Source organism: Mustelus asterias, chromosome 18 (assembly GCF_964213995.1).
Source record: "Mustelus asterias chromosome 18, sMusAst1.hap1.1, whole genome shotgun sequence".
In the NCBI taxonomy this organism is placed as follows: Eukaryota; Metazoa; Chordata; class Chondrichthyes; order Carcharhiniformes; family Triakidae; genus Mustelus; species Mustelus asterias.
This window is the reverse complement of record NC_135818.1, coordinates 76275714-76844487: the sequence shown is the minus strand read 5'-3', so window position 1 is coordinate 76844487 and position 568774 is coordinate 76275714. Positions and strand designations below refer to the sequence as shown.

At 45.0% G+C, this 568774-nt stretch overlaps 5 protein-coding genes across 11 annotated transcripts in view; 2 read left to right on the top strand and 3 right to left on the bottom strand.

The window, feature by feature from the left end:
* Nucleotides 1–31617: 31617 nt before the first annotated feature.
* fbln5 (fibulin 5) lies at nt 31618–97276 on the bottom strand. Of its 2 annotated transcripts, none has more exons than XM_078234311.1 (11): nt 97114–97276; nt 83489–83570; nt 81111–81159; nt 78260–78526; nt 60183–60305; nt 59053–59169; nt 55221–55340; nt 44553–44675; nt 40359–40485; nt 40012–40207; nt 31618–38931 (listed from the first exon to the last, which is right to left on the bottom strand). In XM_078234311.1, the coding sequence occupies exons 1-11, from the start codon at nt 97125–97127 to the stop codon at nt 38770–38772; spliced, it is 1380 nt and encodes a 459-aa protein (XP_078090437.1). In that variant the 5' UTR covers nt 97128–97276; the 3' UTR covers nt 31618–38769. The 2 variants fall into 2 exon arrangements, with proteins under 2 accessions (XP_078090437.1, XP_078090438.1); XM_078234312.1 differs by having other exon boundaries at nt 81111–81156.
* Nucleotides 97277–120577: 23301 nt separating this feature from the next.
* trip11 (thyroid hormone receptor interactor 11) lies at nt 120578–203441 on the bottom strand. 3 transcript variants are annotated; one of them, XM_078234313.1, is made up of 21 exons: nt 203028–203441; nt 183865–183941; nt 182171–182281; nt 176675–176944; nt 174954–175022; nt 174165–174327; nt 170366–170683; nt 167207–167247; nt 166034–166123; nt 163218–163427; nt 158758–161811; nt 155862–156002; nt 152683–152876; nt 148910–149073; nt 144713–144816; nt 142139–142238; nt 134451–134532; nt 131790–131904; nt 129130–129258; nt 124100–124247; nt 120578–122419 (listed from the first exon to the last, which is right to left on the bottom strand). In XM_078234313.1, exons 1-21 carry the CDS (start codon nt 203152–203154, stop codon nt 122199–122201), a joined length of 5928 nt encoding a protein of 1975 aa, XP_078090439.1. In that variant the 5' UTR covers nt 203155–203441; the 3' UTR covers nt 120578–122198. The 3 variants fall into 3 exon arrangements, with proteins under 3 accessions (XP_078090439.1, XP_078090441.1, XP_078090442.1); XM_078234315.1 differs by lacking the exon at nt 155862–156002; XM_078234316.1 differs by lacking the exon at nt 163218–163427.
* Nucleotides 203442–238252: 34811 nt separating this feature from the next.
* LOC144507281 (coiled-coil domain-containing protein 85C-like) lies at nt 238253–501478 on the top strand. Of its 3 annotated transcripts, none has more exons than XM_078234324.1 (6): nt 238891–239693; nt 401504–401580; nt 458428–458538; nt 495193–495294; nt 499092–499193; nt 501281–501478. In XM_078234324.1, the coding sequence occupies exons 1-6, from the start codon at nt 239000–239002 to the stop codon at nt 501368–501370; spliced, it is 1176 nt and encodes a 391-aa protein (XP_078090450.1). In that variant the 5' UTR covers nt 238891–238999; the 3' UTR covers nt 501371–501478. The 3 variants fall into 3 exon arrangements, with proteins under 3 accessions (XP_078090451.1, XP_078090450.1, XP_078090449.1); XM_078234323.1 differs by having other exon boundaries at nt 458425–458538; XM_078234325.1 differs by lacking the exons at nt 401504–401580; nt 458428–458538; nt 495193–495294; nt 499092–499193; nt 501281–501478 and adding an exon at nt 332122–332897 and having other exon boundaries at nt 238253–239693.
* Nucleotides 501479–522420: 20942 nt separating this feature from the next.
* On the bottom strand, nt 522421–550442 carry ccnk (cyclin K). 2 transcript variants are annotated; one of them, XM_078234309.1, is made up of 11 exons: nt 550165–550442; nt 544296–544496; nt 541581–541662; nt 538793–538924; nt 536909–537014; nt 534222–534300; nt 533890–534059; nt 532993–533171; nt 532765–532798; nt 531110–531184; nt 522421–525008 (listed from the first exon to the last, which is right to left on the bottom strand). In XM_078234309.1, exons 2-11 carry the CDS (start codon nt 544490–544492, stop codon nt 524422–524424), a joined length of 1641 nt encoding a protein of 546 aa, XP_078090435.1. In that variant the 5' UTR covers nt 544493–544496; nt 550165–550442; the 3' UTR covers nt 522421–524421. The 2 variants fall into 2 exon arrangements, with proteins under 2 accessions (XP_078090435.1, XP_078090436.1); XM_078234310.1 differs by having other exon boundaries at nt 534222–534279; nt 550165–550299.
* Nucleotides 550443–550861: 419 nt separating this feature from the next.
* Nucleotides 550862–568774, top strand: part of LOC144506773 (actin-histidine N-methyltransferase-like) — a 140035-nt gene continuing 122122 nt past the window's right edge. The window contains exons 1-2 of the mRNA XM_078233132.1: nt 550862–550942; nt 557966–558035. Coding sequence (XP_078089258.1) covers nt 557983–558035 — 53 coding nt within the window. The 5' untranslated portion in view covers nt 550862–550942; nt 557966–557982. The remainder of the gene's footprint in view (nt 550943–557965; nt 558036–568774) is intronic.

The following is a 568774-nucleotide window of genomic DNA, read 5'->3' as shown; positions in this document are numbered from 1 at the left end:
CTCTACTCCCTAGCTATGACTGTAACACTACATTCTGCACTCTCTCCTTTCCTTCTCTATGAACGGTATGCTTTATCTGTACAGCATGCAAGAAACAATACTTTTCACTGTACGTTAATGCATGTGACAATGATAAATCAAATCAAATTCAGACAATTTACATTGTCAAGTAATATTAAGACACCGGTCCCTTTAGTTCTCCACTGAATAACTCCTCTAGCCTAACACTCTAACCTTGCAAGTACTTTCCATGAATTACAGTTTGTACAACATTCATGTTTTACCCTGTACTTGTATGTTTTTTTTATCTTCATCAGCCTTTATCAAAAGCTTTCCGAAAGTGAATTCTATCATACCGTGTCCCATTATCTATTTTATTTACAGCGCCTACAAACCAGTGTAAAGAAATTTAACAAGTGGGGTTGTCCATTTCTGAATTCCTGCATGCTGCCTCTTGTTGCTGTAGACACACTCCGGTCACTTTATCCTAGATTCCAATATTCTAACCAATATGTAAGCTTTTTAAAAAATTCATTCATGGGACTTGCTGGCTGACCAGCATTCATTTCCCATCCCAAGTTACTCTTGTTTAGAGAGTCAACCACATTGCTGTGGCTTTAGAGTCACATGTAGGCCAGACCAGGTAAGAACGGCAGATTTTCTTCCTTAAAGGACATTAGCGAACCAGATGGGTTTTTCCTGGCAATCAACAATGGTCTCATGGTCATCAGAAGGTTCTTAATTTCAGATACTTCTTTTTATTGAATTCAATTTCCACCACCTACCATGGCGGGATTTGACCCGGGTCCCCCAGAACATTAGCTGAGTTTCTGAATTAATCGTCTAGCGATAATACCACTAGGCCATCGCCTCCCCCTTGGGCCAATGGATCTGTATTTGGCTGGGTCAGATTGTTTCTCTTCTTTAATCTAAATTCTATATCTTGCTCGGTTCCAAATATGCGGAACCTCAGCAACTCTTAAAGGTATTTTCCTGACTATTGCCATCAGCTTACAACTTTTTTTCCCCTTATTTTCTTTCTGCAGCCTGGTACATGTATAATCTACTCTGGGGATTGTTGGCATTCATTCTTTTTAGCTTATTAAATGCACCAACTCCCAGGTTCAAAATCCTCTGTGTTAATCATTGTATTGCACAAATCGAAACTGAATTTATAACTAGTACTTTTTCCTCCTCGGTGAAAATTGTTTGAAGGTAATGATTAAGGAATGAGGCAACTTCTCCTTTATCTTCAGTTTACACCATTACTTTTTTTTATTCATTTGTGGGACATGGGCATCGCTGGATGGCCAGCATTTATTGCCCATCCCTAGTTGCCCACGGAGGGCAGTTGAGAGTCAACCACATTGCTGTGGCTCTGGAGTCACATGTAGACCAGACCAGGTAAGGACGGCAGATTTCCTTCCCTAAAGGACATTAGTGAACCAGATGGGTTTTTCCCAACAATCAACAATGGTTTCATGGTCACTAGTAGCCTCTTAATTCCAGATATTGTTTATTGAATTCAAATTCCACCATCTGCCTTGGTGGGATTCGAATCCAGGTCCCCCAAAAGATTAGCTGAGTTTCTGGATTAACAGTTCAGTGACAATACCACTAGGCCATCACCTCTCCCATTACATATTGAACACCACTTGCTGTTTAATAGTCCAATAGTCCACCATGGGCGGCACAGTGGCACAGTGGTTAGCTCTGCTGCCTCACATTGCCAGGGACCTGGGTTCAATTCAAGCCTTGGGTCACTGTCTGTGTCTGGGTGGGTTTCCTCCGGGTGCTCCGGTTTCCTTCCACAGTCCAAAGATGTGCGGGTTAGGTTGATTAGCCATGCTAAATTACCCCTTAGTCCAGGGGGAATAGCAGGGTAAATATGAGTGGCTACGGGGATAGGGTGTGAAATTGTTGTTGTACAGGCTCGATGGACGGAATGGCCTCCTTCTGCACTGTAGGAATTCTATGATTTAATCTGGTTGCATCTTTTGCATAGTTTGCCCTGATTATTATTTCAGTCTCTGTCCTACCTATGCAGAAGATATCCACTCGGAATCAAAGTTCTGCCCAAGCCAGAATTGAATTAATTATGGAAGATTTTACACTCCATTTATGTTAATTCATTTCTGTTGATCTGGAAGAGTTTGATATTCATTCATGCTGGTTGCCAAATTTGGAAACCATGTCCAGTTTTTTCTCTGTTTACCTCCGTAAGGTTCACTCCATTCTCCATCTGCCAAAAATGTGATTGCTTATCTGATGACAGTCCAAAGTGTCTCATTAGTGACAGACAGCATGGTTTTGTAAGAGGGAGGTCGTGCCTTACAAATTTGGTGGAGTTTTTTGAGGAAGTGACAAAAACGGTTGACGAAGGAAGGGCCGTGGATGTCGTCTATATGGATTTCAGTAAAGCATTTGACAAAGTCCCTCATGGCAGGTTGGTTAAGAAGGTTAAGGCTCATGGGATACAAGGAGAGGTGGCTAGATGGGTAGAAAACTGGCTTGGCCACAGGAGACCGAGGGTAGCAGTCGAAGGGTCTTTTTCCAGCTGGAGGTCTGTGACCAGTGGTGTTCCGCAGGGCTCTGTACTGGGACCTCTGCTATTTGTGATATATATAAATTATTTGGAAGAAGGTGTAACTGGTGTTATCAGCAAGTTTGCGGATGACACGAAGATGGCTGGACTTGCGGATAGCGATGAACATTGTCGGACAATACAGCTGGATATAGATAGGCTGGAAAATTGGGCGGAGCAATGGCAGATGGAATTTAATCCGGATAAATGCGAAGTGATGCATTTTGGAAGAACTAATGTAGAGGGGAGTTATACAATAAATAGCAGAGCCATCAAGAGTATAGAAACACAGAGGGACCTAGGTGTGCAAGTCCACAAATCCTTGAAGGTGGCAGCATAGGTGGAGAAGGTGGTGAAGAAGGCATATGGTATGCTTGCCTTTATAGGACGGGGTACAGAGTATAAAAGCTGGAGTCTGATGTTGCAGCTGTATAGAACGCTGGTTAGGCCACATTTGGAGTACTGCATCCAGTTCTGGTCGCCGCACTACCAGAAGGACGTGGAGGCTTTAGAGAGAGTGCAGAGAAGGTTTACCAGGATGTTGCCTGGTATGAAGGGTCTTAGCTATTAGGAAAGATTGGGTAAACTGGGCTTGTTCTCCCTGGAAAGACGGAGAATGAGGGGAGACCTAATAGAGGTGTACAAAATTATGAAGGGTATAGATAGGGTGAACGGTGGGAAGCTTTTTCCCAGGTCGGAGGTGACGATCACGAGGGGTCACAGGCTCAAGGTGAGAGGGGCGAGGTATAACTCAGATATCAGAGGGACGTTTTTTACACAGAGAGTGGTGGGGGCCTGGAATGCGCTGCCAAGTAGGGTGGTGGAGGCAGGCACGCTGGCATCGTTTAAGACTTACCTGGATAGTCACATGAGCAGTCTGGGAATGGAGGGATACAAACGAATGGTCTAGTTGGACCAAGGAGCAGCACAGGCTTGGAGGGCGGAAGGGCCTGTTTCCTGTGCTGTACTGTTCTTTGTTCTTTGTATGTATAACCAGTCAATGCATTGGCCAGTTGAGACTCTGCACTGCATATGAACAGTTGTAGTCATGTTGATAAAGACTGGAGAACCGAGCTTATTGGCAAACACAACGTATTTAATCAGAAGTTGAACCGAGCTGAAAATTTACTACAAATGTCGCTTAGCAGAAGAATGGTTGCAAGCGGATGTCATACTGCGGGAATCTGGCCAGTGTGCATTCCACTGAAGATGAATGCACTCATGCATTGCGAAAGGCAGTCAAAGTCCACAATATTGTGTTATAGCATTTTCAGAGAGGGACATTTCCTTTGTGGTAACACAATGAGAAAGTCCTAGTCTCATTAAGGAAAGCGTGGCTTACCACTGATGAGTGCGGTGATTTGAGAAATAAGAGGACAGGATATGACAAATAAAACTGTTGCAGAAATGCGTTAACTCTTTTTGTAACAGCCCTATCATCAAACAGCACAAAGGAAAACATTTGTTTTCCATTTGAAAGGAAAGAACATGTATCCAATCTGGTGACACACAAGTGTTGGATTTAGCAATTCTCAAATTCTCTTCCTTTCAGCCTACTTTACAATGCTCTACATGTTGCTTCTCCAGTAACACATGCAGGCAAAAGTGTCACAGTTTAAATACCTTGACATTTAATTTTCTCTGGTAGCAGATATTAATGTGTGTGTGTGTGTGTGTGCTACTTTCAAACATTTGTTAGTTACTTTAAATGGGTTTTGTGACATCAGTGGAGATTCAAAATGTTCCCGGAATGCCAACATTTCTCCAGTAAGAAGTTTAACAACACCAGGTTAAAGTCCAACAGGTTTATTTGGTAGCAAAAGCCACACAAGCTTTCAGAGCTGCAAGCCCTTTCTTCAGGTGAGTGGGAATTCTGTTCACAAACAGCGCATATAAAGACACAAACTCAATTTACATGAATAATGGTTGGAATGCGAATACTTACAACTAATCAAGTCTTTAAGAAACAAAACAACGTGAGTGGAGAGAGCATCAAGACAGGCTAAAAAGATGTGTATTGTCTCCAGACAAGACAGCCAGTGAAACTCTGTGGGGGTTACAAATAGTGTGACATGAACCCAATATCCCGGTTGAGGCCGTCCTCGTGTGTGCGGAACTTGGCTATCAGTTTCTGCTCAGCGACTCTGCGCCGTCGTGTGTCGCGAAGGCCGCCTTGGAGAACGCTTACCCAAATATCAGAGGCCGAATGCCCGTGACCGCTGAAGTGCTCCCCAACAGTAAGAGAACAGTCTTGCCTGGTGATTGTCGAGCGGTGTTCATTCATCCGTTGTCGCAGCGTCTGCATAGTTTCCCCAATGTGCCATGCCTCGGGACATCCTTTCTTGCAGCGTATCAGGTAGACAACGTTGGCCGAGTTGCAAGAGTATGTACCGTGTACCTGGTGGATGGTGTTCTCACGTGAGATGATGGCATCTGTGTCGATGATTCGGCACGTCTTGCAGAGGTTGCTGTGGCAGGGTTGTGTGGTGTCATGGTCACTGTTCTCCTGAAGGCTGGGTAGTTTGCTGCGGACAATGGTCTGTTTGAGGTTGTGCGGTTGTTTGAAGGCAAGAAGTGGGGGTGTGGGGATGGCCTTGGCGAGATGTTCGTCTTCATCAATGACATGTTGAAGGCTCCGGAGGAGATGCCGTAGCTTCTCCGCTCAGGGGAAGTACTGGACAACGAAGGGTACTCTGTCCATTGTGTCCCGTGTTTGTCTTCTGAGGAGGTCGGTGCGGTTTTTCGCTGTGGCGCGTTGGAACTGTTGATCAATGAGTCGAGCGCCATATCCTGTTCTTATGAGGGCATCTTTCAGCGTCTGGAGGTGTCTGTTGCGCTTTTGTCTTCATGTGTTACTGGAGTAGCAACATGTAGAGCATTGTAAAGTAGGCTGAAAGGAAGAGAATTTGAGAATTGCTAAATCCAACACTTGTGTGTCACCAGATTGGATACATGTTCTTTCCTTTCAAATGGAAAACAAATGTTTTCCTTTGTGCTGTTTGATGATAGGGCTGTTACAAAAAGAGTTAACGCATTTCTGCAACAGTTTTATTTGTCATATCCTGTCCTCTTATTTCTCAAATCACCGCACTCATCAGTGGTAAGCCACGCTTTCCTTAATGAGACTAGGACTTTCTCATTGTGTTACCACAAAGGAAATGTCCCTCTCTGAAAATGCTATAACACAATATTGTGGACTTTGACTGCCTTTCGCAATGCATGAGTGCATTCACCTTCAGTGGAATGCACACTGGCCAGATTCCCGCAGTATGACATCCGCTTGTAAGCTTCTTGTAAGCGTTCTCCAAGGCGGCCTTCGCGACACACGACGGCGCAGAGTCGCTGAGCAGAAACTGATAGCCAAGTTCCGCACACACGAGGACGGCCTCAACCGGGATATTGGGTTCATGTCACACTATTTGTAACCCCCACAGAGTTTCACTGGCTGTCTTGTCTGGAGACAATACACATCTTTTTAACCTGTCTTGATGCTCTCTCCACTCACGTTGTTTTGTTTCTTAAAGACTTGATTAGTTGTAAGTATTCGCATTCCAACCATTATTCATGTAAATTGAGTTTGTGTCTTTATATGCGCTGTTTGTGAACAGAATTCCCACTCACCTGAAGAAAGGGCTTGCAGCTCTGAAAGCTTGTGTGGCTTTTGCTACCAAATAAACCTGTTGGACTTTAACCTGGTGTTGTTAAACCTCTTACTGTGTTTACCCCAGTCCAACGCCGGCATCTCCACATCATAACATTTCTCCAGTCAGTGATATCAGATGGTGATCCATGGCTTACATTCGCTATTTTAACCTTGAAGAAGATGTGCTCCTTCTTATATTATCACTTTTCCACAGGACAAGATTGTTTCATTGATTTCCCCAGATGATATTTGCAGGTTTGCTGCTCACACACAACCAGTAATGAATATCCCGGTAGAAGTATCCTGTTAAGAGAGCAGCTTTCTCAACGCTTGCAACACCAAGCGATTCTTTTGATTGCTTATGAATAGTTTGCTTATTTGAACTATATGTTCCAGTTACCATGAAACTCTGTACCTTAACAACCATCTTTATGTCCATCTAACCTCGGCTAAAGAACTCTGAAATATCATAACAGGTGGAAGGCCATTCCGCCCATCCAAAAGAAACATGCTGCAATTATTTTTTGAAAATATTTTTATTTCAGTTTTTTCCAATTTTTATAAACACACCCTTAAAACTGCTACAGTACAGTGCCATCACTTCACCATAAATACGGTGACACAGTGGCTAGCACTGCTGCCTCACAGCACTAAGGAGCCGGGTTCGATACCCGGCTTGGGTCACTGTCTGTGCAGAGTCTGCACGTTCTCCCCGTGCCTGCGTGGGTTTCCTCCGGGTGCTCCGGTTTCCTCCCACAGTGGGTGGGATGCTCTTTCGGAGAGTCCGTGCAAACTGGATGGGCCAAATGGCTTCTTTCTGCACTGTGGGGATTCTATAGTTCTATATATAGAAATAAAAGGAAACGAACTCCATGGGGTAACTCCAACCTTCATTGTGTGGGCTCTATCGGGAGGGGGCGGGGGGAGGGGGGGGCACAGAGCGATGGCAACAAATGCTGGTCTTGCCAGAGATGTCCACATCCCATGAATGAATAGAAAAAGGACATCATAAGGAAAATCTTTTTTTCCACAGTGATGGCTCGGGTTTAGCATGCACTGCCTGATAGGGAGATGGAATCAGATTCAATTGTTACCTTCAAAAGGGAATTAGATAAATACTTGAAGGAAAAAAACATGCAGTGATAATGGGGAAAGAGTTGTAAAATGAGACTAATTGGATTGATTTTTGTAAGAAGTGTCACAACACCAGGTTAAAGTCCAACAGGTTTATTTGGAATTGCAAGCTTTTGGAGCACTGCTCCTTCATCAAGTGAGTGGGGAACTCACCCGAGGAAGGAGCCAGCGCTCCGAAAGCTCATGATTCCAAATAAATCTGTTGAACTTTAACCTGGTGTTGTGAAACTTCTTACTGTGTCCACCCCTGTCCAATGCCAGCATCTCCAAATCATGGATTGATTTCTGAAAGAGCTGACATATTTTGGCTAAGGTCAAGCATCAGATTAAGCCCAAGATGGGGTGCAGTGCCTCATATTGTCAGCTTGGATCTTGTTTGTCTCTCACGAGTGGACCTTGAATTGGGATTCAATTGGATTTTGAATTTGGCTTTTAGAGACAGCAAGGATTTGGGTTTACCCAGTCCATTCTGAGCATTGGCTTTGTAACTTTAAGGATGGAGTAAAAAAAATTGAAAAGGCCACATTTTATGCTGTACTGTTCTATTTTTCTATAATTCTATGAAGTAATTGGTTGCAGTAAGTTGGTTAAAGGAATAGCCCATTAGTACCTGATGTAGACTTTTAAATACTCTCTTCAAAGGTAATATGGCTTTGTGTTTTGGAGATGATGTGAGCTTTATACATCAAATACAAAAATATCTTGTGGAAGAAAACAGTCAAACATTGAAGTACAGAGAAGATCTACAAGGCTGAAGCTGAAGTTTGAGTCACAGAAAGATTGGGACGCACTTTCACTGAAAGGAAATGATAGAGAAATATAAATGGCAAAAATAACATAAAGCTGTCAAGCAAAATATCAGAACAAAGGCCATTGGCGAAGACCAACCCAAGGGCAATCTACAGCAAAGAACAATGTTCAATACTTGCAATGTGACCTTTTGTTGAAAGTTAAAGTTATTTATTAGTCACAAGTAGGTTTACATTAACACTGCAATGAAAATCTCCTAGTCGCCACACTCCGGCACCTGTTCGCGTACACTGAGGGAGGATTTAGCACGGCTAATGCACCCTAACCAGCACATCTTTCAGACTGTGGGAGGAAACCGGAGCACCCGGAGGAAACCCACGCAGACATGAGGAGAACATGCAAACTCCACACAGACAGTGACCCAAGTCAGGAATCGAACCTGGGACCCTGCCATGGTAAGGCAGCAGTGCTAACCACTGTGCCACCGTGCATTTTGGGTTGATTAATGGAGGCAAAAACCTTAGACACAGTTAGATTGCATGATGGCAGGACTGTTACGTTTTTTGTTCTGGTCGGTGAGTTGAGATGAGTCCGATTGACCTATCTGTTTGTAACGATCCTGTGATTTTGAGCAGTTTAATGTAAGTTACCAGAACTGCATCAAATTTCAACATCCTCAAGTGGGCAATGTTAGCAGGGTCATGTTTATTGTCTTTCCCGATGTGTCCTGAGAGGGTTAATAGGCACTGCTTCAGAGTTAAGCAGGTACTACAGGCCAGGGGTCACATGTATTGGTACTTGGTAGGTGTTACCATTTTCTGATGTGAGCACCATAGATTACCCGTCTTATTGGGGATCACCTTCACAGCTTTGGCCAGCGATGTGTTGTGGCTCAACAATGGATGAGTGACCCACCCTGCCTCTTTCCTCCCTCCTCTCCTACACAGCCCACACCATGAAGGCTGGAGCTACTCCGATGGAGTTCCATTTCGCAACTGGTCATGGATTTGGCTGTTTAATTACAGCCTCAGACTCAAATCAATTCAAAAAGCTGTCATGCACCTTCCTTTGTTTAAAAGATGAAGACATATTTTCTTTATCTGACCCTGTGAGCCAGCCAACAGTGCAGAACCAGTTTAAACAATAGGCTTTATCAAAAAAGTATTGTGAAATAGCAATTTGCAATACAAGTGTCGATGTGGTACAGATTTAATGTGTTGTTCGTGCAAAGAAACATTTATTTTTAGGTGAGCGTCCCTTCCTAGTGCCCAACCTGTCGGTGTCCAAGCTGTCTCTGCCTATTAGTCACAATGTCAATTACATTTCCACTTCCACAGGCTAGCAGCATTTTTATTGTATCACGTCACCACATGCTTCAAGTCTGCTACCTGATAGATTGACAAGTTAATTTGTGACTGTGTGTAATTTATGATGAGGTTTTTCATTCTTTCAAGGTCAGAATCTGCTGCTCATTTCTGGGCTGGCTGTTGGCCACTAATATCACAATTCTGTTCTTTGACACTTTAAGGGGCTGGTTCCACAGAGCCTCTGCGCTCAGGAGCGCGACGTCCCATATCTGAATGTCAGAATTCCACAATGTGGAGATGCCGGCGTTGGACTTGGGTGGGCACAGTAAGAAGTCTCACAACACCGGTTAACATCCAACAGGTTTATTTGCAATCACGAACTTTCGGAGCGCTGCTCCTCCATCAGGTGGGTGATGGAGGAGCCATGTTCCTATGAGGCTATGATTCTGCTGCAAGGTAGGTGGGCAGTTTATAGTGGTAATTAGTGACACATAGATACTGTGAGTCAGAAAGCCGTGGCTTCACACCCACTACAGGAATTAAGAATATAATCCAGGTTGACATTTAAACTGAGGAAGTGCTTTATTATTCCCAGTGATCTTTCAGAGTGAATGTTCATCCTAAAATAAAATAAAAATACTCAGGGAATTTCACAGTAACTTCATTGCAATGTTAACGCAAGCCTTAATTGTGACTAATAAATAAATAAAATAAAAGTGTTGGAAAATCTGTGGAAAGAAAAACGGAGTTAAGATTTCAGACAAGAGTCACACTGGACTCGGAATGTTAACTCTCTTTCTCTCCACAGACCTGCTGAGATTTTCCAGTGATTCTGTTCTTACTCTAAATGTTAAACTCGGGAGGATTAGAGGTAAATCCAGGGCATTGCTGAAGGACAGCCATGAATCCAGGGCATTGCTGAAAGTGGATGCTGGAATCTGAAACCTTTTCCAGTGTCAAGGCCAACATTCACCTCTGTGGCTTCACCTCATAAGAAGGTTAGCTGATTATCTATTGCATTCCTGTTTGTGTTGCGTTTCCCTTGTAACCATAGCGACTGTACTGTGCAAACAATTCATTCATTGTGAAATGTTTTGCGACGTCCTAAGACAGTGAAAAGTGCCATCCAGGTGCCAGCTCCTTCTTTAGTCAGTTAGGCACAGGGAACAAGTCCCATTGAATGCATTGTTAGTGAAAGCTGCATTTAATAAAACCCAGCAGGGGATTGAAGAGTAGCTTTCTGATGGCCAAGGTAAAAGGAAAGGAATGTCCCGAGGTGTGGTACATCGGCGAGAATGTGCAGACGCTACGACAACAGATGAACGGACACCGCGTGACAATGATCAGGCACAGTGTTCCCTTCCTGTTGGGGAACACGTCAGCAGTCAAGGGCATTCAGCCTCCGATCTTCGGGTAAGCGTTCTCCAAGGCAGCCTTCAAGACACACGACAACATAGAATCGCTGAGCAGAAACTGATAGCCAAGTCCGGCATGCATGAGGACGGCCTCAACTGGGATCTTGGGTTCATGTCACATTACATGTAACCCCCACCATTTGGCCTGGGCTTGCAAAATCCTACTAACTAGAACATAGAACATAGAAAAGTTACAGCACAAACAGGTCCTTCAGCCCACAAGTTGCACCGAACAATTTCCTTACCTTCTAGGCTCATCTATAACCCTCTATCTTACTAACCTCCATGAACCTATCCAAAAGTCTCTTAAAAGACTCAATCGAATCCGCTTCCACCACCACTACCGGCAGCCGATTCCACGCACCCACCACCCTCTGAGTGAAAAACTTACCCCTAACATCTCCTCTATACCTACTCCCCAGCACCCTAAACCTGTGGCCTCTCGTGACAACCATTTCAGCCCTGGGTAAAAGCCTCTGAGAATCCACTCTATCAATACCTCTCAACATCTTATACACCTCTATCAGGTCACCTCTCATCCTTCGCCTCTCCAAGGAGAATAGACCTAGCTCTCTCAACCTATCCTCATAAGGCATACCACTTAATCCCGGCAACATCCTCATAAATCTCCTCTGCACCCGTTCTATGGCTTCCACATCCTTTCTGTAATGAGGCGACCAGAACTGGGCACAGTACTCCAGGTGGGGTCTGACCAGGGTCCTATACAGCTGCAGCATTATCTCCCGATTTCTAAACTCAATTCCTCTATTGATGAAGGCCAGTATTCCATACGCCTTCTTAACCACAGCCTTTACCTGTGATGCCGCTTTGAGCGTCCTATGAACCCGGACCCCGAGATCTCTCTGTTCTTCCACACTGCCAAGCATCTTACCCTTAATATTATATTCTTCCATCCTATTCGACCTGCCAAAATGAACCACCACACACTTATCTGGGTTGAAGTCCATCTGCCACTTCTCCGCCCAGTCTTGCATCTTATCTATGTCTCGTTGCAGCTGCTGACATCCCTCTACACTATCCACAACACCTCCAACCTTTGTGTCATCAGCAAACTTGCCAACCCATCCTTCCACTTCCTCATCCAGATCATTTATAAAAATTACAGAGAACAAGGGTCCCAGAACAGATCCTTGGGGCACCCCACTGGTGACTGATCTCCACTCTGAAAAAGACCCATCTACAACCACTCTTTGCCTTCTGTGGGCAAGCCAGTTCTGAATCCACAAAGCAACGTCCCCTTGTATCCCATGCCCCTTCACTTTCTCCATAAGCCTTGCATGGGGCACCTTATCAAACGCCTTACTGAAATCCATATAAACCACATCTACCGCTCTTCCCCCGTCTAAGTGTCTTGTCACATCTTCAAAAAACTCAATCAGACTCATAAGGCATGGTCTGCCTCGGACAAAGCTGTGCTGGCTACTTCTGATCATACTATTCCTTTCCAAATGTTCATAAATCCTGCCTCTCAGGATCTTCTCCATCAACTTACCTACCACTGAGGTTAGACTCACCGGTCTATAATTTCCTGGGCTATCTCTTCTCCCTTTCTTGAATAACAGAACCACATCCGCCATCCTCCGATCCTCCGGAACCTCTCCCGTCTCCATTGGCGACGCAAAGATCATCGCCAGAGGATCAGCAATCTCTTCCCTCGCCTCCCACAGTAACCTGGGGTACATCCCATCCGGTCCCGGCGATTTATCTAACTTGATGCTTTTCAACAGTTCCAACACATCCTCTTTCCTAATGCCCACATGCTCAATCTTCTCAGTCCACTGCAAGTCTGCACTGCAACTACCAAGATCCTTTTCCACTGTGAATACTGAAGCAAAGTATTCATTGAGTACCTCTGCTATTTCAACCGGTTCAATACAGACTTTCCCACCGTCACATTTGATAGGTCCTACTCCTTCACATCTTATCCTCTTGCTCTTCACATACTTGTAGAATGCCTTGGGGTTTTCCTTTATCCTGTCTGCCAAGGCCTTCTCATGTCCCCTCCTGGCTCTTCTAATTTCCCTCTTTAGTTCCTTCCTACGAGTCATATACTCTTCTAGATTTCTAACATTACCTAGCTCCCTGAACCTTTTGTAGGCTTTTCTTTTCTTCCTGACTAAATCCGTCACAGCTTTTGTGCACCACGGTTCCTGTAACCTACCATAACTCCCCTGTCGCACCGGAACACTGCCATGCAGAGCTCCAGACAAATGTTCCTTGAAAATTTGCCATATTTCTTCCGTACATTTCCCTAAGAAAACCCCCTTCCAATTTATGCCTCTAATTTCCTGCCCAATAGCATCATAGTTGCCCTTACTCCAGATAAACACTTTCCTAGCTTGACTGATCCTATCTCTCTCCAATGCTAGTGTAAAGGAGATAGAGTTATGATCACTATCCCCAAAATGCTCTCCCACTGATAGATCTGACACCTGCCCAGGTTCATTCCCTCATATCAAATCAAGCACAGCCTCGCCTCTTGTAGGCTTATCCACATACTGTGTCAGGAAGCTCTCCTGGACACACCTAACAAACTCCTCTCCATCTAAACCCCTTTGGGAAATTTGGGAAATTAAAATCTCCCATCACGACCACTCTGTTGTTATCACATCTCTCCAGAATCTGCTTCCCAATCTGCTCCTCCACATCTCTGCTACTATGGGACGGCCTATAGAAAACACCCAGTAAAGTTACCGACCCCTTCCTGTTCCTAACCTCCACCCACAGGGATTCCGTAGACAATCCTTCCGTGGCATCCATCTTTTCTACAGCTGTGACACTATCCCTGATCAACAGTGCCACTCCCCCACCCCTTTTGCCTCCTTCCCTGTCCCTCCTGAAACATCTGAAACCTGGCACTTGAAGTACCCAGTCCTGACCCTGAGATAACCAAGTCTCTGTAATGGCCACCACATCACACTTCCAAGCAGCGATCCACGCTCTAAGCTCATCCATTTTGTTCACTACACTCCTTGCGTTAAAATAAACACACCTCAACCCTTCGGTCTGAGAGCTCCCCTTCCCCTTCACCTGCCTCTCCTCCCTCTCACACTGCCGACCAGCCCCTCTTATTTTTACTCTAACCTCCTCTCTCCCAGTCACCACATTTTGATTCCCAAAACTGTCCTGGCTTGAGACAATTCACACCTCTTTAACCTGTGATTATCCCTTTCTCCACTCGTATTGTCTGTACCTGTAAAGACTTGATTACCTGTTAAGACTCGTATTCCAACCATTATCTTGTAATAAGTCTTTGTCTATATATGCTCTGTTTGTGAACCCAACTCTTCACTCACCTGATGAAGGAGCAGCGCTCTGAAAGCTCGTGATACCAAATCTGTTGGACTTTAACCTGATGTTGTGAGACTTCTTACAAGGTAAAAGGAAAGAAAAATCTACATTTATATAACACTTTTCATGACCAGTGACCAACCCAAACTGCTTTACAACCACTGTAGGACTTTTTGAAGTGTCAACACTTACAATGCAGGGAACACAGCGGCTAATTTGTGCACTGCAAGATCCCACAAACAGCGCTATCTCAATGATCAGCTTAATCTGTTTCGTGTAATGTTGTTTGAGGGATGAATATTAGTTGGGACACAAGGGATAGCTTCATTGTTCTTCTTTGAAATACTTTCACGGGGGGATAGATGGTTCACATCTCATCCAAAAGGTGGCACCCCTGACAGTGCAGCATTCCCTCACTAGAGTGTCAACCTAGATTACTGCACTCAACAAGTCCTGGAGCAGGACTCGAACCCACAACAAAGTGAGCCACACTTAACGTACTCAAGGTGGGAGATGGTCTCCTGAAACTGGTGAAGTGTTGCCCAAGTAAAAACGTCCCCAGTAAATAATAACACTCCACAAGTCATGTCACCTGTTTTATTTACCAACGCTGAGGGGGACACACTATGTTGTCATAGAAACTAGGAGCACAGGCAAGCCATTCGGCCCTTCCAGCCTGCCCTGCCTTTCAATATGATCATGGTTGATCCTCTGTCTCAATGCCATGTTCCTGCTTTCTCTCTATACCCCTTGATGTAATTAAAATCTAAAAAAATTATCTACCTCTTTCTTGAATACATTCAGTGACTTGGCCTCCACAGCCTTCTGTGGTAGAGAATTCCATGGCGTCACTCCCCTTTGAGTGAAGACACTTTTCCTCATCTCAGTCCTCCCTGGTCTAACCCACATCCCGAGACTGTGTCCCCTAGTTCTAGATTCCCAAGCAGGGAAAACATCTTCCCTGCATTTAGTCTGTGCAGCTCTGTTAGAATTTTATACGTTTCAATCACAGCTCTTCTCTTCTTCTAAACTCCAGTGAATACAAGCCCAGTTAAAGAAATCTCTCCTCATAGGACAGTCCCGCCAACCCCAGTATCAGCCTAGTCAACCTCAGCTGCTCTCCCTTTCTTAGGTAGGGAGACCAAAACTGCACACATACTCCATGTGTGGTCTCACTAAGGCCCTGTATCACTGCAGTAAGACATCCCTACTACTGAACTCAAATCCTTTTTGCAGTGAAGGCCAACATACCATTTGCCTTCCTAATTGTTTGCTGCATTTGGCTCTTCACTTTCATTGACTGGTGCACAAGGATACCTAGACCCCTTTGTGCATCCACACTTCCCAATAAATCACCATTTAAATAACACTCCTTCTTCCTGTTTTTCACACACAAGTGTTAAACTTCATCTGTGCTCCTGTAACGCTGTCATTACAGGAGCACACATTTGAAGGATGTCCAAATGAGAATAAATAACATGCATTAGGGCAAAGAGGCAAGTAGATTAAACACAGGCAAAGAAAGCAGGATTTCCAATTGCATACGTGCATGGAAGCTCCAGTCTCATTTATGAGTTAGGGGAGGCAACGGCCTAGTGGTATTATCACTAGGCTATTAATCCAGAAACTCAGCCAATATTCTGGGGCCCCGGGTTCAAATCCCATCACGGCAGATGGTGGAATTTGAGTTCAATAAAAAAAAATCTGGAATTAAGAATCTACTGATGACCACGAAACCATTGTCGATTGTCAGAAAAACCCATCTTGTTCATTAATGTCCTTTAGGGAAGGACATCTGCTGTCCTTACCTGGTCTGGCCTACATGTGACTTCAGAGCCATAGCAATGTGGTTGACTCTCAACTGCCTTCTGAACAAGGGCAACTAGGGATGGGCAATAAATGCTGGCCAGCCAGCGACATCCATATCCTTCAAATGAATTTTAAAAAGTCAAACTTCAGCTGGACGGTTCTTTGGCAAATAATGTGAAGACTGTGTTGCCAATAAAAGCAACATTGAGGCTGATTAGGGCAGAGGCTGAACAAAGAAAAGTACAGCTCAGGAACAGTCTCTTTGGCCCTCCTAGCCTGTGCCAATCATGATGCCCTCACTAAACTAAACAAAAACCTTCTGCCCTTACTCAGTCTGGATCCCTCTATTCCCTCACTATTCATGTACCCATCCAGATGCCTCTTGAATGTTGCTAATGTGTCTGCTTCCACCACCTCTTCTGGCAGCGCGTTCCAGGCACCCACCACTCTGTGTGCAAAACATCTCCCGCGCATCTCCCTTAAACATTCTGCCTCTCACCTTGAACCTGTGTCCCCTTCTAATTGACACTTCCACCCTTGGAAAAAGCCTCTATCTACCGTGTCTATGCCTCTCATAATTTTGTAGACCTCTATCAGATCTCCCCTCAGCCTCTGTCTTTCCAGTGAAGCTTATTTAACCTCACCTCATAGCCAACACCCTCGAGACCAGGCAACATCCTTCTCTGCACTCTCTCCAAAGCTTCCACGTCCTTCTGGTAGTGTGGTGACCAGAACTGCATGCAATAATCCAAATGCGGTCTAACCAAAGTTTTATTTAGCTGCAACATGATTTCCCAACTCTTGTACTCAATGCCCCAGTTGATGAAGGCAAGCATGCCATATGCCTTCTTAACCACGTGTGTTGCCACGTTTAGGGAACTGTGGACCTGCACGCCCAGATCCCTCTGTATGTTAATGTTCCTAAGGGTTCTGCCATTTACAGGATAATTCACACCTAAATTTGATCCTTCAAAATGCATCACTTCACATTTGTCCGGATTAAACTCCAAATGCCATTTCTGTGCCCAAGTTTCCAATCTATCTATATCCTGTTGTACCCTCTGGCAATCCCCGACACTATTAGTAACTTCACCAATCTTCGTGTCATCCGCAAACTTACCAATCAGACCACCCACATTTTCCTCCAGATCATTTATATATACCACAAACAACAAAGCTCCCAGCACTGATCCCTGCAGAACACAACCAGCTACAGATCATCATTCTGAAAAGCACGCTTCCACCGCTACCCTCTGTCTTCTATAACCAAGATGTGGAGATGCCGGCGTTGGACTGGGGTAAACACAGTAAGAAGTCTCACAACACCAGGCTAAAGTCCAACAGGTTTATTTGGTAGCAAAAGCCACTAGCTTTCGGAACAGGCTGTCCCTTCGTCAGGAGTTCTGATCACAAACAGGGCACAAAGACACAAACTCAATTTACATGAATAATGATTGGAATGTGAGTCTTTACAGCTAATCAAGTCTTAAAGATACAGGCAATGTGAGTGGAGGGAGCATTAAGCACAGGTTAAAGAGATGTGTATTGTCTCCAGACAGGACAGCCAGTGAGATTTTGCACAACCAGGCAGGTTGTGGGGGCTACAGATGGTGTGACATGAACCCAATATCCCGGTTGAGGCCGTCCTCATGTTTGCGGAACCTGGCTATCAGTCTCTGCTCAGCGACTCTGCGTTGTCGTGTGTCGTGAAGGCCGCCTTGGAGAACACTTACCCAGAGATCAGAGGCTGAATGCCCGTGACTGCTGAAGTGCTCCCCAACAGAAAGAGAACAGTCTTGCCTGGTGATTAAGCCAAGTCAGTTCTGTATTCATCTAGCCAGTCTACCCCAAATCCCATGTGATTTCAGTTTTTGTATCAGTCTGCCATGTGGGACCTTATCAAACGCCTCACTAAACTGCATCCACAACCCTTCCCTCATCAATTATCTTTGTCACCTCTTCAAAAAATTCAATCAAGTTGGTGAGACATGGCCTTCCCCAAACAAAATTATGCTGCCTGTCACTAATTAGTCATTTTCTTCCAAATGTGCATACATCCTGCGCAAAGAACAAAGAGAACAAAGAAAATTATAGCACAGGAACAGGCCCTTTAGCCCTCCAAGCCTGCACTGACCATGCTGCCCGACTTAACTAAAACCCCTTAGCCTTCCAGGGACCATATCCCTCTATTCCCATCCTATTCATGTATTTGTCAAGACGCCCCTTAAAAATCACTACCATATCCGCTTCCACTACCTCTCCCCGGCAACGAGTTCCAGGCACCCACCACCCTCTGCGTAAAAAACCTGCCTCGTACATCTCCTTGAAACCTTGCCCCTCGCACCTTAAACCTATGCCCTCTAGTAATTGACTCTTCCACCCTGGGAAAAAGCTTCTGACTATCCACTCTGTCCATGCCTCTCATAATCTTGTAGACTTCTATCAGGTAGCCCCTCAACCTCCGTCGTTCCAGTGAGAACAAACCAAGTTTCTCCAACCTCTCCTCATAGCTAATGCCCTCCATACCAGGTAACATCCTGATAAATCTTTTCTGTACCTTCTCCAAAGCCTCCACATTCTTCTGGTAGTGTGGCGACCACAATTGAACACTATATTCCAAGTGCGGCCTAACTAATGTTCTATAAAGCTGCAACATGACTTGCCAATTTTTAAACTCAATGCCCCGGCTGATGAAGGCAGGCATGCCGTATGCCTTCTTGACTACCTTCTCTACCTGCATTGCCACTTTCAGTGACCTGTGTACCTGTACACCCAGATCCCTTTGCCTATCAATACTCTTAAGGATTCTGCCATTTACTGTATATTTCCTATCTATATTAGACCTTCCAAAATGCATTACCTCACATTTCTCCGGATTCAACTCCATCTGCCACCTCTCCGCCCAAGTCTCCAACCGATCCATATCCTGCTGTATCCTTTGATGTTCCTCATCGTTATCCGCAAATCCACCAACCTTTGTGTCGTCTGCAAACTTACTAATCAAACCAGTTACATTTTCCTCCAAATCATTTATAGATATTATAAACAGCAAAGGTCCCAGCACTGATCCCTGAGGAACGCCACTTGACACAGCCCTCCATTCAGAAATGCACCTTTCCAATGCTATCCTCTGTCTTCTTTGACCGAGCCAGTTCTGTGTCCACCTTGCCAGCTCACCTCTGATCCCATGCAACTTCACCTTCTGCACCAGTCTGCCATGAGGGACCTTGTCAAAGGCCTTACTGAAGTCCATGTAGACAACATCCACTGCCCTACCCTCATCAATCATCTTTGTCGCTTCCTCGAAAAACTTGATCAAGTTAGTGAGACACGACCTCCCTTTCGCAAAATCATGTTGCCGCTCACTAATATGTCCACTTATTTCCAAGTGGGAATAAATCCTATCTCAAAGAATTCTCTCCAATAATTTTCCTACCATTGATGTAAGGCTCACCGGCCTGTAATTACCTGGATTATTCTTGCTACCCTTCTTAAACAAAGGAACAACATTGGCTATTCTCCAATCCTCTGGGACCTCCCCTGTAGCCAGTGAGGATACAAAGATTTCTCTCAAGGCCCCAGCAATTTCCTCCCTTGCCTCTCTCAGTATTCTGGGGTATATCCCATCAGGCCCTGGGGACTTATCTACCTTAATGTTTCTCAAGAACTCCAATACTTCCTCCTTTTTGATCTCAACATGGCTCAAACTATCTACACACCCTTTCCCAGACTCATCATCCACCAAGTCCTTCTCTTTGGTGAATACTGATGCTAAGTACTCCTTTAATACCTCACCCATTTCTTCTGGCTCCATGCATAGATTCCCTCCCTTGTCCTTGAGTGGGCCAACCCTCTCCCTGGCTACCCGCTTGCTCTTTATATATGTATAAAAAGCCTTGGGATTTTCCTTAATCCTGTTGGCCAATGCTTTTTCGTGACCCCTTTTAGCCCTCCTTACTCCTTGCTTAAGTTTCTTTCTACTTTCCTTGTATTCCACACTTGCTTCGTGTGTTCCCAGCCTCCTAGCTTTGACAAATGCTTCCTTTTTCTCTTTGACTAGGCTCACAATATCTTTCCCAAAACTTGCCATACTTATCCTTCATCCTTACAGGAATGTGCCGGTTCTGAATCCCTATTAACTTACACTTGAAAGCCTCCCACATGCCAGATGTTGATTTGCCCTCAAACATCTGCCCCCAATCTATGTTCTTAAGTTCCTGCCTAATATTGTTGTAATTAGCCTTCCCCCAATTTAGCACCTTAACTTGAGGTGTTCCTCAGTGTCTTCTCTAAAAGCTACCCCAGCACAGACGTCAGACGCACTGGCCTATAATATCCTGGATTATCCCTGCTTCCTTTCTTAAACCAGGGAACAACATTGGCTATTCTCCAGTCCCCTGGAACCTTGCCTGCGGTCAAAGAGGATGTGAGGGCAGCACAGTGGCACAGTGGTTAGCACTGCTGCCTCACAGTGCCAGGGACCCGGCTTCGATTCCCGGCTTGGGGTACTGTCTGCGCAGAGTCTGCATGTTCTCCCCGGTTTCCTCCCACAGTCTGAAAAATGTGCTGGTTAGGTCCATTGGCCATGCTAAATTCTCCCTCAGTGTACCCGAACAGGCGCTAGAGTGTGGTGACCGGGGGATTTTCACCGTAACTTCATTGCAGTGTTAATGTAAAGCTACTTGTGACTAATAAATAAACGTAAAACTTAAAAATATCTGTTAAAGCCCCAACTATTTCTCCCCTTGCCTCCTGCAGTAACCTGGGATAGATCCCATCCGGCCCGGGGACTTGTCTACCTTCCTCCTTCGATATATTGACATTCTCTACAGTGTTCACACACCTATCCCTGACCTCAACATCTGTCATGCCCTTCCCTTTGTATGAATACCAATACAAAGTACTCATTAAGGATCTCACCCACTTCCTGTGTCTCCACGCATAACTTCCCTCCATTGTCCTTGAGTGGGTCTACTCTTTCTCTTGCTACCCTCTTGCTCCTAACACATGCTGTATTGAGTGTATTGAGTGTGCTGAGGCAGTCAATATTCTTTTGAAGTTTATTCACGGTTTAAATGCACAAAATATGTGCACAGCAAGAGCCCACAAGAAGCAATGAACAAGTAATCTTATTGATATTTACGGAGGGATAATTATCCAATAGGATGTCTTTGAATGTCATGCGACTGAATTTACATTACTTTCTGATTGATGGTGAAACTCTCAACAACAGGCATAAAACCAATGCTGTAATCCTCCAGTCTTGTTCACCCTGCTGCCACTGCCGGTAAGAATGGAGAATTTGGCACTCAGCCAGATTTCCATTCTCTGCAGCGGTACTGCACAATCCCAGCCGTGGGTGAGTTCGGAGAATCCCAACTCATATCTGGAGGGCTGCTTTTACGGAATCTGGATACACTCCTGTTGACGTGTTCATCAGCATATTATGTTGAAATCCAGAAACGCTGTTGTAACAAAATTTTAATTGTGTGCTATTGGCAGCTGCTATCATATTGTGCTGATAGTGGTATGTGGTTCTACAGGGTTCTCTCACTCCCTCTTTTAAAGCATTTCTCCATACCTTACTGCACTTTATAGAAGTGTACATTCATATACCTATTTCACAAATGTGTACTTTCCGCTATGCATTTTTTAAGCCATTGAAATGTTCCCTCAGTGTTTGAAGGAGGACTGTTTGATACATCAAGAATGACCATTCTTGTCCTGTCTCTCGCTCTCTTTCCAGAGCTGTGTATCAGGTGATGTACATCATCAGGAAATAAAATCCCTGTGACACGGTGGCAATGAGACCAAAATGTTTAAGCCCTAAGTTGGAAACCTAAGTGGGAGATCTCTAATTGGTCCTGTTCTGGCTGGGCCAGCATTTATTGCCCATCCCTAATTGCTTTTCAACTGAGTGGCTTGTTAGGCCATATAAGAGTCAACCACATTGCTGTGTGGCCCTGGAGTCAGTAGGCCAGACTGGGTAAGGATGGCAAATTTCCTGGCCCAAAGGGCATTCGTGAATCAGATGGGTTTTTAGACAATCAACAGTGGTTACATGGTCATCATTAGACTTCCAATTCCAGATTTTATTGAACTCAAATTTCACCAACTGCTGTGGTGAGATTCCAACTCAGATCCCCAGAGTCTCTGGATTACTGGTCCCAGTGAAAATACCACTGAACCACCATAACTTGTTAGTTTTAAATGAAGTGTAAGCTTGCTGAGGTAATTCTTCTTAGGCTTTGGAGATTTGGGACTGTCACAAATGCTGACCTCTTCACTCACTCAGTGTTTCTGTTGGGGTGGACTCCATGTCAGGACTAGTGTCCAGGGAAATTGATCCCATTATTCACAACAGACAACAATCGAGTATTTTACAATAACTTTGAAATTATTTAAAAGACTTTTGGATCGTGTAACTGAGCATAGATATACTGGCGCTTGAGGCTAGAACAATTACAATGAGCAAAATCACTTTCCTGCAGTAAATGTACCTGGAAATATTGGCTTCAGAATCACTTGGGTTATAATGCTGGCAGTCAGAATCACATAGAGACCCTTCTGGAGTTTGATCAGTGGAAGGGCTCATTATGCCTACGATAGGGATGCAGAAATGCTACTTTAGGCCAATCTCCATTGCTGCTCTGCCCATGTTAGTAAAAAAAATTGGCACCACATTTAAGAACACAGGAAGAAGAGTAGGCTATTCAGCCCATCGAGCCTAGTCTGTCCTTAATTGAGAACTTAATTCCATTCACTTGTCTTGGATCTGATTCCTTATATATCCTTATACCAAAAATCTATCAAACTCACCTTTAAAATTATTAATTGAGCTAACTTCTACTAACTTCTTAACTTCTAACTTCTTAATCTTTTAATGTCTCACTGTAATGTTGTGCTCCTATATTCTCTAATATCAATGTTTGTGTAATTGGCACGTGGAGATGTGCCTGTCTATTGTTTTATCTAAATCAATATCATGAAGAGTAGAGGCTCCTGTACAGATTCTTGTGGCGCACCAGTCGTCACTTCATTTCCATTCAGTACACATCCATTATCCTAGTCTCTGTCCTCCACCACCCAATCAATCTCTCAACCAGGTAGCTAATTTGCCTTCAAGTCTATCAGATTTATCTTTAGCCATGTGGAACCTTATTGAATGCCTTCTGGAAGGCCAAATAAACAATACCTATAGGTATTCCTCTGTCTACTACCTTAGTTACTTCTTCAAAATGTTGAATTGTTTTCTTAGACATGGCCTACCCTTTACAGATTGACACCTACCCTCAGAACAGAGTGTAGGGGGCCACAAGGGCAGGTGAGTGCCAAGATAGGCTGGTTCGAAGGTCCATCTCAGTTGTTTGAGACTTTATCCCCAGTTTTTTTCAGAAGCTGTTAGGCCCCCTCACCCTCAAGCCCTCACCAGCAAGACAACAAGAGAGGGGAAGGGGCCAACAGAAGTGATGGTCAGATAGAGTTGGGTGTGGCCCATGTGTACATGCAACTTGATATATTTTTGAATGATGCTGCCGAGGGACAGTCTACACCATCACTCTGCCCTTCCTAATCTAAATGAAAATTGAAGTCTCCTATTAAAATTACCTTACTTTTTCTGCAAGCTTATCTAATTCTGAATTCTTACATTCTGTCACCTCATTACTGTGAGCAATGGGCGTGTTTTTACGGCCTCGCTCGTCCCGAAACCGTAAAATTCCGTCCAAGGTCAACGGTCACTTCCATGGTCCACCCCCATCCTCTGCTCTGATTCCCATGGCGGGCGGGATGGTAAACTTCCAGCCAATAAGTCTGTAGTCAACTCTTATTACAGTTTTAAGTTCTCTTATTCCTCAATTGTAGCTATAGAGTGTCCACTGATTGTTTTCATTCTTACCTCTTATCCTTTATTATTAATGTTGTAATTGTAACTTCAGACAATAAGGCTACCTTGTCTCCTCTTGCAGTTTTTTTACCCTTTCTAAGGACCTTGCACTGGATTTTATGGCCCACTGCTGGGCTTTTTTCAGTGGGACGGGAAATGTAAAATACAATGGGTGACAAACCCACCACCTCCCTGCCCACCCCCCAAGTTGTCCCCCATATAACGAACGACAGGTGGGTAGGCACCAAAACTGGCAGTCCACCCCCCATTTTTACATAAATAATTAAGGTCAGTTGAGCTTCTTACAAAGATAGTTGACCCGGATAGTACGCTGCCCATGCCATAAAACAGGTGGCATGGGCAAATGGGTGGGAATGGGCTTTTTTAAAGAATATTTTTGTAAAGGTGAGAAGGAAGGAGGGAACAGCATTCTGAGTGTGTCCTTTGCACATTGGGGCACCCCCCCCCCCCTCCCCACCCACCCTAAGATGGTATTTCCCATTTTGCTCTTCTCTGCCTAACCTCCAAAGTGCACCCTCCCACACCCTCATGCCCCCCTACCTAGGCTACCCAATTCCTCCCCATCCATGGTCTCTGACTTACCTGGGTGCAGGCCCCAGGCCTACCTTTCATGTGGGTCTGCTTGCACTCCCAGCAGCACCCACTACTCAGTTGTGCCACTGCTGGAACTGCTGGAGTCTGTTCGGGTGGCTGGTAGCTCTTCAGGGTAGGTCTTACCCCCACTGAGTGGCACATGTCGCACTCTCAGCCTGTTTAGCCCACCAGCAGCAAGTTATGGCTTCTTTTAGGTGCGTTGGCTGCTGGCCCACCCTTGCAATGGGAGTGGCAAGCAATACATCCCACATCCTCTCCCCTCCTGCCCCTTATAACTAAGAATATTTTACACCAAATCCCAACTATAGTTTTCAGGCATATCTATATTGACTGCCATGTCATATTCGAAATTGTATTTGAGTTTCTAATTCACTTAATTTATGTCTTGTACACTATAAATTAACATAGAAAGAAAGCCCTTATCTGAGCAACCTTCCCTAATGCTTCTGCCTTCCTCACATTGTTTAACTTAACCTATTTCTTATTTGTCTTGTCATGATGATGGGAAATAGCGACTTAGTGAGATCTACTTATAACTCCACCCATTAACCAAAACCACACTGAACTGTGTAAAGGGGACCTTTCTTCATAAAGACAAGGGCCAGAATTTTCCAGCCATTCATGCCCTGCTGCCACTGCAGGCGAGGACAGAGAATTTGGCACTCAACCGAATCGCTGTTCACTGCAACAGGACCAGAGAATCCTGCCAGTGTGAACGATCAGAAAATTCCAGCCAAGAAGAAAGAACTGGCCAAAGATGGCTGCCACAAGTCACCCGATGTCTGCAATTGTGAGTTGACCTTTTCTGGAAAGTAACTTTGTGGATTGAACTACCGGCATGTCTTGACATGATTGCTCCTGGAATGTCACACCTGGGAGTGATAAGATCCACTTCAAAAAGTAACAATGAAGATAATGAGGAACTACTAGCCAGCCAGGAGGTACTCAAATCCCCCTGTGGAGGAAGAAAGAATCCCATCTCCTATAGTTGTTCTAAAACAATGACTACAGCACCCAACGTGGCAATTAAATTCCTTTGGAATATAAAGTGAGCAGAACTTTAAGAACTGGGCTTTTGCCAAGTTTAGGTGGAGGAATCTGGAGAAACTGCAAATGGAGCTGGCAGTTTGCGGTGCAAACTGCCAGTTGGTGCAAGCTGCCACTTGGAGCCGGCAGTTTGCAGTGTCGATGGTTTGTCTGTTTGCACTGTTTGAGAGCACATTTCCACTCCATCTGACGAAGGAGCAGTGCTCCGAAAGCTTATGGTATTTGCTACCAAATAAACCTGTTGGACTTTAACCTGGTGTTGTGAGACTTCTTACTGTGTTTACCCCAGTCCAACGCCGGCATCTCCACATCATGACTACCATCGACACCGCAAACTGCCGGCTCCAAGTGGAGAGGATCTCCAAGAAGATCGCGCATATCGACACAGACATCAAGTTTCTACAAACATGCAAGAAAGCAGACAAGATACCGAAAGGTCTACGGATCACGAACCCACTCAGGTCAACCTATAACACAGACTATGCTGAGAGACTTTGCCGTCGCACCTCTCTCCCTCCACCCACATTGTCTGTAACTTTAAGACCTGGCTGGCTGTAGGATTCGCATTCTAATCAGTATTCTGCAACTTGATTTTGTCTGTTTGCACTGTTTGAGAGCACATTTCCACTCCATCTGACAAAGGAGCTGTGCTCCGAAAGCTTATGGTATTTGCTACCAAATAAACCTGTTGGACTTTAACCTGGTGTTGTGAGACTTCTTACCGTGTTCACCCCAGTCCAACGCCGGCATCTCCACATCATTCATTCCGGACAGGAATATTCCACTCACTAAAATCTGGACATTCTGGAGGGGTGAGATGCATGAAAAAAATCATGTGAGAACAAACTTATCTGGCTGCTGAATAATAAAATTGGATTGGATTGCTGCCAATTGCTGCTCGGAAATAAACTTCCTTCACAATGTTTATTGCACCATTTACAGTCAGGAAGTCACTCAAGAAATAAAAAGGCAAATTCCAATCCTTAAAGGAATGCATATTTGCAATGTGATTACCCCGTGAATGCCAAAATACCCCTAAGTTAGTCACCAGCATAGAACTAAACGTGGCAATCTGAACACTAAAGTAGGCCTGTGTATCTAGCAATGTTGCGGCAGTGTAAATCAACTGAACAAATGATTTTAATACAAATGGGGATGGCAAAAGACCTCGAGGTCACCTGAAGGAACATTTTTTTTTACACAGCCGCTTTGTGATCTGCAATGTGCAGATTGAGCTGTAAAATTCAAATGGGAATTGGATCGGAAATTACTAGAAAGGAGAGAATTTATGGGGATATGCAGAAGGAGTGAGTAAAAGGGGTTAATTTTATACCTCTACTAAAGAGCTGGCACAACCATCGACTGGCTGAATTACCTCATCTCTGCTGTTAAAAAAGGATGGCAAGGCGACTTCTTGCGAGCTGTCCCCCTCTACTCCCCCTCTACTCCCCCTCTACTCCCATCCTATGCTCTTAAAGCTGAACTCTAACTCTTTTAAACTTTCTAATAATGCTCTTTATAAATCTCTTCTGATCTTTCTCTTCACCCTATCTGTAACTGCAACACTATATTCTGCATCTTCTCGTTTCCTTCTCCTCTATGTACTCTATGAACTGTATGTTTTGCCTGTATAGCGTGCAAGAAACAATACTTTTCACTGTATCCCAATCCATATGACAATAATAAATCAAATCAAATTAAATCAAAATTCTTTAAATCCATGGAGGTCCCAGATACACAGATCCAATAAGAAGGGAGAAATAAGGCAGAAATATCATAGAATCTACAGTGCAGAAGGAGGCCATTCAGCCCATCGAGTCTGCATCGACCAGGCCCTATTCCCATAACCCCTCATATTTGCATTGCTAATCTCCTTGACACTAAGGGGCAATTTATCAAGGCTAATCAACCTAACCTGCACATCTTTGGACTGTGGGAGGAAACCGGAGCACTCGGAGGAAACCCACGCAGACACGGGGAGAATGTGCAAATTCCACACGGACAGTCACCCAAGGCTGGAATTGAACCTGGGTCCCTGGCGTTGTGAGGCAGCAGTGCTAACCACTGTGCCACCATGCCGCCCCCATCTTCACTGGATGGTTCTCCCATGTGGTTTCCAGAGCTTTGAGTGGGAAGCAGATTTACAGGTGGCTGTAGGGGTTCCACTGAGTTGCTGCTGAGGTCATTCTGGTGGGTCAGGAGAATGCCGGCTGAAATCCCAGCCAATGACAGCTGAGAGAGGTCAGGGGGAAGGATTTGAGAGGAACTGGCCATCGTTGGTGAGGGAGTGATGGAGGAGATGCCAGCTGATTGGAAACAAGCAACCCTCGTGGCCATATCTAACAAAGGGCAACAAATCTGCCACAGGCCTACTGGTGTAAATTTAAAAGTTGTTCCTCACGGACAGAGGTAAAGATCCAGTGTAAATCAAAGAGAAAAGCAGCAGAGGGATAGAAGGTAAATGGTAGCCCACACATTCCAGATCTCCAGCCAAAATTATTGAATGATGAAACCAAAACAATACAAGCTGGAGAAAGTCTTCACTAAACTGTACAGTGTGCTAGTCAGAGCACATCTTAGGAAACATTCAAACATTTGAGCACTGAAAAAGCAAATAGCTGATCCCTGGTGTCAAAAGCCTGAGTTATGAGGAAAAACGAAAGAAACCTGATCTTTTCGACTTCGGAAGGATGTCCTTTGTGGGTTGGCACGTTGGCACAGTGGTTAGCACTGCTGCCTCACAATGCCAAGGACCCCGGGTTCAATTCCAGCCTCGGGTCACTGTCAGTGTGGAGTTTGCACGTTCTCCCCGTGTCTGCGTGGGTTTCCTCCAGGTGCTCTGGTTTCCTCCCACACTCCAAAGATGTGTGGGTTAGGTTGATTGGCCGTGCTAAATTGACCCTAGTGTCAGAGGTCTGGACGAGAGCATGAAGTGACACCAAATATGTGGATAAATATGTGGGGTTACGGGGATAGGGCCTGGGTGGGATTGTGGTTGGTGCAGACTCAATGGGCCGAATGGCCTCCTTCTGCACTGTAGGATTCTATGATTCTATGAAACATTCAAACGCTTGAGCACTGAAAAAGCAAATAGCTGGTCCCTGGTGTCAAAAGCCCGAGTTATGAAGAAAGACTAAAGAAACTTGATCTTCGCGCCTTTGGAAGGATGTCTGAGAGAGATGATCTTACAGAGGCAGAAAAGATAGCAGGAAAAAATATTTTAAGTTAATTTGCCAGAATGGAGCAAGGGCACACCAGGTAGAAAGGGGTAAATGTGGGATTGATAGCAAGCAGATTTTCTTTGCGCGCTCAGTTATCGACACACAGGATGGACCTGGATGTAAAATTCCTGCAGCGATATATGAACCAACTGGGCGCTGCAATGGGTTAGCTTAGCCTCATTTGAAATTAAGAGACCAAGATGAGCCAAATTGCCACCCTCTGCTCCACATTTTAAATTAAGCAAATCATCAGAAGTACAGCCCTTGCTAGAGTCTTCAGCCTCTGTCCCATTGACATAACAGGGGGAAACAATAAGATTGTGTCTTTTGTTATCAACACACAATGACATTCTTAGGCAGACTTTCACTTGGCAGTGGTTGTGTTTTTGTTACAATTCAGCAACCTCGATATTCTTGCCCAAATTTGTCTGGACTTTGGACAGGAATACACCTGAAATGCTCACACTTACTGCCACACATATTAGGTGGGTCTTAGTTACTTTGCTTTGTGTGGGTAAGGTGGAGGGGAACCTACAGTAAATCATTTCCAAATATATCACTTGATCTACATGTTTTAGGCTGATTCCGGAGTTGAGAGGGTTGGCTTATGAGGAGAGGCTGAGTAGACTGGGACTATACTCATTGGAATTCAGAAGAATGAGGGGAGATCTTGTAGAAACATATAAGATTATGAAGGGAATAGATAAGATAGAAGCAGGGAGGTTATTTCCACCGGCGGGTGAACCTAGAATTAGGGGGTATAGCCTCAAAATAAGGGGGAGCAGATTTAGGACTGAGTTGAGGAGGAATCTCTTCACCCAAAGGGTTGTGAATCTGGAAGTCCCTGCCCAGTGAGACAGTTGAGGCTACCTCATTGAATGTTTTTAAGGCAAAGATAGATAGATTTTTGAACAGTGAAGGAATTAAGGGTGATGGTGAGCGGGTGGGTAATTGGAGCTGAGTCCACGAAAAGATCAGTCATGATCTTATTGAATGGTGGAGCAGGCTCGAGGGGCCAGATGGCCTACTCCTGCTCCTAGTTCTTATGTTCTTCGAATTTGCTCCAAGGATCCATTTTATGGTTTGGTGCTCAGTTCTTTGCAAAATAGCAAGGCAGGTTTACTCGGCTGGAACGTATTGAAGAGAATGGCTTGATCATTTCTTGCCTTCATTATGATTATAGTCTCAAGCAATAGTGATTATTCTTCACAAGTGAAGCCCTGTCAATGGCTCATTGCTTTGGGACTAATAGGACTGAGGAAATTAAGGTAATTAATATCAGCAGAGAAAATATACTGGACTAATTAAAGGGACTGAAATCTGACGAATCCCCCAAACCTGATGGCCTACATCTTGGGGTTCTAAAAGAGATAGAAGCAGAGATAACGGTCACAGGGGTAAGATTTGCCAAAATTCCCCAGATTCTGGAGCTGTCCTGGTAGATTTGAAGTTATTTTTCGTTCCCTCCTTTCTGAGAGGAAACAGAAACTTCAGGCCAGTTAGCCTGACATCAGTAATCAGGAAAGTGCTGGATTCTATTGTTAAGGAAGTCTGAAGAATGCACTTAGGAAACCATAGATCAGACAGAGTCAGCATGGTTTTACAAAGGGGAAACTGGATTTGACAATTCTTTGAGGAAATAACTCCACACATCTTACATTCCCACTTATTGAAATTGCTAATAATAGAATCCAGCAAATCCACTCGGACAGCTCCAGAATCTAGGGAATTTTGGCAAATCATACCTCTGTGACCCGTTATCTCTGCACCTACCTCTTTTAGAACCCCAAGGTTCACTGGATTGGCCTTGAGATGAGAGGGTTGTATTTGATGAGAGGCTGAGTAAATTGTGCCTATATTCTCTGGAGTTTAAACAAATGAGAGGTGATCTCATAGGCCCAAATATTTGCCATGATGGAAAGACTCGCTGTTGTGGTGAAAATGGCAGAAGTGGCCAAACATCTGAAGTCCAGCCCTTCAATGCAGTAATCCCTATTTTCCCAGAACTGGGAATGGGGGCAGGGAACATTTCATACATACACAATTTACACATGGCTATTTAAATCATTGGCTGACTCCACTCGAGTAGAGTTTGGTAGTCTTGGATTGTGAACCCTGATTTGCAGATTAGACTCGGAAAGAACAGGACTGAATTTTGTGAAATCATTTGGATAGCCAGGTTATTCCTCTGGAAAAGCAAAGTATCATTATAAATCTGGTCTCGGGTCACTTGTGGGGCAGATAAAGTGTCCTTTGGTGGAGGCCAGGTGCCCTTTCAAATTGCTAAATGTAGCCATAAATATGCATATAAAATGCATAAACTCATTACTGTCAAGTTCATAGGACCTATCAGCAGCCCTGTTTAAAAAAAATCACAATTGTCAGAAAGACCTGTCAAAAATGTCAAAATGACTGGCAAAAGGGATTGCTGTCAAGTCATTTTAATGGACAAGGTGGTGGAGGCAGAGTTTTGAATATTTTTAAGGCAGAGGTGGATAGATTCTCAGTGAGCAAGGAGGTGACAGGTTATCGGGGGCGGAGTGGGGGTGGGGGGGTAGGCAGGACGCAGATTATAGGTTACTATCAGGTCAGCCATGATCTTACTAAATGCAGGCTCGAAGGACCAAATGGCCTACTGCTGCTACTTGCTCATACGTTTGTACATCAGCTCCATAATCAGAGAAATGCCTATAACAGCACTGACCAAGTCTTATTAATCAATTGCTTTTGTTAAGAATGCACCAAAAATCAGTATGGATGGACTGCAACGGTTCAAAGTAGACAGCTCACCACCACCTCCTCAAGGGCAATTAGAGGTGGACAATAAATGCTGCCCTAGCCAGTGATTCCCGCATCCCATGAATGTATAAAAAAGTTTAACACACACATGGATTTAACAGTGTTTATTTGCAATTGAATCGACCGACATATAAATCTGTTCCTCCAGTACATTAGGATTCAGGTTTTAAAGAGACAGGATCCCTTGTTCTTTATTGGATTACATCACGTACAACTGACAGGTAGTGGGACTTTCAACAGTTATAATAATCTTTAGGATTTTTTTCTAGAATTAGTTTTTGTGTGGGTAAGTGGCGAACCTACTGCTTGCGGTTCTCAGGTCTAAGTGGATGTTCCTCTTCAGTGGACAGGGGTGGCTGGGTGGAATACAACTATTCCGTATCATTCTTCTATGCTGCTGTTGATGCTCGGCAACCTGCCAATGTTGTAACTGGCATTTCAGCCAGAGGCACGGCACAGCAGGACTGTGAGGAGCGACAAGTTTGTCCCAGCAGTAGGGCAATGTCCATTTTGTCGTGTTCTGCCAAGGCAGAGACATTGACATTCCGTCAGCCCTCTGCCAGCAGCCAGACTGAGAGCTGAGCAAGAAACCAGGGTGTGATGAGTTGCTTCTGTAATTCCCAAGTCATGCCAAGCAATGGTTTCTAATTCACTTCTTACAATTCTGCTATAGAACAGAATGATACAGATCAGAGACAGTTAAACCTCACCATCCCATTCCTTGACTGGAAAGTACTTCATTACACCAAGCCAGAACTCTTATGATTTTGTGTGAATATCTTGGGCCCTTTAAAATCTCTGCTTGGCATTACCTAATTACAACTTCTTGATTCATTTTGCCTTCACTCCTACCTCTGCTCTAAGGACTTGAACCAAACCCATTATCCCAAAGCTAACCATCAGCACTTGATTTCCTCCCAATGTCTAAAATTCCTCATTTTCAAATCTGTTGCGCAATGGAAAAGGGATTAAGTAGCACGTACTTGTATGAAAGTTCTACAACGGTCCATCCCATTTCAAACTCAATCACCCAAAATAAAAGTTGGCCAAAGTCCAATCTTGCCAGAAAAAGAAGAGAACATATTTGTCTCTGCTGAGCTGGAGAAGCCAAGCAGCTGTCAACCTACAGAAATGCCCAGCAACAATGAGCAACTTTGAAACTGATTCGGTCACTTCCTCACAGGAAATATGTGGGCAGGGTACTAAAGAAACAGTGGGGACAGGATATCAGCTGAACATTACAACTGTGTGCTAACCCCAAACTACCCACTACCACGACCATCTTCAGGGATTAAATGGTGACATAACAAAAATCTAGATACCTCAATCCAAAATATCAATCCTGTCTCTTTAAGATTATAGAACGTAGTTTTTCAGAGTTTAGGAGAACAAAATGTTACTTATTTTGTTAACATATAAAATACAGTACTTAACGTGTAAAATATACATATTTAGAATAAAAAAGAACAGATTTGGATTTTGACAATATCACCCATAAACTGTTAAATATCCAAAAGTAGGCAGAACGTTTGCATTCGCTGCATTTCTCACACTGAATTTACCTTCTATCATTTATCCCTCAATACCTTTCTCACCTGCATTGACCATAACATTTTCCTTTCTTCTGCTCAGTTATTAAAATGTGATTTATGCTAAAAGTACCATGCCCACATAGACCCAATAATATCAACTGCTGCAAGTGAGAGGCCAGGAACTCGACACTAACCTAAAAAATCAAATTGAAAGGTATCTCCAACCGATTTTGAATTCTATGAATATGTAGTGTATTGAAACTTGCATTGCGTATTTTCTGTCCACTTGAGGCCGCCATCCACACATGTACCAGCAGAGGGAGTCTGCTCAGAATAAATAATAAAGGCTCATGCGATTCTAATACTACATGTCTTTAGCTGATTACATAACTGTTTCTGTCCCAAGAAATTCACAACATATGGACGATTGCCCCCTAGCAGACATATTAATTAAGGAATCCATGAGTGATCTTCAACAATCCAAGAACATTCAAGAAAGCAAGAGTTGTGCAAAGGCCACTCAAATTAGGTTTAAGTGTAGAGTAGAAAGGAAGCTTTTTAGGATGGAAGAGTTTTCCTTCCTACCATCCAAAGAATGGATGGCAATTGCATCCCTGTCAACACTGACTGCCCCATATCCATTTAGCTCTCCAACAAATGTTAATTGACTGGAGCTGGGACTTCGCCCTTTACATGGGAGGAAGTGCCACCTCAGAGAGATGTTGGCCAATCTGATTGGCCAGTAGCTTTCTTGTCCCATCAGCGCCAGAGGCTGCAGTGGACAGGACTGGGACTGCAAGCGGTCTCCGGAGTCTGAGGCCCACAGTCCAACCAGATAAGTGTGGATGTTGCAGGGTTGGGGGGAGGGGTGGCGGTGGGGGCAGGTGAGTCCCAGGAGGATGAATAGAGTGGGACCTGGGGGTGTTGATAGAGGAGCTTGAAGTGGGAAGGGGAGCATTCAAAAGGGCAAGACATTGTGGAGGGAGAGGGGGGATTTGCGTGATATTGAAAGGAGGCTGTTGATTGAGGTGCCCTGATGCCTGAACAGGATCACTTTCTGGGCTTCCCTTCATGCCCCTGAACTCCTCCCACCAACTTGAATATTGAGGCTGGAGGGGAAACGACCCTTAAGTGATCATTAAATTACGGCCTCAGCTGGGGCAAGGGGAGGCGGGCTTGCCTAGGCCTTGTCTGTCCCACCGTAAAGTTGCAGAGAGGTTGGGATCCCAGTAGAAAGACCAGCTTTGGAGCTTTATGGGCACTGCCCCCTCTCCCTCTGCAAAACATTACCAGCGGAGCAATGTAAAATTCTGCTCCTGGTGTTAAAGTTACCAAAGGTGAGGCTGAAAGAGACCAAGGGGTCTTAGGAACCTCAATGCTAACCAAGTGTTGTATTACTTAAGCCCAAATAGTGGAACATGGCTAAGGAGGTAATGATCACAGTTTATAGTTCTCCAGCCAGACCATCCAGTTCCGGTTGCTAAGTGTTGGAGACAGTCTGAGGACATGTACCAACCGACTCAAGAACAGCTTCTTCCCTGCTGCCATCAGACCTTTGAATGGACCTACCTCGCATTAAGTTGATCTTTCTCCACACCCTAGCTATGACTGTAACACTACATTCTGCACCCTCTCCTTTCCTTCTCTATGTACGGAATGCTTTGTCTGTATAGCGCGCAAGAAACAATACTTTTCACTGTGTACTGATACATGTGACAATAATAAATCAAATCAAATCAATCCGGAGAATGGCTGACTCTCAGCTGGAATTTTCTAACCCCTCCCCTAACCAGCGGGATTTTCCAGTCCTGCCAAAGTGAATGGACATTTGAATGGTTCGCTGCATTTTCCAGCCCCTTCCCACCAAAAGCCCGGTGTCAGTGTCAGAGTGCCTGAGCCATGGGTAAGTAATGGATTGACTCAGATTTTACCCATAGAAAGGAAGCATCTCAGAGGTGATCTCTTAGGGATGTAAAAAATATTTCAGCTACACGAAACATGAACCTGAAATACTGTTTTACATTAAACTGTGCGAGTGATACCAGGAGTCACAGGTAAAATAATTAGTATCAGGAAAGGCTTCTTCATTCTTCTTTACTCAGAGTACGATCATTGTGTGGAACAGGCTCAGATAGTGTAGTGCAGAAACAAACTCCAGAAATTAATTCCTAAACAAAGAGGGATGTGAGAATCTCTATGGCCAGACACATTAAGATAGACCAAATATCTTCCCTCATCTTTTCAGCTTATGAATGGAGAAATTCAGACGTACTGAGAAATTCATCACAATAGTTTTACAGTGCCATGCTTGCCCAGGTCCTGGATGATGGTGAGTCTTCTAACCTACTTCCAGGAGCTGCTTGCTAGTGCCAACCCTCTTTGACAACTTTTCCTCTGCCATGCTCTTCGATACACCTTCCATGACGGTGATCCTGGCATTGAAATCAAATATCACTAGCTTCTCAATCTGAGATGACTCCCGGCAACGATCAAGGTCTCCATGGACAAACTTTGCCATTTCCTGTCTGCCGGTTCAGAGCAGCACATGCAACATAGCGTGGACTTGTTCTCCAAATCATTGCAACAACTTTGTCCTTATGGTCAGCACAAAGAACGCTGGAGTAATATACAACCTGCTCCAGGAAAGCTCCATCTCAAGCCCAGGTTTTCAGTCCATGACCAGAACCAGCCAGCAGTGGGTAAGCACATTCTCTCAACTGTCTGTGTCAACAGAGAGATAAATGTAAAGATTTCCAAAGCAAGCGCAGCCTTTGACAGACTTCAGACATCAGTCTGGGAAAGGAGATGAGTAAGCCTGCCTGAACTGAAAGTCTATAGAGCAAGTCTGCTCTACCAAAACCAGACTTGGACTGTGTACCAGTGTCAGGCCAACAAGCTCAACCACTTTCACATGATCTGCCTTCAGAAGCTTCTGAAGATTAGGTGGCAGGATAAGAAACCAGACACCGAGGTGCTTGCCTGAGCAGGCATGCTAAGCAACCACACCACAATGAGACAGTTGGACTGTCCACGTAGCCAGAATGCCTGACACTCACTTACCAAAGCGAATCTTCAATGGTGAGTTTGAGAGTGGGCTGTGCTCTCATGGTGGTCAAAGGAAGCACTTCAACAACCTTCTGAAAGCTTTGCTTAGGGATTTCGATACCAAACTCCTGTGAGCAGTTCAGCCATGATTGTTGCCCCTGCCAATTAGAAAGAAAAAGGGTGCGACCTCATTTGCAAGTGAGCGCTTGTCAGGGGCAGAGAGAGAAAAACCATGAAGGGAGGAAACCCAAGTCCGAAACTCAATCATCTGCGGAATCCCATCCTGCTTTCAGCTGAACCTTCTGGAAGCAGAGTGGCATCAGCTGTCCCCCGAGTACCCACTGGAACCCTTCTAAACACCCCAGGTGCAGAGAACGGTGACATTCGCCCTAAAGGACGAACGAGAAAGATGAAGCTTGTGAATTAGGGCGGCTTTATATTGTGCTGCGAACTCACCAGCCCAGATTCAATTCACAAAGGACCCTTACAACTAGCAGTGAGAGAAGACTTTTCATCTCACTGGGCAGAACTGGGTTTGTATTCAGGTTTCAGGCAATGTGTTAATGCTCCACATACACCACTAGAACCCCTTTCACCTCAATGTCCAGCTGGGAAGATTCAGCGACTGAAATCATTCAAAATGATATTACCTCTACAGCCGTGATGGGTTCAGTTTTCCTGGTGCTGCCACTGAAACAAACACGTCAATATCAATAAGAAAGGCCTCAGTTACCGCAGTGTTTGACAACAGAAATTCTCTGCTTCCACAGAGGAGTCTGGGTGACTCAGGGGATTGGGGCAATTCTCTTTGCTTTCTGAGCAAGAGATATAACAGTGACAGGTGACTGGGACAGTGCAGCAAGTGTATAATCATGGCCGGTGAATCTTGAGCATCTTAGACCTTCATCTGAGAAGGTTCAATCACATTCCAAACCGTCTTTTCACTGACAGTATATATACTGTTTCATGAGTTTAGTTGAGCTAAACAGACATCTCTGGGGAGGGATCGATTTAGTTAAATTAACACCTACATAGTCAAATCTTTCTTTAATTACTTTAGAATTTAGGTCAGTTCTCAATGTCCCTAGAACAACATACAATAAAGGTAGCTATTTGCCTGTAAGCCGTCCTCTTGTGAGTCAACACGCAGGTGACCATGGAGTCAGTTTCCTCAGGGATAAATTCAACTCTTGTTAAAGGGTGGTTCTTAATTAAGGGATTAAAATAGACACTGTTATTTTATTTCAAAGAAAACTAGTTCCTTGAAAACAATGTTGATGTGGAGTTTTAAAGTGAACACACTGTAATTGTATAACATTGGTTCCCTGGTGTGGCATTATATTTGATACATTTACATTGTAGACACTTGTTAAATAGAACTATCATATTCCAATGAAATTGCCTGCAGAACAATCACTTGGATCTTATTGTTCAATAATTGCATCAGTGGACGCTGATTTTCAGTATTTCTCTTCCCATGTTTCATGTACAAGGCATAAGAAAGACATTTGGTCTATGCTGCCCAGTTATCCCACGGATCCCCTGCCCTTACCCCATAATGTTTATCCAATCCCTTTGATATTCACCATTCAATCTTGTTTCCACCACGCTTTCAGTTTGTGTATTCCAGATCTAAGCAACTTGCTGAGTAAAAAGAAAAGCTCCTCATCCCCCATGGGCTTTTGTTTTGTGTAGTTTTACAATCCATTTGAGCATTCAAAATAATGGATAAAACATTTCTTGTTAAGAAGAAATTGGCATTAATGCGCGGCGATAGTGTAATAAAACATTTTACTGTGCAGTTTGGGGATCTACAATTGCCGTCATGTATAATGCAGGCCATGGCTTGCCAATGCTGCCTTCAACTGTAACTGTGTGTGTGTGTGTGTGTGTGTCAGGGGGTTGGGGGAGGCAGGGGATAGTGTTGGGGGTGGGGTGGGGGAGGGAAATGGTGTGGGGGGTGGGGGTTGTTGGGTTGGGTGGAGATTGAGGGAATGTGCCCTCGCAAACTATGGGCAATGTTCTTCTGTTCCTCTAACTCCAAAGACCTGAATTAACACCTATGAGCACATCCTGGCCTTGTGGCATCTACTACCAAGGGGAAAAAAAGGCACCAATGTCAGGGGAATATCTTCACCTTTAAGTTCCCTTCCAAGTCACACAGCTCTGGGACATATAACACCAGGATCTCATTATTGCTGGGCCAAAAGCCTGATAACATTAGGATTGCACCCTTACCAAACTGTAACGGCTTAACAAGAAGGTTCATGTCCACCTTCTCTGGGCACCAAATAGATGCGGCCTTTTCAGCATTGCACAAATCGCAAGAAGTGAATATATATTTAAAGAAATTGCCCCTGGTGTTCCTCTAATCCTTCATACATGGTCCCTCTTCCTGAATAGACAGTTCCAAACAAGGACTAAGAACATCACAATGCCTTACTGAATATACTGCAGTTTCAAGGCTTAACATTTCTATTTATGGGCTGTTATACAAAGTCTCTGACCTAGGCAGACAAGAAAAAGCAGACAGAATTAAGAATCTAAACAGTTGCAATGCGTTACCAAAAGCATCTTTCCGCCTTAATGACATCAGTGAAACATTCACTCATTAAAATAGCTGAATAACCTATCAAATGTTGAACCCCAGCACCCCCGGAAAATCAGAGGTTTAAAATTTGTACTCGGATACAAAGATAGTCAGTCTGATCACGGAACTCCCTCGGAAGTTGATGACGGTGTTCACCGTGACCATTTCAAGGTCCAGTATGATGTCCCGCGGTCCGCTGATTGGACGGGTCATCACCACCGTGGCACTCACTGGCCCCGTTTGCTATGGGTTTGTGAGGAAGGCAAAAAACAAGGACAGCTTAATATTTAATGGGTGACAATAAACATTGTTGATTTTAATTGAGTGCCGCGCCCTTGACAATTCCTTCCTTGATCTATAGTTCAATATTTTACAATTTTACTCAATGTGCAGAATGAAATATGATGTAACATCTGCCTCTGGGAGTATTTGTCCTTACTATCACTTGTTGTGTTTCGGGTGGTAGGGGAATGAGGAGATGGGTGTTTTGCAAGGAAGATTCTATGAAATGTATCTCTGCAGACAATCTGGTTGTGTTTGAAGTGACTATTTCAGAGAGTGTCTCTCCTTGGCTCTGTCTGGAGGCCAATACACCCTAAATCTCCCAGGAGCTGATCTTTGCCAACTGGCAATTTCTGGTGCAAGATTTGTCAAAACAATGATATACTGGCAGCACACTAAATACTGTCATTGTTCGCAGCACTGGGTTTGGATATAGGAGGTTTGTCTGGACCCATGGTGATGGGGAATGTGACAAGCCAGCCAAAGGTCCATTGGCTTTCAGCGGGACTGGAAGATTCCGGAGGCAGGCGGGCCTGGAAAATCCCAGCCTTGTTCAACGGATTCCTCATTCCTGTTCCATCGAATGAGCGCCTGCCTTCAACAGTAACCAAAACCCAGCACCACCCCAAGCCATCCTCCACCACCATTCCACTGTCAAATGAAAGAGAGAAGATATGCATTGGAGCAACTTCCTCATCCTGCCCACTATGGGAATCTTCGCAGGTGGGGTGGACAATTTGCTGGAGCGTTTAAAGGCCCGTTGACCTCGTGAAGGAATTTCCAGTCTTGGGTGGGTGGGAGTCAGGGAGAGGGGGTGGGGGGGGGGGGGGTGCGTGAGGGTGGGAGGGGGTTGCATGGCTGGAAAATCCCACTCAATAAAGCCAACACAAGATGTTTTTATACTTAAACTGAGCTTACATTGAGCGTATCATGTCTATTTTAGAAATACTTGACGAGGCCAACACTGCCAAGACACATTTTTGCTATTTTCCTGATGCTGTTCTGCATTCTCAAGCACAGCTACAGAAGCTGAGGTCTTACCCTCATGTAGAACTCTCTGCCTTCATTCCCAGATTTGATCTGGAAGATGTAGTAGGCGCCTGGGTAGCGCGACGTGGCCTGCATTTGGAAGATGTCTGAGGGAACGCTCCTTCCTGACACTATGTCCATGTATTTGTACAAGATGGTGAACGGTTGTTCTGCGCAGCCTGGATTTTCTCCATGACACATACAGCGACTGTGACACAAGCAGAGAGGTAACATGTCAGTGGAAGGTTTTCACAATGAGATGCTCCACGACCTATAAATCCATTAAGCCAACTATTTTCCCACTGGTTAGTGCTGCTAAAATGCCACTTTACAGTGCTGGTGTCTGCTGGAGTACTTACTTTTCATTCAACTGTATGTAAGGATCTTGACAATTCACTTGCTCCAGACATTTGTATCCTCCTGGAATGTTGTAGCAGTCCTGTTGTTCTGTACATGTGTGATTAGCGGCTTCACACTCATTAATATCTAACAAACAGAGAAACACTTAGACATATGGGGCAGAATCTTCTCAAAAATATTCTAAGTGTTGAATGCGCAAGAAAACATGACGTTTTCTCGCCCGTTTTTCCAGCGAGGTAAGTGGTGGTAATTTACAGCACTCTGTGCAAAACAGAGGCCTCAATGTGATCCCCGCCACAGGGGGAAGTGGTGGAGCATATTCACACCAAGAAGCTGGTTGCAGACTGCACGGGGCACCGTTGTGCAGGCGCCCCAATTTCCCAGTGTACTGCGTACACAGTGCACACAGTATACTGGGAGATCTGTCAACTCCCATCCCCCATGGACATCGCCCCTCCACCATCCCCACGGACCCCCACCAATTGCCGTCCGCCCCTGATCGCCACCTGAGCCCGATTTTTCGAACCCAATTTTTTGCCTTTTCACTCACATTTCCCACCCTGCTACTCAAACAGCGCAGCGGGGCAGAAAAGTCCTCCCGAGTGTCTGTGCTCGGTCTCGACAGCAGCTCAAGCTACGAGATTCTCTCCCTGGTAAATGTTCATTGGCAGTAGTGTTGCCAACTCTGATTCGACGTATGCCTGTACATTTCATCACATGACCTGTCTGGCCAACTGCCACAGCCCTACATTCTCACCATTCTTGGCCTGACACGCCCATCTTCCAACACCCCGCCTCCTCACTGAAAGTAGACACTCCTGATTGGCTGATTTGGGCTTCAGTCATGCAACATTTCTTTGCCCAACCCCCATCTCTGATATCTTTAGAAAATGATTTTGGAGAAGGATGACCAAAAAGAATTGCCCCCCCCCCCCCCCCCCCACACCATGGTTGCTCATGGCAACCTAGGGATTAACTGTTGATTCTGAAGAGGCTCCAGGGTAATCCTAGGCAGGTTGGCGACCTGAGTTGCTAGGAGCTTTCAAACCTCAACACGGTCGATACTAGACAGTGTGAGGTGGACACAGTAGATTGGATCCATGTGTTATGATCAACTAGTCCTGGCTGACGCTAGGAACAATAGGAAGTTTAACAACACCAAGTTAAAGTCCAACAGGTTTATTTGGTAGCAAAAGCCACACAAGCTTTCGGAGCTCCAAGCCCCTTCTTCAGGTGAAGAAGGGGCTTGGAGCTCCGAAAGCTTGTGTGGCTTTTCCTACCAAATAAACCTGTTGGACTTTAACCTGGTGTTGTTAAACTTCTTACTGTGTTTACCCCAGTCCAACGCCGGCATCTCCACATCATGACGCTAGGAACAGAGGGAGGAATTGTATTCTACAGTCAGGTTGGCATTAGTAACACCAGAATCAAAGGAGGGAATTTTCCCGTCCCGTCCACCACGGGCATCATAGCGTGCGGGGAGGGGCGGACCACGCAGTGGTCCATTGACCTCAAGTGGGAGTTTCCAATTTTGGAGCCGGAAAATTCCTGCCCGAGAAGTCTCAATGTGTGGATCCTGAGACACTGTAGGTGATGCTGCAGGAACCTTGTTGCAGGCTATACACTTCCAAGGGTCATAAGATCTGCTGGATGTGAGGTTGAAAAGAATGGACAGAAAATAAACACAAGTGCCATATCCACCGTTTGACAGGATACAATAGCAGAGTGGTATCATCACTGAACGGGTAATTCAGAAGCCCAGGCTAACGCTCTGGCGGATGCACGTTCAAATCCCACTGCGGGAGCTGGTGGAATTTCAATTTGGTTAACAAAATCTGGGCTATAATGCTAGTCTCTGTAATGGTAATCATGGAACTATCATAAATATCATGAAAACACAATTAGTTCACTCATGTCCAATGTGGAAGGAAATCTGCCATCCTTACCAGGTCTGGGCAACATGTGATGCAAGACTCACAGCAATGTGGGTTGACTCTTAACTGCCCTCTTTTTTATTCATTCAGGGGATGTGAGAATTTATTGCCCTTGAGCTATGGTTTGCTAGGCCATTTCAAAGGAAGTTTAAGAGTCAATCTCATTTCTGTGGGCCTACAGTCGCATGTGGCAGATTTCCTTCCCTAAAGGACACTCATGAACCAGATGGGTTTTACAACAATCGATTCATGGTCATCATTAGACTTTTACTGAATTCAAATTTCATCATCTGCCATGGTGGGATTTGAACCCGGGTCCCCAGAGAATTACTCTGGGTTTCTGGATTACTAGCCCAGCGACAATACCACTGCACCACTGCCTCACCTTGGGCCTGAAGTGGCCTAGCAAGCCCTTTAAGGGCAATTAGGGATGGGTAACAAATGCTGGCCTCGTCAGCGACACCCACATCCTGTCAAAGAATTAAAAGTATTTCCCAAATTACTGCATGTAGAGTGAGACACAGTACCACACCAAGGAATTTCCCTCCTCATAGTTTGAAAGCAAAAGTGACCAACGTTAAGTGCGTATGTGAGTGAACATCTTTGTGTGTAGAGTTCATCCTATCGGGAAAGACTCAGGCCAGGATTTTCTCAGGAATTTGGAGACAGGCTGGACATGGGAGGAATGATAAAATTGCCAGAAAAGGTGTTGGGAGTTAAGCCTAACGCTTCCCGGACACCAGGGGATATTCCCAGAGGTAGGAATGGTCGCGACTCACATGCACACTGAATTAACTGGGTAATTTACAGGTATCTTACCAAGCTGGCAGCATTGTGCCAGTGTCGGACTGGGCCCCTGCCACAAGAGGAGTCTGCCAGCTGTACTATCCCAGCAGTTCCTAGGTAGTGAAACTTTGGTTCCAGAGGCGTCATGCCCACAGAGGCTGCCCCCAGTGGCAATGCAACTACTGGAGTGGTTATCCCTCCAATGGGCAGAGCCTGCCAGGCCACAGCACAGAAATAAAATGGTGAACTTGCCTGTGAGGGCACCTCAGTATGGAGTAACCTCTTGTAACCTCTCAGACACCACTACTGAGGTCACTGAACTCCTAGCCGTCTGACCGGGCTGGTAGCTCGGAAAGGCAGCCCACTGTCCTGAATTAGTGGAATGGCCGCCGTGATCCCACTGCCCTCCGATGCAGTCTCAGGCCTTGCCTCGGCTCCCCACATCGCAGCTTCTATCCTGGTGGCAAACTCCAGGCCTCATTTTTCCCTTCTGCTGAATTCCGGCGAGATCAGATGCCAGGGCGGCACAGTGGCACAGGGCAGCACGGTGGCACGGTGGCAAGCACTGCCGCCTCATAGCGCCAGGGACCCGGGTTCAATTCCCGGCTCGGGTCACTGTCTGTGTGGAATTTGCACATTCTCCTCGTGTCTGCATGGGTTTCCTCCGGGCGTTCCGGTTTCCTCCCACAGTCCAAAGATGTGCGGGTTAGGTGCATTGGCCATGCTAAATTGACCCTAGTGTCAGGGGGATTAGCAGAGTAAATGTGTGGGGTTGTGGGAATAGGGCTTGGGTAGGATTGTGGTCGGTACAGACTCGATGGGCCGAATGGTCTCCTTCTGTACAATAGGATTCTATGAATCTAAATAACACAAGTTGAGGCAAGGCCGCAGATCAGATTGAATACAATCGAAGAATATATCATTCAAATTCGTCACATTGTCCAAGCGAGCTGGGCACCTTTTGGACGTGTGCTGAGAAGCGACGTCAGAAGGAGACCATTCACAACTCATCAACTTCAATTAAAACTCCAAAATCAACCTATCAGGTATCAAACCTCAAGGCATTTGGTTTGATGGGAAAGGTAAGTAAAGGGTGTGGTGTTTAATTCACAGCAGGAAATGTGAAGCATGGCCCTAATAAACAGCCTGGGGATCTTTACGATCTTCCAGCAAACTGTAGACCTCTGCAGTTTGCTTACGTGGCGACAGGGCGATGAATAAGCTGAACAACAGAAGGTAAGAATTGGATGCAGAGGTTGTCTGACAGGTCCCTCTTGAAATAGTTCTGATTCTGTAATTAGGTGACTATGATTGATGTCCTTTTATCCCTGAGGTGAAATGCCTACAGTTGAACGAAAGGAGCCGGTCGCCAGGATGCATTGTTCCCCCCACAAGAGTGACCTTCAGATAAAATACAAACGCAGGTTACGGCTCTTGATAAAGAGTTAGTGAATAATGCCAGCCTCTCTTTACCTTGGCAGCTTCTGTTGTCATTGAACATGGTGTAACCCTCAGGGCAGATGCAGAAATAATCGCCTGGCTCATTCACACACCGATGCTGGCAAAGGAAATCTGAGAAACTGCACTCATTGATATCTAGAAATGAGAACAGATATCTGGGTTAGAAATAGAGCAGCGTCGGGTCCTGTCATGCTTTCGAGACTTATTAACAACTGGTTGCTTTTCTATCACAGTCTTACATTTGTGACGTATTTATGACATATTTACCCCATTCAAAAACGTAACAATATGTTTTTTTATGGGCGCTGAGTTAAAAAGTCTTTCATTAAAACTTCATTATAAACAGTTGAATAACAAAAAACATTATTTAATGTTTTTGGGGTGGCACGGTGGCACAGTGGTTAGCATTGCTGCCTCACAGCACCAGGGACCTGGGTTCGATTCCTGGCTTGGGTCACTGTCTGCGTGGAGTATGTATATTCTCCTCGTGTCTGCGTGAGTTTCTTCTGGGTGCTCCGGTTTCCTCCCACACTCCAAAGATGTACAGGTTAGGTGGATTTGCCATGCTAAGTTGCCCCTTAGTGTCAGGAGAACTGGCTAGGGTAAATGCATGGGTTAACAGGGATAGGGCCTGGGTGGGTGCAGACTCTATGGGCCGAATGGCCTCCTGCACTGCAGGATTCTATGTTTCTATGTTAATGTATTGGGACCACAATGCTCCTGTGGCTGTGTAGCCATCAGACTTTTAAATGGACCTACTTTATATGAAGTCGATCTTTCTCTACACCCGAGCTATGACTGTAACACTACATTCTGCACCCTCTCCTTTCCTGCTGCCCTATGTACTGTATGAATGGTATGTTTTGTCTGTTTAGCGTGCAAGAAAGAATACTTTTCACTGTATCCCAATACGTGTGACAATATTTAATTCAAATTATACACTGCCCAAACTGAAAACAGATTGGAGTTTTACAATCGTAGCAAAAGCAACCATTCATCCCAGTATTCTGGTTCAAACACAAGTCCGAGAGGTGGAAGGCCAACTTGTTCAGTCTAGGTCTCATTTTTTTAATTGAATATGTTTATTTGCCAGATAATTTGATTTGATTTGATTTATTATTGCCACATGCGATACAGTGAAAATTATTGTTTCTTGCGCTATACAGACAAAACATACCATTCATAGAGTACATAGGGGAGAAGGAAAGGAGAGTGCAGAATGTTGCAGTTACAGATAGGGTGAAGAGAAAGATCTGCTTAATATATGATCATTATAATTACACACCGTGAACTACGTTGGATGCAAGTTTATAAATCAACATAGGCAGAGTAACACTTGTGTGGAAACATTTACAAACATAAACAAATCTAATAATAGGGGACTTTCATAGTAACTTCATTGCAGTGTTAATGTAAGCCTACTTGTGACACTAATAAATAAAAAAAAGTAAAACTAATAGGGCAGGACTTCCTCTCTGGATGGTAATCCAGAGTTTAGGACAATTTCACGGTGTCGAGAGCACCCTGAGGTAATGGTGGGCGCGGGGAGCCGAGGAGAGAGGGAGGGAAACGGTAACTCATCGTGATTTTTATTGGGGTGGCCAATTAGTGTCCAGAGGCCATTAATTTAAAGATGGCGGGCAGGATCTCAAAGATGGAGGGCTCATCAGGGGCCTTCTACCTTGAGAGGATCCACATGCTGCAATAGAATGTATGTAAAGGAGAGGACACTGCAAAATGTCGGTGCCCTCTCTCCAAATATTCTAAACGTAAATAGCGTCTTGGAGGCAGAGCACCACATTGCCACCTTCAATCGTGTGAAAAGTAAGCAGGAAATGTTCCTGACAATTCAATATTTATTCTAGAATATATTTGAAACATGTAATGATCTGAATTGTGAGAACTTAGACTGATTCATTAGATAATTTAAATGAAGTGACTTTGAGGGAATATAACCAGAATCATATTCCAAGCGAGATGCGTCAAAGTTATAGTTTAACTCCTGTTAGTATGCAAGCATACTCCTATTAGATAATACATTTAGGAAAAAAACTTTAATATGGACTGGATTTTTAAACACAATTTATGCAATAAAGTCCTGGGCAGTGCCTGAATAAAGGAAATTGAAGTTTCCTGCAATGGATGGGCACTGTTACAGAGTGGCCACAAGGTGGCGGGATTTAACATTACAACCTCAGAGTTGATGCAGGCTGGAATGGTTGTACTAAATGTTGTCCTTTCCGGTTCTCTGTCGCACTGATTGCTTTTATATTGTTTTAAAAGGACAAATCTGAGGAAAAATTTCAACTTTCCTGTTTCTTCCTTGCACTCTCAAGGTATTGCCCTTGATTTAAGCTTCCATTTGATCTGCTTTCGCAATACAAGGGGAAGACACTCTGCTTTCATGTAACATGGTGGGCTGGTGGTGGGGAGGGAGGGGCAGAATTACGGTGCAGGGCCTGGGGAGGTCGGGGAGGGAGAAATTTCCACATACCCATGGCGCAGTGGGCACCATTTGGGTTTTGAAATGTAAACGGTCTGATGAAGACCTCAGGCTTTCCGTAGTGATGTGTCCATGCCATGAGGCTGCCTCTGGAGGCAAGCATCTTAAGACCACTTCAATAAAATCTCTCACAGAAATAGACACTAGAGAAGATGGCTGTCTTAAACATGAAACGGGGATAGTCCAACAGCATAAGTGACAAAATGGAAAGTCTCTTCTTAACACTTTTCCCTGAAGCCTACGTATTTACAGATTGACTGTAGGTTCCTTATTTGTTTAGAAAAATGTCCTGATTCCTCCTGAGTCTTTATCCCAAACTCTCAGGGGCCTAGGAGTCCTGTGATTTGACCCTTGGTCTGTGTGGAGTTAGTTGATTTTAGACTGGATAGCGGTAAATATGCCAAGATGAAGAATTTTGCTCCTAAACACAAGAGTTTTGCTGAAAGAGTGGCTGTATGTGTATATTGGTGGACATCAGGTCAGGGTAGGATCACGTTCGGCTGTGATGCCCTCCACAGTCTGATAGCCGGCAGTCAGTGACTGTAAAGCCTCACGCCTGAAAAAAATATTCACTTGGGAAATTACCCAAGGGTGACTGGCACGGAGCACTTCAGGTGAATATTGTTAGCCATGGCTCAACTCTTGCCTCTGGATTAGAAGATTGTGGGTTCACATTCCTCTCCAGTAATTTTAGCACAAATATCCAGTGCATTGTTTAGACAAGACACGAAACCATCCGCCTATGATCCCGAAAACACAATTTCAAACAAGAGCAGGGTTCGATCTGATGTCCTGATCAATATTTATCCCTCAATAAAGATCACCAAAAAAAACAATTTCACAGAAAACTTTGGACAATCCCGATTCAAAATGTTGGCCCTATTCTCTCTCCACAGATGTTGACAGACCTACTGAGATTTTCCAGCATTTTTTGTTTTTGTTTCAGATTCCAGCATCTGCAGTATTTTGCTTTTAACAAAAAAACATTTATTTGTTTATAATTGAACTGTTGTTTGCGGGAACTTGCTGTGTAGAAAATGGCTGCTGCATTTCCTACATTACAACAGCAAACAAGTTTTAAAAAGTCACTTCATTGGTTGTAAGGTGCTTTGTGACATCCTGAGATCATGCGGTGTTCTGTATTAAGGTGAGTCGCCATTCAATAGCATTAGTGTATTTCGAGGGAAAACGGGATGGTTACATGAGGGAGAATGGAATAGAGGGTTTTATTGATGGGGTTAAGTGAAGTGAGGTGTGAGGAGGCTTATATAAAGCATAGACAACCAATTTGGGCAGGTTGTCTTGTTTCAGTGCTGGGAAGTCTATGTGTATGAGGAGGTGGTGGCATAATGGTATTATCGCTAGTAATCCAGAGACCCAGGGTAATGTTCTGAGGACCAGGGTTCAAACCCCACCACGGCAGATGGTGAAAATTGAATTCAATTTTTTTTTTTAACTAATAATGACCAAGAAACATTGTCGTAAAAACCCATCTGGTTCACTAATGTCCTTTAGGGAAGGAAACCTGCCATCGTTACCTGGTCTGGCCTCCAGACCCCACAGCAAAATAGTTTACTCTTAATACCCTCAGGGATGGGCAATAAATGCTGGCCCAGCCAGCGACGCCCACATCCCATGAATGAATCTTAAAAATTGCCATTCCATGTAGCTGCGAAACTAAGGGAATATCTTCGAGGAAGGGGGCAGAAATTGAAGAACAAAACATGCCCAGCATCGAAGGGTTACATTAAATACAAGCTTACTACATATTGATACGTTTCTTCTTGGACTGCAGTTTAATGGTGGATTATGCAGAGGCAATTCAACAAGGGCGTGTATTGTAACACGCATTAAAAAATGTAACAAAATGCACCGATGGGGTCTGTTAGCAACTGTTCTACAAGCTCTCTGAGACATGGCATCACTCTTTCTGTGTGTATTCTTTTATTTGATTTCTGCCCATGAGTAACAGTTTCCTATTGTGAAACAAAGTCCACTGCACAGTTTCACAGTTGGGTGGTTCCCAAAACTACCTTAAAATCCACAGTAGCAGAGCACTGAAAACGCTACTTCTAGTCAATGCTGCTGATTTTTGTAGAGCACTGTTGCACAGCCAGTTAAAGCTTTGTATTTTTTAAGGTGTTCAACTCATTCTAATAGGAAGCTAAACTGGACATTATTCCTGTGCTGTCAAACGTCAGTGATCGCGTTCTCATCTTTGGGTCGTGGGCTTCAGTCTCATTCCAGCGACTTAAACACATCATTTCGGCTGACACTTGACAGTGCAGAACAGAGGGAATGCTGCACTGTCATCGAATCAGAGAACCATAGAATCCCTACAGTGCAGAAGTGGCCATTCAGCCCATTGACTCTGCCCAGGTCCTCTCCCCCCAACTCCTTTCCCCATAATCCCATGACTGATCCATCTAACCTACATCTTGGGACACTAAGGGACAATTTAGCACGGCCAATCCACCTATCCGGCACATCTGTGGGAGGAAACCGGAGCACCCGGAGGAAATCCACGCCGACACGGGGAGAATGTGCAAACTCTGTACAGATAGTTACCCCAAGGCCGGAATTGAACCCAGGTCTGTGAAGCTGTGAGGTGGTGGTGCTAACTGCTGTGCCACCGTGTCAGATATGATGTCTTTAAATTGAGACATTAAATCGAGGCCCTGTTTGGCCTATTCAGGATGCAAAAGATCCCATGGCTTGATTTGAAACAAAGCCAAGGAGAATTTCCGCAGTATCCTTCAATTAACATCAGGGAAAAACTCAGCTTCTCTGTTTATTGCTGATGTGGGATCTTCCTGAGCATTAATTGGCTGCCGCACTTCTAACATTAAAACAGTGAATTGAAAACTATTGGCTGCAAAGTGCCTGGAGACATCCTAATGTCATGAAAGGTGTTGTACAAATGCAAGTCCTTCTTACTTTAAGATTGCAGGCTAGCTGTAACATCTCCTGTTTGGACCACATTCTTTCACCTGTTATAATATGTTGTGCGACTACCAAGATCCAGGAATGGAGCAAGAAGGAGTCATAGAGACCCTACAGTGCAGAAGAGGCCATTCGGCCCATCGAGACTGCACCAATTCTCTGACAGAGTGTCTTACCCAGGCCCTCTCCCCCACCCTTTCCCTGTAACCATTTACCATGGCTAATCCATCTAACCTACAATTCTTGGGACAAAATCTGTAGATGTTGTAGGAACCAAAAGGTTTCCATCTTCACGAAAACTCAGGAGCCTGTTTCTGACTGCCCAATCTAGGGAAACTCCTGCCAATCCCGCTGTCACTAAGGGGCAATTTAGCATGGCCAATCCACCAAACCCGCACGTCTTTGGAGTGTGGGCGGAAACCGGAGCACCTAGAGGAAACCCACGCAGAAATGGAAAGAACATGCAAACTCCACACTGTCACCCAAGGCCAGAATTGAACCCGGGTCCCTGAGCTGTGAGGCAGCAGTGCTAACCACATTGGGCGGGATTTTCTGGCCGCGTTCGCCCAAGTCTGGAAAAACCCGCCCAAGGTCAATGATCTTTGCGTGGTCCTGTCCTGTCCGCTAGATTCCCATGACAGGCAGGACGGGAAAATTCTGGGGCGGCCCGGTGGCGCAGTGGTTAACACTGCTGCCTCACAGCACATGGGACCCAGGTTCAATTCCAGCCTTGGGTCACTGTCTGCGTGGAGTCTGCACGTTCTCCCCATTTCTGTGTGGGTTTCCTCCGGGTGCTCCGGTTTCCTCCCACACTCCAAAGCTGTGTGGGTTAGGTGGATTGGTCATGTTAAATTGACCCTAATGTCAGGGGGATTAGCAGGGTAAATGGGGGTTACGGGAATAGGGCCTGGGTGGGATTGTGGGCAGTACAGACTCGATAGGCCGAATGGCCTCCTTCTGTACTGTGAAGATTCTATGATTCATAATTGACCTCAGTGCAGTTCTTTGCTTTTTGGACATCAGTCAATATATTCCTGTCCTTAAGGCTTTAACTGTGGGCTGTAACATTTACTGGGAAAATCCTTTCGGAAGATCAATCCATGGGAAAGATTCATCACTGATGTTAACCTCTTTCCCGTTTTGCTAGATTTATTTGTGGGCTTTCCACGGTTTGTTTTGTTGAAACAGTGAGTGCTGATGGCCCCATTCAGGGCAACTCTGTTGGAAAGAATTATCACACCTTACAGCGATGGAAGCAGATTGACTATCGATATGCACTGACTAACCCCGTGTCTGTGTGGGTTTCCTCCGGGTGCTCTGGTTTCCTCCCACAGTCCAAAGATGTGAGGGTAAGGCGTATTGGACAAGCTAAATTGCCCTGGGATGCATAGGTTCGAGGGATTAGCGGGGTAAACATGTGGGATTACGGGGATAGGGCCTAGGTGGGATTGTGGTCGGTGCAGCCTTGATGGGCTGAATGGCCTCCTTCTGCATTGTAGGGTGTCTATGGTTTCCATGGTTACTATGAACAAGTGATTCGCACTGCTGCATGCAGTAACTCCTCCACATCAGCTCCGGTAATAATACATCACTTGTCCTTTTCCAAACAAAGGAACATTTCCTTGTAAGAAAAACGTTCCTGAAAGGATTAGCAGATTGTCAGAGGAACACGCTGTCCTCACTCCTCTCCTTTTGTCTTGTGAGTCTCGAATGCAATCCAGTCGAGACACACAAGACAAACCCCTCCACAGTTACAAGAGTTCCAACCCGGGGCTGTGGGAAATGAAAAAAAACTCCTTCCTGTTTCAAGAGGGGTCAACAGCTTTAGGGTTGGAAATGAGGTGTGTACAGGGCAGAGGGAGTTTTATTCTGGATCTGGCCAGTCACGGCCTGAGCTGGGCATTGCGCAATCACTGACACTGAGTGTTACACGTTGGAAAATGTTCCATTCCCCAGCAATGACATCCCGGAAGTGAACTAATACACCGGGAAAAACAACACCCTCTACATCGGGGAGGCTAAATGCAGACTGGGTGATCGCTTTACGGAACACCTTCCCTCCGTCTACGAGCACCAAGATTCCAACCTTCCAGTTGCTTGCCATTTCAACTCAGCATTTTGCTCTCATGCTCACATGTCCTTCCTAGGCCTGCTGCAATGTTCCAGTGATGCCCAGCGCAAACTGGAAGAATTTCTGATTAGGCATGCTACAGACTTTTGGACTGCCTCCAATGCCAGTATATCTTTCCTTAGATAAGAGGACCAAAACTGTTCACACTATTCTAATTGTGGTCTGATTGATGCCCCAGAACTGGACACAATATTCCAGTGGAGGCTACACCAGTGTTTTAAACAGGTTCATCATAACCTGAGAGATATAGGACAGATGTTAGAGGTAGGTTCTTTACTCAGAGAGTAGTAAGGGCGTGGAATGCCCTGCCTGCAGCAGTAGTGGACTCGTCAACATTAAGAGCATTCAAATGGTTATTGGATAAACATATGGATGACATTGGAATAGTGTAGATTAGAGGGGCTTTAGATTGGTACCACTGATCGGCGCAACATCGAGGGCCGAAGGGCCTGTACTGCGCTGTAATGTTCTATGTTCTATGTTCTTGCTTTGATACCCAGCCCAATATCCTGTGTACCATTTTAACCACTTTCTCAATGTGCCCATCCACCCTCAACAATTTACACATATTGACATCTGGTAAATGAATAGAATTTTAAAATCTAAATTTATTTTATGGTTTACACTCATCCTGATCACTCATTATGAATATTAACAGCAAACGGAGTTGTGTTTTTTTTTATAAAACAAGTCTGCGACTTCAGTCATAACATTCTGTGTGTAATCTGTTATTTCAAGCAAATTACAGCCTAACTACGGGATACGATTCAAAAATTTCTCATTTGTGACAGGAAATGACTTAATACAATATTTTATTTGGAATTCAAGCTGGATTAAAACACAGTGAAGAATTTAGCAATTACAGCGCTGTTACCCTTTCCGGCAGTTGACAGATTTATCATTTGTTTTATATTAACTGCCGTTGATGTTAAATTCTTCTAGACAATGCCACTTGTGGTTTCTGACGATACGTACTCAAGTTGATGGCAGCTGAAGGTTGCCTTGGACTTGATTAGGCCCCATCCCAAGTGACCCAAGCGGGGATCGAACCCGGGTCCCTGGCATTATGAGGCAGCAGTGCTAGGCGCTGTGCCAAGCAGGTGATGGGAACCCCATTTACCCCTTTCCCCATTTTTATTTCCAATGTCTTTTCTGTCACAAAGCCAAAATCTCCCCTGACCCTAACCCTAACCCTAACACTAACCCTAACTGACCCATCAGGGCATGCGCCTTGCAAAAACCCACACTGGGCTATTTCTCTATTATCCACCCTGATCCCATATCCTGTTTGTTTACCACACACTTTCCAATTCTAACCCTTGGCTCAGCTCAAGAAGCCACTTGCAGCATACAGCTATCCAAGTGGCCCTAATCAATTTGAATTTATGCAGGCTTGTTAGGCTAGATGAGAAAGTGAGTGGATATCAAAGCATTGATGGCATCACATATCAAAACTATCGTTGAGTTGATTATCTATACACCCTTCATTCATCCATCCTAAAGTACGCCTCACCACAGCTTTAGCTGCAAGAAGGGTAGCACGATGGCAAAGTCGTTACCACTGCTGCCTCACAGCACCTGCGACCTGGGTTCAATTCCAGCCTTGGGTGACTGTGTGGAATTTGCACATTCTGTGTGGGTTTCCTCTGGGTGCTCTGGTTTCTTCCCAAACTCCAAAGGTGTGCAGGTTAGGTGGATTGGCCATGCTAAATTGCCCCTTGGTGCGCCAGGGTGTGTAGGTTAGATGGATTAGCCATGGCAAATGTGTGGGGCTACAGGGATAGGGTGGGGGAAAAGGGTCTAGGTAAGGAAACTATAAGAGAGAGTTGGTGCAGGCTTGATGGGCCAAACAGCCTCCTTCTGCACTGTAGGGATTCTATAATTCCAGGGTGAGCAGTGCTGACCAAGATCTGGATTCTTTTTGCTTGAATGTCGAGTACCTGACCATACGGCACACTTCTTAACAAACAACGTGCATTCACATAGCATTATATAACAATCAAAAACATCCCATGTTGCCGAAGAGAGCCATGTTTTCAACGTTGAACATAAAGGAAACAATTCTCAAACTCAGAGGCTACGGCAAAGCTGAGACAAGAATCAAGATCATTTCTAAACACTGCACAGTCAACAGATTTTAGTGGGCGTGTTAAAAGACAGTTTGCAAATGGCAATTTAGCAGAATAATCTAATGCCGTCATATTCGCTTTGTCTGAATATAACATGTTTATTTTTCTACAGATTACTTGTAAAACCATTAATATTAGCCTAAGGCTTTGCTTGTTTATTTTTCTGTATCTAACATTGAAAACATGGTCCTCTGAATAAATATTATAGTTTGAGCTTCCAGTTTAGTTGAAAACCAAATGGACATTGCATGCAGCGATTTCCCTTTTTTTAGCACTTGGCCTCATCTTGTCATTGACTCCATTAATTTAGTCGGCACAGATATAAACTTGTTCACATTCACTGGTCGTAGATCTTTTGAGTCTTGCTAGTTTCCAGCAAGTAGTTGTATACTGGTCATAGCATATCAAGGGTATGGAAAACGAAAGGTCTTGGGAGTGTTTCCAACAATAACCAGATAGTCGACCAAGTATGAAGTAATCATGTTAGAGAAATCATGGAGTACTTCACACACTGTTCAATGAATCATAGAATCCCTACAGTGCAGAAGGAGGCCATTTGGCCAATCGTGTCCGCACCAATTCCAGCAGAGCATCCCATCCAGGCCCTATCCCGTAACTCCACGTATTTACCCTGCTAATCCCCCTAACCTACACATCTTATGACTCTAAGGGACAATTTAGCATGGCCAATGCATCTAACCTGCACATCTTTAGACTGTGGGAGGAAACCGGAGCACCCGGAGGAAACTCACGCAGACACGGGGAGAACGTACAAATTCCACACAGTCACCCAAGGCCGGAATTGAACTCGAGTCCTTGGCGATGTGAGGCAGCAGTCCTAACCACTGTGCCTCCGTGCCATCAGACATGGAGTGTACATTTGGGTTAGGGCCTTGCTGGTGGTGGAAGGCGGAATCGGAGGCAAGAAATTAAAGACAGGCTTTTAAAAAAGAAAATTCTGTTCCATTTCTTACCCTCACAGCCTGTTCCCTCTGAGCTTAATTCATATCCAGTATCACAGCGACAAAGGAAGGAACCATATGTGTTGATGCAATGTTGGCTGCAAGGATTCTCTCCAGCACATTCGTCGACATCTAGATTATGGAGATATAGAACGAGTGTCAGCACAGTGAGTCACATGTGGGGATAAAGTAAATCAGATGTCCTTTATCCTCTTATGAAAATCATGCCCTAGTGAACTCCAGGCGACGACTGTCAAAGACAAATGCACCAACATTCAAGGCCACATGGAGGCTACAGGAAGCAACTCACAAAGTAAACGCTGTCAAAGACAAGCACATGGCTAAATTTGTGTACATGAGATGAGAAGATGCCACAGTCTTGATTCTTAGGCAAGGAAAATATTTGTAAAATTAGAAGGGGTTACATGAAAAAATAGATGTGAAAAAAATGCACATGGGCAAATATACATTAAAAAGTACATAAAAAATGGACATGAAAAAATGCACACACTCAAGGTGTATATGAAAAAATGTACATGGAAAAATATACATGAAAATGTACATGACAAATTGCACAGGGGAAAATATACGTTAAAAAATACACATAAAAATGCACATGGGAAAATATACATTAAAAATGTGCATGACAAATTGCACCGGAGAAAATATATATTAAAAATATACATGAAAAAAATGTACATGAAGAAATGCACATGAGAAAAGTGTACATGAAAAAATGGTGTTCTGTCCAAAGCAACAAGGGAGTTTGATGACCACAACTGGATGTGACCCATCACACCAGAGGATAAAGTTTCAAACAGTTTACATCATTTACTCCACGTTGTTGTTTGTGAGATTTTGTTGTTTGTGAATTAGCTGCCGCGATTCCCACAACAATTATTATTTTATTGGCTGCTGTGTTTTAGGATGTTTTAGGACATTCTCAGATTGTAACAGGCACTATATTAATGCAAGCTCTATCTTGTTCTTTCTCAACAGGTACTCATTGCAGTTGAAGAGTTGCCCAGTTGAGACCATTCTGACCTGTCAGGTCGCCCAAAAGAAGAACTGGCAAAAAAACATATCGCTTAATTATTCAAAAAAACCTGAGATAAATATTGCTCCGGCTGTGAGTGATCTCCAGGAAGAGTTACTGACAGCATCTATTTTGCTGAGGCAACATTGGTGCCAGCTTCTCCCAGTCTTGGGGTTAATCCTACACTCTCCCGCTAGGGTCAGCCTGCCATAGGGTGAAGGACCAAAACAGGAATAGAAATGAGACCCTGGGCTGGATTTAATGAGACTATGAAATAGGACCATGGGCATGTTTTTAGGATTGGGGCAGGGGGCATGCAAAATAGGGGGGGTGTCAACGTCACTGCCTTTCCACACACCCCCATAACATGGAAATTGGCAGCCCACCCAACATATTTAAATAAATATTCAAGGGTATATTGAACTTGTTAACAAGCCAATTGACCCTGACAGTAGGCTGCCCATGACAGACTACATGGACAGTCAGATGGGAGTGGGTAGGCCATTTTTTTAATGTAAGTTTTTTAATGGGTGGAAAGGAAGAGTGGGGGGGTACCACTTTTTGGGTGGTGTCCTTTGCACCTTAGGAGCAGCCCCCACCTTTTGTCCTACCCACCTGCTCTCTAAAACCACCCACCCGCCACCTCTCAACCCCCTTCCCCAAGATGCCCAAACCCACCCCATCCAATACCCCAAACGTATCTTACTCTGGGGGCCATTGGGCCTCCTTAATGGAGCTGCTTGCAGCCTGTAGCACCCACAGATGCACCCTGGGAGCCGCAGGGACTGCTGGAGCTGTCGGCCAATTGACTGGCCAGGGCTGTGGGGCAGGCTGTCATGGAGCAAGTCAACTCCACATTTAATTTTCTTCCATTAAATGAAGGCCCATGTTGTGTCAGCAGTTGGGCAGTTACCCCTGAAATACCAGCTGGCGGTACCTGGCATGAAGTGGTGTTTAGCACTGCCCACCTGGACAATAATGTTTCTTGAAATGGCAAGTGGCGGTGCACAGGAAGAGCTAACCCATTAGATCTATGCTCAGCTGAGTCGGAGAGTTACTGTAGTTGGGTGCCCACGAGTTTCCTTCATGTTCGTAAGGCATGAGGACTACCAGTGGCAAACTGACTATTTCTCACATACATAAAGTGAAATATTTAGACTACAGCATCAAATCCCCATTGTACATGTCCAGAGAAGGGTAATGACTGTTTACATGTGTGTATGTTTGCATGTATGTATGTGTGTATGTTTGCATGTGTGTGTATGTTTGCATGTGTGTGTATGTTTGCATGTGTGTATGTGTGTATGTTTGCATATGTACATGTTTGCATATGTACATGTTTGCATGTGTGTACAGTTGCATATGTGCATGTATGTAAGCTTAGAGCTGAGCTATGGCTGAAGCACTGATTCTGTTTTGAACATACAGCTTACGAAATGAATGCTGGTTTTTGAAGGGGTTAAAAGAAGGACATGGGTGAATGAGCCTCTGAATACATGAAGCATGCATCGAGAGTAGCGCAGATTGCCAAGTCTGTTCTCATTGAAAACGTGGACCAAGTAGCCACACAATCAAATGTTGAAGAGTAATTAGCAAGTGAATATGGGAAAGTTCTTTGTGCCAAATCAGGTGAGGAGGACAAAGGGATTTTGTTATGAGCTAAGGAGATAAATTCAAGTGTAATTTGGCAGCAACTAATTCTTATCTGAAGCTGTTAACTTATTGCTAAGGCCACTATTCACTGTTACAAATAATACCTCCGTTCAAACAGGCAAAGGCAGATAGGAAGGAAAGATTTGCATTTATATAGTTCATTTCATCCCAAAGCGCTTCACCGTAATGAAGTACCTTTGAAATGTAGTCACTGTTGTAGGAAACATGGCAGCCAATTTGTACAGGGCAACCCAGGAACAGAAAATGCTGGAAAACCTCAGCAGGTCTGATAGTATCGGTGGAGAGAGAGTAGAGCTAATGTTTCGAGTCTGGATGACCCTTTGTCAGAGCGTACATGGTGCATAGTGAATCCACGCAAACAGCAATGTAATAAAATGATGAAAGAATCTGTTTTGGTGATGTTGATTGAGGGATAAACATTGGGCAGGACACCGAGGTTAACTTCCCTGTTCTTCTTTGAAATTATGCCACGGGATTGTTTCCATCCACGTGAGAGGGCAGAGGGGGCTTCAGTTTAACACTGCATCCACAAGATAGCAAATCTCACTCTCAGGAATGCATTGCAATGTCAACCTTGATTTCTGTGCCCGGGTCCTGGAGTTGGACTTGAACCCACAACCTTTTGGCACGGAGGCAAACGTGCTACCAACTGAGCCATGACTGAGACAAGTTGGGGCATTCCATTTCCATGAGGGAGTAGAGAAAGATAGGCTTAGTTCCAATTCCGCAGGGAACTGGAAGTAGTCTACACATGGCTTTAATGATCAGGTGAACATCTCTTCCTAACTTCTCATGAACTTACGTTGTGAGATGGAGATGCCGGCATTGGACTGGGATGGGCACAGTAGGAAGTCTCACAACATGAAGGATGAAGGAGCAGCGCTCCGAAAGCTCGTGATTCCAAATGAACCTGTTGGACTTTAACCTGGTGTTGTGAGACTTCTTACTGGACTTACGTTGGACATTGTTCGCAGAGTAGGAAAATGCCAATGAGCAGCAAGGAGGAACATTTTGCATTGGCTCAGATATTTGCTGCACATTTGATTTATTAGACTGGAAGGTCCAATAATTTCAAAAGTCAGTTCTGGGATTACTCCCACTTTGAATTTTACAACTTAGATCGAATGATGCTACCTTGACATGACCTTCCGTCAGGGTTCAGCAGAAATCCAGAATTACACTGGCAGGAGTAGGAGCCAGCGATGTTGGCGCACAGTTGCTGACAGTATCCATGTCGACATTCATCAATGTCTAATGAGGAAACAGAGTGGAGTTTAATCTTAATTTATGTAGTGACACATTCACGCTCGGAACAAGAGCTAATCACATAACGTTTCACCATCGTACTTATTCAATATCTTCAAGGATGAACATGAGTTAAAAGCACTTATTTGTGTTATAGCACAGAAAATTAATTTTATTCATGTGGGCATCGCTGGCTGAACCAGCATTTATTGCCCATCCTTAACTGCCCTCCATATCAGAGCACAATTGAGTCAACGATTGTTATAGATCTGGAGTCACATGTAGACCAGACCAGGTAAGGATAATAGATTTCCTTCCCTAAAGGACATTAGTGAACCAGATGTATTTTTGTACAACAATCGACAATGGTTTCATGGTCATCATCAGACTTTTAATTCCAGATTTTTATTGAATTCAAATTTCACTATCTGCCATGGTGGGATTTGAACCCATGTCCCCAGAGCATTACTCTGGGTCTCTGGATTACTAGTCCAGTGACGATACCAATCAGGCAGGTTCCGACTCTTGCTATTTGTCACCTCACTCACCCAATGACTCTTCACACATGAGTTCAAACAACAGGAGACTTGAGTGAAGAAGCTGCAACAAATTGAGCCTAGGTGGCGCGGCAGCACAGCGGTTAGCACTGTTGCCTCACAGCGCCAGGGACCCAGAGTCGATTCCCGGCTTGGGTCACTGACTGTGTGAAGTTTGCATGTTCTCCCTGTGCCTGCGTGGGTTTCCTCCAGGGGCCAAAGATGCATGGGTTAGGTTGATTGGCCATGCTCAATTGCCCCTGAGTGTCAGGAGGACTAGCTTGGATAAATGCATGGGTTATGGGCTAGGTGGGATTGTGGTCAGTGCAGACCTGATGGGTCGAATGATCTCCTTCTACACTGTAGGGATTCTATGATTTATTTTCTAATCATTTGTTTCCTACAGGGGTGACATCTCTGAGTAGAAATCCTGGGGGATTTATTTTACTTCCTTCATGCATGTCAGAGTAAATTGACACTTACCCATACACTGTCCTTCTGCTAACCAGTAGCCCTCAGTGCAGGAGCAGCTGTAGCCTCCTTCGGTGTTTATACAGATCTGCGAAGGGTTACACTGGTGGGTCCCTGATGTACATTCATCGATATCTGTACAGGGGAAGGAAGACAAACATGTTTGCGATGCTGCAAGATTACTTCCAGGTCTTTCTTTAAAGGTGGAAGTCAAAGAGAGATGACTTGCTCAGCCGTAGCAGCTGGATACAGTCACAATATTACATCGGAGAAATGGTACTTAAATACTATCATCTCATACCGGACAGTTTCTCTTGTTACTGTCACTTTATACTGGCCACAGATCTCTAAATGAAAAGCTTGAATGTTTCCCCTGTTCATCTCACAATCCATAGACAAAAGAAAGACTTGCATTCATATAGCACCTTCCACAGCCTTGGAACATTCCAAAGCACTCAACTAAGCTTATTTATTAGTCACTAATAGGCTTACATTAACACTGCAATGGAGTCACTGTGTAAAATCCCCTAGTCGTCACATTCCGGCGCCTGTTCAGATACACAGAGGGAGAATTTAGCATGGCCAATGCACCTAACCAGCATATCTTTCGGACTGTGAGAGGAAACCGGAGAAACCCGAAGGAAACCCATGCAGACACAGGGAGAACGTGGAGACTCTGCACAGACAGTGACCCAAGCTGGGCATCGAACCCGGGTCAATGGCACTGAGACAGCAGTGCTAACCACCATGTGATCTTGCCGTCCCTACTGTCACTGATGTCTCTTTTGCTGTAGGAAACCAGCGGCCAATTTGTACACAGCAAGCTCCCACAAATAGCAATGCGATAACGACCAAGATAATCGGATTCAGTGATATTGGTTGAGGGATGAATGTTGGCCGTGACAACTTCTTCGTACTTCTAAGTAATAGAGCCATGGGATCTTTCATGTCCACCTCAGAGGGAAGGCAGGACCTCGGATTAACATCTCAGCTGAAAGATGGCACCTCCTCATGGCTGAACTGGAGTGTGTCGGCCGGACTTTTGTATTCAATTCTCTGGAGTGGGACTGCCAGTGTTGTTTTTCAGTGGGCACGGGAAGTTTAGGCCAGTCATACAGTGATCAAATGTGGTCCCATTGGTGCATTCATTGAAGGAAGTTTAGGTATGGCTGTTCGAATTCCAATGACTGAAGACAATGCATTGGATTCTTTGGGATGGCCACCTCTGGCACACTAATCGGCAGCATAAGCTTCGACGGAGGAGGTCCCGGAATTCAGATGAGTGGGATCAGGCTTGCTACGGTTGCTCAGGCAGGTCTTGGGAGGGGGTTTAGTAGGGAGGGGGCAAGGAGTTGAAGAGGAGGTGTTTCCTAGGGGACACATGTTCTTCAATTGGCCTCAGGACAGGAGGGCCATCCGCCACCTTCACCGCCACGCCCTCCCATCGCCTCCCCCATCCTCCCACCCAATCTTTCACCTCCACTTCTCTGCAAACTCCCTGAGGCCCAGTAAAAACGCAGCCACAGGCAGGAACAAGAGTCTGGGTGTTCTGAGGTCATTGCACCCAAGGCCAGACCATGATGAGGTGGGGCTCCCATGACTGCAGCTACAGATACAAACCATTCCGTAATGGGTTCAATTGCATGCTCCAGGCCACTGCACAGTAAGGAGTCCACTGCGATGGGCAGCAGGATCACCTATAGGACACTATACTGTTCTGACCACAGAGAGAACACCCCATGCAGTGTCCAGTGTAACGTGGACAAATCTCTCCCTGGATCAATGGCCTTTAACAAACTTGGGTTCTCCTGAGCCCTCACTAACTTTGGCATGTCAAGTAAAACTTTAAGTTTATTTATTAGGCTTACACTAGCACTGCGATGAAGTTACTGTGAAAATCCTCTAGTCACCACATCCCGATGTCTGTTTGGATACACTGAGGGAGAATTTTAGCATGGCCAGTTCACCTAACCTGCACATCTTTTGGACTGTGGGAGGAAACTGGAGCACCCGGAGGAAACCCACGCAGACACATGGAAAACGTGCAAACTCCACACAGACAGTGACCCAAGCTGGGAATCGAACCCAGGTCCCTGGTGCTGTGAGGCAGCAGTGCTAACCACTGTGCCACCGTGCCGCCTTTTAATTCTTTGATAGCTCTTAATGATGCCACAAAGGCAATCGAGGGTGAGTATCTGTTTTGAATTCTCAGGGGGCAGAGCATGGGATGATGGCAACGCCTATAACAATAAGAATTTATATGTTGCCTTTGACATCCAAAGGAGCTTCATAGAGGTGATTATCAAACTGCCCGATATGTTAGAGGCACAAAATTATCCCTGAGTTTTTTCCAGCTCTGTATTTGTCCCTTAAATAACTTGCTAATCTCTGATTTAACAAAACAAAAATCATTATTTAGACACATCTCATTATTGTCCCTTTTTCAGTACATTTACATCCCATTGTTAGGGAGGCCCGAGGGAAAGAGAGACTGGGAGCTGTGAGCCCCTGGGGAAAGGAAGAGTTAACCACTAATTAAGCAGGAGAACTGAGTCGGTAATAGCTGATGAAAATAATTATCGAGGCAGCATTCTCCAGTACAAATATTATCAAACGCATCTCTCTGGGGAGAAACTTGTCCAACGAGTTCCTTGCCACAGTATGCAGAGCCCCAAATATCTCTGCAAAAATATTATACAGGCCAGTGGAAAGATTCCATTTTAGTGATTATATCATTATGTTGTATTATTGTATTCCTGCAGCTCTGGTCATTTCTGGCTTAGTTGTTAAATAACCAGTTCTAATAATATGTTCTATAATCTCACATCACAATTCCCAGGTGGTTATTAATCTGATATCACAGTTAAGTGTAGAATTTATTATAACAATCCTCAGGGAAAGTTTTGCCATCAGTACATTAATTCAAATCAAACCACGCTCACTAACTGTGGCAGTTTTCACACCGTTCTCAGCTCACTGGAGGCCATTCACCCATTTAAGCCTCTTCAAGATATTAACATTTCATTCCTTTGTGCTGTTCATTTCTGCACATTTTTAATTCCTGCTCCTTTGAACAAATCTCATTGTGGAAATTCTCTTGATAAAGGTAGTGCAGTGGATAGTCCCTTTAAGTCTGAACGCCAAATTCACACGCTGGCAGTAGCGGCAGGCCGTGTGATATTGGAGAATTCCGGCCTGTATGTTTTAAAGAAAGAGTTAGATATAGCACTTGGGGCTAAAGGGATCAAAGGATATGGGGGGCAGTGGGAACAGGTTACTGTGTTGGATGATCAGCCATGATCAGAATGAACGGCTGAGAAGGCACTAAAGGCTGAATGACCTGCTCCTAGAACCATAGAACCATAGAAAATTACAGCTCAGAAACAGGCCTTTTGGCCCTTCTTGTCTGTGCCGAACCATTTTATGCCTAGTCCCACTGACCTGCACTTGGACCATATCCCTCCACACCCCTCTCATCCATGAACCCGTCCAAGTTTTTCTTAAATGTTAAAAGTAACCCCGCATTTACCACTTTATCCGGCAGCTCATTCCACACTCCCACCACTCTCTGCGTGAAGAAGCCCCCCCTAATATTCCCTTTAAACTTTTCTCCTTTCATCCTTAACCCATGCCCTCTGGGTTTTTTCTCCCCTAGCCTCAGCGGAAAAAGCCTGCTTGCATTCACTCTATCTATACCCATCAAAATCTTATACACCTCTATCAAATCTCCCCTCAATCTTCTACGCTCCAGGGAATAAAGTCCCAACCTATTCAATCTCTCTCTGTAACTCAGCTTCTCAAGTCCTGGCAACATCCTTGTGAACCTTCTCTGCACTCTTTCAATCTTATTTACATCCTTCCTGTAACTAGGTGACCAAAACTGTACACAATACTCCAAATTCGGCCTCACCAATGCCTTATATAACCTTACCATAACACTCCAGCTTTTATACTCGATACTCCGATTTATAAAGGCCAATGTACCAAAGGCACTCTTTACGACCCTATCCACCTGTGACGTCACTTTTAGGGAACTCTGTACCTGTATTCCCAGATCCCTCTGTTCAACTGCACTCTTCAGAGTCCTACCATTTACCCTGTACGTTCTTCTTTGGTTTGTCCTTCCAAAGTGCAATATCTCACACTTGTCTGCGTTAAATTCCATTTGCCATTTTTCAGCCCATTTTTCTAGTTGGTCCAAATCCCTCTGCAAGCTTTGAAAACCTTCCTCACTGTCCACTACACCTCCAATCTTTGTATCATCAGCAAACTTGCTGATCCAATTAACCACATTATCATCCAGATCATTGATATAGATGACAAACAACAATGGACCCAACACCGATCCCTGCGGCACACCACTAGTCACAGGCCTCCACTCAGAGAAGCAATCCTCCACAACCACTCTCTGGCTTCTTCCATTGAGCCAGTGTCTTATCCAATTTACTACCTCCCCATGTATACCCAGTGACTGAACCTTCCTAACTAACCTCCCATGAGGGACCTTGTCACGAGCTTTCGGAGCGCTGCCCCTTCATCAGGTGAGTGGCTGATGAAGGAGCAATGCCTGAGCATCCACTCACCTGATGAAGGAGCAGTGCTCCAAAAGTTTGTGATTCCAAATAAACCTGTTGGACTTTAACCTGGCGTCGTGAGACTTCTTACTGTACTCTATGAACGGTATATGTTGCCTGTATAGCATGCAAGAAGCAATACTTTTCACTGTGACAATAATAAATCAAATCAAATCTGTTTCAGAATCCTCTCTGTACCTCTGAATATATTGCTAGTGCAAGATTGAATCCTTGGGGAAAATTGAAAGCACCTTGATGATTCCAGTAAGCAACAAATTCTAATTCTATTCATTACAAAACAATCTGTTCCCTTCCCCCACCATCATACTAAACTCTGTGAAAGGTACACTTTCTTTACAGTGATTAACCTCACTCCTTGTTGAGAAACATGACACGTGGCAATGACCAGACAAAGCAGCTTTTGAAAAAATTAACCTCGCTGCCATTTCCACAACCTCGTTGAGTTGCTGGAAGTTGTGGGCCGGTTCCGTGCGGGATACCTGATCACCTGATCAACTGATATGGGCGACATGGCGGCACTGCAGCCTCACAGCTCCAGGGACCTGGGTTCGATTCCCAGCTTGGATCACTGCCCGAGTGGAATTTGCACATTCTCCCCGTGTCTGCGTGGGTTTCCTCCGGATGCTCCGGTTTCCTCCCACACTCCAAAAATGTGCGGGTTAGGTGGATTGGCCATGCTAAATTGCCCCTTAGTGTCCCGGGATGCGTAGGTTAGAGGGGTTAGTGGGGTAAATGTGTGAGGCTGTGGGGAGAGGGCCTGGAGTGGGATTGTGGTCGGTGCAGACCCGATGGGCCGAATGGCCTCCCTTGGCACTGTATGGTTTCTAACTTATAAAGCAGAGATTTACTGGGAATATAATTTATTGGCCAATAGTGAGACGTTCTTCTTCCTCCCCCACCTTTGCAATCACCAGACTTGAAGCCATTGTCATCACTGGCTGAATGTCTTGGGATAGCATCAAATATCCACAGGATTGAGTAAAATTTTTAAAAAGTAAAGTAGAAAAAAGATTGTGCAACTGGAAATCTGAGGTGCAAGCCAGCCGAGAGCTAGCGTGTTTAAATGAAACCCTATATTCCTGCCAGAGAGAAGATTTAGAACAACAGATTCATGTGGTCTCTGAGTGCAAAAGATATTCCTTTTTTGGACTTGTTCAGAAAATAATTTGCATTGTTTCTGGAAGACATAAATAAAAAGGCATTGTTACAGAATGAAATCATTAGTACGGTCAATGGAATTCATCAAGATAAAGATTAAAATAATAGATGGCTCCAAGTGCCTATGTAGATCAATCCCAAGGCAGAGTGTAGATTGTTGCATTTGCACGTAAAAGCCTATTTTACAATCACTCTGGCCCAGTGATGGCCGATGGCCAGTGCTAACAGAGGCCACCTGTTTCCAGTTAAAGTCTCACACTTCAGAGAATTTGGCTCCAACAACCTCGACATCTGCTCCAAATGTGAACTCTTCCTCTGGGGCCCACAAAAATAATTCAACACTTAACTTTATTGGGCCTCTTCAGTTCCATCGCCCGCAGGAAGGCAGTCACAGAACGCCAGCTTTCTTATTCTGGCGCCTAAAACAGGCAGGCCATTGGACATCTCAAAATGTTGGATGTTCAGAGGTGTGGCCCCCTGTCTTGGACCCTCAGCGTGGGATTTGGTTCTTGGGCAGACTGGAGACATGATTTGATGCCTGTTTAACACTTGCTCATTCGTACCACATCTAAACAGGTGACAGAGTAGGTGCTAAAATAAAAGCAAAATGCTGCAGTTGCTGGAGGCCAGAAATAAAATCAGAAATCATAGAATCCCTACGGTGCAGAAGGAGGCCATTTGGCCCATTGGGTCTGCATCAACACTCCAACAGAGCATCTTACCCAGGTCCTATCCCCATAACCCCATGTATTTATCCCGCTAATCCTCCTAGCCTACACATCTTTGGACACTAAGGGACAATTTAACATGGTCAATCCACCTAATCTTTGGACTGTTGTGAGGGAACCAGAGCACCTGGAGACATGGGGAGAACATGCAAACTCCGCACACACAGTGATCCAAGCCAGGAATCGAAGCTGGGTCCCTGCTGCTGTGAGGCAGCAGTGCTAACCACTGTGCCATCATGTATGGGGAAAATGGTGCAAAAACTCAATGGGTCTGGCAGCATTTGTGGAGAGAGGAACTGAGTTAATGTGACTCTTCTTTGGAACTAGAGAAAGGTAGAAATGTGATGGGTTTTATGCTGTTGCAAAAATAGGAAGGGGGGAGGGCCGGTCGGGCAGAATAGAAGATCGGGGGTAGATTGGAGGGCAGAAGAGATCAAATGACAAAGATGTCATGGATCCCAACACAAAGAGAGTGGCAATGATGGCATCAAAGATAATGGGTGGGATTTTCCAGTCCCACCCACCCCAAGACTGGAAATCCCTGCCCCATTTGGCAGTGTGATCCTCTATGGACTCAAACATGGAATCAGGCAAATCACTCTCCCTGGAAAACTCTTCAAGGATAATGAGAGATAAAGTAGGCAATATATCAATAAGCTCAGTGGAACTAAGATCTGAATGCTGCTCAGCCACTAAAAACACAGCTGATTCTTCAAAAAAGACAAGAACCTTCACAAGTGTATCCATCAAGAGGGAAGATGAGTCATTCTCTAGAACCTCAACATCTGAGAGATCACTCAGTATTGCAAAGAATTTCTCCTCATCCCTCTGTAGGAAGAGCCAATTCAGATCCAGCAGGTCTTCATGGGGATGCATCTGCTGCAGTGCCTTCTGTACCCTCCACCTCAGGTCTAACTTCATGATTAACTGAGAGATTCACCACTTCCTGGTCTACCCTGCCTCAGTAGGCGGTGTCTCTATGAAAGAAAGGAACTTACCGCTGATTGTATAAACATCGTCAACCTCTAACGGTTAATTTCCACTGCTTCTAAATAAAAAAATGAAGGTTGTTGCATGAGTCATTCAAATGATGAGCTTTACCTTGTGTTTCTAGGATTCATAGAATCCCTACAGTGCAGAAGGAGGCCATTCAGCCCATCGAGCCTGCACCGACCACAATCCCACCCAGGCCCTATTCCCGTAACCCCTCATATTTACCCTGCTAATCCCCCTTACACTAGGGTGAATTTAGCATGGCTAATCAACCTAACCCGCACATCTTTGGACTGTGGGAGGAAACCGCAGCACCCGGAGGAAACCCACGCAGACATGGGGAGAATGTGTTACCTCCACACAGACAGTGACCCGAGGCCAGAATTGAACCCGGGTCCCTTGCGCTAAATGGCAGCAGTGCTAACCACTGTGCCACCGAGCGCACCACCAACCCCCACCCCCCCACCCCCCGAAGAATGTGAACATTGTCACTCAACAAGGATGCGTGTTGCTTCTGAAGAACATAGAGAGACTCAAAGATCTGCCAGCCATTGTAGCTGATAGCAGAAATAATCCTGCCTTTGATTGGCAGGTGTATGCCATCTGGACCTTGTATCACGATGTCTGATGACTAAAGGGTCATTGGCTGAAGCCAGCTGTAACTCTCCCCAACGCCCTACCATTGTTAACACAGCAACTTCATTTTCAATCTTGAACTTGGACTGTATGTGACCAGTAGTCTTATTTACTTATCTGAGGAAGGATGTCCTTGCTATAGATGGAGTACAGCAAAGGTTTACCAGACTGATTCCTGGAATGGCAGGTCTGTCATATGAGGAGGGACAAAGCTGGTTAGGATTGCATTCACTGGAGTTTAGAAGACTGAGAGGGGATCTCATAAAAACTTGTAAAATTCTAACAGGATTCGACAGGATAGATTCAGAAAGAATGTTCCCAATGGTGGGGGAGTTCAGAACTAGAATCATAGAGTCATCGAGGTTTACAGCTTGGAAACAGGCCCTTCGGCCCAACCTGCGCATGCCACCTAGTTTTTACCAGGCTATTCCTAATTGCCCATATTCCTCCATACCCATCTTACCCATGTAACTATCGAAATGCTTTTTAAAAGACAAAATTGTACCCACCTCTACTACTACCTCTGGCAGCTCGTTTCAAGCACTCACCACCCTCTGTGTGAAAAAATTGCCCCCCTGGACTCTTTTGTATCTCTCCCCTCTCATCTTAAACCGATGCCCTCTCGTTTTAGACTCCCCTACCTTTGGGAAAAGATGTTGACTATCTAGCTGATCTGTGCCCCTCATTATTTTATAGACCTCTATAAGTTTACCCCTAAGTTTCCTACACTCCAGGGAAAAAAGTTCCAGTCTATCCAGCCTCTCCTTATAACTCAAACCATCAAGTCCCAGTCGCATCCTAGTAAATCTTTTCTGCACTCTTTCTAGTTTAATGATACCCTTTCTATAATATTGTGACCAGAACAGTACACAGTCTTCCAAGTGTGGCCTTACCAATGTCTTGTGCAACTTCAACAAGACGCCCCAGCTCGATGTTCTGACCAATGAAACCAGGCATGCCAAATGCCTTCTTCACCACCCTGTCCACCTGTGACTCCACTTTCAAGGCGCTATGAACCTGTACCCCTAGATCTCTTTGTTCTGTAACTCTCCCCAACGCCCTACCATTAACTGAGTAACTCCTGCCCTGGATCAAGCCACCAAAATGCATCACTGCACATTTATCTAAATTAAACTCCATCTGCCATTCGTCAGCCCACTGGCCCAATTGATCAAGATCCCATTGCAATCCTCGATAACCCTCTTCACTGTCCACTATGCCACCAGTCTTGGTGTCATCTGCAAACTTACTTACCATGCCTCCTAAATTCTCATCCAAATTATTAATATAAATAACAAATAACAGTGAACCCAGCACTGATCCCTGAGGCACACCGCTGGCCACAGGTCTCCAGTTTGAAAAATAACCCTCTACAACCACCCTCTGTCTTCTGTTGTCAAGCCAATTTTGCATCCAATTGGCTACCTCACCCTGGAGCCCGTGAGATTTAAACTTATGCAACAACCTACCATGCGATACCTTATCAAAGGCCTTGCTAAAGTCCATGTAGATAATGTCGACTGCACTGCTCTCATCTATCTTCTTGGTTACCCCTTCAAAAAACTCAATCAAATTCATAAGACATGATTTTCCACTCACAAAGCCATGCTGACTGTCCCTAATCAGTCCTTGCCTCTCTGAATGCCTGCAGATTCTGTCACTCAGAATTAGAACTAGGGGTCATAGTTTGAGGATAAGGGGTAAACCTTTTAGAACTGAGGTGAGGAGAAATTTCTTCACCCAGAGAGTGGTGCATTTGTGAAATTTACTACCACAGAATGTAGGTGAGGTCAAAATGTTTTGTGATTTCAAGAAGAAATTAGATATAGCTCTTGGGGCTAAAGGGATCAAGGGATATGGAGGAAAGGGGGTGTCGGAAATGTTACCATGTCAACAGGGTATTTATGACAATCAACAGTTTGTGTTCACCATTCTCTATTTCCATTCTCTTTTAAACTGAAGTCAAATTCCCAATTAGTCAAGGTGGAATTTGAACTGGGATTCCCTGGATTTTGAATCCAGGCCTCTACTCTTCAATGTCTCGAAAGCACCTTGTAGATATTTCACTCTCTGAAAGCTGAGAATAAGTTCAAGCTGGTTGTTGTGCGTTTTAGGTTTGTAATGTTTTGGTTTCCTGGTCTTTTCTTTGTTCTCTTGGGGAGGTCTAAATAGATAAAATTCAGGCCTGTCCAGCTTTTTCTGTAAGCCAAACCAAAAATTGATACCATCAAACAAACGCCAAGAAAGTCCTCCAGGCAGGAATGGAAAAAAAACGATCTAAGTAGGAAAACCACTGCACTGACCTCCACAACATTGCTAAGTGATGCATGAAAACTTCCTTCAAATCTCAATTAAATAGAAATAACAACTCTGAGAGCAGGAATAATTCCAAGGACTCGTGCTCAACCCAAGGACACTGATGCCAAGGTGAGAGTCCAGTACACAAATCTTTCGGCATGACACCATCAGGACAAACTCTGGAACATCCATCATTTTTCCAAGGATACACCAGCCAAGAATTTCTGACATTCCCAGATCATCACGGATCACTCCATCAAGCAAACCAGCCTCCCATCCATTGACTCTGTCTACACTTCCAGCTGCCTCGGAAAAGCAGCCAGCATAATGCAGGACCCCACGCACCCCGGACATTCTCTCTTCCACCTTCTTCCGTTGGGAAAAAGATACAAAAGTCTGAGGTCACGTACCAACCGACTCAAGAACAGCTTCTTCCCTGCTGCTGTCAGAATTTTGAATGGACTTACTTGCATTAAGTTGATCTTTCTCTACACCCTAGCTATGACTGTAACACTACATTCTGCACTTTCTCATTTCCTTCTCTATAAACGGTATGCTTTGTCTGTATAGCGCGCAAGAAATAATGCTTTTCACTGTATGTTAATACATGTGACAATAATAAATCAAATCAAATCATCTCCGACAACATTCTATGATGGACTGGAGAAAGAATTTGCCTCTGTTTTCCCTGACATCTAGCAATGTAGGGTTACCATCTCTGGTTGGACAGGTTCCTGACAATGTGATTATGGATGGGATTTCTGGCTGTGCGCAGTCCCTAGACTGGAAATTCCTGCCCAAGCTCAGCGGACCTGTAAATGGTCCACCAAATTTTCTCGCCCATTATGATTCTCGTGGGAAGCTTCAGCCTACATAACAAAAACTTCCAACACACAGCCCCTACAATCCTACTTTTGGTCAGTTAAACAGTCCAAATTCCCCAAAACTGATATCTTTATAAAGTTTAAAGTTCATTTATTAGTCACAGGTAGGTTTACATTAACACTGCAATGAAGTTACTGTGAAAATCCCCTAGTCACTGCACATTAGAATTCCATTCCAAATCTCTTCCCGCGTCTAGTGGTGCACAAAAGCAGACTTTCATCTGTTTCCATAGCTAGTTATTCATGCAACAAGCCACTAGTCTGTTGCCTGGGGCTTATAGCTTGAGGGGTGCCACTGCACATCAAGCGTAACTCACCAGGAGTCTCTCCCGCTCTTACCACTCACCATTGGCCTGTTTTGAAAGGATTTGCAGGTTGACACTCAACCTGTTTGATCGCATTATGAACACACCTTCATTGGTCATCTAATCCTGGGATGGGACTCGAACCCGGATCTTCTGGTTCAGGGATGTTACCCACTGCGCCACATGACTTCCACCTTTGTAATTACAATTGTCCAAAAGAACTTTAAAAAACACTTTCTTTTTTAAATTGCCGCTATGATGTTTCTTCCGGATAGCTCACTGCCAGGGTCTTTCATTCCTGGAGATAGCAGGGTGTCCTGGAGGCTGGCGACCTGATAGAATGGCAGCAGCCTAAGAATGTAGGGGCAGCACAGTGGCACACTGGTTAGCACTGCTGCCTCACAGTGCCAGTTACCCCGGTTTGATTCCCAGCTTGGGTCATTGTGCAAAGTTCACTCAGACATTCTCCCCGTGTCTGTATGGGTTTCCTCCGGGTGCTCCGGTTTCCTCCCACAGTCCAAAGATGTGTGGGTTAGTTGGATTGGCCAAGCTAAATTGCCTCTTAGTGCCAGGGGGACTAGATAGGGTAAATGTTTGGGGTTATGGGAGCCTGGGTGGGATTGCGGTCGGTGCAGACTTGATGGGCCGAATGGCCTCCTTCTGCACAGTAGGGATTCTATGAACGTATAGAACACATAGAGAAGGACGGATATTCCTACCCTCATCAACTCCCCATTCTCTTTGAGATGGAAGTAATACATTAGAGGGCAGAATAGTCAGGGATTTCCTTTCAGGCCTGTTACTGCATCTCCGGCCTCATCGATCAGAACACTTTGATTGACAAGAGAGATTTTAGCTCAGTTGCTTACTTTGCAACAGCATTTTGATTAGAAGCTCTCAATTTGATTGGAACAGAGTCTCTTGCCTGTGTTTTGTTGTGCCATTAATTTATCAGTCGTGCAAAAAGTGATTTTTGATTATTATACTGCCCTAGATGCAGATTTTTTATGGCCTGTTAGGCTCCTGATGTTAATCAGTGGAAGCACAGGAGTGGGGGGGTCAGGAAGTATTGAACACTTAGCCAAACTGCTTCCCAGACACTCCTGAATGCAGCTAATTTCAGTGATTGCCAACTATTTTCAACCAGTAAGCACCCTGATTCAAAGTTGCCGTGGCTGACTTCAGTGAAATGTGGCCATTAATTTAACTTTGCCGACTGCAGCATGCTTACAGAACCCAAAGGAGTTCTGAAGTCATTAACCTTCAGCCATTTCAATGGTCTTGTGATAAATCCAGTGTTCAGTGGGGTCAACCCTGACTTCGTTATACATAAACGTACCAATCGCATGACAAAGACTGGTAAACAATAATGTAGGTTCTTTATTTGAGGTTAAGACTATGTACAATAGAATTAACAAGGAGGCTAAGCACTAAGCGTAGCACACCTGACATCTGCTCCTGCTGCTCGTGGACTTTCTCAGAAGACTAAGGAAATTTGGCATGTCAGCTACGACTCTCACCAATTTTTACAGATGCACCATAGAAAGCATTCTTTCTGGTTGTATCACAGCTTGGTATGGCTCCTGCTCTGCCCAAGACCGCAAGGAACTACAAAAGGTCGTGAATGTAGCCCAATCCATCACGCAAACCAGCCTCCCAGCCATTGACTCTGTCTACACTTCTCGCTGCCTCGGAAAAGCAGCCAGCATAATTAAGGACCCCACGCACCCCGGACATTCTCTCTTCCACCTTCTTCTGTCGGGAAAAAGATACAAAAGTCTGAGGTCACGTACCAACCGACTCAAGAACAGCTTCTTCCCTGCTGCTGTCAGACTTTTGAATGGACTTACCTTGCATTAAATTGATCTTTCTCTACACCCTGGCTATGACTGTAACACTACATTCTGCACTCTCTCCTTTCCTTCTCTATGAATGGTATGCTTTGTCTATATAGCGCGCAAGAAACAATACTTTTCACTGTATGTCAATACATGTGACAATAATAAATCAAATCAAAAAAGTCATGGGACTAACGCATCACATCCTGTCAGGTAGGCAGTGATTGACTGCTCTTTGAGGTGTGCATCCATAAGGGTAAATGTACTTCATATTAAATCAGGCTTTTGGCCGGCTGACAGGCAGTTCACTGCTCTTCCATGCCTGCGGTTAAGATTTTGAGACCCTGGCCTCATTTTGAGTGGGATCAGTGAATGACTGAGGCCCATTGAGCACGCCAAGGTAGCTGACCAGCTTTGGCCCTGATGAAGATGGAGCGGTGGGGACACCGGAGATAGCACCTGGTGGGGAAGTCAAGGCTAAGTTTAGCTGCATCTTGCAGCTTCTTCCTCACTCCTACCCAGAGGAGTAGCTATTCTCCTCTGGGTCTAACAAAAATAATATCAAACTTATCTTTTCGGAGCCTGTTCAGCTCTGTTGCCTTAACGCTGAAGTGAGATCCTATGTATGTCATTGGATGGCAAATTGCAGTGGCGCAGTGATATTGTCACTGGATCGGTAATCCAGAGACCCAAGGCAATGCTCTGGGAACTTGGATTCGAATCCCACCATGGCAGATGGCGAAATTTGAACTCAATAAAAATATGGAATTAAAAATCCAATGGTGACCATGAAACCATTGTCGATTATCGTAAAAACCCATCTGATTCACTAATGTCCTTTAGGAAAGGAAATCTGCCATCCTTACCTGGTCTGGCCTACATGTGACTCCAGTGCCACAGCAATGTGGTTGACTCTTAACTGCCCTCAGGAATGGGGAATAAATGCTGGCCCAACCAGTGACGCCCACATCCCATGAACGATTAAAAAGAAAAGGGGCTTACTCTCAGGAACATGCACTTTATGCACACCCAGCAGTACGCCCCTTTCAAAATGGCACCGGCCACATTGTCAGGGATAATAACGTAAGAAACAGGAGCTGCATTTGGCCCTTTGTGTTCTGCCATTCAACAAGATCAAAGCTAACTCTCTACCTCAACTCTACTGACCCCATTCAGAGGAGGTCAAAAAGACCTCTGTCTCTTCTTTCAATTAGTCTTCCTATGTTGCACTGTTAAGACATTATTCATTCGCCCTTTCAGTGTGTGGGGTGACAATTATTTATTCTGTCACAGCATACATTAATCTTATTCTCAAAGGTCTTTTTTTTAATTTAAGCAATTAATTGTGAGCAACAGTGTGCAACAATCCAAAACTCATTTATTTTCAGCAAACATTCTGCCTGGAGTCTCAACAAAAGACCTCATCCATAACAACAGAATCCTTCTCCCATGCCAAAGATCAGTGAGGTAGGCTCGTGCCAGCAGCCGTCATGAATTATGTGCACTTTCATATTTGTGTTAATCTTATCGTAGCTGGTGGAATTCTTTATATGTGTGGTAAGAATGTAAGGATTACGGGGCAGGTTATCCAGTTCCCATCCCCGTAAAGTCCTCCAGCTCTACGACCCTTCAGGATCTCTGTGTTCCTCTATTCCTGGCCTTCTGCACATCCCTGGTTTTCACTGTTCTTCCACTGGTGACCTAGTCATTCGCCCCAAGGTGGTAGGACCTTGTGAGTGAGTGAGTTGTGAGTTATTGTCGGTGGCTTTGATTCCTATATGTTTAGCCAGGAATGGCACAGTGGTTAGCACTGCTGCCTCACAGCACCAGGGACCCAGGTTTGATTCCCGGCTTAGGCCACTGCCTGTGTGGGGTTTACCCAGTAAGAGTTTTAACAACACCAGGTTAAAGTCCAACAGGTTTATTTGGTAGCAAATACCATGCTCGGGGGTCGCGTAGCTATTTTGTGGGGCTTACACAGTCTCCCCGTGTCTGTGTGGGTTTCTTCCGGGTGCCCCGGTTTCTTCCCACAGTCCGAAAAATGTGCTGGTTAGGTGCATTGGCCATGCTAAATTCTCCCTCAGTGTACCCGAACAGGTGCCGGAGTGTGGCGACTAGGGGATTTTCACAGTGACTTCATTGCAGTGTTAATGTAAGCCTACTTGTGACACTAATAAATAAACATTAATGGGGCGACATATACTGTTTCTGCAATGATGTTAGCCCTGGAGGTTGGCTCTATGCACAAGTTCTGGCACCTTTACAACAAGTTCAAATGCATCCAAACCAGCACCCATGTGTGCCAATTTGAGGCTGCCCACAATTCTGCTGTAAACAAGAGAGATTTATGACTGAAATGGAACATGGTGCGCACGTTTTCTTTGTGCAACAAAATGGGTGATTGCGAGTCAGCTGCCTCTTTATCATCTCTCCCGATATTTCATTTCTAATGAAATCAAAGAAACGGGAGGGATTGAAAAGGGGCCGGAAACTCGCAATCACCTGTTTCACACTGTCGCATAAAGTCTGTCCACCACCCCCCCTCTACACAGTGTGTTTTGCAGTGGCAAAGGTGGCTCACTATTGGCTGCTGGCAGGATTTTCCAGTCCTGCCGCTGTCACTGGCTTTTCCTGTTGCTTATACCCTCCGCCGCTGGGAAACCCATAGTGGGGAAATCGTCATCAGCGGAACTGGAAGATCCCATCAGCGAGAACAGCTGGAAAATGTTGGCCGGTATCCACCTGTATCATTCTCCACTCCTTCCCTTGCAGGCACAATGCAGAGTTGTAAAACTACCTCTATGTTGTTCAGATGTGGACACACCATGGTGGAGAAATTAATTTGCATCGCCCACATCGTAGTCTTATTTTGATTCACCGTGGGCACACACAGCTGTGTGCGTTGCCCATGCCGCATTCTCCAATCCTATTAATAGTCCCTCAGTTTGAAACCATGAAATGAGTTGAATTTTGAAAAGTATCAATGAGTTTTTTTGAATGAGCACTTATACTTTGTATACTTGCGCTCCCTGAACCAGGGAACCACACCTCAGGACAGAGAAATATAACTCCATAAACTGTGCCGATCTAAAGAGCAGAAAGAAATTATCCCAAGCTGGCACTGAGAGAACTTTCTGCTCCCAAATGCCAGAGTCCAAACAAATTGAGAATTCAGATGCCATCTGAAATGTAGCATGAATTCATTATCTAAAAGAGTGAGCATTTTCAGACTAATTTGTCACTATGCAACAGTTGGCCAACATAATTGGTCTAATCTCACCTTGATGCCAATCCGTACCTGCCCATTCTTGTTAGTTTCATTGTAAGATCCCAATAACAACTTTTAAATCTCTGATCTGTCATGCCTTTTGAAACTGTTATCCACAAATGGCCTCACATTACTTCAACACACTTGTTCAGTATCTAACTCAGTCTTAAAAATACTCAGTGACCCTTCCTCCACTGCTCTCTGAGGAAGAGAATTCTACAGACCAATGAATCTCAGAGAGAAAAAAGAAACCCTTGTATCTGTATTAAATGGGATACCCCTTATTTTTAAGTAAATTCTTTCATTCTAATCTCTCGTATAAGGGGAAACATCCTCTCAGTTTCCACTCTGTCAAGTCCCCTTAAGATCTTAAAACTTTCAATAAGATCATCTCTCATTCTTCTAAACTCCAGTAGATACAGGCCCAGCCTGTCCAACCATCCCATTCCTCATAGGACAACACACCCCCATGCCCCCAGCCCTGTGGCTATACTAATAATCTAACATATTAGAGCCTGCTGGCTGTTGAGAAGTGCAATAAGCATCGTATCGGATCAGCACTGATTAGAAAATATGTCTCCATAGATGTTAGGAACAGAAAACAACAATTGCCAAACAGGCTTATTCAATTCAATTTAACTCCATCTAATCTTCAGCATCTCAATGATTCCAATATCCAAAGAGCATCTCGATGCCTGTTGGCTTGTTAATGAACTTTCCTGGTCACTTCACCACATGTACCCTAAAGGCAAAAACTTCGACCTCATTCCCGCTCTTACTACCTGCCATTAGCATGTGTTGGAAGGGTTATAGGTGGCACAATGGCACAGTGGTTAGCATTGCTGCCTCACAGCTCCAGGGACCCGAGTTCAATTCCCGGCTTGGGTCACTATCTGTGTGGAGCTTGTACATCCTCCCTGTGTCTGCATGGGTTTCCTCCGAGTGCTCCAGTTTTCTCCCACAGTCCAAAAATGTGCGGGTTAGGTGCATTGGCCATGGTAAATTGCCCCTTAGTGTCCCGGGATGTGTAGGTTAGAGGGATTAGCGGGTAAATATGTGGGGTTGCGGGGATGGGGCCTAGGTGGGATTGGTGTCGGTGCAGACTCGGTGGGCCGAATGGCCTCCTTCTGCACTGTAGGGATTCTATGATTTTGCAGGTTGATGCGCAACCTGTTTGGCCACGTTATGAAGGCACTTTCCCTGGCCATCAAATCCTGAGATGGGACGCTACCCACTGCGCCACAAGGCCTCCTACCTGTCTGGTAGAAGGTGCTAAAAAAAAATTTTAAAACTACATTTTCCGGTTTAGAAATCAGCATTGTTTAAGGTGGGAGCAAGTGAGCTAGTTTATTTTTGCAGTCCTTGATCAATAAAGCAGCGACATACCCACACAATTGTTATTGCCATCTAGAGTGTAGCCAAAACGACAGACCAGAGATCTCGATGGAACAGGATATCTGGGTATTGAGGCTTGTTGGTAGACTGAAGTTTCGGAACGTCCTGTTGGTGAGGATGCAGGGTATGTTGGATTCGATGGTCCATTAGCCAGGACGAGTGCAGCAGTCCTTGGCAAGCACAAATATCCACCATTGTGATTGATGCATCTCATGTCTCCTTTACAGGCATCTGGGATGGTTTGGCATTCATTAATATCTGTGGAAATTAAAACAAAAAGTAGAACAATTGAGAGGTCACGTTGACTTTTACTCCTCATCCTTGTTGGCCAGTTGCCTACAGGTGATTTTGCTTCATTGAGTCACTGAGTGTTGGCATAATGGGATCTGGCTATCCCTCTCCCCCTACTAATAAAACGTACAGCAATCATTTCACCACCAGAGTGCGGTCTGGAATCATGTTTCTTGTAAAGGGACTGTTTGATAATTCAGCTCTGATTACGGTGCCAACTGTCTGCAACTGGAAGCCCACATGCTGATAATGCAGAACAAAGAAAATGCTCCTAATTATTGGAGTGTTTGTTTAAATCTGAGTGAATGCAGTTTTGTTTTTTTTCGTGTTGTCCCCTGGGGTTTCAGAGTAGGGTTCAATTAGGCTGCTTGACTAAGAAGGGAGAGTCATGTGAATGGGCGGGGCTAGGCTTACAGAAAGACAAGCAGGCAGTTTCTGTTTGAATGTGAAAAGAACAGCAGCTCTTTCTGTCTCCCTCTCTCCCTCTGGAAATTGAATTCTGGGAGAAAATAGGTACATCTTTCCAGAAGTCTGCAAAAAGACAAGAGGTGTTTTCTCCTCTCTATCTCTGGAGTTCTACTATTTGAAGACAGATCTTTCACTGGAGGCAGGTGTCCGAGAGTTCGAAGATAGATATCTCTCTGCAGCTCTGCCCAGAGGGGTTCTGAAGGCTTGAGGACCAGTAACCCACGTAATCCTGTGTGTTTTTGCTAACCGATTCTGTTTACAACTATGGGGAGTTTTGCTTAAATTGGAACTAATAGAGATGGGCTCGCAGTTAAGAATTATACCTTGTCATGTTTAAGTATTTCAACTGGTAAAAGTTACGCTAATTCTTTTTGTTACAGTTAAACTGCATGGTTAAATAAAGTTTGCTTTAATAAAAATTTCCCAGTGAATCAATAAAATCATACCTGGAGTGGAATACCTTTTACTCACACTAATCAAAGAGTCATAGAATCATACAGCACAGAAAAGGCCCTTCAGCCCATCGAGCCTACACTGACAGTAACCACAACTAAAGGTGCGCTAATCCCATTTTCCTGCACTTGTCCCATATCCTTGAATGTTTCAATCGCTCATCCAAATACATTTTAAAGGTTGTAAGGTTTCCGGCCTCCATTACCTTCCCAGGCAGTGCATTCCACACTCCCACCATCCTGTGAGTGAAAAACTGTTTACACAAATCCCCCCTGAAACTCCTGCCCCTTACCCTAAAACTATGACCCCCTCGTGATTGACCCCTCAACCCAGGGGAACATGTTAAAATCAGAAATAGTTGGGGTCTAGGCTAACTTCACATTATAGCTTGGAGTTTCTCATCTGGTCCCTAACGGTATATGATCCAGACTGACCCTTGTAGTGCAGTGCCGAGGGTGATTTTGTTTCAGATGAAGCATTAATCTAAGACCCCTTGTGCCCTCTTGGGCAGATCCCATGGCACTATTTCCATGGCACTATTCAACAATTTGAAAAAGGGTAATGGAGTTGTCCTTGTGTCTATCAAATAACACTGTCAAAACCAAATATCTACTTGTGAATCTCACTGTACCTATGGTACATTACTCTGTGTCCCTACTTTATAACAATGACTTCAAAAGCACTTCATTTGCTGCAGAGCACCTTAGCATTTCTTGAGATCATGAAATGACTTTATCCGTTAAACATCATAGAATCATAGAATTCCTACAGTGCAGAGGAGGCCATTTGGCTCATCAGGTCTGCACCGACTCACTGACAGAGTATCTTACCCAGGCCCTCCCACCCTATCCTGTAACCCCGCACATTATTGGGCGGCACGGTAGCACAGTGGTTAGCACTGCTGCTTCACAGCTCCAGGGTCCCGGGTTCGATTCCCGGCTCGGTCACTGTCTGTGTGGAGTTTGCACATTCTCCTCGTGTCTGCGTGGGTTTCCTCCGGGTGCTCCGGTTTCCTCCCACAGTCCAAAGATGTGCGGGTTAGGTTGATTGGCCAGGTTAAAAATTGCCCCTTAGAGTCCTGGGATGCGTACGTTAGAGGGATTAGCGGGTAAATATGTGGGGGTAGGGCCTGGGTGGGATTGTGGTCGGTGCAGACTCGATGGGCCGAATGGCCTCCTTCTGCACTGTAGGGTTTCTATGAATTTCTATTCTATGAATTATCCATGGCTAATCTGTCTAACGTATGCATCTTGGGAAACCAAGGGGCAATTTAGCACGGCCAATCTACCTAACCCGCACGTCTTTGGAGTATGGGAGGAAACTGGAGCAGCCAGAGGAAACCCACGCAGACACAGGGAGAACGTACAAACTCCACACAGACAGTAACCCAAGGCCAGAATTGAACCCGGGTCCCTGGAGCTCTGAGGCAGCAGTGCTAACCACTGTGCCACTGAGCTGAGGACAATTGAATATCTCATGCTGTTTCTTGTCGCTTGCCATGTTTAAAAAGGTAGCCCTATTTGCATTTAAAAAATCAGTAACAATTATTCCACTTTGATATATAACTTATCATTGCATTTGGGATTTTAGGGGGGGTGTGATAAAATGTTGCTTAACCCAGAAGCCTCACCTCTGCATTGTCCTGTCGAACGGTCCAGTCGATATCCATCAGAGCACTGCTGGAAATAAACACCACAAAACAATCCCTTTATTGAAACAAACATCAAAATAAGCAATGCATCTTCATTTGCTGATTTGTTGGTATTCTTCAGCCCAGGTGCCGGTAAATTTTACTATTTTTCCGGTGCAGGTCAGCTTTTTGCATCTTAATTTGGCTTGTGGTGGTTTTCCCCATTTTTATTTCAATTGTGCAATAATAATTGTTTTGCAGTTCACGGCCTCATTCAGTCAGTGAGGGAGGCCAGCTTGGGCCTCAATGTTTCCATAGCAACTGTCAACATCTTAAAATTACAGAATAGAATCCCTACAGTACAGGAGGAGGCAATTTGGCCCATCGGTTCTGCACTGACTCTCTGATAGAGCATCTTACCCTATCCCCGTAATTCCATGTATTTACCCCACTAATCTCCCCTAACCTACACATCATGGGACACTAAGGGGCAATTTAGCATGGCCAATCCACCTAACCTGTACATCTTTGGACTGTGGGAGGAAACCGGAGCACCCGGAGGAAACCCACGCAGACACGGGGAGAACATACAAACTCCATACAGTCACCCAAGTCCGGAATTGAACCCGATTCCCTGATGCTGTGAGGCAGGAGTGCAAACCATTGTGTCACCGTGCCACAAAAGGACACCCATCACGGACAGTTAATAAAGAGGGAGTAACAACAGGAGGGCAAAGAGAGCACAATAGCGACAACATCCAAGGGCTTTCCCCAGAGGTAAGGTACATGCTCTCCTCCAATTAAAAAACTACTGATGCATCTTATTTATCAAGCTTCTTCCTTCGCAATTTTGACAGACGCCAATTAGTCCTGACTGTAGGCAGAGATCGCAAAGAAACAATTAACACTTGACATGAACTTACACATTCAGAGTGGGAGTAGGTCACTCAGCCCCATGAGGCTGCTCCACCATTCAATAAGATCATGGCTGTTCTGATTGTAACTGAATTTTCACCTTCTTTCTTATACCCTTTGACTCCCTTTCAACCAAGGATCTATCCCATCCCGCCCGCCACCGGAATCGTAGCCGGCGGGACGCAGCCCATGCAAAGGTCCTTTGACCTTGGGCGGGATTTTCTGGTCTTGGGGCGAGTGCAGTCAGAAAATCCCACCCCTTATTTTTAACAGTGTCCCCTCATTCTAGTGTCTCTCACTCAAAATACATTATTGTGCGTATTATTTTCTATGTCGCCATTAACCCATTTCTTGGTAAATGGCTTAGGACAATTTGAACCCATTTGAACATTGAAATGGAATGTGAGTGCGTAAGGTGAACTTAAACAATTGGAAGTTCCACACCTTAGTATTGTTTCTTCGTTCCAATTGACTAACTGCCTATTTAGTGTGTACCATGTTCTCATTGCCCAACTCCAATCATAAATCACTATTTACCCTGTAATCCGTACAAAGTTTTACATATTTCTACATAAACGTCAACAATTTGTCTTTTGAAAGACAGCAAGCGTATTGTAGTTATGATCCATTTGATTCAATTTGCAGACTAAAGTAAAAGCTCCTCTTGCCTCTGACTCGGCCTCCAGCAATATCCCACCTCTGATCAGCATTGCTCTCACCTCTGACCTCCAGCAATATCCCACCTCTGGCCCCCAGCATTGCCCTCACTTCTGACCCCCAGCATTGCTCTCACCTCTGATCAGCATTGCTCTTACCTCTGACCCCCAGCAATATCCCACCTCTGATCCCCAGCATTACTCCCACCTCTGACCCCCAGCATTACTCCCACCTCTGACCCCCAGCATTGCTCCCACCTCTCACCCCAGTTATGCCAAAATACCCAGTCCTTTAAGTGACCATGCACTCTTGTGTTGGTTCCCAATGCTGTATTCTTCCAAAACTTGGTACCTTTTATTTCTGATATGAAAGTTCAAAGTTTATTTATTAATCACAAGTAAGGCTTACAACATTTCAATGAAGTTACTGTGAAATTCCCTTAGTTGCCACACTCCGGCGCCTGTTTGAGTCAAAGCACCTAACCAGCATGTCTTTCAGACTGTGGGAGGAAACCGGAGCACCCGGAGGAAACACACACTGACACGGGGAGAATGTGCAAACACCACACAGACAGTGACCCAAGCCGGGAATTGAACCCGGGTCCCTGGTGCTGTGAGGCAGCAGTGCTAACCACTGTGCCGTCCCTGCATCACCTATTCACACACGAGCACTTTTGCCCTCATGCCAACAGGATTAGACCAGCTCTTCATTCCTTCCCTTGGTGAAGAATGTCTTTTTCCTAAACGACATACACTTCACTCGCTCTATTGTGAAAAATCCTTCTAAAGTTTCCCAGTGGTAATTACCGTAAATGATACAGCTGAATCAGCCTCCTGAGCTTGCCCATTTTGGATCAGCAGCACTGTCAGTAGCAACACGGTCAACATCCTGCAAGTAGAATCAATAAGGAGAAAACAGATGATGCACTTCAATGGTCATTCATTCATTCCTACCACGTACGTACTTCCACGCACAACCCTGTAAAATAAAAGATTTGTTCCAATACTCTCCCATGGCCGTTATAGTTTTTCACAGAAACCCCACAGTGTAGAAGGGTGCCATTTGGCCCATTGATACTGCACTGACAACAATCCCATCCCAATTTGCTGTAATTGGAGTGAAAATATTGAATATCACAAGACCGCTAAAGTTTTACAAGATTTATACAATAAATGCAGATACGCAACTGTTTATCGCACAAACTCTGTAGGCCAGTATCCTTTTCCTGTTAGACTGCGTGGTTTTCTAGTTCACAAGCTCAGAGCAACAACAACTCTCATTTGTATCGCACTTTTAACTTAAACGTCTCAAAGTTCTTAATAAACATTATCATGAACCAAGCAACAACCACGTCATACTTGTGTCAGGCAATGACTATCTCCAACAAGGGAGATTCTAACCATCTCCCCTTAATGTTCAAAGCATTACCATCACCTAATCCCCACCATCAACAGCCTGGGCACTGAATTGGCCAGCCGCTGAATTGAACCAGTCACATAAATACTTTGGTTACAAGAGCAAGTCACAGAGTTGGAATTATGTTGCAAGTAACTCATCTCCTGACTCCCCAAAGCATATCCAGCTTCCACAAGGCACAAGTTATGGAATACTCTCCATTTGTCTGGATGAGTACAGCTTCAACACACTCAAGAAGAAGTCTTGCAACAGCAGGTTAAAGTCCAACAGGTTTATTTGAAACCACAAGCTTTTGGAGCGCGGCTCCTTTATCAGGTGTCTCATCTGATGAAGGAGCAGCGTTCCAAAAGCTCGTGATTCCAAATAAACCTGTTGGACTTTAACCTGGTGTTGTGAGACTTCTTACTGTGCCCGCCCCAGTCCAACGCCGGCATCTCCACATCAGCACTCAAGAAGCTCAACGCCATTCCAGATCCTATTCACTACCTTAAGCACTCAATCCCTTCAGCACCAATGCACAGTAGCAACAATATTTACCATCTACTAGATGCACTGTAGCAACTTACCTCCTTTTAGCACCTTCCAAACCTACAACCCCAACCACCATCCCTAGAAGGACGAGGACGGCAGCTGCATCAGCACCGTGGGTGTACCTACACCATATTGCAGCAGTCCAGGAAGGCAGCTCACACCATCTTCTCAAGGGCAATTAGAGATGGACAATAAATGCTGGGCTTTTCAATGATGCTCACAAGAATAATAAAAAAAGAGATATTGGGAGATTAAACAAAAGTTCAGTCGAAGGTAGGTTTTAAGATGCATCTTAAAGAGAGGGAGGGAGGGAGGTAAAAAGACTTGAGGAGGGAATTCCAGGTGGCCATTCAGCCCATTTTCATTCTTGCCCCAGAATGATTCTAAATGTCACTCCCTACCCAACTGCTTCAGGGATTATTCAGCAGATGTTGAATAAGCCAGGCTATATTTGTGCAGTGTATTCAAATGATAGGGTAACCAGCAAATATCGTAAACATTTTTCATATTAATACGGAAAAATGCTGGATAAACTCAATGGGTCTGGCAGCATCCGTGGTGAGAGAAACAGAGTAAAACATTTCGAGTCCATATATACCTTCTACAGAATCAAATGGTTCACTAATGTCCTTCAAGGAAGGAAATCTGCCATTCTTACCTGGTCTGGCCTAAATGTGACTCCAGAGCCACAGCAATGTGGTTGACTCTCAACTGCCCTCAAGGGCAACTAGGGATGGGCAATAAATGTTGGCCAACCATTGAGGCCCATGTCCCACGAGTGAATAAAAGAAAAATCTTGAAACATTAAATGTGTTTCTCTCTCCATGAATGCCGCCAGACCAGCTGAATTTATCCAGCTTTTTTCTGTACTGATTTCAGTTTTCCAGCATCTGCAGTATTTTGCTTTTATTTGAGTTTATATTTCCTATCTTGGGGCCTCCAAAGCGCTGGGCATCTGGAATGCTGCTGAATTTCTGACGTCCACCAGTGCAAGTGTGTCATAAAGAGATCTGGAACTACATTGCACCTCAGGTGTGCAGCACTTGTTGGGTGCTCCTCAGGTCCCCGTCTCCTGACAGGAGAATCATCCCGCATAACTCTTGCAATGCACAATATTCTACCTGCAAACCCATCAGCATTCGGATTGTAAAAATAACTCAAAAAGCTTAAATTGTGACACCTCTCACCAAGAGTTCATGAGGCATCGCATTGTGGCAATAGAATTGTTTGGTGCTCAGCAAGATCACACAAACAGCCATGAGGTGAATGACCTTGAAGCTTCTTATTGGAAATGCAGCTCCCTCCTCGCGAAATAGGGCCATTGGATCTTGAAAACCCACTTGAGCAACTCAGTAGGAGGATGGGAGCTTAATTCAACACCTCATTGAGAATGACAGTGCAGCGTTCCTGTGGTGATTGTCCCTTTAAGGGTCAATCCACAGAGGCAGTGGCCTAGTGGTTTTGTCATTGGACTAGTAATCCAGAGATCAGGGTAATGCTCTGGGGACCCGGGTTCAAATCCCACCACTGCAGATGGTGAAATTTGAATTCAATAAACATCTGGAATCAAAAATCTAACGATGACCCTGAAACCATTGTCGATTGTCGTAAAAAAACCATCTGGTTCACTAATGTCCTTACCTGGTCTGGCCTACATGCGACTCCAGAGCCACAGCAATGTGGTTGACTCTTAAATGCCCTTAAGGAAGGGCAATAAATGCTGGTCCAGCCAGCGACACCCACATCCCATGAATTAATAAAAAAGGAAGCGTCACATGATCCAGGGAACCGATCAGGGAGCAGGGTGGGTGATCACCCTTGTTGAGCTGGGGTTTCCGTTCTAGAATCTTCTTGTGAGTTGACTGGTAGCCATGGGGCTACAAGCCTCTGTGTTATAGTTACGTGTAAATAAACACTATAGTTGTTATTTTAGGTGAACCAGAATTATTACAGTTCCTCATCACTGCAGCTAAGTGTCTAGGGTAGGACTTGACCACTGAACTTACTGGGTCAGACACAGGAGCGCTATTAACGGTACTAAGATTACCCCAACCCATACTGCCTCACTTGGACAGATGTTGAACAACTAGAGTCCTTTTTTAAACGATTTTCACAGTTGTCCTAGCTCAAGGGGTGGCACGGTGGCACAGTGGTTAGCACTGCTGCCTCACAGTTCCAGGGACCTGCGTTCAATTCCGGCCTCGGTTGACTGTGTGGAGTGTGCACATTCTTCCTATATTTGTGTGGGTTTCCTCTGGGTGCTTCAGTTTCCTCCCACACTTGAAAAATGTGCAGGTTAGGTTGATTGGCCATGTTAAATTACCCCTTAGTATCAAGGGGGTTATCAGGGTAAATATGTGGGGTTACAGGGATAGGTCTTGGGTGGGATTATTGTTGGTACAGACTCGATGGGCCAAATGACCTCCTCCTGCACTGTAGGGATTCTACGATTCTAACTAATTTTTAACTGTGAGACATGATAAAATTCCAAAAACTCTTACCCAGAATGTGACAAATGTGTTGGGTTTCTATGATTCTACCTATGATTCTATGAGAGGGTGCAATTCACTGCTATAAGGGATGTCACCTATTTGTAGCGAGCAAGCTTATTTAATAACATGTCACTTAGATCATTTAGAAGTGCCTAATAAATGGAAGATAATTGTACAAATGGATTTGAGTGTTCAGGTATTTATCAGCATGAGGCAGGATTATGGCATGAGGCAGCTGCAATTGTTTAGTTACAGTAATTTACTCTAAATGTTTCCTGCGGTAATTTAATAAAAATTCCTCACTGTTTTCTTTCCCACAGAAACTGATACTGAGCTAAGTAAACACGCGAGCAACCGCGATTGGCCACCACAAACACAAATTGGGGATCTAAGCGGTTTTATGGAATCAATGATACCTGAACAACTCGCAATCAGCTCAGTTGATTTCATTCCTGACATTGTAATCGTATCAAAATAGCACATGGGTGTTGAGAGCCAAGTCCTTGCAGTCTATCCTCACACTGTAACCCTCTCAACCCCATTATCATTCTGGTAAATCAGTGCTGCACTCCCAGAAAGGTCAAGATAGAATCATAGAATCCTACAGTGAAGAAGGAGGCCATTCGGCCCATCGAGCCTGCATTGACAACAATCCCACCCAGGCCCGACCCGCATAATCCCACATATTTACCCTGCTATTTGGCCCATCGAGCCTGCATTGACAACAATCCCACCCAAGCCCTACCCACATAACCCCACATATTTACCTGCTAATCCCCTCGGCACTCAGAAGCAATTCAGCATGGCCAATCAACCTAACCCGCACATTTCTGGACTGTGGGAGGAAACCCACGCAGACATGGGGAGAACGTGCAGACTCCGCACAGTCACCCAAGCCGGGAATCGAACCCAGGTCCTTGACGCTGTGAGGCAGCAGTGCTAACCACCGTGTCACTGTGCTGCCCCAAAGAATTTACCAAGAGCAGGGAAAGCAAAGTAAAAAACAACTTTAAATAACACCTATATCCTCCCTGTGGTTTGTGTCCACAGCTGAATGCTGTGCTCTCGATGGGACCCGGCCAAGACTCGACACATCTAAAGAATAACTTCCTCCTTTTGGTACTCCACCATCATCCCCACTCTGCAACTTAGTTAAAGATCAATATTTTAACTTATTTTTGTACCTGTATTAGTTTTTAATTATTTAGGAAGGCACGATGGCACAGTGGTTAGCACTGCTGCCTCTCAGCGCCAGGGACCCGGGTTTGATTCCCGGCTTGGGTCACTGTCTGTGCGGAGTTTGCACGTTCTCCCCGTGTCTGCGTGGGTTTCCTCGGGGTGCTCCGGTTTCCTCCCACAGCCTGAAAGACATGCTGATTAGGTGCATTTATTCTACCTCAGTGTACCCAAACAGGCGCCGGAGTGTAGCGACTAGGGGATTTTCACGGTCACTTCATTGCTGTGTTAATGTAAACCTACTTGTGACACTAATAAACAAACTAATTGACCACTACGTGTTCATTTAAAAATGGTGAGTGGGCTGGCAATTTCAATGCCTGCACACCCCCTGTATTATGAGGGTAGTGGGTGCCCACACCACTTTACCTGCCCCTTCCTATTTAACATGCCTCCCCTACCCTTGCGGGACACATGCCAACTGTGTATTAGGCAATGTCAGAGAAGATTAACTATTAATACTCTCCAAGCTCCTATCCTGCTTATTGTATTTCAGGTATCACATCCTTTCACCCTACATGATACATGCACATGATTGGCTCATAAAACAGCAACAAATCACCTGAGAGGGGTCCAAATTTCATTGTTCTATTACCCTGATTTTCTTTATAAAAGTGTAATGGTGGAGATACGACAATTATTTTTTAAAAATCAAACTTCCTGCCCCCATGGTTTTTGAGCGGGAGAGCTTTAACTTGGTGCAAGACCTACCAGAAATAGGCAAGAGTTTTATTAACACATTTACAGAGCTAGCGGAGCACTTGGAGTTTTTAATGACAATCTGATGTACAAGAATTATTCCGGGGATGAGGAAATGTCGCCATAAGGCTGGAGAAACTGAGCTTATTCTCCTTGGGGTAACGGAGATTGAGGGGAGATTTGATAGAGTGTACAAGATCATGACAGGTTTAGATAAGGTAGACAAAGAAAAGTTGTTTCCATATGGTGACGGTACAATGGCTAAAGAGCGCAGGTTTAAGGTTTTGGGCCAGGGGAACATGAAGAACTTTTTTTTACACAGTGCGTGACCTGGAACTCAGTACATAGAATCGTAGAATCTTACAGTGCAGAAGGAGGCCATTCAGCCCATCGAGTCTGCATTGACCATAACCCACCCGGGCCCTATCCCCATAGCCACATGCATTTACCCTAGCCAGTCCTCATGACACTAGGGGGCAATTTAGCATGGCCAATCCACCTAACCCACACATCTTTCAGATGTGGGAGGAAACTGGAGCACCCGAGGAAACCCACACAGATACAGGGAGAATGTGCAAACTCCACACAGACAGTGATCGAAGCCGGGAATTGAACCCGGGTCCCCGGGGCTGAGAGACAGTAGTGCTTACCACTGTGCAACCCCAAAACCCAACAAGGGTGATGGAAGTGGAGACAAGCAATGATTTCAAATTGGATGGGCATGAAAGATGAATAAACTTTCAGGATCACAAGGACAGATTGGGTCAATGGTATTAGCCAGATTGCTCTACAGCGAGCCTGTTAAGGATTTAACCCAATTCATAAAGAATTTGCCGGGGAAAACAAAGTAGAAAACAACTTTAAATAAAACCCAGAAAGAAGTTGCTAGCTTTGAGATTGCTTGGTGCAAGCCAAGACCTTGGGACTGCCCATTACAAGCCTACACCCACATACCTGCACGCATACACATTGATTAACTCTCAAGAATTGTCAGAAGACAATAAGGAAAGCTGAAAACTGGCTAACAAATATGAATGATTATTTTATTCTTAAAGCAAAAGACTTCCTTTAAATTTTACCTGTAGGCAAACATTAATGTCAGATCTTACGATCCCTGACCAAGCAGAGAGTAGAGGTCTCAGATAAGACCTCCTTGTAGCAGAGACAAGACATGTTTTATACTTTGATTGTTAGCATAAATTTTATAAGTTATTTGTTTGAATATCCTGTACTGATGTTTGGGTGGATTTGTATCTCCTGCATTTCTTTTTCATGTGGATTTCACATCCTGCATTTATACTTTGGGTAGATTTGATTATTTTAATTATTTTAGACTTTGCGATATTTTGCAACCATTGCTATATTGTAATGTAGGAGTGAAAACGTGGATGGGGTGTGAGGAATAAACCACTGTTCAGTGCCAAAAGAATACCGGAACGACGTGGGAAAGGAGGCTGGAGGAGTTCACCGAGGTCAGGTCATAGGGTGGGTCGAAAGGGAAAGTGAGAATCCATTTCTTGCAGTTGGAAGAATCAATTGAGTTTCACAGTGGTGACTGGCAGGATTGTGGAAGATTAAATGAGTTGCAATTTATAGATGATTGAGCATGTGCAGGAGAACGTTCCAGAATCGGAGTCCAAGTGTGTGAATTACATAGCAGTAGAGATGATAGGAGTGAGGGAAATAATCCAGAAGTGGAAGAAAGTTGGAGAGGGTATCAGCTCATGGTGGATCTCCTGACATCCAATCTTGGATGAACCGAAACCTCTTCTAATAAAATAACAGGATCCTCCTCACAAACTCCATTCCTTTACCAACCAATTCTATCTCTCTCCATGGCAATTACCTGAGGCTGGACCAAAAGCTTCCTCAACCTAAATATTATATTTGATCCTGAGAAGCCACACCATGACCAAGATGGTCTCTTTTCACCTCTATAATATCACCAGATACAACCTTGCATCAACTGATCTACTCCTGAGTCCTTATCGAAGCTTTTGTTACCTCTCTATTTAAACTTTATTTATTAGTGTCACAAGTAGGTTTACATTAACACTGCAATGAAGTTACTGTGAAAATCCCCGAGTCACACACTCCAGCACCTGTTCGGGTACACTGAGGGAGAATTTATCATGGCTAATGTACCTAACCAACACGTCTTTCAGACTGTGGGAGGAAACCAGAGCGCCCGGAGGAAACCCACGCAGACACGAGGAGAGCGTGCAGACTCCACACAGGCAGTGACCCAAGCTGGGAATCGAACCCAGGTCCCTGGCACTGTGAGGCAGTAGTGCTAACCACTGTGCTACCATGTCACTTATACGTGATTGTTCTAACAAACTCCAGAAACTAGGTGGCCAGAATTTTACCTGCCTGTGCATAATTAATGAGGCTCCGAGCACAGAATCTGACGCTGGATCCCACCATTCTGGTCAGTGGGATGAGGACCATCGGAGCCACCCTCCATCACAAATGGGAGAATCCTGCCCCAGGTTACTGCATAGTTTTGTGGAGAATATGAAAATGGAAGTACACATTTAACATTAAAGGTTGGACTTTCCAATCCAGCAGGAATCCTGGATCAGAATGATTTTTACCTATTAGTGACAGTCTCCCAGCGATATCTGGACAGCCAGGTAGTTCATTTCAGGCTCAGGGGAGGAGGAAAGGGAGGTAACATCAACAACAAAACATTTTATGTTCCACCTTGTTACAATCCATTGTTCTGTGATAGACATTATCAGGCTACACAGCCATTTAAAATCAAAACCCTACAGCCTCCTCTTTCCTCAAACTCCTGTCCCTTCGCTGTCATAGCAACATTGGACACCTTCCCGGTGCCCACTATTGCTGCGGCTTCTGCAAAAAGAGGTAATCTGTTAAATTTTATTTTCACATCGGGAAGTTGTCAGCTGTCGCTTAGTTGGTATTTCTCTCGCCTTCCATGGCCCCACTCCCTCCTGCTCTTCCACCGCTCATCCACCCCCCACCCCGCCCCCCTCCTCCCCCCCACCCCACCCCACCCTGCCCCCCCTCCTCCCCTCCACCCCCCCCTCCCCTCCACCCCTCCTCCCCCCTCCCCTCCACCCCTCCTCCCCCCCTCCCCCCCTCCCCTCCACCCCTCCACCCCTCCACCCCACCTCCCCCCTTCCTCCCCTCCACCCCTCCTCCCCCCACCTCCCCTCCACCCCCCTCCCCTCCACCCCCCCTCCCCTCCACCCCTCCTCCCCCCACCTCCCCTCCACCCCTCCTCCCCCCCTCCCCTCCACCCCCCCCTCCCCTCCACCCCTCCACCCCCCCTCCCCTCCACCCCCCCCTCCCCTCCACCCCTCCTCCCCCCCCTCCCCTCCACCCCTCCTCCCCCCTATTAGAAGAATACGAGGTGATCTTATTGAGACATCCTGAGGGGACTTGACAGGGTAGGTGCTGATGGATGTTTCCCCTTGTGGGAGAGACTAGAACCTGAGGACTTAGTTTTAAATATGTGGTCTCCTATTTAAGACGTAAATGAGGGGAATTTTCTGGTCTATAAGGGAGTCGTTGGTTTGTGGAATTCTCTTCTGCAGAAGTGGACATCATTATGAAGTGCTTCGAAAGGTTAGTCATGGCGCGAAACAATTCCAGCCTCCCGGACTAACTGGATCCACTACAGCTTGCCTACCACCGCAACAGGTCCACAGCAAATGCGTGGGTTTCCTCCTGGCCCTGCACTCAACCCTGAAACACCTATATAACAAGGACACCTATGTCAGACTCCTATTTATTGACTACAGCTCAGCCTTCAACACTATTATTCCCACGAAACTCATCTCCAAACTCTGTGGCCTGGGCCTCGGCACCTCCCTCTGCAACTGGATCCTGAACTTCCTAACTCACAGACCATAATCAGTGAGGATAGGCAACAACACCTCCTCCACAATCATCCTCAACATCAGTGCCCCACGGGGCTGTGTTCTCAGCCCCCTACTATACTCCTTACACACCTATGACTGTGCGGCCAAATTCCCCTCCAATTCGATTTTCAAGTTTGCTGACGACACCATCATAGTGGGTCGGATCTCAAACAATGATGAGACAGAGTACAGGAATAAGATAGAGAATCTGGTGAACTGGTGTGGCAACAATAATCTCTCCCTCAATGTCAACAAAATGAAGGAGATTGTCATCGACTTCAGGAAGCGTAAAGGAGAACATACACCTGTCTACATCAACAGGGACGAAGTAGAAAGGGTCGAGAGCTTCAAGGTTTTAGGTGTCCAGATCACCAACAACCTGTCCTGGTCTTCCCATGCCGACACTATAGTTAAGAAAGCCCACCAACGCCTCTACTTTCTCAGAAGACTAAGGAAATTTGGCATGTCAGCTACAACTCTCACCAACTTTTACAGATGCACCATAGAAAGCATTCTTTCTGGTTGTATCACAGCTTGCTATGGTTCCTGCTCTGCCCAAGACCACAAGGAACTACAAAAGGTAGTGAATATAGCCCAATCCATCACGCAAACCAGCCTCCCATCCATTGACTCTGTCCATTGACTTCCCGCTGCCTCGGCAAAGCAGCCAGCATAATTAAGGACCCCACGCACCCCAGACATTTTCTCTTCCACCTTCTTCCTTTGGGAAAAAGATACAAAAGTCTGAGGTCACGTACCAACCGACTCAAGAACAGCTTCTTCCCTGCTGCTGTCAGACTTTTGAATGGACTTACCTTGCATTAAGTTGATCTTTTTCTACACCCTAGCTATGACTGTAACACTACATTCTGCACTCTCTCGTTTCCTTCTCTATGAACGGTATGTTTTGCCTGTATAGCGTGCAAGAAACAATACTTTTCACTGTATGTTAATATATGTGACAATAATAAATCAAATCAAAAGCAGTGGAGGCAGGGTCATTGAATATTTCTAAGGCTGAGTTAGATAGACTCTTGATTGACAAAGAAGTCAAAGGTAGATGGGGGGGGGAGGAGGTAGATAGGAAAGTAGAGGCCACAATCAGTTCAGCCATGAGTTTAAAGTTTATTAGTGTCACAAGTCGGCTTATATTACAATGAAATGAAGTTACTGTGAAAATCCCCGAGTCGCCACACTCTGCCGCCTGTGCAGGTACACCGAGAGAGAATTTAGCATGGCCGATGCACCTAACCAGCACGTCTTTCAGAGTATGAGAGGAAACCGGAGCACCTGGAGGAAACCCACGCAGACACGGGGAGAACGTGCAGACTCCGCACAAATAGTGACCCAAGGCTGGAACTGACCCGGAGTCCCTGGTGCTGTGAGGCAGCAGCGCTAACCACTGTGCCATCGTGCGAGCAAGCTTGAGGGGCTGAATGGCCTACTCCGGCTCCTAATTCATCTGTTCATGATGAACTTTGTTGCATTTCTCAAGAAATTGATAAACCATAAGCCATGCCTGCGATGTCACTGCCAATTCTGAAGGTAGAGTCTGACCTCCAATCCCTGCTGTTACATAGCATCACTGACGACTCTCTTTTCTGTAATCTGAGACATATGTGTAGGCGAGCGGGAAGGGGATTTGTTTGGTTCCACATGACTGCCACTTTGCCAGCTTGCAAAATCCTGGAGATCACAGAGATTAGTTACAAAATGGTCATTAAAAAAATCTGGAGTGGTTGAATATTCAGATAACTGGACCTGCAGTGGGATATTTTCAAGCCTCATTAAATCCAGCGATAGCGCCAGAAATCTGAGAATGAATAGCGTTCCAATTTTTACAAGCAGCCAGAAGTGTGGTCCTGGGAATTATAAACAGGCTTACGCAATGAGGAAAGACAGAACAAATGATAACAATTTAAAATGAATAAGGGCAGCAATTCCAAGCTAACGCCAGGCAGGTCAAACCACACAAACTCTTTGGAATGATTGAACTATATCATAGAGCATTGCGGATTCCAAGGGCAACTCTCTCCTGACTGTCAACCACTGCACCGCCACCTCTGCTGGGCCTCTCCTGCCAGTGGGACAGGTCATATCCAGGGTTGACAATGGAGTGTTATCTGTAAGGTATGATTCCATGAAAATGACTGTCAGGCTGTTGCTGGACTAGTCTGTGAGATAGCTCTCCCAATTTTGGCACTAGCCCCCAGATGTTAGTAAGGAGGACTTTGCCGGGTTGACGGGGCTGTTTGTTTTGCCGCTGTCTTTTCCGGTACCTAGGTCGATGCAAGGTGGTCTGTGCGGTTTCATTCCTTTTTATTGACATCGTAGTGATTGATACAACTGAGTGGCTTGCTAGGCCATTTCAAGGGCAGTTGAGAGTCAACCACATTGCTGTGGCTCTGGTGTCACATGTCGGCCAGACCAGGTAAGAATGGCAGATTTCCTTCGATAAAAGACATTAGTGAACCAGATGGGTTTTTCCGACAATCAACAATGGTCCCATGCTCATCACAGACTTTTAATCCCAGATTATTTTTTATTGAATTCAAATTCCACCATCTGCCGTGGTGGGATTCGAACCCAGGTCCCCAGAATATTAGCTGAGTTTCTGGATTAATAGTCTAGCGATAATACCACTAGGCCATCACCTCCCCCCATCTCAGCTTTCTGGCTGACTAAGGAAGCACTGAGATAGGTTTAAACTATGGGTCACTGAATGCTGCTTTTTCATTAATAATGTGCAACCAAACACCCTTCTTTAGAACAGATCCTGATACCGTGTTCCGAAAAAGTCATATTCGACTCAAAACGTTAACTCTGTTTCTCTCTCCACAGATGCTGCCTGACCCGTTGAGTACTTCGAGCGTTTTCTGTTCTGAATAGATGTTATACTTGGATGCACATTATTTTCCACATTTTCTGCAATACTTTGACTCCAATCTTACCACCGCTCACGGCGGCGGGATTTTCCCATCTCACTGTAGTGAATGGAGAATAGGCTGGCCGCCAAACTCCCCAACCTCGCTGTAGTGGGAGCGTGGCGTGAACGGCAGGTAAGATCGCACCCGACATTTTTATTACAATATTTGATTTTTTTCTTGCAAATTAAAAGCCAATCTACGGAAATAATTTTATTATTCGAAAAATGTCAAGCCCAATGCCCAAAATATATCAAACCGATTAAAAATTTTAAATAACAATTTCAAAAATTTAAGGTCTTCTGCTGAAGTATACAAGAAATGAGAGTTATAGCCTGATTTTGTGTCAGGAGTAATTTATATGGAAATAATTTTTTGATTCACTAATTGTGAATCTAGCTCCTCAAGGGCAATTAGAGATGGGCAATAAATACTGGCCTAGCCAGCAAAGCCTATATTTCTTGAATGAATAAAATAAATTGTGTCCAAAGATGTGCAGGTTAGGTGGATTGGCCTTGCTAAACTGCCCCTTAATGTCCCAAGCTGTGTAGGCAAGGTAGATTAGGGGTTACGGGGATTGGGCAGGCAGGTAGTGAATGGAGAATAGGCTGGCTGACAAACTCTCCAACCTCGCTGTAGTGGATGGTGTGGACCTGGTTAAGATGCTGAGTTGGTGCAGGTTCGATGGGTCGAATGGCCTCCTTCTGCATTGTAGGGATTCCATCATTCAGTCTGATCAGAATCTGATAATATTCTGATCATCAGGATTGTAGTAGCATGGCCTTTGAAGGGGGAGGGGTGGGCATGTTCCGAGGACCACATGACCAGCGAGGATCCTATGGATTGCTCCGGCGGGAAGCCGAGGCAATCCGCAGGAGGGCGCAGAGCGCAGGTCAAGGAGTGGCTGTCCGGGAATACACAGGAGCAGTCGCACTTTTAGTCTAGTCTTACTTTGATGATCTTATATATATAAACATTCTATTGGCAATAAAGCCTTTATGGTTGAAACTTCATCAAGTTGCCCTCGCTCTATTATAGAGATTAAAACAATACGTGGTACGATAATTGTGGGTTTGACACAGATCATTTACCATGTCACCACACCCCTATTTTACATGTATTCTCCAGCAATGTTAATACAATAGGCTAGCTTATAGAGAAAATCACACTTCCTAAGGTGAGTACCCTGTTAACCTGGAGAATGAGCTGTTCTCAGTCGTTTATTGCAGAACTCACCTACCTGATTTTTTTCATTCAAGTGTTGTGTTTCCCTGAAAAGTAGAATTAAAACTCCAGGGCACAGATGTTCGGCAGAACTGCTTGTATTTCCCCTTTTCTCTCTAATAGGCTCCTTTGAGATTTGTGTAGCTGCCGGATTTCAATTTGTAAAAAGCTGACGGTCCTTCCTCCACGCAAGTTTTTTTTCTCCCCCCCGCCCCCCCACCTTATCTCGGAGATACTGGTCTCGGAGTGAGCAGCACCTGGTTCTCGTTCAAGCCCCCCTTTCAATGCAGCGTTAAACCAATTGGACAAAGAATGCTAAAAATGAACACTTCACCCTGGAAGTACGCTTAAAAACGCAAATGGGAGTCTGTGTGTGTTGCTGACAGCTGGTTCAAATTACCAAGCACCAACTGGCGTGAGTTCCCACAACCAGCTTGTGGATCTTGGCAGTTTCAGGCTCAATGCTCCGTCCTCTTGGAAAGTTAGAAACCTTCGGCGTGTTGAAACTGCAAAATCTGATGGGTCATTGCTTTTCTACGTTAGCTCATGGGATCTGAATTTGTATTAGTTTAAAATTATTCTGGAAAAGCGCCAACACACTGATGTTTGCTATAAAGTCAGTACCAATTTAAACGGGATATACGGAACACTTGTGCCAATTTTTTCCTTCGAATGGATGGGAGTCTGGGGGAATGTTACTGCACCTTTTACAGGCGGTGGGTGCAGAGGCGGTGAAGCATGTTCGCAGCTACACATTGCGTTGCAGAGAGAGGTCCAGCTCTCACCACGGGTGCCTTGGAACGAAGGCAGCCCATTGTCATTTGTCACCTTCACCATGGAGTCGAGCTGAAACAGTCTCCACTTTGGGCCTCATGATCCTGAGGTGTCTTAATTAGTATCTGCACAGATCTCACTGAGACAGTGTATATAAGGAGTATTCGGAGGTGTCATTCTCCTTTGCAATGTGCAGCGGGACCTGGGTGTCCTTGTGCACCAGTCGCTGAAGGTAAGCATGCAGGTGTAGCAGGCGGTAAAGAAGGCAAATGGTATGTTGGCCTTCATCGCGAGAGGTTTTGAGTACATTGTTGCAATTATACAGGGCCTTGGTGAGGCCACACCTAGAGTATTGTGTGCAGTTTTGGTCTCCTTTTCTGAGGATGTTCTTGCTCTTGAGGTAGTGCAGCGAAGGTTTACCAGGCTGATTCCGAGGATGGCGGGACTGGTGTGTGAGGAGAGCGCGACTAGGTTAGGATTGCTTTCGTTGGAGTTCAGATGAATGTGGGGGGATCTCATAGAGACTTTTAAAATTCTAACAGGTCTAGACAGGGTAGATGCAGGGAGGATGTTCCCGATAGTGGGGGAGTCCAGAACCAGGAGTAACAGTCTGAGGATTCAGGGTAGACCATTTAGGACGGAGGTGAGGAGACATTTCTTCACCCAAAGAGTGGTGAGCCTGTGAAATTCATTACCACAGGAAGTAGTTGATGCCAAAACATTGAAAGAATTCAAGAGAAGACTGGATATAGCACTTGGGGTGAATGGGATCAAAGGTTATGGGGAAAAAGCAGGATTAGGCTATTGAGTTGGATGATCAGATATGATCTTAATGAATGGCGGAGCAGGCTCGAAGGACCAAATGGCCTCTTCCTGATCCTATCTTCTATATTTCAGTGAAATGCTAGGTAAACGTGGTGATTGATCACCCAGGACAATGTTGGGTGTGCAAGTTTACATTTGCAGTTTAAGTCAAATTCCCTGACTCAAAGGTGGAGTGGTGACCAGCCGAGAGCAGGGAAGTATCGGAGGGACAAAATGGCAATTAAATGGAGACCTGAGATCCAGCTCTTAATTTTGGTTTGATATCCAGTGGAATGCTGACATCCAGGAAGCACCATTGATGCCTGGACCAGCCTCCATGGGTTTCATGGGTTGCGGAATTCATAAATCCTTCCACCATTTGGATTTGTCAGTGCCAGTCCTGACCCGGTTGGCAGCACCTTTGCCTCTGACTCACGAGGTGTTCTGAATTCGAGAGGCACTCCGAGGCTCAAGGCCAACACTTCAGTGCAGTTCTGAGGGAGTGCTGCATTGTCAGAGGGTGCTGTTTTTCAGATAAAATGTTAAATGGAGGCTCCATCTGCTTGCTGCGGAGGACATAAAAGATCCCACATACTGTCACAAAGAAGAGCAGCAGAATTGCCCCTGGAAAATGGTTATACCTCAATCAACATCACCAAATCAGATGATCTGGTTAATTCCACAGTGCCGCTCGGAGGTGTTTGCTATGTGCAACTTGACAGTTTCCTACACTCCAACAGTGGCTATGTTTCAAAAGTATGTCATTGGCAACAAAGGACTTTGAGACATTCGCAGGTTGTGAAAAACATTATAGAAATCCAAGTCTTTATTTTATTGAATCAACTATTCTAATCTACACATCTAGTTTATATTTCCTGGTTCAGACTCTGAGGGCAGGAATTAACAGCCTCGCTTGTCCCGAAACCATATAAACCCGAGGTCAACGAACCTTTCCATGGTCCGCCTCTCGCAGGCTCTGAGGGTGGAATTTTCCCATCTGGCCCGCCACGGGAATTGTAGTGGGTGGAGGGGGGGGGGAGAATCATGCAAAGATCCGTTGATCTTAGGTGGGCTTTTCCTGTTTTGGGGAAAGCGCGACTGGAAAATCCCACTCTGAGTGCCTCAAAAGGATTCTGAATTCTGATCAGTCAAGGAGCTGCATTTATGTGGCCAGTTCAAACATGTCCCACATCACCTGTCACAGGGAAACGCACTGGTTTTAAGTTTTAATTGAAGTTCCAGTGCTAAGGTTCACAGAGATGTGTGTGGCTAATGAAAGTGCAATGAAGGGCTAGCACTATTTGCTTGATATTGACCAGAAAAGTTTGTTCCATTATCGCAAAACAACTTCGAGACTTGAAGTATTTTATACTTAAATATTTTCATGCCATCACAATGATGGGTTGGGTGTTTCTGCATCATGTGAGCTGAGCTGCTCCAGTATAGCACATTTTCCTTTGGTGATTTACAGAGGACCTTCAGGAAAGTTTCTCTTTAGTCCTCGTTTGGACATCAAAGATGTGTGTTGGAGCCAACATTCCTGTGGTTCGGATTCTGCTGGGAGAATGGAGCCGGTATCAGTGCAATATAACCAGTAAGTATTGAGTAATAGAGACCAGGATGACAAAATCAAGACTTAAGGGAGGTGGTGGCGTAGTGGTATTGTCACTGGACTAATAACCTAGAGACCCAGGATAATGTTCCAGGGACCCGAGTTCAAATCCCTCCAAGGCAGCTGGTGAAATTTGAACTCAATACAAATATCTGGAATTAAAAATCTAGCCATGATTGTCATAAAATCTCAGCTGATTCAAGAAGAAAGGAAATCTGACATGGTCTGGCCTCCAGATCCACAGACTCTTAAATAGTCTAGCAAGCCATTGAATTCAATGGCAATTCATGATGGGTAATAAACACTGGCCCAGCCAGTAATCCTCAAATCCCATGAATAAAGTTTTTAAAACTAAGGTCATGTTTTACCAGGCAACAGTGATCCCCACACTCCTACATACTTTGGACAACCTACAGCAGGCACTGGAGAAGTATTGCAAGTCTTGCACCTTCACAAGATCCTCCAAATCTAATGACGAGAAAGGTAGCATTCTCGCCCAAGCCCAATATACCTAACGTTGAGACAGTGATTCTGAAACCCAGCCCCGCTGGGTGGGACATGACACCAGACTGCTGAAACAACTGCTCTACTCAGTCACAGTGGGAGACTCCCAGGAGGAGAGCGGGGATGGTCTCGGGATGTCCTCAATCTCTGAAGAGGACATGGACTCATGGCTCATGGCTCGACCAAAATGGAGAAGGTTCAGCCATTAAGGCACCAAATACACCAGGAGATGTTGTTGTAAACATGCAGAGGCAAAGCGAAGGCATCGGAGGGCGTGCACAAACCTCCAAACACCTCATCTACTCAAGCCTTCAAGCACAATCTGCCCCACAGCTGGCAGAGTCTGCAGATCATGTATTGGACTTTGCGGCCATCCCAGAACCCATGGAACCGGAGGGCAAGCAGGTCATCCTTGTTCCTGAGGGACTGACTACAAAAGAAAAAGATGTTAATGCCAGATTCAGATAATGGAGTTTCTTGGACAATTTGAAGAAGAGGTATATTTCAGGGTTTCATCACTGGTACTTTTATAGAATCATCAAATCTCTACAGCGCAAAAGGAGGCCATTCAGCCCATTGAGTTTGCACCAACTCTCCGATAGAGCATCCAACCCTTTCCTGTAATCGCACTTATTTATCCTTTAATCCCCCTAACCTACACATCATTGGATACTAAGGGGCAATTTAGCACGGCCAATCCACCTAACCTGCACATCTTTGGAGTGTGGGAGGAAACCGGAGCATCCGGAGGAAACACACGGAGACATGGGGAGAACATGCAAACTCCACACAGACAGTGACCCAAGCCGGGAAACAAACCTGGGTCCCTGGTACTGTGAGGCAGCAGTGCGAACCACTGTGCCATTTCATCAGTGCCTATTCTTTAAATACATTGCAGAGCATCCTTCATCCTGGACAATCGATTAGATGGACTGAGTCAGCTCCGAGGGTGAAAAGTAAAAATACATAGACATCATGCTGGAAGTGTATTTGTGTATGTCATTTAAGGGAATTGGTTCAAACCATTCAACCCATGTGACACCTGGCCTGGAAATGACCATGTTCTGAAAAAGTGAAGCATTATTTGATCTCTCAACCATCCTCAGCTTTGATAGAAAGACGTCAGTTAACGACAGGCGGAATGCTCCAGTTAACGATAGGGAGAAAGCTCAAATAACAACAAGCGGACTGTTCCACTTAACAACAGGCAGAGAGCTGTTGTTAACTGGAGCAGTCCGCCTGTTGTTATTTGAGCTTTCTCCCCATTATTAACTGGAGCTGTCCATCTTGTAAACTGAAGCTTTCGCCCTATTGTTAACAGTTTGGTCATATGTGAATGCAATAACAGTATTAAAATGAATGAGACATGATTTAAAGTATATATTGGAATATTAAGTGATTCTGCCTTTTAATATATTAAAAGTATTTTTAAATATATAAATATATTTGTTCGCCTCAGTCAAAAACGCGAATGCGGCAGAAATAATGATGGAGTTCAGGTGTTCAGCAGTTAGAATCCATTAGTTAACAGGGGAGAATTCCAGTTTACAAAGGGGGACAGCTCTAGTTACCAACAAGGGGAAACCTCCAGTTAACAACAGGGGAACTGATCCAGTTACCAACAGGGGGAAACCTCCAGTTAACAACAGGGCAACTGATCCAGTTAAAAAAGGGGGATAGCTCCAGTTAAAGCTAAAGGCCCCGGTTAAGAAAAGATATGGTAACAGTTAACAAAGAGCAGCTGTAAAATAATTCCGAAATCACACCGCCTCACAAAAATAACAATGATAAGCCTATTTCATTAAAGTAACAACATTTCAGATTTGCAATGCCTCTACAGCTGGTTGTGCAGCTGTTCACTGTTCCAAATGATCTGAGCGATAGAGAAATAAAGCAGACTCTAATGACAACCAGAAATTGCTAATTACACAACTAGTTCAGTGAATGACAGCCTTTCTATATTTCTTCACCATTCATCAGGATTTCACAGTAAAACCCACTGAAGACTTTTCTGCTACATGCTTCTTCCATCTGCTACAAGCATTATAGATTATTCTAAAATATACTATAACCACTAATACTAACTTAGTGAACTCTGATAAAGTGTTGAATAATAGGAACTATGCAAAAATATCTGAAATAAATGAAATCATTTCTCAAATTGGCATGGTGGCACAGTGGTTGGCACTGCTGCCTCACAGCACCATTGACCTGGGTTCGATTCTCGGCTTGGGTCACTGTCTGTGTGGAGTCCGCATGTTCTCTCCATGTCTGCGTGGGTTTCTTCCGGGTGCTCCGGTTTCCTCCCACATGCCAAAGGTGTGCGGGTTAGGTTGATTGGCTATGCTAAATTGCCCCTTAGTGTCCCGAGATGTGTCGGCTCGAGGGATTAGCGGGGTAAATATGTGGGGTGACGGGGTCAGGGCCTGGGTGGGATTGTTGTCAGTGCAGACTCGGTGGGCCGAATGGCCTCCTTCTGCACTGTGGGGTTTCTATGTTTCTATGATCAATTGCAATTTGTGGTGGAAAATTACCAATGTCTACTGCTCATCATGTGTGGAACCCTTTTCTAATTTGACTTCTAACTCTAATTTAAAGATTACTTCCTCTAGATCTAGATCCTCCATCCAGCCAAAATAATTTCCTTCAGTTTATTCTGCCTGCTCCCTTCCTATCTTAAAAATTTCAGTCAGATTGACCTTTAACCTACTAAAGTCCAGGAAATCCAAGCCCAGTTTCTGTAACTTCTCCTGGTAATTCACCCCTTGGATCCCAGATCTCATTCTGGCAAATCTGAACTGCACTCCCTGAGATTCCTCTCCTTTATAAAGCTCACATTATCCAGGTGTGGTCTACCTGGTGCTTTGTATAGTTGAAACATAACTTGCACTCCCTTGTATTCAAATCCTCTCACTATAAAGGTCAACATTATGCTAGTTTTTATTTTAAATAATTTTCTGTACCTGTTCTTGACATCTTAATGATTCACGTACATGGACTCCCAAATTTTCTTTGGGCTTCCATTGTTTCAACTCTTCACCGTTTAGTGAGTACCGGGTTCTGTTGCTTTTAAGTCCAAAGTGGATGACCTCACATTTATCTACAGTGAAGACCACAAATTTGTACAAACACTTACTATAGCTTTGCCCTTTCAGATAATCTCATAATCATTGTAATTTTATACTTCCATCTACACTGCTTACGATGACATCTTTATTTGTGCCCCTGTAAACTCGGATAGGTGTCAATCTATCCCATCATCTGAATTGTTAATGACACAAACAGTTGAGTCTCCTTCACAGATCCTTAAGGGACACCATCAGTTACAATTAGAGAGCCTGTCCATCATTTCTTCTCTGTTTCCTGATGCTCAGCCAGTCTCCTAACAGTCCAATCATTTGTCTTCAATTCCACACACTTCAACTTCAGCTAACAGTCTGGAAGTCCGTGTAGACACTATCCATTGACATTCTCCATTTTTTACTACATTAGTCACCTCTTCAAGCATGTCGGTCAGGTTTGTCCATCCTGACCAATCCCGATGAGCTGAAATTTTCAGGGTGCTCAGTTCCCGGGGCGACACGGTGGCTAGGTGGTTAGCACTGCTGCCTCACAGCGCCAAGGACCTGGGTTTGATTCCCGGCTTGGGCCACTGTCTGTGTGGAGTTTGCACGTTTTCCCTGTGTCTGCTCCAGGTGATCCGGTTTAATGATTAAATGATTAGGGTTAAATGATTCCACCCAACAAGATAGTGTTAACAGTTTGCTCATATGTGAATGCAATAACAGTATTAACAAGACTGAGACATGATTTAAAGTATATATTGGAATATTAAGTGATTCTGCATTTTAATATATTAAATGTATTTTTAATATATAAACGTATTTGTTCACCTCAGTCAAAAATGCGAATGCGGCAGAAATAATGATGGAATTCGGCAGTTAGAATCCATTCATCAGCAGAGTAAACATTAGACGTTTCAAAATCCCAGGACAGTTATTTAAACATAATGTATTGAATCGAGGCATCTATTGTCCAGACATGAAGAAAGGTCTTTCTTATGGGGAAGGCGCTTATCTGATTGTCTCAGCAATAAGTCTATGGGAAAGGAATAGCAGTGGAAGCGTCCTTAACAACATAGCAAACAGGAAGTGGGTTTTGCCAAAGGGAAGATGTCCGGTATTAAACGGACAAATAGAATATCATTATGTCAAGTAGCCTCTTGCAATTGGCTGAGGTAATCTGTCTTGTACTGGACTGACAGGTCAACATGGAATGAAATTGAATCTAAGCTAGTTAGGTGTGACTTGGATAACAGAATTGTTCTGTATTTTGGCTCAGCGCCTCAGATCTTTGGAGGGGTCTTGTAGCACTGAACCAGAGCTATTTGATCATCCGAAGGCCTCCCACGGCCGTAGGTTAATGTTTGTTTGTCTTGTATGATTTTTGTGTTTTAAATAGATTTTGGGTCTTTTGAGCCTTGCCTTTGAGAGTTTTTAAAGCAATTTTAAGTTTTGCAAGAAGTTTGGCCACCATCATAAAGAATCCTCCACTTCACACGTGCTCCAAAATCTTGGAATGGAAACCATCTGGTCCTGGCTACTTGTCACTTTTTAAACTTGTCATTATTTTATTCATTCCTGTTATTTTGCTTTCCCTGGATTCAGTATTAGCTTCCTTGGGAAGTGCAGCATGCTGTTCTCTTCTTCTAATCTAATCTAAATAATGGCACAAAGTAATTATTGAACACGCCTGCATTTTACTAATTTTCAATTACACCACCATCGTCAGCTGTTTCCCTGCCTATTCTTTTTTTTCTAAGTTTGGTACGATCGTTTGAATATCTCTGAGAGTTTCTTCTTGTATTCCTTCCTTCTAGCTCTTTGACACAATTTAGTTGTCCCTTTTCATAGAAGCGCAGAAGGAGGCCATTCGGTCCATCGACTCTGCACTGACCACAATCCCACCCAGTCCCTATCCCTGTAGCCCCATGCATTTACCCTAGCTAGTCCCCTTGACACTAACGGGCAATTTAGCATGGCCAATCAACCTAACCTGCACATCTTTGGACTGTGGGTGGAAACCGGAGCACCCGGAGGAAACCCATGCAGACACGAGGAGAATGGACAAACTCCACACGGACAATGACCCAAACCGGGAATCGAATGCGGGTCCCTAGCGCTGTGAGGCAGCAGTGCTAACTACTGTGCCACCCATCTTTCTGCAATCTCTCCCCCGACTAAAATCCAGGCTTTTTTACATTTTGTATGTTTTTTTTCTTTTCGTTTTTTTATATTTCCATTATTTCTCACACCATCCATTGCTTTTTTTTTGGCAAGTGAATCTCTTGCCCCTTAGGGGTATAAACTGATTTTGTATCTAATTAAATTCCATTTTGAACACCTCTCAATGATCTTGTGTCTTTTTATCATGAGCAGATTTGCTCAGTTTTCGGTGAACAAGACATCTCGCATCGCATTGAAGTCAGCCTTAATTAAATCCAGACTGAAGATTGAGTTCAACAACTTCAGAGCATGAACTCTCTCCTCCACCTCCACCTGTGGTGCCACGGTGGGCCAGTGGTTAGCGCTGCTGCGCCTCAGCGCCAGGGACCCAGGTTCAATTCCCAGCTTGGGTCAGTGCTAACCACTGTGCCGCAATCGATTCTCAAATGCCCTCTGGAATGGAGGGTAGTTAGGGATGGGCAATAAATGCTGGCCCAGCCAGCGACGCTCACATCGAACGAATAAAATCAGGGCTTTCTGAAAGGGCTGAGGTAGGCTCGTCCCTGGCCTATAGGAGCCAAGTGCCCCAACAAATTTCAGCCCTGCTGTGCATCTATTGGCTGCTGTGTCACGACAACAGCGACTACACTTCAAAGAGTGTCGAGTGCTTTGGGATATTCCCAGGTCATGATAGGCACTATATAAATGTAAGTGCTTTCTTTCTTATACATACTACATGAGAATCAATCTTGGCATTCACAGCCGCAAGACTCTCTCAGCTGTATTAGCAATGCCAGATGAAATTTGTCAGAATAGGAAAAGTCAGTAACATTTGATTTTAACACAATGTGGGAACTGATAGGCAGCCAATTTCAGGCAATGACGCCTTAGACAGTGTCTCAATGCAACAATTTATCCAGTTGGAGCCTGTTAATCCAAAAACTGACTTGCCAGGAAATTCAGAGTCATGGCCAGATAAGGATCTTTTTCCGTACATTAAGTATTTTACACGCTTTGCAATAATACACAAAACACCTTATTGTGCATTAACTACAGTACACACTGGTATACTCTTATTAACTTAATGGTAACAGTGTGTTCATCCCCTGCAACACTCTTAAGAGCAGATATTGCAAAGCATAGCCTTAACATGAAGTTTCAAATTAAAATAGAATTAAAGGCACAGACGTAGCATGCTTGGATTGGAGTTTCTGTACCATGGGACTGACTGGAAAATGAAGCGTGCGCTAAGAGCTAAGGCCTTGTGTCAAAATTGTGCTTGGACCTGGGTGTCCATTCATCCTGATTTGGTTTGAAGGCTGATGCTACTGATTAGGTGCAAGAGCTGCTGGAAGTTGCTGCTTTTGACAGTGTTGAGCAAAAAGATTGCTTCATGGTTTTGGAAGCTGTGCCTAAAGCTCTTTTGGGTAACACAGCTGGTGGATTATCTGGCTCCCATAAAAACAACTGGTCACAGGGGTTATGGTCCCAGGACTGCCGTCCAGTGAGAATTGCTTGCTGCTAAGGGGAGCTGGTTACAGTTTCTTGGCCAATGTTCTTGATGGAATATTATGGGTTTTCTTTTGAAGAAGGAGCATAGAAATTCCAAAGCAGAGCAATGCCATTCGGCCCACTGAGCTTCTGCTAACCCCAGCGCCACAATGGAGATATCGAGCTGGATTTCTGTCGCTTCAGGGTGACTTAGGAACCCTTTGAGAATAAGGTAGGTCCCAATTCCAGGTTCCTGACCACCATTCCTGATGTTTCCAATTTTTCCGGGTACCTTTTAAGGACTTGGGCCGATTCAGGTAACCAGACTACTCCATCATTCCTGCCCTGTTGCAGGGATGGACATGTCCGAGGTCTCTGTGATTATCATGGTGACAGGGCAGCTGTTAAGAGTTAAGGTTCACGGTACCTCGGCAATGTCATAAGCCATGGTCTGCATGAGGGAAATCAAGTTCAAAAGGTTCTCCTCATGCCCCTCCCATTCTAAGGCGAGCTACCACCCCCCCCTCCCCAATCCCAACAAACCCCATTGGCCCCTCCTATCCCCAAATGACCTGATGCCCCTTTGCAAAGGTATGCTGCCACTCACCCGTCAAATGGTACTTCCACGCCCATTTACCACTATACACTATTTTTAAAAATTCATTTATGGGAGGTTGGTGTCAGTACTTAGGCCAGCATTTATTGCCCATCCTTAATTGCCCTTGAAAAGGTGGTGGTGAGCTTCCTTCTTGAACTGCTGCAGTCCATACGATATAGGCACACCTACAGTGCTGTGAGGGAATTCCAGGATTTTGACCAGAGACAATGAAGTAACAGTGATATATTTCCAAGTCTGGATGGTGAGTGGCTTGGAGGGGAACTTACAGGTGGTGGCGTTCCCATGTATCTGCTGTCCTTGTCCTTCTAGTTGGTAGCTGTTGTGTTTGGAAGGTGTTGCTTAAGGAATTTTCCAACCTTTCCCACATGATGGATCTCCCGGTCCCATCCAAGGTGACCTCCCGTAGCAGGCTCCCTGGTGGTGTGGCCAGCGAGCAATACAATTGGCCATTGACTTTGGCGGGATCCAGCCAGTGGCCAATGGTGAGCTGTCTCTGCTGCCAGGAAACCCACGCATGGGGGAGGGGTGGTGGAATCACTGAACTGCCCATTGAGTTCACGGGCATCGCTGCTTGCTCCCCTGCCTGTTTCTCTCAGTTGGGCTGAGTGCGGTGTCAGCCGGCAGGGGATTCAGCACTTCTGAAGGAAGGAAACTGGCACAGGGTGTGTGGCCATGGGCCTGGGGTTAAAGCACATGCCTCTGTTAATGGAACCATCAGGATGGAGCAGGGCAGGGCTACCACCGTCTAGAGAGCAGAACCGGAGGCAGCTGTTTGTCAGTGCTTGGTGTCTATCATCCAGGGATTTGGATTTTGCAACCCCGGATGGGGTTATCCGCTCACGCCACACCCCTATCTATATATTCAATGTTATTTCTAAGTTTTACAACAGGACTTTGGCTGAACATGATCCTTAAAATAGCGAACCTAATATCTATCTGTGATCCCAGAACAAAAGAAGCCACTTTGCAGCTTCAGGAAAACTCAACCTTGTTATCTCTGAGGAGTCACTAATGATTGCCTGGAGACCAACTTCAAAGAGGACCAAATAAAGATCATTTGCTGACGTTTCGAATCTAGATGACCCTTTGTCAAAGCTTCATCTGGACTTGAAACATCAGCTCTTTTCTCCTTACATATGCTGCCAGACCTACTGCAATTTTCCAGCATTTTCTCTGTTGGTTTCAGATTCCAGCAACCACAGTAATTTGCTTTTATAAAGATCATTTGCATTTGATAACCCAGGCTGGCCAGGAAACAGAGGATCTGCTAAGACACAAGGCCCCTCGAGCATTCCTTTGGCTGGAACGTTTAACCATCGAGACTCAGCGGAATCCCAGATGAAGAAGAAACATCCTTTGGTGAAGAGGTGAGGATCACATGACTTAGACCTCTGACTTTTGGAACAGGTAACATTGTTTTGCTGAATTGCACAGCTCAGTCTGCCTCTAACATCTGCCTAGCAGCCCACACTGAAAAGAGCTCTCCCCAGGTTGAGCACCTGGCCCCATCTATACAGCTTCTGTTGGAAGCCTGATCTAACCTGTCAAGCCTCCTCATTCTCCTAAACTCCAACCTAACTTCTTCAGCCCAGGAATTGGACTAGTGAACCTTCTCTGGAATGCATAGCCCTCCTCAGGTTAGGAGTCCAAAACTGTACACAGTTCTCTAGGTGGGGTTTCACCAATGCCCTGTACAACGATAGCAAGGCTTCCCGACTTTTATACTCCATCCCTCGTTGCAATGAAGGACAACATTCCATTTGCCTTCCTAATTACTTGCTGTACCTCCATGCTAACTTTGTGATTCACGTACAAAGACACCCAGATCCTTTCGTACAGCACCATTCTGCAATCTCCCCCAATTAAATGTTCAGCTTTTCTACTCTTCTGCAAAAAGTAGACAACCTCAGATTTTCTACATTATATTCCATCTGCCAAATTTTCCCCACTCACTTAAGCTATCTATATCTCTTTGCAGACTCATTGTATCCCCCTTGCAATTCATTTTCCTACTTATCTTTGTATCATCAGCAAATGTGGCTACAATACAATCTGTCCTTTCATGCAGTCATTAAAGCAAATCATAAATAGTTGAGGCCCCAGGTCTGATCTGTGTGACACTCCATTAGTTAAGTTTGCCAACCTGCAAGTGACCCATTTATTCGGACTCCTTTTAGTTAGCGAATCCTCTACCTATGCTAATATATCACCGCATAACAGAGCTCTTATCTTGTGCAGTAACTTATATGGCACCTTATCAAATGCCTTTTGGAAATCCAAATACACTACATCTACTGGTTCTCCTTTATCCACCTGCTTATTACATCCTCAAAGAACCCTAATAAATTTGTCAAACACTATTTCCCTTTCAGAAAACCATGGCAACTCTGCCTGATTGTATTATGATTTTCTAAATGACCTGCTATGAAAATTGGCCTATTGTTTCCTACATTCTGTCTTTCTCCTTTCTTGAATAGCTGTGTTACATTTATTTGCTAATTTGCCGGGACCTTTCCAGAATATAGGGAACTTTGGAAGATTGCAATTAATGCATCCACCATCGTGACAGCCATTTCTGTTAAGATTCTAGGACGCATGTCATCAGGTCCAGGACAGCAGCTTTTATTCCAGGGGGTTGTCACACCATGGGTCATGACCCCTGGGCAAGATTTTGGCATTGCAAGGTCCGAGGCTGCAATGTCAGCTGTGAGGTTGAGAGACTGTCAGAAAAATCTGGGACCAGCTCTGAGGTCTCATGATACACACATCCAATTTTGTTTTGGCTGTTATGTATTGAAAACCAATGCACCTCGGAGTAGAGTACCCCAATGACTACGTGGTGACATAATCAGAAGCATTTGGGAGATTTTCCGCCTCTTCCACCCTGGACTGTAAGCAAGCTACGCCTTTGATTTGATTTATTACTTTCACATATATTGGTATAGTGAAAAATATTGCTTCTTGCATACTATACAGACAAAGCATTCCATTTGTAGAGTACATAGAGGAGAAGAAGGTGGTATAGACTGTAGTTTTACATCATAGCCAGTGTGTTGAGAAAGATTAACTTAATAGAACGTAGGTCCAAACAAGAGTCTGATGGCAGCAGGGAAGAAGCTGTTCTCAAGTCGGTTGGTACGCGATCTCAGACTTTTAAAAATCTTCTTCCTGGCGGAAGAGAGTATACCTGGGGTGCGTGGAGTCCTTGATTATGCTGGCTACATTTCTGAGGCAGCAGAAAGTGGAAACAGAGTCAAAGGATGGGAGGCTGGTGTGCGTGGTGGACTGGGCTTAATTCATAACCCTTTGCAGTTTCTTGCAGTCTTGGTCAGAGCAGGAGCTGTGATACATCCTGAAAGGATGCTTTCTATGGTGCATCTGTAAAAATTGGAGAGTCGCAGTAGACATGCCAAATTTCCTTAGCCTCCTGAGAAAGTAGAGGTGTTGGTGGGCTTTCTTAATTACGTCAGCGTGGAGGAACCGGGACAGAACGGTGGTGACCTGGACACCTAGCAACTTGAAGCTCTCGGCCATTTCCACTTCATCCCCATTGATGTCGACAGGGGCACGTCCTCCACTATGCTTCCTATAGTCCATGACTATCTCCTTCATTTTACTGACATTGAGGGAGAGATTGTCATGGCACCAGTTCACCAGATTTTCTATCTCTTTCTTGTACCTATTTAATGAAGCTCCACAAATTGGTTAAACAACCCACTGTGTGGTAACCTTTTCATTCAGTGAGTTGACCACTTTAGTATACAGCAGGCTTAAAGATTGCTGGGAGGGGGATGGATGTGAACACTCAAGTGACCCGACACTGAACAGGGTCACACCTATCAATAGGAATCCCCATAGGAAGATCAGAAAATGGGGAAGGGGGTCACACTGTGCCATTAGGACCAGTAAGCAAGATAAAAAAATTTGTGAAAATGTTAAATTTAAAAACACATGACTTTCGTGTATTCGTGTGCACTTCAATAAGTAAAAGCTACTATCCCACTGTTTTGCTTATTCTGGCACCTAACAACTAAAGGCCAATCCAATCTTGCTAACATCTCTCGTACTTCCCCAAATTTTCACTCTGGGCCCACAGCACAAGCGCTGTATTCGTCCCATCTGTTTTACTTGTACTTTTTCTTGATCGTGACTGTTTTAAGTTCTTGCAAAGTTCTTGACACCAGTTTTTTCAATATTCTTGGAAACCCGTGTGTTTTTTGTGAAGACAGGGACAAAATACTTGTTTAAAGTCTCGCATCACTGAAGGAAAGAAAATAACAAAATGGTTTTAAATGAACATAAAGATCTGCATTTTGCTGTCTAACCCTGGTATAGGCATAAATCATGGGAAAAAAGAAATATCAAGACAATAAATCTGAGAAATGTAAATAGAAAACATACTTTCTGGTTTCATCACAACTTGGTATGGCTCCTGCTCTGCTCAACACCCACAAGAAACCATGAATGAAGACCAGTCCATCACGCAAACCAGCCTCCCATCCATTGACTTTGTCTACACTTCCCGCTGCCTCGGAAAAGCAGCCAGCATAATCAAGAACCCCACGCACCCCGGACATTCTCTCTTCCACATTCTTCCATCGGGAAAAAGATACAAAAGTCTGAGGTCACGTACCAACCGACTCAAGAACAGCTTCTTCCCTGCTGCTGTCAGACTTTTGAATGGACCTACCTCGCACTAAGTTGATCTTTTTCTACACCCTAGCTATGACTGTAACACTACATTCTGCACTCTCTCCTTTCCTTCTCTATTAACAGCCTTGTCTGTATAGCATGCAAGAAATACTTTTTACTGTATATTAATACACGTGACAATAATAAATAAAATATGAAGTTGAGCAATTGCGTTATTTAAAGGAATTAATCATTTTTCAATTCCAATTAAGTGCGGAACGCCTCAAAATAGTGTACAGAGCAACACGATTCCCAGCAAGCATCATTCATGTTTTCAGTGCATTACTTGTATGCCATATTTAAGAGCCAACATTTTCTGACTTAAACACATTCCACAATCCCATGGGGAAGGACCATATGTAAGGAGAAGCAAAAAGCATTCAAAATATAGACTATCCTAAATATTTAGCAAAAAGATTATCGCTGCGGTTCACCAAATTTCTAGGAGGCCTCATGGCACAGTGGTAGTGCCCCTACCACTAGGCCAGAAGCTCCAGGTTTGAGTTCAATGCCAAGACTTGCTGGCTAGAGAAGGAGCGTTCAATGTGATTCAATGGGCTGATATTCGGCTCAGGAATTCTTCCACCACTTCCCCCCTCATAATTCCCCAAAACAGTAAAAAAGTGTGGGTGTGAATATACACTAAAAAAAAACTTTTCCAGGTAAATTAGTTTATCAAAACACATCTGGTATCTTTCATTACTATACATTGCAAGACAAGTCTAATTGAGTGTGTGAAAAGCATTTAATTGTATACATCATAGAGCAACCCTGACACAGCCTGTCACCACCATATCTATGGATCAGTTCTTTGGAGTTTAGTGACCTGCACAATCATTTTGAGACATTCCTGCACATTTACATAAGACTAGGCTTATCTTCAGCTGGCCAGATGGAGCGTGGTGGTCTTTCCCAGTCTTACACATTCCTGGTCTCCTAAATATAGTTTTTGTTTCCCCCAAAAGAATTGCAGACTGACTAGTTAGATCACAGTATTTCTTTGCCAGTTTCTAAATCAGATAAAAGCTATTCCCATAAAAGGACATCTCACCATCACAGGCTTTCAAAATAACTGAAGAGCGAGGGACAGACAATACTTCATTCATTATTTTAATTTAGTGAGAGATCTATAAAAAGATAGAAAGCAAACAATTTTTTAAAAAATAGTTCTCATTGTTGTATTTGCATTTTAAAATGTCACCACTGGCCCATTAGAGCTCCCAGTCATTCTGTATCTACAGCCAACTTCCAGCTCTATACAAAAATATTGTCAGCATCAAAATATTCAGAAAACAGAGGCAGATACAGGCAATACTATGCAAATTAATATTTAATATATTATATACATTCTTCATAGAATGGCAACAGCCGTTGCTTCAGGTACCACTTAGAACAGATTATGCATCATTCCAAGAACACAATGATCAGAAATAGCCCATGGCACCACACACCAAGAACTTGTCAAACAGTGGGCAAAACAACAAAAATGGCAGTAATGTAAAAACATCATTTATTGAAAATGTCTATGTCCACGTCCCGCAATCCCCCAATATGAATGTTTAGCATGTTAGCATTAAACAATATCACTGGAATTCCAGTCCAATCTGGTGATAAAACCACTAACACTCAAGCTAATTTAATGTTTCACATGTTTCATCGCACTATGCTATCATTGCATAACATTGAATCTATAACGGTAATGCATTCCTTGCCCACCAGATCAAAAAAAGCATAAAGTCTAATCCCTTTTAAAGCATTAAATTAAGATTTAATACTGTATGTAAGCTGGTCAAAATACAAGAGCTTGCATATGTTAAAATGGTTAGTATTGCAGAAGCACAAATTAACAAAGTAATTTTTTGTGCTTGTTGAAGCAAGGCATTTGTTTGGGGAAATGGAAGAGTTCTGTCACTGTGGGCAACAAAGTCCTCCAAATCAACCTGAACACCAACATTTACCAGTGTCCCTCTTTCACTTTCTCAAGCCCCAACAACATGCACTGAAACAGAAGGGTGCACAATGAAGTACAACCCACCTACGAACTTCGATCATTTCACAATTTAAACTTTTAATTTAATTTTTATATTAACTTATTAACAATTGAACAGAAGTCTGAGGTGCTCATTCCCAGTGGAAACCTACCATTTTGAATTAGGCTGTTGCTAGACTTTTCTACCGTGGAGATCCCTATTGGTATACTGGCTAACTTCTATAAAAACAGAGGTTGCTCTGTGAGAAAGAGCTAAAGAGGAATCAACTATTGAATAACTTTTAACACAAACAGTCGTTGCAAGTATGATATACGCCATAATGGCTGAGTGCTGAACAAGCTTTGAGGTGGAGTTAAATATACTTGTATAAACAATTTAAAAAAGTAACCTTCCCACAATTTCATTTATATGGATCAACATTAAACTTTTTTAAAAAACTTTGCTGGAAATGCAACACAGAAGCCAGGTACAATTAGAGGTCAAGTCAATATGGTCTGTAATCCGAACACTGAATGCATCCGAAAAAACTTTTTTTTGAACCTCATCGACCTTTAGTGGGGGAAGTTTAGTTGTTTGTATGTACAAGTACTCAGCATTTATTATTCAGTGATAAGTCTTACTTTTCAAGCCATTTTCTTTACTTTTAGACTATAGCAAGTCTAAGTTTAGGTTATGGCGATACAAGTTCATATCGGAAATCAGAAGTATCTGAAATCCAAAATGCAATCGGCCCCGAGGGTTTTGGATACAGGATACCTGACCTGCACATCAAATAATAAATATTTTAAAATCTCACTGTCCTATAAATTTATTTTTGTGGGAAACAGTCATTGGCCCTTTCCTTTCTAAGTTTGCTGGAAGCTCAATGTGGAAGCAAGGGAAAAGGTGATCGATGTCTTATTAGCATTAAAAGCAAGACTTTGTTTTTACAGCTGCCCAACTGGTCTCAGTCAAATTAATACAAGCAATGATTCACGTGTTTGGGCGTTACTCAGGTAGTAGATACCTTTTAAAATGTCTGGTTGCTTCAGTTCAACACCCAGGACCCGAATGAATCTGTACATCCACCTGTCGAGCAGCTAAAATGGCTCACGTTTGATTAAAACCATTGACCCTCTGCTGTGATGATTCAACATAGTGCTTCCCCCATTTGAGCTTTATGATTAAAGTGCACAAGTGGGAATTATTTTGCATTGTTAATTATTCCCTAGTTTGCTTCCCTTTTAAATACAAAGTTCAGAAAAATCCCTCCACTGCACCAGTGATGATTTCCATTTCCCATACCAAGCCTCTTGTGCTGTGAACATGCAGGTTATAGAAATTGAACACAGGCTCCCCAACATCTGCCTGAGATGAGACTTTCAAATTGTATCCACCACTACAGCCCTGAGACCTCTGCTTTCCTCTAATTCTGGCCTCTGCCACATCACCGATTTTAATCACTCCATCAGTAGCATCCATACCTTCAGCTGTTTCAAACCTGAAGCTCTGAAATCCACATTTTACACCCCTCCACTTCTCTCTCCTTTAAGATGCTCCTTAAAACCTAACTCTTGGACCAAGGGTTTTCTCACCTTTGTTTGCTTATGTAGTTTGGGATTAAATTGTGTTTAATAACACTCCTATGAAATGCCTTAGGATGTTTTACTGCATTAAAGGTGCTATATAAATACAAGTTGCGCCAATTGTGAGAGGGGTGTTCCATCCTACTCAGTCTTTGCCTGAATTTAATCCAATCATTATCATTCATTTGGCCTTCAACTTACACATAATAATGACATTATTTGGCTCAGCGTGTGCCCCAGTCAATGCCCACAGCAACTGCAACACTGCATTCATGGTATTGCACACATTTCTTTGGATTTTTCACACTAGCTAGTTTGATATGCACTCTATGTAGACAGAGGCACCCCAGGATTTAAAAAAACTGACATTATGGAGCTTAATAGAATTGAGAGAGAGAAATTGACAGAGAAAGGTTGACTTGAATGAACATAGCAAACATTTTAACACTTATTTCCAACAACCTGTATTGTAACAATATTAAACATATCTCAACAGTTGAAGAGTAAATATATGCTTTTTAAAAAAAATCAGTCGTTGTCTCACATTCCTTTGTACAGATGAGGCAAAATGAATGTTTTTCTAATTTGCTGGAAGCACAAATTCTGCTGTAAGGTACAATCATCAGGGACAATAAAAACAGCTTACTACTGACAATGACAGGTGTTGCAAACATGTTCATAAAGGAACTACAAAGTACAAAGCTATATTAATTTGTAACAGGGAAACTGAAGAGACAAAGTAAAGTGGCGTGTAAAGAAGAAATAAAATTGAGAGACACATTCACTTTCCTACTAAACGCACTGAAAAACAATTGTACATTTGAGATTTAAACTCTGATTGACCCTCCTCTTCTCTATTATGACTGCACCTCAATCTTGATCAACGTTTTGATGCCCTTTTATTGTCTCATAGAAACCATAGAAACCCTACAAGTGCAGAAAGAGGCCATTTGGCCCATCGAGTCTGCACCGTCCACAAACCCACCCAGGCCCCACCCCCATATCCCTACATATTTACCCACTAATCCCTCTAACCTACACACCTCAGGACACTAAGGGGCAATTTTTAGCATGGCCAATCAACCTAGCCCGCACATCTTTGGACTGTGGGAGGAAACCGGAGCATCCGGAGGAAACCCACGCAGGCACGAGGAGAATGTGCAAACTCCACACAGACAGTGACCCAAGCCGGGAATCGAACCCAGGTCCCTGGAGCTGTGAAGCAGTAGTGCTAACCACTGTGCTACCGTGCCGCCCTACCGTCTCATCTGAGTGGGCATTGTTCTTGTGTCAGCACTGGCATCAATGTCAGCAGATGAGTAAATTATGTGGGGCTGGTGTGGAATTTCAAGTTAAACCCAATCATGACCTGACCAACATGCACACTTTCACTAAGGGCCAGAAATATTGAGGCCAATTGTAGCCCGGCACCAATCAAATCTGGGTCTTTTGGACCTGCATGGCTCAGCACTACATTATTTAGTGCAATTTATTCATTGATCCATTCAAAAAAATGTTCAGCTCTAAGGCTTGACAACAGCATTACACTCAACATAGTGTAAATACTCAATTCAAGCAGCAGCATCCGAGCCTGTTATTTGAACACTGGTCCAACTTCACTCACTTCACTACATAGCTCCGAGAGTTTAATTACACATTTCTAAAGCTGTTTCAATTCTGGTCAATAACCCTTCAGAAATGATGTGGAGATGCCGGCGTTGGACTGGGGTGGACACAGTAAGAAGTCTCACAACACCAGGTTAAAGTCCAAAAGGTTTATTTGGAATCACGAGCTTTTGGAGCGCTGCTCCACTCACCTGATGAAGGAGCAGCGCTCGGAAAAGCTTGTGATTCCAAATAAACCTGTTGGACTTTAACCTGGTGTTGTGAGGATTCTTCCTGTGCCCACCTTCATTGAAGCATCCAGTACCTTATTCTAACTGAAGCATTCGTTTCTCTAAAGCCTCAGCTATTCTTGTTGGTCATTAAGAGTGAAGATAATACTAAATTATGAGTAGGAAAGGATGGGTATTTTTGAGTAAAAAAGCACGTACATGAAAGTGAGGTCACTCAGTCAATAGAAGGTAACTTCAGTCTCAAGAGTTAGCACTGGTTTCTAATGTAGATCCAGCAAGGGAGATATTCTTTGCATCATGCACATTCTTGACAAGTCATCCTTTATCTAAATTCTCCAGCCTCGCAAATAAACATGAATGCATTGTCCAAGTTTCTGCATGTTTAACTGTCAAGATGAGATGCAATGCTTTCTGATCAGAAGGTGTAGTGAAAGCAATGGCAGTCTCACAGAGAAGCTGCTAGAATGGTTGGAGCAGAAACAGATCAAATAATATAACTAGTCTTCTGAAATTAAGTTCCATTGTTGAGACACAGATTTATTCTGAGCATGACCTATGCTACACTGGAATTAAAAGCATCTGATGCAATGCTTTACATGAAAATGCAGAATAGTGTTGCAACATCCAGCATGCTTACCATCTTATCTTCAACAAAAGTTACCAGAGAGTTTCTGGATGGGTCACTGATTGAGTGTTTCAACTTTACAGATTTGAGAGTCCAAGTGTACAGATATGTTACATCCAACATTGGGAGCTAAGAAATTAAACAACATGCACTGAAAAACACCTTTCATGATCTGTGCACATCTCAAGTGTTAAGTCAATGGGATGCTTTTCTGAATTGGATTCACTGTTGTAATGTAGAAAATCCAACAGCCAATGCGTACACAGCAGTGCACCAAAAGCAGTAATGAGACAAAGGATTTGGGTGCACAGCTTGGCTGAGGGATATATATTGGCTAGAACATCTTGAAAACTCCTGACTATTTTGAATAGAACTATGAACAAGAGAATAGAAGTTTAACATCTCATCTGAAAGATGTCACCTCCAACAGTACAGTACTCTTCCAGCAATGCCCTGAAAAGTTAGCTTAGAATAAATGCTGGAGTGGAGTTTAAATCTTCAAAGTGTTAGCCAACATTCAGTCAGTAGGTCTCTCACCTGAAGGCTGTGGATTCAAGTTCCACTCCAAATGTTGGGAGTACAAAAATCTGGGCTGATATTCTAGTGCACTAGTGAGGGAGTGCAGCATTGCCAGAGGTGCAGATGAAACATCAAACCAAGGCTCTGTCTGCTTTCTAAAGTGAACAAAAAATATCCCCATGATACTACTTCAAAGAACCGGGAGTTATTATCCTCTCTGTCCTGGCCACCATAGAGCCTTTGATCAATAACTCAAACGGAAAACAGATTATCGAGTCATTAACATTTGCTGTTTGTGGGAGCTTGCCGAGCACAAATTGGCCACAGTTGTTTTCTGAAATTCAACAGTGAGTACAGTTCAAAAGTATTGCATTGGCTGTAAAACCTCATGGGAAGCCCGGAGGTCATGCAAGGTGTTTTAGAAATGCAAGTCTTTCTTCTGACTTAAGATGCAATCCAAAGTTGACACCACCTCAAACAAATAAGGCTTATACAAAAAGTCAAACATCACATCACCCTTCTGGGTAGCTGCATTGATACTAACATTTCTAAAGCAATAGTTTTAACCATTTCAATCATTTATTTAATTTTGTCTTCTTATCTTCAATGATCTAATCTAAGGAAAGTAGTGCAAATTTTGTGGGGCCGATGATGCTCTTCACTTGCACTAATTTGATTTAAAATTCCAATCTATAAACCCAACCAGGATTCTAACCCCAGGTGGAATGCGTGGACAGTTCTGGGAGAGCTGTGGTACTGCTGGCGTGTAACCACCCTACGGAGTCACCATATTCACTTACAATAGAACAACAGACACTTGACCCAGATAAGTGAAAGCCTCCCACAGCCATGGAATGACACCCAGAAAAACCAGTCACCACTTTCAGGAAAAATGGAGAAAAATAAACTTAGAACCTCAAACAGGAAAATAAAATTAGTTTGCATTATTCGAGTCACAAATAAGTTTTGGAGAAGTTGAGTTTGCAGATTACTACTTTAGCTTCATCGCTCTTCAGAAGTCTGCGAAGTTTATCATGTCTATTCTCAAATCAGGGTCTTTTATAATGTTAAATAACTCAGCTGCAAAATACAGAAAAAATAGCCAACCCCAAGACTGAGGATTCCAGTTTTGATCATGTTTTGCATTTTGACGCATACACACAAACTCCCAAGTCATGTTAATAAAAAAACCTGAATATTGTTGACAAAATTAAGTTTCTGTATTGAACTTTAATATATCCAAGAGATATTACTGCTTAGGCTAACCACATTACACACCAGATGTCAATCCATTAATTCAATGACGGATAACTTAGAACTCAAACAGTTGAGAGAAATCTGTAGATGCATCTCAGATGGAACACAAGTTGTGAAAACAGCAAATAATTTATACAAAGGATTCTGTTGTAAGCTGGTGATTGTGGCCTCTCTCACTGATACAGCGAGATGCAACTAGGATAATGTACAACAGAATGACCTGGAGTGACTCCACAGTCTGAGGTCCAGAAACGTACAAATTATTTCAATAGAAACATAATACAAAACGTGATAGATCATCAGACCAACATCATCTGCACACAAATTATAGATCTCTTGGCACTAACCTGCATCAAGCACATTAAGATTACACTCTCCAGGCATGATTTAAGATTGCTACTCTTTATTCATGCAGCTGAAGTATCTGCCCAAGTTATTTATTCCAATTTTAGTGCTCAATGAAATCTTTTGTACCTCTGGGATTCAACTGAAAAGTCTCTTGTGCTTCTGAACATCGGGCAACTAGAAATGCTCAAAACATACCCACTCAGCAAATGAAAAAAAGAACAACCTTGGAGGCACATCTTGGGCTGAGATGACTCCACCATCAAATAAGAACATTAATTTCAAACAAGCATCTTACAACCAAATTCCTGACAATTCAAAACTATAACAAAAAATGCTAATGGGTTATTACAAGGCTTTACAATCGTGGGATATGTCTAAGGAAAAGTAAAAACTCCCTTATTAAACCAATGTTTTAATTTATATTTAGATTCACAACTGCTTAGCAGACTTGTTTTTTTATTAAGGGGCTTTGTCTCCAAATCTCTCGATCCTCCTGGAGTTTGAAGGGGTGTGGGAGGCAGAGTTAATCACTTCATTCTTGTCCCTAAATAAAGTCAAAAAAAGAGCCATAGTGAAGCTTGGCCACCACTGGTGCTATTCTGGTCATGTGATTAAATGCAGCAACAAAGAGCAAGAGAAACCATTTACTACCATGGCAGGTACCACATACAACAGTACAACAACTTACAAGAGGCAGTCCAGTTATAGTAGGCTTCAAGTATGCAACACTGCAATTGTATTTCTTTGGAACTCTATTGAAGAGATTTTATTTTTTTTCCCCCCTAAGAGAGGATTATATGGAAATCTATTAGTGTGTACAGCTTGCAATGATAGAAATCCCATTAGGATTGTGAAGGGATACTGAAACTCAGCAGCATCTGTACATTTATTTTGAACTGTGATTACCCAACACAGATCACTGTTAACTGCCAGATATCCTAAGCTCACCTTGCGTGCTTAGTACTAGAACGCGGAATTATGTTTTTTGAGAGATGGCAAATGTTCTACATTTTGAGCCAATCCTTCCCCAAGTGGATTGTGGGCTGGCGTCCTTGCAACCTTTGTGGGCTTAGCTTGTCTAACCGAAGGAAGCGCATTTACAAGATATAAATAACACTTGGGGGACTTTGCGCACACTGCAGAAGGCCTCTCTGTGCTAGAGTAGTCTATAGTGTCATTTCACTTTAAAGTGCTGTAGTAGGTTGCTCCAGTTTTATTTTCACTGCTTGAGGAGGTCTTTAAGTACAGCCCCAGCACTGGAATCTGGAGACACTGGTAGAGGCGTGAAGGTGGGAAGGGCGTTGGAGATTGGTTTCATGAGGAGATGGGGGGTCCCAGCGCCACTAGTGACTGTCGATGTGATGAGGGGGATGGCGGCAGATCGCGGAGCCAAGAAAGGATTGGAGTCAGATTTTTTCACTGGACCTTCTCCTGATAGACCTGCAAATAAAATTCAACAGCATTATTCATGATAATAATTACTATGCCAATTAAATAAGATACTGAATGCAGAAATAATTTGTACTGTATATCCAGCTGCTGCTGTTCACTAATTGGGATTACAGTAATATGAACATTCATTACTCTACAAATATTTTCAAACACTTAAGTGACTGTATACTGACACTGAGCTCTGCGCTCCAAAATGGCACAAGTCCAGTTAATGCAGGCTGGCCAGTATAATAAGGAAAAGGTCAAAGTGGAAGCTCCCAGGGCTTTTCTTAAAACTTTCTGTTTGGGAATGAAACATTCTGGTAAATGGCTTTATTTTATCAGCGGACATCATCCATATACACAAAGTTAAAAACAAAGTTCTCTGCATTCATCTTCTGCACTGTAAGGACACAAAAACATCTGGATTTACATGGCAAATCGTTTCCCTATAAACAGTTGGTCAACTAAATAAAGGAGGAATTCAAATCATTTGAAAGAAAGCACGGAATGAAATGGCAGAGAAGGCCATTCAAACTCACTGGGCGGGTTTTTCCAGCCACGCTCGCTCCAAGACCGGAAAATCCCGCCCGAGGTCAACGGACCTTCGCATGGCCCATGCCTCGCCTGCTACGATTCCTGTGGTTGGCAGGATGGGAAAATCCCACTCACTGACTGTGCCAGTTCTTTGAGAGAGTTATCCCATTAGTCCCTGCTCTTTTCCCCAATACCTGGAAATCTTTCCTTCGCAAATATACATGCATGCTGTAACGAACACTGATGAATTTCAAGGGCTGGTTTCAGAGTGTGCCCATATTGCATAGGATATAGAGTTAAGAAATTGACATTCAGCTCACAGGAGCATCCTTCCACCTCTCTTCACCAAATCCTACCTATTCTATTCTTTTCACTCTCATAATTGCTTAGCTTCCCCTTAGATGCATCTGTACTATTTGCTTCAACTACTCCATGAAGTGGTGAGTTCCAAATTCCTACCAGAAGGATCTCCTGAATTCTTGAATGGATTGATGGTTGATTTTATACTCATGGCCCCTGGTTCCGGTCTCTCCCACAAGTGGAAACTTTTTCTCTACATCTACCTCTTCCATGCAACATCAAATTCCCTCGTAATTTATAAAACCTCATCATATCACTCTTTAGTCTTCCCTTTTCTAGAGAAAAGGCCTTTCTTCCCGCTAAGTATAATCTCTCAGTTATGGTGTCATGCTTGTAAATCCTTAGTTTTCCCCAGTGCCTCTCCATCCCATTTTTATAATATGGAGATCAAAATTATTCAAGGTACCCATTGCGATCTAACCAAGGTTTAATAAAACTTTAAGAGAATTGAAAAGCATAGAAATTCTCCTTCTCTAGAGAACACCAGTGCTGTTTTTTTTTGCACTTTTCAAATCGGGCTAAAGATGATGATGGGGCTGGTCAAAGACGTCCTGGTGAAGTACATTGGAGGAGGACTTCCAAGAATGGGACACCTGCTGGGCTGCGGCAAAAGAAGATGGACTAGGGCCGGTGGAGGAGTCTTGATTCTCATTGTTCCTCCAGTCCCATACGAAACAAAGTCCAAGTATTACCCAACATTGATACTTGTAGTTATTGGAGGATCTGTACCCCTCTGCATTTTAATATTAATTGCAGAAGAAATACAGAATGTAACACTATGGAGACCTGTACCTGCAGAATGGCCAGAAAAGCTACTGGATGGTTGGCCGCTTCCAGAGGTGGCTCCGATTGAGTGCATATCGTAAACTGGAAGCTTTGGAGGAGGAAGGGAAGGTCGAGATTCCACTTCCAGGAACTTCACAAACATTTCTGAAAAAGACTGTCGGGAAAATTGCAGTGAATTACCTGATACGATAACGTACTTCATCATTACTGAAACCTCCAATAAAACATATAATGCTGATCATTTTTAACCAGTTTGCCCACCTGAAGATTTACTTTGATTTGTAACAGAGGGCCATGCATCAGAATCACAACAACCAGAGAATTGGATTGTGCAGGAGGCCATCTGGCCTACCATGCTTTGCATTAACTTAGAAACATAGAACATAGAAACAGTACAGCACAGAACAGGCCCTTCGGCCCACGATGTTGTGCCGACCTTCATCTGAAACCAAGATCAAGCTATCCCACTCCCTACCATCCTGGTGTGCTCCATGTGCCTATCCAATAACCGCTTAAATGTTCCTAAAGTGTCTGACTCCACTATCACTGCAGGCAGTCCATTCCACACCCCAACCACTCTCTGCGTGAAGAACCTACCTCTGATATCCTTCCTATATCTCCCACCATGAACCCTATAGTTATGCCCCCTCGTAATAGCTCCATCCACCCGAGGAAATAGTCTTTGAACGTTCACTCGATCTATCCCCTTCATCATTTTATAAACCTCTATTAAGTCTCCCCTCAATCTCCTCCGCTCCAGAGAGAACAGCCCCAGCTCCCTCAACCTTTCCTCATAAGACCGACACTCCAAACCAGGCAGCATCCTGGTAAATCTCCTCTGCACTCTTTCCAGCGCTTCCACATCCTTCTTATAGTGAGGTGACCAGAACTGCACGCAATATTCCAAATGCGGTCTCACCAAGGTCCTGTACAGTTGCAGCATAACTCCACGGCTCTTAAACTCCAACCCCCTGTTAATAAAAGCTAACACACTATATGCCTTCTTCACAGCTCTATCCACTTGAGTGGCAACCTTTAGAGATCTGTGGATATGGACCCCAAGATCTCTCTGTTCCTCCACAGTCTTCAGAACCCTACCTTTGACCCTGTAATCCACATTTAAATTAGTCCTTCCAAAATGAATCACCTCACATTTATCAGGGTTAAACTCCATTTGCCATTTTTCAGCCCAGCTTTGCATCCTATCTATGTCTCTTTGCAGCCTACAACACCCCTCCACCTCATCCACTACTCCACCAATCTTGGTGTCATCAGCAAATTTACTGATCCACCCTTCAGCCCCCTCCTCTAAGTCATTAATAAAAATCACAAAGAGCAGAGGACCAAGCACCGATCCCTGCGGCACTCCGCTAGCAACCTGCCCCCAGTCCGAAAATTTTCCATCCACCACCACCCTCTGTCTTCGATCAGACAGCCAGTTACCTATCCAATCGGCCAACTTTCCCTCTATCCCACACCTCCTTACTTTCATCATAAGCCGACCATGGGGGACCTTATCAAACGCCTTACTAAAATCCATGTATATGACATCAACCGCCCTACCTTCATCAACACACCTAGTTACCTCCTCAAAAAATTCTATCAAATTTGTGAGGCACGATTTGCCCTTCACAAATCCGTGCTGACTATCCCGGATTAATCCGCATCTTTCTAAATGGTCGTAAATCCCATCCCTAAGGACCTTTTCCATCAATTTACCAACCACCGAAGTCAGACTAACCGGTCTATAATTACCAGGGTCATTTCTATTCCCTTTCTTAAACAGAGGAACAACATTTGCCACTCTCCAGTCCTCTGGCACCATCCCCGTGGACAGCGAGGACCCAAAGATCAAAGCCAAAGGCTCTGCAATCTCATCCCTCGCCTCCCAAAGAATCCTAGGATACATTTCATCAGGCCCAGGGGACTTATCGACCTTCAGTTTATTCAAAACTGCCAATACATCCTCCCTCCGAACATCTATTTCCTCCAGCCTATTAGCCTGTAACACCTTCTCTTCCTGAAAAACATGGCCCCTCTCCTTGGTGAACACTGAAGAAAAGTATTCATTCATCACCTCGCCTATCTCTACTGATTCCATACACAAGTTCCCACCACTGTCCTTGACCGGCCCTAACCTCACCCTGGTCATTCTTTTATTCCTCACATAAGAGTAAAAAGCCTTGGGGTTTTCCTTGATCCGACCCGCCAAGGACTTCTCATGTCCCCTCCTAGCTCTCCTCAGCCCCTTTTTCAGCTCGTTCCTTGCTAACTTGTAACCCTCAGTCGAGCCATCTGAACCTTGTTTCCTCATCCCTACATAAGCTTCCCTCTTCCTTTTCACAAGACATTCCACCTCTTTTGTGAACCACGGTTCCCTCACTCGGCCATTTCCTCCCTGCCTGACAGGGACATACCTATCAAGGACACCCAGTATTTGTTCCTTGAAAAAGTTCCACTTTTCATCAGTGCCTTTCCCTGACAGTTTCTGTTCCCATATCTGTTATCTACATTAATCCCATTTTCATTCTGTCCCTGCGTCGCTTAATATTTTTCTTGATGTATTAACATAATTCCTTCCCAAACATCAGGTTTGACTCGGATATCCACATAATAATGAGTAAATTATAAAAAGTATTCCACTGGTATTCCACTCCAAGGATGTGCCGGTTAGGAGGATTGGCCATGCTAAATTGACCCTTAGTGTCAGGGGGATTAGCAGAGTCAATACTTGGGGTTATGGGATAGGGCCTGGGTGCGATTGTTGTTGATGCAGGTTTGATGGGCCAAATGGCCTCCTTCTGCATTGTAGGGATCCTATGATTCAATGGCAGCAAATAATCCTGGGACATTGTGATGCTAAGAAAGACACCACATAAATCGAAGCTCTTTCCATACTTGTAATTTTGCTTTTGTCTTACTTTCTTGAATTCTCTCCTGATACTCTTGCACATCTCTCTCTCCCTTGAAAAACTTTTAAGATCCATCCTTTTAACCAGATTGATAATCAGCTCTCCTATTTCTCCCAACAATGGCTCAGCACCAGCCTTTCAGCTCTTTCCATTGGTTTTCTGCATTTTCTGTTAGAGCCATTATACAATCCCAATTCATTATGGCAGTGGATTCTAAATTGTAAAAAGTCTTAGCTTTAAAAAATTCAGCGAGATGCACACAACATTTCCCTGGAATTTCCTGAGCAGTAGATCTGCGGTGGTAGGGAGAAGAGCAGGAGGCAAGTGAAGGGATGAAACAAGAGATAAAAAGAGAGGAGATGGCAACAGCTCAGAAAAAGGGATCAGCATTAGGTTTGTGGTCCATTTCCAGTATTGGCACAAGTGGGGTCTTGCAGGGAACTCGGACTGTAGTTGTGGTGAACTCGAATCAATGATGCACATCATTGAAGACTGCCCTTGACAACATTCAGCAGAGGGCTCCATCGAGCCATTGTGGAATCTATTGCTTGGATTGGTGATTACTGCAGATGCTAAAAAGAAATTCCAGTGGACCCAAGATGGGTTTTCAATGAGGAACACCGCCACTTATCTTGAAGATGCAGCTATAAGGATTCAGAGATAAATGAGTAACTACTGCATCAGCTATGGGAAAATGCTAATCTTGAGAAATGCAATCAAAGAGTCCAGAAAAATAAACAAGTGAATCTGAGTGTCACAGATAAATACAATCAAACTACAATGATGGAAAGTTCAACAAAAAATTTGTGCTTATACAATTTGGGCAGCACGGTGGCACAATGGTTGGCACTGCTGCCTCACAGCGCCAGGGACCTGGGTTCAACTCCAACCTCAGGTCACTGTCTGTGTGGAGTTTGCACATTCTCCCCGTGTTTACATGGGTTTCCTCCGGGTGCTCTGGTTTCCTCCCACAGGCCAAAGATGTGTGTGTTAGGTTGGTTGGCCATGCTAAATTGACCCGCGTGTCAGGGGATTAGCGGGGTAAATATGTGGGGTTACGGGAATCAGGCCCGGGTGGGATTGTGGTCGGTGCAGACTCGATGGGCCGAATGGCCTCCTTCTGCACTGTAGGGATTCTATGATTCTCTATGTTACAAAAATGAAAGGACTTGCATTTATATCGAGTGTTTCATCAATTTAGATATTCCAAAGTGCTTTCACAGCTAAATACTTTTGAAGTGTAGTCACTGGAGATGAATAGGCACAAATTTGCACTCCCAACAAGAAAGGTAGTAACAAAATAATAATCCTACTTTTAGCGATATTCAATGAGGGATAAATGTCGGCCAGGACACCGTGGACAAGATTCCTACTGTTCCTTGGAAAGTGCCAAGAAAGTTAAGATTTATTACAATATGGAATGCATACCACAAACTACCACAGTGACCTGCGACTGTATAATGTCTCCAAAGTACAAAATGAGGGGAGATCTATTATGATCCACCTGTGAGGGCCAACAAGGCTTTGGTTAAACTTCTTACCTGATTACTGCAGCTTCAACAACGGAGTGCCTCTGCACTGCATGCTGCAGTATCAGCCTGGACTTTCTGTTCAAGTGTCTGGAATTGGACTTAAACCTTGTCACCAAGCCGAGTTGACACTTTATAATTTTATTGCTGCCAGAAAATAATGCACTGTGCCAACATGCGACACTTATTAAAATTGTTCCCTTGTATCAGCTGAATGCAGCACCTTGACTGTTATATAACACGAAACCCCCATAAACACAATAAAATGACTCATATGAATTTCATGGTGTCCTATAAAAAGAAACATTTTGAATGAAGAATGGTCACAGGCTATGCCTTACTCCAAGGGTTCAAGAAAGCAAACAGACCCAACTTCTCAAATCTTTCTACGCAACTGAAATTTCTCATTCCTGAAACCACGTGAATCTTTTCTGCACCTTCTCAAACGTCACATCTTTTCTAAAGCACAGTGTCCAGAACTGGATTTAGCTCTCCAGATTAGGCTGAATTGATCTAGTATATCCTTTGGTCCCTATGTTGTACATTTTTAAAATTAGCAATGAATGAGAACGTATGAAAAGAGGGCAGAACTTACACTGTTGAAGATTGTGCGCTGGTTTGGCCTCTGGGGGGTGCTTGGGAAACTTTGGGTTCCACTAGCTCGATTAACACCAAGCCAACTGGTTACCCATCCAGTAACACCACGATGCTCACCATCCAAGAGCTAGCAAAGACATAGCACACAAGTTATATTTTTAACATAAAACTATTACAACTGAACTACAGAAAACGTAACATCAACTTTACCTGTTGCAAGGCTTAACATTTGATTTATCTCATTGTGAATTGTAGGAGCATGGAAGAAGTTCTCTCCTTAATTTAAATAACAAGTATTTAGTACCGTGTATATGAATAAATTACACTTAAATTGTTATGCGGAATAAGTGAGGATATATCCAATGTGGATGACTGCAAAATGTGGAGCTGTGGACTGAAGTGAGAATGGATGTTATTTTTAAAAAGATGTTTGGGGAATGCTGTGTTATTCTTTAAAGGCGGCTGTGTGTTGGTGTACATGTTTTAGTTAAGCTGGAAAAAGATTAATGAAAACCATTTTTCTGGAGGAGTTGAGAGAAAAGAAGTAAAGACGCTCGAAGCATGCATTTGTAATGAGGCTTTCCTGTTCTATAAAGTGGTTCATAAGTAAATAGGCTAGGCTTTGAAATTTGCATTAGGAAATACAAGATGTGTTGTTTTCAGTTGTTAAGTTTCAAAATGCTTTTACAGCTCGCAAAGGTTTCATAAATAAACAAGGGAAGGTTATTAAATTTTATTTAGTCCCAAAAGTGGGGGCAATAGAAAGGATATGGAAGATTTTGATCTATACTGGAAAAGTTGAATTCAAAGAAGTGCTGGGGACATTGGAGTTGTGGATGCAAGGGGAAAAGAATATTTAAGAAGTGTTGAGAGAAATTGGGGTTGCCTGTCTGAGGAAACAGCTCAGGGCGGAGAGAGGATAAGTTCAAATCAGCCACCCAATCACGCCAGAAAGGTTTTGGACTGCAGTTTTGTTTCTTAAGGTTTCTTGGATTTCCACAGCAGAGTGGAAGTGAGCCTGAGAGGTTGTGTGGTTTACCTTATTGAAGCTACAGCAGTTTGTCTTGGGTAATATTACTGCATTTTTATAGTTAAACATCTACAAGAGATTTTTGCCTGGATGGCGTTTACTTGTGAGTCTGACCAAATAGTAAGGGGATGTTTTTAAAACTAATTTTAACAGTGTAACTATAATCTTGTGTGCTCAAGTTTTCCTTTCTTCTCATTAAAACATATTTTAAGTTTAATTTTTAAAATCCCAAAAGTGTTACCGGGCTTCTTGCTGTTGAGATCAGTACCTTTTCTTCTCATTTTCAGAATACCAAAAAATGGTACAGCCCAGAAGCCAGATTACGTCCGGGATTTGGTTTGCCCAGGAATTATAAGCTGTGGTCATAACACTAATATATCCTGTTATCGAGGAATCAGTGTGAAGAGTTTCGTCTCCTTAATATGTTGGATAATTATGATTTTACAGATTTATTTGTTGAAATATTGTTGAGGGACAGAACTCTTTTTTTGAGAATGCAGTAATGAGTAATTTTAAAGTTGCGGTAACTCAAGGCAGTTTTAGAAATACAGTAATTTGAGTAATTCTGAAGTGTAGATTGCATGTGTGAGCAGAACCACGATACGAACAGAGTCTCAAGGAAGGGCTGGTGATTAATAACAAACTTATGAGCCAGATCAGCAATTGCAATTGCCTGTAAAAGATCGATAATGAATACTTTTTTTAAAGTTTATTTATTAGTGTCACAAGTAGTCTTACATTAACACTGCAATGAAGCTACTGTTAAAATCCCCTCGCCATCACACTCCGGCGCCTGTTCGGGTACGCTGAGGGAAAATGTAGCACGACCAACGCATCTAACCAGCATGTTTTTCGGACTGTGGGAGGAAACCGGAGAAAATCCACGCAGACACGGGGAGAATGTGCAGACCCTGCACAGACAGTGACCCAAGCTGGGAATCGAACCTGGGTCCCTGGCACTGGGGCAGCAGTGCTAACCACTGTGCCACCATGCCGCCCTGTGGTTTGGTGGCAGGAGTGAAACACATATTTGGCTAAAGAAACTGGAGAAAAGGTAGACAATGAATGCTACTCTCTCCAATGAAATGTGATCTGTTTGGAACTGTAGATTACTGCCTAGATATTGTAATGTGTTGATTTCTGCTGTGTGCAAAAGAAAAGAAAAGTTTTGTTCTTTGAATCCTTTTAAATTCTGACACAATATAGGTATATACTGCTCAAGAACTGCCGCCTGATTCTCAGCATAGGCTGAAGCCACAACTCCTCTGTTTGCCACATTGAAATGTAGTTATGGTGTTGCTGATAGTATTTCTAATACCTGCTGAGGCTAGTTTATGGAGAATTCCAAATTCAAAGAGAAGTAAAATCAATCAGACTTTTCACAAACTTGACATTCGTAGGAAGAGGAGAAAAATAGAAAATACTGCATTATTGAAGATTTGGAATACAATGAAAATTAAAGTTAAAGAGGTCATAGTTTGCATTATTTTAGCAGGAGACATATTACAAGAAAACATGGAGAGGGCAGTAGCCGAGATGGAATTTTTAGCTTCAAGAAAGCAAATTATTAGAAAGTCCTTGCAATTTTACTAATTGCTTTGGAAATAGCGGTGACCATTTTGTCATACCTGACTAATCTCTTCTCTCTTTAGCCCCAGAACACTTCCCAGCAGCCGCATTGCTTCATTACGTTTGTTCTTTGGAGTATGGAAGTAACCCACGAACAAATTTCGCATCAGGACCCTTTAAAAGAAAAGGGAATGGCTTAGTAACGTGAACACAATAAATGACCATACTTGGATTAATTGGCATGCAGGGTAGCAAGACCTACAATGGCACTTCTTAAAAAACACATTCCAAGACACTGTAAATTGAGCTGATGAATTCAGGGCAAGAACATTAAATGTTTTTAATTAAAGTGATCAAAATTTTGTTTAATGATTATCTGCTTCATCCACTCTTCAATATTTGCTTTTGAACACATAGAGAATCAACTTTTAGCAGATATTCTCCAGCTGTGTGGAATGTGAGGCTAACTGCTGACCATTTTAACATCCCTGCAAGTTGTTAGAAGTTAACTGATCTCAAACGAGGCAACAACAGAGGTATAACAACTGGCCTCACAATCACCGGTGTGAAATGTAGGGTGTGCAACGGTGGGAAGCAAGAAATTAGCCTGAATTCACACATAATGACTGTCCTTGACCTTTGCTTTAAAGTATGAAGGCGCGAATATTAGGTGACATCAGGATTTAGCTTGAATGTACTGATCCCCAGAGGTTAATCGTAATTGGCAATCACTGCATGGGTTCACAAAGAGAGACTGGCTGCTTGAATTAGGTAACACAGAGTGCAGTTAACTACAAAATCACATCTCAGTAAGTCAGGACCATCAGGATATTGGAAATGCAACAAAATAATGTTTTTTATTAGATCACTGTATTTGCCCATATTGTAAAGTGATAGAAAATGCTCTTCATTGTTTCAATGAGAACATGCACCAAACGATGTGGGACTGAGCAATACAAATCAAGTTAATCTTAAGTTCACTCCTCTGGCCCATGCCTGGTTTAGCTAAGATAATACTAAAATGGCCTGATAACCCACAGATTTGAGAGAGATTGAAGGGAACAATTAAGGATCCTTTACTTGAGTATCATTCAATGGATTACTGGAAAAAACGTGCATGTAGACATCCAACAGGCGCAGGTTTGGGCTTGGGTCTGATGATCTCTAGTGAACCATTCTACTGAAAAAATATTGCCAAACTCATTCATTGAGAATAGCTATTTATCAACGAGTTATTGGTCACCATAAGATGTACCCTTAGTCAAGGTCAGGGATATGGATTGTGTTGGAAGCACAAAAAACACCATGGTGGGGTCAGTAGGGTTCAGATGATCTCAGAGTTCGGTTTTCAATTATCTAAAAAAGCTTGACATGAGTGACGGGCCCCCACCAAAATGAGAGTTTCAAACCAAAATTGAACAGAAGATTAGCCAATAAATTCATAAGTTGACAACAAAGATTCAGAACGTTATAAAGTGCAAATATCACACTTTAGTCCCAGGGCAAAGCACCATCCAAATCCATCATACCTCAAAGTGACCTTAGATAGGACACTGACCTTTCCGAGAGAACACGCACGCACACAGTTGACATCCAGCTGAATTCTACCACACGTATCATTACTGGAACACCACTCGCTTGGCTCTCTGTCCTGGCAAACATCACTTCTCCATATATCCACCGACTTCCAAAACCCACAAAATGATAGAAAAAGTTTGCAATGGCTCTACCTCCCACTTCGTGTTGATCTATTCAGCCCACCCCCCTCAAGGTACAATTCCCATCAAGCAGGCCCATCCGGAAAAACACTCCCACACAGGACTGCAATGCAAATTCCACCTGGACAAATGAATGGGAATCATTGGACACAACAAACAAGTACCTGGTCTCAAACCCAACCCCATAGCTGTCTGGTGTTAACCTTCCAAGGAAAGAGTGATCCACCCTGAACAGATTCAGGACTGCCCACGGTCCCTACTTGGCCAACCTCCACAGATGGTGCATGAGTGCCAGCCCCCTATGTGCCTGTGGGAGAGAGCAGACTATACGCAACATCATAGAAGAGTGTCCAATCCACAGACTCAGCGGAGGCCTATCCGCACTGAACACAGCAGGACCAGAAGAAACTGCTTGGCTTAGGGACTTTGCATTCGGTAAATAAATAAATAATCCTAGGACAAAAAGCTCAGGCAAAACTCGAGGTTGTTACAAAAGTTAAATACTGAGAATGCAGGAAACATTCAGCAAGTCAAGCAGCATCTGCGGAAAGAGAAAAATAAAACTAACATTTCAGGTCAACGACCTTTTGTCAGTACTGGAATAAAGTTAGAGATGTAATGAGTTCAAGCAGAGATGGAGAGGAAAGGAAAAAAATAGAGGCGGTCTGTGGCAGGGTGGAAGGCAAGAGAGATCAAGAGTCACAAGGGAAAGGCAAAAGATGATCATAATGGTCAAGAAACAAGGTATAGAGTAGGGTGCAACAGTTGCTCAAATATGTATCACTGAACATCAAATGTTTCCTTACGTTTTGTTTTCTGATAGCTTGTTGAATTAATTCAATTCTGAATAACCAGAAATCTCCTTTTATTGGATGACATGACTCAAAATTATTCATTTGTGATGCTGCTGGAGCACTGCAGGGACTTAGGACTGCAAACAATCTATTCCTTTCAATAAGAAAATGTTCATACATTGAACATCAAAAGAACATCAGTGCTTACTTGTCAATTCTACCCTCACTGTTGTTGACCAGGTTCAGTAGTTTTTTCTGAGCGTCGTCCAACATGTCCTGCTGAGCCACCACTATAAAGGAAATACAAAAGAATCATGGAGGGAGGTTTCCTTTGGGTTAGAAGATAGTCACTTGTTATGAAGAGGGAATGCCATTTAATGAAGAGCAGCCCAGAACAGCCCACGTGCTTCAGCCCTACACGTAACCCACATCTTCTCCACTCCGCTTTGTTTGGTTTCAACATTTCCAGCAATGCAGTCGCGTGCCAGTGAAATATTCCAAGGATTGGGCCATGGATTTGACGATGGGAATGAGGATTTTAAAATATAACCATTGCTAATTTGGCCTCGGTCTGAAAGAATTCAATCAGATTAGGGAGGCAAAGCTTCCATTTATTAACTCAGTTGAGCTGTGATGAAGGGTCATCCAGACTTGAAACATTAGGCCCGATTCTCACATCCCGATGCGCACGTTTTTTTGGTGCGTCGGGATGGGAGATGTGCGTCGGCCATATTGCGGGATTCGCACATGTGTTCCCGACGCATGCGTGTCTCCCACAGCCGGAGAGCAGGTTCAGTCGGGATCGCACTGGAAACCAAAGTGAAGACAGGCAAGTGATTTAAATCTGTTTTTAATGTATTTTAAAATGTCATTATCAAGCCTGGCATGTAATTCTCCGGGCCCGATAGCATCTCCCACTCCGCCAGGAGTATTTCACTCCAGCGGGGTTTAGAGTAGCTCCCCACTTGCAGGGAACTGGCGGGGTCACCCGCCAGAGTGAAGGGGGGGGCACAATCAGGGTCCTCCCAGGGGGTCGGGCGACAGGGAGGTGGTGCCCCTTGGGCATGGGCACCCTGGCAGTGCCAGCCTGTGCCCCCAGCACTGCCCAAGGGGCAAAGAGCCCACGCCCGGGGGCACCTTGGCCATGCCCACCGGGCATTGGGCAATACAAACTGCAGTCTGACAGGTCGGGGCCACTGCGTATGCGCAGAGACCCGGGGCTGTCAGATTCTGGGCATGAATAGGCCCCGCCCCCTGAGCTTTTAATGATATTCTCAATTGTGACCTCTGCAGTGCACAGAGTGTGGGAGATCAGAGTCTGAACTCCCACTGAAAAAACAATCGTGATTTACACCATTTTTCTCGCCAATTTAGCACTTAGAATGTTTTTGGTACAATCGGGCCCATTAACTCTATTCTTTCTCCACAGATGCTGTCAGACCTGCTGAGATTTTTCAGCATTTTCTGTTGCTGCTTCTGTTTATTAAAGTTGTGCTGGGATCCTCCAATAACTGTCAGTTCTACCATAATCACATAAATCACATCTCTGTAATGCATTCCAGAAACTTTCTTGCAACTTACAGACCTATAACTCCGGGCGTTTGATTTCATTCCCTCCTCAAAATATTAGGATCACAATACATGCCTTCCTTCATCACACTGGAACTGGTCCAGGTCCTAAAAGAACTATTAGTGTTTTGCATAATTCACCTCCCATTTCTTAAGCACTCTGGAGTAAATGGCAAGAGTCCAGTCATTCCATGAGCCTTGAATGCTTTAATCCTAACCAAGACAATTGCTGCATTTATCCCTGTGGAATCAGTTTTACCAGCACTCTGATCTGGGATCACTGTCACCTTGAGTATTGAAAACCAATGCACTTAACACTTCGCCCATATTCGGATTCTCATGTCTATCCGGCCCTCCTAATATTTAATGTGTCCAGCTAAATTTCTCAAAGGACTTCCCTGGTACTGAATTATTTGTCTGGCTCCTGAACTAACTGATAAAGCTTTAGCATTACTACTGAATCAGCCGACAATCCTTTTTCTCTTCTGCGCTATTAACATTTTTAATAGCAACTTTATCAAACTGATCTGCATCTTATACATACACTAACTCTCCTGGCAGTTACTGCTTTTGTACCAAGTGGAATATGTTGAGAGTAACTTTAACAATATTAATTTGTACACATATAGCACCTTTAACATAGAAAAACATCCTGAGGCTCATCACAGCAACATAATTCGACAAAAAAAGAACACCGAGTTTAAGGAAGGGAAATCGGGAGCAGTGACAATGTGTAGTCAGAAGTGGTTTCTTAGAAATCTTAGAAATCCTACAGCACAGAGAGGCGCCATTCGGCCCATCGAGTCTGCACCGACCACAATCCCACCCAGGCCCTATCCCCATATCCCTACATATTTACCCACTAATTCTTCTAACCTACGCATCCCAGGACACTAAGGGCAATTTTAGCATAGCCAATCAACCTAACTCGCACATCTTTGGACTGTGGGAGGAAACCAGAGCACCCGGAGGAAACCCACACACACACGGGGAGAATGTGCAAACTCCACACAGAGAGTGACCCAAACCGGGAATCGAACCCAGGTCCCTGGAGCTGTGAAGCAGCAGTGCTAACCACTGTGCCACCATACCACCGGTTTAAACAATGGTCCTAAAGGAGAACAGCAAGGTGGAGAGATTTAGGAAGGGATTCTGGAACTGAAGACAGGGTTGCCAATGGTGGGCAAAGAATAAATATGCACAAGGCCAGAGTCAGAGGAATGCCCTCTGGGGTTTTAACAGTGGGAGGAGAAAGTTCAAATCGAGACATATGGGACTTGGAACCAATGTTCAAGAGCGATAGGTAATGGGGATTTTCGAAGCCTCTCCAGTTAGGTTTCATTGCATCATCTACCCTCATTTTTATTCAAAGAACATGCACATAAGCACAGATTTAAATTGATTTAATTTATACACCGGTACGCCTGAAAATCTGGCAATCACAAGTTACGCAAAAGACCAATGTGCCTCGGTAACTGAAATCCAATGCTACAGATGCATCCCCACCTGGATGCTTGATACCATCTGGAGTTGTCAAAGATTTAGCATAATAAATTCTTTTTTTTACTAAAAGTTAGTATTTTCTCTGCTCAAGGTCTCTGCCCGACTCTTTTTTTGCTCCCTCAACACTCAGTGAACTACAAACTACACCAGACCAAAGCTGAACTGCTTGTTTCTATGAGTGTACACACACAGATAAATTAAATAAAAAGCAAATTAAAACTAATCCATAACGTTCACCTCCATGGTAACGTGGCACCCTTGAGATGCTTCCAACACAAATCTAGACTGATTATCACCTGCCGTCAAAACAATTCTGATTCTGGGACGCACACAAAGAATTCACATCACAATTAACTGCCCTCTCTCCGGACCTGGCGAGCCCGCCAAGAAACTATTTTGCTACAAAGGTACTTTTAACGTCTTTGATCTGGGACTTACAAGAAACCCAGGAAAAATAGCCCATTATTTAGCATTTTCATACTTTGACTTCCGTGGACTATCCTTTGAATAGTAATTTTCTTAGGGGTGCTTACCAATTTCTCAAACACAGATCTTTCCACTTATCCATTTATCACTTTAATACAACCTAAAAGTTATACCTCTAAAACATTACCATTCAAAGAATAGTCCATGTTTACATAAAGAGGTGGCAATGTTCTGGGGATCTGTCTCTTTTAGCCTCTAAGTTTCTTCAGTGCTTTTTTTCTGCTGATATTAATCACCTTAAGAAACTTAACTTGATCAGTTACAAATACTGTGGCTCAGACAAGTCAAAGGCTGGGTATTCTGTGGCGATAAACTCAACTCCTGGCCAGCATTTATTGCCCATCCCGAGTCACCCTTGAACTGAATGGCTTGCTAGGCCATTTCAGAGGGCAGTTGAGAGTCAACAACATTGCTACAGCTCTGGAGTCATATGTAGGTCAGACCAGGTATGGACGGCAGATTTTCTTCCCTAAAGGACTTCCCAAAGCCTGTCCACCATCTCCAAGGCATAAAGAGTGTAATGGAATAGTCGCCTCTTGCATGGATGAGTGCGCTTCCCACACCGTCTACAAGGTGCACTGCAGCAACTTACCAAGCTTCATTTGACAACAACTTCCAAACCTGTGATCTCCACCACCTAGGACAGGAGACCCATGGGAACATCACTGCTTGCAACTTCCCCTTCAAGTCACTGGCCATGCCGAATTAGGACAAAATCATCATTCCTTCACCATTGCTAGGTAGACATCCTGGAATTCCCTCTAGAGAACTGAGACTGAACCTCCACCAACTGGACGACAGTGATTCAAGGCGGCATAGAACCACAGAAATGATACAGCATAGAAGGGGACCATTTGGCCCATCTTGTCCATGCCGACCCAAAGACACCCAAGTGCCCTTTCTAATCCCATCCTCCTGCAGATGGCCCAAAGCCCTGCAACTTACAGCACTTAAGGTGAAGATCCAGGTACTTTTTTAAGCAGCCCACCACTATCTTCTCAAGGGTAATTAAGGCTCAATAACAAATGCTGGCCTCACCAGCAATGCCCACAACCCTTAAAGTAAAAAACTGGTGCCCCAAAATAGAAAAATAAACCACAGGAACTTGCTGGTCTGAGTAACCAAAAAAAAACAATGCATGCAAAGCTTCAGCAATATTAATGAATATACGTTAGGTAAGATACTGAGAAAAATATAGAAAAGTTCTCACTTGTGCTGAAAACCAAAATGCATGTCAACCGTAAACAGCAAGGGGTAAGGGAGAAATACCATATTATTTGGAGTATATTTGATACGGTTTAGTTTACTAGACTGGCTCAGTTCAATACAAATTAAATAAGACAAGCAGCTCCATTCTGAGCTCCATATTCAGCTTGGCTTTGACTCTCAATCGATATTTTCCTCTCCTTCCTGACTCCCCCCAACCCACTCAGCTTTTCTTTGGCTAGTCAACTGTTTGTGTTTCAACAAATACTTTACCACTGAGTAATCAAGGTCAGAACATAAGCCAATACATTAAGTAGAAAGAAAGAATGAAGTTATGCAGGAAACATCGCTGGCAAACAGAGTGCCTCAACACACAAAACATCTACATTTATCACTGATGAAGTGAAGCTATATGTATTCAATCATGTTCAAAGATGTGGACAAATGCCATTGACCTGTTTGACATTAATGTGATCAAGACATTGCTGGTTTCTACAAAATTACAAAACTAGTTGGATTGTACCATTCCCTTGAAGTATCCATACATTTTAACTTAGCTTTGGATCATTTCAGTGTGGAGAATTTGCTGCAATCTTGAAGTCAGCTTTGCTGGCTCACCTACTTCTGTACTGAAAAATACTGTATTAAACAGCAAAACAACTGGGGCTGGTCAAAACCAGCTTTTCCTATTTTAGGAACACATGTAAATTTCTCAATCATAAATGCATTTTACCATGTTTTGTTCCACTATCTTCCCCTTCATCCTTTAAATGGTGCTTACCTCCATCCTCATTCATATACCAGAAAGTGATTTGCAGCTTGTATGTGGAAAGCTTTTGCCTCTGCTGCAGCATGGGTTTGAACTGTCATATTGCTGTTGCATCACCCGCTCCAGTGAAGATCGACTCTTAATGCAAACCCATTGCAGATCACAGGTAAAGAAAATACCCAAATTTTGGTGCAGAGAGGTAATCCAAAAGACCAAAAAATAGTGACTTCTATGATGGATCCTTAACTTCATTCAAAATTATGCACTGAATCAGGAAAGACATGCTTATAATTAAAACTCCTCAAAATATTTGAAAACATTCCAGTTCCTTGCAGCATAGCAGATTGTTTCCAGCAATCCAAAACCAAATCCACATCACTTATAACACCAATCTAGCTTTCCAATGGCAGTCAAATGTAGCTGAAGCTTTTACACATTTGCATACATGAAAGGTTACACTAAGTCCCTTCAGTTCAGTTCATTTATTAGTGTCACAACTAGGCTTATATTAACACTGCAATGAAGTTACTGTGTCTCCTAGTCGCCACACTCTAGCTCCTATTTGGTTACACTGAGGGAGAATTAAGCATGGCCAATACACCTAACCAGCACGTCTTTCAGACTGTGGGAGGAAATCGGAGCACCCGGAGGAAACCCATGCAGACAGTGGGAGAACATGCAGACTCTGCACAGACAGTGACCCAAGCTGGGAATCAAACCAGGGTCCCTGGCGCTGTGAGGCACCAGTGCTAACCACTGTGTCACCCTTATCGCTCTTTGTAAAAGCACAGAGAAGTTTGAATGTATAGAGGACAATTGGCCCATCAAATTCATCCCTTTCAGAGACCATGCAATAATTTGTGCATCACAGACTCTAACCAGCACAGTCACCTAAAGAAAGCATCATCCCGTCAACAAGATTAATGAAGTAACATCCTGAATAACTATCTAGTTTTATACTGCATTATATATCTTAGACTAATTCTTTCTTAGCATGGGATTCGTATGGCCCCTACATCTTAGATTGCAATCATGTTCCACACAGGGCTTAACTATCAGCATCAGCGGTTATCCTTATCATCTTAAATCTTGTTACTAATCAGATACGCGTCCAGATTTTTGTTTTCAATGTTAATTGACACAGCATGAACCACTTGAACAGGGGCTAGTCCTCGCATTCATTATTCTATTAGGGAAAAACTTTTCTCTGCACTCAAATCATTCTGGTCTCATCTGTTGATCATTTGCCTCCAAGTCACCAATGAACTCTTCCGATAACTGCACTGGATCACGAAATTAGAGGATCATCAAAAAGAGGATCGTTTAAAGTTAAAGTTTATTTATTAGTCACAAGTAAGCCTTACATTAATACTACAATGAAATTACTGTGAAATTTCCCCTGGTCGCCACATTCTGGCCCCTATTTGAGTCAAATGCCAAATCGCATTTTAATTGCATGTTGCACAAGTTGCTCCAACAGTCTAAAAAACACATATGCAGATTTTGTTTGTAAAACACAATCTAAAACAGTAAGTGAAATGAGTGTCATGCGAGTCTGCGTAGGGATCCATATGAAATATTTTCATAAGAGTTTAGGTAACAAAATAAGCATAGTGTGTGGTTTTATTCAACTAGCAAATGTTTCTTCTTAGGATTTACCAAGTCAGAGAGTGCTACAAGATATAAACTTGCACAGATAACTGTATCTTTAGATACTGATGGATACAGTCCACTTAACTCAAATGTTCGTTAATGGCCCTGTATGGCTATAGCCAATATTATTCCCCTTGACCTCTTTCTCCATAGATCATTTAAGTCATAGTCCTCATTTAAGATTATAGTTATTTCTGTTGTACATGAAACTAATGACTCCCATTTAAGCTGATATTGTTAATGGCTTTCTCAGACTTTTGTCCCATTCTCCTTCAAATCTGCTGTCATCACCCAGCTCCTCAAAACTCAATCCTGGACCCCTCTACAAACTACTGTCTCCTTTCCAACCTCCACTTTCCCCCTCCAAAATCTGTAAATGCGTTGTTGTTACCATGTCGCATTAAGTTGATTTTTCTCTACATCCTACCTATGACTGCAACACTACATTCTCCACTGTCTCCTTTCTTTCTCTATGTACGGTATGCTGTATCTGTATAGTGCACAAGAAACAATACTTTTCACTGTATACTAATACATGTGACACTAATAAATCAAATCAACGCCCACCTTTTCTATAATTCCATCTTTGAGTCCGTTCAGCACCAAAATGGCTAAAATCACAAATGAGTTTGAGGGGAAGATGGTGGAATACCAAACTCTTGTTATTACCTTTTTAATTAACCAGTTACACTCGCAAAGCAATGCATTACCTTGTTTGTTAAGATCTTCCAACTGCTCCTCTTTAAGATCCAACTGTTCAGTTAGTCTTGATGCAGAATCTAGAGCATCATTTGCTTCCTTCAAATGTTGCTGTAACAGAAGGAAAGCAGTTATCAATCGTAAAATACGGGTGGGAAAAAAAGAATAATTTCTAATGGGTGCTGAGAATTGGTGCTGTAGATATGCTGAAGTGTCGGTAGGAAAAGTTGCCTGATCACCAATTAAATTCACTCTATATGGAATCCAAATGCAAACAAAATTGCAACATATTACCAAGTCCCCATTTAATGTTGTTTCGCTTTAATGTTGGTAGTTTAATGGAGGAGGCGGCCCATCATCTTGTTGAGCATTGAGAGATTTGTTTTCGCATCAGTTCCCACAATGCCCTATTGGTGCCACTTTGGAGCAGCCTCCCCTGCCACCTAACCCACCAACCTGTGGCCTCTCTGTGCTCGACAATGTGACTTGTGGCCTCTCCCAGTGCCAGACCCTGTCATTTTCTCCACGCCCAACCCTCAGACTTGCAGCCTCTGCTTGATCTTTCAACATGTGACCTATCCCCATGCCCGATCCTTAGCTTAAGGCTTCTCCCCTTGCCTGACCCTCGAACTCGTGTCCTTTTCACCTCCTGGATCTCCGACTTGTGCCAGACCCACCCTCCTGCTCCTCAACTCATCTTTTTCCACTCCTGAACCTGCATTCTAGCTCAAAACCCAGCTCTGATCTGCCGGAGCTCTGTGGTTTTCAAGGTGCAAGTCCCAACGGTGCAGAAGTGCTCAACTGAGTCTTTCATAATCCTTTTTTTCGCAAATGACCATTTAAGTTGCTCTTCTTGTCTCTCTCCATTCATCTGCAGCGAGGGTTCAGGAGAGAGAAGCAGCAAGCAGGTGCATTTAAAAAAAAATACGGATTATAAGATCCCAGCTCCGCATTTTTGCATCATCTTGACACACACCAACAACTCCTGAAATCTGGATTAGATCCGGATTTTGAACAGAGACACAGGTTCAGGAAGGGAGACGAGGAGAGGGCAAGTCAAGGAGTGGGATTATCACGGGAGAGACCTCAAGTCAGACGGTCAGGATTGGGAGAGGCTGCAAGTCAGAGGGTCAGGGAGGGGAAGGACCTGCGACCAGGAGAATCAGGAAATTAGAAGTTCAGGAAGTGGGATTGGCGGTGAGCAGAAAGTAGTGCAAGTATAAACCTCAAATAATTCCTCTAAGTTTTTAAATTTAATTTTGCTTTCAAAATTATTCCATTCACCAACGTAGTAATGTAGCAATGTAAAGTACTTTAACTTACATGCAGGGTGTTTTGAGTGTTTTCTTTCTGACAAAGGAAGTCCTACAGAACCTATCCCACTTTTAATGTTAACTCCTAAGGGAATCCATATTCCACTTAAAGTTACAATTTTCAGAAACAACTTTAAGTGAGAACTTACAGTACTTAAAACCAAAATATATACTGGGAGTGATTGAAAACAAGTGTGATGCAGACTCACTTTTGTTCATTTTGGCTGCAACATCTTCTAATGGAGTTTGTATATTTTCTAAGTTACTATAATTACTATAATAGTTGGCCCAAATTTCATGCTGGCATTTTATGCCTCCAAATAATTGATGCTAAGCACGCTGCTTTTTCTGATTACTGTTAACTTGATTGAGACAATCTAGGCTTTTAGCAGATGTCAAGACTTCTCACCCTATGTAAATAGATGGCTTCATCCCAGAGATGTAAAGCTAATTATAAACATTCAAGGCTTTTAGTACAGACACTTTTCAGAAGTAGTATCAGGGCAGGAGTCAGGAAAACATTCAGCTAGTTTAACAGCAAAACTGCAATCAGCAGAGAACCAAGCTGTTGAAATCTCCGAAACAGATAGATTTCAGAGAGCTAAATTCAGCTGCCCCAAAAACTCTAAAGCTATCGCACAGTGCCGAGAAGCCACAGGTTGGTGGGCTAGGTAGCAGGAAGGAGGGTCCGCTGCCACTCTGCCTGAGATCAGGGGAGGGGAAGGGGGGACCGCTGCCACTCTGCCTCAGATCAGGGGAGGGGAAGGGGGGGGGGTCCGCTGCCACTCTGCCTGAGATCAGGGGAGGGGAAGGGGGGTCCACTGCCACTCTGCCTGAGGTGGAGATGCCGGCGTTGGACTGGGGTAAACACAGTAAGAGTTTTAACAACACCAGGTTAAAGCTTTAACCTGGTGTTGTTAAAACTCTTACTCTGCCTGAGATCAGGGGAGGGGAAGGGGGGGTCTGCTGCCACTCTGCCTGACTCGATGGCCCGAATGGCCTCTTTCTGTGCTGTAGGGATTCTAAGATTCTAAGATTTCTAAGAAATACTCCCAGTTTCAAATCGACCCAGCACTTAGAATCAAAATGGTAAAATAGGGCCCTCGGCTATCGAAGCAAAGAAAAATAACCAATACAATATAGGACCCTACAGGATATCACCGATGTAAAACTTCAGTGGTAAGAGTTTTTTTGAATGGCAAATTACAGAAAGATTCACTATCCACTGATTCGCATCCCTGGCTAGAAAACTAAAGGAAATGTTCTCCTTACCTCTAATTCTGTGACGGTTTTCTCAAGACTTGATGCTTTCTTCTTCCACTCTGCAATGTCCTTCTGATACTTCTCCAACTCAGTTGCATACATTGCTTTCTCCTCTACACAGACAATATGAATTGTCACAAAAAAAATACAAGTGCTAATTAAATCAAATAAAATTAATAATGTTTATCTCCATAAGTAACCTGAAATTTACTACTTTAATTTAGGTGGTTTTTTAAAAACTCATTCACACAAAGTGGGGGTTGCTGGGAGGGCCAAAACTGATTGTCCATTCAAGCTAGCCATTCGGGAAGCAGGATGTGCAACCACTGATGTTCACGTGGCTCAAAGCTTTCCATTTCAGCTTTTTAATACAACTGACTAGCTTGTAAGAACATCTCAGAAGACAGCTAAGAGTAAACCAGGTTATTGTAGGATCTGGAGTCATCTACAGGCCAGACCAGGTAAGAATGATAGGTTTACTTCTCCCTATCATGGATATTAACGAACCAGCTAGGTTTTTATGACAACCGAGTACTTGATGGTCTCCATTACTGATTTTATTACAGATTTAATTAATTAACTAAATTTAAATTCCCAACTGCTGTGGTAGGATTTGAACTCACTTCGTGACTTCAAGGGGTGTCTGGACAAATACATGAATAGGATGGGAATAGAGTGATTATGGTCCCCAAAAGGGTAGGGGATTTTAGTTCAGTCGGGCAGCATGATCGGTGCTGGCTTTGAGGGCCGAAGAGCCTCTTCCTGTGCTGTAATTTTCTTTGTTCTCATGTTTCTGGATTATGAGTAACAAGACCACCATGCTACTGCATCCTAATCAAGGTCGCGTGCCTACCATTGAAATAAAATTAAAGATCCAAAGTGAGTTATCATCATAGCAATCATAGAAACCCTACAGTACAGAAAGAGGCCATTCGGCCCATCGAGTCTGCACCGACCACAATCCCACCCAGGCCCTAGCCCCATATTCCTACATATTTACCCACTAATCCCGCTAACCTACACATCTCAGGACACTAAGGGGCAATTTAGAATGGCCAATCAACCTAACCCGCACATCTTTGGACTGTGGGAGGAAACCGGAGCACCCGGAGGAAACCCACGCAGACACGAGGAGAATGTGCAAACTCCACACAGACAGTGACCCAAGCCAGGAATCGAACCCAGATCCCTGGAGCTGTGAAGCAGCAGTGCTAACCACTGTGCTACCATGCCACCCCATAGCCGTTATAGCAGGCAGCGAGAAAAAAATCATAACGGAAACCCATTAAATAATGAAGGATCATTTAAAAATAACCTTGAGGGGCAAATGGGCTATTTAATAAAGACAATGGTTGGAAATCTCCAACCTTGCCCACAGCGGGGATTCTACAGTCCCGCTGGCAACGGTGGTGGAGTGCACGAGACCGGAAAATTCAGCCACTGTATTTTATCAACAGTGCTAAGAAACAAGGATATTAGACAGTTGCGAAAATGATGAGGATGGAAAGACATATTGGGGAACTGAGCACAAATTCAGCAGCAGAAATAGGCTTGGATGGAATTTTTAAAAGTTGGCTTTTCACCTTGGATCTATCGGACATTTAATTAAATATTAATTTAACAAATACAAGTTAACAATAAATACAAGCATTTACAATATGTGTATACTACTGGTTACCAAAAGGTTCCTGTTTGCATTCAATGATTAGTAATAAAATAGACAATTATAGATGTAAAGGATTTAGTAATCAGTAACACAGGGTGCAGCAGACAAATAAAAAGCAATTGCACAGTGAATCATACACTGTGGGGGAACATTGCCTATGACTTTATGTAAATAGATAAGTTAAATGAGCTGTAAAAGTTACAACACATAAATGCAGCACGAGATGCAGCCTGACTTCTGCCTGATCGACTATAAGCATTAAACATCAAAAATTCAAATTTTAGTTTAAGTTATCTGATCACAATCAGGGAGTTTGTGGATGTGCTGCATTTTCCTCAATATCCCATAAATTAGTGATGGAGGGTAAAGCAAATGGGGGGGAAGAAAGCCAGTGAGGTTTCTGTTTGCAGTGATTCTCAGTGTAAAGTGTACTGGCTGTAACAGGCTCAATAAAGGCTTACAGCAGAGATGGACATCATTCAGCACTCAATCGGTACCAAACCTTTGTTCTGAGCAATCCAAAACAAATTTCACTCTCATACCCCCACTCAACAGTCCTTTATTCCCCCCACACTTAATATAGTCATCTAATTTTGTCTTACAAGATACCCAATGTTTCTGCCTCAAACTACTTGCTGTGCCAATATCTACTCCTAAAACCCTCTTTAGAAAAAGTTTATTCTATCATCTCTTTTTATACATAGCAAATGTTAACTTGCTGAGCTTCAGCATTCACTGCTTTTTCTCCCTAGTCAGTAGTCGTCTTCTCTACTAGTTTAATGCCCGTTTTACAATATAGAAGTATGCCCTAAGCAAGGATTTGTATAAATTTGTCATCCTTTGCTTTCTTTTTTGTTTTAAATGGTTTGAGCAATCTATACTTGCACTTTTTAGATTTTATGCACTTAGTCTTGCTATTTACCCATTCCACTCAACATCTTTGGGGCGGGGGGGGGGGGGGTTGTGGTGGTGCGGCACAGTGGCACAATAACTAGCACTGCTGCCTCATAGCGCCAGGGACCCAGGTTCAATTCCAGCCTTAGGTCACTGTCTGTGCAGAGTCTGCACATTCTCCCTGTATCTGCGTGGGTTTCCTCCCACAATCCAAAGATGTGCAGGTTAGCTAAATTGCCCCTTAGTGTCCCAGGATGTGTAGGTTAGTGGGATAAATGCGTGGGGTTACGGGGATGGGGGGGGGGTTAGTGGGATAAATGCGTGGGGTTACGGGGATTGGGGGGGGGGGGGGGGGGAGAGAGAGAGAGAGAGAGGGGAAGAAATGGGGCAGGGGGGACGGGGACGTCCCAATGACAATGACCTGGCACCAAATTAGGGAGGGAGAGAAAGGTGTTGGATGAAGCCTGCAGTGAGGAGTAAAGTGTGACAAGCTGAAGTGACACAGCCTACTCATGCAATGGTGCTTGATCATTTTCAATTCATACTCCATTAAAACATCAGAGTATTCTGAAATGCTACATTCCAATAAGAGCATTCCAATAAAAACAAGTATCAAGTCGATATATTTATTTAGTGTCAACTAGTAGTTTTATGCCATAGCTGTCAATTCCATATAATTCATCACCAGACATTGTTATTTTGAGGTAAGTTGATGATTTGCAGGTATTTTGCTTCCCTATGATCACTTGCCCTCTTCCAGTTTCTCTTACAACTCCATATACATGCAGCATATGAATCATGCAGTTCATTGCAATAGTTTGGGCTGAAGGAGGCTCTCTTCAGGTTATTTGATCTTACACTTCCAAAGTGCCAAATCTGTTTTTCCTGTTACCACATCGAGCTGTGGCTTAAAGGAGTCTCGTGTTCTGGCTTCAACTGTTCTTCTCAGCAACCCATTCCAACTACTGAGCTCGATCTTGGCTGTATAGTCTACATTCGGAAATATCATCAAAATGTATTTCTTCCTGGAAAACGTTTTAGTCTCCAGAAACAATGGCCAGAAACAAATGCTTTTCAACTCTGGCTCCACGGTTAGTCTTTATGATTTTACCATTCATGCCCGTTATCAAGACGACAGTATAAGGACTGAATACTGTCAGTGGACTTTGAACACCGGTTACATCACTGAAGGGATTAATAAGGCATTTGTTTACAGATTATTCCGTATATGCTGGTAAGCTATCTTTGGTTTAAAAGAGTGTACCAATGCACTCCAAGCCATGGGGATGCTACGAAACAGGGTCACATCTGCATCTCTGGCACAGCAATTCCATATTATGGCGAGGTCATCATGGGAGATGCTCAGTTAGGATTATTTAATTTGAGGACGTGGGAAGACTGGAGAATCGCTCCGTACATACCGCCTCTGCCCCCTAGTGTCAGATTTAAGTGTACAACAGACAACTTGCACTTCAGTCTTACTCGTTTGAACAGAAGAGTGTCTGTTGTGTGAGATGATCTTAAAATCATTAAATGGGAAAGTGGAAAGGAAAGCTGGGAAGTAATCAAGTATAACTTCTTAGTTAAACTTCTGCCTGGCTAGATCCATCCCAAAAAATATAGAGTCACTTTCGATATTTGCTTACCCTGTTGAAATTGCTCTATCACCATCTGCAGGTTTGTCAGTGACATTGCATATTGCTTCACTTGTTCCTGAGACACATTCAACTGCATCATCGCCTCATCTCGCTGTTTTGCGATGGTTTGAAGTTGCTCCTGCAAGGACTCCACTTGAAGGCTGGCTTGGTGGCTGGAAGAGAGAACCACCATGCAGCTTAAGTAATTCGGATTTTCTAAAACTCACCCGAGTATAACTGATGCCACCAGCCATTTTGTTTAGCAAAATAGCCCTTCAGGCCTGTTTCGCCATTTAAAGGCTAATGGCTGATCTTAGTGTAACCTCCTGCCTGCCGACCACCCACCCTCTGATAACCCTTTCTCCACAAACCACCCCCCAACCTCTTTCCACTGGCTTTTGAGGAAGTGAGTTCCGAAGATTCAAAAACTGGTTCAGAAACACACATGAAGAAGCTGTTTACATCTATAGTATGGCAACACTGCACAGTCACACGTGTGATGGTTCCCGTGGAGGAACTGCAAACCAAAAATAACTAAAATTTACCAAATAACCACCAAATGAAGAAATTAACAAGAAGGTTTCACATTTTGGAGTTTTTACTTTAACATGAATCAGGATTAGTGCGGCACGATGGCATAGTAGTTAGCATTGCTGCCTCACAGCGCCAGGGACCTCGGTTTGATTCCTGGCTTGGGTCACTGTCTGTGCGGAGTCTGCACGTTCTCCCCGTGTCTGCGTGGGTGCTCCAGTTTCCTCCCAGTCTGAAAAGATGTGCTGGTTAGGTGCATTGGCCATGTTAAATTCTCCCTCAGTGTACCTGAACAGGTGTCAGAGTGTGGTGACTGGGGGATTTTCACAGTAACCTCTTTGCAGTGTTAATGTAAGCCCACTTGTGACAACAATAAATAAACTTTAAAACTTAACATAAGCCAAACATGAATTAACAGATACATTATGGTTCATACAAATTATAAATTACACATGCAACAGCAGATACATAGAATCATAGAAACCCTACAGTACAGAAAGAGGCCATTTGGCCCATCGAGTCTGCACCGACCACAATCCCACCCAGGCCCGACCCCCATATCCCTACGTATTTACGCACTAATCCCTCTAACCTACGCATCTCAGGACGCTAAGGGCAATTTTTAGCATGGCCAATCAACCTAACCTGCACATCTTTGGACTATAACAACAAAGACTAGCTCACAAGATGAGGTGCATTCACATTGCTCCTCGCTTAAATGTGGTCTACGTGCAATTTTACTGTCTTACCAACTTCACTGTGTTGGATCTCTCACTTAATGGATTTAGCCACAAATCACCTGCAACAGTAGCCGTCACTCCTTCCCTATTTCCTGGAGACAGTCACCACCAAACCACACACTACCTAGCTCAGGGTGACTCACTGTCACAGATTTTCCGGGACAGCCCTGCAATTCGACCTTGTGTCCCACATTCTGAGTCAGGCTTTACTGAATTGCTGGTACCCAGCAGTCCCTTTCTTTTCACATGCATTGAACGTGGCACATTAGCAACTTGCAGTCGGGGCTGGTCTGCAGATGCCCAGGGGGTGGGTCCAGCAGGTGACAGCAGGTTGCACGTTTGTGGACCTTGCCCCCACCTCCACCCCACCACCTCTCATGTCCGCCAGTCCACTACCCTCCCTCCCTTCACTCTCACAGCTTCACCAGCATCTGTACAGCAAAGTATCCCTTTTTTTTGGCTAGAGTTGGTCACCCTACCTTAGCTAGGTTCACAACAGTCTTGATGGTGCTAATTCCCACAGACTCTGACTGATGTGTACTCAATGGAGCATCATTCACACTGACAGCGTTTAATCACTCAATCAACAATATTTCAATGTATTTAATTCAATTTTCCAATGTAAAATAAAGGCAGACAGCTTTTTCCATTTTATATACATTCTGTGAAGTTATTTTGACTTGCTTTCCACTTGGGTGAATCCAATTCTTGAATTACATCACCTTATGATTTTGTTACCAATTGAACCAAACCAGGGGCTTGTTCAAGCTCAACTCATGGATCTGAGCACATACATCATACATCCAGGCTGAGCTACAAAGGAAGTGCTGCATTATCAGAAGAGTGGATAAAAGTCTATGAAGCTTATCCAGCTACTGTAGGCAGGTGTTAAAGACCAATACTACTACTGAAAGAAGAGTAGGAAGCTCTCCATGTCTTTGACAAAGCTTTTGGGCATCAAGCACTAATCTCCTTTCATGTCTAATGTTGTTCTATAATATTGCTGTTGATGTTTGAGATTAAAGATGCTATCTAAATGCAAGTTTTGCTGTTGTTCTTTCTGCAACCAACACAACTACCAATATTGTTGATTAATGCAGTACTTAATTACAAATTTTAAATGAAAGACGAACATTTATATGGTGTTATTCACAACCACAGGTTGTTCCCAAGTGTCTTACACCCACTGAATGACTTTGAACTGCTATAATGCAGGGAACTTGGCAGATAATGTGCGCAGTGTAAGCTCCCAAAATAGCAATGAGATATGACTAGATCATTTGTTTAAGTGATGTTGACTGGTGCGTGGGTTTTCTCCGGGTGCTCCAGTTTCCTGCCACACTCCAAAGATGTGCATGTTAGTTAACTGGCCATGTTAAATTGCCTCTTAGTGTCAGGGTGATTAGCAGGATAGATGCTTGGGATTACAGACATAGGGCCTGGGTGGGATTGTGGTCAGTGCAGGTGCGATGGGCCGATTGGCCTCCTTCTGCTCTGTAGGGCTTCTATGCTTCTATAATAAATATTGGCCTGTTCCCCAACTCTTCTTTGAAATAGTGTCATTGGATCCTCTACATCCTCTTGAGAGGACAGACAGTGACGTGGTGTTTTAACATTTCATGTGAAACACTTTGGGACATTTCTGGCAGACATGATTAGCCACCATCATGAATGCAAAAATCTTTATTTCTTCCTGTTCTACATGCCCATTTGCCAGAGATTGAGCACCTAAGGATCAGGGCTACGAACTGAAGTTCAACTTTCCCCTCTTCCTAGCCTGAGACCATTGAGCCAACTGCAATGAACTCACAAGTGCAGTAAAAGCAGCTAACTCGGTGCACAGCAAGAACTGAATCTGGAATCCTGTGCGGCTCAACATCGTTTACCTACCTTACAAACTTATCACAATAATTATCCCCCTGTCCTGAACACTGGGCAGCTGCTGACTGACTGACAAACAGGTATATCATCTTTACCCTTGCAGAAGGTTTTAGTCAGCCCAGTCTTTCACATGAGATGAGGGCGGCACGGTAGCACAGTGGATAGCACTGCTGCTTCACAGCTCCAGGGACTTGGGTTCGATTCCCGGCTCGGGTCACTGTCTGTGTGGAGTTTGCACATTCTCCTCGTGTCTGCGTGGGTTTCCTCTGGGTGCTCCGGTTTCCTCCCACAGTCCAAAGATGTGTGGGTTAGGTTGATTGGCCATGCTAAAATTGCCCCTTAGTGTCCTGAGATGTGTAGGTTAGAGGGATTAGCGGGTAAGTGTGTAGGGATATGGGGGTAGGGCCTGGGTGGGATTGTGGTTGGTACAGACTCGATGGGCCAGATGGCCTCTTTCTGCACTGTAGGCTTTCTATGATGATTCTATGATACCGTAACTGAGATTAGTGATTAATTTTGGAGCCAATCGTAGCCCAAATCTATGTCATGTGGTGCACCTAATCAAATATTATAACATCTTTAATAATCACCATCAGAATCTATTATTTAGTAAAAAGGCTTTGCTTTTACCTGGCGTTTTCCACTGCACAAGATGATGATGTCAACTTTTCCTGCAGGAAATTAGTTCTCTTCCTCAGCTCAGCCTCTCGATCCTCAGCTGCCAAGGCCTCTTTGGTGTAGGACTCTTCCATCTCAATTAAATGATGACGCAACCGCTGCAAATCCTGGTTCAAGCGTTGCTCCTTATCACGTGTGTGCTGCAACTGCATTAAGGACAGAAGTCACCATCATCATTCCATTGTATTGGATTAAGATTGCTACTGGTCTCTCTCCAAGATAATATGAAATCAGAGGCAGATTGGGAACTTAATAGAACGTCAGGACTAGGGGAGATCGAGACTAAGTACAGTAAGTTTCTATTTTAACAAAGTGCAGGTGATAGCAAACATGTAGTTAGTTCTCCATTCTTTTGCCTGCGCTCACCAAACTTAAGTAGCCAATCTTTATTGTCCTGATACAAAAGCAAAATGCTGCGGTTCCTGAAATCTGAAGTAAAAACAGAAAATGCTGGAAACACTCAGGTCTGGCAGCATCTGTGGAGGGAAACCAAGTTAACATTTCTGTATCTTTCCACAGGCTCTGCCTGACCCAAATGCTTGCTGCATTTTCTGTTTTTACTCCTTGGTCCTGAGGTTAGCGAGAACCCAGGTTATTTTCCATTTAACAATCTGCCTCTTGCTTCACCAAATCCATTGAGCAAGATACTCAGAAACATTTTCAGCTACAGTTGTTTTGTGCTCAACTAGCCAGGCTTATGGGACAGTAAAGCCCTTACAAGTAACATACCATGCTTTTTTTTGTTCACTATTTGTTCTCACACTCATCAATCTCACATTGAGTTGACATAGAATCTATCCCAGGTACAATCATAGAACCCCTACAGTGCAGGAGGAGGCCATTCAGCCCATCTGGCCCACACCGACAACAATCCCACCCAGGCCCTATCCCTGCAACCCCAAGTATTTATCCTGCTAGTCCCCCTGTCACTAAGGGGCAATTTAGAAAGCCAATACACCTAACCCGCACATCTTTGGACTGTGGGAGGAAACCGGAGCACCCAGAGGAAATCCACGCAGACACAGGGAGAATGTGCAAACTCCACACAGACAGTAACCCAAGGCCGGAATTGAACCCGGGTCCTTGGCGTTGTGAGGCGCAATGCTAACCACTGTGATTTAAAAAAAAAAATATCTTCCGCAGTCATTAGCTGGATAGTACGCAACTGCATCAAGATGTGATCATTTTCAGCCTGCTCCCTACAAAGCCTAACATTATTGAGTCATCTCACTTAACTTAAAGATAACTAATTGTTGATTTTCTCGGCTGTCAACTGCCTCGTTAAAGCTTGCTCCATCTACCCTAGTCTAGGATGGCAGAGATCGAAATGGCTAAGAAGGTGGAAATGTGCATGGCAGATACACTGATAAAATTAGGTGTTGGCTTTTCTTAGGAATTGTATTTTCTGTTGTGGTTTTTAAGCAACGCAGTTGGCCTATTATGTTTGGTGCAGGAAGGGGTTTAGGAATTGCCTACACTAACTACCAGAGTGATTTCCAGTCTTCATATCGTATGTAAAGTTTGTCAACGACCAGTTGTCTTAGGACATAGTTGCTGCACAATATTAATCTCCCATGGATCAGTTCTGCTTGTGTGCATGACATTGAGATTCTTATTGCTGTGTTGTATTTAATTTCACTTCTCAAGTTTGTATATTAAAATCGTCATTAATTAAGAAGAAAACAAAAAACAAGTGCCTGAAGCTCAGATTGCTTTGTTACCAGACAGGGGCAATCCAAGTAGATGTCTCTATTGTTCCCTATCCTCTTTCCGATTAAGCCAAACCTCCCTCATGCTCATCCATTCTAGTCCTGAATTTCCATCTTGATCTCTCTTCTTCTGCGCGCGCGCCCCCCCACCCCCCCCCCCCCAATCCCCGTTCTTGAGTATATTTTATTTTCAAGATCCCACCTCCTACTTCCTTGATTTCACATTGTTGAACACCCAATTTTCCTTCACTTTTTCCATTGTACTTTGCTCCCTCTAGTCAGGCACCGTTGCCTTCCTTTCCAAACATCACTTCACTGCTCAAGGTACTATATCTTGCAAACTACTGTCCCACTGTCAACCACCCTGTCATCTCCAAAATGCATGAAAGATGTTTGCACTCAAAGACCCAGGCGCATCTCCCCCATGAGGCTTCCACATCATGAATATAGCCCTAAGCAGAGATGTTATGAACATCCTCAATAACCAATGCTGTGGAGCACTATCCCATCTAAATCGCTCAGTAGTATTTACATGGTCCACTACTAATTTCCCCCAACACCTCTCCGCCATTATCCAGCTTAGTGGAACTGCCTTTGCTTCATTCTACTCTTACCCAGTAAATCGCAGCCAGATCATCTTCAGCAATGGCTTCTCTTCCCACTGTGCACCATCACTTCAAAGTCTCTGAAGGATCAATTCTTGGACACTTCTTCCTGGCATTAGTATTCCTAGCAATATAGTCAGTTTTCATACGTGCACTGTTAGAAGTTTGATGTCAGTGGAAATTCTAATGACCTAAATGCTCAACATCATTTGGAGCCCAGGGTAATGTCAACGCTCTTGCCCAGAAACCATTAAGTTTCATACACAACGCGGTTGCACAACTCACAGACGTACAGCAAAACTGAAACAAAGCAAATTGGCTCGACAGGTTTGCCATTCTTCCTTCCCAGGCATGAAAGGCCGCCTGGACCAGGGCCTTTGCAGCACGTTACTTCAATGACTATGGGATGTCCTGTTTTACTGGAAAAGTCTATCTCAGACATGAAGAGTTTGTGCTTCTTTGTTGAGTTGGAATGTAGACAGTTCATAATCTGGCTCCAAATGAGAAAAACACTCACAAATGCGAAAGGAATGCAAGCACAGAGCATGTTCATGTCAGGTGCTGTGTAGCTTGTGCTTAAGTAAGACATTGCTAATCCTGTTAGTACCACTGGCAGATTAGTGTCAAACTCAAAGTTAAATTTTGCACTGTGAACATGTTTATCTGGAGCTAGATTGACACAGCTCAAAACCACCAATCTGGACAAGATTTAAACTCACGCTTCTGAGTTGCAATCATCTCATTCCTTTCAGCTGTATTCAATTTGTTTTAAAACATCTAAAATACTAACGTAATCTCCATTTGAATAATATCTTACCTCATTCACTAACGCAGAGTTTTCCATCTGTTTCTGTTTGAGGGCCAGCATTACTTGGTCTCGCTCATGCTGAAACATCCCAGCTTGCTCTTGCATTGATTTCACTTCATTCAGCAGCTGATTTAACTCACCAGTCTTCCCCTTCAAATTATGAAACAGAACTAATCAATTCTATAATGAAGCTCAAGTCTAGCAAGATGGAAGTCAGCAAATCTTTTTAAAAACCATTTAACTAACTGTGGTAATTTAAGCCACTTTGTAGTGTCTAGAGTTGTATCATTTTTTAAAATATCATTATTGAACTTCCACATTTCATGTCGTTCTTTTGTGTGTAACAATACAATTTAAGGAGAAAGACAGGGCCTAATGTGGGAGATTAGTTTCAAGTACTGTATTTCAACAGAAGACAATATCCCTTCTAAAATTTCTTCAATGTTTTAACATACCCATTTTATTGGTGCAATAAAGGTTTCTTCTTCACCAGCGTTTGACATTTTGGTCTACGGTCACTGAAAGAATCCCTGAACAGCTTCAATGGAAACAGTGGCATGTGGGGGAGGTAGAAAAAGGGCTCTACTTAAAACCGCTTCAACAGCCAAGCTGAAAATGTCCAATCTCGGGAAACCATTCTCCTGGATGGGTATTCCAAAGAGTAACATGGTTCCTGGATCAAGTTTTAGACCAAAATGAAATGATGCCAATGTTCGGAAATATTGACAGTGCCTTTAGTTATCACTGGAGCTACCCAGTAGGGAAGCACAAACAATTCCAGGAACGAAAGCCAGGTGAGAAATTTGGCAATTCTTTCAAACGGTAAAGAAATACATGCCTTATTTTTGACAAAATATATTCCAAACTTTCCTTCGGCTTCATAGCAGGTTACTTGGGCATAAGGAACAAAGAGCACACTTCTCAGAAGCAGGGTAGATGTTTACATGAGAGACATGCTGGAAATACTCAGCAGGTCAGGCAGCATTTGCGCAGAGGAAAATGGACTTAAATGTTTTCGGTCCACGACCTTTCAGCAGAAGACTTAGTTGATTTGGTTCAGAAATATCATTCACAGATTTAACACATCTCTTGCAAAACTATGTGTCACAAAAACTCAGTTTGCAGGTGCAGCAGGTAATCAAGGCGGCAAATGGAATGTTGGCCTTTATCGCGAGAGGGATGGAGTATAAAAGCAGGGAGGTCATGCTGCAACTGTACAGGGTACTGGTGACGCCGCACCTAGAGTACTGTGTACAATTTTGGTCCCCTTATTTAAGAAAGGATATATTAGCTTTGGAGGGGGTACAGAGAAGGTTCACCAGGTTGATTCCAGAGATGAGGGGGTTAGCTTATGAGGAGAGATTGAATAGACTGGGCCTGTACTCATTGGAGTTTAGAAGGTTGAGGGGAGATCTTATAGAGACATACAAGATAATGAAGGGGCTAGACAGGGTAGAAGCAGCGAGGTTATTTCCACTTACAATGGAAACAAGAACTAGGGGGCATAGCCTCAAAATACGAGGGAGTCAATTTAGAACAGAGTTGCGGAGGAACTACTTCTCCCAGAGGGGAGTGAATCTTTGGAATTCTCTGCCCAATGAAACAGTAGAGGCTACCTCGTTAAATGTGTTTAAGTCACAGATAGATAGATTTTTAACCATTAAGGGTTATGGGGAGCAGGCGGGTAAGTGAAACTGAACCCACTATCAGATCAGCCATGATCTTATTGAATGGAGGAGCAGGCTTGAGGGGCTTGATGGCCTACTCCTGCTCCTATTTCTTATGTTCTTATGTTAGCAATGGCATGTGAACAAAGATATGTTTAGTACAGTTTAGTTTTTGCACACCTCAGACAAGGCCAGCTTCCTGTCAGTTACATGGGTCCAAGAACTAGACCTGTTGGAGGTGTATATAAAGTTCTTCTGCATATCTTGTGTTTTTGTCAGAAACTGAAGGGTAACTGGAATGAGGTAACAAAAGTCATTAGAGAGATATCCAACACAAGGCAGAGGTACTCTTGCAGTTATGAGTTAGGTGATTTAAGTCAGGTAGGTAGAAGGTGATAAGAGAGCAGCTTTGTACTTACTGGGGGCAAAGGATGTCAAGAGTGTTAAGAATGTTCAGAGTGTTGGGATGGCATGAAGGCTGTGGTTAGCACTGCTGCCTCAGAGCACCAGGGACCCGGGTTCTATTCTCGTCTCGGGTGGCTGTGAGAACTCTGCACGTTCTCCCCATGCCTACATGGGTTTCCTCCAGATGCTCCAGTTTCCTCCCACAGTCCAAAGGTGTGCGGGTTAGGTGGATTGGCTATGCTAAATTGCCAATTAGTGTCCCAAGATGTGTAGGTTAGGGGGATTAGTAGAGTTAAATAAGGATTGGTAGGGTTAAATGGGGTTACTGGGATGGGATGGGATGGGATGGACCTGGGTAAGATGTTGTCAGAGAGTCAGTGTAGACTTGATGGGCCAAATGACCTCATTCTGCATGTAGACATTCTACGATTCCATACAATTCTCATAAACCCACCACAGCATCCTGAAGACTGGATGGAAACAGTTACCACTACTAATGCAGAAAATCAATAAATAACAATGAAAATTTAAAGACCCATTGTAAGTTATCCAGAGAGTGTCTGTGTCTGATGACTCATTGGTCTATGATTGATATATAGTTTGAGTGACTTTGCATTGCTGAGTGTAAAAATAGGGTCACAATATCAACTTTGTTATTAATCATGTAATTTGTTATAATTATTTTGTGCTATCAATGTTGACCAAAACTAGAATCAGCCCAGGCACACAGAAATGTCTCAATATATTTGTACTTAGCATACCTCACACTGCAAATTAATTCTCAATATCTGCTCAGTCTATGCTGCAGGCATTCATTAAGATTTTCAACTCACCGTTTCCTTCTCCTTTAGCAGCTTTTCTAATGCAGAAGCCTTTTCTCTCATGGAATTTTTTTCAAACTCTCTTTCTCTCAACATCATAGAGAACTGCAAGTTGGTCTCCTGCAGGGCTCGGAATTCAGTTTCCTTCTCTCTCGATTTAGCTACTATTTGGTCGTTCTCCTCTTGGACTTTACGAACATCCGTTTCCAAAAATGAAATCCTCTCTTTCAGATTAGTGACAGCTTGCTTCAAGACTTCATTCTCGCTGTCCCTGTTCCTCAAACTTTCCGCCACTGATGACAACTGATCACCTTTAGATTTGATGAGCAGATCTTTTTCCCGGAACGATCTTTGCAATTCATCATTTCTTTCTCTCATTTGCTTGATTTCCAGAGCAGCATCCTCTTGCTTCTTCTTGTCCATTTCAGCAACCACTGCCAGGGAGCTGGATAATTTAATGCTATTTTGAAGTTCTACTATTGTGGCCTCCTTGCCCTCCAATATTTTATTCAAACGTTCTACCTCTTGTTGCAGCTTTTTAATTTGGTCCAAGTGTCCGTCTGATGAGCATCCACTGGAAGGAACTGGGGCGTGCAACACTCCTGTGGTTGCTGCAACCACTTGTGCTTCTGGGGGTACTCCGTCCAACTTGTCGAGTATAAGGTTCTTGGTACTGCTGAGCTGCCCAATGCTTTGCTGAACCTCCGCTAGTTCTTGACTCAGGGTTTGCAATCTCTTCTCCTTTTGCTCGTAGCTGTGAATTAAACAGTTGTAGTCTATTTGAAGCCGAGAGTTGCAATCGCCATCAGTCGACAATCGGCCCTGAAGCTTAACGAGCTCATCCTGAAGCTGTGCAGATTCGTGCTGCATGTTCTGAACAGTGGTGATCACTTGTTGCTTCCACTCCTCCATCTTCTTTACCTGCTGTTTTAGTTTGTCACGTTCTTGCAAAAGCTCTTCGAACTGATTACTGCTCACCAAGCCCGACTCGCCACTAGATCCCATTCCAGATGTTTGCAGGACGGTTACTAGAGTTTGGCACTTCTGAGTAAGAGCATCTATTTCAATGTCCTTCTCACGGATAATCCGAGACAAATTCTGGATAGTTTCTCGTACCATGTCTTGACTTTCATTCTCATTGTTATTGGCCATTTTCAGATTTTCTTCCTGCAATTTCAAAAGAGCGGCTTCCTTCGCAGCCACAATGTCCATTATTCTGTGATATTCCGTCTTCAGTTGGCTGTTCTCTCTCGTCTTTTCATTTAATACTGCTAACATTTGCTCTCTCTCATTCGCATAAGCCTGCAATTGCTGCTGCAAATAGGCCACATCTGCACCAACCTGCATATACGAGCCAGGTGTCACCCTTGCATGAAGAGTTTGGATCTCCAAGTTTTTCTGCTGAATGATTTGAGTTAGTCGACCCACTTCGTCTTTAAAAATGGGTAGCTGATCCAACTGCTTATTCAGAGACAGATATTTTTCATTCAATACCTTTATCTCCATTTCCTTCTCTTTTAACCCATTGACCAATCTGTTAATCTCCACTTTGGACAAATCATGCTTTTCGTTTCCATTTTCTCCGTTCACTGTTAGTACTTTAGTTTCTTGCAGAATGACTGGAGCATCTGTAGGAGCGACCTGGAGTTCTCTCTGAAACTGAGCTCTCATTTGATCGATGGATTCTTGGAGGCTGCGGATTTCCTGATCTTTCTCCAAAATTAACTTTTCATATGTTGAAGTAATTTCTTCACGCTGGGTTTTTGCTTCATCCCCTTCTTTCCCTTGCGCCTGTATAGAACGCTGAAGCTGCAAAACATTTTGCTTTTGCTCCTCAACTGTCTTTTTGTGAAGTCTTATTTCCTCTTCGAGGCTGTTCTTTTTGTTGTTCAGCTCAGTTATCTCTGTCTCAAGTTCTATTATTATATCAAGCGTCTTGGGTTCAGCAATAGCCTGAGGGCGGCTTTGCTGGTCCCTGAAGCGATCCATTTCTTCCTTGAGATGGTTATTTTCTTCCTTCATTGTACTTAATTGCCGGTCTTTCTCTTCAAGATTTTGCTTCAAGGATTCACACTCTCTGAAAACCTTGGCATTCTTTTCAATTTCTTGTTGTAACTCTGAGCTTCTTTTCCTAAGCGTTTCAACAAATACCTCCTTTTCATTCAAAAGGTCCGTCAACTGCTGCTGACCCTCCAGGCTAGATTTTAACATTTCTCTGGTCTCCTCATGGTCGGTTTCCAACTGTTGTACGTTGCGCTTGAGTTCCTCAATCTGGAAATCCTTCTCCTGATTTGACTTGATCAGGCTGTTATGCTCTTTCTGCAAAGCTGTAGCATCTAAGTTTCGGGCCTTTGTTAGTTCATTGATGGTGTGCTCAAATTGTTTTGCTTCTTCACTTATTCGTTTTTCAGCCTGGTTCAATTCAGCCTCCAGCTGGGCTTTCTCCATTCGCAATGCCTCCAGTAAAGCAGCGTTCTCTTGGGAAATTTCACTTTTGCTGGTGACAGCTTCCTTAAGTTGCTCTTCAACTTCATTTAGAGCTACATCGGCTTCCCTCTTCTCGGCATCCAGCTGTTTATTTTGGATTTTGAGATCATAAAGTTTAGTTTGTAACTCGTCACTGAGACGCTTAGTTTCCGAGAGCTGTTTCCGGAGTTCTGAAATTTCGTTCTCTTTACCTTGGAGTAATTCCTGATCTCGATGGCTTGGAGCTTGTTGAACAGCTTGTGTTAACTCCACCTTGGCTCCAACAGACAGCTGAAATTCTGCATTCTCTAGTTTGTTCAGCAGGGCTATATTTTCAGCCTTCAAGTCTGAGCTATGCAAATTTGATTTGTTTAGCTTCTTCGTGAGGTCTTTGACCTCCATTTCCAGCTGCTGCTTGCTCATGTGCAGTTCATTAAGAGCAAAAGCACTCTGACTCAGCTTGTCTCTTTGAGATTCCATCTCTTGTACCAACAATGCTTTATCAGTTGCAACAGTCTCCAGTTCCAATTGCAATTCTTTGATCTTTCCTTCTGAATCTTTTCGCTGCTGCGCCAGCAGATCTTTCAATGTGATCAGATGCTTCAGGGAAAGTTAAGAAAGTACAATGTTATACGAGCACGTTTCAGTTGCATGTGTTTACTGCATAACATGTTAAAAACCTACTTGCCAATGGTATAAATTGCTTCCAACATTTGGTCATGTGAAACAGAGTATGTGCCAGCTGGAGGAAGACAATTCTCCAGAGTGGGGGAAGGAAGAAAAGAATGGAACAAATGGAGGAAATGAACCAAAATGTTGGTGTAAATTGCTCCATCAAACAACCACTTTGATAAAGAGCAGAACCAATAGAAGCCTGTGCGGCTAATCTCCCAAGCCACAAAATACTGGGTGACTGAAAAATGCAACAGAGACAATTACTACAAATAAGGACTCGCGCAAAATAATCTTAAACACGATCATTTATGTTTTCTCAATAAGTGAATTTTTAGACAAACATTCAATGATAAAATGTGCACATTTACATTCATTTTTCAATGTTTCAAAATATATTCCACGAACGAGTATACAATGAATTCCAGATCTCAGCAGTTAATCAAAAAGCAAGGCCTTTTCCCACAACAGATGGATATGGGGAGATTTGATAGAGGGGTACGAGACTATCACAGGTTTTTTTCAAAGTAATCAGAAGAAAACTACTCCCATAAGCTGATGGTAGGATCAGGAGATACAGACTTAAAGGTTTTCAGATTTAGGGGGGATACTTTACAGACTAAAGGTATGCAGGTTAGATTGATTGGCCATGCTAAATTGCCCCTTAGTGTCGGGGGTTAATAGGTAAATAACTAGGGTTATGGGGGTAGGGCCTGGGTGGGATTGTGGTTGGTGCAGACTCGATGGTCCAAATGGCCTCCTTCTGCACTGTAGGGTTCTATGATTCTATGATATCCACGAGGAAGGTTTTTTTTAATTGCAGCAAGTGGTAATGACCACGCCAACTACAAGGTCGGTGGAAGCAGGGGAAGATGGACGATTTCAAAAAGGATATTGGAAGGACACTTGAGGGAAATAAACTTGGGGCTAGAGCAGGCAAATAAGACGGACTGGATTGCTCCATGACAGCCGGATGGATTTGATAGTCCTAATGGCCCCCTTCTGTGTTATAATGACTTTAAAAAAAGAGAGAGACAAATTCAACTCTTCTGCGGGTTGCATTTTTTGTAACATTGAAAACTGGTTGGGAGTGGCTTATCTGCTCATTTGCTCAATCTAGAATGGTGATTGGAGGAAAGTGCAACCAATCAAAAATAGACCAATTTTACTTTCAAAACTATCATGCAGGGAAAGTTACTTATTGAAGCATTTGTAGAAACTATTAGAAATTAGGTAGTTACAACTGCAATGCGTTAAATTCTTATTTAAAGGAATCAGAAACTACAAGGGTAAACTAGTGATTACGAGGGTACTACTAATAGTGCAATGCAAACCTCAGTAGCTTCTTGATTCTGCTTGTCCAGTTCTTCCAACTCAGACATTAATGTGTCTTTCTGCCTAGAGACCTCTGTCAAGTCACTCTCTTTAGTCGACAAATTATGCTTCAGTTCATTCAATTCCATGGTCAAACTACCCAGGTCCAAAAGAGCATTGTCATTCCCCTGAATAGTCTGCAGGTCTGAAAGTTCCTTTTGAATAGCCTCCTGGCATTGAGGAAAGAAAGACAACTTCTGTCAATTGGTAGTCATTAATGCGGAACTGATCACATATTAGCCAGCTTGTACTGAAAGAAAAAATAACTATCTGGGCATAGAGTCAGTTCCAATAAAGTTTTTATTCAGAGATTAATCTCAATCAACCAACCTATAACATGCACATGAAGCATCATAATTTATGAGACTGATCTTAGTTCATTAGTACAGTGAGTAAGGTTGGAGGCTAGGAATCCTGTGGTGACTATTTCACCTCCCAACTCCCCAAAGCCTGTCCACCATTTACAAAGCACAAGTCAGAAGTGTGATGGAATACTCCCCACTTGCCTTGATGAGTGCAGCTCCAACAACATTGAAGAAGCTTGCCCAAATCCAGGACAAGCACCCTGTCCACAAACTTCACTCCCTCCACCACCGACGCACGGTAGCAGTACCATTTACAAGATGTACTGCAGGAACTCACCAAGCCTCTTTGACAGCACCTTCCAAACCCATGACCACTACTATCTACAAGGACAAGGGCAGCAGACACACAGGAACACCACCACCTACATGTCCCCCTCCAAGCCACTCACCATCCTGAATTGAAAACATATCGCCGTTCCTTCACTGTCACTGGGTCAAAATCCTGGAACTCTCTCCCTAACAGCACTGTGGATGTGCCTACTGCACATGGACTGCAGCAGTTCAAGAAGTCAGCTCACCACCGCCTTCAAGGGTAATTAGGGATGGGCAATAAATGCTGGTCTAGCCAGCGACACCCACATCCCTTGAATGAATAAAAAAAAAAGAGAAATATGGTATAACAGCAGACAAGCGATGCAGGCCTCAGCGCTGTTGAATGCTGACCATTCATTAGCTATACAAGATTCATGTGGTTGCATGTCTCTATATATTCCATCTCAAGAAATGGGGAATAACATGCTGTGCTAAAAAATCAGGTATATTACAGATCACAAAAGACCAAGTCACATAAAGAATTGGGTTTGCTCAACATACAATATGGACTCACGTCCCAAAAGCAATTATGTGAGCCCAGGAAATTTAGCTACAGGTTTTCGACAATAAAGACTTGGAAAGCCCTTAAAGTGCACACAGGGACACTGATGGCATTCCATCCTCTATGTACCAGGACAGAGCATTGACAAATTTTATACTGCTTATCCAGACAGCACCAGTTAATCCATTTACAGTACTGGTTTGCAAGTTTATCTGGAGTCCAGTGAGGAAAATTCCAACTCCAAAGTACCGGTAATGCCTTCCAGGTTCCATTAGTGTGTCAGCTTAGCTAATTAACTGATAACAATGAATCATAGAATCACTACAGTGCAGAAGAGGTCATTCGGCCCATCAAGTCTGCACCGACTTGCTGACAGAATATTTTACCCGGGCCCTCTCCCCCGCAATCCCACAAATTTACCATGGCTAGTCCATCTACCCTCCACATCTTGGGACACTAAGGGGCAATTTAGCATGGCCAATCAACCTAACCTGCACATCTTTGGACTGTGGGAGGAAACCAGAGGACCCGGAGGAAACCTACACAGACACGGGAAGAACGTGCAAACTCCACACAGTCACAGGCTGGAATTGAACCTGGATCCTTGGAGCTGTGAGACAGCAGTGCTAACCAAAGTGCCACCCTAAAAGCTCTGAATTAATTTCACTGAGGCACAGGATAACAATCTACCGGAGGGTTAACTTGATTCTGATCTTTGATTGTCAGCCATGTTATCTCAAAACCACATAGATTAAAAAAAACTGGATTATTTGCTTCCTTCCAAAGAAGATGGTCACTGCCTGGTTATTAGACAACTGACAGGGTGAGTTTTAGCCCTGAGGTGGTGGATAATAGACACCATGAGCAACACAAATCACCATGAAATGCAAACTCATTGCCACCAACTTATTGGTCACAGTTTTAGACACAGTCCAAAGCCCAAAGAATGGCGTTGCTACCAGTGGCAGATGCCGGGTCTTATAAAATAATTATGTTTTGAATGGTCTCGAATTCAAAGTAAAATTGAGTAATGAAGAGCATCATGTGGTTTGAGAGAGAAAGCAAGAGAAAGAGAGATATGGTAGTCTTCTGCAAGCAACCAGGCAGAATGCAGTGGGGGGGGGGGAGAAGAGAGAATGGTCTCTAGTCAAAGAGATAAACCTCATGGCAATGTAATGATTCGGGAAAATTTGCACTGGTGAAGCTGGGAAGAACATTTGCCAGAATGAGCATTACCGCTGACAGTCAGTTCAAATATTCTCTGAAAATTGAGAGAAGCGTCTTTCAAACGGCACAGGACACCACAACTCAGCAAAGAGCCAATTGGAAGTTAGGTGTGTAATTTTGAAATTTACATTTAACACTGCCAAACCTTGTCTTTCTGAAATGTGCTCATCGAGCCCTTTAGTGACTAAAAAATGGAAATGTGGCCCCTAACCTCAAGTGGAAAGGTTGGATAGGGCTGGCTTACTGCCTACCATCTAGCCAACTTGATTTTCAGGATAAGATCTTACCAATGAAAAGACCACTCTCAAATAATTATTTAAATTCATCCGGATAGCAGCCTCCAAATGAAAAAACAAGATGCTATGCCCACCTTTTCTTTTTGTAGCGCTTCCTTTTCATAGTTCAGCAACTGCAGGCTTGCTTTCAACTCCTGAATATCTTCCTTTCCATTATTCTTAGCCTTAAAAGGAATTCAAAACAATAATTAAGAACCTGGACAAACGTTTCACCTTACGTGAGAGTACGTTACACTATAAACAACTTTTTAAACAATTCTAAATGGTTTTGACTTTCCCGCTTCTTTTCATTACTCTCTGAACTCCACTTTGACAAACAATGTGCAGCGTGTATAGTTACTACTGTCCTGGATTAAAACATGTGAGACAAGCTCCTCTATGATCTATTCAGAATAAAGACCAGCAAATTTTCTACCATGTAGAAATTTGGAACATAATTCTGAACTATTCGAATAAGCTTATTGCGTGCTTTTATATTTGGAGATTATCTTTTTATATATTCATACTTTTAATGTATACAAATGAAACCAAAATGACAACTGCTGATCATTTGCCTGCGCTCACATGAAATATATCACAAACTGAGAAGGTAATGTGAATAAAGAATACAATGAATGAGTGAATTACTAGCAGATATTTCAGATATCCATCAGTTCTCCCTTCACTGAAGGCAGCCTCTGTTTTTTATTTACTGTATCAGGTTTGGAACTAATAAAGAAGTTCTTTGGGTACCTTATCAATCAAGACCGTAGTTCTATATTTACATCTCAATAAAGAGAAATACACAGTGTTAGTACACAGTGTTTCAAATAAAATAGCGAGGACACCATTCCTCATACATGATTGTGAAGCTTAAGATTTACTTAATAATCGTTTCATATATTTTAATTATTGGAGTTTGTCAATTGAAATGTTTCTTCAAATTAATGCTCAAAGCATGATCACTAAACCCAGATAGTCTACGTTGATTCACTTTATCACAAAGGAATAAACCATTAAAAACATTTATTTAATGTCTATATTCAACTTTAAATCCTCACAGTTGATTTTTAATTAAGGTACAAATTACATAGACTCATGGTGCATCACTGTATCCCACCCATGGATAATACTAACTATAATTCAAAACATATCATTCAGGAATTATCGAGACAGCCTGATAAATTCTCAGATCTTTGTACAAACTGAAAAAAAAGTCAGAAAGATTCAACACAAACTCAAGATGACAACAGGCATACAATACATACTTCACTCATATTAGTCAGTCTCTTCAATTCATTCTCTGCACCTGCAAGTCAAAAAAACGTGAAAACATGTTAAAATCCTGATATAAAGGACAAAATCCACCTTTATTCATTGTTACAAATTTCCTGGAAGAACAACAGGTCTTCATGGAATGTTCAAAATTGCTTGAGCAAAAATTACATTAAATTAGAAACAATGAAAAGACCACTCTCAAATAATTATTTAAATTCATCCAAATAGCAGCCTCCAAATGAAAAACAACAAGATACTTTGCCCACCTTTTCGTTTGTAGTTCTTCCTTTTCATGGAAAATAAAATCCTAACTGATCTCGCCTGTCATTGGAATACAGATCAAGTACTTCTGAGTTAACCAAAAATTTGCTATCTGATTTCTAGGAAGTTTAAAAGAACCTGATAGTGCATAACCATGAAACACTCCAAATGTTAGAGAAGTACTGGATTCAGATGAGCAAAGTGTGGTTTCAGTCGAGTTGAATAAGTACCGTGTAAGTATCTTCTAAAGTGATACTGCAGCTTTACATAGATCAGCTATTTGCATTAGCGTTGTGGTACTATTAGAAAAAGAACAATTTACCAGCTACAGCTTTTAGAATTCTACAACTGAAGCATTTGAATCAAGCAGTGTGAAGAGTTGGGTGTGATGTCCATTGGATTAGCTTCTTTTCCTTTCAGTTCTGGAGCTGTGTTTAAATCTGGTCCAGAATAACGGAATGAAAGTTAATATCCTTGAGAAAGTGAGCAATCTGGATCCAGTTTCTAATGTACACTTTTATGCAATTACAATAAATGTCCTTGGTAAACTCACTCTCCTCAACTTTCTTGATCAACCTCCATGCCTCCAACATAGTTAACCACACCATCCTCCTCCAATGCTTTTCCTCCATTGTCCAGCTGAGTGAAATATCAATCACCTGGTCTCCCTTATCTAAGGAATCATAGAGAGGGAATCATCTGCAATGGATTCTCTTCCCACTCCTATACTATTACCTCTGGAGTCTCCCAAAGATCTTTCCTAGGCCTCCAACTAAATATTGTCTTTGGTCCATGCCACAAACATGACCATTTCCAAAATTTCCCTGGAATAGCATGAAGTGAGTCAGGCCTTGGTTTGGCGTTTGACCCCCAAGATGAATATCCAACCACAAATTCATTCCTTACCCACTGCCTACTTCTGCCTCAATAACGTCACCAGACTATCGCTACTTCAGCTCACCTGCTGCTGTAAATCTCATCCATTCAGTCAGTCAATCAGAGGCAACTGCAGTGGTGCAGTACATACATGTTCGTTTGAGGTAAACCTCAAGACACATCATTGAAGTGATGTTGACAGCATTATTTACCAGTCAATTTGCTAGATTCTGCCACTGGTTCCTAAAGTGGTTGTGTCCTATTCTCCAGCATTCGTCAACTTTATGGCAACAAGAAACAAAGCACCATCTCACATTGCTCCACCAGCGCAGCATTTTAAATTTCTACCTGCATTGGAAAAGACAGAATTCTTTCCATCGCTCCTTTTGATGATGCGATGCACAGAACAAGGTTTTACTGACCAGAAGCGTCCTGGCTGAAGCCCTACTTCATGACGAGTTAATTAATGGTGATGGTGTTGGAGATGGTATAACTGATCTCAGCTTCTTAGAGCTTTAGAGGTCAATGAAAAATAACCCACGGCTTCCTTTCCTGATTGTTATATTGTGAGCCTTCAAAAATACATATCTGCATATTGGGGAGGTCAAATTTAAGCGTAATAGTAATTTTTTCCCCAAGCTCAACTAGTCAGTCATGGATCTAAAAAGCCATAGATGAAGAACATCAAGGTATCACAGGTCTCATGATGCCCTTCATGAATCAGTACCTTGAGAAGAGGATAAAAATGGTCCAATGGGCCCACTTACTTTACAGGTTTCCTCTCAAGGGGTGAAATATGGATGTAAATACCCCCACAGAGCACAAGAACCACCAAAAAAGAACAGAAGACAACCATCATCTCCTTCAGCCAATTCTGCTATTCAATGAGATCATTGCTGATCACTGATCTAACTCCATTAACCCGCCTTCACCATATATCACCTTTGTTTTTTGTTAATCAATCTCAGATTCAAAATTCACAAGTGGTGAAGCATTAATTGCCATTTGTGGAAGAGTTCGATTCTCCTACCAGCCTCTGAGTATAGAAGCATTGCCAAATTTCACTCCTGAAAAATTTAGCTCTAATTTTTAGACTACGATCCCGAGTCCTAGGCTCTTTAATTGAAATCCTGCTGCCTATCCCACTGGCATGAGAGGCAGAGTTTGAAGTGGTGGGGAGAGACCATTACGCACATCACTAAAACATGCTTTGCTGGCAAAACAGAAAATAATGGAGGCTTACTCTTGGTCAAGTGCTTTTACATTCTGCACCAAAGTTTGATTTTACGGTATTTCAGGTGAAGCATTGATCCACTTCTTCTAAATTAATATACAGCATTCACTGCGTATAACATAGCCTCCACTACATTGGGAAGGCTAAATGCAGATTGGGTGACCGTGTTGCTGAACAACTCTGTCCCCCCCATACATTGTCTAGAATGAAGAAGAATTTAAGATGATCTCATTGAAACAGATAAAATTCTTAATTGGTTGTGTCAGGGGAGATGCTGAAAGGCCGTTTCCTTGGCTGGAAAGTCTAAAAGTAAAGGTCATAGTCTCAGGATAAGAGGTCAGCCATTTAGGACAGACAAGGACAAATGTCTTCTCTTAGAAGTATTGTGAATCTTTGAAACTTTCTATCCCAGAGAACTGTGTTTGTTCAGTTGTTGGACTGATTCAGGACTGAGATTGATAGACTCTTGGGCACTCAAGAAATGAAGAGGTTTAAGGATTGAGCAGGAAAGTGGAGTGTGTAGAAGATTAACCATCTTTCTGAATGGTAAATTGATCTTCAGGGCTACATGGCCTACTCTTGCCCTGACTTCTTGCAGTCGTTTAAATCAAAATGTACTACTCCACTGTATTGTCACAAATAAACGTGCTCCATTTGTGTACCTGGGAGATCAGCAGGGAAAGAGTAACTGCTGTAGGAATCCTTTCCTACCCCTCCAGTAGCATGCTGTTCTTGGGTGTAAAGCAGCAAAGCACCTACAATGAATAGCATCTTGTACCTGTCACAGCCTCCCTTAGTCGGAGCACTTCTTCCTCCAGTGCCACTTTCCCTGACAGTTGTTTTTCCTGTTTCTCCACTGTTTGCTGCAGCTCCATCATACAGTGCTGTGACTTCACGTACTCCTCCTGAAACCTCTCACACTCCTCTTTCAGCCGACTGATCTCTGCTTCAGCATTCTCCCTCTCTTGGAGCAAACCAACAGCCAGTTCATCATTTTTGGTCTTAACCTGCTTTTCCAGCTCTTCTCCGGCGACCAGTTGAGTCCTTCTCTCCTGGGGGGGTGTTGAATGGTCTGAGGATGCAGCACCTGCTTCAGCTACAAGCACAAAATAGGTGAATTTATTCAAAACACAATTTCTGAATCTGGACAGACATTCTTCTGGACTACTACTTCAACCTCGAGGCTAGATGATGCAATCTTTGCTCTGATTGCTTAATCCAGCAGTAAAGACATTGCCAAGATCACAAAATTAGATAAGTTTGTTTGTTGTTCTATTGGGTATATACAATGATTGGAATTTTTTTTTAAGTGACAGCTGTATGGAAAAAGTAAAGTTTATTTATTAATCACAAGTAAAGCTTACATTAACACTGCAATGAAGTTACTGTAAAATTCGTCTAGTCGCCACACTCCGGTGCCTGTTTGGGTCAATCCACCTAACCAGCACGTCTTTCAGAATGTGGGAGGAAACCGGAGCACCCGGAGGAAATCCACGCAAACACAGGGAGAACGTGCAAACCCCACACAGACAGTGACCCAAGCCGGGAATCGAACCTGGGTCCCCGGTGCTGTGAAGCAGCAGTGCTAACCCACTGTGCTGCCCATAAGAAGGTAATGCTAATTTGACTTTGTGCACAGCAAACATTCCATATAAAAACTTTGTTTTAACTTGGCCAAAGCACATCCACACTTCAAAAGCGGGAAGGAACATTTTTCAATACAAAGGGCCTGATCTTCCCAAAACTTCACGCCTGTTTTCGGGCGCGAAATCGCGGTAAAGTTGGGCATCGGGCCTATATCGCGATTTGCACCCGATTCCGAGCAGATCGCGGCTTTACAGACATCCGATTCCGGCGCGGGTCCGGCCCACGCCCGAATCGGGCAGCCCGACGATGTAAATGCATTAGCATGAATTTAAATCGACTTAATGAACCACGCGCCCAACTCTACCACCAAATCCCACTTTACCGTCTTCTGGCACGATCCGGATCCGCGCTTTTAACGACCTGGTAAATACAAGTCTGAAGTCGTCGCTGCAGCTTCCGAAGAGCGGGCTCAGAGCCTGCAACGGCTCTCTGACCCAGGTCATCCTCTGGTTCCCACAAAACCTTCAGGATGAAGCGACTCCTCGCTAAGAAGATGAAGCAGAACCGGACGATTCCACAGTGGATCCGCATGAAAACCGGCTACAAGATCAGTACAAGTCCAAGAGGAGACACTGGAGAAGGACCAAGCTGGGCCTGTGAAGGGATACACTACCAGCCACAGCCATCTCTCCTGCTCTTTTGCCCCTGCAGGGAAGAGTAATCCGCGGCTGGTAGTGTACCAGTGAAGGTGTATCCCTTTACAGGCCCAGCTTGGTCCTTCTCCAGCGTGTCTCCTCGTGGAGTTGTACTGATCTTGTAGCCGGTTTTCATGCAGATCCACTGTGGAATCGGCCGGTTCTGCTTCATCTTCTTAGCGAGGAATCGCTTCATCCTGAAGGTTTTGTGGGATGGCATGGCCGCACGTCCACTCCGGCAGGAGGGATTCGTTCCTCCGGTGGGGAGGAGGGATCGCCCGCAGAGTGGCGGCAGACTCCCCCCCCCCCCCCGACCAGAGGATGACCATCAGAGAGCCGCTCTCTCCGCTTTTTTTTTTCTTTCGCGCCCGGGCGTGCTGTGTCAGATTTTTTTCGAACTGCGCATGCGCAGTTCAGAGCTCCGATCGGTCCAGCAGCACTAAACCCCACCCACAGCACGAATCGGACCGGAGCCGGCAAAACGCGTATGGGCACGCTGGAAAGAGGATTCCAGGCTCGGATCTGTTTGACACCCGGATTCGGCACTTCGACTCAAAATGGTAAAATCAGGCCCAAAGTGTTTTTTGGGAAAAAAAAAATGCATTTCTTTCACAAGCTCTTAAATTCTGCACAGCCTGCAGCAAGCCAACTGGAAAACTAGGGCACTTCACCGAGACTGGCGACTGAGGGGGACAGCTTCTGTGGATCTGCTGGGCTGCCAAGTCTAACAAATTATCACTGGCATCAGGGGCTTGCAGTTGCCTATGAAAGACATTTCCTCTAGGAACTGTCTACATTAGCATGGAACTCACACAACGCAAAATCATGAAGGTAATTTTCACTTCCCCCACAAACTAGGTCATGTATATTTTAACGACACTTTTCTGAGAATATTGCTATGTGCAAATTAGTTGCTGAAGTTCCTGGGTTACAAAAAATTGACTTCTCTTCATTGGCTATTAAACACTTGAGGATGCCCCAAGGTTGTGAAAGAGAAACTATATCAATACAAGGTTTTTCCTGAAATTTCTGTTCTCGCACCCTTAACTGCAAATCCCCTCTCTGCAGAGTGTTGCTCAGTTGATATCTGAGGAAAGAAAATTCAACGCAGGACAACTCCTCAATCCAGAGTTCAATGTCCATACTGTTATTCAGCTTTCCAATGGTAAAAGACAGGCTGAACAATCATGCTTTTACATGTCTATGTGGGATAAGGAAAATAGATTTAGCAGTGTAAATGCTTTAAGCCAAAGGACAGTGTTATAACTTCATGGAGGCAAAAGTCCCGTCACCAAGTTACTTTATTTACACCATACATCTGTACACAGCCAGCTCTCCAATTGCTCCCTGCTGAATGCAGGCTGGGAGTCTGACACACCTGCTTTAAATAAGGAGCATGAAGCGCCCTGATTTAACCATCAATTAAGACTCATCAGGTACTCCTTTTCAGGTACCAAACAAATAAACTAACTCAAATTAACTTAAGCGTTCATAGTCTAGCAAGCCAACCTTATTAGCCTGGCTGAAGTCATCACATTTCTGACGAAGGAGCAGCGCTCCGAAAGCTAATGGTATTTGCTACCAAATAAACCTGTTGGACTTTAACCTGGTGTTGTTAAAACTCTTACGAAGTCACCACAGACAGGCTCCCATAAATGAAGCTACTGATTCTTTGACAATTTGTTAAAAATGGTAATTGCTGAACTGTTATCTGGAACAGTGAGGCCCAAAATAGCAAGTGGCGTAAAAATAATATTAAAGCTAAGAACATTTGAAGCTCATGAGATTTTTACTTTAAAATGGTTTTTTTCTTGTTATCTGTTTGAGGGGAATGATTCTCTCCATGGAAATATGCCCTCCAACAACTCTCGCTATGGTACAGTTCTATGGTTATCCTCTGGTACCATGCCCAAAAGGCCATTCTTCACATGTGAGCCTGCACAGTAACTACTGCCCTAGCAGAGTCCTGTCCTCAGCCAATTTTCGAATATGCTCACTAGGCAGCAACCTGTTGGACTTTAACCTGATGTTGTGAGACTTCTTGCTGTGAGGCAGCAGTGCTAACCACTGTGCCACCGTGCCGTCCACCAGCATGGTGAAATGTACACTAATTTCACGACTGGAAGTTGCATTGCCAATTATAAAGTAGCTCAGGGAAAACAGGGTCACGAGGAGAAATCATTTACAATATTCACACAATCACGCAAAATACTTAACATTCACATAATTCTCAAACATTTCTCTGCAAAATTAAACTCAAGTTAAAAAGTACAAGTGCACACGATTGCTTCTAACCTTGCAACTGCTGCTCCAGCTCCTCAATCCGTTCTTCATATTCTGCAAGCTCAGTCCTATGCCGGAGCGTGAGACTAGTTAGTTTCTGGTGATGTGCGTCCTGCAGAGCAGACAGCTCGTGCTGATGGTCATCAATCTCTTGACTAAGCTGCTTCTTCACCACCTATAATAATTAACCAGCTGGATATCATTAGAGCTGTATCAGCCAATTATTACCGCAATCAAAATATCTTACGAAGAACATCAATTATGAACTGAACGATTACAATTTAACAGGGAAGTGGGGCTAAATGTCTCATTCAGCAATCCATACACAATACTACAGCTTCAGCTAAGAGCCGAGGCTTACAGGCCATTACATTTTCATGCAACGGGACCTGTGCATGCCTTTCAATAGACAACATCAAGAACTCTCTTATATTAAATGGATTCTGACTGTAAACCTATGTAAACTGAAGCACACGTCTCAGTGTCAGCCACTGACCATCACTGGGAACTGCGGGCGCCAGGTGAGGATAAAATTGGATTTGTTGGTGATGTCGCTCTCAGCAAATTAGTATCAAAATGAGAAAAGTCACATGAGTGAAGTACCAAGTGACTGTCAGCAACCATGACTTCATCCACACGCACACCAGTGCCAGACAGAGGGAGGAAAAAAAATACAGAGACACAAAAAGAACCATGATGATTTCAACAGTGGCACACTCATACTTTGATGTTTTACTATGATTGCTGGATCTTAGGCCATTCTTCACAACTTACTGAGAAATACTGTTGAGAAGTTCTTACCTCAATTGTCTTTTGCAATTTGTAATTATCATCTTGACCAGAGCTGACTGCTCCTTGGCCCTTGGGTGCCTGAAAATGAAGTTTGTAAGGTGTTAACATTTTTCCTGAAATGACGCTGTGGTTTGCAGCACAAGCATTCAACAAGATCTGGATTAAATATAGAAGTGACCATTCAGTCTGCTCTTTCCATCGTAGCAGACACAAGCTCAGCAACTTTATACAGGGAGCATTAAATCCACAGAAAGCATAGACTCCAGAATGATGCATTAACTTAAGAATTAAGATGTACAGTAGTGGGAAAATATCCATCAGAGCAGAGAAGAATTTAATAGAAGCTTTTAACATTTGGATTGGGTGAAAGAACATTTATCTTGGTTGAGAAGAGGTTATCAATTTAAAGTGGTCACCGAGTGGTTAGGAGAAATGTCCTCACATCAAGGGTTGTTGGAACATGGGGTATTTTGCTACCGAGCGATTGAAACAGCATCCATCCTTCAAGAGAAGGAAGATACAGAGCCAAAGGGAGAGCCTGGAGCAGTGATATTGGATTTCAATTGCTTCAATAAAATGCAGCAGAGGCATGATGGCTTAATGTCTTGCTTGTGTACTGTACCTTCTTGGATTCCATTTTCAAGGGAAGTGAACAACTAAAAATAAGATCCTTCCAGAATGTCACGTGAACAGAAAATCATTGGATTATTCGTACCAAAATCTTCATTATGTATCCCTACCAGCTACCATCCAAAGACAACAATCATAAAAAAACAATAGTAATGTCAAATCACACACCATTTCTATTTTGGAGAGGGCATCAAAACCCTACATCATTCCACCTAATCATTCAAATACCCCCATGTTTACTGCATGGGGGAGTCAGTGGTGTAATAGCAATGTCACTAGACGAGTAAAATCATGTGGATTAATGGTGGAATTTAAATGCAACTAATTTATAGAAACCCTACAGTGCAGAAGGTGGCCATTCAGCCCATTGAGCCTGCATCAACTACAAATCCACCCAGGCCCTATCCCCGTAACACCACGCATTTACCTTGCTAATCCCAACTCTAAGGGGCAATTTACCATGGCCGATCAACCAATCCACACATCTTTGGAGCACAAACATGGAACAAAGCTAGCCTCAGAAATGGTGATCATGAAACTATCAATTGTCTGGTTCACTAATGTCCTTGAGGGAAGGAAATCTGCGGCCCTTACCTGGTCTGGTCTGTTACTCCACAGCTATCTGGCTGACTCTTAACATTCTCTGAAAAGGCCGAGCTGGCCACTCAGTTCATAGACAATTAGGGATAGGCATCAAACGCTGGCCCATGAAATAATTTTTAAAGTCTGTCCTTACTTCTATAGTCTGCCTCCAGAGGCTATTTATTTCCTGTCTTTTTCTTTCTTTGTATCAGTTTTATATTAAGTCGCATGTTTGGATTAAGATTACATCCAAATCTGTTGTGTATAGTTATACTGTGGTCAGTCAGTGTGGAATAGCACTTATTACCACTGTTCCCAAATATCGAACAATAAGCTTACCTGAGGGAATATAAAATACACAAATCACTCAGAGCTCAAAGCTGGTTGAGCATTGGCATTCATGTACTGACTATAGGAATTAATAAAGCAGCATGGAAAATCCCATAAAACTACGTCAATAATTATCCAATTGCTCCATCTTGCTGGACTGCCTGCATGATGGCATTGTGCGGACTGACCTGTGCTAGCGCTTTCCAATGGGCAACATCAGTTTCCAACCTGGAGACTTCTTTGGAAAGCTTGTTGATCTCTTGCTGGGACCAGATGACATCACCGAAATCCATGGTATCCCCATGAAACGTAGACGTGCGAGACATGTCCACAGGCAGGAAGGCAGTAGAGGCTGTACTTGAGGTAACACCAACTTGTGATGACTGAGCAGCAGATTGAAGCTTCTGTATTTGATCCTGTAAGGAATTTTGTCTCGCTTTCAAGTGGCTTATCGTAACCTTAAAAAAAAGAACAAAATAATGAATCAGACAGGCAGCCACATCCAATGGGCTGAATTAAAAATCAATTCAAAGCCAAGCTAAAACTGCAAGAGGAAAGTAACATTCACATCACAGAAGTGTCTCAAAGCGATCACTGTCAACAAGAGAAAACCAGGCCATTTCCCCTTCAGAGGCAACAATACTCCCTTTGCAGTCGCCAACTACCAACATTTATAAACTGTCTTAATCAAAATCACCAAGCCTGAGAGAGAACGGATCAACATTAGCTGCCTACTGACATGGGAGTTAGGAAATTTCATGTTATTTCTTTCTTTCTTTTATTTATTTATTATTACTGTCACAAGTAGGCTTACATTAACACCACAATGAAGTTACTGTGAAAATTCCCTGGTCGCCACTCTCCGGCGCCTGTCTGGGTACACTGAGGGAGAATTTAGCATGGCCAATACACCTAACCAGCTTGTCTTTCAGACTGTGGGAGGAAACCGGAGCACCCGGAGGAAACCCACACAGACACGGGGAGAACGTGCAAACTCCGCACAGACAGTGACCCAAGCCGGGAACTGAACCCGGGTCCCTGGTGCTGTGAGGCAGCAGTGCTAACCACTGTGCTGCCCTAGTACGGGATGTATATAAAGCTGGTTTCTTCAGTTCTCTAGTTGTACTGATAAATTTCAACTAAAAGAGTAAGTACTTTGCCTGCCCAAAGCACCCTTTTGCAACATCATACTTGAAGGACAACTGGAGGGAATGCCATGCTCAAGTAAGAATCCCATCACCTGCACTCAACTGTCAGTGTTGAGTAAGTGGGACCCACAATGCAAGTATGTTTAAGACTTTCCAAATCTAACTGTTAGGGATACTCTCTTGCCTGCTTCCAAATATGCATAGGAGTCTTTCTGGAATTTAACTAACTAAATTCATGGAGTTTACTCTCATGGTAACTTCACTCTATTTCTCCAGCCACAACCACTCTACCTGATAGAGGCATTGCAGTTTGCAGATTATCGGTAACCAATTTAAAAAAGTACCAGCATTCAGTAACAGATAAGCATCTCTTGCTGCTAATGAACCAGATTAATACAGCAGCATCCAAGAGTAAAAGCTGCCTATCCCAGCTCCCAAACTGTTGAATCTGCCACAGAGGACTGACTTGGTTCTCATTCCTCGTTGCCAGTTTGTCATCTGGAAGCCAACCTGAAAGAGACTGTATGCATCTCTCCAACATGGACAAAATTTAATCTTTAGAATATTACAATGGAATAATGTTTTTTTTCTGATATTTCCAAACATTTACTAACAGTCTTTGGTGGTTTGGTTGCAAGTGACACTTTCGAGTTTTAAAAGGTGTATATGTAGGTGTACATACAAACTCAGAGCAGGAGTAGGACCTCCTGTCTATGTCTCTGTAATGTGGAGATGCTGGCGTTGGACTGTGGTGAACACAGTAAGAAGTCTCACAACACCAGGTTAAAGTCCAACAGGTTTATTTGGTAGCAAATACCATAAGCTTTCGGAGCGCTGCTCCTTCGTCAGATGGAGTGGAAATGTGTTCTCAAACAGTGCACAGAGAAATCAAGTTACAGAATACTAATTAGAATGCGAATCCCTACAGCCAGCCAGGTCTTAAAGGTACAGACAATGTGGGTGGAGGGAGCATTAAACACAGGTTAAAGAGATGTGTATTGTCTCCAGACAGAACAGCTAGTGAGATTCTGCAAGTCCAGGGGGCAAGCTGTGGGGGTTACTGATAATGTGACATAAATCCAACATCCCGGTTTAGGCCGTCCTCATGTGTGCGGAACTTGGCTATCAGTTTCTGCTCAGCGACTCTGCGCTGTCGTGTGTCGTGAAGGCCGCCTTGGAGAACGCTTACCTGAAGGCTGAATGCCCGTGACTGCTGAAGTGCTCCCCCACAGGAAGAGAACAGTCTTGCCTCGTGATTGTCGAGCGGTGTTCATTCATCTGTTGTCGTAGCGTCTGCATGGTTTCCCCAATGCACCATGCCTCGGGACATCCTTTCCTGCAGCGTATCAGGTAGACAATGTTGGCCGAGTTGCAAGAGTAGGTACTGTGTACCTGGTAGATGGTGTTCTCACGTGCAATGATGGCATCCGTGTCGATGATCCGGCACGTCTTGCAGAGGTTGCTGTGGCAGGGTTGTGTGGTGTCGTGGTCACTGTTCTCCTGAAGGCTGGGTAGTTTGCTGCGGACAATGGTCTGTTTAAGGTTGTGTGGTTGTTTGAAGGCAAGAACTGGGGGTGTGGGGATGGCCTTGGCGAGATGTTCGTCTTCATCAATGACATGTTGAAGGCTCCAGAGGAAATGCCGTAGCTTCTCCGCTCCAGGGAAGTACTGGATGACGAAGGGTACTCTGTCCACCGTGTCCCGTGTTTGTCTTCTGAGGAGGTCGGTGCGGTTTTTCGCTGTGGTGCGTCGGAACTGTTGATCGATGAGTCGAGCGCCATATCCTGTTCTTATGAGGGCATCTTTCAGCGTCTGGAGGTGTCTGTTGCGATCCTCCTCATCCAAGCAGATCCTGTGTATTCGGAGGGCTTGTCCGTAGGGGATGGCTTCTTTAACATGTTTAGGGTGGAAGCTGGAGAAGTGGAGCATCATGAGGTTATCCGTGGGCTTGCCGTACAGTGAGGTGCTGAGGTGACCGTCCTTAATGGAGATGCGTGTGTCCAAGAATGCAACCGATTCCGGAGAGTAGTCCATGGTGAGTCTGATGGTGGGATGGAACTTGTTGATGTCATCATATAGTTGTTTCAGTGATTGTTCACCATGAGTCCAAAGGAAGAAAATATCATCGATGTATTTCGTGTATAGCATCGGTTGAAGGTCCTGTGCGGTGAAGAAGTCTTGTTCGAACCTGTGCATGAAGATGTTGGCATATTGAGGTGCGAATTTGGTCCCCATGGCTGTTCCGTGTGTACATTGGGGAAACCATGCAGACGCTACGACAACGGATGAATGAACACCGCTCGACAATCACCAGGCAAGACTGTTCTCTTCCTGTGGGGGAGCACTTCAGCAGTCATGGGCATTCAGCCTTGGATCTTCAGGTAAGCGTTCTCCAAGGCGGCCTTCACGACACACGACAGCGCAGAGTCGCTGAGCAGAAACTGATAGCCAAGTTCCGCACACGAGGACGGCCTAAACTGGGATGTTGGATTTATGTCACATTATCAGTAACCCCCACAGCTTGCCCCCTGGACTTGCAGAATCTCACTAGCTGTTCTGTCTGGAGACAATACACATCTCTTTAACCTGTGTTTAATGCTCCCTCCACCCACACTGTCTGTACCTTTAAGACCTGGCTGGCTGTAGGGATTCGCATTCTAATTAGTATTCTGTAACTTGATTTCTCTGTGCACGGTTTGAGAGCACATTTCCACTCCATCTGATGAAGGAGCAGCGCTCCGAAAGCTTATGGTATTTGCTACCAAATAAACCTGTTGGACTTTAACCTGGTGTTGTGAGACTTCTTACTATGTCTCTGTATACATCACTCTCCATGGCACCTCCAAATGACAGGACAGGCAAAATCCGTTGACAGATCGAAAGTGGAATCCTGCATTCTACTATCTGGTTCCATTTGTTGTGTCTCCTCATTGAGCCTAATCAACAGTTGAGTTGGCTATGTGCTCCAATGTCAAGTTTACTTTGAGCTTGGACTGAAAGATGCAACAAGAAATTAAAAATCTAAAAAGGCCTACTTTCATTCTGTGCACTACTAGCTGCACAAATTGGTGAAGAAATCAAACAAAAATGTTACTAACTTTCTGAAACATCTGCTGCTTGCCATGCAAGAGCATAATTACATAACAGTGCTGGCAAAACATCCCCTCACGAGACAACGAAAAAAGGTTAAATCCTGGTTAATTCAGGTTCTATTATAGCCAGCGATAATGTTGAGTTTTTAAACTGGCATGGGGCTGCTCATTAACTAATGATTTTAGTAATTAAAATCTAGTGACTGTGACAAATCGACTATTCAAATACAGTAAATTATGAATACAGTCCAATTTCCTGATTATGTGTGCTCATCCTCTGAACACACACCACATGGGGTTTCAACCAACATTTACAATCCACTTCCCTTCCTCTTGAGAATTTCACCACATGTCTCCAATGCAATCCACTTCAGCAGTTCAGATCCAGATAACAGGATTGTACTCTCTTTTAAAAGTACAATTTAAAAAGCACATTTTTTAGAAAAGCAAATAAAGCCATTTGTTATATGGGAAACAGACTTAGGATTCTGAAAACCTGGGAAAATATCTTTTTACTTTAGAAATAGCAATAGGAAATGATTCACTGTTTCTTCATTCATACCAGACTGGCTGAGCTATCGGGGGGGGTGAAGAGGAGAAAAGGGAACTAAAGGTGCCTTTGAATTTGGATTTTGATATTATTCCAGAGAAAGAAAATCCAGAAGTAGGAACTCAAAAGCAATTAAAAAGTTAAAGTTTATTCATTAGTCACAAGTAAGGCTTACATTAACACTGCAGTGAAGTTACTGTGAAATTCCCCTAGTTGCCACAGTCCAGCACCTGTTCGGGTCAATGCACATCTTTCAGAATATGGGAGGAAACCGGAGCACCCGGAGGAAACCCAAGCAAACTCCACACAGACAGTGACCCAAGCCGGGAATTGAACCCGGGTCCCTGGCGCTGTGAAGCAGCAGTGATAACCACTGTGCTACCTTGCTGTTGATTAACTAACTGCATTAGATCCGAGAGTACCTGAAAAGTCCCAGGTTTTACCTGCAGTTTTTGCTAACTAACTGTTAGGGATGCTGCAACTGGTCTCAATTCAGCTTAATGGGGGAAGGAAAAGCAACAGCCCAGCCCAATCACTAGTCAGCAAACCAAAGCCGAGATAGCCAGTCACTGGGTGAACATAGGATCTGTCAAATTCATAATGCTTCGCGTCATCAAGTAACCTGCCAAAACTCTCTTGTCTAGGTTCACACCTGAAAGATGATCACTCTGACAAGCAGTGAAGACAGATGAGTATCACTGAGAAAAGCTCCTCCCACTAAACAAAAACTTCAACATCATTGGCTAAGGGGAAAATAATAATGGGAAAAAAAAGAAAGAAAATTAAATCTGCCACAGTAGCCCTTTTCTCACAATGCACTGCACAATTATCTTGATCTTGGAACAAGAGGCTCCATTGTAAGGCACAGAAAAATGCACAAAGCCTTTGACCTACTTCTTTCTGCTGCAGCTGGCATCTGTATTCTGAAGATAGTTGCTTTATCTGGAGCTCTGCTGCTGCCTCTTTCTCTTCTAGGTCTGAGTAAAGTTTCTTCAACCGTTCATACTGAAATTGGAAAAATGAATCTATTATAAAATGCTTAAAAAGAAGCACATGCAGATAAGTAAAGGGGCTTTCAATCCACATCCACAGCTTTCTTCACTAAAATAATCGTAAAGAGGTTTGGAGAGTGGAGATTTATATTCCTTCATTAGCTTCAAGAAGATGACATGTACAAGTGCTACCATGCCATCTTTTTTCATGGACCAATTGCAGAGCATTTATGATAGTTCAAAGGTCTAAGCAGCAATCACCCTGGAAAAAAAACGGCTGGACAAGGTTGCTCTATTCCAGTGGAACGCAACTGAAAGCTCAAACCGCAGCCTGGAAATGTAGCATTTGTTACCCTTCATTTTCTTCCCTTTTGTTGACTGGGTTCAATCGCACATCTCTGTTTCAGTGCAGGCAGTTAGAAGCCAGTACACTTGAACATGCTACTACATTTGACTCTAATTCACACTTCACAAAGTCAGAATAAATGCAAAGCCAAAACTGTGTTGCACGAATGCCATCTTTGAGTGGCTCAATTAGATATGATGAACTGACTGACTCTGAAGTAGTGCAAGGCCCTTCGATCCAAGGAATCGTACTCCTCTTCAATCCAATAATAGAGTCCATTTGTTTGTCAATGAATCTTGCCTCCACTTCAAAGTAAGACAACACTGTATCTGAGAAGTGACCTTCAGGTCTTTTAAATTATCTGTTTTGACCTTTTCCATTTTGAGGTAGCAAAAGGGATCCAGAGGACTCAACTGTTGATGTGATGTTTCATGAAAAACTCAGTTCCGAAATTTTTGGAATCAACTTCTACAGATTTGTCCTGTTTTGATACAAGTTGAGGATTCATTTAGTTTGTTTGCTTGCTGTGCTTCTCTCTTCCTTTGTATTAACATGCTGGTGAATAAAATTAACCATTAGATTTAGCCCAAAAGTTATAGCTTGATCATGTGATATTTTCTAATTTTTGAAACGGGGAAATTCGTTCAAAGGATGTGGCTTCACTGGCTAGGCAGCATTTATTGACCATCTCAAACTGCCCTCGAGAAGGTGGTAGTGAGCTGCCTTCTTGAACTGCTGCAGTCCATGGGCTGTTGGCACAACCACAGTGCTGTCAGGGAGGGAGTTCCAGAATTTTGACCCAGCAACAGTGAAGGAACGGCGATATTTTTCCAAGTCAGGATGGTGAATGACACTTGCAGGTCTTGACATTTCCATGTGTCTGCTGCCCTCGTCCTTCTAGGTGGTAGTGGTCGTAGGTTTGGAAGGTGCTGCGTAAGGTGCCTGATGAATTCCTGCAGTGCATCTTGTAGATGGTAGACACTGCTGCTACTGCGCGTCAGTGGTGATGCTCCAGTGTAACAGTGTAATATTATCCACCTGTAAGTACTGATAACCTGAAATAAGACAGTCCAAACTCACTTCAATCAGGATCCAACATACAAAATCAATCTGTTCTCAAAGCACCAAAGGTGAATGGTCAATATAATAAACAGGGAAAATTGGGAGTTTATTCAAAATGGTTGCTGAAATAGTGCCTCTTAATGTTTTATTAGTTAAGTGTCTGTAGCATAAAGTATTCACATACCAACCTCTGATTTTTGTGCTGAGTATGCTGTTTCAACATCCTTCAGTCTGGAATTTGATACATGTAATTCGCTGGCAGCATCTGAAATTCAAGCACAGCACAGCAATGGGCATTCATTTCCACATAGCTTATTGTTAGGCCAACAATACAATCTTTATCTTTGGCTAGTTGAGGGCAATGATCGACACGTGGAAGTGAGATATAGTAGCCATCACAGAGACATGGTTGAAGGAAGGACATGATTGGCAACTCAACATCCCAGGATATAGAAGCTTCAGGCGAGACAGGGGAGGAGGTAAAAGAGGAGGAGGCATTGCATTATTATTTATGGGGACAGTTACTGCAGTAAGGAGAGATGATATAATGGAGGGGGCATCAAATGAAAGCTTTGTGGGTAGAGCTTAGTAATAAAGAAGGGGCAGCCACATTGTTAGGTGTTTATTATAGACTCCCAGATAGTCAGAGGGATACTGAGGAGCAAATATGTGCTCAGTTTGTGGAGGTGTGTAAAACAATAACAATATTAGGTGATTTCAACTTTCCCAACATTACCTAGGATATACATAGTGTTAAGGGCTTGGATGGAGTAGATTTCTTGAAATGTGTACTGGAGAACATTTTAAATCAATATGTGGAGGATCCAACAAGGGAGGGAGCTGTACTGGACCTGATTCTGGGGAGTAAAGCTGGACAAGTGGTTGAGGTGGTGTTGGGGGAGCATCTTAGTGATAGCGATCACAACACGGTACAGTTTAAGCTTGTTATGGACAAGGAAATAGACAAGCTGCAAAAAAAAGTTTGGAGGGGCTACAGAGGAGATTTATCAGGATGCTGCCCGGGATGGAACATTTAAGTTATGAAGAGAGGTTGGATAGGCTTGTGTTGCTTTTGTTGGAGCAGAGAAGACTGAGGGGTGACCTGATCAAGGTGTACAAGATTATGAGAGACATGGACAGAGTGGATAAGGAGTAGCTGTTCCTCTTAATTGAAGGGTCAGTCACGAGGCGACATAGCTTCAAGGTAAGGGACAGGAGGTTTAGGAGGGGGATGTGAGGAAAAACCTTTTTACCCAAAGGGTGGTGACGGTCTGGAACACTGCCTGGGAAGGTGGTGGAGGCGGATTGCCTCACATCCTTTAAAAAGTATCTGGATGAGCACTTGGCGCATCATAACATTTACAGCCATGACCAAGTACTGGCTGATGGAATTAGGTGGGAGTTCAGGTATTTCTAATGTATCGGTGCGGACTTGATGGGCTGAAGGGCCTCTTCTGCGCTGTATGATTCTATGATTCTAGGGTTATGAGCAGGACTCGCATAAGAACACCACCAACTACAAGTTCCCCTTTAAGTCACACATCACCCTGACTTGAAACTATGTCGCCATTTCTTCATCATCACTGGGTCAAAATCCTGGAACTCGCTCCCTATCAGATGAGTGGGTGTAACTGCAGCACATGAACTGCACCAGTTCAAATTGGTGGCTCGCACGTTGGCTACTTGAAGGCAGTTAGGGATGGGCAACAAATGCCACATTCCATGAATGAATATAAAATAATCTCTTGTGCCTGTGTGGATTATTTCTGGGGATTGGTTTGCTCAGTTGGCTGGACAGCTGGTTTGTGATGCAGAGCGGCGCTAACAGCGCAGGTTCAGTTCCCATACCGGCTGAGGTTATTCACAATGGCCTGCCTTCTCAGCCTGGCTCCTTGCCTGAGGTGTGGTGATTCTCAGGTTAATTCACCACCAGTCAGACCAGCCCATAGTCATCAGGTACTATGGCGACTTTACCTCACCGGATTATTTCTCAAAGGTCAGATGCGGGTTGTGCGAGAGAATCGATAAATTAGTTAGATTTATAATTTAATCCAATTTACCACAATACCGATCACAGACGGCACGTCACAATAGCATAAGGTGTCAACCTGTGGGATCCCTTATCATGTGTGGTAACCAAAACACTCCAAATGCAGCTGTTCCTTTTACAGCTTAAATGAAACGTTCTTATTTTTTTTAAATCACAGAATATTTATAGTGCAGAATGGTCTCCTTCGGCCCATTGAGTCTGCAGTGTGTCTCTCAAAGAGCATTTTAACTAATCCCACTCCCCTCCTTATATAACCCTTCCTCTTATCTGAATTCCTCCATATTACCCTGCAGAGTATGTGCTCGTTCCTTGCTCCTGCTCCCAAAGCCTCAAATTTATCACATAAAATTGTGTGTTCATGGCTCATTATGGAATAGGCATGTAATCCGTGCTGGTATGTCAGTACAGTATTGAGGGAGTACTTCAGAGGTGCCATCTTTCAGACAAGACATTCCCATCCATTCTTCCCAAGTAATCAAATAGAAAACCAAAGGAAAGCAGGGAGCTTTCCTGATGTCCCGGCCAATATTTCTCCCTCAACTCGCTCTACCACAAACCTGGCCATTTGTCTCAATTGTGGAAACTTTGCAAATTAGATGCTGCATTTTTATAGAAAACACCAGTGCTTGTAATTCAAAAGTATCCGACTAGCGGTAACCTATTCTGGAATGAGAACATGCAGCTGTTACATAAATTGTGTTCAATCCTCTTTTATAAAGGACTATATAAAGCAAACAAGAGGGGGGGAAAAAAGGACAAAGCTTTAGTTATTTTTCAATTCTGTCCCTTCTCCCGCACTGATTGGTGATTCGATGCTCTCAATATACTTTTGAATTTAGTATTGTAGGGTCAAATGAAGCTGGTTGAAAAGTTACTTCAGTCACATTTTACTAAGGAGGCCAAAAGCCAGCCCCAGAATTAAATCTGGGCATACTTCAATGACTGTTTGAAATAGATAATGACTGTTTAACATATAAAAGACTCTCATTTATATAACACCTTATTATGCCTCTCAAAAATGCCTCAAAACACCTCACATACAATCCATTACTTTACAGTATAATCATAAATTGTAGTCAAGACAATTTAGTGGGTTAACAATTGAATATTGGGACGAATTATCGAGGATTTAACCCAATTTTTGCTATTCACTGGCAGCTTATCCAAATATTTCAGAAAATGTCTCATTTCTTTGCAAAGGTTCAATCAAACCTGGTCAGAATTACAAGAATCACTCACATTGAACGACATCATTCAGGGGGAGTTCAGTTAAGTCCAGCCACAAAGGTTATACGTCACCTGTGAACTCTCCACGTTTGCAAATGTGCATCAGTTATTCTTTGCTATCACAGTATCAGTATTCCTGTATTAGTCACACAATTATTTACAACTGTTCAAAATTGACTTTTACACTTAGACTACATATACCTCATCTTGCACAATCACAGTTGGTGCCCTGTGCACTCAAGACTAAGATATGAACAAATTTAATTATAAACATACACTTCTACTTAAGTCCAACATAATTACGCTTTCTTGAGATCAGAAGTGCAATCCCCAAAATAGTTGCCCGCAACACACACACCATTTATACTGTATATATTTTGAACAAGTGGCAATTTCAATTTCAAGAATTTTGTCTAAAAAAAGGGACTCGAAATTCATATTATGGTGCTAATTAAATTAAAATTTGGGCACACATTGGATGAACTCGCACAACTTGTAAATTGTTCAGGATGTAGGTTCGGTCCATCAGTAAAGGAAGTCACAAACAAAAATGTGTTTCTCAGACATAGTAGAGGGTATTAGCACATTCCAGAAAGGTTTACACAGAACGTCAGACTGATGTCACTCACTGAGCGCAGCAGGATGCCTAGCCAAACAGTTTCCCCGATCCAAAATGTATCTGGCTTAGTAACTTTGTGAGCCAATTTACACAGGCTGCGGGTTTGGGGAGTTAGGGGTAGTGGTGGGGGAAAAACACAAATTTGCTCTTTGATTTAATCTCAAGTTGAGAAATCATTAATTTGCGATAGACTTGAGTTTGAAACAGAGAATGCAGGTTGTGGGGGCGGAGGAACTCTCTCTTCCCAAGTGAGAACCTGTCAGTTCAGCGATGCTGATTTATGATGTGAAGGTTGGGCCATGTCAGAGGAAAGGTGTGCAGAATTAATTATTTTTGGGGTCACAAGGGACAATCTGGACTATCACTCAAACCTGCAGTCCACTCAACCATACATTTTATGTAAAATGAACCAGCTCACTGGTTAACCAGTAGATCTGTCTCACTAGATCGCTCAGTTTGCCTTCCATATGATGGAAGAACCAACCATACATAGATCATTTGAAAGATCGGAGAATCCAGTCTGTACAATAAAGGACTAAAGCACTGGATCACACTACGATACATCCAGATACTGGGCTGCAAAGGCACTCCACACATTATAGGAGAGATCAGCTCAAAATTAGTAACAGCGGGGTAAGAGAAACTTTGTTCTAAAACCACAGGGCTAGACTTATCAGGCTTCATTCACCTGTGTACACACAGGACTACACAATTCCTTCATTTTTATAACTGCATTCAACTGAGATCAATGTTAAAAGTATTAACTCTGGCATTGCTGTCATCCTCATTGTTATATTCGCTAAAGAAGTTTAATTTGTAAACATTAATGATTTCCTAAAAAATCTTATCACTTAGCAGTGACCTACACTTGTTTTAAAATATACCCCAGTCCAACGCCAGCATCTACACATTAAAATATCAACACAGCTCAACTGGAATCATGCCAGGGTTCATTTTAAAAATACAAGAGAGAAACGCATGGGAATAGCTATACTGCCATATCAAACCTGCTCCTTTCACAAACCCCGCTATGGAGTACATCAACCACCTCGGGGGAGAAAGTTCTGCATAAATACTCACTATTCCCCAAAGTATCGTCACAAAAAACTCCAAAATATTCTTCCATCTTCATATTCCCATGAGTTAATCCTAGTCTCCTATTATCCAAACAACTCTCCACATGTACAGGAAACATCTCTAAAGAAGTATTTGACTATCTCAGTTTATCTCTGTAGCCACTTATCCTATTCCGAGCTATTTATTCAGCCTCCGTTTTCTCTTCAATTTAAATGTTTTTGTTGGGAGTTATACTCGTTACTCTTTTGGGGAGGATGAAGGAAGAATACCCACAGAAGAATTGGCTTTGATAAAAATCATGATCTGAAACATTAATTTTGTTTTTCTCTCTACAGGCGCTGCCAAGCCAGCTGAGTATTTTCTATTTCCTTTTCAGATTTCCAATAACCACATCTTACATAGGATCAGTATTGTATAATTTTCTCTCTTTTTTAAAAGAATGTTAGATCTCCTAAAAAAAATCTTCGGCTGCTTCATCAATGACTTTCCCTCCATCATAAGTGGAAATGAAATGTTCACTGGTGATTGCAATGTTTAGTACCATATGAGATCCCTCAGATACTGAAGCAGTCCATGCTTTAATCCAGCAAGACCTGGACAACATTCAAGCTTGGGTTGATAAGTGACAAGTAACATTCAGATCACACAAGATCCAGGCAAAAACCACCTACCACCAGAGAAAATCTAACCATCTTCCCACGGTGTTCAACAATGATACGCTGAATATTTATCATGGGGTTACCATTTACCAGAAACTTAACTGGGCCAGCCAGATTAATACTGTGTCTGCAACAGAATAGCATTCTGTAGGAATTCAGTGACATGGAACTGACCTTGGGTGGGAGTGAGAGACTGTTTGTGGGGTGAGTAGGCGTCTAATTTATGCCCAGTCTCAGGTATCTCGCCATACACCAACACATACCCACATGCACTGACCCTCTCTCACTTTTTTTAAACGTAACAATTTATGACAATGCTGACTTTTGGTCAGCAGTTGTTTCTTTCCTTAAAGCCACAAATTTGTTTTTAAATTCAGTTTACTTTTGTGCCAAACCTCATCATTTTGAAATTTGCTCTTTGGTCCCTTGATTAAGAAAATATGCAAATGTGCACCACCCCCCCTCCCCGAGCAAATAGGTTGGACAAGCTTGTTTATTTGATTTATACGGTTTTGTTTCTGAACACTAATGATGAGCTTATAAAAAAAAACATTCAAATTGTGTGGGATTAAACGGGGGACTGAAATGCAAACTGTCAGTTTACAGTTAATGATTTCAGCAGTGATCATCTGTTAACTGCTGATGTGTTTACACTCATTAGGTAAATCAAGCATCACAAAATTAATCATGCTGTATGGCAGAGAATCACAATGGATCAAACAGTCACTGCAGTAAATGCTAGGCAAGGAACAGCACCAGGAACTTGGCATAACAGTCGTAAGATTCCTGCTCGGGGATGTAAATGCAGCACATTTCCTGCGAGACCAACATGAACAAACAAGAAATATGGAGACACAAGAGCTTTGAGCTGCGTAAACTACTTAACAAGCAAGAGAACCACAAATCCACACAACACATACACCAACGTAATCTAGTCGCTATGCGTTATTTCACAAGCCACAGGCAATATTTCCTGCTTCCTTCCCAGAAATCCTCTCCTTAGCCTGATTGGACTACAGCTTTCAGCCCAACCAGTGATCCAAGTAAAAATTGCCCCAGTTTTGAGAACTATATTCCCTCTAGCTCCATTTGCTGCGACCGAACACTAAAATCTAACTTGAGCCATCGCAATGATGCAGCTTTTCAGAACATAATACTTTGCTTTCATTTTGCATTTAAAAATATAGCTTGATTATATTTAAGAGTGGTAACCAGGTGCAGTGAGATTAATACAGGTGTCAACAGAATTATCACAAAAATTAAGCATTTTAAATCAAAGTATCCTGTGAGCAACGCAATATAAATTACTGAAAATTACTGTAAAAATGATATGGAATTGTTTACTAGTTACTTTGGTGAACAGTAGATACTCTTATTAAAATGCAAAAGCTTTTAAAAAGCACCTTTTCAAGTCCACGCATCTAAAATATGCTTAATTTTTGGAGTCTCCTCTGATATCTGGAAATAGGCACGAGTAGCAGAAATTCTCAATGGTGATTAGATCGATCTGGGGGCACGGCCAGTTTCGTAGCCAGAACCAACTTCTAGTGTCATGTTGGTTAAACTAGTGAAATAGATCACAGAAACCTGATGTGCACTGAATTTAATTTGTGCTTAAAACTATGCAATCTTTTAGAACATAGAAAAAATACAGCACAAACAGGCCCTTCGGCCCACAAGTTGCGCTGGTCATGTCCCTACCTACCTAGGCTTACCTATAACCCTCAATCCTATTAAGTCCCATGTACTCATCCAGAAGTCTCTTAAAAGACCCTATTGAGTTTGCCTCCACCACCACTGACGGCAGCCAATTCCACTCACCCACCACCCTCTGAGTGAAAAACTTACCCCTGACATCTCCTCTGTATCTACTCCCCAGCACCTTAAACCTGTGTCGTCTCGTAGCAGCCATTTCAGCCCTGGGAAAAAGCCTCCGAGAATCCACCCGATCTATACCTCTCAACATCTTGTACACCTCTATCAGGTCACCTCTCATCCTTCGTCTCTCCAAGGAGAAACGACCGAGCTCCCTCAACCTATCCTCATAAGGCATGCCAACCAATCCAGGCAACATCCTTGTAAATCGCCTCTGCACCCTTTCAATAATTTCCACATCCCTCCTGTAATGAGGCGACCAGAACTGAGCACAGTACTCCAAGTGGGGTCTGACGAGGGTCTTATAAAGCTGCATCATTATCTCCCGACTCCTAAACTCAATCCCTCGATTGATGAAGGCCAGCACACCATACGCCTTCTTAACCACCTCCTCTACCTGCGAGGCCGATTTCATGCAAATTGCACTGAAAAAGCACCAATACAATGCAATGGAAACACCTGGTCCCAATCTTTAACTCCAAAACCAATGCAGGTTCCACCTTTCTGTTCCAGCAATTCACATGGATGTAAAGATCCCATGACATCGTCTGAAAAGGAGTTGGGAGTCATCCTGGTGTCCTCACACTACTTTCATCGCCACACCAGGGGAAGCAAACTATTTGATTATTTTCCTTTGTTGCTTGTTATGATGCCCTTGCCATAGAACATAGAAACCCTACAGTACAGAAAGAGGCCATTCGGCCCATCGAGTCTGCACCGAACACAATCCCACCCAGGCCCTACCCCCATATCCCTACATATTTGCCCACTAATCCCTCTAACCTACTCATTTCAGGACACTAAGGGGCAATTTTTAGCACGGCCAATCAACCTAACCCGCACATTTTTGGACTGTGGGAGGAAACCGGAGTACCCGGAGGAAACCCACGCAGACACAAGGAGAATGTGCAAACTCCACACAGACAGTGACCCAAGCCGGGAATCGAACCCAGGTCCCTGGAGCTGTGAAGCAGCAGTGCTAACCACTGTGCTACCGTGCCGCCCTGATGCATTTCCTGCATAACATCTGATGCATTTCCTGCATAACAGTTGCTGCATTGTACAAAGCATTTTAAGACATTGACAGGACAAATGTTCTGAACGTATTACTGCTTAACATTGAAAGATAAATCTTTATTTCCAAGGTGACGACTCACTTTGGAAACCCAGCCAATATATTAAAACATCACGTGGCTCTAAAATAAACCAGTCATTGTAGCAACTTTTTTCCCCCAAAGCAAAAGGTTTTACAACCATCAGTAAGTATTCCACCTAACCTCAAACACGTAAACACTGAGTTGGATGACTTTATCACCTTCGAACTCTGAGCTCAAACTGCCATATACACCACAATCATCAACTCAGTGAAATCAGTGCATCGTGGATTGTTGGGTTGAAGATCACCATCATATCCGGCTGAACCACATAACACATCACCAGGTCCCACTTTCCTTAGCCAAAACTACACAATTCTGGAATGCAACCACCTTCCCTACCTCCTCTACTTTAGCTTCCAAGCAGCGAGAGGAGCTCCTGAAATTTTTTGCCATTAGATTGCTAAGATCTAGTCCACTCCTTCAGTTGTCTCTGCTGTTTCCCTCCCTTCCCCTCGCCCACTAAGCCAAACTTCTTGTACCCCAGTAGAAACAGGAGCAGGAGCAAACTACTCTGCCACTCAATAAAATCATGGCTGATCCGATTGTGGCTTTAACTCCACTTTCCTGTCTGTTCCCATAACTCGCACTCCCATGTTAATCAAAAATCTGTCTAACTCAGCCCTGAATATATCCAATCACCCAGCTTCCACTGCTTTCTGGAATGGAGAATTCCAGACACTCATGACTCGGAAAGAAATTCCTCCTCATCGCTCTCTTAAATGGGAGATCCCTTATTTTTAAAATTGTGCCCCCAAGTTCTAGATTCCCCCAGGAGAGGAAATATCCTCAGCACCAAGCCTGTCAAGCCCCTTCAACATTTATTAAGTTTCAATAAGGGGGGGGCAATGATGCAATAGTAGTGTCACTGGACTAGTAATCCAGGACACAGGGTGATGTTCAAATCCCATCACAGCAGATGGTGAAATTTGAATTCAATAAAAATCTGGAATTAATGGTGACCATGACCCCCATTGTCGATTGTTGTAAAAACCCACCTGGTTCAGAAATGTCCTTCAGAGAAAGAAATCTGCCATCCATGACAACGCGGTTAACAAATGCCCAATGCCCTAGCAAGCTGCTTAGTTCAAGGGTAATTAGGGATGGACAATAAATGCTTGCCCAGCCAGCGACACTCACATCCCATGAATGAATTTAAAAAATCATCATCTCTCATTCTTCTTTCTCACAGGAACCCCTTCATCCCAGGAATCAACCTTCTCTGAACTTTTTGCAATGCAACTATATCCCTCATCAAATAAGGAGTCCAAAATTATACACAGAACTCCATAACCTGTCTCACCAATGCATGACTTCCAGCTCCTTTGCAATAAAGCAAACAGTTCAATTGCCTATCTAATTACTTGCATGTGATTTATGAGGATATCCTGATCCCTCTGTACTGCATTCTGCAATCTCTCTCCTCTTAAATAATATTTTTCCCCCCTATTTCCCACATTTTCCTCCATCTGCCAAGATTTTATCCAGTACTTATTTAATCCATATATATCCCTTTGCAGGCTCATTGTGTCCTTTACATCCTAGCTACCTTTGTATCATCAGTAAATTTGGCTACAATACATGTCCCTTCATCCAAGTCATTCAGATGAATCGTAAATAGTTGAGGCCCAGCGCTGCTCCCTATAGCACTCCACTAGTTAGTTTGCTAAAATAACCCTTTTATCCTGACTCTGACATGCGTTAATTTGTCAAACATGATATCCTTTTCATAAAACCATGTTGACTCTGCTTTATTTTATTGTCCAAGGCTTGAACTCACATCTTTATCACCAATCTCGTCTAACACACTCTGCAAACTCACCTTGCTGATAAGACCCATCTCCTGCGCTGTCACAAACTGCTGTCGGACTGCACAAACAAGCCACTCACAACCTTGGTCTCCTATAGGACGCTGAGATAAGCTTCTAACCATGAATCTGCTCCATCACCAACACTTACTTCCACCTCCATAACACTGCCTGTTTCAGCTCCTGTCTCAGCTCACATGCAACGGAGACCATTATCCCTGTCTTTGTTACCTATGGACTTAACTATCCCAATGCTCTCCTGGATAGCCACCCATCTTGCATCCTCCATAAACTTGAACTCTTTTTTTAAAAAAAAACTTTGCTGCTGTGGCCGTCCTAACTCTCACCAAGTTTGGGTTACTGATCATCCCTGTACTTGTTGCCCTACACTGCCTCGGGGTCTAGCAATGCCTCAATTTTACAGCTCTCATCCTTTTCAAATCTTTCTGTCGCCTTGCCCCTCACTATCATAATAACCTCCTCGAGCCTTATGACCCGCCAAGATCTCGGAGCTGCTCCAATTCTGGCCTCTTGCGCATCCCCAATTTGAATTACGTCATTAGTGACCTTCAGCTACCTGGGCCCTAATTCCAGAGAATATCCACCTCAGTCTCTCCACCTCTCTCTCATCCTTTAAGACATTTCTTAAAGTGTATCTCTATGACAACATTATTGATCACCTAATCTCCTTATGCTGCTTGGTTTTAAATTTTGACTTCAGCATTAAGTTTCCACTCTGCTCTGTTATTTCCATTGATTATAACTTCCAAAATAACCTAGGCTTCATAGCTCCGTTAGTAAGGTTTGAATAGAAGATACAAACAGAAACAAAAAAAAATTAACTGACACATATCCAGGCTACAATTTACATTTATATAGTGCCTTTAACGTTATAAAGCACTCCAAGATGCTTCACAGGAGCATTATAAAAATGACATTGGACCATATGGTATTGTGTAACGAGGTAGGTAGAATTAAGGATCTTATTGTGAAGGACCCTCTTGGGGCTAGTGACCACAATATGGTCGAATTTCTGATTCAGATGGAAGAGGAGAAAGTTTGGTCTCAAACCAGTGTCCTCTGTTTGAACAGAGGGAAATATGATAGGATGAGGGATGAATTGGCTAAGGTAGACTGGGAGAGCAGGCTGGCAGGTAGGATAGCTGAGGAACAGTGGAGGATTTTTAAGGAGATCCTTTTCAGTTCTCAGCAAAAGTATATTCCAGCAAAAAACAAGGATTGTAAGAAAAGGGAGAACCAGCCGTGGATAACGAAGGAAATAAAGGAGAGTATTAAAATAAAAACAGCTGCGTACAGAGTGGCCAAAAATAGTGGAGAAACAAGTGATTGGGAAAAATTTAAGAAACAACAAAGAGAGACTAAGAAAGCGATAAAGAAAGGAAGGATAGACTATGAAGCTAGGCTAGCAATTAATATAAAAAATGATAGTAAAAGTTTTTATAAATATATAAAAAGGAATAGAGTGGCTAGAGTGAATGTTGGACCCTTGGAGGACGAGAGGGGGGAGTTAATAGTGGGAAATGAGGATATGGCTGAGTCTTTAAATACGTTTTTTGTGTCGGTCTTCACGGTGGAGGACACAAATAGTTTGCCAAATATTAACGATAGAGGGTTGGCAGCAGGAGAAATACTTAATACGATTAATGTTACCAGAGAGGCAGTGCTGGGTAGACTAATGGGACTGAAGGTGGACAAGTCCCCGGGTCCGGATGGAATGCATCCCAGGGTATTGAAAGAAATGTCAGAGGTAATAGTGGATGCGTTAGTGATTATTTATCAAAACTCGTTGCATTCTGGGGTAGTGCCGGTTGATTGGAATACGGCTAATGTTACGCCGCTGTTTAAAAAAGGAAGGAGACAAAAGGCGGGTAACTATAGGCCGGTCAGCTTAACGTCTGTAGTAGGGAAAATGCTGGAATCCATTATTAAAGAGGAGATAGCAGGGCATCTGGATAGAAATGGTTCGATCAATCAGACGCAGCATGGATTCATGAGGGGAAAGTCGTGCTTGACGAACATGTTGGATTTTTATGAAGATGTGACGAGGGCGGTTGATGGAGGAGAACCGGTGGATGCGGTGTTTTTGGATTTCCAAAAGGCGTTTGATAAGGTGCCCCATAAAAGGCTGCTGAAGAAGATTAGGGCACACGGAGTTGGGGGTAGTGTGTTAAAGTGGATTGGGGACTGGCTATCCGACAGGAAGCAAAGAGTCGGAATAAATGGGTGTTTTTCCGGTTGGAGGAAGGTAACTAGTGGCGTGCCGCAGGGATCGGTACTCGGGCCGCAACTGTTTACCATTTATATAGATGATCTGGAGGAGGGGACGGAGTGTAGGGTAACGAAGTTTGCAGACGACACAAAGATAAGTGGAAAAGTGAATCGTGTGGAGGACGGAGAAGATCTGCAGAGAGATTTGGACAGGCTGAGTGAGTGGGCGAGGATATGGCAAATGGAGTATAACGTTGATAAATGCGAGGTTATACACTTTGGAGGAAATAATAACAAATGGGATTACTATCTCAATGGAAACAAATTAAAACATGCTACCGTGCAAAGGGACCTGGGGGTCCTTGTGCATGAGACGCAAAAGCCCAGTCTGCAGGTACAACAGGTGATCAAGAAGGCAAATGGGATGTTGGCCTATATTGCGAGGGGGATAGAATATAAAAGCAGGGATGTCTTGATGCACCTGTACAGGGCATTGGTGAGGCCGCAGCTGGAATACTGTGTGCAGTATTGGTCCCCTTATATGAGGAAGGATATATTGGCATTGGAGGGAGTGCAGAGAAGGTTCACCAGGTTGATACCGGAGATGAGGGGTTTGGATTATGAGGAGAGGCTGAGGAGATTGGGTTTGTACTCGTTGGAGTTTAGAAGGATGAGGGGGGATCTTATGGAGACTTATAAGATAATGCGGGGGCTGGATAGGGTGGAGGCGGAGAGATTCTTTCCACTTAGTAAGGAAGTTAAAACTAGAGGACACAGCCTCAAAATAAAGGGGGGTCGGTTTAAGACAGAGTTGAGGAGGAACTTCTTCTCCCAGAGGGTGGTGAATCTCTGGAATTCTCTGCCCACTGAGGTGGTGGAGGCTACCTCGCTGAATATGTTTAAAGCGCGGATGGATGGATTCCTGAGCGGTAAGGGAATTAAGGGTTATGGGGATCAGGCGGGTAAGTGGTACTGATCCACGTCAGATCAGCCATGATCTTATTGAATGGCGGGGCAGGCTCGAGGGGCTAGATGGCCTACTCCTGCTCCTATTTCTTATGTTCTTTTATAAGGAAATATTAGGTTGGATGACCAAATGCTTGGATTGGATTAAGCTTGGTCAAAGAGGTAAGATTTAAGGAGCATCTTATAGGAGGAAAGCAAGGCAGAGGGGAGTCATGTGGGAATATTAGAGCTTAGGGCCCAGATCAGACAACTGAAGGTGCGGTCACCAATGGTGAAACGATTATAATTAAGCATGACCAGAGGGGAGGGCTGTAGATTACTGAGATGGGAAACGCAAGGCCGTGAAGGGAGTTGAAAACAAGGATGATGCTGCTTTACCAGGAGGCAATGTAGGTCAGTGAGGGCAAGGGGTGATGGGGAAACGGGACTTGCTCGAATTAAAACACAGGTAACAGAGTTTTGTAAGCAAAAATAAAAATCACTGAATAGGTTGGGTCTCTTTTCTCTGAAAAGGGAAGGCTGAGGGATGGCTTAATAGAAGTCTTTAAAATCATGAAAGACTTTAATAGAGCAGGCACAGAGAGAGTTTCCATTTGTAAAAGAGGAGAAACTAGAGGCCATCAATGTAGGATAGTCACCAGCAAACGGTGGTAAGAATGTGGAATTCTCCCTCACAGAATGGCTGAAGTGAATAGACCAGATGGAGCAACTAGAAGAGAGATTAAAGGGAGCTTGGAGAGATGGTAACAAAGATGTTGTAAAGCTTAACAACAAGTGACAGATGGCCCGGTGGGGGAGGGGAAAGGGATGGATTTTGCATCAGGACAAAGACATTTTTGGGCTATATAAACAAAGGTGATCGTTCTCCTCCACCTTTACCTTTTTTCCATGCCCAGACCATTTTTATCCTACTTCTGCCTGTACACAAAAGCCACTCTCCCTGGTCCTTTTCTGAATTAGCAAGTTATCACCTTCATTTCAAGAATGCTCACTGTCAGCCTTTTATTGCATCAGTTAAATTGATGATTGCAGAGAACCAATTGTTTAGTTTGAGCTTGTCTCTCAATATCACATCCCCTGGTTCTGCCAAACATCCTGAGATGCTAGCAGCTTCTTTGCTCTTGATTTTTTTAAAAAATCACATTGTCCTTAATATTTCCCACGAAACCTCATTTATTCTGCAACCATTCCAAAGCAGTTTCCACTTTGGAAAGTTATAAACAGTTGAAACATTGCCACAGTGTAATACCACCCGAACTCACAAAGTGTCTGTGGACCAACACCTGAAAATGGGAGTCTCAAGCATGCGGTAAACACTTCTGGGCAACACAAGTCAAGTCAAAAATCTTAAAACCTCCTGCACACCTCAGAAACAGGTCCAGAGCTTAAATAAATGCACTGAGATCGTAGACACACACATTTGCGTGCCTCAAAATTGCACAGGGTTCTGCATGTACCTTGGAAAACTGTTTACACCGATGCAACAGGTTGAATGGCAACCAGAGAGTATAACCAAGGTCATGTAGAATAGATAAGGACCTACCGGATGTCTTTAAACCAGCTAGATGTAGGCCACAAAGCCTCTCTGCTTGGACCCCCATTCCAGTTGGAGTTGCTCCACCAATTCGAGACAGTTTCTCACCTGCGTTTGCTGCTGATAGACCCGGAGAGCCAAAGAACGGTGAGGACCGGGTGCCACTTTGGGAATGGAGCCTGGGAGACAAGAACATCGGGGGCTGGGAAAGGTGAGGTCTTGGCAGGCCTGGGGGGGCAAACTCACATTGGGCCAAGATTCTTTTTCATTTAGGTGGGATCGGGGTGAAGATGCTAACTGAATGGGTGCCTTTGTGAGCAAGAGAGCAAGTGAGAGAGAGAGCAAGTGAGAGAGAAAGCGTGCAAGTGAGAGAGAGCGTGAGACCGTTGGTGTGTGCCCACAAGACAGTGACTGTCAAACCCCACCTGTCCAAAATTTGCTAACTGGTCCTTGAGTAAAAAAATTATGCATGTGGCCCCAGAGCGAAAAGATTGGACAAGCCTGCTTTAAACCTTTCCTGGCAACTTCAATCAGGAAATACATTTTATCAATGCCTAAAGTAGAGAAGTTTAAGTCTTAATTTACACCGTGGTACACACTAAACTTCAACCTCATCACAGTTGGAAATGATCAAGTGCTTTAGCCACTGGGATCTACATTTCTGCATAGAATCTGGTATGACAAAATCTCCTCTTAACCTCTTCCTCTCCAAGTAAAGCAATTCTAACTTCTCCAATCTATCTTCACAACTGAAGTTCATCATTCCTGGAACCACTTTCTCTAATGCCTTCACATCACTTCTAAAACGTTGCTCTCAGAACTGAATGCAACACTCCAGTCAAAGCCAAACCCCTGTTCCATACAAGTTTAATACAAGTTTCTTGCTTTTGTACTCTGTGCCCCAATAATAAAGCTTAGAATTAACCGCTCTTGCAACCTGTCGTGTCAATAACTTGTGCACATGTACACCCAAGTCCTGAGGTAATGCATCTGGGAAGGGTAAACAAAGCAAAGGAATGCTCAATAAATGGGGAAAATATTGAGAGGGTTTGAGGAAATGAGACACCTTGGAGTCCACAGGTCCTTGAAGATGGCAGGACAGAAGGACAAGGTGGTCAAGAAAGAATATGGAACACTTTCCTTTATTGGATGAGGTATTGAATACAAAAGCAGGGATGTAATGATGGAAAAACACTGGTTAGGTCACAGCTGGAATTTTGTGTACAGTTCTGGTCACCACATTAAAGAAGCACATGACTGCGCTGGAACGAATGCAGAGGAGATTTACAAGAATGTTGTCAGGGTTTGAAAATTGTAGCTACGAGAAGAGATTGGATAGACTATGATTGTTTCCTTTATGGTAGTGGAGATGATGGAGATGATGTGGAGATGCCGGCATTGGACTGGGGTAAACACAATAAGAAGTTTAACAACACCAGGTTAAAGTCCAACAAATAAATAAACCTGTTGGACTTTAACCTGGTGTTGTTAAACTTCTTACTGTGTTTCCTTTAGAACAGAGGAGGCTGAGGTGACCTAATTGAAGTGCACAAAATTATGAGGGGCTGAGGTAGAGTAGACAGGAAAGACTTATTTCCCCGAGCTGAGGGGTCAATTATCAGGGGGGGATAGATTTAAGGTGGTTGTTGAAGGATTAGAGGGGACACGTGGGAAACCTTCCACACCCAGAGTGTGGTGGGCATCAAGAATGCACTGTCTGAGTTGGTGGTTGAGACTGAAACACTCAACTCATTTAAAAGGTACCTGGATCTGCATCTGTAGTGCTGTAACCTGCAAGACTACAAACCTGATTCTGGAAAGTGGAATTAAAATGAGCGGTTTATTTTTTCTCTTTTTTTTGGCTGGCGCAGACACAATGTGCTGAATGACCTGTAACTTGCACTGTAACTTTTCTATGGTTCTATGATCCCTCTGCTCCTGCAGTTCTTTAGAATTGTACTCTTATTCTATATTGTCTCTCTGCAATCTTTCTACCGAAATGAATCTCTTCACACTGCTCTGTTAAATTTCATCTGCTACTTGTCCACGTAGTCCACCAACATACATTATTTTGAAGTTCTACACCGATTCTCCTCACAGTTCACAATATTTCCGAGCTCTGTATCACCTGCAAATTTGGAAGTTGTGCCTTCTACACCAAGTTCTTGGTCATCATTACAAATAAGGAAGAGCAGGGGCCCTAACACAGCCACTGAGAACTCTTGCAAACCTTCTTCCAGTCCAATAAACATCCATTAACCAATACTCTTCATCTCCTGCCACTCCTGCCAATTATTTGTAATGATGACCAAGAACTTGGTGTAGAAGGCACAACTTCCAAATTTGCAGGTGATACAGAGCTCGGAAATATTGTGAACTGTGAGGAGAATCGGTGTAGAACTTCAAAATAATGTATGTTGGTGGACTACGTGGACAAGTAGCAGATGAAATTTAACAGAGCAGTGTGAAGAGATTCATTTCGGTAGAAAGATTGCAGAGAGACAATATAGAATAAGAGTACAATTCTAAAGAACTGCAGGAGCAGAGGGATCATAGAACCATAGAAAAGTTACAGTGCAAGTTACAGGTCATTCAGCACATTGTGTCTGCGCCAGCCATGGTACTGCTGTTCCTCTTTATTCCACAAGCTCTAACATTGCTCACAACTGTGCTGAGAGGCAGTAGATCAAATGCCTTATGGAAGTCCATGCACACCACATCAACACCTTACCCTCACCAACCCTCTCTGTTGGCTCATCAAAAGATCTCTCCAGCAGATTAGTTAAACATGATGTCCCCTAAGAATTATGTGCTGGCTTTCCATCATTAACTTTCATTTGCCCAAGTGACTATCAGTTTTGTCCTGCATTATCATTTCCAGAAGCTTCCACACCATGGAGGTTCAACTGACTAGCCCGTAGTTTCAGGGCTTACCTTTACACTTTTATTTGAATGATGGGCCAAAGGGCCTCTTTCTGTGTTGTAGGCATTCTATGGCTTGTATTGTTAGTATCATCGGTCTGATCGCATCTGAGGATGCATCACCTTACATCAGAAATCGTTTCAAATTGTGTTTATGCTTATATGCAAAACACTATGCAGTCGGAGATCACTCTCAATAAGAGCTGAATGAGGCAAGGGCAACAGTGAACATGTCCTTATTGTAGAATGCAATTCATAATCTGTAAACAAATCTGAAATAATCAAACACTACCAGGTATTAAACAATTTTATAGATAACTACTAATCTCAAACTCCACATAAAAAGGATACAAACACATTTTCCAGTTTTTCTTTGGGAGAGACAGATATATATTTGTAAATATTTTCTGGTACATCTAATATATACCAAAGTCATGCCCAACTGAACAGAAGACATCCATAATAGGGAATGATGTATAGGACAGCATAGTGGCACAGTGGTTAGCACTGCTACCTCACAGCACCAGGGACCCAGGTTCAATTCCTGGCTTGGGTCACTGTCTGTGTGGAGTTTGCACATTCTCCCCGTGACTCTTGATGCCCTCTTTAAGTGAGCCACCCACTCAGTTGTCTTGACAATGAGAGATTGGCAATAATAGGGCAGCAGAGTGGCACAGCAGTTAGCACTGCTGCCTCACAGCGCCAGGGACCCGGGTTCGATTCCCGGCTTGGGTCACTGTCTGTGTGGAGTTTGCACATTCTCCCCATGTCTGCATGGGTTTCCTCCGGGTGCTCCGGTTTCCTCCCGCAGTTTGAAAGACATGCTGGTTAGTCACATTGACCCGATCAGGTGCCGGAGTGTGGCTACTAGGGGAATTTCACAGCAATGTCATTGTAGTGTTAATGTAAGTCTTACTTATGAATAATAAAATAATTCAAAAATCTGATCTTGACAACTTCACCGACTCACTAATTTATAATTGACCTAAAAAAAACCCCAATTCATCTGTCTCCTCCAGAGCAGGATAACTGCAGACAAAAACAGTACTTGCAGTGACACTTGTCCAAACAGCTGTTGTGGAAGCATATGGAAGAATGCATTGCCTACAAATGTCTGTGAGCTCAAAGGCATTCAGAAAACTAATGATAAAATGTAATGCCATCGTTTGCAGATGCCACTGTGGCACGTCTGGTCTGCAGCTTTTTTCTGTGTAGGGAACGGATTCCTCACCTTGCACTTCCTCGGCGCCTTCTGCCAATATGTCTTTGGTGAAGCTGGAGAGCTGCCCGGTCAGGGAGGACAGGCTGCCCCCGACATGGCCCAAGCCCGAGCCGATGCCGCCGAACCAAGAAGACATGGTTGAGAGCGGTGGGGAGGCCGGGAATTGGAGGAGAAGGAGGCGGCCGGCGGGGTTAACCGAGTCCCTGGCTTCCCGGCCTCCGGGACAGCCGCGGGGAGGGGGAGGCACGGAGCGATTGAATACCCGGCCCACTGTATCAGTGCCGCCGCCGAGCCGCTTGGTTGTTGTTGTTGTTGTTGTTGTTCTTGCTCCTCCGTCCCTCACTTACTCCCGCCTCATCCCCCTCCTCAACTCCGGCTCTGCCAACTCAACGGCAGCCATATTGTCAGCGTCAGCAGCTGCGCGCCGCCCAGCACCCTGGGTACAGAGCGGGAGATAGACCACTTTCACCGCCGCCATCTTGGGGCTCGATACCGCACAGCATTGTGGGAGACCAACAACAATTCTTTAGGTTGACAGCAACCTGGTGAGAACAGAGGCACTGTCAGTCCGCCTTTTGCTTTGTTTAAATTGGACCAATTCATGCCGTCAACTCAGCTCAAATAAAAATTAGGGCAAAGCATTTCAGGAGAGATTTGGTTTGATTTATTATTGTCACTTTTTATTTATTAGTGTCACGAGTCGGCTTAGATTACCGGTGCAATGAAGTTGCTGTGAAAATCCCCTTTCTCGTCACGTTCTGGCGCCTATTCGAGTACACTGAGGGAGAATTTAGCATGGCCAATACATCTATCCTATTCCCTGTCTTATGATCTTATGATTCTTTACCCCAGGAAGCTGTGGAAGCCAAGTCCTTGAATTTTTAAAATATATTAGTCACAAGTAGGCTTACAATAACACTGCAAGTTACTGTGAAAATCCCCTCGTTGCCACGCTCCGGCGTCCATTCAGGTACAATGAGTGAGAATTTAGCATAGTCAATGCACCTAGCCAGCACATCTTTTGGATTGTGGGAGGAAACCAGAGCACCCGGAGGAAACCCATGCAGACACATGGAGAAAGTGCAGAGTCCGCACAGACAGTGACCCAAGCCAGGAATTGAATCCTGGCCCTTGGCGCCATGAGGAGGCAGCGCTAACCACCGTGTCACCGTGCTATCCTGTAGGGATTCTATGATTCTATTGATTTGATCTATTTATTATTGCCACATGTATTGGTATACAGCAAAAAGTATTGTTTCTTGCACACTTACAGACAAAGCATACCATTCCTAGAATACATAGGGGAGAACGAAGGAGAGGGTACAGGATGTAGTGTTGCAATCACAGCTAGGGTGTAGAGAAAGATCAACTAAATATAGGGTAGGTCCATTCCCTGATGGCAGCAGGGAAGAAGCTGTTCTTGAGTTGGTTGGTCCATGATCTCAGACTTTTGTATATTTTTCCTGATAGATAAAGGTGGAAGAGAGTATGCCCAGAGTGTGTGGGGTCCTTGATTATGCTGGCTGCTTTTCCAAGGCAGCAGGAAGTGTAGAAAGACTTTTTAAGTTTCAAGTTTAAGTTTATTTATTAGTATCACAAGTAGACTTACATTAGCACTGCAAGGAAGTTACTGTGAATACCCCCTCATCACCACACTCCTGTGCCTGTTTGGGTACACTGAGGGAGAATTTAGCATGTCCAATGCACCTAAATCAACACATCATTTGGACTGAGGGGGGAAACTGGAGCACCCAGAGGAAACCCATGCAGACATGGGGAGAACGTGCAGACTCGCACAGACAGTGACCCAAGGCAGGAATTGAACCCAGGTCCCTAGAGCTGTGAGGCAGCAGTGCTCAATACTGAGCCACCATGCTGCCCTGTAGGGATTCTATTGATTTAATTTATTTATTATTGTCACATATATTGGGATACAGTGAAAGGTATTGTTTCTTGCACATGCTACAGACAAAGCATACCATTCATAGAGTACATAGGGGAGAAGGAAAGGAGAGAGTGCAGAATATAGTGTTACAGTCACAGCGAAGGTGTGGAGAAAGATCAGCTTAATATATAAGGTAGGTCCATTCAAAGGTCTGAAGGCAGCAAGGAAGAAGCTGTTCTTGAGTTGGCTGGTATGTGACCTCAGACTTTTGGACCTTGTTCCCGATAGAAGAAGGTGGTAGGGAGTATGCCTGGGTTAGGTGGAGCCTTAATTATGCTGCCTGCTTTTCCAAGGCAGTAGGAAGTGTAGACAGAGTCAGTTTTGGTCAGAGCAGGAGCCATACCAAGTTGTGAAACATCCAGAAATGATCCTTTCTATGGCGCATCTGTAAAAATTGGTAAGAGTCACAGCGAACATGCCAAAGTTCCTTAGCCTCCTGAGAAAGTAGAGTCATTGGTGGGCTTTCTGAACATAAGCATGGAAGGACAGAAACCTGGTGAAAATCAGCCACCATCACCATTCACCTTTTGTTTTTGTTCAAAAAAAAGTTGGACCAATTTATGCCGTCAGCTCAAATAAGAATTAGGGCCAAGCCATTCAGGAAAGATGTTAGAAAACATGAAGATAAAGGCAAAATACTGCAGATGCTAGAATAGGATCATAGAATCCCTACAGTGCAGAAAGAGGCCATACAGCCCCATCGAGCCTGCACCAACAACAACCCCACTCAGGCCCTATCCCCATTACCCTGCTAATCTCCCTGACAATAAGGGGCAATTGAGCATGTCCAATCAACTTAACACGCACATTTTAAAATCTGAACCCTTTGAATCTTTCAACCCCCTCCAACATCTGCGATCTGAAATAAAAACAGAAAATGTTTTGATGAAGGGTCATGAAGACTTGAAACATTGGCTCTAATTCTCTCTCCGCAGATACTGTCCGACCTGCTGAGATTTTCCAGGATTTTCTGTTTTTTATTATGTTAGAAAACACTTCAACACCCAGCGGGTGGTAGAGGTTTGGAACTCTCTTCCTCAAAGGGTGGTGGATGCTGGTTCAATTGTTAGATTTAGATAAGACTAATTTTTAATTGAGCAGGAGTGTCAAGGGATATGTGCCTAGGGCAGGTACACGGAGTTAGACCACAGATCAGCCATGATCTTATTGAGGGACTGAATGGCCTATTCCAGTTCCTATGTTTCGAAAAATACCCTACCCAGAAATTTCTCACTGTCATAAACACCCAATTCATACAAAGAGAGAACAAAAAATCAGAATCTTAAATCATGGCATTATATATGGGCGGTATGGTGGCACCGTGATTAGTACTGTTGCCTCACAGCTCCAGGGCCCGGGTTCAATTCCCGGCTTGGGTGACTGTCTGTGTGGAGTTTGCACATTCTCCCCATGTCTGCATGAGTTTCCTCTGGGTGCTCCGGTTTCCTCCCACAATCCAAAGATATTCAGGTTAGTTTGTTTGGTCATGCTAAATTGCCCCTTAGTGTCCCGGGGGGTGTGTTATGTTAGAGGGATTAGCAGGGTAAATATGTGGTCTTTCAGGGATAGAGTCTGGGTGGAATTGTTGTCGGTGCAGACCCAATGGGCCAAATGGCCTCCTTCTGCACTGTAGGGTTTCTATGATACTCTACGTGTAGCATTATTTATAGTGTGCACAATACACACCAATCTCCGCAGTCCCAGCGTGTTAGACTTCTCAACATCCGACACGAATCATAAACTTGTAATGAAGTAAAAGCAAAATACTGTGTATACTGGAAATCTGAAATAAAAACAGAATGTGTTGAAAAAACTTGTAAGCCAATAATTAACTTTTGAAATAAGCACACACACATCTTTTTTTAACTGAGTTTTCAATTTGCCATTTCCAGCAAAATTGGCTTGGCAGAGATGGATGGCAGAAAATAGAGGGATGTGTGCATTATAAACAACTGCAGGTAATAAAATCAATACCTGTGCAAGTTGCTGGATCTTCACGTCAAGTGGATAATTCTTGTGCCATTGTATTGTGAAATTTAAAAGAAATTCAATACAAATTCTCATGATTGTCTTTTGTATACAGTGAATTTATTGAGTAAAGTGGTACATCATTCTTACTTTATTTAACTATTTACGCACTAATCTTTATTAACTTAGATTTATTGACTTTTAAAACTTTTGTTGGAAAAAAATAATGCTTAAAATCAAAACAGAGTGATTGCTGCTTTGTGATTTAGTTTCCACTTTTAATACTATCTGGATCTCTCTTAGGATCACTTGTGGCTTGTTCTGAAATGGGAAGGTTTCCCAGCACTTATTAGTGACTTAGGTCTAACTCCATAGGTTTCTTCAAAACTCCATTACACAATGCTACATTCTAAGCTTCTAGGTAAGTACATCTTTTTCTTATATGGACTATTCTATCTTATCTTCTCAGTTCCTTGCACATGACCGATGATAACACTATTACATAATGATACACATCACTAGCTCATTGCCATAATTATTAACCCCCATTCTACAGCTGTCTCTTTTATTCTAGAGGAGAGCAGCATAAATACAAACAGCAGAGATATCCATTTTATTATAGACAAATGTATTACTTTAGTAAGCAAGTTTTGACAAGTTTGACTTCAGCTTTGTAATCTGATGAGCAGATGCTAACCAGGTCAGCAACCAATGAGGCGGCACGGTGGCACAGTGGTTACCACTGCTGCCTCACAGTGCCAGGAACCTGGGTTTGATTCCCAGCTTGTGTGGACTTTGCACGTTCTCCCTGTTTCTACGTGGGTTTCCTCCGGGTGCTCCAGTTTCCTCCCACAGTCTGAAAAACGTGCTAGTTAGGTGCATTGATCCAAGCAGGTGCCGGAGTGTGGCAACTAGGGGAATTTCACTGTAACTTCTTTGCGGTGTTAATGTAAGCCTTACTTGTGACTAATAAATAAACTTTAAAATGTTATTAGAAATATAGATCTGAATTGCCTAAGTTGGAAAGTTATGTTAAATTCAATCCAAATAGATCTGCAACATACTTAGCAAATGTAAATTAAAAGGATAAGTATAATTTTTCAACATTATAATTCTGTCAATCAATTCAACTCTGATTCAAGTCCATGAATGGTCATCAACGTGAATTGTTTTAATTCTGGAGATGCTGTCTGGCCTGCTATGTAATTTCTTGCTTTTTCAGTTTCAATCCAATTCATTATTTGACGGCTTTCAAAGACAGGAGATTGCAAAATTCACATCCTTAGTTCAACAATGAAGGGAAAGCCAAGGAGAATAACCAAGGTGAAAAATTGGGAACGAAATGGGTTTCTCAAGAGAATGAATAAATTTGAAAGTTTTACAGCCTATTCATTGTTGATCAGTCAAATCTACCAGCTGTCTCCCTAATATTAAAACGTGAGAGCACTGCAGCAGTGGGCTGATCTGCAAATGTATGTTATGTGACAAGTTGTAAACAGCAGATGGGATCTCCTGTTATGTGGCAGCTCCCTATCTAGAAAAATGCACATTGACCATCTCTCAGAAAGTTGCCAACTAAGAGAGACCTTTAGAAACACTGTGAGACTGAAATATAAAAGCTTTGATTTGATTTGATTTGATTTCTTATTGTCACATGTATTAATATGCAGTGAAAAGTATCGTTTCTTGCACACTATACAGACAAAGCATACCGTTCATAGAGAAGGAAATGAGAGAGCACAGAATGTAGTGTTACAGTCATATCTAGGGTGTAGAGAAAGATCAACTTAGTGCGAGGTAGGTCCATTTAAAAGTCTGATGGCAGCAGGGAAGAAGCTATTATTGAGTCAGTTGGTACGTGACCTCAGACTTTTGTATCTTTTTCCCGACGGAAAAAGGTGGAAGAGAGAATGTCCGGGATACGTGGGGTCCTTAATTATGCTGGCTGCTTTGCCGAAGCAGCAGGAAGTGTAGACAGAGTCAATGGATGGGAGGTTGGTTTGCGTGATGAACTGGGCTACATTCACAACACTTTGTAGTTTCTTGCGGTCTTGGTCAGAGCAGGAGCCATACTGTGATACAACCAGAAAAATACTTTCTCTGGTGCATCTGTAGAAGTTGGTGAGAGTCGTGGCTGACATGCCAAATTTCCTTAGTCTTCTTAACTATAGTGTGGGCATGGGGTGGACCAGGGCAGGTTGTTGGTGATCTAGAAAAGCAGTGGACCTCTAAAAGTGTCGAGCAAAATGTTTGGAATGTTTTCACTGAAACAGTAATTGAACATCTGCAGAATCATTTAAAAAATCAGCAAAATGTTACTGAACTGGCAAAAACCAAAGCAGCATTTCCAAACAATAGGTTGTAGGGTTATCAGCTCTACTTAGTCGCATTCCTGGAGCACTACGCAATGTCCTGCCTCCAACGCCTCACCCAGTCAGTCCTCCTCCGCTCATCTCAAATACTTTCACAGATAATAAGTAAAAATGTTCAAAGGTGGTGGAAAAAACATTTGTTTCATGGCTTTATTTTTCTCCTGCTTTTCTTGCAGTAATAACAAAGATTAATCTTTAATTGCTGGAGATTTCAGAACAATGCTGGAGGTTGGCAATGCTAACCGGCTGAAACTACTAATAACTGCAACTACCCCCATCCATCATATTAAGCATTAACTGTGCCACTTCCCCCTTAGGTTAGTGGTTGCAGATAAAGTGAATAAAGGAATGTAACAGAGCGAGCAAGTAGGATTAGGCAAACTCTGCATGTGGATGATAAACATTTTTTCCAAAAGTATATTTTATTCATAAAATTTATGAGTTCATTTCATAACCGTTCAAAGTGGTATTACATAAAGTTCAAAATGTATCCATTTCTTTCAATATTGTACAGGTATGTCACTTGCTTCATTTATAGTTAATATTTATATATTAACATCAAACATACAGCCTGAGCAGATTTACAATTTCCAGCCTCTCAGTGTACCATGGCAGGAAGCCTGGACAGTGGACTTTCCCCACTGTGCCTTTGTGAAAGCCATCCCAAGTTTTAGTGTGTCCTTCAGTATGTAACCCTGGAACTTGCAATGTGCCAGATTGCAACACTCAGTCACCAACAGCACTTTGCATTGGAGGGCCACCAAGTTCCAGGCAAGTCAAAGAGTATCTTTCACTGAGTTGATGGTCCTTCAGCAGCATGTGGGAAATCAGTATTGTTTCTATGTTGTAAGCCTGGGCAATTCATCCCTGCTCTAGATCCCCTCCCTTCACACATAAGATCTTCAGATCTTAAGAAATAGGAGTAGCAGTAGGCTCAATGGCCCTTGAGCTCACTTCACCATTCAATAAGATCATGGTTGATTTGATTTAGCTCTCCATTCCACCTCTCTGCTTGCCCCCATATCCATTGACACTCTTGTCAAACAAAAATCTGTCTAACTCACCCCTGAATACTTTCAGTGACCCTCTGTGGAAGAGAATTACTAAAGACCTTCAGAGGAGAAATTGTTGCTCGTTTCCATTCTAAATGGGTGACCACTTATTTTTATACTGTGTCCCCTCATTCTAGATTTCTCCATGAGGGGAAACATCCTCTCAGCATCTATGTCAAGCCCCTCAGAGTCCTATATGTTTCATTTTTTTGAATTCCAGTAACTACAAGCCCAGCCTAATCTACCTTTCCTCATAAGACAACTGCTTCATCCCAAGAATCCGGCTAATTAATCATTGAATTGCTTCTACTGCAAGTATATTAGACGTTATGTCAGGAGACCAAAACTCTACACAGGGCTCAAGCAACAGTCGCAACCATGCCTTGTACCACTTTAGCTTCCTCTCTTTAATACTGCTATAAAGGCCAACAATCCATTTGCCTTTCTAATTACTTGCTGTAGCTGCATGTTAACCTTTTGTGATTCATGTACAAGGACACCCAGATCCCTCTGTACTGCAGTATTCTGCAGTCTCTCTCCTTTTAAATAATATTCTACTTTTCTATTCAGTCAACAAACACATATTTTCCCAAATTTCAGCCAACTCACTTAACCTATCTATATCCCTTTGAAGATTTTTGGTATCCTCCTTATGACTCCCCCTTTTCCATTTACACCTTTCTACATTCCACCTTTTTTTGCCCAGCTCAGTTGTCTCACACCATTTACCTCTGCACAGGTGTTGGTGAATCGCTAACAAATGTGAGAAATTTTGACTAATGCAACTAACCTACACATCCTGGGACACTAAGGGGCAATTTAGCACGGCCAATCCACCTAACCTGCACATCTTCAGACTGTGGGAGGAAACTCACGCAGACACGGGGAGAATGCGCAAACTGCATACAGGCAATCATCCATGGCCATCTAACACACTGACTTCACTGTTTCGAACTGGTTCTGAAATTTGCTGGTTTCTAATTGGTATATCACACAGTGATTATAGTGCAAATAAGGCACTCAGCTAGATTGAAGAGCTGAAGCAAGGTGCATTCACCACCCAGAGGGTTTGAAAAAGTATCCCCGTATATTTGCAGCTAGATTCATTTGTAATTATGGCACAAGTTTCTTGAAACACATTATTTTTAATTCATTCATGGGGTATGGGTGTCACTGGCTGGCCAGCATTTATCACCCACTACTGATTGCCCTTGGAGGGTAGTTGAGAGTCGACCCATTGCTGTGGCTCTGGAGTCACATGTAGGCCAGTCCAGGTAAGGATGGCAGATTTCCTTCCCTAAAGAACATTAGTGAACCAGATGTTTTTTTCCGACAATCAACAATGATTTCATGATCATTAGTAGATTCTTAATTCCTGATATTTTCTTTTATTGAATTCAAATTCCACCATCTACCATGGCAAGATTCGAACCTGGGTCCCCAGAACATTAGTTGAGTTTCTGGATTAATAGTCTAGTGATAATATCAAGAGGCTACCGCCTCCCCGTGGGTGAGGTTGACTGTAAGGCTAAAGTCAGAAGAGTGCAATCATCCAGCAATTTGTGGTGATTCGCTGTTCATGGCATATCTCTTCCTCACTGCAAATCAATGAGATTTTTGCACAGTGATAATGATAGTCCCTGTGAACTTGCTCTTACTTTCGCATTAATCATTGGCAAAGTTTCACCAGAGGAAAGATGCGGCCAAGTCAATGATTTTTCCTACACTCCCTATGATGAGTAATGTTAGAAGGTCATCAATATTTACTGTAGAATTTGATTGTTAAAAAAATAACTGCTCGTATTCACTCAAACCCTCACAGGAAACTCAACCTCTCTGCTCCAGAAAGGGAGGAACTGAACCAGTGGAGCTTCATTCCTACAGGTAATGAATTGTTCCTCGAGGTGTTTATAGAATTTAAATTGTAACTGTTTTAATTTTTTTTATACTTCTGTCTCTTTTCATAGAAGCCCTACAGGCCATTCAGCCCATCGAATCTACACCAACCCTCTGACAGTGTACCTTACCCAGGCCCTCTTCCCCACTCTATCCCTTTAACCCCACACATTTATCATGATTAATACAGCTGAACTACACATCTTGGGACACGAAGGGGCAATTTAGCATGGCCAATCCACCTAACCCACATATCTTCAGATTGTGGGAGGAAACCCACGTAGACACAGGGAGAATGTGCAAACTCCACACAGGCAGTCACCCTTGGCCAGAATTCAACCCGGGTCCCAGGCGCTGTGAGGCAGCAGTGCTGCCCACTGTGTCACCATGACATCCTTCCTCTTAATTCTTTCTCTTAATTCAATCTTTCTTTCTCTTCCGTATCCAATGTAGCTTTGTTACTTGTCCTTTATTCCTCTGTTTCTTCCTCTATTCTTAAAATTCATTGGTTAGGAGATAGATTATTTGTCCCATTGTGTACCAAAGGTCGGTCACTGTGACATGATCAATGTTCAGTTGGCGGCACAGAAATAATTGGAGCTGAAAGACAAGGAAAAGCATCCAACTCACAGACTAATCCAGAGATTGCTCACTCTCGAAATACTGGATCCATCTTTATGGTGGCACTCAGTGAAGAATGCTGTCCCTTAATTGCAGCCTTATTGACAAACTCCTCTCACTGTTTATTTTGCTTAATGTCCACAGTAAATTACACTGGCAGCTTAATTGCAATCTCAGAGCATATCATTAGCATCATATTATGGGCGTGTACCTCAATTATCTCCACAGCAGAAGAGAATTGACTTTGACAGTAACTGCATTGCAAAATCAATATCACCCATTAGTCTGATAATAATTAAAAATCATTGTTCCTAACCCACTGAAATTGTTCAGTATTCTAATCACTCCATTCTTCAACTTCCTTGTATAGGTTAACATCTTGGATTGAAGCGGTTGGATTTGATGAACAAATATTTGTAACTCTTTCTTCTGGGCCGAATGTAAAGACTTGACCCCATTAATATTTTACTTTGTTTCCACACAATTGCACCATAAGGCCAAAAGAAATAGGAACAGGAGTAGGGAACTTATGAAATGGGGGAGCAGGCTCAAAGGGCTGGATGGCCTACTCCTGTTCCTATTTCTTCTGGCCTTATGATGCAATCTGTGGAAACCCACGCAGACGTGGGCAGGACATGCAGATTCCACACAGACAGTGACCCAAGCCAGGAATCGAACCCGGGTCCCTGGCCATTTAGCCCTTTGAGCCTGCTCCGCCATTTAATAGGTTCATGGCTGATCGAAGATTCAATAAATCCCCTTTCCTATCTTCTTTCTCTAACCCTTAATTCCCCTATTGATTCAAAACCTGTCAATCATAAGAACATAAGAACGTAAGAAATAGGAGTAGGAGTAGGCCATCTGGCCCTTCGAGCCTGCCCCGCCATTCAACAAGATCATGGCTGATCTGAAGCGAATCAGTTCCACTTACCCGCCTGCTCCCCATAACCCCTAATTCCCTTATCGATCAGAAAACTATCTACCCGTGATTTAAACATATTCAACGAGGAAGCCTCCACCACTTCAATGGGCAGAGAATTCCAGAGATTCACTACCCTCTGAGAGAAGAAGTTCCCCCTCAACTCTGTTCTGAACCGGCCCCCCCTTATTTTGAGGCTGTGCCCTCTAGTTCTGGTTTCCCTTCTAAGTGGAAAGAATCTCTCCACCTCTACCCTATCCAGCCCCTTCATTATCTTATATGTCTCTATAAGATCACCCCTCATCCTTCTAAACTCCAACGAGTACAGACCCAATCTGTTTAATCTCTCCTGGAGACAATGTCTGGAGACAATACACATCTCTTTAACCTGTGTTGAATGCTCCCTCCACCCACATTATCTGTACCTTTAAGACCTGGCTGGCTGTAGAGATTTGCATTCTAATTAGTATTCTGTAACTTGATTTCTGTGTCTGTGCACTGTTGGAGAACAGATATCCACTCCATCTGACGAAGGGGCAGCGCTCCGAAAGCTTATGGTATTTGCTACCAAATAAACCTGTTGGACCTTAACCTGGTGTTGTGAGACTTCTTACTGTGCTTACCCCAGTCCAACGCCGGCATCTCCACATCATAAGACCATAAGACAGGGAATAGGTGCGAGCAGTGGACTAAATAAGCAATTGCGTAAGAACTGCTTTTGTTCCTTTGGGAACTGAGGTAGAGGAAATGCTTGAGGAAGGTCGTCATCAAAAAACTGAGCAACAAAATTATCGCTAATGGATAAGCAATGCCCTGGAATCCAATTGGATTTTGGCTCTCTGTTTTCTCTGTTATTCTTCAAGTAACAGGTCAGGCTGCGATCATGCCAGCGCCATAGGCCGCGATATTCTGGTCCCGCCATGGTGGGGGATGCGATGGGCCAGCCGAAAGTTCACCGGGACTGGAAGATCCCGATGGTGGGCGGGGCTGGAAAATCTTGACCATTATTCGAAGGTGAATTGAACACAGAATGAAAACCAACTTAAGTGCAGGAAAATCATGACCATTATTGATTTAATAAGGGAAAAGTTACTGCAGTTGTCTACGGTGGCACAGCGGTTAGTAGTGCTGTCTCACAGAGCCAGGGACCCGGGTTCAATTCCGGCCTCGGGTCACTATCTGTGTGGAGTTTGCACATTCTCCCTGTGTCTGCGTGAGTTTCCTCCGGATGCTCTGGTTTCCTCCCACAGTCCAAAGATATGCAGGTTAGGTGGATTGGCCTCAGTGTCAGGGGATTAGATGGGTAAATGCGTGGGGTTATGGGGATAGGGCCTGGGTGGGATTGTGGTCGGTGCAGACTCAATGGGCTGAATGGCCTCCTTCTGCACTGTAGGGTTCCAAGATTCTATGATTCACTATTTTCAACAACAATAGCTGCAACACTACACTAGAGTCCTTGGAAAATATGGAGCAGTATAAATCAATTTACCCAATAATTTCCTCTTTTGGTTTGTTAAAAAGCCCGTACCACTTAGCTGCATCATTAGAATAGCATAGGCTCCCAAGAAATCTCGGCCTTTGGTGTAACTTGCTATGGATTAAGCATGGATAATTCAATTGATTAATATTCATCAGTGTTAATTGTATAAATTAAGATTGTGTGTATACTGGTTCTATTTATTAGAATCTTAGATGATTATCTGAGAACGTATAAAGAGACATTTAATACAATGGGTAAGGTAATGGCCTTGTGGTATTATCGCTAGACTATTAATCCAGAAACTCAAATAATGCTCTGGGGACCCGGGTTCGAATCCCACCAGGGCAGATGATAAAATTTGAATTCAATAAAAGAAAATATTTGGAATTAAGAATCTACTGATGGCCATGAAATTATCGCCGATTGTCAGAAAAACCCATCTGGTTCCTTTAGGGAAGGAAACCTGCTGTCCTTATCTGGTCTGGCCTACATGTGACTCCAGAGCCACAGCAATGTGGTTGACTCAACTGTGCTCTGAAGTGGCTTGGCAAACCATTCAGTTCACTAACACCTTCTCAAGGGCAACTAGGGATGGACAATAAATACTGGCCAATCAGAAGTTTAACAATCATCAATAGTTCTTAATTGAATTTGTAAAAAAAGATATCATTCGGAAGTCAATGTGAAAATTAATTGGATAGCATTGACTCTTTTTTGAAGTTTTTAATCTTGAAACATCTGAATTCCACAGAGATGTGATTCAAAAGATGGTGCTGGCATCTAAATGCAACCACTGAATTTTATTTTTACTTAATTTATCTCCTTTTCCTTAGCACTTTAGGATAAGTATCTCGTTTTTTTAAAGTAAATTTCTATCCTGTTTACTCCATGTTCTAATTACTACTTGTAATGTTACCCAAGTTAACTCTTGTTGTTTTGACATTATCTTTTATTTATTGGTTTGCTTCTCTCCCTTAAGATTGCCAACTAATAATAATTCATGGCCAGGAATAACTTATCAACAAAATAACCTATCAATATAATTGCAACCAAACTGCAACTTTCACTGTGTTGCCCATTCCTTTAACACATAATGAAATACAAGCATTTCATAAGTTTGATGCCCCATACAAGTTTCATTAATGAGTCAAGTTGATTGGTCAATCATCAACCATGTCTGGCTGCATGAAGGAACTACCTGACTCATGTATCAGATTCCTCTTGTCTATCAGGGATCATTGACTTGGGTCTGATGTTTTATTACCAGGCATGTCATCCTGGAATTGCTTTTAATCCCAAAGAGATCCAGCATCAAATCACGAGGAATAGGAACCAGAAATGGCCCTTGAGCCTGTTCACCATTCAATAAAACCATGGCAGATTATCTCTTCCATGCTCATATCCCTGCCCCAAACTCATGTTCCTTGATTTTCTTAGTGTCCAAAACTCTATTAGTCTCAGTCTTGGGCATCCTCAACAACTGAGCACCCAAATCCCTCTCAAGGAGAGAATTCCAAAGATTCTCATCCCTCTGAATGAAGAATTTTCTCCTCATCTCAGTCCTAGATGGGCCAACACTTACACAAGATATTTAAACTAAGTGCTGTCTGACAAAGGATCTACGTTAAACACCTGAGCCTGTCTTTTACTCTTTACAGATACTGATTGATCCGCTGCATAAGAGTGTTTGAAGACCTGGACCTCAGACCTGGCACCAAATTCATGGCCTACAGAGCAATATTGACACCCACCCTCCTATATGGCTCAGAGACATGGGGCGGGATTTTCCGACCGTGCTTGTCCCGGAACTGGAAAATCCCGCCCGAGGTCAATGGACATTTGCATGGTCTGCCCCTCCCCGCTACAATTCCCGTGGCGGGCGGAATGGGAAAATTTGCCACATGGACTACATACAGCAGGCAACTCAAAACCCTGCCAAAGTACCAACTGTGCTGCCTCCACAAAATCCTTCGAATACATTGGCAGAATAGGCACACCAACATCAGTGTTCTTGCTCAGGCTAACATCCCCAGCATCGAAGTATTGACCAGACGTGATCAGCTCTGCTGAGTAGGCCACATCATCCGCATGCCTGACTCGAGAATTCCAAAGCAAGCCCTCTGGTCAGGGCAAAGACAGAAAATGCTGGAAAATCTCAGCAGGTCTGACAGCATCTGTGGGGAGAGAATGGAGCCTCCCCACAGATGCTGTCAGAACTGTTGAGATTTTCCAACATTTTCTGTTTTTGTTTCAGATTCCAGCACCTGCGGTATTTTGCTTTTATCTCTACTCGAGGATTCGACATGGCAAGCAAGCCCCAGGAAGGCAGAGAAAATGTTTCAAGGGCACCCTTAAAAACTCCTTGAACAAGTACAACGTCCCCACCAACACCTGGGAATCCCTGGGCCGAGATCACTCAAAGTGGAGGAAAAGCATTTGGGAAGGAGCTGAACACCTCGTGTTTCATCTCTGAGACTGGGCTGAAGCCAAAAACTGATGGCGAGAGGAGGGCGTGGCAACTCGGGCACCCCACCCACCCTCTCCTCCAACCATCTGTCCCACCTCTGTTACAGAGACTGTTGGTCGCACATTGGACTCCTCACTCACCTCAGAACGCATTTTGCACGTGGAAGCAAGTCATCTTCGACTCTGAGAGACTGCCTAAGAAGAAGACATTTCTGTTTTTAGTTCAGTTTTCCAGCAATTGCAGTTTTTCCCTTTTCATTTGAAGTCTATCTTCTTTTTTTTTCAGGTGGGTGGTACGGTCGCGACGTAGGCCCGTAAAATCTATGAGGAAGAGGAACACTACTTTTAAAAGGCAGCAGGGAAAATGGAAAATTTACCTTGTCAAAATGGACTCCAGAGGGTCAGATGACTTCTCTCATGGTTTCTTTACAGTCAAGGATTAGCTTGTAGTTGTACATGTCCCTGAAACCTCATTAAAATAAAATGTCCTTGTGGAGGACCTTCCATTGACAGCGCATCAGATCGCTTGTGGAATTTACAGTTATTATTGTCTAGATATTATTGTCTAGATAGGGCGGCACGGTAGCACAGTGGTTGGCACTGCTGCTTCACAGCTCCAGGGTCCCGGGTTCGATTCCCGGCTCGGGTCACTGTCTGTGTAGAGTTTGCACATTCTCCTTGTGTCTGCGTGGGTTTCCTCCGGGTGCTCCGGTTTCCTCCCACAGTCCAAAGATGTGCGGGTTAGGTTGATTGGCCAGGTTAAAAATTGCCCCTTAGATTCCTGGGATGCATAGGTTAGAGGGATTAGTGGGTAAATATGTGGGGGTAGAGCCTGGGTGGGATTGTGGTCGATGCAGACTCGATGGGCCGAATGGCCTCCTTCTGCACTGTAGGGTTTCTATGATTTCTATGATCTATGATATAGATAGAAACTCAGATTTAATGCTCACCCCAAAATTGGTGTCTGCCAACTTGAAATCTAACAAAGAGGAATTGAAAGAACCATTTTATCAAAGCAGGTGCACATAGCCGCAATTCATTTCCCATTGTGTGATGATGGCTAATGACATCAAATAATTTGTGTAGATAATGGGGGTATTGATTCTGTGGTCATGTGATCAAAACTGGTTTGAGATTGCAAATATTATTTCAAGGGCAGAGCAGGTAAATCAGTCTGTGATCAACACTTCAGAGGAAGAGATCTTGACCAGGATCATAGAATCATAGAATCTCTACAGTGCAGAATGAGGCCATTGAGCCTGCACCAACAACAATCCCACCCAGGCCCTATCCCTGTAACCCCACGTATTTACCCTACTAATCCCCCTGACACTAAGGGGCAACTTAGCATGGCCAATCAACTTAACCCGCACATTTTTGGACTGTGGGAGGAAACTGGAGCACCCGAAGGAAACCCACACAGACATGGGGAGAATGTATAAACTCCACACAGACAGTGACCCGACACTGGAATTGAACTCGAGTCCCTGGCGCTGTGAGACAGCAGTGCTAACCACTGTGCTGCCTGGATAAGGAAAGAACCCTTTCTCAGGCAGTGAAGTGGGGCTAATTAGTTCTACCTGTAGGATTATAATCTTCACTACAGGAGCCGGACCACAATTTCAACTGGAAAAGCCAGAAACATCAGACCTCTATTGTCTACAGTGAACCAAGAGAGAATCCTTCAGGCCTGCAACATTTCAAATACCATCTTGAGGACCGTTTATAGAAGTGATGCGTTGTTGACCACTTATTGTAATTTAAGTGTATGCTACACCTTTAGAAATCTTCTGTTCTTATGCATGTGTGTCTGGGACGAGGAGTGAGTGTTTATTATGATTTTCATTGGGTGGTACGAAAAATAAATGTTTATCTATCTTTTGATTTAAACTTAGCAGAAAGCTTGTTTTGTGGCTGTGCCTAAAAGTCACAACATTCAAGGAGTCTAAGCACTTATTCTCTAAAATACATCTTGTTTTGGTCAGGGGAAAGTTTGGAAAATGGGAGAAATTATCCCACATCTCTCCTCTGTCCATAACAGCGGATATAAAAGAAGATAATAGAGTCGATTTAATAGGTATTTATTGGATTCAACTCAGCAGCAGACAAGATCCATTTTTACCACTGTATAAACAGATCACACACTCCAATATTATATTGTGCTATCCTTTGAAATATATGTGAAGAACTGATTAGTTGCTATATAAATGGAAGTTTTTCTTTGATCACTATTATCACTGGACAAGGCCATTAAAGTGAAGGAACATAAGTATCAGGCACCTTCCTTTGATTCATTGACCCTTTTTTAAAACCATTTTATATATAAGCTTCAGTTGAGATAGGGCATTATTTATATTCATCTATTCTGTGGTTTAGGTGATAATTGTAAACAAAGCAAACCTTTGCTATATCATCCCAAAAGAGCATTAACTACAGAAGGTCCAAGTTCAAAACTCTGTGGACAGAACAAAATCTTCTAGTCACCACTTGTGCTTGTGGTTTTCCAATTCTGAAACTAATCCCTCCATATCTGAAATCTCAAAATCTCAAACCTTTTTTGAGGCTTGCCAGGTTTTGTGCTCATATCCTTTGTTTCTGTATTTGTGGTTGAAGTTAAATAGCCTGGTTACATCCGCCTTTCAGCATTCACAAGATCCAAAGTTACGTTTCCTCTCAATTCTCTTTTCACCACTGTAAAAATATTCCATCTCCTGAGGCTGTTCTCAAAATGTGCAGCTTTAGAAAGACATCAGGTGATTTACCCCATCGAGTCTGTTAGTCATGCGATGAGATCATGGCTGATCTGCAAGCTAGGTCCACATACCCACCTTTTGCACATGCTCCTAATACCTATGGTTGACAACGCTCATCAATTTTTACAGATACACCATAGAAAGCATTCTACCGGATGCATCACAGCTTGGTATGGTACCTGCTCTGACCGAGACCGCGAGAAACTACAAAGGGTTGTGAACGTAGCCCAATCCATCACGCAAACCATCCTCCCATCCATTGACTCTGTCTACACTTCCCGCTGCCTCAGGAAAGCAGCCAGCATAATTAAGGACCCCATGCACCCCGGACATTCTCTCTTCCACCTTCTTCCATTGGGAAAAAGATACAAAAGACTGAGGTCACGTACAAACTTACTCAAGAACAGCTTCTTCCCTGTTGCCATCAGACTTTTGAATAGACCTACCTTATATTAAGCTGATCTTTCTCTACACCCTAACTATGACTGTAACATTATATTCTGCACCCTCTCCTTTCCTTCTCCCCAATGTACTCGATGAAGGGTATGTTTTGTCTGTATAGCACGCAAGAAACAATACTCTTCACTGTATCCAATACATGTGACAATAATAAATCAAATCAAAATCAAAAAACAAAAGCCAGGTTTAACATTTACAATTTGTCTGACATCAGTTGCCATTTGGGGAAGACAGCATGTATTGTTCATCCCTAGATGCTCTGAGAAGCTGGAATGGGCTTTCTACCACACATTACATAGAGCTGGACTTTGTAAAGTAGGTGAGGATTCTGATGAGAGGCTGGAAAGCCAGCAGCAACCTCACCTCGGCAATTTGGGGGTGTGATAACCCCCACGAGATCCATGGGGAAATCACTGATTGATCTCCCTGTGTGATTTGTTGAGTAGAAGTTCCCCTGGTAACAGGCAGTGGCCTGCCCCACTAGAACTCATTACCTGAGCCTTTTATAAGGCAGGCCCAGGACTGGGCCTGCTGAACTGCTGATCCAGGCAGGGATTAGTATTTGTACACCACAGTAGAGGTTTTTCTTTGCATTCTGTAATAAACTATGTTCCTTTTCAGTTGGGCTTCCTGAGTCATTGCAGTATTCTCTGCCATGATCGAGACTCATCCGGTAACTAATTATATACTGTCAGGGATCCCATTGCTGTGAAGGAAGGGGCCTGAATGTACTCCCAAGTTCTTCAGCCTCAGCACTGTCGATGGGAGTAATGGCCACTGGTGAGACTGCATCCCGCTGAGACAATGCAACGATGGGTGCTATACTCGGAACGAAGTCAATGAGGTCAGGGGTCTCTGGGACCAGTCAGTCAGACCCCAGTGAAGGGAGAGGGGTTTGGTAAGAGCGGGGTTGTGCTGCCACCAGGACACACATTGCCACCATGCAACCCCTCTGCGGGCCACAGAGTGCCCGATCAAGACAACTCCCATAGATGCCCACAGCAAGGTCACCAGGGGTCACCAGGCAATCTCTCGACCTGGGAGAGGCCCCACCCGGCACTGGTAAAATGCCGATGGGAGGGAAAGAAGTCCTTCATTGGCCACTCAGATGGCACAATCGACTTCTGGACAGGAATGCTGCCCTCCACCTTTCCTGCCACCAGTAAAATGCTTTGGTGGAAGAGGGAGTGTTGGGCATTATACTCCCCGATCTTCCTGGCTCCCCACACCATATTATGGACATCCTGTTCCACAGCCTTATTTTAGCAGGTTGGAAAAACCCACTAGATTAACATTATTTCTCTTGACATAATTAGAAGCCCTTGAGATACATCCTAGTATCTAATTGACCTGTTCATTAACAGCTCCAAATTAGCTGGAAGCCTTCAACAAATAACCAATAAAAAACACCTTTTATTCTTTTTCCATTTATCCATTACCAAGAAAGGACAATTATACTTGTATTGATATGGAATCAAAACACTAAACCCAATGGTTAATGTTGCAGAGTAGTTATATAGGTCAACATGGAAGGCATTCCAAAGGGTCAGTTAACAATGTTTCAGTCTCCATGGAGCTCCTGACCTGCTGAGTATTGGCAGCATTTTCTGTTTTGATTTAAGTAATATTTAACTGTGCCAACAGAGTAGATTAGATCTTGGTTTAACATTTCATCCAATTTATAACATGTCCCACAATTTCACACGCCCTCAGCATTGCACTATAGTGTAAGCCCAGATTATTGTTGCATCATCGGATAATACAGCTCAGGATTAGGCCATTCAGCCCATTGACTTGGTGCTGCCCCTTTTGATGTACACCGTGACAGAATTCTGGGCATCTTAGGCTCTAGATACACCCTCCCATTACCCCTCACATTGCCCTCCCTTTTCCCACTTTAAGTGAACATCACAAGAAAGAGAGGGGACTGGATAACAGGAGAGAAAACTAAAACTGAAAAGAAGTGAAGGAGAAAGTAAGTTAAGGTGCAGAAGGCAAGGGAAGTGGGGAGAACAGGGGTGGGGAAAAGTAAGATAAAGAAGGCAGTGCAGAAAAGAAATGAAGCTGGAGAAGGCAGGAGAGAAGGTAGAAGTTGAGACAGTTCTTCTTGGAGAAAAAAAGATTGAGATGAGACTTGAGAGAGGTATCCAAAATCAAGAAGGGGTCTGGACAGTAGCTGAGGAAAGAAATCTGTTCCCAGTGGTGGAAGGAACAAGAGCGCACAGCTTTAAGGTGATTGGCAAAAGAAGCAATGGAGACATGGGTCGGAGTTTTACCAGCAAGCTCACCCCGAGGCTCGCAGAACGGAATTCTCCGTTGGCCTCGGGCGGGATTTTACGAGCCTCGCCCGAGTGAGGTCGTAAAATACCGGCCTTGAAGAAAAGTTATTTCACTCAGCAAATAGTTAATGCCGGGAATGCACTGCCTGGCCGTGTGGTGGGGGCAGCTTCAATTGAGGCATTCAAGAGGCAACTGGATTATTATCTGATGAGGAAGAATGTGCAAGATTAGGGGGAAAAGGCAGGAGAATGGCACTAGAAGCTTAGCTCATTCAAACAGCCAGCCAAATGGCCTCCTTCTATTCTGCAGCAATTTGGTGAGCGGGCAAAGAGAGGCAACTGAGGAGAAGATGACAGAAAGAGCAGTGAATAGAAGAGGGAGAAGAAAAATGATTCCAAATGGATCCATCTCCAAAGGATAAATTCCTGACTTTATTTTATTTCCACCCATACAGCAACTGAGTGAATAGCGAGAGAGAAAAAACTTGGAGGAAAGAATAGGAGTATTCAAATGAGGTGTGTCAGGTGAGAGAAAGAGACATTTTATCCAGGGGCAAGAAGGAGAAAGATGTAGAGACACCTCTCGCTGACGCCAGAAAAGGATTGCTTTTACCAGCTTATCATTTCCTCAGGATGTCTTAAAGTGCTTCATAGCCAATGAATTGTTTTTGGGTATATTGAGTATGGTTATGGAACCAATTACAGCTTCCAAGTCAGGCACAAGAAACAATGCACAGTAAAAACAGTCAGTTAATGTGATTTTGTAAGGAATGTTGACCAGGACTTCAGGAGAACTTTTTCCTCTCCTTTGGATAGTGTCAGCTGTTGCATGTTTTATATATTTTATCTTCCTCAGAACAATGCAGAGATTACACAAGTTTCTAAGTGTGCAAGTCATGGAACAGGATTATAGAATCCCTACCGTGAAGAAGGAGGCTGTTTGGCCCATCGAGCCTGCACTGATTTTTTGAAAGAACATCTTACTCAGCACCCCATCACCCCAACCCCATCCCTGTAATCCAATGCATTTACCATATCACCTAACCTATACATCTTTGGACAGCAAGGGTCAATTTAGCATCCACCCAACGGGCACATCTTTGGACTGTGGGAGGAAACCGGAGCACCCGGAGGAAACCCACGCAGACACGGGGAGAATGTGCAAACTCCACACAGACAGTCACCGAAGATGGGAATCAAACCCGGATCCCTGGCGCTCTGAGGCAGCCGTGCTAACTACTACGCCGTGCCAAGATTTGCTGACTTTGACTGGGCTATCTGGACAAAGTTTAAAATGGGGAGGAAAGAAAGAAAAGATTTGAATTCATGTTGCACCTTACAACATCCACGGGATGCTTGACGGCCAATGGGAAGGACGTAATTGGGAAGTCACTCAAACTGCTGGGTCACATAGGCTGGAAACGTTAACTGTGCTTCTCTCTCCACTGATGCTCCCAGGCCTGCTGAGTTTATGCAGCATTCTCTCTTTTTATTTCATGGTCCCCCTACCAGTTGGCTGAAGAGTGGCCCATGAAGAAGTTTGAAATTAATTAACAGTCCAAGTGATGTAGAACTTGGTGGCACTGATAAGAAATCTCACAACCAGCCTAGCAACTGGATAAAAGCAAATTACTGCGGATGCTGGAATCTGAAACCATAAGAGAAAATGCTGGAAAATCTCAGCAGGTCTGGCAGCCTCTGTAAGGAGAGAAAAGAGCTGACAAAGGGACATCTGGACTCGAAACATCAGCCCTTTTCTCTCCTTACAGATGCTGCCAGACCTGCTGAGACTTTCCAGCATTTTCTCTTTTGGTTTCAGCCTAGCAATGGGGCTAGGTTCTGCGGTCACAGAATAGACACATGAAACTGGAAATTTGTGGTTGAGGAGGTGGAGTATCAGGCGTAACGGCGTCTCACATTTTGTGCTGTGTTAAAAGTATTACTGGAACCACACGATTGAATTAAATTACCCGATAACAACTCCCTGCCCCACAAGCTTCACTTTGTGCAATCAATTCACTGTTTAAAAAAAGCCACTCAGCTTCAGTTTGGAATTAGGGATTGAATTAAATCCACGCTGCCCTATAATCTACTTCTTATGGATTTAATACTCATAATTAAATCGCATGTCGCCAAGATGATTTATTTCACTGCAAATTGAGTTTAATTGTCTGCACAGCTGCAGTTTTGACTCATGTTTAGAAATGTTTCCCAACACTTCCATTTGTAGAGGCTTGTTTAATTAAAATATGATTGGGTGTAACGTCCTCCCAACTCCCTCCCTCACATAAACACACACACACACACGCACACACACATACACACACACATGCACACACACACATGCACACACATGCACACACATATGCACATACACACACACATGCACACACACACATGCACACACACTCGCACGCACACACACACACAACACATGCACATACGCATGCGCGCACACAAACGCACACACACACATGCACACACGCACACATGCATACACACACACTCGCACACACATGCACACACTCGCAGTCATGCACACTCGCACACACACACTCGCACATACACACACTTGCACACACTCGCGCACAGAAACACACTCGCACACACATGCACACACTCGCACATGCACACACTCGCACATACACACACTCGCACACACATGCACACACACACACACACTCGCACATACACGCACTCGCACACACACATTCACACACACACACACTCGCACATACACACACGCACACACATGCACATACTTGCACACACACGCACACACTCGCACACACACGCACACACTCGCACACACACACTCGCACACACACACTCGCGCACACACACACTCGCACACACATACACATTTGCACACACACACAGTTGCATGTGCACACACACACACTCTCACACACACTCGCACACTCGCACATACACACACTCGCACACACTCGCACACACACTCGTACATACACACACTCGCACACACACACTCGCACACACATGCACACACTCGCACACGCACACACTCGCACATACACACACTCGCACACACGCACACTCGCACACATACACACACACACACTCGCACATGCACACACGCACACATTTGCACATACACACACGCGCACACATGCACACATGCACACACTCGCACACACACACACACTCGCACACACACACTCGCGCACACACACACTCGCACACACAGTTGCATGTGCACACACACGCACAGTTGCATGTGCACACACACACACTCTCACACACATACACACTCGCACACACACACACTCGCACACACACGCTCGCACATACACTCACACACACACGCTCGCACACATACTCGCACACACACGCTCGCACACACACGCTCGCACACACACGCTCGCACACACACTCGCACACACACACTCGCGCGCACACACACACACACTCGCACACACACACACTCGCACACACACACACACTTGCACACACACCCACATTCGCACACACACACACTCTCGCTCACACACACACTCGCACACACACACACTTGCACACACACGCACTAGCACACACACACACTCGCACACACTTGCACACACACACGCACTCGCGCACACACACACTCACACATACATACATACACATTTGCACACACACACACACACACACAGTCGCATGTGCACACACACACGCTCACACACACTCGCACATACACACACGCACACATTTGCACATACACACGCACACACATGCACACATGCACACACTCGCACACTCACACACACACTCGCACACACACACTCGCGCACACACACACACACTCGTACACACACACTCGCGCACACACACACTCGCACACACAGTTGCATGTGCACACATACACACAGTTGCATGTGCACACACACACACTCTCACACACACACTCGCACACACGCACACTCGTACACACACACACTCGCACACACACGTTCGCACACACACGCTCGCACACACACACTCGCACATACACTCACACACAGACGCTCGCACACACACTCGCACACACACACTCGCACACACACGCTCGCACACACACGCTCGCACACACACACGCTCGCACACACACACACTCTCTCTCACACACACACACGCGCACACACAACACACACTCGCACACACACACACTCGCACACACACACACACACTCGCACACACACCCACATTCGCACACACACACACTCTCGCTCACACACACACACACTTGCACACACACGCACTAGCGCACACACACACTCGCACACACTTGCACACACACACGCACACACACACACTCACACATACATACATACACATTTGCACACACACACACACAGTCGCATGTGCACACACACACGCTCACACACACTCGCACACACACTCGCACACACACTCGCACACACACTCGCACACACACTCGCACACATGCACACTCACACACACTCGCACCCACGCACTCGCACACACACACGCTCGCACACACACACACACTCGCACACACACGCTCGCACACACACACTCGCACACACACACGCTCGTGCACACACACACACTCGCACACACACACACTCGCACACACACACACCCGCACACACACTTGCACACACACACTCGCACACACACCTGCACACACACACACTCGCACACACACACACTCGCACACACACACACACTCGCACACACACACACACTCGCACACACATGCTCGCACACACACGCTCGCACACACACACTCGCACACACACGCTCGCACACACACACTCGCACACACACACACTCGCACACACACACACACACACACACTCGCACACACACACACCCGCACACACACTCGCACACACACACACACACTCGCACACACACCCGCACACACACACACACACTCGCACACACACACTCGCACACACTCGCACACACACATACACACATTCCTCTTTTATCTTGGAAACCAAATTTTCTATTTCTCTCTACACCCGACCAGCAGAATGAGCAGCCACTCTAAACTAAAAGCAGGGCCACATTGGAAGAATGAATCTCTTAACTCTCTGTCTGGAAGCACCTTCTTCTGAGTGACCCAGATAGATATGAAGGAGACATTTTAACATGCGGGCGTCTGTCACATAATGATTTGGAAGACTACCCATATCCTACCTCACCAAGCCACACAGTGGTTGGCACTGCTGCCTCACAGCACCAGGGACCCGGGTTCGATTCCTGGCTTGGATCACTGTGTGTGTGGAGTCTGCACATTCTCCCCGTGTCTGCGTGGGTTTCCTCCGGGTGCTCCGGTTTCTTCTCACAGTCCGAAAGATGTGCTGGTTAGGTGCATTGACCGTGCCAAATTCCCCCTCAGTGTACCTGAACAGGCGCTGGAGTGTGGCGACTAGGGGATTTTCACAGTAACTTCATTGCAGTGTTAATGTAAGCCTACTTATGACTAATGAATAAACTTTTATTTATCGCTTTTTAGATGCTCAGTAGCTTCACTATCCCTCTCTGGTTGTGACTTCACTCCAGTACCAGGCTGGCAGGGACAATAGGGTCCGGGAATGCAAGGCCATTTTTTTTCATCTCTTTATCCCTGAGTGAAAAGAAGGTAAAACCAATGACCCCCTTCAGCAGTGTGGGAATTGATTCTGTAGTTCTTTACGGTTAACGAAACAGTCTTTGAATCCCCTTACTCAAAGATGTTTTTATAGCTAATGAACAAAAATAGTAGCTTCTTTTAAAAAACAAAAACTATATTTTTGAATGCTTTTCCTTTCATTTTTTATTGATTGGTTAACAGCAACACCCGGAAGACTATCCTGGAGAGTTGGCAACCCAGCTGCCACTTCCACTTGCCTTTACCCCAGCTGCAGAATTGTCGGCATATTTTTTGTTTCAATCCCCCCCCCCGCTCCCCCTCACCCCCATCCCCCCCAAACCCCCCCACCCCCATCCCCCCCTCACCCCCATCCCCCCCAAACCCCCCCACCCCCCCTCACCCCCATCCCCCCAACCCCATCAAACCCCCCCCACCCCCATCCCCCCCAAACCCCCCCTCACCCCCAACCTCCCCCGCTCCCCCCCAAACCCCCCCCCACCCCCCTCACCCCCCCCGCTCCCCCCCAAACCCCCCCCACCCCCCTCACCCCCATCCCCCCCCCCCGCTCCCCCCCAAATCCCCCCCCCCCCCCTCACCCCTCACCTGAATCTGCTACTGAAATAAGGAAGCTGGACTTGGGCATCTGAAATGTTTGGATTCAGACTTCCCGCAAATGAAACTGAAATGAGACAAATATCAAAGCAGTTCTATTCTCGTGGTTTTTAAGGGCCGGCCAAAGGCGGGGTATCCAATTGAATCCAGAACCCAGGGACCAGAATCTCTACCTTTCAGTTCTAAGAATTTTTCACCTTGATTGTGAGCAGCAATGCAAAGAAAGATAAAAGGGACGGCGGCAGCACTGCTCCCTCAGGATAGCAAGGTAAAAATACCATTTGATGCCTCGGTTAATGCATGAGTCTGAATACACCTGGCCACTGACTGTATTGCTCCAGCAACTCACTCACAGGAAATGGGGGAAAATGACAAGATATAGGCACATAAACAAATCACCCAAGACTGAACCACTGTTCCCGACTCTGAGCTAATCCTTGCGTGAAGCCTACCCTTATGAGCATGAACGACTTCCATCTGTTGACAACTGGCAGCTGTTTGTGCATGTGGATTTCGCATTTACATAACATTACACAAGCGCCCATAGCCTTTGGGCCAACCGATCACATCTCTTGCTGATGCTGCAGCTCTTGATGGTGCTGACATGCTAATGGTCTGTGAATCTCATAATGAAACAGATCGTGCTTCGGACTTAAATAAAAACAGAGAATTGCTGCAGATACTCAGCGGGGTCAGACAACATCGATAGAGAGAGAGAGGAACAGGATTAACGTTTCATTGGAACTCAGGCATCTAGCAGATTTTAAGCAAGCGCAGAAGGAGAAAATAAAAGCAGAAAGTGCTGGAAAAACTCAGCAGGTCTGGCAGCATCTGTGGAGAGAAAAATAGGGTTAACGTTTTGAGTCCGCATGACTCTTCTTCAGAGTTAAAGAGAGGGGGAAATGTGTTGGATTTTGTACTGTTAGAGAGGAGGTGGAGCAAAGTGGAAGATCAGTGAGAGGTAGGGACGAAGGAGAAATTTGACAATTATGTTTTGGGCATAAGACAAAGGGAGTGTTAATGGTAACGTTAAAGACTAAAGTAAAGTAAAGTTTATTTATTAGTCACAAGTAAGGCTTACATTAACACCGCAATAAAACTACTATGAAATTCCCCTAGTCACCACACTCCTGCACCTGTTCGGGTCAATGCACCTAACGAGCAAGTCTTTTGGACTGTGGGAGGAAACCGGAGCACCCGGAGGAAACCCACGCAGACATGGGGAGAACGTGCAAACTCCACACAGACAGTGACCCAAGCCAGGGATTGAACCCGGGTCTCTGGCGCTGTGAGGCAGCAGTGCTAACCACTGTGCCACCTGGGAGGTGCTACTAGTGGCTTAAAGGTAAGCTGGTAGGATATATTAATAGCAGAACAAAGGGTCAGTGCTCTGTGAAAGCAAAACTTAAGGACAAATACCAGTGACAGATAGCCCTGTGGGAGACAGGGAGAGGGTCGAGTTGGGAATTTTTTTAAAAAAAGGGTCAAATGGCTAATGCTAATTAACCAATTTGAAAAGAATCCGTTGCCACAATGTGATGTGCAATCTCCCTCAACATCAGCTTGAGTTGCAGAGTTCTCAGACACAGACTAAGGACTGATGGTAATTCTCAGACAACAGCCCCACATCCATTACTATTCCTCTACAGAAGGACAGAATCATACGTCTTATTGGGCAAGGTGGAGTTATCTGAAACATAAGACTGGCAATAACTTGAATCAAAATTAGGGAACAAGAAAAATTAGCTGCCTTGGTGTACTTTCACCAGAAAAACCCTCCTTACTACTCAGCTCCTCAACTTTGACTCCCAGTACTTGTTGGCCCCTTCCAAGTGAGACACTGCACAAACACTGAGGTCTGAATTAGCAAGGCAGTGGGATGTGGACATTGCTGGCTGGACCAGCATTTATTGCCCATCCCTGAGGGCAGTTAAGAGTCAACCATATTGCTGTGGGTTGCATATTGGTCAGACCAGGTGAGGACAGCAAATATCCTCCCCTAAAGGACATAAGTGAACCAGATAGGTTTTTATGACAATCGACAATAGTTTTGTGGTCATTATTAGACTTTTAATTACAGATTTTTATTGAATTCAAATTTCACCATCTGCCTTGGTGGGATTCAAACCTGGGTCCCCAGAGAATTACTCTGGGTCTCTTGATTACTAGTCCAGCGACAATACCACTATGCCACTGCCTCGTCCTGCAGCTAGGAAGAGGTATGACAGTGAACTTAGTGTGAGGGCAGCACAAAACGCTTTTGAAATATTTTCTGTGCATGCATGAAATGCACCTATACAGACAGTCACCCAAAGCCTGAATTGAACCCAGGTACCTGGAGTTGTGAGGCAGCAGTGCCAACCACTGTGCCACCGTGCTGTCCCTCCATGCCCTTTGTGAGTTTGGTTAAGGCTGTTCTCATGCTGTGGAAATTGCGGAAGACTGATTAAAGTAATTCAAACTGGTGGTTGTGGAAGGAATGAGTGTGGATTTGCAATATTACAACACATTCAGGGGATTTGTAAATGGGCCCATAGTTTGTATGGATGGAGAGGCAGTGGTGTGTGTTATATGGACGGTGGTGAGGAAAGGAATGGAGACAGTGCCCCTGGGGAGGCATAACTATTCACAGTGTCAGCTGGCATGGCGGTTAAAAAGGGGACTGGTGCTCAGCAGCAGGGGTCAAAGGATGATGTGCATGGATAAGATGAGCTTTGAAAGGGCTTTAGGGAGGTGAGAGAGCAATCAGAGGGGCCGAGATTGAGGAAAATGGCGGGAGGCAGTTCAGCTTGCTGACCCAAAAAACCAGGGAGGAGCATCTGAGGCAACTGAACAGATGGGTTGTTCCTCGCTTGGTGGCAAAGAAACACATGAGCTTCTCATAGTTTTTGGGTGGCACGGTGGTACAGTGGTCAGCACTGCTGCCTCACAACGCCAGGGACCCGGGTTCAATTCCGTCCTTGGGTGACTGTCTGTGTTTCCTCCCACAGTCTAAAAACGTGCGGGTTAGGTTGAATGGCCATTCTAAATTGTCTCTTAGTGTCCCAAGATACATAGGTTAGCAGGCACGGTAGCACAGTGGTTAGCACTGCTGCTTCACAGCTCCGGGGACCTGGGTTCGATTCCCGGTTTGGGTCACTGTCTGTGTGGAGTTTGCACATTCTCCTCATGTCTGTGTGGGTTTCCTCCGGGTGCTCCGGTTTCCTCCCACAGTCCAAAGATGTGCGGGTTCGGTTGATCGGCCATGCTAAAATTGTCCCTTAGTGTCCTGAGATGCGTAGGTTAGAGGGATTAGTGGGTGGGATATGAGGGGAGGGCCTGGGTGGGATTGTGGTCGGTGCAGACTCGATGGGCCGAATGGCCTCTTTCTGTACTGTAGGGTTTCTAGGATTCTTCTACGATTCTTCAGGGCAAATATGTGGGGTCACGGGGTAAGCCTGGGTGAGAGTTGGTGCAGACTCGATGGGCTGAATGGCCTCCTTCTGCATTGGTGGCACAGTGGATAGCACTGCTGCCTCACAGTGCTAGGGACCTGGGTTCAATTCCCGGCTTGGGTCACTCTCTGTGTGGAGTTTGCACGTTCTCCCCATGTCTGCGTGGGTTTCTTCCGGGGGGGTTCCAGTTTCCTCCCACAGTCCGAAAGACGTGCTGGTTAGGTGCATTGGCCATGCTAAATTCTCCCTCAGTGTACCTGAACGGGCGCCGGGGTGTGGCAACTAGGGGATTTTCACAGTAACTTCATTGCAGTGTTAACGTAAGCCTACTTTTGACACTAATAAATAAGCCTGAAAGGATTCTACTCGATGAAATGAAGATGACATTGGCAGACGAAGAGGCTTTACAGGAACAGTGTGTTATGGAGAGAAGGCATGCTAATGAAGTCAGCAGCTGAGCACAAAGGTGAGTTTTGTTGGAGTTATTAGCAATTGAAAAGTGTTGATTCAATTTCTGTTTTCTTGTTTTCAGGGAGAGACAATGTAAATGTTGGGTTCGGATTTCCATTCAATGTTATTGCTACTCTTGTCCACCAGGGGATGCCAATGTAAAACACACAATCCATCAAGATGCCATTTCGAATCATATTTTAACATCGTTTGTAAGTGTTCAATTTTTTCTCTTGCTTCTTCATAACCTCATTATTTCTCTGTAAAAGTCTTATTTAATGTGTGTGGAAAAGTACTGGAGGGCATTGCATTTTAAACTCAATTGCCAGGGATTTCCAGACCATTATTCCATTACTAATTATACTAATGGGTGATTTCAGGGCAATTGCAGGCCCCTTCACTTCTAATGCTGCGGGTATTATCTCCATCTGTTAGACTGCTACAAGCTCCCACTGCTTCCAATTCCAAAACGCAGAAGGTCAATTTACATCCTTGTGACGGTTTTAATTGGTGCGGTTGTCAGGGCATAGCCAATGATAAACATCACCCCTCTTGATTTGTTTGACTCCCATGTTGTGGAGCTTGCATCAGCAATACTGCAAACTGGCATGTGGGTTCCCAAAGTGCATCATAAATAGACTCTTAATAATTCAAAAGTGCCAAAAGTTGGAAATCCACGATGGGTTGATCAGCTCTGATTAGCTCAGAGAGGGCATGACGGGGCGAGGTGGTGAGTGGCGGTGGGGGGGTTATGGGTCAACACCTGAAGGGGTGGCAGGGTAGTGGAGTTCAAAGAGATGCTCGAGAAAGATGCAAGGTCAGCGTTTGGTCAGGACAAAGAAGTCCATGCTCCCTTTGAACTCGCTGGAGGTCAAGGGGGGAGAGGGGGTGGGGCAATTGAGGGGTGGGGGGAGAGGGGGTGGGGCAATTGAGAGCTAGAAGGGGGGGGTGACAAAAACCCAGAGATTATCCGTGCTCTCCAGGAAGATCCTGGAGTCAGAATTGAGAAATGGACCATTAAGTTCATGGTTTCCCCTCCAGCCTATTCTGCCATTTGAGGGGATCAGGACTAATCAGTGATCTCATTCCACCTTTACCCCATGTCCTTTCATCCAATCCGTTCACAAAAATCTATCTAGCATCAAGTAGTGAGTGGTTTTGTCTCTGGATATTGAGCCAGATCTGATGACAAATGGCCACACCAGTTCTGTATCAGGCATACCTTTAGACACACGATCTTTGGATTTCCCAGACCAAAGATGGCTGCCATACAGGATTGGAAGGGAGTAAAGACTTTATTGCGGGAAAGGGGTTTCCACAGTTCCAGAAATATTACTGAAGATTAATAGGCAATTGGCTGAAAAATTGGGCAGCACGGTGGCACAGTGGTTAGCACTGCTGCCTCACAGTACCAGGGACCTGGTTTCAATTCTGGCCTTGGGTGACTGCATAGAGTTTATATGTTCTCCCCATGTCTGTGTGGGTTTCCTCCCACAGTCCAAAGATTTGCAAGCTAGATGGATTGACCATACTAAATTTTCCCTTAATGTCTCAAGATGTGTGCGTTAGGGGGATTAGTGGGGTAAATATGTGGGGTTACGGGAATAGGGCCTGGATGGGATGCTCTGTTGGAGAGTTGCTGCAGACTCGATGGGCTGAATGGCCTCCTTCTGCACTGTAGGGATTTTATGAAAAGCCAATTGAAGATAGTGGAGAAATGCATGCTGGCTGCAATCTTTACTGATAGTGGATTCAACAAGTGAAATCTATGTCAAAGTTGACAGCATCCAGCCATTAGAAACTGCCTTTCTGTAAACTTCAGTAACTGTTATCAGTGTTTGTAATTATCTTTTAAAATCAGCATTCTGAGCAACCTTGTATTGTCAGGGTAAGGAAAATGTATCTGTGCATAACTTCAACATTGTCTAATTTGTTAGTGTTAAATATAGTGAAGTTAAATTCTCAGAAGTGGAATACAGAGATATAAACAGAAGAACATGCAAAGAAAATAGTGTTATTGTCCTGTAATTTATGTGCAAATGGCAAATGAAGAAATAATTTACAATTCCTTAAGGAGTGAAGTTATTTCTTGCCTGGCAGTCTCTCGACTCACACACAGGACACAGAAAGTGGCCATTTGAACCATTGCTCAATCGAAGCATTCAAGAGGGCATTAAATAATTACTTGAATAGAAACAATGTACAGGGATACAGGCAGGGGAATGGCACTAAGTCATAGTCCTGGTTTGGAGAGAGTGCAGGCATGATGGGCAAAATGGCCTCCTTCTGCACCATAAAGTTTATTTATTAGTGTCACAAGTAGGCTTACATTAACACTGCAATGAAGTTACTTTGAAAATTCCCAAGTCGCCACACTCCGGCGTTTGTTCGGGTACACTGAGGGAGAATTTAACATGGCCAATGCACTTAACCAGCACGTCTTTAGGACTGTGGGAGGAAACCCATGCAGACATAGGGAGAACATGCAGTCTCCACACAGACAGTGACCCAAGCCGGGAATCAAACCCGGGTCCCTGGCGCTGTGAGGCAGCAGTGCTAACCACTGTGCCACCGTGCCACCCCATAACAATCCTGTGATTCTATCGAATTAACCACACTGCCCCTTTTCCCTTTTAGTCCCGCAACGTTGTCCTTGTTCAAGGATTTATCCAATTCTCTTTCAAAAGTTAATATTGAGTCAGCTTCCACTACCCTTTCACACTGTGCATTCCAGATCTTAACAACTGTCGAAATTGTATGGGAAATAAAACAATAATGTCACCTCCCCACCAATCCTTCCGGGCAATTTTCTGCCAATTGGTTTAAATGCAAAAAATGCGGTCTGAATCCTGTAAAAGACGGTCAGGTGTCACAACTAAACTAATGAATGGATTTTAAGGGGAGGCGATGGTCTAGTGGTATTATCGCTAGACTATTAATCCAGAAACTCAGCTAATGTTCTGAGGACCCGGGGTTCGAATCCCACCACGGCAGATGGTGAAATTTGAATTCAGTAAAAAAAATCCTAAATCAGAAATCTGATGACTAAAAATTGATTGTCTGAAAAACCCATCTGGTTCACTAATGTCCTTCAGGGAAGGAAACCTGCTGTCCTTATCTGGTCTGGCCTACATGTGACTCCAGAGCCACAGCAATGTGGTTAACTCTCAACTACCCTCCGGAAGCTAGGAATGGGCAATAATCGCTAGCCAGCGATGCCCATATCCCACGAATGAATAAAAAACCCTTCCCCCCATTGCTTTGGGGTATTCATTATTAAATCATGTCGTCGTCATTCTTACCCCCCTTCGCCCCCCATGCAAAAAATGAAATTGTGAAATTCAACAACAAGATAATTGATTGGTAAACATCTGCCTCGATTGTAACCCTTACCCTTCACACTTGGGAAATTCATTCCAATTTGGATACAAACCCATCAAATGTAACAATCCCAACGCACAGTTAGTTCAATAATCCCAGCTAGCGGCTGAAAAGCAATAAGGGGTGAGCTGATCTGTGCCCTGATGCAGGATTTGTTTAAAAATCCTGCCAAGTCTCACTGCAGAACCCCACAGCAGGATTCTCTTAAAGCAACAGGTGTACCTGTCTCTGGTGGGATCCGATTTCAGGTTGCTATTCACACTGTCTCCTTTCATGTGAACCTTTATGTAACAGACCCGCCGATTAGCAGGAGAGAGACTGGAGTGAGGAGTCGTGTAAATTACAACCTCCGCTCCCTCTCCTCCCGCCCCCCCCCCCCCCCGCAAAATACACAGTTTCTGTTCTTTCCCAAGGACAAGTAATAATCATTGAACTCAGGAATTCGGCACTTTTGTGACCTCGACTTTTGGGATTTATGTTAACCAGCGAGTGAATCCTGGCAAGCGAGAGTGTATTTTCTTTTAAACGGCTGAAGGTTTATTTAGAAATGTACAGCGTGTAAGACCATTGGGTCCGTCGCTACTGTGTAGCCAGAACCCCGCTGCACATTGTATAGCAGCTGGGTGCTTTTTGCTTGACTGAATAACATGTCAGGATGCTAACCTGAAGAAGGGGCTGATTTCTGATTTCTGATTTAGGATTTTTTTTACTGAATTCAAATTTCACCATCTGCCGTGGTGGGATTCGAACCCCGGGTCCTCAGAACATTAGCTGAGTTTCTGGATTAATAGTCTAGCGATAATACCACTAGACCATCGCCTCCCCTTAAAATCCATTCATTAGTTTAGTTGTGACACCTGACCGTCTTTTACAGGATTCAGACCGCATTTTTTGCATTTAAACCAATTGGCAGAAAATTGCCCGGAAGGATTGGTGGGGAGGTGACATTATTGTTTTATTTCCCATACAATTTCTTCACTCACCTGAAGAAGGGGCTCAGAGCCTCGAAAGCTTGTGTGGCTTTTGCTACCAAATAAACCTGTTGGACTTTAACCTGGTGTTGTTAAACTTCTTACTGTCTTAGGATGCTAAAATGCAGGTTACCAAATCAAATTTGTGGCAGCAACAAGAAGCTGGCCATGCCATCCGCCTCATTTGCTCGCCTTTGGTCAGATGTTTCCTTCTGGAAGTTACAATTGAGTCTGCTTCAGTCACTCTCCCAGGCCGGGAAGTGGGGGGGGGGGGCGGTATTTAAATCTTAAACGATTGGCTGGAATATGATATCTGCTTACAGGTAACTGGGGTTGTGAAATGGTTAATAAGGGATAAGTGATACAATTTGGTGTAAGCTCCCACCCACACGTGATAAAGCGTAGCCTGTGTGTGTGTGTAGAGAGAGAGAGACTAGCCCTGTGTATGTGTGTGTGACGGTGCCTCCATACAAATCTCTCTACCTGCTTTTAATTCTGTTTGCTTTCACTTTGATTGGATCTCGCTGCCAGAGCCTGTGGAATAACTTGCATCACCATTGGGTGAGAGCTTCAAATCCTCTCCTTGGGAGGAGAGAGGGAGAGAGAGAGTGAGTGTGTGTGTGTGAAAGAGAAGCCAAAGTTCTTTGTTAACCAGTATCGATTTTGAGGAAGTCAGTTGCACTTTGCAATTGCCTGGATCCTGAAGTCGCTACCCTGCAGCGGGCGGAGCGGGAGATTGAGTGAACCTGGTCTTGTTGGAAGGGCTGCCCGGAGGGGGGGGGGGGGACATCACCATTTGGAAGGTGGATTACATCCCGTCCATGTTTCCACTGGATTTCTCTCCTTCTGCTGCCAGAGGAAAGGCACTGATCGCCTCTGCTCTCATTTAAAATCGGAATAATCGTGAACCGGTTTATTTTAAACCACCCAACAGCTGACAGCCCGGAAATCTCAGCCGGCGAGGAATTTAACAGGGGGAAAAAAAAACCCACCGAGGCTGCAATCGAGAGAGACTCGAACCCATTTATTGGAGTCTTTTATTTTTTTTGCCTTCACTTTTTCAATCCGGATCCTTTTGCATGCCACTCGGAGACTTGGTGCAGACACACTTGGGGTGAGACCCCAACCCCTATAAATAAGTGTTTTTAAACAACAGCCAGTGAAGTGACTGTCCAAACTACTGAGGTTTCAAGGCAATTTCTCAGGGTCAACATGAGTTGGTCCTGTTGCAACGTGAGGAGGTAAAAGAGGTGATTTATCAGGAAGGTTATTTAAAGGGTTGGAAAAAAGATTATTAACAAGCAAACTTAAAAAGAGGGGAGGAGGAGGGGGGGATATGGCTAAAAATTCCCCAGATGGATCCAGGGAGGATCTGAGTAAGATAGCTGATGAGGAGTTGGTGAAGTGGGGGAAAGGGGAGCTGGTTAAGAGGCTCAGGAAGACAGAGGCGGAGAGGGTGAGCTTGATGCTGGAACATGGCAATCTGATCAAGGACGTGAACCGGCGCCTCCAGCTTCACCTCCACGAGATCCGGGGCTTGAAGGACATCAACCAGCGGCTGCAGGACGACAACCAGGAGCTGCGGGAGCTCTGCTGCTTCCTGGACGACGACCGGCAGAAAGGCAAGAAGTTGTCCCGGGAGTGGCAGCGCTTCGGCCGCTTCACCGCCAGCGCCGTGTGGAAGGAGGTGGCCGCTCACCAGCACAAGCTGCGGGAGCTGGAGGCCAGGCAGGAGGCTTTGCTCCGGGAGAACCTGGAACTCAAAGAGATCGCCCTGATGCTGGACGAGGAGCGCACCGAGGCCGGCAGCCGCAGCTCCATCGACAGCCTCAGCAACCTGAACGGGGGCACGGGCACCCGGGACGTGGGCGATGGCAGCAGCACCTCCAGCACTGGCAGCGCGGGCAGCCCTGACCACCACCACCCCAAAGCCGGGGACAAGGGGGCTCCCAGCAAGAGGTCCACTGACGACCTGTCAGCGCCCCCTCCTCACCACCACCATCACAGGAGCATTCCCAATGGGCTGAATGGTGAGTACTCTTAACACCTTTCTAAAGTTAAAGTTTATTTATTAGTGTCACAAGTAAGGCTTACATTAACACCGCAATGAAGTTACTGTGAAATTTCCCTGGTCACCATACTCCGGCGCCTGTTCGGGCACACTGAGAGAGAATTTAGCATGGCCAATTCACCTAACCAGCACGCGTGGGAGGAAACCGGAGCACCAAGAGGAAACCCACGCAGACACGGGGAGAACATGCAGCCTCCACACAGGCAGTGACCCAAGCTGGGAATCGGACCCGGGTCCCTGGTGCTCTGAGGCAGCAGTGCTAACCACTGTGCCACCATGCCGCCCCAGGGTCTGGACAGGGTCTTGCTGGAGTTTTGTACTTGCTCACCTTGTCGGAAAAAAAAGCTCAAAAGCTGCGAACTTCAAGTTTATTTATCAGTGTCACGAGTAGGCTTACATTAACACTGTAATTAAGTTACTGTGAAAATCATTTGATTTTGATTTATTATTATTGTCACATGTATTAGTATACAGTGAAAAGTATTGTTTCTTGCATGCTATACAGACAAAGCATACCGTTCATAGAGAAGGAAATGAGAGAGTGCAGAATGTAGTGTTATAGCTAGGTGTAGAGAAAACAATTTAATGCGACGTAGATACATTCAAAAGTCTGATGGCATCGGGGAAGAAGCTGTTCTTGAGTTGGTTGGTACGTGACCTCAGACTTTGTGGGGTTTAGTCATGGGCTCACACACATTAAGCTAAAATCGCCCGGTGAAACTTTCTATTTAAGATCTTGACAGCATGCTGCGTGTGAAATACAAGTTTACGTGTCAAAGTTACCACTTAGATTGTTCTTCTTGATAAGTTGATTGACTGGTTCCCTTAACACTGAGAGTTGAAACACTTCATACTTAGGCAAGTCTGCACTCAAAATGTAACTACTGTATCCAGTAATTTGAATTAAGCAAGTAACCTTATCCCAGAATACTGCGGATGCTGGAATCTGAAACAAAAAATGCTGGAGAAACTCAGCAGGTCTGACAGCATCTGTGGAGAGAGAATGGAGCCATGAAGGGTCATCCAGACTCATGTTGACTCTATTCTCTCTCCACAGATGCTGTCAGACTTGTTGAGTTTCTTCAGCATTTTCTGTTTTTGTTTCAGATTCCAGCATCCGCAGCATTTTGCCTTAACGTTATCCCCTGTTCTCCCTTTATCATAGAATCCTACAGTGCAGAAGGAGACCATTCGGCCCATCAAATCTGCAGCGACTACAATCACGCCCAGCCCCTATCCCCACAACCCCATGCACCTACACGAGCCAGTCCCCCTGACACTAAGGGGCAATTTAGCATGGCCAATCCACCTAACGCACACATCTTTGGACTGTGGGAAGAAACTGGAGCAGCCGGAGGAAACCCATGCAGACATGGGGAGAACTAGCAAACTCCACACAGACATTGACCCAAGCTGGGATTCGAACCTAGGTCCCTGGCGCTGTGAGACAGCAGTGCTAACCACTGTGCCACCATTGCCCTTTAGAAGAAGCTGTTTTGAAAATTACATTTGATTTCTGAAGCATTTCCTTCCTCTGACTACTTGCCAATGACTTTTTTGAATATGTGCTTATTAATAGACCAGGAAAAGGATACTAAATATTGTCATGGCATTTTTTTTCCCCTATGACCTCCTAAGTCCACCTTTGTATTTTAAACTTTATTTACTACAAGCATGCAAAATAGCATTCCCGGTCATGGCATGTGTCGAGATTCACATACTGCTGTTAACGAACATAGAGAAACACAGCAATCTCCCCCTGTTGTGTTAAGAGGGAGTTTGGGCCCATGTTCAGTTATTTCATACCACTGTGCAAGTGCAGCACACATAGAGGCAGCCATATAACAAGCACGGCCACTTCAGATTCTGGAAAGACATCATAGACATTTTGGCATCTGGAGTGAAACAGGAATCCAATCCACTTCTTTTTATTTGATGGTTTTGCATTTCCTTTCCATGTCAAAAGAGCCAAAATGCCCTTGTGAAATACAGGATTCCTAATCAATGGTATTACTCCGCTTAATGTTGGACGGATTATTCCGTGTGCCCACACTCAGTAATAAAGCACCCAGTGTGAGAATTTCTTTACAAGTTCAATTTCAGAAACAGCTTTTGTGATTTAATCTCCACAAGGAATCAGAAACCATTCCTTATTTTAAAAAAAGGAGAAAAATTGCTGGGAATAGTCGGCAGGTCTGGGAGCATCTGTGAAGCGAGAAACCGAGTTAACATTTCAGGTCGATGACCTCTCATCAAAGTGACTCCTCATGGAATTGAAGGATATGGGGAGCAGGTAGGGAAATGGAGTTAAGGCCAATGATTAGTCATGATTGTATTGAATGATGGAGCAGGCTAGTATGTTCAACTCCTGCTGCTACCCTGTTGGACAACTGGGTTGCGATATATCCTAAGGGGTGTCACACTTAACCTTACAGTTTCTTCACTAGGGTACAGCCTTTGGTATTGGAATCATTGGAAAATTGACTGCATTGTATTCAACATATACACAATATCATACCCGACTAATTAGTATGCTAGTTTGCTTCTTGTTTTGGAGAATGCTGGCTGCAGCATAATTACAAACTGCTGTGTTTTCACTGTAATGGTCCCTGCCTTGCCGGGCGCACTGATGCATGCAATGTTATCACATTGCAATATCAACTGATCCATTTGAACAGTGTCAGGATTGTTTGCCAGATCTGCTCTTTAAGGACAGAGGGGAATAAAAGAAAGACTTGCATTTCTATAGCGCTTTTCACAACCATTGGACGTCTCAAAGTGCTTTGCAACCAATGATTTGATTTGATTTATTGTCACGTGTACTAGGATACAGTGAAAAGTATTGTTTCCTGGGTGCTATACAGACAAAACATACCGCTCTAGTCCACAGGGGAGAAGGAAAAAGATAGGGTGCAGAATGTAATGTTGCAGCTACAGGTAGGGTGTAGAGAAAAATCAGCTTTGGATGGTCGGTGCAGGCTTGGAGGGCCGAAGGGCCTGTTACTGTGCTGTAATTTTCTTTGTTCTTTAATATAAGGTAGGTCCATTCAAAAGCCTGATGGCAGCAGGGACGATGCAATTCTTGAGTCGGATGGTACATGTTTTCAGACTTTTGTATATTTTTCCTGACAGAAGAAGGTGGAAGAGAGTATGTCCGAGGTGCATGGGGTCCTTGATTATGCTGGCTGCTTTTCCGAGGCAGCGGGAAGTGTCGATGGAGTCAGTGGATGCGAGGCTGATTTGCGTGATGGACTGAAGTACTTATGAAGCGTAGTCACTGTTGTGATGTAGAAAATGGGACAACCAGTTAGCAATTTGACAATGACCTGATAATCGGGAGTGGCTGTGTATGATATGATTGAGGAATAAATATTGGCTAAGATATGGGAGATAATGTCCCTGCTCTTCAAAATAGTACAGTAAGAAGTCTCACAACACCAGGTTAAAGTCCAACAGGTTTATTTGGTAGCAAATACCATAAGCTTCGGAGCGCTGCCCTCCGAAAGCGCAGCGCTCCGAAGGCTTATGGTATTTGCTACGAAATAAACCTGTTGGACTTTAACCTGGTGTTGTGAGACTTCTTACTGTGCTTACCCCAGTCCAACGCCGGCATCTCCACATCTTCAAAATAGTGCCACAGATCTTGTGCATCTGAGAAAGGAGATTCATCGTCTGGTGTGAAAGATGGCAATTCCAGCAGAGCAGCACTCCTCGGTACTGCGCTGGGATATCGGCCTTGATTTTGTTTCCTCTCAAGTGGGACTTGAACCTTGTGACTCAGTGCAAGAGTGCTATTGCTGACTGAGCCAATAGCTCTCACAGAAAGAAACCAGTTTTCATTTAAAAAAAAGGCTTCCTGGTGACTAGTGAATTGGCGCATTGCCTGCTGTGACACTCATTCATACAAGCCAAGATGTACCGATTTTGATCCCTGATCTGTGCTGGTCTCAGAAGCTGGACACGGATGAAAACTACTTATAACCTCTGCAAACCTGCATGGGAAAAGGAAGAATTAGTCTCAGTTCTGCAGCCAAGTTTTCTTTTTTTTGGATCTTTAAACCTTTTGGACAAAAGCTGAATTGATTTTTGCTGTTTTTTAAAAAATCTGTGTTTCCCTCCAACTATGTAAAGAGAGAGACCGAGGAGAGCAGACAATTAGCATTCTTCTTCTGTTCACCGGAGAACAGCTTGCATTTATATAGCACCTTTTTAACATAGCAAAAATGCCTCAGGCGCTTCACAGTACCTTTTTTTTAAGGTGCCAAAACTGTACACCAAGCGCCTTTAAGGAGATTTTAGGACAGCTGACCAAAAGTTTGGTTAAGGAGTTAGGTTTGAAGAAACGTCTTAAAGCAGGAGGGAGAAGCTTGGGGTGGAAATTCTGTGTCCAAAACAGCCGGCATTAGTGAAATGGTTAAAATTGGAGAGATCCGAATCGGAGGAGCACGGTACTCTTGGAAGGTTATAGGGCTGGAGGGGTTTACAGAAATATGGAAGAGCGAGACCATGGCTAAGAATCTTTTGATTCGAGGCGTTGTCAAGCTGGGAGGCAGTGTAGGTCAGCAGGCACAGGGCTTAGTGTGAGTTAGGATATCCAAGATGACTGACTGCCTCCGAGAGCGGATTGTATAGATGGGGGTTCTGTGTACCGTCAATTTCACTTCAGCTTTTGGATATTGTGGCTCTGTTGTGGAAAAAGTGAGAGAAAGATCACAATCAGCACTTGGAATTCCTATTCGGCAAGGGTTGAATATCAGTAACTTGTTCCACTTGTTCTTATGTCCCTATTTAAATGAGCAGCAAGAATACACAAGCTTGTTACTGATTAATTGGGTGGCACAGTGGTTAGCACTGCTGCCTCACAGCTCCAGGGACCCAGGTTCGATTCCCGCCTTGGGTCACTGTCTGTGCAGAGTCTGCTTATTCTCCCTGTGTCTGCATGGGCTTCCGTTGGGTGCACCGGTTTTCTCCCACAGTCCGAAAGACATGCTGGTTAGGTGCATCGGCCATGCCAAATTCTCCCTCAGTTTACCCGAACAGACATTGGAGTGTGGCGACTAGGGGATTCTCACAGTAACTTCAGTGCATTGTTAATGTAAGCCTACTTTTGATAATAATAAATAAAATAAATAATTGTTGTATTTGGATGTTGTAAACATGGAATCTTTGTTGCATCAAAACTTAGAGCTGATTGACTTATTTATTTAAAACTGATTCTAATGTCTATGGATTTTGTTTCTGTGGCAGTTGAAAGCAAGGATGAATCAACATGATTATTCATTTTCTGATGATCTTGCCACTGTTAGATATGCAGATAATGGTGTCTAGCTACACTTGCCATTTTATTCTTGGAACCGTTATCCAAGCCAAAAGGCTTCGCTGTGATCTTATCAGCCAGTTTCCTCTAATCTAGCCTGCTTATCCCAGGATTACATTGGGCATACTCAAGTACCAGTGTACTGGGAAAAGAAATACATCTAGCTTCACAGCTATGATCGTCCGCAGAAAGGATGGGTCATTTCCAAGTTATGCTTGATGTAACCTCAACTTCATTAACCTGCTGCGACATACCATTTTTCTTCCTTTTTTTAATATCCTGGTACTTCTGCACAGCATTTTCTGGACTGCAGATTAACAAGGGGTATTGTACTTGAGTTTACAGTGTTACATTGAAACGAACAAAACCACTGGCATCAAACCAAAGCTTGGTGGGGGTGGCCTGTGGTGGATTTGCATTGTTGACTCAACAGTCCAGAATCTACTAGTTGTTGTGATTTGCATCAACACAGCAGTTACTTTTACTTACTGTATTAGTCCCATACAAGTTGACAGATAATACACAATGTGACGCCTGATTTGACCTGGTGGGATAGCAGCTGCATTTGTCGATGACCTCGGGATCACTGTGCCGTTGGGAAGGTGACTTTTGAGGAGAAGGAGGAGGCAGTGGTACAGCTGGTAGAACCTAAAAAGTGAGCTCGGGCACACTAACCTGATTTGATTTGATTTATTATTGTCACATGTATTAGTATACAGTGAAAAGTACTGTTTCTTGCACGCTATACCGACAAAGCATACTGTTCATAGAGTACATAGGAGAGAAGGAAAGAAGAGAGTGCAGAATGTAGTGTTACAGTCATGGCCAGGGTGTAGAGAAAGATCAGCTTAATGCAAGGTAAGTCCATTCAAAAGTCTGACGGCAGCAGGGAAGAAGCTGTTTTTGAGACGGTTGATACATGATCTCAGACTTTTGTATATTTTTCCCGACGGAAGAAGATGGAAGAGAGTATGCACGGTGGGCGGGGGTTGTGTATGTGTGGGCGATTTTCTTGGAGGACTGGGAACGGTTGCTCGCTAATCGATGGGTTTTGTTGTGTGGAATTGGCCTTTACCAGCTCTCCGTGCTTGAGGGAAACAAAAATTTTGTTTCATTTTATTTGTTCATGGAATGTGAGAGTGGCAGAAACGATTAACATCTCTCGTCCATCCCTACTTGCCCTTTGGAAGGTGGTGGTGAGTTGCTTTCATGAACCACTGCAGTCCCTTTGGTGTCGGTACACCGACAGTGCTGTCAGGGAGGGAGCTGCAGCATTTTGACCCAGTGACAGTGAAGAAATGATGATACAGTTCCAAGTCAGGGTGGTGTGTGGCTTGAAGGGGAACTCGCGGGTGGTCTGTTCCCATTGATCTGCTGCCCGTGTCTTTAGGTGGTGAAATCACAGGTTTGAGAAGGTGCTGTTAAAGAAGGCTTGGTACCAGAAACACCCACATCCCATAAACAAATTAAAGAAAATATAGCTGGGGGGGAGGAGTGTGGAGGGGTTGTGTGATGCGGAAGGGATAAAGTGGGGAAGACGGAAGAAAGCAAAGGTGAGGTAAGGAGGAAGGATAAAGAAAATTTAGATGCAGGAAGAAAAGATTAATTTTCCTTTGAAAAGTGATCATTAACGTATCAGCCACCTCAGGATCACTGAGCCAAAAGCTGTTTTTTTTTTGTATTTAGTCGCTTGCATGGGTTTTAAGTAATGAAAGTTGATTTCAATCAATCTTGTTATAGAGTCATAGACTTTACAGCATGGAAACAGGTCCCTCGGCCCAACTTGTCCATGCTGCCCTTTGTACTTGGGTCTGGGATGGGTGGGGGAGTCTTGCGACTGGGAAGTTAAGGGGGAACTAGTGTTAGAAATGGTAATGCATTCATTTCCTGTACCTGGTATGTTTTACAAATAGCGTCATTTATTAACCGGAAGGGATATATTAAATGTGTAGGGAGAATGCGGCCAGTCAGGTTTAGAGCTAGAGTTCAGGTGATAAGCAAGTGGCTTACATTGTATCCGTTCACCTGTTCAAATTACCTCAATGCACCTCCAGCAGGTATGCACAGCCTATTTAACCCTTTTCACTGTTACGGTGGCATTTCCTGGCTCATTTGCTTATCTCAACAATGAATTTTGAATTTCAAAGTCTTATCTAAGTATTCTGAATTCTCAATGTAAAACCTTCTGATGTGTTTATGTCACAGAATCACAGCACAGTTACTGCACAGAAGAAGACATTTGGCCCATTGTTTCTGTGCTGGCTCTTTAAAGTAGCAATTCACCTGGTGCCGTTCCCCTATCTTTTGAACTTTGAAGTCACTAAGACATCAATTCCCTGCCCTACGTTAACTCGCTGAATTCTTGACAAGTGGTTCTGTGGGAAAATCTTTTTTTATTATCCGTTTGTAGGTGTTGCTGGCTAGACCAGCATTTACCCATCCCCTATTGCCCTCAGTGGTGGTGGTGTGTTACCTTCTTGAACCCCTGCAGTCTATGTAGTGTAGGTACACCCACATTGCAGACAAAGCCAGCATTTATTGTCCATCTCTGACTGCCCTTGTGAAGGTATTGGAGAGCTTCCTTCTTGAATACAATTGAGTTATTTTGCCGGCTGGTTTAGCGGGCAGTTAAGAGTTAACCATGTTACTGTGGGACTGGTGTCGCACATAGGTCAGAGCAGGTAAGGATGGCAGAAGATGTGAGTGAACTCGATGAATTTTCATGACAATCCTGTCGTTTTTGTGGCCATTATTAGCATTTCATTCTAGATTTTATTTATCATCAGCTGCAATGGTGGGATCTGATAGAATGATAGAATCCCTACACTACAGAAAGAGGCCATTCGGCCCATCGCGTCTGCACCGACCACAATCCCACCCAGGCCCTACCCCCATATCCCTACATATTTTACCCACTAATCCCTCTAACCTACACATCTCAGGACACTAAGGGGCAATTTTAGCACGGCCAATCGACCTAACCCGCACATCTTTGGACTGGAAGGAAACCGGAGCACCCGGAGGAAACCCACGCAGACACGAGGAGACTGTGCAAACTCCACACAGACAGTGACCCGAGCTGGGAATCGATCCCAGGTCCGTGGAGCTGTGAAGCAGCAGTGCTAACTACTGTGCTACCGTGCCGCCCTGAAGATCTGAACTGATGTTTATTTGTCCAGGCCTCTGGAATACTAGCCCAGTAACATTATTACTGTGCGACTATCTCCTATGGATGGATTTGAGAGAATGGGTGTGGAGAAAGCTTTGCTTGGTTCAGATTGTCAATCAGGCAACAAACATGACTTTCCCCTCTCACTCGGGCCTTGCTACACTCCCTGCTGTTCTGAGGTTCCTATCTGAACTGTCATTGAATCAGCAACTACTTTTTGTTGTGTTTATTTTTGAAGTTCCTCCCCATCTTTCCTCAAGGTGTGGACTATGGTTGGGAGCTGTGCCACTGGTTCCAGCCATTGTTCAGTCTCATGCCCCAGCTTGTTTCTATGTGCGCCAAGACAGTGACTACAAGCAAACTATTCGTCACGCTTGGCCACCACTACGTAGCTATTTTTTTCTCAGAATGAGGGTTGTATGTTGCAATTTTACAAACTGGAAGGGAAGATCATACCAGCCAGGCCTGAACTTTAACCAGGCAATGTTCTTAATCTTCAGTGAAGCACTATGGAAACCGTAATTTAATGCCAGGGTTTTTTGAGATAGCCCATTATTTATTATACTGTGCTTTATTATATTGTACTTTACACTTAGTTGGCAGGAGATTGCACGTAGGTTACACTTGGCTTGATGGTGGAGTGGATTAGTAAAGCTTTTAATTGTATATCCTTAACCATATAAAACATACACTGTTGTGGCGTGGAACATGATAGCTGGTATGGTCAAGAAAAGAGCCACATTTAATTACTAGTTGTGGACTTGTCTTTCCAATTTTAATTGTGAGAAGGATGACATTACAAAGTCAGTTTTTCTATAGAATCCTTTCTTTTTCTCACATGATTAACATTTAACTTTTATGAAATGTTATTCATCTCAAAGTGCTGGCATAACCCGAGCCAAAGGTACTGACATGGTGTTATAGACCACCAGAGTGGAAATTGGCAGACTTTAAACAGACTCAGATGGAAGTGTGCTGTATTCATCCATAGTTATAGGTTTCATTTGGGAGGGTGCAGTGGGAGTGGAAATTGGCATGTAATTGAAATTTAAAGGAATGAGGAATGGAGACAATTGAAGGGCGGCACGGTGGCACAGTGGTTAGCACTGCTGCCTCACGGCGCCAGGGACCCTGGTTCAATTCCGGCCTTAGGTGACTGTCTGTGTGGAGTTTGCAAGTTCTCCCCGTGTCTACGTGGATTTCCTCTGGGTGCTCTGGATTCCTCCCACAATCCAAAGATTGGATTGGCTCTGTAGACAAAGGGTTAGGTTGATTGGCCATGCTAAAATTGCCCCTTCGTGTCCAAAGATTTGTAGGTTAGGGGGATTAGTGGGGTAAATACGTGGGGTTACAGGGATAAGGAGAGAGAGTCAGTGCAGACTTGATGAACCGAACGGCTCCTGCTGCATTGTAGGATTCTATGATTCTACATGCAGAGCAGGCTCGAGGGGCCAAATGGCCTGCTGCTCCTCCTGTGTTCCAGTCATTATAGGGGGGACACTTTAACAGCCTTCACCAGAGCTAAAGGAGCAGAAAAGACTGGCAAAATTGAAGGGGTAAAGAAATCCAAGCTGCAGGCATGAATCTTCAGGACAGTGCGTGGAGATGGGGCTTCAGGAAGTGAATGTAAGCAGGATTCCCCACACACGAGCCGGGATTCTCCTCCCTCAACTGCTGCCCGGATTCTCCAGTCCCACTGCTGTGAATGGAGATTTGGCCAAATTCTCTGTTCTCGCTGGCAGCAGTGGCAGGGCATGCGAGACTGGAGAACTCTGGCCACAGTCTCTGCTATCAATATCACTGCATATGCTAGCCCTATGATGCACAGTTGCTGCATTTGTCCATTTTGCAGATGGCACAGCATTGCATCCCTTCCCTGTTGACCCAGACACAGGAGATCATTCCCCGTGGCCATCATCAGGTAGACTTGCCGGGTTCTGCATAAATGGTGGCATTTTGACTGGGTAGTCAGTGAGGCAATGCCAGGTTTTGATCACCTTGGCATGCCTTGCATGTTGTGCCACTGAAGGCATGATACAAAGTCCCTGGAATCCTTTTGAGGAAGCCTTGAACATTACAGTTGTCAGGTAGTTGCATTGTTTAGATATTATTGGATGCCTATCTCTGCCTCTAAAGCAGGAGTTTTCACCAGCACTGATCAAATTAATTATTTGCTAAAGTGAACTAGGTTCACCTCTTACGATACTGGCAGGAAGGCACTAACACCTTTGAACAGATAGGCACTAACCAGCAGTGAGTCCAAATCCCTGTTGTGCCAAGGATGAATCTCTTAAATCAGCATTCTGTAGACAAAGGCTCGTTTGTTTACACACCAAGAGAATAGAAATGTTAGGGAAGGTAGATTAAAGATTTCACAAAGGAGGATTGGCTGTGCATTTATTCAGTAGTTGGCTGAGTTGCACGTACCAAATGAGAATCTAGCCTTGAACAATCTGTTCTGCAGTCCCATTGGCAAAGGCTGTACTAACATTGAGCTCTTATGCAATTAGGTTAGGGAGAAAGTTGGATTTCCCGATTGCTATTCAGTGACTGCCCCCCCATCCCCAATTGAACAGATTGGGGTGGATCATGAGATTATAGAATCATAGAATCCCTACAGTGCAGAAGGAGGCCATTTGGCCCATCGAGCCTGCACCGACAACAATCCTACCCAGGCCCTCTCCCCGTAAACCCATGTATTTACCTTGCTAGTCCCCCCTGATACTAAGAGACGATTTAGCATGGACAATAAACCGAACCAGCACATCTTTGGAATGTGAGAGGAAACCGGAGCACCCGGAGGAAACCCACGCAGACACGGGGAGAATGTGCAAACTCCAAACAGATAGTCACCCAAGGCCGGAATCGAACCGGGTCCATGGCGCTGTGAGGCAGCAATGTTAACCACTGCTATCCCTGAAGAATGATGAAGAATAGGAATGGATTGGATATAGTGGTTATTTTCCTGAAGAGCATTGAATCCCTGGTTGATGTTGTGGGCGCTGACATATTCCGCACCTACAAGAGGGAGCTGGACTGGTTCTTGGCTGGGTTGGAGATCACATCATTTAGAGAGTAAATGTCCTTATAGGTAACACTCGACCCATTTTGACCTCCTGGACTCGCGTGGAGGGGACTGGGGGAGGGCAATGGTGCAGGTCGTGGGAAGTATTTCATCCCGATGCTTTCCAGTTGGCTCCAGGAGGCGCAGGCGGTTTTATTTTGTTGCTGAGGACCTCTGCAAGTCTCCCCTCCCAAATCCTCTGAGTTAAGTATTGTTTGTTAAGCACAGCATCAAACTGGAAGGAGAGGTTGCTGCCACTAATCTAATCCCCGCATGTCCCATTATCCTCTGCCCTCCCGTGTCGGACGAGTCCTTAACAACAAACATCTGAAATTCTAATTGCACAAAGCAAAGGTTGTTCCTTTTCTGAAGATTGGCTTAGGTTTAAATTCAAGGCGTGTGATTATGAAATTCAATCTAGATGTAGCACACCTTGTTGATGCAAACTGAATACAGATATATGCTGTTGATCAATAGCCACTGATATACTGTACAAGCCTTTACTAGAATTTCTTTTGCCTGGAGGAGTAACCTAATAATTGAATTTGTGAAACTGTCTATATTCCCACGTGCAGAATGGCTGTTCATTCTGACCTGATTTGCTTTAAAGGGTGCAGTGTAAATGTGAGGAGTGGATTGAGTTGCTGGGGATTCTCGAGTGTAGCACTACAATCGCAGTTAACAGGTTGCATGCTGCAGTGTTGATCAAATCCAGTCAACATAGCCAGTTATATATTCAGCAGACTAATCAACATTTCTGAATTACAGGTTCTGGGTTAAGCTATTCGAAGGTTAATATGAGGGACACAGCAGTCGTGTTGTGGTAACTATTGCAACAACCTGAGTGGTTGGGACCGCAATGGTATCAGCCTGCTATCACCAAAGGAGGAGGGTCCCGGCCTCGCTATAGAATGCATGCAACAGGAAAATGTCGAGCCCTTTTAGCCCAGAAAAAAAACCTGAGATACTTGACATAGATATAATCCACAAAATGGAGGCCAAGCCTAAGGAAAGAGATTAGGTCAGGTGACACAAAAGCTTGGTTGATGAGGTTTTTTTAAAACTTTATTTATTGGTGTCACAAGTAAGCTTACATTAACACTGCAATGAAGTTACTGTGAAAATCCCCTAGTCGCCACACTCTGGCACCTGTTTGGGTACACTGAGGGAGACTTTAGCATGGCCACTGCATCTAACCAGCACAACTTTCGGACTGTGGGAGGAAACTGGAACATCCAGAGGAAACCCACGCAGACACGGGGAGAATGTGCAGACTCTGCACAGGCAGCGACCTGAGCCGGGAATCGAACCCGGGTCCCTGGCACTGTGAGGCAGCAGTGCTAACCACTGTGCCACTGTCTCATGTTTTGAGGTGAGAGAAAAGGGACTTCCAGAGAGTGGGATATCCGTGTGACTGAAAGAGTGTTAATGGTGTGGAAAGGGGAGGAAGGTAGAAAGGCTGCAGTCAGAACAAGTCAGAAAGAGTTGGGGTTATTTTTGCAGGGAATTCATGGAGCAATCAGCACTTTTTGGAACTGAATCGTGCTGCCAATGATGGGGCGAGGGGATGAAGGGGTTTACGGGGTTGGGCAGGGGAGGGGGCATTAGTAGTGAGGCTGGATGGACTTGTGGAGATGCAATTAAAGGATGTAAACACATTAATCATTTTCAATATTGGGGAGGCTGGAAAAACCAATGTAGATCATCAGAAGTGGCGGGTGAGGGCTTGATGGCAAAGGGGATATGGACAGCAGAGGTTTGGTTCGTTGAAGTGTGTGGCATGGAGGAGGCAAATTGAAAAATATTGAAGGAAAGAACTTGCATTTATATAGCGCCTTTCTCAACTTTACGAGGTCACAAAGCACTTCACAGCCAATGAGCTACTTTGAAGTGTGTTGTTGTATCGGGACAGCTAAGTCGCACGCAGCCAGGTCTCACAGACAGTAACATAATGACCAACTGATTTATTTCAGTGATATTGGTGAGCGGTTTAATATTGGCGAGGATACTGGGGAGATCACCCGAGCTCTTAGAAACAGTGTAACAGGATCATATACACCTGGGTGAGAAGGCAGACGGAGCCTCAGTTTCACATCCCAGCTGAAACATGGCACCTCTGATGGTGGTGCACTCCCTCAGTACCGCAGTAGTGTGTTAGCCTGGATTTTGATTTGATTTATTATTGTCGCATGTATTAGTATACAGTGAAAAGTATTGTTTCTTGCGCGCTGTACAGACAAAGCATACCGTTCATAGAGAAGGAAAGGAGATGACTTGAACCTACGGCATTGGCAAGTGCTAGCCACTGAACCATGGCTGAAATTGGAGTAAGAAAGTCTGAATATGATTTAGGATTGGGTTTGCATTTGCACAATGCCAGAAAAGAATTGCCTCCAATGGGTAAATGTTTTAGAGAAGCGCAGTAAATTTGCAATGCTTTTTCTCCTGCAGAATTTCAGAAGGCGCAATGGGCTCAAGCTGCCCTCATCAAATACTCATTAGAGCCCTAGGCCATTGCAAATGTTTTCCTGCACACATCAGGGGTCCTTTTTATTTTCCACACTGCTTCACATTTCCAGCGTGTTCTCACTGACAATTTCCGATTACGGTGACTTGCTGATGGAATGAGCTGTTTCTTCAGTGTGAGATAATGATCTGTCTCTTTCTCTCTTTTTCTATCTGTCTCTCTCTCTCTGCAGGTAAAGCACTAATGGAATGCATACCCATTGTACCCATTTGTACTATTGCATTATGTTGTCTTCTGGAACAAATGGGCTTTTTAATGAAAGGAGCAGAGAAGGGTGCGATGGTGTGGGTTAGTGGGAAAACACTTTCTAATTGAGAAATCTGTGCAAGGATGATGTTCAGTTTCTGCTGTGGAAAACTGTTTCCAGTTGAAACTGGTTCCAGAAAAGGAGGATACCTTTTCCCATTGTCAGGCTGCTTTCCCCCCATTTTTATGTCGCTGAAATCTCATTCATTAGGGTCATGAATGCGTCTCCTTTTGTTTGTCCAGCGTCTTTTCAAAGGAACGCAACAAAAGACACTGAAAAGAGCGTGACAGTTGTTTTGAGGTCTGGGGGGCAGAAAGGGTCAGCCAGGGGAAAGGGTCTGCTTGTCAAATCGCCCCTTTGTCTTGGTAATTGGATTCCAGCTGACTGGGCCCCTGGAGCCTGGTGGTTGAATGGTGTCGAAGCAGAGAATCTTTGGACAGGCCCAGAGAGAGGGAGAGAGAGAGAGAGCAGAATGAGATTGATTGCTGCAAACCTGTCTGTGTGTGTGTGTGTGTGTGTTATCTCCAGTAGTAAAAGCTATCTTTATTGTCATTGGCTGTTGCATAGCAGCTGCAACGCAGTGATTTACAAAATGCTCCAACCAGAGACGTCCAAGTAGTTTAAAGTCCACAGACCTCCCGAGTGTACCCAGCCCCATTGAACATAACACCAGAGATTGGTGTAGCGGTACCAAGGGTCACTTGGCATTATCTGTACTTATTGTGGATCTGAGCTATGAATGTAACTCTGCGATCGAAGCTCTTTACAACAGATCAATTTCTAAAAAATCCAAACTCCTTTTCCCCCTTCCACACCTCCCCCCCCCCCCCCCCCCATCACACACATTTTTTTCCATGAGACATTGCCTGAAGCTGTGATGCAGTTCATGAGTAACAACAACCCACGTGACCCCAGACAATGTTGACAGCTTGTGAATGTGCCCCAACTTAGCCCGGCCACTTTCCAGTTTAACCTTCCCAAAAATTCTGTCTTGATCCACATCCCATTTGCCACTGCAGTGAAAAATTAGTAGGGCAGCGCAGTGGCACAGTGGTTAGCACTGCTGCCTCACAGCGCCAGGGACCTGGGTTCGATTCCCAGCTCGGGTCACTGTCTGTGCAGAGTTTGCACGTTCTCCCTGTGTCTGCGTGGGTTTCCTCCGGGTGCACCGGTTTCCTCCCACAGACCGAAAGACGTGCTGGTTAGGTGCATTGGCCATGCTAAATTCTCCCTCAGTGTACCCGCCAGAGTGTGGCGACTAGAAGATTTTCACAGTAACTTCATTGCAGTGTTAATGTAAGCCTACTTGTGACACTAATAAATAAACTTTAAATGGCCTGTTAATATCAGCAACATGAAATACACATGGATGAAATGGAACATAGATGTAAACTCATGTGTGACATGCTAGTCATGATGTGGAGATGCCAGCGTTGGACTGGGGTAAACACAGTAAGAAGCCTCACTTACCCCAGTCCAACTCACTTACTTTACCCCAGTCCAACACCGGCATCTCCACATCATGACTACCGTGGCTTTTGCTACCAAATAAACCTGTTGGACTTTAACCTGGTGTTGTGAGACTTCTTACATGCTTGTGAACATTGGCTTGGGGCTTGGAGCTCCGAAAGCTTGTGTGGCTTTTGCTACCAAATAAACCTGTTGGACTTTAACCTGGTGTTGTTAAACTTGGGGGAGTTAGGCAGTGTCCTTTGTGGCTCTTTGATCATGTTTTGAGCCTCCGAGAAGCAGCAGTGAAAGACTGGGCCCCTGCGGTAGGTTTGAGAGGAGGTCTGGAATGACAGATCCACAGACTTATCCATCTGGCAGGAAGATAAAGGTTGCTGTGGTGCACATTATAACCTGGGTAATGGATTTAACCGGTGCTGATATTTTTGTTTCTTGAGACAAGATTGATAGCACAAGGACTGGAAAAGAAAACTATAATTAACAATTTACTTAATCCCCAGATTAGGGAAGGGAAGATTGGCCGAGGTTCTTGGCTGTCATTGAATGGTCCCTTATCTGCTTCCGATGTGCAGGTATTGGTGGGATTTAGATTTGACTCAATAGCCCCCCACCTCCTACTGTTGAACCACCCGCTGATATCCATTGTTGTGGTTTGCACATGAATAACTTCAGTGAGCCATTGAGGTAAACATGAGTTAAAAAAGCAACAGTTTTGTGCAGTGATAAAATTAGCTAGCAGGATATGGGGTGTGGGGTAGTGAAGAGGGGCGGGGGGGGGGGGGGGAGGGGGGAGCCAACTGCTGAACATCGATATCGTGGCAGATGTTAATGAAGTATCATTCAGTTTGCTGAGCTGGGAAGATGTAAATGGAGAAACGTTCCTATTTGGATCTGCATAATCCATTAGAGTGCTAGGCAAGGGTCAGGGAATCTGTACAATGGGAGGAGGAACGGGAAGTGATCAGGGACATTGTAATTCTATGCTTGGATTAGGCACACATTCATTCAGAGTCGGTGGGACAGAATTTCTAGACCCACGTTCCGCTCTCTCATGTTAAATGTGCTTCCATCTCAACAGGTGTTCGGAGCCTTCCAGGGTTGGAAGGCTTGTGGACTGACTGGATTGGAGAAGCTGTAATGCAGCCTTGCAACAGCTAAACTGGAGTTGTCGAGCTAAAGTTTTATTTATTAGTGTCACAAGTAGGCTTGCATTAACACTGCAATGATGTTACTGTGAAAATCCCCTAGTCGCCACACTCCTGCGCCTGTTCGGGTACACTGAGGGAGAATTTAGCGTGGCCAATGCACTTAACCAGCACGTCTTTTGGACCGTGGGAGGAAACCGGAGCATCCGGAGGAAACCCACGCAGACACGGGGAAAACGTGCAGACGCCGCACAGACAGTGACCCAAGCTGGGAATCAAACCCGGGTCCCTGGAGCTGTGAGGCAGCAGTGTTAATCACTGTCACTAGCAGCAGCTAGTCTGGTAGTAAATCCGCCTCATAAAACTTATTAGACTCTCCACAAAAGACTCAGTGGGAGCCTTTCCTACGACTCAAAGTGCAGGTAATAAAGAGTGATGAATTTTCTTAGTGAGCAAGCTGAGTGAGAAATGTACAATTCTAATGTGTATAGTGGAAGGTGGGGGGGTTGCACTTCAGAGAGTATGCTAATGCAAAACATTTTCCAGCAGGCCTGAAACATTCTAATGTGTGTGTGGTACCTCTCACATTCCCGTCTCTCTCTTTCTCCCTACCCCCGCCTCTTCAAGTCACTTGCGATTACATTGTGTGGGCTGATGAGCAGCTTTCCATAATGAGTATTGGCAAGCTATACAGTGACTGTTCTGAGATGCAGATGCTAATAAACAGCCTGCGCTAGGGGTGTCCCAGCTTTCCTTTTGCCTTTTATTTTGAATCATGGATGTGGGCGCCAGAGTGTCACACTAACTTGTATTTTTGTTCCATTTCACCTCTATGTATTTCAAGTTGCTGATGCCAATAGCCCTCTTTCCACCAAAAGTTCAAAAGAGAGAGGTTCTTTCCAAACCTCACAGACCCACAAAGTTCAAAAATATCGAACTGCCAGTGGAACAGATTTGTGTCAGCTGTAGCTCAGTTGGTAGCGCTCTTGAATCCCGAGTCAGATGGTTGGGGCCACTCCAAGACTTGTGCATAAAACTCTGGGCAGCCACTCCGGTGCAGGGTCGAGGGAGTACTGCCCTGTCGGAGCTGTTGTCTTTCAGCTGAAATGTTAAACCAAAGCCCTGCCTGCCGTCTTGTCTGAATGCGAGAGATCCCATGGCACGTTCTCGAAAGAGAGCAGGAGAGTTATTCACCACCTTCTGGCCAAATTCTATCATTAAAAAAAGCAGATGATCTGCTCATTTATCACATTGTTGTGTGTAGGAGCATGCTGTGTGCATATTGACTGTCACATTTTATCCATTACTACACTGTCAAAAGTATTTCATTTGGTTGTAAGGTCCTGGAGTTGTGAAAGGCACTATTTAAATGTGTGTTTTCTCTTTTTGTGGCTCACAAATTGAATTGTAAAGTTCAATTAGTGCAGACTCGATGGGGAAAATGGCCTCCTTCTGCACTGTAGGATTCTATGGATTCTAATTGGGAATGTATAAGAGATCAGAATCAGAAAAGGACCACAGCTATCTCAGAGGGTTGTGAGGTTAGAGGAGATTACTGATATAGGAAGGGGCAAGTCCATGGAGGGATTTGAAAACAAGGATGGCACAGGAGTCAGCACTGCTGCCTCACAGTACCAGGAATCCAGGTTCAATTCCTGGCCTCGGGTCACTGTCTGTGTGGAGTTTGAACGTTTTCCCCGTCAGTTTGTGGTTTTCCTCCGAGTGCTCCGGTTTCCTCCCACAGTCCAAAGATGTGTGGGTTAGGTTGATTGACCGTGCTAAATTGACACTAGTGTCAAGGGATTAACAGGGTAAATATGTGAGCTTACAGGAATAGGGCCTGGGTGGGATTGTGGGCCGAATGGCCTCCTACTGCACTGTAGGGATTCTATGTGCAGGATTTTCCAGTCCTGCCGCAAGCGACGGGGTTTCCTGTTGCTCGCACCCTCCACTGCTGGGGAACCTGCGACAGGGTGAGGGTGGGAGGTTGACTTTGGCGAGGGATCCTGCCAGGGGGAACAGCTGGAAAATCCCACCCAAGAGGCAGAATTTTCTCGTCCCGCCCACCACAGGAATCGTAGCGGGCGGGATGGAAAATTCGGAAGACCGTTCGACGGTCCATTGACCTCGGGCGGGAATTTCTGGCCTGGGGGACGAGTGCAGCCGGAAAATCCCACCCACGATGTTCAGCTGTGTCAACATCAAAGAGAGGGGCGGGGTAAATATTCATCGAGCTTCACAGGGTATCTGTTGTCTTTTAGATGTTAAAGTGCATCTGCGAAATATTAGAATATTGTTTCCACATTTTCACACAGGAGCAGCAGAGTCTGACCAAATTGAAAGCAGGACTGATTTTTAAAAAAGATATTTTCTCTCTCTGTTTCCCACCCAAATCTTTATGGTGGGGCCTCCGACTTGTATTTGAAAATGTGACTGGAATGTTATGTCCTGCGCTGTATCCAATTCAGCATCAAGAGTGTTCACCTAAATGCAATGTAACATTCCCCCCCCCCACCCCATCTAAAGTTTTTGGTGACGGATTTGAGAACAGCACTGCACGATAAAGATAAGGACAGAAAATGCTGGAAATACTCAGCAAATACACTGCACTATAGGGACTGTTTAGCCATCATAACTCACATGTCAGCAGCATTGACAAGTTTGATTTCTTTTGTGCATCTAACATCTCCCCAGTGTACGTGGTCCTATTGAGCTCCTTCTACAAGCTCCAAGCAGTAAAAACTAGATTGATGTGTGGGTGACAGTGACAAATTTCATTGAATAATACAAACTGAAGAGAGCTTGAGAATTGCATCTTAACATCTTTTTAAAAAAAAAATGGAATGGCCTATTGTATTGCATGTATCAAATTACATTTTACATATCAATCACATGCTTTATGCAGACATAACTATGTTAATGGCTTTATCTGCAAGTGATTAAGCGCACTGGGCTCCTGAAATAGTTCCCCATTCAGTGAGTTACCAGTGTTAACTGGGCCTGGGAGGGGGTCAGAAGAGAAACACAGAAATTGCAAGACATAATAAATAATGCTGAATGTTTGATTCCTGCCTCAGGAAAGCTGCCTCTAGAATATCATAGAATCCCTACAGTGCAGAAGGAGGCCATTCGGCCCATCGCGTCTGCACCGACCACAGTCCCACCCAGGTCCTATCCCCATAACCCCATGTATTTATCCTAGCTAGTCCCCCAGACACTAAGGGACAATTTAGCATGGTCAGTCCACCTAACCCACGCATCTTTGGACTGTGGGACGAAACTGGAGCACCCGGAGGAAACCCACGCAGACACGGGGAGAACGTGCAAACTCCACACAGACAGTGACCCAAGCTGGGAATTGAACCCGGGTCCCTGAAGATGTGAGGCAGTCGTGCTAACCACTGTGCCACTGTGCGCCCATAAATATAATATGGGGACTCTATTCATTCATGGGACATGGGCGTTGCTGGCTGGCCAGCATTTATTGCCATCCCTAGTTGCCCTTGAACTGAGTGGCTCGCTAGGCCATTTCAGAGGGCAGTTGAGAATCAACCACGTTGCTGTGGCTCTAGAGGCACATGTAGGCCAGACCAGGGAAGGACGGCAGATTTCCTTCCCTAAAGGCCATTAGTGAACCAGATGGGGTTTTCCGACAATTTACAATGGTCATCAATAGATTCTTAATTCCAGATTTTTTTATTGAATTCAAATTCTACCATCTGGGGATTCGTACCCAGCTCCCCGGAACATTAGCTGAGTTTCTGAATTAATGATCCAGTGATAATACCACTAGACCACAGCCTCAATAAGGTACAAAAGCTCTGGACTAGCTACACACATTTGCTTGACTGAACCTGGCAACAGCACAGAACCCGAGTCCCCAGAACATTAGCTCTGATGAAGGGTCATCCAGACTTGGCTCTATTCTCTCTCCACAGATGCTGTCAGGCCTGCTGAAATTTTTCAGCAATTTCTGTTTTTGTTTCAGATTGCAGCATCCGCAGTATTTTGCTGAATTTCTATATTAATAGTCTAGCGATAATACCACTAGGCTCTTGCCTCCCCCTGAAATACAAATAAAGTACAAATGCTCTGGACTGGTTACCCACATTTGCTTGACAAACCTGGCAACAGCACATCCATATCCCCAAAGCTTTAACCTAACAGTTTTGCCATAGAGTGACATTTCTATGTGGGTTTATAATGCTGTAAAAGGTTATGCTCCATGGTAGCATTCTCTGCGGGTCAGAAACTTGTGAGTTCAGATCCTGTTCCAGAGTCTTGAATGCAAAATCCTCACTGATGTGCAAGTACAGCATTGCCGAAGGTGCCACCTATCAGGATAGACCCTGCCTACCCCTCAGGTGGGCATTACCCATTCCATCACAGTAAATCGAAGACTGGCAAAGAAACTCTCCCTGGTGTCCTGACCAATACTTATCTCTGCATCGATGTAATTCAGACAGTATATTTGGTCATGATCGCCTCATTGTTTGTTGGGTCTTGCTGTGCTCAAACTGGCTGCAATATTTCCTACATTAGAATTATGGCGACACTTCTCAAGCCCATTATTGGTTGAAATGTGGGATATAAATACACGTGTGTTTGTACTGTTTTTCTTATTGGTGGTTTCCAAATGTCGAGTCATGTTGTGTGCATCCAGTTGAGGAAGAAGAGTGGGCGGAATTTTACCACCTCACTATGGTGAGTGGGGGCTGTAGAATGCAGTGAGCCATTCATACGTCCATTGACTTCATCGGGACTGGAAAACCCTGCCCGTGAGAGGGGCCGTAAAATTCCACCCTCTGTGTCTGCTACTGGCCATATTGCTTTAATGTTAATGTATTTTCAAGTTTAGCACGCTAACCAAGTGGCTAGTTATGCAGCAGAATGGACCTGGACGCATGAAGCGATTTCATTTCCATTGTCTGCAATTGGGGAATAGCCAGGGTCACTTTTCTATGTTAAAGACGTTGATAGTGCAACAAAGGGAAAAACTTCCTTTCTACCTGAAAGGTGATCATTGATCCTATATGGGGTGGCATGGTGGCACAGTGGTTAGCATTGCTGCCTCACAGCACCAGGGACCCGGGTTCGATTCCCAGCGTGGGCCACTGGCTGTGCAGAATTTGCACATTCTCCCTGTGTCTGCATGGGTTTGCTCTGGGTGCTCTGGTTTCCTCCCACAGTCTCAAAGATGTGCGGGTTAGGTGGATTGGCCACGTTAAATTGCCCCTTAGTGTCGGGGCGATTGGAAGGGTAAATACATGGGGTTGTGGGGATAGGGCCCTGGTGGGACTGTTGTCGGTGCAGGCTCGATGGGCTGAATGGCCACTTTCTGCACAGTAGGGATTCTATGAAATTCTACGAAACATGAGATTGGTAGCTTGTCACAAACTTTTTCCGGTGATGATAGCAAACATCAAATAGAAAGATCAGAGTTATCTTTGTGTGTGACGGACTTGGCATGCTGTTTAAATACCACTCCGATTAGCACACTCCAAACAAGATTCTTATTCATCCTGGGGATAAACAAAGAACCTGACCCAGAGACTGTAAGGTCAGTGTTTAGACAAATAAAATGTTCATTGGCTTGAAGTTGGGCGCAGGCATGACACTGGCGTCTCTCTCTCTCTAGCTCAGTCTGTTTCTATATGGGACAGGCTGAATTTAAAGGGCACCATTTTCATGAAGAAAGGAAAAACTTTTCCTTTTCTTTCCACTCTCCTCTCCCTCTGCCAACAAAACAAGTTAAAGGTTTGCCAATAACTTATCATACAGTTTTCCCATTAAAGGCAAGTTAATGTTACTGCTGTATATAATTATCATGATATGGAGTTGCCGGCGTTGGACAGTGCTACCAAATAAACCTGTTGGGACTTTAACCTGGTGTTGTGAGACTATTTGCTGTATATAATATCAGACCCTAGTATTGATATGATTTGATTTATTATTGTCACATCTATTGGTGGACAGTGAAAAGTATTGTTTCTTGCACACTTTACAGATAAGATGTGGAGATGCCGGCATTGAACTGGGGTGGGCACAGTAAGGAATCTCACAACACCAGGTTAAAGTCCAACAGGTTTAGTTGGAATCACGAGCTTTCGGAGCGCTGTCCCTTCACCTGGCTCATCTGATGAAGGAGCCCCAAATAAACCTGTTGGACTTTAACCTGGTGTTGTGAGATTTCTTACTATACAGACAAAGCATACCATTCATTGAGAAGGAAAGGAGAGAGTGCAGAATGTAGTGTTACAGTCATAGTTAGGGTGTAGAGAAAGATCAACTTAATGCGAGGTAGGCCCATTCGAAAGTGGGAATGGAGGGATACAAAAGAATGGTCTAGCATTAGAGAGGGCTCGCAAACAGGGCACTGTGCTAGATTCCCACAAGGAGATTTCATAACCTTGCAGTAATCATTGCAACAAAAAAAATCTAATAATCTGTGTAGAATGATGACGTACTTCCAGGATAATAGTTGGCCAACAGGGAGTTTCTCTGCAGTTAAATAGATCAATTCGGATGATGGGCACTGTGGGAGCAAAGCTTCAACAACTTCTGAATGTCAGAATTAGTGCGGGATATTTGTTCCCGAGTTTACAGCTTGACTCACAATGAGATGTGAGAGACACACCGGTGAAAGGAGAAGCCATAATATAAGACATGTTGATGGGGGTTAGATGAAGTTGGGTGGGAGATGACTCATCTGGACCAGAGATGTTGGCATGGCTCACTGGGGGTCCATGATCTCTTTTTATGCTGTACATTCTATCGTACTACTGTGGTGGCACAGTGCTTAGCACTGCTGCCTCACAGCGCCAGGGACCCAGATTCGATTCTCAGTTTGGGTCACTGTCTGTGCAGAGTCTGCATATTCTCTCTGTGTCTGTGTGGGTATCCTCCCACAGTCCAAAAGATGTGCTGGTTAGGTGCATTGGCCATGCTAAATTCACCCTCCAACAGAGAAAATGCTGGAAAATCTCAGGAGGTCTGGCAGCATCTGTAAGGAGAGAAAAGAGCTGACGTTTCGAGTCCAGATGACCCTTTGTTAAAGCTGAATTCTCCCTCAGTGTACCTGAACAGGCTCCAGAGTGTGGTGACGAGAGGATTTTCACAGTAACTTCGTTGCAGTGTTAATGTAAGCCTATTCGTGACTCTAATAAAATAAACTTTAAACTAAAGAACATGAAGTTATAATCCATTTATAATCCATTTATAATCGATACTGCAATGTTTCACTTCAGTATCCCCCACCCCTTTTATGGAAGTGTGTGCCTTCTTCATCCATTGAAAGATTTTTATGATGGTGTTTGATTGATAACAGGGTCGTTTTCCATTGGAGCAGATGGGATTTAATAATGATGAAGGGTTTGAATAGGGAAAGACATTGCTGGTTTGGCAGTCAGTGTGGGGGTTGCAAACTCCGGTTACATGATCAAACTTCCAGCAGTACATGCCACAGCTGATGACCAAAAATGATGAGATCGCAGTGGAGGCATCGAACATCTCCTGATGCTTTGATATTAAAAGCAAAATTCTGTGGATGCTGGAGATCTGAAATAAAAACAGAAAAGACTAGAAAAACTCAGGTCTGGCAGCATCTGTGGAGAGAGAAAGAAACAATTAATATTTTGAGTCCAATATGGCTGTTCTTCAGAACCTTGTTATCTTGTGTTCCAAAGAACAGCCATATTTGACTCAAAATTTCTCTCTCTCCACAGATGCTGCCAGACCAACTGAGTTCCCCTGGCACATTTTGCTTTTATTTCACATGATGTTTTGCACCTCTAAAACAGCCCTGCAGTTTTTAAAAATTCTTTCATGGGAATGTGGGCTTCACTGACTAGGGCAGCATTTATTGCCCATCCCTAATTGTCCCTGAGAAGGTGGTGGTGAGCCGCCGCCTTGAACCGCTGCAGTCCATGTGGTGTAGGGAGAGATTTCCCTGGGATTTTGACCCAGTTCCAGGATTTTGTGTGAGAGGAGATGTCACCTGTGCTTGGACGCACTCCAGGAGGTTGGATCAAGCCGGATACGACGGCACATCTTTACACCAGGACTACTCACGGGTGCCTGGGAGGTCAAACCTCAAATCCACAAGACCCCAGAGGTTGTCAACTCCGATGAAGGGGACTTGTCAACTGACTAATGTCACCGAGGGTGGGATTTTCCTGCCCTTCCCACCAGCAGGATCTTCCAGTCCCGCTGAATGTAGCGGTAGGACAAGCCAGCCACTCAAAATTCCGTCGACATCGGCAGTGACTGGAAGATCCCACCAATGCCAGTGGCCCACTCTGCTGCCGGAAAGCATGCCGCACGGGTGGGGGAGGGGGGCAGAAAATCCCACCTCGAGAGTAAAGAGAGATTAGGAGAAATGCATGGAATGTTTTGGGAAATTAAGGGCGGCATGATGGCAAAGTGGTTAGCACAGCTGCCTCACAGCATCAGGGACCCGTGTTCGATTCCCAGCTTGGGTCACCGTTAATGTGGAGTTTGCACGTTCTCCCCGTGTCTGCGGGGGTTTCCTCCGGGTGCTCCTGTTTCCTCCCACAGTCCAAAGATGTGCGGGTTAGGTGGATTGGCCATGCCAAAATTGCCCCTTAGTGTCAGGGGGACTAGCTAGGGCAAATCCATGGGGTTATGGGAATAGGGCCTGGGTGGGTTTGTGGTCAGTGCAGACTCGATGGGCCGAATGGCCTCTTTTTGCCCTGTAGGGATTCCATGATTAGAATTTAAAGCAAAGGCTTTGTGGAAAGAAATGATCAGCAGGCATGGGCTTGGGTTAATATAGAATGAGTTGGCACAGACACTGGCACAGAAGGCAGCTCACCACTACCTTTTTCAAGGACAATTAGGGATGGGCAACAAATGGTGGCCGTGTCACTGAGACGCACACTCCATGGAAGAATAAAGAAAAACATGTAACCAAACGGTCTCCAATTCCGTGATTATAAATTAATCTTTAGCAGTATAACCATGGATTTTTCACATTTGTGTTATGTCACGACCTCTATAAATGGGTCATTATTTTGCATTTGTTGAAATTCAATCAATTTGCCAAGAGACGTTCTGCAAGGGTCACAATCTCAGGGAGTATCTTTTACAGAGTGAACAATTTGTGCTCCTGGGAGCAAATCATTAAACTCAAATTAAAGCAGAAAGCGCTGGAAATACAAGCATTTTCCGCCTTTTTAAATTGGTTTAGCGTTTGGAGAAAGGCTAATGTTTCCGATGTCAGCCAGAACAGTTTTTTTTTTTAACAAAGCGTGATTAACATGAAAAAAGAAGATGGCTGTTTGCTGCCCTGGCAACAGCCACTGCACTGGCTACTGAGAAAGGGAAATGTGACTAATTGGACACCATTTTATGCCTTTGTGAGTTCTGCGTAATGGGAGTAAATAGGGATTGATTTGGTACTTCCAGATCTCTCTGCACTAAAATTGGGTATTGATCTGGAGTTAACCGTGTTTTGTGTTTGCCATTGAGGACCTGAAACTTAAACCGCATGGAATAAATGAGTGACTGCTGGAAGTCAGTAAGTGGTGGCCCTTTTTAAGATGCCGACTTTTACCATGGGAAACAGCGACGCTTATCTTTTTACAAAAACAAAGTTAAAGTTTATTTATTAATCACAAGTAGGCTTACATTCACACTGCGATGAAGATACTGTGAAAATCCTCTAGTCGCCACACTCCAGCTCCTGTTCGGGTTCACTGAGGGTGAGTTTAGCATGGCCGATGAACCTAACCTGCACGTCTTTGGACTGTGGGAGGAAACCAGAGCACCCGGAGGAAACCCACGCAGACACGGGGAGAATGTGCAGACTCCGCACAGACAGTGACCCTAGCCGGGAATCGAACACGGGTCCCTGGCGCTGTGAGGCAGCAGTGCTAACCACTGTGCTACCCGTGCCGCCCCAAATGAAAAGTTTCCCGCAAAAATGAGAACTTGCAAAAAAAAAAGTTCAATTTTGGTGCTTTAAGTCAAACCACATTCCCGCTGTCTCGGAAAAGCAACCAGCATAATCAAGGACCCCACGGACGCCGGATATTCTTTCTTCCACCGAGTAAGCTTTATAAGACCCTCGTCAGACCCCACTTGGAGTACTGTGCTCAGTTCTGGTCGCCTCATTACAGGAGGGATGTGGAAATGATTGAAAGGGTGCAGAGAAGATTTACGAGGATGTTGCCTGGATTGGTTGGCATGCCTTATGAGGATAGGCTGAGGGAGCTCGGTCTTTTCTCCTTGGAGAGACGAAGGATGAGAGGTGACCTGATAGAGGTGTTGATGCGCGACAATAAGCACATGGAACCAAGGCTTCGGTATTGAAGGCTTTAATAGAGTAACAATGGAACTACTAACACGAATACACCAGTTCAGACTGAAGGGGTCCTGCCGGAGCAGGGGATCTTATACCTCGCCACCGGAGGCGGGACCCCACTGGAATGTGCCATGATAACTCTTATAACAGGTAAACACCCTAACCCAACAACATTGTACAACCCCCACAGTAACAACACCCTAGCCCAACAGTAACATAGTAACAACCCCCAGTGGTGAACCAACGATGGTTCACCACATTCACCCCTCCTTTAAGAACAAAAGGTGGCGGGGTGCAAGAAAAACAGGTCATATAAACAGACAATTCACAGAATTCACAAGTCCAGACGGTCTGGAGCACCGCACCGACGCTGCGATCTCCTCAACACCGGTTGCGAAACCGGAGCAGGTGCTTGTGGTGGCGTTCTTTCCAAAGCAACGTCTGGCTGTCCCCTCAAGGACTCCCCGGCCGGCCGGCCCTGGTGAGGCGATGGTGCAGGGGATCCTGGAACGTTTGGTGGTGGTGGTGGTGGTGATGATGGTGGCGCCGATCTCCGAGTCTCAGGCAAGCTGTACATGGGAGTAAAAGTGTTATGCACTGGTCCCGGTGCTGACTGCGCCACGTCTGGGGAAGCAATGAGGAGTAGTGGATTCGTGACTGGGGGAATAGGAGCGACAGGAGTTGCTACGTCCCCTGCGGGCGCCAGGTCTCTAATGGAGACAGTGTCCTCTCGCCCGTCAGAATATGCCACATAGGCATACTGAGGGTTGGCGTGGAGGAGTTGGACCAGTTCGACCAAGGGGTCGGACTTGCGAGCCCTCACATGTCGCCGCAGAAGGACGGGTCCTGGGTACGTCAACCAGGCTGGCAATGAGGTTCCCGAGGACGACTTCCGAGGGAATGAGAACATCCTCTCGTGGGGAGTAGCATTGGTTGCCGTACACAGGAGGGAGCGGATAGAATGGAGCGCATTTGGAAGGACCTCCTGCCAACGGGAGACTGGAAGGCCCCTGGATTTCAGTGCCAGTAGGACAGCCTTCCAGACTGTAGCATTCTCCCTTTCCACCTGTCCGTTACCCCTAGGGTTGTAGCTCGTGGTTCTACTAGAGACAATCCCGAATGAGAGCAGGAATTGCCTCAAGTCGTTGCTCATGAACGACGAGCCCCTGTCGCAGGGGTACCCGAACAGGGTAAAAAGTTCACTGAAAGCCTTGATGACGGTGGCAGTCGACGTGTCCGCACAGGGGACAACAAACGGAAACCGGGAATACTCGTCTATTATGTTGAGGAAATAGACATTCCGGTCCGTTGAGGGAAGGGGGCCCTTAAAATCCACACTCAGCCTCTCAAAAGGGCGAGTGGCCTTGACCAATTGTGCCTGGTCTGGTCGATAAAAGTGTGGTTTGCATTCTGCGCAAATCCGACAGCTTCTAGTCACTGACCTGACATCCTCCACCGAGTAAGGCAGGTTGCGGGCTTTGACGAAGTGGTAGAGTCTGGTGACTCCAGGATCTCACAGATCATTGTGGAGAGCCTTCAAGCGGTCCTCCTGCATAATGGCGCATGTTCCGCGCGAGAGGGCATCCGAGGGCTCATTGAGTCTCCCCGGACGATACATAATATCGTAATTATAGGTGGAGAGCTCAATTCTCCACCGCAAGATCTTATCGTTCTTGATCTTGCCCCTCTGCGTGTTGCTGAACATAAACTCCACGGATCGTTGATCCGTGATCAGGGTGAACCGCTTCCCTGCCAGGTAATGGCGCCAGTGTCTGACTGCCTCCACAATGGCCTGAGCCTCCTTCTCCACCGCTGAGTGCCGAATTTCGGGGCCTTGAAGGGTGCGGGAGAAGAACGCGACGGGCCTGCCTGCCTGGTTTAGTGTGGCGGCTAGGGCGAAATCAGATGCATCACTCTCCACCTGGAAAGGGATGGATTCATCCACCGCGTGCATCGTGGCTTTCGAGATGTCGCTTTTCAAAACCTTGAAGGCCAATTGGGCCTCCGGCATAAGTGGGAAGGTTGTGGACTTAATGAGCGGACGAGCTTTGTCCGCGTAGTTGGGGACCCACTGTGCATAATACGAAAAGAACCCGAGGCATCTCCTCAGTGCTTTCGTGCTAGCGGGCAAGGGAAGTTCAGTGAGTGGGCGCATACGGTCTGGATCAGGGCCAATGACCCCGTTTTCCACCACGTATCCGAGGATGGCTAACTTACGCGTACGGAATACGCACTTCTCCCTGTTATAGGTCAGATTCAGGCGAGATGCAGTGCGCAGAAAGTGTTGGAGATTCGTGTCGTGGTCCTGCTGGTCATGGCCGCAGATGGTGACGTTATCCAGGTACGGGAAGGTAGCCCGCAACCCGTTCTGGTCCACCATTCGGTCCATAGCACGCTGGAAGACCGAGACCCCATTGGTGACACCAAATGGAACCCTGAGGAATTGGTATAGACGACCATCCGCCTCAAAAGCCGTATATTGTCGGTCCTCTGGGCGGATGGGGAGTTGATGGTAGGCGGACTTAAGGTCTATGGTAGAAAACACTCGGTACTGCGCAATCTGATTGACCATATCAGAAATGCGCGGGAGAGGATACGCATCCAGCTGCGTATAACGATTAATGGTCTGACTATAGTCGATGACCATCCGAGGTTTGTTCCCACTTTTGACTACCATGACCTGTGCTCTCCACGGACTAGCACTGGCCTGTATAATCCCTTCCTTGAGGAGCCGCTGAACCTCAGATCTAATAAAGATCCGGTCCTCAGCGCTGTAACGCCTACTTTTAGTAGCGATGGGCTTGCAGCCAGGAACCAGATTTTTAAAAAGGGATGGTGTAGTAATTTTCAGGGTGGATAGATTGCATGCGGGGCGCTTTGGGCAATTTGGAGGCTGCGGCTGATTCCCTACTGCCAGTGAAGGGAGTGGCCCACCGTACTGTAGGATCACACTCTTCATGTGGGCCATAAAGTTTAGTCCGAGGAGAATTGGCGCGCAAAGGTGAGGTAACACAAGGAGCCTGTATTGCTCGTAAATTGTGCCCTGTACCTCAAGAGTTACCATACATCGTCCTTGGATCGGTACAGACCGGGACCGTGATGCCATGGAAATTGTCTGCTTGGCAGGGAGAACCCGGAGTCCACACCTTTTAGCAGTTTCAGGGTGTATGAAACTTTCGGTGCTCCCACTGTCAAACAGACAATTCACAGTTCTACCACTAACCTTTACATCCATCATAGAATGTTCGAGTCTGTAGTGCCTGGTCTGATCCAGGGAGATCGACGCCACCGTTGGCCCCTGGGTGCCACTGCATGCTGCCGATGTGGATGCAGTGGACCCCTGCTGGTCGCTCCTAGTCGTCGTGGACCATGATGGCCGCCCCCATGAATCGCATGTGGGCGAGGGCGCCAAGCGCAGCGACTCCTGGTGGTCTTCCTCCTCCTCCGTCAGCCACAATGGCGCCGTCCTGGATTCGCACGTGGTCGGACCTCGTGGGTACTGCGATGCCGAAGGAGATTGTCTCCGTTCTGGAGGGTTACAAGCTGCACTGCCGTTTTTAGACTTAGACCAAGCTGCACTGCCGTTTTTAGGCTTGGACCTGCAGACTTTGCCGTAGTGGCCTTTTTTACCGCACTGGCTGCAGATTGCCGTTCTTGCCGGACACTGTTGCCATGGATGCTTGGCCCCACCACAAAAATAGCATCGCTGGCCACCTGGAGCTGCCGCCGTCGTCGAATCGATCTGGGAGCGCGGGTTAGCGGGGCGAGGAGGGAGCTGAGCTTGCTCCAACCACGTTCACTGCACGTGGTCCTCGGGGTACAGCGCCAAGCTCTTCGACGCCGCTTCCAGCATCACGGCCATCTCCATTGCTTGGGTCAAGTCGAGTTTCCCCTTTTCCAGCAATTTAAGCCTGATGTACGAGGACCCTACCCCTGCTACGAACGCGTCTCGGGCGAGGTCGTACATATACTGTTCGGCTGATACGTCCTTACAATCGCAACCCCTGGCAAGCTGCAGGAGCTCATTGGCATAGTCCTCCATGGTTTCGCCCGACTGCCGACGTCGTGTAGCGAGGAGGTAACGAGCATGTATCTCGTTGGGTGGCATAGTGTATCTTTTTTTTAGGAGCTCAATGGCACCCAGGTAAGTGGGAGCTGCACGAATGGCTAGGTAAATCGTGTCGCTTACCCTTGCGTGGAGGACCTGGAGTTTATCACTGTCTGTAGTGATAGCTACCGAGGCTGCCAGGTAGTCCTCAAAGCACTTCCACCAATGGTCGAATGTGTTAGCTGCACCGACCGCACGTGGGTCCAGTGTCAGACGATCCGGTTTTAGAATCTGTTCCATACTCTCTGTTTTTTTTTCTTGTTGTACAGCTGTGAGTTTTCTGTTACTCTATTAAATTGATGCGCGACAATAAGCACATGGAACCAAGGCTTCGGTATTGAAGGCTTTAATAGAGTAACAATGGAACTACTAACACGAATACACCAGTTCAGACTGAAGGGGTCCTGCCGGAGCAGGGGATCTTATACCTCGCCACCGGAGGCGGGACTCCACTGGAATGTGCCATGATAACTCTTATAACAGGTAAACACCCTAACCCAACAACATTGTACAACCCCCACAGTAACAACACCCTAGCCCAACAGTAACATAGTAACAACCCCCAGTGGTGAACCAACGATGGTTCACCACAGGTGTACAAGATGTTGAGAGGTATAGATCGGGTGGATTCTCGGAGGCTTTTTCCCAGGGCTGAAATGGCTGCTACGAGAGGACACAGGTTTAAGGTGCTGGGGAGTAGGTACAGAGGAGATGTCAGGGGTAAGTTTTTCACTCAGAGGGTGGTGGGTGAGTGGAATCGGCTGCCGTCAGAGGTGGTGGAGGCAAACACGATAGGATCTTTTAGAGACTTCTGGATGAGTGCATGGGACTTAATAGGATTGAGGGTTATAGGTAAGCCTATATATAAGCCTTGGTAGGTAGGGACATGACCGGTGCAACTTGTGGGCTGAAGTGCTTGTTTGTGCTGTATTTTTTCTAATGGCAATGTCCCACTCCCACATCTAGGCGCTGCTCCAATCAACATGGATTTTATTGTACCAATAGGTGATTTGATTTGATTCATTATTGTCACATGTATTAGTATACAGTGAAAAGAATTGCTTCTTGCGTTATACAGACAAAGCATACCGTTTATAGAGAAGGAAAGGAGAGGGTGCAGAATGTTACAGTCATCGCTAGGATGTAGAGAAAGATCAACTTAACATAAGGTTACAAAGTCTGATGGCAGCAGGGAAGAAGCTGTTCTTGAGTCGGTTGGTATGTGACCTCAGACTTTTGTATCTTTTTCCCGATGGAAGAAGGTGGAAGAGAGTATGCCGGGGTGGGCTGGCGGGAGTGGGGTCCTCGATTATGCTGGTTGTCCACCACTGATATAGCCACGCTCTGAAACAGCCAACAGAATTCATGCATTTCTCAATGTATTCCTTCTATCAGCCTCGACATCTCCGCTCGTACTGAATGCTGATAGCACATTCCTTTCTCTGCGTGTAGCCCAGATATGCCCGTATGGTTTTCTGAGCTGGCAAAAAATTGTGTTTGGAGTTGGATCATCATGCTGCACTTGTTTCAATTGCTACATTTCCCACACTGGTGTTCCTTTCATAATTCTGTTTGATTTGATGCCCTCATGTTGTGCAGGAATCAAAGAAAGAGGCCTGTGAACATTTGTGTTCTCCCTGTATTTTGGGGCCCCTCGAGAGATTGGCGCACTTTACAAAAGCAAAGCTGTCAAAGAGCCAGATGGCTGCCCACCTCGAGTTGTTTGCAATTTCCCAGGGGTTGCATAATACTACAAGAACAACTTGCATTGATATAGCCCCATTTTAAGTAGCACTACAACTCCCCAGGGCACTTTGCAGAAACATAATCAGGGGAAAAATTGACAGTGAGCCCAAGAAGGAGATATTAGTGTTTTGTTGTTGACGGAAGAGATCATAAAATAGTTTTCCCTTTTTCCACCTCTCGACTTATCGAAGACAAGTGTTTTAAAAGAAAAGTGTTTTAACTACCACTCTTGCGCGAGTGGTGTAGTTGTGAAGAGCAGACAGATAACATGTTTTCTTATAGGTTTTTAAAAGAAGGAAAAATATTTATTATTACAAACACCTGAATGTATTCACAACCACACCCAATGACGCACTCATACAGTCACACTAAAGTGCAGAAAGAAAAAAAAATGGTGATTGCAGAAAGGTAGCATGCAATTACATCTTAAAAGTCCACCGTTTTCTCTCACACTTAGTGAGACTAAGGCCTCAGAAGGAGGCCATTTGGCCCATCAAGTCTGCACCAACAGCAAACCCACCCAGGCCCTATCCCCATTACCCCACGTAGTTACTTTGCTAAGTTTTCCAGTCATTCCTGTCGGTGGAATCTTCCAGCCCCGCCAGGGTGTAAGTAACTGGAAAACCCACCGACAGCAGCTGGACTAATAGATTCCGCCACTGGCCAGTGACAGGTTGTCTCCGCCACTTCAAGGGGGGAGGGGGTGGGGGTGAATCCCACCCCAAATCTTGAAACGTTACAGACTCTCATGGCCACTGAACAATAGAGTCAGGAGATTTAGAAGGAATTTGAGATGGTTTTACTGCTTGCAGCAACAAGCTGTTGTTGCTCCACTCTAATCGAGGCCCAGTTGAACCCCTATAGCGAAAACTTGGTTCGCTTCCTAAAATAGATAAGGCCAACCTGAATTCTCTGCCTGCTGATGGTTCTTAGGCAGGGACTTGTTCCTTTGCTGGTCTGCACCTTCCTCCTCTTCCTGCTCCAAAATAAATGTCCTGATCTGAAAACTAGTTTCTATCCCATGTCTCGATGGCCTCTGTCCATTATCCTCGCAAATGATTTCTGATGACAAGTCCATTATTAAACAATGGGGATCTGCATTCCACCCATTCGCATATCATAGTGATTGATTCAGGGGGTTTTTGTGCAACCATTCTTTGGAATTCTACTCTGCAGCCAAAAGTGCTGCATGCAGTATTGTGAACCATTTTCTCAAATTATTTTGAGAGTGATAGTCATTAACCACATGAAAGCTCTGCTACATTTTAATGACTTCTCAATGAGATCATAGAATCCCTACAGTGCAGAAGGAGGCCATTTGGCCCATCGAGTCTGCACCGACAGGCCCTATCCCCGTAACCCCACGTAGTCACCTTGCTAATCCCCCAACACTAAGGGACAATGTAGCATGGCTAATCCACCTAACCAGCACATCTTTTGGACTGTGGGAGGAAACCGGAGGAAACCCACACAGACACGGGGAGAATGTGCAAACTTCACACAGACAGTCACCTGAGGCCAGAATTGAACCCGCTCCCTGGTGCAGTGAGGTAGCAGTGCTAACCACTGTGCCACCATGCCACTTGGGAGATGTCCTGAAAATTTGTTTGTATTTTTAATGCCTAATGAAGATTAGCTCTGGAGCCTTTCGTCGTTCCATGTATATTAACGGGAAAGAACAAGGTCACCTGACCTCTCAACTCCATTTTGGTTCACTCCAGAAATCTTTGAGTCTATATTGAATGCTCTTGACAGTTTAAATAGAGTCGTAAAGCAGCTGGAGAAGTGAAGAGATTTGGGAAGGAATCCAGAGCTTGGGATCTAGACAGCTGAAGGCATTGTTGGCATTGGCAGGGTAAAGGAAGTGTGGCTTGCTCTTGAGTTGGAACTGTGAGGTCTTGGAATGTTTTCTGGCTGCAGTAGGTTACAGAGATATCAATGAATGTGACAATGGAGGGAGTTGGCAGACTGAGAGTCGGTATAGCTAATAAGCCTAGCTTTAAAAGTGTCAACCTTAAAGAGGCCAAGGTTTCACATAAGATGTTCAAAGGTATTAGAAATTGGATGGGCTTTATCACGGAAACCTAATCGGACTTCCGAAAAAGAGAATTGAATCTTACAAATTTGGAACTGTTGTGAAGCAGTCACTGGGTTAACAGATGGGGGTAACCAAGCAGACATTGGCTAACTGAACTTTCGGATAGTTTTAATAGTATGTCACAATGAATCAGAGAATCCTTGCAGTGCAGAGGGAGGCCATTCAGCCCGACAACAATCCCACCTAGGCCCTGTCCCCGTAGCCTCGGCAAAGCAGCCAGCATAATTAAGGACTCTACTGTGATGATTTCAGTCAGGCTAATGAGGTTGGCTTGCTAGAGTATGAACTGTCTTAATTGATAGTTAAATCAGGGCGCTTCATGCTCCCTATTTAAAGCAGGTGTGTCAGACTCCCAACCTGAATTCAGCAGGGAGCAACTGGAGAGCTGGCTGTGTACAGATGTATGGTGTAAATAAAGTAACTTGGTGACGGGACTTCCGCCTCCGTGGAGTTATTACACCCATGCACCCCAGACATTCTCTCTCCCATCTTCTTCCGTCGGGAAAAAGATACAAAAGTCTGAGGTCACGCACCAACCGACTCAAGAACAGCTTCTTCCCTGCTGCCATCAGACTTTTGAACGGACCTACCCTGCATTAAGTTGATCTTTCTCTACACCCTAGCTATAACTGTAACACTACATTCTACACTCTCCTCTATGAACGGTATTATTTGTCTGTATAGTGCACAAGAAGCAATACTTTTCACTGTATACTAATACATATGACAATAATAAATCAAATCAAATCACATATTTACCTCACTAATCCTTCCAACCTATGCATCCCGGGACACTAAGGGGCAATTTAGCATGGCCAATGCACCTAACCCGCACATCTTTCGACTTCTTTCTGAGGTAGGATCTCGTGGAAATTACAGTATTATGCTACAGTGGATTGTGAATTGGTGAATTGGCCATGGCTAAAAAGATATTTAAGAATTTTAGGCTGCTTAGAGACCATTTTTAATCAGCGATGCCCTGCAGAGATTGGTGTTCGGGCCTTTAGCTTCTTATTGCTTTCATTTATAATCAGGATATTCGGGGAATTATCTGCAAGTTTACTGACAAGACCAAGTTATGTGTGAGAATTGGGAACGGCGAAAGATGCTTAATGTTGGGGAATTGGTGTGTGTTTGGAAAATGATAACTCCTTTGAAAAATGTTTTGAGGGTCTCATACTAGCGTTTCAGCAGTCTGAGAAACAGGACACAAAAGCCTCATCTGCTTTAAGATATCCAGTCCCTTGACTAGAGAAATATTGATGGGTTCAAAATTCACTTGAAACCCTTCTATAATACCACTGATTTCTTAGAGAGAAAGCAGTCCGCTTATACCTTTCTGAACTGAATACATAAGGGGAAGGTTCTATGATGTAACTGTTCTATGAGGGGGTACCCCGTTATTATGAATCATAGACCCCCTACAGTGCAGAAAGAGGCTATTCCCCCCCTCGGCTCTGCACTGGCCACAATTCCACCCATGTGTTTACCCTGCTAATCACCCTGACGCCCAGGGGCAATTTGGCATGGCTAATCTACTTTATCTGCACATCTTTGCAGTGTGGAAGGAAGCCGGAGCACCCAGGAGAAACCCACGGAGACAAAGGAAGAACGTGCGAACTCCACACAGACGTCAGTCAAGGCCGGTATTGAACCCGGGTCCCTGGCGTTTTGAGGCAGCAGTGCCAACCACTGTGTCACCATGCCACCCCAATCATGGTCAATGTAATCTTAAAGATCAGTTTCAATTGCCACATTTTCTCCCCTCACTACCCCCCAAAAAAGGTAGAATTCATATAGATTTAGGATATACTTTAGAATTGAGAAAATGGATACAGGCTAACAGAAAACCATCTATTCCCAGAAGCCTTCATACACAGAATGGGCAGTACTAGCCATTCCCTTGCTCATACCATCTGTCGTGTATTCCTTTTCTGGAAGTAGAGATAAGCTTAATTGCCTTATTCAGTAGCAAAGGAAATTTAGGGTAGATTAATGTTGTCACATTGGTATCATAGCCATTATCTATACTGAGAAGAAATCCCTAGAATTTAGCTCAGCAAGTCATAATTGGACATAATCAGACAGCCCGTAACAAAATTCAATATTGTAGGAATACAACTCTATCCAAGCTGGAGAAAAACGTGCCTTTTAATCATAGAATCAAAGAATCCTACAGTGCAGAAGGAGGCCATTTGGCCCATCGAGTTTGCACCAACAGCAATCCCAACCAAGCCTGAGCCCCATAACCCCATGCATTTACCCTAGCAAGTCTCCCTGACACTAAAGGGCAATTAATTTAGCATGGCTAATCCACCTAACCCGCACATCTTTGGACTGTGGGAGGAAACCGGAGCACCTGGAGGAAACCCACGTAGACACGGGGAGAATGTGCAAACTCCACACAGACAGTGACCCAAGCCGGGAATCGAACCCAGGTCCCTGGTGCTGTGAGGCAGCAATGCTTGCCACTGTGCTGTCCCAATCATCTCTATTTCTCTATCAAAGTTTCAAATCACTCTGTGAAAATATAAAAGCCATTGAAGGTAATCAGGAGTGATATTAGAATGTATTATGAGCATACATTGACCAACTATCTGCTCAGAGTAATAATAACCATAAGAAACTTTAACAATTAAGTAATAGTGAATTATTAAGACTGATTAAGAAGGAGGAGTTTAATCAGAGCGGCAGCATTCATAGCTGCTAAAGGTGATGTTGAACCAGTTCAGAAGGGTATAAACGGGCTGATTTCTCTCTAGAAAATCAGAGGTATTTTGTAAGGGTTTCAAATGTATTTTGAAGCCTCCAATATTTCTCTGGTTGCTGTGGGACTGGATATCTTAAAGCAGAAAGCCTTTTGTGTCTTGTTTCTCGGACAAGTGGAACATTCGGGGATTAAGGTAAAACGTGACTTTGAATATTTGATGGGTATCCGTGACTGATTTTAGCTGCAGCATTGTATATTTAATGTCTTTTTCACTGGATTTTCTATTAGAACTAAGACTGTGGATGGGATTTTCCAAACGCCCTCGCCCTGAAACCGGAAGATCCCACCAGAGGTCAACGGTCAACGGACCTTTGCATGGCCCTTGTCCCGCCCGTTGTGATTCCCGTGGCAGGATGGGAAAATTCCACTCTGTTTATTTATCTTTCATAGTCAGTAATGTTGCGATGCACATATCCACTTTAAGGTGTATTGCAAGTACTTCTGACACAATTGATGTAGGTTTTTGTCACATGATTTTTAGTTAACTGTTTCATGGCAGATTATATGGCTCTGGGTGGGATGGGAACTGTCTGCGTCAGAATCCTAGGACATGACAACTGTATGGACAAGCTAGATGGGCTGACATCCTTTTCCTTTCTGTCAATTTTTGTATGTTTGGGAGCTTTGGGGAGCTTTTGCGCACATTTGGGCATTCTGGATGGAAGCAACGCTTGGCCGCAAGATTAGTTCAGCTGCATAGAATCCCTGCAGTGCAGAAGGAGGCCATTCAGCCCATTGAGTCTGCACCGATCACAATCCCACCCAGGCCCTATTCCCGTAACCCCACATAGTTACCCTGCTAAGCCCCCTGACACTAGGGTCAATTTAGCATGGGCCAATCAACCTAACCCACACATCTTTGGACTATGGGAGGAAACCGGGGCACCCAGAGGAAACCCACGCAGACATGAGGAGAATGTGCAGACTCCCACACAGACAGTGACCTGAGGCCGGAATTGAACCTGGGTCCCTGGCGCTGTGAGGCAGCAGTGCTAACCACTGTGCCACCGTGCCGTGCATCAAGGTGGCAGAATTCAGAAACATTCAGTCTCATAAAATAAGCCTTACTGAAATGCACATTTCACAATTTCTCCTTCCTGTCTCTCCCTTTTTTTGATGTCTTGTGTTTTTTTTGCTGCCTTCTGGATTGCTGTATATCACAACATCGTGATTACTGTTTGGAAGGTGACTTGAACCTCTTTCAATAGTAAAATTAACGGGTTGATCTGGTGGGGTTAATTGCCCCCTGTGACAGCCAACTGCATGTTGTCTATCTATCATGCTTTGTTTCCCAGAGAACCGTGAAGATAAAGAAAGGTTTGCTTTTGATGTGGAAATTTAAGGGAGAGATAGCGGCCACGGTGTGCACGAGTGCCTTTTGCATTTGCAAAGCTGCAACACAATTTCTGCTTGGGCAGCCAGTGGAGCCTGGTTCGCAATATATTCTTCATTGATAACTCAATTGGACATCTATCACACTAAACAGCCTGTAGTCAGAGTCTAGCTGCAATAAATGTCAAGGCAGCTGTTTAAATCTTCTGAGAGCTTAATTAGAAGAAGGAGCTCTCTCTACCTGACGGTGACTGAGTTTCCTTGCATTTATTTCTTGGTACCTGTGTGGAATGATTATCAAACCCAGTAATATGTTTTTGGATGAGTTCCATTGGAATTGAATTGTTAAGGGCATCCAAAAAGTCCTCCAGTGTTTAAGGTAGCAGTCCTGGCATCCCTCTCTTCACTACAGTAGTAATGCAGATTTTTAAAATTTCATTCGTGGGACCTGGGCATTGCTGGCTGGCCAGCATTTATTGTCCATCTAAAGAGAAAATGCTGGAAAATCTCAGCAGGTCTGGCAGCATCTGTACTTTATTCCCCCCTTTCCTTTCCTTTTTCTCCCCGTTTGCTTCCCCCTCCCCCTTTTTCCAAATTTTAGCTCTGTCCCACCCATTCCCCCTCTCCCCCTCCCACATCTTCATCTGTCACAGCTCACCCTCTGATTTCAGTTTCTCTGCTGTTTGGCCATTCACACACTTTATTCTCTCTATGGACAGCCATTAGCAGCCTTTTCCCCTGGTTTCCGTGGCCATGACTCATCTTTCATTCCCTCCCCCTGCAGTATAAATATCTCCCACTTTCCGTGCCTTTTAACTTTGACAAAGGGTCGTCTGGTCTCGAAACGTCAGCTCTTTTCTCTCCTTACAGATGCTGCCAGACCTGCTGAGATTTTCCAGCATTTTCTCTTTTGGTTTCAGATTCCAGCATCCGCAGTAATTTACCTTTATCCAGTATTATGTATTGCCCATCCCTAGTTGCCCTTGTTCAGAGGGCAGTTGAGAGTCAACCACATTGCTGTGGCTCTGGACTCGCATGTAGGCCAGACCAGGTAAGGTCGGCAGATTTCCTTCCTTAAAGGACATTAGTGAACCAGATGGGTTTTTCCGACAATGGTTTCATGGTCATCAGTAGATTCTTAATTCCAGATTTTTAAAAATTGAATTCAAATTGCACTATTGTACCGTAGGTCCCCAGAACATTTGCTGAGTTTTTGGATGAATAGTCTAGTGATAACGCCACTAGGCCATCGCCTCCTCAGATCTCTGTTTCCTCACCATGTGAGCGTGACGGTGCACATTGTATTACACTTGAACAATACATTATTACTCGAACGCAGCCCCTGGTTTGAGGGTGGTGTATGAATTTAGCAGCTCATGATTGCTAAACCAGACTGTCTTGTCGTTACCTCATCACTGTTTGTGAGGGCTTACTGTGTACAAATTAACTGCCATGTTTCTTCTGAACCAGTCTGTCATGAGGGACCTTGTCAAAGTTTTTGTTCAATTACAACGACTGCTCTTCAAAAGCATTTCATTGGCAGTAAAGCAATTTAGGCCATGGAAGGCGCTATATAAATGCAATTTCTTTCCCTTACTGCAGCAATCTCCACATTTTCTTTACAATTGTGTCCAGGGTAAGTGAGTCACGTAAACCCTAGGACAGCTATTGCTCTCATCATGCCTGCGCAGCCTCGCTTAATCCTGCCCTATAATTACCAAGGCCAGACCCATTATCATCAGTGAAGTTGTATAACTGAGTCTAATTGCAAAGCGATTGAAAATGCATTATTGAGGTGTGTCTGTGAATTGGGTTCTTCATTCAAATAACTGTATTGTCTTTTTACTTTATTTAATTGGAAAGAAACAGCCTCAAGTGATTTAAATGCTCTTGTGGTTAAGCTGAGAGGATTGTCTGCTGGTGCAAGAGACCCACAGTAAACTCTCTAACCATCTTCACTGTTTATATATATATATATATATATATATTTAACATATGCCAAGATTTTAACGCCCGCATTTACCACGAGTGCAACCGGTGACGTGGCCGCCAAATATCACGAGACACGGAAAACAAGACGAGACGGCATGTCGGCGAAATTTACAACTGCTTTCTAAAAATGGGAACCAGGCGAAGGGAACCCACTGGGGGCACGCAGGTAAGTATAGTCCCCAGGGGGAGAGGGATGTGCCCTGGCACTATCCCCTGGCACCGCCCTGTGGCAATGTCAGGAGAGCGGGGGAGGCAGTGCTTGGGGATTGGGCTCCTATGGGGAACTCCATGGGGGAGGGGGGAGGCTTCCCTTATTGTTTGGAGAGGTCTCCAATTGCTTGTGTGGAGGGGAGTTGGTCCCCATGCCTATAGCTGTGGGGGGTGGGGTCCTGTGTTTTCAATCAGTAATAGGGGCACCCTTTAAAAATGGCACCCCATTCTCAGAAGTCCCACCCCCGGCCCTGCCCCCGCTAACATGGCGGTATAGGCCACGCCTCCCGATTTTCTTCTGCATGGTGCGCTGCATCATCTGTCGAGAAAAGGCAGCAGTGCAGCCTGCGGGCTACATGCCCGTCTGATGCGCGATTAAATCACTCGGGAGGCTAGATTGTACCCGGGAATTAAAGGCTTTTATGACTAACAAGAATGGAGCACACTATGTACAATACAATCCCAGACTAAAGGGTCACCAGGCAGTGCAGTGACCTTTATACTTCCCCAGGTAGGCGGAGCCAACTGGAGTGTACCACAGAACAATATCAACAGGTAGAACAGCCCAACCCTAACCCCAACAGTGACAACAGTAACATATCTACAAACACCCATAGTGCTGACCATCCATGGCTCAGCACTCATAGTGGTAACCAACTATGGTTCACCACACCGTCTTCCCTCTTCAACTAGCAGTCTGTGCAGAGGATGGAAAATTCCACCCATAGTACCTTTCACAATCACTGGTCCTCCCAAAGCATTTCACAGTTATGTACTTCTGAGGTGCAACCATTCTCGCAATGCAGGAAAACACTGCCAGCAACGTGCACACAGCAAGATCCCTCAGGCAGCAATGAGGTAACGGGCGTAAATTTCCTGCTGCTTTTACCAGACACTGATTGCGCTGCAAAAACAGTTTTCCTAATTGGCTGTGAAGTCCTTGGGAACATGCTGAGATTATGAAAGGTGCGATCTCAGAATCAGGGAACTGTTACGGTGCGGAAGAAGGCCATCCGGCCCATATATAGATGCCAGACTTTCTTTATCAGCTGTGCTGGACTCTGATCCAAACTCATCTTTGCAAATGGAGCTCTGTGTGAGACCAAGAGGTTCATATTTTTTTGTTCCTGTTCCTTGCTTTGATTCCCGGACAGATGTGGTTTCTCACACCCTGTGCCAGTTTTAAATTTGGCAGTGAGGCAATTGGCAGGAATGGCATGAGCTAATGGAAGAGGAAAGTGCCATGTTAAAATAGCTTGTCGGTGCAGTTGACAGATGCCTTTTTGTGGTGTAGGTATTCATCTGTAATCTGTGAGGCTCAATGAGTCAACGTGAGATAAAACTTACTGAATTTTACTGAAATTAATATTAAGTGTTGAAAAGATCTAAAAATCTGAGATCACATACCAAGCGACTCCAGAACAGCTTCTTCCCAGCTGCCATCAGACTCTTGATTGGATCTACCATATATTGAGTTGTACTTTCTCTCCACCCTAGCTATGACTGTAACACTACATTCTGCACTCCTTTCCTTCTCCCCTCTACACTCTATGAACAGCATGCTTTGTCTGTGTAGCGCGCAAGAAACAATACTTATCACTGCACACTAATACATGGGACAATAATAAATCAAATAAAGAAAGGGGAGGGCAAACAGCAAGTGTGTTTATTTGCATAAGTGAACTGCTAAGGAATTAAATCTGAAACCACAAATCCTGATGATAAAATGTTGGGTGGTAGCATTGCCTCTCGTAGGAAAGCAGAGCAAGGAATGTGGAAAAAAAGTTGTATTTATCTTACATCTTTTATAGAATCATAGAATCCCTACAGTGCAGAAAGAGGCCATTCAGCCCATCAAGCCTGCACCAACAACAATCTCGTCCAGGCCCTATCCCTGTAACTCCTGCTAATCCCTCGACGCTAAGGGACAATTTAGCATGGTCAATCCACCTGCACATCTTTGGATTGTGGGAGGAAAGTGGAGCACCCGGAGGAAATCCACACGGACTCAGGGAGAATGTGCAAACTCCACACAGACAGTGACCCGAGGCTGGAATCGAACCCAGGTCCTTGGCACTGGGAGGCTGCAGTGCTAACCACGGTGCCACTGTGCTGCCCACCGTGACACCTTTCATGACCTCATGGTGTCACAAAGCACTGCACAGCCAGCCTGTCAGTAACATGACAACCAGCTTGCACAGAGCAACGTCTCACAAGAAGGAATCGTTTCTGAAGTGAAGCCCTTATAAAACATGCATACTCCCTGATCAGGCAATGAGCGCACTTTTTTATCTTAAGCCCTCCTTTTAAATAAAGTGGCTGATTTCCCAGTGAGAGGGAAAGTCTGAGGCTGAGTCGGTGTGTGCTGCTATTGCACCTGCCCTTCCAGCCAGATCAGAACAAGTACTGGACACATCCACAGAACAGGAGGGCTCTTGCACATTTATGATGCATGTCTGGGGATCAACATGCCTGTCCCTTCTCCCCCTTCACACCAGGCCTGTTTGGTGCTTGTGTATTCATGTGGTTTATTTGAAGCCTTGAAATTGTGCCACCACCCAAGAAAGGAATTTTTCCAGGTAGACTACATCCCTAGAACAGAATGCACAGAATACTCCACAATGGTAGCTGTGTGTGTGTGTATGGTGAGTGTATATGTGTGGTGACACTGTGTGTGAGTGTGCGTATGTGTGTATTGACACTGTGCGTGTGTGTGTGTGTGTGTGGTGACACTGCATGTGTGTGTGTGTGTGTAAGTAGACATTCCGTTCAATGCAGCACAAAGCTCTACTGAATCCAGCCTTTTGAGGCCCAACCATTTAACTTTACCTGATATCAACCCAGTTTGATCCAATTTGATATACTTTCCTGAATGGTGAAATATTTACATTATTAATATGTTGTAGTGGAGTTTAGGTCACCAACAAACCTCTGGCATGACTGTATAAAATAATGAATACAATTCTGCTCCTTTGCATTGTGTTCCTGCTTGGAGTGTTTTACACAGTACTGGCCTGAACTCAAAGGGTGCTAACTAAAGTTGGACAAGGCTCGTGCGCACGTGCACACACGCGCACACGTGCACACATACACACACAAAGACACAAGGACACATACAGACACAAGGACAGAGACACGCACATACACAGGCACACACAGACACAACACAGATTTGGGCGGCACGGTGGCACAATGGTTAGCTCTGCTGCCTCACAGCACTAGGGACCTGGGTTCGATTCCCAGCTTGGGTCACTGTCTGTGTGGAGTTTGCACTTTCTCCCCGTGTCTGGGTGGGTTTCCTCCGGGTGCTCCGGTTTCTTCTCACAGTCCAAAGATGTGCGGGTTAGGTGGATTGGCCGTGCTAAATTGCCCCTTAGTGTCAGGGGGATTAGCTAGGGTAAATGCATGGGGTTATGGGCATAGGGCTTGGGTGGGATTGTGGTCGGTGCAGACTCAATGGGCCGAATAGCCTCCTTCTGCATGTAGGATTCTATGGTTCTATGATTTGCAGAGGAGATCAACGGCAAACACACTGGTCATTCCAAGAAGCATTGTGTTAGAGACACACTGAGGTTTCACAAGTTTCTTAAAGCATTGCCTGCAAGCATCTAGCCGCTGGGAGAATTGTGAATATTTGAGGCTGGTTGGAACAAATAATGAAACCAATGAGGGGACAAGTTCAGGACAGCTCGACTAACGCAAAGTGGGTGATGATGATCTTAACATGCAGCATATCACCGCAAATGTGAATGATTAGGAGCCGGTTGCTGTGGTTAGCAATTCAATTGCCTCTTGAAGCACAAGAACATGTGGCAGGATTGCAAATAGCCGCAGCTGTGTGGACAATAAAGACCGAGTTTAATGTGGGTCAAAGCCTGCAGCTCAGTGCAATGTTAAAAAGATTGAAGAAAAAGTTCCTCTTCACTCACCAACCTTAGCACCAAGACCACAGAAGTTGTCTCAACACTTACACTGTGTTGTTCTTCCTCCTGGTATTTTGGTGCATCACTTTGGTGAATTATTTTCTAATGAACTATGGATTCTATGGTTCTTTGCCAGTTTGCGAATGTTGGAAAGCCAAATGGACAGATTTATGTAATGATTGAGGTTGAAAGCTTTTTTTTTTGTTCTGCTGAACATATGGTGCTCAAACTTCTTGGATCCAATCAGCGGTAGGTTGATTGAAACTTCAAAGTGCATTGGCTTAGTAGCTTGTGGCATCAGATCTGAGCACGGATGTGCTACAGTCGAGTTGGCAAAGCATCTACTGAAAGGTCAGCAAACTGGCTAGCACTTTAACACTTAATTTGCGACATTGCTAGGAGTGGCGAATGCTCATTTGTGTGAGTGTTGTGACCATATCTGTACGTGTGCGGGGGATGGTATATGTACATGTGCAGGGGATGTATGTGCACATGTGCAGGGGATGTATGTGCACATGTGCAGGGGATGTATGTGCACATGTGCAGGGGATGGTAAGTGTACATGTGCGGGGGATGGTAAGTGTACATGTGCAGGGGATGTATGTGTACATGTGCAGGGGATGTATGTGTACATGTGCAGGGGATGTATGTGTACATGTGCAGGGGATGGTAAGTGTACATGTGCAGGGGATGGTAAGTGTACATGTGCAGGGGATGTATGTATACATGTGCAGGCAATTTCTCTTTCCTCCATTGGAAAAGGACAATATCTAATTCTTGTTGAGACCAGTGGTGGGAGGCTGAAAATTTGACAGCTTGATTGGCTTTCAGGAAGGCGAGTGCATCAAAGGCACTTCTCCTGCTTCCAAATTTCTCCAAGTGTTTTTTTATTTGAACATTTTTTTAAAACAACTTCTCCTATTTCTGAATCGGATTTATTTGCGTTGGGGTGGGGTTGATAATGTGGGAATTGTTGGAAGATTACGGGAGAAATTTTACAGCCCCATTGTGGTTGGGGGCGGGGCTGGAAAATGCGGCATGCCATTCAAAAGTCCATTGATTTTGGCGGGTGTGGAAAATCCCACCAGTGGGGGGGGCTGTGAAATTCCATCCTGCGTTTTGAGTGCTAACGTAATGGGTGGCATCTAGGTAGGAGTTCCATCTTTTTCTTTCAGGGCAAAAGGGCATCTTTACGTCTTACCAAAGTCCCTTGTACATTAAAATCTTAATCCTGCAGTACTTACTAATGCTGCTGCAATATTTGAATTGGCCTCTGCAGGAATGAGAACTGTGAAGTGATATGCTAAAGTCACACTGACATCCCTCATTGCTTGTGCTTGGGGCGGCACGGTGGTTAGCACTGCTGTCGCACAGTGCCAGGGACCCAGGTTCAATTCCTGGCTTGGGTCACTGTCTCTGTGGAGTCTGCACATTCTCCCCGTGTCTGCGTGGGTTTCCTCCAGATGCTCTGGTTTAGAATCATACAATCCTACAGTGTAGAAGGAGGCCATTCGGCCTATCGAGTCGGCACCAACCGCAATCCTACCCAGGCCCTGTCCCCATAACCCCATGCATTTACCCCAGCTAGTCCCCCCTGAGGAGCAACTTAGCATGGCCAATGCACCTAACCCTCACCTCTTTGAACTGTGACCGGAGCACCCGGAGGAAACCCACGCAGATGCGGGGACAATGCACAAACTCCACTGGCGCTGTGAGGCAGCAGTGCTAACCACTGTGCCACCCACAGTCTGAAAGACATGCTGGTTAGGTGCATTGGCCGTGCCAAATTCTCCCTCAGTGTACCCAAATAGGCGCCGGAGTGTGGCGACCAGGGGATTTTCACAGTAACTTCATTGCAGTGTTAATGTAAGCTTACTTATGACTAATAAATAAACTTTAAACTTAAGTACTTCGCCTTGCCAGGGTCACCCAGATCCTGAGCTTCAAAAAAAAAGTAGTTAATCCTTTTGCTGACTGCTTGCTGTTTGGAAAGAATATTCCAAAACGGACGCATTATTAACCGGCCCTGGTGGGGCCTATGTGCCCGATGGATAATTTGATTGTGACTGACCTACTCGGCTATATAATTGACCCAAATTGTATTTTTGGATTCGGCCTCAATTGCCCAAGCTGCTTGGAACATGAATTCGGCGAAAGCAGTGAGGAGCTGAGCCCCTCTGCTCTTGGCTGATTTCAGCAAAGGTCACGGCACAGACCCAGTCATTGGTTACAGTGCGTGCGGGTTCAGGAGGAGGCAATGAGGGAGTGCTGCACCATTCGCGGTGCCCTATTTAGATAAAAAGTTTCTCCCTGCACTCTCAGGTGGATGTAGAATATTTAATTGAGCGTCTATAATGCAAGAAACTACAAAAGGTTGTGAATGTAGCCCAATCCATCACGCAAACCAGCCTCCCATCCATTGACTCTGTCTACACTCCCCGCTGCCTCGGAAAAGCAGCCAGCATAATTAAGGACCCCACGCACCCCGGACATTCTCTCTTCCACCTTCTTCCGTCGGGAAAAAGATACAAAAGTCTGAGGTCATGTACCAACCGACTCAAGAACACCTTCTTCCCCGCGGCTGTCAGACTTTTGAATGGACTTACCTTGCATTAAGTTGATCTTTTTCTACACCCTAGCTATGACTGTAACACTACGTTCTGCACTCTCTCCTTTCCTTCTCTATGAACGGTATGCTTTGTCTGTATAGCGCGCAAAAAACAATACTTTTCACTGTATACCAATACATGTGACAATAATAAATCAAATCAAATCTATCTCATTGCTCCGTGTCCTGTGCAGATTGGCCACTGTGGTTACCTCCCTTTATAACAGTGACGATGTTTCAAATTGTACTTGAATGGCCTTAAAATACTTTAAAGACCTGCGGTCAGGTAAGGTAATAGTGTAAAGATATTCATTTATGAGCGGGTTGGCCAATTGAGTAGAATGGAGTTACAAAAGTAAGAGATGATTTCATTGCAACATGTATAATTCGTTCCCCTGGCTGCAATGTGTAGATTTTTTTCGGGGGGGCGTTACTTAGATTCAAAGTAAGGGACTGACCATTTTGGACTGAGACAAGGAGAGATTTCTTGTCTCGAAGGGTTGTGAGTCACTGGAATTGACTAACCCTGGAGGCTGTGGGTTCTCGGTCAAAGTAAAGTAGAAGTTTATTTATTAGTCACAAGTAAGGCTTACATTAACACTGCAATGAAGTTATTGTGAAATTCCTCTAGTTGCCACACTCCGGCGCCTGTTCGGGTCAATGCATCTAACTAGCACATCTTTCAGATTGTGGGAGGAAACCCACGCAGACACGGGGAGAACATGCAAACTCCACATAGTGACCCACGCCGGGAATCGAACCCGGGTCCCTGGCGCCGTGAGGCAACTAACCACTGTGCCACCATGCCGCCCACTGTGTATTATTAAGTTTTTTATTGTACTCTAAGGGAATCGAGAGGCATAGGGATTGGGTAGGTAATTGGAGTTAAATGTACAAGATCAGCTATTATCTCATTGGATGGAAGGGCAGGCCCAAAGTGTCATACCAACCTCGTCTGCTTCTATTTCTAATGTTGATTCAAATGCTGCAGAAGGGATTATGTGAAGCCAAATCCTTCCTCAGCTTCCTGACAACTCATAGAGTCATAGAGGTTTACAGCATAGAAACGGGCCCTTCGGCCCTTTTTTTAACAAGACCCCTAAGCTAATCCCAATTGCCCGCATTTGGCCCATATCCCTCTATACCCATTGTACCCATGTAACTATCTAAATGCTTTTTAAAATATAAAATTGTACCCGCCTCTACTACTACCTCTGGCAGCTGGTTCCAGACACTCACCACCCTCTGTGTGAAAAAATTGTCCCTTTGGATCCTTTTGTATCTCTCCTCTCTTACCTTAAACCTATGCCTTCTAGTTTTAAACTCCCCTACCTTTGGGAAAAGATATTGACTATCTAGCTGATCTGTGCCCCTCATTATTTTATAGACCTCTATAAGGTCACCCCTCAGCCTCCTACGCTCCAGAGAAAAAAGTCCCAGTCTATTCAGCCTCTCCTTATAACTCAATCCACCAAGTCCCGGTAGCACTCTTTCTAGTTTAATAATATCCTTTCTATAATGGGGTGACCAGAATTGCACACAGTATTCCAAGTGTGGCCTTACCAATGTTTTGTACAACTTCAACAAGACGTCCCAACTCCTGTATTCAATGTTCTGACCGATGAAACCAAGCATGCCGAATGCCTTCTTCACCACTCTGTCCACCTGTGACTCCACTTTCAAGGAGCTATGGACATGTACCCCTAGATCTCTTTGTTCTGTAACTCTCCCCAATGCCCTACCATTAACTGAGTAAGTCCTGCCCTGGTTCAATCTACCAAAATGCATCACCTCGCATTTGTCTAAATTAAACTCCATCTGTCATTCGTCAGCCCACTGGCCCAATTGATCAACATCCTGTTGCAATTGGAGATAACGTTCTTCACTGTCCACTATGCCACCAATCTTGGTGTCATCTGCAAACTTACTAACCATGCCCCCTATATTCTCATCCAAACCATTAATATAAATGACAAATAACAGTGGGCCCAGCACTGATCCCTGAGGCACACCGCTGGTCACAGGCCTCCAGTTTGAAAAACAACTTTCTACAACCACCCTCTGGCTTCTGTCAAGAAGCCAATTTTGTATCTATTTAGATACCTCACCCTGGATCCCGTGAGATTTAACTTTATGCAACAACCTACCATGCGGTACCTTGTCAAAGGCCTTGCTAAAGTCCATGTCGACAACATCAACTGCACTGCCCTCATCTACCTTCTTGGTTACCCCTTCAAAAAACTCAATTAAATTGTGCTGGATGTGATCGCGTGGAGACAACAGGCGAGAACAAATTGATCTAGATTGTGAGGTTGAATACCTTGCCAGCACTCACTTTTCTGTCTCTGCTAGGGAGAAATAAGCGGCATGTCGTGGTTAGCAAGTGACACGCTGGCACTCGTGTTGTGGTTATGTGGTGTTTAATATAGTGCCTCATCCACCCTCCAACATAATCATTCTGAATTGCAGAGTTCAAATTGGAAAGCCAATCCTACATAACTAGTACCTGTTCGTGTGAGGTGTATTGCAGGGTGTCTGAAACACTTGAGTCAAAGCCCAACAAGGAATCCACACCTACTGGAAAGGTGGAGTGAAAATTAATGAGACAAAGTTATAATTTGTAAAAACAGTGCCCAGCCCTGATTTACAGGTCCAGACGAATCCGGCAGAAGACGAGATGGTGGGATTTATTCCCCTGGAACTTCTTTCCCTTGCCTTGCTTGCTCTCATCGTTCACCCACCCTGCAACACTCAGCACCCTCCCCGCAACCCTCACTCTGTAGCCCTCAGCACCCTCCCTGCAACCCTGACTCTGTAGCCCTCGGCACCCTCCCTGCAACCCTGACTCTGTAGCCCTCAGCACCCTCCCCGCAAACCCCCACCGCCCTCTCCGCAAACCCCCACCGCCCTCTCCGCAAACCCTCACCGCCCTCTCCGCAAACCCCCACCACTCAACCTGCCTCACCACCCTCCCCGCAAACCCCCACCGCCCTCCCCGCAAACCCCCACCGCCCTCCCCGCAAACCCCCACCACCCTCCCCGCAAACCCCCACCACCCTCCCCGCAAACCCCCACCGCCCTCCCCGCAAACCCCCACCACCCTCCCCGCAAACCCCCACCACTCAACCTGCCTCACCACCCTCCCCGCAGCTCTCACCACCACAACACTATTAACCTTTCCCATTATGATCCAGAGTTGTGCCATTTCTTCCATATGAACCAGAAGAGTCTTTGATATGCTTCCCTGTCCTATTAATAGTCTGAAACCTCCTCACAATTTGTGGCTTGTTCCGCCGCCGTACTCCCACCATGACATCCGGGGCGAACTTACCACAAGGGGGTGGAAAGCAGGCTGGTGACTGGAGCTTCCATCCCTCCCCGAACAAAGCCACGGGGGCAGAATTGGGACGCAGGTCTGGACCACCTGAGGTGTTATCCGCCTCGCACTGTGAGCCAAAGAGGTTCTTAACACATGTGCGTTTGTGCGTGAGCACCCGTGTGTTAGTGTCTTCTCTCCGCCCCTCCCCTCCCCGCCCCACTGCCCACCCTACTGAGCTTGAGTGAGTTAGCTTCCTGCTCCGTGCCGTTATAAACTGCACCCTGGGAATTTTCATTTAATGACAATTTGATTGATCAGCTTGCTGCTCGACGCCATTAGTTAGCTAAGAGCCCAGACGGTGTGCTGTGATGGCATTAATTAGAGGCCAGATTGTTGATGATGACTGCGTTGGCAATGTTCCGGCTTCCTTCAGCAATGCAAAACGTTGAGTGCCTCTGCAAATCCAAACTGTTTTGTCTGCTTAAGAGAAACTGCCAGCTTTTAAAACAACATTATTTGTGTGACATTTGTGTCGGTTAGATCATTAGTTCTGAATTACTCACATTTTTGAGGATCTGGGTCCCTTTGAAGTGTGTACAAAACTTGGCTTGGCAGCCTTTCAAAATGTGCTTCTCAAGATAAATGTGATGGTGTTTCTGATTTTGAAACAAGTCTTTTGTTGCTGCAGCTTTAGTAAAACTGTTAAACTGGCACATATGCCCCACCGGTTAATAATGCTCCCGTTTTGGAATATTCTTTCCAAACAGCAAGCAATCAGGGGTAGTGGTATTATCACTAGACTATTAATCCAGAAACTCAGCTAATATTCTGGGGACCCGGATTCGAATCCTGCCACGGCAGATGGTGGAATTTGAATTCAGTAAAAATATCTAGAATTAAGAATCTACTGATGACCATGATCATTGTCGATTGTCAGATAAACCCATCTGGTTCACTAATGTCCTTTAGGGAAGGAAATCTGCCGTCCTTACCCGGCCTGGCCTACATGTGACTCCAGACCCACAGCAATGTGGTTGACTCTCAACTGCCCTCAGGCAATTAGGAATGGGCAATAAATGCTGACCAGCCAGTGATGCCCATGTCCCAGGAATGAATTAAAAAAAAGGATTAACTATTATTTTTGGAAGCTCAGGATCTGGGTGACTCTGGCAAGGTGAAGTACTTTAGTTTAAAGTTTATTTATTAGTGTCACAAGTAGGCTTACATTAACACTGCAATGAAGTTACTGTGAAAATCCCCTAGTTGCCACACTCCGGCACCTGTTCGGGTACACTGAGGGAGAATTTAGCAAGGCCGATGCACCTAACCAGCGCGTCTTTCGGACTGTAGGAGGAAACGGGAGTACCCGGAGGAAACCCACGCAGACATGGGGAGAACGTGCAAACTCCACACAGACAGTGACCCAAGCTGGGAATCGAACCCGGGTCCCTGGCGCTGTGAGGCAGCAGTGCTAGCCACTGTGCCGTCCTATTATTACCAATCTCTCATTGTCAAGACAACTGAGTGGGTGGTTCACTTAAAGAGGGCATCAAGAGTCAACTGTGAAGTATGGATTATAGTCGGGAGGGCAGGTTAGCGCGGCAGATTATCTTCCCTCTGGAACGTTCCGTTTGGGTTTTTATGAAATTCTGGCAGCTTTCATGTGTTTTTAGAATCATAGAAACCCTACAGTGCAGAAGGAGGCCATTCGGCCCATCGAGTCTGCACCGACCACAATCCCACCCAGGCCCTACCCCCACATATTTACCCGCTAATCCCTCTAACCTACACATCCCAGCACTCTAAGGGGCAATTTTTAACCTGGCCAATCAACCTAACCCGCACATCTTTGGACTGTGGGAGGAAACCGGAACACCCGGAGGAAACCCACGCAGACACGAGGAGGATGTGCAAACTCCACACAGACAGTGACCCGAGCCGGGAATCGAACCCGGGACCCTGGAGCTGTGAAGCAGCAGTGCTAACCACTTTGCTACCGTGCCGCCCTAAGGTGTTAAGGTGTTAGCCCACAAATTTTAAGGTGTTAGCCCACAAATTACTCAAGCCCCATATATACCCACAGGCTTCAGTCCTAGGTTACTGCCATCATTGACCCTTCTCTTTGGGAAATACAATGGCATTGTGGTATTGTCACTGGACTAGTAGTAATCCGGAGACCCAGGGTAATGATCTGGAGACACAGATTCAAATCCCACCATGACAGTTGGTAGAATTTAAAGTCAATTAAGTAATAAATCTGGAATTAAAAAGTTGGCTCAATAATAATGAAACTATCCTTCATTGTTGGAAAAACCCATCTGGTTCACTAATGTCCTTTTAAGGGAAGGAAATCTGCTGTCCTTACCTGATCTGGCCTACCTGTGACTCTAGACCCACATTGCTGTTCTCTAAAATGGCCGAGCAAGCCACTCAGTTCGAGGGCAGTTTGTGATGGGCAACAAATACTGGCCTTGCCGGTGGTGCCCACATCCCATAAAGAAAAAAACCCTGATGCCACCACAAAGTTCACTTTATATCAATACAGATGACAATAACAAATCAAATCAAAAAAAGTCTCTGGAGATGGTTACTCCATTTGCTTGGGGTTCATTGGGTTCCTGTGACACTATGGATGCCCACCTGCCCATGCAACTGGGTTGATTGGCCATGCTAAATTGCTGCTTAGTGTCGGGAGACTAGCAGGGTAAATAGGTGGGGTTAAGTGGGCTAGGGTCTGGGTGGGATTGTTGTCAGAGCAGTCTCGATAGGCCGAATGGCCTCCTTCTGCACTGTTGTGATTGTATGATTCTAAGTCCAGCTCCTTATTGCCTTGGGGGTAGAGTTTATGCAGGTTTCTGGGTACTCCGGTACCATAGCCACTACACGATGCCACTCGAATGCTGATCTGACTTCAGTTGACATTTCCTGCAGTTGTGAAAAAGATGTGGCATTCCTGCTTTGTCGCTTAGCAACGGTGCAGCGGGTAAAGCCGCTTGGCTGAAACACTTGCATCACCAGTTCTCAAAATCCATCCTGGCCTTTGTTTGAAAATGAGTGCCGTGGCGTCTTTACATCCTGAGGGGGCAGAGGGCAGGTTGGTTTAATGCCTCATCCAAATCTGGCACCTCTGACAGTGTAGCACTCCTTCAGCACTGCACTGGAGGGTCAGCCTTGATATTGTGCTCAAGTGTCTGGACTGGGACCCGAATCCACAACTGTCATCAACTGAGCCACGACTGATAACCTGCTTGTCGATGGATTTATAATTTAAGCCTTCCGCTTCCCAGAGCAGGGCAGTTCCGTCTTGGTAAACACATCAACTATCTGTAGCTGTAAACAGCACAGAGGCTGGCACCCTGGCACTGAGGGCCTGCTGTAGTGTAGGAGCTGCAGTAATAAAGCAAAGTCTCACTGGCCTCTTTAATAACTTCAGACTCAGAATCTTCTGCATCCATCCATGGGATGTGAGCATTGGTGGCAAGGCCAGCATTTGTTACCCATCCTTTATTGCTCTTGAGAAGGTGGTGGTGAGTTGTTTCCTTGAACCGCTGCAGTCCACATGGTTTGGTGCACCCACAGAGCTTTAGACAGATGACCATCCCTGGCACCATTCAGAAGAAAAACAGTGAAGAGTGAAGTCTCTTGGCCAATGTTCCTCCACCAAATGAAAATGGTTACAGAATACTGAAAGGCCTGGATAGAGTGGACGTGGAGAAGATGTTTCCATTAGTAAGAGAGACTAGGATCAGAGTAAAGGGACAGCCCTTTAGAACCGAGATGAGGAGGAATTTCTTCAGCCAGAGGGTGGTGAATCTGTGAAATTCATTGCCACAGAGGGCTGTAGATGCCAAGTCATTGAGTTCATTTAAGACAGAGATAGGCAGGTTCTTGATTGGTAATTGGGATCAAGGGTTACGGGGAAAAGGTGGGGGAATGAGAGTTGTGAAATCTACCAGCTATGATTGAATGGCGGAGCAGACTCGATGGGCCGAATGACCTAATTCTGCTCCTATATCTTATGGTCTTACGGTTCAAGTGATCACTCATCTCTTGATCATGTCGGCAATCTTCTTTTGAGTAAAATGGTTGAATATCAACAAGCGCTGTGGATGCAAATGGCTCCACTGCTTTGAAATGTTTCCAAGAGATGTGAGAGGAAGGTATGTTTCTGTTGTGTTATACACCTGAGGAAAACTCGCCACGTGAATTTGCAGGAGGGCAGCCACTATTGAGCTAACTCTATTTTCACCTCCCCAACAGAGAGGGCAATATAACCAAATACTCAGATTGCAATATACTGCAGGATGTAATTACTCATTTTTCCTGTGATTTGGATTAAACCTCATTAATCTGACAGTTATAATTGATTTTTCTTTTATTCTCTGAATTCCATTTTCATCCCTTTTGCTCCCTACCATATCGCTGTCTTCTCGTGATGTTGACCTCCCCCCGGCCTACATTGCCATGGGCATTAGTCGACCCCCATTCAAAAAATGCATTCATTGATCGTTTTGGGGCTATTCGACCATGGGTGCAGAGCACCTTGTCTTCACCCCTTTGACATCCAAGCAGGCACACTTAAAGTCGAGGGTGTTGCCTAGCAATTAGGATTGAATCTTTCTCAGGGGTTTGGGGGTCCCATAGAATCCCTACAGTGCAGAAGGAGGCCTTTCAGTCCATCGAGCCTGCACCAACAAGAATCCCACCTAGCCCCTATCCCTGTAACCCCATGTATTTACCCTCCTAGTCTCCCTGACACTAAGGGGCAATTAAGTATGGCCAATCAACCTAACCCGCACATCTTTGGAGTGTGGGAGGAAACCGGAGCACCTGGAGAAAACCCACACAGACACGGGAAGAACGTGCAGACTCCACACAGACAGTGACCCGAAGCCAGAATTGAACCTGGGTCCTTGGTGCTGTGAGGCAGCAGTGCTAACCACTGTGCCACCGTGCCACCCTAACAGGTTTGTTATTCGACTGAGAAAGGCCTGTCAGTTGTCATTAAAACAAGGAAGAAAGATTTGCATTTATATAGCACCTTTACCAACCGCAGATGCTACTGAAGAGTTTAGCAGCCAATGAACATTTTTGAGATGTAACTAGATAGAACTAAGGATCTGTCTTTCCTGCTGTTAGCGTTGAACTATTATGAACCAAATCAGTTTAAACTGCTGGGATATGGATTCACATTTGAGAACAGACAAAGACAAACTGAATCTTACATGTAAGTATTTTATGCCAAGAGGATATTGTAGAAGACATGTCAATTTAAGAGGTATTTGTGAGGTCATGCAAATCTAAGTCTGTTCATTGACTGTATTTACATTTTAAAACGGAGGCATATTAAAGTGCTTCCTGATATTTTATTGTTAACAGCACATGGCATTGCACCAAGTTGGATAAACCAGAGGCATCCCAGATTCGATCCATACTCTGGTTTTGGGTGTCTCGTTCTCTGTAGGAAGATAGTTGTTGCCTAGTTCCTGCCCACTCCTGCTGAAGATACAGTAACCGCCTTCTGAAAGGGCCTGTTTGAGAATAATTATGAGATTGCAATTGGCTTCCATGAACCACAGAGACACGGAGTCTAGGCTCTTACCTGGATGTGCCACTTGTGCAATATATGGGAGACTGGTGTCTGTGCGATATTGTTTATTTGGAGTGAGTGCTTTCACAAGAGAGATTTTACCCTGTTGCGGAGGAGGCTCTTCATATTGGGTGGAATTTTATGCTTTCTATTTCGAAGCGTCAGCTCTTGCGGGAAAAGCGGAACATAGCCCACCACCTCCGCTGCCAGCTTTTCCCACCATATTTTTTGACACTTTGGGGAAAAAAGAGTGATGGGGCGGGTCCCACGATGTGTCACGCTGACAACTAAACGAGTCTGGCCCCTCCAGCAACTTTTAAAAGATAGATTTAAAGGGCACCCTGATTTTTTTTTTTTTAAAAGGCACAACCCACGGACCCTCCTCCTCCCCCCTCAGGGGCAGTCCAAAGATGTGCGGGTTAGGTTGATTGGCCAGGTTAAAAAATTGCCCCTTAGAGTCCTGGGATGTGTAGGTTAGAGGGATTAGCGGGTAAAATATGTGGGGGTAGGGTCTGGGTGGGATTGTGGTCGGTGCAGACTCGATGGGCCGAATGGCCTCCTTCTGCACTGTAGGGTTTCTATGATTTCTATGATTTCAGTGCCAGGGTACTGCCCGGGCATGACCCTCTCCCCCTGGGGGCTATATCCACCTGTGTGCCTCCAGCGGGTTCTGTTGACCAGGTGCATGTTGTGATGAAGCTGTTGTGGTTCACGTTGGCGTGCCTTCATGCTGATGTGAGCCAACCATCTAACATGGAGGTCAATCTGCCCAGTCAGTATCCCCGTTACAGCACTGGCATTACATTACGGTATTGTCTGCATCTGTAAAGACTTGATTACCTGTTAAGACTCGCATTCCAACCATTATCTTGTAATTGAGTTTGTGTCTATATGTGCCCTGTTTGTGAACCGAACTCTTCACTCACCTGATGAAGGAGCAGCGCTCCGAAAGCTCGTGCTACCAAATAAACCTGTTCGACTTTAACCTGGTGTTGTGAGACTTCTTACTGTGCCTACCCCAGTCCAACGCTGGCAACTCCACATCGCAGTACAATTGAGCAGGGAAATCCTGCCAACTTAAAAGCCATTTTGGGTCTTGATTCTTCGCCCCTGTCTGCTGTTCCTTTACCCCCCCAAAAACAGGGGTGGAAAATCCCAGCCATCTTGTTGGCTCGTTGAACGAACTATCCGACTATTCCCACTCCATTCGTCTTTCTCCATAGCCCTGTTCTGTCCACCTTCTCAATTTATCCAATTCCCTTTTGGGGAAGTTACTATTCAATCTGCTTCTGCCACCTTTTCAGGCAATGCATTCCAGGTTGGAAAACACGCACCTGTGTGTAAAAAGGAAAACCCTCAAACTTCCCTCTATCTCTTTTACCAATTGCCATAAACCTGTGTCCTCTCGTTACTGACCCTTTCGGTGAAAAGAACAAAGAACAATACAGCACAGGAACAGGCCCTTCGGCCCTCCAAGCCCGCGCCACTCCCTGGTCCAAACTAGACCATTCTTTTGTATCCCTCCATTCCCACTCCGTTCATATGGCTATCTAGATAAGTCTTAAACGTTCCCAGTGTGTCCGCCTCCACCACCTTGCCCGGCAGCGCATTCCAGGCCTCCACCACCCTCTGCGTAAAATATGTCCTTCTGATATCTGTGTTAAACCTCCCCCCCTTCACCTTGAACCTATGACCCCTCGTGAACGTCACCACCGACCTGGGAAAAAGTTTCCCACCGTTCACCCTATCTATGCCTTTCATAATTTTATACACCTCTATTAGGTCACCCCTCATCCTCCGTCTTTCCAGTGAGAACAATCCCAGTTTACCCAATCTCTCCTCATAACTAAGCCCCTCCATACCAGGCAACATCCTGGTAAACCTCCTCTGCACTCTCTCTAAAGCCTCCATGTCCTTCTGGTAGTGTGGCGACCAGAACTGGACGTAGTATTCCAAATGCGGCCGAACCAACGTTCTATACAACTGCAACATCAGACCCCAACTTTTATACTCTATGCCCCGTCCTATAAAGGCAAGCATGCCATATGCCTTATTCACTACCTTCTCCACCTGTGACGTCACCTTCAAGGATCTGTGGACTTGCACACCCAGGTCCCTCTGCGTATCTACACCCTTTATGGTTCTACCATTTATCGTATAGCTCCCCCCTACGTTAGTTCTACCAAAATGCATCACTTCGCATTTATCTGAATCGGAAACTTTTCATAATCTTGAACATTGGCTGGAATTCTCTGATCTCGTACACCCCACCACCGCTGCCAGCAGGAACAGAGAATTTGGCACTCAGCCAAATCTCCATTCCCTGCAGCGGGATCGGAGAATCCCAGTCGCGGGTGACGTTGGAGAATAATAGAATCTACAGTGCAGAAGGAGGCTATTTGGCCCATCGAGCCTGCACCGACAGCAATCCCACCCTGGTCCTGTCTTATCCCCGTAACCCCATATATTTACCCTCCTCATCCCCCTGACACGAAGGGGCAATTTAACATAGCCAATCAACCAAATTCGCGAATCTTTGGACTGTGGGAGGAAACCCACGCTGACACAGGGAGAACGTGCAAACTCCACACAGGCAGTGACCCAAGCCGGGAATCGAACCTGGGTCCTTGGTGCTGTGAGGCAGCAGTGCTAACCACTGTGCCATCGCGCCACCCATCTTGGCCATTATTTCAATTCTGAGGAGAACAAACTCAACTTCTCCGGTTTCTTTAACCTAATTTGTGGAGAAATTTACCAAAATGGCCAAGAGCAAATTGTGTTCTGAAGAAGCTGTCCCTGGAATTTAATCAGAGACTTGGCCCCTTAAATTTAATAAACCAACTCAGCATTTGCTTGCCCTCTCTTTGTGCGTCTGTGCATTTAAACAAACTGTCCCTTTGTTTCAATATGTCGTCACAGCTGGTGGCAGACAAGTGGCTGTCATTTCATGGTTGAAGCTTTCAAGACAAGTACTTTATTGTGTTGGGCAGGAGAAACGAGGGAGGAAAAAGGAATTGGCCAGCTTATTTTTCAGAGGGGTGTAAGTGATTCAATTCACATTCAGATGAAGAGTACAGAATACTTCTGCCCTTGTCTGCAAAAGAATTGGGGAGAGTGAAGAATCTATTCTGATTTTGAAGCTTCAAGATTCATTTTGCAAATTGACAAGAATACTTGCCCTCCACTGCAGAGATTTTTAAAAGCATAGATTTTTATGCCCTCCCTACACTACCTCCCCTCCAGTTCCCAGACTTGCTAATGCCTCTCACATCTAGTTGCCATCACATTTGGAGTGAAGTTAACAGTTCCCTGTCCTGCAATGTGAAAGGAGAATCAATGGCCAACCTTACTGGAACGTGCGAGCACTTTTCCATATCTTCCCTGACTTGTTGACATCACATCAGTTTGTTTCACGGTGAGTAAGCTGGTAGCAGATGTCAAGGAGACGCTTGGCTGTTTCGAGCTGTCATTTGATTTTGCAAAACATAGGAGTAGGCCATTCAGTCCCTCGAAACTGTGCACACACACAGTGCAGCTCAGATGGCTGAACTTAACAGGCAGCAATGACGGTGAATGAGAGCAGACATTTAACCATGGTTATTGTAATAAGTCTTTGGAGGCAGAAGTCCCTTCACCAAAATCCCTTCATTTACAAACTCTAACAGCAGTACACAGTGTTAGCAGTCTACCTCCGGGGGTGTCAGAGGAACTGACCGTCTCAGTTAAGTACAAGGCAAAGACTCCCTGATTGGCCCATCAATTGGATCCTAATCAGAGAGTTCATTCTCCAATAGGCCAACCTCAATAGCCTGACTGAAGTCATGACAGTTATCACTGTTGAATCTGAAGACTGTTCTAATATCTGCAAATTGCACTTTTCAGCCAGGTTACTGGACAGTACGAAGTATCAGGAACCTTGACTGGTTTTCCTAAGTCCCCTCCCCCCACATCACCTTTAAATCCCTGGTTGGTGTCAAGTTAAATTGGACTACACCAGGGATTGGTCTAGGTTTGGGTCTGTCCTAGTCGCAGTGGTTTGGCACTACGTTCCAGGATTCGGCCAAAGGGGAATTTAAAGTGTATTTTGCCTACTATTGGAAGAGGTAACTAAAGTTGTCTAAGCCCTAAGGATTTGGAATTCTCATCCCAAATCTTTCTGACTCTCTCTCTCTCTTCCTTTGATGTTCCTTAAATCCTCGCTCTTTAACCAAGCTTTTGGAAAGTTGTCCTAATATCTCCTTACAGTCTCAGTATCAAATTGTGTCTGATGACATTCCCTAGAGACGCTTTAGGACATTTGGCTATGATAAGGATATTCTACAATTGCAATTTGCTGTGGACAATCCTGTGGTTTCAGTAACAGGAGGTGGTGTTCAGAAGAGTTAGGTCAAGCACAGGGATTAAATAATGATTATAGGGCTATAATTCAGGCTGTGGGAGGGTCAAGATTATTCATGTTGCTTTCAGAACTCGTTCTTAAACAAAAAATTGTTGGGCAAAAAATTGATCATTCCGATGTTGGTGGTAGGAGCAGCACAGGATCAACTGGATCCCCCATTTAGAATGCAGCAGGATTATTCCTTCAGACATTTCTTTTAAGACCCTAGGATGAAATCCACCAGAGTTGGATAGGCTGGTACTGTATCCACTGGAGTTTAGAAAAGTAAGAGGTGACTTGAAATGTATAAGATCCTGAGGGGTTTTGGCAGGATGGATGTAGAGGGGATGTTTCCCCTTTTGGGAGAATCTAGAACTAAGGACATTGTTTAAAAATAAGGGGTTGCCCATTTTAAAACAGATTAGGTGAAGTTTTCTCTCTGAGGGCCTTGAGTCTTCGGAACTCTTCCTGATCAGGTGGTTGAAGCAGAGTCTTTGAATATTTTTAAGGCAGAAATGGGTAAATGTGAGATGCAGATTTGAGGTTACTGTCCGATCAGTCATTTCCTTATTAAATGGCGGAGCAGGCTAGAGTGGCTGAATTTTTTTTTATTCATTCGTGGGCCATTGGCATCATTGGCTGGCCAGCATTTATTGCCCATCCCTAGTTACTTGCCCGAGAGCAGTTGAGAGTCAACCACATTGCTTTGGCTCTATAGTCACATGGATGCCACAGCAGGTAAGGATGGCAGATTTCCTTCCCTAAAAGACATTAGTGAACCAGATGGGTTTTTCCGACAATCGACAATGGTTTCATGGTCTTCAGTAGATTCTTAATTCCAGATATTATTTTTTGTTGAATTCAAATTCCATGGTGGGATTTGAACCTGGGCCCCCAGAACATTCGTTGAGTTTCTGAGTTAATAATCTAGCAGTAATACCACTAGGCCGTTGCCTCTCTTTGAATGATCGTTTCCTGCCACTTGTTCATAGAGAATCATAGAATGTCACAGAACGTCTACAGTGCAGAAGGAGGCCATTCAGCCCATTGAGCTTGCACTAGGGACAGAGCACCCAACCCAGGCCAACATCTGTCCTTTCACTCTAACCCCACATATTTACCCTGCTAATCCCCCTAACCATCTTGGGACACTAAGAGTCAATTTAGCATGGCCAATCCAGTCCAATTTTTGGGAGGAAACTGGAACAATCGGAGGAAACCCATGCAGACACAGGAGGGGAACGTGCAAACTCCACACAGACAGTCCCCCAAGGCTGGAATTGAATCCAGGTCCTTGGCGCTGTGAGGCAGCAGTGCCAACCACACCACATGAAGCCCAATCCTGCATTTTGTGCTTAACTGTCAGTCTTCTGAGGCAGTCCCTCAGGATCAACGACTTGCTTTCATTCCAATTCGCTTGGTTCTGAGGTGACTGGCCAATCCAAAACTGCAGACACGCAGGGACAGCTGGTGGTTGGATGGTTAGGTAGCTGAGTCACTGGCAAGTTTGTGTGCTCTCTGAAGTGCCACTCAGTTATACAAATAATTGCTTAGAAAAAGTGAGGCCAGCACCACTTGTCCAGGGTAAGTAGGAATGAGCAATAAATCAATAAATGCAGCAGAAACATCACACCCTGAAAACAAACAAAGAAATCCAGTCTCTCTCCTCTGATACTGAAAGGAAATCCTCGATTTTCTAACACATTAACCGCAAATATTGTTGACTGATCTTTCACCCTCTTGTCTGCAGCCCAATCAGCAAAAAGCTCTCCTCCTGAGTTAACCATAGAATCCCTGCAGTGCCATTCGGCCCATCGAGTCTGCCTCGACTCTCTGAAAGAGCACCTTGCCCCTGCCCACCCCCATGACCCCGCGCATTTAGCATGGCCAATCCATCTAACCCACACACCTTTGGACTGTGGGAGAAAGACGGAGTACCCGGAGGAAACCCACACCGACACGGGGAGAACGTCCAAACTCCGCGTGCAAATGCCCTGTTGTGGAATTTGTGTAAATAGGGAAACTCTGCTCTTCAGTCTTGACAGTACTCAGAATGAACTCCTCAGAAATACGAGTTTTAAATGCCGCTAAAATTACTGATGTAAAGAACTGAAGAGCATTGAGGCAGCGAATTAAAGAAACTAAAAAATGGTCAGTGGGCTTTTTTTTTAATGGTGTCTCTGGTTATGTTCTTTATGTTCTCTTCAACTGAGGAGGCGATGGCCTAGTGATATTATCGCTAGCCTATTAATCCAGGGAACTCAGCTAATGTTCCGGGGACCTGGGTTTGAATCCCGCCATGGCAGATGGTGGAATTTGAATTCAATAAAAAAAACCTGGAATTAAGTATCTACCATTAAATCATTGTCAATTGTTGGGAAAACCCATCTGATTCACTAGTGTCCTTTTGGGAAGGAAATCTGCCATCCTTACCTGGTATGGCCTACATATGGCTTCAGAGCCACAGCAATGTGGTTGACTCTCAACTGCCCTCAAAGTTTATATTATAATTATTAGCATCACAAGTAGGCTTACTGAAATGAAGTTACTGTGAAAATCCCCTAGTCACCACACTCCGGCGCCTGTTCGGGTACACTGAGGGGGAATTTAGCATGGCCAATGCACCTAACCAGTACGTCTTTCGGACTGTGGGAGGAAACCGGTGCACCCGGAGGAAACCCATGCAGACACAGGGAGAACGTGCCGATTCCACGTCGACAGTGACCCAAGCCTGGAATCAAACCTGGGTTCCTGGCGCGGTGAGGCAGCAGTGCTAACCACTGTGCCACCGTGCCTGCCAGGCATCTAGGGATGGGCAATAAATGCTGACCAGCCAGCTACACCCATGTCCCACAAATGAATTCAAAATAAATTGTGAATCATGTGAATTGCATTTAGTTATTTGTTGTGGATTATAGTTTGAATGAGTTGAGGCTGCCTTAACGTGGGAGTCCTGGCTTTTGGAGTGTCACTAAGCAGCAGATACCTCAGAGAGTAACTCACACCATTGTATAGGGTTTGAAATTGGAGGGGAAGTGAAGGGAAAGGTAGAGAGGGGAGGTTCAAAAATAATTTTACATTAGGATTTTTTAGGGGGTAGGAGCGCAATTAGTTGGGGGGGATGGCAAACTTGAATCCCAAAAGTCATCCAATAGGGAAGAGTTAGTAGCATAATTTTTTTTATTGCACTTGTCGCATTTAAAGTGTTCCGAAAACATTCTGAATGAGTAAACCTGTAGCCGTGTTTGGACTGTTGTACAATGAGAGGGCTGGCTGGGTGGGTTCAGGATGTGGAGATGCTGGTGTTGGACTGGGGTAAACACAGTAAGAAGTCTCACAACACCAGGTTAAAGTCCAACAGATTTATTTGGTAGCAAATACCATAAGCTTTCGGAGCACTGCTCCTTCGTCAGATGGAGTGGAAATGTGCTCTCAAACAGTGCACAGACACAGAAATCAAGTTACAGAATACTAATTAGAATGCAAATCTCTACAGCCAGCCACGTCTTAAAGGTACAGACAATGTGGGTGGAGGGAGCATTCAACACAGGTTAAAGAGAAGTGTATTGTCTCCAGACAGAACAGCTAGTGAAATTCAGTTCAGAGCCATGGGTTTGCAGCCCCTCTCAGTCCTCACTTCTGCTAAAAAATTATTGACCCTCGGAATGAAAAGGTATCGTGACATTTGTTCCTTGGCCTAGTCCTTTAACAATCCGGGCTCCCTGCCATATCAAGGTGCTTTACAGGTTAGCAGAAAAGCTTGGCTCTGAACTTGTTCTCTGCCTGTGAGGTTTGCGAGTTATGCGTCACTGAGAGGACGAGGCTGATTGAGAGTTGGCTGTGGCCCAGCATAGGGTGAGGCTTTGGGCAGCACCGTACGATGTTGGCAAAGTCTATTTCTGAGAGGTCGGATCATTGCGATGAAGCAAAGTGAATTGCTGCACTCGAGCAAAAGACTGGCAGCCTCAGTCACAGCCCATCAGGTTTCTGAAGCTCGCTCTAAATGCAATCCCTTCCAACAAGTTTGGAGTCTGATTGTTGAGCACAGTGCAGCCCCTCAAATCTGAAAAATAACATGGGGTCTTTTATTTAAATTCATTCATGCATGTGGGCGTCGCTAGTTAGGCCAGCATTTATTGCAGTGTTCGTAGAATCCTACAGTGCAGATGGAGGCCATTCGGCCCATCGAGTCTGCACCAGCCACAGTCCTACCCCATAACCCCATGCATTTACCCTAGTTAATCCACCTAACACTAAGGGGCAATTTAGCACGGCCAATCCACCTAACCCACATATCTTTGGACTATGGGAGGAAATCGGAGCACCCAGAGGAAACCCACGCAGACACGGGAGATAATGTGCAAACTCCACATAGACAGTGACCCAAGGCCGGAATCGAATCTGGGTCCCTGGCGCAGTGAGGCAGCAGTGCTAACCACTGTACCGCCGTGCCGCCCATCCCCATTTGCCCCTCCACTGTGAAGGAGCAGATTTAATTGGGAAATTCGGTCATCGCACATTTGGGATTGTAGAATGGAAGGGATGTTAAAATGCTGGACTAATTCCTCAGAGTAGTTGCCTTGCTTGGCATTGCTTGTGCTGTATATGTGTTGAGTATGGCTGTGCCTAATGCCAAGTAACAGTTTATTCAGGCCTCTGTACAAAGGGTTACTCCAGCAGGCTGTCAGGACGAACAATTGGTTGGCGCTCTCTGATTCTCGACCACCCGCCTTCTGCACGCTCTGATTACTTCACGAACAAAAGCTTGTGGTGGGTTTTTTAAGAGTTCATTCTTAAAGGAATTTGAAAGTTTATTTATTATTTATTATTATCACAAGATGGCAGTCACCAAGTCCTGGCAGTGTGCAAGGATCAGGGGGTGAGGGAGGGAAGTGTGACGTCTGTTTATTGGTTAGCGGGAAACTATATTGACGCGGAGGATTGGGATTGAATGCAAAGCATCAACTGTAAAGGGAAGGCTCAGATTGACGTGTAAATTTTCCCCAAGCTTTTCATTATAACCAACTGCTCTGCCGTGGCATTGCCAGTGGTGGGTTGAATTTTCATGCCAACATGGCAGTAGGTATGCCAGCCGTTCCTCACCCCCCTGTGTGCCCGTCTGTCGGCATGTTCCCGGCCCATGGAGGTTGCTTCCAAGAGCACAATGGCTACCCGCCTGCTTCACGTGGCATCTGGCTGTGGCTGGCATGGTGGCAGTCTTCCGCTGGCAGGTCAGGGTGGTGGGGCCTGGGGCGCCTCATACAAGATGAGCACAGAATGAATCAGTTGGGTGGTGAGGTACACCACTCCGGATGCAGACTATTGTCTCCTGTTTAGACATGGCCACCCCTCAGCTCCATCTCCTGTGGAGAGATCCTGTGGTGGGGCCTGAGGTGGCTCCTCTACTCCGTCTCTGGTGGAGAGATGGCCCCCCTCTGCCTTGTCTCTGGTGGAGAGGTGCTCCCTTCTGCCCTGTCTCCTGTGGAGGGATGCCCCCCTCTGCTCCGTCTCCTGTTTAGAGATGCCCCTCTCTGCTCCATCTCCTGTGGAGAGATGCCCCCCTCTACTCAGTCTCCTGTTTAGAGATGCCCCCCTCTGCTCCATCTCCTGTGTAGAGATGCCCCCCTCTGCTCCGTCTCCTGTGGAGAGATGCCCCCCTCTACTCCGTCTCCTGTTTAGAGATGCCCCCCTCTACTCCGTCTCCTGTTTAGAGATGCCCCCCTCTGCTCCGTCTCCAGTGGAGAGATGCCCTCCTCTGCTCCATCTCTGGTGGAGAGATGCCCTCCTCTGCTCCACCTCTGGTGGAGGGATGCCCCCCTCTGCTCCGTCTCCTGTTTAGAGATGCCCCTCTCTGCTCCGTCTCCTGTGGAGAGATGTCCCTCGGCTCCGTCTCCTGTGAAGAGATGCCCCCCTCTGCTCCGTCTCCTGTGGAGAGATGCCCTCCTCTGCTCCATCTCCTGTGGAGAGATGCCCTCCTCTGCTCCATCTCTGGTAGAAGGATGCCCCCCTCTGCTCCATCTCCTGTGGAGAGATGCCCTCCTCTGCTCCGTCTCTGGTAGAAGGATGCCCCCCTCTGCTCCATCTCCTGTGGAGAGATGCCCCCCTCTATGGAGGGATGCCTCCTCTGCTATGATGGCCCCCGCTGCTCTGATGATCTAGGCAGCTGCATTACATTTTGGGACATTTACAGCATCCATCTGGAGGATGGGGGTTGGGGTTCCCGGCCAACCAGAACCTGGTCTGTTCATTTGGACCTGCCCAGTTGCAGAGCTTCCCTGCTATCCTTGGTCTCCAGTGGAACTCTCTGCATTCAGCACTGCCTCCAGATTCCCACCACAGCCACCCCCGGCTTGCTGTCCCAGAATTCAGCCTGGCCGTGAGAATGGGACCCTGGAATTAAACGTCAGCTCAAATGAGTCAGAGTGCAACAAATAACTGTTTTATTTTGTGAATTAAGCAATGCACCATCATGGCCACCGAATTACAGGGACTGCAAGTCAAATGCTATGGTTGATAATTCCACTTAATTGATTCGGGAAACAAAATATCCAGTTGCAGCCCAGATCCTTTGCGACAGAATCATAGAATCCCTACAGTGAAGAAGGAGGCCATTCAGCCCATCGAGTCTGCATCGACAACAATCCCACCCAGGGCCTATCCCTGTAACCCCAACTCATCCCCCTGCCACTAAGGGGCAATTTAGTACGGCTGGTCAACCTAATCTGGATGTCTTTGGAATGTGGGAGCAAACCGGAGCACCCGGAGGAAACCCACGCAGACACGGGGAGAGCATGCAAACTCCACACAGACAGTGACCCGAGCCAGGAATCGAACCTGGGGTAGGGATGCTAAAGGTACAAAATGGGGAGGCCAAGAGAGTGATGGCTTTCTCAGAGTAGACGGGGAAATGCTATCAGAGCTTATGTGCGAGTGGCAGTGCGGTGATGTGTTCAGTACCACAGAACTGCTGTCAAGACATAAAATTCCCCAAACAATACACTGATGTCTCATAAACGTAGCTTCAGTCTTCAGCAAATGTACCATGGCAACCAACTGACAACCTTTCAGATTGGCCAGCAGTTAGTTGTTCTATAGAAGCTGTAGTTTAGCCAATCAGGCAGGTGATCCCTCCCTGATGAACATGTATACATGTTGAGCAAGGATGGGAGGGTGGAGGATGGGGCAGGGACGGGGCGGGGGAGGGGGGTGGTGAGCAGGTGGGTGAGGGTGGGCTGTTGGGATGAGGTGACTTTCTTTTCATGTAGCAGGTTACAATTGGGAACGTACCCCCTGACAGGGGTGATAAGATTTCATAGTAACTTTCAAAAGGAAAATTGGATAAATACTGGAAAAGGAAGATTTTTTTGGTCTGTGCGGAAAGGTCAGGGGAGCCGGGCTAGTTGGGAAATTGTTTGGCTTTTTCAAAGAGCCAACACTATTATGACAGGCAGAGTGGCCTCTTCCTGTGCGAGACAGTGGTGTCGTGGTAATGTCACTGAGCTAGTAATTCAGTAAGCCTGGCATAATGTTCTGGGAGCACAGATTCAATCCCACCACAGCATCTGGTAGAATTTAAATCTAGTGAATAAATCTGGAATATAAAACTGGTTTTCAGTAATGACAACAATGACAACTATCACTGATTGTTGTTAAAACCCATCAAGTTAACTAATGCCCTTGAGGGAAGGAAATCTGCCGTCCTTACCCAGTCTGATCTACATGTGACTCCTGATCCACAGCAATGTGGTTGACTCATAGCTGCACTTGAAAGCAGCCTCATAGACCATCAATTTGCCTTTTGAAAGTTACTGTGTAATCTCCCACCCCTTTCAGATGGTGCATTCTAGCTCCAGGGCGAATAGAGATGGGCAACAAACGCTGGCCTTGTCAATGACGCTCACATCCCGTGAAGGAATAAATTTTTTAAAATAATTTTACGAGTTGGGCAACGTGCAATTGTCTTCAAGACTAAAATGCCTTGCTATGTTCATAGAATCCCTACAGTACAGAAAGAGACCATCCGTCCCATCAAGTCTGTACTGACTCTCTGAAAGAGCATCCTACCCATGCCCTCCCCTCCGCCAATCCATCTAACCTACACATCTTTGGATCGCAGAAGGAAACCGGAGCACCCGGAGGAAACCCATGCAGACACGGGGAGAACGTGCAAATTCCACACAGTCACCCACGACAGGAATTGAACCCCGGTCCCTGGAGCTGTGAGGCAGCAGTGCTAACCATTGTGCCTTGAGTATAAAACATGATTTTGTTGAAAAGAAGAGGCATGCTGAAGCTTTTTGTCTTGCACTCATCAGGACACTTCACAACAGTGCCAGTATAAATTTTCTCCTTGTAACGGTATTCTCGTGAAGTGTTCTGATGTGTGCAAGGTGAAAAGCTTTGGCATGTCTTTTTTTAGCAATACTCAAGTTCTGTATAACCAAACGACTAAAACATGATATGTTGAGATAGAGAATTTCCTTCCAGAATGCCAGCCTTATTTTTGTCCCATTCCAGCATCTCACGGCTTCTTAAAATGAGCCTGGCGTCTTGGCCTGATTGAATCCCTCCTTGTCACCCATTCCAGCTGTTGCGTAAAGGAATGCTCTCTGACGCCTATCCCAAGTTTGCCCTTTTAACCCTGGAGTGCCTCCCCCCAACTCCCCCTGGTGAGCGTTTGAAGGAACATTCTGGAATCCCTTTCGCCAATGAGTTTCAGTGTAATGATCACTCAAGCGCGCTCAGAATTGAACCCCTGAAAGCATTCCCTGCCTGCAGGAAGAGGAGCGGAGAGAATTCAGGGATGGGGGAAATGTTTCTGACTCTCCCTAATCGTTACAAACCAGTTCAGGACTTGAGGGTGTGGAACTTCAAAAAAAAGGTTAAAGTAAGGTTATCGGACAAAATGTTCTATTAAGGCAATTCAGCTGACCAAGGTCATGGAACATCCAGGGTATTTTTTTAAATGAGAAACGGAAACTACATTGTTTCCCAATTTTAAACATTGATGAGGTGCCTGAATGAGCAATGTGTGCTGTATCTCAGTGAGCCTCACATTCCTTTAATTAATTACAGCTCGTTATAGCTGCTGTTTTGTTCAGGGTAAAGGCCGAGTTGTAAATGGAGTGTTTGTAGCAGGGAACTGGCTAAATTTGCTTTTTATTTATCCAACTTAATTGCAGCAGTCAGGACAGCTGACGCCCATTTTAGAATTTGAGCCCATCTACATTTCGCAGTGTTACCCAGTTGTGCAAAGTAGAGGCTGGGTTAAAAATAACATTTGCAACGCAAGTTAAAGAGGGTTTTCCTTTTTTATCTTCCTCGAAGCATTTAAACGGCTTTGAGAATGACAGAAGCGACATTTTGAAAGGGTCGGTTTGGTGACAGTATTGCGAAAATGATGTGAGTCCCTGTGTGGCACAGTGGTTAGCACTGCTGCCTCACAGCGCCAGGGACCCGGGTTCGATTCCCGGCTCGGGTCACTGTCCGTGCAGAGTCTGCACGTTCTCTCCGTGTCGGCTTGGGTTCCCTCCGGGTGTTCCGGTTTCCTCCCACAGTCCGAAGAAACGCTGGTTAGGTACGTTGGCCATGCTAAATTCTCCCTCAGTATACCCGAACAGGTGCCAGAGTGTTGCGATTAGGGGATTTTCATAGTAACTTCATTGCAGTGTTAATGCAAGCCTTACTTGTGACTGATAAAAATAAAACTTTTTTTAAGCTTGTGCTTGACACCATGTCATTTCTCAAGCCTCGGAACGTCAAGAAGCTTTTTAAGCAATTTGTTTCAAATTTTATAAAACCCAGCAGGTGAGTGTCTACATTAAGGTCACTCTGGGAGTTTGACTCACACTGTGTCATGAATGGGATTTGTAATTTTCTAAGAAATCACTGAATCCACGTGAGTCAGTGGGTAGATGGTGCGGTGGGTGACGGGGAGGGAGGAAGTGTGCTGCGTACCACCCAATACTCAAAATGCCGGACCACCATTCCTTACCTCAGATAAAACTCAGGTGAGTTAAACATGATTTGCTTTTAACAAATCTGCAATGACTTTCCTGAATTAATCCACGGCAAATTTCCTTCCCTAAAGGATATTAGTGAACCAGATAGGTTTTTCCGACAATGGTTTCATGGTCATCAGTAGATTTCTTAATTCTGGATATTTTTTATTGAATTCCAATTCCAGCCGTGGTGGGATTCGAACCCTGGTCCCCAGAACATTAGCTGAGTTTCTGGATTAATAGTCCAGCAATAATAGGGCTAGGCCATCGCCTCTCTGTTTAGGAGGGTAAAAGGAGGTTAATGTATCTCAATGGTACCTCCTGCCAGCCAGTGCCAGTGGCAGGATTGAGCTGATGTACCCAGCAGGTACCAGAGCTGTATCAGCACAGGTCCTGGCAGGCCTTTTGTACCTTAAAAGTAGCATTCTCCATGTGTGAACCTAAACAGGGGAGTTGTTTGATTGCAGTGGCTTTTCAGCAGAAGCCAGTGTGGTTGAGATCTCCATGTGCACACTGTGGCAGATATCACTCAACATTAACAAGTTTTACCTGATACTTTCGTTCCCTAGCACAGGATGTTGAGGCTAATTATAGCAGCCTTACGTACAACCCAGGCGGAGCCCAATTTAATCTAACTGAAAGCAGAAACCCGTCTATGATGGTTCCGATTTGCGTGATTCCGTGCCGCACGGCTCAATTGCACGCAGCACCCAAGAGGAGGGCGGAACGTGCTTTTCTCTCCTCTCTGAACCTTGCACAGGTCCCTGGGGTTCCCTGAGGCCGGCTGTTTATCGTATCTCCCCTCTCGCATCTCTTCCTCTTCCGCCTGCATCTGCAGAAATATTTAGTTGCAGTCCGGTTCCACAGTTTGAGGTCAAGAACTTGCCATGTGCAGAACTGTGTGACTAAATGTGTGCCGTTGCCCATTGTCTTGTCAGGAACAGAAAATTTGGAGATTTAAAAGCAGTGTTCAAAATGTATCGAGGGTTTTTTGATCGAGTCAATAAATAAAGGGATAAATTGTTCCTGTTGGCAGGTGGGATTTGAACCAGAGAAGATGGTTAGAAATGTTTTCATGTAGGGGGTGGCACAGCGGCACAGTGATTAGCACTGTACTACCACAGTGCCAGGGATCCAGGTTCAGGTCACTGTCTGTGTGAAATTTGCACATTCTCTCCATGTTTGCGTGGGTTTCCTCCCACAGTCCAAAGATGTGCAGGTTAGGTTGAATGGCAATGCTAAATTGCCCCTTAGTGTCAGGGGGATTAGTAGGGTAAATGCGTGGAATAAGGCCTTGGTGGGATTATTGTCGGTATATGCTCAAGGGGCCAAATGGCCTCCTTCTGCATTGTAGGGATTCTATGATTCTAGTGGTTTGCAGTGGTGCAGAGCGTTATGTCTAAGAGAGGTTGTGGAAGCAAATTAAATTGTAACTTTCCAAAGGGAATTGCATAAATACTTGAATATAGACTAATTGGATCACTCTTTCAATGAGCTGCCACAGGTATGATGGGCTGAATGGTCTAATTTTGCTGTCTTTTGCTATGATTCTAATACGTCTGATCAGAGCTGACAAAGCATATCTGTTGAGGTCAGCCTCCGTTAGATGGTTAAAGGGTTACTGGACAGTGCTTCGTTTCAATGATGCTGATTGAGAAACACACATTGGCTCATAGAATCCATCCCTACACTGCAGAAGGAGACCATTCGGCCCATCGAGTCTGCACCGACCATAATCCTATCCAGGCCCAATTCCTATAACCCCATATATTTACCCTGTTAATCCCCTGACACTAGGGTCAATTTAGCACGGCCAATCAATCTCATTTGCACATCTTTGGAGTGCGGGAGGAAACCGGAACACCCAGAGGAAACCCACGCAGACATGGAGAGAATGTGCAGAGTCCACACAGACAGTGACCTGAGGCCGGAATTGAACCTGGGTCCCTGGCGCAGTGAGGCAGCAGTGTTAACCACTGTGTCGTCGTGCCACTTCGAATAAATTACGGTGACAAAGCAGTCTCCCACTTTTTGTCCATTAACTGTCCAGTAACCCTTTGGGGCGGCACGGTGGCACAGTGGTTAGCACTGCTGCCTCACAGCGCCAGGGACCCGGGTTCGATTCCGGGCTTGGGTCACTGTCTGTGCGGAGTTTGCACATTCTCCCCGTGTCTGTGTGGGTTTCGTCCGGGTGCTCTGGTTTCCTCCCACAATCCGAAGACCTGCTGATTAAGTGCATTGGCCGTGCTAAATTGACCCTCAGTGTACCCGAACAGGCACCAGAGTGTGGCGACTAGGGGATTTTCACAGTAACTTCATTGCAGTGTGAATGTAAACTATTTGTGATGAATAAATAAATAAACTAAACTTTATAAACACACAGATGAACAGGCGATTGCCGGTAAGCAGTTGAAAGTGAATCTTGGCTGTGTGTGTTGACACCTGAGAGGTATTGAGTGAGGAGCCAAGAGGATCTCCCAAAGAGCCTGTACTAAAGAGGTATAAAGATCATTGATGTGACAATTCTGGCTGGTGTGGATGGTCCAGCCTCTGTTGTCACTGACCGACACTGCGGTTGGCTTGTTTCCATCGGGGTTCACTGCTCCTGGTGTGCAGCTGTCAAAGTGTAAAAATGGCTCTCTGTCAAACAACGCTGAAGGGCCGCTTAATAAAAAGTGCAGCCCTGTGGGATATCAAATTTAGCCGCAGTTCTAATTAAATCTTCTTGATGCTCCTGAAAAGTATTGACATTTATTGAAAAACCATTGAGCCTTGTTTCAATCTGTGTAATTTGCACGGGTGACTGTACTGCAATGCTGCTCGTTCTAAAAAAACATTCGTGACCAGAAATTCTGCCGGGGGAGACTGTGGCATGATGGGAGTGTCACTCGACTAGTCGTCCAGAGGCCCAGGCTCTGGGGACGTGGCAGCTGGTGGAATTTAATTTCAATGAATAAATCATTGGAAATTTGGCATGTCAGCTATGACTCTCACCAACTTTTACAGATGCACCATAGAAAGCATTTTTTCTGGTTGTATCACAGCTCGGTATGGCTCCTGCTCTGCCCAAGACCACAAGGAACTACAAAAGGTCGTGAATGCAGCCCAATCCATCACGCAAACCAGCCACCCGTCCATTGACTCTGTCTTACACTTCCCGCTGCCTCGGCAAAGCAGCCAGCATAATTAAGGACGCCACGCACCCCGGACATTCTCTCTTCCACCTTCTTCCGTCGGGAAAAAGATACAAAAGTCTGAGGTCACGTACCAACCGACTCAAGAACAGCTTCTTCCCTGCTGCTGTCAGACTTCTGAATGGACTTACCTTGCATTAAGTTGATCTTTCTCTACACTGTAGCTATGACTGTAACACTACATTCTGCACTCTCTCGTTTCTTTCTCTATGAACGGTATGCTTTGTCTGTATAGCGCGCAAGAAACAATACTTTTCACTATGTTAATACATGTGACAATAATAAATCAAATCAAATCAAAAATCTGGAAGTGGAAGCTAGTCTTGGTAATAGCGGCCATGAAGCTATCATCGCTAATGTCCTTTCGTGAAAGAAATCAGCAGTAGGGCAACACGGTGGCACAATGGTTAGCACTGCTGCCTCACACTGTCTGTGTGGAGTTTGCACATTCTCCCCGTGTCTGCGTGGATTTCCTCCGGGTGCTCCGGTTTCCTCCCACACTGCAAAGATGTGCAGGATAAGTGTATTGGCCATGCTAAATTGTCCCTTCGTGTCCCAAGACGTGTAGCTTGGACGGATAAGCCATGGTTAATGTGTGGGATTCATGATGTGGAGACGCTGGCGTTGGACTGGGGTAAACACAGTAAGAGTTTTAACAACACCAGATTAAAGTCCAACAGGTTTATTTGGTAGCAAATGCCATTAGCTTTCGGAGCGCTGCTCCTTCGTCAGATGGAGTGGATGTCTGCTCAAACAGGGCATACAGAGACAGTCTCTGTATGCCCTGTTTGAGAGCAGATATCCACTCCATTTGACGAAGGAGCAGCGCTCCGAAAGCTAATGGCATTTGCTACCAAATAAACCTGTTGGACTTTAATCTGGTGTTGTTAAAACTCTTAATGTGTGGGATTACAGGGATAGGGTGAATAAAGAATAAAGAAAAGTACAGCACAGGAACAGGCCCTTCCGCCCTCCAAGCCTATACCAATCATGATGCCCTAACTAAACTAAAAAAAACCTTCTGCCTTTACTTGGTCCGTATCCCTCTATTCCCTCCCTATTCATGTATCCATCCAGATGCCTCTTAAATGTTGCTAACATGCCTGCTTCCACCATCACCTCTGGCTGCATGTTCCAGGCACCCACCACTCTCTGCGTGAAAAGCTTCCCCCGCATATCTCCCTTAAACTTTCCTCCTCTCACCTTGAACCTGTGCCCCCTTGTTTTTGACACTTCCTCCCTTGGAAAAAGCCTCTGACTATCCACCTTGTCTGTGCCTCTCATAATTTTGTAGACCTCTATCAGGTCTCCCCTCAGCCTCTGTCTTTCCAGTGAAAACAATCCTAGTTTATTCAACCTCTCCTCATAGCCAACACCCTCGAGACCAGGCAACATCCCAGTGAACCTTCTTTGCACTCGCTCCAAAACGTCCATGTCCTGGTAGTGTGGTGACCAGAACTGCACGCAATACTCCAAATGAGGCCAAATCAAGATTTTATGTAGCTGCAACATGATTTCCCAACTCTTGTACTCAGTGCCCCAGCTGATGAAGGCAAGCATGCCACATGCCTTCTTAATCACCTTAGCCACCTGTGTTGCCATTTTTAGGGAACTGTGGACCTGTACCCCCAGATCCTTCTGTATGTTAATGTTCCTAAGGGTTCTGCCATTTGCAGTATAATTCACAACTAAATTTGATCCTCCAAAATGCATCATCTCGCATTTGTCCGGATTAAACTCCATCTGTGCCCAAGTCTCCAATCTATCTACATCCTGTTGTATCCTCTGACAATCCCCGGCACTATCAGCAACTCCACCAATCTAGTCTTAAAGGTACAGACAATGTGAGTCACATAGTCACATTGTCTGTACCTTTAAGACTTGATTAGCTGTAAAGACTCGCATTCCAATCATTATTCATTATTCGGTAAATTGAGTTTGTGTCTTTATATGCCCTGTTTGATGTTTATGAGCAGATCTCGCACTCACCTGACGAAGGAGCAGTGCTCCGAAAGCTAGTGGCGTTTGCTACCAAATAAACCTGTTGGACTTTAACCTGGTGTTGTTAGACTCCTTACTGTGTTTACCCCAGTCCAACACCGGCATCTCCACATTAAGAATACTCTGTCAGAGAGTCAGTGCAGACTCAAATGGCCTCCTCTGCATTGGAGGGATTTGATGATTTTATTCTGTGAATACATGTGGCCTACATGTGACTCCAAACCTGCAGTGTGGTTGATTCTTAATTGCACTCTGAAATTGTGCAGCAAGCCACTCCTTTCCAGGGCAAATAGGGATGGGCAACAAATGTTGGCCTTGCCTGCAATGCCCACATCCCATGAAAGAACAGAGAAGACGAATTGTTGCCATGTAGCTTATAGGAAACAGCACTGCTGCCTCACAGCGCCAGGGACCCGGGTTCGATTCCGGCCTCGGGTCGCTGTCTGTGTGGAGTTTGTACATTCTCCCTGTGTCTGCGTGGGCTTCCTCCGGGTGCTCCAGTTTCCCCTCACAATCCAAAAATGTGCGGGTTAGGTTGATTGGCCATGCTAAATTGACCATTAGTGTCAGGGGGATTAGCAGGGTAAATGCATGGGGTTATGGGGATAGGACCTGGGTGGGATTGCAGTCGGTGCAGACTCGATGGGCTGAATGGCCTCCTTCTGCACTGTAGGGATTGCATGCATGTATGTACCCTAGGCTGGAGGAAGACCAGAACTGGCAGGCCTGGCCTCCTGGGAACTTCCTAACCGTACCTTGCAACACTCAGTGAGTGAACACAGAGATCGCCAGTCAATTCATCTGGCCGACCTTCCAGTTTCAGGCATTGCAGTGAGTGTAAGGAGCTTCCTCATAGCGAGTGTAAGGAGCTTCCTCATAGCGAGTGTAAGGAGCTTCCTCATAGCGAGTGTAAGGAGCCTCCTCGCAGCAAGTGTAAGGAGCTTCCTCACAGCGAGTGTAAGGAGCTTCCTCACAGCGAGTGTAAGGAGCTTCCTCACAGCGAGTGTAAGGAGCTTCCTCATAGCGAGTGTAAGGAGCTTCCTCATAGCGAGTGTAAGGAGCTTCCTCATAGCGAGTGTAAGGAGCCTCCTCGCAGCAAGTGTAAGGAGCTTCCTCATAGCGAGTGTAAGGAACTTCCTCGCAGCAGTGTGCCACATGTCAGCTTGGTGAATCACTGCTCGCTCAAGGGTGTCAACTTGACTTGAACAACAGCGACGTGTGATCCCCTGCATAGAATATTAAACATAGTAACATTCCGATAATGTCACCCTGGAAGGATTAGAGTAAAATTTTAGTTCAGTGCAGTATTATAACCTTCAGGTTATTGATGGAAAAGGGCACAACAATCTCAAGTAAGAAATACTTCGCTGGAAGAGGGTCAATTTAAAGTTTAGGTTTTGAAGTTTATTTATTAGTGTGACAAGTAGATTTACATTAACACTGCAATGAAGTTATTGCAAAAATCCCTCTGGTCGCCACACTCCGGCACCTGTTCGTGTACACTGAGGGAGAATTTAGCATGGCCAATGCACCTAACCAGCATACCTTTCGGACTGCGGGAGGAAACCGGAGCACCCAGAGGAAACCCACGCTGATACGGGGAGAACGTGCAAACTCCACACAGACACTGACCCGAGGCTGGAATCGAACCCGGGTCCCTGGCGCTGTGAGGTAGCAGTGCTAACCACTGTGCCATCGTGCTGCCCAATTTCAATGGAGTGCTGGCTCAGGTAAATTGGAATCAAAGATTGGCAGGCAGATCTACAAGGGCATCATGGACTGCCATTAAAGAGGCAATAATTTGGGTACAGTCAGAACAAAGAACAAAGAAAATTACAGCACAGGAACAACACATTACAGCACAGGCCCTCCAAGCCTGCACCAACCATGCTGCCCGACTAAACTAAAACCCCCTGCCCTTACGGAGACCATATCCCTCCATTCCCATCCTATTCATGTATTTGTCAAGACACTCCTTAAAAGTCACTATCGTGTCTGCTTCCACTACCTCCCCCAGCAGCGAGCTCCAGGCACCCACCACCCTCGTACCTCTCCTCTAAACCTTGCCCCTCGCACCTTAAACCTTTGCCCCTTAGTAATTGACTCTACCACCCTGGGAAAAAGCTTCTGACTATCCACTCTGTCCATACCCTTCATAATCTTGTAGACTTCTATCAGGTCGCCCCTCAACCTCCGTCATTCCAGTGAGAACAAACCAAGTTTCTCCAACCTCTCCTCACAGCTAATGCCCTCCATGCCAGACAACATCCTGGTAAATCTTTTATGTACCCTCTCCAAAGCTTCCACATCCTTCTGGTAATGTGGCGACCAGAATTGAACACTATATTCCAAGTGTGACCTAACTAAGGTTCTATAAAGCTGCAACATGACTTGCCAATTTTTAAACTCAATGCCCCGGCCGATGAAGGAAAGCATGCCGTATGCCTTCTTGACTAGCTTCTCCACCTGTGTTGCCGCATTCAGTGGCCTGTGTACCTGTACACCCAGATCCCTTTGCCTATCAATACTCTTCAGGGTTCTGCCATTTACTGTATACGTCCCATCTGCCATCTCTTCACCCAAGTCTCTATATCCTCTGACAGTCCTCATCACTATCTGAAATTCCACCCACCTTTGTGTCGTCCGCATACTTACTAATCAAACCAGTTACATTTTCCTCCAAATCATTTATATATATTACAAACAGCAAAAGTCCCAGCACTGAACGCTGAGGAACTTGTCACATTCCTCCATTCAGAACTCACCCTTCCACTGCTATCCTCTGTCTTCTATGACCGAGCCAGTTCTGTATCCATTTTGCTAGCTCACCTCTGATTCAGAAGATGCTGCCAAAGTCATAATGAAGGAGGAGGTAGTTAGGCTCTGGATGGGCTGAACATTGAGAGAGAGGTGGCATTGGAAAGGCTGGTTCTGTTTAAGATTGATAAGTCACTCGGACTGGGCGGGATATATTTGAGGATGCTGAGGGAAGTAAGGTTAGAACATGCAAAGGGGACTGTCAATTATCTTTCAAGCCCTCTCAATACAAGGGTGGCATCACAGCACTGGAGAATTGTAAATGTCATGCCTTGTTCATGTGGGACTAGATGAATTGCTCTTGCGGAGCTGACATGAGCATTATGGGCTGAATGGCCTCCTTTCTGCACCATAACCATTCAATAATTCTATGGTATCCTATGTCAGATTTCCTTCCAATAATAATCCCACTGCTGGCATTGTCATTCCTCGAGCTATCCTTTCCTGCTTTGTTAAACAACTGCAGAATCGTATCAGTCCTCTGGCTGGAGGGGGTTGGAAAATGACAGCCAGAGTCTCTGTTATTTCTTCCCGTGCTTCACTTAATGGCCTGAGATACATTTCATCCAGATCTGATTATTTATCTACTTTCAAAGGTGCTAAACCCTTTAATATTTCCTTCCTCTCCCACTATGTTTATCCATTCCAGTATTTCACACAACTTTTCCGGAACCACCATGAATGCAGCAGATTGCACAGAAAATCCCACCCTTTGTTTCCTCTTGCTGCCTTTGTGTTTCGAAAACATCCTGATTTTAACGATAAGTAATGGACCTAATGGAGCTCCTCATGAAGCTAACAGATGGGGGAATCTCACAAATAGGAGTCAAATGGTTCAGTGAAAATTCAATGCCATGGGAAGCTCAATGGGAACTAAGCAAATCTCTTTCTTTGGAATATGCAACACACCAACATCAGGGTGGCATGGTGGCACAGTGGTTAACACTGCTGCCTCACAGCGCCAAGGACCCGGGTTCATTTCCAGCCTCGGGTAACTGTGTGGAGTTTGCACCTTCTCCCCATGTCTGGGGTTTCCTCCGGGTGCTCCAGTTTCCTCCCACACTCCAAAGATGTGCAGGTTAGGTAGATTGGCTGTGCTAAATTGTCCCTTAGTGTCAGGGTGATTAGCAGGGTGAACATGTGGGTTTATGAGGATAGGGCTTGGTTGGAATTGTTGTTGGTGCAGGCTCAGTGGGCCGAATGGCCTCCTTCTGCACCATAGGAATTTTATGGCAAATCTATGATTCTAGTACTGAAGTTCAATGTACAACAAGCATGTTTCTGGCTGAACCCCAGCGGCTGGAAGTTGAATATCGAGTTTGGACAATTTGTACTGTCCACCTGCCCAGTTTCCCCTGGACAGGTAGGTTTCAAATCCCAGCTCTCCCTTTGGGAGCTGAGGCTATCACCCATCACTGGCCTTTCTTTTCAATGTTAAAGTTAACGCAAAATTAAACTGGTAAAATCATCAGATAAGATCACAGCCGGGACCAGAAGTGCCGAGGAAGCAAATCAATTTGCACTGACAGTCTGTATGGAGCTCTGACTCATTAAACATTGGTTACGAAGCAGAGTAAACACAGCAATCATTTTATATTTTTTAAATATGTGAACTTTAATGAAGCAAAGATTGAGAAGCCAGGGGTCCCTGGTGTGTAATAAGCACGGAAAGTAGCTTGAAGGTAGCTCACTAAATCTCAGTTAATGATGCGTGTAAAATCTAATACAGCCCTAATAAACAAATCTTTGCTTCGCTAATAACCATTCGAGCAAACCACGATCTCAAGCAGGGAAAGCTATTCCGAGATGGTTAGGTCACCATTGAACCTGGTGGGTCCATTCATTCGTTTGAATAAACGAGGGGACAGCACTGATACGAGTTTTAAAAATGGTTTTATTTTATTGAACAGAACTTAAAACATTAAAGTTCATTTATTAGTCAGAAGTAGGTTTATATTAGCCAAAAGAGAAAATGCTGGAAAATCTCAGCAGGTCTGGTAGCACCTGTAAGGAGAGAAAAGAGCTGATGTTTCGAGTTTTGACAAAGGGTCGCCTGGACTCGAAACATCGGCTCTTTTCTGTCCTTACAGGTGTGGGGGAGCACTTCCTGTGGGGGAGCACTTCCTGTGGGGGAGCACTTCAGCAGTCACGGGTATTCAGCTTCTGATCTTCAGGTAAGTGTTCTCCAAGGCGGCCTTCACGACACACGACAGCGCAGAGTTGCTGAGCAGAAACTGATAGCCAAGTTCCGCACACATGAGGACGGCCTAAACCGGGATGTTGGATTTATGTCACATTATCAGTAACCCCGACAGCTTGCCTCCTGGACTTGCTGGCTGTCCTGTCTGGAGACAATACACATCTCTTTAACCTGTGCTTAATGCTCCCTCCAACAACATTGTCTGTATCTTTAAGATCTGGTTGGCTGTAGGGATTCGCATTCTAATCAGTATTCTGTAACTTGATTTTGTGTCTCTGTGCACTGTTTGAGAGCACATTTCCACTCCATCTGACGAAGGAGCAGCGCTCCGAAAGCTAATGGTATTTGCTACCAAATAAACCTGTTGGACTTTAACCTGGTGTTGTTAAAACTCTTACTGTGTTCACCCTAGTCCAACGCCGGCATCTCCACATCATGACTTACAGGTGCTGCCAGACCTGCTGAGATTTTCCAGCATTTTCTCTTTTGGTTTCAGATTCCAGCAGCCGCAGTAATTTGCTTTTATTGAGGTTTACATTAACACTGCAATGAAGTTACTGTGAAAATACCCGAGTAGCCACATTCTGGCGCCTGTTCAGGTACACTGAGGGAGAATTTAGCATGGCCAATGCACCTAACCAGCATGTCTTTCAGACTGTGGGAGGAAATAGTGACCCAAGCGAGAATCGAACCTGGGTCCCTGGCGCTGTGAGGCAGCAGTGCTAACCATTGTGCCGCCATTAACATGACAGAAGCGAAAAGAAAAAGCAAACTTGGAGACTGGCTTCTACTACCAGCCCCTGTACTGAACGGATCTCGAAAATGAACAAACTGGAAAACACACACTGAAATCCAATCTATATTTCAACTGTTATCTCATTATTGGAAATGTGTTTTGCATTCTGTCTCCAACTTAGAAAAGCAATCCTTGCAGCTGGGTTATGCTTTTTTTTGCCTGCATTGTGTACCCTTTGGGAATGCAGTCAATTTTTAGCTAACCTTTAGCCTTCTGATTCTACATATAGTCAAGTTAGCAGAGTTAGTTGCATAGGCAGAAATATCTTAAAATGAAGTCTTTGCATAGACTGAAGCAAACTGGGCTAAACATACACAGGATCTCTCAAAACCCATTTGCACAACCTGGACCCAGTTTTAACTGTTTAAGCTGGTTGGGCTTTGAGTGAATTGGAATCTGAGCCTCTGGACTCTGGAATTCCCTCCTCATGGTGTTGGATGCTGCAATGAATGACACTCTCCCGAATGATAACATTCTGTCAGGGAAGGATATCAAGAGATATGGAGCAATGGTAGGAAAGGATATCAAAAGATATGGAGCAACAGTAGGGAAGTTTATCAAGAGATATGGAGCAATGGTAGGGAAGGATATCAAGAGGTATGGAGCAATGATGCATGAATGGAGCTGAGAGATCGGCCACGATCAAATTGAATGGTGACACAAGCTCGAGGGGTTAAATATTCCAATGAGGGTCAAAATTTTGCAAATCAGGATTTGATTGATGGAAGTCTCTGGGTGAAGTGTTCTGCTTTGGTTGGTAGGTAGGTGGTTTGACACTGAGCCAGAAACCAGAGTATCTCTGGTTCAAATCCGTCTTGGAATTAGCCGATTTTTTCCAAATTGTTTGACTAACTTGATGAATTTCTTTGAGTTTTTAGTTTAAGTTTATTTATTAGTGTCACAAGTAGGTTTACATTAACGCTGCAGTGAAGTTACGTGAAAATCCCTGGTAGAGGTGGCTGATGAGGGCAGCGCCTTCTTCAGACCAGTGTGTGTAAGGGTAGGTGTGGATGGGCAGGGCAAGGGGACAGTTCTCTCTCCCCAATACAAATGGACAAGAAATTTAAAACATAAAAAATTTCAAACCTAAGCCCAACCCACTTCGGTTCTATGCGTGTTTGTGTGTAAACCCACTGCTTAAAGAGAGTGGGGTTGGTGCAGGCATTGCCCTCTCAGTGGCTGATCCCTCATTTGACGATGTTAATGAGGCTGCGTGCCTCCGGTTTTATCTGCGTTCCAGTTTAAATGATAGCCGGCCTGTTTTCTCCCAGACCTGGGGAGACCCGGCAGCCGAAAGGAGCTGAGGACAGCTGGGTGGGACAGTATCATCATTCTGCTGTTTGTAGACCAGTGTCGCCCACCCCAATCTTGCCCCCTTCCCATAAATAACGAGCCGAGTGTGTAACTTATTCCCACTTCTCGGGTAACTGCTATCCCCTGGCAAGTACCCACTTGCCTACGTTGCGAGAGTAATTGCAATTCAGAAGCACATTGTTGGATGTGAAGTGCTTTGGCACTTTGGGAATGACAGAATGTGCCATCAAAATCAAAAATCATTGCCTGAATTCCTGCACTTAAAATACCTACTCTGTCCTTTTCACAGGCGCTGCCAGGGAACTACCTGATTTGATTTGATTTGATTTATTATTGTCACATGTATTAGTATACAGTGAAAAGTATTGTTTCCTGTACGCTATACAGATAAAGCATACCATTCATAGAGAAGGAAAGGAGAGGGTGCAGAATGTAGTGTTACAGTCATAGCTAGGGTACAAAGAAAGATCAAGTTAATGTGAGGTAGGTCCATTCAAAAGTCTGATGGCAGCAGGGAAGAAGCTGTTCTTGAGTCGGTTGGTAGGTGATCTCAGACTTTTGTATCTTTTTCCCAACAGAAGAATGTGGAAGAGAGAATGTCTGGGGTGTGTGGGGTCCTTGATAATGCTGGCTGCTTTTCTGAGGCAGCGGGAAGTGTAGAGTCAATGGATGGGAGGCTGGTTTGCGTGATGGACTGGGCTTCATTCATGACTCTAGTCCAGCTTCCTGTGGTCTTGATCAGAGCAGGAGCCATATAAAGCTGTGATGCATTAGGATGATTATTGTTGGGGTAAGGAAGAGAAATTTAGTCGTTGTTTAATCTGAGGTTTTTTTTTGTGATTCTCCTGGTTCATAAGTTCATAAGATATAGGAGTAGAATTAGGCAGTTCGGCCCATCGAGTCCACTCTGCCATTCGATCATGGCTGATATGCTCCTCATCCCCATTTTCCTGCCTTCTCCCCATAACCCTTCAACCCATTACCAATTAAAAATCTGTCTAACTCCTCCTTAAATTTACTCACTGTCCCAGCATCCACCGCACTTTGGGGTATCGAATTCCACAGATTCACAACCCTTTGGGAGAAGTAGTTTCTCCTCAACTCTGTTTTAAATTTGCTAGCCCTTATCCTCTCGTCCTAGAATGCTCCACAAGAGGAAGCACCCGGTCCACATCTACTTTATCCATAACTTTTATCATCCTGTACACCTCAATTTGATCTCCCCTCATTCTTCTAAATTCCAGAGAGTATAGGCCTAAACTGTTCAATCTCTCTTCATACGACAAACCCCTCTTCTCTGGAATCAATCTAGTGTTCCTGGTGTTCAATATGTTGCACAATATTTATAATAACCTTTCTATTGTCTTCACTGTGACCTCTTAAAACATCAACTGCTATCACGCATAATCTGTACTCTCAAGATGGATGAGTAAGACTGTTCGGCTAATCTCAGTCTATCCACTATGATCAAAAATCCTATAATTGCCTCATACTGCCTCCAAATGATTCCTAATTGATTGAAGGCATTGGCTTAATTGATGACAATGAATGGTCCTTCCTCCCTCCCTCACCCCCTCTCCAAAGATTCACTCAATAGTTGCTTTCAGTAAGCAGAAAGTCCCGTGGAATTTAGATGATGCAGGTGTAATTATACTGTGATAAAAGCAAAATACTGCAGCTGTTAGAAATCTGAAATAAAAACAGAAAATGCCAGAGCATCGGTGAAGAGAGAAACACAGGCCGGAATTCTCCCATCCCGACCGCCACTGGAATTTTAGCAGGCAGGTTGCGGACAATGCGAAACCCCATTCACAGTTGGGCGGGAATTTCCGGCTTTTAGACTAGCACGGCCAGAGAATTCTGCCCACACTTTCTCAAGAACTCTTCTGTAGAACATAGAAAAAATACAGCACAAACAGGCCCTTCGGCCCACAAGTTGTGCTGGTCATGTCCCTACCTACCTAGGCCTATATATAGGCTTACCTATAACCCTCAATCCTATTAAGTTCCATGTACTCATCCAGAAGTCTCTTAAAAGATCCTATCGAGTTTGCCTCCACCACCACTGATGGCAGCCGATTCCACTCACCCACCACCCTCTGAGTGAAAAACTTACCCCTGACATCTCCTCTGTACCTACTCCCCAGCACCTTAAACCTGTGTCCTCTTGTAGCAGCCATTTCAGCCCTGGGAAAAGGCCTCCGAGAATCCACCCGATCTATACCTCTCAACATCTTGTACACCTCTATCAGGTCACCTCTCATCCTTCGTCTCTCCAAGGAGAAAAGACCGAGCTCCTCAACCTATCCTCATAAGGCATGCCAACCAATCCAGGCAACATTCTTGTAAATCTTCTCTGCACCCTTTCAATAATTTCCACATCCCTCCTGTAATGAGGCGACCAGAACTGAGCACAGTACTCCAAGTGGGGTCTGACGAGGGTCTTATAAAGCTGCATCATTATCTCCCGACTCCTAAACTCAATCACTCGATTGATGAAGGCCAGCACACCATACGCCTTCTTAACCACCTCCTCTACCTGCGAGGCCGATTTAAGAGTCTTATGGACTCCGGACCCCAAGATCCTTACACTGCTAAGAGTCTTACCCTTGATATTATACTCCTTCATCCCACTTGACCTGCCAAAATGGACCACTACACATTTATCCGGGTTGAAGTCCATCTGCCACTTCTCCGCCCAGTCTTGCATACCATCTATGTCATGCTGCAGCTTCTGACATCCCTCCAAACTATCCACAACACCACCAACCTTTGTGTCGTCGGCAAACTTACCAACCCATCCCTCCACCTCCTCATCCAGGTCATTTATGAAAATGACAAACATCAAGGGTCCCAGAACAGATCCCTGGGGCACATCACTGGTGACCGACCTCATTCAGAAAAAGACCCATCTACAACCACTCTCTGCCTTCTGTAGGCAAACACAGTAAGAGTTTTAACACGGTTAAAGTCCAACAGGTTTATTCGGTAGCAAATATCATTCGCTTTCGGAGCGCTGCTCCTTCGTCAGATGGAGTGGAAATCTGGTGTTGTTAAAACTCTTACTGTGTTCACCCCAGTCCAACGCCGGCATCTCCACATCATGACTGCCATCTTCTGCAGGCAAGCCAGTTCTGGATCCACAGGGCAGCAGCCCCTTGGATCCCATGCCCTCTCACTTTCTCGAGAAGTCTTGCATGGGGGATTTTATCGAACGTCTTGCTGAAGTCCATGTAAACCACATCTACCGCTTTTCCTTCGCCAATGTGTTTAGTCACATTTTCAAAGAACTCCACCAGGCTCGTAAGGCACGATTTGCCTTTGACAAAGCCGTGCTGATTACTTTTGAGCATACTAAACTTCTCTAAATGTTCATAAATCTGTCCCACAGGATCTTCTCCACCAACTTACCAACCACTGAGGTTAGACTCACCGGTCGGTAATTTCCTGGGCTATCCCTATTCCCTTTCTTGAATATAGGAACCACATCCGCAATCCTCCGGAACCTCTCCCGTCTCCATCGATGATGCAAAGATCATCGCCAGAGGCTCTGCAATCTCTTCCCTCGCCTCCCACAGTACCCTGGGGTACATCCCATCCGGTCCCGGTGACTTATCTATCTTGATGCTATTCAAAATTTCCAGCACATCCTCTTTCTTAATGTCCACATACTCAAGCTTTTCAGTCTGCTGCAATCCTGTAGTACAACCACCCAGGTCTTTTTCCACCGTGAATACCGAGGTAAAGTATTCATTAAGCACCGCTGCTATTTCTTCCGGTTCTGTACATACTTTCTCACCTTCACATTTTGTAGGTCCTATTCCTTCACATCTCATCCTTTTACTCTTCACATATTTATAGAACGCCTTAGGGTTCTCCTTAATCTTATCTGCCAAGGCAGAAAGACTGGCCGGAATTCTCCGGCCGTCCTCGCCACCACCCACCACTGCCAGCGAGGATGAAGAATTTGGTGCTCAGCCAAATCTCTGTTCACTGCAACGGGACCAGAGAATCCCGCTGGTGTGAATGGCGGGAGAATCCCGGCCCATTTACTCTGTTTCTCTCTCCACAGATGCTGCCAGACCTGCTGAGTTTATCCAGCATTTTCTGCAATTATACAGTGAATATTTCTGCTAAGAATTTGATTCTGGGACCATGAGGTTGTTTGTATGCTGCTCAGAAGCCTGGAGTTTTAATAATGATGTGTTAAATTGGTAAGTGGTTTCTGTATTTGCATTTACAGAGTGAAAAGCTGAGGCTTTTTTTTGGCATCGCTTACACGCTGACTCCAAAACCATAGACCTGAATTGTCACACCTACTATAATTACCTTCACTAATCATTAAATTAAAGGCTTGCTTGAGGCACAGCTTAGCAATTATTTGAATCTAAACCCAAATAATATCGGGCCTGACATGTAAAGGTTTTGCACTTTGCTCTGTTAAGTCGAATTATCTATCTACATTGGCTGTCTATGGGATCTGTACCAAATGTGGGGCAGCAACAGGTGAAGGATACAGATATAAGGTCATAGTAATATGTCCTCAGAGGCAGAAGTTCCTTCACCAAAATCCCTTTATTTACAAGTCTGACAACAGGATACAGAGTGCTTTCAGTTAGCGGTCTACACTAGGAGTGCCAGAGGAACTGACACATCTGGTTAAGTACGAAGCTCCCTGTTGGCCCATCAATTTGGCCTCACTCACGGAGTTCATATTCTAACAGGCCCACCTCAATTGCCTGATTAAAGTCATTACAGTAATGACAAAAGAACCAGAGCTGGGATGAGGAGGAATGTTTTGCACACTGAGTTGGGTTCAGCTGTGTTCAGAACTAATTAGTATCGTACAAGAATTCTCTGGATTCCAAATCAGTGCATACATTTGGTTAATAAAACATGCATTTGTTTAAAGTTGCACTTGTGGCTCTCATTTTCTGCCTTTCCAGCCGATGCGTTCCATTTGCATTAAAGCGCTGAAGTGACGGGGAGAAGGCAGATAGGGGCGGCATGGTGGCCCAGTGGTTAGCACTGCTGCCTCACAGTGCCAGGGTCCTGGGTTCGATTCCCAGCTTGGGTCACTGCCTGTGTGGAGTTTGCACATTCTCTCCGTGTCTGCGTGGGTTTGCTCCGGTTTCCTCCCACAGTCCAAAGATGTGCGGGTTAGGTGGATGGCCATGCTAAATTGCCCCTTTAGTGTTAGGAAGACTAGCTCAGGTAAATGCATAGGGTTATGGGGATAGGGCCTGGGTGGGATTGTGGTCGGCGCAGACTTGATGGGCCGAATGGCCTCCTTCTGTACTGTAGGATTCTATGATTCTATAAGGCACGCGAGTAGAAACGAAATGAATTGTTCATTCAGAGAGTTGACACAGACAGGATGGGCCAAATGGCCTCCTTCTGTGCTGTGACAATTCTGTGGTTCAATGAGAGCTGTTGCCAGAGCTTTGCGCTACTGTATAGATAGAAAGTGTATTTATGCCATGCTTTGTACAATTGGATGAGACCTCAAACTGCTTTACAGTTAATGAAGCGTTTTTTCTTTTGAAGTGTAGTTAGCATTGGCTGCTGCAACTCCTACGTTACAATTTACAGCAAGGCCTCACAAACAGCAGTGAGATAAATGCTGGATTATCTATCTTTTCGTGCTTTTGGTTGTGGGGTAAACAATGGCCAGGACACCGGGGAGAACCCGCCTGCTCCTTTTTGAAATAGTGTCATGGGATCTTTTACATGGGAACAGGAGTAGGTCATTTAGTCCTCGGGGTGTTCTGCCTTTCAATCAGATAATGGTTAGCATTGGCTCTCTCCCTGACTAGTGAGGATGATTGTCTTCCACAATTTCACTCGTGAAAGCTCGGGTTCAACTTTTAGAGTGTGTCTGTTGGTCCTAGATTCCCACAACTAGCAGAAATAGTTTCACCCTGTCTACCCTGGGTGGTATAGTGGTTAGCACTGCTGCCTCACAGTGCTAAGAACCCGGTTCGATTCCCGGCTTGGGTCACTGTCTGTGCAGAGTCTGCACGTTCTCCTCGTGTCTGCGTGGGTTTCCTCCGGGTGCTCCGGTTTCCACCCACAGTCCGGAAGACGTGCTGTTACCTTTATTGGCCATTCTAAATTCTCCCTCAGTGTACCCAAACAGGCGCTGGAGTGTGGCAACTAAGGGATTTTCACAGTAACTTCAATGCGGTGTTAATGTAAGCCTGCTTGTGACACTAATAAATAAACTTTAAACCCTATCTATTCCCCTTAATATCTTGAAAACTTCGATCGAGCCACCGTCAACCTTCTAAAGTCCAGAGAATACACACACAACCCTAGTTTGAGTTATCAATTAATGTTCATCTCAGAGGGTCAAATGAGCTTCAACTCAACATCTTAGCTGAAAGATAGCATCACTGACAGAGCTGCACTCCCCCAGTACTGCACCACCTCCCAATAATAAACACATTACCTGCATCTTCAGGCTATTCAAAATCTATCAGTATTCCTGCTTTGCTCTGCAATGACTCCAACAGCAACAACTTAAATACTTTGTTTAATCATGTGTCTTGCTGAAGTGTGCACGTGTGTGAGAAAAATAAGTTTTCTTTGTGCCTTTGTGTAACGATTTTAATCAGGCAATTGAGGTTGGCTTGCTTGAATATGAACTCCCTGATTAAGGGCCTGCCATCTACAGGTCCAGGAAGCGGGCGATCGAGGGGGTCGTCCAACCTGACTGTCTGTCCCTCTACCGCGGCTACGTTCGCGGCCGGGTGTCCCTGGAAAGGGAGCATGTGGTGTCCGAAGGCACAGTTGATGCCTTCCGTGCCCATTGGGTACCGCAGAGAATGGGGTGTATAATTGACCCCTTTAATCACATTTTAATTTGATGTTTTAAGTTTCCTTTCCGCTTTGATTTTTTGTTTGGGCTGTTTCCCTCCCTTTAGGGAGCTGCCCCTTTTGAGTTATCCCTAAGTTAATTTGATTGTGTTTATTTGGTTGGAGAACAAAAGGTGTCCCTGATTGAGGGCCAGAGTGATGGTCCAATCAGGGAGCCCCATGCTCTGTAGTTAAACAGGAGTGTCAGTTCCTCTGGCACTCCAGATGTAGACTGCAGGCTGAGAGCACTCTGTATAGTGTCGCTGGATCTTGTAAATAAAGGAATCTTGGTGAAGGGACTTCTGCCTTCGAGCACTTATTGCACTTTGCAATATAAAGCCTTCTGATTGGTTGTCAGTCTGGTTGGCACTGATGGTTTCCCCAGCATTTATGGACTTCCTGCTTTTCCTTATCTTCTTTACCAGCTCCTCTCTCCAACTTTCCTTTCTGCATCTTGGCCCTTTTACCCAAATTATTCAGTTTAAATAAATATTAAGCCTGGAGGCAGGCTTCAAATTTGACCAACTAAAGAGATAGTATCGCCCACAATCCATTAGAAACCTTACAGCCTTTTTTGTTATGAGTTGTGTTGCACCCTGACTGTAATATTAATGTAGTGGGAGAGCTTCTATTGATGTTTGTTTTACCATTCTGGTCGTTTTCTTGCTGACTCTAGGGATCATGCGCTCTCTCTCGTTTCTATCTATCAACTTTTGTTGACATGACTGGAAGATTTCGAGGCTGCTGCCCCTGGTTCTGCCTCTGCCATATTGTAATCTCTCTTAATTATTCAGCATGGTGTCTGGCAGAAAACGGTCCTGAATTTTCTGTGCCTAATCCCAGGATTATTCTTACTTAATCGATAAATTGGGTGCAGATAACTTTGTGATAGTTTGTGTTGATTTAGTCATTTCCACTCGAGCACAGGCATAAAATAATCACCGTAAACATTATTTGTTATGAACATTTTTTTTAATTATCGAGCTATTGGGGATTAAACTCTCTGGATCTAAGATAAATAGTAGTAATTGTGCATTCATCTGCCGAGGGAGAAGAACTGAGTTCATCCAAATTAACCAATACATTTAGTAATGCAAGGGTGTATTAAATCTTAAATTGGTGTTTTACAGCTGACATTGAACTTGTGCATTTATTGCCCTGACTTTACTGCTATTAAAATCGTTGAAATTCTGACTCAGTTGTGCTAGAACAATACCTCAGCAGACAGGCTGAGTAATACATGGACGGCACAGTGGTTAGCATCGCTGCTTCACAGTGCCAGGGACCCGGTTTCGATTCCCGGCTTGGGTCACTGACTGTGTGGAGTTTGCACATTCTCCCTGTGTCTGCGTGTGTTTCCTCCAGATGCTCCAGTTTCCTCCCACAGTGCAAAAGACGTGCTGGTTAGATGGATTGGCCATGCTAAATTCTCCCTCAGTGTACCCGAACAGGCACCGGAGTGTGGCGACTAGGGGATTTTCACAGTAACTTCATTGTAGTGTTAATGTAAGCCCACTTGGAACTAATAAATAAATCTTAATTTTTTTACACTGATTTAGCCATTGATCTTTTAGTTGTGGTGCCGGGGTTAAAATCCAGGCTGGTGGATAACTCAAGCATCTACTCCCTTTGGGAAATCAATACCTTTGCAGGCATTATGCTGTCAAATTTTAGTGGGCGTTGCTAAATTCACTCCTAATTTAAAACTAAATTGACAACCTCGATCAAACACATCTGTTGAGGGTGGCTGGGAAATGAGGAGCGCTCACCTTGTTCTAATATGCCTTATAAGGGATTGCAGCATGACATCACCGGATAGGAAGTGTGTCATGTGATCCAATTTTAATTACATTTTTGCTTTTCCTGCAGAGCGTGTACGCACACCGGTCTGCAGTTCTGGTGTCTGCAGGCTTAATACTTCCTGCATGAATGGTCCCATGTGCCTAGCCTCAATAAATGAATCCACAATGCGTTTACACAATCCCTAATGAACAGTTGGGGTTTTGCATTGTAAGAACGCACCGCAGCTGAAGTTTTGGCCAAAGCACCATGAGAGAGCTTTGCTTCTCACACGCTGGACCTTATGGAGGACTGAATAGCACTAATGCCTGAATGTAAAGATCCCTCATCCCAAAATCCCAAAGTACAAAACTTCACAATGAGGAAAACCTGCTGCCATGTCTTGTCAGGAATTGTAATTTTTTTCCAGCAAAATTACAATGAGTGATTATACACTAGACAAGAACAATAGCTGCCAGCTCGCAAACTGGCATTTGCTACCAAATAAACCTGTTGGACTTTAACCTGGTTAAAACTCTGCTCCCAATAGCTCAGTAATCTTCAATCCTCACAACATAAAACACACCTTCGAGATAATCCTGACATCCCGATGCAAAATCTCACTAACTGTCCTGGCTGGAGACAATACACATCTCTTTAACCTGTGCTTAACCCTCTCTCCACTCACATTGTCTGTACCTTTAAGACTTGATTACCTGTAAAGACTCGCATTCCAACCATTATTTTGTAAATTGAGTTTGTGTCTTTATATGCCCTGTTTGTGACCAGAACTCCCACTCACCTGATGAAGGAGCAGCGCTCCGAAAGCTAGTGGCTTGTGCTACCAAATAAACCTGTTGGACTTTAACCTGGTGTTGTGAGACTTCTTACTTGGTTTAGTAAAGCCAGTGAGTTACTGGGAGGGATTTTCGCGCCCCGCCCACCACGGGAATCATAGTGGGTTGGGGGGGGGGGAGCAGACCATGCAGAGGTCCATTGACCTTGGGCGGGATTTTCCGGTTTTTGGGGCGAGCGTGGCTAGAAAATCTCACCCACTAAGTCTCTCAGCTCAGAGAAATGTGGTTGATTTTGTGTACTGGCAGTGGTACAATGGCATACAGCTGTTGGCTCTGATAGCAGATACAATTTCATGCAGGTGTTAGGCTTCGCTGTGACCCGGTGGAATGTGCTCACTCAAACTCGCACGTAAAATGGCCAGTTCTTTGAGATACCAGGTGGTGCCTCGTGGCTGAAGAGTCAGCCCCTCTGGCAAGAGTCTATGGCCGGAATCTCCCTGCGGATCCGCCATGGGGGATACAGTGGGCTAGTGACTTTCAGCGGGACTGGGGCCAGAAAATCCTTGCCTACATCTCCAGAAGAGATGGAGGTGGGAAGGCAGAAATAGCTGAAAGAAAATGCCAATTCTGAATAAGGATATGATACTTTCACTGTCTCTTGTGTGGTTAAACTCTTTTGCCCCATCCCCTGAACGACTTGGGGTACCGTTGGTGGGTTCGGTAATTCATTGTGTCGGGGAGAGGGCCAGCAGCCTTTGGAACCAGTTCCAGTCAGATCATGGCTGTTCTTTCTTGGCTCCTTTTGTCCACCATTGCTCCATATGTTTGGCACTATTACCTAATAAAAATGTATTGACCTCAGTCTCAAAGGTTTCAGTTGGCATCATCCGTGGCCTTTGCGGGAGAGTGCTTGGGATTTCCACTGCCCCGTGTATGAAGATGTGCTTCTCGGCCTTGCTCCTGAGTGACCTGACCTCTCAGCTCTGAGATTGTCCAGTTGGTCTGTGCAATGTCTGAGTTTTCTTGAGAAACCTGATAAGAAACAAATTCTGGCACAATGCTCCAGAGCTGCTCTTTGAACAGATGGCTGCAGCACAACACTTGGGTCGTGTGTGTATTGCTGCTTAATCCATTGCTGACAAGCATCTTTTAGAGTTTTTATTTATTCATGTCACAAGTAATACATGTACATTAACACTGCAATGAAGTTACTGTGAAAATCCTCTAGTCGCCACATTCCCACCCGCGCCTGTTCGGGTACACTGAGGGAGAATTTAGAATGGCCAATAAAGGTAACAACACGTCTTTCAGACTGTGGGAGGAAACCGGAGCACCCAGAGGAAACCCACGCAGACACGGGGAGAACATGCAAACTCCACACAGAGAGTGACCCAAGCCAGGAATCGAACCCTGATCCCTGGCGCTGTGAGGCAGCAGTGCTAACCACTGTGTACATACGGGACCAGTATCCCTGTTTGAGAGCAAAAGTGAGTGAAGCTTCATAGAGCATCTTGAAAGGAAGATTGGGGCTGCTGGGACATGTGCATGTTGCTTGTTCCTTCCACCCCCACTCTTCCCCAAGGTGAAATTAATCTCAGCATTTTAAAATGGCAAAATCGGTAATATTGTGCTGGCTTTATACATTGAAATGTCGTGCCTATGAATCCAAGCTAAATAGGTTGAACAATTGTTCTCGAGCAGTGTAGAGTCTGAACCAGGAGGTATAAGTTGAGATTTAAATCAATGTCCAATCAGGTACAGGTCAATAGCTACTTGAAGTTCCAAGATGGCGCCGGAGTGAGGTGACTCCTTGTGAGCTGTGCCCAGCATATCCCCTAATTCCATCTTTCACTCTCTTTCTATGCTTCTGAAACTTTATTCTAACTCTTTTAAACTCTCGAACAATGCTCTATGACTGTAACACTACATTCTGCACTCTTCTTTTCTCCTCTATGTACAGTACGTTTTGTGTGCAAGAAACAATATTTTCACTGTATACTGATACATGTGACAATAATAAATCAAATCAAAAAAACAAAAGATTTGCAGACATGATATTGGCAGAATTACAGCAACAATCTACTTGCCAGTTCAGCATTGTACTTTAGTGCAGTACAGCCTATTCAGTTGTATTCTACAGAAATCCCAACTCCCAACTTTCATTAAAACACAGAAACTAGAAGCAGGAGTAGGCCATTTGGCCCTTCGAGCTTGCTCCGCTATTCATTATGATCATGGCTGATCATCAAATTCAATATCCTGATCCCACCTTCTCCCCATATCCCTTGATTCCTTTAGCCCAAAGAGCTATATCTAAATTCCTTCCTGAAATCGCACAATGTTTTGGCCTCAATTACTTTCTGTGGGAGTGAATTCCACAGATGCACCACTCTCTGGGTGAAGAAACTTCTCCTCACCTCAGTCCACAAGGTTTACCCCTTATCCTCAAACTATGACCCCTAGTTCTGGACTCTCCCACCATCGGGAATATTTTTTCTGAATCTGCCCTGTCTAAAACTGTTATAATTTAATAAGCTTCTAGGAGACCCCCTCTCACTCTTCTAAACTCCAGTGAATATAATCCTCTCTTGCTGAACCTTTGTACTCTTCCCGCTCTCTGGAGCCAACCTCCTACCTCTCCCACACTCCACAGCAGTTATTTTGGAATTGGCTATCACTTTGTTTCTGCTTTGCCTGCCCATCCATTCATCAACAAGCTCCTGTCATGCACAAACTTTTATATTGTGGATGGCTGCCTTGATGTTTTGGTTTTGACTGAAGCTTCGCTCATGGTTGGTGGTCCCTTGTCCCTCACTGAAGCTGCTCTCCCCGTGTATACTTTCCACCACTTGGTCTACCCACACTGCCATGATGGCGGGCTGGCTCTCCTCAACTACAGTGTTGTTTCAGTCAGGAGGCCGAGGGACAACTTGGGGCAAGGGGCGTGAGTGAAAATACTCCTGGCAATCCCAGTGACATACCTTCATGGAAAGGAAAGACCTTGTGATTTTTCCATTTTGGTTATGATCAGGCATAACCTGTATGCCTGAAAAGGGCATTGTCACGGGTACACAAGTTGGGTCAACATCTGTTGGGAAAGGAAAGGCCGGTTCAACATTTGGAATAAAATCTCCCTTAGAACAGACGTGAATGGATTTTGACAAAAGGGTTCATTGAATCCCTACAGTGCAGAAGGAGGCCATTCGGCTCATTGAGTCAAGACTGAACATCCCACCCAGGCCCTATCCCCGTAACCCCACGTATGCACCCCGCTAATCGCCCTAACCTATATGCCTTGGGACGGACTCTAAGGGACTATTTATCATGGCCAATCCACCTAACCAGCACATCTTTGGACTGTGGGAGGAAACCGGAGCACCCGGAGGAAACCCACGCAGACACGGAGAGAACGTGCAGACTCCACACAGACAGTCACCTGAAGCCGGGATCGAATCCGGGCCCCTAGTGCTGTGAGGCAGCAGTGCTAACCACAGTGCCACCGTGTCATTGTTTTCAAAGCGTTGTCACGTCTTTGTCTGCAGGTGCTGCGCGTTTTTCCTGTTACTGTTTCAGATGTCCAGCGTTGCAAAACTAAACGTGAGGGACATCATGTATGAAATGCTTTGAATGAGCTCTCCAAAGGCTTTCAGACTGAGGCGACGCCCTGCTTTTAATAGACATTGACCCTAACTACTTGGAGTGACAGTAAATATACAGTAGCTATAAAATAATGGCATTGAAAAAAGAAAATATTTTTTTCTCTCTGTCTGCTGAAACAATGGGCAGGGAATGATTCATCCAATTACTGCGTGATATAGGGGAAGTGGCAGCTCTTCAGGGAATTCAGGATGCATATTCCTCCCTTTTTCCAGTGGCTTTTGATGAACAAATGTTGTCTGACTCTGACATGTGAGGACAGAAGTCTAAGTTAAAGGATGATACCCCGGTGCTTTCAATTAGCACGGTGCCGAAACGCATCTCCCAGACAGAGCAGCGGAGAACAGGAACAAGCCCTTTGCCTTTCTCGGTTTCCTGGGAATCTGTAGAATTGAATGCACCAATTCCAGAAAAGAAACCTGAAGTGACAATTTCAAAATCTGTTCAAAAGAATTGTATTTTTTTAATACGAGTTTCCTGTTCTCCGCAACTAAATTTTAAAAAAACCTGGTAATCCTTCCCCTTCAGAGAGGGATTAAACAGATTCTCGCCCCCGCCCCCCTATGTGCTGTTTATTGGCCTCCTGACAGGATGACATGATTGACAGTGGGTGGAGTGAGGGAGTGGGGTAGGAAGATCTAACTATAGCACTGGGCGTATGAGGTAGATGCGATGGCCCAGCTTGTCTTTTCCTGCTCATTGTTTTTGGATAGTCATTTTTTTTTGTTCATTCGCGGGACATGGGTGTCGTTGGTTGCCCAGAATTTATTGTCCATCCCGAGTTGCCCTTGAGAAGGTGGTGGTGAGTTGCCTTCTTGAATCGCTGCAGTCCACGTGCTGTGGGTTGACCCACAATGCCCTTAGGGAGGGAATTCCAGGATTTTGACCCAGCGACTGCGAAGGAACGGCGATATATTTCCAAGTCAGGATGGTGAATGGCTTGGAGGGCAACTTGCAGGTGGTGGTGTTCCCATGTATCTGCTGTCCTTGTCCTACTAGATGCAAGTAGCCGTGAGTTTGGAAGGTGCTGTCTAAGAATCTTTGATGAATTTTTAAAGCCTATTTTTCCCAAATTGTGTTTTTTTTTTGTTGGAACAGCTTGGTGATGATTCTGAGCCGCATGATATTCGTTGTCCAATCTCAGGCTCGAAACAACAATTGGCGCCTTTCCTGTAATGAAATGTCCCAGAGGCAGCTCACTGGAGCTTTTATAGAACAAAACTGACATCGGCCCATGGAAGGAGATATTAGGCCAAGTGACCAAATGCTTGATCAAAGATACAGGCGAGAATTTTATGCTCCCCGCCCCACCCCCAGAAAGTATGAGGCAGGTGGGGGGGGCTGTGTAGGAGAGCGTGAAATTGCATGGGTGCTATTTCCTTCGGGATCCCACCTGCCGCAATCTGGAAGCCATTTTACAGTGGGGTGGGCAGGTCTTTGGTAAGGGGATGTGGACGTGGATGAAACCAATTGTCCAATTTTTGGTTGTGGGCGAATGACATCAGGGGTGGAAATAGAAAAATCAACTAAAAGCCACTTCCTGGGTAGGCAGTAACATGGGGCAGGCAGCAACTCCAATGGAAGCCATCTTCTGACTGGGGCACCCTCTCCTGAAGGCCCAGAGTAGTCCAGACCTCCTTCCACTTCCCACCGATGCCGGATGAAGGGAGCTAGGCTTTAAAAATTCAGACCTTGGGTTTTAAGGAGTGTCTTAAAGGAGAAAAGTGAGATGGAGAGGTGTAGGACGGTTGTTCCTTAGCTTAGCACCTTGGTAACTGAGGGTCTGGCTGCCATCAGTGGTAAACTATAACTGGGGAGGCACCAGAGGTAAGGGTCCTGGGTAAGATGCTCTTTCAGAGAGTCAGTGCAGACATGATGGGCTGAGTGGCCTCTTTCTGCACTATAGGGATTCTGTGATTCTATGGAATGGTCATTGTAAAGTGACATAGTGGAACTTGTGCGTTTTAAGTGAATTTCCTGGCGGATTTGGCTATCATTTATAATGGTTTGGTTTCCATCTGTGACTATTCGGCTTTTGCCCATTGATTCTACTTTCTAGCCAACAGAAAGGGAGTCTCCGCTCCCTCAGCCGGGAAGTAGAAGGACAGTGGAATAACCTGTAACACCCAGTCTCTTCATTGACAAACCCCTGACCCACCCTTAGTAAGCAATATCTAAAACAATTATTTTGCCACAGCTTTGTCCTGGGATGGCAGACTCGCTGTGCTCCCTCCATTTTGACATCTCAATATTGACAGCTGGTTTGTCTAGGGCAATGGGGCTTAGTTGTCTGGATGGTGCAAATGTGCAGGATGGACAGCACCAATCTCTGTTTATACTCCACATTCATGTGTTGAAACATGTCAAAGCACTTTGCAAGAGAGTTTTCAAACAAAAATATAACAGAACCTAACAGAACAGATGGCCAAAAATGTAGCTAAATGGGGTTGGTTAGAAGGAGGAATCATAGAATCCCTACAGTGCAGAAGGAGGCCATTCGGCCCATTGAGTCTGCACCGGCTCTTACCCAGGTTTACCCCGTAACCCCACATATTTGCCCCACTAATCCCCTGGCCTATATATCTTGGAACACTAAGGGGCAATTTAAATGGCCAATCCACCTAACCTACACAATTTTGGACTCTGGGGAGGTGGGCCGGAGCGCCCGGGGGGGGGGGGGGGGGGAGGAATGTGCAAGCTCTGCACAGATGGTCACCCGAGACTGAAGTTGAATCCGGGTTCCTGGCGCTGTGATGCAGCAGTGCTAACCATTGTGCCACCGTGCCGCCATGCGAGGTGGAAAGGATTAGGAACACCATTCCAGAGATTAAGGTCTTGGTAGCTGAAGGTATGGCCCTCAATGTCGGGGCGATTGAAATTGGTAATGCACAAGAGGCCAAAATTGAAGGGATGCGGAGATCTTAGAGGATTTTGGGGCTGCCGGAGGTTATACAGATATTGGGAGAGGGCAAGGCAATGAACAGATTTGAAAATGAGGATGATAAATTTTGAAACTGAGGTGGCACTAGATTGGGAACCAATGTGGGTTAGGGAGCACAGAGGTGGCCGGAATTCTCCGGCTGTTTGTGCTGGCGGGATTCTCCTGTCCTGCTGGTGGTGCACCCCCACCAACAGGTTTCCCGGAATTCCCATTGACAGCAGCAGGACCAAAGAATCCTGCCGCTAGCAAATAATGTGCCACCTCCTGCTGGTGGGAAACACACGGCTGGGAGGCTGGAGAATCTTTCCCAATGGGTGAAATTGGTGCGACCTGGATAGTTTAGGGAGAGCTTTGGTTTACGTCGGGTGCAGGTTAGGAGGCCAGCCAAGAGAGCTTTGGAAGTATCAGGTTTGAACGTAAAAAGGGCATGGTTGAGAGATTTTGAGTAGGAGATGTGGTGGGTGACATTACGGAGATAGATCAGCCCCTCAGTGGCTCTGATTTCCACAGCCTTGGGCTACAATAGATTCCGAGGGGGGGATTTTCCGGTCTCGCCAGTGGCAGACATCGTCAGCTGACTTTTGGCCGCTCTCCAAATATCCCTGTTCCCACCCATGGCGTTGGCGGGACTGGAAAATCCTGGCCTCAGGGGCATATTATTCCCTGTGGAATCTTATGGCATTTTGTGTGGCGCGCCCGTTCCGTTGCCAGGGAATCTGCCGCAGGATGGGGGTGCGGAGGGGAGGGGGTGTTGGCTTCAGCGGGACCGGAAGATCCTGCTGGCGGGAAGGGCTGGAAAATGCCGCCCTTCGCCAGTCCTTTGCAAACCCGACTGCCGCAACCACATGATTGTGATGAGATATCGCCAGCACAAAATGAAAGGTCTCCTATTTGTGAATTGGCTTGTGCGACGCGAGTAATGCGCCGATTTAATTTGAGTTCCCAAATATTGTTCAACTCGTCCGACTTGAAGAAGCTGGTAAGTGAGTTGCCAGGGAAACCTGGCGCATGAAATCAAACCCAATTTGCATGGAGAACAAAGAGGAAACTGAACAGGTCCAATCAGGCCCGCTCTCGCTCTGTAGATAAATCAGCCGCAGACAATCGACATCATCAAAGGTTCGCGGAGAGTATCAGGAATCTGCAAAAGGATAATCTTCATTCCAGACAACACACTGTGCAAATTAATGCGACCTTAACCAGGAGGGGATTGGGCAGCATTATCCGGGCAGAATTTAACTTTGATGAGGCCAGTTAAATATTCTGCCTGTTCAGCGATTTAAATATTGTGGCTGCTTTTTTCCTGCACTTCTTGCTCCTATTTAGCAATAGAAACTCGGGCGGCCTAGTTGTAGAAATTGGAACTCTCGAACCAAAACAGAAAATGCTAGAAGCACTCAGCATGCAGCAGAGGTGGCACAGTGGTTAGCACTGCTTCCTCACAGTGCAGGGACCCAGGTTCAATTCGCAACTTGGGTCACTGTCTGTGCGGAGTCTGTACGTTCTCCCCGTGCCTGCGTGGGTTTCCTCCGGGTGCTGCGGTTTCCTCCCACCCTCCAAAGATGTTCAGGTTAGGTGGATTGTCCATGCTAAATTGCCCCTTAGTGTGTCGGGTAGGGGGATTATTGGGGTAAATACGTGGGGTTACTGGGATAGGCCTGGGTGGGATGCTCTGTTGGAGAGTCAGTGCAGACTTGACAGACCGAATGGCCTCCGTCTGCACTGTAGGGATTCTATGTCTGTGGAGAGAAACAGAGTGCTATCGAAAAGCCTGAGCTCTTTAATCAGTGTTGTTACTTGTTTTGTAAATATAAAGGAAAATAAGCATTTTTTTCCCTCTGGCCTATTTTGTTCTCTCACCTACCTACTGGAAGGATTGGCTCTTGCTGGAGTGTAGTTTGAAGGTATCTCACAGAGAGACAGCCAATTCTCCTGCAATCCCTGTCCATGGGGACAGGGTAACAGCAGAGAATGTGGAAGAATCTAGTTGGCAGTAAGGCTTACTGTCACCTCAGAGCCCAGATCTCCCTCTGCGACCATCGCTGGTTGCCCATTTCACGTGTTCTGGCAGCTATGAGGACCAGTGTTCATTCTCCTCCCAGTTCTACCCCCTGCCGCCTCTCACACGCGCACACTGTCGTCTCTGTTACCACCGTCTCCTGGGATTGTCATGTGGAAAGGGGTGATGGGTGCAGGGTGGGAACAATAAAGGCCCAGAGCTCTACGGTTATGGAATGAGGGCTCAATGAAGGCCTCTAATCCTCACGCGTCTTCTCCGGCCTATGTCAAGGCCTACGAGGCTCCAGAACTATTGACATTTATCTGGCTGCCTCCTTCATGATGGTTCCAGCAGGATTTTACAGCAGAGTATGGGGTGGGGTGGCTGAAGGGAGACTGCGTCCTCCTTTATAGAGTGGAAGGAATGCTGTTCAAATCCTATCATATATTTTCAGCGACCCCCATACCACATAAATGGATTGGTATTGTGGCAGAGATGGAGCAGCGAACAGAAGACTATCTAACCCTGAGTGTGCCCTTCATGTGTGGAAGACACTATACAGGGAAGCAGTCAAACCTAGAAAATGTAATACAAACTTCACACTTGTAATTTTATTGTGATGATTTTTTTTGTGAGCAATATAAGTTTATTAAATAAATGCACAGTAGGTTCCTGTCATCAATACTTTCCACAATAAGGACAATGCTAATGAGTAGCAGTTTCCTTCTGTGGTATTTGCCCTAACCTGCTTTCCCATGCCACCTGGTAGCTTTGATTCTCCAGTACACAAACACTTTGGGCAGGATTTTCCAGCCGCGCCCGTCCCAAAGACTGGAAAATCCCACCCAATGTCAATGGACCTTTGCATGGTCCTGCCCGCTACGATTCCCGTTGTGGGCGGTACAGGAAAATTCAGCCCTTTGAACTGTTCTCCTCATCCTATTTTAAGATCAGAGGAGAGTCTTTCATGTTTGAACTCACCACCGTCCCACAAGCCCATTGTGGCGTGGACGGGGCTGTAAAATGTGAAGAGCCATTCAAAAGTCTATTGACGTCAGCGGGACTGGAAAACCCCAGTGATGGGCGGGTCTGTAAAATTCCACCCTTGATGTTGAATTGAGGACTTGATGGTATTCTGCCTTTGCATCATGCCGAGGTGGTGACATCAAAGTGGGACTAAATTACTTTGCAGTAACACATCAATTTTTATGATGAAGTTATGCAAGTTACGTTGCCTCATTGCTTGCAATGTTTTGAATGTTTTTTCCATTTTAAGATGCTGGGAGATAATAATTCCTCCACTAATTTGTTTAAACCTTGCACTGACAAACAAACTGATTGAGTTTTAGTTCCCTTTGTCAGTTAACGGGTCCAAGCTTATAACCAAGTCATTACAGTGCAGGAAATGTACCCAGCCTATACTGCCTTCTATTGGAGCAGACACTTCTATAGTTAGGGAATCTGCGTTTGTCATTTGTAGCAACTTCCACCAAGTGCACAGAAAGGGTTTTCTGGATGTGATAGCGGTTGTTTTCATCTTTTAGTTGTTCAACGAAGAGAATAAATGATGGTTGATTTTTGTTTGCATGGTATGAAATGATTTACATTATGATCTTGTTGGTGGGGAAAGGAGTCTCAAACTATGGGTCACGAGTATAAGTCAGTCACTAATAAATCTATTAGGACATCCAGTAATAACTTCCTCACCTAGAGAATTTGGAATTGGCTGCAGTTGAAGTGTCTCGCATGGGTGCAATTAAGGGAAAGCTAGGTAAGTACAGGAAGGAGAAAGGGATAGAAAGATAAGCTGTTAGGGTGGCAATGGTGCGTAGTCTCGCAAACACTGGCACAGATCTGTGAGGCTGAATAACTTGTTTCAATGTTATGCGCTTCTCTGACACAGTCTGCTTTGGACCACCTTTGTGTAAATCCAAGATCAACCTTTTGAGATGATCCTTGCAAACAAATCTGCCCCTGTACCTGTTCTTCCTATCACCACCACCCCCCCGCCCCCCGATGGGGGTTGGTTTAGATTGCAGGTGAGCCATGTCCATCTGCTAGTTTTCGCTCCCCGGATTAGCAATGTGTAATGTATACCCCATCCATTCTACCGACCAGGTCAACTGGAGACCACCAAAAAAGAGCATTGTTAAAGCTTGCAATCTTATGCATGAGGTCCCAGCAAGACTTCTCTTTATCCATTCATGGATTGTGAGTATCATTGGCAAGGTCAGCATTTATTGCCCATCCCTAATTTCCCTTTAGAAGTTATTCAGTGTATTGAAGGTTAAATGCCATTAACAGGCAGTGTATGTGCAACTAACTACTTTTGTCTTTTTTCTCCCCAAAACTACTCCCCAAGCGTCTTAATGCTTGGGATTCCATGCATACCAGTGCTTATTGCTTCCAGTACTGGGGTCGCAGTCAGGCTTAGTAGCAATGCTCACATCATCACTTTACGGACGTCCTGTGTTTTGTCAGTTTACAGTCTTGTTTGCCAGCACTATCCAGGAGATTGCTTCTCCGATTCACACAGGGGTGGTCTCGAGTTGGTTTGATGTTGGGCTTTCTGTCAGCAAGCGTGCAGAGATCATGACATATGATCCATAAATCCTTTACATGCATTTTTCAAAATAATCCAACAGCAATCAATGCTTTTTATCTTTTGTTTTACGACAAGTTCCTGAATTCTCGAGTGAAAGCTGATCTCTGCTGGTGTCGCCCCTGTTGAGTAGTGAAGGATTGCTGTCCTGTGGTGGCCCCCCCTCCCACCCCACTCTGGGAGGTGCGTGGTTGATTGAGAGGAGGGTTTGGATCCCCTGTGAACCCCTATACCCCGTTGTTAAATAATAATACATCAGGTTAATCTGAAAAGCGACTAACTGGACCAGAAAAGAAGAAAGGAAAGTTTTACAACTCTCATGCCTTTCACAAACTAAGGATGTCTCAATTTTTATTTATTTATTTGTGTCACAAGTAGCCTTACATTAACACTGCAATGAAGTTACTGTGAAAAATACCCTAGTCGCCACACTCCTGCGCCTATTCGGGTACACCGAGGGAGAATTTAGCATGGCCAATGTATTAACCAGCACGCCTTTCGGACTGAAGGAGGAAACCGGAGCACCATTTATATACTATACAGTAAATGGCAGAACCCTTAAGAATATTGATAGGAAAGGGACCTGGGTGTACAGGTACACAGGTTACTGAAAGTGGCAATGCAGGTGGAGAAGGCAGTCAAGAAGGCATACGGCATGCTTGCCTTCATTGGCCGGGGCATTGAGTTTAAAAATTGGCAAGTCATGTTGCAGCTTCATGGAATCTTAGTTAGGCCGCACTTGGAATATAGTGTTCAATTCTGGTCACCACACTACCAGAATGATGTTGAGGCTTTGGAGAGGGTACAGAAAAGACTTACCAGGATGTTGCCTGACATGGAGGGCATTAGCTATGAGGAGAGGTTGGAGAAACTTGGTTTGTTCTCACTGGAACAACGGAGGTTGAGGGGCGACCTGATAGAAGTCTACAAGATTATGAGGGGCATTGACAGAGTGGATGGTCAGAAGTTTTTTCCCAGGGTGGAAGAGTCAATTACTACGGGGCATAGGTTTAAGGTGCAGGGGGAAGGTTTAAAGGAGGTGTACGAGGCAAGTATTTTACACAGAGGGTGGTGGCTGCCTGGAACTCGCTGCTGGGGGAGGTAGTGGGAGCAGATACTATAGTGAGTTTTAAGGGGCGTTTGGACAAATGCATGAATAGGATGGGAATAGAGGGATATGGTCCCCGGAAGGGTACGGGGTTTTAGTTCAGTCAGGCAGTAGGGTCGGTGCAGGCTTGGAGGGCCAAAGGGCCTGTTCCTGTGCTGTAATTTTCATTGTTCACCCAGAGGAAATCCACGCAGACACGGGGAGAACGTGCAGACTCCGCACAGACAGTGACCCGAGGCCGGAATCGAACCCGGGTCCCTGGACCTGTGAGGCAGCAGTGCTAACCACTGTGCCACCGTACCTGCCCACGTCTCAAAGTGCTTTACAGACAATTAAGGGGATAAATGGAAGCATGGCCCAGCAAGATGCCAGTGTCACTGGGAGAGATATGAGGGTGGAAATGGAAAATGCGGCAAAGTCGAGGGTTTTATAAACCGGGTGGCTGAAGCATTTGGCCTTTCACTGACTGGTAAGTTCAGTCTCACTAACGCTGTGACATCACAATGGGGCAGGTAAAAGAGACAGGCCTCAGGAGCTCCCTCAACTGGTGCGCGGAGTTGAACCTGTACCACTGGCATTAAGCGCTACGCTCTAACCAACTGAGCTAATCGACTTGACTTAGCTCAGGGAGAGATGAGAAGCCACTGCTGGAAATTTACTGGCTCCGTTTGGATGTTGGGTATGGGACCATAAAAGAACAGTTCTGCACAGGAAAAGAGTGGAGGAAGTGGAGGGGGAGGCGATAGCCCAGTGGTATTACCACTGGACAATTAATCCAGAAACTCAGCTAATGTTCCCGGGTTCAAATCCCACCACGGCAGATGGTGGAATTTCAATTCAATAAAAATGTATGAAATTAAGACTCTGCTGATGACCATTGTTGGAAAAACCCATCTGGTTCACTAATGTCCTTCAGGGAAGGAAACTGCTGTCCTTACCTGGTCTGGTCTACATGTGACTCCAGAGCCACAGCAATGTGGGTGACTCTCAACTGCCCTCTGAAATGGCCTAGCAAGCAACTCAATTCAAAGGTGACTAGGGATGGGCAATAAATGCTGGCCCAGCCAGCGACGCCCATGTCCCAAGAATGAATTTAAAAAATTCCTTGAAGGAAACTGGGATAGAGAGAAAATAATGAGGTTTCCTATTAAATGGAATGGATCGGTAAATTTGCGTTGCAACAGAAAACAAAGGCAGATTTTCATTTCTTCGAAACCTTCAAAGGTTCGTTTGCATCTTTTGTTAGTTCAGGTTCTTTATATTTTCTGTTTGTGTGTTTTTTTTTTAAACTCCCCCCCACCCCCACCAAACCCTGCAATGGGGCGTTTGCTGAACCTCTGCAGGGTGAAGCCACAGCAACGCAACAATTAGATGGCACCGTGGTAAAACCAAAAGCTGTGTTTATCCTGGTTTGTAAACACTGTGCTCAGCACATTAGCCTATTCCCTGCTAACTGCTCCCTAATCCAGTGTTGTTTTGGAGGATTAAATCATGAAAACACCCTCCCACAGGCATTCAAACCCTCAGCCCCAATGCTGTGGGAAGCCTGACAGTGCATGTCTCGAGTGAGTTGCTTTCATCAGGGGACAGGCCGGTTCTGCAACTCTTATTTATTTGTTTGTGAAACAGATGCCAACTCTTCAAACTTAAAACCACATTTTAAGTTTAAGTGGGGAATGGGACAAAAGGGGGGGAGTTTTAACACTTGTCCAGATGTGCCCTGCCCCGCCTTCAAATCCCAAACTACCCATGGGATCCGGAGCACAGAATCTAGGCTGATGCTGCAGTGCAGTACCGAGGGGAGTGCTGCACTCTCTCTTGGAAGAATAGGATGCTAAATAAAACGCTCTGTCTGCCCCCTCAGGGGAAAGCAAGAGATCCCGTGACATTATTTCAAACAACGTCAGGGGAGTTCTCCCGAGAGTTCTAGTCAATATTTATTCATTAAGTAATTTTCTCCTGAAAAAGACCCAATTTACCTGGGAATTATCTCATTGCAATAAAACCACTAGGCCACCGCCTAGTTTTGGGACCCTAAGGGGTAATTTAGGATAAAAGCAAATTACTGCAGATGCTGGAATCTGAAACCAGAAGAGAAAATACTGGAAAATCTCAGCAGATCTGGCAGCATCTGTAAGGAGAGAAAAGAGCTGACGTTTCGAGTCCCTTTGTCAAAGCTTTGGTGATGCCAGAGCTTCGACAAAGGGTCATTTGGACTCAAAACCTCAGCTCTTTTCTCTCCTTACAGATGCTACTAGACCTGCTGAGATTTTCCAGCGTTTTCTCTGAAGGGGTAATTTAGCATGGCCAATCCATCTAACCTGCACATCTTTAGACCCAGTAAGAAGTTTAACAACACCAGGTTAAAGTCCAACAGGTTTATTTGGTAGCAAAAGCCACACAAGCTTTCGAGGCTCTGAGCCCCTTCTTCAGGTGAGTGGGAATTCTGTTCACAAACAGAACTTATAAGACACAGACTCAATTTACATGAATAATGGTTGGAATGCGAATACTTACAACTAATCCAGTCTTTAAGAAACAAAACAATGGGAGTGGAGAGAGCATCAAGACAGACTAAAAAGATGTGTATTGTCTCCAGACAAGACAGCCAGTGAAACTCTGCAGGTCCACGCAACTGTGGGAGTTACAAATAGTGTGACATAAATTCTGATTCTAGGATCGCATGATAAAGACTCAGGAGGAAAAAAGCAGAAATATTTATGTGAAATAGTGTGACATAAACCCAATATCCCGGTTGAGGCCGTCCTTGTGTGTGCGGAACCTGGCTATCAGTTTCTGCTCCGCGACTCTGCGCTGTCGTGTGTCGCGAAGGCCGCCTTGGAGAACGCTTACCCGAATATCAGAGGCCGAATGCCCGTGACCGCTGAAGTGCTCCCCAACAGGAAGAGAACAGTCTTGCCTGGTGATTGTCGAGCGGTGTTCATTCATCCGTTGTCGCAGCGTCTGCATGGTCTTCCTGTTGGGGAGCACTTCAGCGGTCACGGGCATTCGGCCTCTGATATTCGGGTAAGCGTTCTCCAAGGCGGCCTTCGCGACACACGACAGCGCAGAGTCGCGGAGCAGAAACTGATAGCCAGGTTCCGCACACACAAGGACGGCCTCAACCGGGATATTGGGTTTATGTCACACTATTTCACATAAATATTTCTGCTTTTTTCCTCCTGAGTCTTTATCATGCGATCCTAGAATCAGAATTTATGTCACACTATTTGTAACTCCCACAGTTGCGTGGACCTGCAGAGTTTCACTGGCTGTCTTGTCTGGAGACAATACACATCTTTTTAGTCTGTCTTGATGCTCTCTCCACTCCCATTGTTTTGTTTCTTAAAGACTGGATTAGTTGTAAGTATTCGCATTCCAACCATTATTCATGTAAATTGAGTCTGTGTCTTATAAGTTCTGTTTGTGAACAGAATTCCCACTCACCTGAAGAAGGGGCTCAGAGCCTCGAAAGCTTGTGTGGCTTTTGCTACCAAATAAACCTGTTGGACTTTAACCTGGTGTTGTTAAACTTCTTACTGTGTTTACCCCAGTCCAACGCCGGCATCTCCACATCATCTTTAGACCCACATAGGCACAGGGAGAACGTGGAAAAATTCACACAGATAGATAGTCACCCAAGGTTGGAATTGAACCCGTGTCCCTGGAGCTGTTAAGCAGCAGTGCTAACCACCATGCTGCTGGGCTGCTGTCTTGTTTCCAGCATTTTCTGTTTTTATTTATGAATTCCTATTCCATTGAATTTTTCCACATGGAAATTCCTTGCTATTGCGTGCATGCTGTGCATAGTTTCGACGTAAGAGCATAATGGGCGCGATCTTACGGCCTCGCTCGTCCCAAAACCGTAAAATCCCATCCGAGGTCAACGGACCTTCCCATTGCCTGCCCCTGGCCCGCTCCGATTCCTGTAGCAGGCAGGATGGTAAAATTCCGGCCTACATCTCCTGATATGGAATCAAGTTGCAGAACGTTTTTACCCAATGCCTTGTTATCTTTCTTGAGGCATTACATCATTTCTCAATTTCCTTTTCCCCCCCCGCCCCCGCTCCCCGGAAACGTTGGGTAAATTCCAAATCCTGGAACAGTAATGGGTTCTTCCTGGGTTGAGTAAGCAACGTGCAGTTGTGGATGAAAGTAAGTGGAGACAGAGGGTCAGAGATGAACCTGTGTAAATGTCTAACTTGTAATTCCTACAGCATGAAATATAATGGGTTTCAGATTCAAATTATTACTTCCATAAATCTTTGATTTCAGGATTGTGACACTTTCCTGCAGCCTGTGGGGGGGAAAATGAAGAAGAGGATTTGTCGAGTGCATTTAGAGGCTAAACCCACAGCTTGCAGTAGCCAGATGTGTGATTAGTCATAACCCAGGGGCTCAGAGAATTAAATGTCTATGGCTAATCTTATAAAGACAAGTGTAAATCGGTATATGCAGTCAATCGTTGCAGTGGTTTCTATACTGTGGGCGGGAATTTACTGCCTCGCTTGTCCCGAAACCGTAAAATCCCGCCCGAGGTCAACGGACCTTTCCATGTTCCACCCCTCACCCGCCAATGAGGTTGGCTTGCTAGGGTATGAATTACCTGATAAGTCTTCCCTATGTTAATTTGAGTTCGTTTACTTGATTGGTATCAAAAGAAATACCTGATGAGTCCTAATTGAGGGTTAAATCAGGGAGCCTCATGCTCCCTATTTAAAGCAGGTGTGTCAGACTCCCAGCCTGCATTCAGCGGGGAGCAACTGGAGAGCTGGCTGTGTACAGATGTATGGTGTAAATAAAGTAACTTGGTGACGGGACTTTCGCCTCTGTGGAGTTATTACAGTCGCCACACTACCAGAAGGATGTGGAGGCTTTGGAGCAGGTCCAGAAAAAGGTTTACCAAGGTGTTGCCTGGTTTGAAGGGTGTTAGCTATGAGAGGAAAGAGGACAAACTTGCTTAGTTTTCACTTGAATGTCGGAGGCTGAGGGGTGACCTGATAGAAGTTTACAAAATTATGAGAGGCACGGACAGAATGGATAGAGTCTTTTTCCCAGGATAGAAATGTCAATTACAATGTCCTTTAGAGAAGGAAATCTGCCATCCTTACCTGGCCTGGCCTACATGTGACTCCAGAGCCACAGCAATGTGGTTGACTCTCAACTGCCCTCAGGCAACTAGGGATTGGCAATAAATGCTGACCAGCCAGCGATGCCCGTGTCCCATGAATGAATAAATTTTTAAAATTACAAGGGGACATTGGTTTAATGTAAACAGGGGAAGTTTGAAGGAGATGTGAGAGGCAGGTTTTTTATGAGGCACAATGGCCCAATGGTTAGCACTGCTGCCTCACAGCACCAGGGACCCGGGTTCAATTCTGGCCTCAGGTCGCTGTCTGTGCGGAGTTTACACTTTCTCCCCATGTCTGCGTGGGTTTCCTCCACACCGCCCAAAGATGTGCGAGTTAGATTGATTGGCCATGATAAATTGACCGTAGTGTCAGGAGATTAGCAGAGTAAATATGTGGGGTTACAGGAATAGGGCTTAGGTGGGATTGTGGTCGGTGAAGGTTCGATGCAGGTACTAGGGGAGGCAGTGGCCTAGTGGTATTGTCACTGGACGAGTAATCCAGGGTGATGCTCTGGGGAATGGGTTCGAATCCCACTGTGGTGAAATTTGAATTCAATAAAAGTCTGGAATTGAGCGTCTACTGATGACCATGAAACCATTGTCAATTGTTGGGCGGCACGGTGGCACAGTGGTTAGCACTGCTGCTTCACAGCTCCAGGGACCTGGGTTCGATTCCCTGCTTGGGTCACTGTCTATGTGGAGTTTGCACATTCTCCTCGTGTCTACGTGGGTTTCCTCCGGGTGCTCCAGTTTCCTCCCAGAGTCCAAAGATGTGCGGGTTAGGTTGATTGGCCATGCTAAAAATTGCCCTTTAGAGTCCTGAGATGCGTAGGTTAGAGGGATTAGCGGGTAAATATGTAGGGATATGGGGGTAGGGCCTGGGTGGGATTGTGGTCAGTGTAGATTCGATGGGCCAAATGCCCACTGTAGGGTTTCTATGATGGGTCAAGTGCCTTCCTCCTGCACTGTGGAAATTCTATGATTTAAGTAAGCACTGCCTATCCCGGAAATGTAAATAAATAATGGATTTTCGCAGTTCTCCAATGTGGCCTCTTTAATGTGGAACTGAAGTCGCCATTGCTGAAATGTTGCTGCTGTCTAATGGCTTGGGTTTTGCTCTCCCCCTCCCAGTGGTGCTGCCTCGTGCTCTTGGAGGGTTGGCAGGCCCAGCGTGTTTGACTAGAACAAAATGAACTTCTCCCCGTATGATTTTGATCATTCGCCTAGTCGCTGTTTGGAATGTTTGTGTGTGGGCTGCTTGCATGCTGCGTAGTCACCACAGCATTGTGTCTTCAGCAGTTAAAACATTAGCTTTTGCATCCTGATTACAAATACACGGACCCATAGGCACCAGTGAAAGCCCAAATGTCGACACTACAATCGTGACCACTCTTCAAGGTAACTTTGGCTCTCCTGAAATACTGCATTCCTTAAATGTCCTTAACATTTGAATGAATTCAGTTGGCCTAAATGGAGGTTTTGACCATGCGTGTAAGACATTTGGGGACGAAGTAGAAAGGGTCGAGAGCTTCAGGTTTTTAGGTGTCCAGATCACTAACAACCTATCCTGCTCCCTCCTCTCCTTTCTCAGAACACTAAGGAAATTTGGCATGTCAGCTACGACTCTCACCAACCTTTACAGATGCACCATAGAAAGCACTCTTTCTGGCTGTATCACAGCTTGATATGGTTCCTGCTCTGCCCAAGACCGCAAGGAACTACAAAAGGCGTGAATGTAACCCAATCCATCACGCAAACCAGCCTCCAATCCATTGATTCTGTCTACATTTCCCGCTGCCTCGGCAAAGCAGCCAGCATAATTAAGGACCTCATGCACCCCGGACATTCTGTCTTCCACCTTCTTCGATCAGGAAAAAGATACAAAAGTCTGAGGTCACGTACCAACTGACTCAAGAACAGCTTCTTCCCTGCTGATGTCAGATTTTTGAAAGGACTTACGTTGCATTAAGTTGATCTTTTTCTACACCTTCGCCATGACAGTAACACTACATTCTGCACTCTGTCCTTTCCTTCTCTATGAACGGTATGTTTTGTCTGTATAGCACGCAAGAAACAATACTTTTCACTGTATGTTAATACACATGACAATAATAAATCAAATCAAATCAAATCAGGACAACTGTCTTGGCCATACCAGGGGCCCCTGTGCAGCCAATAACTGTAAGAAGTTTAACAACACCAGGTTAAAGTCCAAATGGTTTATTTGGTAGCAAATGTTTGCTACCAAATAAACCTGTTGGACTTTAACCTGGTGTTAAACTTCTTACTGTGTTTACCCCAGTCCAACGCCGGCATCTCCACATCATGACAGCCAATAACTGTCAGGCCAAAGTAGCTTTCATCTGGCCTGTGGGGAGTAGGGATACTGAGATACTGAAGTTTGCTCGGAGGTGCCATGCTGTGTGTGTCAGGCGTGGGAACTGGGCAGCTCTGTATAATGGCTTTTCAATGTGTCTGATAAGAGGCTCAGGATTAAGGACACTCATGCCTGTTAGCATTGTGTTTTTTTCCACACAAACCGATCACACCATCTTGCTGAAGATTACAGCAGCTTGAAGAGAATTTCCTGACCAAAGCATTGCATACAGAATGCCAGTAGGAAGCAGAGTCAGGCTGCCTTGATTCTAATACACCCAGGGAAGCAATGGCTCGTGGTGTTAATCCAGATGTTCAGCTAATGTCCTGGGGACCCAGGTTCGAATCCCACCATGGCAGATGGTGGAATTTGAATTCAGTAAAAATCTGGAATTAAGAATCTACTGATGACCCTGACCATAAACCGTTGTCGGAAAAACCCATGTCCTTTGGGGAAGGAAATTTTTAGAATCATAGAATCCTACAGTGCAGAAGGAGGCCATTCGGCCCATCAAGTCTGCACCGACCACAATCCCAACCAGGCCCTATCCCCATAACCCCATGCATTTACCCTAGCTAGTCTCCCTGACACTAAGGGGCAATTTAGCATGGCCAATCCACCTAACCCGCACATCTTTGGACTGTGGGAGGAAACCGGAGCACCCGGAGGAAACCCACGCAGACACGGGGCGAACATGCAAACTCCACACAGACAGTGACCCAAGCCGGGAATCGAACCCGGGTCCCTGGCGCTGTGAGGCAAGAGTGATAACCACTGTGCTACCGTGCGCCCCCAAAAATCTGCCGCCCTTACCTGGTCTGGCCTACATGTTACTCCAGGGCTACAGCAACGTGGTTGAAAGTTGCCAAGCAAACCATTAAGTTCAAGGAGCAATGAGGTATGGGCAATAAATGCTGACCCTGCCAGCGACACCCACATCCCATGAATGAAATAAAAAATACACAAAAGGAAACTGTGCATCAAAATGAAGCAAAGAGGGCGGTCATTGAGCTAATAAAAGGGGAAAGAAACTTAACTAGCGTGACAGAGGCTACACTTCAAAGTAAATTTGTTGTACACACATTGGGAGGTCTTGAGACACTTGATCACCGTGTAAGTGTTAGTTTTCTTCAAGCAAGGAAGGGTGAAGGCAAGTTTAAAGTTTATTTATTAGTGTCACAAGTAGGCTTACATTAACACTGCAATGAAGTTACTGTGAAAATCCCCGAGTCGCCACACTCCAGCAACTGTTCAGGTCCACTGTGGGAGAACTTAGCATGGCCAATCCACCTAACTAGCACATCTATGGAGTGTGGGAGGAAGCCAGAATACCCAGAGGAAACCCACGCAGACACCGGGAGAGTGTGCAAACTGCACACAGTGACCCAAGCCAGGAATCGAACCCGGGTCCCTGGCGCTGTGAGGCAGCAGTGCTAACCACTGTGCCACTGTGTTTTTAGGATTGTGAGGCAAGATGATCATAATGACTGAAAGAGTGGCTAATGGAAAGCAGTGATCTGGAGGCAGTGTGGGATGCGCATAGTGATGTTAAGAGAAGGTATTTTAGGTAGAGTGAGGCAGAGCCATTGGGGGGGTGGGGGGGGGGGGTTGCAGATTCCCAGCCGTGCTTCAGTCTTTCAACTTTCCTACGTTGAGGCAGAAACAAGTGAAATAAATATTCACTAAAAAATAACTCGGGGTAAAAGTACAGATTCAGTGCAAATTAGAATGTGGAATGAGGGTGGTGACCATTAAGAAATTTTGCTTGTTGATCCAAACAAATGATTGGATTGTGGTGAAGAGTTCAGTAGAAGTGGCACCCAGTTCAGTAAGGAAGTTCGGATGTAAATCTATGTGTGCTGTCTATTTGTGAAACTTGGAACTCCAAGTAAAGCTTTTTATCGCTGATCTAAGTTCAGGAAATAGCGTGCGGTATCCTATTGTGGAAAACAATCTCAGTCTGGCTCAAACCCTGGAGACTGGGACTGCAGGAAATAAGTTCCGACAATGCCAGAAAGATATCGCATGTCAGCCAGCACCTGAAAGATAAAGAAATGTCACACTCAAACTGTTAGCCAGCTATTTCTTTTAGATACTGCTGCGCATTTCAAGAATTTTAGTTTTTTATTTGCATCAACTCCTTGTTTATCTTTCTCTGCAGTCACAAAGGAGATCAGTTAATTTGCCATAGATAAGGAACCAGATTTAGAATGTTCCTGATCTCTGTGACTCATCTATTCACCTTGATAAACCCACTCCGTGATCAGGACAGCTGCTTATTCAACCTGTTCAATAAACCTCACCTTCCTGTAGGACAGTAGCAAGTATCTACAAGATTGCACTGCAGCAATTCACCAAAGATCCTTAGACAGCACCTTCCAAACCCACAACCACTTCCATCTGGACGGACAAGGGGGATACATGGGAGTACCACCACCTGCAAATTCCTCTCCAAGCCACTCACCATCCTGACTTGGAAATATATCGCCGCTCCTTCGCAGTCACTGGGTCAAAATCCTGGAATTCCCTCCCTTGCGGCATTGTGGGTCAACCCACAGCACGTGGACTGCGGCGATTCAAGAAGGCAGCTCACCACCACCTTCTCAAGGGCAACTAGGGATGGGCAATAAATGCTGGCCAGCCAGTGACGCCCATGTCCCATGAACGAATAAAATAATTTAAATGAATACGGAGACTTTTTCCACTCAAGTAGCAAAGAAGATTAAATCTTGTTATTTTTTTCAATTGCGAAGGGTTTGAAATTGTAAATATCTAATACCAATATGTCAAATGTCCAAATTTCAGTTTGTCTCACAGCCAAGCTGTTCTGGTACAGTTACAACGCTGGCATCTACCCGGCAATGTGGAAAATTGCCCGGGTATGTACTGTACACACAAAGCAGGACAAATCCAACCCAGCTAATTACCATCCCATCAGTCTACTCTCGATCATCAGTAAAGTGATGGATGAGGTCATCAACAGCACTCTCAAGCAGTTTTCCCTTAGCAATAACCTGTTCACTGACACTCAGTTTGGGTTCTGCCAGGGTCACTTAGCTCCAGACCTCATTACAGCCTTCTTTCAATGTGGACAAAAGGGCTGAATTCCAGAGATGGAGGTGAGAGTGGCTGCCCTTAAAATCAAGGCAGCGTTTGACCGAGTGTGGTGTCAAAACTGGAGTCACCGGGGAAAACTCTCCACTGGTTGGAGTCATACTTAGCACAAAGGAGGATGGTTGTGGTGTTTGGAGGCCAGTCATCTCAGCTCCAGGACATCACTACAGGAAAGAAAGAAAGAAAGAAACCCTACAGCACAGAAAGAGGCCATTCGGCCCATCGAGTCTGCACCGACCACAATCCCACCCAGGCCCTACCCCCATATCCCTACATATTTACCCACTAATCCCTCTAACCTACGCATCTCAGGACACTAAGGGCAATTTGTAGCATGGCCAATCAACCTAACCCGCATATCTTTGGACTGTGGGAGGAAACCGGAGCACCCAGAGGAAACCCACGCAGACACGAGGAGAATGTGCAAACTCCACACAGACAGTGACCCAAGCCGCGAATCAAACCCAGGTCCCTGGAGCTGTGAAGCAGCAGTGCTAACCACTGTGCTACCGTGCCGCCCGTTCCTCATTGTCCTCATTGACGTAATGTTCCTCATTGACGTAATGGACCATCCTCAGCTGCTTCATCAATGACGTTTCTTCCATCATAAGGTCAGAAGTGGGAATGTTCACTGATGACCATTTGCGACTCCTCAGATACGGAAGCAGTCCATGTCCCAATGCAGCAAGATCTGGACAATATCCAGGCTTGGGCTGACAAATACAAGTAATATTTGCGCCATGCAAGTACAAGGCAATGACCATCTCCAACAAGAGAGAATCTAACCATGGCCCCGTGACATTCAATAACAAATATTATCGCTGAATCTCCCACCATCAACATCCTGGGGGTTACCATTGACCAGAAACTGAACTGGACCAACCATATAAATACTGTGGCTACAAGAGCAGGGCAGAGGCTAGGAATCCTGTGGCGAGTAACTCACCTGACTTCCTAAAGCCTGTCCACCATCTACAAGGTCCATTTGCCTGGATGAGTGCAGCTTCAACAACACTGAAGGAGCTTGACATCATCCAGAACAAAACAATCTGCATGATTGGCACTCCATCCACAAACATTCACTCCCTCCACCATCCACGCACAGTGGCAGCCATTTATACCATCTACAAGATACACTCGCCAAGTGCCCTGAGACAGTACCTTCCAAACCCAAGGCCACTACCACCTAGAAGGACAAGAGCAGCAGACACAGGGGAAGACTACAGCCTGGAGTTTCCCCTCCAAATCACTCACCATCCTGATTTTGAAATATATTGCCTTTCCTTCACTGTCGCTGGATCAAAATCCCGGAACTCCCTCTCTAACAGCACTGCAGAGACTGCAGCAGTTCAAGAAGGCAGCTCATCACCACCTTCTCCAAGGGCAATTGGGGATGGACTGGACTGGCCTAGTCAGCGATGCCCACATGCCAGGAATGAATTTTTCAAAAGGGAAGACTGTGATGAGGGGGTCATCGATTTAAAATTATGGTTGAAGGACTGAAAAAAGAACTTAGGAAAAGCCTGTTTATAAGCAGATTGTCACCTGGAGTGTTTGAGGCCAAGGCAGTTGCATTGAGGAAGGTAAAATTCGATAAATGCGTTTGATTATTTTTGTATTGCTGTGGTAAAGCACACACATACGTGGGCCAAATAACCTCCTCCTGTGCTGTGAACTGACATGATTCAAAGACAGTTCTCATGGAATCCCTACAGTGCAGAAGGAAGCCATTCGGCCCATCAAGTCTGCACTGACCACAATCTCACCCAGGCCCTATTTCTGTAACCCCTCATATTTGCCCTGCTATTCCCCCTGACACCAAGGGACAATTTAGCATGGCCAATCAACTTAACCTGCACATCTTTGGACTGTGGGAGGAAACCGGAGCACCCGGAGGAAACTCACGCAGACACAAGTAAAATGTGCAAACTCCACACAGACAATGACCCGAGGCCAGAATTGAACCCGGGTCCCTGGCCCTGTGAGGCAGCAGTGCTAACCACTGGGCCACCGTGCTGTCCTTTTGCAGAGAGTGGAAACTAAGAGGTGGGTCAGTTGTCAGATTTATTTGTGCATTTCTGTAGCACCCCTTCAGCTCTTCGCTGGAGTCTCATCCCAGATTTGTGCTCAAGTCTCCAGAGCAGGACCCTATTGACTGCCTGGAAAAAGTGCAGCCACTGAGCCAAGCCCAGACAAATCAGGAGGCCTGAACGATAAATGGGAATATTGGAGACACTGAGCAGTTCCTGCATTGTCCATTAGGATAAGTTGTCAAACTGGTGTGTATTCTCTCCACGAAGGCTCCCCTGGCTTGATGAGTTTCTCCAGCGTTTGATGTGTTTTTTCTCTCTAGATTTTTCTAGTAACTGCAGTGTTTTGCTCTTTCGCTCACTTAAGGAAGCGCTTTGCTTCAAACCGATGGTTCACTGCCACCTCTGCATCAAAAGGGCCAACATTACCGCACATGGTAACAGCTGGTTACTGAAGCCGAGTGAGAAACAGACATTTTAAGGGGTGGGGTGGAGAAAATTAAATAAACGCCCAGGGAAAAGTATCGAAGCGTACATGAATGAGATAATGGTGCGCAGATCCAGTCAACATAGCTACAAGAGGCCTCCATTTGTGGTGGAACCTCGATGGTTCTGTTGCACATTTACGTTGTGTCTCCCTGGCGATTGTAAATAGGTTGTAACAAGTGATATTTTGCCCTGACCTGATTTTTCAGGGGCATTCCTGTGAAGCATCCAGATTGTTCAAATGCTCTTTTCACAGGAACCGAGCATGCATTTCAATTGTGCCACTGATTGTAATTGGCAATGTCAGGGAGACACAGATTTGAATAATGACAGGGGACCTTTGAATATGAGCTCATTGCGGGCACTCATTGGGCTGGCCTCATTTCAGCAACACGTTGATTGTGTTTATCATGCAAGCTCTGGGGCTATTTTTAGAACGTGTACTTGTAGCTACTGGGAGCTGCATTAAAGCGTAAAATTTATTCATTCGTGTCACATGTAGACTTACATTAACACTGTAATGAAGTCACTGTGAAAATCCACCAGTCGCCACACTCCAGTGCCTGTTCGGGTACACTAAGGGAGAATTTAGCATGGCCAATGCACTTAACCAGCACGTCTTTTGGACTGTGGGAGGAAACCGGAGCACCTGGAGGAAACCCACGGGGAGAATGTGCAGACTCGGGGAGAATGTGCAGACTCCGCACAGACAGTGACCCAAGCCAGGAATCAAACCCAGGTCCCTAGCGACGTGAGGCAGCAGTGCTAACCACTGGGCCACTGTGCAAATCCAACACACACCTCACGCACACACATATATACAGAGCATTGGTAACCCTTGGTGTTAGCAGATTGTTTGGAGTTTTATTGCTATAACGGGGGGCGAGGGTGAGAAGGGGGGGCCGAGGGTGGAAAATTGCAATGGGCCACTGTTAAACTAGTGGATTTGTTGTAACTTGACATCCTGCAGTTACTCACACCCCTGGACAGCAATTTGTCCAAGCTCTAATTCTAAACTCGTGCTGGTGTGCACTTGCCAATTGTAGGAGTAGCTATTACAGTGAGCATCTGGAAGTTTCTGTCAGAGTTGGAGGTGAGCAGGCAGGTATTGGGTGAGAGTTGGGGGGGTGAGGGGGTGGGTGTTGGGTGAGAGTTGGGGTGGGTATTGGGTGAGGGGGTGGGTGTTGTGGGTATTGGGTGAGAGTTGAGGGGGTGAGGGGGTGGGTGTCGGGTGAGAGTTAGGGTGAGGGGTGGGTGTTGGGTGAGGGGGTGGGTGTTGTGGGTGTTGGGTGAGAGTTGGGGGGGTGAGGGGGTGGGTGTTGGGTGAGAGTTGGGGTGGGTATTGGGTGAGGGGTGGGTGTTGTGGGTGTTGGGTGAGTGAGGGGGTGGGTGTTGGGTGAGAGTTGGGGTGATGGGGTGGGTGAGGGGAGAGGGTGGGTGAGAGTTCGGGTGAGGGCATGGGTGTTGGGTGAGGGGGTGGGTGTTGGGTGAGAATTGGGGTGATGGAGTGGGTGAGGGGAGGGGGTGGGTGAGAGTTGGGGGTGAGGGGGTGCGTGAGAGTTGGAGGTGAGGGGGTGGGTGGTGGGTGAGAGTTGCGGGTGAGGGGGTGGGTGTTGGGTGGGAGTTGGGGTGGGTGAGAGTTGGGGGTTATGGGGTGGGTTATGGGTGTGTCAAAGTTGGGGGTGAGGGTGCAGGTGTTGGGTGAGAGTTGGGTGTGAGGGGGTGGATGTTGTTGGGGGGGGGGGGGGGGGGGGGGGGTAGGGAAACCAGCAGAAACTGGAATGATTACATTTGTTGGTGAGGAGAATCCAATGGGGAATTTTGAACCTGACCAAAATTCCCTTCAGGTTAATATGGGCCCTCTATCTCTCTTTAATCTTCTATCCACCCATTCAACATTCTCTCCCTCCACCACCAACACACGCTGACAGAAATGTGTACCAGCTACAAGATAAACTACAACAATTCACCAAGACTCTTTGGCAGCATTTTCCAAATCCACGACCTCTGTACCAAGGACAAGGCTACAGATGCATGGGAGCAGCACCACCTGCAAGTCCTTCTGTAAGCCTCTCACCAATATAAATGTTGGGCTAGCGAGTGAAGGAATCTTATTAAAAAAGAGCCTTTTATTACGGGGTGTGGGCATGGGCAGGGTATTAGTAGGAATGTGCCTATGGTGTATCTCTAAACCTCTCCTTCCAACCTGGGTATCTATGCTGCACAATTACCATTGTGTTTATGCCCTCCTGTTTTGTGTTTGGACTAATCTTTATTGAGTATCGCCAGTTAGATTACACAGGCTGTCTATGAATATATATTAGTTTAGCTCATCAAGGTAAAGGAGGTAGGAACATGCAAAGACTACTGACTATGGGTTGCAGAAGCAGGAAGTCTACGTGATATGAAACAACAAGGCATTTTCGACTAGAGACAGGAGTGGCACGTGACACACCCTTAATTGAGTAAAAGTCTGAAATAGTTTCTGAAAATGGTGTTTGTATCGGTCTCCATGCGTGAACTCGGAAATAGTTTGACAAATAGATGGGAGGAATAATGTTACGTTCTGGGATCAAGTGTCAGTCTGTAATCTGAGAAAAAGGGAAGGGCTGAATAATAAATATCCTATTGGGAATAATTAAAAGAGCCACAAAGCTCATGGCTGAATAAACAGACCAACGTACTACACAGAGTTAGGCCAAAGCTGTGTTATAGTGTTGCACCCTGACTAACCTTGGCATGAAGTCTCCCATCCAAATATAACGCTAAAGCTGATTTCAATGGGACCGCCAGTGTAGGGGAGGAAGATTTAAGAGGATGAAATTTTGTGAATGCCACACTTGATCCACCAAAAAGCAAGAGAATGGGTGGGTCAAGACCGGGCCAGTGTGTGAGGTACAATCCTTGTGTGTGGAATTATCACAGCCGAGACTGTTAACTGCTGCACCGTGACTGCACTGGTCTCAGAGTTTACCTGATGAATAAGACTGCGAGCAAGAAGTGATCAGCGAGGAAGGAGTTACACAGCCTCTAATGAACAGTTCAAAAGGTGAAACAGGGATTGAAACTCTGAGGCTGTTATTTATTACCACAGATTAGGACGGCAATCTTATCAACTGAAGAGGACAACATTTCAACGGTGTGTTGCCAGGTCAACATTATATGGCACCTGTTAGAGGAACGTTCTTATCCAACTTTGGTATCTGAAATGTAATGTAATACAGCATTGCTTACTTAGCGCAATGTGTCCAAAGTTAAATTATCAGCCAAAAAGCAACAGGTTTGCCAGCCGTATTGGAAGTATATAAGGAGAGGAAACATTTGGGGACAACATAGTGGCACAGTGGTTAGCACTGCTGTCTCACAGCACCAGGGACCCGGGTTCAGACAGTGACCTGACTTGGGTCACTGTCTGTGTAGCGTCTGCACGTTATTCCTCTTTCTGCGTGGGTTTCCTCCGGGTGTTCCGGTTTCCTCCCACAGTCCAAAGATGTGCAGGTTAGATGGATTGGCCATGCTAAATTGCCCCTTAGTATCAGGGGAACTAGCTGAGGTAAATACATGGGGCTGTAAGGATAGGGCCTGGGTGGGATTGTGGTCGGTGCAAACTCGATGGGCCGAATGGCCTGCTTTTGCACTACAGGACTCTATGACTCTATAAGCTACATACTCGAGCAGAATGAGCTTGAGTACTGAGGGACAGAAAGGTGCTCATTTCAGCCCTAAGCCTGTGTTGTTGTCTGTGAGGTGCTGCAGTTGTCAACTCCTGTCAGAGTGAATGTGGATAACAATCACTTGGGCCAAAAGTACCCCACGTAAACCAACCCCAGCAAGAGGGATGTGCCCTTGGGACAGGAGAGGAAACATTGGCAAGGAGTGAAACATGACGGGGGAAATTTCTGTCTGCACAGGCAGTAATCTGGTGAGAGGATTGCGCACAACATCATAGCGCCTGCCCGATTGTCATTCCATTCAAATCATGTGGTGAATTTGAAAATTATTATTACAACCTAATGTAAATGTTACTGACTGGAAAAAAACACATAGAAATCTGGCCTGTTTCCACTCGGGCAAACAATTGATCTTGTTTTCACTTTTAGCTCCTAATTCACTCGCTGCACATTTGCACCATTTCATGTTTTGACCTCAAAATGTAAAGGGTAAGATGGAGTTGCTGTGTGGCAGCTGTTGGGCTGCGTTCTGCTTTGCCTCTCCATTATAGGGAAGATCCAAAGAGAATGGGAATGGCGCAATGTGGATTCCCTGGAATGTTACTGAAATGACTTCAATCAGGCCATTGAGGATGGCCTATTGGAATATGAACTCCCTGATTAAGGATCCAATTGATGGGCCAATCAGGGAGTCTTTTCCTTGTATTTAACCGGGAGTGTCAGTTCCTCTGGCACTCCCGAAGGTAGACTGCTGACTGCGAGCACTCTGTGCACTGCTGTTGGAATTGTAAATAAAGGGATTTTAGTGAAGGGACTTCTGCCTCCGAAGACTTATTACTGTTACCAATGGGGCTTCCAGTTGGGAAGGGGGCCTTAGAAGTTGGGGGTTTTCTTTCTCTGCGATGTTTGAGCAGATTAAGACCTTTAAGATTATTGAGAGTAATGATTAGATAAATTGTGAAGTTGTTTCCAACTAGTCAGTGATGAGAAGACACACATTTCAGATAATCACTGAAAGGGTGATAAGGAAATGTTTGCACAGAGGGTGATTAGAATGTGGATCTCTGTGCACCAAACTCTTGTTAAAGCTACATAGATACCCGTAAAAGAGAGTTTGATGTTTGTTTGAAATTGGGGAAGATTAAACAGCATAGCAAGCGAGCGACGAGAGAACTATGAGGAGGAATTTCTTCAGTCAGAGGGTGGTGAATCTGTCGAATTCATTACCACAGATGGCTGTAGAGGCCAGGTCATGGAGTGCAGTTAAGAGAGAAATAGATAGGGTCTTGATTGGTAAAGGAATTAAAGGTTACAGGGAAATGAATAGGGAGGGAATAGAGGGATATGGACCAAGTAAGGGCAGAAAGGTTTTTTTTTAGTTTAGTTAGGGCATCATGATCGGCACAGGCTTGGAGGGCCGAAAGGCCTGTTCCTGTGCTGTACTTTGTTCTTTGAAAAAAGCAGGAGAATGGGGTTGAAAAACTTGATGTGGAGATGCCGGCGTTGGACTGGGGTAAGCACAGTTAGAAGTCTCACAACACCAGGTTAAATTCCAACAGGTTTATTTGGCAGCGTTGAGGAACTTAGCAGCCATGATTAAATGGTGGAGCATTCTCCTCCTATACCTGCTCCTATATCCTGAGATCTGTTGAGAGGATTTGTGGAGAAAAGGCTGGTGTAGATTTTCTGGCCCATGTTGCCTGCTTCTCTGCTGTATTATTCTAAATGTTCATTGATGCATTTGGATTTTAAAATGCCGGCATTTATAGAGCTGCTTTCATGACTGATTTGATTTGATTTTGATTTGATTTATTATTGTCACATGTATTAGTTTAGTGAAAAGTGTTGTTTCTTGCCTGCTATACAGACAAAGCATGCCGTTCATAGAGAAGGAAACAAGAGAGTGCAGAATGTAGTGTTACTGTCATAGCTGGGGGGTATCATTGTTAGAGAGTTTAAAAGAGTTAGAATGAAGTTTTAGAAGCATAGAATGAGAGTAAAAGATAGAATTAGAAGGTATGCTGGGCACAGGTTGCAAGAAGTGGCCTCGCTCTAGTGCCATCTTGGGAAAAAGAATCTGTCAGACATCCCAAAATGCCTTGCAGTCAGTGAAGTGCTATTTGAGGTGCAGTCACTGTAGGAAACGTGGCAGACAACAAGCATGCAACAAATTCCCACCAATAGCAATGTGATAATAATAAGATAATTTATGATGTTGATTAAGGGATAAATTCTGCCCAGGAAAGTCGGGAATAACTCCCCTACTCTTCTTTGAAATAATGCCGTCATGAATGAATAGTGTTTTCTTTTGTTGGGCAAATTCATTGGATAACATCTCTCTTTCTTTATATTTCTCCTTGTAGAAGCCTAGTTATATCTCTCACTGGCTGACTGTGTGTGTTTGTATGTTCTGTGTTGTCATGGCAATGCTCCAGAACGGTTGTCTTGTATTTCCCTTAAGTACTTGATGCACGCTTTTGGATCTCTCCCATTGCAGCAGTTGTTTTCTCTTCCAGACGTAGGCCCTTAAAGGGGGACCATCGACTGTCTTGTCATAACTCAGGCAGAATTCCCCACCCTTCCCCCCGCTTGGGGGAATGGTTTGTAAACAGCTGCTTTTAACTGCTTTCCTGACGCCTTGTGCTAACGAACAGCGCAATTGCTGCATAATAAACCTGTCAGCAAAGTCCATGGAATACAGGAGACAAGGGCAGCATGGACGCAAAGTTGGCTGCATAATCAGAAGCAGAGAGTAGTGGTGAACGGGTGTTTCTCTCAGACGGCGGGACGGTAATTAGTGGTATTCCCAAAGGATCAGTGTTAGGACGCCTGCTTTTTTAAAATATATTAATATATTTTAAAAAAGCAGGCGTCCTTTGATTCAGATCTACTTCAAGATTTGCAGTTGACACAAAACTTGGAAGTACTGTGAACCTGTAGAAGAATGAGAAGTGACCTTTTGAGACATATAAGATTCTCAGGGGGCTTGACAGGGTAGATCAGCGATGAGCAACCTCGGCTAGTGGGTGGGCCGCAGGAGTGGCACCCCCCTTCATCAAGACCTGCGTTCGATTCCTTAGCTGACTGTCAGTGTGGTGTTTGCACATTCTCTTCCTGGCTGCGTGGGTTTCTTCTGGGTGCTCCCACAGTCCAAAGATGTGCACGTTAGGCGGACAGGCCATGCTAAATTGTCCCCTAGTGCCCCAAGATGTGTAGTGTAGTGTAGTGGGGGTTAGCAGGATAAATACGTGGAGTTACGGGGATAGGGCCTGGGTAAGATAAAAAGGTGGGTTGGCGCATGCTCGATGGGCTGAATGGCCTCCTTCTGCAACTGTAGGGATTCTATGATCTTAATGGACTGCAAAATTGAATTCGGGCTTGTTCACTAACCATGATCCCATGAATATGATTAAGTACATTTAATACTCATCAAATATTTAATAACAAGTTGGAGAAAATGCTTCATCATTAATATATGAATGGAATTATCATCAAATTTGAAATGGCAAAAAAAAAGGAATATTTATACACTTTGGACGCAGAGGGAGCACACGGCTCTCACAGTCAATGTTGGGTGCATCAGCATGCACCTCACTTCACCTGCCCTCGCTTTATGTGTGAATCACTTCAGTCATACTGGTAGGAAAAAAACTAGGCGGATGGAAATCAGAGGAAGGTGACAGTCCTGCACATGGGCAAAGGACAACAAAATATCTCGTGGGCCACATTCAGAATCCTGATGGGCCACATGTGGCCCCTGGGCCCCAGGTTGCCCATCATTGGAGTCGATGCTCATAGAGGTTGTTTCCCCCTGAAGGACCAAAGGGCATAATCTGAGTAAGGAGTCGCCTGTTTAGGACAGAGATGAGGAGGAATTTCTTCTCTCGGAGGGTAGTGCATCTGTGAAATTCTTTATACAGTGGGCTGTAGAGATTTTCAATCATACAAATCATACAGTGCAGAAGGAGGCCATTCAGCCCATCGAGTCTGCACTGACCACAATCCCAGGCCCTATCCCCTTAACCCCATGTATTTACCCTGCTAATCCCCTGACACTAAAGGGCAATTTAGCATAGCCAATCAACCTAACCCGCACATTTTTGGACTGTGGGAGGAAACCCACACAGACACAGGGAGAACTTGCAGACTCCGCACAGACAGTGACTCAAGGCCGGAATTGAACCCGGGTCTCTGGCGCTGTGAGGTAGCAGTGCTAACCACTGTGCCACCGTGCCGCCCCAGTGATCAGTTAGGGAATCAAGGGTTATGGGGATTAGGCTGGAAAGTGGAATTGAGGATTATCACATCAGATCGGTCATGATCTGATTGAATGGTGGGCCGGACACGATGGGCAAAATGGCCTATTCTACTGCTGCCAATTATGGTCTTATGGTCTATAGTGACATAAGAACATAAGAAATAGGAGCAGGAGTAGGCCATCTGGCCCTTCGAGCCTGCCCCAGCCATAGATAAACTGGTGGAATGGGTGGGCACATGGCAGATGAAATGTAATTTGGATACGTGTGAAGTGATACATTTTGGTCAGAAGACTGAGGAAAGAGAGTATAAAATGAAGGGCAGAATTCTAAAGGCATGCAGGAGCAGAGGAATCTGGAGGTGTAAATGTAGAAATTATTGAATATGTTTGAGAGAAAAGGCATCCCGTGCTTTATAAACAGAAGCCTAGAGTATAAATGCAAACCCGATATAATGAATCCTTATGGAACTCTGGTTCAGCATCAGCTGGAGTATTACATCCTGTTCACATACCGCACACACACGCATGCACACGCTGCACACGCATGCATGCACACACTGCACACATGCATGCATGCACGCACACAGCGACATTCCTCTGACTAACTGCTTGTGTATCTCTCTCCCGGTGACAAAGGATTTTGGACCCTACTCTTTTTCTTTTGTTGTTGATCCACTAGAGCTTATCTCCTGTTAGCTGTCTAACACTCTCCTCTCCCTAGTGTGCGACTCCTTTCTCTTGGAACATACTCTTAATGGGACGCACGCTTCAAGAATTTCCTGTGTGCCAGTCAGAAATTGCGCACACAATCAGATGTCCCTCTGGAGTGCTATTTCCAATTTGCAACTTTAAAACAATCCCATGGAATTTACTCCGATCTTGATGGTTTACAGTTGCTTCCTTCTCCCCCTCCTCTTTCTGGTTGTATCACAGCTCGGTATGGCTCCTGCTCTGCCCAAGACCGCAAGAGACTACAAAAGGTCGTGAATGTAGCCCAATTCATCACGCAAACCAGCCTCCCATTCATTGACTCTGTCTACACTTCCCATTGCCTCGGCAAAGCAGCCAGCATAATCGAGGACCCCACGCACCCTGGACATTCTCTCTTCCACCTTCTTCCATCGGGAAAAAGATACAAAAGTCTGAGGTCACGTACCAACCGACTCAAGAACAGCTTCTTTCCTGCTGCTGTCAGACTTCTGAATGGACTTACCTTGCATTAAGTTGATCTTTCTCTACACTGTAGCTATGACTGTAACACTACATTCTGCGCTCTCTCGTTTCCTTCTCTATGAACGGTATGCTTTGTCATGATAGTGCGCAAGAAACAATACTTTCCACGGTATACTAATAGATGTGATAATAATAAATCAAATCAAATCTTCCTCCCATGTGCAAAATCAGTCCTGTGGGCAGCCTGCTGTCTGGTTGGTCCCTCGCAGTACACGTTCTGTATTACTTCACAGAACAAGAGTTATGTCTCTTTGTAAAACAGTTTCATTTTCAGTGCACACACATTTGGCATAAATCACATCCTTGTTACTCTGTCATATAATATATACTCGGGCTTTTGTTCTATTGCTATAACACACTAATTATGCAGGCTTCAGTTCTCTGGGGGAAGGCAATAAAAGGTTCGTAAATTATAAATACTTGCTCACTTTTTAAAAAAGAAATAGATTCTTTCATAGAATCTTACAGAGCAGAAGGAGGCCATCGAGTCTGCACTGACCATAATCCCACTCAGGCCCTATCTCCATAACCCCATGTATTTACTCTGGCTAGTTCCCCTGACACTAAGCGGCAATTTAGCATGGCCAATCCACCCACGTGTCTTTGGACCATGGGAGGAAACCGGAGCACCCGGAGGAAACTCACCCAGACACGGGGAGAACGTGCAGACCCCACACAGACAGTGACCCAAGTCGGGAATCAAACTCGGGTCCCTGGCACTGTGCTAACCACTGTGCCACCGTGCCACCCTGTTCTTATTCCTTCCCCTCAATTGCTCCTGTCTCCACATGATGTCTTATTCCTGCTGTGGTCTCGCCCTCCAGTTCCTGGTCCAAGTACACAGTCTTCAGCTGGGCTGGTGAACGTCACCAGGCTATTGGCTCATGAAGGGCCTCACACAGCCTAGTCCGTCGAATCACGTATGTGCGCATTCGAGGTAGGAATTGACTGGATAGCAATCAGGTGCAGCAGCCCCAAAACCTTCTCTCCTCCCCTCGCACATTGCTATCCCAAGCCCACAGTACTGAAACCGATTGCAGCAGCTCAGGTTAACTGACTCAGCAGCAGGAACCCTGGAGCCTCCGGATTGTTATTTTGAGGGCAGTGCCTTTACTTACGAAGCTACCGGGGGAATCTTCACAACTGCTGACACCGCGGGCATTTAATACACTAGAAATGAAGGTTAAAGAATCCCTTCAACAAAACAGCTCCTACTCAACTTTCTCAGTCTCCTGATCTTTGGTATGATTTGATTTATTATTGTCACATGTATTAGTATACAGTGAAACATATTGTTTCTTGCGCACTATACGGACAAAGCATACCGTTCATAGAGAAGGAAAGGAGAGGGTGCAGAACATAGTGTTATTGTCATAGCTAGGGTGCAGAGAAAGATCAACTTAATATAAGATGGATCCATTCAAAAGCCTGACAGCAGCAGGGAAGAAGCTGTTCTTGAGCTGGTTGGTACACAACCTCAGACTTTTGTATCTTTTTCCCGTTGGAAGAAGGTGGAAAAGAGAATGTCCAGGGTGCCTGGGTCCTTGATTATGCTGGCTGCTTTTCCGAGGCAGCGGGAAGTGTAGACAGTGTCAATGGATAGGAGGCTGATTTGTGTGATGGATTGGGCTTCATTCACGACCCTTTGTAGTTTCTTGCGGTCTTAGAGCAGGAGCCATACCGAGCTGTAACACAACCAGAAAGGATACTTTCTTTGGTGCATCAGTAAAAGTTGGTGAGAGTCATAGTGAACATAAGGCCATAACCATAAGACCATAAGACATAGGAGCAGAATTAGGCCACTTGGCCCATCGAGTCTGCTCTGCCATTCAATCATGGCTGATATTTTTCTCATCCCCGTTCTTCTGCCTTTTTCCCCATAACCCCTAATCCCCTTATTAATCAAGAACTTATCTATCTCCGTCTTAAAGACACTCAATGACCTGGCCTCCACAGCCTTCTGCGGCAAAGAGTTCCACAGATTCACCATTCTCTGGCTAAAGGAATTCCTCCTCATCTCTGTTTTAAAGGATCGTTCCTTTAGCCTGAGGTTGTGCTGTCTGGTTCTCGTTTTTCCTTCTAGTGGAAACATTCTCTCCACATCCATTCTATCCAGCCACATGCCAAATTTCCTTAGCTTTCTGAGAAAGTAGATGTGAGCCCTGTTTGAGTTGCATGTTTTTCTAATCTGGGTTGCGTAGCTAGGCATTATAGACTTTGTTTTTAATCTAAAGGGGCATCTTCATGCCTGTAATTGAATATCTGTGTATAAGTCACAGGGAAGGATTTGCCTCACTGACTTCACTTTGTTTTCATCAAATTTATTTAACTCAATTCAAAAAGTTTTCTTTTAATCCCTTACTCCGACGTGTATGGACACACTAACAAAGGATGAAATGAGTACTTGGGCTGTGAACCATTTTGGGAAATCTTGTGAAAGGCGCTATATAAATTATATTCTTTCTTCTGTTAACACTTACTTCGTTGGAGTGCTGATTAAGGATGGTGTTCAGTGTGTACACAGTCCAGATGACAATAGATGGTGGCTAATCAAACTATTGATGAACAGAGCAGAGCAAGCATTGCCCAAATTGCCTATCATAGATCATAGAATCCCTATAGTACAGAAGGAGGTCATTCGGCCCATTGAGTCTGTATCAGCCACAATCCCACTCAGACCCTATTCCCATAACCCCATGCATTTACCTTGCTAATTCCCTGACACTAGGGTCAATTTAGCACGGACAATCCATCTAACCTGCACATCTTTGGACTGTGAGAGGAAACCGGAGCACCTGGAGGAAACCCACGCAGACACGGAGAGAATGTGCAAACTCCACACAGACAGTGACCCGAGGCCAGAATTGAACCTGGGACCCTGGCGCTGTGAGGCAGCAGCACTAACCACTGTGCCACCGTGCTGGGGCTCGTCCGGGATTTGAACCCGGGACCTCTCGCAAGTTTGCGGATTTCAATACCCAAAGCGAGAATCATATCCCTGGACCAAAGAGCAGTCGCTATCCTTGAACTTATTCTGTACACAGAGTAAACACAGAATGATTGCCTTTTCTCTCTCTGCTGGTGAGGGTAGCTTAAGTTATTCAGCGGGAATTACACAGCCTATTTTATATGGCTATTGCTTTCCCAGCTCAGAAGAACCACGTTTGAAGTAACTCGTTTGATGGGCAGATATGAGCTTGGGCACGCTCCCAGTGAGGGGTGGGGGGGGGGGGAGGGAAGGGGGGGAAGGGGGGGTGGGTAGTGAATGCTGATTAGTGATGAAACCCCCAACCCCCTTCCAAGCTCAAGAATGGACAAACCATCAACTGCTTCCCCAGTGTTGTTCTGGCTGAGATCCAGCAACTCAGCACAGACATCAAATGTTCTTTTAATAAAAGCCAAGAGGTGACTTAGTTCCATATAAGGACCACCTTAACAAGCTTTGTCCTTGAAAATATCAAGAAGCCTTCAAGTGACATTGCCTTTGGCTTCCAATCAAAGGGAAACTGCCTTAATCTAATCTCCCGTTTCTTCTCGTGGTATTTTCCTCGCATGGGTGTGTCGCACAATCATTTTCCTTTCCCGCTGACTTTGTCTGCGATGGGGAGCGAGCAGGACTGGTACCAGAAAATAAGCCCTTGACAAACGGGTCCTGCGGAAAGCACAAAGTCAAATAAAGGCAGACATTGTTCGAATCCCGTCAGGTCCAAGTGTCTGTCAAAACTGTCTAAAGTGCATCGAGCCACCTGCAGAAACAAAGAAGTGCACTTGAAAAGCGACTTTCATGAGCTCAGGGAATTTTAAAAGTGCTTCACAGTCAATCAGGTTACTTTTGAAGTGGAATGTTATGATGTCGGAAACACAGCAGCCATTTTTGCACACAGGTCGACTTCTGTGAAATACGTTCTGTGGCTTCATGGAGGTTAAAGTGTTCAAAATACTGAATACCAGTGAGAAATACAGGGAATAAACACAACTGGGCAGTAATGGCTTGAGAGTTTTTCATTTATTTACAAACAGCCATTAAATCCAGTTACATCCCACCGAAATGATGTATTTTGAACATTTTTCATGCTGACAATATTTAACATAGAATCCCTACAGTGCAGAAGGAGGCCATTCGGCCCATTGAGTTTGTACCGACCACAATCTCACCCAGGCCCTATTCCCATAACTCCACACATTTACCCTGCTAATCCCCCTGACACTAGGGTTAATTTAGCAGGGACAATCAACCTAACCCGCACACCTTTGGAGTGTGGGAGGAAACTGGAGCACCCGGAGGAAACCCACACAGACACGGGGAGAACGTGCAAACTCCACACAGACAGTGACCCGAGGACGGAATTGAACCCAGGTCCCTAGCGCTGTGAAGCAGCAGTGCTAACCCACTGTGCCACCGTGCTGGCCCATGGGCACTTGCTGGGCCAAATGGCCTCCTTCAGCACTGTGAAGATCCTATGATTCAACCGGCTTCGGAATCCTGGGGCAGGTGAGGGAAATACCAGGCGAGAGTAGGAATTTTCTGCTCCCTCTTTTTCATGTGAAAGCCAGTTCCCCTGGATTAGGTAGCGCGAAATTGAACCAGTCTTCAAGAAAGCAGGTGCTTGGGGTATGATCAGGGCAGTGGGGGAAGGGTGAAAAAAGTTAGACAAAGAACAGTCGAAAGATGTGTGGTTGATTGGGCATGCTAAATTGACCCTGGTGTCAGGAGATTAACAGGGTAAATATGTGGGTTACGGGAATAGGGCCTGGGTGGGATTGTGCTCGGTGCAGACTCGATGGGTCGAATGGCCTCCTTCTGCACTGTTGGGATTTTATGGATTCTATGAACAAGAGCTGCGGGTAGTTCATTACAGAGTGTCGGATTGCCTCAGTGATTAGAATAGTTATCACTGATCACTCCACCCACTGCTGCTGGAGCAGCGTTGGATAATAAAATATTCAGCACGGAGGAACAGCAGCAGTGCGGCCTTCACTTCCCATTAACATCCAGAATGAAAAGCATGTCAGTCACTGCGTTTTCATCTCCTCACCGATCCAGCAAACTGTCGTGACAGACTGTCTTCCTCCACTCCTCACACGCTGGCAGAATCCACATTCTTGTAAACAAAAACCTGCCGGCTCAACCTGACTGCTTCCTGACTGTTCCACTTTGCCTTCAGCGTACCCCCGCACTGTCTGTAAAAATAAACCTGAATCTGTAGCATAGCCTGGGTGTCCTGTGGAAGGTTGCTCCATTTTCTTTTCAAAAGCCTTGTGGCATGGCGGCACAGTGGTTAGCACTGCTGCCTCACAGTGCTGGGGACCTGGGTTCGATTCCTGGCCTCATCAGTCTAGAGTCTGCACGTTCTCCCCGTGCCTGCATGTGTTTCCTCCGGCTGCTCCGGTTTCCTCCCACAGTCCGAAATCCGTGCTGGTTAGGTGCATTGGCCATGCTAAATTCTCCTTCAGTGCACCCAAACAGGCGCCGGAGTGTGGTGACTAGGGGATTTTCGCAGTGGCTTCATTGCAAAGTTAATGTAAGCCTACTTGTGACACTAACAAATAAACTTAAAAAGGCGACATATGTTACTTTATAAAATTGATACTCAGGATGCGCATGGCACCAGCAATTATTGCCCATCCATATTCGTTACAACTGAGCGAATTGTTTGGCCACTTTGGAGGGCAGTGAAGTCAGTCATAGAATCATAGAATAGAATCATAGAATCCCTACAGCACGGAAGGAGGCCTTTCAGCCCATCAAATCTGCACTGACCACATTCCCACCTAGGCCCTATTCCCGTAACCCCATACGTTTACCCTGCTAATCCCCCTAACACCAGGGTCAATTTATCATGGCCAATAAACCTACCCCATACATCTTTGGACTGTGGGAGGAAACCGGAGCACGCAGAGGAAACCCAACACTACATTCGGCACTCTTTCCTTTCCTTCTCTATGAACAGTATGCATTGTCTGTATAGCGCAAGAAACAATACTTTTCACTGCATACTAACACATGTGACAACAATAAATCAACTCAAATCAAATCAAAAACTTTGTACAATCCACATACTCCTCTGTCCCAGGATTAAGTACAAATGATTGTGTCCTGTTGAGTCTGAAATGGAGATAATCTGCAGCTATTCAAGCTGGGTGGGACCCCTGAACATCTGAGAGAATCCATGAGATTTGTTAAGATCTGTGTCCATCTATGAATGAGGATATAATTCACTGTGACCATTGTATCTTGAGAATTTTGTACGCAAGATATTTGACTTCCTTTCCGGCGTTGCGTTCCAATGGAAAATGGTTTCTGCAGCAAGAGTGTTGGGACAGCCCTCTTTTGGTTTCACTCTTACCAGCCCGATCTTCTCTCAGCCTTAATTCAAGATGGCGCTGGAGCAAGGCGACTTCTTGCTATGCCCAGCATACCTTCTAATTCTATCTTTTACTCTCGTTCTATGCTTCGAAAACTTCATTCTAACTCTTTTAAACTCTCTAACAATGCTCTAATTCAATTTCTTACGACATTCTGCCCCCTCTTGTTTCCTTCTCTATGAACGATATGTTTTGTCTGTACAGTGCGCAAGAAACAATACTTTTCACTGTATAACAATACATGTGACAATAATAAATCAAATCAAATAAAAACCCAGTCGTGGCATCTAGTCTTGGATTCACATTGTTACCTCTGGAGACCCTAAGAATCTTTCCTTTGTACATTCTTCTCCCTCATCTTCCCCTTGGTGATATGGCCCGTAGATGGGAAGTCAATACTCCACACCTTTGCTGAAGGTATTTCTCAACCTCTCTGCTTCCCTGCTGTTGTCAGACTGAGCTACAATAGGAACTCAGCGTCCCAAATCTGTTCCGTAATTACTGAATGCCAATATTCCCAGCTGGTCCCTGACATGCAAAATTTGAACGTCTTGTCTGGAAGTTCAATGATAAATTGGGCACTGTCAAAATATTGCATTCATTTCCAAGATTTAACATATCCAAGTCTACACAAACCAGTTAGCGAGACATATTTAAAGAACTGTCTGTTTAGCTGTCACACGTACTCATTTTCCCCCTTCGTACAAGTATATCTCTCACACACAAGGCAAAAATCCACTATCATTCCATCACTTCAAGACAGGGGCAATATTTTCCATTTTCTTGCCCAAGTGCCAGACCAGGCCAGAACATCAGTGTGCAGCTCACCGGCCACACAACTGGTTTTTCTCTGCATATTTTCCAGCAGTTAGTTAAAAATAAATGACTGAGGCCTGTTTCAAGTAGACATGCTGGCAGGGCAGGGCCTCATAGAGTCGGCAACGACAACTCTCCAGAAAAGGGTGCCCCCAATCTTAAATAAAAAGATCTCCCCTTAGAGAAAGAGACCCCCGGCCATGCACCCCATACCTCCCACCCCACGGGTGGTTCAGTTCCCGTACCAGCTGAGGTTATTCATGAAGGTGCCACCTTCTCAACGTTGTCCCGCGCTGGAGGTATGGTGATCCTATTGGGGAGGCGATGGCCTAGTGGTATTATTGCTAGACTATTAATTAAGAAACTCAGCTAATGTTCTGGGAACCTGTGTTCGAATCCCGCCAAGGCAGATGGTGTAATTTGAATTCAATAAAAAAAATCTGGAATTAAGAATCTACTGATGACCATGAAGCAATTGTCGGAAAAACCCATCTAGTTCACTAATGTCCTTTGGGGAAGGAAATCTGCCATCCTTACCCGGTCTGGCCTACATGTGACTCCAGAGCCACAGCAATATGGTTCTGCCCTCCAAAGGCAACTAGGGATGGGCAATGAATGCTGGCCAGCCAGTGACGCTCATGTCCCACGAATGAATAAAAAAAAAAATCCTCAGGTTAAATCACCACCAAGTTAGCGCTCTCTGAAAGGGTAGAGCAGCCTTTGATCCCCTGGGACTGTGGTGACATTGACATTTACATTTGCGGATCTGGAGTCACATACAGGATAGACCAGGTTAGCCAGTGGAGGGATACAAAAGAATGGTCTAGTTGGACCAGGGAGCAGCACGGGCTTGGAGGGCCGAAGGGCCTGTTCCTGTGCTGTATCGCTCTTTGTTCTTTGTTCTTTCCTACCCTAAAGGACATTAGTGAACCAGATGGATTATTAGAACAATTGACAATGGTTTCATGGTCATCATTAGACTTTTACTGAATTCATATTTCACCATCTGCCATGGTGGGTTTCGAACCCATGTCCCCACAGCAGTCCAGGGACAATACCACTATGCCACTGCCTCCCCAAAAATGAGCCCCATGGTTAGGACAAAGCGGATGTAATTTGTGTTATAACAGGGTGCTTGGTGCCCTTTGAATACAAACATCCCATCCCCCAGCCTGAACATCCCTCAGCATGATGGCCACAAATGGCCTGTTTGTAACTCCCATTGCACGCCATTATGGGTGGCATGGTGGCACAGTGGTTAGCACTGCTACCTCACAGTGCTAGGCCTCAATTCCGGCCTGTCTGTGCGGAGTCTGCACGTTCTCCCCGTGTCTGCGTGGGTTTCTTCCGGGTGCCCCAGTTTCCTCTCACAGCCCAAAGATGTGCAGGTTAGGTTGATTGGCCATGCTAAATTGACCCTAGTGTCAGGGACTGAACAAGGTAAATGCATAGGGTTATGGGGATAGGGCCTGGGTGGGATTGTGGTCGGTGCAGACTCGATGGGCAGAATGGCCCCCTTCTGCACTGTAGGATTCTATGACTCTATGATTCAGACATGGGTTATAGTCCATAGGAAGCTCCATTTTTTTGGTTTGTGATTTTGTCTGAAGCGCGTGATTAATCTGATCTATTCTCTCACTCTCAGCTGCATTCCATTCCAGGTCAGTGCTGATGCCTTGAAGGCCTGCTTTAGTCTCTCTTTGGCACAATCCTCTGATAGCCTGTGTTGTTTCAATGTCCTCGATGCGCTACGTAATAAATGTCAGATACAGAATGGGTTGACGCCCTCATTTCATCCTCGGCCTTCCCGCTTGGCCTTGCGGTCCTGAGGGAGATTCTTGTATTTGCAGGTTGGGTTTGAGCTGATGTAGTTCAGAGGTCGAACATTTCTTCAGCGGATTGGGAGGGGGAGGGGCGCTGGGAAAAGGAGCAGCAAAAAAATTGTTCAAGAGGCAAACTAAACCTTGACCAATGCAATCTTGTCTGCGATGAGGTAATTGTTTTGACAATAAACAGCGGCACATAGAGGAAACTAGATTCAGAGGACCGGAGGGAAATTTTGGTTTTGCCTTTTCATTCTTTCTCCGCACGGTTGGTCACTTTTGCTTCAATTTAGTTGCCAATTGATTTGAGAAGGAAGTTGCGCTTTTTCAACCTCATCTGAGAACCAACCTATGCTTTCTGTTGACAGTGGTTATCACCGCTGCCTCACAACGCCAGGGAGCCGGATTTGATTCCCGACTTGGGTCACTGTCTGTGCGGCACTTGCACGTTCTCCCTGTGTCTGCGTGGGTTTCCTCCGGGAGCTCCAATTCCCTCCCACAGTCCAAAGATGCGCAGGTTAGGTTGATTGGCCATGCTAAATTGACCCTGAGTGTCAGGGGATTAACAGGGTAAATATGTGGGGAATAGAGCCTGGGTGGGATTGTGGTCGGTGCAGACTCGATGGGCTGAATGGCCTCCTTCTGCAGTGTACGGATTCGATGATTTGCTTCTTCTTCATGATTCAGTATCCCTCCCTTTTACACACCCCATCCCAATTTATTTATTTGATGATGGCAAAGTCCAGATCGATCTACACTTCCTTAAAGCTATCCGTGATGTCAGCTGTGACCCAGCTGGTTCACTATTCCTCTGAACCCAAATGTTTTCTGAGTTCAAGTTCCGCTGAAGAGATCTGAGTGTAGAATCTTGTCTGGTGCTCCAGTGCCTGTGGTGAGCAGGTGGTGCACTGTCGGAGATATTCCCTCCAGATTAGGATGTTAAACTGAAGCCATGTCTTCCCTCAAAGCTGGATGTAACAGATCCTATGACCAATATATTGAAGAAAAGCTGTGGAGTCCTCCAAGGCCTTCAGGCCCATACTGTGTTCATCCCTTAACCAACACCATCAAACCAGATCATTATTGCATTGCCATTGCCAGTCTTGCTTCCCATACTGGGGCAAAGTTTAAAGTTTAGTTTATTTATTAGTGTCACAAGTAGGCTTACATTAACACTGCAATGAAGTTACTGTGAAAAACCCCTAGTTGCCACACTCCGACACCTGTTCGGGTACACTGAGGGAGAATTTAGCATGGCCAATGCACCTAACCAGCATGTCTTTCGGAAGCACCCGGAGGAAACCCACAGAGACACGGGGAGAACGTGCAGACTCTGCACAGACAGTGACCCTCAAGCCGGGAATCGAACCCAGGTCCCTGGTGCTGTGAGGCTGCAGTGCTAACCACTGTGCCACCGTGCCACACTGGCAGTGGCATTGTCATATTGTCACTGGACTAGTAATCCAGAGACCCGGGAAAATGCCCTGGGCGACCGGGGTTCCAAATCCACCATGGCAGTTGGTGAAATTTCGGTTCAATAAAAACCTGCAATTAAAAATCTGATGATGGCCATGAAACCATTGTCGATTGTTGTAAAAACCCATGTCATTCACTAATGCCCTTTAGGGAAAGAAATCTGACGTCCTTACCTGGCCTGGCCTACTTATGACTCCAGACGCACAGCAATCTAAATGCCGCCAGGGATGTGCAATAAATGCTGGCCCAGCCAGCGACGCCTACATCCCATGAACGAAGAAAAAAATGCATAATTAAATTCTGATTTAATATGCTAATCTGGTTCACTGGTGAATTGCGCCTTGGCTCATGGGGCTGCAGAGTCGCCCCCATTTGCTGTAAAGCACTTTGGGCATCCTGAGGTCTCAAAATGCACCAAATAAACACAAATCTTTCCTTTTTCCTTTTGAACCCCTATTTACTGTTGCTGCACTCCTGACCCTATCAATCTGGCAATGAAACGCATACACTGCCGGTGTAAAGGAAGACTTGGATTTTCTGTACCGAGCTGTATCATGTTTCTCAGAAACTCCAACACTTGAAGCAGTCAATACAGTTTAAGAAAAAAAGTTGCTGTTTTGGTGCAAAGTTAGTAATTGTTTCTTTGTGCTTTACTCGCCCTCTGAATCGGAGATGTTGCAGAAATGCCTTCAGCGGATACATGAAACCATGGTGGAGTTACTGGCGCCGCGCCAAGCTAGCGTGTTTAGTGCCTTCGTGATTCATTGTGGTTGGAAGGTGCTCATTCTGATTTCTATCAAACTTCTTTCATCTGTCAACAAAATGAATTATTGGGCAAAGAAACTTAATGATGTCATCTGTTCGCACTCTGACCTCCAATGCAATGGGAAGGATGTAATACGCATGAAGTGTTTTTTTTAAAAAAAGAGATAAAGACTTGTATTTATATAACACTTCTCACAACTGCCAGTCATCTCAAAGCACTTTACAGCCAATGAAGTACTCTTGAAGTATAGTCACTGCTTAATGTCGGAAATGTGAGAACCAAGCTCCCACACACAGCAATGTGATAATGACCAGATAATCTTTGAATGAGGGATAAATACTGGCCAGGTTAGATGGATTGGCCGTGCTAAATTGCCCCTCAGTGTCAAAAGATTTTAGATGGATTACCCATGGTAAAATGCATGGGGTTACTGGGCGCAGGGGAGAGTCTGGGTGGGATGCTTTTTCAGAGGGTTGGTGCAGACTTGATGGGCCAATGGTCTCTTTTTGCACTGCAGGATTCTACGATTCTATGATCTTCTCCACATCTAACTTGTCAAGATCCCTCAGGATCCTATATGTTTTAATCAAGCCTCCTCTTACTCTTCGAAACGCCAGTGGATACAAGCCTAGCCTGTCCATTCAAGACTACTGCCCATTCTGGGTGTTAGTTAGGTAAACCTTCCCTGAACTGCTTCCAAAGAATTTACGCCCTTCCTTAAATAAAGTGACTAATACTGTACACAATACTCCAAATGTGGTTTCACTAGCATCCTGTACAACTGAATCATAGCCTCCCCACTTCTATATTCAATTCCCCAGCAATAAATGATAACATTCTATTAGCTTTCATAATTAATTGCTGTACCTGCATATTGGTCTTTTGCGATTCATGCACTAATACACCCAGATCCCTCTGCACTTCAGAGCTCTCCTTCCTCTTACTATTTAGATAATATGCTTCTTATTTATTCTTCCTGCCAAAATGGATGATTTCACATTTGCCCGATCTTTGCCCACTCACTTAACCTATCTATATATTTTTGTAGCCTCCTGATGTCCTCTTCACAACTTATTTTCAGACCTATCTATGTGTCATCAGCAAATTTGGCAGCCATGCCTTCAAACCCTTCATCCAAATCATTTATATAAATTACAAACAATTGAAATCCCCAGCACTGATCCCCGTGGCATGTCATTTAATACATCTTGTCAACCTGAAAAAGACCCATTTATACCTACTCTCTGTTTCCTGTTAGCCAGCCAACCTTCTATCCATGTTACCTCCTATAACATGAACTCTTATTTCATGCAGTAACCTTTGATGTGGCATTTTATCAAATGCCTTCTGGAAATCTGAGTACAGTACATCCACCACTACCCGTTTATCCACAGCACATGTTACTCCCTCAAAGAGCTCCAATAAATTGGTCAAGCATGATTTCCTTTCACAAAATCATGTTGACTCAGCCTGATTAACTTGAGGTTATCCAACTGCCCTGCTATAACTTCTTTAATAATAGCTTCTAGCATTTCCCTACGGCAATTGTTAAACAAACTGACTTGTAATTTCCTCCTTTCTGTCTCTCTCCCTTTTCTGAATAATGACGTTACATTTGCTATCTTCCAATCTAATGGGACTTTCCCTGAATCTAAGGAGTTCGGGAAAATTAAAACCAATGCACCAGTTATCTCACTGGCCACTTCTTTTAAGACCCTAGGATGAAGTCTATCAGAGCCCAGGCTCCTGTCAGTCTGCAGACCCAACAATTCACTCAGTCCAAAGATGTTGGATGCTGCAGGTCCCGGGGTTCAAATGTTTTAGTCGAAGTAGGGAAGGAGGTAGAAGAGGGGGAGGGGTAGCATTATTGGTCAGAGATTGTATCACAGTGTCAGAGAGGAGGTTTGATGAGGACTTATCTGTTGAGGTAGTATGGGCGGAGATTAGAAATAGGAGAGGAGAGGTCACCCTGTTGGGAGTCTTTTATAGACCTCCTAAAAGTTCTAGAGAGGTTGAGGAAAGGATTGCGGAGTCAATCCTGCTTAGGAGTGAAAGTAATAGGGCAATTGTTATGGGGGATTTTAACTTGACTAATATTGACTGGAATTGTTATAGCTCTAGCTCGTTAGAGGGGTCAGTTTTTGTTCAAAGCGTGCAGGAAGGTTTTTTGACTCAGTATGTAGACAGGCCAACTAGAGGTGAGGCTATATTGGATCTGGTGCTGGGAAATGAGCCAGACCAGGTGCTAGACTTGGAAGTTGGTGTGCATTTTGGTGATAGTGACCACAATTCGGTTACGTTCACCTTAGTGATGGAAAGGGATAGGCATGAACCTCGGGCCAGTGGTTTTAGCTGGGGGAAGGGTAATTATGAGGCTATTAGGAGAGAATTAGGAAACATAGGTTGGACTAGGAGATTACAGGGACTGGGAACGTCCGACATGTGGAGTTTTTTCAAGGAGCAGCTACTGCGAGTCTGTGATAGGTATGTCCCTGTCAGGCAAGGAGGAATTGGTAGGGCTAGGGAACCGTGGTGCACCAAAAAAGTTTCTTTGTTGGTTAAAAAGAAAAAGGAGGCTTATGTTCGGATGAGACGTGAGCACTCGGGTAGTGCACTAGAAAGCTTTAGATTGGCTAAGAGGGAGTTGAAGAGCGAGCTTAGAAGGGCTAAAAGGGGACATGAGAAGACTTTGGCGGATAGGGTTAAAGAGAATCCTAAGGCGTTCTATAGGTATGTCAAGAACAGAAGGTTGGTTAGGGCAAGTTTAGGGCCAGTTATAGATGGCAGAGGGAAGTTATGTGTGGAACCGGAGGAGATTGGTGAAGCATTGAACCAATATTTCTCTTCGGTGTTCACGCAAGGGGACATGAATATAGCTGAGGAGGACACTGGGTTGCAAGGGAGTAGAATAGACAGTATTACAGTTGATAAGGAGGATGTGCAGGATATTCTGGAGGGTCTGAAAATAGATAAATCCCCTGGTCCGGATGGGATTTATCCAAGGATTCTCTGGGAGGCAAGAGAAGTGATTGCAGAGCCTCTGGCTCTGATCTTCAGGTCGTCGTTGGCCTCTGGTATAGTACCAGAAGATTGGAGGTTAGCGAATGTTGTCCCATTGTTTAAGAAGGGGAACAGAGACTTCCCCGGGAATTATAGACCGGTGAGTCTCACTTCTGTTGTCGGCAAGATGTTGGAAAAAATTATAAGGGATAGGATTTATAGTTATTTGGAGAGTAATGAATTGATAGGTGATAGTCAGCATGGTTTTGTGGCAGGTAGGTCGTGCCTTACTAACCTTATTGAGTTTTTTGAGAAAGTGACCAAGGAGGTGGATGGGGGCAAGGCAGTGGACGTGGTATATATGGATTTTAGTAAGGCGTTTGATAAGGTTCACCATGGTAGGCTTCTGCAGAAAATGCAGATGTATGGGATTGGGGGTGATCTAGGAAATTGGATCAGGAATTGGCTAGCGGATAGGAAACAGAGGGTGGTGGTTGATAGTAAATATTCATCATGGAGTGCGGTTACAAGTGGTGTACCTCAGGGATCTGTTTTGGGGCCACTGCTGTTTGTAATATTTATTAATGATCTGGATGAGGGTATAGTTGGGTGGATTAGCAAATTTGCTGATGACACCAAAGTCGGTGGTGTGGTAGACAGTGAGGAAGGGTGTCGTAGTTTGCAGGAAGACTTAGACAGGTTGCAAAGTTGGGCCGAGAGGTGGCGGATGGAGTTTAATGCGGAGAAGTGTGAGGTAATTCACTTTGGTAGGAATAACAGATGTGTTGAGTATAGGGCTAACGGGAGGACTTTGAATAGTGTGGAGGAGCAGAGGGATCTAGGTGTATGTGTGCATAGATCCCTGAAAGTTGGGAATCAAGTAGATAAGGTTGTTAAGAAGGCATATGGTGTCTTGGCGTTTATTGGTAGGGGGATTGAATTTAGGAGTCGTAGCGTTATGTTGCAACTGTACACAACTCTGGTGCGGCCGCACTTGGAGTACTGTGTGCAGTTCTGGTCCCCACATTACAGGAAGGATGTGGAGGCTTTGGAGAGGGTGCAGAGGAGGTTTACCAGGATGTTGCCTGGTATGGAGGGGAGATCCTATGAGGAGAGGCTGAGGGATTTGGGATTGTTTTCGCTGGAAAGGCGGCGGCTAAGAGGGGATCTTATTGAAACATATAAGATGATTAGAGGTTTAGATAGGGTGGATAGTGATAGCCTTTTTCCTCTGATGGAGAAATCCAGCACGAGGGGGCATGGCTTTAAATTGAGGGGGGGTAGTTATAGAACCGATGTCAGGGGTAGGTTCTTTACCCAGAGGGTGGTGAGGGATTGGAATGCCCTGCCAGCATCAGTAGTAAATGCGCCTAGTTTGGGGGCGTTTAAGAGATCCGTAGATAGGTTCATGGACGAAAAGAAATTGGTTTAGGTTGGAGGGTCACAGTTTTTTTTTTTTTAACTGGTCGGTGCAACATCGTGGGCCGAAGGGCCTGTTCTGCGCTGTAATGTTCTATGTTCTATGTTCTATGTTAGGTTGATTGGCCATGCTAAATTGCCCTTAGTGTCAGGGGGACTAACAAGGTAAATATGTGGGGTTACGAGGATAGGGCCTCGGTGGGATTTTTGGCCCATCGAGCCTGCACTGATTCTACGATTCTACCATATCTCTGGTAATTTTCCTGAGTTCCTCACTCCCTTCCATTTCCTGCTTTATAGCTGCTTCTGGGATGTGACTTGGATTGTGAAGATTAATGCGCAGTATGTGCTCAATTCATGTGTCATCTCCTCGTTTTCCATCACCCAGTCAGCCAGTCTTTTGCTCTCAACTCAAATATTTTCACAGCTAATCAACAGAAGTACTCAAAGAAAACGAAGAAACTGTAATACGTCTTCGGAGGCAGAAATCCCTTCACCCAAATCCCTTCATTTACAAACTCTAACAGCAGTACACAGAGTGCTATCTGTTAGCAGTCTATCTCCGGGGGTGTCAGAGGAACTGCCACTCCCGTCAATTGGATCCTTAATCAGGGAGTTCATACTCCGATAGGCCAACCTCAATGGCCTGACTGAAGTCATCACAGAAACACAGAATACTCACTATGGCTTTTTTTGTCCCAGGTTTGTGCTCACGGTAGTTTTCCAGGGATTCGCGTTTAATTCCTGGAGGCTCTGACACATCCCTGAGGGTTGGGAACTCTAATGTGGAAACAATACCACATGGAAAGTGGAGGGTTTTGTGAACCTAATATATATTTAAAATTTAATGATGAGTTTTTATCCAGGTTAGTTGGTAAACGCAGTAACAATTTTATCCGTTATTCGTCTCGATGAAGACAGTGCCAGTTTATCGTGTTATTGAGGCGATTTCGACTGATTCGCTTCAGTAGGTACTAAAGAAATGTCGTTGACACTCAGAACCCTTGATTTATTTTGTTTTTGAAAAAAAGGAAAGACTTAATCCCTTAGGTGGCTTAGTTCCATGAAGGCAACATGTAACCTGTGCGCCAACTGTGTACTCAGTCAAGGTACAGGTGCTGCTGCCATCGTTTCTGTCTGGGGCTGGAGGCCTCAGCTTTGATTTCAACTCCCAGCCTCGGTATCTCTTCCCTTCCCATTAGGGAGGATCCGCAGGCATGAAAACAGACACCTCAGCTGTGGTTTGAAGACAATGGTGCGTTTGATTTTTGCTGTTGTTTGGACTGTAAGGAATTCTCACAGCGTTGTAAACAGAATGGTTTCCATGCTGCCGAGAGTTGCCGAACCAGTTCGAGTAGCCATACGTGATGAATGGCATTTGACATGGATAAGGAACTTTGGAAAAATAGAGGAGTAGGCAACAAACTGAATTGAATTTGGGACGGTTGAGAGCCTTTGGGAAAGGCCTCAGGAATCCGAGTGATTAGCCGGAGTTTTCTGGCCAGCGGGGTCTTCCGGTCCTGTCGACGGCGAACCCCCACCGTGGGTTTTCCAGCATGGAACAGGAAACCCCGCTGACAGCACTGGGACCAGAAGATCCTGCCGCCAGCCAATGGCGTGCCGCCTCTGCCGCTGCGAAACACGCCGCAGCAGGCATGGAAAATCCTGCCCATAATTTTCCATTTCTGAAAAAAAACAGGATGCAAAGTCAGAAGAGTAGAGGTTCTGCTTAACCAGCACTAGAATCAGGAGTTGATTTCCCCTGACTGCAGAATCTAGAAGCACGAGTTCCTAGTCTCGGGAGAAGGGGTGTAGGATGAGCTAAGAAGAAATGTTGTAAATGTTTGAAATTCTGTCCCCCTAGATGTGTGGATGCACGGTCATTGAGTATATTCAAGGCTGAAATCGATAGATATTTGGATTCAAAGGGAACCAAAGAACATAGGGTGGGATATGGAGTTGATGCGGAAGATCGCAGAATCATAGAATCCTACATGATCAGCCATGATTGTAATGAATGACAGAGCAGGCTCGAAGGGCCAAGTGGCCTCCCCCTGCTCCTACCTTCTATCTTCTAGCAGAAGGAAGCCATTCAGCCCATTAGGTCTGTACTGACCACAATTCCAGCCAGGCCCTATCCCCATAACCCCACGTATTTACCTTAGCTGTTCCTCCTGACATTAAGGGGTAATTTAGCAAGGCCAATCAACCTAACCCACACATCTTTGGACTGGGAGGAAACCGGAGCACCCGGAGGAAACTCACACAGACATGGGAAGAACTCCACACAGTGACCCGAGGCCAGAACTGAACCCGGGTCCCTGGCGTTGTGAGGCAACAGTGCTAACCACTGCGCCATGATTATATTGATTGGCAAGGCAGACTTGGAACAAAGTACAGCTCAGGAACAAGCCCTTCGGCCCACCAAGCCTGCACCTAAACCGACTTGAGGGGCTGTTTGACCTAATGCTGCGCCTCGTCCTCATGTTCTTACTGGGAGAGAACAAGTCCACAGAGGTTAATCTAAAGCTTCATAATCCACTGGATCAACCAATTTGGAGCATGCCGTGCAATCCTGGTCACTACACCAAACCACAGCAACATACATCTGCGATGGTGCTTGTGGAGAGAGAATCAGCAAGGTATAAAGGGGATTAGCCACGAGGAAAGATTAGAGAAAGCTGAGCTCCAGCATGGAGGAGGAAGGTGCTTAAGGGGACTCCTTGTGTAACGTACTCAATAGCAGTACAATCTGCCAGGCAAGTGAAAAAGAAAAGCAGGAATTATACAGCACGTCAAACTGAATCTGTAAAGTGAAAAGATTGGACCTGACATTTTTTGGGGGTGCACCTACTACCAGCTAAAATATTAATCTTACTTTCTGGTCGAGTTCTTTATTTCCGTTTTGGTTCTTTTTTTGCTTCTGTAACAAATCTGAACTGGTCTGTCAAACCCAAAGCCTAAAGGTTAGCCTACAGCACGAGACAATACAAAGTACTGACGACCGTGTACAGTGGCAGACTGCATTAACCAAATGTCTGAGAGTTCACACAAACTAATTTTACATCGCAGCGCAATTTACAAGTAGATGAGTTTGAATCGGAAACAATTTTGGCATGATGTGGAATGCAGCTGTTTGCATCAAATGCCCTTTACTCTTTTGTTGCCTCCTTGCTACCTTAATTATAATTAATTGCTTCCGGTGCGGGTTTGGGCATGTGTGCAGGGAGCAAACTGGAGGTATGAGTGCGTAGGTGAAACATAAAGAGATCCACATTTCAAAAGGAAGTGTCAGAAATAAAAACACTGGAAATACTCAGCAGGCCAGGCAACGTCCTTGGATGGAGAAACTGAGACCGGAATTTTACCGGCATGCCTGCCCGAGGCTCATAAGATCGCGCCCGAGGCCAGCAGAGAATGCCGTTCTGCAAGCCTCGCCCGCCCCGGAATCGGTGCCGGTAAAATCAGGGCCAGAGTTCCCATTTCAGATCTGTGACCTTTCATAAGAACTGAGAAAAGTTAGAAATGTAATGGGTTCTGAGAAAGTGCAGGGTGAGGAGAGGTTGGGGGGGGGGGGGGGGGGGGGGAGGGGGGGGGGCAGTGATTAGGAAGAAGAACAAAAGGAAAGCTCTGTGGTAGGGCTGAGGGCAGGAGTGGTTTAATGATAAATGGTTTCATGGTTCAAGGCTAAAGGGAGTGGCAATGACAAAAGTCGAGAGGAGATGTGAATGGCAGGATAGCAGCCACCCGAACATGAAGTAAAAAAGTAAAGAACAAAATGTGAGATTAAGAAAAACAAACCAGCAAAGAGAAAAAAAGTCACAAAACAAAATGGAGGCTGAGGTGATGATGTGAAATTGTGGAACTCAATGTGAAATGACTCCTCAGAGGCCAGTGTCCCTTCACCACATTCCCTTTATTTACAAACTCCATTCCGCTCCGAGAGCGCTTCTGGTTCACAGTCAGAATCAGGAGTGTCAGAAGACCTGACACTCCCATTTTTATGTGAGTAATAAGGTGGGGCAGGTAATTATGCTCTCAATCAGGGAGCTCATACTCCAAGAGGCCCACCTCATGGGCCTCGCTGAAGTCATTCCACCGTGTTGAATTCAGAAAGCTGAAAGTACCTGGTCAATAAATGAGGTGCTGTTTCTCCAGCTCGCGTGGAGGTTCATCGGAATACTTGCAGCTGAAAGGTCAGAGTGGGAGCAAGATTGAGAATGAAAATGACGTGGTGGGAAAAGCTCAAAGTCATGCTGGTGGGCTGAATGGGGGCGTTCCAAAAAGCAGTTCACTCAATCTGCCATTGGTCTCCCCACTGCAAAGGAGACCACTTTGTGAGCAGAGAAAGCAGTATACTAAATTGAAAGTGTTTCACTTTGAAGGAGTATTTGGGGTGAGAAGGGAGGAATTAAAAGGGCAGGAAAGAACAGATGAAGGAATACCCACTCGGAAAGCTGCTGCTGATGACAAATGGTGCTGGAGGCAAGAATAGAACGAATACGGTACAGTGATTGGACCAAAGGTTCTTTTCAGAAAAAGAAAATGAAAGGAGGTAGTGAAGAAATGGATGAACTAATCTTTATTCCTCAATATCCTGTTGATTTAATGACTTCCACGGAATTACACTGCTTAGCAAGTCTGGGCACCCAGTTGACATGAGAATGCTTTTGTGATCATTCTGCGTGCATGAACACCAGGAGATCACGCACAGGACTCCCACACAACGGTTTTTACATTGGGTTGGCACAGTGGCACAGTGGTTAGCACTGCTGCCTCACAGCGCCAGGGACCCAGGTTCAATTCCCAGCTTGGGTCACTGTCTGTGCAGAGTCTGCATGTTCTCCCAGTCATGATGTGGAGATGCCGGCGTTGGACTGGGATAAGCACAGTAAGAAGTCTCACAACACCAGGTTAAAGTCCAACAGGTTTATTTGGTAGCAAATACCATAAACCTGTTGGACTTTAACCTGGTGTTGTGAGACTTCTTACTGTTCTCCCAGTGTCAGTGCGGGTTCCCTCTGGGTGCTCCGGTTTCTTCCCACAGTCCGAAAGACGTGCTGGTTAGATGCATTGACCCGAACAGGTGCCGGACTGTAGCGACTAAGGGATTTTCACAGTAACTTCATTGCAGTGTTAATGTAAGCCTATTTGTGACACTAATAACTGAAGTTTTAAAATTTTTTTCCCACTTATTGGTGTAAAATTCGTTCCTTACAATCTCCGTCAGATTATTATTTTAAAGGTGTCTAGTTCCACTCTTGCAATATCGAGAAGCCATAAACATTCAGGAAATTCTGGAATAATGTATGAACCTGCGAGGTTTTATTTAACAGCCAGTAGGTTTGTTGGCTAACTCCTGGATTTGAAACCATTGGGTAGTGAAAACCCTTTCCTGTGTCTGCACCAGGCTTCCTTTATAAAGTGTTCTCTGCTGGAATATCGGCAGTTGTTTGGCAGCAGATTTTAGGAGTTAATAACTGTACAGTGGCTGTTCATTCAGCTCAGAATGATTTTGCACACTGTCCCATCTGGTGCTGAATGAAGATTTTTGAAAAATGAACAAGCAGCCTTTTCAGCTACACCCCGCGTGACAATTGGACTCTCCCGAATCCTCTATTTATAGAATTTGCACTCGAAATAGACATCACCCATTTATAACCCTGTCCAATGATTCTGGGCACTCAGATTTGACTGGTGCATCCATGTGGAAATGTAGTTGAAACGCACACTCATTTTTGAAGTGGCCGCTCGAGCGGAATGAGTACATGTGAAGCTATTGAGAGGGATGGTGCATATTGAGGAAAATGGACAAGGTGTTTGGCAACTTATTCACCATAACACCGGGTACTGTGCGAATCCTGTGATTTCTTACTTGCTGAAGGAATGTAACCTGTGCCTCCAATTTGCCATCTCGTTCAGGCCAGAGTCTGATTGTCTGAATGTCTGAACAAGTTGCTTCAACAGTGCGGCTCAGGGGTCAGGTGACCAGCTGCAGACAAGATTACAGGGTCACGAGGAATAGGAAGAAAGGCTTAAGGTCTGGGGGCTTCTTACCGAATCACATTAACTCACTGTGGACCGATTCCTTTCACAGTACAGGCCTGCGTTGGCTAAGCTGTCTTGAATAAATCCAAAAGGAGCACAGAGGAGTGAATTGAAAAAAAAACATCTCTGGAATGCAAAGTTCCCTGATTGACGAGCTGCTGCTAAAATCACCAGGTCCTGGAATAGACACGATGATGGAATCCTGTGATTGTGTTTTGCAAACAGAAAAATGTTTGCTTTGATTAAAGTGGCTTTTCATGACCTTAAGATGTTTCCCAGTTGTTTGTAGCTAATGAAATACTTTTCAAATGTGCTCATCTGTCTGTAATTCATCCTTTGAATAAATATTTTCAACTTGTAGTTGATTTGAAATGAGTACACTTTAGCTGTGCATCCCCTGGTCCTGCAGTGCAGCACGGTAGCACAGTGGTTAGCACTGTTGCCTCACAGTGCCAGGGACCCGGGTTCAATGCTGACGTTGGGTGACTGTGTGGAATTTGCACATTTCCCCCCCGTGTCTGGGTGGGTTTCTTCCCACTGTCCAAAGATGTGTACGTGAGGTGGATTTGCCTTGCTAAATTGCCTTAGTGTCCAAAGACCTGTAAGTAAGATGGGCACAGTAAGAAGTCTCACAACACCAGGCTAAAGTCCAACAGGCTTATTTGGAAATACGAGCTTTCGGAGCGCTGCTCCTTCATCAGTGAATCCAAATAAACCTGTTGGACTTTAACCTGGTGTTGTGAGACTTTTTACTGTGCCCACCCCAGTTCAACGCCTGCATCTCCACATCATAGGTTAGATGGCTTAGCCATGGTAAATGCATAGGTAGGCCTCGGTAAGATGCTTTTCGGAGATTCGGTGCAGACCCGATGGGTGGATGGTTTTCTTCTGCACTGTAGGGATTCTATAATTCCACAATGATCTCCACAGGAGTTCTGCACACACTGGCACTCAGCTGGTTGGGAGGAGAATGGGGTTTTTGTTACAATCTGTGAGCTGTTTGGATGAACAAGTAGAGAATATCAAGCTGATTGTGTAATAGGAGATCATGCATGATGTTGATTTGATTTGATTTATTATTGTCACTAGTATACAGTGAAAAGTATTGTTTCTTGCACTTTATACTGACAAAACATACTGTTCATAGAGAAGGAAAGGAGGGGGTGCAGAATGTAGTGTTACAGTCATAGCTAGGGTATAGAGAAAGATCAACTTAATATAAGGTAGGTCCATTCAAAAGTCTGAAGGCAGCAGGAAAGAAGGCAGCAGGAAAGAAGCTGTTCTTGAGTCGGTTGGTACGTGACATCAGACTTTTGTATCTTTTTCCCAACGGAAGAAGGTGGGAGAGAGAATGTTCGGAATGCTATGGTCCTGGATTATGCTGAAGTATAGAATCTGCTGGCTGATTTTTTTTGACTGCCGTCATTCAACAGGCTTGGAAAATTGATCAACACAGGCTTGGGACTGCTTTGTCTCATCAGCCATAGAAGTCAGAGGGAGAGAAGATAACATAGTGGTAATGTCAGCAGATTAATGTCAGCAGAATCCAGCGGCCCAGGAGGAGCTGGGGGAATTCAAATTCAATTAATTTATAAATCTGGAATTGAAAGCTAGTCTCAGTAATGAAATTGCTGTAAAAACCCATCTGGTTCACTAATGTCCTACAGGGAAGGAAATCTGCCATCCTTACCCGGTCTGGCCTACATATGACTCCAGAGCCACAGTGATGTGGTTGGCTCTTAACTGCGCGTGGCCGAGCAAAGCACTCTGTTCACAGCACTACACATGTACCTACACCACATGAGGAGCATTTTACACAGCCCTGTACATGATATCCCTCCATGCTCTAGATTTAGGACACTTGCCCGGTGTGGAGCCCTTCTGTGGACAGAAGCGGGCACGGCATTTGCCCATGTGACAATGGTGAACCAACCGTGTAGGAAATTCATCAGTTATGAAGCAATATGACTGTGGTGGGCAGCACGGTGGCACAGTGGTTAGCACTGCTGCCTCACAGCGCCAGGGACCCGGGTTCCATTCCCGACTTGGGTCACTGTCTGTGCGGAGTCTGCACGTTCTCCCTGTGGCTGCGTGGGGTTTCCTCCGCATGCTCCGGTTTCCTCCCACAGTTTGAAAGGTGTGCTGGTTAGGGTGCATTGACCCGAACAGGTGCTGGAGTGTGGCAACTAGGGGAATTTCACGGTAACTTAATAAGTAAATTTATTTATTAGTCACAAGTAACGCTTACATTGACACTGCAATGAAATTACTATGAAATTCCCCTAGTCGCCACATTCTGGCACCTGTTTGGGTCAATGCACCTAAACAGCATGTCTTTCTGTCTGTGGGAGGAAAGCGGAGTACCTAGAGGAAACCCACGCAGACACGGGGAGAACGTGCAAACTCCACACAACAGTGACCCAAGTCAGGAATCGAACCCGGGTCCCTGGCATTGTGAGGCAGCAGTGCTAACCACTCTGCCAACATGGTGCCCACATTGCAGTGTTAATGTAAGCCTTACTTGTGACTAATAAATTTACTTTAAACTTTACTTTTTTGTTTTATGCACAGTTTCAACTTTGTTATATCCTCCACTCATTGCATTTCACGGAGTTTATAATCCTGTTGTACATGCGAGACTTTCCTATAGTCTCCATCATGAGTTTAGAGCTCTCAAGGCCGCATCCTGCCTCCAACTCATTGGTTAATACAGTGGTGTCAGTGTTTAACCTGTACTTTAATTGAATTACTTCTGCTGAAATGATGAGGCCCCTTTAACTTCTTTAATTCACTCAGCCACATGAGCACTTTGTGACATTTCTGTCCTGATCTACACTGCAGTGATTTGTCTTCATGTTCAGTGCATTGCCTGAGGAACATGATGTACAAACGAGCATTGCGGCTGGAGTATTTAACAAAAGCAATGGCTGATATTGCACCTCTGTAAGAGAAGGAGAAATATCAAGTGTTCCCATCCTGTGGAACACAACATCCTCAGTGTCTGTACAAATATACAGTGATTCTGCCAATGGGCACAGTACGTGTTGTTGTGAAGATTGTTGCAAGTGGCTGGCATTGGAGCTTTACAGTTAGCCTGAGTACACTTGCAGGAGCAGAGGAACAAAATCATGGCAGAATACTCTCATACCCCCAGCAGCAGGTTCAGTGGCAGGCGGTGGGAGTGGGGTTGGGGGGTGCGGGGTTGGGGGTGGGGGGGGGGGGGGGGGGGTGGAATTTGGCCACAGGCCCAAAAATCGATTTTATGCTGGCATTAATTTCACGTGGGATCTTCCACTGGTGCCAGCCATGACCGATCGGAAAACCCACCGGTGGCCGGCATGAAACTGAGCATGAAACTGATTTGCATCCTGCTAATGGATGCAGGTGAAAGCCTGACCAGGATTTTTCCCTCCCATGTCCGATTCTCCGTGATCCCAGTGGAAAGACACAGTGGTCCAGAACACATCAGGACTAACCTGGGGGATGCCTGGGATTGGGGTTGCCTCCAGAGATCGGGATCAGCCTGCCAGCGATCCTGGACCCTGGAGCACCACAGCAGTGAGTGCGGGGGAAGCATCTATCAGCTCCAATGTCATCGGGGGAAGCATCTATCAGCTCCAATGTCATCGAGGTGGTCATGGAGTCATGGAGGTTTACAGCATGGAAACAGGCTCTTCGACCCAACTTGTCCATGCCACCCAGTTTTTACCATTAAGCTAGTTCTAATTGCCCGCATTTGGCCCATATCCCTCTATACCCATCATACCCATGTAACTGTCTAAATGCTTTTTAAAAAACAAAATTACACCCGCCTCTACTACTGCCTCTGGCAGCTAGTTCCAGACATTCACCATCCCCTGTGTGAAAAAATTGTCCCTCTGGACACTTTTGTATCTCTCCCCTCTCACCTTAAACCTATGCCCTCTAGTTTTAGACTCCCCAACCTTTGGGAAAAGATGTTGGCAAGCTAGCTTATTTATGCCCCTCATTATTTTATAGACTTCTATAAGATCACTCTAAACCTCCTACGCTCCAGGGAAAAAAGTCCCAGTAAATCCAGCCTCTCCTTACAATTCAATTAGGCCATCGAGCCTGTACCATCAACAAACTCACCCGGGCCCTATCCCCGTAACCCTACGTATTTACCTTGTTAATCCCCTGACACAAAGAGGCAATTGAACATGACCAATCAACCTAACCCATGCATACTTGGAGAGTGGTAGGAAACTGGAGCACCCGGAGGAAACCCACAGACACAGGGACTACATGGAAACTCCAAAACACAGGCCGGAATTCCTGGTTCCCTGGCGCTGTGAGGCAGCAGTACTAACCACCGTGCCACCTTCACTGGCTTGCTGACATCTTGCCGACCTACACTGGCTTCCCCCGACCCCACTCCAATAACTGAGAAATCAGCTAAATCTTGGAATAATGAAAATGTTGACAGAAGTAAACAGACAGACATTTTATTTTTACACCGGGCGCATCAGACACTGACCCATATTTATTGCCCCTTTTTGCTACCTGTCCCTTTGAGCATCAAGAATGATCCAGAACCACATCATAGACCACACAAAGGTGGTAAATTCACTTGACTGAAGGACATTAGTGAACCAGTTTGCTTCTGACAACAATCCAACAACCTTCATAGTTGTTTGATCAGGACGCAGCCCCCAAATGGTCCCAGCTGTCTTGGTGAGTTTTAAATTCACAACCGTTGGATTATGAGTCCAAAATCATAAGCGCTAGGCCACTGGACCAAGCACCTTGCAAAACGGGGCTTGTACCTTGTCACTTTTGATTTGATTTGATTTACTATTGTTACATGTATGAATATACAGTAAGTATTATTTCTTGCGCGCTATACAGGTGGCACGGTGGCACAGTGGTTAGCACTGCTGCCTCACAGCATCCAGGGACTCGGGTTCAATTCTGGCCGTGGTCACCGTCTGTGTGGAGTTTGCACATTCACCCCGTGTCTGTGTGGGTTTCCTCCAGGTGCTCTGGTTTCCTTCCACAGTCCAAAGATGTGCGGGATAGGTTGATTAGCCATGCTAAATTGCCCCTAGTGTCGGGGGATTAGCAAGGTAAATGTGAGGGATTACAGGAATAGGGCTTGGGTGGGATTGTGGATGGTACAGACTCGATGGGCCGATAGGCCTCCTTCTGTACTGTAGGGATTCTATGATTCATACAGACTCTTTTATTAAGGGTGTAGCATATTCAAATCTAACCAGACTGGGGACAATTTTATTTCCTGTACCAGACTCATTTACTTCATGGAGATTTTTAAAAAACATATTTGGGTTTGTTGCCGAAATGATTATCTCAGCGGCGACTTTAGAGTTACGCAACCCATGTGGGTTCTTACAACCTGTTCCCAGTCGAAGGCAGCTGGACAAACCTGAATATGGGGGGCAGCCCTGTGCGGAAGGTTGCTCCACCCTTAACATCACTTCCTGACTGAGAGTTAAGTAGGGGTTACAGTGTAAGCATCGCCTGTCGCATTTTTAATGAGCTGTTTGAAAACATTGTGAAATTCAGAAGGCAGCCTGACTGTAGAAGGAGTTGTCGGGTTATTTTGTGCAGCCTCTCCCACACTTATCAAGGCGTCAGTGGTCAACACCAGGAATGCTGGGAATGTTGGCAGTCTTTCGACTGCCTGGGCTTGCAAAGTCTCACTAACTGTCCTGGCTGGACAATACACATCTCTTTAACCTGTGCTTAACCCTCTCTCCACTCACATTGTCTCTACCTTTAAGACTTGATTACCTGTAAAGACTCGCATTCCAACCATTATTTTGTAAATTGAGTTTGTGTCTTTATATGCCCTGTTTGTGAACAGAACTCCCACTCACCTGATGAAGGGGCAGTGCTCCGAAAGCTAGTGGCTTGTGCTACCAAATAAACCTGTTGGAATTTTAACCTGGTGCTGTGAGACTTCTTACAGTCTTTCGACAAGCAGAAAAGCAGGTTTTTCATACCAAAACCATTAACCCTCTCGAGTGTTACTGCTTCGCTGTCCAGTGGGTTTGTTGCCCTGCTGAAAGAATATTTTCCCCAGGGGCAGGCTGTTGAAAACCAAACTGTCTCCCTCCCCTGAGAGAAAGGTCTGAGAATCACACAAACCCTCACGCTCACTCACCTCCTCCCACCGTGACTGCCTCCTCCCAACACAATGAGGAATGTCTTCACTCACGGAGAGTGGTCGGAATGTGGGATTCACTATCACAGGCAGCGATTGAAGCAAATAGCTTAGATGCTTTCAAAAAGAAGTCGGAGAGGTCAGTGAGAGGAAAAGGGAATGTATCCAAAGACCCAGGTGAAAGGGTGGTAGGGGCGGGAATCCTCAAAACATTTAAGAAGCATTTAGATGAGCACTTGAAACGCCATACCGACCAAGATAGATGGAATGGGAGGGCAATTATGTGAAGTATGATCACTAATGATGTGCAGGTTAGGTGGATTGGCCATACTAAATTAGTGTCCAAAAATGTTAAGTTAGGCATTATGGGGATAGGGTGGGGGTAGGCCTGTTAAGATGCTCTTTTGGAGAGTCAGTGCAGACTCAATGGGCCGAATGGCCTCCTGCTGCACTGTGGGGATTCTATGATTCAGTACAGACCAGTTGGAATAAATGACCTGTTTCTGTGCTCTCTCGTCACTGCATGGTGATTCTCACTGAGAGTGAGTGAGGAGTGTTGAAAGTCACATGTTCAATCTGACATGCCTCTGCCGCTGTTCATGCTCCATCCATGTCCCCCCTACTTCACATCGAATCCTGTCTGCATACCTTACTAATATCTGTCAACTGGTGCAACAGGACAACCATGCTAAATTCTCCCTCAGTGTACCCGAACAGGCGCCAGAGTGTGACGACGACTGGGGGATTTTCACAGTAACTTCATTGCGGTGTTCGCTAATAAATAAACTTTAAACTTTAAAAACAGAAAATTCTGGAAAATCTCAGCAGGCCTGACAGCATCTTTTTAAGAGAGTTAATGTCATAGAACCCCTATAATGCAGAAGGAGGCCATTCGGCCCATCGAGCCTGCACCGGCCACCATCTCACCTAGGTCCTATTCCCGTAACCCCACATATTTACCCTGCTAATCCCCCTGACACTGGGGTTAATTTAGCATGGCCAATCAACCTAACCTGCACATCTTTGGACTGTGGAAGGAAACCGGAGCACCCAGAGGAAACCCACGCAGACACGGGGAGAATGTGCAAACTCCACGCAGACAGTGACCTGAGGCCAGAATTAAACCTGTCTCTGGTGCTTTGAGGCAGCAGTGCTAACCACTGTGCCGCCCTTTTTGAGTCTGGATGTCTCCTGAGATAACCCTTCCCTTTGCGTTGGTGGTTAGAATTATGTCCGGCGACCAATGGGCACCTGCATATTCCTTTCCCCCATAATCAGTGGTAATGTCTAAGTGGTCTAGGTGGCTGGTTCCAGAATTTCCTCCATAACCCACACCACCTTCCGCCATCCATTTCAGATACACCTCAAAACCTCTTTCATTGAAATAGATGCTGCGCTCCAGTCACAAACTGTTCATTTATTAAGCAATCTCGACAATGTTATGTGAGGAATGGTAATGATCTGTAATGGGGAGGCACGCGTGCTATGAATTTGTGATTTGATTTTTCTTTCTTCAGACACTTAACTCTGCGCGCATTAGGTTACTTTCCATCTTCATTCACCACCCCTCTCCCACGGCTCACTTCAGGTAAAAATGGGTTGCTGCTAATCACCATTGACTGTCAGAGGCACTAAGGATCCAGTTCCTATTGGTATGGAGGGTCCATGGCAACTCCCATTGGTACTGAGGATCTGTGTCCAGCTCCGATTGGCATTGAGGGCCCATGCCCAGCTCACATTGGCACTGAGGGTCCGTGTCCAGCTCCCATTGGTATTGAGGGCCCATGCCCAGCTCCCATTGGTTCTGAAGGTCCTCTGCGACCATCAGAGATGCTGGCGGGGGTTCTCCGGCCATTCACGCCAGCCGGATTCTCTGCTTCCGCTGGCAGCGCACCCCCTACTGCGGGTTTCTTGGTGACGTGGGGTGGCTTCAATGGGAATTCCAATCGACAGTGGTGGGACCAGAGGATCCTGCCGCTAGCAAACGCATGGAACGTCCTGCCACTGAGAAAGACACGGCTGGGAAGCCGGAGAATCCTGCCAGCTGTCTTTTAGATGAGATGTTAGTCGGGGCCTTGTCTGCTCTCTTGGTTGGATGTAAAAGATCCCGTGGGACTATTTGAGGAAGGGCATGAGAATGCTTCTGACCAATAGTTAGCTCTGTCATTATTACGTTGCTGTTTGTGGGATCTTGCTGTGCGCAAATCAGTCGTCGCGCCTTCTACACTACGACAGTACCTCACAAGGGTGTAAAATATGTTGGGCATCATGAGATTGTGAAAAACGCTATTTAAATCTATTTTCCTCTTTTTTCCTGTTCCACAAATTCAACAACTCTTAATACAATCCACTCTTAATAACTCAGTCATTTCATCAAAAAAATTACCAAATGATTTCCATCTTCGTTCACCACCCCTCTCCCACGGCTCACTTCAGGTAAAAATGGGTCGCTGCTAATCACCGTTAAATGTCAGTGGCACTAAGGGTCCGTGCCCAGCTCCTATTGGTTCTGAAGGTCCTCTGCGACCATCGGAGATGCTGGCGGGAGTTCTCCGGCCATTCACGCCAGCCGGATTCTCTGCTTCCGCTGGCAGCGGAAATAAAACAGCAAATGAGGAATTTGAATGATTGGATAATCTGAATTCAGGAATCGGATGACGAAACATAAACTGTAATTCAGCCCTGAGCTGTGGTGAAGGAATTACTTGTTGATTCTGAAAGGGAATCTATTGCAACCCAATCTGTCGTTGCAATTGTTTGTTGTTTATGTTTTACCCTGCTCATTATCCCTCAAGCGCAGCATCATTTTAAATTCCAAACATCTTCAAGCTTCTGACAACCTTCTCTGCTTCAGGCCACCTCTTATTCTTCCATGTTTTAATAAGACACTGTATTGTCTGCGCTGGTATTGATGTTTGCTGGAAAGAGATGTGACTTTTTGGAATGCAGTCGTATTGTGCTAAGCTGGGTTTATCTTATTGACTGTTCGTTTTGCCAGCCTTGCATCGTGCGATCAATTTGAGTTAGGGTGACCCGTTGCAGGTTACAATCTCTCAGCATCCAGACTGCTCCTTGTTTCCTTCACGCGCTGGGAGGCGTTCGATTGCTTGCCCAAGCCTTGCACTGAAAGTTCACATTATATCAGGTGGTTGGAGGGTAGCTTCAAGGTGTTTATGCCAATCCTCCAGCAGCTCTCTGATCCCATGCCCCTCTCTTTATGCCATCAGAATGCCAGACTGAGAAAACCCAACATAGCTCGCACGTTGTTCCCGGGCCCATTCTTGGAGCTTGGGTCAAAATTTCCTGGTCCCTTTCCACTGACGGGATTTTCTGGTCCTGTGACCCCCCACCCCTCCCAGCCAACCTTCCTCCCCTCCCCGGGGTGGTTCCCCAGCTCTGAAGGATGCAAGCCGCAGAAAAGGCTGTTGACAGCGGGGATGGGGGGAAGAAGGGGGGTGGAGTGTATGCGAGCATGTGTGTGCGTGTCCCCACTGGGTGATTGGAGTGCGTCAGTTCAGTCAGCACATACTACATTTGCCAGAAGGTTGCCCACTATTTAGTCGACCCGACTGCCAGCCTCCATTAACCGTCCCAGCTGGCACCAAGTCAGTTCACCCATCATCCTTGTGGTTATTGACCCGCTTTGGCTCCTGGTCAAACAAGGCCTCTTTTAAAAATTCTTGTCATAATTCTCAAATCCCTCCCTGATCGCATCCCTCCCTAGCTCCGTAATCTCCTCCAGACTCATACCCAACCAGGATATCTGCACTCCTCTAATGCTGGCCTCTTGAGCCTCATTGATTTTTAAAATCCCATCCGTCACTGGTGGTCATGCCTTCAGTTGCCTGGTTCTGAAACTCTGGACTTCCCTTCCCAAACCTCTCTCCCTCGCTATATTGTGTTGCTCCTATAAGCTGCTAACTAAAACGCATTTCTTTGAGGTTTTTGGCCACCTGTCCTTACTACTGAAGGTAAGCATGCTGGTGCAGCAGGCGGTAAAGAAGGCAAATGGCATGTTGGCCTTCATTGCGAGAGGTTTCGAGTACAGGAGCAGGGATGTATTGTTGCAATTATACAGGGCCTTGGTGAGGCCACACCTAGAGTATTGTGTGCAGTTTTGGTCTCCTTTTCTGTGGAAGGATGTTCTTGCTCTCGAGGGAGTGCAGCGAAGGTTTACCAGGCTGATTCCGGGAATGGCGGGACTGATGTATGAGGAGTGATTGACTAGGTTAGGACTGTTTTCACTGGAGTTCAGACGAATGAGGGGGGAATCTCATAGAGATTTATAAAATTCTAACAGGTCTGGACAGGGTAGATGCAGGGAGGAGGTTCCCAATGGTGGAGCAGTCCAGAACCAGGGGTCACAGTCTGAGGATTCTAGGTAGACCATTTAGGATGGAGATGAGGAGACATTTCTTCACCCAAAGAGTGGTGAGCCTGTGGAATTCATTACCACAGAAAGTAGTTGATGCCAAAACATTGAGTGCATTCAAGAGGCAGCTGGATATAGCACTTGGGGCAAATGGGATCAAAGGTTATGGGGAAAAAGCAGGATTAGGCTATTGAGTTGGATGATCAGCCATGATCATAATGAATGGCAGAGCAGGCTCGAAGGGCCAAATGGCCTCTTTCTGCTCCTATCTTCTATGTTTCTATATTACTTTATGTGGTTTGGTATCAAATTGTGTTTTATAACACATGTGGGATGTGGATCATAGAATCCTACAGTGCAGAAGGAAGCCATTTGGCCCATCGAGTCTGCACCGACTACAATCCCACCAAGACTCTATCCTTGTAACCCCACTTACCTACCCTACAAACCCCCCTGACACTGGTTCGACCAGCATTTGTTGCCCATATCTAATTGCCCTTGAGAAGGTGGTGGTGAACCGCCTACTTGAACTGTAGTCCATGTGTTGTAGGAACATCGACAGTGCTGTTAGGGAGGGAGTTCCAGGATCTTTACCCAGTGACAGTGAAGGCACGGCAGTATAATTCCAAATCAGGATGGTGAGTGGCTTGGAGGGGAACTTCCAGGTGGTGCGTTCCCATGTGCCTGCACCCCTGGCCTATCTAGATGGTCGAGGTTGTAGGTTAGTAAGATGATGCCGAAGGAATCCTGGTGAGTTGCTGCAGTGCATCTTGTTGCTGGTCCATGCTGTTGCCAATGTGCATTGATGGATAGAGGGAGTGGATGTTTTAGCTGGTGAATGCGGTGACTACTTTTACCTGGATGGTATCAAGCTTGTTGAGTTGGAGCTGCACTCATCCAGGCAAGTGAAATGTTTTATATTACACTCCTGACTTCTGCCTTGTAGATGGTGGACAAGATTTGGGGACTCAAGGAGTGAGTTATTTAAGTTATTACATAATTACAAAGGTGCTACATCAGTACAACCTGTTACATAGAAACATAGAAACTAGAAGCAGGAGTAGGCCATTCAGCCCTTTGAGCCTGCTGCGCTGTTCATTTTGATCATGGCTGATCATCAAGTTCAATATCCTGATCCTGCTTTTCCCTCATATCCCTTGATCCCTTTAGCACCAAGAGCAATATCTTCTTGAAATCACAATGTTTTGGCTTCAACTACATTCAGTGGTAGTGAATTCCACACATTCGCCACTCTCTGGATGAAGAAATTTCTCCTCATCTCAGTCCTAAAAGGTTTACCCCTTATCCTCAAACTATGACCCCCTAATTCTGTTGTACGAAGGGGACTTTGTAGTCCATATTTAACAATTTGCAGCTAAACCTAAATGGGTCTTTTTCAATGTAACACCTACAAGGTTTGTCAAATATGTTGGAGTATAAATTTGTCGTGGTCAGCAATGTAAAGCAGGTGGGATGACATTAGTTACCGTTATACTCTCCCGCTAGTCAGTCTTGGTAATATTAATTGAACTAAACAGCCGATTTCTTGCATAACGGGCCACATTGCTGTTTCTCAAGGCAAAATTCTACCCCATTGTGTTTGTCGCCCTTTGGGGAAGGAAAATATTTTGGAATTTGAAAGAAAAATTCACAAGTTGTTAAGAAGCGGTGTCCCTTTCCTTCGTGTTTCTGCCCTTTGGTGATGCCCCGAATGTAAACGCTGCACTGAGTTTGAAGTGGTAGATCAACATCTAGGAGGAGACCAAACTCACTCAATGTTACTGCCAGGTCTCTGTCACTCCCCTTTCCTCACTCCAGTCTTGCTCTTCTTTTACAGATCCAGCTTCAGCCTACATCAGGCAGCTTGAAAGCAAAGTCAAGTTACTGGAAGAAGATAACAAGATTTTATCACAGGTAAGTCCTGCCAGACTCTTTTAGTTTGCTTACGTCCAAGTTCAGACCGAGCGTTGCGATAGTGTGCGGTGCTCTCCAGCATCATTCACCGCTGATCGTGATCAATGTCAGGTCTCTCGCAGAGAAAAAGCAGAGCAGAAATGTTGTCATTGAATCCCTATAGTGCAGAGGGAGGCCATTCGGCCCATCGAGCCTGCACCAACAACAATCTGACCTAGGCCCTATGCCCAAAACCCCGATTATTTAGCCCTGAGACTAAGGGGCAATATACCTTGGCCAATCCACCTAGCCCGCACACCTTTGGAGCGTGGGAGGCAACCGGAGCACCGGGAGGAAACCCTCGCAGACTGAGACTGAGATTTTGCAGCATTTTTCTGTTTTTGATTCATCTGACACTGTCTGATTGGCATTGACATTCATTTCAGTGGCAGTAAGTGGCACGGTGGCACAGTGGTTAGCACTGCTGCCTCACAGCACCAGGGACCCGGGTTCGATTCCTGGCTTGGGTCAACTGCCTGTGCGGAGTCTGCACATTCTCCCCGTGTCTGCGTGGGTTTCCTCCGGGTGCTCTGGTTTTCTCCCACAGTCCAAACGAAATGCTGGTCAGGTGCATTGGCCGTGCTAAATTCTCCCTCAGTGTATCTGAAGAGGCACTGGAATGTGGCAACTAGGGGATTTTCACAGCAACTTCATTGCAGTGTTAATGTAAGCCAGCTTGTGACACTAATAACTAAACTTTTAAAAAAATGTTGATAATAGGCACCTGATCCTCAATGCCAGCTTTAGACCAACTTAAAAATCTACCCCTGAACCTCCACCCACATATTTGTAGATTTTATTGACTACACAATGTGCAACTCTGGATGGAAGGTAGAGTGACTGTGAGGACTGTGTGCATGCTGGAGTGTCCTACTTTTAAAGCACAGCATTGAGTGATATCATGCACAGGGCTGTGTGAAAACCTCCCCAGTGACAGCAAAGCAGAGGCACAATGGGGGAAGGTCGCTGTTCAGACCTTTCGAGCCAGAGTGTACTGAGGGGCTGGGAAATGTGTACAGCCCCCGGGGCTGTCTCTGACATGCAATGCGTGTTGTGAATATCGAGAGTATTAAAATGGTTTTGCGGCTGCTCAGAGAGAAACATGTCACGTGAAGGAAATTTCTAATTCTATTGCACTTTCTGTAATTTTTCAATTTGAACTGCTTTGCCCTCAGGCTGCCTGCCTGACATGGAACATATATTATAACTATCGTGAGTATTACAATTGTGTAGAGGCATCTCAGAGTAGAACGTTCTTGATGGAGGCAGGTCGAATTTTATTGAGCTCCCTGTAATTTTCAAATGTTTTGTCATGTGGTTTTACAAATTTCATGAATAAGTTATATTTTGGGAGGAATGTAGATAGTGAAGGAGTCAGCGATGAACTGCGTACAACTCAAAGCAGATTGGAAAGGCTTCTTTACTTACTTAAACCACAGTCTTTCTTGTTTCACCAGATGTTGTGCTATTCCCGAAATGCACTAACCGCAATTTTTCACGGGGAGAGAAGGACAACACTTCATCCTGTTTACTGACTCCTTAACATTAAGGTTCTGGGTTCTGTGTTGTAACAGTTAGCACTCTGGACTCCATAAGCCAGTTAGAACATAGAACATACAGCACAAACAGGCCCTTCGGCCCACAAGTTGCGCCGAACAATTTCCTTACCTTCTAGGCTCATCTGTAACCCTCTATTTTACTAACCTCCATGAACCTATCCAAAAGTCTCTTAAAAGACTCAATCGAATCCGCTTCCACCACCACTACCAGCAGCCGATTCTATGCACCCACCCCCTCTGAGTGAAAAACTTACCCCTAACATCTCCTCTATACCTACTCCCCAGCACCCTAAACCTGTGGCCTCTCGTGACAACCATTTCAGCCCTGGGTAAAAGCCTCTGAGAATCCACTGCATCAATACCTCTCAACATCTTATACACATCTTATTCAACATCTTATTCCTGCTTCATAATTTCAAAGTTTGTACATACCACAAAACTAGAATACAAAAATAGATTTTGGGAAGAATAAATAACCTGGTAAAATAGATAGACATGCGGCAGGTGAGACTGTGAAGTTATTAATTTTGGTAGGTATAAACCAAATGGGACAATTTTGAAGACAGGCTGCTGACTCACAGCGCCAGGGTCCCGGGTTCGAATCCCGGCTTGAGCCACCGTCTGTGTGGAGTTTCTCCCCCATGTCTGCGTGGGTTTCCTCCGGGTGCTCCAGTTTCCTCCCACAGTCGAAAGATGTGCAGGTTAGGTGGATTGGCCATGCTAAGTTTCCCCTTAGTGTCAGGGGGGCTAGCTAGGGTAAATGCATGGGTTGTGGGGATAGGTCCTGGGTGGGATTGTGGTCGGTGCAGGCTCAATAGGCTGAATGGCCTCCTTCTGCACTGTAGGATTCTATGATTCTTTGATTTGGTTTGTGTACGCATAGTGCAACGTTACAGCGTTATGGGCAAGATTGTTGACACCACCTTCTCAAGGGCAATCGGGGATGAGTGAGAAAATGCTGATGTTGCCAGCGACACTTGTATCCCTCGAAAAAGTTTCTTTTAAACTTGTTTTGAGCAAACTTTTATCAATGAATCAATTATTTTCCCTCTGGTCACTGGGGCCCTGAAGCCCTGCCCACTATCTGCGCCACTCCCCAAATGACTTATTCAGATCAATTTCACAACCTGTGGATTCCTTTATTTAGAGTGGGTGGAGTTTATCATCACCTTCACTTTATTCCATTGTTGATTTGTGGCTGTCTTGTATCCCTGAATCTTGTACTGGTAGATGTTCCTTCTTGGGAAAATTGGGCTTTTCCATTATGTTGATTCCTGGCATGGGTCACTATCTGTGTGGAGTTTGCACATTCTCCCCGTGTCTGCATGGGCTTCCTCCAGGCGCTCCGGTTTCCTCCCACAGCCCAAAGATGTGCGGGTTAGGTGGATTGGCCATGCTAAATTGCCCCTTAGTGTCAGGGGAACTAGGAGGGTGTGTGGGAGTGTGGTCTGTGCAGACCTGATGGGCCGAATGGCCTCCTTCTGCACTGTAGGGATTCTATGTCCATGTTTCATTTTTGCTAAAGAAGCAAAACTTTAGTTCAACTTGGAAGGTTAACAAAAAGTGAGGAGGTATATTTTCATTGAGAATGTGCCACCTTTAAAATGGAGTTAACCGGGCCAAAGGCACCGCAGCTCAACTGAGTATCAAATGGACTAATCGACCGACAGCAGAAAGTCATCCTGATTTGAAACTCAGAAGGCAGGTTTCTTTTTTTTCCCAATTGACTCTGATTCATTGTACAAGATTATTGAACATCCACGTTCCTAAATGTTCTTCATTAAGCTGATCTACTTTGGGAAGTTTAGTGGGGGGGATTTGAGGAAAACCTTTTTCACCCAGAGGGTGGTGATGGTCTGGAATGCGCTGCCTGGGAGGGTGGTGGAGGCGGGATGCCTCACATCCTTTAAAAAGTACCCGCATGAGTACTTGGCACAGTGTAACATTCAAGGCTATTGCCCAAGTGCTGACAAGTGGAATTAGGTGGGCAGCTCAGGGCCTTTCATGCATTGGTGCAGACTCGATGGGCTGAAGGGCCTCTTCTGCACTGTCGTATTCTGTGATTCTGTAAGCTGCAAGGTTGATCAGCCGAGTTCTTAAGAGAGGTGACAATACCTCGATGGGTGAGAGGTTAAGCGTGGTCTCCCAACAGAATTACCTGGTTAATAAAAGGAGTGAACCAGGCTGGTATATAGCCCAGTCTGCACCGGTACCGCTCAGTGACCCCACTCAGGCTATTCTTCTGTGTGAGCTTCATGGTGACTGCTGCCCAGAGCAGGAATCAGAACCAGGCTTAACGGTGACCTCACCCAATGCCCATATGTCCATGTATATGGTGGTACGACGGAATCAACAGAGTGCCATTCAATCATAATATACTTCCCCAAGGATGACAGCTTCATTTGGCCGTGTCAATTTGCTGCCTGTGCAAGTTTTGACCTTTGACACAGCGAGCGCATATCCCAACGAGGGACAGGTGGCAGTGGTTTCTCAGGGTGGAATCTTCCAGTCCCACCAGCAGTGGGAAGATTAGCAAACGTTGGGGGGAGGGAGACTTGATTGGGCAGGAAGCGAAAAATCAGTTTCGCGACAATGGGATGAACTTTAGCAATTAAGTTCTCGGACTTCAAAGGCAGGTTGAGTTTCCCAACAAACAATGTTGGGAAAGCCTTTTGCATACATTAGCATTTCATGCAAGCTCATTGCCAGAAGTAAGCTCTCCCCATCCAAATTAAGTTCCTGCCAGCGAGAACGCAGAAAGTTCACCTTGACGAATGCAACTGGTGACCTTGATTTCTTCCCTGATTGATGCTGAGTTGCCGCTGCTTTGTCTGCTTTGGGGAGCGTCTGTAAAAGCATACAGCCTATGCTTGAGACCGGATGGTGACAGTGTAAGTTGCACAGAGGATGACCAAGAAAGGGAGGTAGGGTTAGTGGGGAAGGATGGAGCGGTGGCTGGGCAAGGGTGGTAGGGATAGTGCAGGGTGTCTGAATACCCTTTAAGTATGGCGCCCTGACTTCCAACCCCATGAGGTAATTGTAGAGATGGTGGCCTCCTGCATGCCCCTGCTAGGAAATTTGGCAACTTCCTGATGGACGCATATAAAATGAGCTGAACAGAATAATGTCCCACACGGTCAGCCATCCCACCACACTGCAGAAATCACTCACTTCCATGCCCACAAATCAAACTTAGACGGCAAAACAGAAACCCCGGTCTCTGTCTCATTCAGTTGAAATGTTGAGCATTTCCACTTTATCTGTTGCTAGCAGCCACCTGCATCACCGCATGGATCTTCCTGATCCCGTCCATGGGAACTGAGGTTAAACATTACAAACAGCTCATCATCTATTTATCATAGGATCCCTACATTGCAGAAGGAGGCCATTTGGCCCATCGAGCCTGAACCGACCACAATCCCACCCAGGCCCTTTCCCCGTAACCCCATGTATTTACCCTACTGGTCTCCCTGACACTAAGAGGCAATTTAGCATGGCCAATCAACCTAATCTGCACATCTTTGGAGTGTTGGAGGAAACCCAAGGGGAGGACGTGCAAACTCCGCACAGACAGCCACCTGAAGCTGGAATTGAACCCGGGTCCCTGACGCTGTGAGGCAGCAATGCTAACCACTGTGCCACTGTGCCACCCTTATCCAACTGCTGAATGTGGGTTGGAGTCAATTTCTATCTCCTACTTTCATTCCTTTCCTAATCTCTCAGCTTCCACTATACTCTTATTAGCTCTCTTTCTCTCTCTCTCTTAACCTCTCAGAGTGTGTTTATTTTTATCTGTCAGTCTCTCCGAAAGGGAATGCAGTGAATCTGGTCATTTGTGGGGTAAAGATATAAAAATAGCCACGGAGAGCTCTGGATTGGTGTCGAAAGATATTCATGTCCCGCCCTAATTGGTTGATTTGGAATGCTGTTTGAAGTATCCAACCGGTTGTGAACAATTACTGCAAAATGTAATTAGAGGAAAATTGGACACATCCATTGACAGCAGCCGAGGCTCTGGTGCCAGGGGTAAAACTGAAGCAATCACAACTCACTCGGGTTGTCCCAAATTCAAAGACTGAGCACTGAGCAAGATGTCAAAAGCCACACAATAACTACTTGAAGGTGTCAACTGGTGAAAGCTGAACCATACCCAGAAGCGGTCTGGCTAATTTAGCAATCGATGAATATTCATCCTCACTCAACTCGCCCGCACCCGAAACACAGAACTGAAGGTGCTTTTATCATTGCCCCTTCCTTTTGTTCCAATCCCCTGACATCCCAGGCTCCTGACAGCAGACTGTGTGCACTGCCGTCCATTTGCATTTGTCACCGTATGCCATTCTCATTTAGGCCCGCTCTGCTCCAGTGCGAAATCCAGACTCTCAGTTGAGGATGTGCAGACGGAGGAACTCAGATGGGTCTGTGTTCCCCCCCAGTCTGAATCCCAGGGCAGGTTCGTTGAGCTGCTTTTCACGCCTCAGCAGTGTCGGGTGTTTCCTGCAGGGCAGGCGCTTTATATCCGGGGCGGCACGGTGGCACAATGGTTAGCACTGCTACCTCACAGCGCCAGGGACCCGTGGGTTCAATTCCGGCCTCAGGTCAGTGTCTGTGTGGAGTTTGCACGTTCTCCCCGTGTCTGCGTGGGTCTCCTCCAGGTGCTCTGGTTTCCTCCCACACTCCAAAGATGTGTGGGTTAGGTTGATTGGCCATGCTAAATTGACCCCAGTGTCAGGGGGGATTAGCAGGGTAAATATGTGGAATTACGGAAATAGGGCTGGGTGGGATTGTTGTCAGTGTAGACTCGATGGGTCGAATGGCCTCCTTCTGCACTGTAGGGATTCTATGATTACATTTCCAACAGCATTTGGAACCCTGGCCTGTGCCTTCACCTTGTCTTCCCACCTGCGCCCATGGAAACATTCCACTGAAACATTTTTATAGGTGGCTTTTCTCTTGCAGTGAATTACTGTTTCTGTCACAATACAAATCGGCCGTATCTGAAAATCTTGGCTCGATTTTGTGATGTTATCTGAGTGGAACATTCAGCCTCAAATCAACACTTTGACTCCTTATTACTCCATGACTGGTTATGCCTTTGTCCAACCGTTCAGGAGAAACTGGCTTGCTCCAATGTCACCAACAGAGTGGCCATGATGTGGAGATGCCAGCGTTGGACTGGGGTAAGCACAGTAAGAAGTCTCACAACACCAGGTTAAAGTCCAACAGGTTTATTTGGAATCATGAGCTTTCAGAATGCTGCTCCTTCATCGGTGATTCCAAATAAACCTGTTGGACTTTTACCTGGCGTTGTGAGCCTTCTTACTGTGACTTACAGGGTGGTCATTGGTCCACTTTTATACTGCACACTCAGTTTTTTGGCTGGCTTGGCCCCCGTCTGGTACCTGATGCCTGTATGTCCAATATGTCCAGGGGTGGCACGGTGGTTAGCACTGCTGCCTCACAGTGCCAGGGACCCGGGTTTCGATTTCCGGCTTGGGTCACTGTTTGTGTGGAATCTGCATGTTCTCCCCGTATCTGCATGGGTTTCCTCCGAGTGCTCCGGTTTCCTCCCACAGTCCTAAGATGTGCAGGTTAGGTGGATCAGCCATGCTAAATGTTTGGGGTTGCGGGAATAGGACAGAGGGGAGTGCCTGGTTGGATGCTTTGTCGGAGAGTCAGTGCAGACTCAATGGGCCAATGGCCTCTTTCTGCACTGTAGGGGTTCTATGGATTTCTGTTCTGTGTTATTTTGATTTTGAAAAGCTTCTGAGAAGCACCTTTGCTTATCGTGATTGTTTCCTAGGGTGTCCAGTCACAGGCCTCAGGCTGGGTTCTCCCACAGGCAATGAAAATATCATCGCAGTGCTCGAGGCATAAGTATTAGATCACCAATCAGCCCTAAAAAAAAATGTTATGTTTTAAATAACAAACCAGGGTGTATAAGTTTATTCAAATAGCAGAACCTCACTGCTGCTCCGCTATTTCTGACTGATATGTTGCAGTCTGACCTCAGTCCCCTGTCAGCTGATTGTTGATTGAATTGATGTCGGAGATAGTGCCGGTATGTCTGGCTCCATATACCTCAGCTTTGAACCTCGTGGACAACAGCAGGAACCGTGCATTGAAGGGTGTTACAATGCTTAGTTTGCAATCACCTTTTGTGCTCATTGGGGTGGAGGGGATCTTAGTGCTGGGATAGAGGCCACCTTGTAATGGCGGTGTTTTGTATGAACTCTGGGATGCTGTGAGCAGATGCTGAGTAAGGGTCCTCTGGCCCTACCAAAGGCGGACAGACCTATGCCTCAGGAAAGCAGGCACATTTTCCTAATGTGACATTTTTCCACCACCCATCTGCCCCTTCACCCGAGAAAGCTCAAAATAATCCCCGCAGACCTCTTGCAAGTTTGGAAGGACATCAGCCCATTACTGGAGAAAGAGAGAAAGAGCAAGTTAACGTTTCAGACCCGTGACCTTTCATCAGAGTGAACCTGAAATGTTAACTCTCCACCCATCCTGCTGAGTCTCCAGCGCTTTCTGTTTATTTTTCAGATCTCCGGCCCCTGTAGTATTTTTCTTTTGGTCAAATTAGAAGTGGCTGCTTTACCATATGGCACCTCCAAATGAGATTAGCAGTTGAACGTTGAATTAGAAGGACGGCTTAGTTCTTGCTTGACAGGAATTGGTTGCGACTGCATGAAATCTGTTTGATGTAGGACTCTTGCATATATATTAGTCTGCCTTGAATCTGGAACTGATCCATGTGGTGCAAGTTGCTAACTCTCCGTGCCTGTGAAGCTACATCCTATTGAATTAAAATAAACATTCGGAATGGTCAGCATGGGATGGTAATTGTTTTTAACTGAGTAAAATTGGAGTGACGCTCCTTAAAAATAACAGCCCTTTTTCACACTTGGCAGGGAGGTGAATGTTTATGTTTCCTTTGTGTGCCTCTGGGGGAGTCACCTCCATGATGTTCTTACACGGGTCACTACAACCTCCAGTTAGACTGGCTACACATTTGCGGTTTTCTGTAGAAACACAGGGTGCCTAACACTACATACAAAACTGAGACAAGCAATTGCACCTGCTCTGTAAGGGGGCCATTTTATGACTTTGCATTGCAATGGGGAGCTGTGCCCTCTGACCTATATTTGCTGTGTATGCTGGGAAATGATTTCCCAATAAGCACTGCAAGAGGATCACCAGGGCATCACTCATTCCTGAAATGACCTCTTGGTGTACTGAGATTGGGGACCTCGTTCGTGGAGAAGATGATTGCTGTTTTATTCCTGATAAAAGGCGGCAGAGTGGTTAGCACTGCTGCCTCACAGCATCAGGGACCTGGGTTCGATTCCCGGCTCGGGTCACTGCCTGTGCGGGGTCTGCACATTCTCCCCGTGACTGCGTGTGCTTCCCCTGGATGCTCCGGTTTCCTTCCACAGATGTGCTGGTTCGGTGCATTGGCCGTGCTAAATTCCCCCTCAGTGTATCTGAACAGGTGCCGGAGTGTGGTGACTAGGGGATTTTCACAGTAACGTCATTGCAGTGTTAATGTAAGCCTTACTTGTGGTACTAATAAATAAATTGATGGCACATCCACTTTATGTTGAACGTAATTAAGATGTGGAGATGCCGGCGTTGGACTGGGGTAAACACAGTATTATCATAGAATCTCTACAGTGCAGGAGGAGGCCATTCAGCCCATCGAGCCTGCACCGTTGACTATCCCACCCAGGCCCTATCCCCGTAACTCCATATAGTTACCCTGCTAATCCCCCTGGCACTAGAATCAATTTATCATGGCCAATCCATCTAACCCCCACACATCTTTGGACGAAGTTCTGCTGATGGCTGAGATGAACTGTTGTTTCAGGTTAAATCCAAAACCTACTCTGTCCAAAGAGATACGCTGGAATTCTACCGCCCTGCCCGCTCGCCACGGAATCGGAGCAGGCGAGAGGCGGACAACGGAAATGTCCGTTGACCTCAGGCGGGAATTTCTGGTCTCCTTCTTGAAGGGGCTTAGAGCTCCGAAAGCTTGTGTGGCTTTTGCTACCAAATGAACCTGTTGGACTTTAACCTGGTGTTGTTAAACTTCTTACTGAACGTAATTAAAGCAGCCTCCCCTTACTTAGAGGCAATGAAAGACATTGCCAACTTTTAGGATCGATTTTCGGCCTGAGATTGATGGGTTCTGTTTTGTCTTTGGCAGGATATTTTGGATTTACTGCTACCCCAAGTTACCTGATTTGCTCTGAAGGCTTTTGATCAGTTCACTGTACCAGAACTCGCCAAAAATGTATCGCTGCCATCAAAATAAACAGGTGTATGGGCAGGGTTTTATGGCCTTGCTTGAGGGAGACCGGAAATTCCCACCTGAGGTCAACGGACATTTCCGTTGTCCGCCTCTCGCCTGCTCCGATTCCGTGGCGGGCGAGCAGGGCGGTAGAATTCCAGCGTATCTCGTTGGAAAGAGTAGGTTTTGGATTTAACCTGAAACAACAGTTCATCTCAGCCATCAGCAGAACTTCGTCCAAAGATGTGTGGGGGTTAGATGGATTGGCCATGATAAATTGATTCTAGTGCCAGGGGGATTAGCAGGGTAACTATATGGAGTTACGGGGATAGGGCCTGGGTGGGATAGTCAACGGTGCAGGCTCGATGGGCTGAATGGCCTCCTCCTGCACTGTAGAGATTCTATGATAATACTGTGGAGAGCCTCTATTGTGCAAAAGTGTCAGGAGGAGGAAAAAAAAGGCTCCATTAGTGGCTGATTGATCTGTTAAAGGCTTCCAGATTGGGTATCAATGGCAATGCTGTCACTAGTTCATTAGCCATGGGGAACAAAGCTAGCCCGACAGCCAATATGACCTTGATGTGATGAAAAACTTCTGCTTTTTAACCAATCGTGATAGCTTGCTCTAATAATATTGCGCTAGCTGGCCTGACGAAGAGTGCAACGTATTACCTGTGCCACACAGAATGGGCAAACATGCTGATTTTTGCCAACTAAACACCAGCCCCCACCACTTTGATTTATTTACTTCATTATTCTGAATGCTATTTTAATTTAATGGCGTACTGTTTTGTGTTTTAGTCAGCATGAAAGGAATGATTTTCTTTAATTAAGCACTAGAATTTTACCCAAGGACACGAACACTCCTTCCAGGTGAAGCAGTGATTGGTGTATACTTCTTTCAATTCTACTGTATTCACCGCTCACAATGTGGTCTGCTCTACACTGGGGAGACCAAATGCAGATTGGGTGACTGCTTTGTGGAAAACCTCTGTTCAGCCCACAAGGGGAGGCGATGGCCTGGTGGTATTATCGCTAGACTATTAATCCAGAAAACTCTGCTAATGTTCTGGGGACCCGGGTTCGAAACACGCCACGCCAGATGGTGGAATTTGAATTTAATAATCAACAATCTGGAATTAAGAGTCTACTGTTGACCATGAAACCATTGTCGATTGTCGAAAAAACCCATCTGGTTCACTAATGCCCTTTAGGGAAGGAAATCTGCCGTCCTTACCTGGTCTGGCCTACAGGTAAGGACGGCAGATTTCCTTCCCTAAAGGGCATTAGTGAACCAGATGGGTTTTTTCGACAATCGACAATGGTTTCATGGTCAACAGTAGACTCTTAATTCCAGATTGTTGATTGTTGACTCCAGAGCCACAGCAATGTGGTTGACTCTCTTCTGCCCTCAGGCAGTTAGGGATGGGCAATAAAACACTGGCCAGCCAGCAGCACCCAAGTCCCACGAATGAATAAAAATAGCACAAAGCCATGCTTCCTGTGGCCTATTATTTTAATTCTCCGCCTTGCTCTCACACTGACATCCCCATCCTTGGCCTGCTGTACTGTTCCAGCCAATGAAGCCAATGCAAGCTTGAGACATGGCACCTCATATTTTGATTAGGCCCTTTTACAGCCTTCTGGACTTAACACTGAGTTCAACAATTTCCGACCTTGCATTTTGTTTCCTTTTCTTTGCCTGTTTCAATTTTTCTCTTGTGCTGTAGGCATATCTTTTTTTTCTTGCCTCTTCTCTATTCCCTTTGGCCCTGTAAAACTAATTCTTCTATCATTCAATCGCTCCTGCCTTCCACCCTATCCTTTGACATTGTCCCACTTACTCCTGCCTGTTACACATCTAACTTTTTCCAGTTCTGATGAAAAGTCATTGACCTGAATGGTTAACTTAGTTTCCCTCTCCACAGATGCTGCCTGACCTGTTGAGTATTTACAGCATTTTCTGTGAAATGTTCTGATTTCCAGCATATTCTGCTTTTCGGATAGAATTTTATGGGTCCTCTAATTCCATATTATTTAGAATTGGTTGTGCACCAGTTTATTCTCATTTGTTCTCATGTTGTTTTTCCACTGCCTACTAACATTAGCTTTTTCAGTAAAGTGTAATGGTGGACCTACTGAAATTTTCAAGCAACGTCACTTAAGCTGTGAATGCCACCCCACAGTACAGTGGTGAATGGGAGAGGATTTTTGTTGTACAACACTATGTTCACAGATCATATCGCTAGTTGGAATCATTGAATGAACGCCTTTTCCAATGTGTTCATTTTGACGTGAGGCCAGCATTTTTTGCCCATCCCTAATTGCCCTTGTGACGGTGGTGGTGAGCCCCTTGTTGAACCGCTTGCTGTCCATGTCACGTAGATACACCCAGAGTGCTGTTAGGGAGGGAGTTCAGTGACAGTGAAGGAACGGCGATCCAGTGACAGTGAAGGAATGGCGATATAGTTTCAAGTCAGGATGGTGTGCGGCTTGAAGGGGAACTTGAAGGTAGTGCCATGTGTCAATTGCCCTTGCCCTTCTAGAGGAGAAGTATTACAGTATGGAATGTTCTGTTGAAGGAGGCTTGCTGAATTGATGCAACGCATCTTGTATATGGTATACATTGCGACCACTGTGTACCAGTGATGGAAGGAATGGATATGTAAGATAGTGGGTGAGGTGTCAGTCAGGTGGCTGCTTTGTCCTGGATTGTGTTGAGCTTCTTATATGCAGTTGAAACTGCACGTATTCAGGCAAATATTCCATCACACTCCTGACTTGTGCCTTGTAGTGGGTGGACATGCTTTGGGGAGTCAGGAAGTGAGTTACTCGCCACAGGATTCCTAGCCTCTGACTTGTTCTGGTAGCCACAGTAATGTTCAGTTCAGTTTCTGGTCTATGATAACCCTCAGGTTGTTGATGGTGGGAGACTCAGCAATAATACTGTCATTGAATGTCATGGGAAAATGGTTAAATTGGTGGAAATGTTCATTGCCTGGTACTTGTGTGATGTGAATGACACTCGCCACTCATCAACCCCAAGCTGGAATGTTGTCCAGGTCTTGCTGCATATGGACAGGAACTTCTTCAACAGCTGGAGAGTTGCGAATGGTGCTGAGCATTGTACAATCAATGAACATCCCCACTTCTGGCCTTGTGATGGAGGGAAGGTCTTGGTGAATTTGGCTGGGACGAGGACACTGCACTGCAGCCATTTGGGCCATCATGGCTGTGCTAGCTCTTTGAAAGATCTACCCAATTGATCCCAGCACTGTCACCAACGCCCTACCCCCCCAAACCTCCAACCAAATCTTGCCGTTCTCCCCCAGCCCCACAAATCTTTCCTTTTCAAAGAAACCAAATCATCTCATTTGAGGTGGTGAATTCCAGTTTTCGAGGCAAATGAATTAATTTAAGTGACTCGGCCACCAATGGAAAGGGACAATTTCTGTTTCAAATGCAACAACTTAGGCAACTGCTGGGAGTAAGTTTCATAGAATCATAGAATCCCTATGGTGCAGAAGGAGGCCATTCGGCCCATTCTGCACCGACAACAATCCCACCCAGGCCCTATCCCCGTAACCCTGCTAATTCCATTGACACTAAGGGTGGAATTTTACCGACACGTCCGCCCGAGGTTCGTACGATCCCACCCGAGGCCAACGGAGAATGCCGCTCTCCGAGCCCTCACCCGTCCCCGGAATCAGGGCAGGCGTGCCGGTAAAAATCTGGCCTAAGGGTCAATTTATCATGGCCAATCAACCTAACCCGCACATCTTTGGACTGTGGGAGGAAACCGGAGCACCCGGAGAGAACCCACACAGACACGGGGAGAACGTGGAAACTCCACACAGACAGTGACCCAAGGTGGGAATCGAACCCGGGTCCCTGTCGCTGTGAGGCAGCAGTGCCAACCACTGTGCCACCGTGCTGCCCTGAGTTCGTTGAACACTTCCCTCAGGCAGCAAACCGTGCTGGATAGAGTGTTCAAAGATTTGGCTGAAGTGCGGAACACTGATGGAGAGATCTGTTTCCGTTGGCAGGAGGGTGACTAAGTGAATGACCCAGACTTACGATAAGTGGCAAGACATCCAGACTGGAAATGAGAGTCTTTTACACACAGCGAGTTGCTGTGATCCAGTAAACACTTCCTGAAAGGAAGGAGTCTGGACAACAGATTGAGTAAAGGGGAATCGGATACAAGCTTCAAAAGGAGACATTTGTAGAGCAATGAGCTCAGACCAGGGGAGTAGACTAGTTGGACAGCTTGTTCAAAGAGCTACAGGCACAGTGGGTTGATGACTTCTCTCACTGCTTTATGGCTCGATGATGATGGAGCAGATCAAATGGCCTGATCTTTTCTCAGTTATAAAATTGGACCTTATGTCGTGAATCTCGCACTTGACACGGTTTGGGGTAAAAGCTGTCAACGGGGAACCATGTTGGCAACAGACGTTCCCAGCTTGGGTGTTTGCCGAGGTAACCCCTCCCCCCCCCCAGCTACTCCACAGGTTTTTAAACTGGGGTAGCTGAGTCTTCAGGGGGACCTGAGGAACCCCCAGGACTCAGTGGCGTTTTATCAACAAATTTCCATATTTTCCCAGTTTTTGTGTCCTGTGCGTACCCGACAGAACATAAACCATTTTCTTCTTTGGAGTTGAGGAAACATTGTGTCTGGGAGGGTATCGGTATTGGAAAGGGGTCTGTCAGAAAATGGATCCATAGAATTACGTAGCATTCGCAGCACAGAAGCAGGTTGTTCAGCCCAACTGGTCTATCCTAGGTGCTCATGCTCCACACAAGCCTCTTTCCACCCCTCTTTATCTAACTCATCAGCATATCCTTCTATTTCTTCCCCCTTCCTGTGCTTATTTAATTTCTACTTCAGTGAATCTATGCTGTTCGCTTCAACTACTCTTGGAGGTGGTGATTCCCAGTGTTTGGGTAAAGAATTTTCTCCTGAATATCCTATCCAATTCATTAGTGAGGGGCAACCTGCTAGAAGTGTACAAGATTATAAGCTTTTTCCCAGGGTGGAAGAGTCAATCACTAGGGGGCATACATAGGTTTAAGGTGCGAGGGACAAGGTTTAAAGGAGATGCACGAAGCAAGTTTTTTACACAGAGGGTGGTTTTTTTTACACAGAGATCAGAGCGATTGCAGAACGGTGGAATTCCATTCCCAGAAGCAGTGTAACCAATGGTGACATTTGCAAAGGGGCCCCTCACGCAAAACTACTGCCACAGTCTGTCGGAACAACATGCTTCAGCCAACCTCAGATCATCCCCTACTGCACCAGTGTCACACTTCTGTCACTCTGTGTCCCTACCTGAACAATATATTCAATTTAGTGACAGATTGCACCATCTAGTTCCCCTGGTGTTAGGTGATAAGTTTGAGTATTTACATTATCACAGTAAGTGAAGAGAGTTACTGTTACATTTAATATATGAAATCATGAAAGCTTGGAGAGAGGCTGCAAATAGCACATAGTGCTTGTGGTGTTTTAAAAATTCATTCTCTGGTCATTGGGGTCACTGGCTAGGCCAACGTTTACTGCCCATCAAAGAGTCATCCAGACTCGAAACTTTGATTCAATTCTCTCTCCACAGACACTGTCAGACCTGCTGAGATTTTCCAGCATTTTAGAATCATTGAATCGCTGCAGTGCAGAAGGAGGCCATTTGGCCCATTGAGTCTGCACCAACTGCAATCCCACCCAGGCCCTATCCCCGTAACCCCACGTATTTACCCTGCTAATCCCCCTGACAATTAACCTAACCCGCACATCTTTAGCACGTGGGCGGAAACCGGAAGCGCCTGGAGGAAACCCACGCAGACACGCGGAGAATGTGCAAACAGACAGAATTTTCCACACAGACAGTGACCCGAGGCTGGAATTGAACCAGGGTCCCTGGTGCTGTGAGGCAGCAGTGCTAACCACTGTGCCACAGTGCCTGATGTTTTAGAGAATACAACTTTTCTGGAAGCAGCAGAGGTAACATCTGAGTTAGTAATTCAGCAGATACAGCTGAATGAAAATATTTTCCTTAGAGTTTTGACTAGAAGAGCGTTGGACAGATCATTTGTAACTGACAAATTAAAGTCAATTGTATTGTGTTGCAGCAACCCTGCCAGAAATCAGCCACACATCATCCCTGTCCCTGACCTTGGATTTTGTGACTGTAACTACGCTGTTACTCTTACTTAGTGGCAGTTCCATCCGCCCACTCTTGGACATGCTCATAATCATAGAATCCCGACAGTGCTAAAGGAGGCCATTCTGCCCATCGAGTCAGCACCAACCACAATCCCACTCAGGCCCTATCCCCATAACCCCACGCACTTACCCTAGCTAGTCCCCCTGACATTAAGGGCAATTTGGCATGGCCAATCCACCTAACCCGCACGTCTTTTGGACTGTGGGAGGGAACCAGAGCACCCAAAGGAAATCCACGCAGACACGGGAAGAAAGTCACATAGACAGTGACCCAAGCCGGGACTCCCCAACCCAGGTCCCTGGCACTGTGAGGCAGCAGTGCTAACCACTGCACCACCGTGCTGCCCAAATGTTGACTCCAGGTTGTGGTGTGTGCAGGTACACACTTAATAGAATGGAGTGCCACCACAGTCAGAAAAATCTGCGACCTGTTTTCCTCTGAGTTATATTTGATTTGATTTAATTGATTATTGTCACATGTATACAGCGCAAAGTATTGTTTCTTGCGCACTATACAGACAAAACATACCCTTCATAAAGTACATAGGGAGAAGGAAAGGAGAGGGTGCAGAATGTAGTGTTGCAGTTACAGATAGGGTGTAGAGAAAGATCAACTTAATATATGGTCGGTCCATGCAAAAGTCTGATGGCAGCAGGGAAGAAATTGTTCTTGAGTCGGTTGTTACGTGTTCTCAGACTTTTGTATCTTTTTCCTGACGGAAGAAGGTGGAAGAGAGAATGTCCGGGGTGCGTGGGGTCCTTGATTATGCTGGCTGCTTTTCCGAGGCAGTGGGAAGTAGGGTTCAATGGATGGGAGGCTGGTTTGCGTGATGGACTGGGCTATGTTCATGACCCTTTGCAGTTTCTTGAGGTCTTAGTCAGAGCAAGAGTCATACTAAGCTGGTGCATCTGTAAAAACTGGTGAGAGTTGTAGTGGACATGCCGAATTTCCTTAGCCTCCTGAGAAAATAGAGGTGTACTTGTAAGGTCAGGAAATCTGGAAGAAGGGGTTTCTTGAATGTCCAGCTGAATTTAACTGCCCCAAGAAGCCTTGGATTGGGGTTCCAACCCATAGGCAGTTGGAGGCCTTTCAGACAGGAAGCTTGTTTCACAGGCCTGAGGCCTACAAGAACAGTTAGGCCTGTTGGGGAAGTCAGAGAGATCCTGTGGGGCAGGGGAAATGGGAAGGCTGCGGGGGGTGGAGGGTGGGGGAGGGGGGGAAGGTGGGGGGGAGTGTGTGCAGCGAGGTGCTTAAAGGACATACCTCATTGATTTAGCTCATCATATCTCCTTTAAGCTGTTGAGTTTCCAGAGCCTCTGGAAATCAGGGATCTGTGGTTTACACAGTAAGAAGTCTCACAACACCAGGTTAAAGTCCATCAGGTTTATTTGGTAGCACAAGCTTTCGGAGCGCTGCTTCTTCATCAGGTGGGTGAGGAGCTGTGTTCACAAACAGGGCATATGTAGACACAAACTCAATTTACAAGATAACGGTTGGAATGCGAGTCTTTACAGGTAATCAAGTCTTAAAGGTACAGACAATGTGAGTGGAGAGAGGGTTAAGCACAGGTTAAAGATGTGTGTATTGTCTCCAGCCAGGACAATTAGTGAGATTTTGCAAGCCCAGGCAAGTTGTGGGGGTTACAGATAGTGTGACATGAACCCAAGATCCCCATTGAAGCCGTCTTCATATGTGCGGAACTTGGCTATCAGTTTCTGCTCAGCGATTCTGTGTTGTCATGTTTCGTGAAGGCCGCCTTGGAGAACGCTTACCCGAAGATCAGAGGCTGAATGCCCGTGACTGCTGAAGTGTTCCCGACTGGAAGGGAACACTCCTGCCTGGTGATTGTCGAGCGGTGTTCATTCATCCATTGTCATAGCGTCTACATGGTCTCCCCAATGTACCATGCCTCGGGACATCCTTTCCTGCAGCGTATCAGGTAGACAACGTTGGCCGAGTCGCAGGAGTATGTACCGTGTACCTGGTGGATGGTGTTCTCACATGAGATGATGGCATCCGTGTCGATGATCCGGCACGTCTTGTAGAGTTGCTGTGGCAGAGTTGTGTGGTGTCGTGGTCACTGTTCTCCTGAAGGCTGTGCTCCGAAGCTTGTGCTACCAAATAAACCTGTTGGACTTTAACCTGGTGTTGTGAGACTTCTTACTGTGCCAACTCCAGTCCAACGCCAGCATCTCCACATCTGTGGTTTTCAACAGAGTGGGACTTGAACCCATAACCTGATTTGGAGCCAGTAATCAAGTGACACGGTCGACATTTTTAACATTTTAAAATGAAGCTTTGTATCTGACTTCTCAATGCCAAATGGCTTTTAACAGGAACTGCAAAATTTCCTAAGACAAATTGAACCAAGTCCAGTGAGATGGGTATCCCAGATGCCATTCAGTCCATATTTTAAAAAACCTTTGGTCGTTGGTCTTGCAGTCTTTGTGCAGTTTCAGAGCGGTGGCCCAGAGAGTTTCTTTAGCACAGTAATTATCACTGGGAAGTTGTGTCTGCGGAATGCACCTTGTGACATTAATCCACTGCTTGAAGGATTCCTCATTACCAGTCCCTTTACAGATCTCTATCTGCCGTCTCAACACTAACTCTTCGTCTGCAGTAAGCCTCCAGGCATCCTGTTCGGAGCACCTACTCAGACTCCACTTAGTCAACTCTTAAAGTTTAGAATGGCTTGAAGGAAACCTGTGAAGGTTCAGCAATTTTCTCTCATTACTCTTGAAATCATCCACTGATCCCGTTTCACTTTGCACGCGTACATATAGATATGTTTGTGAGCTTGTTTCCCGAGCTTTGTGATTTCACTATTTTGTTCTCCTAATTCCGCAAAGCACCGAGTGTCCCAAGCCAAATTATAATCGTCATTTATTTCAGTGTGTGCTTCTGGCCTGACAGGGCTTTGCTCGATGGGGCGGCATGGCAGCACAGTGGTTAGCACTGCTGCCTCACAGCGCCAGGGACCTGGGTTCGATTCCGGCCTCGGGTCACTGTCTGTGTAGAGTTTGCACGTTCTCTCCGTGTCTGCGTGGGTTTCCTCAGGGTGCTCCGGTTTCCTCCCACACTCCCAAGATGTGCGGGTTAGGTGGATTGACCATGCTAAATTGCCCCTTAGTGTCAGGGGGACTAGCTAGGGTTAATGGGGATAGGGCCTGGGTGGGTGGTGGTCGGTACAGACTCGATTGGCCGCATGGCCTCCTTCTGTACTGTAGGGATTTTATGATATTCAACTCTAGCCAGTGATTTGCATCCATAAGATTATCGTACAGCCAATTAATCATGTCCTTACCTGGCAACTAGTTCAGTCTGTGATCTCAATAATCACACCACTAATCAGAATCACTATTCCAAGGCATGTTTGGAATATTCCAAAACTGCAATTTGTTGAATTGCTAAGTGGTATTCGACCAGGATTCTGAAGAAGAGTCATACGGACTTGGGGGAGGCAGTGGCATAGCGGTATTGTCACTGGACTAGTAATCCAGAGACCCAGGAGAAGATCTGGGCACCTGGGTTCAAAACCCGCCATAACAGATGGTGAAATTTGAATTGAACAAAAAAAACCTGGAATTGAAAGTCTAACAGTGACCATGAAATCATCATTGATTGTTGTAAAATCCCATCTGATTCACTCATGTCCTTTAGGGAAGGAAATCTGCCATTCTTACCTGGTCTGGCTTACACGTGACTCCAGACCCACTGCAATGTGTTTGACACTCAAATGCTCTGAAATGGAGGGAAGTTAGGGAAGGGCAATGAATGCTGGCCCAGCCAGCGACACCCACATCCCGTGAATGCATAAAAATTAATTTTAAAACGCTAACTCGGTTCCTCTCTCCACAGATGCTGCCAGACCTGCTGAGTTTTTCCAGCATTTTGTGTTATGTTTGGGAATAGGATTAGTTAGGATTAGTCTCAGCTAAAACTGCACCCCTCACCTCCCCCCCCCCCCCCCCCCACCCCACCCTCCCAAACCCCAGAACATCATGACTGATCTTCCACCTCAATTCCATCTTTCCACTTGGTCCCCGTAGACCTTAAAAACCTTTAGTATCCAAACCTCTAGCAATCTCGATCTTGAATGTACTCAGCGATCCAAAAGAACTTGAAAGCAAAGGGCACCTATCACAACCTCAGGACATCCCTAGGCGCGTTACAGCCACTGAAGTAGTGTAGCCACTGTGGTATTGCAGGAAACCCCAGCAATCAATTTTCCCACAGCAATCCCTTTAGAACCACCCTGGCCTGTCATAGAGTCCATTTGTGGTTGTTAAAGGTCATGTTTGACTGATATTATACTCGAGTTCTCCAGCAACGATGTTTCTGCGAGAAATCCCGGTGCTAAATTAATTATCACTTTTGAAAATTACTTGAGCAGATTAATTTCTCTTCCTGCAGACACTCTGCGCTATAAATTGTGGAATGTGTCCATTCACTTTATTTCCTGACCTGTCCCAGCTAGCAGGAACTAGAAAACCCCATGGCACTTTGCTATTTGAATTTCCTTCTTTCACTGGTGTTGTGTTCTGGTTTTCTCAGTTAATTCCCTGTCCACCATCCACAAATCAGTAATAAAATGCTTTGCACTTGCTTGGATGAGTGGAGCTCCAATAACACTTGAGAAGCTCGACACTCTGGACACCATGCCCAGCCCAATAAACCTCTACTCCCTCTACCACAGTGAGAAGCCTCACAACACCAGGTTAAAATCCAACAGGTTTATTTGGAATCACGAGCTTTCAGAGCGCTGCTCCTTCATCAAGTGAGCAATGCTCCGAAAGCTCGTGATTCCAAATAAACCTGTTGGACTTTAACCTGGTGTTGTGAGACTTCTTACTGAGCTCATCCCAGTCCAACGCCGGCATCTCCACATCATCCCTCTACCACAGTGGCAGCAAGTGTGTGCCACCTACAAGATATACCGCAGCAACTTGACAGGTCTCCTATGATAGTGCCTTCAACATCCACAATCCTTACCATTTAAAAGAACAAAGTCAGCAAATGCATGGGAGTGCCACCACTTGCAAGTTCCCCACTGGTTCACACACCATCCAAACATGGAACTACACCACTGTCGCTGGGTCCGAATGTTGGAACTCCCTTCCTAACAGCACAGCGGATGTTTCAGAGCCACAACGACAGGAGGCGGCTCACCACCACCTTCTCGAGGAGGATGGGCAATAAATGCTGGCCTTATGAGTGACACACACGTCCCATGAACCCTCTTTGCTGGATTATTGGGTGTTGGAGGTAGGGAGACAAAAGTTTAAAGTTTATTTATTAGTGTCACAAGTAGACTTAACACTGCAATGAAGTTACTGTGAAAATCCCTTAGTCGCCACACTCCAGCGCCTGTTCGGGTACACTGAGGGAGAATTTAGCATGGCCAATGCACCTAACCAGCATGTCTTTCAGACTGTGGGAGGAAACCGGAGCACCCAGAGGAAACGCAAGCAGACATGGGGAGAATGTGCAGACTCCACACAGACAGTGACCCCAAGCCGGGAATCAAACACGGGGACCCCGGCGCTGTGAGGCAGCAGCGCTAACCACTTCGCCACTGTGCCACCCCAGGGAGGATGTTGGAGGTGGGGTGGGGGTGGGGGGCACATTGGAGGTGGGGGGGAGTTGATCTTCGGAGGAGAGTCCCCCCTCCTTTTCTCCCTTTACAACGGTGACCGGTTGCAGCAAGAATCACAACCTGCCACAACGATCTTTTATTCTCAAAGACGGTTCAATAATTGTCACAATACCTGGAATCAGAGGCCTGGGGTGAGGCCAGAAACCAGCTAATGCTCTCCTCAGGCTGACAATCTCCTGAAAAATACTGTACGATTGCGACACGTATCAAATCATTGAGATAAACTGCAGCAGGGCAAACTTCTCATTAGTCTAGGGCAGTAAAGCTCCTTTGTAACCTCTCTTCAGCACCTTCACTCCAATCCCAACTTAATCAGTCTGCGAACGCTGTTCCGTGACCTCCCTAACCCTTTCCCAGAATTCCGCAGTGTCTGCGGCCTTCACACAGCTGCTGCAATCCCATTAGTTTCCCAAGTAAAAGCTGGCAGAGTGGCTCTGTGGAGCTCACAGAGCTTTGCTCCTTGCTTTTAGGTAATGGCAAGTTTGCCACATGCAGTGAAACAGTTTCCGTAATGATCGCATCTGGCCATGTCCACGGGCAGTCATTTTAGTCACTGTCTTTGCGCCTGGTCAGGTTAGATTCATTCATTTACTGGCAGACCAGATGCTCTCATTGTTCATTCTGGCTCTGCCAGCCACTGTTTGAATAGTGAGTGATCCAGAGGTCATTGTGACAAATTGGTAAATTGCAGAGTGGCGGGAGGGTGGGGAAGAGAGAGAAAAATCTGTGCCCAGAATAGTTATTAAACATTGAGAGAGGTGATTCAGATTTAAAGCTGTAATATTTTTAGGATCACCATCATGAAAGTTTTGATGATAAATGAGGACTTCCTATTTCCAAATTCCAGAGTAAGGGGAAAGTAAACCTAATTTTGAGACAAAGGCCCTACATTTTTAACCATTAGCCACTCACCATCCTGACTTGGAAATATATCGCTGCTCCTTTGGGTCACAATCCTGGAATTCCCTCCCTAACGGCATTGTGGGTCAACCCACAGCACGTGGACCGCAGCAAGAAGGCAGCTCACCACCACTTTCTCAAAGGGCAACTAGGGATGGGCAATAACTGCTGGACAGCCAGCGACACCCATTTCCATGAATGGATCAAAAAAATTAACTTTCTACTCACTTTCCCCAACCTCCTCCAATAAATGCACCAGTTTTCCCAAGTGAGATTTCGGCCTTCTCTCACCCTAGGACTGTGCCAGTCATACCCAGCGTAGAGTTTGTCCAAAACTCTGCTGTCTGTATTGCCTTTTGGCTTAGATCAAGTGTAGTTTGCTGATCCTACACTTGACAGAAGTCAATGAGGTTACACTGAGGCTTCATTTGAAGCAATTTTTAAAACTGCCATCTAGGCCTTTTGGCTAAGATGAAGCTCAGATCAAGCACGGAGGTGATGTAATGCCTGCTCCTGCGGCACGGTGGCACAGTGGTTAGCACTGCTGACTCACAGCTCCAGGGACCCGGGTTCAATTCCCTGCTTGGGCCACTGTCTGTGTGGAGTTTGCACATTCTGCCCGTGTCTGCGTGGGTTTCCTCAGGGTGCTCCGGTTTCCTCCCACAGTCCGAAGATGTGCGGGTTAGGTGGATTGGCCATGCTAAATTGCCCAAAGTGCCCTGGGATGTGTAGGTTAGAGGGATTAGTGGGGTAAATGTGTGAGGTTGTGGGGAGAAGGCCTTGGGTGGGATTGTTGTCGGTGCAGACTCAATGGACTGAATGGCCTCCTTCTGCACTATGGGATCTTGCTGATCGAGCCCAAATCAGAAAAAGTGGATCTTCTCTTGTCAGTTTGAATCAGTAATGTCTCTCTTGTAGGGACTTTGATTGATCCACTTTGGTTTTTGATTGGATATAAATTTAAAAAAACTCTACTGCCTGTATTCCAGTCGGCACTCCATCCAATTCTGCTCTTCCTTGGCTCCCAGTCTGGCAATGCCATGATTTTAAAGATTTTTACCATTGTTTTCAAATCTCTCGATGGCCTCATCTCCTTCCTACCTCTGTTACCTTCTCCAACCTGATGACTTTCTGAGGTTCCTGTGCTGTTCCAGTTCTGGCCCCTTGTGCACCCTCGATGTTCACGGTTTCACCATTGGGAGCTGTGTCTTCCACTACCCGTGTTTAAGCTTTGGGCTTCCCTCAACCTCTCCTCCTCTCCAGTTTCTCTTTCCTCCTTTAAGATGCTCCTTAATATCTTTGAATGTAATCGGGTGTCAAATTTTATTTGACCCTTTCTCCTGTGAAGCACCAATGGATATTTTGCTGCATCAAAGGCGCTATATAAATGCAAGTTACATAAATTACAGCCATTCTCTGGTTCATTCCTCATGCAATGCCTCAGTCAATCAGAGTCAACCTGCCTGGTTTGAATTTAAACAAAGCACGGCGGTTAACTGTCAGTTATCCATTAACTGGTGCATTCTTCATGGCAATGACTTGACAAATCAGAGTGCACCTGCCAACCAATCAGCTCTCTCATGTCATGCAATATAAATTGTTGTTCCCTTTACATTGTTATTCTTGTCAATTGTCCTGAGGAAAATTGTCATGACAAAAAGCTTTGACAATATGTCTTTTTATCAGCAATATTCATGCTCTGTCCTACCAGATAACTATTTACATAATTTATATTCAATAGAATAAAATAGAATAGAATAGAATACTAACAGAGCCGGAAGAGGCCACTTGACCCATAGAGCTTACACTGACAACAGTTCCACCCAGTCCTATCCCCATAGGGAACAGAAACAGGCCATTCAACACAACCATCCATGCTGGTGTTTATGCTCCACTTGGGCCTCCTGCCATCTTTCCTTATCTAAACCCATCATTGCAATCATCTATTCTTTTCTCCCTGTTCCTTGTCTAGTTTACTCTTGAGGTAGAGATGCCGGTATTCGACTGGGGTGGGCACAACACCAGATTAAAGTTCAACAGGTTTATTAGGAATCAGGAGCTTTCAGAGCACTCCAAATAAACCTGTTGGACTTTAACCTGATCTTGTGAGACTAGTTTACTCTTAATTTTTAATTTTACATTAACACTGCAATGAAGTTACTGTGAAAATCCTCCAGTTGCCACAGTCTGGCACCTGTTCGGGTACATTGAGGGAGAATTTAGCATGGCCAATGCACCTAACCAGCACGTCTTTTGGACTGTGGGAAGAAACCGGAGCACCCGGAGGAAATCCATGCAGATGTTAGAATGTAACCAGTAGCAACTTTGTATTGGATGTGATGTGACCAATGGGAACAAGATGTAAGAGTCAGCTGACCCAGTAAACACGGAACCAATTACAGAGTGATGTAATAGTCAGCTGACCAGCTGATTCACTATAAATAAGGAACTATGTAGAATTGTGGGAACCTTGGATTGGCCCACGGTGAGGCCCCAAGTTTGGAGTAATGATGTTTCTTTATTAAACCCTTTCCTTGATTTTTAAGTTGAAGCAAGTTTTGTTGTAATTTAATTAGCTGCATGTTGAAGAGTTCCTTCTGAAGAAACAGCAGACACAGGAAGAACGTGCAGACTCTGCACAGACAGCGGCCCAAGCCAGGAATCGAACCCGGGTCCCTGGCGCTGAGAGGCCACCGTGCTGCCCTATAAATGTGCCTGTACCATTTGCTTCAACTACTCCCTGTGGCCACGAGTTCCACATTCTCATGAAAGAGGTTTCTTCCAAATTCCCTAATAAATTTTGTTTTGCTGAATCCCTTATAGTGATGGCCTGTGGTTATGCTCTGGTAAACCGTGCTTCTGTTTATGGAGAAAAACAGTGCCTTTGGTACCTATCGTGTGGCTGAATATCTCAGAAGCAAATCTCACAAAGTTGGATGTTTACAGTTCTGCATTCTTTTTCTTTGCTCCCGCTCTAAGACGTTGCCATGACGGCGCGTTAATGCTCTCGCAAACCGCTCAGCACTCAGGCCTTCTGGATCAGGTTCCAGCCAGTGCCGCTTTGACTCTTTGTCCGTCAGCGAACAAAGCCAGCATTTTAAGAGTGAAGTTTGCCTCGGGGTTTAAGTACAAAGCCTACCTGGGCAGTCTCTGTTTCACAGGGGGACAGTTAGCCCCTTTTTTGACAACAATGTCGGTGGGTTTATCTCCAAAGATGTGTTACCCAGCAGCGAAGAAAAACCTTTCGATGAATGGTTAACTGATGAAAGTCCCTATTGTACATGCGCCCATTATCTGACTGTATTTGTCTGGTCTTTAATTATTGTAGTGCCTGACCACAATGTCACCAGGGATTGAACAATACTCTTTTTAACCAAATTCAGTGCTGCGGCCTAATCAGTGCCACCATAAACAGATCTTCCATTGTGCATTTAATAATATTCAGGACATGAGCTATCACTTCCCATTAGGAGAGAACTCGCTGACGAGAGGGAGGAGACTTTTTCTTCATTCACTCTCGCGGAGACGGTTTAGTTTTTCATTTAAGAATGCATCAATCCTTCATTTTAATTTTAGAAAGGCTGATGTTAATTGTAGGCAAATATTTAGACAACCCCCACATTAAGGTGGCTGTGAATGTGGGAATATTGTAATGTTGCCCTGAATGGATGTCCTTTTTGAAAAAAGCTTCCAATTAAATGAATGGCTTTTTCTTTGTCAGCAGTGAGGCCCTATTCGTTACTGTCCAAAGTATGATGTCACTTCCCATGGGGGAGGGGAGGTTACATTGGGGAGCGAGGAGGAGCCTTGCATCAATAAGAGCCAATCAAAAAAAATGTTGTTGGCGGTTTTGGTGCCAGGGTGACACGGTGGCACAGTGGTTAGCACTGCTGGCTCACAGCGCCAGGGACCCGGGTTCAATTCCGGTCTCGGGTGACTGTCTATGTGGAGTTTGCACATTCTCCCCGTGTCTGCGTGGGTTTCCTCCGGGCGCTCCGGTTTCCTCCCACAATCCAAAGATGAGCAGGTTAGATGGATTGGCCATGACAAATTGTCCCTTAGTGTCAGAAGGATTAGCAGGGTAAATACATGGGGTTACGGGGATAAGGCCTGGGTGGGATTGTTGTCTGTGCAGACTCGATGGGCCGAATAACCTCCTTCTGCACTGTAGTGTTCCTAGAATTCCTTGACCTACCCGTGCTTTTTTTCTTCATTATTCCATGGGATGTGGGGGTCGCTGACAAAGCGAGCATTTTGTTGCCCATGAACTGAGTGACTTGCTCAACCATTTCAAGAGGGTAATTAAGAGCCAACCACATATTGTGTGTCTGGAGTCACAGGTAGGCCAGACCAGCTGAGGATGGCAGATTTCCCTCTCCAAAGGATGTTGGTGAACCAGTTGGGTTTTTATGACAACCGACGATAGGACGATAGGCATAGATAGGGTGAACGGTGGGAAGCTTTTCCCCGGGTCGGTGGTGACGTTCACGAGGGGTCATAGGTTCAAGGTGAAGGGAGGGAGGTTTAACACAGATATCAGAAGGACATATTTCACACAGAGGGTCGTGGGGGCCTGGAATGTGTTGCCGGGCAAGGTGGTGGAGGCGGACACACTGGGAACGTTTAAGACTTATCTAGACAGCTATATGAACGGAGTGGGAATGGAGGGATACAAAAGAGTGGTCTAGTTTGGACCAGGGAGCGGCGCGGGCTAATTGTTCCTTGTTTCTCGTTTCAAGGCTTCATTCTATGATCATCTTGCTGGTGCCAGTACAGAGCGAGACTGCGGATAGTTGGGAACCTGTCTCGGGGGCAGGGAATTCAGATGGTGTTCGTGGAAGTGGAAATGACTAGGGTTGGGAAGCATTTTCCGATCAGGGCCATTGTGATCTCCTGGACTTGTTTCGATCGCCTCAGGGGGTCGGAGAGGAATTTCCCAGATTTTTTTTCCCCATATTGGCCCTGGGGTTTTTCACTCTGGGTTTTCGCCTCTCCCTGGAGATCACATGGTCTGGAATGGGGGGGGTGGGGGTGAGTTAATAGGTTGTAATGAACAAAGCATCGTAGCTGTGAGGGACAGCTCGGTGGATAGGATATTGGTATGTAGGTAGGCTGGAAAATTGGGCGGGGATCCTGGATTCAGGATTCAATCCTGGACCGGGGAGCGGCGCGGGCTTGGAGGGCCGAAGGGCCTGTTCCTGTGCTGTATTGTTCTTTGTTCTTTGTTCTTTGATAGCTTCGCAGTCACCGTCTCTGAGTGTAGTTTTATATTCAGGAGGCGATGGCCTAGTGGTATTATTGCTGGACTATTAATTCAGAAACTCAGCTAACGTCCTGGGGGACCCGATTTCGAATCCCACCATGGCAGATGGTAGAAATATATCTGGAATTAAAAAATATCTGGAATTAAGAATCTATTAATGACCATGAAACCATTGTTGGAAAAACCTATCTGGTTCACTAATGTCCTTTAGGGAAGGAAATCTGCCATCCTTACTTGGCCTACATGTGAGTCCGGAGCCACAGCAATGTGGTTGACTCTCAACTGCCCTTGGGCAACAAGGGATGGGCAATAAATGCTGGCCAGCCAGTGACGCCCAAATCCCACGAATGAATTTAAAAAAATTCAGAGTTACTGGCTGAATTTAAATGCTGCCAGCTGCTGTGTTGAGATTTGAACCGTTGTACCCTGAGCATCAATCTGGGGTTCTGGATTACAAATCCAGTGACAGTACCATCATCTCCCCCTATAGGCGGCAAAAAAACTGAGGTGGGATCGGGAGGATTTTTTTTAACGCAGTGATTGTTATGATTTGAAATGCGGTGGAAGCAGTTAGGACGCTAACTTCCAAAAGGGAATTGGATAGATACCTGGAAAGTAATAGACGTGCATAGGCAAAGGGCAGTGGAATGAGATTAGTTGGACAACTCTCTCAAAGAGTTGGAGCAGATGCAATGGGGCGAACAGACCTTTTCTGTGCTGTAGAATTCTCTGAGTTCCATAAATGTTACTGGAGGCCATAAAGAGAATTTAGTTTTAATTTTTAACACATGATGAGCCAGAGGGATTGTCATTCAGTAAATGATCTTGGAAAACCTTTTTGATCAATTGCTCATCATCTGTGCTTGTTTATCGTCTCTGTACACACACAAGAATCCTCTCAGAAGTGTTCTCCTGCTTCACCAGTACCATGGTGACCAACTGTCCTGGATTTTCCAGGATCACCCCTTAATCTGGGATTTTGTGCTGTATCAGGCCTTTACGGGATGCGTCTTTTCCTGGATTTTGGCTTCAGCATATCGTGTCGGGTCCTGAAATTCTTTTTTCACCTCTGCGCATGCATTGGACGTAGCACTTTCCTTAGCTGTTGATGCACGCGCATGGGACCTGATAGCTACTTTTTTTTCTCCATTATGTAGATTCAGTCCCAACAGTGAGGCCTTGCAGGGATTGTAGATGAAGTGTATTGAGGGTCTGCCACAGTTAAACGTTTAAAGTTTGAGTTTATACTTAGTGTCACCAGTGGGCTTACGTTAACACTGCAATGATGTTACTGTGAAAATCCCCTAGTTGCCACACTCCGGCACCTGTTCGACTACACTGAGGGAGAATTTAGCATGGCCAATGCACCTAACTAGCACATCTTTCGGACTGTGGGAGGAAACTGGAGCAGAGGAAACCCACGCAGACACGGGGAGAACGTGCAGACTCCGCACAGTCACCCAAGCTGGGAATCGAACCCAGGTCCCTGACGCTGTGAGGCAGCAGTGCTAACCACTGTGCTACTATGCTGCCCAGTCACCAAGGGTATGTCCTGGAGTCTTCAGAGTAAATTTGAGCCTTCCTCAGGAATCGCAATTCAGTGACACTTCTCCTTTAAGTCATTGGCAGTAGTCGATCCTACATGGCATTACCCATGGAGTGGGTGGGGGTGTGGCCACGTGGTACCATTTTATTTTTTATCACCTTTCAATAAACATGTGATAATGTCAGTGAGATAGAAATTCAGGGCAAGTGTAGTATGTGCAGCTGATTTGCTGGCATCAGTTTCTCGCCAAGTGATACAGGTCAAAATGACCCCCAGGGCATTGTAACTAAGTGGAGGAATGGCAGGGGTGGGAGGGGGGGTTGAAGCCAGGAATGATTTGTTGATTTGACCACACTCCAACCTCATGAAACAATCCCCATCTTAAAGACGTGCTTTCGATCTTGATTTTTCTCCAATGCATTGATTTGATATTATTTGCAGAGTCATTGCAAAATCTCCAACAGCAGCAATGTAGGATCGCCCCAGGACAGTTTCTGCAGTTTAGTTTGAGCAGGTGGGAGCTGCAAAAGTGTGGAGCTACGTCGCTGCTGGTGGTCGGAGGGTGTAATTACACCAGACATATGCAGAGCCCATTATCAGAATATGTAATAAGTAGAAGTTAAGGAGACAAGTCTAGCGAAACGTGACAACTGGAAGTAAGGTTTTGTAGATAGAAAGAGTGCACAAATATAACTTTTTAAGTAGAATGTGAGGTTGAAGTGTAACCATCATTGCCATGCAGGATATCCATTTTGAGCACAGCCAGCTCCCACAAACGGCAATGTGATAAAGATCACCCAATCTGGGTTAATGGTGCTAGTTGAGGGAGAAATATTGCCCAGGACACTGCGGGAAACTCTTCTGCTCTTCCTGCAGTGAGATCATTCACATCCATCTGAGAAGGTGAATGGAGCCCCGGTTTAGTATGTGATACTAAAGGGCAGGCCGGGGAGTATCAGCCTAGATTCTCTCCTCTGAAGATTCCTTTATTTCCTCACTACCATGCATATCCAATGTAACTAAAGTGAAGGAACCCAGTTTAAATTTAGTATTCTACCACTTTCACAAAGAGGAGCATTTTGGAAAATGTGAAAGTCATTCACATAAAAAAACCACATTGATATTATTGCTGCAATGTCATTGGCTGACGTCTGTTTAACGGTTGGTTCGTTCAGAAGTGGGGATGTTTGCTGATGATTGCACAATATTCAGCACCATTCGTGACTTACAGATACTGAAGTAGTTCATTTCCAAATACAGCAAGACCTTGACAAAATCCAGGCTTGGACTGACAAGTGGGAAGTAACATTCATACCATACAAATGCCAGGCAATGACCGTCTCCAATGGGAGAGAATCTGACCATCGCCCTTTGTCATTCACTGGCACTAGCATCGCTGAATCTCCCACTATCAACATCCTGGGGAGATTATCATTGGGCAAGAAACTGAACTGGACTAGCCATTTAATACTACGTCTACAAGAGCAGCTCAGAGGTTGGGAATCCTGCAGTGAGTAACTCACTTCCTGACCGCCCCCCCCCCCCCCCCCCCCCCCACTCAAAGCCTGTCCACCATCTACAAGGCACAAATCCAGATTTAAATTTATTTTTACAAAATAATGGTGTTCCTCTTTGGGGCTGCAGGGCTTCACCTGGTTGGGCTTGGTTCCATCTGTTGCACTTCTGTGGGCCGTACACTGCCTCTCAGTGAAGGTTACGAGAAGCTACAACTCCCAATGTTGGGAGTCTCCACCTCCCCCTCCTCCTCCTCCTCACCCTCCACTTCCGATCCCCACTTTTCCCTAAGGGAGAAAGCTTCGCCCTCACAGACCCATCCCAGAAACTGTAGCTGAATGCTGGGAACCTAGTGTATCCAGATCCTGGCCTAGATTCCAGTATCTCCTGAGCCTCCGACATTACGGTAAGTTTGCCTATGATACCAGCCAGCTGATGCTTTATTTGCGGGGAAAATTGGTTTTGATGCTTGCATTCTCTCTTCTGAAGGTGAGGATGATTAGTTCCCCACAAAAGGACCAAACAATTTCTCTTTTTACCCTCCCTCATAGCTTGCAGGACGGAATAATTCGCCACGCAATTTGGCACAGGTACATTCTTGCCCTCGGGCATTCTGGGAGGCATGCTTTTGTGATGGCGATGCTTGGGTGCTTGATATAGTGACACTTTCTCCTTTTTGCTTTTTATTTTACACAACTGGCATGAGGGATCTGTCTCACCAGAGAAACTTCCAGAACTGAAAGAAAAATAAAATACTGCAGATGCTGGAAATCCCAAATAAAAACAGAAAATGCAGGAAATGTACAGCAGTTGCATTCCAGTTCTGAGGAAAAGTCATCACCCCGAAACATTAATTCCGTTTCTTGCTGCGCAGAAAGGGCAGCACGGTGGCACAGTGGTTAGCACTGCTGCCGCACAGTGCCAGGGACCCGGGTTCGATTCTGACCTGGGGTGACTGTGTGGGGTTTGCATGTTCTCCCCATGTCTGCGTGGGTTTCCTCCGGGTGCTCCGGTTTCTTCCCACACTCCAAAGGTGTGCAGGTTAGGTTGATTGGCCATGCTTAAGTGCCCCAAGATGTATAGGTTAGGGTAATTAGCAGGATAAATGTGTGGGATTACGGGATAGGGCCTGGATGGGATGCTCTGTCGAAGAGTCAGTGCAGGCTTGATGGGCCAAATGGCCTCCTTTTGCACGATAGAGATTTGATGATTCCATGAGGTGCAGCCTGGGCTGAGTGTTTCCAGCATTTTCTGTTTGGACTCCAGAATGGAATGCTCCTTTTTCGTTTTGTATACATCTCATCCTGCTCCCTCCAAGTAGTAATATTTATTTAAAAGCATTTGGTTTATTATTCTATTCTATTTAATTCAATCTATATAACTCTAATTGTCAGGGGCTAAAATGCCATTTGATTCTAAACTCATGAGTAATGTTGATCACAGAATGGATGGAAGGGCATTCCGGACTTCAGTATTAATGTTTTTGCATTCTGAGCCTGCTTGTTCCTCAGTGCATACTTTTTAAAAAATTTCCATTGCCATGTGGGCTACCTATGGTAAATAATTAGCAAGTAATCTGAATGCCGTAGACACAGCTGTATAAACCAGGAAGGCCGCAAGTTTGATCTCTTTTCTATCTGATGCTGGGTTAACTGATCTCAGCCAGCTTGGTGAAGAGTTGACCATCAGGTGGGGGCCCTTAGAGAGGAGAAGGAAAGATCCAAAAGAAGTATGGTGGCATGGTGGCACAGTGGTTAGCACTGTTGCCTCACAGCGCCAGGGACCTGGGTTCAACTCCAGCCTCGGGTAAGTGTCCGTGTGGAGTTTGCACATTCTCCCCGTATCTGCGTGAGTTTCCTCCGGGTGCTCCGGTTTCCTCTCACACTCCAAAGATGTGTGGCTTAGGTGGATTGTCCACAGTTGCCCCTCAGTGTCAGAGAGATTAACAGGGTAAATATGTGGGGTTACAGGGATAGGGTGGGTGGGATTGGTGCAGGCTTGAAGGGCTGAATGGCCTCTTTCTGCACTGTAGAGATTCTGGGATTCTACGATTCTAATTTGTTCTGCACATTAACTGGAAAGGACACGAGTGAGGGGGAAAAGGTGAGGATATTGTCTGCTGTCCCACATGATAAATGGCCTCCTGACAGGTGTCACACTTGAAGAATGATGCTTTGTGTGAGGGACTGGGAGGATATCGGGTAACCATGGACCACTGTGGTGGTTGTAAGTTAGGCTTCTAACCAGATTGTCCTGCCTCAGGGTAGACTGTGAGTTTACATGTTTTGAAACTGGGCAGTGGAGGATTTTACGGGTGAGCTTTAAGGTTTGGTAGCTCCAAGGTCATTGCTAGTGAACACTTTCCAAAACCTCTTTATCACCACACTTAGCTGGTTGAGTCAGAGTAAAATGAAACACTAATGTTCATGTATTTTAGTCCAAGGGCATTGATACTTGAGCAAGTTAATAAGGTCAGGAATGGCATGCCTGCAAGATAGGTGGAGACAGGTTAAACAGTAACTTTCAAAAATGAATTAGATATGGAATGGACTGTGGGGGATAGCTGTTTCTAAGGAGCTAGCACAATTGTGATGGGCTAAATGATCTTATTTTATGATCTGCAATAGTGAGGAGAAATGTTAAAGGAACAGCCTTTCACTTGTTCGGAAGAACTTATACTCTAACTAACCTCCTTCCATGCCTCTTCATCTAACCATATCAACATACCCTTCTATTTTGTTTTCACCCATGTCCTTATCTAACTCCCCATTATTTGCATCGCTCCTATTTGCCTCAACTATTTTATAAAAGCAAATTATTGCGGATGCTGGAATCTGAAACCAAAAGAGAAAATGCTGGAAAATCTCAGCAGGTCTGGCAGCATCTGTAAGGAGAGAAAAGAGCTGACGTTTTGAGTCCAGATGACCCTTTGTCAAAGGGTTGTCTGGACTCAAAATGTCAGCTCTTTTCTCTCCTTACAGATGCTGCCAGACCTGCTGAGATTTTCCAGCATTTTCTCTTTTGCCTCAACTACTCTCTTTGGTAGTAAGTTCCGTATTCTTGCCGCTCTCTGACAAAAGAAGTTCCTCCTTAAGTCCCTAATTTGACTGATTAGTGATATCATATTACAAGACCTCTAGTTTTGGATTCCCTCAGAAGTGGAAACATTCCCTATATTTGCTCTGTTAAAACTTTTCATTATCCTGCATCACCAGAAGGTTACCCTTCTCCACAGAAAAGAGACCCAATCTACTCCGTGCATGACAAGCCCAGGGGATGGCCAAGGCAATGCTGCCAAACACCGAACATCAGGAGCAGATATCTTTCACTGGGGAACACAGCCAAGCATCACTGTATGGTTAGAGGCACCAACCTGCACGCTGTCATTCAAATGGTCACTTCTTTCCTAACGAGCAACAATCAATCATCCTACACCCCCCATTCCTCCCCCATAGGGGAGGCGATGGCCCAGTGGTATTATCGCTAGACTATTAATCCAGAAACTCAGTTCTGGGGACCTGGGTTCGAACTCCGTCATGGCAGATGGTGAATTCAATAAAAAATATCTGGAATTAAGAATCTACTGATGACCATGAAAACCATTGCCAATTGTCAGAAAAAACCTATTTGGTTCATTACTGTCCTTTAAGGAAGGAAATCTGCCATCCTTACCCGGTCTGGCCTACATGTGACTCCAGAGCCACAGCAATGTGGTTGACTCTCAACTGCCCTCCAAGGACAACTAAGGATGAGCGATAAATGCTGGCCATCCAGCGACGTCCATGTCCCATGAATGAAAAAAAAAGTACTGGGTCAAAGGCTTCATCACCATGTACCACAGTAAGAGTCAGTACCGACATGAGGGGAGAGACTTTGCTGAAATTGTGTAACAAAAAGATGGATGAAGGCTCTTTTCAGTTTTATTTTCATGTATTTAATCCTGAGATCAGATGTTTTTTAGTACCTCTTTATCTTCCCTCTGGCCCTTGAAGTGATTAAATTGGTACAAGTGTGAAGTGTGAGGTGGGTTGCGTTTGAGAACTTCACTCAGCACAGGAGGTAGCTACGTGGAGGATTATATACAGCAAGGAGGGGAGAAACTCTTGAATTATAGAATGTGAACAAACGTAAGCTCCTCTGGCGAAAATGATCAGTGCTTTAGCTAGCTTGCTGCTTGCTCTTGTGTTTTCCATTCTCTCTCGCAAATGTCTTTGGATGTTTCCCATTTCCATTTTACTTTCTGGTTTTGTCTGTTGCATTTCCTCACAAGTTCTCTAGCTTTCACCTTTAACTTCTCCCGATTTCTTTCAAGGACTGTTCTCCAGAGCACAGCTCGCACCTTTCCAGTTTTTGCTCGGGGAGATCTGTCAGACCTTCGTACGCAATCAAGGTGAGGCACGTCAGTGTTAGGTGATTTGGTGACTGACCAGCTAGCCTGAATGATTTGTGGGTGGGGTGGGAGGTTAGACCTGTCCCTGGGAAATGGACTCTCTACTCTAGATAATCCTATAGGCCAAAGCTATAATGGGCAGCACGGTGGCACAGTGGTTAGCACTGCTGCCTCACAGCGCCACGGACTTGGGTTTGATTCCAGTCTCGGGTGACTGAATGTGCGGAGTTTGCGCATTCTCCCTGTGTTTGCGTGGGTTTCCTCCGGGTGCTCCGATTTCCTCCCACACTCCAAAGACATGCGGGTTAGGTGGATTGGCCGTGCTAAATTGCCCATTTGTGTCCCAAGATGTGTAGGTCAGGTGGATTAGCCATGGTAAATGTGTGGGGTTAAAGGGATAGGGTGGGGTGGGAGGGCCTGGGTAAGATACTCAGTCAGAGAGTCAGTGCAGACTCGATGGGCCGAACGGCCTCCTTCTGCACTGTAAGGTTTCTATGGCTCTATGGGTTAGGTGGCTCTGAGTGGAGAAGCAGCAGAAAACATGGCAGTGCTCTGGGCTGTTCTGTTTCACTTGGTTGAATTTAGCTGAAAATCTCCATGCACATTTGGTGGGGGTTGTGAAGATGCCACTCATTGGATCCCTACAGTGCAGGAGGAGGCCATTCGGCCCATCAAGCCTGCACCAACCACGATCCCACCCATGCCCTCTCCCCGCAACCCCATGTATTTACTTTGCTTGTCCCCCTGACACTAAGGGGCAACTTCGCATGGCCAATCCAACTAACCCGCACATCTTTGGAATGTGGGAGGAAACCGGAGCACCCGGAGGAAACCCACACAGATACGGGGAGAACGTGCAGACTCTGCACAGACAGTGACCCAAACTGGGAACCGGACCTGGGTACCTGGCGCTGTGAGGCAGCAATGCTAACCGCTATGCTACCGTGCCGCCCCTCATTGACTCAGCATCTTTGTGCTTTCAATTGAAATGTATTGGGTGTATCGGTAATTTTGCCCGCCTGATTTTTTGTCAAGAGCTTTGTTTGGAAACCCTTAAGCAGGTCTGTGAGCTCCTACACTGTCCTACACTGTCTGTCTGGAGACAATACACATCTCTTTAACCTGTGTTTAATGTTCCCTCCACCCACATTATCTGTACCTTTAAGACCTGGCTGGCTGTAGAGATTTGCATTCTAATTAGTATTCTGTAACTTGATTTCTGTGTCTCTGTGCACTGTTGGAGAACAGAGACCACTCCATCTGACGAAGGAGCAGCGCTCCGAAAGCTTATGGTATTTGCTACCAAATAAACCTGTTGGACTTTAACCTGGTGTTGTGAGACTTCTTACTGAGCTCCTACACATGGCAGAGCAACAGGACATTTTGGGCAGTGGAACACTTTGCAATTTGCAGCCAAGTGTCTATCTCGGACCCTCGGCTGAAGGGCAAACAGGCCAGATTCAACATGTCCAGGAATGGGCTATTCTCAGTCCTAAAGCTTTGCACTCGCAAGTTTTCTTGCTTTTCATGTGTTTTTGACACAACGATCGCATGTTATGCGGCATCTTTGGCGTAAGAAATCATCCCCTGATGGGGGAATGGAACCCACAACTGTGGATATGGAAATCTTCTTCCCTTAGTTGTACTTAAACAAGGCCAGTTCCATTAACCAGCACAGTCGTAGGTCCATGAAAACCTGGGTCCATGATCCTCAAGTACTGAGGTAAGAAAGACAGTTCCAGTTACATCAGCATGTGCCTGTATCAAAGTGGAGGCGAGGGCCTATCCAGAGACTAGCTTTTGTGTTTGAGGGTAGGGGAGAACAGTCATCCCTCTGCTGAAATAGGATGTAGGGAGAGCAGAAACATAAATGTAGAAGTACCACAGAGATAAGGCTGGAGTTCTCTGGCTGTTCACACCGGCAGGACCGTGTGATGACGCACCACAACCTGGGTTTCTGGTGGCGTGGAGTGCAGTCAATGAAAAATCCCATTGACAGCGGCGGAACCGGAAGATCCCGCCACCTGTGGAACGGCGCTCCTCCTCCCACCGCGAGAAACACGCCACGGAGAGATCAGTGAATTCCCCTCCCCACCCTTGAACTCCCATTGTTGAGTGTGGTTTTATGGTGTGCTGCACAAGTCCCGTTTGATAAAATAATCACACAGTAAGGAAGAAGACCCTACGTAACCATTGAGGAGCAGCTTTGTGAAGAATTTGATTGCAAGTCACCTCAGACATTCGCGGTCAGCTCTCCCAACCAGAGCAGGTTTCTGCACCGGCCTTGCATGTCATCTCTCTTGTTAAGCTAGGCAGTTTGCTTTCATGCCAATCAAGCAACTGCATCCAGTTGTTGGCGTTAGAGAGCAGGAATCATCAGCTCATCGGTTGCATCAGAGTTTGGATCCAGGCCCCAGGGACAAATGGATCCTCGCTTACAGCAAGTTTTCTCTTTCATTCATGCCTTTAATCATAGAATCATAGCGTCTCTACAGTGCAGAAGGAGGCCATTCAGCCCATCGAGCCTGCACTGACCCTCTGACAAAGCACCTTACCCAGGATCACCCACCACCCTATCCCTGTAACCCCACACGTTTACCCCAATGGTCCCCTAACCCTAACCTTGCTGGTTTTGTCCATCTATCTCAGAATAAGCAGGTCGCCAGTTTTTAAGTTTATTTATTTAAGTTTTAGGTTTATTTAATAGTGTCACAAGTAGGCTTATATTCACACTGCAATGGAGTTACTGTGAAAATCCCCTAGTCGCCACACTCCGGCGCCTGTTCGGGTACACTGAGGGAGAATTTAGCACGGACAATGCACCCTAACCAACACGTCTTTCAGACTGTGGGAGGAAACCTAGTAAGAAGTCTCACAACACTTGGTTAAAGTCCAACAGGTTTATTTGGTAGCAAAATCCACCAAAACCTACACAGACACAGGGAGAAAGTGCAAACTCTGCACAGACAGTGACCCAAGCTGGGAATTGAACCCAAGTTCCCGGCACTGTGAGGCAGTAGTGCTAACCGTGTGCCCATTCACCAAGGGTGTGGCCTGGAGTCTTCAGAGTAAAATTGAGCCTTATCCCTTCCTCCCTCCCAATGACCCCAGCCGGGAATTGAACCCGGGTCCCTGGCGCTGTGAGGCAACAGCGCTAACCACCGTGCCACCGTATTGCGCCAACATTGTTTTCATGGGGTCTGAAGTTTTGTTTCAGACAGAGTTTCAGGGCAGCAGTCTGGAGCCCATAACATATAAAATGGCAGTCCAGTGGTTGTGTGCTGAAGTGACTGCTGCCCCCTGTAACACAGGAATGTAGTCCTCGTAGGAAGGTGCTGGACAAACACTGCAAAACGCTGCCGCAATCAGGAAACTCGGATCAGAGGGAGCAGCAGAATGTTACCAACATAAAGGAATTCACAGCGCGTTCTGTCAAGAGGAAGGTTTAGTGGCTGCGCAATCTCTGCAGTAACTTTTCTGTTCTGTTTTGTTTGCTGTTACCTGTCCCCTCCTCGTACAATAAGACAATGCATTTTATCACCTGTCACAGCTCTACTCTGTCCTCCTCTGTGTCTCCTGTATTATTTGTGGAAATATAACACAGTCTGACCTCGCATACTAAAATGGCCATTTTCTCCCATTCACCTCATCCTCTCCCCCCCCTCCAGTCATTCATGTGGACACAATCATCTGACACAGGCTGGACATGTGACCTGCTCCCATTAAAAAGGCTGTAAAGAATCGTTTTGACTCCCCTCACAGATTCTTACTTGCTAAAAAAAAAGGATTTTCTCTCCCTCCCGTTGGAAAAGGCCCAGTCACTGCTTCCCCCTGTTGGTCAAACATGAAATTGAGACAGTTGCCAAGCAAGCGAGTTTAGATGGGGAACCACCATCTTGTCAACAAAGGATGGAATGAGGAAGTCTTCTGGCATGTAGGAGTAGATGATGTGGAGATGCCGGCGTTGGACTGGGTTGAACACAGTAAGAGTTTTAACAACACCAGGTTAAAATCCAACAGGTTTATTTGGTAGCAAACACCATTAGCTTTCGGAGCGCTGCTCCTTCGTCAGATGGAGTGGAAATGTGTGGAACAGGAGGAGGCCATTCAGCCCCTCGAGGTTGTTTCTGCCATTCAACTAGACCGTGGTCGACCTGTCCCCTCGCTCCAAATTTTCCCATCTTTGATCCAGACCCCTCAATACCATTAGCTTAATAAAAATTAAACTGCTTCCTTCTGGAGAGTTTCGATGGAGTCACATACAACTATGCACACAGCAAACCACCAGAAACAGCAATGTGGTAAAACGGGATAGTCTTATTTATTTCTCCTCCCGTGGATCTTGACTGAGGTGTAAATATAGGCTGGGATACCGGAGTAACTCTCCCGCTCTTTGAAATAGTGACAGTTGGGGGGCGGGGGGGAATTTTTACATTGACCTGAGAGCAGACAGACCTGGGGTTTTACCTTTCTTTTGAAAGGTGGCACCTCTGACAGTGCTGCACACACTCAGTGATGCACTGGAGAGTCAGCCTGGATTTTTTCCCCTGGCCCTCTGGAGGAATGTCACCATACCTGCCGAAGCCATGAATTTCAGTCAAGGCCTTCCATCTAAGTCGTCCTTAAATAATATTTGGTAGGCCGGTTGAGTGTGGAGATGCAACCAGCTCAGTAGAATTTTAAAATTACAGTGTTTTTACCTCAGTGAATCTGATAGGGAATGATATAAAACCATCTGATTTGAGATCCGTTGGATTAATTGTTTTTAAATAGACCCTTGCAGAATAAGGTGGTAAAGCTTTGGTTTAATAATATGTCGCAGGTGGTCTCACATGTACTGTGAGACAAAGTGAAGAATCAGGGGTACATTGCCTGTTTATTTTCGACGCAGTCTGTGTCTGTGTGTAAAGCCCTAGCAATATGCTGGGAGGGCTCAAAATTCCGGTCTGCCACTTTCTTTGGACCTTCCTTGCTATTGGGACTAAAGGGATCAAGGGATATGGGGGGAAGAGGGGATCAGGATATTGAATTCAATGATCAGCCATGATCAAAGTGAATGGTGGAGCAGGTTCGAAGGGCCAAATGGCCTTCTCCTCCATCTAGTTTCTATGTTTCCTCCCACCATCTAGCTTTCTCTTCCTGCTGAGGTTTGTTTCCATGGGAACCAGTGACTCCGATTAGCCATGCTCCATGTGGGAGAGTAGGCTGTGAGTGACAGGGGGTTGGCTAACTATATGGAGTGGGTAAGGCCACACAACTGAGCCCTGGTTGAATAGTGATCTAGAGCAGGAACTCTAAGTGTATTAGATTCCCCAATCCAGGATGTTAAAGGGAATATTAGCGTCCATTACCAGTATACAGGCTGGAATCACTAACTCGGCAAAATACCAGAGATCCAATCTTGACCCATTTTGACCCGATATGGAGATGCTGGCGTTGGACTGGGGTGGGCACAGTAAAAAGTCTCACAACACCAGGGTTAAAGTCCAACAGGTTTATTTGGAATCACAAACTTCCGGAGGTTGATCTCACAAACACAATATATATAGAGAAAGACACAATTGCAAGATAATGCGAGCCTTAAAGACTCAAATTCTAACCATTCCAAATAAACCTGTTGGACTTTAACCTGGTGTTGTGAGACTTCTTACTATGCCCATTCTGACCTGGGTGAGTCATATATTCAAGCCTTAAATCCATTGGATCATTGAGGAGAGCCATACACATGGCTTTTTTCCAATGCTCTTGTCTTACCATTCCTGAAGGAAGTGTCACATGATTTGGGCCTAGTTCATCTGTTGTCCTGCAGAGCCTCTAGATGGTGAGTGTGGCGGGGCTGTTCGGTTGTAAGGACTGTCCAATTCTATCACAAATCTTTCAGTAGCCTTTGTGCGGATACACACATCCAACAAGAGTCACTGAGTAAAATCAGGAATGGGAATCCCAGCCAGCTGATCTTGGGAATGCTGATTGGAAGCCGTTGTCTCGTTGTTAGTGATGGCCAACTGGGGGATTGAACCTGGCACCATCCTGTCTGCAAGTCCAGCTATCCACTCAGCCCTGCTTGGGAAATACATGCTACTTCATGTTAAGGTGATGGCGTGTCCAAATCCAACCGCTTTGCGTTGAAATGAACTTGTAAGAATTCCATCGCCTTAGCAATCCTGGCCTCCTATAGAAAGCCAACACAGACACAGTGGGCTGAATGGCCTCATTCCGTGCCATAACCATTCTGTAATCTGTGACTAGTCAGCCGCCTTTGATTTCCTCCCCTCCTTCCTGCCATGTTTTGTAATAATCATATCCCTCGGCAATAGCTCGCCAAACCAGTCAGCGCTGCGAGTTATTATTAATGTCACGTTGTGACTGAAAGCGAGATGGAAGAATTCATAGGCACTAGCATTTCATCACAGGAGCTGTCTCTTCAATCTTATTTGAACTGAGTGTCCAAAAAATGGACTGACAGCAAATTAGGATAACTCATGCACATTATTGTTTAAAGATGCTGTGTATCTAGCTGGCCTTTGAGAGATTGACAGTGAGTTTGGGTAATGTGTAATGTGTCAGCCAGCACAAGCAGCGTAGAGGCACCCTGTCAGAATCCAATAATAGGAGGAGGGAAAAGTGCAAGCCAACCTGAATGATTGTGCACAGGGAAAAAAAGCTGAAGTAAAAGCTCTCGGCAGACTTCATTCTTTGCTTCTCAGGGGGATTGAACATCACCGGGTAAACAGGCAGTGATCTGCATCCTCGGACTGACTGTCTATTTCCTTTTACTTTTGTATCTGATTAAATAAACATCAAATACACTGTTTGGCTGAGATACTGGTGACATCAGACGGACATATTTTACACAGAGGGTGGTGGGGGCCTGGAATGCGCTGCCAGGCAAGGTGGTGGAGGCGGACACACTGGGAACGTTTAAGACTTATCTAGACAGCCATATGAACGGAGTGGGAATGGAGGGATACAAAAGAATGGTCTAGTTTGGACCAGGGAGTGGCGTGGGCTTGGAGGGCCGAAGGGCCTGTTCCTGTGCTGTATTGTTCTTTGTTCTTTGTATGCGATGTGCAGCTTCCAAACAAGCAGCCCACACCTCTATTCCGACTATTCCGGCTGCCTCCATAGTCCTCTCCCTCTCCAAACCTGAACTCACCCAAAACCTTGCTGCCCACATCCAAATTTGCATCAAGTTCTGTGCCCCCTTCACCCCTGTTTTTTTTAAATTCACTGATGGGACATTGGCATCACTGGCTGGCCAGCATTTATTGCCCATCCCTAGTCGACCTTGAACTGAATGGTTTGCTTGGCCATTTCAGAGGGCAGTTGAGAGTCAACCACATTGCTGTGGCGCTGGAGTCACATGTAGGCCAGACCGGGTAAGGACGGCAAACTTCCTTCCCTAAAGGACAACCAGATGGATTTTTCCGACAATGGTTTCATGGTCATTAGTAGATTCTTAATTCCAGATATTTGTTTATTTAATTCAAATGCTACCATCTGCCGTGGTGGGATTCGAACCCGGGTCCTCAGAACATTAGTTGAATTTCTGGATTAATAATCCAGCGATAATACCACTAGGCCATCGCCTCCCTATACATTCTTGCTGGGCTGACCGACATTAGCTCCCGGTTACGTGACGTCTCAATTTTGAAATTCTCACCCTGGTTTTCAGATCCCTCCATGTTCTCACCCCTGCCCTATCACTGTCACCCCCCAAAAATGAGTGGTCTGGGATTGGATGAGGTATAAACATTATTAACGCCTGAAATCTCAGCCCAACCTGCCTACGCTTTAATTGGGACAGAACAAGGAGTGGGCGGCCAACTCACTCCAAGGAAGGGGATTGTCCATTTAAATATTACGATGTTTGGGTTGGACCTTGTCGGTCTTCCCATATTAACCTCGGCCGGCTGGCTGCTATGGGCCTTAGGAAAGCCAGCAGCTCAAAGGAAGTAACGGCACAGGGCAAAGGTTAAGAGCCATTCCAACACTGCTGGTGAGCCAGGAGGAGCAGGGGTCTGTTCTCCAGATCTTCAAGATACCTCCTTCACTACCTTCAGACCTCCCTGCCCTGCCCTGCCCCCCACACCCTCCCTCTTCTCCCCAACCCACAACATCTGACCACTCCCCTTATGGATTGCTACCACTCCTTCCAGGATCCAGATCCTGCCATTAGTACATCAATAAGTTCCTCATGTGCCGCTGTGGCATTCTGTTAAGGGTGCTCCGCTTAATTGGAAGTCAAGGCTGTCAATCAGACGGGCTTCCTGCTGAGGCACACATTGACAAATAAAGTTTATTTATCAGTCACAAGTAGGCTTACATTAACACTGCAATGAAGTTACTGTGAAAATCCCCTAGTCGCCACACCCCAGCGCCTCTTCGGGTACGCTGAGGGAGAATTTAGCATGGCCAATGCACCCTAACCCAGCACGTCTTACTGTGGGAGGAACTTGGAGCACCCAGAGGAAACCCACGCAGACCCGGGGAGAACTCCACACAGACAGTGGCCCAAGCCGGGAATCGAACCCAGGTGCCCAGTGAGGCAGCAGTGCTAACCGTGGACTCACCGTGGAGGAGTTAAAATTCCACAGCGTGTGGAAAAGCCGGATCCCAGGGTTTTCTTGACCAAGTTCCCTCCCGCCTGCCCATGGGGCCTGCCCTGGTCAGTATTGATGTCAATATATTTTGGTGCTATATCCCTGAATTGTGACCACGTTACCAGCCAGGAATGGTGATAACTCATCATTCCCCATGTGACAAGCCAGAGGATTCAGAATAGTGCAGGATTGAATTCCTGGATGGCAGTGCAGGCTCGAGGAGCTTTGCGGCCTACTCCTGCTCCTATTTTGTTCTAATGTCCTTATCTCACCCAAAGCACATTTCAGATTATGTCTGAACCGAACCGTTTCATGTGCTGCTGGATTTTTTTTTCTGTTCCTTTTCATAACGTGCATTTTTCTTGTGTTTGATTATTTATCTTTTTGTACACTAACAAGTTTAGTCAGCGACAGAAAGGTCACTGGCGGCTTCCAGTCTGGGGAGGTGACTGCTCTATTTACAGTGACATTTCCCTACCTGTCCGCTTTATTCAATGCCTCATTTCAACTCGCCTTTGAACCTTATCAGAAGAAATATTTTCGGAAGCTGTTTGTGAACACCAAGCCACGTAAATGTCTCTCGGTCAGAAGTGGAGATCGCAGATAGATATTTGAAAACGTGGATGCTTCCTGCCCGGTCCCCTGTTGTCGCAACTTTTCGTCACATTTTTATGTCAATATCTAAAAGTGAAAGAAGCCTTTACAAACTACTGTGAAAATCCTGATTGGAACTGGCGCCAGAATTTTACCGCCCTGCCCACCATGGGAATCAGAGCGGGTGGGGGGCGGACAATGGGAAGGTCTGTTGACCTCGGGCGAGATTTTACAGTTTCGGGACAAGCAAGGCCTTAAAATCCCGTCCTGTGTATTTGCAGGTTCTAGCCTGTAGGGGCAGTATTGAGAGCATGTGAAGTCTCCCTCCAAACTGCTCTGCCATTTTATAATAAATATACAGTATTTTAATTTTATGGTATATTTACATTTTACAGATATTTTGTATCTATATTATATATCTATATCAACTGACAGCAAGCAATGGCTCATGCAACTGACTAGATCTATTTCAAAATGTCAATTCTCCAAAACAAACCCGTGTTTCTTAACCACACTGGCAATTAAAACCATTCACAGGATGTAGAAGCATCAATGGACGAAAAGGACTTACATTTATGGGGTTATGGGGAAAAGACAGGAAAATGGGGTTGAGAAAACTATCAGTCATGATTGAATGGCGGAGCAGACTCGATGGGCCGAGTGGCCTAATTCTACTTCTATGTTTTATGGTCTTTTGGTCTTATTTATGTGATAACACCAAAGTGCTTCAGAACTAGTAAACTGACTTTGAAATACAGTCATTGATAGAATCCAACTCACCCAGCTTTCATAGAATAGAATCATAGAATCCCTACAGAGCAGAAAGAGGCCATTTGGCCCATCGAGCCTGCACTGACAACAATCCTATCCAGGCCCTATCCCCGTAGCCCCATGTATTTACCCTGCTAATCCCCCAGACATCCCCCTAACACTAAGGAACAATTTAGCTTGGCCAAGCAACCTAACCCACACATTTTTGGACTGTGGGAGGAAACCGGAGCACTCGGATGAAACCCACGCAGACACGGGGAGAAAGTGCAAATTCCACACAGACAGTCACCCAAGCCGTGAGGCAGCAGTGCTAACCACTGTGTGCCACCCATTTAATTTAAATACATTAAGTATGTAATGTATTAATTAAATTCACCTAACCTACACATCTTCGGACACGAAGGGACAATTGAGCATTGCCAATCAACCTAACCCGCACATCTTTCCAAAGTTCTCTACCCCTTGCTGCAGGGGTAAGCAAACACGATGCAGACTCGATGGGCCAAATGGCCTCCTTCTGCACTGTAGGGATTCTATTAACCCACAAGAACATCAGGCTGTGTGTGCGGGCAGTGAGCAGGCGATCCGCTACTGATGGATTCCACCCGCATGGAAATCATCTCATGAATGTCCGGATGATGGACAGCTTTGACCACGTTTGTGAATTGATTTGATCTGGCCTAATCCAGACTGTTCCTGCACACGTATTTAGTTGCAGGCTACCCACAGGTTATAAGGATAAGTAGCAACGGATCCCAAAACAGGTTGGGCAGAGAGAATGGTGTGGAACAGGGCAGGGTGTACCGATGTTCCAACTCAGTGCAACCAGTTGCTAATCCTTTATATTGAGAGAAAACTGCACTTCACAGTAGTCTGATTATTTCTTCGACTTCCAACCAGGTTTCAGTTACATTCTTGGCAAACTGATTGAAACCAACTGCATGCAAAGCTTACGTGACTGATTTAGGCTATTAGCAGATCAATCTGATACTGTTGATATCTGAACACAAACATTTCAGTGATGCCGTGTATCCAGTCTCCTCACGACTCATTAGTTGAAGCTTTCGCTCTGCTTGGTACACCTTTCTTTTTACTGCCAATTAGCGCTGAATTATTGGTATGTTTGTGGCTCTAAACCCAACGGGAACTGAATTGAGCTTAATTAAAAGCCCTTAAAGGTTGCCTGAAAGAGAGAGATCTTTAAATCCCACAAGCCCCATTCAAACTCAGCTCTCGGAGTTGAAACTTTTAAAATCCTGAACACTGCCCCAATGCCAACAATTGCAGATTTAAAAATTTATTCCACCACCCACATAACGTTATGGAGTAATAGCGGCAGTGGCACAGTGGTTAGCACTGCAGCCTCACAGCGCCAGGGACCCGGGTTCAATTCTGGCCTCGGATGACTGTGTGGAGTTTACACGTTCTCCCCGTGTCTGCGTGGGTTTCCTCCGGGTACTCCGGTTTCCTCCCACAGTCCAAAAATGTGCAGGTTAGGTGGATTGGCCATGCTAAATTGCCCCTTAGTGTCCCGATATGTATAGGTTAGGAGGATTGGCCATGCTAAATTTTCACTTAGTGTCCCAAGATGCGCAGGTTAGGAGGATTGATCATGCTAAATTGCCACTTAGTGTCCCAAGATGTGTAGGTTTGGGGGATTAGCCATGCTAATTGCCCATAGTGTCCCAAGATGTGTAGCTTACAGGAATTGGCCATGTTACATTGCCCCTTAGTGTCCCAAGATGTGTAGGTTTGGGGGATTAGCCATGCTAATTGCCCATAGTGTCCCAAGATGTGTAGTTTACGGGAATTGGCCATGTTACATTGCCTCTTAGTGTCCCAAGACATGTAGGTTAGGGGGATTGGCCATGCTAAATTGTCACTTAGTGTTCCAAGGTGTGCAGGTTAGGAGGATTGGCCATGCTAAATTGCCCCTTAGTGTCCCAATCTGTTTAGGTTAGGGGGTAAACCATGCTAAGTTGCCACTTAATGTCCCAAGCTGTACAGGTTAAGGGGACTAGCGGGGTAAATATGTAGGGTTACGGGGATGGGGTCTGGGTGGGATGCTCTGTCGGACCAGATTCAATGCAGACTCAATGGGCCGAATGGCCTCCTTCTGCATTGTAGGGATTCCATAAATTCAATGCATTTTGCACTTGACTCTATAATTTTTTAAAATCCTCTGTGAGATGACGTTGCTTCATTATTTTCCTTTAAAAAAAATGGCACAGGAAATGCTCGCAGGGAACAGTTCCAATGCCAGAAGGTAGGGAGCGAAGGGCCCAGCCAGTACTGGGCTTTGGGCCCCTTCCCCATGAGGCCAGTGAGCTGCAGAGGCCTGCGAGGCATCCCCAGGCTGCTCATTAACAAAGAGGGTTTGAAATCTGGGCTGCGGCAGCAACACGAGGGTTGGAAGAAGTGGAGGGAGCGATTGGAAGGGGATGGGGGCAATTGGCCGAGGGAGGGGCATGAGACAGCGACCCTGAGAGGGAGCATGGCAACCAGGAGGGTAAGGGTGAACAGTGGGAAGTTTGATGCCTGCAGTTTTCGAGTGGGCTCATTTTTGGTGGTGGCCTGTACCAGGCCCTTTGAGGATCACTGTGAATAGAACTGGGGGGAATTTTATTGGCACGTCCACTCGAGGTTTGTATGATCCCACCCGGGGCCAATGGAGAATGCTGTTCTCCGAGCCTCGCCCGCCCCTGGAATCAGGGCGGTATGCCGGTAAAATTCCGCGGGTGCGGGCAGGAAGCAGACCAATCGAATTTTACTAAGAGGGCCTCAAAAAGGTATTAGGCCCTCGTTTTGCACATACGAACTGGGCCTTGCTCGTTTCAGGCACAGGCCTTGATGTCTGTACCCTAACAGTTATAACTGTTGCATCCATTTTACGCCCGCAAAACAGATGGAACATCATTGAATTTCCAGGCCATTGTTACCGGGCAGCTGCCTGGCAGACTTCCTGAACACGGCTTGGGCCAAGAGAAGTCATATGTTAAGCAGATAGAGAGTCCATCAGTAAGTACAGCTGTGTGAAAACAGCGTCAGAAGCCTGCTGCTACCTACTTGGCTTATTGCCATTATTCTCCTTGTGGTAAATAGTGCTGTTCATGCTTTAAGAGAGTTTGTAGGGAGGAACATTGTTAATTCTGTCGTGAAGATGGAAAGAAATCAGAGGGCTGAAGAAGAGGCGCTAATACATTTTGACATTGGCAGGCAGTCCTGTTCGGTAACACCGCTTTGTTCTGCCTGTTTGTGGACTTCATTCCTGTGGTGGCGCACTGGTTAACGTCCCTGGAAAGTTCACATAGTTGTTAACCACTTCAATAAACAACCGAGCACACAAGTATGTCAGCAAGTTTCAATCACATTCCTTTGTGGCGGTTTTGACCCACCGTTCATCCATCCGCCTTGTGCTTTCACTCCCCGACAGCCACCCTATCCCAACCCCCAGCCCCTCATCCCAACCACAATCTCAGGCCTGGGGATTGTGGTCATCTCTGTGGCCTGTTTAGTCAGCTTGGATTGCAAGAGAACAGGTTTCTTGTGTTCACTCCTCACCAATGCTGTGTTGAAGTCAGCGGAATCGAAGCTTTATTTTGGTTATTTTGTGTGTGTGGAGTGAGTGGGGTGGATTGGAGGCCTGTCTTTCACATGCATCTGCTGCCCTAGCTGGCCAGAATAATCACAGAACCCATACAGCGCAGGTGGAGTCCACTCGGGCCATCAGGCCTGTGCCTTGCCCTTTGAAAAAAGCAATCCAATTAGCTCTTCTGCTCTCTCTCTCTCTCTCTCCAGAGACCTGCAAATAATGGAGCCGTGAGGAAGCTAAGCCCATTTTTATTTAGCGGCTTTGACTCCTGGCTTATCTGCTCAGGAAAAGGTCCTGTTTAAAAAAAGAAATCAGTCAGATGATACTTCTGAATTACAGTGTAATTGGACGATTGAGAAAGGAAGGAGATAATGTGAGCTTAATGAGGCAATGTTATAATAAGGTGTCAAGTCTGCAATGATTTTGAACTGCAGTTCCTACAGAGCCAGGGAAATGATCCAACTCTGAACCGCCGGGGGATTGCTAAGTTTATTAGCTGTGCAAGTACTTAGACTGCAGCAGGCGTGTGGGAGGTCAGAGAGTGAAGCTCTCCAGGGGGGTGGGCCTACTCGAGATCTGAGGATGGCTGACAGCTGCACAGATGAATAGTCCCACTGGGCCACTTCAGGGGTCCTGGGCTGGAAAGGTCCCAACCCTGAAGCACGGAATACACTGATCCCGACTGCTGGGATTAAGAGGAGCCGGAGAGATGGATTGTGTGTCACAGTGATGAGAAACAGCTGTAGTTCTGTTACTGCAGGGAATGGTAGGTGGGGAGTGAGGGTTGGCAGGGGGAGGGGTTGGGGAGCAGAGGACAATACCTCAAAGGTAGGTAACTTTAGAACTCACACTTTTAGAGAATTAGCTATTATTGACTTAAATCTTTATAAAGAAAATTGACAGGAGAGTGAGTATAGCATGTGTATCAATGGTATTTGCACATTCAAATCCCTCAAAGCTATAAGTTAGTTGGAATGGCCATGGTAAACGCGCGGGGTTGCGGGGATGGAGGGGGGGGTGGTGGACCTGGTTCAGATGCTCTTTCAGAGAGTCGGTGCAGACTCGATGGGCTGAATGGCCTCCTTTTGCACTGGGGGAGTTTATGGAATCGGTTCCTCTGTTGAATCATAGAATCCCTACAGTGCAGAAGAAGGCCATTTGGCCCATCGAGTCTGCACCGACCACAATCCCACTCAGGCCCTATTCCCATGACCCCACATATTTACCCTGCGAATCCCCCGACACTAGGGGCAATTTACATGGCTAGTCAACTTCACCCACACATCTTTGGAGTGTGGGAGGAAACCAGAGCACCCAGAGGAAACCCACGTAGACATGGGGAGAACGTGCAAACTCCACACAGACAGCGACCCGAGGCCAGAATCGAACCCGGGTCCCTGGTGCTGCTAACCGCTGTACCACTGTGCCACCCAAATGTGAGTTTATTCTGGGGATAGTTCCACGAGTGGAATATGCTGTTCTGAGAGGGTGGAAATGTAAGGGAGAAGATTAGTATTTTGGAAGATTGGGCCTTTAGCAGTGACTGTGCCAACTTGGGGATGTAGTGAGCCAATGTTTTCTCATCGAACTCCTGCTATAAAGGAGGCTGAGGCAGTCTCCACCCAATAACTCTGTCAATTATTATTAAATAATTGTGTCGGTCAGAGTAATGACAAATCATTGCTAAGAAACTGTGCGCAGAAATTTTCAGATGGCAGGGCCCGCCTCCATCTGGGGAGCAGGTCTCACCTTAGAGACCTTCCAGCCAATTAGATGACAGGTACCTCTGCTGTCTCAGCAGTGCTGCTTTGAGTGGTGGCCACTGTTGGAACTGCAGGCAGTCCCTGAAGATGAGGAGCCAATGGGAATCGAAGTGAAGCGAAGTCCGGGGTATCCACTGGAAGGCCACAGCGAGGGGCGTGTGAAGGTTTATTTATTGACACAAGTAGGTTTACATTAACGCTGCAGTGAAGTTACTGTGAAAATCCCCTCGTCGCCCTACTCCGGCAGCTGTTCGGGTACACTGAGGGAAAGAAATTAGCACGGACAATGCACCCTAACCAGCACGTCTTTCGGACTGTGGGAGGAAACCGGAGTACCCGGAGGAAACGCACGCAGACACGGGGAGAACGTGCAGACTCCACACAGACTGTGACCCAAGCCGGGAATCGAACCCAGGTCCCTGGCGCTGTGAGGCAGCAATGCTAACCACTGTGCCACTGTGCCACTCGAATGGGAATTGGACTGAAGGTTAAGTCCGGGGCATCAATCGGTGGGTCCCAGTGAGGAGAGTGTGAAGGTTGGGGTGGGGTTGCAGGTTTGAGAGATTGCCGAGGGCAAGGTTAAAGGGGGACATAACCTGGGGATTGGTTGGGGGGGGGGGGGGGTGGGAACATGTCCCTTCACTGGACACAGGGGACCCCCAAAGCAAGGTGACACTCCATCCAGCCCATACAACTAAAACTGTTGGGATAACAGGGTGGCATGGCCTCTCCCTGCTGCGGGTAAAATAGTGGTGGGGGTGGGATGAGATATTTAAGTGGCCATTTAAGATCATGGAAACCCTACAGTAGAGAAGGAGGCCATTTGGCTCATCGAGTCTGTGCCGACCACAACCCCACCCAGGCCCTATTCCCGCAACCCCTCACATCTACCCTGCTAATCCCCCTAACATTAGAGGCAATTTAGCATGGCCAATCAAACTAATCCGCACATCTTCGGACTGTGGGAGGAAACCGGTGCACCCGGAGGAAACCCACGCAGACACGTAGAGAATGTACAAACTCCACACAGACAGTGACCCGAGGCCAGAATTGAACCCAGGTCCCTGGCTCTGTGAGGCAGCAGTGATAACCACTGTGCCATCGTGCCGTAACCAGGGGTGTGGGTTCCTGTAACCCACCACCCTATGGTTATGGTTTGTGTCGGACAGTGCAATGGACAATTCTCTGCAGATTAACCATTCATCAGTATCCAAACTATGGGAGCAATTCAGTTCCTGGCTAAGCAGAATTATTTTCTCTCCTGACTTTTCGAGTGCTGTTGAATATTTACGTTGTGTGTAGGTGTCTGTTAAAGTGCTGACAGATGCTAATTGAGAATGTCAACTTGGTTTTGAAATCGTATGTTGTGTTTTCTTTAAAAGAAAACTCGATCCCGCAGACGTTGCTGGTAAAAACCATCATGCTGAGGTCAGACATCATCTGTGACTCCAGCCCCTACCTCCCCACTCTCCAGAGTAATGCATTACTTACAGCGAAACTGTATCGTTGCAAAGCTACTTCAAGTAGATGGAACAGATCTAAAGATAGTGAATTGGAGCCTTTCCCCTGACACAGCTCATCTGCATTTAATTCCTGTGAATGTTCCTCAGCTGATTTATCCCTTTGGTCTCTTATGTAGGCCACCCAGTACTGATGCCGACTTTGTGAAGGCAAATTCTCTAATTAAAAATCATTGCTGTGTGTTTAAATCTCTCCCCTCCAATTGCCATTTCAGTGAGCATAGAATCCCTACAGTGCAGAAGGAGGCCATTCAGCCCATCGAGCCTGCACCGAAAACAATTGCACCTAGGCCCTATCCTTGTAACCCCATGCATTTACCCTAGTGGTCCCCCTGACATTAAGGGGCAATTTAGCATGGCCATTCCACTCAACACGCACATCTTTGGACTGTGGGAGGAAACCGGAGCATCTGGAGGAAACCCACACAGACATGGGGAGAATGTGCAGACTCCGCACAGATAGTGACCCAAGCCGGGAATTGAACCCGGGTCCCTGGCGCTGTGAGGCAGCAGTGCTAACCGCTGTGCCACCGTGGTGGAACTGTGCTGGGATAGGGATGAATGAATAGATCCTTCCAGCTTGGACACTTGGGCTGATGTTGTGTTTTCCTCTCAAACAAGCAAGCCTGTGAGTGTGTGTGTGTCTGTGTGTGGGTCTGTATGTGTGTGTGTGGGCGTGGGCATGTGCGTGCTTGTGTGTGGGTGTGTGGTGTTTGGGGGGGTGGGGGGGCAGCTCTGACCTTCCAAGCTTTAAGTGTAACTGCAGCCTTTGCAAATATTGACTCTGGCAGGAACACGATATATTTTAAAGAATCTATGTTGATTCAACTCCCTCGCACTGGCGGTTCCTCAAGGCTATCATTCCTAAAGATCTCATTAGTGTTTTAAACAGAAGGAGTCAACAAACAGCAATAACTGCAAAATGGCAGAAGGACATTAGTGGTTAAACCGTGCCAGCGTCAGGCATTGACTCAATGGTTAGCATTCCTGGTCTTGGTTCAAATTCCAGTCCAGTGATCTGAGCACAAATCGACTTTAGTTCAGTACTGAGAGAGTGCTGCACTGTCAGAGGTGCCATCTTTCAGATGAAGCAATAAACCAAGGCCTTTTCCTTGGTGTTTAGCAGGGGGGTGACCTTATTCAAACGTATAAGTTCCTGAGGGGTCTTGACAGGGTTAGATGGTGAGATGTTTTCACTAGAAGGAGAGTCTTGAACAAAGGGAAAGGGCCACAAGGTAAAGGGCGGGTCATTAAAAACTGAGGTGCGGAAAAATCTCTTCTCGCACGAGGTGGTGAATCTCTGGAATTCTCTGCCCCAAAGGGCGGTGGAGGTTGGATCATTGGAGGTATTTAAAGTGGAGGTTGATCAAGGAATAGAGGGCTATGGGGAAATGGAACAGGAAAGGAGCTGAGGCCGGCATAGATCAGCCATGATGGTATTGAATGGCGGGACAGGCTGGAAGGGCCCGGTAGCCAACTCCTGATTCTGTTTCTTGTGTTTTTGTGTATTTCAAAGGCCCCATTATTCCATCCCTTGGCCTGTTCATTATGACCCTGCCTTTATTCTCAATAAAATACACATGTTTGGCTATTACATGACAGCTAATCAGTGCCTGGGACAATGGGTTGTAATTCATTCAACTGGGAAACCTGCTTGATAACCTTTGATCGTACAACACAGCCAACAAAATAGAATCACCAACGATTACACGCGATTCATTCTCAGAACTCATTTCCGATGACTATGTTGACCCTTGAGTTTCAGTAAATATCAGTCATAGCATTTTGAGTTTTTATTGTCTTGGACTAAAGATATAGATTTTTTTCCCCCGCCCTGAATCTGACTCTAGGGACCATTTTGCATCCCAAAACATTGGGGTGAGGCAGTTCTGGGACCAGTTTCACATGGACATCACTCAATATTAAAGCACAATGGCTTGGTGCCGATGTTTCATCTCAACACAATAGAATGGACCTGATTTCTGAAATTTCAATAGTGATTTGGCTGCATGTTTGGCTTCATGTTTTGTTTCATGACGGCCTGTGAAGCAATTTGGGGCGTTTTATGTTAAAGGTGCTGGACACATGTAGGTTCCTGTTGGATATCCTAAGGTTCGATCAAACACTAGAGGGCGAATGTTACCGTCCCACCCGCCACGGGAATTGGAGCGGGCGAGGGGCGGACCATGGGTTGACCTTCGAGTGGGCTTTTCCGGTTTCGGGATGAGCGTGGCAGGAAAATGCCGCCCTATACAAGTGCAAGTCCTCAATTGCTTTTCAGTGTTAACCAGAAAATAGTGGAAATACACAGCAAGTCCTTCCGCTCCTGCAGCGGGGAAAGGAAAGGTGAAGGATTTGGCTTTGATGGGTCAGAACTGGGCTCTGGGCTCTGGATTGACGTACCTATACAGGATCTACCCATCTCCTCGGTTTCACAAGCTGACGGGCCTGCTGTGGATTTAGAAACATAGAAAAACTACAGCACAAAACAGGCCCTTCAGCCCCACAAGTTGTGCCGAACATATCCCTACCTTCTCGGCCTACCTATAACCCTCCATCCTATTAAGTCCTATGTACTCATCCAGGAGTCTCTTAAAAGACCCTATTGAGTTTGCCTCCACAACCACTGACGGCAGCCGATTCCACTCGCCCACCACCCCCTGTGTGAAAAACTTCCCCCGAACATTTCCCCTGTACCTACCCCCCAGCACCCTAAACCTGTGTCCTCTCGTAGCAGCCATTTCCACCCTGGGAAAAAGCCTCTGAGAGTCCACCCGATCTATGCCTCTCAACATCTTATATACCTCTATTAGGTCTCCTCTCATCCTACGTCTCTCCAAGGAGAAAAGACCGAGCTCCCTCAGCCTATCCTCATAAGGCATGCCACTCAATTCAGGCAACATCCTTGTAAATCTCCTCTGCACCCTTTCAATCTTTTCCACATCCTTCCTGTAATGAGGCGACCAGAACTGAGCACAGTACTCCAAGTGGGGTCTGATGAGGATCTTATGTAGCTGCATCATTAACCCCGGACTCCGAAACTCAATCCCTCGATTGATAAAGGCCAGCACACCATACGCCTTCTTAACCACCTCCCCCACCTGCGGGGCCGATTTTAGAGTCCTATGGACCCGGACCCCAAGGTCCTTCTGATCCTCTACAGTACTAAGAGTCTTTCCCTTTATATTGTACTCCTTCATCCCATTTGACCTGCCAAAATGGACCACTACGCATTTATCTGGGTTGAAGTCCATCTGCCACTTCTCCGCCCAGTCTTGCATCCTATCTATATCCCTCTGTATTTTCTGACATCCCTCCAGACTATCCACAACCCCACCAACCTTCGTGTTGTCGGGAAACTTACCAACCCATCCCTCCACTTCCTCATCCAAGTCATTTATGAAAATGACAAACAGCAAGGGTCCCAGAACAGATCCCTGGGGCACACCACTGGTGATCGACCTCCTTTTAGAAAAAGACCCATCTATACCCACTCTCTGCCTCCTTTGGGCAAGCCAGTTCTGGATCCACAGGGCAGCAGCCCCTTGGATCCCATGCCCTCTCACTTTTTCTCAAAGCCTTGCATGGAGGACCTTATCGAACACCTTGCTAAAATCCATATAAACCACATCTACCGCTTTCCCTTCGTCAATGTGTTTAGTCACATTTTCGAAGAACTCCACCAGGCTCATAAGGCACGATCTGCCTTTGACAAAGCCATGCTGAGTATGCTTGAGCATACTAAACCTCTCTCAATGCTCATAAATCTTGTCCCTCAGGATCTTCTCCATCAGCTTACCAACCACTGAGGTTAGACTCACCGGTCGGTAATTTCCTGGGCGATCCCTATTCCCCTTCTTGAAAATAGGAACCACATCCACAATCCTCCAATCCTCTGGCACCTCTCCCGTTTCCATCGACGACGCAAAGATCATCGCCAGAGGCTCTGCAATCTCTTCCCTCGCCTCCCACAGTAACCTGGGGTACATCCCATCCGGACTCGGCGACTTATCTATCTTGATGCCATTCAAAGATTCCAGCACAACCTCTTTCTTAAAGTCCACATACTCAATCTTTTCATCTACTTTATGATTTGTTTTGGTTTCCAAAAGATTGTGGTCATCCCTTTGGTATCTGTTGTGACAATACTGCTTTCTGATCAAAAGGAAGCCTGGTTGGATTGGTGGAAAGACGGCATAGTGGCACAGTGGTTAGCATTGCTGCCTCACAGCACCAGGGTCCCGGGTTTCGATTCCTGGCCTTGGGTCAATGTCTGTGTGGAGTCTGCACGTTCTACCCGTGTCTGCGTGGGTTTCCTCCGGGTGCTCCGGTTTCTTCCCACAGTCCAAAGATGTACAGGTTAGGTGGACTGGCCATGTTAAATTGACCCTTAAGTGTCCCAAGATGTGTAGGTTAGAGAGATTGGTGGGGTAAATGTGTGGGTTACAGGATAGGGTGGGACGGAGAGACAGTGCAGACTTGATGGGCTGAAAGGACTCCTTCTGCACTGTAGGGATTCTATGATTAACGGTGCTATAAGCAGTGTCTACAGTTATTTGAAACAGTGTGGGAAGTCTGACCTCGTTAATAAAGGCCATCCATTTCTCTTAAAGCAGTCAAGCACTGGGGACCTGAAGGTCGGCCGCAAGACGTACTCAGCGCCGCACAAGTCAGATTCTTCACATTCTTCACCGCTGCAGCCGCCATTTCAGGAACCTACGCAAAACGTGAGTATTGTTCAGGGCAGGGATTCCCATCAGATAACTGTAACTCTTTACTGCACACACACGTCTGATATCCAACAGCCATCAATGCTCACTACCAATCACCAATGTCCAGGTCAGCAATCAAGGTCCAAGTATAAGAACGGAGCAGTGTGTGTGATCACCATTACACACTGGGACAGTGTGTGTGATCACCATTACACACGGGGACAGTGTGTGTGATCACCATTACACACTGGGACAGTGTGTGTGATCACCATTACACACGGGGACAGTGTGTGTGATCACCATTACACACGGGGACAGAGTGTGTGATCACCATTACACATGGGGACAGTGTGTGTGATCACCATTACACACGGGGACAGTGAGTGTGATCACCGTTACACACTGGGACAGTGTGTGTGATCACCATTACACAGGGGACAGTGTGTGTGATCACCATTACACATGGGGACAGTGTGTGAGATCACCATTACACACGGGGACAGTATGTGTATGATCACCATTACACACTGGGACAGTATGTGTATGATCACCATTACACATGGGGACAGTGTGTGTGATCACCATTACACATGGGGACAGTATGTGTATGATCACCATTACACATGGGGACAGTGTGTGTGATCACCATTACACATGGGGACAGTGTGTGTGATCACCATTACACACTGGGACAGTGTGTGTGATCACCATTACACACTGGGACAGTATGTGTATGATCACCATTACACATGGGGACAGTGTGTGTGATCACCATTACACATGGGGACAGTGTGTGTGATCACCATTACACACTGGGACAGTATGTGTATGATCACCATTACACACGGGGACAGTGTGTGTGATTACCATTACACACTGGGACAGTGTGTGTGATCACCATTACACAGGGGACAGTGTGTGTGCTCACCATTACACATGGGGACAGTGTGTGTGATCACCATTACACACTAGGACAGTGTGTGTGATCATCATTACACAGGGGACAGTGTGTGTGATCACCAGTACACATTGGGACAGTGTGTGTGATCACCATTACACACGGGGACAGTGTGTGTGACCACCATTACACACGGGGACAGTGTGTGTGATCACCATTACACACTGGGACAGTATGTGTATGATCACCATTACACACTGGGACAGTGTGTGTGATCACCATTACACAGGAGACAGTGTGTGTGATCACTATTACACATGGGGACAGTGTGTGTGATCACCATTACACACTCGGACAGTGTGTGTGATCATCATTACACAGGGGACAGTGTGTGTTCACCATTACACATGGGGACAGTGTGTGTGATCACCATTACACATGGGGACAGTGTGTGTGATCACCATTACACATGGGGACAGTATGTGTATGATCACCATTACACACTGGGACAGTATGTGTATGATCACCATTACACATGGGGACAGTATGTGTATGATCACCATTACACACGGGGACAGTATGTGCATGATCACCATTACACATGGGGACAGTATGTGTATGATCACCATTACACATGGGGACAGTGTGTGTGATCACCATTACACACGGGGACAGTGTGTGTGATCACCATTACACACGGGGACAGTGTGTGTGATCACCATTACACACGGGGACAGTGTGTGTGATCACCATTACACACTGGGACAGTGTGTGTGATCACCATTACACACGGGGACAGTGTGTGTGATCACCATTACACACTGGGACAGTATATGTATGATCGCCATTACACACTGGGACAGTGTGTGTGATCACCATTACACACGGGGACAGTGTGTGTGATCACCATTACACACGGGGACATTGTGTGTGATCACCATTACACACGGAGACAGTGTGTGTGATCACCATTACACACTGGGACAGTGTGTGTGATCACCATTACACACTGGGACAGTGTGTGTGATCACCATTACACACTGGGACAGTATGTGTATGATCACCATTACACACTGGGACAGTGTGTGTGATCACCATTACACATGGGGACAGTGTGTGTGATCACCATTACACACTGGGAGAGTGTGTGTGATCACCATTACACATGGGGACAGTGTGTGTGATCACCATTACACACGGAGACAGTGTGTGTGATCACCATTACACACTGGGACAGTGTGTGTGATCACCATTACACACTGGGACAGTGTGTGTGATCACCATTACACATGGGGACAGTGCGTGTGGTCACCATTACACACTGGGACAGTGTGTGTGATCACCATTACACACTGGGACAGTGTGTGTGATCACCATTACACATGGGGACAGTGTGTGTGATCACCATTACACACGGAGACAGTGTGTGTGATCACCATTACACACTGGGACAGTGTGTGTGATCACCATTACACACGGGGACAGTGCGTGTGGTCACCATTACACATGGGGACAGTGTGTGTGATCACCATTACACACTGGGACAGTGTGTGTGATCACCATTACACACGGAGACAGTGTGTGTGATCACCATTACACATGGGGACACTGTGTGTGATCACCATTACACACTGGGACAGTGTGTGTGATCACCATTACACACGGAGACAGTGTGTGTGATCACCATTACACACGGGGACACTGTGTGTGATCACCATTACACACGGGGACACTGTGTGTGATCACCATTACACACGGAGAGAGTGTGTGTGATCACCATTACACACGGGGACACTGTGTGTGATCACCATTACACACGGGGACAGTGTGAGTGATCACCATTACACACGGAGACAGTGTGAGTGATCACCATTACACACGGAGACAGTGTGTGTGATCACCATTACACACGGGGGCAGTGTGTGTGACCACCATTACACACGGGGACAGTGTGTGTGATCACCATTACACATTGGGACAGTGTGTGTGATCACCATTACACACGGAGACAGTGTGTGTGATCACCATTACACACGGGGACAGTGTGTGTGATCACCATTACACACGGGGACAGTGTGTGTGATCACCAGTACACACGTGGCAGTGTGTGTGATCACCATTACACACGTGGCAGTGTGTGTGATCACCATTACACATGGGGACAGTGTGTGTGATCACCATTACGCACGGGGACAGTGTGTGCAATCACCATTACACACGTGGCAGTGTGTGTGATCACCATTACACACGGGGACAGTGTGTGAGATCACCATTACACACGGGGACAGTGTGTGAGATCACCATTACACACGGGGACAGTGTGTGTGATCACCATTACACACGGGGACAGTGTGCGAGATCACCATTACACACGGGGACAGTGTGTGTGATCACCATTACACACTGGGACAGTGTGTGTGATCACCATTACACACGGGGACAGTGTGTGTGATCACCATTACACACGGGGACAGTGTGTGTGATCACCATTACACACTGGGACAGTGTGTGTGATCACCATTACACACGGGGACAGTGTGTGTGATCACCATTACACACGGGGACAGTGTGTGTGATCACCATTACACACGGGGACACTGTGTGTGATCACCATTACACATGGGGACAGTGTGTGTGATCACCATTACACATGGGGACAGTGTGTGTGATCACCATTACACATGGGGACAGTGTGTGTGATCACCATTACACACGTGGCATTGTGTGTGATCACCATTACACATGGGGACAGTGTGTGTGATCACCATTACACATGGGGACAGTGTATGTGATCACCATTACGCACGGGGACAGTGTGTGCAATCACCATTACACACGTGGCAGTGTGTGTGATCACCATTACACACTGGGACAGTGTGTGTGATCACCATTACACACGGGGACAGTGTGTGATCACCATTACACATGGGGACAGTGTGTGTACTCACCATTACGCACGGGGACAGTGTGTGTGATCACCATTACACACGGTGACATTGTGTGTGATCACCATTTCACACGGAGACAGTGTGTGTGATCACCATTACACACTGGGACAGTGTGTGATCACCATTACACACTGGGACAGTGTGTGTGATCACCATTACACGGAACAGTGTGTGTGTGCTCACCATTACACACGGGGACAGTGTGTGTGATCACCTTTACACACGGGGACAGTGTGTATGATCACCATTACACACGGGGACAGTGTGTATGATCACCATTACACACGGGGACAGTGTGTGTGATCACCATTACACACGGGGACAATGTGTGTATGATTACCATTACACATGGGGACAGTGTGTGTATGATTACCATTACACATTGGGACAGTGTGTGTGATCACCATTACAAACGGGGACAGTGTGTGTATGATTACCATTTCACACGGGGACAGTGTGTGTGATCACCATTACACACTGGGACAGTGTGTGTGATCACCATTACAAACGGGGACAGTGTGTGTATGATTACCATTTCACACGGGGACAGTGTGTGTGATCACCATTACACACGGGGACAGTGAGTGTGATCACCGTTACACACTGGGACAGTGTGTGTGATCACCATTACACACGAGGACAGTGTGTGTGATCGCCATTACACATGGGGACAGTGTGTGAGATCACCATTACACACGGGGACAGTATGTGTATGATCACCATTACACACTGGGACAGTGTGTGTGATCACCATTACACACTGGGACAGTATGTGTATGATCACCATTACACATGGGGACAGTGTGTGTGATCACCATTACACATGGGGACAGTGTGTGATCACCATTACACACTGGGACAGTATGTGTATGATCACCATTACACACGGGGACAGTGTGTGTGATTACCATTACACACTGGGACAGTGTGTGTGATCACCATTACACAGGGGACAGTGTGTGTGCTCACCATTACACATGGGGACAGTGTGTGTGATCACCATTACACACTAGGACAGTGTGTGTGATCATCATTACACAGGGGACAGTGTGTGTGATCACCAGTACACATTGGGACAGTGTGTGTGATCACCATTACACACGGGGACAGTGTGTGTGATCACCATTACACACGGGGACAGTGTGTGTGACCACCATTACACACGGGGACAGTGTGTGTGATCACCATTACACACTGGGACAGTATGTGTATGATCACCATTACACACTGGGACAGTGTGTGTGATCACCATTACACAGGAGACAGTGTGTGTGATCACTATTACACATGGGGACAGTGTGTGTGATCACCATTACACACTCGGACAGTGTGTGTGATCATCATTTCACAGGGGACAGTGTGTGTTCACCATTACACATGGGGACAGTGTGTGTGATCACCATTACACATGGGGACAGTGTGTGTGATCACCATTACACATGGGGACAGTATGTGTATGATCACCATTACACACTGGGACAGTATGTGTATGATCACCATTACACATGGGGACAGTATGTGTATGATCACCATTACACACGGGGACAGTATGTGCATGATCACCATTACACATGGGGACAGTATGTGTATGATCACCATTACACATGGGGACAGTGTGTGTGATCACCATTACACACGGGGACAGTGTGTGTGATCACCATTACACACGGGGACGGTGTGTGTGATCACCATTACACACGGGGACAGTGTGTGTGATCACCATTACACACTGGGACAGTGTGTGTGATCACCATTACACACGGGGACAGTGTGTGTGATCACCATTACACACTGGGACAGTATATGTATGATCACCATTACACACTGGGACAGTGTGTGTGATCACCATTACACACGGGGACAGTGTGTGTGATCACCATTACACACGGGGACATTGTGTGTGATCACCATTACACACGGGGACAGTGTGTGTGATCACCATTACACACGGAGACAGTGTGTGTGATCACCATTACACACTGGGACAGTGTGTGTGATCACCATTACACACTGGGACAGTGTGTGTGATCACCATTACACACTGGGACAGTATGTGTATGATCACCATTACACACTGGGACAGTGTGTGTGATCACCATTACACATGGGGACAGTGTGTGTGATCACCATTACACACTGGGACAGTGTGTGTGATCACCATTACACATGGGGACAGTGTGTGTGATCACCATTACACACGGAGACAGTGTGTGTGATCACCATTACACACTGGGACAGTGTGTGTGATCACCATTACACACTGGGACAGTGTGTGTGATCACCATTACACACGGGGACAGTGCGTGTGGTCACCATTACACACTGGGACAGTGTGTGTGATCACCATTACACACTGGGACAGTGTGTGTGATCACCATTACACATGGGGACAGTGTGTGTGATCACCATTACACACGGAGACAGTGTGTGTGATCACCATTACACACTGGGACAGTGTGTGTGATCACCATTACACACGGGGACAGTGCGTGTGGTCACCATTACACATGGGACAGTGTGTGTGATCAGCATTACACACTGGGACAGTGTGTGTGATCACCATTACACACGGAGACAGTGTGTGTGATCACCATTACACACGGGGACACTGTGTGTGATCACCATTACACACGGGGACACTGTGTGTGATCACCATTACACACGGAGAGAGTGTGTGTGATCACCATTACACACGGGGACACTGTGTGATCACCATTACACACGGGGACAGTGTGAGTGATCACCATTACACACGGAGACAGTGTGTGTGATCACCATTACACACGGGGGCAGTGTGTGTGACCACCATTACACACGGGGACAGTGTGTGTGATCACCATTACACATTGGGACAGTGTGTGTGATCACCATTACACACGGGGACAGTGTGTGTGATCACCATTACACACGGGGACAGTGTGTGTGACCACCATTACACACGGGGACAGTGTGTGTGATCACCATTACACACTGGGACAGTATGTGTATGATCACCATTACACACTGGGACAGTGTGTGTGATCACCATTACACAGGAGACAGTGTGTGTGATCACTATTACACATGGGGACAGTGTGTGTGATCACCATTACACACTCGGACAGTGTGTGTGATCATCATTACACAGGGGACAGTGTGTGTTCACCATTACACATGGGGACAGTGTGTGTGATCACCATTACACATGGGGACAGTGTGTGTGATCACCATTACACATGGGGACAGTATGTGTATGATCACCATTACACACGGGGACAGTATGTGCATGATCACCATTACACATGGGGACAGTATGTGTATGATCACCATTACACATGGGGACAGTGTGTGTGATCACCATTACACACGGGGACAGTGTGTGTGATCACCATTACACACGGGGACGGTGTGTGTGATCACCATTACACACGGGGACAGTGTGTGTGATCACCATTACACACTGGGACAGTGTGTGTGATCACCATTACACACGGGGACAGTGTGTGTGATCACCATTACACACTGGGACAGTATATGTATGATCACCATTACATACTGGGACAGTGTGTGTGATCACCATTACACACGGGGACAGTGTGTGTGATCACCATTACACACGGGGACATTGTGTGTGATCACCATTACACACGGGGACAGTGTGTGTGATCACCATTACACACGGAGACAGTGTGTGTGATCACCATTACACACTGGGACAGTGTGTGTGATCACCATTACACACTGGGACAGTGTGTGTGATCACCATTACACACTGGGACAGTATGTGTATGATCACCATTACACACTGGGACAGTGTGTGTGATCACCATTACACATGGGGACAGTGTGTGTGATCACCATTACACACTGGGACAGTGTGTGTGATCACCATTACACATGGGGACAGTGTGTGTGATCACCATTACACACTGGGACAGTATATGTATGATCACCATTACACACTGGGACAGTGTGTGTGATCACCATTACACACGGGGACAGTGTGTGTGATCACCATTACACACGTGGCAGTGTGTGTGATCACCATTACACATGGGGACAGTGTGTGTGATCACCATTACACATGGGGACAGTGTATGTGATCACCATTACACACGGGGACAGTGTGTGCAATCACCATTACACACGTGGCAGTGTGTGTGATCACCATTACACACTGGGACAGTGTGTGTGATCACCATTACACACGGGGACAGTGTGTGATCACCATTACACATGGGGACAGTGTGTGTACTCACCATTACGCACGGGGACAGTGTGTGTGATCACCATTACACACGGAGACAGTGTGTGTGATCACCATTACACACTGGGACAGTGTGTGTGATCACCATTACACACTGGGACAGTGTGTGTGATCACCATTACACACGGGGACAGTGCGTGTGGTCACCATTACACATTGGGACAGTGTGTGTGATCACCATTACACACTGGGACAGTGTGTGTGATCACCATTACACATGGGGACAGTGTGTGTGATCACCATTACACACGGAGACAGTGTGTGTGATCACCATTACACACTGGGACAGTGTGTGTGATCACCATTACACACGGGGACAGTGCGTGTGGTCACCATTACACATGGGGACAGTGTGTGTGATCAGCATTACACACTGGGACAGTGTGTGTGATCACCATTACACACGGAGACAGTGTGTGTGATCACCATTACACACGGGGACACTGTGTGTGATCACCATTACACACGGGGACACTGTGTGTGATCACCATTACACACGGAGAGAGTGTGTGTGATCACCATTACACACGGGGACACTGTGTGATCACCATTACACACGGGGACAGTGTGAGTGATCACCATTACACACGGAGACAGTGTGTGTGATCACCATTACACACGGGGGCAGTGTGTGTGACCACCATTACACACGGGGACAGTGTGTGTGATCACCATTACACATTGGGACAGTGTGTGTGATCACCATTACACACGGAGACAGTGTGTGTGATCACCATTACACACGGGGACAGTGTGTGTGATCACCATTACACACGGGGGCAGTGTGTGTGATCACCATTACACACGTGGCAGTGTGTGTGATCACCATTACACACGTGGCAGTGTGTGTGATCACCATTACACACGTGGCAGTGTGTGTGATCACCATTACACATGGGGACAGTGTGTGTGATCACCATTACGCACGGGGACAGTGTGTGCAATCACCATTACACACGTGGCAGTGTGTGTGATCACCATTACACACGGGGACAGTGTGTGAGATCACCATTACACACGGGGACAGTGTGTGAGATCACCATTACACACGGGGACAGTGTGTGTGATCACCATTACACACGGGGACAGTGTGCGAGATCACCATTACACACGGGGACAGTGTGTGTGATCACCATTACACACTGGGACAGTGTGTGATCACCATTACACACTGGGACAGTGTGTGTGATCACCATTACACGGAACAGTGTGTGTGTGCTCACCATTACACACGGGGACAGTGTGTGTGATCACCTTTACACACGGGGACAGTGTGTATGATCACCATTACACACGGGGACAGTGTGTATGATCACCATTACACACGGGGACAGTGTGTGTGATCACCATTACACACGGGGACAATGTGTGTATGATTACCATTACACATGGGGACAGTGTGTGTATGATTACCATTACACATTGGGACAGTGTGTGTGATCACCATTACAAACGGGGACAGTGTGTGTATGATTACCATTTCACACGGGGACAGTGTGTGTGATCACCATTACACACTGGGACAGTGTGTGTGATCACCATTACAAACGGGGACAGTGTGTGTATGATTACCATTTCACACGGGGACAGTGTGTGTGATCACCATTACACACTGGGACAGTGTGTGTATGATTACCATTACACACGGGGACAGTGTGTGTGATCACCATTACACACGAGGACAGTGTGTGTATGATTACCATTACACATGGGGACAGTGTGTGTATGATTACCATTACACATTGGGACAGTGTGTGTGATCACCATTACAAACAGGGACAGTGTGTGTGATAACCATTACACACGGGGACAGCGTGTGCGATCGCCATTACACACTGGGACAGTGTGTGTATGATCACCGTTACACTCGAGGACAGCGTGTGTGATCGCCATTACACACTGGGACATTGTGTGTGATCACCATTACACACGGGGACAGTATGTGTATGATCACCATTACACATGGGGACAGTATGTGTATGATCACCATTACACACGGGGACAGTATGTGCATGATCACCATTACACATGGGGACAGTATGTGTATGATCACCATTACACATGGGGACAGTGTGTGTGATCACCATTACACACGGGGACAGTGTGTGTGATCACCATTACACACGGGGACAGTGTGTGTGATCACCATTACACACGGGGACAGTGTGTGTGATCACCATTACACACTGGGACAGTGTGTGTGATCACCATTACACACGGGGACAGTGTGTGTGATCACCATTACACACTGGGACAGTATATGTATGATCACCATTACACACTGGGACAGTGTGTGTGATCACCATTACACACGGGGACAGTGTGTGTGATCACCATTACACACGGGGACATTGTGTGTGATCACCATTACACACGGGGACAGTGTGTGTGATCACCATTACACACGGAGACAGTGTGTGTGATCACCATTACACACTGGGACAGTGTGTGTGATCACCATTACACACTGGGACAGTGTGTGTGATCACCATTACACACTGGGACAGTATGTGTATGATCACCATTACACACTGGGACAGTGTGTGTGATCACCATTACACATGGGGACAGTGTGTGTGATCACCATTACACACTGGGACAGTGTGTGTGATCACCATTACACATGGGGACAGTGTGTGTGATCACCATTACACACGGAGACAGTGTGTGTGATCACCATTACACACTGGGACAGTGTGTGTGATCACCATTACACACTGGGACAGTGTGTGTGATCACCATTACACACGGGGACAGTGCGTGTGGTCACCATTACACACTGGGACAGTGTGTGTGATCACCATTACACACTGGGACAGTGTGTGTGATCACCATTACACATGGGGACAGTGTGTGTGATCACCATTACACACGGAGACAGTGTGTGTGATCACCATTACACACTGGGACAGTGTGTGTGATCACCATTACACACTGGGACAGTGTGTGTGATCACCATTACACACGGGGACAGTGCGTGTGGTCACCATTACACATGGGGACAGTGTGTGTGATCAGCATTACACACTGGGACAGTGTGTGTGATCACCATTACACACGGCGACAGTGTGTGTGATCACCATTACACATGGGGACAGTGTGTGTGATCAACATTACACACGGGGACAGTGTGTGTGATCACCATTACACATGGGGACAGTGTGTGTGATCAGCATTACACATGGGGACAGTGTGTGTGATCAGCATTACACACGGGGACACTGTGTGTGATCACCATTACACACGGAGACAGTGTGTGTGATCACCATTACACACGGGGACACTGTGTGTGATCACCATTACACACGGGGACACTGTGTGTGATCACCATTACACACGGGGACAGTGTGAGTGATCACCATTACACACGGGGACAGTGTGTGTGATCACCATTACACACGGGGACACTGTGTGTGATCACCATTACACACGGGGACACTGTGTGTGATCACCATTACACACGGGGACAGTGTGTGTGATCACCATTACACACGGGGACACTGTGTGTGATCACCATTACACACGGGGACACTGTGTGTGATCACCATTACACACGGGGACAGTGTGAGTGATCACCATTACACACGGGGACACTGTGTGTGATCACCATTACACACTGGGACAGTGTGTGTGATCACCATTACACACGGAGACAGTGTGTGTGATCACCATTACACACGGGGACACTGTGTGTGATCACCATTGCACACGGGGACAGTGTGAGTGATCACCATTACACACGGAGACAGTGTGTGTGATCACCATTACACACGGGGACACTGTGTGTGATCACCATTACACACGGGGACAGTGTGAGTGATCACCATTACACACGGGGACACTGTGTGTGATCACCATTACACACTGGGACAGTGTGAGTGATCACCATTACACACGGGGGCAGTGTGTGTGATCACCATTACACACTGGGACAGTGTGTGTGATCACCATTACACACGGGGACAGTGAGTGTGATCACCATTACACACTGGGACAGTGTGTGTGATCACCATTACACACGGGGGCAGTGTGTGTGATCACCATTACACACGGGGACAGTGAGTGTGATCACCATTACACACTGGGACAGTGTGAGTGATCACCATTACACACGGGGACACTGTGTGTGATCACCATTACACACTGGGACAGTGTGTGTGATCACCATTACACACGGGGGCAGTGTGTGTGATCACCATTACACACGGGGACAGTGAGTGTGATCACCATTACACACTGGGACAGTGTGTGTGATCACCATTACACACGGAGACAGTGTGTGTGATCACCATTACACACGGGGAAAGTGTGTGTGATCACCATTACACACGGAGACAGTGTGTGTGATCACCATTACACACGGAGACAGTGTGTGTGATCACCATTACACACGGAGACAGTGTGTGTGATCACCATTACACACTGGGACAGTGTGTGTGATCACCATTACACACGGAGACAGTGTGTGTGATCACCATTACACACGGGGACAGTGTGTGTGATCACCATTACACACGGAGACAGTGTGTGTGATCACCATTACACACGGAGACAGTGTGTGTGATCACCATTACACACGGGGGCAGTGTGTGTGATCACCATTACACATGGGGACAGTGTGTGTGATCACCATTACACACGGGGGCAGTGTGTGTGATCACCATTACACACGGGGACAGTGTGTGTGATCACCATTACACACTGGGACAGTGTGTGTGATCACCATTACACACGGAGACAGTGTGTGTGATCACCATTACACACTGGGACAGTGTGTGTGATCACCATTACACACGGAGACAGTGTGTGTGATCACCATTACACACGGGGACAGTGTGTGTGATCGCCATTACACACGGAGACAGTGTGTGTGATCACCATTACACACGGGGGCAGTGTGTGTGATCACCATTACACACGGGGGCAGTGTGTGTGATCACCATTACACACGGGGACAGTGTGTGTGATCACCATTACACATTGGGACAGTGTGTGTGATCACCATTACACACGGAGACAGTGTGTGTGATCACCATTACACACGGAGACAGTGTGTGTGATCACCATTACACACGGGGACAGTGTGTGTGATCACCATTACACATTGGGACAGTGTGTGTGATCACCATTACACACGGAGAGAGTGTGTGTGATCACCATTACACACGGAGACAGTGTGTGTGATCACCATTACACACGAAGACAGTGTGTGTGATCACCATTACACACGGGGGCAGTGTGTGTGATCACCATTACACACGGGGACAGTGTGTGTGATCACCATTACACATTGGGACAGTGTGTGTGATCACCATTACACACGGAGACAGTGTGTGTGATCACCATTACACACGGAGACAGTGTGTGTGATCACCATTACACATTGGGACAGTGTGTGTGATCACCATTACACTCGGAGACAGTGTGTGTGATCACCATTACACACGGGGACAGTGTGTGTGATCACCATTACACACTGGGACAGTGTGTGTGATCACCATTACACACGGGGACAATGTGTGTGATCACCATTACACACGGAGACAGTGTGTGTGATCACCATTACACACGGGGACAGTGTGTGTGATCACCATTACACATTGGGACAGTGTGTGTGATCACCATTACACACGGAGACAGTGTGTGTGATCACCATTACACACGGGGACAGTGTGTGTGATCACCATTACACACGGGGACAGTGTGTGTGATCACCATTACACATTGGGACAGTGTGTGTGATCACCATTACACACGGAGACAGTGTGTGTGATCACCATTACACACGGGGACAGTGTGTGTGATCACCATTACACACGTGGCAGTGTGTGTGATCACCATTACACACGTGGCAGTGTGTGTGATCACCATTACACACGTGGCAGTGTGTGTGATCACCATTACACATGGGGACAGTGTGTGTGATCACCATTACGCACGGGGACAGTGTGTGCAATCACCATTACACACGTGGCAGTGTGTGAGATCACCATTACACACGGGGACAGTGTGTGAGATCACCATTACACACGGGGACAGTGTGTGTGATCACCATTACACACGGGGACAGTGTGCGAGATCACCATTACACACGGGGACAGTGTGTGTGATCACCATTACACACTGGGACAGTGTGTGTGATCACCATTACACACTGGGACAGTGTGTGTGATCACCATTACACACGGGGACAGTGTGTGTGATCACCATTACACACGGGGACAGTGTGTGTGATCACCATTACACACTGGGACAGTGTGTGTGATCACCATTACACACGGGGACAGTGTGTGTGATCACCATTACACACGGGGACAGTGTGTGTGATCACCATTACACACGGGGACACTGTGTGTGATCACCATTACACATGGGGACAGTGTGTGTGATCACCATTACACATGGGGACAGTGTGTGTGATCACCATTACACATGGGGACAGTGTGTGTGATCACCATTACACACGTGGCAGTGTGTGTGATCACCATTACACATGGGGACAGTGTGTGTGATCACCATTACACATGGGGACAGTGTATGTGATCACCATTACGCACGGGGACAGTGTGTGCAATCACCATTACACACGTGGCAGTGTGTGTGATCACCATTACACACTGGGACAGTGTGTGTGATCACCATTACACACGGGGACAGTGTGTGATCACCATTACACATGGGGACAGTGTGTGTACTCACCATTACGCACGGGGACAGTGTGTGAGATCACCATTACACACTGGGACAGTGTGTGTGATCACCATTACACACGTGGCACTGTGTGTGATCACCATTACACACGGGGACACTGTGTATGATCACCATTACACACGGGGACAGTGTGAGTGATCACCATTACACACGGGGACACTGTGTGTGATCACCATTACACACTGGGACAGTGTGAGTGATCACCATTACACACGGGGGCAGTGTGTGTGATCACCATTACACACGGGGGCAGTGTGTGTGATCACCATTACACACGGGGACAGTGAGTGTGATCACCATTACACACTGGGACAGTGTGTGTGATCACCATTACACACGGAGACAGTGTGTGTGATCACCATTACACACGGGGAAAGTGTGTGTGATCACCATTACACACGGAGACAGTGTGTGTGATCACCATTACACACGGAGACAGTGTGTGTGATCACCATTACACACGGAGACAGTGTGTGTGATCACCATTACACACTGGGACAGTGTGTGTGATCACCATTACACACGGAGACAGTGTGTGTGATCACCATTACACACGGGGACAGTGTGTGTGATCACCATTACACACGGAGACAGTGTGTGTGATCACCATTACACACGGAGACAGTGTGTGTGATCACCATTACACACGGGGGCAGTGTGTGTGATCACCATTACACATGGGGACAGTGTGTGTGATCACCATTACACACGGGGGCAGTGTGTGTGATCACCATTACACACGGGGACAGTGTGTGTGATCACCATTACACACTGGGACAGTGTGTGTGATCACCATTACACACGGAGACAGTGTGTGTGATCACCATTACACACTGGGACAGTGTGTGTGATCACCATTACACACGGAGACAGTGTGTGTGATCACCATTACACACGGGGACAGTGTGTGTGATCGCCATTACACACGGAGACAGTGTGTGATCACCATTACACACGGGGGCAGTGTGTGTGATCACCATTACACATTGGGACAGTGTGTGTGATCACCATTACACACGAAGACAGTGTGTGTGATCACCATTACACACGGGGGCAGTGTGTGTGATCACCATTACACACGGGGACAGTGTGTGTGATCACCATTACACATTGGGACAGTGTGTGTGATCACCATTACACACGGAGACAGTGTGTGTGATCACCATTACACACGGAGACAGTGTGTGTGATCACCATTACACACGGGGGCAGTGTGTGTGATCACCATTACACACGGGGGCAGTGTGTGTGATCACCATTACACATTGGGACAGTGTGTGTGATCACCATTACACACTAGGACAGTGTGTGTGATCACCATTACACACGGAGACAGTGTGTGTGATCACCATTACACACGGGGACAGTGTGTGTGATCACCATTACACATTGGGACAGTGTGTGTGATCACCATTACACTCGGAGACAGTGTGTGTGATCACCATTACACATTGGGACAGTGTGTGTGATCACCATTACACACGGGGACAGTGTGTGTGATCACCATTACACACGGGGACAGTGTGTGTGATCACCATTACACACTAGGACAGTGTGTGTGATCACCATTACACACGGAGACAGTGTGTGTGATCACCATTACACACGGGGACAGTGTGTGTGATCACCATTACACATTGGGACAGTGTGTGTGATCACCATTACACTCGGAGACAGTGTGTGTGATCACCATTACACACGGGGACAGTGTGTGTGATCACCATTACACACTGGGACAGTGTGTGTGATCACCATTACACACGGGGACAATGTGTGTGATCACCATTACACACGGAGACAGTGTGTGTGATCACCATTACACACGGGGACAGTGTGTGTGATCACCATTACACATTGGGACAGTGTGTGTGATCACCATTACACACGGAGACAGTGTGTGTGATCACCATTACACACGGGGACAGTGTGTGTGATCACCATTACACACGGGGACAGTGTGTGTGATCACCATTACACATTGGGACAGTGTGTGTGATCACCATTACACACGGAGACAGTGTGTGTGATCACCATTACACACGGGGACAGTGTGTGTGATCACCATTACACACGTGGCAGTGTGTGTGATCACCATTACACACGTGGCAGTGTGTGTGATCACCATTACACACGTGGCAGTGTGTGTGATCACCATTACACATGGGGACAGTGTGTGTGATCACCATTACGCACGGGGACAGTGTGTGCAATCACCATTACACACGTGGCAGTGTGTGAGATCACCATTACACACGGGGACAGTGTGTGAGATCACCATTACACACGGGGACAGTGTGTGTGATCACCATTACACACGGGGACAGTGTGCGAGATCACCATTACACACGGGGACAGTGTGTGTGATCACCATTACACACTGGGACAGTGTGTGTGATCACCATTACACACTGGGACAGTGTGTGTGATCACCATTACACACGGGGACAGTGTGTGTGATCACCATTACACACGGGGACAGTGTGTGTGATCACCATTACACACTGGGACAGTGTGTGTGATCACCATTACACACGGGGACAGTGTGTGTGATCACCATTACACACGGGGACAGTGTGTGTGATCACCATTACACACGGGGACACTGTGTGTGATCACCATTACACATGGGGACAGTGTGTGTGATCACCATTACACATGGGGACAGTGTGTGTGATCACCATTACACATGGGGACAGTGTGTGTGATCACCATTACACACGTGGCAGTGTGTGTGATCACCATTACACATGGGGACAGTGTGTGTGATCACCATTACACATGGGGACAGTGTATGTGATCACCATTACGCACGGGGACAGTGTGTGCAATCACCATTACACACGTGGCAGTGTGTGTGATCACCATTACACACTGGGACAGTGTGTGTGATCACCATTACACACGGGGACAGTGTGTGATCACCATTACACATGGGGACAGTGTGTGTACTCACCATTACGCACGGGGACAGTGTGTGTGATCACCATTACACACGGTGACATTGTGTGTGATCACCATTACACACTGGGACAGTGTGTGATCACCATTACACACTGGGACAGTGTGTGTGATCACCATTACACGGAACAGTGTGTGTGTGCTCACCATTACACACCGGGACAGTGTGTGTGATCACCTTTACACACGGGGACAGTGTGTATGATCACCATTACACACGGGGACAGTGTGTATGATCACCATTACACACGGGGACAGTGTGTGTGATCACCATTACACACGGGGACAATGTGTGTATGATTACCATTACACATGGGGACAGTGTGTGTATGATTACCATTACACATTGGGACAGTGTGTGTGATCACCATTACAAACGGGGACAGTGTGTGTATGATTACCATTTCACACGGGGACAGTGTCTGTGATCACCATTACACACGGGGACACTGTGTGTGATCACCATTACAAACGGGGACAGTGTGTGTATGATTACCATTTCACACGGGGACAGTGTGTGTGATCACCATTACACACTGGGACAGTGTGTGTGATCACCATTACAAACGGGGACAGTGTGTGTATGATTACCATTTCACACGGGGACAGTGTGTGTGATCACCATTACACACGGGGACAGTGTGTGTGATCACCATTACACACGAGGACAGTGTGTGTATGATTACCATTACACATGGGGACAGTGTGTGTATGATTACCATTACACATTGGGACAGTGTGTGTGATCACCATTACAAACAGGGACAGTGTGTGTGATAACCATTACACACGGGGACAGCGTGTGCGATCGCCATTACACACTGGGACAGTGTGTGTATGATCACCGTTACACTCGAGGACAGCGTGTGTGATCGCCATTACACACTGGGACATTGTGTGTGATCACCATTACACACGGGGACAGTGTGTGTGATCACCATTACACACTGGGACAGTGTGTGTGATCGCCATTACACACGGGGACAGTGTGTGTGATCACCATTACACATGGGGACAGTGTGTGTGATCAGCACTACACACGGGGACAGTGTGTGTGATCACCATTACACATGGGGACAGTGTGTGTGATCACCATTACACACGGAGACAGTGTGTGTGATCACCATTACACACGGGGGCAGTGTGTGTGATCACCATTACACATGGGGACAGTGTGTGTGATCACCATTATACATGGAGACAGAGTGTGTGATCACCATTACACATGGGGCCAGTGTGTGTGATCACCATTACACATGGGGACAGTGTGTGTACTCACCATTACGCACGGGGACAGTGTGTGTGATCACCATTACACACTGGGACAGTGTGTGTGATCACCATTACACACGGGGACAGTGTGTGTGATCACCATTACACACTGGGACAGTGTGTGTGATCACCATTACACGTGGCAGTGTATGTGATCACCATTACACATGGGGACAGTGTGTGTGATCACCATTACGCACAGGGACAGTGTGTGCGATCACCATTACACATGGGGACAGTGTGTGTGATCACCATTACACATGGGGACAGTATGTGTGATCACCATTACACATGGGGACAGTGTGTGTGATCACCATTACACACGGGGACAGTACGTATGATCACCATTACACACTGGGACAGTGTGTGTGATCACCATTACACACTGGGACAGTGTGTGTGATCACCGTTACACACGGGGCAGTGTGTGTGATCACCATTACACACGGGGCAGTGTGTGTGATCACCATTACACACGTGGCAGTGTGTGTGATCACCATTACACACTGGGACAGTGTGTGTGATCACCATTACACATGGGGACAGTGTGTGTGATCACCATTACGCACGGGGACAGTGTGTGTGATCACCATTACACATGTGGCAGTGTGTGTGATCACCATTACACACGGGGACAGTGTGTGTGATCACCATTATACATGGAGACAGAGTGTGTGATCACCATTACACATGGGGACAGTGTGTGTGATCACCATTACGCACGGGGACAGTGTGTGTGATCACCATTACACATGTGGCAATGTGTGTGATCACCATTACACATGGGGACAGTGTGTGTGATCACCATTACACACGGGGACAGTGTGTGTGATCACCATTATACATGGAGACAGAGTGTGTGATCACCATTACACATGGGGACAGTGTGTGTGATCACCATTACACATGGGGACAGTGTGTGTGATCACCATTACACATGGGGACAGTGTGTGTGATCACCATTACACACGGGGACAGTGTGTGTGATCACCATTACACATGGGGACAGTGTGTGTGATCACCATTATACATGGGGACAGTGTGTGTGATCACCATTACACACGTGGCAGTGTGTGTGATCACCATTACACACGTGGCAGTGTGTGTGATCACCATTACACATGGGGACAGTGTGTGTGATCACCATTATACATGGAGACTGAGTGTGTGATCACCATTACACACTGGGACAGTGGGTGTGATCACCATTACACATGGGGCCAGTGTGTGTGATCACCATTACACATGGGGACAGTGTGTGTACTCACCATTACGCACGGAGACAGTGTGTGTGATCACCATTACACACTGGGACAGTGTGTGATCACCATTACACACTGGGCAGTGTGTGTGATCACCATTACACACGGGGCAGTGTGTGTGATCACCATTACACGTGGCAGTTTATGTGATCACCATTACACATGGGGACAGTGTGTGTGATCACCATTACGCACAGGGACAGTGTGTGCGATCACCATTACACATGGGGACAGTGTGTGTGATCACCATTACACATGGGGACAGTATGTGTGATCACCATTACACATGGGGACAGTGTGTGTGATCACCATTACACACGGGGACAGTACGTATGATCACCATTACACACTGGGACAGTGTGTGTGATCACCATTACACACGAAGACAGTGTGTGTGATCACCGTTACACACGGGGCAGTGTGTGTGATCACCATTACACACGGGGCAGTGTGTGTGATCACCATTACACACGTGGCAGTGTGTGTGATCACCATTACACACTGGGACAGTGTGTGTGATCACCATTACACATGGCTACAGTGTGTGTGATCACCATTACGCACGGGGACAGTGTGTGTGATCACCATTACACATGTGGCAGTGTGTGTGATCACCATTACACACGGGGACAGTGTGTGTGATCACCATTATACATGGAGACAGAGTGTGTGATCACCATTACACATGGGGACAGTGTGTGTGATCACCATTACGCACGGGGACAGTGTGTGTGATCACCATTACACATGTGGCAAGTGTGTGATCACCATTACACATGGGGACAGTGTGTGTGATCACCATTACACACGGGGACAGTGTGTGTGATCACCATTATACATGGAGACAGAGTGTGTGATCACCATTACACATGGGGACAGTGTGTGTGATCACCATTACACACGGGGACAGTGTGTGTGATCACCATTATACATGGAGACAGAGTGTGTGATCACCATTACACATGGGGACAGTGTGTGTGATCACCATTATACATGGAGACAGAGTTTGTGATCACCATTACACATGGGGACAGTGTGTGTGATCACCATTACACATGGGGACAGTGTGTGTGATCACCATTACACATGGGGACAGTGTGTGTGATCACCATTACACACGGGGACAGTGTGTGTGATCACCATTACACATGGGGACAGTGTGTGTGATCACCATTGCACACGTTTTATCAGCAGCAATAATCTTCTAACACACACAAAACCTTTCAGATAGTCTCCCCCAGCAGGGGACTGGAGGAGGTGTGAGTTAATCCAATGCTCTTTTTACAGTGTGTGTGTGATCACCATTGAAGGGGAGCTACATAAATGTGTGAGGGGAAGGAATAGAGGACGTGCTGATTGTGACCTGGAGAGAATGAAGTCGAATCCTACGGAACTTGGAGCTTTTGGGCCGAGTGGCCTGTTTAGATGCTGGAAATTTGATATTTTATATATAAAGGCACACAAAGCATCCAGTAATTAAATAGTAATGGAAATGGGAACCTGTAAAAAGAGCATTGGATTAGCTCACACCTTCTCCGGTCCCCTGCTGGGGGAGACTATCTGAAAGGTTTTGTGTGCGTTCGAAGATTATTGCTGCTGATATAACGTGAAAAGGGAAAAATCAGAGACAGTGCGATGAAAACTCCAACAAAATCTTCAGCCAAGTGGATAATTTGAGGAGCCGAGTTCTCAAGGCGAGGTTTTCAATTGTTTTTCTGCCAGTCTGGGCTCATTAAGCTGTGTCCTTTACGCACGATTGCAATGAGAAATACATAATCCTTTCAAGCACGGCATTATTCTGAACCTAATTGCACTTGTACAGACACAGTTTCATCACTAATGACCTGTGTGGCTCTACAGTGGCATGAGTAATGACACATGGCTCTGTGAATCCCTGATAACCGCAAGGTTATTTGTCTAAATTAGACCATTCATATTCATTTACGGCTGGTATACGTGGAGGTAAGCGCATTGCTCTTTGTATAATTGGCAGCAGAATCCAGCGTGATAGATGCCAGCTGGGATCTAGAAGCAGCAACAAACTGGATGTGGCTCAGGGGGATTTAGCCGAAGTATATTGGAATTTGGAGCGAGCCTGTCATTTGCCTTTGCACAGTGAGCTCTCGGTGTGGACTGTGTTTCAAACAAAATTCACTTTCACATGCTCTTGTTTTCATGTATTCTTCTGTCGTGCTGGTAGTCCAAGGACAGTAAGAAGTTTAACAACACCAGGTTAAAGTCCAACAGGTTTATTTGGTAGCAAAAGCCACGCAGTCCAAGGACTGCCAACTCATCCTCGCTGCATTCGGGGCAATTGAAATGAAGTATATGTCTCTCTGGGATTCAAACATGTAACTACCTTGATTGAAGAGTTGGTGCTACAATCACCGGCTTCTGAAATTGATTTGATTGTGAAGTCCTTTGAATATCGTGATTGTATTTTGTAATCGAAGGACTTGCATTTATATGGTGCCTTCCACAGCCTCAGGGCTTCCCGAAGCTCTTTCCAACTAATGGATTGCTCTTTGAAGAGTGCCCGCTGTTGTAATGCCAGAGTTCAAAAGCCAATTTGTGCCCAACCAGCTCTCACAGCCAGCAATGTCATAATGACCGGATCATCTGTTTTGATTTGATTTGATTTGATTTATTATTGTCCAAAGATGTGCAGGTTAGGTGGATCGATTCCATAGATTCCACTGAATGCCTACAGTGCAGAAGGAGGCCATTTGGCCCATCGAGCCTGCACCGACAGCAATCCCACCCAGGTCCTATTCCCGTAACCCCACATATTTACTCTGCTAGTCCCCCTGACACTAAGGGGCAATTTAGCATGGCCAATCAACCTAACCTGCACATCTTTGGAGTGTGGGAGGAAATCGGAGCACCCGGACGAAACCCACGCAGACACAGGGAGAATGTGCAAACTCCACACAGACAGTGACCCAAGGCCAGAATCGAACCCAGGTCCCTGGCGCTGTGAGGCAGCAGTGCTAACCACTGTGCTGCCCTTAGCCATGCTAAATTGCCCCTTAGTGTCAGGTGGATTAGCAGGGTAAATACTTGGGGTTACGGGGATAGGGCCTGGGTGGGATTGTTGTCGGTACAGACTCGATGGGCTGAATTGCCTCCGTTGAGTGTCACATGTGCTGGGACACAGTGAAAAGTATTGTTTTTTGCACACTATATAGACAAAGCTTACCGTTCAAGGAGAGGAGAGAGTGCAGACTGTGATGTTACAGTCATAGTTAGGGTATAGAGAAAGATCAACTTAATATAAGGTGGGTCCATTCAAAAGTCTGATGGCAGCAGGGAAGAAACTGTTCTTGAGTCGGTTGGTATGTAATCTCAGATTTTGTATTTTTTTCCCGATGGGAGAAGGTGGAAGAGAGAATGTCCGGGGTGCGTGGGGTCCTTGATTATGCTGGCTGCTTTTCTGAGGCAGTGCGAAGTGTAAATGGAGTCAATGGATGGGAGGCTGGTTTGCGTGGTGGACCGGGCTACGTTCACAACCCTTTGTAGTTTCTTGCGGTCTTGGGCAGAGCAGGAGCCATCCCAAGCTGTGATACATCTGGAAAGGATGCTTTCCGTGGCGCATTGGTAAAAATTAGTGAGAGCCGGGTTGGCCCTGGATCTTCTTCAATCCTTGATGTGTCAGACAGGACCTTCGAATACCATCTCATACTTCGCCAGTGATGGGCAACCTTGGCTAGTGCCTGGGCTGCATGAGTGACCCTCCTTCAATACAATGGGTTGCAAGTTTGAAATCGGGCTTGTTCATGAACCATAACTCCATGAATATGATTAAATGCATTTGATATACACCAAATATTTCAGAGCCAGTTATAGAAAATGCTTAACCATTTCTATATTAATAAAACTATCATCAATTTCATGTGGTAAAAACAGAACAAATATTTGCCCTTTGGGCACAGAGGGAGCACACGGCTCTTATAGTCAATGTTGTGCGCAATCAGCACACACCTCACTTCACTTGCCCTCGCTTTATGTGTGTATTACTTCGGCCATAATATCATAGAATCCCTATAGTACAGAAGGAGGCCATTCGGCCCATCAAGTCTGCACCCACCACAATCCCACCCAGGCCCTATTCACGTAACCCCACATATTTACCCTGTTAATCCCCTGACACGAGGGTCAATCTGGCATGGCCAATCAACCTAACCCGCACATCTTTGGAGTGTGGGAGGAAACTGGAGCATCCGGAGGAAACTCACACAGACACGGGGAGAACATGCAAACTCTACACAGACAGTGACCCAAGGCCAGAATTATACCCAGGACCCTGGCTCTGTGAGGCAGCAGTGCTAATCATTGTGCCATCGTGCCACCATAATAGAACATAGAACGTAGAAAAACTACAGCACAAACAGGCCCTTCGGCCCACAAGTTGTGCCGAACACATCCCTACCTTCTAGACCTACCTATAACCCTCCATCCTATTAAGCTCCATGTACTCATCCAGGAGTCTCTTAAAAGACCCTATTGAGTTCGCCTCCACCACCACTGACGGCAGCCGATTCCACTCGCCCACCACCCTCTGTGTGAAAAACGTACCCCTAACATCTCCCCTGTACCTACCCCCCAGCACCTTAAACCTGTGTACTCTCGTAGCAGCCATTTCCACCCTGGGAAAAAGCCTCTGAGAGTCCACCCGATCTATGCCTCAACATCTTATATACCTCTATTAGGTCTCCTCTCATCCTTCGTCTCTCCAAGGAGAAAAGACCGAACTCCCTCAGCCTATCCTCATAAGGCATGCCACTCAATCCAGGCAACATCATTGTAAATCTCCTCTGCACCCTTTCAATCTTTTCCACATCCTTCCTATAGTGAGGCGACCAGAACTGAGCCATAATGGTCAGAAAAAAACTACACACAGGAATCAGCACAATGTGGCAGCCCTGTGCATGGGCAACAGTCAACAAAATGTCTCGTGGGCCGCACTCAGAACCCAGATGGGCTGCATGTAGCCCCTGGGCTGTAGGTTGCCCACCACTGGGGTAAGCAGTCCCTCAGTACCGCCCTGGAGCATCAGCCTAGGTTTTATGCTGAACTCTCTGGAGTGGATCTTAAATTTATAAACCTTCTGATTCAGAAGCAAGTGTGCTGAGCCACGGTAAGCAGAAAGCTGTGAAAGCTGACGCTAACATTCATCAATAGTAACAATGTGGGCAACCTTCAGTCTTGGGCTTCATTTCTTGATGTTACGCTTAGACATACTCTTAGGGTCTCCGGATTAGTTTGGAAACTAGTTTACTCTAAGGATAATGATTAAGGGACTTCCTATTGGCAGCGGCTGTATGAATAGGGGGTGAAAATACAGTTGAGACTTGATTGGCAAATCCCACCTTACTTCTTGCTTTAGTTGCGAGTCATGTCTTCACTAAGATATCTCCTGCCCTCATTGAAATCTTGCCAAACAGCACAAACCTCCCCTCGATAAAAGGAGGGGCCAAGGTCTAGTTCTCAAACTCATCCCTATCAACGAGGTGCACAAGAATGGCCTGCTGGACATATTGGTTCTCTGGTATTTGCTTCCTCTTTATGAGTGGGCATTAGCATCTCCCCATTGTGACATGGTCAACATCGATCGCAAACATTTGGATTGGACCGCAACTTCCTCCATGCTCCCAGACGCAACACATTTTAATAAAGTGGGACCTAAGCCTCTAATTACAGCAATTTGAAGCATGTATCTGAACTACTTTCTTGTGTTCAGCTTAAGAACTATGCAAATCCAAATTTTTGGAGATGCAAATTTTGGAGAATTCTTGGCTAGGGAGAGGGCGTAACTCACTTTTTGTCCAGGGTTGTGGGGTGGGGAACAAATGTGGGTGCAAACTTGGTCTTGTGGGATGTGGGGTCTCAGTGCTGTCCTTTAAATTTCAGCTGGAAGTCCTTAGTGTGTCTTCTATCTTCATCCATCCTCCTCCCCCATCTTCCCCGCCAATAAGGTAGAGATTGTCTGGGGGAGTTCCCAGAATTCCTCAAAACATTCCTCCTCCTATGCCTTTGAAAGACCACCACAGTAGCTCATGACACGGGCGTCTACTCATCAGGCCCTGCTGTGCCTTTGAAGGTCCAAATCCTACAATGGACTGGGTTTCCTATGGAAAATTAAGACTTAGAAAAAAAACCATTTGTTTAGCCTATTTGAACCTCATTGGTAGGGGTGCTTCAGTTGAACATTAGAACATCCAAAACAGGAAAAGGGGTAGGCCACTATTCCCCTTAAGCCTGCACTGCTATTGGCTAAGACCATGACTGACCTTCGACCTCAGATCCACTTTTCTGCCATATCCCCCTATTCCTTAAATGCCTTAATGTCCAAAAATTGATCAACCTCTGTCTTGAATACAGTATATTGAATGGCAGAGCATCCACAGCTCTCTGGAGTGGAGAATTTCAAAGATTCACAGCCTTTTGAATGAAGAACTTTCTCCTCATCTCAGTCCTAAATGGCCCACCCTTTACCCTGAGACTATGACACCAAATTCCAGGCTTTCCAGCCAGAGGAAACGGGCTCTCAATGTCTACCCTACCAAACTCACTAAGTATTTTGTATGCTTCAATAAGATCACTCTTCTAAACTGTAGATGGATGGCAAGGTACAACTTTTTAAAAATTCATTCATGGGACATGGGCATCGCTAGCTGGCCAGCATTTATTGCCAATCCTTAGTTGGCAGTTGAGAGTCAACCACATTGCTGTGGCTCTGGAGTCACATGTAGGCCAGACCAGGTAAAGACAGCAGATTTCCTTCCCTGATGGACATTAGTGAACCAGATGGGTTTTTCCGACAATCAACAATGGTTTTATGGTCATCAGTAGATTCTTAATTCCAGATTTTTTTTATTGAATTCAAATTCCACCATCTGCAGTGGTTGGATTTGAACCCAGGTCCCCAGAACATTAGCTGAATTTCTGGATTAATAGTCTAGCGATAATACCATGAGGCCATCGCCTCCCCTTGTTGTTATATTGTAGGAGTTGGAGTCAGCCATTAGCAGGTGAAAGGTGTGGGTCTGTTGGTTAAGCATAAGAATTGAGACCCACTTCTGGGTGCAGTTTGTGGTTAGGGAGTAAGGATGTTTACTGAACATTGTGTGCTAAAATGTCAAGGACTCTGTACATCTGCGTGTAGAGCGATAAACATACAAACTAAGGATTGAAAAGATGCTAAATTATATTGGTTGAAAGTGCATACCAAACTGTAATGCTATTGGTTTTAACTGGCATATATTGGCTGCAGATTGCTATAACTGAAACTGTTTTACAGAATCTGCTCAGAACATCATAGTGAGACCCATTGTGATTATTCTCCATGCGCGCAAGAAATAAAGGTGTCGTTTTTGAGTACTCACCGTGCATCGTCTGGTTAATACTCAACACTGTCTCAGAAAGGCGGATTGGGCTGGGTGTCAGGCACTGTCGGAGTATCTTCTACAGGTGTCGGGGGGGGGAAAACCCCAGACATGCAAATGACACCAAGATTGGGACAATGCGGATTCTGTTCTGCCACACTTAAGTAGGTGGAACAGAGCCCCAGGAATGTTTGCACACATTTTATTAAGAAGCGACCACAGCTTGCATGCAACTTTTAACATTGTTAAACATCCCCCAGTGCTTCACAGGAGTGTTATCAACCAAGGTTTGACAATGATCCGTGCAAGGTCGTATTATAAAAACAAAAATACTATGGGTTCCGGAAATCTGAAATGAAAACGAAGATCTTTGGAAATATTCAGCAGGTCTGGCAGCACGCGGAGAGGGCCATGTTTTCACCACAAAGGGGGTAAAGGAGCCAGGTCTGCTTTGGGTCGGTGGGACACTGATGAAAACTCAGATTCTCAGGGCTGAGCCCTCCTGGCTTCCTGCCCATTCGGAGGCCAGTGGGGGTGGGAATGGAGGTGGGTTGGCTGAAGTTTGGGGGCACATTTAGACCCCCATTACATCTGAATCTGTCAACGGGTGTTCAGTAACTATAACTGGAAGATGCAATGATGAACACATCAGATCGAATAAATGAGCAATCTAAATTGTGGGAGATTGTAAAGGTAGAATCCTCCATTACTAACATGACTGTGCTGGACAGTGATGACTATCCCTTATTTTAATGCGCTCACTGTTGATTGTTTCAGTATAAAATGTGCCAGGGCTGTGCCATTGTGATGAGCTGTGCTTGGTTGCAGATTTGGAAATGCCAGCTTCCAATTAGAGACGAGTGCAGGATTGCTTGGGCAGGATAAATGTGTGCTAAATGACCTCAGTGCTTCATCACTCAGGTGCTGCACAGACTTACGGATGACGTGTGGCCATACGGGCAGACTCATGGCAGCTGGTAGAGGCAGTGGGTGCGTTCACGAGTTGGCACAGACATATGGTAGCAAGCTGAGTCCTGCCCTAATGAAATATCTCATTGTTGAATGGGCAGAAAACATTGGGCATCAACACGATGTCCTTCCTTTCACCGGTCTGCATTAACCCTAAATTACATCAACAACATCAATAGCAAGATGCATTTATTTAGTGCTTTCAATGTTGAGAAACACACTTCACACTGGTGTATTCAAAAATATGGTCATTGTATCAAAGAACAAGAAAAGTACAGAATAGGAGCAGGCCCTTCGGCCCTCCAAGCCTGTGCCGATCATGATGCCTGCCTAAACTAAAACCATCTGCACTTATGGAGTCCGTATCCTTCCATTCCCATCCTATTCATATATTCGTCTAGTTGCCCCTTAAATGCCGCTATCGTACCTGCTCCCACCACCTCCCTGGGCAGCGCGTTCCAGATATTCATCACCCTCTCTGTAAAAAGATTGCCTCGTACATCTCCTCTAAACTTTTCCCAATGCACCGTAAACCTATTTCCCCTAGTACTTGACTTTTCTGCCCAAGGAAGAACTATCCACTCTCTCCATGTCACTCATAATCTTGTAAACTTCTATCAGGTCACCCCTCAACCTCCGTCGTTTCAGTGAGGACAAACCGAGTTTATCCAACCTCTCCTTATAGTTAATACCCTCCAGACCAGGCAACATCCTGATAAACCTCTTCTGCATCCTTTCCAAAGCATCCACATCCTTCTGGTAGTTTGTCGACCAGAATGGGTGACCAAAAGCTTGTGTCCTATCCTCTTTTGATGTCCACACATGCAGTTTGAATGGGGAAGAGGGGGCGGACAGTGGCGTAGTGATATTACTGCTGGACTCATAATCCAGCGATAAACAGATGAAGTTCAATATCACACCAGTCAGAGGTAACATCTGTCCAGCAGAACAAAGCCCTTAAAAGGCAATCCATCAGAATCACCATGGTTTTACGAAGAGTAAATCATGTGTGACTAATTTGCTAGAGTTCTTTGAAGATGTAACAAGCCAAGTGGATAATGGGGATCCTGTAGATGTAGCATATCTGGACTACAGGAAGACCTGTGATAAGGTGCCGCACAGAAGGTTAATGGGCAAGGTAAGATCACATGGGGTTAGGAGTAATTTATTAGCATGGATAGAAGACTGGCTAACTGACAGAAGGCAGAGAGTCGGGATAAATGGATCTTTTTCTGGTTGGCAAGATGTGACTACTGGGATATCATAGGGTTCAGTTTTCGGCCTCCACCTATTTACAACCTATGTTGATGACTTGGATATAGGGATCGAAGACACCATGGCCAAATATGCAGATGGCACTAAAATAGGTGGGATCGTAAGTTGCAATGAGGAAATAAGAAATTTACAAATGGATATAGATGGGTTAGGTGATTGGCATTTTCCTTTCAAAGAATATTTAGATATGACAACTCCCCTCCATAAGGATGTGCGGCGGTCTGAGATCCGTGAGATGTTCCCTTAACAAGTCGATGTGAAATAAGAAGTTAACCTGCTCAGGGCTTGAGAAATCCCATCCTAGTTGTAACCACTGGATATGAGTGATGGGTAAAAATATTCAAGGTGACGTGTAGCCCACTGAAGCACTCCATAGTTCTGAATGTGACAGATGAAGTTTGAAGTCAGTGTGTATCTGTCAACCCTTGTTACCCTGCTTTGTGGCTTTGACCTACTGAGTACTTTCAATCCAGAAAGAAAGGATTTATGTGGCACCTTCCATGAACTCAGGATGCCCACTGGCACTATGCGACCAATGAAATCCCTCTAATACATGCTCAATAGCAATGTACGGAATGCAGCAACCAATTTGCACAGCAAGATTCCACAGCAGCAGTGTGATAGTGACAAGATGTTGGGTGTTGGTTGAGAGATAAATATTGGCCAGGATGCTTCTGTGAACTAGTGCTATGGCATCTTTCCCACCTACCAAAGACGGCAAGCAGTGCCTGGTTTACCATAGTATCTGAAAATCATAGTTTCAGTGGCGGAGCACTCCTTCAGGACAGCATGGGAGTGCCGGTCTAGATCGGGGATGGACTTGGGCAAAAGTACAATATTGAGCCCAGGATGACAGCTTTAGAAGTAAACGTTAGGCTTACAATTCAGGCCTCAGCCTCCATGACATTATGTGATTTGACTCCAAGGCAACCCGCAATGGTTCGATGGGTTAGCCCAGTGAGGAACTGACACAGCCAGAGAAATGTATTTAAATTTAATTTTAACAATTGAATTGAATTGAATTATTATTGTCACATGTATTGGGATACAATGAAAAGTATTGTTTCTTGCACGCTATACAGATAAAACATACCGTTCATAGAGTACATAGGGGACAAGGAAAGGAGAGGGTGCAGAATGTAGTGTTGCAGTTACCAATAGGGTGAAGAGAAAGATCAGCTTAATGTGCAGTAGGACCATTCAAAAGTCTGATGGCAGCAGGGAAGAAGCTGTTCTTGAGTTGGTTGGTATGTGTTCTCAGACTTTTGTATCTTTTTCCTGGAGGAAGTGGGTGAAAGAGAGTATGTCCGGAGGGTGTGGGGTCCTTGATTGTACTGGCTGCTTTTCCGAGGCAGTGGGAAGTGTCGTGTTACCCACACTCCACGCAACTCATTCAAAACGCAGGGAGCAGAATTTCACAAGAATCATGTAAGACAAAAGTACTTGTAGGTTTTGTGTAAGTTTAAAGGGATGATCCTTTAAAACAGAGATGAGGAGGAATTTCTTCAGCCAGAGAGTTGTGAATCTGTGGAACTCTTTGCCACGGAGGGCTGTGGAGGCCAGGTCATTGAGTATCTTTAAGACAGAGATAGATAGGTTCTTGATTAATAAGGGGATCAGGGGTTATGGGGAAAAGGCAGGAGAATGGGGATGAGAAAAATATCAGCCACGATTGAATGGTGGAGCAGACTCGATGGGCCGAGTGACCTAATTCTGCTCCTATGTCTAATGGTCTTCAACATTAATGCAGCGGGTGACTGACATTGATTAATACAGCAGAATATTGTTACTTAAACAGTTACGTTTGGGAAGTTGGGAAGAAGCAAGTGCAATAATAGAAATCTGGGGTATGGGGTGGTATTTCGAGGCAGGACAGATGCAGAAGATGGATGTATCGCATCAATCTCTCCACATGAATGAGTAGGTTTTCAAGCCTGATAGCAGCGATTTGTTGTTTTAACATTGGTGGGAGGAAGCTCATGTAAGAAATATGAGAAGCCCGGACAAATACATCCTGGGTCACTTACTCTGAATGATCCATTTCATTGCACCAGGAATAATGTTTTCACTTGTTTAAATGGAACTGGTGCCAAGATTGAGTAATGGCCAACATGCAGGTTGATTATTCCGGCAGGAAGCAGTCATTCCCTTGACGGGAGAATAGTTGTCCCTCCCTTCCCTGTGCTCACGGTTAATGGGGTCATCTCTTTGTGCAGCCGTGCATGAAAGGGGAATGTGTTCAGATATGAAGTCTACGTTGGGAAACTAAGAGAAGTGGAGGGGGGGGGGGAGAAAAGAAGGAGGAATATTTGAACATAAAAATAGTTAGGGTAACAGAAAGCCAAGAGTCCCCAGCAGAGAAGCACGGAAGAGGATTTTACCTGGATTTAGCCAAAACGTAATATAAAAGAGCAGTTTCAAGGCCATTTCAAACAGAAAAAGGAAAGGAATTGCCTTTTTACAGAAGCTCTTCACATATTCAGTATACTCCAAAGAGCTTCCTATCCACTGAAGTACTTTTTGAAGTGTCGTCATTTTATAGACACACTGTGAATAACAAAGTCCTACAAAACAGAATGAGGTCAGTTAATATAAAGCAGGAAGTGTTGGAAATACACTTCAGCACCTGTGAAGAGAGTGAACCAGAGTTAATGTTTCAGGTCGATGACCTTTCCTCAGAACGGGGGGGTTGGGGGGGGGGGGGGACAAAACGAGATGTTGTAATAGATTTTATGCAAGTGAAAGGGACGTAAGGATGGGGAGAATAGAGTCTGTGGTAGGGTGGAAGAAGGAAGAGATTCATTGCCTAAAAGACTCCTGGTGCAACCACAAACTTCCATTGGATTGACCCATAATACAAGGGTTAGCTCAGTTGGCTGGACAGCTGGTTCATGACGCCGTCATCGTGGGTTCAATTCCCGTACCGGCTGAGGTTATTCATGAAGACCTGTCTCCTCAACCTTGCCCCCAGACTGAGGTGCTGCGATCCTCAGGATAAATCACTACCGCTTAGCTCTCCCCCTCAAAGTCCCTGAGAAGTGTCAATTGTTCAAGCCTTTCAAAGTATCAAAAACAGAAACTGCAAGCACTTGAAATCTATTTATCTTGTGTAAATAAACATTGTTCAATTGGTAGCATAGATCAGAGAGCTGGAGCTTTCAATCAAACAATGTTTTCACTGAGGTTTAAGTGTTTCAATCCACTATTATATTTCTGTGTTCTCAACAAATCTTCATTATGTATTCTTGGCTGAGAGCCCGACATCCATGAGAGTACTAAACCTCTGAGCCCTCGTAGTAAAAACGAGGTTTCTTTTCAAAAGTGGAAATTTATCAATGAATGACTTTTCTTGAAAAATATTTTTATACATCCTACTGTCACTATAAGGGTTCATTGGTTCTGTACAGTGTATGGTGGATGAATGGGCATGGAAGTGCCGTAGCTTGGCATGAGGGAATATAGGGGTAGAAAGGGGCATCTGTTGGCATGGGGGTGTGAGGGACATAGGGATGGGTGGGTGTCCTTCTCTAGACATGGGGCCATGAGGGTCCATGAGCCATGTGTGAGGGGGCATCTGAGGTTTTATAGATGTGGGCTTGGGAAGTGTGTGTGTGTGTGTTGGGGGGGGGGGGGGGGGGCGGGGGGTGGAGGCGGGGGGTGAGGGATGTGAAGGCTGAGGCCTAAAGGGCCTCTCTATTTTTATTACAATTGGGACGAAGCCCCACAGTACTGAGACGGGCCACTTAAACAGCCTGCCTCAACACCAGGCAGTGTCTGTGTCCTGTTCACCTTTGAAATGGGAACAGTCAAATGGACTCCCTTTCATTGGCATACTAGTTGAGAAATCTGTGAGGTGGTTTGCTACTGCAAGCCTACCTTGATTGGTGAAGTACATGTCGAAATTCTTACAGTTCCGCAGGCTATAAGATTGTCCTTATCAGCAACCTCATAAATTGGGCCCAAGTTAATTTCTCACCAAACAACTTGATGCTGAAATAGGCCACATCAAAGCTATCCCGATTGGATCATTGCTCGCGGTATATCACACAAATTCAGGAATGGGTCTAAAGCCACCATTTTCAGCCTTGAAAAGTTCTCGATCTACCTGATTATCCTGAAAATATTTGAGAAAAAGGTGAAGCTAGCTATTTCATGCTGCTACTATGCAGTAGTGACACAAGTGCTGTTCGCCAATAACAGGATGCTGCCATCAAACCAAAAAATACTTTCTATCTATCACATAATTGAGTAAGGTGGTATATGAATTTCAGTGCCATTGTGATGCCAGCTATGTAGGCCATACATCCCAAAGACTGGCGGATTGTATCAAACAGCATGTCCCTTCCAATGTTTGCAATGGACAAGGTGCAGACTGTAGCAAACCCACCTGTGCTTGAAAAACTCAAAACACAGTGTCCAACATTCGATGTGATTCTGCAACTTAGCATTTGCTAAATAATTCTCAATGTATTAAGAATTATACTGACAACCCATTTAAGATTGTCAGTCAGGCCCGCAGTGCGACACATTTGCATGTACTGGAAATACATACATTAATACGCAGGGCCCAGTTCATTGCAGCAGAAAGAACAAGTACACACATTGTACCTGTTTCAGCTAAACAAAATAAATGACAACCATTTGCTGGTTCATTCCTCAGGGCAATGTCTTAACCAATCAGAGTCAAGTGATTTAAATTTCACACAAAGTTTGGCAGTTAACTGTCAGTCACCATCAACTCATGCATTCTCCATGCAATGCCTCTACTAATCAAGAGTCCACTCGCCAACCAATCGACACACTCTGCTCAGACAGTATATATTTGTTCATTTCCCTTGCATTGTATTCTTGCGACTTGTCCTGATGAGTACAAGATGAAAAGCTTCGACAAACAATGTCTACTTATTCAGCAATAGAAAAGGATTTAATAGGATAAAATATGGTTATACAGCTTCGACATTGTTATCCTGCGATCTGAACAACGTGTACAGAAGTCCTGAGAGCAGTGATTAGAACAAGTGTCATGCTCCAGAGATATGGAGGATAAATGGTGACTCTGCTTTGACTGACTGACCTGTGTCTGTGTTGTACCTTCTATATGAGCCTGCTTTTAATTCGGTGCAAGTGAACAGGTTATAATCTCACTATGCATTTCTACCACTGCCCCGAGTGGGGTCTCTTAATGGAGAAAGGAACTCTGCTGCAATGTGCAATTCATGTGTAACTTCAAGCACCCCGGACATTCTCTCTTCCACCTTCTTCCATCGGGAAAACGATACAAAAATCTGAGGTCATGTACCAACCGACTCAAGAACAGCTTCTTCCCTGCTGCTGTCAGACTTTTAAATGGACTTACCTCGCACTAAGTTGATCTTTCTCTACGCCCTAGCTATGACTGTAACACTACATTCTGCACTCTCTCCTTTGCTTCTCTATGAACGGTATGTTTTGAATGTATAGCATGCAATAAACAATACTTTTCACTGTATACTAATATATATAACAATAATAAATCAAATCAAAAGACTTTTCCGCTATACTCAACTCATGGCACTTTAAAAAAAATCTCCCTTAAACTCTGTGACTTGAACCTATTCACTTGGCTTGAGAGAGGATGAGAGCCGTTGATTTAATTCCTCAAAGCTATTTTAACCTACTTGAAAGTCTATTCTATATTCTTTTGTTAGCAGTGACACGTACATTAAACCTAAAACAAATGATGCCTGAAGGCAGGTGTAGTATTGCTGGGTTAGTTGGGGATGTTTATAGTTGAATTAGTAAATTGTTTCATTGTTCCTTGCTGAGAACGCTCTTGGTGTTGAATGATGGAGGCAGGAAAAGGCCTATTATTCCTGGTGTGTGGTAGTCGCTTGTCGTGGGCTTACCCACACTGAAAACACTCAAGTATTGCGGCCGTCCATTCCTTTCATCCTTGGTGCAAGAGATGTGGAAGTGTTTGTAAAGGTTTAAGTTGCACCATTTACTTTTAAGAAGATCAGTTCCCAGGAGCAATGTAGTAAATTGGATAACCTTGTGTTGTTCCGTCACATCTTGTTCTGCAAATTATATTCTCACCACACGATCGTATTTGCAAATTGATGTGTTTAGATGGTAACTGGTTTAAGCAATTAATTGAGTTATTGCTGAAAATCCCACAGCTTTGCTCACTAAACTGCACCCATTTCCACCTCTCTCATTTTCATTACCTGGTACATTTTTCCTTTGCTTCCCCTAGTCTCATCCTCTTTCCTCCTCACCTAGTCTTCCCCTCCTCTTTCCTTCCTCACTTACCTACCCCTTTCCCTCCCCTCCTTTTCTCTCTGCTCCCTACCATTCCTTGGCACCGCTCCACCCAACCTCCCCCCCCCCCATCAGTCTCTTCTTTATTTCCATTACTCCGACCTATTCCTCTCTCTCCAATTTTATTCCCCACTCCTTGTTTCTTTCTCTCGCTCATCCTCCATTCTCTAGCCATCCACCTCCCCTCCCCCCTCCTCTCCTCTCCTTTCCATTCCCGCCTCTTCCCTAATAACTTCATTGCAGTGTTAATGTAAGCCTTACTTGTGACTAATAAATAAACTTTAAATCTACACTACTCCCCTTCTCGTCACCTTTTCCTTTCATTTTATCTCTCTCTCTCTCTCTCTCTCCCTCTCCGGCTTTCCCTTTCCCCATCCCTCCCCATCCACCACTGCGTCCTGTTGGTGTACACAGTGTGTTCACGACTTTTGTCTTCTTTAAACAGGGTCCTCCGTGGCTGGTGACTGGGGACCCCAATGTTCCAGTGGTTCCACCTGGATTCATACAAACTGCCCAAAAGCCAGAGGCTGTAGTGCATGCGATGAAGGTAAAAAGCTGCAGACCCCCTTTCACCCCCCCCCCCCGCCCCCCCCCCCCCAAGGCAATGCCTTCACTGAGGGAAAAGAAACTGGACCTTGCTAAGGGTGCGACTTAACTGACCCCTGAAATAATAACAAAGTGATTCTGCGAACTGGAGGGCTGGAAACGTTTGTTTTCTATACCTGGAGAGAAGGCGAATGTGCTTCATAGCCTGAACCTTGTGTTCTTTTGTCAGACTAACAAAGGTAATCAGTGACTACAAAACAAAACAACCCAGCCAGTCTCGCGTCAATCACCCATGACGAAAACAGCCCTTCAAATAAATGGCAGTTTTTTTTCCAGAGTTTATTTTTGTTTTGTTCACAGGGCTATCTTTTTTTCATTTTGGTGTCCAGTTCTCTTTCTCTCTTTCTATCTTGCTACTCGCCCCCCCCCTCCACCCCCCCGCCCCCTCCCCCCACTCCGGCCAACACCCCCCACCCACCCAAATCCCCAACTGACCCTCTTCCGTCTGACACGTTGTTGCTTCTCATTCCTAGCTCCATCTGGGCTAATCTAAAGAGAGGCCCGTGTTGTTCTGTGGATTAGCCGATAGAAGAGCCATTCTCAATCAATAGGCCTTTTGTCACCTCTACTCTCTCTTGCTCTTAAAACAGCCCCCACCAATAAAGTAATGATGGTCATCTAAAACCTTTCCGAGCGACAGATGCCTTCCCATGTGCACCTGCTGCTCCTCAAGTTATTTGCTTCCATTCTGTGAGGAAGTTAGAGTTTTGTTAGATCTTTAATGTTCCAGCTCCATCTCGTTACCTCCCCTTCCTCCTCCCCCTCCCCCATCCCCCACCCATTCTGTTCACCCTTCATGCCGGATCTATGGAGTCCATTTCCCATGTGCTAAGGTGAAGATTCCTCTCAGAGGATTTAACGAGGCCACCGTTTTACAACGACCGGACAAATCAAATTCTGTTTTTACTTCACGTTTTTAAAAATCGGATTCTGGGAACGCTGTCCCGTTATCGGGTTCATTCCTTTTATGGATCAGGGTCATTTTGTCAATCTGTACAGAGCTTTGTTTGCCGGGGCCGTAGAGAAGGGAAGTTACAGCCAACCCCACTTGCAGGATTAGCCAGCAATGAAAGGGGCCTGGGGGGGGTGGGGGGCAACCTTTTCACACAGAGGATGGTGCGAATAGGGAATGAGCTGCCGGAGGAGGTGTTAGAGGCAGGTACAATTGCAATGTTTAAAATACATTTGGACAGGTACATGGATGGGAAAGGTTTAGAGGGATATGGGCCAAACACTGGCAAAGTTAAAGTTTATTTATTCGTCACAAGTAGGCATACATTAACAATGCAATGAAGTTACTGTGAAAATCCCCTAGTCGCCACATTCCGGCGTCTGTTCAGGTACACTGAGGGAGAATTTAGCATAAAATGGGACTAGTTCAGTTTAGAAAACCTGGTCGGCCTGGACGAGTTGGGCTGAAGGGCCTGTTTCCATGCTGTATATCTCCATGACTCTAAATCCCATTAGGTAGCTGCTTGCAGGTCACACTGCTCCAATCCTGCAGCAGCGATTCCCAAAATCTATCCGAGGAGGTCACTTTCTGTTTTTTCTTTTACTTACGTGGGATTGCGAGATTTACCAGTGTTTTGTCCAATTCCATAATTTTCCACAGAAACAGCCTATCAGTGGCCTTGTTGCAACAGCTTTTACAGGCAGCTGGCCTTTTCTCAGAGACTAATAGGCACGTGTGTGTCCTGAAAGCCAAGCACTATGTCCATTAACAGAGAGGTTGCAATTAATCATACCTCAAGTGCGGTCACGTTTTGGACATTTTGCAGCTCTGAAGATCGGAGTTCATCTTTGTTGCCACATGGAAGATCGTTCACTGCCAGCCTGTCACTGTGAAAGAGGGCTGGTGCAAATCTGAAACTCTCTCCCCCCTCCCCCCGAAGCTGTTGAGGCTAGGTGGGGGAGCGGGGGTGGTGGCAGGGGGTGGGGGAGCGGGGGTGGTGAGGGGGGGTGTCAACTGAAAGTTCCAATACTGAACTTCAGAGAATCATTGAATCCTTACCGTGCAGAATGAGGTCCTTCAGCCCATTGAGTCTGCACCGACTCTCCAACACCTTACCCAGGTCCAACCCCTACCCTACCCCACTACTCCCCACTACCCCCCCCCCTCCCTCCCATAACCCCACACATTTATCCCGCTAATCCCCCGAACCTACACATCTCTGGACACTAAGGGGCAATTTACCATGGTCAGTCCACCTAATCAGAGCACCCGGAGGAAACCCACGCAGACACGGGGAGAACATGCAAACTCCACGCAGACAGTGACCCAAGGCCAGAATCGAACCCGGGTCGCTGGCGCTGTGAGGCAGCAGTGCTAATCACTGTGCCACCGTGCTGCCCATTTAACATTTTTTGTTAGGCAGTGATTTTAAGGATTATGGAACCACTGCCTGTGAGATATCAATCGACCAAACCCTAATTGAGCTAATTGAACAGGCTGGGGGGACTGAATGACCGAGTGAGTGGGTTTTGGCTGGTGAATATGACCTTAATGTGATTCCATTTGACTTCAGTAGAGCACAGGCTGGGTTGGGCTGTATACTAGGCAAACAATACAGCCATGCCCTTTATGATTTTATTGTCAAAGACAAATTTCTAGCCCATTAATATGCACTACCGCTGCATTTAAGTTTTTAAATGTAATTTTTTACTCAATATATTTTAAAAAACTCCACCTTCCTCCTCTCCCAGAGGTATGGGCTGCTGCTGCAGTGCCGACCCTCAGTGCCAGTGCTGCTCTCATCATTTGGCTCAGGTAACCAGACAAGAGTCTGGGGAATGATTACCAGCAGGCTTATTGACATTGGAGGGCATCGCAGCCACACCTAATCATAGAATCACAGAATCCTCCAGTGCAGAAGGAGGCCATTTGGCCCATCGAGTTTGCACCACCCACAATCTCACCCAGTTCCTATCCCCATAACCCAATACATTTACCCTAGCTAGTCCCCCTGGCACTAAGGGATAACTTAGCATGGCCAATCCACCTAACCCGCACATCTTTGGACTGTGGGAGGAAACCGGAGCATCCAGAGGAAACCCACGCAGACACAGGGAGAATGTGCAAACTCCACACAGACAGTGACCCAAGCCAGGAATCGAACCCGGGTCCCTGGCGCTATGAGGCAGCAGTGCTGCCCACGTGCCACCGTGCCGCCCACCAATGTTCAGACAAACGTCAGGAACCACTTGCTAGAAATCAGGCTCCCTCTTTGATTTTGTTAATTTCCCTTTCATGTTCTATTATCTGTTAACTTAGTACAGAACGAGACACCGAACCTGGGCACCGCCTGTATGGCTCAGTCCTACACTGGGCACTGCATGAACCAGCGCATCATGAGGCTAATTAAAAAGCTAGGCCACACACTGCTGGGCAAGAACAAAGAACAAAGAACAATACAGCACAGGAACAGGCCCTTCGGCCCTCCAAGCCCGCGCCGCTCCCCGGTCCAGGATTGAATCCTGAATCCAGGATCCCCGCCCAATTTTCCAGCCTATCTACATACTAATATCCTATCCCCGAGCTGTCCCTCACAGCTACGATGCTTTGTTCATCACAACCTATTAACTCACCCCTACCCCCCCATTCCAGACCATGTGATCTCCAGGGAGAGGCGAAAACATTTCTGTATAATTACGAAGAGCTGAATGTGCTATATCCTGGAATGCATGTGACTGATCCAGAGTTTCTTCACTGTTAACTTGTTGTACATTTCGGGTTCCCAGGTCCTGGAAGTTCATGACAACCTGGATAGACAGTTGCCGGAAGATTGCGAGCACGATGACTTGAGCGAGAAGGAGAAGGCCATTGTTCGCGAGATGTGTAACGTAAGGATTCTGTTGTTTTAGTAATGTGAAACCACACCAAGACAGGACAATATCAGATAGCAGTGCCTGTTTTCAGCAGGCCCCTCGCACTGGGAATCCACACGGCAAAGTTACATTTAGGAAATAAGAAACAAAAGGTTTGGGTAGAGTTTGATAATGTGCGACAGTGCACGATGAGCGATAGTGAACTGGCAACTCATTTACATCTCCCAGTTATTAGTCCTATTAAGGTCAGGGGAAGCATGAAACAAGCCGCTGATTCAGTATAGCCAGGCTTATACTATCAGACAAAGTCAAACTCTACCCCCTTGTGTTTGTCCAGAGTTAGAACATTAAAATCTTTACCCAACACAAGATCCTGATGGATTAAAATCAGCAGGAAGACGAACTCCGTTGAGTTAGCGTACAGCTTATGCAGTCGCATGGTGAACAATATTTCCAATGGCCTTATCATTCCAATGATTCATTGCAAACAGAATATTCGGGAGACACTCAGCAAGTCAGGCACAACCTGTGGAGAGTGGAATGGAGTTAACAGATCAGGAGGGAGATGGGGATACACTGGTAATGTCACTGGACTAATCATATAATCACTACAGTGCAGAAGGAGGCCATTCAGTCCATCGATTCTGCACTAACAATAATCCCGACCAGGCCCTATTCCACGTATTTACCCTGCTAATCCCCCTGACACTAAGGGGCAATTTAGCATGGCCAATCAACCCAACCCGCATATCTTTGGACTGTGGGAGGAAACCGGAGCACCCGGAGGAAACCCACGCAGTCCCGGGGAGAATGTGCAAACTCCACACAGTCACCCGAGGCCGGAATTGAACCCGGGTCCCTGGCGCTGTAAGGCAGCAGAGCTAACCAATGTGCTGTCCACTTAATCCAGAGGTCCAGGTGAATGATCTGGGAACATGGGTTCAAATCGCACCACAACAGCTGGTGGAATTTAAATTCAAGTAATAAAAATCTGAATTTAAAAGCTAGTCTTCCGCATAGTGACCATGAAACAATTGCCGATTGTCGTAAAAACCCATCTGGTTCTCTAATGTCCTTTCAGGAAGGAAATCTGCCGTCCTTACCTGATCTGGCCTACATGTGACTTCTGAGACCCACAACAATGTGGTTGACTCTTAAATGCCCTCTGAAATGGCCTAGCAAACCATTGTTGTTTCAAGCCTCTACGAAGTCTAACAAGACTTAAACCGGACAGATCCCTCGAACGGCAACAGCAAATCCAGATCTGTTGACCCTGCAAAGTCCTCTAGACTAACATCTGGGGGCTTGTGCCAAGATTGGGAGAGCAGTTTACAGACAAGCCTGACTGACTCATACCTTGCAGATAATGTCCCAGACACCGCCATCACCATTCCTGGGTATGTTGTGTCCCTTCAGCAGGACAGACCCAGCAGTGATGGTGTCACAGTGGTATGCAGCCAGTAGGGAGCTCTGGGAGCTCTCCAACATCGACTCCGGGCCCCAGGGAATATAATGCTTAAGAAAAACAGAGGGTGAAAAGGAAAGAATAAGAAATCATGTAATGAACCTCAATCTTTGCACAGTCTGTGAAATAGGAGAGAGGCAGCAAGTATAATGAAGTATGTTTGGGGTGGCACGGTGGTTAGCACTGCTGGCTCATAGCGCCAGGGTCTGGGTCAGATTCCCGGCTTGGGTCACTGTCTGTGTGGAGTTTGCACATTCTCCTCGTGTCTGCGTGGGTTTCCTCCGGGTGCTCCAGTTTCCTCCCACGCTCTAAAGATATGCGGGTTAGGTTGATTGGCCATGCTAAATTGCCCATTAGTGTCCCGGGATGCATAGGTTAGAGGGATTAGCGGGGTAGACATGTGGGGTGATGGGGATAGGGCCTGGGTGGGATTGTTGTCAGTGCAGACTCGAATGGCCTCCTTCTGCAATGTAGGGTTTCTATGATAGCCATGATCTAACAGAACAGGCCTGAAGGGCTGAATGGCCTATTCCTTTTGCGATGTTCATTCCTATATTGCTGCGTTTGGAGCATAGAAAGAAAATAAAAGCAAGTCTGTCTCCAAATTTTGTTGAAGTGTAATGTGTCTACTTTTCAGGTGGTCTGGCGTAAGCTCGGGGATGCAGCTGGCTCGAACCCTTCCATCAGGCAACATCTCTCGGGCAACCAGTTCAAGGGACCTTTGTAGTGCTGTCGACTGCAAAGCATGGACTTGAGAAGGATGGGAACACATTCTCATTGCATCTGTACACAAGTGGAAAGAATAGAACTTCTGAGAAGTGTAATCCTGGCCAGTGTCTCAGCTTGGCCTCACCTACTGTCTAAATGTGAAGAAAGAATGTGCCTATTGTGCTGGAGAGTTCCACCTCACGCTGACCACAAAACAAATGTAAATTACTCATAGGTTGCTGCCTGTAAATGCAGCTCTGGTAAAGTGTACTGCACAGCATTCTGCAGTTACATGAATTGATTTAATGGAGTCTGTTTAGAGAGATTAATCTCAAATACGTTGATCTCTGGATAATGTTAAATAATCTCCCCACCCCATTCCCCGAGTGTCCCATTCACATTAATGGTTGCTATGACTCCATTATAAGCAAGCTCCTTTGATTGCAGTGTTTCCTCATTACATTACTTGGAGTGGACAATATGGCTGGGAGGTATTATAAGCAAATCCCAGTCCCAGCATATGCAGCAATAGTTCTATAGAGTCTGTTCAGCAGGATCAATGTGAAAGGGGTCACATTTCCCCATACAGGAAAACCCTGGCCCTGTAATACACCTGTCTCTCAGTATATAGACGTACAGCTTCTGCTGAAAAGCTCTGGAACCAGCTTTGGTTTAGAAAGTCATCGGCGTGTGTGACCCTAAGAACAGGGTCCCTGAGAGGGTTCAAAAGACGGAATTTCCACAGTTAAAAGACGTGGCAATCAAGGGGAAAACATTGTTTTCTTTAAAGAGACAGTATTCTTTTCAACAACCGGAATTTACCTTCTGCCCTGAGTTAGTCTATTTCAGGAAATCTTATTGCTCCGACCCCGCTGTGAAATTATATTTGCAGCTTCCCAGTGTGATTTGTTTCCCAGCTCCCCTATCTGGATGTCGGTGGTCACAAGCTGTGCGGAATTGATGCAGTGAAGTTCAGTTTTGAAATAAATGAGTGCGGCGCGATTTTATGTCCTGTGAAATAGGTTTTGATCCAACCAGAATCACTGAGGTGTTGCACATTTGCCTGAATTCTTGCCCACTTTCAATTTGGAAGCCCCCTTTCGTGATCAGATGGAATACTGCCTCATTGACAGATGGTGGTGAGGCTTTGAGATTGGAATGGTAACAGACAGGGAATAGCTAGACATCAAGTAGTACTATTTTAAGTTGTGGGAGAGGAAATGACACAGTAGTAACTACTCTGTGTTGAGTGACCGGCCTAACAGGTGCTTGAGATCAGCACTGGTTTTGAATTGAATACTAACAGCACGCAGTGGATATTCAGGAATGCCCATTAATGAGATTGTTTTCATAGAATGTCTGAACTCATAAGTCTTTAGGCCTGAGATATTCAACCATACCAGTATCACCAGTGAGAAAAGGATAACACGGTGGCACAGTGGTTAGCACTGCTGCCTCACAGCGCCAGGGACCCGGGTTCAATTCCCGGCTTGGGTCACTGTGTGTGTGTGTGTGGAGTCTGCACGTTCTCCCTGTGTCTGTGTGGGTTTCCTCCGGGTGCTCCGGTTTCCTCCCAAAGTTCAAAGATGTGCGGGTTAGGTGCATTGGCCGCGCTAAATTCCCCCTTAGTGTCCCGGGATGCTTGGTTAGAAGGATTAGTGGGGTAAATATGTGGGGTTACAGGGATAAGGTCTAGGTGGGATTGTGTTCGGTGCAGACCTGATGGGCCGAATGGCCTCCTTCTGCGCTGTAGGGTTTCTGTGATTTGACCCAGTAGCTAACCTCTACAATTTAGCTCCTATATTGAGCATTTTCACTTCATTCCTTCCTCAACTCCACAGCCTTCTCCTCTCTGTTCGGTTCCATCGTGAGGTTATATTTCTCCCCGGTTACTGATGTGAGTGACCTGCATGATTTCCTCACGCACGTGAGTGATGGGAGGGGAAATGGACCGATCTTTATAAAGAATGCAATCTTGGCCGGGATTCTCCGACCTCGCCCGCGGCTGGGATTCTCCGGTCCCGCTGATGTGAATGGAGATTCTCCATTCTCGCTGACAGCAGTGGCGGGGTATACGACATTGGGGAATTCCAGCCCTTATATCTCAGCATTTCACTTCATTTCGAGGCCTAGTAGTGTTTATACCTGCAGGCACTGCAGCCATTTTGTGCACAGCGACAAACTGCAATGAAATAAATGACCGGTCAGACAGTTTGAAGGAGTGGAAGGAGATGGATCAGTCAAAATAGCTCTCTGTTCTTCATATGGTGCCAGCGTCTTGTTTAACATTCACCTAATATAGCAATCGGTGCTTTTTAACATCTCATCTGAAGAACAACATTCTTGCAGCGTTTGTCCAGCTTACCTGTTGTATCTTGGGTATACTAATACATTGCAAAGGAAAAAAGAGTTTATTTATTAGTCACAAGTAAGGCTGACGTTAACACTGCAATGAAGTTGCTGTGAAATTCCCCTAGTCGCCACACTACGGCGCTTGTTCGGGTCAATGCCCCTAACCAGCATGTCTTTCAGACTGTGGGAGGAAACCGGAGCACCCGGAGGAAACCCACGCAGACACGGGGAGAATGTGCAAACTCCACACAGACAGTGACCCAAGCCGGGAATCAAACCCAGGTCCCTGGCGCTGTGAGGCAGCAGTGCTAACCCACTGTGCCACCATGCTGCCCACAAGGCGTTAAAATTGGCAAAGGAGGCGACATTAGGACGTATGACCAAAAGCTTAGTTAAAGGAGTAGGCTTTAAGGATTGTCTTAAAAGAGAAGCAAAGGGAAGGCTTGAAGAAAGAGTCAATTAACATAACATTTGTCTGAGCAGTTGTTCCCCCCTCAACCAGGACAACCCCAACCAAACAAATATTTTCATTTGTTTAACACAGAGGGTCTACACACGTCAGTGTCCAACACAGGACACGATAGTTTCAATCTGTGCCCGATCTGATTTTATTGTTGTTTGACTACTATTCCCAGGTGACTTGTGGTCGGGAATGTGTTTATTTTGCTAGTTTCAACTTGCTTCCCTTACGCTGCTAACTGATACATCTTTGGTGTAATCTGACCCGAGTGGTTCTGAAACAAGTTTCTGAAGCAAATTCCACTGCCGCTAACACAATTGGATTAAAGAGTTGGATTATAATATTTATAGAGTGCTGTTCACAAAACACGCACCATGCAGGAGGAAGGAGTATGGTGTACTAGGAGCAAATGTAACATCTGATGCATGACCATATCGAACAACAGACCATTGGTTTGACCTGCAGCTTATTCTTAGTGGGTTATTTATTGAGTGAGGCAGAAGTTGTGGACATTATGACTAGTCCCCATATAGCTACGGCTAGGATGCGATAAATATCTCCGGTGGTGTGCGTGTATCTAAGTGCACCAGTCAAGGCTTGGACTCTTTTTTTTAGCTAATTGCCACTCACTTTCCAGGGTCTCAAGTGAAGAAGGATCGTTCAGGGTGGGCTGCAGGAAGACCGCAGCCCAAGAGTCCCAACACCTTCCAGTTCAGAGGAAAGACAAGAGAAGAATAGGAAAGGGACATGAACTGGAGCTCAGGATTCGCAAGCATAGTCTTGTGTACTAGGCTGATGCCAACATGATAATGACAGACCCTCATAGTGCTCCAGATGCTGTGGTTGCTGTCTCAGCTGGATATCTGGGAAGGTGATCATTATCCTGATTGTCGAGAAGGAAAGCGAGGAGGCGTATTTGTTGTCTAGTTGGTTCAGGGTGACAGGGGCCTGCGAGCAGATAGTGCAAAGTAAAGGGGTAAAATTTCTGGTCCCTCCTGCTGCGGGAATCATTTCGGGTGGGATGGAAAATTCAGCGGACCATTTAAAGGCCCACTGATCTTGGGCACGAATTTCCAGTCTCGGGATGGGCGTGATACCAACCGGGAGATATTAAATCAAAACTTCATTTTGAAATGGTGGACTTTTGCACACTGGCTTATTCACCTTATGGAAACCATAAAGATTTCTGGGATATGTACCGGGTTAAGGCTTCCTTTATCTTGCGGTGAAGGTGTACTCAATCAATCACTCCTGGGTCAGCCTTTTGTGCTTACAGTGGGCTGATTTAAAACTTTGACAGTGTTAAACGAAGGAGCTTAAAATGAGTATGAGATTCACAATATCCCCGGGCATTTGGCGCTCTTAAAGATGACAGGACTGAGGTGGACTCGTCACCATTTTGTTACAGGCCCATTTCCAGCCAGTGTGTTCCAAAAACGACCTCATTCATCAATTTGTAAGGACAATAATGTTTTATTTCCAATCCAATCATTGTTCAAACCAGAATGTTGAAAATCGAACTCAGAAGGCAGCTGTGTTTTATTTTTTGCGCACTAACCCCTTGTAAATATGCCGTCCGCAACATTCTCTAAACCCTGGAGAATTAAAAGCTTTTCTTTTACCTCAGAATATTACAATGTAAGAGTTATACACTGGAATAAATACCCAATACAATATTGTTTTCTGACAGTATAATATTTGAGTAAGATTGCGATATAAATTTATCTTGGCAAATTTATGTTATGTAATTCTCTTTTAATGTGACTGAAAAATGTCTTGCTGCCGTCGAGGAACGATAGGCTCAGTCCTATCCTGCGGATGATTCTGAATTGATTGCTGCAGTGGGTTTAAAAATAAAACCAGTAGAATTATCTTTTTTAAGGGCATTGCATTCATTTATCACACTCCCACCATCAAAAAGACATTGGTGGGGAAAAAAATAGATGGTCCACTTGTCCTAAAAGGGTAAATTCTTAAGCGTTCTTCCACTTGTTGCCGACTTCCTCTCCCTTCCGCTGATGGTTCCTTGCCCCTTTTTTTTATTCATAGAATCCATAGAATCCCTACAGTGCAGAAGGAGGCCATTCGGCCCATTGAGTCTGCTCCGACCACAAATGCTAACAGCATTTCATAAACAAATATACTTGCAGCATTTTGTCGTGATCTACGTTGAAGGTATCAAGGGTTTTGTTGTTTGAAAAACAAAGTTTAAAAAAAATTGATTTTTTAAATTGTCAATAGGCTGGAGATGACGTATTATGGTTTATGGATGAATTAACTTGGAGACACTGATCCCTTTTTCACCAAACACACACAGCCCAGGAGTAGTAAATGAACGGCAATAAGACTCTCAATTTGTTTATTCAACATATTTTTGTTTGAGGCCGGCATGGACCAGCCATGTCGTATTGAATGGCAGGGTAGGCTTGAAGGGTCTGGTGGCCTACTCCTGTTTCTATTTCTTGTGTTCTTGGTCCCAAACTCTGCTAACTGCAACACTTTCAAGTCTCTAAAAAGGATCCATTTTCTTCTGCAGTGATGGTTTTGACTAGATTTCTTTAGGACTTTGTTGTTTCCAACTGTTGGAAGACTGTTGGCAAAGCCAAAAGAATAATGAGTGTAATTTTACTGGCCGTTCACGCCACGCTTCCGCTGCACCGAAGGCGGAGAATTTGGCCGCCAGCCAAATCTCTGTTCATTGCGGCGGGATGGGAAAATCCCACCGGCATAAACGGTGGTAAGATTCTGGCCAAAGTCTCTTCAAAAAAAAAACTTCTCTCCGAATGTTATAAGGCTTTTCCATTTCCTTAGCTTTGGAACAAGTTAAAAACCAATGTTTTCAATCATCAAGAATGCTGGGTAAACCCAGCAGTTCCGGCAACTTCTGTGGAAAGGCAAACGGTTAACATTTCCAATCGCCGTGACTCCTCTTCAGAGCTGAAGAAGCTCAGAGCTCCGAAGAAGAATTATACGGACTGGAAGCATTAACTCTGTTTTTCTCTCCTCAGATACTGCCAGACCTGCCCACCGGAATTCCACCGCCCCGCCCCGCCCGCCACGGGAATCGGAGCGGGTGAGGAGCGGACAATGGGAAGGTCCATTGACCTCAGGCAGGATATTTCTGGTCTCGGGTTGAGCAGAAAATCCCGCCCACTGAGTTTATCCAGCATTTTCTTGATTTTATTTCGGATTTCCAGCATCCGCAGTATTTTGCTTTAATATTACTGTGTCAATAATCGATCTACCTATTCGATGGCTCTGACATAAAAACAGGGGTTCACAGCGGAGCCATCAACATCTGGAAAGGAAAAATAACTGATGGTTAAAGCGAGAATCTCAGTCAGAGCTCTGACTATTTGGTTTCTTCAGCTTCTTTTTAAATTGTTTAATGTGCAAGGGCTGTTGAGACCGGGGCAAGGTGTTTCAGAAGACAAATTGAGCTAGACTGCATTGAAGTGATAGTATATAAGGAGTAATTAACGGGAATGGGGGGATGTTGGGTGATTAATCGCTCTCCTTCAGCCGTAGCCACTTCTTGCCGCTTCACTCGATGCTATCAGCATTTAATAAACAAATATACTCGCGGCATTTTGTTGTGATCTACGTAGAAGATATCGAGGGGGTTTTATTTGAAAAACAAAATTAAAAAAGAATTGAATTTTTTTATTATTGATGCCGGAGTCTGTATTTGAAGCAAATGTGGGAACAAGTAAACCAGTCTGGTTCAGGAATCAAGTTCAGAACTGCTTCTGAGTTATTGGAAGCAACCTTACTGTGCCTACCCCAGTCCAACGCCGGCATCTCCACATCAGAGTTATTGGATTGACATGTTTTGATGCACTTGATGACTTACTGGTGTGACGAACCATTGCTTGTTAATAGTGACTTTGAGCTTAAGCTGCCCATTGTGGTAACAGTATCTGTGCATGTATTGGGTTGACAATTTAAGGCAATGCTCCCATTTTTAAATCTTCCAAAGGCGTGATTGTTGCACTTTCGCAGCTGCCACACCAGGACTATTGGCAACGGTCATTAAGATAAATGGAAGTCTAATGATAGAATCCCTACAGTGCAGGAGGAGGCCATTTGGCCCATCGAGCTTGCACTGACAACAATTCCACCCAGGCTCTATCCCACGCATTTATACTGCCAATCCCCCTGACATTAAGGGGCAATTTAGCATGGCCAATCAACCTAACCCGCCCATCTTTGGACTGTGGGAGGAAACCAGAGCACCTGGAGGAAACCCATGCAGACATAAGGGAAATGTGCAAACTCCTCACAGGCAGTGACCCGAGGCTAGAATTGAACCCGGGTCCCTGGCACCGTGAGGCAGCAGTGCTAACCACTGTGCCAACGTGTTGCCCAAAATCACAGCGCAGCTGAGTGGATGGATATCTTAGAAATCTCCTTTTCAGTGTTAGTCTAATTTCATTAATTAGGATCATTTTAATTATTCTGTGCCTTGAGATAGCAGACGCATCATGTGGCCATAACTGGATGAGGAGTGTTCTGAAGGTGTTATGCAATAGAATATTAGGATCAACAAGAATCACTCAGGAACTTGTTCCAACTGTGAATCTGAGTATTAATCTTTGTTCTTGCACAGTAAGTATTTAGTTAGAGGATGATTTACGCTGCTTGGCTCAAATGCAGTACACTTGAAAGATTCCTGGTTAATTGACTACGACCGTTGATCTCCACAACCCCTTTATAATTCCAATTCCCACTCTCTGTGGCCAGTCAATAAATCATATTGATTGGGTTTTCTTTCACCATTTACAAGTAATGATAAAAATGAGTTATTCTTACTCAGCCTGTTATTAATCATTTCTGTCGGTAGGTTACCTAATAGGTATCTAATAGAAATGATTTTGCTAAAGTAAGATTCTGTGTCTTGTGGATATTCTTTTCTTCGCAATGTCGGTCGTAAATATTGGAGTTGCAGGTTCTTTAGGGACGTAGTTAAGACCAGTTCTCTGATGACCTACCGAAGAAAGGCACCATTTGTTGTATCGTTAAACCGTACAGAACGGACTTCCAGGTTCAATTCCTGAAAATAATATGGAAACTGGAGCTTTAAAGGCCAAGATCGGCAGGTTTTTGTTGTGTAAAAAGATGTCAAGTGCGAAAGCGATTAAAATGGATCAGCCGTGATCTACTTGAATGACCCCTCCTGTTCCTATGTTCCTTTGGTCTCTGCTGTGATTCGGGCACCCTAGTGGCTGGGCACCCTTGGGTTACTGAAAAATGGGATTCCTATTCCTGATCCCTAATCAATGATTCCTGCTAGAAATTTGCATGCAAGCGGACCACACAGAGAACAGTATCAAGCTGGCTTGCAATAATTCACGGTATTGTCAACAGACGAGGAATGAAAGTTTAGATCAACTAGTTGTCGGCGGGGGGGGGGGGGGGGGGGGGGGGGTGAAACAATATTTTCAGCTTGCTTTTGTCATGTTTGTTCATTGGCCACAGTGCCGAGTTAGCTATTGACTTTAGCATTGGAGTTCACAGAATCATACAATGCACAGAAGGAAGCCGTTCAGCCCATCGTGTCAGTACCGGCTCTCTGAATAAGCAATTCACCTCGTGCCATTCTCCTGCTTTCTCCCTGTAACACTGCACATTCTTCCTTTTCAGTTAATAGCCTAGTTCCCTTTTGAATCCCTCGATTGAACCTGTCGCCATTACACTCTCAGGCAGTGCGCCCCAGACCTTAACTCGAGTGCTTTTATTCTCATATTATTTCTTATTCTTTTTCCAGTTGCTTTAACTCTGTGCCTCCTTTCCTAACTGGCAACAGTTTCACCCAATCTACGGCGGCATGGTGGCTCAGTGGTTAGCACTGCTGCCTCACAACGCCAGGGACCCGGGTTCAATTCCGGCCTCGGGTTCACTGTCTGTGTGGAGTTTGCAAGTTCTCCCCGTGTCAGCGTGGTTTTCCTCAGGATGCTCCGGTTCCCTCCCACACTACAAAAAAAGATGTGCAGGTTAGGTTGATTGGCCATATAAAATTGCCCTTAATGTCAGGGGGATTGGCAGGGTAAATATGTGGGTTACAGGGATAGGGCTTGGGTGGGATTGTTGTTGGTGCAGACTCAGTGGGCCGAATGGCCTCCTTCTGCACTGTAGGGATTCCATGATTCTACTCTGACCAGACCCCTCATGATTTTGAACACCTCGATCAAATCTCTCTCAGTCTTTTTTTCTCTAAGGAAAAAAAGTCCCAACTTCTCTGATCTATTTTCATAAGTGCAACTCTTCATCACTGTAACCATTCTCGTGAACCTTTTCTGCGCTCTCTCCAAAGCCTTCATTCACATCCTTCCTAAAGTGCAGTGCCCAGAACTGGACTCAGTATGCCAGCTGAGACTGAACTCATGTACTTTACAAGTTTAATATAGTGTCCTTACTCTTATACTGTCTGCTCCTATTAATAAAGCCTAGGCTACTGTATGCCTTATTAACCATGCTCTCAATCCATCCTGCCACCTTCATTGACTTATGCACATACACAGCACAGTGGCACAGTAGTTAGCATTGCTGCATCACACTGCTGGGGACCTGGGTTCAATTCCAGTCTCGGGTCATTGTCTGTGTGAAGTTTGCACATTCTTCCCCTGTCTGCGTGTGTTTCCCCTGGGTGCTCCGGTTTCCTCCCACAGTCCAAAGATGTGCAGTTAGGCAGATTGGCCATGCTAAATTGCCCCTTAGTGTACTAAGATGTGTAGGTTAGATTGATAAACTATGGTAAAAGTGTGGGGCTACAGGGATAGGGTGGGGGAGAGAGTCTGGATAAGTTACTCTGTCAGAGTCGGTGCAGACTTGCTGGGCTGAATGGTCTCCTGCAATGTGAGGATTCTATGATTCTAGATACACCCAGATCCCTCTGCTCCTGCATCCCCTATAAAGTTGTGTCCTTTATTTTATATTGTCTCCCCATGTTCTTCCTACCAAAATGAATTGCTTTGCATTTCTCTGCATTGAACTTCATCTGCCACCTGTCCGCCCATTTCACCAATTTGTCTATATTTTAAAGTTAAAGTTTATTTATGAGTCACAAGTAAGGCTTACATTAACACTGCAATGAAGTTCCTGTGAAATTCCCCTAGTCGTCACAGTCTGGTGCCTGTTCGGGTCAATGCACCTAACCAGCACATCTTTCAGAATGTGGGACTGTCCGTTTGAAGCTCTACATTATATTCCTCACAGTTCACAATGCTTCCAAGTTTTGTAATAGCTGCAAGTCTTAAAATGAGCCCAAGGTCTCGGTCATTAATATATATCGGGAAAAGCAAGGGTCCCAGAGAACTCTGCAACAAACCATCTCCCAGCCTGAAAAATATCCGTTAGCCCCGACTCTCCATCACTGAGCCAATTCCATGTTGTTGCTGTCCCTTTTATTTCATGAGTTCTTAACTTTGCTCAACTTTGTTGTGTGGCACTGTAGCAAATGCCTTTTGGAAGTCTATGTACACATTATTGCCCTCATCAATCCTCTCTGCTACTTTTTCAAAAAACTCCAGCAAGTTAGATAAAAATAATTTTCCCTTAGGAAATCCATGCTGGCTTTCATTAATTAACCTGCATTTGCCCATGTGGCTATTCATTTTGTCCCGAATTATCATTACTGGAAGTTCCTCCAACACAGAGGCTAAACTGACTGTCCTGTGGTTGCTGGGCTTATCTTTAAACCTTTTTGTTGGTCAAGGGTGTAACATTTGCAATTCTCCAGTCCTCTGGCACCACTCCTGAAGCTAAGGAAGACTGAAAAGTTAGGGCCAGTGCCTCCACAATTTGTGCTCTCACTTCCCTTGGTATGTGTCTCAAATGACCCTGGTGCCTTATCAACATTAAATACAGACAGCCCATCAAATACCATCTCCTTATCTATGTTAAACTCTTCTCGGGTGGAATTTTCCCATCCCACGGGAATCGTAGCGGGCGGGGCGCGGACCATGCAAAGGTCCATTGACCTCGGGTGGGATTTCCCGATCTTGGGGTGAGTGTGGCCGGAAAATCCCACCCCGAGTGTCTGAATTACCTCCCTATTCATCATGGCCTGGGTAGCATCTTTTTCCTTGATAAAGACAGAGGCAAAGTATTAATATTCCTGTTCAATCAAGCGAGCTTGATGTTTCAGTATGATACTTCACCCAGGTATCCTTGATTAATACCTTGCTCTGTGTCCCAAAGCCACGGAGGAACATGAAGAATGTAAAGTGTGTCTTTATCTACCTGGCTAGATTGAAAAGTCACCAAATCCATCTCCCCACTATAATTCATTCTACTCAACACACTGAGCAATCAAAAATGTATCCACTTGACTAGACTCTTGAAACGTCTCTTTGTCTACAGATGCATGTTGGCCTGTAGATTCTGAGTCTTTACTTTAATACGGAGCCCCTGGACAAAAACTGAACTGAGCATGAATCACGCTTTAGGCCAACACTTGCAGAGCCAGAGGTAGCAAGCAGAGAAAGTTGCCATGGTATCCCTCACTTCCTACTTGCAATGCTAGTAACCTTGTAGCTGATTGTCTTGAGATTGAATAAATGCAGGTACACAGCCCAGTTAATCAGTCAAATGTGATATTCTGCAGACAGGTCTCCCATGTTGTTAAGCCCTGAATCAAAGGTTGCTTTTGATGGGAATTATACAGGAAAAGCCAGCAATCTGGTTTCAAGACAACCCTCTCTTTCAGTTAGACAATTGGGGGCCTAACAGTCTTTTTTTCTCTGCAGTACAATATTGCATTGATGAATTCAATTTTTGAGAAGCTTATGTTGGTTTATTACTTCCTGGCTGTGTCTCAAGTCCCAGGGAAACTATTCTTTCCCTTCCTGAAATCTTCCTTTTTTTCATGAATAAGTCACAAAGACCATAATGGGCACATCAGGGGTCTTTTTTTTGGAGGGGGGGGGAGGCGCGGGGAGGTTAATGCTTTCAAGTGAGGGCACAAGGGGAAAATAATTTGCAAGAAATAAAACGTTTTTTTTCCATACTTAGTACCAAAGTTGTGTTGAACGTTGCTAAGAACGCATGTTTCCAAATATCTGTATATGGCTAATATTGTGGCTGTTGATACCTTTGGTCCCACCTGAATAGTAACATAACATCGCAACCTGATAAGTGACAATTACTAAGGTGGAACTTAACCATCTATAGAATCCTAATTTAACTTGAACACCCCACCCTGCCAAACAGATCACTTCCAACTCACTCATGCCTCTCGGAAAAGCTGCACTGAGAGAATCCGAACAATGGTTCCAGGGCAGGGAGTGAGACAGAAAGTGGGTATTTTTAAAAAAAAATGAATAATACCTTTTGTTTTTCCTGAGGGGTTTATCAGCTGATGTGTATGTGTATAAATGCAAAGTAGAAAAATGGAGAGTAGATGAACTGTGAACATAAAAGATGAATATTTTGGTAAGCTTGCGAAGTGTTAACTACTCGAGCAGATTTGCAACTGAGGTTTCACTGTGGAACTTGTGATGGGGGAAATTCCTGCTGTTATTTTACCTGCTGTATATGTGCGTGCTAATTCTGTAAACAATATGAGAGTGCTGCTGTTTTTGACTGCCCTTTTTGTACATATTGAATGCTCCGTGGGTCTGGCATGGATTTGTATCTTCAGTGGAACACGCCATTTATTTCCCCACCCCTGAGTGTATTTTTTTTAAAATAACAATTTTAGTCTTCAATATTCTAGTTAAAACGATGAAAGGAAATATGTCTCCTCCGAACTGTCAGCTGGCTTCAAGACAAAATAAACATACAGATTCACTGCGCATGTGTGTGCCTTTGTTTTTGAAACATCCAACAACAAGGATGTGCCAAACCAGAAATCGGGGCTTGTTCACTAACCATGACCCCATGAATAAGATGAAATACATTTAATACATGGCAAATATTTCATAAGTTATAGAAAATGCTTAATCATTTATATATTAATAGATTTATCGCCAACTGGTTAAAAACAAAGGAAGTATTTACGCTTTGGACACAGAGGGAGCGCTCTGCTGTCACAGTCAACGCTGTGAGCAATCACCAAGGACCTCACTTCACTTGCCCTTGTTTTATGCATGTATCAATTCAGTCATACTGGTAGGAAAAAACTAAGCAGATGGAAATCAGCTGAATGTGGCAACCCCGTGCGTGGGCAAGGGTCATCAAAATGTCTCGAGAGCGGCATAGTGGCACAGTGGTTAGCACTGTTGCCTCACAGCGCCAGGGATCCAGGTTCGATTCCCGGCTTGGGTCACTGTCTGTGTGGAGTTTGCACATTCTCTGCGTGGGTTTCCTCCGGGTGCTCCAGTTTCCTCCCACAGTCCACAGTTGTGCGGGTTAGGTGGGTTGGCCATGCTAAATTGCCCCTTAGTGTTAGGGGGACTAGCTAGGGTAAATGCATGGGGTTGTGGGGATAGGGCCTGGGTGGGATTGTAGTTGGTGTAGACTCAATGGGCCGAATAGCCTCCTTCTGCACTGTCGGATTCTATGAACTGCACTCAGAACCCAGATGGGCCGCATGTGGCTTCTGGGCTGCAGGTTGCCCACCACAGTGCGAAGCCATCTTCATTAACAAATGTTTGATTCTTTCCATCCCAGGATGTTGACGGTATCTTGATTGATTCTGGTGTTTCTTTGCTTCCACTGCGATACTCCAAATACCACACCAGGTATTTATCGTTAGTTCGAAGGAGCATTTCCTGATATCTGCCCCCAACTTCACCAGTTGAAGTCTGATATGTTTAACACGGACGAGCATTACAATTCACAAGGAAAGATTACGTTGTTTATGTAAACTATCAAAAAACTATCTGTTTCTCCTCTCTGCTGAAGTTGATCATCCAAACTGATGTCTCACGATGGACCTCACACCTCCTCCGGGATCTCACAGATGGACATCCTTCGCACACGGCTTATTTGGGCAGCAGGATGGCACAGTGGTTGGCACTGCTGCCTCAAAGTGCTCGGGACTGGGGTTCGATTGGATCACTGTCTGTGCGGAGTCTGCACATTCTCCCTGTGTCTGCGTGAGTTTCCTCCGGGTGCTCCGGTTTCCTCCCACAGTCCGAAAGACGTGCTGGTTAGGTGCATTGGCCGTGCTAAATTCTCCCTCAGTGTACCCGAACAGGTGCTGGAGTGTGGCGACTAGGAGATTTTCACAGTAACTTCATTGCAATGTTAATGTAAGCCTACTTGTGATACTAATAAATGAACTTTAACTTTACAGAAAAGCCCATTCAGGAGCAAGAAATGTGGCAACTGCCCATTCAGTCTGCGATTAATATTCTACCATTCTGATTGTCACCATATTAATTCAACATATGTGTTAAACAACTGTCCACTAAAGACTTAGATTTACATAGCACCTTTCACATCCTCAGTTTGCTAATTGCTTCAGAGCCAATTAACTAATGGTTGACGTCTAGTCATTGTGTGATTCCTTGGACAACAAATGAGAAAGTTAACCAAATATTCTCTTTTGGATGTTGGACAGAAGTGTTGACCAAGGGATGTTCTCCAACACTCAAAAGAGACAACTTTTTAAAATATTGTCACAAGATCCCTTATTATGCATCTACTACTAATAAGAATGGGCTTCAACAATTAAAATCAATCCACTTAATCCAACAAAAGGACCAAATGATTTTGTTTAAAGCTGTAATTCGATGTTGAAAATCTCATGCGCTTTAGAAGCCACTCAAAATTTTATGATGTCTAGCTATGGGTGGCACAGTGGTTAGCATTGCCACCTCACAGCACCAGGGACCCAGGTTTGATTCCGGCCTTGGGTGACTGTGTGGAGTTGGCACATTCTTCCCGTGTCTGCGTGGGTTTCCTCCGGGTGCTCCGGTTTCCTCCCACAGTCCAAAGATGTGCGGGTTAGGTTGATTGGCTATGCTAAATTGTCCCTGTTAGAGGGATTAGCAGTGTAAATAAGTGGAGTTATGGGTATAAGGCTTGGGTGGAATTGTTGTCGGTGCAGACTCGATGGGCCAAATGGCCTCCTTCTGCACTGTAGGATTCTACAATGGAACTATTTTCTGATTACACGAGGAAAGGATAATGGAAAGTCTAGAGACTGATGTGCTAGAATCATACCCCCCCTCCCCACTCCATGGCCAGAGAAGTGGTTATGGGGAATAAATACAATATTGTGCCCCATTTGGCTGGCACGGTGGCACAGTGGTTAGCACTGCTGCCTCAGTGCCAGGGACCCAAGTTCGATTCCTGCCTTGGGTCACTGTCTGTGCGGAGTCTGCACATTCTCCCTGTTTCTGTATGGGTTTCCTTCGGGTGCTCTGGTTTCCTCCCACAGTCTGAAAGATGTGCTGGTTAGGTGCATTGGCCGTGCTAAATTCTCCCTCAGTGTACCCGAACAGGCGCCGGAGTGTGGCGACTCGGGCATTTTCACAGTAACTTCAATGCAGTGTTAATGTAAGCCTGCTTGTGACACTAATAAATAAGCTTTAAAATTTTTTATAAGGATTAAATGCACCAACCCATTGAGGTATTGCTCCAGAGAGACAAGAAACATTAAAGTGCTTAAGGGCAAGCAGTAGCGTAGTGGTGTTGTCACTGGACTAATAATCCAGAGACCCAAGATAATTCTCTGGAGAACCGGGTTCGAATCCCACCATGGCAGCTGATAAAATTTGAATTCAATAAAAATCTGGATTCAAAAGTGACGACCATGAAACCATTGTGAATTGTCACAAAAGAGCATATGGTTCACTAATGTCCTTTAGGGAAGGAAATCTGCTGTCCTTACCCAGTCTGGCCTACATGTGACTCCAGATCCACAGCAATGTGGTTGACTCTTAAATGTCCTCAGAGATGGGCAACAAATGCTGGCCCAGCCAGTGACAACCATAAACCCAATGAATGAACCTTTTGGCTAAGATAAAGTGTAGTGTGGTCGGCAGCACTTGGTTGCGGTCATTAGGTTACACTGAAGCTTCATATGTTTCATATGAAGCAATTTTTTAAAGTGGCATCTCGGCCTTTTGGCTAAGATGCAAATGAGCTCAAGTGTTGGAGGAGGAGCCTCCCCCTTCTCCAATCAGCTTGGCTCATGTAGATCAGGCCCAGGACAGGGTGGTTTGGTCGCTCGCCCTGTCTTGTCAGCCTGGATCTGAAATGTCTCAACTTGTTGAGACTCTGAATTGGATTTGATTTGATTGAATTGGAAAAGTATTTAAAAAAAACCCAATGAATGAATAATAAAAGTCTCAGGTGTTTGCTGAACTTAGGTACACTTGTGAACCAGCTGAACCCATGTTTGGCTTCAATACGCTGGGATAGAGGGGATCAAGTCTGCTTCTGATTGCACTTCAGCGTCTCCTGGTAGACGTACGGATGCCAGGTGAGGGCATGACCTGACTTAGCTGTGACACTCCCATGGTTGAATAGCACACAGGCACTTTGGCAGATGAAGAACAGTTCCACAAAGCTGATGCAGCTTCTGAAACCATGCTTCAGCTGTGTTGGGGGGTTTGCCCTGGGGGGAGGAGGGGGGGGGGGGGTGCTTGCAGGGGCACAAGATCTGAGTGTAACTATTCATAATAATACAAGTGAGGTGAATTTTGTTTAAATTCATTTGTGGGACACGGGTGTCGCTGGCTGGCCAGCATTTATTTATCCAGCTTCCACCCTAAACACGTTAAAGAAGCCATCCCCTACGGACAAGCCCTCCGAATACACAGGATCTGCTCGGATGAGGAGGATCGCAACGGACACCTCCAGACGCTGAAAGGTGCCCTCAGAAGAACAGGATATGGCGCTAGACTCATTGATCAACAGTTCCAACGCACCACAGCGAAAAACCGCACCGACCTCCTCAGAAGACAAACACGGGACACAGTGGACAGAGTACCCTTCGTTGTCCAGTACTTCCCCGGAGCGGAGAAGCTACGGCATCTCCTCCGGAGCCTTCAACATGTCATTGATGAAGACGAACATCTCGCCAAGGCCATCCCCACACCCCCACTTCTTGCCTTCAAACAACCGCACAACCTCAAACAGACCATTGTCCGCAGCAAACTACCCAGCCTTCAGGAGAACAGTGACCAAGACACCACACAACCCTGCCACAGCAACCTCTGCAAGACGTGCCGGATCATCGACACAGATGCCATCATCTCACGTGAGAACACCATCCACCAGGTACACGGTACATACTCTTGCAACTCGGCCAACGTTGTCTACCTGATACGCTGCAAGAAAGGATGTCCCGAGGCATGGTACATTGGGGAAACTATGCAGACGCTGCGACAATGGATGAATGAACACCGCTCGACAATCACCAGGCAAGACTGTTCTCTTCCTGTTGGGGAGCACTTCAGCGGTCACGGGCATTCGGCCTCTGATATTCGGGTAAGCGTTCTCCAAGGCGGCCTTCGCGACACACGACAGCGCAGAGTCGCTGAGCAGAAACTGATAGCCAAGTTCCGCACACACGCGGACGGCCTCAACCGGGATATTAGGTTCATGTCACACTATTTGTAATGCCCACAGTTGCGTGGACTGCAGAGTTTCACTGGCTGTCTTGTCTGGAGACAATACACATCTTTTTAGCCTGTCTTGATGCTCTCTCCACTCCCATTGTTTTGTTTCTTAAAGACTTGATTAGTTGTAAGCATTCGCATTCCAACCATTATTCATGTAAATTGAGTCTGTGTCTTTATAAACTCTGTTTGTGAACAGAATTCCCACTCACCTGAAGAAGGGGCTTAGAGTTTCGAAAGCTTGTGTGGCTTTTGCTACCAAATAAACCTGTTGGACTTTAACCTGGTGTTGTTAAACTTCTTACAGCATTTATTGCCCATACCTCGTTGCCTGAGGGCAGTTGAGAGTCAACCACATTGCCTTTATATTTATGCTTTAGGTTATCCATTTTTACTTGCATCATTATAGAGTCATACAGTGCAAAGAAAGGCCCTTCGGCCCATCAGGTCTGCATCGGCTATAACTACCACTAAAAGCACGCAAATCAGATTTTCCTGCATTTGTCCCAATTATGTCTGAGGTGGTTGTGTAGTGCAGTGGGGAGCGTGCCTGTTGCTGAATCAGAAGCTCCAGGTTCAAGTCCCACTCCAGGACTCGCTAGTCAAGGAAGGTACGCTATTAATGCAGCTTGTAAATCCTCCCAATGACAGGTAGTTACCAACAGGAGAGATTCCGAATCAGCCCAATGTGAGGGCAACAAAACTGGAGCTTCCATCATCACGAGTCATTGCTCTGGACTACAACATGTATGTAAAAGTGCCAGTTGCCACAGCAACTCCCAGTTACAGCTGCTGTTTCCTATCATTAACAAATTAAAGATGATTTGAACGACACACAATGCAGAATAATCCTAGTTCATCGACCTTACTTTGTGATACCGATGCGCCCCCTGCTGAATAAAAATACACATTACAAAGTGTATATTCCGCAACAGCAAGCAAATCACTTGCCATGTTTATTGGGAGATATTTGAACCCTGGTTAGAAGCAGAATAGGATTGATGAGGCAGTGTATGATATAGCCTGCACCATCCCATCCTTCCTTCAGATTGTGTTTATTTGCACCAGTGCCTTTTTTGTTAGGGTGAGGGGTGGAATTTACAATTTGTTGGATAAATTGGACAAATCCATCCAGCTCTCTCTCTCTCTCAGAAACGATGTCACAGCACAAAGGCTGGAGATACGAAATAACATGCAGAAAATCAACTGAAAATGCATCCAAGACACAATCCTGAATTATACAGGGCCATTCAGTTCATAAATAGCTCCCTAATTTAGTCCCATATACCCATTTGATTAATTCCATATTTTAAAGTCATTTATTTATTAGTCACATGTAGGCTTACTAACACTGCAATGAAGTTTCCGTGAAAATCCCCTAGCCGCCACACTCCGGCACCTGGTCGGGCACTAAGGGACAATTTATCATGGCCAATGCACCTAACCAGCACGTCTTTGGACTGTGAGAGGAAACTGGAGCACCCAGAGGACATCCACGCAGATACAGGAAGAACGTGCAAACTCCAGACAAGTGATCCAAGCCGAGAATCAAACCCCGGTTCATGGCAGAGGTAGCAGTGCTAACCACTGTGCCGCCCTTATACTCCCTAATCTAATCCCATATATCCATTTGGTTAATTTAATTCCATATACTCCCTAATTTTGTCCCACATACCCAATAAGTTACAAAAACAGAAAATGCTGGAAAATCTCAGTGGCTCTGACCGCACCTGTGGAGAGAACAGAACTGACATTCAGACCTGCTGAGTTTTCCCAGCATTTTGTTTCTTTTCTGATTCCAGCATCCGCAGTAATTTGCTTTTACCCATTTAATCTCATTTCTTGCCTAATTTAGTCCCATATAGTGCATCCCTTTCCCGTAACCCTTTAAATTAGCGATAATAAAGTTTAACTCTACTTTAGATAACGTTAAAATAATTCCCACTTCAGCATTCCCGATCTACAGGAATGCAACAAAGAGTAAGGTGCATATCCAAGCCCATGATTTTCCAATCCTCAGGTGTAATGGGAATAAGGGGTTGAACGCTGGAGATTCTCTCACCTCAGTTCCCCCACTGGGATGTTCTGCTAATCCAGAGTCAAGTAGTTCATAGAAACCCTACAGTGCAGAAGGAAACCATTCAGCCCATCGGGTCTGCACCCAGATCCTATTCCCGTAACCCCACATATTTATCCAGCTAATTCCCCCTGATGCTAGGGTCAATTCAGCATGGCCAATCAACCTAACCCACACATCTTTGGACTGTGGGAGGAAACCGGAGCACCCGGAGGAAACCCATGCAGACACGGAGAGAATGTGCAAACTCCACACAGACATTGACCCAAGCCAGGAATTGAACCTGGGTCCCTGGAGCTGTGAGGCAGCAGTGCTAACCACTGTGCACCGTGCCGCCCAAAGTACTGTCCGTTCATTTCCCCCTTCCCATTGTGCGCTTCTGTGTAGTAGAGTTAAAAATCTCCGATAACCACCCATGCTTCCAGATGCCGTTTTGCAAAGGATTATCAACTGAAAACTATTTAACATAAAAGTGGCAGAGTTAAAAAGAACATAAAATTAAGGAAACTTCTAAAACAAAATGACCATGTTGCTCTCACTAAACACCAGCTCTTAGAGACGATGGATTGTGCTATCTATTGCTGTAACTGAACTATTAAAAGCTATTTATTCACTTCAGAGACTCAAAGCTTGGGCTTCCACCCAAGATAGATCCTTCAACATCTAATACTGCCCTTCTGGTGTGACGCATGCAGACACCCACATTGATCAAAGCATATTCCATGGGCAGCAGTATTGAAAGGACACCTAATGCCTCAGTAAACAAATGGTGAAACAAGCAATAATGCTATGGACCCAGCTCCCAGGGCCAGTGTCTAATTCACTAGGTCATCCAGTTACAACTGTAATCTTGAATACAGACCTGCACGTGGTATTCGCCATTACACTTTCATCAGTGCACACACAAAAGATTCAGAATTCCTACTGGACTGTCTTACTCAGCAACATCTCCAGAAGACAGAAACATGTAGATGTGGGGCAAGGTGGTCCAGGAATCTGTACGACTTTTTAGGCAAGGTAATGAATGAGTGTGTTCTGGCACTTGGGCAGCACAGTGCCAGGGACCTGGATTTGATTCCCGGCTTGGGATCACTGTCTGTGCGGAGTCTGCAGGTTCTCCCCGTGTCTGTGCGGGTTTCCTCTGGGTGCTCCTGTTTCCTCCCACAGTCCAAAGATGTGGTGGTCTGGTGCATTGGCCATGCTAAATTCGCCCTCAGTGTACCTGAACAGGCGCCGGAGTGTGACAACTAGGGGATTTTCACAGTAACTTCATTGCAGTGTTAATTTAAGCCTATTTGTGACACTGATAAATGAACCATGGAATGCACAGCAGGAGCCAGCACCTTTGAGAGGAAGGGAGAGAGCAAATTGGAAGAGAATCCAAAATTAACCTGTGGATTTTGGAAGAAAATCAGTTTGAGTTCTTGGGGAAAAATCTCCCACGTGCAGGACCATTGCGATGGGAGATGCAGTCAGTTTAAGCCTATTCCTCATCTGTTTCTAATTCTTTTTGCTGACAGACTGGTTACATCCAGTCCACGTGCAGATCAATAATTCGTTCAACTCGGATCTAATTACCAGATATCCCAAATTTGTGCTAAACCTTCCGTGCAGCTCCTGTGAGGCAACAAAAAGTTTTTTTCATAATAAGTGGACACAGCAGCTCTGATAGCAAATTTATTAGGCTACGATAGCCACTAAATGTACAATACAATGGTCAATGACCAGCTCACAGTACAATCTCATATGTTACATTCAGGCTTTGATACTTTTTGGAAAAATAAACTTAATTCTACCTATAGACAAACAGCCTATAGAGAAAGAGTAAATTACATGGAATTCTTATTTTCAAGTTGCGTCCGGTAACTGGAGAAAGAGGATTTAAACTAAATGGGGGGGGGGGGGTGAATAAGACCAGCTTCGAGTTGCCAACTGTGAGTGGACTGTTCCAATTGAGATCTAATCCCAAGAATAGCATTGGTTTAAATCTGTCAGGTTGGCTGGAACAAATGATCACTTGACCAGCATAAAGACGCATTCTTATTACACTTTTTGAGAAGTTAGTAAAGTTCACATACAATTACGTTTTCTTTTTAAACACAAGCAGACATATCAGAGGAAGTAGAAATGTCCTTCTGGTCACAGCAGCAACGATGTGGGACTGCTTTCTCAAACCAGGGCAGAGAGTTCACTGCCCCAGACTTTTCTTTTTTGGTTCTTCCACTGAAAGACAACGTGAAGGTTCCAACAGCAGCAGCCCTGGGAGGTGAAAAAAAAGCTACCGAATACAATACCCAGAGATTAATCCCACCTTTTCAGGGTAACAAATCTATCCATATAAAACAAAACTGCAATTATTTGCTTTTTTTTTTAAACCAACAAATTAGAGAGTAAAACAGGCAAAATCATAACTTGATGGGTTTCTGGGGCAGAGCCAACACTTGTGCTGTTTGTATGCAAGTCACAGCTGATGCAACAATCAGGGCACGAGAATTGGCCTTCGCTTCCTTGCACTGGGGGCCAGCAAGGGAAGAGTTAGAAATTTAACCACAGGGGCTCCTGTTCCTTATCCGGAGGCCAGGATCAAACACGGGGATGATGACACCCCCTAAAAGGTAGAACAGCTGCTAACATCACCTGGGGTAATAAGCATGGTTCTGGGAGAGAAAATCACCTGTACCTTTGCTTGGAAATGGGGACGTGAGCAGGAGGGGGTGAGGGGGGATGGAAATAACAATGAGGATGCAAGAATCACCAAAGCTTTGACAAAGGGTCATCTGGACTCAAAACATCAGCTCTTTTCTCTCCTTACAGATGCTGCCAGACCTGCTGAGATTTTCCAGCATTTTCTCAAGCTTTGATGAAATCCACACCAGGGAGAGCACATCAGGTTTAGGGATAACTTTCCACGGTTTTAAGTCTTCCATCAGTGACTGTCTGAGCTAATGGATGAAGAGGCAACAGGGTGTCTGTTATTGTTGCCTTTGGAAAAGTGGCAAGAACATATTACATTGGAAAAACTCTTACTGGCTCTCAAGTATGTATTTATTGGAGGTTCGTAACCTGCACTGGAAGTCAGTACAATGAGATTCCATTCACATAATCTTCATAGCCAGAGACAGATCTAGTACAGAACACAATACAAAGCTGGAGTCTTTACTCCCCCACCCCCAATTCATTCTCTCCTCTTCCATTGGCTTGGTTACCACCTTTTGCAAAGTTCCAACAGGGACATTAGTGGGCCAAAAACTGCTTGGCAAGGAGAGAGAAGAGGAAAACTTCTGTCACATATTAAGAAACATCTGGTCACTGATTTGCCAGATAATTTCACTCAGCTGCTTCAAGAGCCGACGCATTTTAACTGGAAGCAACAGCAACTGATAGAACAAGTTGCAGGAGCACATTTGGGGTGGGAGGGAGGGAGAGGGAGAGAAAGCTGGCTAAACACAGGCGATGAGGAAGCTCCTTTTCACTCACCTGTACCTTAGAAACTCAGAATGTACGGCAGAAAATAAAACTGAAGTATATACAACTATTGAACGATAAGCATTATTGTAGCCCAGATGTGGGAAGTCAATGGGAACCATATGCCTGGTTCATTTTGGGGCCACCCCAATCTCAGAAACCAAACCTCATTCGCCAATTACCAATGTCCAAAACATCCATTACCTCAACCAACCTCCCCGAGTCAGCCCGGCCACAGGCGGCATGCCTGGTGGCGGCGGAGGTGGCCCAGGAGGCTGCCCCCCAGGCGGTACTGTGGGAGGGGGGTAGCTGGTTGGTGGAAGACCCAGTGCTGGCGGAGGAGGCACTGTGTGAGCAGGGGGAATCCGAGGAGGGGGCAAGTAAGTAGGGTTGTACCCTGGCGGAGGATATCCTGGAGTAGGAGGGGGGATGTTGGGTGGATAATTTGTGGGAGGCGGCACTGATGGATTGGGGTAAACATGTGGATGGTAAGGGACATGAGTCGGCGGTCCATAAGATGGTATGTTTCCGTAAGAGGGTCCGTCAGTCTTCATCATAGATTGCAAACTCTGGAAACCTTCCCCTGACATGTAGGAGCTCGTTGTCGACATTCCCATTATGTAGGCTGCGGCGGGTGGGGGTCGTTGGGGAATCTGTGGCTGCTGATGTACAGTAGGAGGATGAAGAGGCGGTGGGATGGAGGCTTTGGCCACTTCAGAGGAGTTTCCTGTTGAAGGTGGTTCACTTTCTATAATGCTGGCCCCTGTACTTATGGATGGTTTGCGTTCTGCAAGTTAATAAAGAGAGGCACATTTTATCTTCAAACACTTGACAAATGTAGAGTGACTTTGTACATGAACACAGTATGCAGCATTACTTGTTTGGGGAGAGAAAAAAAAAGAGACAGATAACAATCAGCAGACGCACAAACAGAAACATTGCTGTAACGATTAATAAGGTCAACCAGCTTCTCTCAAACATGAAGCAATGGGAATGGCTGCAAAGCTCGATCAAAGTGTGGAACCACATTTCAGCAAGGAATCAGTGTTATACTGGAGTCTCATTGCTTACCACATCCCCAAGTGTCATGTCATCTACATACTTTGGAATTAAGCCCAGCCCAGTCTAACCACCTCCTGATCATTCATAGCAAACTTGAACAAGTTTCAAAACAACTAGAATTACACGCAGTATGATTTGGTGCTTCGGGAAATGTGGGGATGAATCTGGAATCATGTGGGTGCACATCGTTTGACAACTGGATGTCCTTTGATTTTTCTGCGACGTGCTCACCATTTCCCAATGTTTGTAAGGATGGAATTGTCTACTGCATTTGTCTCAAATCAATCTCATCAGATCGACAGATTATTTTCTCTTTTGATCAGCTCTGTCTCACTTGTTAGTTGTGCATTTATTGGATGCCCAATTGTATTCAGGTGGTGGGTGCTAACTGGGGTTTCACCTGTGCTTATATCTCTATGGGTGGCACAGTGGCAGAATGGTTAGCACTGCTACCAGGGACCTGGGTTCGATTCCTGGCTTGGGTCGCTGTCTGTGCGGAGTCTGCACCTTCTCCCCGTGACTGTGCGGATTTCCTCTGGGTGCTCCGGTTTCCTCCCACAGTCCAGAAGATGAGCTGGTTAGGTGTATTGACCATGCTAAATTCTCCCTTTGTGTATCTGAACAGGTGCCGGAATGTGGCGACGAGGGGATTTTCACAGTAACTTAATTGCAGTGTTAATGTAAGCCTACTTGTAATTAATAAATTAACTTTACTTAAGGAGCATTAGGAACCGGTTGAAACCAGGTTCGATTGGAGGTGTAAATGAAAGCTTGGAAGTGTGTAAATACAAGGCTCCAGTTCTATCCTCAAATACCTGGTTTACCTGGTGAACCCATTGCCCTTCCCCACTATCAGGAAAACACTGACTGGTGAAATGTGGAGACACATGGCAAATCAAATTGAGCAGAGAAGTGTGAAGTGGTACATTACAGTAGGAAACATGACGAAAGATGTGGTAACTTGAGACTACAATAAAGGTAGTTGAAAGCATTGTTTAAAAGAATTTTCTTTATAAATAAAATGACAAAGTTTAACAATAACAGTAACTCAGCAGAACAGTACTATGAAATCAGGAACACAAGTAAAACAGGTCTTGCTTGCAGAACATGCTTGCAGATTGAAAAGCCCTCCAAGACCAGCATATGCTCAGAACACTCAGGTGTCAGTAGAACAATTACGCAGGAGAAATGGCTTATAAGAACACTAACTCCATCACCCACCCCCCATAAAATTCAGTCCTCCATCAGGGCAGAAATACAACAAAAGAAATATCTTAACTATTGGCATGTCCGTCAGCAGCTTTGTGGTTACGTTGTGACCAACACAATACCGCTAGTGAATCTTTGGAATCATAGGTGAAGAGGTAGATTAAGAATCTGTACGTGAATGGTTCTCTTCCCCTCCCCCAGCAGAGTCAACTGGCAAACCTGGAAACACAGGAACCACATCCCGGTGAACACCGACAGCAGCACTACCTTCCGCTACGTTAACAGTAACTGACTCAAAATTTTCCTGAGTCTTAGTCATAATGTAAACAAGCGTGTTCTTGGTGTCTGCAAGCAACTCTTCCGTGTTGCAGTCTCACAACCCAAGATACCAGACCATTCTGGTTTAAAATTATTCCTGGTAACGATCTCTGGTTACTACTAAGGTTCCTGATGTCGACCTGATCACCCTGTTTGAACTGACTCTCTTTGGTGCTGTAGTCATGTCCCTCCTATTGTTTCTTTTGTTTCCTGCCCAGCTTTGCTCTGAGGTCTGGATGAGGCAGATCCAGATGAGACTTTGGCTTTCTACCTAGCAACAATTCCGCTGGAGAAAGCCCTGAAGTGGATTGTGGCATGATACAATATTGGACTAAAAATCTTGAGAGCTTTGTACTCAAGTATCATCTGCCATTCTCTACAATCCCTCCTTCGGAGCTTGAACAGCTCACTCCGCCAAACCATTCGAAGCTGGAAGAAACAGCGCAGTATGTGCATGGCATATACCATTCTTTTGCATGAATTCTTGAAACTTGTAGTGCTGTTGTCTGAAACAAGAGAACCTAGTAGACCATGAGCTGTAAAGATTTGATACAGTTTCGCAATTGTCACAGGGGCCGAAGTATTACTCATGTGTTGCTTTGAACCATTGAGTGCATGTCAACGACAACCAAAAACATGTGGCTCATGAAAGGTCCCGCAAAGTCCACATGAAGTTTGGACTGTACTCCCATGGATGAAGTGGTGCTGGTGGCACCATCTTCTGATTTATCTGACAAGCGGAACAGGATTTCACCTTCTTCTCCAAGTCCAGATCCATATTAGGCTACCAAACATATAACCTGGCTGGACTCCAGAGCACCTGGATGAGCCTCATGAATTCCATCCATGACTTGTGAATGACCAGGCGGTGGAACGACCACTCTTGACCCCCACAGTGTGCATCCATCCTGCACACTTAACTCACTCTTATGCTTCACATTAGGTCGCAACTCATCAATAGTGGTTGCCCATCCTTGCATCAGAAATCTCGACTTGAGATAGGATAGGATCTCTATCCGTTCACTGCTCAATTTGCTTAGCACTCACTGGAGATTGGGTAAGTCTTTCCAGTAAGAAAGTCGTCTCAGAAGGACACAACATCTTAGATGGTAAATTCAACAAAGGGTGATGACTCGCCGCGTCTGCATTTGCACTGTCTTTCCTCACTCTGTACAGGATATTGTACTGATAAGCTAACAATGTAACCACCCAGTGCTGAATTCTTGCTGAGGCCATGGAAAGAATACATTTCAGCTTACTGAAAAGACGCATCAGCAGCTTGGTCAGTACCTATGGTGAACAAGCGACGATAGAGGTACCGATGGAATCTTTTCACCACAAAAACAATAGCTAGACCCTCTTTGTCCAACTGTGAATATCCCTTTTCAGCCTTTCGGGGGTCAACATCCTGGATGCAAAACCAACAGACTTTCTGGACCGTTCTCCATTAGGTGAGAAGTACCGCCCCCCACACCACTGTAGGGAAAGCCATTGCACGACAGGATAAGTTCCACGTCTGAATCAAAATAGACAAGATTAACTGATTGAAGCAGTGCTTTCACATCATTGAAAGCCTTTTTAAAACTTGATCTGCAGTCTTCCCTATAATTAAGATGTCATCCAAGTAGACTGCAACCTGAGAAATGCCTTGCAACAGGTTGTCCATCATCCTTTGAAAGATCACTGGAGTGGAGGATACGCCAAAAACCAAACGATTATATTTGAACAACCTTTTATGCGCGCTGATGGTGACTTACTGCTTTGAATCTTCCTCTAGCAAGAGTTATGGATATACCAGCTCAAGTCCAGCTTTGAAACCCCCCCCCCCCCACCTCCACAAGAGTTGGAACCCCCCCCCACCTCCACAAGAGTTGGAAACAAATCTTCCATCCTAAGTATTGGTAAGCATTGAACTTGGAAACCTGGTTTATGGTGAGCTTGTATTCACCACATATACACACCGTATCATTATTTTAAAGACAGGAATGGTTGGAGCTGCCCAATGAGAAAACTGAATAGACTCAATATTTCCAAGTCTTCACAGCCATTCCAACTCCTCCTCCACTTTCCTTCTCACGGCATTGGGCACGGTTCTGGGCTTGAAAAAAACACGGAGAGCCTGAGAGCTACATACAAGCAATGTACCCAGTTCATCCTTGAACATCCGGAAACATCTTAACACCATTTTCAGTCACCTTTGTGTGCTTGATCTCACCCGAGCAAACTCGACCCCTTCTCTTTGAACACAAGGAAGCGTGCCCTTGCTTCTTGACTGTTACACGCAATATTGACTTCCGCCCTAAGTAACGGAATGGACTCTCCAGCATACTTCCAAAGTTTGATGTCTGCCGGAGTACATGCTGGTGCTCGGTTAGAATCTCATCTCAACTTGTAGGCCTTTTCACTAATTACAGGATGTAGAGGCTACGGTGTCCATTTTCACCTTGATTTGCTTTCCAACGGCAACCAGAGTATAAATTGGCTCCTCTTAGACCTCATTAACATTCAACATGTTGTAACAGTACACCTCTTCCTGCTGAGTTTTCCACATAGCGAGTAGCTGCTTGATGCTCCCTTGAGTTTAAATTTTATTGCTCAGCTTTGGCCTTGCCATTCACATCCTTGCATTTCTTTGCTAAATATCCCTTCTTATTGCATCCGTGACAAACAGCGACCGCAAACTTGCAATGATTCACACAATGTGGCCCTCCACACCTAAAACAAACCACTGCTTTCACCTTGCAGCTTCTTTCTGTACTTGGTGCAGTGCCCCTCCTGGACACGAACATTAGCCTCCCGAATATCTTCAGCCTCGCTGGCAGTCGTTTCCATGCCCTAGGAAATTTCTAGTCTTCTTAAAGGTAAGCGTGGCTTCACTCAACAACCAACGCTGAACGCTGTCCTCGTTAATGCCGCGGACCAGCCCATCTCTAAGCACATCTTTTAAAACTGCTCCGAATTCACAGTGTTCTGAAAGCTGGTATAATTCGGCCACAAAGTTAACTACCGATTGACCTGCTTTTCAAGAAGGGCTATGAAGTTTGAATCTTTGTGTAATCACAGGGGGCTTTAGAACCCTAAAAATGCACCAGTAAAACACTTATATAGAAGAAAATGCTTATTGGAACACTACTCAAAAAGGTAACATGAACTCAATGGTAACATTTTAAGGGGTTGCAGGAACAGAGACACATGCGGGGTGGAAGTACGCAAATCTGTGTCAGGACAAGAAGGCTGTTTACAAAAGGGCGACACTTGGCTTCATTAATAAAGAAATAGAGAACAAAAGCAAGAAAGCTATGCTAAATCTTTATAAAATACCAGTTAGGCCTCAGCTAAAGTACTGTGGTTCAATTCCAGGCAATCACTCCCATCCCCTCTTAGACATCCTCCCATCCCACTCAACCCGCCCCACTCGGCCTTCTATCCCCATCACTCTTGTCCTTCCCAACCTACCAGTCGTCCACTCATGCCCTCTGAGCCCTTCCCCAATCCCACAACTCCCCTGCACACCTTCCCTCCCATTCCCAATCTGCTTCCCATCACTCTCATGCTACTATTCCACTCAGCTCCCCTACTCACTGACTCATGTCCTCCCTTATTCAGCTTCCACTCCCCAAAACTCCCATCTCACTAGCTCATACTCTCCTCCTCCTCCAATCTCACCGGCCCACCGGGATTTCTCCACCCTGCCTTGATGTGGGGACATGGAATGGAAAAACGGTGAATGCAATAGAAACATTTTTTTCCCTTTTATCCATCAGACACAAAGGGAATAAAACAAGGCGGTGTTAACTCAATTGAGGCGAATATTATTTATAATCACTGCCGAGAGGCTGAGCTGTTTAATTCCATTTCAGAATGACAGGAACAACTTGCTTTTCTATAGCACCTTTCATCAAACGCAGGACATCACAAACCACATTACCGGCAAGTAAATCTTGACGTGTCTTCGTTGTAACCCTCAGACAGTGCAGCATCCATCCCCCCTCCCATATATAACAGGAAAAATTAACACTTCAAATGTAAAGTAGTCCAGGTTCATTTGTCAGCATAAGAACCACAACTGCATTATTATTATATTCTTTCACCAAAGGGTGAAGCTTTGTACGCAACCGACCCACTCAACGATGCTCTCAAAAACACATTGAAGGATGCTAAGCTTGGAATAAACCATCACACTGAATAATTCAACAACTATAAAACAGGCAATATATAGCAAATAAAAAAATAGAATTGTAAAGACAGCCATATTTTGTTGGCGTATCAGTGTCCACTGACAGAAATTCAAAAGCTCACCTGGAGGAGGATGGCTGGTTGGTGGTAGTGTTGGATGTGGGGTTTCCAATTTGGGAATCTTAGGAGGCTGTAGCTCTGTAGAAAGTTGAGAAACACACATTTAGACTTCAGATACATACAGAAATATAAAAAAAGACGAAGTACTGACTTCAATAAATCTGGTATTTTGAAGGCTAGCACCAGAAAATAAAATCATTAAAACGACCCGATTAAAACCCAACTGTTCACTTGAGTCCTTCAACGAAGGGAACGTGCTACTCTTAGCCAGCCTTTCTACACATGGTGGCACAGTGGTTCGCACTCCTGCCTCACAGCGCCAGGGACCAAGGTTCGATTCCCGGCTTGGGTCACTGTCTGAGTGGAGTTTGCACGTTCTCCCCATGTCTGCGTGGGTTTCCTCCGGGTGTTTCAGTTTCCTCCCACAGTCTGACTGTGCTGGTTAGGTGCATTGACCCGAACAGGCGCCGGAGTGTGGCGATGAGGGGAATTTCACAGTAACTTCATTGCAGTGTTAGTGTAAGCCTTACTTGTAACTAATAAATAGATAAATGACTTCACTCCACACGGTGTGATTGACTCAATGTTCTCTGAAATAGCCAGGTAATCCACTCATACACAAATAATTGTGACCACCTTTGACCCAAAAGGAAAATTTGGAGTTTCTTTAAAATGTCTGTGGAGTCTGTAATTGTTTTTAAGAACGTTTGAAAAATACTTTTAAAAGTTTGAATCAGTTGTAAAGGGATAAATTGCAATTTTCTTGGTTAATAAGAAACATGGGTCCATGAAATATGGAAAACCTTGACCTGGAAGCAGTACCAACAGGAAATTAAGACCAGAAGCCATGTGGTTGGCAGACCCAAAGGAGAGCTACTAGTAGGAGAGCTGGAGACTGTATCTGTATGCTGATCACCTTCAAAAGGGAAAACAAAACACACTAAATCTCTCTCAAAGTAGTCAGGGACAGGTGGTCTTGAAGGCAATGAAGGCTAAAAAGGTCTAAAAGCTGGGAAACTGTGCGCATAGCTCAGAGACACTAATGACCTGGGTGCTGTTCCACAAGTTGCCAAACTGGGAGCAGGTCGGGGTTAACTTTGGAAAGCTATACAATCAGGACAATCAGAGGGAGACCATGTTCTTAGAAGTGTGCCTTGCTGATGATAATGATACCAATGAAATTCAGAGAATTGGTGTTATTGGACAGAATCCTTGACCTACCCTGCTTCGAAGAACAACATATTACGTAGCTTTCTAGTGCCACATTTGTGCAAGGAGTGACGCGCATGTTTATGGTGGTATAGGTGTATCTTTGTTTCAACTATTAGCGAAATTTACCTTTTTATGTGAAATATCATTTGCCTGTTAATTCATGTTAACTCACACTGACGTGTGTTCAGGTAAAAATTACAAAAAATGAAATTGTGTTAGTAATTTCTTTGCGGGGGGGGGGGGGTGGTCGTTTGGTAAACTTGACTCTTTTGAGCTATAATTACCTTCCATGGACCATAACACAGTAGTTACATTTAAAAAGATGGACCCTTTGCCAACTCCGGGTGACAAGGGACAGACAATGCGCACGCACACACACACTCAAATGTGGTCCAATCACTATGAAAAATGTGAGTACAATGAAGATTAAAGTCTAAAAATGCTACCTATTGTCTTGCCATCTTCCTTCGGAGAAGCAACCTAACAAAGGGAAGAACAAATACAAAAGGTTAGATTCAACGCACTAATATGATAGATAGCAACTGAAATTGCAAAGGCATAAAATGGAGCTCAGTGGCATGTTTCACTCTGCTCTTAGACTGCACCCTTAATCACCAAGGATACAGCTCGAGCAGAAAATGACTGTACAGATTATTTATTATTGCTTCACTTACCGCAGGTCGTTTGATCTGCCGAGGCGGTGTTGACTGAGGTGAAAGCTTCTTGGTCTGCTGCACCTGGAGTGGGGGTATCGGTTGTTCCAAGCTCGGAATTGTTGGCATTTGCTGCTGGGGTGCCTGGGGCATCTGTTGTTGCCCCTGGGAATAAAGGTCCAGGATCTGATGGCAAATATCTACACGAGACCAAAAAAAAGAGACATCAGTCATTGTAACTGTACAGAGTCTTTCAAAAGAAACACGTAGTTACAAAGTTGAGCATATAGATTTTATACAATGGATCAAAGCTGAACTTTGTTGAAGCTTTGATAAAGTTAAAATGACTGCATTGGATTACAAAGTAGAAGCACCTTAATTTTATTTATATGGCTGCTTCATTTGAGTATAAATGGGTATTAGTTTCAATTTAAAAAACATCTTCAAGTCCTCACTAAATCAGTGGGTTAGTTTACTGGGATTAAGAAGTGCTATGAGCACCCCATCAATTAAACAAAGTTTTAGGAACTCCTTTCTTTCTCCACCTTCTTAAAAAGTTTGCTCGAAATCTAAACCACTAAATTTAACAAGCCAATGGCATGTTGTAAAAAGAAAACAAGGCCAGCAAATTGGATTCAACTGGATTTTGAATTTAGTTTTTGGAGCAAGCTTGGAATGGATTTGCCCAGTCCATTCTGACCTTTGGCTTTAAGAATGGAGTAAAAAATTTTTTTTTTTAAATGGCTTGTATATCACAATAGAAACTAAGATCTACTTTGAACTTTTCAGGTTAAATTCAATAAGGAAACCAATTCTATTTTTTTTTAAATGGCCTAGTTATCTCAAAACTGAAAGGCTAGAAACACACACACACCATATTGCCAACACTGCTTTTGTGGTCTGGACTGTTTACTGTACCTTCCAGTAGTTCCACAGGCACATCCTGTACAAACTGCTCCCACCACCTTCTGTAAATGGGCTTAGCTGACCACTCCTGGATCTCAAATTTGCACAGCCTACCAGCTAGGTACATCACAGCCACGGCAATAATCTCCGGTTCCCATTGCAGACACAGCATGGTGCACAGGCTGCAAGACAAAAAAGTATGTTAACACAGGAGCCAAAGCAAAGTACATGACAGCAAGAAATAGACCAAATATCGGCAATAATGAATTTTAGTTTGTTAATGGATAAATAGGCTGTCACAAACTTTGTAAACGAGAGTAGATTTTAAAAAGATAGTTAGTTACCTGTCATTTACAAAGGTCCAAGCCATTTGCACCAGCTTTTGAAGTTTATTTTTGTCACCTGCAGAAAGAGAAAATTGGACTAACATTATGTGTAACCTCTAAGTTCAAAACCTATGAATTAAGAAGAAAATGAGTGTTAAGATTAAAGCATTAAAGTGCAATTAACTCCATTATTTTCACACCACATTCAAAAGCACGTTTTAGTAAGCTTTCTAACTTAAATCATTAAAAGGTGCCATGCCTTGTTTTGCCAAAACCCAATGGGTGATTATTTAATTCGGGGTGTCCAAGCTTTTTGGATCAAGAGATCACATGGAGCCTCTGATACTGATATGGTTCACACCTATATCCGCATTAACTTGCGTCTACCCCAAGGTGATGATATGATCTTGGTTTTCAGATTTAAGATTCGCCCTGGCCACCAAAAAAACCTTTCCAAATTTCCAGGTTGCACAAAATACAGGACAAACTAAAGAGTTAGAAATACAAGTACAAATAGAATGAAGCTTTCAAGGCTTTGAAGACCAGATTTTTTGGGCTCTGTGGTCACAGGTGGCTCTAGGAATACAGGTTAGACACCCCGCTTTAACTAACTCAGCTTTAACCATACCGCACAAATCAGCACAACATGCATTTCATAGTTCATGCGCCAAGTTCACGTCAGAATATTCCCCCCCACTACACACTGCAATCATGTAAATGCACCACACGGCATGGTACTTAGCCAGAAAGATCCCAGACTTAGCCCCTGGTATGTCTGCTTATTTCAACAGGGGAATAAGAAAAAAAATGTAGGGGGAGTCACCGTAATTTATAAACACATCAACCTTTTCTTTAATTCAGAAGGGAAATGGAAACATTTGGGGGAGCTAGGTTGTCCTACTTATAACTTCTACCAGGGACATGTGTATTTACGAATATTAGGAAAAGGAGCAGCAGGCCAAATGGCCCCCGAAACCTGCTGAGCCAATCAAATAAGCTCATGGCTGATCTTTTATCTCAATTCCACTTTCCTGTTCTATCCCCATCTCCTTTAGTTTCTAAAATTAGACTGATCTGTCTGAATGTATTTAACAAGAGGACATCCCGAACCCTCCCTGTTGGAGAATTCCAAAGATTCACAACCTTCTGAATGAAGAAATTTCCCTTCCGCCTTAAAACGACCAACTGCTTACCCTGAGATTGTGGCCCCGAGTTCCGAACTCTGCAGCCAGGGGATCTATCTGGTCATGGCGGCTAAGAATTTTGTATTTTTCAATAAATGGATAAATGAGGATAAACGGGAGTTTGAGACCAATGTCCATCTATGCTCAAATAGGTCTGTTGTGGTTCACAAAGAATGGACACTTGGCCAACACAAAGGGTTGAATGTTCTAGGAAACAGTATCCCAGCAAGAATCCAAACCTGAGGGTTCAGATGGGCAGGAGGGGAGCTGGAGGTGGGAGGAATAATTACACGGTGAGCCATAGGCAACACATAAAACCAAGGCAGCTAATTAGATTTTATAATTGGAAAATTAGCAAACCACAAAATGCAATAGTGCAAACTCTGGGGATGAGGATTTTTAAAAAAACATTGATCTGCAAAGAGTGGGGGTCAAATCTGACCTGGCAGGTCCTTGGGGTCTTGCAAATCTTGGCATTTTCAAAGACCTCCAAACGCCCCAAGCCTTAAAGGGAATGGAATTGCAAAGCAATCAATTGTCTGATTTCAAGAAAAAATTAGCTCTTGGGGCTAAAGGGATCAGGATATTGAATTTGACGATCAGCCATGATCATAATGAATGGCGGAGCAGGCTCGAAGGGCCAATTACCCTACTCTTGTTTCAATGAATGAGTGAAAGCACCAAAAAGTAGCCATTAGGAAGTTTTTAAACTATTCAGAGGCATTCAGCTCGAACCATGCAGAATGCATTAAAGTAAGCAATGTCAGCACAGTTGAGTGCTCATACCAAGCCCATTTTCTTTTCTATGGCTTGGTATCATATTCGGTTATGCATTTACAAAGCAAGTTATACATTAGGTGGGTACGTGCAAAGGGAGTATGTCCACACCACTTGTGTCATGCCCGAAATCACACTGCGTATTTCTTGTAAACATACTAGGCAGCCAAGTGTAGGGTGTGTACATGCGCTCTTATATGCAAAGTAAATACCCCCCACCCCTCCCCCCAAAACCAATATCGTTACAACAGCTTTAGACATGTATGCATTAATCCTTCAGTGTGAACATACAATAGTTCACACAGAGCAAGCTGTGGCTTGTCAATATCAACATGCACAAATCCAACAAAACCACACCAGATAAGATTTATCAAGGCTATAATCAAATTGTGGGATTCAGGTGGTTGTTTTGTCAAGTTTTCTCATGATTTACAATAATCTCAGTCCAAATGGGCAATTTTCTTGCGGTCATCTAAGTTACTGGTTACTAAAGCCAATGTTTTAATGCATTTGGTGCTCAGTTGGCAAGAGGCCACCTCTTGAAAACTTCCAAGGATCTAGAACCCATATTTCTACCCCATATATTATTGTAATTACTGATCACTCAGAAATAGAGCCATCAGAACCTCTAGTTTCAGCTTTTGTTTGAAATATGTGCCTGCTATGCTGAACAAGCAGTGTTAAAAACAGAAATGCAATAAACTGAGATTGCAGATATTCTGCATAGACATGTAATTGCAGTACCTTTAAGTTGTTTGGCATACTTAAGCAAGAACTGATAGGGATGTTCAACTTGCAAGTCAAATTTAATTGTCTGCAATAATATCCTCTCGAGTACCATGACTTCTTCCTAATTTGGAAACAAGGCAGAAAGAAACACACAATAAAGGAAGGCACGGTGAAACAGTACCCCATTTCAAAACCACAGTACTGCCACAATATACACATGTACAGAACTATATTACTCCAGCTGGTTAGGTGTTAACGGATTGATGTATACAGATTTAATATAAATTAATTTAATATAAAATTATGTCCAAAGTTTATTCGAGAAATACAATACATCCCATTTACAGCTGTGCATTTGGACAATTGGGTAAAGAACAGTTTTTCTAAACCAAACGTGCAGAGAATCTCTGTTTCACTGGATATAATGAACAGAATTGCTTTTCTTTTATCAGAAACCCAGAGACTGTACAAATACCTCAGTAAATTAGTCCAGTTTAGGATCCATTTCTTCAACAAAAACAAGATTCTAATAGTCTTGGTGGTGTATGATGCATCCAAAAACGCCTCTGTTTTGTATATTTCTGCCCTCCCGAGTTGTGAAATTATTTGCTGCAGCAACTAATCTTTCATTTGGCACTTCATTAGAGTTGGAGATAAAATGCAGACGAGAAGAATGAACAGCGTGTTTTCACTGCAAAATCATTTGAAGCTGGAGCCCACACCCCTCTCTAAAAAGTGGACAACAAAATAACGATCCCAGAGATACCCCCCAGTGCACAAAAAAAAACCCTTCTGAGATCCCTAATCTCCAAAGCCTGGCACTTTAACCTTCTTCATTCTTTTCACCTCTACTCTTTATCTCCTCTCTCCTTTCCCTTGGTAAAATGAGTTTGTGGGTCAGATAAAAGGCGCACATGGACTGAAGCTGTTGATGTACAAGATCCTTATAAATTGAGATTACACTACAAAGGGATTTCATTCTGGAACAATTACAATTCAGTAAAGATGACAAAAACAAATTCACACTGTTCCATCAAGAGACACTCAATATTAGGCAATCACGTCTACACCACCTTACCCCAGAAAATATTATTCTGGCAGGTGAGGGGAGGTGGAGGAACTTGCAAAATTCTACGTTACAGCAGAAAGCACAATGAAATACCAACATACGCCAGATTTTCCAATACTTAAGGAGAAACCTCCATGACTCGAGGTTGAATAAACTCTGATTGTTTTCACAGGAAAGACAGAGGCTGAGGGGAGACCTGATAAGAGGACTACAGAATTATTAGAGGCATAGACAGGGTGGATAGTCAGAGGCTTTTTCCTAGGGTGGAAGTGTCAATTACAAGGGGGCACAGGTTCAAGGTGAGGGGGGGAAAGTTTAAGGGAGATGTGGGGGAGAAGTTTTTTGACGCAGAGAATGGTGGGTGCCTGGAACGCACTGCCAGAGGAGGTAGTAGAAGAAGGCACATTATCAGCATTTAAGAGAAATCTGGATGGGTACATGAATAGGGAGGGGACAGAGGGATGCGGACTGAAGGTTTGTTTTTAAGTTTAGTTAGGGCATCATGATCAGCATGGGCTTGGAGGGCCAAAGGGTCTTTTCCTGTGCTGCACTTTTCTTTGTTGACGTGTACTGATTAAAAACAAAACGTGATCATAGAGAATTGCAGGTACAAAAATGTGATGAAACATCTTTTCACCCAGAAAAGGACAGTCAAGGGCTAGAACTGACAAACTGAAAAGGGTGGTAGAGGTGAGAGAAACTCATCACCGTTAAAAGATACCAGCATGGACACAATGGACTGAATGACCTCCTTGTGTCAGAAATTTTCCATGATTTACCACATTGTTAATGTGTATCTTAAAACACGCAGAACTACAATGAGCACTAACCTTGGGATCATCTCCAAATTGTGAAAACTGTACATCGTTCAGCAAACTTCGAGCAGTTTTAATGATATCTTTACACTTTTTGGGAGTCTCTTCTACTTTCCCAGCCAGAAAGAGGCAGCAGGCTCCTGTAACCTACAAATTAAATTAGTATAAAACAAGTTAAGTCAGGAATACATGAGTACAACACATTTGCTGTGGTGAATGAAACCTAAGGTAGTGGATCTGTGATGATTTGTAAAGTACATTTCAACAAGATAATATCTCTGCAGGCATTGGCCCAGACCATCCAACCGGAACGCTTAACAGCTGCTGCAAACCCCAGACGTTTTTCAAAATAAGTGTCTTTATCCTTTAGTTTCCTGTGCCATGCTCTTTCGTAGTCATGATGTGGAGATGCCGGCGTTGGACTGGGGCAAACACAAGCCTCGAAAGCTTGTGTGGCTTTTGCTACCAAATAAACCTGTTGGACTTTAACCTGTTGTTAAACTTCTTACCATGCTCTTTCCTCAGATAAACAGCTAGGCTATCCAACCTGCGCCAATGTTGTTCTGCAAATAGCCTTTCATAACACATTACTGACAATGGCTGAGCTTTCTCTTGCTGTGGGGAAATGCTTGCCCTGTCAGAGGGTTGGAAGGAAGAGTCTCCATTTTTCCATTCTCAAGTCAGATTCTCCAGCTTCTTTTCAGCCTAGTTCTTTTGAGTTCAGAGACAGTATGTGGCCCATGGGACTCCAGGTCAGATCCAATCAACACGTCTGTGCAACAGCAGGATTAATTCATTCAGTGCACACTCCAGTCCTTGTTTTATACAATCCAGCATACTAGTGGCTTTGATTGGAATAATGACACTGCTACAGAAATCTTCTGGTCTTTTATTGGAAAGTATTTAGGACAGAGCCAATTTCACAGGCCAGGCTTAATTACTTACAATACCCAACAGATTACCTCCTTAAAAAAAATCTAAACTATGGAAAAAATTGCCAGTGTAACAGTTCTAGAGAAATGGTTTTTCCAAATTTCTGCAAAGATTATTAGGTGACACTGAGGGGTGCTTTCCTCATCCACAAAGTTCTGTCCTTATCCAAAGGTGTTTTGAAATGTTTGTAAAGCTTCAAACTTATTTTCTTCCATTGAGAAAGAGAGATCAAGCAAGTTGAGGTCTCAAGGGGGAATATCAGTGGGCAGTTTCAGAGCCTGTGGCCCTCATAGGCAAGGATGCATTTATTGCTCTGCGCTGGTTGCCCCAAGATGCTGGTAATCCCTGGTTTAGTGTTTTTTGCCAGCCCAATAGAGTCAACCCTATACTGTGAATCGGAGTCAAGAGTGGGCTAGCTCTGCATCATTAATGGAACTATTGTAATGCTAAAACTGGTGATTATGTGCCTTGGTATATTGTGCTCAGAGCATTTAAAATCTTCATCTCACTGCCTGTACTGTAACAAGGGAGGCTGAAGAAAAAAAGTGAGAATACTGGATAACACACAGCACACCAAGTTTTAAAGTGTGCTGCATTATCTAGTTTCCTATATAAAAAAAACAGAGGATGAATATCTGGATCCTGCTCCCATCTGCTGAAACTGCGTCCAGATTATCCAGGAAAGCCGAAAACCGCCCCCCCCCCCTTTCTCTACTGCAAACCATCATTTTAAATCTGTGACCCATGTCTCCCTCCAAACATAAAGGTGAGGACTTCTTTGCCACTATGATTGAAGCCATTTAACTAGCTGGTCTCCAGTTTATTTCCCTTCACCCACTGGCTGGTGGGATTGTGCTCATATAGTTCCACTCTTATCTATTGAATCATGATGAGTATTACCTGCAGTGGATCCTCTTTCCACTCCTGCGCTATTACCTCTGGTATTCCACAAGGATCTACCGCTCCCCCCCCTTCCTATTTCTCATCTCTACACTGCTTCCCGATAACAGCATTTAAAAGCATAGCATTAGTTTCCACATGTAAGTGACAACACCCAGGTCTGCCTCACCACAGCCACTAAATGATCAGATTGCTTATCCAATATCCAGAAATGTTCTCCAACTGTACGTTAGGAAGACCCAAGTGGTTGGCTCAGCCCCTGTTGCCTAGCTACCTACCCTGAGAAAAAAATCTGAATCTGAACCAGGCTGGTCACATCTTGACTTCATATTTTGAAGCAAGGTGAGCTTCTGACCACTTGTGTGTGATCAATAAGATGGATTACCACCTCCATAACATGGCCTGATTCCATCCCTGCATCAGTTTATCTGGTGTTGAAAACTTCAACCAGGCATTTGTTACCTTTATAATTGACTATTCCAACACACTCCTGGCCAGCACCACACATTCAACCCTCCATAAAAACTCTACCACCCATGACCACACTCGCTAACCACCCACCCCCTCGTGCTTGCTGACATACACTGACTCCAGTTAAAAACACATCCTTCTTTTCAAATCCCTCCATGACCTCTTTCCTTCTCAAACGCCACAATTCTGTGTTCATCCAATTCTGGCGCCTTGATTGCAATTGCTCCACCACTGGTTGTCGTGCTTACAGACACCTTGGCCCATAGCTTCGGTGTTCCCTCCCTAAAGCTTCACCTTTCTTTTCTTCTTTAAGATGCTCCTTCAACCAAGCTATTGGTCTTTTGCAGTAAAATTAACTTATGCAGCGTGACGTGAAATTCTGCTTTATAGCAGTCTTCCCTTATTACAAGATATTGCAGAAGATATACTGCAGCAATACACATATCCTATCCTCACAGCATTAGAAAGCTCTTGGATTTCATTGAGAATTGGTACTTACGTATCTTGGAAATTGTTTGAAGGAATGAAACATATAAAAACGATGAAAGTAGATGATCCCTGTGGCCAGTGTGTCATAATGTCTTGGGAGTTTTGGTTAAGGAAAGATTCAGTTTGCAATAATTTCCCTGGCAGCCATAAACATAGTGGAAACAATAATTTCAAACGCAAACTGGATGAGCACTTGAGGGAAAGAAACTTGGAGGGCTGTGGAGAGAAAACAGGGGAGTAGCATTGAGACAGAGTAGCTGTACAGAGAGCTTGCATGGGCTCGATGGGTTGAATAGCCTTCTGTGCCATACTGACTCCATGGTAGAGTAGTTTAAAACAGTTAATCACAGTACAAGTCGAACAATACTCAATTTTTTTGAGCAACCAAGGAACATAAGAATACACAATTTACGACTTAGTGTAAATGCTGTTATTACTGCTAATCCTCAAATCCTAAAAGATTTTAATCAAGCAGAAAGTGTTATACCTTAAGCACCAGTCCTTGTCCTGATGTAAAGGACATGAATGACAGACAGGCAGTTGAATGAAGTGCAATGTTGGAATTGGTTGGAGTGTTCATTTGCACAAAGCATAAATATGGATAGCTTGTTTGTTCATTACAGCAACTCAATATTCTTAACAAGGAAGTTCTCCAAATGAGGGTGTTACGAAATGGCTGTTGGTAATTGCCGAGCTGCCTAAATCCCAAAGGGAAACTTGGACAAGTTATCACAACAATTTGAAATTTGTACTTTATGACAAGGAGTTCTGAAGTCAGTAGCAAGACTGTCAATACCACTTTTGGAAATTTAAAATTAAAACATTTTAAAAAATCAATAAGATTACATTAACTATGTTAAAAGTAGACCTACAACCATTTCCCAAATGATTTCTGCTTAGTTGAAGTCACCGTTAAACACCTCTTTCCAGGCAACAGTCCCTATAGATTCTTAATCTATAAAAATCCCAGTGATATTACCACAAGATATCCATTGTTGCTAGAGGGGAGGCATTTCACAAGGTTTCACCCTCTCATTCGATAAAGCAAATTTTAAGACTTGTAACAAAATGTTGCAATCAGAGTGGCTAGAGCTCACTTTGCTCCTTTCACAGCCCTCTCTCCCAAGCACAGGACGTTCTTCAAGATATCACATGGCCACACTCTATCCACATAGCTTTCAATTAATAAGCTTTTTCTCTTTCATCATTTAAACCCAATTGTTCTTAACCTCCATTGGAAATTACCTTTCCCAGAATATAAAAATCTTTCATGTTTTATGGCTATGACATTTGGGTAAAAGTAACTTAATACTTTGCTTTATTCATTTATGATCTTCACCAGTTGTGAATCTACCCTTTGAAATACAACAGCAAAACTTCAACTCACGCCCTTATCTCCAAATGCAAATTTAAATACAAGCTGTTTCCTGCTATTCCATTTTAACTTTGCTCATCTCGAATTCAAATGCTCACTTTTACACTTAACACCTTTTGATTATTTAAATCTTCTGTCTTCAGTTTAATTGAATTAGTCACACCCATACATAAGCCTGTTTCACAATATGCCACAGTGAAAATACATTACTTATTTACAATGGACACTTATCATTTGGTATTTCAGACTCCTCTACTGTGGCTAAAGTTGCTTTTTTTTTCCAGGGTTAAGCTTGTTCAAATGTTCAGAGAATTATGAGGTAACATCCAAGGGCAAAGCTTGATGAGTCAACATGTAAAATGTGCGCACATTGAGGCAGAGTTGCTACTGACTGAGCTAAGATTCACTGAAGACCGTGTGGTTGTGGTAGGGGAGGGGAAGAGGGAAAGATGTGGTTGCAGGTAGAGAGAGAGTTTCCTTTTGGAGTCAGTAAGCCTTTGTCTAAATGAAAAGATTATGTTTAGGAGCACTTCATTTTAAAATATGAAAAGACAGCAGAAAAATAATAGAGGATGCAGCTCACAACCAGGTTTTGTGGGTAGGAAGAATGAGAAGCACCTGCTTCAAATCACAGCAAACCTCTTTAATGGACACAGTGCTCTTGGCAATTCTACCACCTGCAAGGAAACTGTGGTTCCCTATTTGTATCTGGAATTGGATAAATGAGAAATGATGGTTCAATTTCTAAAGCGACAATCTCTGATGGGACTCATTATACCCAACCTATTTTCTAATTCCTCAGTGGGAATATCAATCCTCAGAAGGCGAAGTCAGGAGCAGTGAGTGCTACTGTCAGACTAGCTACACAAGAAATAACAGCGATGGATGTTAACTATGGATTGGAAGCTGCAACATTCTCTTCTGAGAAACCTAATAAATAAATATCAAATTTTACGTCAAGGTTCATATTCAGACAGCAAGATACAAATTTTGGAAGATTACTTATTCTGGGTTGTCACAGAAATGTCACAGACACGAAACCTTAACACTTTCTCTATCCATTGATGCTGCCAGACCTGTGTCATCGAAGAGCTACGTGACCTGGGTTTGAATCTAGCTAAAATAATTGGGTCAAAATCACCTCTTTGCCAGCAGTGACACTTCCATGTGAAGTTTACTCAATGTATTCCTTAATAATAGAACAATTTCCATTGCTGGCTGGCAGGACTTGATGAGGAGTGGAAGATCCTGACAATGGGCAAAAGAGAGAACACATCCATTTTCCCAGTCCTGGCACCCTTATCTCAATGAACAAAAATTTTGAAAAGATGCACGACATTGAAAGGATACAGCCCCAGACGTGTTCCCACATCAAATATAAACCTGGCACCCTCCCGACGGTAGCGTGCCTCTGTTGCTGGATCAAGGCCCTCTAGTTGTGACGGGGTGTGTGCAAGATCCTTCTTATCCCAATACCAGCATGGCTTCCTGAGGTCCACGTTTGCCAGTGCCGTCGTCGGGGTGGAGTTCTCCTTATTTTCCTTCATTTACCTGGAATCAGGTAAGCAAGCATTCACTTAAAACCAGTTTGCTAAATTCATAATTAGTTTTACAAAAACTATCAAATTATGGAAAACCATTGACCTTCCAAAAACACACTAGATTGAAATACTGATTTAAAGCATTTGGGAGGGTTAATTCTGTAATTCAGTTAGAATGCTTTCTGCCACTGATGTTGACTTTTAAAGTTTATGAGGAGCGGTGTTAAGTTTTACCAAGGTTTTAATTTCAAACGAAATAAACAAATAGCAAGACTAGGAAATGAGTCTCCAAAAAGATTTTTGGTTATTGTTGAGAAATCTTCAGTGGAAGCAGTTCTGGCGCAGTGGACAAGTGACTGCGGATTTGCAACGAGCGCATCTCATATTGATGGTGTAGAAAGATTTCATCCCCATTTGCAAATAACACCGAACTTGCACGTAAAATTTGATATTATAAATAAATCCACATCCGTGTCATTTTTTGGCTCTGTTACAATTTTTCAACTCTTTCCTTGTCTGTCTTGCCCCAGCCACTTATACTTGGACTAAATGTTTCAGACTTGACACATGCACATCCATTCACACTGTCTAATTGAGCCTATACTTCCCATTTCAAGGCTCGCTCAGGTAGATGGTAGGATTTTAATTAGTTTGCAGCTCCTTTTTTCAGCAGGCAAAAAGTCGATGAAAATTGATTCTTGATTTGACAAATTGTAAACTTAGATTGAAATGCTATCACCAGATTGAAGTAAGTTTGCAGGGAGTGAATTAAAGTGGGTTTGCATTTTAAGTGAGAATTATTATTTTCTTTTGACTGGTATATTAAATTTGAAGTTAAGTTTATAATGGAGATATATTTTCCAATGATCCATTGTTTCTCCTTGAGCTGAAACAGCTGCCAAATTATGGTGCAAAACATGCATATAAAATAAGGCTTGTTTGTGCACTCTGAACCTCCTATTCTGAAATCTAGCCTTAGTATTGAAAGGTATTGCAACACACATTTGCAGAAATTATTGTTGTCTCTTAACATTAAACAAGGATTTTAATAGTAGGTAAAGATAATTAACTCTGTTTTTCATTGTGGAATTTATTTAGAATGCAGAAATTTTAAGTTTATTTATTAGTCACAAGGCTTACATTAATGCTGCAATGAAGTTACTGTGAAAATCCCCAGTCGCCACATTCCGGCGCCAGTTCGGATCAATGCACCTAACTAGCATGTCTTTCAGACTGAGGGGGCAAACTGGAGCACCTGGAGGAAACCCACGCAGACATGGAGAACTTCACAGTGACCCAGGCTGGGATTTGAACCCAGGTCCTTGGCACTGTGAGCCAGCAGTGCTAACCACTGTGCCGTCAACTGCAATCTCATATTCTGTCTTTAAAAGATTGCATAGATCTCTTCCAACTGTGAATATCACATATTAACAATACACATCCCCAAGTCTTAAAAGGCCCTGCCTGTAAAGAGCTTCCTATAAACTCACTCAATATAGAAATGCGATTTCTACATGCACATTTTATTTCAAATTGATCACATTTGCAAACACTTAGTTATCAGACCTCCAATTAGTGGTCTTTCAAATTTCTGGAGTCTTACTAATTGTGTTACACACACACTTTAAGAGATGACTGATGGCGAGTTAATTTGAGGGTCACCACACCTCAGGCAAGGTTGAAAAGGCGGGCTGGGAACTGAACCCGTGCTGCTGGTGTCACACTGCACCATGAACCAGAAGAAACAGGTGTCTTGCCGTCTCTTTCTCTCCAAAAGGTTTTCTGAAAGCTCGAAAGGCTGGTAACCCAAGACAAGTATACCTGTGTTTTGCTAACTAATTGTAAAGAGGAGTTTAAGTCTATAAGAGGAATATTGCTTGAATTGGAACTCAAAACGATAGGTTAGCATTTAAGAATTGTATCTTGTCATGATTATATATTTTCAATTGTTAAAGGTTAAGCTAATTCTGTTATAATTAAATTGTGCTGTTAAATAAAGTTTGTTTTGATAAATGCTTCCCAGTTTGTCAGTAGAATCATGCCTGGAGTGAAACATCTAATCCGCTCACCCTAATGCCAAAATAGAAAATTGTTGAGGTCTAGTCTGGCCTAATATACCTTAAGAGTTTCTGATCTGGTACCCTAACAGTCAGCATAACATTGGCAATCCTACTTGATTCAAAATTGTAACTTATCAACTTCAATATTTGTACCAATTTAAACTAAGTGTAATGTTTCCCCAGATCTAGGCTTTCATCCCACTTGAACATGAACAACTTCTGCATGTTAAACAGAAACTGGTACTAACACACACACTGAGCATCTCTTCGCATTTGAGGTCAACCCCAATATTAAATATTTTAAGAATACAATTTTGCTTTAAGATTCCCAGTTGTTTTGCAAAATTATTTTGCATAACTTGTCCTTTCTTACAATTGTGAATTTCTGCTCCTTGGACAATTCTTTGACATTCGGAGTTTCTTGCCATTATCTCAGATGAGACACAAGACTGTTGAAATCTCAGTCTCCTATTCAACCTGAAACTGAGTTTTAGCCCATTAGTTCCTCAATCACAAAAGACTATACATTTTCGGCTTAATAACAAGTCCATTATCTGCTGCTGAAACCCCCAGACTCAGCTATTGAATGCTCTCCTGGCTAGCTTATGTTTCACCCACCATGGATTATACTTCAACTAAACCCGTTGCCCACATTCTACCTCCCACTATGTTCCACTCATCCATCAGTGCACCAAACAGCATTGGCTCAATGCCTCAAATTTAGCAATCTAATTTTCCATGATTTCTCCATCATGAACTATTCTGATCTGAAACAATTTTTAAAAATCTCACCCACACATCTATGAGTCCTCACAACTTTTCAGCAATAGTACTGAAGACTTGTGCTCCAGAATTTGTTACATTGCTAGCCAACCTGTTCCTGTACAGCTACAACACTGGCATTGATCTGGCAATGTTGAAAATTTCCCAAGTATGTCCTGTTCACCAAAAGCAGGCAAATTCAACCTGGCCAATTACACCCCCAAACGTCTATCATTGATTATCAGCAAAGAGATGGAAGGGGTTGTCGACAGTGCTATTAGCAGCATTTACTCCACAATAACTTGCACATGGGTGCTCAGTTTGTGTTCTGTCAGGGCCAGCGAGGTCCTGATCGTATTACAGCCTTGGTCAAATCATGGACAAAAGAGCCGAAAGGAGTTGAGTGTGACTGCCCTTGACATCAAGGCAGCATTTAAATATGGCATCAAGGAGCCCTAGCAAAACTAGAGTCAATGGGAGCCAGAGGAAAATTCTCCAATGGTTGGTACCTAACACAAAGGAAGCTGTTGTTATTTTTGGAGGTCGATTACTCAGTTCCAGGATATCACTAAAGTTTCTCAGAGTAGTGCCCGAGGTTCAACCATCTTCAGTTGTTTCAATGACCTTCTTGCCATCACAAGATCCAAAGTGGGGACATCCATTAATGATTGTGCAATGTTCAGCACTATTCACAACTCTTCAGACACCGAAACAGTGTGTGTCCATATGCAGCATGCCTTGGGTAACATTCTGGCTTGGGCTGATGAATGCAGGTAACACCTGTGGCACAGAGGGCCCAGGGCAATGGTGATTTCCAACAGGACCTACCCATTTCACCACGATATTCAGAGGCATTACCATCACTGAATGCATCATTACCAACATCCTGGGGGGGGTTACCATTGATCAGAAACTCAACTGGACCAGCTATATAAATACTGTGGCTATAAGTGCAGGGCAGAGACTTGAAACTCCATGGTGAGTAACACACTTCCTGCCTCCTCAAAGCCTGTCCACCATCTACAAAGCACTAGTTAGGAGTACGATGGAATACTCTCCACTTGCCAGGGTGAGTGCAGCTTCACAACACCCAAGATGTTCGATACCATCTGGAATGAAGCAGCCTGCTTGATTCTATCCCTCCAAGCGTCAGTGATGAGGTATCTGGGTGTCCTTGTGCATGAATCGCAGGTGCAGCATTTAATGAAGGAAAATGGAATCTTGGCATTTATTGCAAAAGGACTGGATTTTGAAAGTTAAAAAAATTGTTACAATTGTATACGGTGTTGGTGAGACCACACTGTAGTACTGTGTCCAGTTTTGGTCTCCAGTGGTAGCACTGGAGGCAGTTCAGAGGAGGTTCACCAGACTGATTCCAGGGATGAAAGGGCTGTCATACAATAGCAGGGATATCCCATCTAACACCTAGTGCTCAAAACATTTTGGTTTGATTTGTCACATGCATCAGGATATAGTGAAAAGTATTGTTTCTTGTGCGTTATGCAGACAAAAGATAGCATTCATAGGGTACGTAGGGAAGGCAAGGAGACGGTGCAGAATATAGTGTTGCAGATAAAATAAAGAGAAAGATCAGCTTAATATACGACAGGTCCATTCAAAAGTCTGACGGCAGCAGGGAAGAAGCTGTTCTTGAGTTGGTCGGTACGCATTATCAGACTTTTGTATCTTTTTTCCCCAATGGAAGGAAGTACATCTGGGGTGTGTGGAGTCCTCGATTATGCTGGCTGCTTTTCCAAAACAGGAGTGTAGACGGAGTCAACGGATGGGAGGCTGGTTTGCGTGATGGATTGGGCTATGTTCACAAGCTTTTGTAGTTTCTCGCAGTCTTGGTTAGAGCAGGAGCCATACCAAGCTGTGATTCTTCCCGAAAGGGATGCATCTGTAAAAATTGGAGAGTCGTAATGGTCATGCCGAATTTCCTTTGCCTTCTGCGAAAGTAGAGGCGTTGGTTGAGTTTCTTAACTATAGCATTGGTGTAGAGGTACCAGGGCAGATTGTTGGCGATCTGAACACCTTGAAACTCTTGCCCATTCCCACTTCTTCACTATTGTGTAGGCAGTGGCATATTCTCCACTATGTTTCCTGAAGTCAATGTCTATCACCTTTGTTACATTGACAGAAAGATTGTCATCACACCATTTCACAGATTCACTATCTTTTCTCCGTACTCCGTCTTGTCATTGTTTGAGATATGATGATAAGTAATGATAAGGGATTAATTTATCTGACTTTAGTGTAGCCCTATTGTGCGCAAGTGGCTATGAAAAATAGGTACTAAAATAATTGGCTATACAATACTTTGCATTTTAACAGTGAATTTTAGTAAGAAAAATGTAGATCAGTTCTCCAAACTTACCTTGACAACAGAACTAAATATAATCCAATTGTTCGTCAATAGAACTGGTCGAAGTGTTCTCTCAAGTGATTAGAATTCCTCAAAGCCATAATACACTGAAATTTATATATTCTACAAGGGAGCATTGTCCACAGTTGTCCTTAAAAAGTTCCCACAAAACAAAGACATGGGGCGCCCTTGGCCCTCTGTGTACTGAAAAACAGCTCAACAACAAATTATCCAGGGGTCACAGAAAGGGCTCTTTGTAAAACACATCCCCTTTATGGGGAGGAACATTACACAATCCGAGCCACTTCAGCCACAACATGTGAAACTGCGATACGAACCCCACTATTATTTACTCCCCGCCTCCTCAAAAGGAGGCGGCGGCTGGTCCGAAACAGCCACCGGCTTGTGGTTAGCAGCCTCAGAAGCGAACACATAATCCCGGGGCGGCGGCAGTCACTCGCTGCCGACATGTGCCCGCCGCGTTCTCTTACCTGAGACAGCGCTTGAGGCCCCAAGCCTCCACTGCAACCAGGCTCGGCTCCCTCAACCCCAACCGTCCAACTGAACCCGCTTCCCCCGCGGTAACAATCGAGCGGCTCAGTCTCAACAGCCGCGGGGAGTAGGAGACGAGTGACGAGGGCGACGACGGCTCAACGGACGAAACTGTCCCAAATCCCTCGCCGGCAACTTTCACTCCGACTCGCACCAACTTCCCAAACGAGTCAGTGACAGGGCGCCGCCATTTTGAACGAACCACCCCCACGCAGACAATGGCCAAGCGCGCAGGCTCGGCCGGGCCCGTTCTCCCCCCACCCCCCCCTTCGGGGGCCGATTGTGACATCTCCTGATTGACAAGTGAGGCCGACCAATCAGAGTCCGCTAAGGGTGGGCGACTGACGTCATCGGTTCAATCAGCGACGAGGCGGTGGGAAGGGAGATGGACGGAAAGGGGCGGGGCTACGCAATGTAGGGCGAGCGGGCGGAGGGGGAGGGGATGACGTTCCGTTGACCGTTCAAATTGGAGAGCAAGTTGGGGAGGGAGTGGGGTGGGGGGGGAGGGGCGGGCCGTGATTGACATAATTCTGCACCAATCAGCATGGGGCAGGGGCGGGCGATGCGGTAGCTGGGCCAATCAAGGCGGGGCGCGAGCTCGGGTAGTTATCAGGTTAGGCTGAGCGCTGGCACTCAAGCTTGACTGGCCGGCGTGTTTTTTTTCCGCTCTCGCTGCCGATTCCATTTAAGCTTCATCCGAGAGCTGCGGTGTTCAAGGTGGCTTAAAATATTCGCTTCAGTTTTTATTCATGTTGCAATTAATTCTTGTCGCTATCAATTGCGGTTGGTACCCGGCTCATTGAGCTCTCCTATTATAGATATATAAGCATAAGGTGATATAGAACATGAGTGAGTGATGGAGTAAGGCAGGGCCTGCAGAGCTTCCTCTGCCAGCCTTAACCCTTTATTTGGCCATTGCACACTCAATATGGTGTCAGGGGTCATTTAAAGCTTCTTCACCATGTCCAAGAGCCTGTGCAAAGTCAGACTGGGTTTGATCAAGGCTACATCCAGTGTTTGTTCTATTTTGCTGTTGGGCTATTGTTGAAAATCACTTGCTGCTTTTAAGACTTGAGTAGAAGAAGTAAACTTTCTGGGAGGGGAGGGGAGGGGAGGGGGTGGTTCAATTTTAAGTATGAATGGGCAGTGCCATTCTGATGGGGCACAGTGGTTAGCACTGCAGCCTCACAGTGCCAGGGACCTGGGTTCGATTCCAGGCTTGGGTTGCTGTCTGTGCGGAGGTTGCAAGTTCTCCTTGTGTCGGTGTGGGTTTCCTCCGGGTGCTCCGGTTTCTTCCCACGGTTCAAAAGACATGCTATGCTGGTTAGGTGCATTGGCCATATTCAATTCTCCCTTAGTGTACCTAAACAGGTGCTGCAGTGTGGCGACTAGAGGATTTTCACAGTAACTTCAATGCAGTGTTAATGTAAGCCTAATGTGACACTAATTAATAAACTTAAACCGATGTAAAGAATAGCAGGGAGTTGCTGTTAATTGAGTTGTTAGCCATCACTTGGCGAGGAGCAGTCTCGCCTCTAATTCAGAAAGTTTCACTCTGGAGACTTGTGACCAGACAAAAATCTAGGCTGACACTTTCAGAGGCATCACTAGGCACTGTTGGACAATACTGTCTTTCGGAGGCAAAACAAATATTTTGAAGAGCAGGGAAATTTTCCCAAGTGATCTGACCAATATTATTTATTCAGTCAACATGACTGAAACCAAATAATCTAGCTTTGTCATTTTTTTTGTGGGAATTTGTTATGAACAAGTTGGCTGCTGCATAACCCACACTACAACAGGCCTCAATGAAAGCCCTTCATTTGAGGATAATATCTACTCGGGCTGATGAGTTTCTGCCATGTGCCTTCATGTGATCAGCAGATCTTTGGGCACATTGGGTACACCATCCTGTGAGGTAGTGGGATCTAGAGTGCAGGATTTGCTACTATTTCTGTCCTTTTCTGCCACTGCTCTTTTTCATTGTTACAGCATTGGGTCTTAAAGCTTGATGGACAAGTTGTTGCCATTCTGATTGATTGTTGGTCTTTAAGGTCAATACTGCTGCGATTCAAGGAAGGCTTCAAAGTGTCTTTGAAGAATTTTCTCTGTCCTCCCTTGGAATGTTGCCCATTTGAGGGTTGAGAGAACAGGACCTGGCGGGGGAGATTATTTTTGGCCATCCGGACACAGTGGCCATTCTGTCAAAGCTGATTTTACAGTTTTGCCTGAATACCTGTGGACCTGAATTCAAGAAGGTCACCAGTGTTCATCTTAAGGTCCCCCCCATTGCCTCTAGGCACATCCGCCAGATTTAATGTTGATCTAATTTATCCAGCGCCCTTGTGTATTGCTGATATACAATTCGGGTCTCACTGCAATACAGGAACGCTTCCTACATCACAACAGTGATGAGACTTCAGAAGTAGTTCATAGGCTATAAATCGCTTTGGGATGTCTTGAAACCCTAAAAATGCAATTTTTAAAAAAATGATTGGTCATCCATAATGCTCCATATATCTTTTGAAGTGTGGACTAATACAGCAGCCAATGATTTAATTAATCTGGTTTTTTTTAGTGATGTTGGTTGAAGGAGGAATGTTTGCTAGGCCACCAGAAGACAGTCCATAGTTTAGGGTAGTAACTCTATTTAAAGTTACAGTATTTTTTTTTCATGGTTTTGATAACATTACAATCAAGCTGTGATTCTTTTTACATCGTCTAAATAACTTTTTATGTTGAATATATATTAAAACACACTGCTTTGAAACCTTTTTCATCTGTACAAAAGGGTAGTGTGGGTATACTTGTATAGCAGGAGACTTTGTTTTCTTAGAACTGATGAGTATTTGTGGTGTTGGAAGTTTTGTTGTGCAATGCTTTGCATTTCTGGGAAGGTTGTCTGGATGTCCAGAATGACCAAAAATGCATGGAGAATCTGCACGAATGCAATCTTTTCTTCTTTTGGCATAATTTCCCCAGTGCTGCTGCTCATGGCAAGTCAAAGAATGAACTGTTTTAGAATCATCGATGTTGATTGCACAGAAGGAGGCCACTTGGCCCAATGTGTCTGTTGCTAAAGCAATCCAAAATAAATCCCTTTTTTTCCTCCTGTGCTGTGTAACAGGAAAAATACTTTCGTGTCATTAAAGCCAGGAGGTTTATTTGCTCAGGCATTCCTGAAATAAATGCTTGATTGGGTTGTTACAAATCTAAGTGAGAATTCAGGAATTGCGTATTTTTTTTGTCATAGGTCACTGCGAGAGACATTGTAGAACTGGCCTGCTCATCAGGTGGGGTGGGAAATGCTGAGATCTTGTTTTAAATTAGCAAAAAGGAAATATCCTAAGTATAGGAGGTAGAAAAAGTAAATGGAAGAAAAGTTTTAGCTTTCCTAAATTTGCACATATACTTAGAATTGCTCAATTTATTTTAGTTTGGTTAACACACAAACTAGAAGCAGAAGTAGACCATTCGGCCCTTCGAGCCTGCTCCACCATTCATTTTGATCATGGTTGATCATCGAATTCAATATCCTGATTCCTCCTTCCCTCCCCATACCCCTTGATTCCTTTAGTTCCTTGAGCTCCGAGAGCTATATCTATAAACACCAGTGGACTGCCGCAGTTCTTGAGCAGTTAGTAGTCAGCAAGTCACTCAGACAAGGTGTGATAATGTCACTGGACTAGTAATTCAAAGGCCCAGTTTATTCTCCCAGGGACACGATTCAAAACTCACCACAGCAGCTCATGGATTTTGAAATCAATTCATAAATCCGGTTCACTAATATCCTTTTGAGGAGGAAATCTGCCATCCTTGCGCTGTTTGACCTACATGTGACTTCAGACCCAAAACGATGTGGTCGCCTCTTAACTGGCTTCAGAAATAGCCTCGCAAGCCACTCAGTTCAAGGGCAATTAGGAATGGACAACAAATGCTGGCTTTGCCAGTGACTGCCATAACACATGAAAGAATAAAGGGAAAATGACTAGTGGCAGCTGGTGCAAGTTAAATTTATTTAATGAAATCTGGAATTGAAAACTGTTCTTAGTAATAGTAACCATAAAACTAACACTGATTGGTTCGCTGATGTCCTTTAGGGAAGGAAATTTGCCACCCTTGTGGTCTGGTCCACATGTGACTCCAGACCCACAGTAATGTTGTTGACTCCTAACTGCTTTGAAATGGCCTAGCAAGTTAGTCAGTTTTAGGGCCATTATGAAGGAGCAAAATGCTGGCCTTGCCAGTGACACCCACGTCCCACGAAAGAATTTTTAAAAAGGCACGGAATTGGCAGCCTCGTCCATACTGTGTCCACAAAATAGACTTGCACATAAAAAGATGTTTACAGAATATAAATTAGATAAGGGGAAACATGTTCTGAAATGATCATAAGGCACCAATCCAATTTCATTGTTCTGATGGCTATTATAAAATTTCTCTAGTTTTGACCTTGTAGCTGATGATTTGATTAATTGTAATTGCTTCTGGGTATCTGCTATTCTCTACATGTCTATAGATTTATGTGACTTGGGAGTAAATAAAATACTACTCTTAAAATGCTAAGTTATCTGTGAGCATGAAGGGAACCCATTGCCAAAGCTATTTCTGGGTAGAAAAATAGGCTGTTTTTAAAAAGAAAAGTTTGCAGGTTATAGTAAAGCCCTTTTGAATCTAGATGTTAGCCATGCAATTTGTTTTAATGTAACTTAATATTAATTGTGTTACCACCTGTTTTGGACACTTGCGGGGGGAAGAAAAGGAGAGAGAAAGAAAGAGGAGCAACAATTGGATCCAGCGCAGATAGAAACTTGTCACTTTGATCTGCTCTCTGGCATCAGTGGCAGTTTAATTTTTGGCATTGTGATAAGGTTACAATGTTGAGTAAGCATGATCATGTTTTATAACAATTGCAATTGGGAAATGTCCGGCCTGTACTGCAGGATTCCATTAGTGCTGAATACTGTGGGAGGGAAGACCATGTGCATCAATAATTAATGATTAGGTGATGGCTGAACTTGGATTTTAAAGCCTGATGATTGTAGTAGGAAGCGGTGATCTTGCAAAAGAGTGAAGTAACATAGAAACATAGAAACCCTACAGTGCAGAAGGAGGCCATTCGGCCCATCGAGTCTGCACCGACCACAATCCCACCCAGGCCCTACCCCCACATATTTTACCCGCTAATCCCTCTAACCTACGCATCCCAGGACTCTAAGGGACAATTTTTAACCTGGTCAATCAACCTAACCCGCACATCTTTGGACTGTGGGAGGAAACCGGAGCACCCGGAGGAAACCCACGCAGACACGAGGAGAAAGTGCAAACTCCACACAGACAGTGACCCGAGCCGGGAATCGAACCCGGGATCCTGGAGCTGTGAAGCAGCAGTGCTAACCACTGTGCTACCGTGCCGCCCAGTAGAGAAAGAGATATTTCTGTTTCCTGTTGTGAGGATCCAGAGCTCACCACACGCTAGTTTTAATTAACTTCATTGTAGTGTTAATGTAAGCCTACTTGTAACTAATAAATAAAACTTTAAACTTTAACTTTAGAATCTCAGAATTGTTACAGAAGGTGGCCATTTGGTTTTTGCACTGACGCTCCGAATGAGGAATTCACCTAGTGCTACTCCCCTGCCTTCTCTTAATCCTGCATATTCCTCCTTTTTCAGATAACAGTCGAATTTCTTTTTGAATGCCTTGATTAAACCTGCCTCAACCATACTCTCAGACAGTGTGTTCTACCTTAAGCTTTCCTCATGTTGATTTTGCTGCTTTTTCCAGTTGCTTTAAATCTGCGCCCTCTTGTTCTTGATCGTTTCACCAGTGGGAAGAGTTTTTCCCTATCCACTCTGTTCAGACTCATGGTTTTCAATACCTCTATCAAATCTCCTTGCAGCCACACTCCAAGAGAAACAGCCCTAACTTCTCCAATTTATCTTCATAACTGAGGCTTCTCATCCCTGGAACCATTCTCGTGAATATTTTCTGCACTCTCCTTAATGCCTTCCTAAAGTGCAATGCCCAGAACTGGACAGAGTACTCCAGCTGAGGCCAAATTAGTGTCCTGTAGAAGTTCAACATAACCTCCTTGTCCTTGTACTCTATGACCCTATTAATAAAGCCTAGCATACTTTATGCCTTATTAGTCACTCTCAACCTGTCCTGCTACCGTCAGTAGCTTATGCACACATACATTCTTGTCCCTCTACTCCTGCATGCTCTTTAGAGTTGTATACTTTATTTTACATTGTCTCTCCATGTTCTTCCTACCATAATGAGTTGGGTCACATTTCTCTGCACTGAACTTCATCTGCCACTTGTCCACCCATTCCACCAACTTTTATATGTCCTTTTGAAGTTCTACAATGCTTTCAAGTTTTGTATCATTTGCAAATTTTGAAATGGTGCATGGTACATTAAGTTTGAGGTCATTGTTCATCCGATATTTCTGTTGTTTGAAGTGAGAATAAGATCTTAGTCTTTGGCCATCTCCTGTTTCTTGCTGGAAAGTAGTTTCTTTGAGGATTGTGCCTAAATTTACAACAGTAGCAGCGCCTTCTATTTATATAGCACCTTTAATACAGCGAAGCAACATTTATCAAACAAAATTTGACACTGAGCTACATAAAGAGGTATTAGACCAAATTACAAAAAGGGTGATGTTACAGGAAATGTGCTGTCTGGGTGATCGTGTGGATATATGGTGAGAGCTCATCTCAGTCAGATATGACACCAAGGTTGTGAACTAACTGATTCAGCCACAGACAGTTGCCAGGGAGAGGAATGGAATTGGTGATTAGGGAATGGAGTTTGTAATGTCAGCTGAAGCCAATGGTTTTGAGTCTACCCAGTGATTAGTTACAGGAAAATTCTGCTCAGCCAATTTAGATATTGTTTCCCTTGCTGAACTGAAGGGTCTGTGCACAGCATGTGTCTGTGTGAATTAGAGTGTGGGCAAGTGTTTTGGTAATACACTGTGTGTGATTCCTGTGTTAAAGCATTTGATTTGATTTATTATTGTCACATGTATTAGTATACAGTGAAAAGTATTGTTTCTTGCGCACTATAGAGGCAAAGTGTGCCGTACATAGTGAAGGAAAGGAGAGAGTGCAGAAAGCTAGGATCAGGTATATTGATACAGGAGGAGAATAGTCCCTTACTCCCCACAATCTGAAGCATTCTTGCCTGCTTTTCCAAGTTTCTCAAAATATCCCATTTCATAGAGAATTGGTGATAAAATTGTTCTATATGCAAGAAGACTTGAGAGTTGTATTTAGAAGGCTCAAAAGGTTGACTGGATCATTTGACTGAGCAAGAATCTGAGATGAACTGATGCTCATCTTGGATGATTTATGCAGGGCACAGCAACGGAAACTGAATGAGCGCTGTATTGGTTGAAAAGTGTATAACACCCAGAGGTACAAGAGGGTGAGCAAACCAGAGAAATAATATAAACTCTCTTTTTGTAAAATAAAGAAGAAAACAATTAAGTATATTCATCATAATATGATGTTGCTGTTCTGGAGAGTCAATAACTTTGAAACTTTGTAATCTAAAGGCTCCAACACAAAAATGTCTCCAGACATAAATGGTGGCTTAATATTTTTATGAAGGCTCCTTTAGTAGGAGTGTATAGTTGTAAGTGCTACAGTAAAACGTTAGATCCAAGATGCCTTAACCGTTCATTGTTTCCATACTTTTTTTTTCCTTGGTGTGTTTGTACACACATGTGCAGGAAAACCTTCAAGGAAAATGCATAGTGTTCAGGAAAAGTCTGGTCGCGATCTGGGAGCACTGAAAAGGAGGTAAGCCAGGGCCTAGCGTTAAGATCGGTTAAAGGAGCAAAGTTCCCAAGATGTTTTGGGCAGAATATTCAATCTTTGGTTTCTGTTATTCGGAAAGGAATATTCTATTTCCTTTTATGGCAAAGTTGCTCTTTTGAAAAAAAATATTTTATGCCTTGAGATTTATATCCATATGGCTGATATTAATAGGAATCTGTAACAAAGCTTTCAGTTTGCAATTTGTTTGTAGCTCCACTCCATACATTTTAAAACTGAACTTTGGGGATGTGTGAGGAGAATGAAGAGGATCCTCAGCATCAGGTCTTGTCATCAGATTTCTCTACTTCTTGACTTAGCCTATTGTTTCTGTTGTTGTGTGCTAATTATTCATGTTTCTGCAATGATTGTTTCACCTTCTAGTAGCTGACTTTGAGGTTGGGACCAGAGTCTCGGCTAATATTTGTAGTTGATGCCCCTGCAGCAAAAAGTTTGGAAGTCACTGTTTCATCACCCCCCACCCCACCCCATCTTTCGTCAACATGGTGTCCCTTGGTGACATCATCTGAAAGCAGTTAGTTTTCACATTTACGCTGACGACACTTGGTTGTACCTCACCAGCACCTTGCTATACTCTTCCATTGTTGCTAAATTATCCGACTGATTATCCAACATCCAGTAATGAATGTGCAGAAATCATCTCCAATTAATATTGGAAAGTCTGAAGCCATTGTTTTTGGTCCACACTCCAAACGCCATAGCTAGACACTGACTGCCTCACTCTTTCTGGCAAATATCTGAGACTAAATCAGAGTACTGTAATCTTGATATCATCTGCTGTTAAAACCCTGAATCATACCTTTATTACCTTCTAGATTTGACTATTCCAGTGCACTACTGGCTGTCCTCCATGGTCACCTAAAACGCTACTGCCCATGTCCTTAATCACACCATGTCCAATTCACCTATTGCTCTTGTATTTGATGACTTACATTGGTGCTCATCCAAGCAATGCCTTGATTTTAATATTCTCATCCTGATTTTCAAATCTCTTCATGGCTTCACCCCTCTCTATCTCTGATTTCCTCCAGCTCCACACCACCTGAGATATCCTCCATAAACCCTTCTGATTCCCTGCCTCCTTTTTAAGGTACTCCTTAAAACCTGCCTCCTTGACTTGAGCTTTGGGCCATCTGCCCTAATATTGCATTATGTGGCTTGGTTTCCAATGCTCCCATGAAATAGCTTGGGACTTTTTATTGCATTGAAGGTGTATTATGAATATAAGTTGGTTTTTACCGAAGCACAGTAAGAGGACTTTGTTCCTTTGTTCTTTTGATAAAGTAAAGTGAATAGGGAAAAAATAATCACCAATATCTGTTGCACTAAATCCTTCTGGAATATGAAAACCTGGGCTGCTCTATAAAAACCTCTGCTCTCTCTCCCCTCCCCAAAATACATACCACTGCTTAGAGAAGTATTATACTCTTGGATCCTTTGAAACTGGGCAGAGGTAGAAAAAAATGTGCATTAAGTAAAGGCTGAGAAAACAACGCAACCTGCATTTACCTGGTTGAAACCATGTTCCCGATGGTGGGGAGTCCAGAACTAGGGGGTCATATTTGAGGATAAGGGATAAATCTTTTAGGACTGAGGTGAGGAGAAATTTCTTCGCCCAGTGAGTTGTGAATTTGTGGAATTTGCTCCCACAGAAAGTAGTTGAGGCCAGACCATTGTGTGATTTCAAGAAGGAATTAGATATAGCTCTTGGGGCTAAAGGGATCAAGAGATGTGGTGGGGGGTGATGAATGGCGGAGCAGGCGTGAAGGGCCGAATGGCCTACTCCTGCTATTTCTATGTTTCTGTGAACAGAACAGAACACTTTCTGCTTTAAGTTCGGTGCTGATTTTGAAAATTTACTTGGAGACTCTTGCAGTATTGCTGAGAGGTCTGCATAAAGGACATCTGTAAAACTGGACAGTCTCTCAGTGGAGACTGAATTATTTATATCACAGTAAGTTATAAGTGTAAGATGATCAGTTCCATTTTTAATTTGGCATATGAGCATCTGCTAATAAAATGCCTCAGTTTGGGCTTTGTGTTTGTACAGTATGTTGCTATGATCTACATGAATTGCATTTGCAGTGGACCCCTGCTCCTGTGGTTCACCAGTTAAAGCTCAGAAAATATCAGTGGGATGGAAAAATATGCATTGATTTTGGGCAGTCTTTAAAGTTCGACTGGTTAAGTCTTTTAAACTGAGAATTAATTCTATAGGTGACTAGTGGGTCTCGACAAATTAAATAGTTAGCAAGAAGTTTAATGGGCACTTTTTAACTGTTTCTGCCCTGTGAATAGTTCTGTTTCATGCTATTTATTGTTTTTGATGGTCTGTTGCCAGTATTTATGCAGTGAAACAAGAAATGAATGTGCAGTGTAACTGTCTGCTTCTACTTTGGAAGATTGATAGGGCCAAACATGTATGGAGTGCAATCCATCAACTTCCTGTACGATCTTAGTTGTTTTTGTCTATTGGGAAGGGTTGAGGAAGCCTGCTCTCATTTTGAATTGGTTTTTTAAAAAAATGGAATGGTAACACTGCAGGCTTCATTATGGCTAGATTAAATTAGATTTAAACAAAGGACAGAAAGAATGTGTGCACGCGCGATGTTGACATTGACACTTTGTAGCTTTTTAAAGAAAGTTAAATAACACTGAAATTAGTAGAGTGGGAATATTATAAATTGTAACCTTTGCCACATGATTATACTACACCTTTTTTTTGGACTAATTATCTTGCCACAGGAAAGCCTTGGCTGAGATACCAATATTCTGCAAAAGGCTTACTTGCAGCTTGGAACCAATCCAGCTTGTCATTTTGAAGATTTATCGCTCACGCATTACCTTTGGTATATCTGCTGGATTTGTACTGGCCCTGATCTACAATGCTTGGAATGATGGAAGTTTGAACACTTGAATGGATTGGGACACCTAATTACCAATGAGAACATCCCTTTTACATTCTGATACAATTTAAATCTCTTGCTCTCTTGAGCAGACATTAATCAAGCAAAATAATTATGTTTATTACACATTATCTTTGTCACTAATGCAATTTATCAAGCATGTACGCTAGGGAATATTTACAATCAAAACACCAAAATGGGGTAAGTATAGGGAGAGGATGCTAGTTTGCAGAAGGATTTAGATAGGCTACACAAATAGGCAAATACACTCAATCTGAGCAATAGAAATAACTTGAAAGAATAAGAAACCTACATATATGCAATTGTAATATTTTGGAGGTTGTGCTTCTGTATGTTGCAGTATTTCAGGAGATAGTTTACAAAAATAAACTAGGTTAGCTAAATATTGAGTACAACTTTGGTAGGATAAAATAAACAGGAGAAATTGAAATTGCTGGAAATCTGAAAATGCTCTAAATATAGCATTGGGGGGTAATGAAATAAGACAGGCTCTGATGTTTCATGTAGGCGGTTGACATGCACTATTTACAGCCTTTTCTTTTCAGATTTTGCTGGAGTAAATAAGGTCAGCTGGAGAGGAATGAAATTGGTTGTGAGCTTAAATTCTCGTGAATTTCTGTAGTCCTCCGCTGATCTGATCAGCAATCAGGTGGATCCAAATCTATTGTAGAATGCAGTGTACAGGACAGCCCAATTTTTTCAGTGCCAAAATGCATGTTTAGGGTTATACCCACATTAGCATAATCTTTTCATCCAGAAATACATTTTTAGAGTTGTAGGCCAGAATGTTATGGCCATTCACAATGACAGGATTTTCCCATTCCACTGCAGTGAAAGGAGATTTGGCTGGGCGCCATATTCTCCAACTTCGCTGCACGGGAGCGTGGCATGAATGACCGGTAAGGTCGCACTCGTAATCACCTTTAAGTTGGTGCATGGGATCAATCAGGCAGTACAGACATGTTGCCAACAAAATGCACAAGAGTTTAAGACATGTCTATGCGTGATGAATGACAAACAGAAATGGATCCTCCTGCAAAAAGAATGAAATATAAAGCTGGTTTCAAAGTAAAAGTCATAACTTTTGCTAACTCATCAAATTACTGTGCTGCAATGAGGGATTTTGGTGTTGATGAAATAAGAAGCAATTTGCCCAGAAGATGCCCAAGACCATATGTATCATGAGAAGCAGGACCAGCTATTGGCCTGATGTTGATGAGCATGTACCAGAATGGGTCCTTGAGAATGGTTATGTCGTCACCAGAAATGCGAGGCATGTTTATACTCTTAAATGGGCCAATTCAAACCCGGAGTCCAGCAAAGTTTCGGAGCAACAGCTAATTGGTGTAGTTACTTTATGGAATGGAAATGTCTAGTGTTGTGGAACACCAAGATCGAGCAGAGACTACCAAAAAAACCATGCTAAAATTATTCATTTGCAGTGACTCATCATCAGATAGTGGCAAAATTCGAGCATCCATTATGTCACAGCAGTACCCTGGATGAAATGCCCATAAAATTCCAAATGCCCAGCCATTGAATGTTGAGATCTTTCAAAAAATGTGGAGTATCCAATTAAATGCGTAGAGAGAAAAATAATTTGTTGTGGGGATGATTACGAAATTAAAGTGCCACCTCTGATCCAGAGTAGGATCCTTACTATGATGCCAATGATGGATTTAACTGTTTTTCAAACATTATAATTGTTGTTCAGACTAGCCTTGTGTAATTATTTCATTAAATAAAATGTGACACATTGATTTAATTTGAATTATCAGTGTCATTTGTTTTCGCATTTCAAAATGACCTATCACCTACACCAACATTGATGGTTCATGTTTTATACTGAGTCGTTTTTGGAAGGATGTTTTGAAGCTTCAGAGATTATCTTAATACGCCACAATTTTGGTATCTCGCAGTTGTGACTGGTCAATAGTCTTTTTTCCGATAGAACATCAAATATTACTAGATTAGACTAAATTGCTGACTGTCATGTTGTGTTCCCCAGTAATAGAAATAGAATTCACTTGCATGGAAGGGACCCTGAGGAATGAGGTTTGACTCATGGCATTAAATATTGAACAGCTTCTCAAATATATTAAGTTGTCATAGAAAAGAAATAGAGCTTGCAGTGGGAATTGGAGTAGTTTGGGTAATGTAGAACACTTCTTTTCAATGAACCGACCCAGCATGCACTGAGGCACTCTTATATTTCTGATGTTCTGTGGGTTGTACTAGGTTGTGTTTTTGTGGAGGCACTAATTACTTAAATAAACTCCCAAAGCTCTGTGGCCTGTACAGAAACCTTTTTGGAGTAATGGTGTCATGTTTGTTTCCGCATTTGGCATCTGAAAGAAAGCTGATGCCTGCTCACTAAATGCAACTGGCTTGAAATGATCTACTGGATATACCATCAGATTAGAACTGACCCACTTGATTGGAGCATGACTAATCTATAGCAGGCTGCTGTTTGGAAACAAGGAGATATCTATTCTCAAAGGACACACTTTTTAAATTGCATTTTATTTTATTTTCAGAAACTTGATATTTGGAGACGGGATACCTTGTGAAATTATTGCTTACTGTCATTGACTTGAAATCCTCTGGACATTGTATGACAAGGAAGTGAGCATTTTGTATATTAACTTCAGTTGTGAGGTTAAAAAATACTTTCCGATTTGTTAATTATTGTTTTATTGATTTTTCTAATTGTATCAATGATTTTAATCTATATCTGTTTTTGTAATAACGCCCTCTTCTGTGTGTATATAAACCAAAACTGGAATAAACCAGTTTGAGGGGATACTGAAACTCCATGTGTATACACCCAGTGTTTTTTAGTCTAGCTACAAGGATGGGATCATGGATTTCCCCAGCAGAACAAATTTGGGTTTTTCAAGTTTCCTGCAAACCTGCAGAGGAAGTGAGTTATTTTGCTATTATCATGGGCAAACCCTATGCCTAGGGGCATAGGCACACAAATATGAAATGTTTAGATTAGTCATGGAGAAAAGCAAGGAACAATCTAAAATAGAACTTTTAAATTGGAAAAGCACTAACCTCATTGGGATAAAATGAGATCTAGTCAGGTAGAATGGAGCCAGAGTTTGCTAGGAAAAGCTAAGGAACAATGGATGATCTTTAAGGAGATGTTTCAAGTAATGGTTAGGTACAATCCAGCAAGGTGATAAGGTAGTGGAACCAAAGCCAGTGTGCCTTCAGTGACGAGGAGATGACGCATGTCAGTTGAATTCTTCAAGTAGCAACAAATCAAATACAATAAAGTGTATAAATTGAGAGGGGAAGTGAAGAGGAAGATCAGCCTTAGAGAGGATATAAGCATAAATTGACAGTTAACATAACATAAAAGGGAATCCAAAAGTTGTCTTCTGGGCTGTAAAGAGTAAGCAGATAGTAAGAGGGAGAGTGGACCTATTAGGGAGAAAGAAGATGTTGCTTGCTTCGAACACCTATTCTTAGAATCCTAAAATCCTTACAATGCAGTATGAGGCCATTTAGCCCACTGAGTCTGCACTGACCATAATCTCACCCAGGCCCTATCCCCGTAACCCCACTTATTTACCCAGTTAACCCCATGACACTAAGGGGCAGTTTAGCATGGCCAATCCAACTTAGCTGCGCATCTTTGGAGTGTGGGAGGAAACCGGAGCACCCAGAGGAAACCCACGCAGACATGGGGATAATGTGCAAATTCCACACAGACAATGACCAGAGCCTGGAATTTAACCCAGGTCCCTGGCGCTGTGAGGCAGCAGTGCTAACCACTGTACCACCGTGTCACCCTATTGAGTACTTTGTATCAGTTTTTACTGAGAAAGGGGATGCTGCTAAAGTATTAGTACACGATTATGTCAGATTTGGACAAAACGTTGTTCCCATAAACTGATAGTATAGGGACTAGGGGACACAGATTTAAGCTTATGGGCAAAAAGTGCAGGGGGTATAAGAGGAAGAAGCTTTTGACGCAGCAAATGGTAATGACCACTTGGGTAAGGGCGGCACAGCTGCCTCAGAGCACCAGGGACCCGGGTTCAATTCCGACCTTGCATATTCTTCCTCCTGTCTGCGTGGGTTTCCTCCAGGTGCTCTGATTTCCTCCCACAGTCCAAAATGTACAGGTTAGGTGGATTGGTCATGCTAAATTGCCCCTTAGTGTCCCAAGATGTGTAGAACATAGAACATTACAGCGCAGTACAGGCCCTTCGGCCCTCGATGTTGCGCCGACCAGTGGAACCAATCTAAAGCCCCTCTAATCTACACTATTCCAATATCATCCATATGTTTATCCAATAACCATTTGAATGCTCTTAATGTTGACGAGTCCACTACTGCTGCAGGCAGTGTAGGTTAGGAGGATTAATGGGGTAAATACATGGGATTGTGGGAAAAAGGGCCTGGGTGGGATGCTCTGTCGGAGAGTTGGTGCAGACGTGATGAGCCAAATGGCCTCCTTCTGCACTGTAGAGATTCTATGAATGACCTGGAGTTTGCTGCCTACAAGGGTGGTGGTAGTGGTGGACACGGTTAATAATTTTGAGAATTGTATAGCCATTTGAGGGAAATAACCTTGCAGAATTTTGGGATAGACTGGGGGAATACTGTTGACTGACTTGCTCATCAGTGAGTTCACATGGGCTTGTTGGACCAAACGGCCACCTCCTTTACCGTTATGACTATTACAGTAACTCAGTGTCTGCTTAATTATGCTCCCATCTCTAGTTTCTATTCCTCAATTCTCTTAAATCCATTGGCATGTGTTGCACATTAACAATGCCTTACAAATGAAATGAAACACAGATCTTCTATATTATAAACTTTTACCAGGTGTGTTTTTAAAAATTCATTTATGGAAAGTGGGTGTCAAACATTTATTGCCCATCCCTAATTGCCCTTGAGAAGGTAATGATGAGCTACTCCCTTGAACAACTGCATTGTAGGTACACCCACAGTACTGTTGGGGAGGGAATTCCAGGATTTTGACCCAGGGACAGTGAAAGAACAGCGATTTATTTCCATATCAGGCTGGTGAGTGACTTGGAGGAGAACCTCCTGGAGGTGGTGTTCCCATATGTCTGCTGCTCTTGTCGTTCTGGATAGTAACATTCATGGGTTTGGAAGGTGCTGCCTAAGGAGCCTTGGTGGGTTCCTGTGTACTACTGTCGGTATACTATTTTGCTTTCTTTAAAAAAAAAGTACATTCCAATGAAGACATTTTGAGAAGAACATTTGAAATGTTTCCAATTTGGGACATTTGCAGACTGCTTTTTCAAGTTTATTATATTATTTATTTATTAATCACAAGCAAGGCTTACATTAACACTGCAATGAAGTTACTGTGAAATTCCCCTAGTCGCCACATTCTGGCACCTGTTCATGTCAATGCAGTTAACTAGCACGTCTTTCAGACTGTGGGAGGAAACTGGAGCACCCGGAGGAAACCCACGCAAACACGGGGAGAAAGTGCAAACTCCACACCGACAGTCGGGAATCAAACCCGGGTCCCTGGCGCTGTGAGGCAGCAGTGCTACCACTGTGCCGCCCATGTTACATGTGTTGCTGTATCTCAATAGATTGTTTTATAAAATGATCTAATTCTGCCTCCTATAGGTGAACCACTCCCTTTACCGCCACCTTTCGTGGGGTAAAATAAAAATAAAAAACTGAAACATGAAATAAATAAAACCCCAAAATGTCGTAAATACACCACATCTGTAAAAAGATACAACAAGGTACATACAATGTTTCAAGTGTGCAACTAGTTTGCTTGGTTTCCAGCCTGTTCCATGCTGATTTGGTGGAGCAAGCAAGGTCAGCTGGGGAGGAATTAACTTGGGAAATGACTGTTGTGAACTTAAATTTTCAATAAACTTGTGTAGTTCCCGAATCATCAGTCAAGAGGAGAAGTCAAAAACCATCTGTCAATTGTGTCAATTCACAGACTGGTGCATAAACCATTTTTATAGAACACCAATTATTACTAAATTGGATTAAGCTCTCATTTTTGGACTTTTGTATCAATGTACCATTCTGTCAAAGTGGAGGTGGATTAAGTTAATTCTTTTGGTACTCTATTGCAAGTAGCATTAGATTCCATTTTAGGTTCATAAGAATCATGCACATTAGTTGAATCTTGTACAAACTCTGTCTGTGCGGAGTTTGCACGTTCTCCCCCTGTCTGCATGGGTTTCCTCCCGGGTGCTCCGGTTTCCTCCCACAGCCAAAGATGTGCGGGTTAGGTTGATTGGCCTTGCTAAATTGGCCTTACTTTCGGGGGATTAGCAAGGTAAATGTGTGGGGTTATGGGAATAGGGCCTGGGTCGGATTGTAGTCGGTGCAGAGTCAATGGGCCGAATGGCCTCCTTCTGTACTGTAGGGATTCTATGATTCTAATATACTCAGAAACTTAAGCTTGTAATTTTAAAAAAAACTAAGAATATTTGGGCTTTCAAGATTATTCGGTTGCTAGTCATTTGAAGATTGTCAAGTGTACAAATATTGCTCTTGAAACACCGAGATGCTTTACTGTGTTAAAGTTGCCATATAAATGGCAGATGTTGAAATAAATTTCAGAAATGGCAATATGGTAGGCCAGTGATTTCGGCAGAATAATCTCTAATACTGAAGTGAACACAGACATTAAGTTTAGAGATTGTAAAAAATGAAATAAACTGCTCTTGCCCATTCTACCTCGCCTTACTGATCACCACTCCTAAGAAGAAATATTTTTTTTAGTTGTATGTATCTACTCTTAATTATTGCAGTAAAATTAAACTCTGTTGATCAATATCTCGGAGCTCCTAATAAATTAGGCAAAGTCACCGATAGCAACTCGAACCGCATAATTATTTGTGCCATCAAGAGTCACACGGACACCTCCTCTTATACAGTAATAAAAAGATTAAAGGTGGCGCCATGTCTTGTTACAGACCAGGAAGAGTAATTCTGGCAATCAAAAATCTCTGCCAGATTAGTTTTGTGCCATTCTGAATGATTCCTTCTGTTCTCCAGCAGCTCACGGCAACTCAGTGATCTGTTAGTCAACTGCATTCCAACACTGGTATTTTTGCAGCTTCCTGGAAATGTTACGTAAGATCACAGCAAATAGGCCATCCATATTAAGTGCAGAGATTTGAGAGTATTGTCACGGGATGTTGCTTAGCACCAAATCACTTGCCATAAGGGAGCCACATCCAGATTCTATGAGTCAGAGTTAACGATTGTGGTAACAACACACAATTCTGGAAATAATAAGTCTGGCAGCATCTGTGGAGAGAAAGAGTTTGTGTTTCGGGTCAGCCAATGAACTCTCATCAGAGCCGATTGATTAACGATTGCAGACTGGATTGTTGATCCATGTGAGCTGCTGATTTCAGAGTTTTATCCCCCAGGGCAATTTAACATATTTTAGGGTCCTGTTTTCAGTCTGGCAAAATACAAAAAAAATCATGGAATTAATAGTATCGTTACTGTTTTCCACACTGCCTTTCATAAATGTTAGTTTGTGCTAAATTTTCAAACATTCACTTGCAGATGTATAAATTGTTCTGTCTTTTCTTTACTGTGCATCTGGCAATGAACAGAGGAAATTTCAGGCAAATTAAAAGTCTAATCCTTTATTTTTGGTCCCGCACAACCCATCTTTGTGTCTCGCCATTATTCCTCAAATCTATTCATGACTTAAATGCAGCTACATAGGGGGGGAAAAAAGGCAATTTTGCCCCTTTGTGCTCATCCATCCTCACAGATGCTGCAGTC

What these genes read in the sequence shown, in the direction of transcription:
- fbln5 (XM_078234311.1), bottom strand. An exon ending in AGCAGAAGGACAGTGTATGG is followed by an intron (nt 59,170 to 60,182) that starts GTAAGTGTCAAT and finishes TTTCCTCATTAG; the next exon opens with ACATTGATGAATGTCGACAT. An exon ending in AGAGGGAACAGGCTGTGAGG is followed by an intron (nt 44,676 to 55,220) that starts GTAAGAAATGGA and finishes TCTCATTTCTAG; the next exon opens with ATATCAATGAGTGCAGTTTC.
- ccnk (XM_078234309.1), bottom strand. Translation starts at nt 544,492, where the DNA reads ATGAAGGAAAATAAGGAGAACTCCACCCCGACGACGGCACTGGCAAAC. An exon ending in GTGGGAACACGTCTGGGGCT is followed by an intron (nt 541,663 to 544,295) that starts GTATCCTTTCAA and finishes AAAACTCCCAAG; the next exon opens with ACATTATGACACACTGGCCA. An exon ending in AACCAGCCATCCTCCTCCAG is followed by an intron (nt 525,009 to 531,109) that starts GTGAGCTTTTGA and finishes ATTAACTTGCAG; the next exon opens with AACGCAAACCATCCATAAGT.
- LOC144507281 (XM_078234323.1), top strand. Translation starts at nt 239,000, where the DNA reads ATGGCTAAAAATTCCCCAGATGGATCCAGGGAGGATCTGAGTAAGATA. An exon ending in TTCAGGAACCTACGCAAAAC is followed by an intron (nt 458,539 to 495,192) that starts GTGAGTATTGTT and finishes TTCTTTAAACAG; the next exon opens with GGTCCTCCGTGGCTGGTGAC. An exon ending in CTGTAGTGCATGCGATGAAG is followed by an intron (nt 495,295 to 499,091) that starts GTAAAAAGCTGC and finishes TCGGGTTCCCAG; the next exon opens with GTCCTGGAAGTTCATGACAA.
- trip11 (XM_078234313.1), bottom strand. Translation starts at nt 203,154, where the DNA reads ATGTCTTCTTGGTTCGGCGGCATCGGCTCGGGCTTGGGCCATGTCGGG. An exon ending in AATTGCAAAAGACAATTGAG is followed by an intron (nt 174,328 to 174,953) that starts GTAAGAACTTCT and finishes TAATTATTATAG; the next exon opens with GTGGTGAAGAAGCAGCTTAG. An exon ending in CTTTTCTGGCCATTCTGCAG is followed by an intron (nt 122,420 to 124,099) that starts GTACAGGTCTCC and finishes TTTTATTTGCAG; the next exon opens with GTCTATCAGGAGAAGGTCCA.